The sequence below is a fragment of the Lissotriton vulgaris genome, chromosome 4_1 (assembly GCF_964263255.1).
Source record: "Lissotriton vulgaris chromosome 4_1, aLisVul1.2, whole genome shotgun sequence".
NCBI lineage: Eukaryota > Metazoa > Chordata > Amphibia > Caudata > Salamandridae > Lissotriton > Lissotriton vulgaris.
In genome coordinates this window covers 221708434-222123389 of record NC_141691.1, presented here as the reverse complement: position 1 = coordinate 222123389, position 414956 = coordinate 221708434, and the positions used below count along the sequence as shown (strand labels likewise).

The window sequence follows — 414956 nt, the reverse complement described above, 5'->3', positions numbered from 1 at the left end:
TCCTGTCGCCGGCACTAGGCCTACCCACACAAGTGAGGTACCATTTTTCTTGGGAAGACTTTGGGGAATGGGGGGTGTGTGGAATTTTGTGGATCCACGCAGATTCCAGAACTTTCCACCACAGAAATGTGAGGATAAGACGTTTTCTTTTTTTACAAAGTTTGAGGTTTGCAAGGGATTCTGGATAACAGAAACTGGTGAGAGCCAGACTAGTCACCCCATCCTGAATTCCCTTGAGTGTGAAGTCTTCCAAAATGTATAGGTTTACTAGGTTTCAATAGGTGCCGGCAGAGCTAGGGTTCAAAATCTACAGCTAGACACTTTGTAAAAAAGGGTCAGTTTTCACTGTGAAAATGTGATGTGTCCACGTTGCGTTTTGGGCCATTCCCTGCCGCTGGCATTAGGCCTACACACACAAGTGAGGTACCATTTTTTTCCGAAGACTTTGGGGAATGCGGGGTTGGTGGAGTTGTGTGGATCCACACAGATTCCAGATCTTACCACCACAGAAATGTGAGGAAAATGTGTTTTTTTGTTACAAAGTTTGAGGTTTGTAATGGATTCTGGATAACAGAACCTGGTGAGAGCCAGACAAGTCACCCCATCCTGGATTCCCCCGAGTGTCTAGTTTTCCAAAATGTATAGGGTTGCTAGGTTTCCCTACTTGCCGGCAGAGCTAGCGTTAAAAAACTACAGCTAGGCACTTTGCAAAAAAAGGGTCCGTTTTCACTGTAAAAATGTGGTGTGTCCACGTTGTCTTTTGGGCCGTTTCTGGTCGTGGGCACTACAGCAACCCACACAAGTGAGGTACCATATTTATCAGGAGACTTAGGGGAACACCGCATTGTAGAGAAACTGTTATTACCTATTGACTTTTAATGCAATTCTGCCTTCCAAATGTAAAACATTGTGTAAAAAAGAAGTCACTTTGAAAAATGTCCTATAATTCACATGCTAGTATGGGTACCCACAATTTTGGAGATGTGCAAACAGCTACTGTTTCTAAACTCTATATTTTTTTCCCTTTTCAGAAATACATAGGTGCCTTTCATACCCATTTTCCCTGTTTATATTTTCCCAAAGGAATTGCTATATACCTGGTACACAATTAAAAACATTGCAAGGCCCTGCTCAATTATTGTCTCTGGGTTCCTCTGGTTCTTGGTAAACCTACAAGCCCTATATATACACCCACAAACAAAAGGGTCTAGCGGTTGTAAAGGTATATTGATTTCAAACATCTGTCATACTTAGTAGAAGTCACAGGTAAAAACGTTGACAGAAATGGCTGTTTTTTTAAAAACTCATTTTCAATGTTTCCTATTTTCAACTGTTAGTTTCTATAAGAAAACCTTGAAGGATCTACACAAATGACCCCTTGCTGAATTCAACATATTGCCTACCTTTCAGAAATGTATAGCTTTCCAGCATCTATTATTGCTTTCATACCCATTTTTACCATTAACTGGAAGGAGATTCAAAGCACAAAAAATAGCAAAAATAGGCTTTGCCCCAGTAAAATGCCAAATTGTGTAAAGATTTTGGGTTTTCTGACAAAAGACTGCTTGTCCCTGAAAGCTGGGAAGATGGTGATTTCAGCACTACCACCTCTTTGTTGATACCATTTGCAGGGGAAAAAACAGACAATTTCATCTGTAGCCCTTTTTTCCCATTTTTCCCAATTTTCCATAAAAAACAAATTTAGCTGTATTTTGGATAATTTCTGGGTGCCCTCCTGGGGAATAAACAAACCCTGGGTACCATTAAAACCCCCATGATGCTGCAAGAAAAGGACGCAAATTTGCCGTCAATACCTTATGTGGTCAAACAATTACAGGGGCCTAAGCGCAAACTACCCCAAACAGGCCAAAAAAAGGCTTAGCTCTGGGGAGGAAAAGGCCTAGCAGCAAAGGGGCTAAAAGACACCACATAATCTGGGCCTCCTTGTCTTTCCTAATATCTCAATTTGAAAAATTGCAATTTGTCCTCAAAGTCAAAAGACATTGCTGACATACAGGGCCCATGCAAATAACCTGCAAGTTATCCATGAATACATCTTTATGGAGCATCCTTGGACTAGGAATCATTTACACTAATCAATGAAAAACAGAAATTCTTACATAGGTATTTACAGTATCATCGACTGTATGCTTTGTTTTAATGAGACAGTTCATCTTCGCAATAAATTCTGAAAGGCGCAGTCATAATGACACATGATTTAAGAGACAAATAACTTGACACAGACACATAACTTACATTTGGTGTACAAAAAAATCTTTCGGCAGTAGATGTGAGAAAGCTGTGTACTCACCCCCAGAATACCCTAATAGCATTTGATTACAACACACCTGTGATTTGGAAGATAGTTGATCAAAAATTTGTAAAAAAACATTTTTTTTTGTATTAAGGCCAACAGTACTTTCTTTGATATCACTGTACACAGAATATCGAAAACGACTGGAGTGTTACGAAGTCCACCTTACTTGTCCCTCTAAGTATCCTGTGGTGAATGGAAGAGCGAGTATCTGCTCCGCGGGGATTCAGATACCAACAGCACTGGCTATATTATGGCGCATGCTATAACAGTTCGGCATCGTTTGTTAGCGTTACATATCCCAATCTTTCCTGATTATGCGCGGTGGAGTGACGGACTCACAAATGAAGCAGCAAAACAATGAGCTCACATGTTCTCTCTTGCTTCTCTTCTCTCTGTCCCTCACCTCTGCCTCCAAAAGCAAAACAAACCCTTCTCTATAATGAATACCTATTCAAAATGTCCTCACAAGGTGGGCTTATTTTGCTACTCCTTCAATTTCACAGTGAATAGCAAACTGTAGACCAGGATGGTTTTAATTTATGGTGTGTATGGTGGAGGCTTCTCGTCTGGAGGGAAATGTGGAGGAGAGTAGCGAGGCGGGGCGCTGGATGACCACATGAAGCTTGACGCGGGCTGTGATGGCACCTGCGGATCATCTGAGAGGCCAGAAGGAGTTGAGACTGGGTAGACACTGGAATGCTGCAATACAAGCACACATATACAACTGTAAGATGGCTCTACGTGTCACATTTCAGTTTGCAGCTCAAAAAGAAGACCATATCCTGTCAAACAATTATAAAGAAATTCTTGTAGGTTTTGCCACTTTGCAGAGTTGATGCTTAATAACAATGTTACTTTTATAGGGACTCATACCATCGGATCTCTCGCATTATCAATGTGTGTGTGTCAGCAGCAATGGTGTGTTGAAAGAGCTGGGGCTCCTGGTCCCATTCACAAGTGATTACACCATTCTTGGAGAGCCCATTTTCCCTATGAGGTGCACATCTTTGCCAGTTCTCTTCCTAAATAAACAGTGTCAAAGCCAACTGTTGGGAGATCTGCGTATTCAAAAGATACTTACATGTGTTCTTAACCCTCTCATGCTCGTGAAGGAACGGTTCCGTCACGAGCCTCGGATGGGCTGTGCTGGTGACGGAACGGTTCTGTCACGGCCCGCTCGCCGTGCCTGCGCGGCGCGAATTCCATGCCTGCGCTGACGTTCTGAAGAGCGGGCGGGGCCGTGACGGAACCGTTCCGTCACAAGCACAGCTCACCCACGGGCCGTGATGGAGCGGTTCCGTCACGAGCGCGGGACCGCCGCACGGCCCCGCCTCCCCCTTAGCGCTGCGGCGGAATAGCCGCCGCAGCGAAGGGGTTAACCACACCAGAGAAGGAAAGTGCATAACCAGGAGCAGAGGGAGCTTGGACACAAAGCATGGACACAACAACACACAGTGGATGAATGCACAGAGAACAGCACAGGTAACAGCAGCCAAGCAGAATATAGCCTATATAATGACAAATAAGGTGTGATAGGCATGAATATGTTTTTCTCAACATGTGGTAACAACCCCAGACGCAGAGGGGCTCTTTTACAAGGCCACTGCGTCGCCGGTGCATCACTTTTGTTGACACACCGGTGGCGCAGTGTGCCTGTCCATAGTTACAAGGCCATGTAAAGCCACTCTGCGTGCGTGGCTTTTTATGGCCTTTTAAATATGGCTCCCTTTCATCATTTCTCTACGTGAAAGGGGTGTTCCATAGGTGTTGCTGTGGGTGTTCCCATGCAACTTCCATGGAACCTGACACATTCATTTTGTAAACTGGGGAATGCTCCACAGGGGAGGCTTAAGGGGGATGCAATGAGGAGAAATACCTTTATTTCTCTTTGTTTTTCTGTTTTCTATGTGTGCTGCTGCGTTGCCGTAGTCACAATATTGTAAATGGGCCCCAGAAAGCCAAACTGTGAAATTTCAGCCATGGTATAAAATAGCCATTCATAGACTGAAAAGTTTCAAGTTGGATGAAGATGTATTTATTACTAATAGCACCCTTTTCTCTTCAGCTACAGGCCAGAAGCGCTTGTCCCGTTCAGAATCCCCTGCTGCATCATCACACAAATAATCCACCCACCTCACATTCTCTATCACTATTCTCATTTATAGCAAGTATGTTTTTATTATAGCACTTTCCATATCTTTTCTAAGACCTACAACTTTAGGTCACACATACCTCAGTCTACATCGACGAGACTCCCTCCTAGAGTGCTCATGGGCAGTAGTGGGAGGCAGAGGAATATTAGTCAAAGGGGACGGTCTTGGTAACTGCTCCAACAATCAGAAAAATCAAATAGCGGCCTTGGTTGGTTGACTTTCAGTGTTAATGGATGCAATTATTTTGGGGTATTTGGAAACCAGTAGGCATTGAGGAGGTGGGGAGCAGCAGGAGGAAAGGGAACCTGGAGGACACACTCATGGCGAAGGTAACAGTCCAGGTGTAGCTTGAGTGAAAGATCCCGCCACAGAAGTGTCCTGACGGCTGAGTAGGAGTACAATGAAGCTGAGCCTGCCTAGGTGATGAGTCTAGTTATCAGTACTCATCCTGTTTACAAGTGTTACTGTTGAGTTTTGGCAGGCTACTGGCCTGGGTGCTGGCTCACTCAGATAACCTGAACTTGTGAGATCTTGAAGGACTCCTCACATATCAGTGAGTTACTCAATAAAGAATCAGGCTCTCTCAGCTTGCATTGCCTAATAGCACCCACGGGCAGAGCAATTAAATATTTTGCCAGAAGTATGTACAGTCTATGGGGCCCACCCGTGTTACCACAAATCAAAACAGCTTTTGGAAGTTGAAAATTCTAACCCGAGTAGTCAAATAGTTTATTACTCAGTTCACTTCAGCACAGCTTTGGGCAATTACAGTTTTTAGAGCACCTTTAAATAAATCCAGAGGTGATATAGCTTTGTATCATTTATATAGAGTTTCGTTCCCCTGATGATGTCACAAAACCCTCCTATGTGCAGTGTGTTCTCAGTCAATCAATCAATCAATCAATCATTTGTAGAGCACACTACTCACCTGTGAGAGTCTCAAGACGCTAGAGGGGGGTGGGGGAAGAAGCAGCTACTGATCGAACAGACAGGTCTTGAGAAGTCTCCTGAAGGTCAGCAGGCCCTGGGTCTGTCGCAGGTGGGTGGGGAGGGTGTTCCATGTCTTGGCGGCGAGTTGGGAACATGATCTGCTGCCGGTGGTCGTTCGGCGGATGCGTGGGACGTTGGTGATGTTGAGGTCAGCGGAGCGAATCTGGCGGTTCGGGGTGTAGAAGGTGAGTCGTTCGTTTAGGTACGCTGGACCGGCGTTGTGGAGTGCTTTGTGAGCGTGGGTGAGGAGCTTGAAGGTGATCCTCTTGTTGACCGGGAGCCAGTGCAGGTCTCTCAGGTGGGCGGTGATGTGGCTGTGGCATGGGATTCTGAGGACCTGGCGTGCGGAGGCGTTTTGTATGCGTTGGAGTCTTTTCTGGAGTTTGGCCGTGGTTCCCACTTAGAGGGCGTTGCCGTAGTCCAACCTGCTGCTGACGAGGGCCTGGGTGACCGTCCTTCTGGTTTCAGTGGGGATCCACCTGTAGATCTTGCGTAGCATGCGGAGGGTGTTGAAGCAGGAGGAGGAGACAGGGTTGACTTGCTGGGTCATAGTCCAGGACGAACCCCAGGTTGCGTGCGGGATTGGTGGTGATTGGGGCAGCTCCCAGCGTGGCCGGCCACCAGGAGTCGTCCCATGCGTAGGGGGTGGAGCCGAGGATGAGGACCTCCGTCTTGTCAGAGTTCAGTTTCAGACGGCTGGTCTTCATCCACTCTGCGACGGCCTTCATTCCCCGGTGGAGGTTGGATTTGGCAGTGGCTGGGTCCTTGGTGAGGGAGAGGATCAGCTGGGTGTCGTCGGCGCATGAGATGATGTTGAGGTGGTGCGTTCGGACGATGTGGGAGAGTGGACCCATGTAGATGTTGAAGAGGGTCGGGCTGAGGGATGATCCTTGGGGTAAGCCGCAGGTGATTGTGGTGGCTTTGGAACGAAAAGGGGGAGACGGACTCTCTGGGTTCTGCAGGTGACGAAGGAGGTGATACAATTCAGGGTTTTGTCACCGATCCCTGTGTCGTGGATGCGTGTGCGCAGGGTGTGGTGGCATAGGGTGTCGAAGGCGGCCGAGAGGCCAAGGAGGATGAGGGCCGCTGTTTTGTCACTGTCCAGCATGGCTCTGATGCAGTCCGTGGCGACGATGAGGGCATCTTTGGTGCTGTGATTGCTGCGAAAACCAGATTGGGAGTAGTCCAGGATGTTGTTCTCTTCCAGGAAGTAGGTCAGTTGTTTGTTGGCAATCTTCTCAATGACTTTTTGGGAGCAGAGAGATGGGACAAAAATTCTTGAGGTCCTTTGGGTCCGCCTTTGGATTCTTGAGCAGGGCGTTGATCTCGGCGTGTTTCCAGCTCTCCGGGAAGGTGGCAGTATCGAAGGAGCTGTTGAGTAGGAGGTCGGTGTCTTTGCAGGGCTTTGGGTCAGGGGTGTCAGCATTTGTCATTGGTGTCTGGGTGTCTAAGCTGTTGTGGATGCCTGTCACCTTGCAGTGGAAGAAGGTGGCCAGGAAGTTGCAGAGTTCTTGCGACGGCGGGATGTCATTGAAGCAGAAGCTGATGGTGGCGAGTTTTTTCACGATGTTGAAGAGCTCTTTGCTGTTGTGTGCGTTGTTGTCGATGCGTTCCTTGAAGGAGAACCTTTTGGCGGCTCAGATGAGTTGGTAGTGCTTGCCTCTGGCGTTCTTGAGGGCTGCGTGTTTGTCTGGTGTCTGGTCTTGGTGCCACTGCTTCTTGAGTTTTTGGCAGGTTTGCTTGGAGGTTTTGAGGTCGGTGTTGAACCAGATGGCTCTCGTGTTGGGGTGCCTGTTTGAGGGTTTCCTGATCAGGGCGAGGGAGTTGGCACAGTCGTTGATCCATTTTCTGAAGTTGCGGGCTGCAGCGTCGGTGTCAGAGGGCTGGGGTAGAGGGACTCGGGTGAGGGTGGTGAGGAGCTGGTCTTCTGTGACTTTGTTCCAGCTGCGGTATGGGATTCGTTGCAGTTGGTTGTGCGCGGTCTGTTTCTCGAAGGAGAAGTGGATGCAGTGGTGGTCGGTCCAGTGGAGTTCGGTGGTGTGGCTGAAGGTGATGTGGTATTGGGTGGGTGTTGTGACGAGCTGTTTGAATCCGAGGTTGGCGAGGTTGTAGATCAGGGTTGTGGAGTTGCTGTTGTTGGAGTCCTCGAGGTGGAAGTTCAGGTCTCTGAGGAGGATGTAGTCTGTGGAGGAGAGGGCGTGCGTGCTGATGAGGTCGGTGATGGAGTCGCTGAACTGTGGTCAGGGTCCCGGGGGTTTGTAGACACGGGTACCTCTGAGGGTGGTGTTGTGATTGACGTGGATCTGGAAGTGTAGGTGTTCGGCAATGCTGAGGGAGTCTTCAGTGTTGGTCGAGATTCTGATGCTGTTCGATGGACGATGGCGATTCCTCCTCCTGGTTTGTTCTTTCGGTCCCCGCGGGTGATCTTGTAGCCGTCCGGTATGGCTATGGTTATGTCGGGCGCTGGGAGGCGTTCATGCAGTTCTCAGTTAGGAAGGAGATGTCCGGGGAAGAGGAGTCGAGAAGGTCCCAGAGTTCAATGGCGAGCTTGTGGACTGAGCAGGGTGTTGACTAGTATGCATCTGAGATTGTTGCGGCCGGTTTTGGTGGGAAGGGCGTGACGTGCAGGTGTGCGCTGGCTGGTGTAGCTGCAATTACGGCAGGTGAAGGGTCCTTGGGTGTGCTTCGGGATTGCCTGGAAACAGATGGAGGTTCGGCTGGCGTTGAGTTCGTGGAGGGCGTTGGTATCGTAGCAGCGTCGGCTGTTGTGGTGCTCACGGGGACAGGGGGTCTGGCGCTGTGCGCGGTCCAGGCGCGGATGGGGGCAGGCGGGCTTGCCTTAGGCGCGTCCGCTGCGTGATCGCGCAGCAGTCACCATATGAATGGGAGAGGGGGGGAGCGGGCAGGATCGGGGTCAGGTACGCAGGGGCAGCAGCGGCGGGAAAACAAGGCACAACAACAGTGAAATGCAAAATACAAATGAAAAACAATGAAAAACGTTTAGGAAAACAACAGGAGCACAATTCAGTGAACTTTTTGAGTGCACAGTTGTGTGCTGGAGGTAGTAAGACCTAAATCTAAGATATTGAGATGAATGATGTTCAAAGATGTTTCTCAAATATGGTGCAGTGAATGTCAATGTGTACAAACATTGGGACTCCTTTACGAGGTTTTAGCGCAGGGCAGCGCCCAAAGGAATCTTGCAGTGCTGCCCTGCTTCAAAAGAAAAGGGCAAGAATGAACATTATCTATGACAAACAGCACATTCCCGTCCTTTTCACCTGCACTGGAGCACAATGGGCTTCCATGCGCAAACGAAGGCAGTCTTGCGCCGTGGTGCAATGGTGCCTGCATTGCGGGACTGATTGGTTTTGTGCAGGAGGGGACAACTTTCTGCACAAAACAATCAGTTGAGGCGATTTCCTCTTTCTATGTGTGCTGCACAATGGGATTTTTTTATTTCTCCTCGTTGCGCCTCCCTAACGCCATCTCTGGGGTGGCGTTGGAAACTGGCGCATTCCCAGATTTACAATATCTCGTAAATCTGGGACTGCTTCAGATTCCATGGGTACACCCACAGCAACACCCATGGAACGCCCCTTTCACGCAATGTTCTGCGTGAAAGAAGCGTATATTTACAATGGCATGAAAAGCCACATAAAGTGGCTTTGCATGGCCTTGTAAATTTGGTGCTGCACATTGCGCCTCCGGAGCATCAAGAAAGTGACATTCTGGCGGTGCAAAAGTGCTACAAAGAGCCTCGTAAAATGAGGCCCCGTACGTGCTGCAGAAAGTGTAAGAACAGATGTAGTTTGCTCACACTTAACATTTTTTGTTCATCTGTATCATGGAAATATGAAAATGGGAAGAGCCCAGCTTTTAGTGAGCACCGAAATTCTAGGTAATTGTCTGTTCTTATCTTTACAAGAACTGCGTTCCAAAGCATTCGGGTATGAAAAGAGAAGGCACTTCCACCACTTTGGTACTTTTTGAAATGAGGGATTACAACAGAGTGGAAAGCTTAGAACGTGATTAATCAGAACGTTTGATAGAATGCACAACTTGAGTTGATCTAGATAAACAATTCTTAAACAGTGCACAAGGCAAAGTTTTGGTGTGCATATTTGGCTACTGTGCTGTCCCAATAGCACATGGGAAATTCACAACAAACTGGTGTGCCGTCCCGGATCAAATCCAAGACACACGACAACATGCGCACGGTTTGTGTCAAAGAGTGACCCAGTTCTGTGAATTGCCTGATGTGTGATACTTATTGCTTTAAAGCTGATAGTTCAGCTAAAGGCAGACACTGCAAGGAATGAGGGAGTATGAAGGATTCGATTGAGGAGATGTCAGGTGGCTGCATTGTATATTCTCTGTAGCTTGCGAAATGGTAAGAGTGGTACTCCACGTGTAAACCGTTGCAATAGCTGAGATGGGAAAGCACTTAGATGAGGCTATCTTTAATGTTTTCAGGGAAATTTCATTTGGAAAATTGATTTACCTGTAATATAAGGGCAAATAAAGAGATATAAGGGGGTTCATAATCACTCCTAGATAGCTCACCTCCAGTGACTGGAATGGTTGTGGGCCTAATTAGTGTGATCATCAGTTTAAAAGGGTGATATCTGGAACATTTGATTATCCCCTTTTCCTTACGATTTATAATGGGTTCCAAAGGGTAAACTGCGACTTGCTAAGACATTTACAAGTGTCAATGTACGTAGATACAGTGCGATCTTCGGTTTTGCGGTTGCCAAGATTATGGTATTGCGAATCACAGATTTTTTAACTACAAAATCCATTACTACAAATCTTCTGTATTTCCGTAAAGTACTCACAACTTTGGGGCCACTTTTACAAGAAGATGACACAGCACGGCAACACAAGCCATTTTGCTGCACCGAGCTGCGTCATTCTCAAAGCACAGGGATGCGTTGTATTAACAGCAATACAAGGCATACATGTGCTTTCCCCAGCGCTGATGCACAATTGGCTGTCATGCGCCAACGCAAGCACCCTTGCCTCATATTGCAAGGGTGCCTGTCTACGGGGATGGATGTTTTTGCGCAGGAAGGTATGTATTCCTGCACAAAAACAATAATCAATGGCATTTTCCTCTTTCTATGCGTGCTGCAGGACGCAGCACGCATAGAAAGAGGAAACAATGAGGAGAAATAAAAGAATTTCTCTTTTTGTACCATTCTTACGCCTCCCCTGTGGAGGTGTAGGATTCTGACGCATTCACATTTTCATAAAATGTTGTAAATCTGGGAATGCGTCAAGTTCCATGGATGTTGCATGTGAGCGCTACGATAAGAACAGTATTGTCACTCAGTTTAAACAGTACTCAATTTACTACCCACAGGTGCATGGAAAGCTGAGCTGTACTGCCAGAATCTGAACTTGCGACCTACCAGGAACCCACACTTCAATGGACGTGGGGAAGAATCTGCAGCTCTGGGCCAGTATCTCTTGCCCAACATATATTAGTACTGACCCTTCATAGCTCTTGAACACCACTGCCATAGTAGCCTGACACTAGTGGGCATAGGCAAAAGAAATGGTAGTCTTATTGGATCCCAACAAGCTGCTCTTATGATGTAAGGGGGTCAGTGCTAAAATGGCATGAGGTGGCATGAGAGGGTGCAGCGAGGCTGGTACTTTAGGGAGGTATCTTACTCAATGCGGAGACACAGCTAGGGTGGCTTAGAGGATTCAGATGGAACAGTGTGTCTGACATAAGTAAGAAAAGAGCGCGATCACTCACAGATGAGGGCAAAGCGTGGGAGAATGGCTGAGTGATGGCTTATCGAGCGCTTGGCCCGAAGTGTTCTTGCTCAATGTGATAACGAGACAATACATGCTTGTTAAAGAGTAATTTTGATTCTAACACAGACTACATTTTGCAGCAATTTTCTAAATTTTTTAATCCAAGTCTGTATAAAACATTAAACATGTGCACATTTATATCAAGCAATAGCTGAAATATTACTATAGTAATTCTTGCTGTATATATAAGTATTGTAACCCTACCTTGTTTGATATTTGAAGATGCCTATTTCAGTTGGCGCAGTAATCCAGCCTGGATTCAGTATCAATCTGCGATCTAAAATGTCACTATATCTTGTTTGAATCAATAGGTTAAGTGGCTCGATGCACTCTTTCACCCGAACATGAGTGAAATATATGGGTCATCCAGTTTCCACATACCAGCTTCTCACACCATACCTTAAAGGCGGTACATTTTGCACTTGTAGTGGTAACGTGCCCCCACTCCAAAATGTAAAACAAAGCCAACCAGTGACTTATTTTCATACGACAGCTCAAGAGTTGGCAGAAGCATGTAGATTACAGTGGCGGCTGGCATGGTTTGCAGGTGGCAGGGCAAGTTCAGGCGCGCACAGGGAACGCGGTGAGGGGGGAAACGGTGCGCAATGTTAAAAAAAGGACAAACCTTTCAGCGCCGGTTCCCGCCTCTCTCGGAGGCACAGAAAGAACTGCCAGGCTCCCCTGACCAATCACAACACTGCAATGCAGCTCTGTGATTGGGCAGCACCCAGGCTCCCCTGACTAATCACAACGCTGCAGGGCATCCTGTTTTTCTCTTTCACAAGCTGTGGGTAGCTTCCACATCATGAAGCACTGAGGGAGGAGGAGAAGGCAGGAACATAAATATATGTTAAGCAAACAGGCTCTACAGAGCCTCCTTGCCAAACTGTACATTGCTTCAGAAGCAAGCAGTAAAGAGCATAATGCTTGCTAAATGCATGTGGCCGGCAGGAACATGTCCTGTTTTATTGGCTATTCCCACATTTCTACTGCCAGCTGGCAGAGTTGCGATGAGTGTCACATTGATTTTAAATGTAGAAGAGGGCCATGACGTCAGATCTGACCAATCCAAAAAAGGCTTTTGAGGCAAGAAACACTGATTCCAGCTCCAGCACAATTATGCAGCAATATGACTGTGACAGGTGCAAACTGATCTGGCCTCAACCATATGCGCTTTGTTTAAATGAAAAAGAGTTTTGATTCTGAAGTTGACATAACTGTCCCTTTAGTAAATAAACTTGGTACCTTTAGGTCTCAGAATAACCCCATCCCCTTTGTAGACCCCTCATTTTCAACCTTGACATACATTTGGGGGCGCCACTGACCAGCACCAACACCAGAATTCACCAATATGCCGTACCCAGGAACCAAGGTTCCGCTGTCCTTGGTTCCTGCAGATTCCAGTGGTCCTCTGAGTCTTGTGCAGGGGTTCTTCAGTGAGGGTGGAGAATTTCAGATAGTGGGTATCTCTCTCCCATTCAAAGGGGGTACAGCATCATCCCTCTCCAGCACAGCTTTTGACATTTTTCAAAGTGGCAACTTTAACACTTTGTCTGCGGCTGGAATTCCGCGCCGGTGCTGAACATTCCGATCGCGGGCATGGTCATGACGGCTCCCAGCCGTCATCAGCACACTCCCACCGTGACTCATGACGGCTGGGAGCCGTCATGAGCACCGAAGGGGTTAAGTAATTAATGGTCACAGCTCTCTGAGAGCTTTACCCGGCGCTAAATGCCAGTTGCAAACTGTTTCCTTCGCACCAACACTTCAGAAGGGCCTCCTGGAGAGGTCTGGCTGCCCCATATTGTTTCTCATGGAAGGGCATACCCAGGCTTGTCAGGCAGTGTGAATGAAACTAATCTATTCAGATTCCTTCGCCTCCTCTTCCTCTACCAACGAACACGCTTAATCGCCTCAAGATGGGGTTACTGGGCATGGAAGACTTTGATCTCCCTGCTGGTCAGCAGAATCATGAACTTGAACCGGCAGGGTAGTTTAAAGCCCAATTCTAATTAAGACCCAAAATACGCTAAAGAGTGCAAATATGGTAAAATCAGTATTATATCTGCACTCAAGACCATTTTTTACATATAGAAATAGACATTACATTTTCTCTAGGTTCTGCAAATGCAGAGATGTTACGTTTGTGCAGCTTCCTCGGACAGGATGAATACAGTAAAGCACCACAGACTCACAATGAAGCACTGCAGGCTCATACTGAAGCACTGCAGGCTCATACTGAAGCACTGCAGACTGATACTGAAGCACTGCAGGCTCATACTGAAGCACTGCAGACTCACACTGAAGCACTGCAGGCTCATACTGAAGCACTGCAGACTCACACTGAAGCACTGCAGGCTCACACTGAAGCACTGCAGGCTCATACTGAAGCACTGCAGGCTCATACTGAATCACCACAGACCCACAGTGAAGCACTGCAGGCTCATACTGAAACACATCAGGCTCATACTGAAGCACTGCAGGCTCATACTGAAACACATCAGGCTCATACTGAAGCACTGCAGGCTCATACTGAAGCACTGCAGACTCACACTGAAGCACTGCAGGCTCATACTGAAGCACTGCAGGCTCATACTGAAGCACTGCAGACTCACACTGAAGCACTGCAGGCTCATACTGAAGCACTGCAGGCTCATACTGAAGCACTGCAGACTCACACTGAAGCACTGCAGGCTCATACTGAAGAACTGCAGACTCATACTGAAGCACTGAAGGCTCATACTGAAGCACTGCAGACTCACACTGAAGCACTGCAGGCTCATACTGAAGGACTGCAGACTCACACTGAAGCACCACAGACTCACCATGAAGCACTGCAGGCTCATACTGTAGTCAAGAAGAAATGGGAATATTTTATTTTGAAATCCAACTAATCTATAAGACGTGTATAGGCCATAAACAATATATCAAAAGTCCTATCTGCAACAGGCGACCTGCGCGCAGATACTGGACTGCGTTAGACATAGCCCCACGTGCTCAGCTGCACATGGGATGCACACATGATCATGTGTAACCAGCTGAGTCTCTTGGTCCAGCTCTGCAGCCAACCATTTTACCTGAGTTTACAATGAATGAGATTGAGCTAGTAGGAGTCATAGGTGAGATCAAAGAATAAAGGTCCCCAGAAGCAAAAAACCTAAGGCGGGGGGATTACAGCGGCGTAGCGAGGAGGGGCGGTAGGGGCAGACCGCCCCAGGCAGCATAAATTTTGGGGGCGGCGCCCCCTGCTCTTACTGCATGAATCATCAGCACCTCTTCAAGGGACCGCCACAGGCGCAGTCGGTAGTGGGAGTACCTGCCAGGCGTTGACATGGGGAGGGGGAGGGGCAGGGTGAGGGGTATTAATCTATGGATTACGGAGGCTTACAGGTAAGTAAACATATAAATAAATAAAAACCAATTTTGTTGCATGCACTGCATCGCATTTGGGGATGCAGTGCACGCAACGAAATTCGATGTATTTCTTTATATGTTTACTTACCTGTAATTCTCCGTAATCCATAGATTACTACCCCCCACCCTGCCCCTTCCCCTCCCCACGTCACCGCCCGGCAGGAACTCCCACTACCGACCGCGGCTGCACAGGCGGCCTAAGGCCTAGCTACGCCATGGGGGGATTATATTGTTCAAAAAGGCCATTAAAATGCGTGGTTGATTACTGACACCTTCAGGCATTTGTTCGCGCTTTATAAATTGCCAAATCAATCAATCACAAATTCATAGACAAGAAGAGAGTGCTTTGACATTAAGGCGCCATGTTGCTTAGTCCAATTCTAATACAATCAAACATATGCTCAGATTATTCTTTCTCTAACATCAAGTAGTGTCAACAAACCTATTGTCAGATTTCTGAAAGACATTTGGTCCTATTTACAAAGCCATTTCTGCCTTCAGCTTACAAAGATGGCTTGATTTACAAGTGCAAAATGTTCATAAAAGATGGGCATGCATTTGTATATCCATTCACTTAATTTGCAATAACCACTTATGACAATGAAATATTGTGCACAATTAAATGTTAGTGGCCCGAATTGCGGCTTCCAGGGTGTGAAAGCCATTTGTACTCTTGGAAACCTTTACCTACTCCGTAAATCAGCTCTGTGGGTGCCAATTTCAGAACTGTTTGTGAATGTGGGCCATTACTTTTACTTATACAGTTATGTAGCGTCAGGGAAATGCATGTTATAAACAAAATATCAAACTGTTTATTAAAAGAGTTCTGGGTGATACACAAAACTTTTTTAACTCTTTTATAATTTTACTTTCAAGGACAGAACATCAAATGAGAAACTGGCGTAACGTTCTTTTTCATTGTCTATTTGGATAACAAAGCAGCACACCCTTTACATATTTAAATAATAAAAAAGTATCCTTTTTATGTTGTACTTTCATCTCGGGTGGCTGAAAGCTCTTAGTCCTCGTACCCACATTGTGGTATTAGCTCATCCTAGAGCTGAGGAAGACCCAGGCTTTTGTCACTGTTAACAGAGGTGTAATTGTTAGGCTGATTGGATTAGCCATTGCTTATTTGTTCTCTTCCTATCAACTCAATTGGTGACTTAGGTATTCTACAAATGTATGGCCTGATTGCAGTGCTTAATTTGTAAAAAAACGTAGTGCCGGGGCCCTCGACAGGAGGACACTAGAACTTGAACCATCCGTTGCTACTGGCAGTCCTGCCACTGACAGCACCAACACACTACAAATCATCACACTCTTTAAAGTGTGACAATTCATACTATTACAGGGCCCAGAAGCTATAAGAATAGCTTTGTAGGCAAATACCAATCATTGGAAATGTAAATTGAAATAATAAACAAGTTGATGTGCTTGTACCTAAATTGGCAGACACCACTACCATGTGGCAGACAGTCATATGCCCCGGTGCTGGCAATTAAGTGCCAGTGCTGACCACCAGAAAGCACCGGCACAAATTAAACACTGTGATTACGAGTTTGGCGGAGAGGGTTACTCTGTCACAAACGTGATGGGATATCCCGCCCGCCAAATTACAATTCCATTATATCCTACGGAACTTGTAATTTGGCGAATGGAACTGTAATTTGGCTGACAGGAGATCTATCATGTTTGTGACGGAGTATCCCATCCTCCAAACTCGTAATCAGGTCCTCATTTACCATAACATAATGAAATGTTTGAATTGTATGTTTTATGGTGAACTCTTGTTGTCTGTCATGATTGATATTGATTTTATCGACCTTGAAAGTAGGTAAATCAGGTTGTGTATTCCTGGGTCTTTGGGTTTTCTACGCTGAAGGTGTTAGTTGAAATCTAGGTTCAGTTATCCAGGGCTCTTTGTGATCTACATTCACATCATTGTGTCCAAAAAACGAAGCAAACAAGATATATTCACCTGAGGCTTTCCAAACATACCTGCAAGTCGTAGGCTGTGTACGGTGGCAGATGCGGAGTGCTGTGATAGTAGGTATTGTAGGCTGGCACTGGTGGGCTTGAATTGTACGATACTGTTGGTCGAGGAGTTTCCGTCGTACAACTAATTGTTGAAAGACCTGGTGCCTGAGTGGTATATGAAACATGCATTAAAATTAATTGCACACTACATTATAGTTTCTGTTCGCATTCTGTGACGTATACAAGCCAACATTTGCAGTACATGCATGCAGTCGTACAGGCTCCAGAGTCGGTTCCTGTTTCCAGCAGCAAGACTGGCAATAAAGATATGACTTGAGAAAAAAACTGCATAATCCTTTAGTCCTACAATGGAAATGTGGATAAATACAATCATCACAGAAGACAGCGCTTTCCTAGAAATCATGTGAATATATTGTGTACCTCCAATCCATAACTTAAAAAGGCCTGTGTGGAAGTTTAAAAAGAACATAATTTCTGCTTTAGCTGGATGTGGACCATCAAATATAGTTCAAGTGCCTGTGCATCCTAAATCACTGCTGGCATGTCATTGTTCTGCTGTATATCAAGACTAAGGGCTAGATGTAGGTAATTTAAATTTACTGATTCGAAAATACCGAATTTTACCAATTCTGTATTTTCGAATCAGTAAATGCTATGTGGGTAAAAAAATCGGTAAAAAATACCGAATCATTAAGATTCGGTATTTACCGAATCGGTATTTACTGATTCGGTAATTGTCATTCAAAGAGTCAAGGGTGGCAGGGTGTTTACTTTGACACCCTGTTGCACCCCTGAATAGTGCTGGTGTGCACATGTGGTATACACACATGCCCTAAGGGCATGTGTGTCTGCCACATGGCACTGGTGTAAACGCACACATTATTCCTTACTTACCACCAACTAATAGTTGGTGGTAAATAACGAATACTTAAGGCACAGAAGCACTCTTCAAAGTGCTTCCTACATGTCATTTACCGATTCGGTAAATACCGAATCAGTAAATGATGATTCAATAAATACCGAATTAGTAAATACCGATTCGGTATTTACCGAATCGTTAAATTTGCCACCTACATAGGAAAAGCCTATTACCGGTCGGTAATGGCCGATTTCGGCCATTTCCGACCGGTAATAGCCTTCCTACATCTGGCCCTAAATATCATTTTCTGCAAGTACAAAAATAAAGGCCAGTGAATAGGGGATTGCTCAGACCTACAGCATTTCGACCACCACCACGTGTGGCCATAGACTAATCACCCAAGCTATAAGGATTCCTAACACCCTCCAAGCAGAATTATTATTGGAGTCTTCATTCAAGAAATGTAAAAAAGGATAGAAAAACATTCTTGGTTTCCTGAATCCACAATGCTATCTGCAAATATCGGTGTCTAAATATCCGTATATGTACCATGTGGACTCACTCTCATACAGAAAAAATTGGGAGACCAAAAAGCGGGAGAGAAGAAAGAACGAGAAAGAGACCATTGAATCAGTGTTACAAATTTTTTCAATTGCTACCTATCTTTTCATTAAAGCCATAGCTCAAGAATGGCAAACCTATTAAGCACATAAAAATGTTGGGGTCATCGTAAGGTTTCAGTGTCCTGTGCAAGAAAGCTCAACTAACGCAGTCAAAGGTGTTCTCCTCATTTGTGCTGACATGAATCATGGGTAGCTTTGAAAATCATCCAATTCTATGTGAAGTATCATATGTCGATCTGCATGTCCATGGCTCACCTCTGGAAAGCATGGCTGAAATTCATGAATTCGCTTACAGTTAAAATAATGAATTCACATTTGTGCAGGAAAATTGGCCTATACTTTGCAATAATCCTGTTCCTTTCGAGGTTAACAATCAACCATGTCACAGAATGTTTTAGAATTGTATTAAAATAGCTTTTTTAACATTATCACTAAACCTGGCTTGAATATGAGATAAACCTCACTGAAGGGAAGACCCAATGCTTGTAAAGTTTTAAAAGTACAATAGGTTGTGGCATCTCTTGTTTAGTGACAGATGATGTATACTTGTCTTTGTCTTTAATGATCAGCCAGGTTAGTTTTGCCTCTCTTAAGAACTTCTACGATCGACTGGCACTTTAGAATATAAGGATTGATAGTATTAAGCGGACAACTTCTTTATTAAGTCGAGCCACAGATCCTAGCAGACTGTAGTCGAGTTTGTCATTACATTTTGAGAACATATAAAGATGACTTTTCAGTTGGCCAACCTGAAATAAAGCATCCTTTGTTGGATGAGAGGAGATCCTGATATTGCTGCAAAGGGACAGCCACAGATTTAAGACTGGCTGGACAAATGTAACCCTGGAGGGAAAGGAGCAGGAAAGTGAGGGGCTAAGGAAGGAAGTTGTGGGAACAAGGCAGGGGATGACCTTCTGATGAGGCCACCTCTTCTCAAATGCTTCTTTAAGCTCAGCAAAGGCCTTTGAAGCAGACTTAGGACCCTCATGTTAGGTGAATGCAGTCCATGATCTGGGATTGTATGGCTTTTCGAAGGTGGACATCAGCAAGGCACAATAACTGACAGCAGTGGAGGTGGTGCGGTGACGCTGCGACGGACGAGGGACTTATCATGGTCTTCTGTCAATGTTAAGAATACTAGAACTCACCTTCACGAAGCATGATTTCTGAGTAACTAAGTCTATTTTTCCTTACGCACTACCATTGCTTTGGATGCCAGTTCGTGTCCACTAGGAATATACACCAGGATACCGGATTATAAAGATTGTGTACCTAGGAAATCTCACCTTTAGGAACAACACTTTTGGTGTGATCGTAGAACTTGGCCTCCTCAACCTTTGAGAACAAGAATCGTGATGCCCAATACCACTACACTCTTCTCATCCTTTTGGCCTTGAAAAAGTCTCAAAGGAGACGAAACACGTGTCGGCAGGACAAGCTGGAAATAATTTTAAATGATTATGAAATAAAAGATTTGAAGTCTAACGCCTGACTCTGGATCCATATTTTGGAAAATATATCTCTTATTGATGAACTTTATTCTACAGACTTATGATCATTATTTGGACCTTTACACAACTCGTGAGGGTGCTTGATTTATGCCTGTTTTCTACTTGATACTTAACATTAGCGAAAGATTTCCTTTTTTGCTAATTTAACACTCCTGGTGGTGGGTGTTTTACAGGTTAATAGTGCACCTCACACTAAGAACTGTTTAAGAGTAATAATACACGTAGACGTGTTTAGAGATTTTTATTACTTCAAGGCGCTGACGTTTTCTCATTTTGAGAAACACTACCACCAAAATACTGTTTTGCAAGGCACAATAAAAGCCTGGAGGCCCCTCTGAACCTGCCGGTCTCTGACAGTGCATGGACCACACCACTGTGCTAAATCGGTTCATAGGGAACAGTGTTTTTGGGTACTCCACCATTCTTCAACAGGGTTTTATAAAAACAACCAATAGTCTTTGCTTTTCTGCTACAGTAGGTGAATAGTTGAAGGAATCCTCACCTGGACCAGTCTCACAACCTCCTGTAGCTCAGCATTGAGCATGTTTTTAAGACAACCAATGGTGCTAACTGAATTCAGTGACAGTCTCCTCTATATATATAAGGAAGCAATAAAAGCGATGTGGAAGAAGTATGACCTAGGTAAGAGAGATCTCTATATGCAAATGCTTCAGGCATCAGCTTCTTTTGTTATGATTCAGCGATTGTAAATGAAGACCATTAATGCAGCGTTGTAGCTGGAAATGCCAAGAGCAACTTTTCCTGTGTGCCATTCAATGCTGAAAAATGGGATATCAACAATGGACCTACATTCAGCTCTTTTCTTCTTCTGCTAGTGTAATCATTAAGTCCATGCAGACCTCACATATTTTTCACATTCTTTCTGTATTTGGCATTTTTGCTTCATTCCAGGTCAGGATTGTCAGTTTTCCTACTGTTGCTAATGTACGGTTGCTTGTCAGATTATTGAGCACCAAAATGTTGTGCTACAAAAATATAGTGGCCAGAATTTAGACCACCAAAATATCATGAAGACAAGTGCATAGCAGTAAGTACACATTTACTCTCCAACACTCCACATCTTCGTACATTGAAGTTAAATAATGTCAGGGGCATACAGGTGGAATAACTTACAGTAAACCTATAATTACCTGTTAGTATTTACATCCATGATATTTTGTACTCGACATTCTGGCTTGAATATTGTTGTACTACGGTATTAAGAATTTAGGGCTAGATGTAAGTAATTGTAATTTACCGATTCGAAAATACCGAATTTTACCGATTCAGTATTTTCGAATCGGTAAATGGAATGTAGATAAAAAGTCGGTAAAAAAACCGAATCGTTAAGTTTCAGTATTTACCGAATCGGTATTTACCGATTCGGTATTTACCGATTCGGTAATTGCCATTCATTCCTATGGGCCTAGAGGCCCATAGGAATGAATGGCAATTACCGAATCGGTAAATACTGATTCGGTAAAATTGGGAAAGAGTCAAGGGTGGCAGGGTGTCACTTTGACACCCTGTTGCACCCCTGAATAGTGCTGGTGTGCACATGTGGCTCACATACATGCCCTAAGGGCATGTCTGTCTGTCACATGGCACAGGTGTAAATGCACAGATTTGCATTTACACAGGTATTCGTTATTTACCACCAACTAATAGTTGGTGGTAAATAACGAATCCTTAAAGCACAAAAGCACTCTTTAAAGTGCTTCCTATATCTCATTTACCGATTCGGTAAATACCGAATCGGTAAATGATGATTCGGTAAATACCTAATCGGTAAATACCGATTCGTTATTTACCAAATCTGTAAATATACCACCTACATCTGAAAAGGCTATTACCGGTCGGTAACGGCCGATTTCGGCCGTTACCGACCAGTAATAGCCTTCCTACATCTGGCCCTTGGCCTTTTGGCAGCTTACCCTGATAGATGGATTGAAATATCTAGTGTACCACTCAATAGTACTGAACAGCTTTGCACGTGTAGTCAGCAGAAAGGAAGACCAGTGTCATGCAAGCATATTACAGTGTTACCAGTTCTTGGCACAATAAACAGGAGGAACAGAAAATGATAATGTGATCTCTTTCTACTGTGTCTGGCATAAGTGTAGAGAGGCCTCCGGAATATAGAAATCCGTTCTCCTTACCTCTGGCCCTGCATAACTGAGCAGATACATAAAGTCCCTTTTAGCTTGGGTTTGGTTTTTAAACTATAATTTAATTTCTACCTTCTACTTTAAAGAGGGTAATCCAGCTTCATCTAACTCACCCAAAATAGTGTAGAGTAATTAATTCTGGTATACGCATACATAAGTAAGTACAACTTAAGTATGCAAACACCATCAACAAGCATACATTGATGGATTCCTTTGTAAAAAGTGAATTTTCACTAGTAAATTGATTTGTTCAAATACTTTACAAAGAAAATCTGTCCCAAGCAGTGTGTTTTATGGGCTTTCGAGTATGGGCATTACTTTGGGAGTAGGTGAATGCCCACATACATGAGAGAAGGTGGATTCTGCATTGGAAAAACTATCCTCCACATACAGAAACAAAGGGCCTCATTTATGAGGTTTTGCCATAGGGCAGGATCGCAGCCCTTCCTGCGGCGCTGCACTTCGGCAAAAGAAAAAGGTAGGAATGTGCCATATCTATCAGATACCTCACATTCCTGTCCTTTTTCCCTGCGCCGGGCACAATGGGCTGCCATGCGCCAACCAAGGCACCTTTGCACCGTTGCAGGGATGATTATGTTTGTGCAGGAAGGGAAGACTTCCTGCACAAAAACAATCACAAAAGGCTTTTTCCTCTTTCTATGTATGCTGCAAAATGCAGCACACATAGAAAAGGAAAACCAAGGAAAAATACAGATATTCCTCCTGGTTGTGCTTGGGGAGGCACGCGTTTTTGGCACTTTCTCAGAGTTACGATTTCTTGTAAATCTGAGGAGTGTCAAAAAGCCATGGAAGTTGCTGGGAACACCCGTAGCAACATCCATTGCATGCCCCTTTTACACAGACAACCGTGTTAAACGGAACAATATTTACAAGGCAGCATTAAACCTTAAAAAGTGGCTTAGTGCTGCCTCGTAAATATGTAGCTGGCTCCTGCACCACCGAACATCAAAAAAGTGATGTTCTGGTGGCGCAAGGGGTCTCATAAATGAGGCCCAAAGTGCACAAGTGCAGCTGCACGTGGGCGTCACATTTGTGTGGGAACTGTACACTTGCTAAGGTTTACACATGTAGAAATGCCTTTGTAAGTGAGTAGCTTGGCATTCAAAAAGAATTTCTGAACCACTAATTCTTGGAATTATGCAACTGTTACAGATTTCCAGGATTACTCCTAACATTTTCTGTATGTCTACATTTTCTGGAAATTTTGACGTAAGCCTGCTAGAGAACATATCTGAATTCTTGTCAGAATCTGGCAGACTTTTCTGAAACACTAAAGGCCTAATTTAGGGTTTGGCAGGCAGTTGTCTGTCAGCCAGAATGTTGGAAGACATTATGTCTGCCATCATTTCAGCCTTCCAACCGCCCAATTTAGTGATCACCGATAGCCCAGTAGTGATCTCTGTTGCTTCAGAGAAATTGGTTCCTCTGAAGATACGAAAAGTTGTTTGGATAGCCATCTTCGAGTTTGAAGCTCGTCCACCAAACTTTTTGGTTTTCAAAAACAAATACCTAATGACCCCACACCCAGGAAGTTTTTGTACCCTGTTTGTGGCTGCAAGTTCTCCCCAAGATCTACATGTTTTTCGTGGAGGTGACGGACAAAAGACAAAAGCCATCACACCAACCGCTTTAAATAAGGTGCGTCGATCTCCTAACTTTACTTCGACAGCTCCAAATCTGTCAGGCCAGAGACGGGGGGCACCACTGTCAGAAAACTGATAATCCACTGAACTCAGAATTGTGCGAGCGGACCGAGGGTATGGCGGAGACGGTAGTGTTATATTTGTGATGTAGTACCGTGCCCACCAAACTCTAAATCTGGCCCTAATATTTTGAGGTTAGTTTTTGGATTTTGCAACGAAAGCGGCATTTGAAAATTGGCAATTACATTAAAATAATCACATTTATACAGCACAACTATATGATAAGATGCTTCCAAAAGAAGTAAGGAAGTTTCATAATACACCAATTTTACCATGGTATACCTTATTTACATTTAAATACATCACATTGTTTCCAGCATATTAGAAATATTATATATAGATGAATTTACTATTAACTATTGTGCTGTATCAAATACACAAATCTTTATTTTTAAGACAGACTGAAGCCTCATACCGCGTCTGTAAATCCTCCAAGAACAGCAGCAGTGATGATTCCTAGGAATAATCCCACAATATTTAGGATTGTTGCTGACCACAGCAAATGGTAAAGATGAATGACATCCTGGCAGTCATTCACATCAATATATTCATAATACTGGCTGGAACTTCCTGATCTGCTGATTTGAGGAAAGACAAAGGACAGAATTCACATATAAACACAATTACGCATTGATATACCACACTACAACAGAAGCAGACAACCTTCCTTAGACTTCATAACACGTTGCTGAGGAAATAAAGCTTGTTTAGGGGTTTTGTGAAAAGATGAATTAGGAATCTAGGATGTTTAGGAAACTGCATTCTCCATTTTGTAAATTCTGAGATCTTAATTGTAACACTGTGAACCATTGATAATGTTTGGGAGTAGCACCACTTCATGGGTGGTAGCAGAATGAGTTGGTTATAATAAGGCAAAGGACACATGCACTTGTCTTCTTTTTGTCCCAACTCTTCCAACACATGCTTCCCATGCATCTCTAGAAGTAGCTAACTGATGGAAAGATGTTAAAGTAGACCATGTGCCATGGGATGGAAGGAACAAGCTTCAGAGTACTGCCTATACATGATGGGTGACTGCATTCTAGTACGTGTCCAGAATATGAGCCAAAACTAAAAAATTCTGTGTACTCGGCCCTTGACTCAATGGAGAACATGGACTGGCAGATGGACATATCGGCGTCTCAAAGCCAGAGTATCAAGTAGCTCACAATTGGAGCAGTCAGTCCTTCAATTTTATTATCTACTTTTAGTCGTGACCCACATCATGATATCAGGTTGGTCTCATGGAACTGTAAAGAGCGGGAGGAGGCAGAAATAAGGTTTTAAGTTATTTATTCTTAAAGTAGTACTAAGACCCACTGGTGCTAGAGTCCAGGCATCTCTCCAGTTCAGCTCCAACCGCTTCACTGAAGTAGAATCTAGATCACTAGGTTACAACAAAAGGATTCTGAATTACATAGCAAAGAATCTAAAAGAGATAACAGAACTACAAGGCTAAATGAAAGGGAAAACTACAATAGAAATAGAAGACATATACCACATGTTCCTTTCTCAACAAAATAAAACAAACAAAACAAAAAAAACAAAATTAATCTAAAACATAATCACAAAATTTCTTAGGCAATTTGACATTTCTTCTAGATGAAATAGGAACATCCAGAACAGAGGAATTCAAAGAAGTATCATTCCCAAGATCAGTGTCCGCAAGATCAGAGGGAGGCAAACAGGCACTGTCAGGAACAGGATCAAGACATTTCTCAGCATTGTCACTGGAATGAGCAGATTCAGAAACAGAACAAGCATTGTCATTGTCATTAGAAAGAGCAACATCATTAAACAAGGCACCATCTCCCATTTTGGAAAAGAAACGTTCTTGGCCAGGTTTAAGAACTATCACAGAACTCTTGCTCCACCAACCCTTGTCCTTAAGCAAGACAGTAGAGTTGGTGACGTCCTCTACTTGAAAGGGTTCAGAGAACTTAGAAGAACCCTTGGGAGTAAAAGATGGTTTAACAATTCTCACCCAGTCGCCAATAGTAACATTTTTGTTCTTAGAATGATGGGACAAATCATGATAAGCCTTACCAGACAAACGAGCAGAATAAATATTGTCCCTGGCCTTAATGATGGAATCCTCCAAACTGATCTTATTAGATTTAGCATTGCCAATTAAAGGCATGAACATGCATCTAGGTTCTCTACCTCTCATTAAAAAATAAGGAGAGATACCAGTGCAAGAATTGGGAGTCAAGTGGTAACTCCAAATCTTCTCCCTTAAAAACTCCAACACATCAAGTTTGCTCTCTAAAGCGGCCTGAACGCCCTCCTTAAAAAATCTGTTAGCCCTCTCCACCTGACCATTGGAGCGAGGGCTATAAAGAGGAGCTCTAACAGCAGTAACACCAAACTTATTCAAAAAAACTTGCATCTTACTGGAAACAAATTGGGCCCCATTGTCCGACATCAAAGAAGCAGGTGCTCCCTCAACCCTAAAAATGTTGTCCAAAAAACACACAACTTCATCAGTGGTAGGATGTTCTACAAAAGAAAAATAAATCCACTTGAAAAATCATCAATTAAAACAATGAGAAACCTCATCTCTGTACCCAGACATTCAAAAGGTCCAGAAAAATCAATAGAAAGTCTTTGCCAAGGACCTGTAGGACCACTATCTAAAGACAACGGTTCAGAAGCAACCTTCCAGTGCTTATCAGAATTGATGTAAATAGAACAGTTATCAATGAATCTTTCCACAGAGGCATCTAAACAAGGCCACCAGTAATGACACTTCAACAGCTTCACCAGGATGCCCAGAATGCGCTAACCGAATAATTCTATCTCTAAGACCAGCAGGTGGGATGAACAAATCTCTCACTTCTATCCAAACATTTGCAACACGGAGGCGGGGAGGGAGCAAGGGTGGACTAGAGTAGGCTTTGCTGTAGATGGTTCACGTTATAGATCAAAGCATTACCTACCCCCTGTTCCAACCAATATCATGCATCACAATAGATTTTCCTGTCTAGATCAAGTGGACTGACCACAAACAGGGGAGATCCCACTCAGCCCTGGGAAGCTAGTTGGTGAGGTCTCGAGTGGGATGGGACTGAGTGCTCTTCCTGCGATTGATTATGGCCCACAGGATACCGCCAAAGAACGAATGGGTACCCTGGATGATACTCCGGGCCAACTAGGGCCATCATCTAATACTGGGGTTGGTCACTGTTTACAACCAGTGGAGATGGATGGTTTATCCATTATCCCGGTTCATAACAATGGCCCGCAGGACTCCAGCCCCCCGACAGTCACCGTACCACCTTTCACTGGAGGCCCAGGCACACCACCACAAGATCCAGGGTTGAGAATTCTATCCTGGAATGTGGCAGGAATTGCAAACAAGGAAGGCACACCGGAGTGGGATCTCCTGTTGGGGACTAGTGATATTCTCCTTTTTCAGGAAACATGGGCGAGGGAACCACAAACTAGGAGAGGGTTCGAAATATTTTAAATCCCTGCTAAATGGAGTGGGAGGGGGAGGCCCTCAGGAGGCTTGGCAATCTGGTTAGCTAGCCACATTGGGTGCCAGGCGCAAAAGATGCATACGTCTTCACAGGACATCCAATGTGTGCTGCTCACATGGCCTGGCAAGCCACCGTGGGCCATTGTTAATGTCTACTCACGACCAGTTGCCGCGCCAAATGAATCACCCACCCTTAACGAACTGTCCTCCTTCCTGGGTCAACTGCCAGGAGACTATAAGGTAGTGCTGGGAGGAGACTTTAACTGTCACTTTGAGCCCTTGGAAGGCCTACTGGAGGGTGCCCTCACTGCTGAGGATGACTACTGGGGGGTCCCACCCCCGTCCTCGCCCTACCCAAAATCTTGGTCCCCTCTAGCAGTACAACTCATTACCCTCACCTTGAACTTTGCACTGAGGGCTTGTAATGGTCGCACTCCTTCCGATACCCCCTCAGTGTGTACGTTCAACAGAAAGGGCCATGAGTCAAGGTTAGATTATATCATGATAGACATCACACTGTGGCCAAAAGTCCTTGACTTTAGGGTGATAAATAGGTCAGACAGTGACCATAATGCCCTCTGCTTAAACATCCAGCAGCCCCTGCCCCTAGTGGGCCTGCCCGCCGAAATCGGCGGAGAGGACCTGGGGGACATACTTCTCACAACAAATAGACGCCGGATCAAATGGGGGAAGCTCTTGAGCTCAGAAGATGCTATTAATAAGTTATACGGTCTGGCACTCCCTAGGTTCATGGAGGTGGATGCGCTTCTAAATGAACCAAGAACCCCAGAATACAATGAGAAACTTGGTAGCATCCACCAGGAGCTAGTGAGGGATCTGGCAGAGGTATTCCATCCGGAGGTACCAACCCGAAAGAAAAAGACCCGTGTTCCCACTTGGTATACCTCCTCCTGTAGGGCAGTTAAATCTGAGCTCATTGCCACAATCAAGGAGGGGTCAAACAAGGCCAAGGTACGAGACCTAAGGAGGGAGTACAAATCAGTAATGGCTAATGCAAGGGCCGAGTGGGATTGGAACCACTGGCATGACCTCCATGATGCCCTAAAAGCCAGAGACTCAAGGAAATTCTGGGCCCTGGTAAATAATGGGATGGGGGAACTCAAAACAGCAATTGAACCTAATATTGCCCCCTCGCTTTGGGAGGCCCACTTTGGGGCGCTCTACCAAGACACTAATACTTGGCCAGACGGAGTCTTGTCAGTGCCCACAAGCACCCCGGACTCGGCCCTGGAATTTTCTCTAGGGGAGGTGGAGTCTGCTCTGGAGCCCTTAACGTGGGGGAAGGCGCCGGGGCTGGATAAGTTACCGGGGGATCTCTTCAGGCACCATCCGGATATCTGGGGTCCGTACCTCCTTATTCTATTCAATGCCATCCTAGGAGGTATGGCGATCCCCGGCTCTTGGCTGGGAGCAGAGATTGTACCTATTTATAAGAAGGGGTCTCCTCTGCTCCCGGCCAACTATAGGCCGATTAGCCTAATAGATGTACCCCAAAAGCTCTTTGCGCGCCTCATTCTTAACCATCTGCTGGATTGGGTGGAGGATAATGACATCATGAGCCCCCTCCAGGCTGGCTTCAGAAAGAATACGTCCACCATGGACCAGATCTTCCGCCTCCTCCTCCTCCTCTACTGGAAGACGGTGACATTGGAGGGGGGAAGGCTGTATATGGTCTTCGTGGATCTGAGGTCAGCCTTCGATCTAGTCCCTCGAAGGAAATTATGGGAGGTTTTGGAAAAGCTAGGAGTTCCCTCTCAACTACTCAGCACTATAATCAGGTTGCATGAGAACAACTATGCACAAGTGAGGGGTGGGAGGGATGGTAAGCTCTCGTCCAGGTTTCCGGTCCACCGAGGAGTCAGACAGGGCTGTGTCCTGGCACCGACCCTATTCTGTCTTTTCATTAACAGCGTTATACTGCATCTAGATAACGTTACGGACAATGATGCCCCACTCCTGGCAGGCAGGAGGGTCCCGGCAATAATGTTTGCTGACGATACCCTGCTGCTTTCCAAATCACCCATGGGGATTCAAAGGATCGTGAACGGTTTTGGTCTTTTCTGCCGCCAACATGGGTTGGAGGTGAACACAGAAAAGACCAAGTTCATGATCTTCAATCCTCCCATTAAAACCAGACCCAACCCCACCTTGGGATCGGTTACCCTTGAGAGGGTGTCGACCTTTATATACTTGGGGGTAACACTCCAGGAAAACCTCTCATGGGACCACCAGATAGCCAGATCCAGGGTAAAACTGTCCCAGCTATCGGGTGCAATTCTGAAGGTGGCAAACAAATCCACCTTCAAGCCCCTAAGCCCGGCCCTCGAAACATATAGGTCTCAAGCCAAGGCAGCATCCATGTATGGTAGTGAGTTATGGGGCCAGAAAGCAGGGAAAGTCTTGGCAGGAGTGGAAAATCGTTTTTTAAGACGCCTACTTTGTCTCCCGCAAGGCACACCACTTCAGCCTTTAAGATTAGACTTGGGCCTTCCCTCCATCGCTGAAGATCTTGTGTCTAAACCCGTGAAGTTTTGGCACCGGCTTTGGTCCACTGATGAACTGCACCACTACAGACAGGGCCTTATTCACGTAATGAGCTTGAATGGTAACAACAAAATCCCCTGGCTCGCCTTCATCAAGAATGAGATGCTCAGTTTGAACTTGCCAGACCTTTGGGAGGATCCAGCCCAAGGCTGCCTAAGGATTACCCGTAAAACCCTGGCCCAGATCTATAAGAACAAGAACCTGTCTCTCATGGAAAATGCTCACACTAGTGGCACCCTCTCGGCACGTTTTATGGAATCCAAAAATTCTTATCTCTTTGAACCCTTTATGGATTTTATCTTCCCTGTCCTGGAGAGGAAATTGTTTGTGCAATGGAGGTTCAGCACACTTCCCACCAAAACATTTACTTGCAAATGGTCCATAGGGGGTGACAAACTGTGCCCATGCTGCAACGCCCATGAGGAAGATGACCTGCATATAATGTTTGTATGCCATGCCTACCACAGACCCAGGAAACACTGGATAGCCCCGCTCTGCAGGAACCTGGGGTTCAGGAAGTACTTACAGGCATACAGGGTCATGAAGACCAGCACTCTGGGCCACATTGTATTTGCCGTATCCAAATTCTTAATGGCAGCATGGTTAATTAGAAAGAAAATGTCCCACTGAACTGATATCGCCCTGCAACCTCTATTCCTCGCTGGGCCATTAGAGACCGTTTTTACATGTATTTAACTTTGTATTTTAAATGTATGTATTGTATATTATTGCATCTTTTATGGCCTATATGGCCGAAATAAAGAATTTTTGGAATTGGAATTGGATGAACAAATCCTGTCTTAGCAAAAAATCGTTTTGAATAGACAATTCCTCAGAGACCTGAGCAAAGCTTCTCAGAGGTAACTCTAAATTCTTGACAGAAGGCCAACCATTAGTAACATAAAATTTAACCTTCTGCAAAACGCTATCATTAGAGAAATGATGACTCCATTCCTTCTCCTCAACACCAAAACAACAGAATTCTAAGCGTCAACAGAAGCTACAACACATTCGTGCAGATCAACAACTTCATCACTGGAATCATCAACAGGGGGTAACCTGGATAAGCAATCTGCAGTAACGTTTTTTCCACCAGAAATGTGCTGAATGACAAAATTGAACTCCTGTAATCTCGCAATTAACCTAACTAACCTTGAAGAAGCATTACCACTTCTCACGCCTTCCATCATATAGACAAGCGGTTTATGATCAGTTACCAAAGTAAAAGGCCTCCCCCACAGGAAGTTCTTGAACTTTTCAACAGCCCACACACAGGCTAGGGCCTCTTTCTCAATTGTGCTGTAGTGAGCTTCCGCACCCCTAATACCTCTGGAGATGAAAGAAATGACACGTTCTTTACCTTCAACAATCTGAGTGAACACCGCACCCAAACCAACAGTGCTGGCATCAACAGTCACAAAAGAATCACCTTCAGGGTCAAAAGTGTTTAGACCAGGTGCCTTAGCAATGAGATTAACCACCTTCACAAAAGCGGAATCATGAACATCTGTCCACACAAATTTAGCACCTTTCTTAAGTAATATTCTAAGTGGCTCCACAACCAAGGCATACCCCTTCACAAACTTGGCATAATATTCGCTCAAACCAAGAAATGAGCGCAAGGTGTCTTTGTCTTTGGGTTTGCTACAATTTTCCAAGCTGGTAATGATGTCTTTTTTTGGAAAAATGCCATCAGGGGTTATTTTGTGGCCTAAATAATTAATTTCACTGACCAAAAATTTACATTTATCCTTACTCACTGTCATTCCCTTGTTGTTTAAAGTGCTTAAAACCTTTTCCAAGATTAAATTATGATCAGAAATGGTCTTAGCAAAAATTAGTATATCATCCTGAAAGGACTGTACACCTTTAAGACCATGAAAAAGACTCTCAATCAACTTTTGAAACACGCTGGCAGCTGACGCCAGGCCAAAAGGCATTCTCAGAAATCTATATAGACCAAAAGGAGTAATAAAGGCTGTCAGATCTTTTGACTCCTCTACTAAAGTCACCTGATGATAGGCGGATTTAAGATCAATAATGGAGAAAAACTTTGCCCCATTTACAGCCGCCAACATTTCCTGTATCCTAGGCAAGGGATAGGTTTCAATAACAATATTTTTATTTAAAGAGCGAAGGTCAACACTTAGCCTAATATCATTATTTTTTTTAAGAGCGATCACTATAGCAGAAACCCACTCAGAACTGTCCGTAGGTTCTATGATACCTTGAGAACACAGGTCATCTAAATGTGCTTTAAGTTTGTCTCTCACTCCCAGAGGTACCATGCGAACTTTATGTTGGACAGGTAAAGCATCTCTTTTGAGTTTGATTTTGTGAGAAAATCCTTTTACCTGTCCAACAACACCCTCAAAAACTTTTTCATGCTTGTGAAGAATGGAAGACAAAGAATCCTCCTCTAAAATAATGTTACTGACAGGCATATCTCTCAACTGGATTGGGTGATCAGAACCTGGACATAAGTTAATACCAAGCTTGCCAAGATCAAACCAACCTACAATATTCTTCCCATCAATCGCCACGTATATTTTAGTAAAAATTTGGCGAGTTTCAAATTTTAAAAAATCTTCAAAGAAACCCAACATTTTAATTTTAAAATTACCAAACGCCTTAGGGTTTATGTCAGAAATGTTAAGCTTGACGCCATTCCAATTTTCTTTGAAAAATACGTCAGACAAAATGGTTACTGGCGAACCAGAATCGGCCATGGCTTCAAACTCAACCTTTCCAACAGAAACAGTTCCCAAAGGAGCTTAAAAGGGAAGAATGACACTGCTAATATAGCTATCAAATGCATCATCATAAATAGTAATGATCATATTGTGCATATCATTTTCAACATTAGATACATAACTGACCGTAGTATTTACATTTCTTTTAACAGTTTTACAGAATGAAGAAAAGTGACCACTTTTACCACACTTAGTACATTTCTTTTTAAGTGCAGGACAATCAGAAAAGTTCGCTAAATGTGATTTAGAACCACATCTAAAACAGCTTAAGCCAGAATCCCTGTTTGTCTTGAAAGAATTTTTCCCTCGAGTTTGAACTGAGCAAATGGAAGAAACACTTGCGCTTTTAACAGACTCAGCTTCAATAATTTTGGAAGATTCTATAGACCTTTCAATGCCTTTGGCTAGGTCAATTACTTCTCCCAAAGAAGGATTGTGGCACGCCAAAAGTCTTTCTTGTACCTTCTTTGAAAAACAATTAAATACAAATTGATCTCTGATAGAAAAGTCAACAAATGCTCCAAAGTCACAATTGGCAGCAAGTACCCTCAAGGCCGCCACGTAATCTTCTACAGACTCATCACACAATTGTTTTCTTTTGTGAAAAACATGTCTCTCGATCATGACATTCGGTACATCTTCAAACTGCTTTCCCAGTCTGGCAACAGCTTCTAAAAATACATTCCAAACATCTCCTTCACCTCCCGGTGCCGCAACAGGTTCAAGATTTTTAAAAATTTCAATTGCAGCTGTTCCTAAATAACTGAAAAGAATAGCTTTTTTCCTTTCAGGCGAAAACTTAGAACCATCAATAGCAACAATATAATTTTCGAAGGACTCAAACCATTTCTTCCAAGCCAACTTAGGTTTTCCAGGAATTTGCAGGAAAATGGAAGGTTGATTGCAAATTTGGGAAGAAGCCATGTCGAACAATAAATAGAATTCACTGAAGATAACAGAAACTTGCTCTTGTAGTAAAAGTGTGCAAATCACTGAAGTTAACAGAAACTTGCACTTGTAGAATAAGTGTGCAAATCACTGAATTGCTAACTTGCACCTAAAGTAATAGTGCGCAAATCACTGGAAAAGAAGATAGCTTGCACTTAAAATAATGGTGTAGTAAAAGTGTGCAAATCACTGAATAGGTAACTTGCAGCTAAAATAACAGTGTGCAAATCACTGGGAAATAAGGTAACTTGCACTTAAAATAATAGTGTGCAAATCACTGAAGTAAAATGAAAGAAAAGCGAAATGCTTAAAATAGATAAGCAAATAACAGCTGAAGAAAGCACAGTAATGTTCAATAAATGTATATAATTGAATAGTAATTTAAAAAGTGAACGAATCACTGTGTTCGCTGAAGAATAAACCAGATTAGCGCTTTAAATTCGAAGCGTAAAGACTGCTTCCATGAAAGGTGAGCGAATCACTGTTCGCCGAAGAATGGAAGAAAATATGCGCTTTAAATAGGAACGTACAAACAGCTTCCGTGAAAATTTGAGAAGGTGCTGTCAAAATGGCCGCACGTAGCGTCTGAAGACGATGCGTTTCAGTGAGCTCATGCGTTTCAAGACGCGAAGACGTGACTGCATGCAGCGTCACAGAGCTCAGAACACGAATGGACGCCAGAGAGTCTTCAGCGCATGAGGCAAGCGCGAGCAGTATCCAACGGCAAAAAGAAAAAGTAAGGGCCGTTTAAAATCCAAAATAATAAATAATTCGTAACAGTACCTTGAAATGTGTGAAAATTACGGGAATCTCACACTAGATGCCTAGATCTTCATGAGGAGGACTGTGGTAGCCGGCACAACCACGCAGAGGTCCGAATCGAAGAGCTTCTGGAAAATAGAAGTTTTCTTTTCTTGAGAGTAGCTACACAGTGGGTCATTAATTAATTAATAAACCTCGTCGCCATTGTAAAGAGCGGGAGGAGGCAGAAATAAGGTTTTAAGTTATTTATTCTTAAAGTAGTACTAAGACCCACTGGTGCTAGAGTCCAGGCATCTCTCCAGTTCAGCTCCAACCGCTTCACTGAAGTAGAATCTAGATCACTAGGTTACAACAAAAGGATTCTGAATTACATAGCAAAGAATCTAAAAGAGATAACAGAACTACAAGGCTAAATGAAAGGGAAAACTACAATAGAAATAGAAGACATATACCACAGGAACATTGCAAAAAAACGATCTAAATTAACAAATCCTTATGGATATATTTTGTAAATCGCTATAATATTATCTGCTGTCAGGAGTCTTGGGCCACAGATCATTGCTGTTTAAATAGTTAGTATTCATTTTGTGTTCCAGCGATTCCGTACCTGTAGACAGAGGAAAAGGTGGCCTAGTCACCCTGATTTCAGTGAAACTATAAATAGATTTTTATGGAATAAAGATAAGTACCACTTTTTCTAATGTTATTTATGTTTTCAAAGTTTTTTTATTATATATTTCTACATTTTTAAACATATATATTTCAACTTTAAAAAAAACATTTATATTTAGTTGAACAAATACAACATTTTTATGTAGTTTTATTATTAAATAAAGAATGCAAATCATTTTGAAACAGTAATGTATGTTGTAAATGTTTCACTTTGTTCCCATCGTTTAAATTTTTCTTAATGCCTTAAATGGTTTGGTATATATATTTCCAACATTATTAAGCATAGGTTTCTTCAGAATATAATAAACATTTTTCTATATTTATACTATTATTCAATTTATACTTTACAATTTTTTGTAATTTTTTTCCCAACATTTGTGACTTGTCTTACATGTTTAATAATTAATTTTTTTTTAAATACATTTAGTCAACATTTTAAAATGTATTTTCCAATCTGTTCTATTGGGAGAGTGTCTTTTTCCATGTTCTTTCTAGCTGTCATATTTTTTAAACAGTACGTTCTATTTTGTATACAATTTGTGTCATCTTTAGTCTATTTGTTTCTTGGATCCAGGTTTTGCTGTTTGTTGGAACAGGTAAGTCCTTTTTTTAAGGGTTTTGAGGGTAGAGAGAGGGTTGAAGGTGGGAAGTCTAGAGCTTAGTTATGTTGTATTTTGTGGCTTTTTTGTAGATTTAGTTCTATTAATAGTAGACTTTTTCCCTAGTTTGTAGTTTTTGGCATGTTGATTAAGTATAATGTGTATGTAGCACCACCAAAGTCGTAATCAGCCCCCATGTTTTCAGGGAGAAGATCTGTACATTTCCTTAAAGAAAGAGGAAGAGAACACCATCTTTAAGCTATACAGTAAATAAAGCTCCTGCTTTTCCAATGAATTCTCTTCACTTTGGGAAACATCACGTTGAGGGCTAAAGATGACCGCAAGGTTCTAGATGGGCAGTACCAGGTGAATTTCTGTTTCAGATATTTAGGGCCGAGGCCATTCAATGCTTTAAAAGCTATACAAAATGATTTAAATCGATGCTCTTACAAATTGGCAGCCAGTGGAACTGAGCCAGGGCTAGGGAACTGGATTAATACTTGGGTATCCTAAGTAGCATGCACGCCGCAGCGTTCCGCAGAACTTGTAGTTTGTTTGTTAGTCTTCCCTGTAAATTGACATATAGTCCATTACAATAATCTAATTTTTAAAGCACATGTACATTTTTCTGCAAATCTTGCTTAATGAATGGAAACATTTTACTCAAGATTTTAAGAACATAAAACGATGAGGATATCACAGCATTGATGTTTTTTATCAAATGACAGTTTGTCGTTGAAGAAAATGTCCACGTTTTTTGCTTTAGTCACCTTTGTGGAAAGTGTTCCCAGTTCCTGTGGCCACCAGCTAGCGGCTATTTTTTTAAACACATTTTTTTTTACGATTTGTATTTACTTTGGAAGGCTTCAAGGGATGTCTATTGGATCCATTTTATTTTTGCATTTGGCTGGGGCTTTTTGAACAACATTTTTCCAAGTCTTGGTGGATTATCATTTTCGACTATGTAGATACAGAGAAGGATCTGCAGCTACAGAACAGTAATTCATGCGATTTAATTTCCTTTGGGTGGGAAATGTTATATTTTATTGTATGTGTAAATATTATGTGTTAGTTATTTATAATTGTGTAGTTTCTGTGTTGTATTTATTTTACGTGATGGATTGAGTTTGTTCTTTGAGTATTTTGATTGGTGAGTTTTACCTTTTTTGTGTAAATAGTTTATATATTATTTTATTATCTCAGTCTCGGTTAACATTGGAGTCTTATTTAATTTTTAGACTGATATAATCAAATATTTTTGTTATTTATATATACAATTATTTGTGAGGCTAGTTTAGATCTTTTGACAGTATTTTGGGACTTTGTAGGTTGCTATTTATTTTATAATATGCTTTTCGCTATTATTTCTAAGTAATCTACTCCTTTGTTGTTTATGAAGATAATCTACTCCTTTGTTGTTTATGAAAATTTTGACTTTAAATTATAGCATGTTGTACATTCGTTTTTTTTTCTACGGTTAGGTGCAGTTTGGAAAACAGATTGCTCCATTCGTAGTTGTTGTTAGCTTTGCTCTTCTTGTCATGCTTCTATACATTTATAGATTTTAAGAGCCTGATTCTGATGTGGTTAGGAAGGCCTCCTAACAGCATTTGCTCCTTCCAAATCGGATCAGGAACGTGTCTTTCCTACCAACTCAGAAAGGTTTCCGACTGACCAAGTATGATGCGAGTCAGGCTTTAGGAATATACCAATCCTAACCGACTGCATTTGGAATGCCGAGCATACGGAACAGAATCGTACATCTCTGCAGGCTGCATTTCCGAATAACCGAGTACAATGCTGAATTTGGACAGCCTTTCTGAATCGGTCCTTCCAACTCGAATTGGCAGTCAGAATAAGACTTTAGGGGCCCGTAGCAGCCCCTCTGCACCCAGAGCCTTCCCAATCGGGCCTTTGGGGGTAATAATGGGTCCCACCTTTCTAGCCATACGCAGTGTGGTGGGCACCAGTGGGTGCCCGCCACAGGGTGTATGATTTTCCCCAACCAACCCTTTCTTCAATCGGAGCCTATGCATTCAGTCGGAAAAAAGGCTCACATTGAAGTCAATGGGAGTCCAACCAAATCGTATCTGAAAACATCCGGATGCATCGTACTCGGTCAGTTGGACTCTCCCGATCCGATTCGGTTGGAAACCATTCCCAAACCTATTCGGTCAGGAAGCTATCCAAACCGCTTCATAATCGGGCCCTAAATTCGGTTGCGACTAGTGTGGATTGGAAGGTTTTATGCCATCCCTTCACTGCATTTTTTGTTTTGGCCTTCCTGTGCCATAGACCAGTTTATTTGGAATTTGGGTAGGCACCTGTTTCCAGAGTGATGCAGTCTGTCAACCCAAGTGTCTTTGAAATAATCCATTATGGGGCTTAGTTTTTCTTCATTTGGAAGGGTTTTTTAATAATAGTGGTTAGCTACCTCTGTAACAAAGACACAGACTAGTGCTATCATTTTATTTTATTTCAAAGGCGAATTTTGTAGAAAATTCGACAAAATATACAGTTTGTCCAAAGACCGCCAGACTTGTAATCAGCCCCTTAGTGTAGATTGTTGGCAGTGACTCCATATGCTTTGATTGAAATGATAGCAACAGCCTTCTATGGCTGTATAGCGGTACATTTTTTAACTGGTTTGAATCATGACTCGCACGAAGTCCATGATTATTTTGTGTGGGTAGTAGTTATTGTTTTATGTTTAATGTGGTTTAGTAACTTCTAGCATGGGCTGCTCTGTTTATCTGGCAGTAGTTCATAAATAAAAGGGATATTATGTTTTGATATTTACTATGTATGGTGCATATCTGAGTGAATGGTTTGAGATCCATTGTGAAAGTCCCATCCATCATCCAGGTTTGACAATGGCTTTGTTTTAGTAAGTTATCTGTCATAGGGAATATTAGGATTTGTTTATCATAGTTTAGGTTGTCATATAAAAGGAAAGATTCATCATATTGTGGCAAATATTCAGGTATTGCAGTGTCTTGGTATCTTGTATGGGCAGGAGGAATATCACTGGCAGCTTTTTTAGTTTGTGTACTTAAACGTTTTAAAGTGGGTATAGGTGGTAGTTGGCCTGTGATGTGTTCGAGTCTGGGACTTTAGGCAGTACCTTTTTTAGGATTTTGGTTGTGGGTTCCTGGTAACTAGTGCTTGCCTCTCTTATGTCCTGCAATACCTCCCTCACTTTTTCTGTCACATTTGGGAGGTAGTTGTGTTCTCTTAAATGAATTACAACATCATATTTTGGAGTGGTCCTCCAATAGCATGCATTAGAATAATATTTGATACATTTCCACTTTACATTTTTTGTTGATTCACTTTCTTGGTAGCAGGTGTAGCCCATGTGATTTAGTAACTGCTTTCATTTCTGGGGTGTTGTATATTTGTCTCTCTCTGTCATTGTATCTGAAAGTAGGGTAATAGTATAAAACATATTTTAAGTTTATATGTTTGTCATTTACACTTAAAATTATGCAACTACTTTTATTTTTTATACTTGCATGTATGTTATTTTTAGATGACTCACACTGTTTTGCAACTTTTCCATTGGGGGTGTTCTAATGTGGAGAACGTGCTTTTTCTATGTTGGAAGAAAGAAAAGTGGCAGTTTCAGTTTACATAATTATTTGTTGGTAGTTTGTAGCATTTGAGGTTGTTAAGTTTATTTTTACTCGCTATTGGGGTGGGTTTATATTTTGCAATAATTTATATATACTTATGTGACGGGTTGGAATCACCCGGCAGGAATCTAGAGAAAAAGGGCGACTGGTGTTCTGCTGTACCTCTTTCTCCAACTCTTGTCCCCTTTCAACAGGAGGAATGGATGCCAGAGGATAGAACTTTATTACACCACACCAACGACGAACAGGAATACGGCTCCTTTAATTGGGGATTCATACCTGACAAGACTCCTCCCCCTGATGACATGAACACGCTCTAGGCGTTAATATCGGAGACTTCCGGGACATCGGGATGCACAGACACCGGAGGAGAGACAGAGTCAAGAGTGAGAGCGTTTACGGTGATCAGAGAAGCAGAAGGAGAAAACCAGGAAGTTTGAAGTACAGGTCCCGCTGTAGCCGCTATAGAGCCAGGAGGCCAACGACACCGCGAGCCGCCGTGTCACGCTCCAAGAGGAGCCTGGCTAGAACAGGTACGGGACAAGTTCTCGGGGTGGGTGGGAAGGAAAGAGCGTAAACCACCTAGCGAGAAGTCTCCGACCCCCACCATCTTTTAAAAATCGTTCTTTTCACCCGCACGAGCACCAGTCCACTACCATTCTTTTTAGAGTTGTGTGTCACTACCTGCACAGTGTGTGGTGGTTCCCCTCACTCCCTGGTCCTTTAAACTACAGGCTACCTGAAGGACACAAGTCCTGATATATCTCTTCATTTCTTTTGTTTCACTCCACACTCCTCCACCTGACGTGTCGTCCGAGACACGGAGACCAGGCGTTAGGAGCTCCAGCAACCGAACCTTAACCAGTTCACGGAAGACCCAATACCACCACCAAGACGGATCTCGCCACATTTGCTAACCAGAGACTAACGAGTAGACAAAAGTGTGTTTTTGGCAAAATAAAACCATACCTTACCCGACCTGGCCTACGCCCTGTTATTCCAACCCCGCCACAACCTACGTTGTTATATCTTTTAGTTGGTTTGTGATAATTACTTTTTTCTGGCAACTTATTGCGTTTCGAAGTCATAGTGTTTTTTTTAGGAAGTACAAGCAAAGAGATAGAAGTTGGAGACTGCTTTGTTAATGATTTACTATTTTACCTTTGTAAGTTTGGTTACGTAGTTGTCCAGATGTATATATTTCTTCTTTTAGAGTCTGAAAAGAGATTATGGAAGAGTTTTCTTGTCTTGGAGCTTTTGTAGTTTTTAGAGGATTTATAAAATTGGTGTGCCGTTTATATTGTTGATTTAATTGTTGTCTGATTTTATTGGTTACGGCTGTTAATAGTTTGATTTTATCAGTTTTAGTTTTAACTTTTTTCTCAGTTATGTCCTTCTATGCTAAATGCTAATTTAGGTTTTATTTATAATGTTTGATATATAGAGTGATAGTTTTGAATAAAATTGTATTTATATATATATTGATTATATTTATGTTGTTCTCTAAATGTTTGTAGTTAAAGCATTTTTTGGTTATATTGTTATGCTTTTAGCTATATATTTTATTGTGGTGAATTGTACATATTTTGGTGATGTAATATATTTAATTGTAATGTAAACATGTGTATACAATGATTTAGGTTTATTGTAAATAATTGTTTCATGTAAGAAGTGTTTTTTTATATTTATTAATCGTAATGTAATTATTTTGGTTATATTATTGTAGTCAATATTGTGTGAATTAAAATTGTTGACATGCTATATGTTTAGTTAAAGGCAACAATATTTTTGTTCCCTATATTTGTCTTTTCAATATGAGTAAAAAACCATATTATAACCACATTATTTGCCTTCTCGATACTTGTGGTTTTATTAGTGCATTATAGGAAGTCAATATTTTTGTTAACAATATTTATTTTCTAATGTTTTTTGTGTTGATATTGTATGCATCAATATTATGTAATTGATTAGTTTTCTGGGATTACTTCTTTTATTTAAAAAAAAAACAGAATCCACAGCAAATAATTTTTAGTTTTCGTCATTTACTGAAGGATGACTTGACAAGTAATCTCATCTTTTTATAGGTGGTGGCATACACATGCTTTTGGAATCCTAAAATTTGTTATTCAGGCTTGGTGATCTATTCTTATGCCTAATGGCTTCCCATAACGAAAAGTATGGTATTGTTCACATGCCTGCACACTGCAAGGTTTCTCTTGCTGAGTATTGTTTCCCTACATTAATGATACTAAGAATAGCATGAGAAACTACATGTCTGGGTATTTCTCTCCCTGGTTTATGCTGGAATAACATTACTCCTAAGCGCACAGTGCTTGCATCCACAACCAATTCTGCAGACAGAGCTGGACTGCAGGATGCGGTTTTGCCAAAGATATCTGTGTTTTAATATTCTTAACAGCGTTATCACAATCTTGAGTCCAGTGAAACAATAATACTTTTCTTGTTAGTTCTCTTAACAGAAAAAATAGTTGTGGCATAGTCTTTAATTTATCAAGAACAATAACTGTCCATTCCTCGAAAAGAACATCATTCTGGTAGATCTTTTGATGATTTGGTTGAATTTCACAATGTAACCTTCTCTGGATCCGGTTACATGCCTGACTTTGAGAATAAGTGTCTACAGGAAATTAGCTATGTCTTATCAATTTCAAGAATTTTCTGCATTTAGCATCAACCCTGCTACTGCTAAGTTTTTACAAACTTACGTTAATGCATAATAATGTTCTTGTGATTTTCCAAACACTAAAATGTCATTGTTGCAGTTCTTGCAAATTGTTATAGGTCTAATGATGTTTTGGACAGTTTCTCGAAATATTTCAGCTGCTGAAGACATACCAAAATGTAGTTTTTTGTTTTTGAAAAGACTAATATCCATACAAAAAGTTGTGATATGCCTTGATGGTGCATTCATTTCTAATTGTCGGTATCCTTTATATAAGTCCAGTTTTGAGAATACAACTTTGAATTGCTAATCATGTTATCCAAATGTGGTCCTGGGTGTCTTGCTCTTTCAATTGCTATATTTGGTACTCTCATGTCTACACATATCTGGATGTTAATGCTATTCTTTTTTAGTACCACTACTGTGGGAGAAAATAAAGGAGTTGGTCCTTTGCTGGCTCAATAATGTTTTGGTTGGCAAGAGATTAAGGACCAGATGTACGACCCTAAATTGCATGCGCAAACGGGTTTGCGCATATTCCTAAATAGCGAGTCGCAATTTATTTGCAACTTACTATTTAGGGATTGCAAGTCGCAATTAGGAAGGGGTGTTTCCTTCCTAATTGCGTCCGCAAATCAATGTACAAATGTTTTGTGACCGCAATAGCGGTCGCAAAACACTCGCAAATTACTACCCTCTTCAAGAGGGTGATAATGCAGTCGCAATTTGGAAGGGGTCCCCATGGGACCACTTCCACTTTGTGATGGTCTCTAAAAATATTTAAGGGCAGCCAGTGGTCCCAGGGACCACTACCTGCCCTTAAAAAATGAAACAAAAAGGTTTCATTTTTTTAATGCATCCTGTTTTCCTTTAAGGAAAACGGGCTGCATAAAAAAAAACAGTTTTATTTAAGAGCAGTCTCAGACATGGTGGTCTGCTTAGCCCAGCAGGCCACCATACCTGGGAGGGCCTGTCTTTCCCAATGAGCGCGCAAATTGCGGGAGGGTTATTAATATTAATGAGCCTTGCAATTTGCGACCTCATTGGGAATCGCGAACAGTGTTAAACACATTGTTCTACATAGCAAATTCCACCTCACAAATTGCGACTCGCAAATGAGTCACAATTTTTAAGGCGTACTTTTGCTGATCGTACACCTGGCCCTCGATTTCATCTCAACTTTCTTTTGTAGATGTATGGGAATTCGCCTGTGAGTTTGCGCTACTGGCATTATAGTATTATCTTACAATTTATCAGTCCCTTTAACAAACTTCACTACAGTCTTAGCACAGTAACTCTGTTTGTGACATAAAAGTCATTGTAAACAATCCCATTATTTGTGGAGTGGCATTACTTAGTAAACACCATCCCAGAGATTCTCCTTTTAAAACATGAATTTCTTCTTTGCTGCCTAGATTTTCCTAAATGTCTGTAAGTTTTCCAATTTACTGCCCCTGGGTAGTTACGTTAGGTTAATTGCTCCTTAGGGAAAGTATCTTTTGCGTTACAAAGAACTTTGGCACTGTTTGACGAATCTCCACAACACTTTCCAAAAAGGTGCTATTTTTTGATAGCTTGTGCATAGAAAGTTTCGGGGTGATCCATCAAGCGGGGGCTGAGAAAAAAGGGGAATCCCAAAATGCAAAACACCCATGCATTTATGATAGATTTCTTTAGACAGGGCTACAGCATAAACCACTGAATGGAATTACACCAAATTTGCCAGGAAGTTAGATCTTGGTCGAACTCCATTAGGTTGAAGTCAGGAGCACCACCAAAAAGGGGGTGGTGATGAACAGAGTGTCTGAGTTAAACAGACCACTCTTACCCAGTCCAAAGATCAGGGCTTGATCCATCACCGTTATTTATCTCACTGCCCCATCCCAGCTCAGAACCTGGCTATATGCAAATCAGTCTGTCCCTGGCCCAGTGCATCATGGGAACAGGGCAGACTAAACTACCAAGCCAATTCTTCACCAGAAAGGAGACAAGCTACCGGGGACCGGTTTCTGGCATTTCAGCCTTCTTCGGCCCGGCTTGCTTGAATCCTGATGGAGCAGTGAGAAAGGGACTCATGTCTGAGTATACCCTGCCACACCTATAGTGGCCAAAAACGATTTCCAAAAAGGGGGTGGTGATGAACAGAGTGTCTGAGTTAAACAGACCACTCTTACCCAGTCCAAAGATCAGGGCTTGATCCATCACCGTTATTTATCTCACTGCCCCATCCCAGCTCAGAACCTGGCTATATGCAAATCAGTCTGTCCCTGGCCCAGTGCATCATGGAAACAGGGCAGACTAAACTACCAAGCCAATTCTTCACCAGAAAGGAGACAAGCTACCGGGGACCGGTTTCTGGCATTTCAGCCTTCTTCGGCCCGGCTTGCTTGAATCCTGATGGAGCAGTGAGAAAGGGACTCATGTCTGAGTATACCCTGCCACACCTATAGTGGCCAAAAACGATTTCCAAAAAGGGGGTGGTGATGAACAGAGTGTCTGAGTTAAACAGACCACTCTTACCCAGTCCAAAGATCAGGGCTTGATCCATCACCGTTATTTATCTCACTGCCCCATCCCAGCTCAGAACCTGGCTATATGCAAATCAGTCTGTCCCTGGCCCAGTGCATCATGGGAACAGGGCAGACTAAACTACCAAGCCAATTCTTCACCAGAAAGGAGACAAGCTACCGGGGACCGGTTTCTGGCATTGTTGTATATATTTTTGTCCACCCTAAGCGTGGAAGGGTATTCTCAGATGTGAGACCCTTGCTCATTGCACCATCAGGATTCAAGCAAACCGGGCCGAAGACGGCTGTAATGCCAGAAACCGGTCCCCGGGAGCTTGTTTCCTTCCCAGTGTAAGAATTGGCTTTTGTAGTTTGGTTTGCCCTGTTCCCATCATGCACTGGGACAGGAACAGACTAATTTGCATACAGCCAGGTTCTGAAACTGGGATGGTGCAGTGAGCTAAAAAACGGTGTTGGATCTAGCCCTGATCTCTTGACTGGGTGAGAGCTTTCTGCTTAATTCAGAGACTCTGTCCCTCACCACCCCTTGTTGTATATATTTTTGTCCACCCTAAGCGTGGAAGGGTATTCTCAGATGTGAGACCCTTGCTCATTGCACCATCAGGATTCAAGCAAACCGGGCCGAAGACGGCTGTAATGCCAGAAACCGGTCCCCGGGAGCTTGTTTCCTTCCCAGTGTAAGAATTGGCTTTTGTAGTTTGGTTTGCCCTGTTCCCATCATGCACTGGGACAGGAACAGACTAATTTGCATACAGCCAGGTTCTGAAACTGGGATGGTGCAGTGAGCTAAAAAACGGTGTTGGATCTAGCCCTGATCTCTTGACTGGGTGAGAGCTTTCTGCTTAATTCAGAGACTCTGTCCCTCACCACCCCTTGTTGTATATATTTTTGTCCACCCTAAGCGTGGAAGGGTATTCTCAGATGTGAGACCCTTGCTCATTGCACCATCAGGATTCAAGCAAACCGGGCCGAAGACGGCTGTAATGCCAGAAACCGGTCCCCGGGAGCTTGTTTCCTTCCCAGTGTAAGAATTGGCTTTTGTAGTTTGGTTTGCCCTGTTCCCATCATGCACTGGGACAGGAACAGACTAATTTGCATACAGCCAGGTTCTGAAACTGGGATGGTGCAGTGAGCTAAAAAACGGTGTTGGATCTAGCCCTGATCTCTTGACTGGGTGAGAGCTTTCTGCTTAATTCAGAGACTCTGTCCCTCACCACCCTTTGTTGTATATATTTTTGTCCACCCTAAGCGTGGAAGGGTATTCTCAGATGTGAGACCCTTGCTCATTGCACCATCAGGATTCAAGCAAACCGGGCCGAAGACGGCTGTAATGCCAGAAACCGGTCCCCGGGAGCTTGTTTCCTTCCCAGTGTAAGAATTGGCTTTTGTAGTTTGGTTTGCCCTGTTCCCATCATGCACTGGGACAGGAACAGACTAATTTGCATACAGCCAGGTTCTGAAACTGGGATGGTGCAGTGAGCTAAAAAACGGTGTTGGATCTAGCCCTGATCTCTTGACTGGGTGAGAGCTTTCTGCTTAATTCAGAGACTCTGTCCCTCACCACCCCTTGTTGTATATATTTTTGTCCACCCTAAGCGTGGAAGGGTATTCTCAGATGTGAGACCCTTGCTCATTGCACCATCAGGATTCAAGCAAACCGGGCCGAAGACGGCTGTAATGCCAGAAACCGGTCCCCGGGAGCTTGTTTCCTTCCCAGTGTAAGAATTGGCTTTTGTAGTTTGGTTTGCCCTGTTCCCATCATGCACTGGGACAGGAACAGACTAATTTGCATACAGCCAGGTTCTGAAACTGGGATGGTGCAGTGAGCTAAAAAACGGTGTTGGATCTAGCCCTGATCTCTTGACTGGGTGAGAGCTTTCTGCTTAATTCAGAGACTCTGTCCCTCACCACCCCTTGTTGTATATATAGGAGCACCACCAGGCATCGAGGCTGTGATTTGAAGTGGATCGGTGCGGCGTGTGGTGCCTCAGGTCGCGATGCAAGCAGCGGCTCAGTGACAGTCGTCCAAGGATATCTGTGAGACCCGGGCTGCAGTGTGAAGTGCGACGATGCTGGCGGGTCAAGGTGCAAGCAGCAGCGCCATCATTGCTGGAGCTTGGTTGTTGGTAGACCCAAGTCTGCGATGCGAGATTGGGAAATGCCGTGTGCAGAGACCTTAGGTCGTGGTACAAGCAGCGACATTGGTTGACGATCTGGAGTCGATGGTGCTGGCGTCGGTGGGACAAGACTGCGGTGTGGGATGGGGAAGTGCGTTGTGTGACTTACAAGCTGTGCCCCCAAACCACGGTGCAGGCAGTGGCATTGGCGTCAGCTTCATGCATCATCGACGGTGAGACCAAGACTGTGGTGTGGGTTGTGGAGTGTGGCAGTGTGGAGTGCGGTGCCCTCAGGTCGCAGTGCAAGCAGCAGCTCAGTGCTGTCGAACGGCACTGTCAGTGAGACCAGGGCTGCGGTGCAAAATGAAGCAGTGCACTGTGCGGTGCCTTCAGGTCACAGAGCTGGCAGGCATTGGGTTTGTTTTTTCCTTTTGTGTCAGCTGAAACACTCAGTTCCAGATGCAGGTACCCAAAGGAAGATGAAGTATTTGTTGTTCCTGAGACTTCTTGACCAGAGGACAAGCTCTACCTCAAGCTCTTAGAAAAAATTCAGAAAAAAAAGAAGTTGTAGAAAGTTCAGTGCAGTTCTTTCACTGCCTAAGACAGAAACAGCCGCTGCAGCCCAACACAGCAAAGTGGTAGTCTCTCCCCACAGCTTACTCATCTCTTCTCTTTGGAAGGTTCCTTAATCCCAAAGACTTCTAAAGTACTGAGGTCAGGGCCTCCATATTTATTTCCACATTTCCCTATGAAGTTGGCACAAACAAAGTTCTTCTGTCATACATAAACCAGTTCCGCCTGGCTCAGGTCAGGTTCACTCCAGGAGGGGGAGACAGCTGTGTGAGAGGCAGCAAGTCAATTCAGGTGGAAGCGCCAACTCCTTCCACTACTCTAAATGCAGCCAAGTCAATTCAGCCTGGCTATGAGTCACCTAGGAAAGGCAGGACTCACCTCAACCTCCCCTTGTGTCTGTCTAATGTGAATGCACATTCCCAGCTCCTGTCACTTTCAATTCAGACGATGAATACACTGACAGACAGAGAAACAGAGGATGGTTAAGCAAGAAAATGCCTACTTTCTAAAAGTGAGGTCATTGGATGCTTGATTCCGGTCTAGGAAGGGCATGGCTTGGTAGTTCGGGCTGGACTGTTACCATGAGGCACAGGGTCAAGGCTGATTTGCATATAGCCATTGTCTGACCTAGGGCGGTGTGGAGTGCAAAAAAACGATGGATTTAGGCCCAGATCTTTGTACTGGGGTGAATGTAAGACATTGTTCTGCATTCTGTCCATCAACTGTGCTTTTTGCAATTTTCACCCCGAGTGGGCTGGGTATGCTCAGACGTGAGTCCCAGGCTCTCCACATCACTGGAGTCAAGCTATCCAGGCTGAAGAAGGCTGATAGCCAGAAACCGGTCCTTGGATGCTTGATTCCGGTCTAGGAAAGACATGGCTTGGTAGTTCGGGCTGGGCTGTTCCCATGAGGCACAGGGTCAAGGCGGATTTGCATATAGCCATTGTCTGACCTAGGGTGGTGTGGAGTGCAAAAAAACGATGGATTTAGGCCCAGATCTTTGTACTGGGGTGAATGTAAGACATTGTTCTGCATTCCGTCCATCAACTGTGTTTTTTGCTACTTTCTAAAAGTGGCACTTTCGAACAGACAATATTAAAATCATCATCTTTACTAAAAGATGTATTTTTTAATTCTGAGATCATGAAGCCTAAACTCCATTTCTCTATCTTGTCCCAATGAAAGTTGCGCTTGTAAAATGTTACAGTGCAGCTCCCATGATAGCCTATAGGACTGACAGCCTTGCAATAGTTAAAAAGGTAAAAAGCCAAAAGACATAATCTTTCACTATTAGGACATGCAAAACACACCAGTACATGTTCTATCTTTCACATAAACTGCACCCTGCCCATGGGGGTACCTTGGGCCTACCTGAGTGGTGCCTTACAGGTAAGAAAAGGGAAGGTTAGGGCCTGGTAAGTGGGTGTACTTGCCAGGTCGACATGGCATTAAAAACTGCATGCAGACACTGCAGTGCCATGTCTGGAACACCTCTGAAAGGCTACTTGTGTGGGCGGCACAACCAGTGCTAGAAGCCCACTAGTAACATTTGAATTACATGCCCTGGGCATACAAAGTGCTCTCTCCTAGGGACTTACTAGTAAACAAATATCCCAATTATGGAAAAACAATCATAACATAATTTACAGTTGGAGCCCTTGCACTTTAGCACAGAATAGCAGTGAAACAGTGCGCAGAGTCACTAAATCAACAAAAACGAAGTCCAGCATACCATACAGGAGTTCAGAAGTCAAAAAGAAAGGGGAAACACGCCAAAAGATGCCAGTGCTTTGGCGGTCCGACAGCGGTGCCTTTTAAAGGCTTACATCAGAGCCTTAGAAAGGTACTGCAATGGGAGCACCAAAGAACGTTCCTGCATCGAATGAACTATGAAGTCGATGCCGTGCAGAAACTGGGGGTGCATGCACACAGGGGGCACAACATGTGCCCCCCTGCATGCATCCCCTGGCCCTAAGTCAACAGCCCTGTAGGGCCCCCTTAATTTGCTCACTGCCGCACTTATCTTGGTGGGCCAACAACCATGAAACTGTGGCAGAAAGGAAACTCGTAATATGCTTGGCGGTGCCGCAGTGGCACCACTAGCATATTGCGGGCCTCAGACCACTGCAAGACCCCCGGGGATTGTGGATCCCTGGCGATGGTGTTGGTCCTATAGCAGTGCAACCAGCAAACTCATAATAAGGAGGTCAGACCGCTGGGGCATTTACTGCTACTGTGGCTCTGGCAGTCAATTGGACCGCCATAGTCAAAATCAGGTCCAAAGTCTGCTCCCAGCCTGTGGGAGTTTAAAAAATGCTCCAGCCAGCTGGGAGCAGACTCTTTATCTGTTTCTCTGCGGGCAGGGAAACAGAATAAAATATTGCTCCTGCCCAGAAGGAGCCGAATAAGTAGCTGCCCCCTTTGGGAGGGAGCAATTTCAGCTCCTGCGGTATGTGGGAAGCTGACGGGGGCCGCGGGGCCTTGGGACCATCAGTTGGCCGCGATGAATGTATAGTGGGTGCCCTGGTTAGGCACCCACCTTTAATAATGCAGGCCCCAGGGGATAGGGTCCTGGGGACCAGAAACACTTGGGAAGGGCGCTACCTGGCCCACTCCCCTTTATTTTGAGGACTGGCCCTGGGGGATGGGTCCTCTGTGCCTAAAAAGCCTCAGGGAGGGGGGCCAACTTGCCACCATTCCCTTTAATAAAAAAAACAGCCTTGGAGAATGGGGTCCCCAGGGCATAGTAAGGATCAGGGAGGTGGGAAAGACCCCCCCCCCTATAATAAAAAAGGCTCTGGGGGATGGGGTCATCAGGGTCTGGAGAGACTTGCGAAGGGGGCACGTGTCTCACATTTTTTGTAAGTTTTGGCCCTGGGGGTAAGCTCTCCAGGGCCTATAATGACTTGGAAAGGGGGTCCCGCAACCCACCGCTGCTAAAAAAAGGCCCTGAGGGAATGGGGTACCTAGGAAGTAACAAGGCTTGGGGGCTTGGGGAGGGGGCTTCACAGCCCCCTCCCCTTTATTTATAAAAAAAACAGCCCAAGGGGTGGTGCCCCCAGTGCCTAATTAGGCTCGGAGGGGGGTGCCCTTCCGGTAATAGGAAAATGGACCTGCGGCATGAGTGGGGAGGGGAGCCATGCGGCCCGCCCCCCCCCCCCCCAGTTTTCAGTAGGGTTTGTCCCTGGGGTAGGCTTCAGGCTCAGGTAAGGGGGCCCTTGTGGCCTCCCTCACCTTGAAAATACATAGGACCCTGGTGGATGGAGCCCCCAGGGCCTAATCAGGCTGGGGGAGGGAGGGCACATGGTCCTCCTCCCCTTAAAACAAACAGCCCAAGGGGATGGGGTCTGCAATGCCTAATAAGGCTCGGGGAGGATGGCTACTTGCCCCCCTCCTCCTGTTTAAAACAACAGAATTAGATGAGTTGCCTAGGGCTTAATGATGGTAGAAACCTTAGAAATTCACTGAAAGAAACAAAGGTTAAAGTAACGGTATAGTTAGGGGAATATGTCAGTGACAAAATTAACATTTTGAACTAAAAAAACACAGAAACTCACCAGTTATAGTTAGCTGAACCACCATCATAAGAGCGGCCACTACCAACATTAGCCCAACCATGAGCACCAATACTAACTAATTACCACCTCTATAGTTACCATGATGACCATCACTTCCACCACTATTAACAATAAAATATCACTCGACATGTGTATACAAAATAAGGTTTACAATTCTTCAGTTCGTGGCCCAAGCAGTCATTGACGTATTGAGTGGTTTGAAGATAAATCTGAAGACCATCATCAGGATGGACTCATTCTGTGTACATCCACAATTAGTTCCTCAATTATTTCCTGTGTGTTGAGTATGGAAAATTGTATTAGTAGTCATCCAACTGCACTGTAACAACACAGTTTTGACTGCTGAGATCACCCCACACAATAAACAGGCTTACAATAGCCCTGGTGGTACTTCGGGGTCCAAACAACTCCCTGCAATGTGCTTCAGGAGTAAAATACCAGAATTCTAATATCACTTATCGCACACCATGCAGTGATGACATTCCAAGTGAAGATGTTGTATTCAGTGCGATCCAATAAATAGCTTCAGAAGTATGCATCTGGAGTACTTTGCAATGAGTCATACAAATATCATGATACCAGCCCCAAAGCTATTATGCAGAATGTGTGATGAATTTGAAGCTTCCTAACAAGTTCTGCATACATAGTTGCAGGCATCTGAAACAGCACTGTACTCTTTTAGTGTTCCTGACATAAATAGGTTAATCAAAAAGACATTCTGGAATTGCAGATAATACAAACCAAATAGCTAGGCTCAGCTTGAACCTTACGGAATCATTTCACAACTCCCTTATTCCGAGGGAGGTCAATCGGCTCTGGGTGGCTCCTAGAATAGAATTAAAAATATTCTTCACCACTTCTAATGCAACTAAGCATCAGACCATAAATTATCTAGCAATGCTGACACCCAAGCTACTTTCCCAGATCTACCGTAGGACAAGTAAAGTGAATATGACTGCACAAACCAGATTCAACCAGAAAACAACTCTGGATCATGTTCAGCCTATTCATAAGGGATCAAGTAAGTCTGCCAGAGGAGTGGCAGTCAGCAGTTTCTTCCCCTAAGGAGGTGGCGATCTCGGCCAGGCTGAGACTTGTTCAGTTGAAGATACTCCACAGGGTTTATATCACGGGCCCAAGGCTGATACACATGGGACTCTCTCAGGATGGACTGTGCAGGAGAGGATGTGGTGTGGTGGCAACTTTTATGCACATAATCTGGGAGTGTCCGGTGGTTGCCTCGTACTGGGGGCGTGTGCATGAAGTGATGAGAGCTGTTACCGGCGTGACCCTGCCTGCTGAGGCCCGGCGCTGCCTCCTGAACGTTTGGGGCCGAACGACTACAATGTAGCTCAGACCCGCTGGGTCACCCTGGGTAATATGATAGCCAAAAGGGACATTGCCCAGAAATGGGGTGCGTCCCCCACTGTCGACCTGTGGAAGACCAACATGGATTGGTGCATGCTCCGAGAAAAGACTGTTTACTTGGCTCGGGGCAAACCCAGGATGTGGGGGTCGATATGGGGAGCGTAGAACTCGTACAGGGGAGACATCTGTGCACCCCCGGAGATGACACAGCCTGAGATCCGCCTGTCTCCGTAGCTCCCCCCTCCCAAGGTTCCAAGCTTTGTATCCTGAATCTCTGCTCCCCGTCCATCTGACTGTCATGTACACTGTTGTTGATGGGATGTGCGAACCCCGCCCCTCCCCGTGATATATGCCTAGACTATCCTCTTTGTCCTCAGCCTTGTTTCGTTTCTTTTCTTTTTTCACTTCCTTTTCTGTTCTTTCCTCTTTTTCTCTCTTTACTTTTCTCTCTGTTGACTTAGGTCATATTTATTGTTATTTTAGTATTTTCTATTATAAAATTAAACCTGACCACTCCTGTGCCTTGTTTTTGTACATTTTTCCGAGTTGCAATGTGATGCTGCCTGGCCTCTGGGATGTACGGCTGAATAGCGGTGTACTTGTTTTGGTAAATAAAGGTTTTCCAAAAAAAAAAAAAAGTAAGTCTGCCAGCCTTCAAAGCTTGAATAGGAGCCTCTTTAAAGGGGCTTTCACATCTCATCTAGATGTTAATGGGAACACTATCCTGAAGATCTGCATGAGGGCGCCACACAGGTGTTGGACTGCTCATCCACCACACCTGGGGAGGCACAGGAAGGACAAAAGCTTTAGTCAATCGGCTAGTGCTAGGAGGCATCTGAGATGTTTTAAGCCAGTATTTTACAAAAGGGTTAGAGAAATAACAGAACATCATGGGCATGTCCAATTATTGCAGCATGTTTTATCCCTAATCTCAGTACTATGACCAAATTACCCAATGAGACAGACCCACAAGGGAAGACTAACCGAATTGCCTATGCATGCAGAGCCATCACACCCACAGAATAACAAAACTCCCACTTTGCAAAAAAAAAGCCATCTCAATACTGTGGGGATCTTCAATATCTACCTCTGTTGACACTCGTGGCAGGCTCTAATTAATTACAACCCTCTGAAGCATGTCTTTCAAGGGTCTGCCAAATCCACCATTTTAGACCGGAGAGTCTACAAATGTCCTTTCACCATTGAGTACAAGCTAGGCTACGAGTAGTCAATCCTGTCATGTTCATGGTATGCGCCGGGAGGTACACCAAACACAGGACGCAGGTTAGTCAGCTATTTCCTTTATTATCATATCGTGCAGTTGCTCGTCAGCACATCCGTCCTCGTCCCTGTCCTCGTCATTTTCTGTCCTCTTCCTGTCCCCTCACCGGATCTGGTATCCGGTGACGACCTGGTCACTCTCCCTCAGGACCCACAGGGTCCTAATGCCCTACTGACGGTCGCCCACCCTATCAGGTCACGACATCTCCCCCCTTGTTGCAAACAAATGTTCATGACACATTTATCATAACCACTGTCGCCCACCATTGACAGTCCTCATTCACAGTTACATTGATGAAGGGGAAAGAACGAAAGAGAGAGAGAGAGAGAGAGAGGGAAAGAGAGAAAACCTGCTCCTTTTATCTCTCTTCAAACAAATTGTCTCTGTTATTTCTTGCATGTTCTTCTCAGCCTTTCGTCATGTCGTCTTCTTTCAGTTTTAGTCCAGATGCATGTTTCCGGTGATCACCACGTGCTTTTATCTTTCCTCTTGCCTCTTTGTCTTTTATTGTTAAGTCCCTTCTGTCTGTACTTATTTTATCTTCCACTTGTGGCAGTCTCGTCTTGCTCAGTCTGTAAGGTGTTACTATCCGTGGCTCCTCCATTAAGATGCCTTTCTCTGCTTCTGACAGTTCTTCATTTATTGTCTCGAGCGTTAATCGTTCTTCTTTGCTGACTCCTTTTTCCTTGAGGCTGTTATTGTTTGTGTGTCTCCATCTTTTTTGCCTAGATACTTCCTGGATCGCTAGCATGGTGGTGTCTCTTTTTGTCTCTTGTTCTTTGTCCCTCTTTTCTTTGTTATTTCTCTTTTCTGTCCTTTATTTAGCCTTATCTCTGGCTTTTCCTTTATTTTTGCTTCTTTCTTATATGTCTTTCCTTCTTTTCTTTATTTTACAAAATTCTTATTTGGCCTCTTCTGGGCTTTCCTAGTCTTTTTCTTCTTTATTTCCTTGTTTTCTAATATTTGCTTCTTTCTTGCGACTTATTTCTTATGTTTGTGCCTTTCCTTTTGTTTTCTTTTCTTTCTTGTTCTCCTTTCTTCTTTCTCTTTCTTTGAGTGGTCTTTGTCCCTTCTTTCCTCGTTACTTTGTTACTTTACTCCTTTTTCTTCTTTCTTCTTTTCTTTATTGCCTTTTAACTTCTCCTTTGCTCTTTGTTTTTCCTTGTGCGATCTTTGTCCTTCTTTTCTTTGTTGCTCTGCTTTGTTTCCTTTCTTTTCTTTTCTTTTCTTTGTTATTTCTCTTTTCTGTCTTTTATTTAGCCTTCTCTGGCTATTTCCACTGTCTTTTGCTCCTTTCTTATGTCTTTTTCCTTGTTTCTCTTTGTTTGTCTTTTTGTTTATGTCCTTTCTCTTTTTCCACTTATTTTCTTTGGTTTTCTTTTTTCCTATTGCACTGTCTTCTTTCTCCTTTTCTTTATTGCTCTTTTTCCACTTGTGCGCCCTTTTTGCGCTTTGTTTATCCTTTATTCTTCACTTTTTCTTCTGTTATTCTTCTTATTTGCCCTTTGCCTGGCTTTGAAATGGCTGCTCTGTTTTTTCCTATGATCTTTTCTTGGATGTCCCCTTCAAAATGTCCGCCATCGTTCTCACAATCCTTTGGTACTCTTTTGTTTTTACTTTCCTTATAATTTGTCTATTTCTAGCTTCTGGGTGTCTTTTCTTTTTCATTTCCTTTTTTTTTTCGACGTTATTTGGCCTTAAAATGGCCGAACCATTGTTGTCTATGATTGTTTCCTCATCTAAGATGGCCGCCACTGTTCTCGCGCTATTTCGCGGTCATAATCGCATTGCCTGTTTATAAGATGGCCACCACTGCTGTTCTTAGTGCCCATTGGCTCAGCTCGCCTTATTCCACTATGGCCGCCGAGACTCTCGATGTTCTTGCGATGGCTCGCGTCAGCCGTTTCAATTTATGCCCTTATTTCCCAGCTCTTACCGCATCCGTGCGGGTCTTCATCGGTGGCAGTCGCGGCGGGCTCCCGCGTCGCTGCTCAATGGGCAGTCTTTCTTGTGTCTCATACACTTCCAGGGTGGGCTCCTGGTGTATCTCCAGCCATCGACTTGTTGCTCGACGATCCACGCATCGTTCGTCACTTTCCCTCGTCGCCAGTTGTCATGTTCATGGTATGCGCCGGGAGGTACACCAAACACAGGACGCAGGTTAGTCAGCTATTTCCTTTATTATCATATCGTGCAGTTGCTCGTCAGCACACCCGTCCTCGTCCCTGTCCTCGTCATTGTCTGTCCTCTTCCTGTCCCCTCACCGGATCTGGTGTCCGGTGACGACCTGGTCACTCTCCCTCAGGACCCCCAGGGTCCTAACGCCCTACTGTCCGTCGCCCACCCTATCAGGTCACGACATCTCCCATGGAATACCTGTTTGGTAGCCCTGAGTGACTGACTTACATAAACAGTTACTAGCACCAGATGCTGCCTAACTGCAAAGCGCAACATCAAAACAGAGATAGAGCCACCTTCGATGAAAGCCCTACAGAACATATGGTGGGAAATAGAAATAAGAGAACAAGGGCTAGCCCTCAGCGGCACCCACTTGGTCATGTCAGCTCCCTTTTCTAGGAGCACCATGAATTTGGCAGCAGTTGTCACCTAGGAGACATGAGGACTAAGGACCATCCAACAGAATAGGTGTGGTAAATTGACATTGATCAAATAATGGAGAAGAAGGTCAGGTTGACTCATGTGCAAAGGTTTGGCGCCTCTAACAACGTCGCCCCACTCATTATTGAATAGGTGAGCAAAGTTCCATGGGTATCACTAACTGCAGATGCTTTGCTCTCACTGGATGAGGGACAAATCCTAGGGGTTACAGGTAGAAAAAAAGGGTATTGTCCAGCTAAGATGCAAGTATGGAGAGAGCCTGTTGCATGTCTGTATCTAATTGCTTGTGCGTCCAAGAGCTAGGGGTCACATCAGGGAACTGAAGGGAAAGGTAGGGATATGGAGACAACAACTTTGGAAGTGATGTATATCCATTGCCTATGAAGTTAAATTACATGGATATCTAATAAACTGTAAAAACTGTAGATAGGTTGAAATAGCAGCCAGTTGTGCAGAGTAGTAGGCTGAGCCACTTTAACACAAAGATGCCTTAGATTAAAAAAAAGAAAATGTTTCATTCTGATAATAATATTTTTTATTTCTCGTATTGGGGGGTTTATGTAGCATATAAAATAGACCCAAATAGGAGCTTAAGGTTTTAGTACTTAAAAAATACTAAAGAAAATAAATATGGAGCAGAATGGATGCCGCCAAAGTTCACCAATTTCTCCTGAAGCTCCAATTAGAGATTCCAACCGCAGGGCTCGTTTCCATATGCAGAGTTAGAATCTCAGCGGGGTCTGGGGATTTAGACAGAAGTGTAATCCCACCAGAATGTCCCAGCAAAAAAAGAACACACAAGGGCAGAGATACGGGCTACAGGAATCATCTCTCCATCGCTCGTGTTGCTGAAGGAAACAACATGGCACTTAGGGGTGTTCTTGTAGGCTGGGGATGCTCTTGTAGGCTGTAGCTTGCCCAGTAAATATTGAGTGGGTGTGCCTACCCGTAGGCGTTCAGTGTTGAGGTGAGGCTTTGTCACAGCAGAGGATCTCCACAGTATATTAATAAACAATAAAGTGGTTCCTATGGGGGTAGTGTAGCCCTTGACTACCACAGCAATAGAGTTTATCAGGGAAAGAGGAGAAAACTACTCCAATGAGTAAGTCCCAGTAATGCATTTAGTGCATTTATTTACACACATCTCATTTATGAATATATTGTTCAATTCACACAGCATAATGAATTACTTATACAAGGTGCTCCTAAAAAGTGACGCCACTGTGAGCGTGATATATAGTGAATAAAAAGTGCTTTTTTGCTATGTACAGCATATATACATGTGGCTGATAGGGACAATAGCATTTTTTGAAGTCCACACCTGTGAAACAAGTGTTGACATCCACCATAAAAAATTGTAAAAAACCCAGTCCACACGTTATTTGGTGACGTTTCAACCCCTCAACATTAGCATTTAGAGTGTGGTCATCATCAGGATGAAAAGTATCTAAAACGAGGCACAAAATAATTGGGGCAGAGATTTCCTCAATCAAATGAATGTCCGACAGTTTGTTCTGAACCAACTTCCATGTGGACATTGGCATGCCAAGAGTGTATGGCATTAGGATTCTCATATGCATGGAAGTGTCACACTGTTTCAAAGGACAGCTTCAAAATTGTATTTGCGTACCAGGGTATTCAAAAACAGTATAACTGGATGTGTTCCGTATACCCTTATGGCACCTACAATTCCGATGCATTTAGAAAACAGTCACATTTCTTCCAAACAGCCAGTACAATAAGGTGTCAGGACAGAAATCACTGGGGTGGCAGAGTGGGCTAAAGAACGGTGATGGATTAAACCCAGATCTGTTGACTGGGTGTGAGTGTTTGATTGGTTCAGCTGCTCCGTCCACCACCACCCCCTTTTGTACCGCAGGACAGAAATCAAAGCAGGTTAAATAAAAGATTTATTAATCATCCGAAGTGAAGTCAGGGGACTCCTTTCTAAAGATTCTTTCCCTCTACTTTGATAAAATGACATTGAAACGCTGCCTGTGTTCAGCCTAAGGTATATTGCCACCTCAGAGGATGCCCTCAGCAGTGGATCAATGTTGGCATTTGGGAACTAGAGAGGATGTCCCATAGGATTGAAGCAAAGCTCAGAACTCCCCTTAGCCTGCAAATGAAGACAGACTGTGCTTGCATATCATCGTGAGAGCTTAGTGTTGCTCAGAATAAGCAGCAAATCTTTGGAGAATACAAGCAGAGCATCTCAGGAGGCAAATCACAATAATGGGAGCCTGAGATAAAAAGAGCAAAGATGGTGCACTTCACTCGCAGAAAAGTACAACCAACATAGAGACTTCAGGAATGATGCAGGGTCTGAGCAGAGCACAGGTACAATCAATATTGAGTAAGCTGGATCCTGGGGTTCTTAGGTAGACTACATAAATGCACACAATCAAGATAGATTAGTTTCCATGGAGAGTAAGATGGAGGCTATAGTGTTATGTAGGAGCAGAGTCTCTACCTACAGAATAAGCTTGAGTCTCCAGAGAAATCTGTAGAACAAGCAGCTGTTGCCCACAGGATTTCTGTATTATTTCAGACCAATCACTAAAAAATGTCCATCTGTCATCTGGAAAAAATGGTAGAAACATTGGTGAGGGTGGGGATCTAGAGAGAACCGTATTAAAACAGGAGATAATAACCCACTTGATTTCACCTCCTGAGTGAGAAACTTGAAAATCCAGAAGAAATTATGGTTTACACAAACCTTTTCCTCCCCAGCAGAGGCTCTAAAGATGAAAAGATGCAAAACCAATTCTAACATCAATGAAAAGACCAGACAAACAGAATGTGTAGATAGGTGAGGCAGAAAGAAAAAAGAAAGATATTCTCCAATGGACAGAGGTTTGACTTTTTCTGTCGCAAGGCATAGAACCAAATCAATGGAACAACAAGCTTCGGGAGGAGGAAAAGAACTGATTTCACTGGAGGTCCAGGTAGTGGTACATTATCTGGTATGGTTGGCAGCATTGCATGGAAGGCAAGTTCAACCTCTTGAAATTGTAGCAGCAAAAACATGCAAAGCACAAAGAGGGCCGGAGGTGGTTTAGCGACCAGCACGGGTTGTATCCCGTTTCAGCCCATTACCCTCATAGGAGGTGTGACCACCTTCTTCAGGACCTTGTGAGTGTTACTACAAGTGTGAGTCACAAAGTGTAACATACAGAAAATAATATATAGATACTCAAGATACAAAACCAGTGGTTGGACTGGTATGCCACTCAGTCAGGGATCCACTGGGTGGGAAAGGTCGGAGGGGGAGTGGCCATCATTTATAAAGATGAATACAGATGCATTAGCTCACACCTGCTCATAACCAACTGTGATATAGCACAATTCAGTATCAGATTATCCCCCACCCATACTTTCTCAGACACGCTCGTCTACAGGCCACCTGGTCCCTGTAACACTTTCCTAGAGTGTTTCCCTGACCTTATAGCAAGCACCACCACCAGTAAAGGATAGGTGACTTTAACCAGCACCTAGATGAATCTGGTAACACATCCACCAATAGATTCATACAAGATATGGAAGCTATGCAGCTTAGAGAGCTACTGAGATCTGGCACTCATGAAAAAGGGCACACTCTAGACGTGATATTATCCAATGACCCTAAAATAGAGGTAGAGACACTTATACCGGTTCCGTGGTGAGACCACTTTTATATTACTCTCACCCTAGTTAAAACACATAATCAAACAGCCGTTCACAGCACCATAATGGCAGGCAGGAAAAGGCCTTGAATCATACCTTGATGGTATGGTTAGCACCCCGGAAGCCCGACCCCAGTCCTGACAGGAAATCTAGAGGAGGCAGGTAGGTTATGGTATGATTGGTTCAACCTAGTAGCCGAACAGTGTATCCAGAAAGTTAGGCCAAGGGATCATCGTGCCTGTAGAAAAACTGCATGGTTCAACACCCACTTAGCCTCATTGAAAAAAACCATGTAAAAAATTGAAAGAAATTGGAGGAAAATGTATAATCCTATTATCAAATGTCAATATAAGAAGGCCCACAGACAAGACCACAATGAAATGAAACAAGCCCAAGCCAAGCACTTTGAGGAAAAATTAAATCAGCTCTTAACTCTTCTAGGGAACTTTTTAAGGTCGTTAGATCCCTAATTACAACAGAACAGGAGACTTCCCCTCAACAATCCTCAAAGGGGAGATGCAATGAGCTTGCAACCTTTTTCAAAAACAAGGTGGAAAACATCTATCACTCAATTCAAGGGAGCCCTCATATAGACAGCACAGATGCTCCTCCAGGAACCATTGACCCTTTGGGACAGGCTACAGGACCAATACTAGATCATTTCCCGGTGCTAAGTATAGAAACCACCAGCATGATCCTGCATAACATTAAATCAGGCTCCTCCCAAGATCTGGTGCCCCAAACATTCTTCTGCAGGGTGGAAATGCTACACTGCCCACTACATCAGAACTCCTATATCTTATACAAGGGATAATTCAACAAAAATGCAAACACGCCATAGTTCGAGCATTACGAAAGAAACCCCATTTAGACACTACAGACCCTGGAAACTACCGCCCCATATCACTATTACCCCTGTACGGAAAAATAGTAGAAAAGCACGTTAACCATACCCTGTCACAGTTTCTGGAAGAGAATGAGGTGTTACATCATACCCAAATGGGTTTCATACCGCAGCATAGTACAGAGTCAACCCTGCTAGAGGACACTGAGGAACTCAAGAGAATTCTCGATCAGGGGGTGTAGCTGCAATCCTGTTACTTGATCTTAGCGCAGCTTTTGACACTGTGGATCCCAACACCATGATTCTCAGGTTAAAAGAGGCAAGTATCAGAGGCAGTGCCCCGGGCTGGCTGTCCTGATTTCTGAAAGATAGATCCTTCCAGATAATGCAAGGGGCACATTTCTCAGATGTCTTACATATCTCATGTGGAGTCAAACAGGGATCCGCCCTTTTCCCACTTTATTCAACAAGTTTATGCAACAACTGGCAAATATAGAGCAGACATTTGGATTATCCATTGTGTCATATGCAGATGATACTCAACTGGTATTATCAGTTACAAAGGGCCCTTAATCCAATTACAACCAACTGGCCCCCTGCATGGAAAAAGTAGCCGAATGGATGACCAGGTGTAGCTTAAAGTTGAATGGAGATAAAACAGAACTGATGTTCTTGGGCAACAATTCTGTGCCCAGGGCACCATTAGCTGGCCACTATAACTTGCCAGTCCCCCTACTCCAAAAAGCTCCATAAAAAAACCTGCAAATGTGGCTAGACCACAATCTCTCCATGGAAATACAAGCTAAAAAACCCTGTAGCCACCTGCATTGGGAATACTCCGTATGCTTGGGAAGATTTTAACCCTCATGCCTGAACAGACTCGGGGAACCGTTGTGCAGGCCTTGATAGTCTCTCGGCTGGACAACAGCAACTCCCTCTATCTGGGCTCCCCTAAATATGTAGTGAACAGACTACAGGTGGTTAAAAATGCAGCAGCCAGGATACTCCGAGGCACACCCAGACAGGATTCAGCAAAAGTATCATTGAAACTGCTGCACTGGCTGCCGATTGAAGCCAGGGTCTAATTCAAATCTTTATGTGTAGCCCACAATGCCATGAACTGCAAGGGACCAGCCCTACTGAGAAAACTCATTACCCCCTATGTCCCCAGAAGGTCTCTTAGATCCGCCTCAGACCTGCTCAATAAGACAACAAGGATAATAAGATCCAGAGGGGGAGGAACATATTTTTTGCATCTAGTTCCCAGGTTGTGGAACTCTTTGCCTAAAAAAAAAACATTAAACATGGCTCTTCCCTTGATGACTCTTATCTCCCCCACACATCACCGTCTCTCCTCAGTGCTGGGAAGCCCTCGCACAGCTATGCGCTTTATAAAATCCATGGTCAGGATTTCCTGCAAAAGTCAGGCAACAAGCCCCATCTTAAACAGCAGCAAAAACATGACCTAAAGATAAGTTCTGAAAAATGTTCAATAATATTTAGAAGTGTACCAGCTCTAACTGGCGAGTGGTGGGTAAACCTTCGGGCTTTGGATGATGGCCTTGTCTCAGGTCCCATGGCATGGGACCTGGAGAATATAGTTATTATTATTATTATTAAATGTTATAAAACGCGTAGTCACCCGTGAGTATCCCAGCGCTAAGATCCATACATCTGAAGGTCAGTGGGGCAAGGGGGGGGGGGGAGTCAAATTAGGGAAAGAGGTGCGTTTTCAACCGCTTCCTGAATCGGAGATAGTCTGGTTCTGTTCTAAGGTCGCGGGGTAACGAGTTCCAAAGGCGGGCAGTGTGGACAGAGAAGCGCCTTCCACCCGTACGCGCCTTCTTAACTCTAGGGAAGGTGATTGGTGATAAGATATTCCTGATCGGATCGTAGGGATCTTAGGGCTTTGTAGGGTCTGATAAATTTTCTTAAAATAGGGGGGCCTTTGTCTTGTAGAAGTCTGTGAGCCAGACATAGGGCCTTGAACTTCACTCGCTCTCTAACTGGGACCCAGTGGAGGAGCTTCAGGGCTGGTTTGGCCGAAGCTCTGGCAGGGGTATTGGTGAGGATCCGGGCCGCGGAATTCTGGATCCTTTGTAATTTGTTCAAGATTGCCTCAGGAGCGCCTAGGTAGATGAAATAAGGCCTTGGATTAACAGTTTTTGGGAGGTAGGAGGAAGTAGAGGCAGAATCTTCCTGATCGACTTAAGGAGTCCAAAGCACGTCCCAGCAACTTTTTTGGCTTGTGTCTTGAAAGACAGATCTTTTCCGAGCCAAATACCCAGGCTTTTAATCTCGGACTTCGGGTCAGGAGGTTCACCCAGGCAGGGGGGGCAGATGTTCTGTGAAAGGGACAGCCCCTTCTGGCCAAGGAGGAGAATGTCTGTCTTTGAACCGTTAAGTTTCAAAGATGAGCTGTTCATCCATCCTTGTATTTGCGTCAGACAGTTGTATAAGTCCGCTGGTTCTTGACTTGGGTGAGATAAGGACACCACTAATTGAGTATCGTCAGCATAGCTGACGATACTCACTCCGAACGGGTTGACAACCTCCTCCAATGGGGACATGTAGACATTGAATAATGTCGGGCTCAGGGAAGAACCCTGAGGCACGCCACATTGGAGGGGTGTTTCGGGGGAGCGGGTGTCATTCTCCCAGACCTGAAAGGAGCGTTGGCCCAGGAAGGAAGTAAGCCAGGTCAGCGCAGTTCCCTTCACACCGATATTCCTAAGTCGGTGAATAAGGAGCCGATGGTTAACGGTGTCGAAGGCCGCACTGAGGTCCAGGAGGATCACTGTCACTGATCCTCCCGCGTCCAGAAGTGCTCTGGCCTCCTCCACCGCTGCGAGAAGGGCGATGTCAGTGCCCTGCCCTGGGCGGAATCCAGTCTGCGAGCTTTTAAGCAGATTGTTGATTTCCAAATATTGTGAAAGTTTTTAATTCACGAGCTTTTCAGCAATCTTACTGGTTCCGGGGAGAAGGGAGATTGGCCTGTAGTTGGCCAAGTCCGAGGGGTCCAGGGAGGGTTTTTTCAATAGCGCCTTGACGACCGCCGCCTTCCAGCTGGAGGGAACAATTCCCTGTAGCAGTGAGGCGTTAATGAGATGGGTAAGGGGGGGACGATGGTGGGTGCTACTTTCTTAAGGATGCGTAGCGGAACGGGGTCCCTAGGAGATCCGCTTTTGATGGTATCTATCGTGCTTTCGACCTCTTCGACAGTCACTGATCCCCAGGAAGTTAGACGGGGAGAGGTGGGAGTAGTGTTGATTTCTTTTTTCTCGCTCAAGTTAGTGGATGGGATGGAGGCAAGGATTTTCTGGATCTTCTCCTCGAAGAAGTTGACCAGTTTAAGGCATTTTTCCTCATCTGCTTTGGGGTCTGGTAGAGTTCTAAGTCCAGAGTCTGGGACCTTAAGAAGTTCTTTTAAAATAATAAAAGATTCCTTGCTGGAGCAAGAGTAGTTTTCTATCCTTTCTTGGAAGAATATACTTTTAGTCTTGCGAAGAGCGGTCTTGTAATTTTTTAATGAGGTATGGTAGGCATCCTTCTTGACAGTTGACTTATCCTTCCTCCCGGAGCTCTCCGTTCTTTTACATTCCTTCCGTAAAAGATTGAGCTCCGGAGTGTACCAAGGGGCAGGGCTCACTCTTTTGGTATGCTTGAGGGTAGTAGTTTTGGGGAGGAGTTTGTCCGATGAAGATGTAAGCCAAGAGTTGAACTGTTTATCGGCGTTGACTGGATCGGTGGTAAAGGCAGGGATAGAGTCCAGGAGAATGGTGGTCCATTCGCCTGGTACAAGTTTGTGCCAGCGCCGGTCAGTGACCCGGGTTTTGGGATGTTGGGTGGGTGATATGAAGAAATACCAAGAGATGGGGATTAAAAAGTGGTCTGTCCAAGGAAGGGGAAGGAGGGGGCCAGTGGTGATGTCCGTGATGTTGGTGAGGACGGGATCCAGAAGGTGCCCCTTGTCGTGGGTAGGTCCTGTATTGACTAGCCGAATATTAAACGACATAAGGTCAAGAAGGAGATCAGATGCTGTTAGATCTGTAGGGTCTGATAGATGAAGATTGAGGTAGCTATCTGTGACACAGTGTCAACAAGAGCACTGAGGAATTTCCCTGGTATTCCCGGGGGGCGGTAGATCAGCAGCCCTGATAGGGAGTGTGCAGGGGATGTTTGAAGAGCGAAATGGCAGCTTTCACAATCTTCAATGTTGGCATTACTAGTGCTACAGTTCATAAGTTTGGGTTACTTATTTGTAATGTTTTAAGACCTATAAGGAGTTTTACACCAAGATAACTGTGTTGCTTTAAAGGCGGTGCACTGTTTAGTGTTTTGTTGTTTACCGCTAGATTCATTATTCAATAACAAAAGATGCTAAATATACATAAACATATGAAAATCACATACAGGGAGCCCCTGATACATCAACCACATTAATCAGCACACCCGAATACCAATGTTCTCTTTCCTTTCCCAACCAAACCATAGTTTCATATCTTAGCCCTTCTGCTGACAAAATTTCACCAAAATGCATGGGTTGGCAGAGGTCACAACCTGTTAACCACTGCTAACATCAGAGGGCTACTTCTTGTCCCACTCTTATACCCACAACATCTTCCTCAGGTTTAGGAGAAGGGCAAGTAGTGAAACCCCCAGAAACTAAAGATTGCTGTAAGAGAACGTTTCATTTTATTTTACAGCCACTGCCTTCATGACCCTGGATTACAGGGATACGAAAGGAAGTGACATGCGTACCGATGAGCAGGTCACGGTAGCAGGGGTAGCAAGAACATATACCTTGTTAACTTGTTAACAGAAGCATCCAATGCAGATTGTGCAGAAATATACCTTGACTAATGCAGAGCAATAACATACCCTAGAACAGGCGCATGCTCACCTTCCACAGTTATAAAGGTCACAGCAGTAGCAGGTATTGCTTTTTACTTTAAGAGTGCAGGATGGACCTGTCGGCAATGGACAAGGGACCTGTAAACAATGAAGATAATATTGTGATGCACTGATTCACTGGTTTGTGCTTTTCTAAAAGAACGTCACTTCAAAATACAATGTATTGCCACAAGTAAATACAATATTGGTTTGCTTTGGTCTAAAATGTAATGCAAATGTGGCTATGTATAGCTTTTGTGTCATTTAGTCTGCTGGCTTCTGTTACCTGGGATGTGTGTAATGTCTGTGATTATGTATGTGATGGAGAGAGAGAGAGAGAGTTAGAAACAGAAAGCAAGAGACAAAGATAGACTTGTATAGCCAAGGTAGAAGCCATCTTGGTATGGGCATGGTACTAAATACAGAAAAGAAATAAATACATATTTAGAATTTATAACAGCTCTAATATTTCAGAATATAGCCTTATAGCCCGTAGGAGCGGTCTTTACTGACCATTAAAGGCTAGCTCCAGCGTTAAAGGCCTGAGCCAAAGGTACATAATAGCCGGATAGCCTGCTATGGTGGGCTTTAGGGCTATTAGAACATTCCACCCCTTGAGGGCAAAATGTCCTTATTATATAAACAAAGGCCTCCTGGAGCTTGATGGGGTTGAAATCCTCGAGAGTCTGACCAATAGCTGTGAAAGGGAGCTGAAGTCAGCCTCTGGTTCTCCATAGACGTGGCTAAACTGATTTTTCCCATTCAGCCACAAGGTCATGGAGACCAGAAGCTTAGCAGCATTCCCCCACCCTCCTTACGCAGCTCAAGTGATTCTGTGAGCTACGGAAGGAGGGAAGGGGAAGGCTATGGTGTGCTCTGCTGCATACCCTCTGGCTTTCGTTTTCCCCTGTCCCCTCCATATATTTTGGAGAAGAAAGCGAAAGACAAAGGCTGTGTATCAGAACATTGAAATGTTGGGAGCAGCAGCCCAATATCACTTTATATAGGCCGCTACTGCTCCATTGTCTTCAATGGAGCTCTCAACATTCCATGGTTCTAATATCTTTCATAGAAATATCATCTGACATAAATATCAAACCCTATTACTAACTCCATTCGGTCAATATTTTTAAAAACTATATTTAGGACCCACTATTTATGTCAAACAATATTCAGATTACAATATTCTGGTACCACACCTCTAAAACGTGGAGTAAAAGCAAATATCCAAAGGTGTTTTCTGACACAGTTCAATTAATTACATACTTTGATATATGACTAATGAGAAAGGAACCTCAACCCTTCAAAGAAACCTTAAATATATGGAGTTCTTATTTTTTGGAACTTTCTTGGATGTTTCCCACCATTCAACTACACAGGAAGTGACATCACTGGACTTACCATCATCCATCTGCACAGGAAGTGACAGCACTTTTGAATTCCCATCAGCTGACTGTACAGGCAGTGACAACACTGTTTTCCCACCAAATTGCCTTTAAAAGGAGCGGTTTAGTAATTCTTTTCCCATCATCAATCTGCACAGGAAGTGACATCACTGAAATTCCACTACCCATCTGCACAGGAAGCGACAACCTTGGGTTTCCTTTCATCCGTCTGCACAGTGACATCATTGGTTCCCATGCAAAACTCTCTTTAAAATAATAACGCAAGCATGAGGCATCTTGGATTTCCCATCATTCATCTGCACAGAAAGTGACATCACTGTATTCTCCATCACCCATCTGCAGAGGAAGTGATATCACTGATTCCCATCTTCCATCTGCACAGGTAGTCATATCACTGGTTTCCAACCAAAACTGTCTTGAACGAAGAAGCCAAGTAAGAGGATTCATTTCTCACCATCCATCTGCATAGGAAGTGACATCACTGGATTTCCCACGCACGCCGCTAAACACCTACTGTAAGAAATTGAGTTGCTGATCAAGGGGGGTGAAACCCTACTTAGTAGGAACCATGATTAGGGTGAAGTCCCAAGCAAACCCTAAATTAACCTGTACTCAACCCTTGGGTAGCTTGGCACAGAGCAGTAAGGCTTAACTCATACGCACTGTGCACAGTATTTGTGCAACACTTCAAACAGTAAAACAATGACAATACACCACAAAAGACTTCCAAATCAGTTTAGAAGAATATAGTAGTTTTAAATCAATGAAACAAAACCAAAAAAATTCAACCAGTAGAACCGGAGATATACAGGTTTAAAGGTTTTTAGTAAGAATAGCACCAAAAATATCACAATGCACCAACGGTGGACATCTGATTGCACTGGACTGGGCCAAAGCCACAAGTTTAGGCCAACTATGGTGGAGCGCGGGCCAGCTATAAGGGCCCAGTTAGGCTCGCTGAACAAGAGTACCTTAAGTCCTGGTTTGTGGAGTTTGGTGAAGGTCTGTGTTGAAGATGCGTCCACCAACTGAATCGATGTGTCGCCTCAGAGATGCGGGCAGGCTACGGTGTGAGGTCTTGCGTCATCATCGAGAATCCAGTCCACAAGTGTCTGACATGCTAAGTGTGGCATAGAGGATGTGGCATGCAGCTGGACTAGGCGTTGGTTCTGAGGAGCTGCAGTCTGCAATGCGACTCCGGTGTCGTAGTTGAGGTTGCCGTTGACAAGAGTACAAGGGCCTGCCTGATGATGCGTCGGTTCAAATGAGGCAATGCAGCTGCGATGCAATGCGGGTCTTTGCGACTGAACCGATACATTCATGAGTGGCTTGGGATTGTACCTCGCAGCAGAGGAGATGCATTGGCTCTGCTGGATTTACAGAGTCTGGCTAAGCACCATAAGCCCTCTGCCACCTGTGAGCGTAACCTGCTAAGCAGTGCCTCTTCAGTCTTGGACCTTAGGAAGAGTCCATGTCCTGGGGTCAAGGTTGTTGGAGCCTTCTGTCCCTGTGGCACTAGTCAGGAGACCAGCCAACTAGCCGTTAGTCACTTTGGTGCTATGGGTTCAACAGGTGCTGGTCAAGTCCCTCCCAGACAGACAAGAGGGCAGGAGGGCAGCATGCAGTAGGTCAGCAAAGCAAGATAGCAGTCCTTCAAAGCTGACACCCAGCAGAGTGGCAGTCCTTTCAGCAACGCAGCAGTCCTTCTTCCCGGCACAGTATCCACAGGTCCAGAAGTGTACTGAAGAGTTGGTGTCTGAGATCCAATATTTATACCTTATACTCTTCCTATAGAAAGTAGGAGAAGCTTTTAGAGGTTTTCTTTTCAAGTCTCCAGGCATCCTGCCTTCCTGTTCCTGGCTCCAGACTAACTACAGGGGGTATCAGACCTTTGTATGTAGGAAGGACACTGCCTATAATAGTGTAAGTAGGTTTGTATCCATGCTCCGCCCTCCCATCCTGTCAATGATGGCCCATCCAGGCACACCTAATCTCTCTATTGTGTGTGGCAGTCTAAGAGGAATACACAAAGCCCAACTATCAACAACATCCAGTCATGTGACCCAGGGACAGGCTACAGACACTAAACGACTGAGGCAGGAAAATGCCACTTTTTTAAAAGTGGCATTTTCAAAATTGTAATTTAAAATCCGACTTTCTCATGAGAGGATTTTTTATTACAATTCCAAAGACACCAAAAATGAACTAGTTACCTGCTCCCATTTGTAAATTACAGGTTATTAAAAGTAATAAGGTAAATTCAATGTTATCCTATGGGAGAGGTAGACCTTGCAATAGGAACATTGAATGTAAGAGTTTTTTACTACCAGGACATGTAAAATCATTCCTACTTTTTAAATACACTACACCCTTCTCTCAGGACTGTCCAAGACCTACCCTAGGGATGACGTATATATATTAACAAGCATTTGCAATGCAATGCAATAGGTCTAGCATTCATGAGAGTTTGAGCTACTGGTATTATAAATGACAATGCATTTTATTTATGTATTGTTTTTAAAACAGATGAATAAAAGGCATTGCAATTAATAATGCCAGTAGCTTAAACCCTCGCAAATGTGAGACCTATTGCATTGCAAATGCATGCTATAAAAGTGTTAGGAGAGAGCGTACATACCTCAATACAACATGCCTCGCAGAGCAGAGCATGAGCTACCCGGGCGCGACCTAAAAAGGAAGGTTGTGGCCTGGCATAAAAGGTCAAAATGCCAGTTTAAAAAGTGCAAACACAGGCTACAATGGCAGGTCTGAGACATTGTGTAAAGGTGTACTTAAGTGGGGGCAAAAATAAGTGCTAAAAGCCCTATTGTAGTATTTAATTCACAGGTCCTGGGACATGCAGTGCTACTTTACTAGGTACTTATAAGTAAGTTAAATATGCCAATTGGGGATAAGCCAACTTTACAATGTTTTAAGGAGTAAGCACATGCATGTTAGTACTGGTTAGCAGTGGCAAAATGTGCAGTCTTAAGGCCAGCAAAAATGGAGGAGGGAAGCAAAAGGTTTGGGGGAAGATCACCTTAAGGCTGACAGGTCTAACACCTACTGGTCCCCATCTTCACCAGTTTCAGCAACATGACAGTAGACAAGCCCACGTTAATCACCTGCTCTGACCACACCCTTGGCAACTTCTGCCTACCAGTCCCAGACTACCAGAATAAACAAACCCCATCGCCAAATCTTCATGACCGGACTGGAACAAGATCTCAGAAGCATCCTGGTTTTCCAAACTGGTTTTCCAAACTCCTACACCACTGGCCCAGACGCTCTGAATCCATCTGCAACTTCAACACCTGGACAGACACTGTCACTCCTTTCGAAGCCCAAAAATGCCACTAGAGTCAACCAAAGAACAAGGTGGTACCTAGAAGAGTTCAGGTTCACAAAACACCACTGCGAGCAACTTGAACGCGGATTTAGATCTTGGCGGACAGTAACTCGTCTACTGAAATATAAATCCCATAGGATATTATGGGATTTATATTTTGGCAGACAGGATATCCATCACCTTCGACCTAATGGTGACAGTCTATCTTGCACTTCTGGGACATCCTAGAATCTCATTAATACATAATCTGGTGCCCTTCCCACAGATAAAGACTTACCTGTCAACTAACCCCCCATTAGCAGGTGTCACACGCTTTTTGCAACCATTCACCTCCCTGATAAATAAGCTGCCTATGCTGACTTCAATGTTCACTCTTCACTTATCTTAATGGACCACTTTCGAAAATGCCAGGCTTCACCCTCATTTTGAGGCAAGAGGTTGACAGGTATGTTAAGGGGGTTAAAGGTCAGGCACCAAGTACTCAGGTTCCGATTCTTTTACTTCCTGTTGGCAGGCATATTTATCCACCCTGTGCATTTTCCTGTTCAGAGCCGGTGTTGGGGGTCTTAGTACCTTAGACATCACGCAATGTACAATCATACAGATAACCTAGAGGAGAGAGTCAATCAGTAGGAAGAGAGGGGGGAGGTGTACAACTTTACACACAGCCTCCTGAGTCACTAGTATAGCAGGCACCTTGCCATGCAGCTTTTTGATCCAGGAGTAATCCGGGAGTGCTAGGTAGGTTGCCTAATGAAAAGGGACCAGAAACCTCTTAATCCCCGACAGCATGTCAGACCTGTTGACCCTTGTCCTATAGTTTTCCTCATCAGCACTGCAGGTGGACAGGTGTTTCAACCAGTTGGGCCTCTAGGCACACTTCATATCTGTATCCATTCTGCAGTGATGGGCCAATGTGGGGGATGCTCCTCTCCCTAGACCATGCAGGGACAGGAGGGAGCTTGGATCAAACACTCCTGTTGCCATCCAGGACCTGCAGGGTCCGCCTCAGTACTTCACCAAATGGGACCACTTTACCCTCATTGGCAGTGCAAGGTTCCCATGCAGCCACCCTGAAACACAGAGACTGCTGCACCTGCTCGTTTTACAACAGCTTTGGGAAGCTGCTTCAAGCTCAACACACATGCAGTCATCTGATGCGTCACTACAAAAGATCCCGGAGCAGAGGCGGAGGAAAATGGCTGCATGTAGAGGAAGGTGAACTCCTACTTAAATTATTTCTTATAATGTGTGCAATCTAAAATTATATGGTTCTGTTGTGTTTTCTCATAGTCCTATTTTTGAAAGCAGTCAATATCGGAGATGTGTCTGAAGTAGCTATTCTGCTAAGACACGAAACCCACTCTAAGAGATTTATGTCTTCTACGCTTACCCTCCGGGCAATAAATATCTGATCCACTTCCTTCCCAGACATACACTGATGTATGTGCGAAAGCTGGGAGAGAAAAGGCAATATTTTTAAAAACATCTGGAAACTCCAGAAAGGCCATTTTCTATGCGATCACTTGACGTGACAACTTAGGGGCCGATTACGATGTTGATCGAAACTCTTCCGACTGTATCTGTTTCAGAAGCGTTTCCGACCAAATCGGGTTCGGCGAGTTCGACCAACTGATTACCGACATCGTTCGGTCTGACTCGCATTGACTTCAATGGGAGTCTGTGTTCCGAACGAGAACACAGGCTCCCATTGAATAAACAGGTGGTAGCGAAAAACCCTGCACCCTGTGGCAGGCACCTCATGGTGCCTTCCACACTGTGCATGGTTGGAAAGAGGGGTCCCTTGGGTACCCTCATGGGCCACACCCGGAGGCCTCAGGTAATGGGGGGCCTGCTACGGGCCCCAAATTCAGATTCTGTTGTTTTGTGTCGGGCAGACTAATTCGGAATGGCTCTCATAATCAGCCATCGTAATCGCTCGGTTGGAACAAGTGTCCATAGAGCTGTACGATTCAGCCCTGAACGACTCTGGCTGTCCAAATGCTGATCGGAACTGAATTGAGCAGCCCGACAAGTTTCCCTGCATCGTGATAGGTTGTTCGGAAATGTATCCGATTTGGTTGGAAACATAGGTTCCGAATCGGATTTGGAGAATCCGAATCCCGTTCAGAGACTTTCCGACCAACATCGTAATCGGCCCTTAAGATGGCAGTTTGACATTTTCTGGTATGTAACAACAGTCAAACATTTGGATGTGAAGAATCGAATTTGTCATCCCCATCCCATTACATTTTCAAGTCACTGAAATAATGCCCAACGATCTCTTTGGGGATTTCTAGGATATTTCCAAATTGTTCTCAGACAGCCAGCCCACTGTATGGACCTGATACAAAAGAAATCCACCAATCAGGTAGAGCACTCTGTTCTCTACTGGGGGATAAAAATGTTCACATGTTAAAATCTCACTGTTACTATTAGGCAGACCCTTATATTGGACTCTGATCATGCTAACTGGTTGGCTAAATTTAAGGATACTAATTCCAGAGGGTTGAGGCTGTTCCAGTGAGCACAACATTGCAGGGGCATTCTTCCCTCTAATACTGACTTTCTAACCCGCATGATGCATCCCGTACTAACCTAGTACCAAGGTATGGAAACTTTAGGGTGAGATTATTTGGCACCAGGAGCCCCAGAATAAGCTATAATCAGGATGGACTCATGTCCCCGTATCCTGCACAGCCAGTTCAAATGTTGCAGTGGAAACAGACATCTCCTTCCACACTTGGCCCTTATGCACAAGACTCCTGATTGCTGATCCAGCACTTTACTCCAAACATTGCCAGATGCCAGTTTAATTCTACTGTTGACTTGTGCATCCAAGTTAGAACCAGCTTAAAAGGCTTACACCATCAAATACCACTCAATGTGGTCCCAACCCATCTGTGCCAGCCTTGTCAAAGCCCCTCTTTCTCTTGGGGAAAGCTCCATTTCCTCGAGCAGTTCAGCAACAGCAGGACACTGGATTAGAGGAAAGACCCTGAGGAGGTAACAACAAAAGGAACATGTCAAAGGAACCAATCACCAGAGAGAGGCCGGCATGGGGGAGGAAGGCACACAATCACAGGAATCGAGGGGACACGAAATAGGGAATAAACTCAAGTATCTTCCTTTTTTCATGTGAACTCATAGAAGGAGTAAGCTGGCTGGGGAGAGACCTTCAGAAACAGACCTTTGAGATACTGAAACCAGAAACATCAATTGATCCAGTGGAAGAAGCTGATTTCCCCCGACGAAGCAGGGTGATCATTTTTAACCCTGGGCAAAGCACTACGCTACGCCACGCGCGTAGTTTGCGAATTTTGCACAACTTTGCACTACGCAAACTGCATATAGCACAGTGCAAACATGCATAGCGTAGTGCAGCGGTCATTTTTTGCTTGCTCCCGGTCCTCACTGTCAAGTTGGCGACCACGAGCAAGCAAAATGACATCCTCGTGAGACTTTTTCCTTGTTCGCGATCAGCAACATCAAGTTGCCGATCGCGAGCATGGAAAATAAACCTCCTGGCGAGATTCTCAACGCGGGGAGGACAGGTTTCTCATTGCGAGTGGTCACGCATGCTCGCGACCGCTCGCGATGAGAAACTACCAGTCCGCATTGAGAAAGCTGCAGCTCGAGTAAAAATCTACTCGAGCGGCAGAAAAGAACAGCTCGCACTGTGCAAGATGCTGTATTCAATGACTGCACAGTGCCGGATGCTTGTCCGCACTGTGCAATCATTGAAAACGACATCTTGCACAGTGTGAACATGCTACTACACAATTCGCATAGTGCTACGCGTAGCTCGCGTAGTGCGAAGTGCACTTCGCGTAGCTACACATAGCGCTACTTCGCGAGCTATGCCCACCCCTAATTTTACCTGGAAGTGAGCAGAATTGCTTTATCTACCGACTCTGAGTGTCGGTTCGCCATTGGTAAAACCAGCAGGGAGAACTGGTTGAACTCCATCTGCGAAGATCAGTAGGGTGACCTGAGGGGAACTTTGTCTTTGGAAAATGATACTTTCTACAGTCGTTTACCTCTCACCACACCTTGAAGCTGGAGATGGGAAATCCGCTGCTCGCAGTTAAGAATAAAATAATCAACTACTTGGTCTGTTTCTATGTCAGCAACGTCCAACTGACTGATTTTTAATTTTCCGTTTTGTTTACAATTTCGTCAGTAAACCAATACAAAATAATTTTACTAAGAGTGTCTTGGGAAAGAAATCCGGCTCCAAAATCTTGTCATTCAGCTGCAGGCTAATTAATGAATTAACCGACAAACCAGCTGATCGGGAAATGGCAGTTGAGAACATATTCTTGCATCATGGCATACAAAGGAATACATTATTATGTTCCTTAAAACCAGTTCGAACCGGAATGTCAACCACAAATTGATGATCCACGCCTTTCCACTTAGGGGTGTCCCATTTCTAACACGAGTTCTGACATTAATAATATTCCTCCAGCCATCCACATATCACTGGGATTTTTACCAGCTCCTGAATTACTGAGAATAGAGCCATGTTAGTCTAATGTCTCAAAATAAATCACAATACACACATAAATATAGGCCAACATGAATAACTGCACCTAATTAAATGATAATAGAAAGGCGGTAAAACGCACCTCAGTAGTCTGATCTGAAAGTGCAGCGCCTTTGGAAAAATAACGACATCTTCCTTCATAAAGTGGTCTTAGATCCTGCAGAAAAAATAATAATACATTCAGCATTTGATCACAACAAATATTAGCATGAAGTGATACTTAGGACATTTGATGGGTCACTTTGAGTTCACCTGATTCCTTCTGTCCAATCGCAGGTCTTGATGTTCAGACACATGCACTCCTGTTTTTTTTGGCTTGGTCATATATAGAAATCTTATAGCGGTCTGAACTGTACACCATCTTAATCATGTTCTACGGTAGGCAGCAAGTTCAATGTACAAAACAATGCATATGTTGAATGCCGCACTACGTCATGACGTAGGGATAAAGCAGTATATTTCAAAGTCCTCGGCTCATTCTACCACACTCTATCACCCGAAAATGAAGGTCAAATGTCCTTGAGTGACCTTTACCTCAACAATAAGGCTCAATACCTGCATTGGACCTGGCGTTGGCACACCCAACAACCGTCTCCATCGAATGAAATGTATTTTCCCCCTGAGCGCCCTCCAGACGCCAAAACAAGAGAAATAGGAAATATCAATTCTTGGGTTGATGTAGACAAATATGTCTCCCTCTCCTTGCCTGAACATCAAATCTCTCAGCTGCACCAAGGGCCAGATTTCCTAAAGGCATGCGTTGTCTGTGTGTCACGCAGGGCGCTGCAAGCCCTTACATCAGATTTACTAAGCCAGGCAAAGCCACCTTGAGTGGCTCTAAGTGGCTTAGTAGATCTAGAGTAACGCAAGGCAGCGCAAGTCGCTGCCTTGTGTTACTTTGCGTTGGGAAGGCGTTCAATGGGTGAAGCGTGGGCGTTCCCACGCATCCACCCATAACTTTTGGAGCATTACCAGATGCACTAAGAATAGTAAACACAGTAATGCGTCAAAATGCTATGCCATCCTAACAGAGGCAAAACGAGGCGAAATATGTTTCTTTCTCCTCTTTATTTCCTCTTTCTACATGTGCAACATTCTGCAGCAAACAGAGAAAGAGGAAAATGCCTCTGAGGATTGTTTTTGTGCCGGAAGGTGTAACGCAGGCACCCTAGCATGGCACAAGAGTGTCATTGTTGGCGCTAGGCTGCACTCAGTGCACCAGCGCACAGAGAGAGCAGGAATATGCCATATCCTAGCAAATGTAGTGCAGTCCTGCTCTAATCTTTTGACGCAGCTCAGCAAGTTGTCTTGCTGCGTTGTGCCAAATGTTAGCAAATCTAGGACCAAGTTCCCAACAGCCACAAGGGTACATGTAGTTAAAAAAAAAGGAAATTTAACTCTTTTCGATTCCATCTTCCTGATCACGAAGGCATCCAGCGCAAATCCTAAAAAATCTTCTCAGGCCCTTTATTTGTCCAGTAGCACATTGAATGATAATCCCCACACAATCTAAGCAACATAATAAAACACTACAGGGCATATTTACAAGAGAATGGCGGAGCGTGGCGTTAAGCTAACATTGCTAACGCCGTACCTGCCAGTCTGAAAATGCTGGGATGCACCACACTTACAAGAATGTGGTGCACACATGCGTTTCTTCTAGTGCTGGCACAAAGTTTAGCTGCCTAGTGTCAATACAGGCACCCTCGCACAATATTTGTTCTTGTGACATGCACCTACTTCTAAGATGGCTGCCAGTAAAAAAAGATGAGTCTTCTGCTTTAGGACAGTAATTATGTCGCTGTTCCTCAATGCTACTTTAGTTTACGGAAACTGTGGAGTTGTGCACCGCACTCAGTAAGTTTTGGTATGAAAACCAAAAAATTGTTAAGCAAAATTTGCCAAATAATTGCTAACTATTTTCCTTTTGTGTCCGCCATGACTTACATTGCTACAAGAGGGCCAATATTACTTTAAGGTTGTTGAGGGTAGGGTGTTAAAATATCGATAACAAAAATATAGCTGACATAAATATCGTTGCAAAAATATCGTTTACAAAAATATCGACACCCTATACTTAAACAGGTAAGTACATAAATATCGACTCCAAAATATCGTTGTAATTAATATAGATGTAAAAAATATCGACTTTTTAAAATAATTAAAATTACATTAAATAATAAATAAATATAAGTACTATTAACAAAATACATTACATTACTTTTATTTTTTAACTATTTCAAACAAATTTACTACACTTTTTAATTATAAACTTAATAAATGTGGACATATAAATTAATTTTACACATTACTTTATATAACAACAATAATACATATATATAATTAAAATACCCCTTTACCCAAAAACCCAAAACTGACCCTGAACCCTAAAAATACCCCTTTACCCAAAAACATTTTCACTACAAAAATCCTGTACACACACCTAAAAATAATTAAAAAATGAACATAATTAATGACATAATTATTATTCAATTAACTAATTAAAATTAATTAACTATTATTTATTACACTATTTATATTTATTTAAAACATTAATTAATCTATTATTTCATTATATTTAAAAACCCCTTTACCCAAAAACTGAAAACTGACCCTGAACCCAAAAAATACCCCTTTACCCAAAAACTAAAAACTGACCCTGAACCCTAAAAATACCCCTTTACCCAAAAACTAAAAACTGACCCTGAACCCTAAAAATACCCCTTTACCCAAAAACTGAAAACTGACCCTGAACCCTAAAAATACCCCTTTACCCAAAAACTAAAAACTGACCCTGAACCCTAAAAATACCCCTTTACCCAAAAACTGAAAACTGACCCTGAACCCTAAAAATACCCCTTTACCCAAAAACTGAAAACTGACCCTGAACCCAAAAAATACCCCTTTACCCAAAAACTGAAAACTGACCCTGAACCCTAAAAATACCCCTTTACCCAAAAACTGAAAACTGACCCTGAACCCTAAAAATACCCCTTTACCCAAAAACTGAAAACTGACCCTGAACCCTAAAAATACCCCTTTACCCAAAAACTGAAAACTGACCCTGAACCCTAAAAATACCCCTTTACCCAAAAACTGAAAACTGACCCTGAACCCTAAAAATACCCCTTTACCCAAAAACATTTTCACTAAACAAATCCTGTACACACACCTAAAAATAATTAAAAAATTAACATAATTAATTACATAATTATTATTCAATTAACTAATTGAAATTAATTAACTATTATTTATTACACTATTTATGTTCATTTAAAACATTAATTAATGTATTATTTCATTATATTTAAATTACTTCCCACCCTACTCCCCTATAAACCCACAACCCGCTACGGAACTATTAATACTAAATTCAACTGAAAATACATTATTAAATAATAATATACTACTAAAAATACTACTTTGACTACAAATAATCATTAAAAACACTACATTACTTATAATTATTTAAAAAACGATATTATTGTAAACTATGTTTTTGTAAACGATATTTATTACAACTATATTAATGTTAACGATATTACTTACCTGTCTGTCGATATTTTGGTCAGACGATATTTTTGTCATCGATATTTCTTCCTGTAGATATTTTTGCGGCGATATTTATGTTAGGCGATATTTTTGCAGCGATATTCCTGCTCTGTACCGTTGTTGAGGTATCCTTGTAACGTGTACCTCTAAGATGGCTACCGGTGAAAACGGATTAGTCGTCTTCACTAGCGTATTATTTATACCGCTATGGAGGTGTGGAATATCCTCCCTCTTGGTAAGTTTTACACAGTTTAAAATTTTTTGCATTCCTTCCAAGTACCAAGCGTCAGTCTTAGACTAACGCATTTCAGTCTGGTAGTCCACTTCAACGTACTGAAATGCAAACTCACGCATTATAGCGCCTCCTCAACTGTCAAAGCAGGAGCGCTGCTAAAGCACATTACTGACTGAATTTAAGCTGGAGTGGCAGCGCATGTCATATTGGGGTGCGCGTTCTCCCGACAGGCTTGGGAGCTGGCTCAGCTGCTTGCAAGGTAGCTGCTGCGACAATGTAACACACTGAACATTGTTGGATTCCCTCAACACTGCGTGCCCTATCATCACAAGTGATGTTGTCACTGGAGTCAGTGCCCAGCCAAAGGCTACTACAGAGATAGTGTGAGTTATCGGACACTCACAATAATAGGCAGGTCGGTCCTGCCACCCGCTGCTCGAGTATCTGGAACCCAGAACACCCATGACCTGCCCAGAATGTCATTGTGATTGCCCAGGCGTTCTTTTTGTTGCTGCGGCAGGCGGGGCTTGCTGGTGGATACGGGACTAGTCCGAGTCGTAACTTGAAGCTAGTCGCATTACCGAATTGCTGTGCGCCTCTCGCCTCGCTCACTGCAAACAAGTAAGGTGCACATGCATCAATATTGCTTTTTGCGATTCCTTAATTGCGAAAAATAAGGAATCGCAATTAAGGAATTGCAAACTGCAATGCATCAAGAATTTTTTTTTTTTTTGGTGCAAAACATTTATTCAGTACTTGTCAGGATTACACAGCGTCACGCCCATAACCCGGAGGCTGGCCGCTATTTAATCATTTCTAGAATACAATTGTAAGCATACATATAACAATGCGAATAAGTGCCCGCCAATCAGCAGCATCAAAGTGACAAGTGCAGCATCCACATAGCTAAATCAAAGTGTTCCGCATTTTTTAAAATTTTTTTTGGTTAACATTAACATGTGCAATAACATGGTGCTCTCAGGGGAGGGGGTGGGGGCATGCAGGCCAGCTGCCCTGCGGATATATTAGTCCGCGCTAGATGATCAATAGGGATTGTCTTGGGTCCACAGTTGTAGTTATAGTGTGGTTCAATACCCAAAGTAAACAAGCCGGGAGTCGTTAGGGCTGCTTCCCTGTAGCATGGGCCATCCATAGCCAAGGCAAACCAATGCGGTGGGGGGGAGGGGGGATGGGGGGGAGAAATTACAAGAACAGGCCTCTCTCTAGATCTTATAAGGGCGGCTCAGACCCTCAACTTCCGGCCCTCAACTCAGACACCAGTGACCCTCACTGCAACGTCATAGTGTCACCACATCAATCATCGCCATCCTCTGGGGGGTCAGTTATTAAATAGCAGTGCAAGGGGGCCCAAATGTCAGTGGGTCTAGAAGTGGGCGGTAGCAGCTCGGAAAAAGTATGTAATTGTTCTTGGCAGTTCACCATGTCACTCATCCATTCCTTAAACTTGGGTGCCCTTCCTCTCCCCCATCTACAGGCCACTCTGCGCTTAGCCAGGAGCATAGCTAATGCCACATATTTGCGGTGGGCAGCCTGGAGCGGCTCAACATACCCCAGTAACGCCACCAAAGGGGACGAGTCCACCGACATGTGTATCATTTTGGACAGTGCCTGGAAAATCTGATTCCAATAGCGGTTCACCTCTTCACACCCCCATGCTAGGTGAAGAAAGTCAGCCCCGGGAGTCTTACATCTGTCACATGAATCTGTAGGTCTGAGCTGAAATCTGTGTAGGCGCACTGGTGTGTGATACAATCTGTGAAGGAACTTGTAGTGTATTATCCTGTACCGGCTGTTAGATGAATTGCGTTTGGTCTGTTGTAGGCAAAACTCCCATTGTTTGTCCGTAAGGGTCATGGCTAGATCCTGATCCCATTTGCCCCTGGCTGGTAGAGCGGTGTAAGTCATGTTGGCACGAATGGATCTATATAGTGTGGACACCAGTTTAATGGGATTGTCGTGGGTTAGCATGGACTGCAGGGGAAGAAGCACTGGGGGTTCGTGTGGGAAGTCAGGTGTAATGGCCTTCAGTCCTTGCCGTAGCCTGATGTAGTAGAATAGCTCCAGGGGTGTCGGCTGTATATTCTCATAAAGTTGGTCTTTGGTTCGAAACGTGCCATTACAGTACAGGTTCCCCCAAGTAGTCACATGGATTTTTTTTAACAATTTTTGAAAGCCAGCCTCTTGTAGGAGTGGGAGCTGTGGGTGGTATGTTAGTGGCAGCAACGGGGCATAAAGGAACTGTAGGTCGAGCTTCAGAGTGATAGAGTTCCACGCCGTCACAGTACTGGCCACTGTGTTAGGCGTTTTATCTCTGCCTTCAATCCGAGAAAAGAACGCACCTTCAATGGGGGTCGGGTGGGCAAGCCAGTGCTCAGCTGCCAGTTGTGGCATGTATCTCTGCTGACGCACCCAAAAGTACGCATAATGGGCCTGAGCGGCCCGGTAGTAAAGTTCAAAATCTGGGATACCGAAGCCACCCTGTGAGTACGGTCTAATAATTATGTCCCACTTGAGTCTGGGCGCTTTTCCACCCCACACCAGTCGGAGCATCGCCGAGCGTAGCAGCCGAAAAAAATAGGTTCCAGGATGAAACGGTATGTTCAGGAAGAGGTATAACAGCTGAGGGAGGATTACCATTTTCACTAGTGAGGCTCTACCGGCCATGGAGAGAGGAAGCGTGATCCACCTGGAGATATTGTCACCTATCTTATCCATCACAGTGCCGTAATTGGCGCGCATCAGTGCCTCCCTATCTCTCTCCACCCGAATGCCCAGGTATTTAAAGTCACCTTCACACCAAGCCAGAGGAAATTCCAGCGGGAATTGACGTGTCGAGGTCGTTAGGGGGAAGATACATGACTTGTTCCAGTTAATTTGGACTCCCGAAAGAGCGCCAAATCGAATAAACTCCCTGAGGATTGGATGTAAGTTGTCCCCTGGGTGTCGGACGTATAGAGTGATATCATCCGCATACATAGAGACAAGAATCTGTCTCTGAAAACAGCGCAATGCACTATTACGATGGTGCTGACGTAATTTAGCAGCCAGGGGCTCCGTGGCGATGGCAAACAGGATCGGGGAAAGGGGGCAACCCTGCCTAGTTCCACGAGAGATTGGAAACTCCGGGGACAGCTTCCCATTAATGAGTACTCTGGCTGTTGGTTGCGTGTACAATAATCGCACCCATGAGAGAAATATAGGCGGAAAGCCCATGCGTTCGAGCACCTTGAATACATAGTCCCACTCCAGCGAGTCAAACGCCTTGGTGGCGTCTAGAAAAACGTCTGCCATCGGGAGGTCCTCATGGACCGAATCGTAGACCGAAAAGAAAGTACGGAGGTTGTGGGACGTCGCCCTGCCAGGGACAAATCCGGACTGATCCGGCAATATCAGATCAGGCAATAGAAGGCTGATGCGCGTTGCAATTAGTTTGGCAAGGATTTTCACGTCACAGTTTAATAAGGATAAGGGTCGATAAGAGTCACAGCTGTTAGCAGGTTTACCGGGCTTTAGTAGGGACGTAATCAGGGCAGTTCTCATGGAGGCAGGGAGCTGGCCTACCTCCAGCGCGTCTTCATATACTTCCCTGAGCACTGGCGCCATGAAGTCAATAAATGTCTTATAAAATTCAATAGGGATGCCATCCAACCCTGTGGCCTTACCGGAGTTCATGTGCATGATGGCCTCCCTGACTTCATCCAGTTCAAACGGGGCGCCCAGAAACGCTCTTTGTGCATCGCTCAGCCACCCCAAAGACACATCTGCTAAATAGTCGTCCAGTGTCAGTTCACTGGTCCTGGTAGTGGAGTACAACGTGTCATAGTGTCGCACAAACTCATTTAGGATTAGTGTGGTGTCTCTGAGTACCAGCCCTTCAGCGGTCTCAAGCTCCAGTACGACGGTCGGTGAGCGCATGAGTCTGACCGTTGTTGCTAGAGCCTTCCCAGGTCTTTCACCCTCCCCATATCTTCTAGCCACCCAATACTTGTTTCTAAATTTAACTTCCCGAGTTGCTTCCTCGGAGTACTCCGACAGCTTCTCCCGGATGAGAGCGAGGGTCGAGCTATCCGGGCACGCCCTGAGGCGGTCTTCAGCACCCCGCAGGTCAGATTCCAGAGTGCGCAGCCTATTCAATATGCTCCTAAGCACCCCAGAGCCCTTCGAGATACAGAGACCTCGGAGTGTGGCCTTAAAGGCGTCCCATATGGTCTCGACATCTTGGACAGAGTCCTTGTTACGTTTGAAGAAGTCCAAACATTCTTCCCGGAGTTCCTCCTGGAACTCTGAGTCCAACAACATTGAGGGTTGCATACGCCACGCCGCAGCTGGAGGGCCTAATTCAGAGTCTCGTAACGCAATAATGACCGGGGAGTGATCCGAGTATGTCCTGGAGAGGTGTGAAGCGTGAACCAGTGTTGCATACAGCTGCGAGGTAAGAAGGAAATAATCAAGCCTTGCCCATGACTTTGCCTGTGCCGTGAAATGTGTGCCCTCCGCCTTTGGCCCGCAGTGCGAACGCCAGGCATCTATGAGGTTATTGCTATCCATAGTCGCCCTAAGGACCTCACGTCCGTTCGTGAAGTGGTGGGGGGCGGGGTGTGACCTATCAAGGGGGGGGTGCAAGGTGGTATTGAAGTCTCCTCCCCATATGAGGTGTTGTGGTCCTGTCTCAACTATCGCAGCCCACAAGTCAGTGAAATACTGTGGGTCATCGGTATTAGGCCCGTAGCAGCATGCAAGTGTCACTGTCAGGCGTCCCAGCCTCCCCCATAGCAAGCAATATCTCCCCTGAGGGTCAGTTTTGGAGCCGGCCGGCCGAAAGGGCGTGTTTCTTTTAATCAGAATCGCCGTGCCCCGCGCATATGAGGAGTAATTGGCAAAAATTGAGTGTGAAGCCCATCTACGACCAAAGGCGCCAAGTCTATGAGGCGCAATATGCGTTTCCTGTAGGAAAGCAATGTGGATGTTGTGGCGATCAAGATAACTCAGCACTTGCCTCCTTTTCCTATGGTCCCCCAGCCCCCTTACATTCCAAGTAAGGACATTCAATCGTGTGTCCCCCATGTATAATCTCGTGTGTATGTAGTCAGGACTATCCCGCGCAGACTTGCGCTGGCATCACCAGCGGTGGAGTGGGCATAGCGAACTCGCACCTGTTCATTTACGCCAATAAGGGACAAGAAGCTAGGCCTGGAAGGAGCCCTTTCATCACACTCTTCGTGTCTCACTTGTAAACAGTGTCCACCCCTCAAATCCGGTCCATCCAGCCCCCGGTCCCAACCCAATTGCCCCCCATGAAGGAAGCGTAGCTCATTTAGAACACCAAATGCACATGTTAGAAATCGAAACTCAACAGTTCCCCAAACTCGTCCCTCCACCCGCTTCCCCCCAGAGAGTCCCAACCAATATACAAGACCCGCATTAAGAAAAACAGTTACCAAAAACCAACCATGGATGACGGGCCGAATCAGCTCCACTAAAGGCCTCAGTACCCATCCTATCACATCCCAACCCATCGGGACATCATCCCACCACCCCCCACCCACTGAAGCGTCCCCAACTCGCCAGTACCTCACGCCCACCCCCCACCCACACATCCAGCAAACCAATGAACAACCAACAAAAATTAAAGGTAAACAAAAGTCAATGTCATTGGGGAACACCCAGTAGGGGTCAGCTGAGGTGCACATTCTACCACCCCTAGTCCTCCCACTCCGTACAAGGCTACCCTCAGTGTCTTCTCTCAGAGTCGAGAGGGAGTAAGGGGGGTGGGGGCCTGGCATACATTACCACCTGCATTCCAGCACCCGTCCAAAGCATCCCAGGGGCAGCCTCAGCGACTGATGAGAAGAATAGTACCCCTTGTGCAGTGAGGGCATGAGAATAATTCCAAGTAAGCGAGGAGTCAAAAGTCATACATAGCCCTTCGGCAATTATTCGGGGTCCGAAGCATGCTGGTCCTCGGCGTCTACAGGACGTTTATTCCGTTTCGGCAAAGTTTTAACGTAGTCATCGACCTGTTGGGGGTTGAGAAAAAAATGTTGTGTGCCCTGATGGGTGACTCGCAATTTGGCCGGATACAAAAGGGCATAGTCAATGTTCAGGTCTCTGAGTTTCCTTTTGACCATAAGAAATTTCCGCCGCTGCTCTTGAACCATCGGGGTAAAGTCAGGGTAGATGGAGAAGGACACGCCATCATACATGAGATTCCGGTTCGTCCGGGCTGCTCGTAGTGCCGCATCGCGATCACGGTAGTTCAGCAAGCGTGCAATTATGGGTCGCGGCGGGGCTCCAGGCTTAGGCTGAGGTCCCAAGGAGCGGTGAGCACGCTCCACAATAAATTGGCTCGAAAGGGCCTCCGCCCCCACTGCCGCGGTAAGAAGTCTCTCAATGTACAACTCCATCCTTCCCGTGTTGGTGGACTCTGGAACCCCCGTGACGCGAATGTTGTTCCGCCGGCTTCTCGCTTCTAACTCCTCATTTTTGGCGGCGATCACTCTCAGCACATTATCCATCCGAGCAAGGCGGGAGTCGTGCGCTGCCGTGGCGTCATCGTTTTCAGATATCCGGCGCTCCACCTCACTAATACGTTCTTCGTGCACATCCATCTTTTGGACTATACCGTCCATTCTAGATGAAAGTCTGTCCACTTTGTCCACCACCGTTGCAAAGCCCTGGCGCATCTCCTGCATCATGGCAGCCATATCCAGGGCCGGAGGGGTCGATGTCGTGGCCTCTGATGTCGGGCTCCGGGGCTGCGAAGCCTCTCCCGCGTGTCTCGTCGTCTTTTTCTGCGACGCGGGCTCAAATTGCAGCCTGGGTTGGCGACTGTCTGGTTTCCCCATTGCAGCAATGGGAAGCAACGCGGCACCGCGCCGCGGCGTTGTTTTCGCGGCTGCTGGGGAGAAGCGAGTGTAGAGGGGGTGTTGTATTTATATAGAGACTGTAGGTACTGGCTCCTTTGCCCCAAACGCGGCGCCAGGCAAAAGCGCAGCAGGAGACCCCAAGGCGATCCCCTACGAGGGGAAGTGTCAGGCAAGCGTGTGGAGGCACCTCGGGGTAGGGCACAAGAGTACCAGCCAGCCCGTAGTGGCCCGAGGCTGCCGCCAGTATCACCAAGCCAGCGGTGCCTTCAGTCCGTTCAATATGTAGAGCAAGGGAGAGTCTTCAGGCTGTGTACAGTAGGGCCACGATCTAGCCCCCAGCAGCCCCGGGCCCACAGCTGGCGAGCTCCAGCAGTGCAATATGGCGCCAAGCGAGTGCACTCACCGCGACTGGAGGCGACAGTGTCACAGCACCACTCAGGGCGGCGTGGCGGCAACTCTGCTGCAAATGAGGTGCCAGGCAGCGAGGGGGGGGCGGGGGGGGGGGGTGCAGTGAGGCGGGGGTCAGTGCTGAAGAAGATCGGACCCCATTGAGGAAGAGCAGGAGATCAGCAGAGACATAGCGCCAAGTAGATCCACATCAATGCGCTAGACCGTGTGTATAGATAGTCCATTCAAATGGCAGCATAAAGCAAACAATGAGGCTGAATATGGCAGCAGGATGGCAGTCCGCCGGCGTCTCGGGCCTCCGCAGGGGAGTGCAGCCAGTCGTAAATGGCGCCGAAATAGCGCGCCAAGCACAGCACCGGCGGGGGCTCCAAGCTGTGTGAAAGCAGTGGGTGGCACCGCACCACCCCTGCCCCAGCGCCGCAAGCACCCCTCTCACCTCGTATCTTCCAAGCCTCCGTCCGGTGCCGGTCCTATCGGCAGTATCGGCCGTAAATCAGTGCCGGAGGCCTACTTGCCTCGTGGCGATCCCCGGGCTCAGGTAGATCCAGTAGCCAGTTGCAGGCACCGGCGGGACAAGCCACTCGCCGGCCTGGAGACCCACAGCGCACAGCTCCGGCGTCCAAGGGGGTAGAGCCACCAAACTTTCGCCGAGTGTACTGGGCCCCACGCTGCTCCTCCGTGTGGATTTTCGGGCGGGTGGGTGCAGTGGAAGTAGGATAAATACTGGATAGTTATGCCAGGCTGCTGGAGCCTCACGCAAGTGCGGCCATTCAGCAAGTGCGCCCTCTAGCGCCCCTCCAATGCATCAAGAAATTGCTAAAAAAATAGCAATTTCTTAAAATTCCTTATTGCGATTCTCTAATTGAGAATTGCAATTAAGAAATGCCTCCCCATCCATTCCTATGGGCCTAAAGGCCCATAGGAATGAATGTAAAGACATTCTTAATTTGCAATTCTCCATTAGAGAATCGCAAATTGAGAATGCAATTTCAATGGTGCAGGGGTGTCCAAAAGACACCCTGTTGCACCCCTGAAATCTGCCTATAAGTACATGTTGCACACACACATGCCCCAAGGGCATGTGTGTGTGTAAAATGGAACTTTGAAAAATGCACTTTAGTGCATTTTTCAAAGTTTTTGCAAATTACCATGAAGGTCAACTTCATGGTAATTTGCTTCCCTTATTTGCGAATTCGCAAATGTTTTAAGTTTGATGCATTGCAATTAAGGAATCTCAATTTGAGATTCCTTAAATGCAATCGCAATATAAGAAATCGCAATTTTGCGATTTCTTAAATTGCGAAATAGGACTAACATAGGGGCATATGTAGGTAATTTCCATTTTGTGATTCTCAAATAGCGATTTTTAAGGAATCCCTATTTGAGAATAGCAAAATGGAATGTAGTTAATAATTCACTAACTTTTTGCGAATCTCTAACATCCTTATTTGCGATTAGCAAATTGCGAATCGCAATTAAGGAATGAGTGTCCATTCATTCCTATGGGCCAAAAGAACCATAGGAATGAATGAGGATACATTCTCAAATTGCGATTTTCTGTGAGAAAATCGCAATTTGAGATTCCAAGGGTGCCAAGGTGTCCAAAGGACACCTGTTGCACCCCTGGAATGTGCATGTAAGTACATGTGGCGCACATACATGCCCCAAGGGCATGTCTGTGCGCCACATGGCACTTTGAATTTTTTTAAATAAATGCATTTTTAAAGGAAATCGCAAAATACCATCTACTTGAAGTAGGTGGTATTTTGGGATTCCTTATGCCAAAATCGCAATTTTTAAGGCATCCCTACATAGCATTTAAGGAATTGCAAAATTGCGATTCCTTAGCCCCTTCGCTGCGGGGGTTATTTTCCTGCTGTGCTGGGGGGGAGGGGGGCGCGCAAGGCGCCTGCATGCTCATGACGAGCTGAGCTCGTCATGAGGCACGGCGCTCCTGTGCTCATGACGAGCTCAGCTCGTCATGACCACACCCGTTCCCGTGGAACGCTCAGCACAACAGGGGAATTATCCCTGCATGCGAGCGTTCCACGGCTCATGACGAGCTGAGCTCGTCATGAGCACCGGAGTGCCGTGGCTCATGACGAGCTCAGCTCGTCATGAGCATGGAAGGAGTTATGTTTTGCGAGTCCTTAATAGCGAATTTTAAGGAATCACTATTAAAGACTCGCAAAAAGGGATGCATGTAGGAATCGCAATGTTATTTGCGATTCCTACTGATTCCTTATTTGTGATTCGCTAATTGCGAATCGCAAATGTACCGCAATTTCAAGGGTGCCAGGGTGTCCAAAGGACACCCTGTTGCACCCCTGAAATGGTAATGTTCACTGGTGTTGCGCACACACATGTCCCATGGACATGTGTGTGTGTGATATACAACTTAGAAAAATGCTTTTTACCACGTAGTTTGGATTCGCGGTAAATAGCGACCCCAGATTGCGAATTAGCAATCTTGGAATGGTTCATGCATTGCATTTAAGGAATCGCAAATTACGATTCCTTAAATGCAATCGCAATTTGAGAACTTGCAATTATTTGCAAATTCTTAAATTGCGAGTGCATGAACCCTTGATGCATTTCAAATGCCATTTTTGCGGGCGCAAACAGCCGAATTTTGCGATTCGCACCGTTTGCGCTCGCAAAAATGCTTGCTGCATCTACCTGTAAGTGCCACCTACATACCAAATGGACGTTTGCAATTCGCAAACGTCGAAATTCGGCGAATTTCGGGGTTTGCGAATCGCAAACCCCTACCTACATATGCCCCATGGTGATGCATCCCAAAAATTGAAATTGCATTTGCAAACGGACGAATTTTGCGATTTGCACCATTTGCGAATGCAATTTACAATGATGCATGTGCCCCTAAGTGCCTGGTGAGTATTGATGTTTATTTACTCCTAGTTGCTGCTTATTATGCTATTAATGAATTTGCTCCCTAGTCCAGTCACTCAGGGCCATATATATCTAGCCTTTTGCGATTCGTTAAGGCTGAAATTTGCAGAATTTCGGCCTTAGCGAATCGCAAACAGCCTTTTTTGCACTTTTGAAATGTATTAAAAAATAGCAAAATAAGGAATCGCTAAAAATTGCGAATTCTTATTTTGCTTAAGCATTTAAGGAATCGCAATTATGCGATTCCTTAAATGCTATGTATGAAGCATTTCAAAATTGCGAATTCTGGTTTAGAAATCGCAAATTACCACCAACTTGTAGTTGGTGGATATTTGCGATTTCTTGTAAATATGCACAATTGTGCATTTATGAGGGTGGCATATGACGCACATAAATGCCCATTGGGCATGTATGTGCGCCATATGCACACACATGTAATTTTCATGGGTGCAGCAGGGTGTCCTTGAGACACCCCTGCACCCTTGGAATAATTCTCAAATTGCGATTAGCAAATTGCGAATTCGCAAATTGAGAATTATTTCACAATCATTTCTATGGGCCTCCTGGCCCATAGAAATGAATGGGAAATTATTCCTTATTTGCAAATTCGCAAATTGCGATTTCGCAAATAAGGAATGATTGGAAATCGCTAAAAAATAGCAATTTTGTACATACGTACCATTCTAAATAGCGATTCCTTAAAAATCGCTATTTAGAAATCGCAAATGGTGATGATGATACATAAGGCCCTTACTTCAGCACAGAGCTGCCCTAGCTGCAGTGTTGTGAGCTAACTAAAGTGAGAGACGTCTAAACCAATGCTACTTTAATGTTCCCCTATTGCTAGCCTATGCATAGTAAAGTGAGTCCCTGGCACTGCATGACCGGATGTAGCATGTCTTTTCCAGCATGTATCTTACCATTTAGGTGACGGCGTGATCAGACAACGCTATTCCTGAGGTGCTCCATTTGCTGCATGTTCTGTAACTCAGCTTGAGTGCGGGCCTTGATGAGCACTTGTCGCAGCGGGTCTTGCCGCTATGTTGAGAGCAAGACCAGTCATCTGCACACGTGAAGAGCGCGATTTTTCAGCATGTCTTGGATCTCAGCTGAGTACGGGCCTAAGCACCGCCATCCTCGAGGCAACCTGCCCTTCCCAGCATGTTTCTGCAAAACATCCTGCGTTTACACCAACTCCAGTCACAACAGTAGTCTTCAAGGAAAACAACAATAGAAAGGCACTTGCGCTCTCCTGAATGGGAAAGTGCAGGAGCAGCTCTCCTGCTAAAAGGAAGGTAGCAACAGATAGAAGGCAGAATGAAAATAGGAAGTTCCTGGGGAAGTGTGACTGTGAATGGAATGGAGAAGTGTGGCTCACTGGTTGGAGGAGGCATACCCTGAAGCAGAGGTCAGACCCGGGACCAGGGTTCAATTCCCGACGCAGCAGGATCTTGAGCCCAATTGTCCACGGACTCGCTAATTCTCGCTTCGGTGCCCACTCCAATCATGGGGTTCACACTCTGCAACTCTGGGCATTAAGCTTGCTTAATCTCCACAACGGCCCCCCGCGGCGGGATGCCTGGCCTTCACCTTGGGGATGCCCAGTATGGGTTATCTCACAGGGAAAGGCCAGGACGGGTTCCCAATGCAAGCGCCGAGATGCCCAAGGGTAAGTCGAGCGCTATATAAGACCTCACAAAAAAAAAAAAAAAGAATGGGAGGAGGGATTATTTCACTGACATGAAAAAACTGGGTCATAAGTGGTGACTTAGGGCCACATGCATCATTGTAAATTGCATTCGCAAATGGTGAGAATCGCAAAATTGGGCCGTTTGCGAATGCAATTTCAATTTTTAGGATGCATCACCATGTTTGCCCTTTTTCGCAATTTAAGAAATCGCAAAATTACGATTTCTTAAATTGCGATTGCATTTAAGGAATCACAAATTGGGGTCCTTAATTGCAATGCATCAAACTTAAAAAAATTGTGAATTCATAAATAAGGGGAGCAAATTACCATGAAGTTGACCTTCATGGTAATTTGTGAAAACTTTGAAAAATGCACTAAAGTGCATTTTTCAAAGTTCCATTTTACACACACACATGCCCTTGGGGCATGTGTGTGTGCAAGATGTACTTATAGGCAGATTTCAGGGGTGCAACAGGGTGTCCTTTGGACACCCCTGCACCCTTAAAATTGCACTCTCAATTAGCGATTCTCTAATGGAGAATCGCAAACTAAGAATGTCTTCACATTCATTCCTTTAGGCTTCTAGGCCCATAGGAATGGATGGAGAGGTATTCCTTAATTGCGATTCTCAATTGGAGAATCGCAATTAAGGAATTTTAAGAAATCGCTATTTTTTTTGCAATTTCTTGATGCATTGCAGTTTGCAATTCCTTAATTGCGTTTCCTTATTTTTCGCAATTAAGGAATCGCAAAAAGCAATATTGATGCATGTGCACCTTAGAGTGTTCTCAGATGAAGAAAGTCATGAAGTCGGTAATGGGATGAGGAAGGGGATCATTATGAAGCTTTCTCACACCTCTCTGCTTCCCTCAAACCCCCTGAATCTGGGGCATGGCTGCACCAACACACAGCCCCCAAGCACCACCCCTATATTAGTTCTCTTCCATTTCTGGTGCTTTGCAGCAGTTTTAAGATCTTCTTAGAGTTTCTAGTTGCTTAAATGGATATCATTTTGATAATTATACCTGTTTCCCCCCGTCTTCACTGTTTGAGTTTACTCACAAGAAAGTGTCACTCATAGTTGTTGATTGTCACTTATAATTTTGGTGAAATTATGAAAATGTCACACATAAGAAATCTGAAACCTTGGCAACTATGTTTTTGTTTTTCTCAAACATTGTTTAATTTTGTTTAGTTTTTCTTCTTTGTGTATACGACCGCTATGACTTACATGGGCTACACACTGTACTGTAAAATCACCCATCTGGAATCATTAATGTTATTTTAGTTATTCTCAAAGTTAAAGATGGTTGGTCAGGTGTTTGTAATGGACAGGCTACGGGTGTGTTCACCCACTCAGACACAATGTCATTACATTTAAGTTTGGTCATTACTATTGTTTTCAAAATATAAGTTACGACTGTCAAACAAAATATTAGATTCTTTGTTAAATGTGTAACCACGTGCGATAAACACTATTTCTAGTGCAGATATTTTTTCCCTTTTTATGTCAATTACAGGCTTCAGTATAATGTTACGTTATAAGTATATAATATAATTTTACAATACTTTATATAATTTGTTAGAGACTTCAAACTTGTGTTCTCCTTTTCTTCAGGCCTAACATATTTACCAATTCTGTGGACTGTTTGACCACTTTGAACGTGTAAGGTGACTCTTGAATAAAGTGTTGATCTCACTTGGTGTTGAGGGACTAGTTGGTCAGGTAATACTTACTATTAAGTTTATTGTTCATTTGAAGTGTACACAGACCTAATTATGATTAAGTGTTGGTTCCTTGTTACTATCCTTTCACTTAATGTTTTACCTTTGCTCAAGACTTGTTTTGTGGGTGTCAGTTGCACTGCTGTCCCACATTAGGCAGTTTAACCTATGTTGTAACATACTTTAAGTTTGGATATTTTATTTTTGTTACTATTATGGATTGATCACAAAGTTAATTCAAATTATGATATGTGAAACGTGCAGTTTCTCTCTTACACACTCATGTGGACCACCACTTCTTGTAGTCACAGGGAATATGGTGGTGGTTTCCTTATATAATTTGGAATAGTGATTGGACTGTAATTCTCATATTTGTTGATTTTCTAGCCCTGAGGAGGTCAGATGGAATATAATCATCCACAGATGAAACAAGTGTTGACTCGCTTGTGCCGAAAAGTACAACGTAGGATATAATTATTCTGGTTGATGAATAATACAATAGTCATTTTATTTCAGGATGCTCGGGGACTAACCTTTAACAGCCTGAGAGTGACCTTTCTGGTTCCTACATTCTCTGAATCTGCCTATTGCTTCACTTCCTCATTATGTGCTCTCTGGAACAGGGCAGGAAACAGTGTGTGTTCTTCTGAGCCTGGCTGGAGGCTGATGAGATCGAGATGGCGGTGACTGGCAGTGTGTCCTCCGAGCCTTTGAGGTCTCCAGCAGTCCTTCCTCTGGGGCACTTACAAAGAAAACTTTGATGAGTTCTCATCAACAGTCATCAAGGTGAGCTTCCATTGCCCAGAGGTTCTGCTTACCTGGAGTCAAACTTCCAGGGGAACAGAAAGCCTTACATTATCTGGCCCCTCTCAACACCTGCCCACAGGACATAAATACTGAAATGGGCATAGTCTATCCAAGGAAGGAAGGTCTCTACATTGAACACCTTCCATGTTTATCATGCTTCCTCCAGTGTAAATAATAGTTTCTGAAAGCAACTTCAGACCATGTTCTGCTTCCAAAGTCCATGGCGTTAGCTTTAGCGGCACCTGGTCTGCCAGTATTAACCCCAGAGGACTAACAATACCATAGCTGCAAAGGTTTTAGATTGCTTATATGTGTCATTTTCATAATTTGAGTGTCATTATGAGTGACACTTCTTCACAAGCAAAATCAAGCAATGAAGATGAGGGAAACATTAAAATCAGGAATATACACCCATTTGAGCAACAAGAAACTCTAGGAAGATCAAAAAAACTGCTACAAAGCACCAGAAATATACCTGTTCCAGCCACCACTAATGGAGGAGGATGCTGCTTTTGATCTGTGCAGCACATGCTAACAATCAGTTTGCAGATTGTAGAGCTACATTCACACGTGCCCTCCAACCTCCCTGAATCCAAGCTTCTAGTACGTTTGGGATAATAATTCACATTTTCGATGCATCAGTGCTGCTACACTTCACATCCTTTCTCTCACCTATATGGCAAATACACCATCTAAGGAATCTTTATGCCGGTTCATTGTGGATTACAGGGAGGGATCATGGGAGATTCCGCACTCTCCCATTAAACTTAATTTGAACATTGTGTTTATAATATTATACACTGAAAGTTAAGAGACAACTTGAAGTGGCTGGGTGGGTAGACTACTTACTGTCTGTGTTCGTCTGATCTTCAGCGCCACCAGCCAGCAGTGTGACTGGCGTGCCGGCGACTGATGGGAGCTCAAGCTGTCCGCCAGTGACCCCTGTAGCAATTATCGCCTCGGTCAAGGCTGTGGCCAACTGCCCTCTACTCTCCTGGAGGCCGCTGCAACTGGTCAACAGTGACTCCAAGACGGTGACGACCTGTCAGTCATAGGCTGAAGGGCCTACTCTCCCTTGGCCCGGGAATAAACCGGTGAACAGAATAATCTAGCCCCCCACAGCATGGGCTGCTGGTGTGGGCAGGTGCAAGCGGCAGAACTGCCAGCCAACTGAGCTCCATATTTGCTGCAGCAGGTGTCACGCGCAAACCAGTAAGGAGCCGGCCAGTACTGACCACCACTTCCTCACAAATCACTCTCCATGATCTGGCAGGCTGTTCTTCTGTGGAGCCACGGCCAGAAACACACACCCTGACTGGGGCACGCCCACCCACTGTCTCTGGCTATTGGGCACTACTCAGGCTAGTGACTCCGAGCCTGCCCCGTATCACGGCAGGAATCACAATGCAAAATATACATTGTAGCAGCACAGCCTGTGAGCCTGCTCAGCTGCTGGGAGCGCCCCAAACCTGCGGGAGCAGCTAGCGCTGGCCACAGGCATGCGCTGCCTGCTGCCACATCTCAGTTTGCAGGGCTTATTGTTTGACAGCTGAGCCTAGTCATTATACCTTTCAATGCATTTCAGTGCGGTGATGCGGAGCACCACACTGAAATGCGTTAGTCTAACGTCTGATGTGTGGTACTTGGCAGGACTGTAATACTTGGCAGGACTGTAATCAGGGCCGGACTGGCCATAGCAGGCACCAGGCAATTTGCCGGTGCGCTGCACACCGGGGGTAAAGGGGTTTTGGGTCCCTGGGGGCCGTGTTTTTTACAGGGCCATTTTCAGCCCTGTACCAAAATCGGTCGAAAACCGGCCCGGCAAAGAGCGAGCTCGGCCGCACCTCTGACCCCCCTAGTGGGGAGGCGGGGGCCAGCCGAGCACTTTGCCAGGGCCGGTTGTGGTTCCCAGTCTGGCCCTGACTGTAATACTCAAGTTGGAGTATTAATGACAACATAGTATTTACCACCAGAATTGTCCATTATATAAAGACAGACCAACTACTGAATTTATAGGAGTAGAATACTGTGGGTCTCAGTTACAAGCCCATTGCATCGCCAGTGCATCATTTTTTTAACGCACCTGCGGCGCAGTGTTCCTGCCTATATTTACAGGGCCACAGAAAATCACCCTTTTCGTGGCCTTGTAAATAAGGGCCCCTTTACACATTACTCTGTGTGAAAGGTGCGTTCCATGGGTGTTGCTGTGGGTGTTCTCATGCAACATCCATGGAACCTGACACATTCTCAGATTTACAATGTTTTGTAAAGCTGGGAATGTGTCAGAAACCTACGCCTCCCCAGAGGAGGCATACGAGTGGCACATGAGGAGAAATACTTTTATCTCTCCTTGTTGTTTCCTCTTTCTATGCGTGCTGCCATAGAAAGAGGAACATGCCATCACTGATTGTCTTTGTGTAGGAAGATGTCCAGGAGGGAGATAAAGATGGTAGCTCCAAAAAGAGAGGCTTAACCATTTTAGCACCCTTAGGGAAGGCTGCTCTATACTACAAGAAGAAATACGGATCGGAATTACACTAAACTTCACATGAAACCAGGGGCCCGATGTAGGTGGCCGATTACCGGTCGGTAAACCCGAAATTCAGTAAATTTCAGGCTCACCGACCGGTATTGAGCCATTTCTGATGTAAGGGATGATTCGGTGAATGCCGAATCATTATTTACCGATTCGGTATTTACCGAATCAGTAAATGGCATGTAGGAAGCACTTTTAAGAGTGCTTATGTGCTGTAAGGATTCGTTATTTACCACCAACTATTAGTTGGTGGTAAATACCGAATATCTTTGAAAATGCAAATCTGTGCATTTTCTACAGTGCCATGTGGCAGACATACATGCCCTTATGGCATGTATGTGTGCCACGTGCACACAAGCACTATTCAGGGGTGCAACAGGTTGTCAATGTGACACCCTGCCACCCTTGAATGTTTCCCTATTTTACCAAATCGGTATTTACCGATTCGGTAATTCATATTCATTTCTCTGGGTCTCCAGACCCATTGTAATGAATGGGAATTACCGAATCGGTAAGTACCGATTCGGTAAATACCGAATCGTACCGATTCGGTAATACTTACCGATTTTTTATCTACATGGCATTTACCGATTCTAAAATACTGAATCGGTAAAATTCGGTATTTTAGAATCTGTACATTTTCATTACCTACATCTAGCCCTAGAACTTTACTAAGAGGAGGGCCTTTGCTTGGTTTGGCGTAAATCGGTTCAGCCTTTTTTGAGAAAGAAGGTGTCAGAAGGGCTCTGAAGGGTTGAAATATACTTTATCAGTGAAAAATATTTAGTTCGATTGCAAACAAAAATGTACACCCCTGAAAAAGGAAGCTTTTATTACTGTCATCCATTGAGCATTCACAAATAAGCGTGCTCTGATTGGCCTAAAGATTCCACAGATGAGCACATTCTGACAGCCAGGCTCATGTGGGGTTTTGTCATGGGATGTCATGGGTTGACTTTGCCAATTCTGAATCCACACCCCCCGCCCCATCAGCTCCTTCCCCAAGAATCCATGAATCCTATTTAAAAAATGTGCCAATCAAATAGCAATTTGCAGCACCTTAGCTGTGCACAACTAGGGTTGGTTCAAATATGGCACAGGCCCTGCTGCAATCCACGCTGCAGATGGCCAAAGGCAGTGTTCAGAGGCGACTGGGTGCCCAAGGATCGTTGGGCTGCCATTTTCCACAGCACACGGTTTACGCCCATGTACTATGGGTAGTGGTGACTCAATGAGTGTGGGGTGCAGTTTATGGCAGTAGGTAAGACTAGTGGCCAATCCCAGCCGCGCTAGGCGGAAGCCCTCAAGCAGTGAGTGTTGGCTGCTTAGGGAAGGCTGGACATATGGCCTGACCAAAGGCAAGGATCTGCAGATAGGCCCTGTGCACCAGGACGAAGGTCAATTGTCGCTGGTGTTGACTAGCCCTGGGGTTTTGCAGTATGCAGTATGGAATGTCCAGCATGATGGTTTGGATGCAGGACCTGGCCACAGACCAGACCCTCCAGCCATCACCTGCCGAAGCAGACGCTTGTTGACCATCGCAGGACGGCACACCAGAGCATCCATGCTGATTGGACAATGGATGTAGAGCATCTTAAAAAAACTGAAAATTCACCTCAAAACACAGTTAAAATACAGCAATGGTTGTGAGGTAAAATAGCAACACTACTGTAAGCCACCTGTTATGGGTATATTCACGTCATAACTTGCACAACTGCTCGGCAAACCGTAACTCACGCACACCAAATACACTGCTTATGACCTCACAATAAGTATATCAATAAATAAAAACAGAAAGTAGCATAGCCTTTTTAAGTAAGAACACATACCAAACCCAATAAATAAAACTATATTTGTACTTGAGTCATTGATAGTGGAAGTATTTCATCTCACCAATGAGATCCTTTGTAAATGAGGGCCACATGTATCAACATTTGTAATAGTGATTACTTAATTGCGATTTTCAGTGAATCACGATTAGGTAATCACTGTTACAAATGTATATATAAAAACTCATAGAGTTTCAATTAGCAATTCCTAGTGGGGTTCAAATCGACCTACCTCATTAATATTAATGAGGTAGATAGCAATTTGCAATCCCCTAGGAATTGCTAAAATGACGGCGATGGTGGCCTGCTAGGGTCAGCACACCGTCATGTCAGTGATTGTTTTAAAATTAAGCATTTTGTTTATAAATGCAGCCAATTTTCCTTAAAAGAAATCGGGCTGCGTTTTTTAAAAAACAAAATGAAAAGTTCTTGTTTAATTTTTTGAGAGCAAGCAGGGATCCATGGGTCCACTGCCTGCTCTTAAAAACGTGTTTGCATACATTCACAGAGGGGAAGAGTTCCCTTGGGGACCCCTTCCTGTTTGCGACTGTGTTACCACCAACTTAAAGTTGGTGGTAAATACTAATGTTTGCGACCGCATTCATGGTCACATCATACATACCACAGCGATTCGGTATTTGGAAGGGACGCCGGAAACACGCCCTTTCCAAATACCGAATTGCAAACCCATTTTGCGATTTGGTCACATGTTACCGTAGTGCAAAATAAGGATTGATACATGTAAAAAGCCTTTTTTGCATTCGCAACGGGCCGATTCTGAGAATTGCCCCATTTGCGAATGCAAACATGCTTGATACATGTGGCCCTATATCTATAAGGTCATGAGCTTTGCATTTGGTGTGCGAGATATGGGTTGTAGACCACTCTCCATCCCATTCTGTTATCATAGTTAGTAGATGATGAAAAATAAGACTCAGTCCTACTAGCAGATTGCAGATTTTCTAAAGGCAGATATGTACCTCCATTTGTACTCAGTGCCTCATACTCTGTGCTAGCAGGTCTTTTCAAGCCTTACCCTTTGTCGGAACTTGTAACAGCTGAACATTATGAGCACTCATCTTCTCAGACAATGTCTATTCATAAAATCCACTTTTTTTCTGCCAAATTCTGCTGGAGGAGCATTTTATTGCCAACAAATGTAGAATTAGCAGAACTCTGTTAAGCTGGAAAAGTGATTACAGCAGCACCATCATAATCTTTATCTGGACATTTTACCTGATGTGTCTCAATATGTTGAAGGGGGCAAGCTATAACCTGTTGCCTCCCCTCAAGGCATAGTTCCTGTTTGCTGGGCTTACTACTTGTTTAAAACCAAGCTATTAGGGTTTGTTATGCTTTCATGTTGGTGATTTAGCATACCAAAATGAGACATGTATGTGACTAAAGGCAGCCAACATCGCCCAGTAAGTAGAGGTTCTCAGCTGGACCTTTAACCGAGGCAAATAACTACTCCTTAACATTATGCAACTGTAAGAAATTGGATTTCTAGTTAAGGGGGGTGACTACTCACTTTAAGAAACAAACAAAACTTCTGTCAGGGTGACCTACTAAAGTCACTGACTAAAGTAACCAGAGTTTAACCCCCTGGTAACAATGGCACAAAGCAGGAAATGGGCATGTGTAAAGTGTTCATTCAGTTCTAACAAAAGAGTGACCTCTTGGACAGTATGGAATATTTTATAACATGGCTCAATTTCATGGATCTTCGTGACTATAAATACATAGAATAATGCAAGTTTGATCTTAGAACGATTTCTGCACTTGTTTTTTGTATGCACCATTACATTTGTAAAGTTTTAGATTTTTCGGTTACTTACAAGATGTTTTGAAGCAAAAACTCCATCAACAATGGCACAACAAAAGGCTGCAATAACACCAAAACTTATAAAAACAATCGAGGCAACCAGCTGTGGAGAAAAAGAAAAGGTGTTCACCAATAAGACAGATAAAGGATGGTCATATCATAGCAATAATATCCAGTGCAAAAATCAAGATTGCAATGTACTTTGGAAACCAGTAGGCCCAGTTCTGATTCCGAGTTTGTTAGCACCCAGGTTCCTTTTATAGCAACAAAGCAATAACAATACCTTTGGGCACTTTATTGTAAATGTAAAATAGTACCTATTACAAGTTTTGGGGAACAACATGCAGATTTTATCGCTAACCGAACCAAAGTCGACATGGTATGGTAAATACTGTTCGGTTTTCCCCTGTTAAATTTCGGCAGGTTTGACCGGATGAAATATAGCAAAGGGCGAGATATTTAATGCACCCCGTAATTACTGGAGAAGATAAATACCACCAAACTCATAGTTTCGACCGCTGCACAAAAGAAAAAAAACTACATTCAAAAACATATTTCAGTATTGTTATGTTATGTGTATTTGTAGTGCACACTATTCGTGTGGACCAGGTGTGTTTGCCTATCACCCAGGGGGATTGTGGTGTTGAGCAGGTGTGTTTGCCTATCACCCAGGGGGGATCTTGGTGTTGAGCAGGTGTGTTTGCCTATCACCCGGGGGGATCTTGGTGCTGAGCAGGTGTGTTTGCCTATCACCCAGGGGGATCTTGGTGTTGAGCAGGAGTGTTTGCCTATCACCCAGGGGGATCTTGGTGTTGAGCAGGTGTGTTTGCCTATCACCCAGGGGGATCTTGGTGTTGAGCAGGAGTGTTTGCCTATCACCCAGGGGGATCTTGGTGTTGAGCAGGTGTGTTTGCCTATCACCCAGGGGGATCTTGGTGTTGAGCAGGTGTGTTTGCCTATCACCCGGGGGGATCTTGGTGTTGAGCAGGTGTGTTTGCCTATCACCCGGGGGGATCTTGGTGTTGAGCAGGTGTGTTCGCCTATCACCCGGGGGGATCTTGGTGTTCAGCAGGTGTGTTTGCCTAATTTTAACCTAGGGAAGAAGGGTTAATCGAAGAGCCAGGGCTTTATCTGATGGAAACAGCTGCAGCTGGCAGAATGGCAGCCACAGGGGACCCATGATGATAAAGCATAAGTTCAACTAACAAAGCATAAGTTCAACTAACAAAGGTGGAGCCATTGGGTCTTGGAAACTGGAATTTAAGCAGAGGTGATGGGTGTAGGAGAGTAGGGTCTGCAATCCTATGATCACCCCAGATTTTTGCTTTTTGCTTCACTGGTTTACGACTTCCCTGGCTGTGGGCCTGCTAATCAGACCCACAGCCTAGCTGTTCTCTTACTAAATTGACACGTGTACCTTAGGTGCATTTACCAATTGGTACTGGGCCACCTTATCAGACCCTGTAACTCAGGGCATAGGTGTACCCAGGGCCTTCCAGGGGCTGCAGCATGTATTATGCCACCCCTGGCTGGCCATCTAAATCTGACACAACTGGCTGCACGACAGCTGGGGCAAGGTGGTGTAATCACCCTTTGCTTTAGGTATAGTATACCTATATCTAACCCTAAAATGGACACATGTATTCCTATCAGTCACTCCTATGGCAGGCCTTAACAATCCTGAAGGCAGAGTGCTTGGAATCATGTGAGATGGTGCTCTGGCATGAGCTGAGCCCGTTTGCAGCTTGCGGAACCAAGTCCTAATAGCTCTTCCATGATACCGCGTACCATATACTCTTAAGTGCCTTATAATCCTCGCGGTTATTTGCCAACTTTGGTATCGCTTTATCAAAACATGTCGAGTAAGGTGTCATACGAATTGGAATACTAACCCCTCGCCAATTCTGGCAACGGGGTTAGCATTCCACCCTTCTAGAGGGACACGACATGTATGTAACTGTGAACCCCGGTTAAAGTTAACTCGAGCCTCAGCATCACAAAATGGATGCTGCCACCACAGACACAAGTCTGACCTCCTGCTGCTGGGAGTCCTTCCAGCGAGGAGAGCTTGGACAAAGGGTTTCCTGTCAGGGGCGGTGCTAGCACCATCCCAGACAGGGTTTGTGTATCCTAGGTAGGCAGGGCTGAATAGGAAGGTGACTGCAAGTGGCACCCCGGTGCTCACTATGCATAGGCCGGCTAGAACCAGTTCCAGGGGCACACCAGCCCCTGAGCTGGGGAAAGTCTGGCTTGGGAGAGGGGTGTAACCACCCCCCTTCCTGGTCCCACCCATGGGCAGGACCTAGTCGCGTACCAGCCCCTTTCTTTAGTATAAAGGTGGGAGCGGGGACCCTTCCAAATTAGATCATCTTTGAATCCTGAAACTACTTTCTATGAAAGGAACTCAAGACTTCTTCTCAAGATTTCTCCCTTGTTACTAAGGAGTAGTCACCCTGCATCTGCGGGCACCACCTAAGTAACCTGCGGTTTGCTGCACGTCCTTCCTCCAGAACCAGACCGACCAGCACGACGAGACCCGGCTTCCCTGGCACCTCTGACCTCTACCTACATCATCAGCTCAGCTGAGATCCGTGGGTGTGACGAGACCTCGAGGGACCGGCCATCTTCAGAACTGCACTAAGCTTATCCAGCACGACCGCCGAGGGATCCTCGAGTGAGTGCTTTGGGGTTTGAGAAGCCCTGACCCTGAGCAGCTCCAGCACCGAAGTCCAGCCCCCCAGCATCCACGAGATCTGCGTGGGGCCCTTCTGCTCTTTGCTGCTCACCGCGTTGTCCGGCTACTTGCCTGCTGGCTTGTGGCCCTCTTGACGACGAACGACGACATCTTCATCGCTGGTCAAGTCAAGTCAAGTTAAGTCAAGAGATTTATATAGCGCGCTACATACCCAGAGGGTCTCAAGGCGCTTGAGGAAGGGTGGGGAATTAATTGTCGAATATCCAGGTTTTAAGTTGTTTTCTGAATGTAGGGTGGTTCTGAGTGAGGCGAAGGTGAGTGGGAAGTGAGTTCCAGGTTTTAGCTGCCAGATTGGCCCTTGCTCCCCTCCATCAGAGGAGCACCCCGGACCCTCCTGGTCCACTCCAGACGCCATTTTGAGTCCACCACGTGGGCTTGCATTTGCCAAGAGTTGCTGCCCCAATCCTGGGTCCAGCGACGTCGACAGCAGATACCTTCGTAGGACAGCTCGCACCTCCATCCTGGTCGCCGACAACGCCTTCTGGTCCGAGAGACTGCAGAGCCCAGCATCGCCCACTCACCTGGTCGAGGTGACTCCATCCGGTGCCATCCTGGTGCCCATCTAATCACTGGCTAGTGATTCAGAACTTGGTCCCCTCTGCTTACAGGTATCCTCCATCATCGATCCAGGCTTGGATCACATCGAACTTCATCACTGGTCGCCTGCCAGCAACTTCTTCTTTCAGGCTCCATAGACTGCAACGAGGAATCCCGACGTCTTTTCAGCCCTATGCAGCCGCAGCCCCTGGGCTAGGTAACCTGAGCATTTCGGTGCTCCAGCATAGCTTAACTATCTAAGTGTCCAGATCCTTTTTCGTTTCAGCTCTACCTAGTCGGATTTGCCCGATAACACTAACTTTACGAAATCTAGCATCCATAGACTGTGTCCCGCATCCCGCGTGAGAGTGCACACTCTGCACCCGATCTCCCTAGGCCTCCTGCTTGTAATCTGAAGGTTCAGTAGACCAGTCCTAGCGATCCTAAAGCCTTTGAGACTAGTAACTTACCTGCTAGTATTTCGCATTCCACTTTTGTAGTATATGGTTTTCTGTGCCCCTCGGGCATTTGTGTAAATTGTGCGACTTTCAGAAATTCTTTAATAGCTTTGTATTGTGCTTAGCACCCTGTCCTCATAAAGAGTCCAGGGTTGTTGTGTTCTAAATAAATATCCTTTTATTTTCATAACAACTTGTGTGGTGTCCTTTCACTTGGTGTTCAAGGGGTACATGTGATGGTATAACAGCTGGCTTAACACGCCCTCTAGAGTTTAGCCTAAAGACTGCTCTTGTCCATGCTACTAGGATAGCTGGTCTATAAGGTTGACTTACAACCAATCATCAATAAGGGTCGTTTGGAATGATACATAGTGATCACTAGAATAGTGAGGACTGCATATCAGGCCAACTTCTCACATTGGTGGCAGCGGTGGGATTTGAGCTTGCTGTTGTTTTACCACACGTATCCTAAGAATATCATTTGAAAGATCACATAAGTACCAAGGTACATATAACTTAGCTTAGAATACTCTGAGTTCTACTGAACCAGCTGTTGTAGTTCCACAGGGCCTAGCACACCCTGACTACAACTCTTAGCAAGGGATCAGTAGGCAAACAAATAGTGTAGGTAGGTGCATCACTTACACCACACTAGAAGCATGTCGGACAAAGGAGGGAACTCAGAAGCCCCCCTTGTGTCAGTGGACCCTCCACAGGTCACTTCACGATATGCAGCTCTTAGCTTCCAGGAGATGAGAGAAGTGTGTACCTCCAGGAAGCTAAAACAGGGTTCTAACCCTACAATCCCATTCCTGATTGGTCTCTTAGAGACTTATGATGCCAGAAGGACTGCTAACACAGACCCTTCTAATCCAGATGGGAACATGCCCCCCTTAGAGGGAACCCTTGGGGACCCTGACCTCCATCTCAATGGAACAGTTAGTGAAGGAGAGGAGGAGGATCAGGAAGTGTCAGGGGATGAGGCAGACAAGGGTCAGGTAGAAGTCAGTAGACTCACCAGGACCAACTTAAGCAGGCATGAGAATGGATTTGGGGGACCCCGAGGCCCACTCTCAGGCAGGCTTAACATTGGGAATGGACGAGATAGGTCTCTATCCAGAGGCTCTAACAGATCCATTTGAACCAATGGCTCTCAGACCTCTTCTCACAGAGGGATGACATCCCCTCAGAGAAGAGAGCATGAAGCTAAGATGAGGGAAGTCAATCTGAGGATTGAAAGGGAAGAACTTGCCCTGGCCAAAGAAAGACTTGCCTTTGCTAGAGAGCAGAAATTGAGTGGGGCAGACCCCACTGGTGGCAGCATTTTACCTAGAGAAAAGGACAGGAGTTTAGACACTAGACACCTGAGTAAGATAGTGCCCCCCTTTAAGCAAGGGGATGATATCCACAAATGGATAACTGCTTTGGAGAGGGCCTGCACTGTCCAGTGCGTCCCCCAGAGTCAGTGGGCAGCTGTCTTGTGGCTCTCCTTTGAAGGCAAAGGTAGAGATAAGCTCCTCACTACTAGAGCTGAGGATGCTAACAATTACCAAGTCCAGAAGAATACACTGATAGATGGGTTTGGCTTAACCACTGAGCAGTACAGGTTGCTGTTCAGGGATACCCAGAAAACTCAGTCTCAGGATTGGTCTGATTTTGTGGATTGTGCCACTAAGGCTTTGGAGGGCTGGTTGCTGGGCAGAAAGGTTACTGATTATACAGGATTGTACAATCTGATCATGAGAGAACAGATTTTAAATAATTGTCAGAACCAGTTGTTGCATCAGCACCTTGTTGACTCGGATCTGACCTCTTCCCAAGAATTGGGAAAGAAGGCAGACAGATGGGTCAGAACAAGGGTTAAGCAGAACCAGGGTGGTCAGAAGAAAGCAGACCAAAAGGGTAATACTAAGAATGAGCAAAATGACCAGAAGTCTTCGACAGGCCCCCAACAAACCAAAGAGGGTGGGGGTCAGGCTTCACAGCAGAAAAAGAAGACTCAAGAAGGCCAGTCTAAAAGGTGGTGCCAGTACTGTAAAAGTAAAACTCACTGGTTTAGTGAGTGCACCAAGAAAGGAGGGCAAACTCCTACCACTGCAGCCCCTAAGGCACCTGCACCCCCTAGTACAGTCAGCAGTGGTAGTGCACCTCCCAAGGGATTAGTTGGGTTAACCTTGGGATCTGAGGGGTATGACAACTTAGTTGGCACACTCAGTCAGGCTGTCCTTGTCTGTACAGGGGATATGGATACATCCCCTGATGCAAGTCCCAATACTTTGGGCAAATACAGGCAGATACCTTTTATAAATGGAAAGATGGCTCAGGCCTATAGGGACACTTGTGCCAGTGTCACAATGGTGACACCTAACTTTGTGGACCCTGGACAGATCATACTAGGTACCGACTACCTAGTGACCAATGCCAGCAATGTCACTACCCACCATAGTATGGCAATTGTGGCTTTCTCCTGGGGAGGGGTAAGTGGCCAAAAGAAGGTTGTTGTTAGTTCAGACCTCCCAGTTGAATGTTTGTTGGGCAATGATTTGGAGTCATCACTATGGTCAGAAGTGGAGCAGAGGACTCACATGGAAATGTTAGGCTTGCCAGCACATGTGCTTGCTGTGACTAGGTCACAGGCCAGAAGATGCCCCACTGAACAGGTGCTGGATCCTGGAACAATGGACAGATACCTTCCAAGAAGAAGAGCAGTAGGGTTAAGGCATTGCCTTCCCCCTTGCCCCAGGTGGAGGATCAAGTCTCAGAGGAGGCTGACCTCAAAGAGCTGAGGGAAACTGAGCATAAAGAACTTGAACCTGATCAGGTTGAGTTTCTGGGTTCAGGGGGGCCCTCCAGAGAAGACCTGGGGAAGGCACAGTTAGACTGCCCTTCTCTTGAACCCCTCAGACAGCAGGCTGCTGCTGAGGCTGCAGGGAACGCCACAGGTACCCACAAGGTATACTGGGATGATGGACTCCTGTACTCTGAAGCAAGAGACCCCAAACCTGGTGCAACCAGGAGGCTGGTCGTCCCCTTGTCACAGAGAGGTTTCCTTCTTACCTTGGCCCATGAGATTCCCCTTGCAGGACACTTAGGCCAGAATAAGACTTGGGGCAGACTTGTCTCACACTTTCACTGGCCTCACATGAATGAAGATACCAAGGAGTTTTGTCGCTCCTGTGTCACTTGCCAAGCCAGTGGTAAGTCAGGAGGCACAACAAAGGCCCCCCTTATACCAATGCCTGTGGTGGGGGTACCCTTTGAAAGAGTGGGGATTGACATTGTTGGTCCAATGGAACCCCAGACAGCATCAGGGCACAGGTTTATACTGGTGGTGGTGGACCATGCCACCAGGTATCCTGAAGCTATTCCCCTTAGGACCACTACAGCACCTGTTGTGGCAAGAGCCCTAGTTGGAGTGTTCTCCAGAGTGGGCTTCCCTAAGGAGGTTGTCTCTGACAAAGGTGCAAACTTCAAGTCAGGATATCTGACTGCTATGTGGAAGGAATGTGGTGTCAACTACAAGTTCACCACTCCCTATCATCCACAATGCAATGGGCTTGTTGAAAGGTTCAACAGGACCCTAAAAGGGATGATTCATGGACTACCTGAAAAGCTCAGGCGTAGATGGGATGTCCTGATACCCTGCCTTTTGTTTGCTTATAGAGAAGTCCCACAGAAGGGGGTTGGCTACAGCCCTTTTGAACTTTTGTATGGACATCCTGTAAGAGGACCCCTGTGTTTGGTGAAGGAAGGATGGGAGAGACCTCTCAAAAAGCCTGCAACCAACATAGTGGACTATGTACTTGGTCTCCGCTCCAGGATGGCTGAGTATATGGAAAAGGCTTCTAAAAACCTTGAGGCAAGCCAAGAACTCCAAAAAGCTTGGCATGACCAAAAAGCTGTCCTGACTGTGTACAAGCCTGGACAGAAGGTGTGGGTGTTGGAGCCAGTGGCCCCAGCAGCACTCAAAGACAAATGGTCTGGGCCCCACACAATCATTGAGCAAAAGGGAGAGGTCAGCAACCTGGTGGACCTTGGAGCTCCCAGGAGCCCCCTCAGGGGGCTCCATGTGAATAGGCTCAAGCCATATGTCGACAGGAAGGACATGAGCTTGCTCATGGCCACAGATGAGGGACAGGAGGAGGAGAGTGACCCTCTCCCAGACCTGCTCACTCAGAACCCTGATGATGGGTCAGTAGATGGTGTTGTCTTTTGTGGCAGCCTCTCTGAGCGTCAGCAAAAGGATTGCAAACAAGTTCTTCAATCCTTTAGACATATGTTCTCTCTGACACCCAGTCAAACCAATTGGTGTACCCATGAGGTTGACACTGGTGACAGTCTGCCAGTCAAGAGTAAAATCTACAGACAGCCTGATCATGTCAGAGACTGCATCAAAACTGAGGTGCAGAAAATGTTGGAGCTGGGAGTCATTGAGCCCTCAGATAGCCCTTGGGCTAGTCCAGTAGTTCTAGTGCCAAAGCCTCACACCCAGGGTGGTAAGAAAGAGATGAGGTTTTGCGTAGACTACAGTCACTAAGACTGATGCCCACCCAATACCAAGGGCAGATGAACTTATAGATATATTGGCTTCTGCCAACTACTTAAGCACATTTGACCTGACAGCTGGGTATTGGCAAATCAGGTTAGCTGAGGATGCCAAGCCCAAGACAGCATTTTCTACCCCTGGTGGGCATTATCAGTTTGTGGTAATGCCCTTTGGTTTGAAAAATGCACCTGCCACCTTCCAAAGGCTAGTGAATCAAGTTCTCACTGGGCTGGATGACTTCTGTGCAGCATATCTTGATGATATAGCTGTCTTTAGTTCCACCTGGGAGGATCACCTGGTCCACCTGAGGAAAGCGTTAGAGGCACTGCAAGCAGCAGGTCTCACTATCAAGGCCACAATGTGCCAGATAGGGCAGACACAGGCTGTATACTTGGGCCACCTTGTAGGTGGAGGCCAGGTTCAGCCACTGGAGAGCAAGATACAGTCCATCAAGGACTGGGCTCCTCCAACAACCCAGACTCAGGTTCGAGCTTTCTTGGGCCTGACTGGTTATTACAGGAAATTTGTCAGAAATTATGGATCAATTGTGACTCCACTTAATGACCTGACAAGTAAAAAGATGCCAAAGAAAGTTCAGTGGACAGCAGGCTGTCAAAAAGCATTCGATGACCTAAAGCAGGCCATGTGCACAGCACCTATCCTAAAGAGTCCAGACTACTCCAAACCATTCATTGTCCAAACAGATGCTTCTGAGTTGGGTGTGGGAGCTGTTCTATCTCAGCTGAATTTTGATGGTCATGACCAGCCCATTGCTTTTATAAGCAGAAGGCTGACCCCCAGAGAGAAAAATTGGTCAGCTATTGAGATGGAGGCCTTTGCTGTGGTTTGGGCCCTGAAGAAACTGATGCCATACTTGTTTGGCACTCATTTCAAGATTCAGACCGACCATAAGCCCCTCCTGTGGCTAAATCAGATGAAGGGTGAACACCCCAAACTGCTTAGGTGGTCCATTTCCCTACAGGGGATGGATTTTACAGTGGAGCATAGACCTGGCACTGATCATGGCAATGCAGATGAGCTCTCCAGGTATTTCCACTTAGAGCAAGAAGACTCACCTGGTCAAGGTTAGTTTATTGTCCCAAAGTTTGGGGGGGGGGGTCATGTAGGAGAGTAGGGTCTGCAATCCTATGATCACCCCAGATTTTTGCTTTTTGCTTCACTGGTTTACGACTTCCCTGGCTGTGGGCCTGCTAATCAGACCCACAGCCTAGCTGTTCTCTCACTAAATTGACACGTGTACCTTAGGTGCATTTACCAATTGGTACTGGGCCACCTTATCAGACCCTGTAACTCAGGGCATAGGTGTACCCAGGGCCTACCAGGGGCTGCAGCATGTATTATGCCACCCCTGGCTGGCCATCTAAATCTGATACAACTGGCTGCACAACAGCTGGGGCAAGGTGGTGTAATCACCCTTTGCTTTAGATATAGTATACCTATATCTAACCCTAAAATGGACACATGTATTCCTATCAGTCACTCATATGGCAGGCCTTAACAATCCTGAAGGCAGAGTGCTTGGAATCATGTGAGATGGTGCTCTGGCATGAGCTGAGCCCGTTTGCAGCTTGCGGAACCAAGTCCTAATAGCTGTTCCATGATAACGCGTACCATATACTCTTAAGTGCCTTATAATCCTCGCGGTTATTTGACAACTTTGGTATCGCTTTATCAAAACATGTTGAGTAAGGTGTCATACGAATTGGAATACTAACCCCTCGCCAATTCTGGCGACGGGGTTATCATTCCACCCTTCTAGAGGGACACGACATGTATGTAACTGTGAACCCCGGTTACAGTTAACTCGAGCCTCAGCATCACAAAATGGATGCTGCCACCACAGACACAAGTCTGACCTCCTGCTGCTGGGAGTCCTTCCAGCGAGGAGAGCTTGGACAAAGGGTTTCCTGTCAGGGGCGGTGCTAGCACCATCCCAGACAGGGTTTGTGTATCCTAGGTAGGCAGGGCTGAATAGGAAGGTGACTGCAAGTGGCACCCCGGTGCTCACTATGCATAGGCCGGCTAGAACCAGTTCCAGGGGCACACCAGCCCCTGAGCTGGGGAAAGTCCGGCATGGGAGAGGGGTGTAACCACCCCCCTTCCTGGTCCCACCCATGGGCAGGACCTAGTCGCGTACCAGCCCCTTTCTTTAGTATAAAGGTGGGAGCGGGGACCCTTCCAAATTAGATCATCTTTGAATCCTGAAACTACTTTCTACGAAAGGAACTCAAGACTTCTTCTCAAGATTTCTCCCTTGTGACTAAGGAGTAGTCACCCTGCATCTGCGGGCACCACCTAAGTAACCTGCGGTTTGCTGCACGTCCTTCCTCCGGAACCAGACCGACCAGCACGACGAGACCCAGCTTCCCTGGCACCTTTGACCTCTACCTACATCGTCAGCTCAGCTGAGATCCGTGGGTGTGACGAGACCTCGAGGGACCGGCCATCTTCAGAACTGCACTAAGCTTATCCAGCACGACCGCCGGGGGATCCTCGAGTGAGTGCTTTGGGGTTTGAGAAGCCCTGACCCTGAGCCGCTCCAGCACCGAAGTCCAGCCCCCCAGCATCCACGAGATCTGCGTGGGGCCCTTCTGCTCTTTGCTGCTCACCGCGTTGTCCGGCCACTTGCCTGCTGGCTTGTGGCCCTCTTGACGACGAACGACGACATCTTCATTGCTGGTCTGGTTGCTCCAGATTGGCCCTTGCTCCCCTCCATCAGAGGAGCACCCCGGACCCTCCTGGTCCACTCCAGATGCCATTTTGAGTCCACCGCGTGGGCTTGCATTTGCCAAGAGTTGTTGCCCCAATCCTGGGTCCAGCGACGTCGACAGCAGATACCTTCGTGGGACAGCTCGCACCTCCATCCTGGTCGCCGACAACGCCTCCTGGTCCGAGAGACTGCAGAGCCCAGCGTCGCCCACTCACCTGGTTGAGGTGACTCCATCCGGTGCCATCCTGGTGCCCATCTAATCACTGGCTAGTGATTCAGAACTTGGTCCCCTCTGCTTACAGGTATCCTCCATCATCGATCCAGGCTTGGATCACATCGAACTTCATCACTGGTCGCCTGCCAGCAACTTCTTCTTTCAGGCTCCATAGACTGCAACAAGGAATCCCGACGTCTTTTCAGCCCTATGCAGCCGCAGCCCCTGGGCTAGGTAACCTGAGCATTTCGGTGCTCCAGCATAGCTTAACTATCTAAGTGTCCAGATCCTTTTTCGTTTCAGCTCTACCTAGTCGGATTTGTCCGATAACACTAACTTTACGAAATCTAGCATCCATAGACTTTGTCCCGCATCCCGCGTGAGAGTGCACACTCTGCACCCGATCTCCCTAGGCCTCCTGCTCGTAATCTGAAGTTTCAGTAGTCCAGTCCTAGCGATCCTAAAGCCTTTGAGACTAGTTACTTACCTGCTAGTATTTCGCATTCCACTTTTGTAGTATATGGTTTTCCGTGCCCCTCGGGCATTTGTGTAAATTGTGCGACTTTCAGAAATTCTTTAAGAGCTTTGTATTGTGCTTAGCACCCTGTCCTCATAAAGAGTCCAGGGTTGTTGTGTTCTAAATAAATATCCTTTTATTTTCATAACAACTTGTGTGGTGTCCTTTCACTTGGTGTTCAAGGGGTATATGTGATGGTATAACAGCTGGCTTAACACGCCCTCTAGAGTTTAGCCTAAAGACTGCTCTTGTCCATGCTACTAGGATAGCTGGTATATAAGGTTGACTTACAACCAATCATCAATAAGGGTCGTTTGGAATGATACATAGTGATCACTAGAATAGTGAGCACTGCATATCAGGCCGACTTCTCACAATTGGGCAGGGGGGCCTCACAGTAAAGCAGTGGTTAGGGGCTCAGGGAGAAGATTTGCAAGATGTGCTACCCCGACCGGTCTACAAGGGGCCACCATAGCATGTGGTCAACTGGGAATAGTAAAATATTGATAGCGGCCAAGCCACAGGAAGGGAATAACTCTCCAAACGGTGGGCAGCATGTTAGATGGCATGTCTATGGATATAAGGGGCCATTGAAAAGAGCAAATCATGGTGATCTGCTTGGTCCCATCATGAGGTGAGTGGCCTGTCAGTGACATTAAGCGACCCCAACAGATGGGCTGAGACTGTCTGACTTTCTGTTGCACAAAAAGAACCAGAAGACACTGCAGGAACTGTGTCAGCTGCCCCTGCTGGTGGGTCCACACCAGAGCAAAAAGACTGGGGCAAGTGAGTGCCATCCTGAAAATACTGGATTGCACGTTTTTGCTGTTGGGGGGACTACTAAGCTCTTCCCTAATGAATCTATAGACTGGGCAGAACTGCAGTGTAAACTAGAAAAGAAGGCATGGAGAATCAGAGTTGGAGTGCTAGGACTGATGGGACCCAAAACAGAGTCCTATCTCTGTGGCAGACCCCTGTAAAAAGAAGCACACCTGGCCATCAAGGGTAACCATCTGAAAGACATGGCAGGCCTAAAAGGCAAAGAGAAACTTTTGGTAAAGGAGATGCTGACTTGCCGGAGTCAATCCAAGGGAGACTCCTTGAAAAGGCTTGAGGAAGAAAGTGCTGTAGACAGGGTAGCTAAGCCCTCAATAAAGGCCTAAAAGAGTGGTTTTCCTCACTTTGGATGAGCATCAAAAAGGACCTGCACGAGGACACAACAACAATAAGTGACCTAGAGGGTCTGTCTGCTCCTAAGAAAAGTCTCCAGACAACAGGTCGATGAACCAGGAACACTTGAGAGGTAGTCATCTTCACAGAGCAAAATATTATTTTCAGTAGAAATCTTAGAACTTGGAAAATCATTCTAGGTAGAACAATGTGAGAATTAGGGGAGTTCTAAAAGGATTGAAGGGGAACTACATTGAAAGTTATATTCACAAGTTCATTGTTATGGGTGAGTTTAACCTTACGTGGGACTCAGGAGGTGACAGCACACATGCCCACAGGTCTACCACAGGGAGCATCCCTAAGGCCTTGAAGCGGGCACTTTGGGTAGTTGGGGCTTCTAGACACATGGCGTACTCTACACATTAAGGATGCTATCAAAAATAGTCTCATACTCTCACCGAAGCTGCTCAGGTCTGAACTATGTGTTTGTGAGTAATGCTTTGGCCCAGGCCTTACACTCAGTCACGTTCCACCCTATTGCATTATCAGAACATGCCCCGGTGGATTTGACTTTGGAGTGGGAGGCTCCCCCCCCTAAATAGAGCTGCTGATTCTTTCCTAGGTCACTCATTTGAGATAAGCTCTTGCGGGATGATCTATAGTAAACAATTAAGGAATATTTACAGGTGAACCCACACAACCCCACCCCCTCCAATAATTGAGATGCCTTTAAGGCAGTGATGGGGGCAATGCATTGCACTGAACTCATCATTAAATAAACAAAATGCCAAGGAGAGATTGACTCCAGCTTTATACCACATAACAGTTACAGAAGAGAGTCCGTCTCATCCCTACCAAAAGAATGTAACGCCCTCAGAGGGAAGCTTAACACTATCTATTCTAATTGTAAAAACATATGGTATCCCAACTGGTATTATTTAAAGGCAGTTAGCAGGGATATGAGTACAACATTATCCAAAAGGAAGCAAGGAGACTCTGAATGATTATAGCGTGTGCTCAAGGCATCATTTATATAAATCTTCAAGGGAAAAAGAAAGACATAGGAAGTAATTCGCAGTTATTGCAGCACTGCAATATACAACTAACAAAATTGAGACCAACACAAACTGTACGTGGTGCTCAAGTTGTGTCAATGAAAACCAAGGTTGCGACGCATGTGACAATGTGAACAGCGTGGGCGGCGCAAGGTGACTGGTGCATAAATATACAGTGAAACATTTGATACACGGCGGTTCCAAGTGGCTTTTAAAAGTTCATATTTAATTGGTCCTTATGAATGCCCATGAACTTATGTAGTCAGCTAGGGGCAGAAACATGTTGATTCTTTAGATAGGGTATTTGGTACCCCCTTTCTTCGCTGTTTTTAAATACTACTGGGAGGTAGTTTTAATCACTGTTCTCTTTCTTCTTGCACTCAGCCCCTCACCTACCAATATTACCATCTTGCTCATCAAAAACACCACAGCTCCTCCCAATATTTATGGGAGTTGCAGCCCACACAAGGTACCTTGCGATCCTTTTGCGAGGAGGGAGCCCAATAATAAAGCATGTCTCCTTCGGGTGAGTGAGGGTTCTCGTCCTTAATGGCTCGTTGCTATTCCTTAATGCTACTGAAGGTACATATTGTGTGTTTATTCAGTTCTTAGGAACAGTACCTTTGTGTTAGGATAAAATGCTCTAATGGAGACCTTATGTGTGATTTAAAAATAGAAAATAATAAAGACAGTTTTGACAAACAAAAGGAGTTATATTCAGAGATCTTTCTGGTCCACTCTGGAAATGAGAGGTTTGGAAACAGTGGAGTTGGTTAGAACACAGAAAACTGGACTTTCAGGCCTCCCAAACAGGGATCATTATAGTAAACAATTATGGACACAGGAAGAAAGAGGGAGTACTAGGCATGTACTTAGCCTTATCGGCTAATTGCTGGGGGCTAAGTACATGCCTACAGAAGGGAGAATCTCTTCCAGGTTTCCTTCAAACGCCAAAGACAACAGTTTTTTTGCATGAAGCAAAGAAAATTGCACTTGGATGAAAAACAGGGCAAGCATAAAGTGACCACAAAGGATCACTGACTGTCTCCCAGTGGCAGGTGGTATAAAGGGTCAGGAGGGAGGATTACAAAACCAAAAATAGAAACTGTAGCCAGGAATGCGAAGGATTGAGCAATGAAGCAATGATCAAGTAGATACAGAAAGTTAGGCTCCATGCAACAGAGGCAGATAGAGCCACTTGCTTCCCAGCAGAAGATTGTATCTGAGAGATTGGACAGGCTTCTTCAAGCATTCACTCTGGCGTTCCTTTTACCAGAAGATTTCTAAGAGAGTAAAGTTGATGGAGGGAGGGCAGTATGTGGACAGGGAACCTATTCTACTGGTCATTAGTCAGTCCTGTAAGGGTTGACTGGTTCATTATAGCCAGTTCTGTTCTAGACCTACAGCTATATTTTTGTATTAATTGTTGTGTGGGAATGGTGCTCGACTAGGAGCAAACTGAGTTTGACCATACTCTGGCCAGTACTTACCTTGCATTCATCGCTGCCCTGAAAGGCTTTGTCTGAGTGGCTGGTAGGGAACTAGTAGGGGGTAGAAAATATAAAGGTTTGACAACTAATGGATAGGAAGGTCAATTTTATCTCCTTTAATATGGGGAGCCTAAATTGTCCATCCAAGAGAGGGACGTCCTCCAAGCTTCGAGGCACCTGAATGCCGACATCTCCTTTCCAAAAAAGACCAACATGCTTCAGAGGTTGTGATGTAAGGTGACATAGTTTGTGTCTCATACACTGCATGCTATACACGCCTCCAAGGTGGATAAAGAAGAATGATCATCAGTCCTGAATGGATAGCTTAAAGGGAGGGAGGTATTGGCAGCCATGGTACACTTTGCCCACAAGCCTCTTATAATACGATGGGGCTTGAATCTGGTGATGGGTCATATTAGGGACAAACAGGACATCTGGACTTTGACATGAAAGGGTCAGAAAGGAAGCAGGAGCTTACAGACAAGGGTTTACCAGAGTCTTGGAGAACTCAACATCCTATCTAAATGGACGACTTGCTCTTTTCAGCATCACATAAGGCCAAGTCCAAACTAAACCAGCTCCTGGTGAATCAGAAATGAGGCTCCTCTCTGGCGAAGGCAGAATACAGGGCTGTATCACGGTCAATTGCTTTCTGGTGATTTGCATGTTTAAAAAGGAGGCCAAATCCTTCCTCATGGGTAAATTCCGCGGCTAAACCCCGTTCCCCCAACCACCACAGAGACTATTGACTCCCCCTGTCGACCTTTCGCCCTACCAAGAACCCTGAGGCCAGTCCTCAGCAACTGTAATATTAACTGTATTTTGTATACTTCATCCCTCTTGTACTCAGCAGCACTCCCCCAACCCTCCCTAATTTATGGTATACTCTTGTGATCCCATGCCTCTTGTACAACTCTATGACTCTGTAAAGCGCTCTGATACCCTAACCGTTCAAGTTTGCACTTATAAAACACATAAATAAAATTGGGCCAGAGGGTGAAGAAAAGGAGAGAACCTGGAGGTCTGTGTGTATGTTGTAATTATATAGGGCAAACCTTCCCAAAAGTCAGTGCAGTCCTGTACAGACTATGACACAGTGTTACTAAGACAGTGCATCAGAGAGGATCCACTTTTATGACACAGCTCTGATGCAAATTCCATGTTGGGATTTACAAAGCCATACAAATCAAGATGTGCATGTTTTTGTGTGGGATTTTGTCTCAAAAGTAACGCTAGGAAGCACATAGCACTATCTCGTGTTACTTTGTGTCAGGGAGAAGTTACATGGGTGCAGCAGCATGGGCGTTGCATGCATCCAACCATATTGACATAAAACTATATTTAATAAAGTCAGTAAACATGGGTTTGTGCTAACATGGTGAACCTGCCCGAGGCTGGTGTTACAAGTAGAAATATCTGTATTTCTCTCCTTTACTTCCTCTTTGCATGTATGCTGCAATGGACCAGACAAAGAGGAAAAAGCTTCAAAGAATAGTTTTTGTGCAGGAAGGTACCCCTACCTGCACAAAAACGATTGTGGCCACAATGCAGGCACAGAGCAAGAAGAACAGTGTCACATCTTAGTAGATATAGCGCATTTCTGTTCTCTCCGTTTGACAAAATGCAGCACAGCAACTTCACAAAGTTGCGTCAAAGTTTAGTAAATTGCGGCCTATGTTTACTGTGTTGCAAGGTTGAATGTTGGGCTCCTCAAGCAACTGGTACTCAAGGGAGTGGTGGTAAATGAAATGAAAGCGTTTTTAATATTCAGTAATAACAGGTCTTTAAACCTTGAAGCTGTTTGGGACTCACTTAAGTCAGAGGACATCTTATTGCAGCGGCTGCTTGACTAAAAGCGATTAGAGAAGGGATTCTCTCCAAGCCCCAAGCAGAGTCGAAAGTAGCATAGAGAGCCCGGAGCATGCAATATATTCATGATAAACTTAAGATTCTCTATATTTGCCACGCTTTGTTCAAGCCAGGAGCAATTGCTTTTCTCTGATCCGCACAAATATCTTTTTCGACCTGGAAACAAAATAGACCTTGATGAAGTAAGCAAGATTCTGACCCAAAGGTGTATCCAGAGCTGGACACTATATACATCTGTATAGGGCATGTGATTGCTCAGTCTCGATCAAAGATGTATCCTGACCCAAACAGAACGTAGGTCGATGCAGGACATGTAAATTCTCACGCCCTGATAAAAATGTATCCAGCCTGAGCACAGAATAGGCCTCTGCTGGGCAGGTGACAAAAACATGATGAGTCCAAATCTGAACCGAAGGAGCAGGCAGGGCTGTCGTAACGCATGGGCACAGGGGGCAGGTGCCCGGGGCCCCCACGAGCATAGGGGCCCCGTGCAGACCAGAATTTAACACTCATTTTCCGTTAAACATTTTTATTCTTGTGAGTGGTTGTGTAGGCAGGGCCCAGTGCACTGCTTTGCCCGGGGGCCTATAACGCTGTTGAGACGGCCCTACGAGCAGGTGGTCCTGGTGGCCTTAACAAACCCTGCTAAATGCAGAATTGTGCATTAGGACATGTGGGCTTTGTGGTTGGTAATATGAAAAAACAATGGAGCTCGAACTGCAGTCAGTAAGAACAATACAACTGTAATATTTAACTGTAAGTAAATCCAGTGAATGCAGAAGCAAGTTATTGCGGACTGTAACTGGTGACATGGAGTGTTTTCTTGCCAGTTACCTGCTTTTGCTGTCCGGAGCTCCCCGGCTCCCCGCTGCTGTTGCCCGCTGGGCTCCGCTGGGCTCCCCCTCACCATCGCGGGATCTGCTTGTGGCGCCCAGCGCGCTTTCCTCACATCGCCGGTCTCCTCCCCCCGCTGCAGCCTCTGACCACCGGTGCTGCCGCCGAGCGGGGGAGTTGAGGACCACAAGCCCCAGAAGCCTCCGCGACCTGGACGGAAGTCGCGTCGAGGCTGAGCGCGCCAGGAGGCGCACAAAAAGGGGCATCCCTTGCTGGGGAGTGGGAGTGTTTTCTTGCCAGTTACCTGCTTTTGCTGTCCGGAGCTCCCAGGCTCCCCGCTGCTGTTGCCCGCTGGGCTCCGCTGGGCTCCCCCTCACCATCGCGGGATCTGCTTGTGGCGCCCAGCGCGCTTTCCTCACATCGCCGGTCTCCTCCCCCCGCTGCAGCCTCTGACCACCGATGCTGCCGCCGAGCGGGGGAGTTGAGGACCACAAGCCCCAGAAGCCTCCGCGACCTGGACGGAAGTCGCGTCGAGGCTGAGCGCGCCAGGAGGCGCACAAAAAGGGACATCCCTACCCGCGTCACGGGACGCGCGCGGGCAGGCGCCGGGCTAAGCCCGGGCAAAGGGCGGGCCCTCTGTGGCCCTCAGAGGCCAGAGGAGTCTGGGCTGGGCACCACCCCCTGGCCAATTTCGCAGCGACCATCAAGGTAACAACGTTTTGTGATTAATATATTGCTAATGGCTCCAACTGCATCTAAACCCACCACCAAGAACATGGTTAAAAAAACGCCTATCAACACACGCTCCGTTGCTAGGACCGCTGCCCAAACCAAGACACCATTACCAACGTTAACTGCTATTGACCGCATGCTTCAACAGACAATTGTAGTGGTCGCAAATGCCATCGAAAACACTGAGAGACGGTTGTCTCTACCACCTAGTGCCTGTCTAATTCACCGCACACCACAACCTGTTGATAGCACTGTATATAATATCAACATGACAGCATTATCCAACGATTCCATTCTTATGCAATCTTATACAGGCCTCCCTGGAACTGTGCCTCCACCCACAGTAGACCTTCCTACATCTCCCACACAACTCCAAGATAGGGACAGTCGCCTATCCCTAACTCCCAATTTACAGATTGATGTTCCACCACCTGAGGAACCGGGCCCCAGTGCTGCGCCTAGCGCATCATTGATTACCCGCGATAATGCAGATACTATGCATACAATAGATCTAGTTAACAATAGCAGCGACAGTAGTATAATCAATCAGGGCACCGCCCACCGCAGAACCAGACGCACTCACATTAGGAAACCACAGGCTTTCTTAAGGGGATGTATGAAACCAAAGGGCAAAAGAAAGAAGACCATCTTACCAACACCTCCCATAGATCTATCTAATGGAATTGCACAATTGATGCCTAATACAGGACCGGTAGTTAATATGGAGTCAATACTGGTCCAAATCACGGATGCTATGAAGCACCTTATTGCTCCCTTAAATGACAAACTTGAGCAAATAGGTAAAAAGGTGGAAAACCTGGAAAAATTGGGTCTAGCCAAATTAGACATCCTTGAACACCTAGGCCCACAAACTATACAAACTACACAAACCACTCTACCCATCCCAAATGTATCTACCAGGAATAAGGCTAAAACAACTGCCCATACTGTACCGAAACCACAGGCTCCACCAGTGAGTAATACGAATCCACCAGCACCTACCGGCAAAACCGTAACTTTACAAAGTAACGCCCATAACGGCCCATCCCCTTCCACCTCTCACAGAGCAACCGGGGAGGTGCCCAAGGACTACACCTCAGCAAGCAGGAACCCACCGGCGCGTAGCTACTATAACAATATCATCCCCGCCGTGATCAATCTTCCACCAGAAAGTAGGCCTCTGGTAGCAATCCTTGCTAATGTACCAAAACTCAAACCCTCCCAATTTGAAAACAGTGAAACTCTTAAAAATAAAATTTTACACTGGCTGGTCCACAATTGTGGCTTCCCTTTAAGTGGTGCAGGCCAAATTATTTCAACTCAAAGGGTAGGATGGGTGGGTCCAAGTAAAAAGGAAATAAACGGGGACTGCGTAATAATAAATTACAAAACCACAGAATGGGCGCGTGACTCCATCTTGAACGCACCCATCCCCTCTGATAATGAATACAATACAACCCTGTTCCCTTTGGATTATTTCTATAGAAACCTGGTGGGGTTTAAGACTCCCGTGCAGAACTTCAAACATCCTAGAGCAACTAATACACCTTACCCATCTGCACAGCAGGCACCTGTACAACTAACCGGGTATCCTTCCCACCCTTTGTATCCCCCGACCACTCATGTATTTAATAACCAGCATGTTCCACAACCATCTATGGAACTGTACAGAATGCCTAACCCCAACTATCTTAATTACCACAATACAATCGGGTCTGGAAGTAACATCTTTGGACAATTCACTGTTCCAACATCTAACAGATTCCAGATGTTCAACCCTCTTGATGAAAACGATTGACTGCCGGATACATCTACTGGAGAAAGTGAAATCCATATAAACACCTCTGCTCTAAGTCTAAATAGTCCAACCACGATAGCCGACCCCAACCGCACATGCCCGCCTGAAATTCCTCCTGCAAATGAACCCTCCAGAGAGAACCCCACAATCAGCCCTAACGACATGGCAACGATAGTTAACAGCACCTGTACTGTTGTAAACCATCTAGGCGATCAAATGTCATCGACAGCCACAACAGAAATCATTCCATCCCATGTATCCAGGGAAAGTTCACTGAGGGTTATCACATGGAATGTAGCGGGCTTAGCTTCCAAGGTAAACACACCCGTATGGGATGGCTTTCTTAAGCAAGGCTATGACGTCATATGCCTTCAAGAAACGTGGGACAGAGCAGAAGTACATGTCGAGGGATATTCCTCCTTTAGCGTGCTGGCTGTGGCTTCGCAGGCTGGCCGCGCCAAGGGGGGGTTAGTGACCCTGCTATCTACAACATTGACTGAGTTTTGGGTCAGTAGCCATGTAGTCTTGGGAGATTATGCATCCGTTTTGCGCGTGACCCATAGTGGACCTAAAGATCTAATAATCGTGAACTTTTACAATAACATCGCCAGCCACAGCCAGGGGTTGTTCATCTCTGACATCGAGCAGGCTATTGACACAATGTTATCAAACTCCCCTAAACCAGCGGTAATCTTGTGGGCCGGAGATTTTAACATCAAAACGTGTTCTTATGCACTTAAGGGGGCTTGTGGCCATAGGGAGGAATACTCTGGAAGGGAAACTACCAGCGTCTTCAACCACTTCCCACATAACATCCTAGGAAGTGCCTTGAATAACCTACTGGCCAAATATGATTTGGAACTTCTTGAATGCAATATGAATGCTAAAAATGTTAGATGCCCGACATTCCACGGAAGGAACAGCCAATCATTTATAGACCATATTATCGTCTCCAGCTCTGCAACGTATATAAATGTGTGGGTAATCGAACAAACGGTCAGTGACCACAACAGTGTATCTGTCGAATTACTGGGCTGGCCGTCAAAAAGGAACTCTCACGGCCAACCTATCCAGGACATCTCCGTGGGAAGACCAAATGGGATGAGGGTGAAATGGACAAAAGTTGACCCTACCAAAATTGTCACCAACGTAATCATTAATTGCTACGGAGAAGTGGAGTACTGTTTATCCCCAACACCTTGCCCAGAAATCTTGCTGTCTAAATTTCTAATCATCACACAAACTGTTGAGAAATCATTGACAAGTAAATCACGGGAGCCAAGAAAAGTTAAGACAGCGTGGTTTGATGATAACTGTGCCCAGTCACTAAAAAGGCTAAAAACCTCATTAGATACAAAACCGAGAGACCACTGTAAGATAAGGGAAGACCGTCACAACTACAAAATCGCCCTGGCTACTCGGAAGAGAGAACTACAGGACGAGGCATGGGTTAAATTAGACCAGGCAGCGGAAACAAAAGATCACAAACTCTTCTGGGACACTGTAAACAGTCCGTTCTTAAAGAATGACAACATTCCCGAACTTACCTCGCATGTCAGCTGTCAAGATTGGATTATACACTTCACTGGGATTTTTAACTCCGATTGTTCAGATCCGAATGTTTTAACTGGAATGCCAATTAATTTTAAATGGGAGAAATTATTGTTTACAGTATCTTTAAATGAGGTGCAGGATGCTATAGAGAAAAGCAAGGGGGGGAAAGCCCCGGGCCCAGATGGGGTCCCTGTGGACTTTTTTAAATCTAAGATTGACCTATGGGCGCCTATTTTAACACGTTATTTCAATGCTGCTATTGAGAATGAACTACCTACCTCATGGGGTCAATCCATTTTGGTGCCTCTTTTTAAAAAAGGTTCAAGGGCTGAAGCACGCAATTATCGCCCAATTTCTCTTTTGGACTCGTCATTAAAAATACTGAGTCGCGTGCTTCTGGGAAGATTAGAGTCCTGGGTTGAGGACAATAATGTCCTATCACCCATTCAGTACGGGTTCCGTAGGGGTATAGGAACCATGGAGCAGTGTGTGAACCTTGAGCTTATCATCGGCAAGTACACAAGAGCAAAGGAAGGGCATTTGTTCATGTGTTTTGCCGATCTAAGCTCGGCGTTCGACCTAGTGGAACACATACTGCTCTGGCCAACATTACTCGCTATGGGCGCACCCCCCGAAATCATTCACTTGCTGGCCAGAATGTACAGTAGCCTATCAAGCAAAGTTAGATTTGGACCAAATGGAGAGTGTACCCCCTTTTTTAAAATAGGTAGAGGGATTAGGCAAGGGTGCGTTCTCGCACCCTTGCTGTTTTCTCTTTTTATAAACCAGGTCGATCAGTCCCTACAAGAGTCCTATGCAGATGCCCCTATGATAAATGGCAAACAAATACCCGTCCTCTTATACGCGGACGACGCGGTCCTGATTTCCAGGACCGCGAATGGGCTCCAAAAGTTAATTGACAAATTTAATGTTTTTATTAAAGGCAGAATGCTCAAAATTAATAAGGGTAAGACTATGACTATGACCTGTGGGAAGAAACTAAAGAAAAGTAAGTCATTTTTCCTTGATGGGGATAAACTTGAGTCTGTGAAACATTTCTGTTACTTAGGCATTACTTTCTCTGGGGACGGGAGATGGGCAAACGAGCAATCTTGCATAGGCATGAAGATGATTAGAAACACAAATTGCATCTTCCGATTCGCCTCCAAACTAGGGGGGCGTAGAATAAGGGAGATGATTTCCATTTATAACTCCAGGTGCATGTCCTCTGCCCTTTATGGAGCAGGGATATGGGGATATAATTCCCAGATCGCCCTCTCCATTCAGCAGGAAGAAAATAGGTACCTTAAACGCCTATTATGTCTTCCTGCTTCAGCCTCCAACGAAATTACACATAGGGAGCTGGGCATACACCATGCCACAGACTTGATTGCACTACGTCCCCTCTCCCTTTGGCGTTCTATCTGGGCCAAAGATGAAACCAAGTTTACCCAGGAATTAATTTTAGACTGTATTAAACTGGACCAGCACTTAAAAATCCCCTGGCTAAAACACATTTTTCACTGGTATAATTCCCTTTTTGGACAGGATATTTTTAAAGATACCCCAACAGAATTAGTTTTAACGAAGCGTGACCTTAAAACCACCTACATTGATCATGCTGAAGGGATTAGAATGAAGGGGTATGCCACACAAAGTACTTTTAAACTGTACCTGGAATACAATTTAAATACAGGATTCCCATCATACCTTACATTCGTCAGTATTAACTCCCATCGTTTCGTTTTGGCACGCCTAAGGCTGGGTATAGCCCACCATTTGGTGGCCTTCCCTATTATAAAGAAGCCGGGGTCTTGCCCGTGCCCATGCGATGGGAAATCGAAACAGAGTATCTGCCACTTTTTACTATTTTGCAACTTTTATACTGGTTTTAGAAAATTTTATCTAAAACAATTATTTTTAGAATACAGTACGTATGATATAAGAGCTGCAATGCAACTATTGTTTGACCTGTCGTCCCCTAACATATGTTATCGTGTAGCCACTTATGTTCTTAAATGTATTAGGCACAGGAAATCAATTATCATATGATCTCCGTTGGAAAAGACACCTATTGATCAATTGTGAGCTACTGTCAAACCTTATGCATTTCTCTTATACGTGAACTCTGGTTTTATCATGATTTTAGACCCTGTATCGACTGTTCCTTTGGCTTGTACCCCTCTGGACTCATACCTTTTTAAATTTCTTGTATATATTTGTTGATAAATATGTAACAGATTTTTACAGTTAATGCACTTTAGTTACCCTGGCATATTATTGCACATATTATCGCACTTTATGCCCAGTTCAGGCCTTTCTTTGATTGTATACAATTGCTGCTAAAATACGTGAGAGAAGTTGTAGACATTGCACCTTAGTTATCCCTTGCATAATTTGCACACACTATTGCACTTTATGCTCAGTCTAAGCCTCTCCTTGACTGGTACTACCTCACTTAGCAAGTTTTGCACTACATTTTAAAAATTGTTGCTAAATATAAACGTCCCCCTTTCTTTTGCATATTTTGCACATATTATCGCACTTTAGACCTGGAATAGGTCTCTTGTCTAAATACCATCTATTTGCATGTTGTATCAAACGTTAAAAATGGCTGCTATCTACAAGTGATTATCCCATGGTACATTGATGTGATATGTTTTGCATTAATTTGCTGATTGCTGCTAAATGCTATGTCCAATCCTTGCCTATTTTGCACACATTACTGCACTTTTCGCCCTGTATAGGCCTCTTATTTAGTATTAATCCTCCCGGCATGCCTTGCACCAAACGTGTAAACTGACGCTATATTTAGTGATTATTTTCTCCTTCAGATTTTATCTTGATTGCCTGTACCAATGCAATTGTTTTAGCAAGTTTCATCATTCTTTATAAAAGTGACTTCAATTGTATTTATGGATGTTGCTATATGGTTGTATTTATACAAACCGAATAAAGCATTTTGAAACGACATGGCTGTAATATAACTCGACATTTTAGAGTTTCGCACAATAAATGGAAAAAAAGTAAAGATGCTCACATTTTTAACTGACCTCAGTTTTGCTTAAATAGGACACCATATAAAGTGAAATATACCCATGCAGCTAAAGATAATATTAAGCTTAAGAAATAGACCAATGGGTGATGAGCATAGAAATGTGAATACAAAAAATTAAGTACTTTGTAAAATCGGAAAACTGGGAGACGAATCACAATCATACATTGTTATATTTGCTTTGTTTACATTTTATTACATCCAAACAAACTCACCATTTGTCTTTTATTCTCTATTAAATTTGCTCCAATTATTCCAAGAAAAGACCCGAAACCAAGCTGCAAAACAAATGTAGGCATGAGATGTCTACATCAACATTTCAAGACAGGTAACTAGGTTCACATTAAAACGTTGCTAAATTGTGAATTTACATTTTGTGCAAAAAATAATTTTCATAAAGTTGCTTTTAAAGTGCTTCTCTCATCGAATACTTTTGAAGTCGTTTGTGACGTTTTAGGTGACAAAGAGATACCTGGCAACAGGGGCCGGGGCAGGGGGCTAATGTGGTGGCCACAGGGGAGGGGGGGGGACTAAAGTAGTGGCCACAGGGGAGGGGGCAAGGGACTAAAGTGGTGGCCACAGGGGAGGGGGCAAGGGACTAAAGTGGTGGCCACAGGGGAGGGGGCAAGGGACTATGGGGGTGGCCACAGGGAAGGGGTCAGGGGACTAAAGGGGTGTGTGGTTAACAGGGGTGAGGTTATGGGTTTCTGCAAATGCGCGCTGAGCAAGTTAGGTGTGTTCCGTAAAGAGGGCAGCGAGTGGTGTTAGGGAAAGAAAACGAAATGAATATATAAATGCATATGAGGGTGAAAGCGAGCAAACAAATTGTATTTACAATAAACACATTTGTATAAGAATCAGCTGCAATACGAAGACAGCCCATTCTCAGGTTAGTGAGTCATGTGGCACATGGAAGGATCTATTATTGTCTACATCGTGACGCAGGGCAAGGCCTGGGGGTACTAGGAATAATTGCAGTCCAAATGATTATTTTCCCTAGGTGGCACCTGCACCACCTGAAAAAGGGGAATTCTGGGTAATCCCTTGTTACCTCGCGTAAATATACAGAACAAACAGTGAACTCTCATTTTGAAAAAGGGTTCATTTGGATTACAATTGTGCCAGGCTATCCAGGGGTACAGGAGGCCTCACCCCTAGACCCCACTGCATTTCCTAAACAAGCTGCACATTTGAAGCTGGCCAGTGGAGAAAACCCAGGGTATGTCCTCAGCCCCCCAGTCCAGTGGGGGCAGACAGCGGTCACTGCCTGCTATATGCTCACTGGCGCCACAGCCAACCCAGCACCATCCTTCCACCCCACCAAACCGTCCCAGAATCAGATGAAGAAGGCCACCACCCAGAGCTGTGGGGCAGGGGGTTGGCAGCCCGTGTCTGGTATGGTACACAGACAAAATATCGATTTTTAAATATCGATATACAAAAATATCGAAGTTTAAATATCGATGGGACAAAATATCGAAGGTAAGTAATATCGACAGTCTTAATATCGATATTAGTATGATATCAGTAATATCGAAGTTTTAAATATCGATGTCAATAATATCGAAATAAATAACTTCGATGTTACTAATATCAATTTTTAAATAAATTTAGTGTATATTATATTGTATTTGTTATGTTTTATTATTTGTTTTTAATGTAATTTAATTAAATATTGTCTTTTACTACTGTAGCGGGTTGTGGGTTTATAGGGGAATAGGGTGGGGAGTAATTTAATTATGTTAAATTAATTATTAATTAGTAGGAATTATTAATTAATTAATTGAGAAATAATTTTTAATTAATTTTAATTAATTGATTAATTGATAAATATGTTCTGTAGCGGGTTATGGGTTTATAGGGGAATAGGGTGGGAAGTAATTTAATAATAATTAATTAATTGATATATGTTTGTACATATTTTAATTAATAATTAATTGGTAATTAATTTATATTAATTAGTTAATTAATTAATATAATTTTGTACATATTTATAATTATTAATTAGTTGGTAAATAATTAATATTAATTATTTAATTACATTAATTATGGTAATTTTTTATATATAATTTTATGTTATTCTTAATTAATTAATTGGGAAAAATAATATTAATTATTACATTAAATTAATTACAGCTAATGTGCTAATATATTTACTTTATTGTTATTGTTAATTAATAATTAATTGGTAATTAAATAATATTAATTAATTTTGGGTAAAGGAGTATTTTTAGGGTTCAGGGTCAGTTTTCAGTTTTTGGGTAAAGGGGTATTTTTAGGGTTCTGGGTCAGTTTTCAGTTTTTGGGTAAAGGGGTATTTTTAGGGTTCAGGGTCAGTTTTCAGTTCATGGGTAAAGGGGTATTTTTAGGGTTCAGGGTCAGTTTTCAGTTTTTGGGTAAAGGGGTATTTTTAGGTTTCTGGGTCAGTTTTCAGTTTTTGGGTAAAGGGGTATTTTTAGGGTTCAGGGTCAGTTTTCAGTTCATGGGTAAAGGGGTATTTTTAGGGTTCAGGGTCAGTTTTCAGTTTTTGGGTAAAGGGGTATTTTTAGGGTTCTGGGTCAGTTTTCAGTTTTTGGGTAAAGGGGTATTTTTAGGGTTCAGGGTCAGTTTTCAGTTCATGGGTAAAGGGGTATTTTTAGGGTTCAGGGTCAGTTTTCAGTTTTTGGGTAAAGGGGTATTTTTAGGGTTCTGGGTCAGTTTTCAGTTTTTGGGTAAAGGGGTATTTTTAGGGTTCAGGGTCAGTTTTCAGTTTTTGGGTAAAGGGGTATTTTTAGGGATAAGGGTCAGTTTTCAGTTTTTGGTTAAAGGGGTATTTTTAGGGTTCAGGGTCAGTTTTGGGTTTTTGGGGTACAGGGATATTTTTAGGGTTCAGGGTCAGTTTTGGGTTTTTGGGGTACAGGCGTACAGGGTAAAAACAAAAAAATATTACATTAAATCAAATAAATAACTAAAAAAAATTTACATTAAATTATTAAGTGTTTTCTTTATTTTAAATGTATTTGTATTAGTTTTAATTTTGTTTTAATATTTTTATTTAATATTTGTAAAATTATATGTATTTTAAAATTATTTTTACATTATTATTAATACATTTAAAAAAACGATATTTTTGATTCCGATATTTTTGTACTACGATATTATTTTTTTGATATTTTTGTACTTACCTTTATGAAGATAGGATTCCGATATTTTTGATGTCGATATTTTTGCTCCGATATTTTTGCATTTCGATATTCTGTCTGTCGATATTATGTCAGACATTCGTCTGGTATAATTCCACATGCTTAGTGCAATCCCCATCTCTACATTATAATGGCAGGCTGAGTGATGGGGTGATGGTGGAGGGAAGCTACGACCTCCTTCCTCTCATAACTTTCAAGTTAGGTAGAGTTTTGGGCTAGGCCAGTTCACTTATTTTGCAACCGCTCCAGGCAAAGGGAAATCTTTGACACTTGTGTAAATGTAAATTGATACTTGTATAGCGCACTATTCACCCGCAAGGGTCCCAAGGCGCTTGTACGAATACCGCTGTGGAACCCATCCTGGCTTTCCCTGTGAGGCGTCCACTCCTGGGCACCCCCAATGTGGAGGCCAGGCACCCTTAGCGTTGTGGGGGCCGTTGTGGAGATTAAGCAAGCTATTGCCCAGAGTTGCAGAGTGGGACTCCATGATTGGAATAGGCACCGAGGCGAGAATTATCAGGTCCGTGGAATTTTGAGCCCAAGACCCGCCGAGGCGGGGAATTGAACCCTGGTCCCGGGCTAGACCTCTGCATCAGGGTCTGCCGCTCTAATCATTGAGCCACACTTCTCCTCCACCCCCAGCCCAACAAGATATATTTTAATGTAGTTGGTAAACAATACAGACAATAAATAATGAGATTGAGATCTAACAGATCTCAAAATGTTCAACAACAAAAAAACGTGAACAATTAATTAAATTAATAGCACCAAAACTCAAAAATAGACAAAAGCATACAGACCCAGTATGATATCCCAAGGCAGATAGAAGAAATTTGTCTTGAAAAACTGCACAAAATGCATACCGTTTGGAACGCAATATCCATTGGAACTTTGTGAAGCCTTTTTTCTTTTTTTTTTTATGGAAAAGAGTGGAATGAAAAAATGTTTACTCACAGTAGACTTTTAGGTCTGGCTACAGACAGCATCACTGTGATAATATGTCATGTTATTCTTAAAAACTACAATACTCCGATGAGAACTATAGAGATAGAGTGGTTTTGGGTCAGCCACTTCCAGCTATGGGCTTTCATGTGTTTGTCATGGTTTGGCAGCTCTTAAATGACAAGTTAATCAAGGCCAGGACTTTTTGCATTTCCTCACTTACGTTCTCCTTAGATTTTAACGCTGGGGCATCTAGTAGTACTTTTGGTGGACAAGAACTATTGTGTGCTCATGTATTTACTTTGATGCCATGATGACGTTTTATTTGCTAGTTAATGGTTATTTTAGGAAGAGCTGCTGTTTGGTTTATAGAGCCATCACAAATTACCAAGTTGTAGGGTAGTGACGGGGACCCCCAAAAAAGGGTTAAGTGAGACAAATCAAGAAGATGGGGATTGGGAACCAATTTTCTTTTAACAGAGTGCTTGTTTGTGATGGTAGCTGCAAGGATATCCCCCTCCCCAAAGAAAATAAACACATATGTAATAAAAGGTAAATATGAGGGAGGAGCAGAGTTGTAGGAAGGAAAGAGACAGAGCATCTGATTGAAACATACTAGGAACAGAGGGAGAGGGGTGGTGAAGACTGAGGGGGGGTCTCCACCCAAAGAACAGTAGCTAAATAAAAAGGTTTTAAAAAAGGAAGAAAGGAAAGACAGGGATAAGAGTCAGGCAGAGTAGATTGGATGGCAAACAGGATGAATGCAGTCCATTGGAATAAAAGACAACTTTCAGAGATGAGCCGGGGCAATACAGTGGCGCAGCGCCAGGAGGAGGCGAGAGGCCTCCACCACCAACCAACTGCCCACATCTTGGTATACCTACTGTCCAGACTGACTGACCATTCGGCCTCTACTGAACCTTCATTGCCATTGGGTAGTCTCGACCCGCCCCTGCCTAGAGAACCCATGGAACAAGGCCCCCCCTTTCCCTTGTCCATTTCCTTCCTGATCCTCCCATCACTAACCTGTTCCCCCACCCCATGCCCAGTTCTAATAGCTCCCATTGGTTGAATCTTTTACCACACTTATCTCAGCACAAGCTGCTCCTCTTTATCACTAGGCCTGCCCCTCTACCGGCAACCTTGCATCAAAGCACCTCCACTACTGCCCAGGCGTATTACTGCCTATTGCTGTGCATTATTTCATACTGTATGAGGTGTTGGGATATTATGTGATGGGGTACAATGGGACCTGCTTTTACCACTGTTTGTATTTTTGACAAAATGCAATGAAAATCGATTTAAAAAAATCAAATATATTTTGCAAAACTGTAAGTGTCATAAATCTTTAAAATGATGAGAAGATTCAAAGAAAAGGGTTAAAACACGTTGCCAGGGATCCAATACAACAATTCATTTTTTAGAGCAAGTGCTACCTGAGTTCTGTTGAAGCTACTGGATTCTGAGCTGGGACTAAAATTCTTAGTCTATGAAATTACAAATCAGTCTGTTGGGAGCTCTAAAATGAATATTTTTCGTGAGGAGCGGGGACAAAAAAACTTCCCTGACTGGGGTAGCTCTGCCACTGTTCAGTTCTCTGGACGGCCTTGTGTTAGTCCTCCGGTGGACTCCATAATATAGGATTCCGGTGAATGTGCTCCACAGATTTTGACCACATTCACCGGCAGAGGACACAGCTCTGCTGGTCAGCTGGTGTACTCAATATCTATGCCCCCTCAAACCATGGGAGACAGACTGCTGGTGCAACTGCATCAGTTTATGGGGACCTTTGATGGCCGGACAAGAAGTAGGATCAAAAGAAATTCTGCAGGCGTGGCATTCCTCAGAAGGATGAGAATTTATATTGGCCGAGGCATAGACACAGGCAGGCTGCAGACCGAAGGACATACAGCGAGGTACAGCTTGAGCTTCGAAGAAGTGAATCACCACCAAGACTATGCAGACCATCTAATAACAACAACCAGAAGTACAATTTATTGTTGTGTAGTTCCTACAAACCTATATAGGATCTGTCAGCTTAGACAACATAAAGTAAGGGATTGGTGTTCAGACTGATTCCAGACACCCCCAAAGAATATGTTAGCCTTTAGACCAGCTAGCACACTGTGCCACCATAAGCCCCCTAACCTTACAAAGGAGTGAATAGTTTCTGGCAACTATCAAACATGACAACCGTTGATCCTTCAGGGATCGTGGAAACAGTACAGGACCTTTCACTCAGTCACTCGTGCTCACTTGGTCTCAGAGAGATACACAGAATAAACAATGGGTATGTTTTCAATAAGCCTTTTTGTTAACCATCATCATTCTAGTATAAAATATGTTTGCTGCGACAATCATTAGACAGAAACAGATGTATAAGATTATAAGCACCAACAGAGTAAATAAAAGGTAGAATTCTACCATGGTGCTAAAACAGTGAATATATGGAGGCATATAGATACATATCAGTAATCAAGCATACTCCTAAGATGTAAATCCTATCTAAATGTATCTAAATGTATTTTATTTTTTTATTATTATTACCATTTACTTAGCTCAATGTATCATCCCCAGGGGGATCTCTTGGTGCCGCAGAAACAGTCAATATTTAGCCAAGCACCGTCCGGTTAAAGGTTGAACAGCCAAATTTTAAGAAGTTTTATAACCTGAACTTGGTTAGAGCAGTAGCGAATGAAAAGTGGCAGCTTATTCCAGTGGTGGGGTGCTAGAAAGGAAAAGGCACAACCACCCAGTCTGATTTTATTAATACATTTGGGACATAGAAGTAACTGGTCTATAGATCTAAGTAGCCATTTGGGAGTGTATGGCTGAAGTTTATTTTTCAGATAGTCTGGACCCCTTCCCTGAAAGGTATTAAAGACCAGACATAAGAGCTTGGACAGGGCACATGTTTTTTATGGGCAGCCAGTGAAGCCGGTGATATAGAGGTTCAGATGGTGATCATAGAGGTAGGTTGAAGACAAGGCCAGCTGCTGAGTTTTGCACCACCTGAAACCTCCTGAAGACGCTTTCATTCATAACGAGCATTGAGGCGTTTCCATTATACAGGGGGTTGACTATCAGAGCCTGAATCATGGTTTTTCTGGCAGAGAGGGGAATCCAAGGAAACATTTTCTCAATCATGTGCATCAGGCCAAAACATGTGCCAGATATGCTTTTAACATGATCACCCATGAATAAACACTCATCTAATAGGACAGTTAGAATTTTTGCGCATCTTTTATGAATCGGGGTGGTGGGGTCCTAATTCTGGGGGCCACCAGTCAGAAGACCATCTGCGTGGGCTTTTCCAAACAAGATAATCTCAGTTTTGTTTGTGTTGAGTTGGAGAAAGTCCGCATTCATCCACGCCGCAATCTTTAAAATGCAATTTTTTAATTTGGCCGTGGTCATCGAAGGATCAGTGTCCATAGTCATTATCAATTATGTGTCATCCGCATAAGAGATGGTATCAAAACCACATGCTCTGATAAGCCTGGCCAGGGAGGATACTTAAATATTAAAAAGTGTGAGACTAAGAATCGAACCCTGAGGTACCCCTTTGTCTAGGGTTATAGACTTTGAAATGAATGAGTCCAGTGGAACTACATGTGTTCTTTCTGATAGAACGTTTTCCAACCACTGTAATGCATTTCTACAGGTACCACACTCCATCAGTCTTTGAACTAAGATCTAATGGGAGATGGTATCAAAGGCTGCTGATAGATCTAGGAGCTTCAACATAGTGGGAGTCCCCTTGTCTAGAGCTACCTTGATGGTATCTGTGACTTCTGTGGCGCTATGAGAAGCACGGAAACCTGTCTGAGAGGTGTCTTATATTTATTAGACTCTAAGTAGTGTGTCAGTTGGTCATTCAATACAGACTCTAAGATTTTAGAAAAAGAGGGAAGTAATGAAATGGGTCTGTAGTGCCGCATATCCATAGGGTCGGCCGAGGGTTTTTTAAGGATAGGACTAATTCATGCTGTCTTCCATTTATGTGGAAGGGTGGCAGTCTTTAGGAAGAGGTTACAGATGTCTGTGATAGGGGTAGTTAGAACCAAGGCCAGGGAGGTAATGACATGTAGAGGGGCCAGATCCAAAGGGGAACCTCCTTTGATCTTATTTAGCCGGGTCTACACTTGGTCGGAAGTAACTGAATTGAAAAGTTCTAGTGTAGGATGATTGTCCTCTGTCTCAGCTGAAGGGGTATCAGAGGATATCTTTGTGTCCTTGTTCTGAAATGAGTTATAAATTATATTAATCTTCTGTTCAAACTGGTCTGCAAGATTATCACATAACTTTTAGGAAGAGGGAGTGGACGAGCTGTCCACAATAGGGTTTGTGAATTCTTTAAAAATTAAAAAAAGTTCTTTAGAGGAGTTGTTTGCAGCCTTAATTCTATTCCCTAAATGGGCTTTTCCAGCAGTGTTACAATTTTTCAGATATGCCCTGACTATGATTTTAAAGGTAAGTTTGTCCTCTTCCAATTTAGATTTCCTCCATTTTTGCTCCCACTTTCTGCAAGAGGATTTTTCAATTTTCAGGGTTTCAGTATACCAAGGAGCTGCATGGATTTTAATCTGGGTCTTACATAATGTCATGGGAGCAATGATGTCAAATGCATTAGAGAGTGAGTCCTAAAAAACTATTATTTTTTGGCTCGCAATCCGCAAAATCTTTTACGCCTGGTGGTTTGAATATTGAGATGGTGGCGCCACTTTACTCCTCGGTTGTGAGAGTTTCCGAGCAATAGAAAGTGTTCTGCTATATTTAGGGGTGTTAAGAGCAAACTTTAAGGCTAGATGGTCCGTCCATGTCAGGGCCATGATGGGGGATCAACTGATATGTTCAAGGTATTGGTAAAAATGGCATCAAATGTATGCCCTGCTATATGTGTAGGACTGAATACTTTTTGGTAGAGACCAAGAGATGCCATAGCAGCCAACAGGTGGTTGGAATCTGAATCAGACTGGGTATCAAAATGATAGTTAAAATCTCATAATTATAAAAAATGATCTTCTTGGTGTCTAACCATTCCATAAGCATTGACCTGAGAGAAATGGCCAGAGAGAAATGAAAGGATCGTAACAGGAAGATAATAGAATAGCTTACAACATTAAAATATTTAAAAACAGTTTACTGGGAAAATTAGCAGCATGTACAAATTATGCCTATAATTTACAGATTAGGCTCTGTTCAACAAACCCCTAGTGAATGGCTATATCCGCCTGATCCCTGCAAGGCTGCGCGCCCGCGTCAGGCCTGGTTTAAATGGCTAGGCCAGAGTCCGGACAAAATGAGTAGTGGGGGACGACTAGAATGTCAACCGCTCAAGATGGCAGCTGCCGACGTCCCAGCCAGCCTCTACCGTGTCCGACTCTCTCAACTCAATCGGCACAAGGAAGGGCTGTGGTGGAGTGGGCTGAGAGAAATGAAAGGATCACAACAGGAAGGTAAAAGAATAGGTAACAATATTACATTTTTAAAAACAGTTTACTGTGCAAATTAGCAGCATGTACAAATTACGCTTATAATTTACAGATTAGGCTCTGTTCAACAAACCCCTAGTGAATGGCTATAATCGCCTGATCCCTGCTACCTAGCATGTACGTGAGTGTAAAGCCAAGAAACCCCCAGGAAAGAACTGACAACATTACCTGATGGGAGAAAACGAAGGATCCTGTCTGGTTCTCGAGTTGGACACCCTGCAAGGGATGTCAGACCACTGCATGCTGGAAGTTCTGCGTGCAGGAGAACCAGCCTTTACATCGCATGTGGTACAACGCATGCGATTACAACGCAGTCATTACAACAACTGTGTTGTTACAACGCAAACCATTACAATGCATGTTGTTTCTACGACTTGCTGTAGGGGGCGCTGTGAACTAAGGAATAGTATAATTTACCATTCCAACGCCTTCCCTACTGTTGCACAGGCTGGAGTTGGAATAGTAAATGATACTATTCCTAAGTCCAGCGCACCCCCTACAGCAAGTCCTAGAAACAACTTTTGATGTAATGGTATGCTTTGTAACAAAGTGGTCGTTGTAACAACGGCCTTGTAATCGCATGCGTTGAACTGCATATTTGCATGCAGGGACCTCAGGGTCTTATGTCAGAGTGGACGAGAAAGCAAAACACACGCAGTTGATGGACGGAATGCAGAACAAATCAAAACATTCACCCCCAGTCAAGAGATCTGGGTTAAAACTATCATTCTTTTGCTCACCATGCCATCCCAGTTTAGACCTGGCAATATGCAAATTAGCCTTGAGCCTGTGCCTCATGGGAACAGTCCAGCCCGAACCTGGTAAGCCAGGTCCTCCCTGGACCGGAAACAAGCATTCTAGGACCGGTTTCGGGGTATCACCCCTCATCAGCCAGGATAACTTGAATCTAGTGGAATAGTGAACCTGGGACCCACGTCTGGGCATAGCCAGAGCACTTAGGGGGAGAAAGCAAAAGACACACAGTTGATGGACGGAATGCAGAACAAATCAAAATATTCACCCCCAGTCAAGAGATCTGAGTTAAATATATCATTCTTTTGCTTACCATGCCACCTCAGTTTAGTCAGTGTGGAAGCTTCTCCTCTCACTATCTAGTGTTTGGTATGTTTTTTTTATACCAAAAAGATAGCCTCAGGATTCCTTACACAATTGATATGTTGGGAGTGTGATTATGCAAATGAGCTTAGAACAATACCTGCAATTATGCAAAGTAGCTCTTTCGCCCTAGGATGAAGATGACCTTGGCTTTTACTCAGAGTATTTTCATGCTGTGGTGTACGTCACGTGCAGGGGACTTTTTAAGAATCCTCATGCATAATAAATAAGGCTAGTTTCCACGAAACAAATCGACTTTTATGCAGCACATAACTGGGTAAAAGGTCAGTGCTAGAACTGTTATGCAGAGCAAGGTAGGACAGATGTATATAAAAGGTTGTGTGGCTACCTAGGCCTGGTTTGGGGTACATTGGGGTTCATAACACTATGTAATCAGTTATTACAGGATGGAGGACCTGCAGGCAGCTTTGCATGACCAAGTACAGTGAGATTGAATGAACCATATAGTCAGTTCCGCCCCTGACTTTTTAGGAGCATATGCAAGTGAATAACTATCCTCCCCCCACCCAGGGCACCAGTGGTACTGCACAGTAACCACTGTGTAGCCTTTAACTCAGAAAAAAGGCCTTACAACCATTCACATCCATAGGCATATATTTAAGAATAGCAGATTAACTTGAGATGTTATTCATCCTGTGTTTACTTTGATATTCATTTTCCCCTCTGTTCAATTCTTCTCTATTGGTTTTCAGTTTTGCACAGGCATGTAATGTTTCCAGAGGATCTCAGGGGCAGTTTGGGGGTACCTATTTGTCTATGAGCAGTGGTGCTTACCTGGAGACTCCGGGTGTTCAACTATTACTCAGCGTTTAGCATGACTCTAGTATTTTTCGGTGCATGTAACAGCCCAGCAGCCTTTCTTGGATCAAGATTATGCAGGTGAGGTCTGTATCAAGAATACTCAAGCAAAGTGTGTTACAAATAAGCCAAAATGGTTTATTTCACGTATGTTGCAGCAAGGCCTATACAATATGGCAGATTGATGTGTGTGAATTAATGGAAAAGGAAAACTGAGAAACCACACTGGAGAAAAACAAATCATGGAAAATCAATTTTAAGGAAAGAAAATTTAAGGAAAAATATATTTTTTTTAAAACACTCATCATAGGGTGAGTTTAGGACCACTGTGGGGTTTTCGGATACAGGAATGGATAATGTTTAGGGTGATGGGGAGTTCTTAGGGGTTAGGAATAATTGGAGTCTGGCCATAGAATGGGTTTTTTAGGGTTCAGAGATGGGTGACATGTCGGGTGTTGAGGGGTTTATAGGTTTCACGGATGAATAGTGTTTTGGTGTGTGAGGTGTTTTTAGGATTCAGGGATGGGGGAGTGTAAGGGTGTTAAGGCATTTTAGGGTTCATAGATTAGCAGGCGATAGGACGGGTGAGGGGTTTTTAAGGTTCAATTATGGGTAGTGTCTGGCGTGGTATGGTGAAGAGGTTTTTTTTTTTTTAAAATTTTTGAAAACCTTTATTCGTGCATCAAAGAAATACAAATAGTGGCCTACAACCCTCAGGCCGGCCACAAAACTGTTGAGCACAAGAGCATACAATACGGCGACGCAGTAGCATATCAATATCAATGAGCAAGCATTTAGCAGTTACACTGGGGGTAACGTGTTACCGCGCCTCAGGAGTGATGAAGGTTAATTTTTAAGGTTTTCATAGCAAGCATCAATGTCCAACTATTCCATTACAATAAAGAAAACATAAGCGAAGAAAAACCAGGGTACCTGGAGACGTGAGATAGCAGTAATGATAGAAGCACACACAGCCCATCTGCTCAGATGACAAACCCCACCCTGCGGCATGGCGGCCAAAGTGTACGCCACAGGAAGGCAGACCCAAAGCCCTGACAATGATCCACCGCCACCCGCCCGCCAGCAACATCAACACGAACCCAAGAGAGAAAAAGGAAGAGATAAATAAAAAGGAAAAACAAGGCACCAGAGGAACAAAAAGAAACGAAAAACCCATCCCCCAACCCCCACCCTACACGCATGCGAAGGCTACGGCCTATCCCCCCCCTGCAGCGCGTCTGTCGCCCCATAAACCCGAAATATAGAATAGAGAATAAGAGGAAGAAAGAAAAATATAATATCACCTTAGATATAGGGAGCAAGAAAAGAATTTCTAATCTAAAAACTCCCATAAAATAACTAACCCCGGAGGAGGGCCATATGGACTAAGTCCCGTTCGCCACCACCCGCTCAAGATCTACACCACAATTACTATATCAGGGCATTACAAGAGACCCTGTCACGAAAGAGGAGGGACTCCTAAGCAGAGCCCCTACAGACATCCAGACTACGTCCCAACCCGAGTCTCTCTCAGCTGATCAGAACAAATATAGTACCACCCTCAGTCACAGTTGCCCCCGGGTTCCCAGCCACCAATTACATCCACATCGTGTGAAGAACCAAAAATCTGATGCATCAGGTGAAGCCCGAAATGAAAACAAACATGTTAAGTAATAGCAATCGCAGTCGAGAATAGGGGATCACACAAATGTATCAACACCAATGTGGCAGCAAGTGTTCCAGTCCGGGTCCCAGCCAGTCAATCAAGCAAGAGCAGCGGGAGAGACCACTGCAGCCCCGGTCGAAGCGTTTGAAAAGGTCTAGGAGGGCGTCCATTAACAAGAAAAACAAGCTTTCCTAGCCCTGGCCCGATTTCAGGTGTCCCCCTGTACGTGGCTCCGGAGATAGGTCCGCCCCATATAAAACAAAGGGGTAAGATTGCCGCCCTCGGCATAAAGAAGGTCCCCTAACACAAAATGGACGCCACCAGCCAGATGTAAAGATAGCGATATGGAAGAGTGCTGCTCCCAGTGCCGCCCAACAGTGAATAAACCAGTTAAATAAAATCTCACCCCACTTGCGATATACAGTCAAGGCGAGTAGCAACAGAGCCAGAGGATTCACAAGCAGGAACAGCGATTTAGTATCCAAGAATGAAAGCTGAGGCAGGGTAGGAAACATTGTGGCAGCGGAGGTACGGATTGACCATAGTCCAGTAGAATAGTCTCTGTCAGGAAGCTGTTCCAGTTCGCAAGCAGACGGCAACATTGTTGCAATGGCACTGCAAGGGGGGTAGCGGTCGGTGCAGCAAGGGGAGCCGTCGACGTTGTACTCTGAAAACCGAGAGCGGCTACATCCAGCTTCGCGCCGAGAGCGCGGGAACATTCAAGCCATTCCGCCCGTAAGTCAACAATCGCTTCGAGAATGGTGGCGGCGGTGGGGACAGGCGGCTGACTCAAGGCATCCACAGTCCGCAACGCGCCCCAGCGATCCACATGCCTTCCAGGGCCATGCGGGGCGACCCAGTCAGGGGCCGAGATGAAATCCACCACTGTCACAGGGGGGACGGCCGCCATTTTCCAGATAGGTAGGGGAGCACCGGAGGCGTAGGCAAGTCGCACAATAGACAATGGGGGGGGCCGAACTCACGGCACGGTCTGGGCACCGCACTACACCGTGACAACTGACACGATCCACCTCGTGTAGGCTTAGCATAGGAAGCACAAGGGCGAGTCACAGCGGCCAGTTCCTAGCCGACAATGAAGAAACCCCCAGCGCAGCTCACCTCGGCTCTGCACAGAGAAGGGGTAGCGGAGCGGACCCTCAGTCAATCAGTTTTTTCGTCCCAAGGGAGAAACCCAGTGCGGGCGCAGCCACAGTCTGCAGAGCGGCAGGGGGTGCCAGTGCTCCCGCTCGTTGGTCAGCCGAGGGTCCTCCAGCCGCTCAGGCGGCACACAGCAGCAAGGGGTCCGGTCCCCGGGTAGACAATGGACGGCGGGCAGCACGCCTGTATCTCCGTCTTGCAGGCAGGTGGGGAAACCGGGAAAACACCCCCGGCAGCAGCGCGCTTCCCCCGTGCTTCGACGGTAGCGCCGTGAAGGATAAGGCTCAGGATAGTATTGCCGAGAGTACAGACTCAGGGAGCCGGGCGTCTACACGTCCGTCTCCGCCGCCATCTTGGCTCCTCCGGTGAAGAGGTTTTAGGGTTCTGGATGGGGTGGAGTTTAGGGTGGTGATGAGCTTTAAGGATTCAGGAATGTGTGGAGTTAGATGTAGAGAGGGGTTTTTAGTGCCCAGAGAGGAGTAGTTTAGAGGAATGAGTATTTCTTATGGGGCATGGATGGCTGGTATTTAAGGCGGGGTGAGGGTTTTTTAGGGTTCAGAGAGGGTAGAGTTTGGGTTTGCTGCAGTGATTTAAGGGGAATGAAATGGGTGGGATTTAGGAGTAGAAATTGTTTTTTAGGGATCAGGGATGGGTGGAGTTAGGGGTAATGAGTGACTTTATGGTTCAGGGATGGTGGATTTTTGGATAGAAAGAGCTTTTAGGTTTCAGGAAAAGGTGTAGTTAAGGTGTAGTGAGGGGATTTAGGGGCAGGGATTGATTGTCTTTATGGGTTGTGAGGGGTCAGTGATGGATAGTCTTTACGGGTGGCGATAAGTCAGTGAATTAAAAGCATCTGAAGAAATTGTTTGATGATGTAAAAGATATGAATATGAAATAATGTTCCCTGAAGTAGAGCACTAGAAAAACATCTTCGACAAAACTGTTTCTGAAAGTAAGACCTGCAGCCATTGAATTTAAACCTAACAAACTGGTATTCAAAAATCTAATTTCGACAAAAAAACATTCTATTAATTGTTGTCTACGAAAAAGTAAATGCCATTCATTCTGAAATTTCCTCTAAACAGTTTAGATGAAATAGTGTCTCAGTAATGGTATTCCATGAAATTATTTTTCGATGAAATCACCTGCAACCATGGCAGACTGATCTGTGTCAAGAATATGGTAGCAGGGCCTGTGTCAACAAATGTACGAATGTACTACTAAACAGGTGCCTATTCTCTGAATGGATCTTGTCAATTTTTTCTGGATTCCCCTTGGAACCCAAAGAGCCTAAGATATCTTCCAGGTATATTCTTGGCACAGACATTATGGGCATTCTTCAGGGGATCCACTTCTGGTCAGTGCAACGCCATGTGATATCTGTTAGTCTGAGCTGTATTGTGCCTATATCTTGTGACTTTACTGAAATGCCATACTTATCAGACGCAGTACTTGTGTTTGACAGTCATTGTAACATATGATGAAGATATGCAGATCTTTGTTTCTTCTTCTGATTTCCTTTCTAGGTTTGTTTTTATCTTGCCATCCCTATTTTTGTAGGTTGGCGTCTGTACCATTTGCCCATTGTAGCACTGGACAGATGTGACAACTTTTATGTACCTAATTGGTGAGTGCCACAGTCTATGACTATAATGTTAGTAGTGTACCAGCCTAATCACGTATGGTTAAGGCAATTGTATGTTAAGCATTTTTTGTGAATAGATATCCCACACAGTATACATTTTGTCTCTTTTTACATTACAGGCTTAAATTTGGACCAGAGAAAGCATAGAACCATTTGGTTTAGTATCAATACTTTATTCTGACTATTTGTTTTTTCACATTTGGTGATTTTTTCGTTTGACAGTAGCTGCACCTCACAGATCCTGATGAAAGCCGAGATACTCTTTTAGATCATGACGGCTGAAACATGTTAAACTAGCTGATGCAGCCTTTATAATTTTGATAGGCTCATTCACCACTTTTTAATCCTACCACAGAGGAGCTCAATAAAGTTTATCGCTCTACCTGTAGGTAGTTTTAGATTCACTCACCTACTCAGCACTGCACTATTTCTACACACACCCCACGCTCACATAGGGTTTTAGGACAACCCATGTGCCACAAAATAAAAACATCCCTGAGCTCCCTCCTCGTAGAGAGGAGGTTGTAGCCTGTGCCGTGACTAGGTCCTGACACGAGGAGGTACCCCTATGATGAAGCATGATACCTCCGGGTGTGTGAGGGGCATCGTCCTTTAAAAGAGATCCTCCCTTTTGACTCCCACTCGTTGGATATTATGGTTCACAATCTTTCTTGACTGCCTCTTTTGGACCTGTGGGCTCTTTGTGTTTTCGATGTATATTCCTGTAAAATAAGGGTAAGGGATCTTGAAAAACACCCATTACTTGTCTCAGAAAAGTAATGCAAAGTAGGAGATATCATTTTAGGGAAATATGTATATTTCACTTAAACAAAGAGTTGGAAATTTAAAATAAAATTAACAATTTAATAACATATGTCCTCTCACACGGTTTTGTATTGAAAGATTTAGATATCAAGTATATCTTTTCAGTCTTGAAGTGCTTACATAATCAGATAAAAAACCATCACATTTTCAAAATGCCATGTTAGTTCTGGATGAAAAGTTCACCAGCCGCTTTACTTCATAAGCTTATGGCGACATAGCCACAGTAAACAGTACTTGAGAGAGGGACCTATGCTGTCTCTTTTTGCACACTTCATGTATGCTTTGCCCATTAGTTTGATATCTGGCTGTTGGTGGCTAATATATTTACTTAAAAGTTAGATATATGCTCTTAGCAATACCAAAGGTTCTCCATGCCCAGCCACCGATAGTTGTGCTCAAAGTGTTGTAAGTTATTGCCCTATTGACTACTTCTAATCCACACACTCCACATACATTTTGAAAGTCTCAAAAGTTAAGAAGTTATGATTGATTTACCAGAGATACAGCTATGTTGATCCTTGACAATTAGATATATCACGAAGATCTGAATTCCGTTTTCCGATTGTTTTGAAAGATTTATTATCAATAATAAATAAAGTTCTTGGGCAGTAGGAACAGCTCCTTTTCAAATCTGAGCTGGAGACAGATTAGCATTCTTGCCAGCCTCATGAAATAAAATACCCAAATAAATATACATACATAAATACAAACATACGTTCAATACTAGTAACTTTATTTGGCAATTTGTTTCTTTGAGTGTCTTTGCTAGATATTTTTGTTGCCTCCTGCATGATAGCGGCTCAAAATCATTCAGCGTTATCTATAGTTTACATCATGTATTGTGTTTTGAGAAAGTGCACATGCGTGAGTGGCATCCTCATGCAGGATGCTGCGTTCTGTGCAGGAAAGCTGCTGTCCGCACCACTGCCCTGATAAGACTTTAATTCCAGGGCATGGCTGGTGTTGAGCTGCTATGTTGAGCTGCTATGCCTGAACGTATCTTAGGCTTTCGGGGTGCATAAGTGAACAAGGAGTTTTCCCTCCGAAACGCGTCGAGTGTCTGGGCATTTAAAGAAAATAAAAACACGCTAAAATGGAGAAAGTGGCCTTGACATCGTGTCTTTGATACACGGAAAAAGGTTGTTTTGGATTATTTGGGACTCGCGACCCCTCATCAAGGCCCGCCACTGCAAAGCGGCTGGGGTTTCTGCGCGACTGCAAGAGGTGGATATATATAAATACCGAAACGCGTAGATCGAAACATCTGCCTGTGGAATGTAATGAAAAAATAAAAAAAACTGCAAAAGATAACCCGTGGAGTGCGACCCATTTGTTTCCTGTGAGGGAGCTGTGGAAAATATATCAGCAGCGTGGTTCAGCTGCAGGGCGCCGCACCCGTATCGAGCGCTGTCTGAGTGGCAAAAGGAACCGGCTATGGAGAATATTCAAATGCCATGAACAGCGACCGCTGACAAGAAACGAGGAGAAGAGAAGAAGTTAGTCACACTCCGCTCGTGAACGAGATTCCGAGGTAAGCGTGTGTGTGAAGGTGAATGGCAACATGTTATCAGTTGCTGAATGAAATCGGCATAGTCAGCTTCACGGACTCCCACAACTAACAACGCGCAAGGTTAAATGCCGCAATAGATTTTCACTGCTGAAATAAGCGGCTTAAGTTAAACGCACTGTGTTTGTTGCTAAGGGAGTACACGGGTGTGCAGTAAGAAACACCAACACGATAAATAATTGAGAAAGCAGACAGGCAGCAAGATGGAGAAAAGGGAAGCAAAACGTAATGATTTATTACGCCAAATGTTTGAAAAGGGTTCTGTGGAAAAGGAAATTGGCGGAGCAAGTGAGCAAGCTAAAATGGACATTAAATCGAAATTAAAAAACTGGGAGAAACTGAACAGAAAGGAAATTAATAAGTCTTGGGAATTGATCACCTTAAAGGAATACCTAGAGGTAAAACGGGTACCCAGAGGATTAAGGATAATGCTCATGCCAAGTCACCAAGACAGCTCTAATGAGTTACTACAAGAATGGGGAGACTTCATCTTACAGTCATCCTTGGGACTAGTAGCAATTCTAGTCAAGCATATCGAAATCGGCCTGCAAAAAGTGAAAGAACAATTGCATGAAATGGAGAAAGAGCTTGCAACACTCAAGCTAAACGCCGACATGACAAAGTTCAAGGAAGAACTAGAACTACAAATTGAAAAGCATGAGGATACTGTGAGAGAACGCAAGCATCAGAAATTTATCAGGGATGCAACAGATTACGCAGAAGGCCGAATCTTCTCGTTTTCAAAAAAGTTTGACCAAATGAGACAGCAAGTATTGAGCACCAGCTCCATAAGTCTATCAAGCAGCGCATCTTCCTTGATATCGGAGAACAACGAAGGAGAGCCTGGAACATCGGCCGCTATAGGACAGCAGCCTTTTTTAGGGGACATGCGATTGGTACTGCACCAAAAACAGTGGGAGCAGAATCTACCCCCTCGCCAACAACAAAGAGGGAGAGGGAGAGGACGCAGATGGCCCCAAAAAGACCAAAAAGGAGAGGAAAAAGGAGCAAAAAGCAACGAAGGAACAAAAGTGGGGACAGAAACGCGCAGTATGCGCAGGAAGATGAACCTATAGAGGACGAACTACAGGTGGTTAATCTATCCAAAAGGGCAATATCGACAACAGAAGAACAACTTCTGAAAAAGGGAATCAACTTCTGTCCAAAGAGAAAAATGGACTTAGCCAAGTCCGGATAGATTTTTACCTTTACATTAGGAAAATAAAGCTAGCCAAATACTTTGCGGAAAAGAAGAAAACTGGAAAGACCAACAAACTGCCCATACAGGAAAGGGACACAGCCTTATCAGTTAAAGACTCGGAAGCTTTACTGACCCTGATAAACTTGAACGATGATGTGAATCGTGACATCGCCCTGGAAGAAGCTTGCAAACAAACAGGTGCGGGACTGAGCGGGATGAAACCCAAATCCAAGTTTTATCCTCAATTGGCCCCTGGAAATAAAATTGATCTCTTTCAGGAGGCTGTAACCCAAGACTTATACAAACTGAAAAATACTAAATACAAAGACAATCTAACAGAATTGGAGAGGAAGGCACTCGTGGAGCTTGCTGCAGATAATCAAATTGAAATAAAAATGGCCGATAAAGGGCGGAAATGTGGTAATACTGGAGAAAACGGCATACATCACGGAAGCGCACCGTCAATTAAGAGACACAAAGTACTATGACAAATTGAGAAAAAACCCCACCATGGAAATAAAGGAAATGGTGGACGCGAGACTGTCAGAGTGGTCAGAAAGGGGCTTAATTGACGAAGAAGAAAGAAAATATTTAACGGTGGCGCATCCAGTAACCGCAACCATATATTTCTTACCTAAACTGCACAAACATTCGAAAATGCCCCCGGGACGCCCTATCCTATCTGCTAAAGGCTCACTCCTGGAACCCATTGCCAACTATATCGATCACTTTCTAAATCCGTTTGTATTAGACCTGGATTCCTATATACAAGACACAAGTGATCTACTCAGGAAACTTGAAAATACCCCATGGCAAGACACGTACCATCTGGTATCCATGGACGTCATCTCCCTTTATACCAACATAGGGAATGACATGGGCTTAACAGCGTGCAACTATTTCCTTAAAGAGAGAAAAATGGAATTTGCAAACCATAACCAAATGATCCTGGATATGATCCAGATTTGCCTGACCAGAAACATATTCATGTTTGGAGATGAACTGTATTCCCAAAACAGCGGGACGGCGATGGGATTTTCTTTCAGTCCCAGCTATGCCTGCTTAGCGATGGGATGGTGGGAGAAGGAAATTGCTTGGAGCAACAGCAATGAAACAGAACTGAACAAAGTAATAAGCTGGACTCGATATATAGATGATTTACTCATCATTTGGGATGGCAGCAAAGAAGAATTCCAGAGCTACTTTAACATCATGAATAACAGCATACCAAACCTTAAATTCAGCTATGAAATAAGCAATGAAAGGATTGTATTTCTGGACACAGAGATCTACATACGAGAGCATCAAATACATACAACATTGCATCGTAAATGTACTGCCACCAACTCCACATTAGAAGCAACCAGCTTCCACCAAGAATCCCTGATCAGCAGTATCCCATATGGGGAATTTTTGAGGATCCGAAGGATCTGCAGTGAAAATGAACAGTGGGAAAAACACAGCACTGCAACCTCGAAGAGATTCGAAAAACGCAAATACAACAATGGCATTGTGAAAAAATGCTGGGAAAGAACAGATCAAAAAAGCAGAGAGGAATGTCTGCAGAGAAAACCCAAAAAATCAACAGAGGAATCAGAACCAATACGCATGATAATGGACTATTCTAATGAGAGCAAAAGAATTGCTGATATCCTCAAACGCAATTGGAAAATACTTCAATTGGATGAAACCGTGAGAGATATGGTAGGACCACATCCAACGATCACCTACAGAAGGGCAAAGAACCTCAAGGATCATCTGATCCACAGCCACTTCAAGAAAACTAAAAAGGATGAGTGGCTAAAAACAACGGGGTTCGTGAAGTGTTATGCCTGTAAGGTGTGTCAGATTGCCAAACCAACTAAACAAGTACAAATGTCAAACAAAAAGATCTGGGAGATAAAGGAATTGATTACGTGTAAAACAACACATGTTGTCTATGTCGTTGAATGCCCATGCCCCATGAGGTATGTGGGCAGCACAGTGTGTGAACTGAAAAAACGTATCCTTGAACACGTGCGTGCTACCATCCACAAAGACAAGGCTAATGCAATAGCCAAGCACATGGAACTGTATCATCAAAGTGACTGGAGCCAATTAAAATTCTTTGGTCTGGAAAGTGTCCCCAAGAAAGAAAGAGGGGGAGATAGAGAAAGGATCTTAAGACAAAAGGAATCCCGCCATATCCTAAACCTACGAACCTTAACGCCCTATGGGCTGAATCAATCTGAAGAGCTTTACATACACTTGTGAGAGTTTCCCTTTGATAAATTGTCTGGTGTCCAATATATACCCACAGCATCATGACTGGTGTTAATATGAACAGAGACAAAAAGTAATGATGAAATTGTAACATTACTTATGGTTAAATTACTTAAGCGGGGCTACAACACTAGGATATGAACATGGAAAAACATTATGGTGAATCTGTGGTACCTAGAAAGCATCACATTAAGTGAACATACACAATTATACTTGAATAATTAGTGATATCAATTATACTGGTTCTTAAACATGATTCCCAAATATATAATGTCATCCCACTAGAGGGATCATATCAGGAATAGATATTGCAGCCGCTTATGTATGAATGGAGCTAAATTAGTTATCATACACAATATTAAATACCGTTAACTAATCCCACTAGAGGGATCCCAGTATCACCAGTATGTTAGAATATATTTAATCGCAATCAATGAGATGTGAAATGTGGTAAAAATTGGGCAAAAATGGAGTAATGTTAACACTTTGGTAAAAAACTACATGTCCCATAAAGCTTAGAGGCACTAACATACCCCTAACAGGAAGTGATGTATTGAATACAATGTACTGCAGTATATCTTGAAGGGGGAGTTAAGTGAGCGGTTGATCGTGAGCAAGGTATTTGAAATACCGAAACGCGTAGATCGGAACATCTGCCTGTGGAATGTAATGAAAAAATAAAAAAAACTGCAAAAGATAACCCGTGGAGTGCGACCCATTTGTTTCCTGTGAGGGAGCTGTGGAAAATATATATATATATATATATATATATATATATATATATATATATTGGTTACCAAGCCACATTGCCTCAGGATCAAGGATGGCACTGACACCGTGAATTCTACTCAAGTTCAGTTTATTTCATTAAGTTGCTTAAAGTATATATATATATATATATATTACACGAACAGATGGCGTGCTTCTGCCGCTTGCACGGCGGGCGCTCGACAGGATCGCCGATCCTTTAAATAAGTCAAGAAAACTGGTATGGTCCTGTATGTAGAAACCAGAGTCGAAGCCCAAATTGAGTTTTAAGTGCTCAAGGTTTAATTGGCAAAAATAAACAGCCCCAACGCGTTTCGAGGTAAGCCTACCTCTTGGTCACGGGTGGAGTAACATCATTTCACCAAACTTTTAAAGTAAACACCCAGATGCATTCTGTCATGCATCACGTGCCCATAGACAATGAAGAGATACTGCAATCGGGCTACAATGTATCATTGAGTTTGTTTTCAGTCATTTCAGTTGTTAACATAAAATAAAATAAATTAATGGCTTTGTGGCTACATATCCAAGCATATAATTAACATCGTGTGTTACATTTGTCTCATGAAAAAATATAAATGTCAGAAAATTATACATATGCTTGTTCTGCATAGGTTGTTACAAAGAAAATCCCCGCCCAAGTGGGCTTTTTACATATCTAGGCTTTTAGTTAACATCATGTGTCACATTTATCTCATGACAAAATATATGTCAGAAAATTATACGTATGCTTGTTCTGATAAGTTGTTACAACGAAAATCTCCGCCCAAGTGGGCTTTTAACCACCACAAAAATGTTCATAATGTCGAGTCTAAGTTCTGCCCAAGTGGGCGTGCCATCCTTTCCTGCAAGAAACCAAACAAACCACATTCAGCCTGTGTATTCTCATCATATATGTGCAAATAACTATAACCAGTGCTATTAAAATCAACTTTCTTTAAAAGATTCTACATTGTTTAAAAGACGCGACAGAGATTACTTGATTCCTTAAATTACTCATACAAGTGTACTGCTAGTTCTTCCCCAAGGTTGTGCCCAATCGGTTGAATGGTGTTATATTTAATTATATATTTGGACTCAAGTTTCCGTAACTCTAGCCATCTGTTTCCACCTCTCTCTTTATTTTCCACACAGTCTAGCACTGTAAATGTCAGCAGATTAGGATTCTGATTGTGTACTGCCGCAAAGTGCCTTGCTACTGGGTATTGGTGGTTCAAGTTTTTTATTGCTCTTAGATGTTCTAGTACTCTGAGTTTGGCCTGCTTTGTGGTGCACCCAATATAAAATTTGTCACACGGACAGTGTAGTGCATAGATAGCATGATCCGTCGTGCAGCTCAAATGTTTAGTGATCTTATGTGCCTCCTGATCTTTGGAAATCACTATCGATTTGCAATTCTTACTGGTCTTGCAAGCTTTGCAACGTTTACACGGAAAAAATCCATGTATTGCATTACTCTTAGGACTTTCTCTGATTAATGTCGTGCTTAGTGTGTCTCTTAGTGATTTAGCCTTCATGTAAGTCACTGATGGTGTATCGTGTATGACCTCACACAAATCTTTATCCAGTTTAAGGATGTCCCAAAATTTCAGTAAACTCCGTCTCACTTCCCAGGACTGACTGTCATACCGGGTTATGAATCGGATTTTATCATCTGCAGGACGTTCTTTAGGGATCAGAAGTTCTTTTCTTTCCTTCTGATCTACCTCTTTTACTGCATGATTGATGATTTCCTTCGAATATCCCCTTTCACGAAATCTTGCTATCATCAGTGCTTTTTTCTTTTCATAGTGTGGCCCTGTGCTGCAATTACGCTTAGCCCTGGTTAGCTCTCCCAAAGGGATGCTTCTTATCAATGTAACCGGGTGACAACTTTCAGCGTGTAGGAGACTATTTCCAGCTGTTTTTTTACGGAATAAGGAGCTTGTTAAAACCCCATCCCTCACCTCAAGGTTGACATCCAGGAATTCCAGTTGAGTTTTACTCATGCAACTGGTGAATTTTAAATTGAGACCATTATTGTTGATGATCTTTTCAAATTCCTGAGCTTGTTCGCAAGTGCCCTTCCAGACACAAAAGATGTCATCAATGAAACGGAGCCAGAGGACGGCGTGGGTACTAAAGTGGGAGATGTTGCTCACCACTTGCTCCTCCCACCAGCCCATAAAAAGGCCAGCAAAGCTGGGAGCAAAGCAAGTACCCATCGCCGTCCCCCGTGTCTGTCTGTACATTTTTTTATCAAATATGAAAAAATTATTTTCAAGACATATCTGCATCATCTGCAGTATCATATTAGTGTGGCCCCAGTGGGAGATAGATCGTTCCTTCAGAAAGTGTCTACATGCCTCTAGCCCCAAAGTTTGGGGAATGCTTGTGTACAAACTGACGACATCAAAACTGATCATCCAATAATCAGTATTCCATGTAAAGTTGTTAATTTTTCTGAGGAAGTCAGATGTATCCTTGACATAAGATGGCAAAGACTGGACTAGTGGTTGTAAAAAGTGGTCGATGTACCTTGAAGTTTTTTCAAGTAAGCTACCCACTGAGGAGACAATTGGCCTCCCTGGTGGTTTCACCAAATCTTTATGTAACTTGGGCAATAGGTACAATGCTGGCACCATGGGGTATTTACACAACAGGTATTTGTACTCCTCATCTTCAATGATACCACTGAATTTCCATTCCACAAGTTTATCAAAAAACATCTGCTTCATGCTATTATATTCTTGTCTCGTGGTCAAAACATAGTTTTCATGGTCATTAAGTTGCCTATACCCTTCCTCCAGATACATCTCCACAGGCCACAGTACAACATTACCTCCTTTGTCACTGTTCCTGATAATTATATCAGTCCAGCTTTCCATCTCTTTCAATGCTAGGAATTGATTATTGGTTAGATTGAGTTTGAGTTTAGGTCTTCTTTTCTCAATTTTACGCATCTCTTCTAGTACCCCTTGTTCAAAACTGTCAATATACATGTTAGCAATATTAGGTACAAATATCGACTTAGGTCTGAACCCGCTAGCACTACACAAATCTGTTCTTTCACATTCCATCAAATTTAGCAGAGGATCTACGTTCACATTTTCACAACCTGCTAATTCATGAAAGGCTTGTAGTGTTTCTGCGTCATTAGGGGTTAACATACTAGGTTTATCAACAATATTGTCCTTTTTTAGTCTAATCTTGCTCGCAAACCATTTTTTTAATTTAAGCTTACGAGTAAACTTGAAGAGATCAATACGTGAATTAGTAAAGTTAAATCTTGCGGTGGGACAAAATGACAAACCACGTGAAAGTACTTGCATTTGGGCAGCCGTTAACGTACGTTTAGAAAGATTTACCACTGTTTTCTTCATCACTTCTTCGCAATCTTTCCTCTGGTGCGCGTTCCCACTGGACTGGCCACCTCGTGTGAGCTTTCTCCTCTGATGGCCCTGTTTCCTCCTCTGCCGCCTCTTCCACGATTCCTTGGGGGCATGCCCATCTGGCGACCTTGTGCCATTAGAGCCACTTCCTTTAAAATTCGGTCTTTTGGTTGGACCGATTCATGCTGCTCAGAGGTATCGCTTTCCTCGGATTCACTTTCTTGTATTTCCGGTGTTTTCTCACCTTGTAATCCTGCCGTTTGATCAGCTACCTCTGGGCTCTTTGCAGCTCGTTTTGATTTCCCTTTCGCGTTGACAGAGTCTCTTAGGGCATCGAATTTCTTGGCAAAGGTTAAAATCTGACCCTTTTTATAGTCTACCTCATCACGAATAAATTTTCTTTGCTTTTTTTCTTTAATTTCTTGTTCGATCTTTTCCAAACGTTTGTTTATTTTGGCCATCTCCGTAGCAAAATCCGTTTCTGTACATATTTCTTTCAACTTGCATGTTATGCTCTCGATTTCTTCATTCAATCTGCCACATTCCTTTTCAGCATCTCTTATCAGCATTTTCAGCATATTTGTCGAGCAATTATGATTGTTTTCCATCCAATCATTTATTAAAACAGGGTCTGGTTTCTGAAAAGTGGGTACAATAAATATACGTAGTCCACGGGGAATGCGGTTACATTCTACGTACTTTGTGAGAGCTGCTGCATCCCACCACTTTGAAAGTTCACGTTTCAGCGCCTTCCCCAAAGCATCCCAGAGTTTCTTACTTTCATCCGCTGTTAATACGGTTGGTGCATTTTCCTTTGCAGTATTTTCGTTGCTGGTCCCAGCGTGGGAAAACAATTTCTCTGCCGCGTCTTTTCTCCTGCTGTTTCTCAGCTCAGCCATTTCAACCTCTACAGCGTGCCCCCCGGCGTGTCGCTGTGAGCACTAGAAAACGATCCGTCTTGCCTGTTGCAGAGCCCTGGTCTGTTATCACGGCTCCTGCGTCTGCCCGAGCTGAAATTGACTTTCCGGTGGACCCGTAGAGTTAGGAAAAATTACGATCTATTCTTCCGATTCACTTAGCCAGCGTCCATCCGCTGCGGTAATAATGCCGTCTTACCGCATTAATTTTGAGCCATTCCAGTGTTCAGGCGAGTTGGTTTCAGGCGGGCAGAAGCATTTAAATTTAAACACTACACGAACAGATGGCGTGCTTCTGCCGCTTGCACGGCGGGCGCTCGACAGGATCGCCGATCCTTTAAATAAGTCAAGAAAACTGGTATGGTCCTGTATGTAGAAACCAGAGTCGAAGCCCAAATTGAGTTTTAAGTGCTCAAGGTTTAATTGGCAAAAATAAACAGCCCCAACGCGTTTCGAGGTAAGCCTACCTCTTGGTCACGGGTGGAGTAACATCATTTCACCAAACTTTTAAAGTAAACACCCAGATGCATTCTGTCATGCATCACGTGCCCATAGACAATGAAGAGATACTGCAATCGGGCTACAATGTATCATTGAGTTTGTTTTCAGTCATTTCAGTTGTTAACATAAAATAAAATAAATTAATGGCTTTGTGGCTACATATCCAAGCATATAATTAACATCGTGTGTTACATTTGTCTCATGAAACGTGATGCATGACAGAATGCATCTGGGTGTTTACTTTAAAAGTTTGGTGAAATGATGTTACTCCACCCGTGACCAAGAGGTAGGCTTACCTCGAAACGCGTTGGGGCTGTTTATTTTTGCCAATTAAACCTTGAGCACTTAAAACTCAATTTGGGCTTCGACTCTGGTTTCTACATACAGGACCATACCAGTTTTCTTGACTTATTTAAAGGATCGGCGATCCTGTCGAGCGCCCGCCGTGCAAGCGGCAGAAGCACGCCATCTGTTCGTGTAGTGTTTAAATTTAAATGCTTCTGCCCGCCTGAAACCAACTCGCCTGAACACTGGAATGGCTCAAAATTAATGCGGTAAGACGGCATTATTACCGCAGCGGATGGACGCTGGCTAAGTGAATCGGAAGAATAGATCGTAATTTTTCCTAACTCTACGGGTCCACCGGAAAGTCAATTTCAGCTCGGGCAGACGCAGGAGCCGTGATAACAGACCAGGGCTCTGCAACAGGCAAGACGGATCGTTTTCTAGTGCTCACAGCGACACGCCGGGGGGCACGCTGTAGAGGTTGAAATGGCTGAGCTGAGAAACAGCAGGAGAAAAGACGCGGCAGAGAAATTGTTTTCCCACGCTGGGACCAGCAACGAAAATACTGCAAAGGAAAATGCACCAACCGTATTAACAGCGGATGAAAGTAAGAAACTCTGGGATGCTTTGGGGAAGGCGCTGAAACGTGAACTTTCAAAGTGGTGGGATGCAGCAGCTCTCACAAAGTACGTAGAATGTAACCGCATTCCCCGTGGACTACGTATATTTATTGTACCCACTTTTCAGAAACCAGACCCTGTTTTAATAAATGATTGGATGGAAAACAATCATAATTGCTCGACAAATATGCTGAAAATGCTGATAAGAGATGCTGAAAAGGAATGTGGCAGATTGAATGAAGAAATCGAGAGCATAACATGCAAGTTGAAAGAAATATGTACAGAAACGGATTTTGCTACGGAGATGGCCAAAATAAACAAACGTTTGGAAAAGATCGAACAAGAAATTAAAGAAAAAAAGCAAAGAAAATTTATTCGTGATGAGGTAGACTATAAAAAGGGTCAGATTTTAACCTTTGCCAAGAAATTCGATGCCCTAAGAGACTCTGTCAACGCGAAAGGGAAATCAAAACGAGCTGCAAAGAGCCCAGAGGTAGCTGATCAAACGGCAGGATTACAAGGTGAGAAAACACCGGAAATACAAGAAAGTGAATCCGAGGAAAGCGATACCTCTGAGCAGCATGAATCGGTCCAACCAAAAGACCGAATTTTAAAGGAAGTGGCTCTAATGGCACAAGGTCGCCAGATGGGCACGCCCCCAAGGAATCGTGGAAGAGGCGGCAGAGGAGGAAACAGGGCCATCAGAGGAGAAAGCTCACACGAGGTGGCCAGTCCAGTGGGAACGCGCACCAGAGGAAAGATTGCGAAGAAGTGATGAAGAAAACAGTGGTAAATCTTTCTAAACGTACGTTAACGGCTGCCCAAATGCAAGTACTTTCACGTGGTTTGTCATTTTGTCCCACCGCAAGATTTAACTTTACTAATTCACGTATTGATCTCTTCAAGTTTACTCGTAAGCTTAAATTTAAAAAATGGTTTGCGAGCAAGATTAGACTAAAAAAGGACAATATTGTTGATAAACCTAGTATGTTAACCCCTAATGACGCAGAAACACTACAAGCCTTTCATGAATTAGCAGGTTGTGAAAATGTGAACGTAGATCCTCTGCTAAATTTGATGGAATGTGAAAGAACAGATTTGTGTAGTGCTAGCGGGTTCAGACCTAAGTCGATATTTGTACCTAATATTGCTAACATGTATATTGACAGTTTTGAACAAGGGGTACTAGAAGAGATGCGTAAAATTGAGAAAAGAAGACCTAAACTCAAACTCAATCTAACCAATAATCAATTCCTAGCATTGAAAGAGATGGAAAGCTGGACTGATATAATTATCAGGAACAGTGACAAAGGAGGTAATGTTGTACTGTGGCCTGTGGAGATGTATCTGGAGGAAGGGTATAGGCAACTTAATGACCATGAAAACTATGTTTTGACCACGAGACAAGAATATAATAGCATGAAGCAGATGTTTTTTGATAAACTTGTGGAATGGAAATTCAGTGGTATCATTGAAGATGAGGAGTACAAATACCTGTTGTGTAAATACCCCATGGTGCCAGCATTGTACCTATTGCCCAAGTTACATAAAGATTTGGTGAAACCACCAGGGAGGCCAATTGTCTCCTCAGTGGGTAGCTTACTTGAAAAAACTTCAAGGTACATCGACCACTTTTTACAACCACTAGTCCAGTCTTTGCCATCTTATGTCAAGGATACATCTGACTTCCTCAGAAAAATTAACAACTTTACATGGAATACTGATTATTGGATGATCAGTTTTGATGTCGTCAGTTTGTACACAAGCATTCCCCAAACTTTGGGGCTAGAGGCATGTAGACACTTTCTGAAGGAACGATCTATCTCCCACTGGGGCCACACTAATATGATACTGCAGATGATGCAGATATGTCTTGAAAATAATTTTTTCATATTTGATAAAAAAATGTACAGACAGACACGGGGGACGGCGATGGGTACTTGCTTTGCTCCCAGCTTTGCTGGCCTTTTTATGGGCTGGTGGGAGGAGCAAGTGGTGAGCAACATCTCCCACTTTAGTACCCACGCCGTCCTCTGGCTCCGTTTCATTGATGACATCTTTTGTGTCTGGAAGGGCACTTGCGAACAAGCTCAGGAATTTGAAAAGATCATCAACAATAATGGTCTCAATTTAAAATTCACCAGTTGCATGAGTAAAACTCAACTGGAATTCCTGGATGTCAACCTTGAGGTGAGGGATGGGGTTTTAACAAGCTCCTTATTCCGTAAAAAAACAGCTGGAAATAGTCTCCTACACGCTGAAAGTTGTCACCCGGTTACATTGATAAGAAGCATCCCTTTGGGAGAGCTAACCAGGGCTAAGCGTAATTGCAGCACAGGGCCACACTATGAAAAGGAAAAAGCACTGATGATAGCAAGATTTCGTGAAAGGGGATATTCGAAGGAAATCATCAATCATGCAGTAAAAGAGGTAGATCAGAAGGAAAGAAAAGAACTTCTGATCCCTAAAGAACGTCCTGCAGATGATAAAATCCGATTCATAACCCGGTATGACAGTCAGTCCTGGGAAGTGAGACGGAGTTTACTGAAATTTTGGGACATCCTTAAACTGGATAAAGATTTGTGTGAGGTCATACACGATACACCATCAGTGACTTACATGAAGGCTAAATCACTAAGAGACACACTAAGCACGACATTAATCAGAGAAAGTCCTAAGAGTAATGCAATACATGGATTTTTTCCGTGTAAACGTTGCAAAGCTTGCAAGACCAGTAAGAATTGCAAATCGATAGTGATTTCCAAAGATCAGGAGGCACATAAGATCACTAAACATTTGAGCTGCACGACGGATCATGCTATCTATGCACTACACTGTCCGTGTGACAAATTTTATATTGGGTGCACCACAAAGCAGGCCAAACTCAGAGTACTAGAACATCTAAGAGCAATAAAAAACTTGAACCACCAATACCCAGTAGCAAGGCACTTTGCGGCAGTACACAATCAGAATCCTAATCTGCTGACATTTACAGTGCTAGACTGTGTGGAAAATAAAGAGAGAGGTGGAAACAGATGGCTAGAGTTACGGAAACTTGAGTCCAAATATATAATTAAATATAACACCATTCAACCGATTGGGCACAACCTTGGGGAAGAACTAGCAGTACACTTGTATGAGTAATTTAAGGAATCAAGTAATCTCTGTCGCGTCTTTTAAACAATGTAGAATCTTTTAAAGAAAGTTGATTTTAATAGCACTGGTTATAGTTATTTGCACATATATGATGAGAATACACAGGCTGAATGTGGTTTGTTTGGTTTCTTGCAGGAAAGGATGGCACGCCCACTTGGGCAGAACTTAGACTCGACATTATGAACATTTTTGTGGTGGTTAAAAGCCCACTTGGGCGGAGATTTTCGTTGTAACAACTTATCAGAACAAGCATACGTATAATTTTCTGACATATATTTTGTCATGAGATAAATGTGACACATGATGTTAACTAAAAGCCTAGATATGTAAAAAGCCCACTTGGGCGGGGATTTTCTTTGTAACAACCTATGCAGAACAAGCATATGTATAATTTTCTGACATTTATATTTTTTCATGAGACAAATGTAACACACGATGTTAATTATATGCTTGGATATGTAGCCACAAAGCCATTAATTTATTTTATTTTATGTTAACAACTGAAATGACTGAAAACAAACTCAATGATACATTGTAGCCCGATTGCAGTATCTCTTCATTGTCTATGGGCACGTGATGCATGACAGAATGCATCTGGGTGTTTACTTTAAAAGTTTGGTGAAATGATGTTACTCCACCCGTGACCAAGAGGTAGGCTTACCTCGAAACGCGTTGGGGCTGTTTATTTTTGCCAATTAAACCTTGAGCACTTAAAACTCAATTTGGGCTTCGACTCTGGTTTCTACATACAGGACCATACCAGTTTTCTTGACTTATATATATATATATATATATATATATATATATATATATATAAATATATATAAATATATATATATATATATTTATATATATATGAGCAGTAGCTATTCTTCCTTGCCACAACCACTGCAAGCACGGACACGGACCAGCAGGTAGGTGCAGAATTTTTTTTTCTGTATGTCGCCATATATATATATATATATGGGGACATACAGTAGGTAGCAGTATGGGACATGGAGGTAGCAGAACTGCAAATTCCAGGATCTCCATTCCTGGTCCAAGAGCCCGCCCTGCAGGATTGGGGGCCCCCAGAAAAGTGGAGTTTGTTTGGTGTCATATATATATATATATATACACACACACACACACACATATATATATATACATCCTGCAGAGAAAATACTGTATTCTTTCAAGTTCTACTCAATATTCTTTATTATAGTATTTGAGGTTGGTTGACATTGTTATTTGGCCCTTATATACCAAGTTGTTAAGAGTTTAATCAAGGTTCTGTCTATATGAGTTCTGTTGTAAGACGGTTTGATATTTGAGTTTTCACCAGAGTTATATAAATCCTTTATTTCTCAATCAAATTTGATAATGCCAACTCTACTCTGTAGTCTCTCATGAGCTTTGTATCATAAATTGTGTGCGGTGAAGAAGTCTATTGGCAATTGACAAAACTGTAAGAGAGGTATTCATCACATAAAAACTGACAATAAACTAGAAATGGGGAATACAAGAGAAGACTTACAAAGTTAGCATTTTTGTATTCCTGAAATTACAAACATATACAATAGATACAATAGGGCAATATAAGCCCCCGCGGTGTGGGGGGGGGGGGGGCATCTCTATGGGGCCCGGTCTGGCACGGTGCACAGGCAATAGATGTTAAAAGTGTTGAAGTACTGAAAAATAATATAACGGAAAAACTGGCAAATATCTAAAGATGACATGCACATATTTGTAAAAAAAATATCCCATGAGAAAAACAGCCCACGGTACAAATAAATTAGAAAAACGTAAAAATAAATCAAAAACTTAAAGCAGAGATTGGACTACTAGCCCTGGCTTTGAAGTAGACAAGTGCAAGACCAAAATTACATACTGTAGGCTGTGGTAGGCAGACACAAAATGTAAAAGCTACATAAAAATAAAAATAAACAAAAGATGAAGAGGGCTGACCAAAAGCACACAACATTATTTGGAAAAACATGTAAAATTCTATACTTACAATAGCCCCAGGATAGTAGCCGCCAACAGTCACATTTTGGGTTCGAGTTGTTGCTGCAAGGCCCACAGTAAGTATTAACATTGACACAATGAGGAGCGACACGGTTACGAAGAGGGAATTTCGGCGTTTTCTATGAAATGACCCTAAAACACACATATCAGAAGTAGCAATTTTAATTAATTAGGAAAATAAAAGTGAGCTTCAATAGTCAGTCAGACATAAGTCATTATTCGGAATACATAAATCCATAAAAGCATCAAACAGCTTGAATAGTTATTTTATAAAGTACTTCCTGCCAATACATTGAGTAAGTGTAAGCCTTTATTATTCATTTCAAACTTTATTTAGGTGGTGACTAGAGTTCATGGCATTACTATACCGGAACCAAATGAATGGACTCTTGTGCATGCACATAACTGGTTATTGAACACTGCTTTATTTTCATTTGAATGTTGTTTTCATTTAAACTGATTTCAAGAAAGGGGAGAAAATAAAAAATAGGCCACGAGGCATAACATCATTGAAAGAGGTTATGGAAGAGAATGAGTTCAGGCCAAAATCTTATATTTGAATGGAAGGCAGTCAATAACTAAAGCCAGCCATCTTACACTACAGGAAAGTGGTAACCGTTTGCCATTGGATATTGAGGGGTGCAACTCTGTAGGACTAGAATGGATCTAATAGGTAGGAGCATAAGGCCGGCGACTGTGGCGCTAAGAAGAAATGTAACATTTTGGAAAACCCTACCAATGGCTTTCAGTTGCAGGCGAAATGGCCCTCTCAAAAGTGCTGATCTTGTATTACTCCATGACCATTCTCGTAAACTAGCAAGGGGACTGTTGCATGACATGGACACTATATTACTGGCCTTTATCAGGGCCACAATCAGCGGGAGAGTGGCACCAGGCAAACTCCAGCTCCAGGCATGCAAGGGCGGAACAATTGCACTGGACTTTGGGTATTACTATTTAGTAGCACAGATACAATGGGCAGGACTTGGGTGGAGTAGAGAATATCTCACCCCACCAAGGAAACATTTAACACACCACTTTTAGCCTTAATGACGATTTTGTTGAAGCCCAAAGAAAGGGCAGAAGAGATAGTAGATTACTGGGAGTATTTTAATACTGCTGGGCGAGATGCCAACAAAGAACGCACACACAGGTGACGGACAGCCCGATGCTTACCCTGAGATGTATACAAGCCCTTCTACATGATGGACACTGGAGTGACGTAATGATATGGGCAGACAAAAGAGAGGTGAAGGATCTGTATGAAGGAGTACTCCCAGTGGAATCTGAAGAATTGAAGAGGGACCAAAAGTTGTCAGCCGAACATTGGTTATCCCAGGCTGCCATTAGTGCGGCAATGCGTAAACTGTGGAAGATGGTTCACAGTGAGCTTCCAGCTCATCAGGGCCTCAGAGCAATATGCTCCACCAACAGCAGTCCTACAGTAGTAAACTCATGCATTGAGCATAGCTGAACCAGAATATGAAGGGGCAAGTTGCCACTAGATCCAAAACATAATAGTAAATAAGATATGAGAAATATACAGAGTGAAGCCCCAGAAATCATAGGAAATGCCTGATTCAAACTAATACACTTCTATCACATAGACAGAACATATATCACTCCCAAAAGAATTAATAGATTCTACCCAGATGCATACGCCAAATGGCCCTGGAGTGGAGGCGTAGACTTGGACATTTGTCCTATGGTGTGGGGTTGATAAGGACTGTCACATTAAAGAAAACAAGGTTATTGAATACAATGACAGACAGGAACATAGTAAAAGCTCCAGAGGCCTGAATCTTGGGGCTGTACGCATATCCAAAGGGTAAGAAAGTAACCAGCAGATTCATTGACCCGACACTAGTCCTAATGAAGCAGCAAGTTGCGATGAGTTGGACAGTAGAGGGCCCAGTCTGCATGTATGGCACAAGGAGGTACTGAAACTGACCAGATGTGAAAACACCTTGTTACACACAGTAGCAACACCAGGGAACAGGAAAACTGACACAGCTAGGGCTGAGGACACAATCTTGTCTCCAATGCCTGAATGTGAAGGACAGAGTAAAACTAACACACAGAAACAGTGAGAGAGGGCCACATAACGATATGCCCCCACACTGGCTACTGGAAGAGGGAAATGAGGCAGCAACCACACATAGCAAGTGACCTATAGATGGAGATCATGCACATAGGATCATAAGAGTTACTCTTCTGATCCTATGTGTGTGATCTCTATATATAAGCCTCTTCAAGAGTACACACTGAGAAGACCCCTGTGGAGACCTCAAGTTTAAAAATAATTGGATTGATAGTTTCAAGGAGTAATTAATATTATTATTATTAATTACATTTGTAAGGCGCAACGGCTACCCAACAAAAAGGGTTTCCCGGCGCCGGCTAGTCCAAGGAATAGGTAGTAGCTTAGAGATTATTAGTTGAAAAGCCAGATTCTTAAGGATTTGCAGAATTGGACAAACGCTGTTTCATTCCGAATTAAGGTGGGAAGTGAGTTCCATAGGGAAGGACCGAGGTGTGCAAACGCTCGTCCGCCCATCCGAGATAGTTTCTATAGTAAATGTGTACAACACTGGAAATGAGATGACAAACAGAATATGCCAACTTGAGATGATGCTAGTTGTAAAGAACAAAATGTGTAAAAATTGTGACCTGTTGATTATAATAGTATTGTTCTTATATGTTGTGCATTACAAAACTATAAAACATCTGTTGTACCATTGCAAACACTGCAGGCGTCTAACTGCATCCTCCAGGTGACAGCAGACATCATGTACCAACGAGATTGTGCTACTCAAACAAATGATGGGCGAAATGCTGAATGAATCATACATTCACCCCCAGTCAAGAGATTTGGGTTAAATCCATTGTTCTTTTGCCCACTACGCCACCCCAGTTTAGACCCAGCCATATACAAATCAGTCTTGACCCTGTGCCTCATGGGGACAGTCCAGGCCGAACTGCCAAGCCATGTCTTCCCTGACCGGACACAAGCTTCAGAGGACCGGTTTCTGGGCATTACCCTTCATCAGCCAGGCTAGCTTGAATCCAGTGGCACAGTGAGCAAGGGACCCATATCTGGGCATACCCATCCCACTTAGGGTGAAATGTGCTACTCAAACAAACCAACAATGTTGTGACACAAGACAAAATAAAACAATGAAAAGTAACTATAAGAAGGCTATAAAATAAAATAAAAGGCAGGACTCACTGAAATTAAAGCAGACCCACAAAGGTCATGTAGACATGATGTAAGAACTCACACAGTTTATTGACGCTGCAACTCATTTTGACAACAAAATATGTGAATGAAAGGCAGTTCTAAACTTCTTTAAACTGGAGATGCAAAGCAAATTATTATCACAATTAAAGTAAAAGACAGAGAAAAAATATTTCTCAAGAGAATATTATTCGCTCCAGTCACTACACATTACACTAATGGAAAGCTGAAATAATCCAGTACATACAGCCATCTTCTTGTGACACAGGCCTCTGCCTGGCAAGGCTCTTCAAGGAGAAGAGAAACAAAATCTTCCTTGTACCTCAACTAGTATAAACACATCTACAGAAACAGGAATCCTGCAGATGCTTTACCAGCATATAGTAGTAAATATAGATATATGTTACCATTAAAATGCACCTTACATCTAAAAGTAACCCCATCCCAAAACCAATATTATGTCCCTCAGCCTGCGGCCAATATCTAATTCCACATGCCAAAACCAGTGTCCCATTATCATAAGTAGTAAAAATACCAGAAACCTGTATTAGAATAATGTTCAAAAACACTTAGGGCCCGATTCACAGAACTAACTTAAGCCAAAATCCTAAACTTACTACCATTTTGGTATTCACAGAAGGCACTTACTCATTTTGGTATTCACAGAAGGCACTTACTCATTTCGGTATTCACAGAAGTTAGGAGTCCTAACTTTAGGATTCCTAAATGCCTTCTGTGAATACCAAAAGTCTTAAAGTTAGGATTTTTCTCAGTTTAGGAGCAGTAAAGTTAGGACTTCTAACTTTAGGACTCCTAAATGCCTTCTGTGAATACCGAAAGTCTTAAAGTTAGGATTTTTCTCAGTTTAGGAGTAGTAAAGTTAGGACTCCTAAATGCCTTCTTTGAATACCGAAAGTCTTAAAGTTAGGATTTTTCTCAGGTTAGGAGCCCTAAAGTTAGGAGTCCTAACTTTACTACTCCTAAACTGAGAGAAATCCTAACTTCAAGACTTTCGGAATTCACAGAAGGCATTTAGGAGTCCTAAAGTTAGGAGTCTTTACTTTACTACTCCTAAACTAAGAAAAATCCTAACTTTAATACTTTCGGTATTCACAGAAGGCATTTAGGAGTCCTAAAGTTAGGACTCCTAACTTCTGTGAATACCGAAATGAGTAAGTGCCTTCTGTGAATACTAAAATGAGTAAGTGCCGTCTGTGAATACCAAAATGAGTAAGTGCCTTCTGTGAATACCAAAATGGTAGTAAGTTTAGGATTTTGTCTTAAGGTAGTTCTGTGAATCGCGCCCTTAGAAACAAATAATTAACGGCTTGTTTGATATTACAACTAATTTGACTTGCTGATAATATCAGCACTGGTTCCTAGGTATATTTTCAGCTGGGTTATTACCTGTAATGGATTTTCTTTGTTTATTACCTTTTGGCTAGGTGCTTTCACAGAAGCAGGCACCTGTGACCACTCACTCTGCGGGCTACATCTGCTCAGCAGTAGGGCTGCGGGACCTCCCTCTGTGAAACTCTCCCCTGTGGGTCTTCCTTCCTGCTTTACACCAAGAGGCAGTAGGGTGGCAAGAAGAGCTGACACTGCTGTAGAGAGTCCATTGGTCAGCACAGAACGTTTTCTTCATACTACCCACCTGCACACAAACGCAGCAGGTGGACTGGAATGCAACTGTCCAGTTGACAAGTAACAAGTCGTTGAGGTACATATATCTTTTATTTTGGAGTTTTATACAGTGCAAACTCGACCTGAAGGTATTGGAGTGCTTTACATGAGCACCATTTGCGTTACAGATAGGCATATTCATTTTTGTTAGGCACAGGGAGATTAACCTCTTCCACGCTCTTGACGGAACCATTCCATCATGAGCCACGGGTGGGCGGTGCTGGTGACGGAACGGTTCCGTCACGGCCCGCTCGCCGCGCCTGCGTGGCGCGAATTCCGCGCCTGCGCTGAGCGTTCTGAAGAGCGGGCGGGGCCGTGACGGAACCGTTCCATCACAAGCACAGCTCACCCGCGAGCCGTGACGGAGCGGTTCCGTCAGAAGCACGGAACCGCCGCGCGGCCGCCCCACCCCCTTAGCGCTGTGGCGGAATAGCCGCCGCAGCGAAGGGGTTAAGAGATTTGCCCAGAATCACAGGATGTTGAAGGTCATGAGACTCAAACCCGGTTCCCTAGATTCGAGGTCGACCACCCTAGTCGTTAGGCCACATCCTCGTCCCAATGTTGCCCAAACTGAAAACAAATAGGATGACGCATCGCTGCTGAAAACATGGCAAGCCTGGGAGAGAAACACATTTCAAACCCCTTTTGGGAGCACTCAATGGATGGGACATGAACCCAATAACACATGGAATGTTGAAGTCACAGCTCACCACCAGCAGCCCCTCAGCTTCAGCTGCAGATCAGGTCATTTGATGCAACATTCTTCTTTCCACCCAGTCTGGCGGGTTCTGCTCCTTAGCCATGAAAGACACATTTTGAATTCCTGGCTGATTGACACTTGTGCTCACTTTCAGCATCATCTGTTTGTGCTAGATTTTTTCTTCCAAAGTACTTTTTAAGATTCTGCTGTTATATTTTATCTTTTACTTAAGACCCAGGTATAAACTGCCAGTTTCACCATGTCCCTTGTTCGTCTGAACAGTCGTTGCCACTGTAGAATCCAAACAAGGATGTGACGTAGGTAAACAAAGGCCGCAGGTGTCGAAACATATAGTTTAATTTACAAGTTCACAGAACACACAGAGCACAACTAAAAGTAATGGGTGTATCAGACACCCCATCAAGTGCCTAGATGTAAGCTCAGCCCTTGACTCAATCTGGCTTTTAAGTGTCACAGATAGAACCAGACTGCATAGAGCAGTATGATATCACATGTAGGTTGACATCATGGTTCACGGATGATATACCACTTTCACCAGGGACTCTGGTAAAACACAGAAAAGGATGCCACACGTATCTATGATGCAGCGACTGCTGATGCAGTGTCAAGCCCATATTTTACATAGAAGGCACTGTGCCTGTTTACGCCATGCTACGCCTTTTAAAAGGTGCGCTACGATGAATGTGCTGCTCCCAGGGCACCCGTGCACTCACACCTGCTCTGGAAGCAGCGCAGTCAGTGAAATACAGAACGTCCGCTTACAAGCCGCTCTGTGTTTTACAGTGCGGGCAACAGCTTCTTGCACTTTAGAGAGCGAACAAAGCTCGCCCTACAGGCGGTGAGACACTGAACTCGCCTGCAGGGGAACCCTAAGGGCATGTTCTCCTCTTTGCCCCCATCCATAATAGGGTGCAGGCACAGAGGCACAGTGATTCTCTCATTTCCATGGGGTCAAATGTCCATGCAAGCCAGGGAATGCCCTTTCACAACAGCGCTGACACTACATCTGCGACCGCGTTGATATAGTATTATCGATAGAGCTGCACAAGCATTTGTGGCCTCTTCTGTAATACCAAAGTGCCCCTGGGGTGCACAAAGTGAGCATGCACCCCCACTGCAACCCCCAGGGCACTTTGCATAATATGGCCCAAGACGTATAGCAGTGAGGTATACCACCATTATACATGGTTAGTTCATCAGTCAGTGAGCATATATTCTCTTTCCAACATTTAACTTTTTTTGCCATGGTCACCCTTCCTTCCGGACCCATTCACAAAGATATTTCCACACTGAAGTCACACTTTGGTGTAGAAATAGTAGCATCCAGAAGTGCAAATTCAACTTTGTGATACACAAAATATTACGCTATACACTCAATGAATTACTCCAGAGCAACGTAATTAATGTGTGAATAAATCTACTCAAAGGGGCAGGTTGTGGTGTCAGAATGAGGACACCAAATAAACACCCACAAAATCGAAAAAATTACAACAATTGGTATTTTGAGTATATACATGGACAAGGTGGGAAATGGCAGGGAGCGCCTCTAAAATGGGTGGGCTGCAGGAAAATGGGTTTCTCCACAAGAAAAGATGTTTCCTGGTAGGAAACAAAATATTCTTTAAAATTGCACATATCCTAAATTCAGAAATTTACACATGCTACATTTCTGAAAGCCCAAATATCTATTGTAAGCACAACTAAGCAGGAGGAAATGTGTTTTAAATGAAGAATACTGCTGCCGGTGCAAATTTCTGACTTTCTTCATGACGTGAGCAAACTTCAGCTAAGAAATATCTCAGTGGAAGCATATTTTTTTCTGGTTTATACAGGTTTAAGGGCACGTAGGCCTATTATTTAGCAATAAGTCAAGGGAACTAACCTGTGTCCTGGGATGGTAAAGATTAGGGGCCTCATTTATGAGAAATGACGTATCGCTGCGTGAAAGCAGAGATGCGTCACTTCTCAGTGCGCACTTCTTGCAACATTCCTGATGCGTCATATTTACAGTATGCCGCATCATGTCGCAAGGAGTTACAGATACGTCTGTATTTCTGCGTTACTTCTATGACCCTTTCTTGCATCAATACGCCCCCCTTGCATACATTATACCTGGCGCAGGTATAATCTGGCGCAGAGGTTTACAAAGTGACGCATCTACCTAGATGCGTCACTTTGTAAATATGGCGCAACAAGACGCATTTTTTACGCCACTGCTGCGTCACAAAAAGTGACGCACCGGCGGCGTAAAAGTGACGCACAGCCTCATAAATGAGGCCTCAGGTGAGCAGGTGTGGCAAATTCAGACAACTTAAGTATCACTCAGGAATAACAAGGCTCATTTCTTTTAGGATGACCCCACTCTCAGCTTGCCTAAATGGCCCCATTGACTTACATGGGATCTCACATGGGAATCGCGTCTTTTTCTGTCAAGACTTGTTTTTGCCCAGAACCCTCAAATCTCACTTTTGTTTCCTCCTACAACGAGGGATGACCTTCAGAACCATATTCTTACCAAGGGGATCTCTTCTTGTATGAGGGCCATTAGACACCATATACAATTGGTTGTAAAATAGGCCTTGTAAAATCGCCAAGGCAAAGCTTCTAGAAGGATAAAGAAAGGGAGTCATTCAGGACATTGGGGGAAAATATTCTGGGCAACCTACAGGGCCCACCCTAAATGAGGCCAAAGTACATTGGGAAAATGGCATCTAGCAGGATCTCCTGGAGGCCGCAGCAGACAACGACCAGAAGAAATTCAAGTTGTTGGTAGTTTAGGCAACGGGAGAACGTGCAAACCGGCAGAGTCCTCATTGTGAATGGGTTGCCCTCTTTGGAAATTTATTTTCAACACTCCAGGAAATAGAAAAAAAGTGGCTGCGCCCAGAGATGACAAGCTGTCAGCTGAATCCCAATTGGATGTTATTAGCCTGGAGGGACCGTGCTGTAGCCTCCTTTGGACAAGGGAATGCGCCGGGACTTGACAAGATCCCTGCTGAAGCGCTACAATGAAGTGTTGTTCCTACTCTGCATTCCCCTTGGGTAATATAAGCAAAGCTTCCAAAAGGGAGGCAGTTTCACGTATGTGCACCAGGTGGCACTACTTCCACATTAAATTAAAAGCAGTTTACAATTAAATGTTTCGGATTCGGTCGGCCCTAAAGAGAACGAAAAGAGGATAAATAAAATGGACGAAGTTATTTCTGGAATAGAGGTATCTATTCCATTCACCTCCAACCTATTCCCTTCAGGAGAAGATTTGCAAGTGCAAATCCAGAGCATGTTCGTGTTGCTGCTTCAAACTGGTTAATGGAGCCTGTTCCTACACAGCTGGCTCGTTTTCTTGATCACTGGAACTGTCCATTCCTTTTTCCACTGGACATATAAAGTCGCGTGTACAAAACCTAATGCCACAACTTGATGCTGTCGAAAATATTTTAAACGTGTCACCTGGAATTTCACCCTCGACATCAGAAAATCGTTAATGACATACAAGAAGATGCGTCTCCTTGCAGCGCTGTGCTGTGCTAAGCGGCATTGCAAATCCATACTTCTAAATATGGCCTACTGCTGCTCTCTTCCACTGTGCTGGACACAAACAGGCTGCCTAGCGCCTGGTGCATCATAGTGCAAAGATGTGTGAGTGTGATGTCTAAGACTGGTAGAGCCAGTGCTTAATTTGAGCTGGTACTTTCCAGTGCGGAGCACTGGCACTTAATTGTCAACACCGGCACCTGTGACCGCCTGCCACAAGGTGGCATTGTTTGACTAATTTACAAAGGATCATAACAACAGTTAATTGTTAATTCAATATACATTCAAAATGACTTTTACCTGCTGTTCAAGCCATTCTTATAGCTTTGGAGGCCTGAAATAGATGTGGCACACTGGTAGGAATGTGATGGTTAGTACTTGTGTTGTAACTATCAGTAGCAACATGGCAGGGGCAAGTGTGGTGCAAGCTGCTGTGGCCTCCTGACGAGAGCTATTACGTGCTGGGTAGTATGCTGTAAAGTGCAGGGCGCTGTGAATGTGTAGTAATCATAAACAAATATATGTAACCAGAAACAACACAAGGATTAGAATCCATGCAGAATCCTAAACACTTACTAACTAGGCATTGTGGGCATGATCTCAGTTTTCCACTGTCAAGTGTTTACAACATGGAATCTGCAAGGCAATAAGCAGAAAATTCTGCCCTTAGACAGCACCATGATAAACAAGCATTGGCAAAGACAATAAGTCTCACCCATGCGAGAGCTATTGGCTTTGACATTGTATTTTAGTCATGTTGTGCAGTAGAGCGGCTGCTGTGCAGCATGGCTAAAAGTTAGAAAAAAGCACTATGATGCCAAGCCAGAGCTGGCAACGCCATAACACTTTTTTTTCCTTATGGCGGGCACCGAGCACTTTGCCAGGGCCGGTTTTGGTTCTCAGTCCGGCCCTGGATACTCCGGATCTACAAAGCTACACGCAGGTTGGGGCTTTCAATCGAGGGCTTCAAAATAACAGGCTATTGAATCTGCACTGCCTCACATAGCCTTATGGCATCATGAGTGATCACTCGCTACAAACTGCAATATTTGCCATGTCTGTTTTATTCAAAGTTAGATATATATACACATGTTTACAAAGCTGTATGTTATATGCACTTACAGCTGGGCACCACAATATGGTACAAGGGCTTGGAGAGTGCATGTGACTTTTTTGCACATTAGTGCGAATGATTTGTTATGGATCCCGCACTCCTAGGTAGTTATTTCGAATTTGGTTGTTAAACAAGTGTAACACTGTCGTTGGTGCAATGGATGGTAATCTTGCTGGGCTTCCAAGATCAAGATATATCACCATAAAAATATGTATCCTGTGAACACAAGATGCATTCCATCCATGCACTCCTTTTCAAACTTTCATAAATTTTCGTGCAAATCTTTCTTTGATGTTTGATGATTCATTTATTTATCATTTTGTTCAAGACATATCATTGTATTCATGACTGTTCAACATATTCCATGTCTCAGAAACATTTTTTCACGTTGTTAGTGTTGCCCAATGTATTTCAAGCGTAACGCCCTTCCTCAGGGGGCTTCATAAACTCTAGAAACATTAATCATAAGTCACAATCAGTATCCAAATAAAACAATCTCTGTATGGAAACACGCTTTTATATCAACATGTTACATAGGTGATACCCCACATGCTGTAGTGAAACTAATAAGGTTCGTGGAAATACTCATAAGTGTATTTTATAAAAAATAGGGTGCTCATGTTAAGCTGGTGTAAAGACAAAAAATAGAGACCCAGTGACTGGGCACTGACCTTAATGCATGGAATTTTTCATTCAAGATGTTTAGCTGCAACAAGGTAAATGAAATCTGATTGTAAATACATTACGTGACACGAATGTCTCGTTTCTATGTCAAAAAAGATGCCCATAGTGTCTTACCGGGGTATTGGAACCGTGGAGTTTCCCTCGCTAATCTCGGCGTGCAGCGCTCTATACGGGAGCGCTCTATGGTATATAGATCGTTCGCTGTGTGTTACCATGGTTACCGTACGTACGCAGGTGGCGCTCTGTGTACTCTATGGTAGTGAACGGCGCTAAGAAAACGGCGTGTGTTTACAAAAGTAAACAAGAAAGACGGACTATATCGCTTCCCAGGGAACTCGGGTGCATATGGATATGAGTGTAGAAATGTAAATAGGAAAACATACAAGTGGGGATGTATCAGTTAAAAAGTAATGTTCAAACATAGTAAACATGTTGTATGTGCATAGCAAAACGTACGTAAAATATCATATTTAACAAAATCCTGTGACTAATTCAGTCTAATAATACGAGCTGAAATACATTAGATTTCAAAACCTGTCCATGTTATAAATAACAATGAAAATCCAATCTTTCATTGAGCCCTTTCGGCTGGAGGGTGCATAAGTGGTCTATCCAGAAGGTTTCTCTGCGCAGTAAGTGACTGTTGTTATCTCGGCCCGGCAGGGTTGCCACTTTTTCAAGTATGCAGAATTTGAGTTGGCTTACGTTGTGCTTTGCCTCATTAAAATGTACTGCTATGGTAGATTTGTCATTTTTTAGCCGAATGTTACTTTTATGTTCTACAATTCTGGTCTTTATTTTTCTTTGTGTTTTGCCTACGTATGAGAGTCCGCAGGGGCATCTCAATAAGTAAATGACATTTGAAGTGTCGCATGTTCCAGATACCTTCAACTTTATAGGCGAACCTTTTGTGGGGTGGTTTATAGTATTTCCTTTTATGATTGCAGAGCAATTACCACAGTTATGGCATGGTAGAGTTCCTTTGTAAGTGCCATGTTCTGTTGTTTTCATTTCCTTTACCAATTCTTTCAAATTCTTTGTTCTTTCATACGCAAAGATTGGTTGGTGTCTGAATAAGTTTTTGAAATCCTCTTCAAGTGCGAGCATAGGCCAATGTGTTTTAATGGATTTTTTGATCATAGAGCTGTTTGTAGAGTACTTGGATACAAATACAGATCTGTGTTCATCAATTTTTTCTTTGGGTTTTAATAGGTGATCTCTTTGTAATGTTTCAGCTCTCTGAGAAGCGGAATCCAAGATGGCTTGGGGGTATTCTCGTTTTCTGAATTTTTCCAACATGTCTTCTTTATGTTTTTGATACAATTCCTTTGTGGATGCAATTCTTTTTATTCTTAGTAATTGTGAAAAGGGTAAATGCTGTTTGAGCGGAGTTTGGTGAAAACTTTTGAAATGGAGTAAATGGTTTCTGTCTGTTTTTTTGGTGAATATGGATGTTGTTATGTTGCCATTTTTATTGGTTAATTGTACATCCAAGAATGATAAGGACTCTTTGTCTATAGTGAAGGTGAATTGTATTCTTTCATCAATTTGGTTTAGTAGATCCAATTCCTTGATTAGATTTGCTTTGCTCCCTTTCCATAACACAAAGATATCATCGATGTATCTCTTGTAGAGGATTAGATTGCTGGCCCATTCTTCTTTGTTCAGTATGTGGTCTAATTCATAGCGGTGCATGAACGTGTTAGCATAGGTAGGCGCGGCACAATTGCCCATAGAAGTGCCCGACATTTGTATGTAGAAATGATTCTCCCATTCAAAATAGCTGTGGTATAGCGTAAAGTGTAGTAACTCCATTAGTAGTATCTTGAGTTTTTCTGGTTTATTCTCATGTACGAGAAAACTTTCCACGGCAAATAAGCCTGAATCATGCGGTATGGATGTGTATAATGATTTCACGTCTATACTTGCCATAATCATCTCTGTGGTGAAGTTGCTTTTTTCTGATTCCAAAATATTAAGAAAGTGTGTAGTATCCTTAATATAGGTTGAGCTGTTTTGTACCATGTTTTGAAAATGTTTATCCAAATATTTTCCAACTGGCTCATGAATGGATCCAACTGTAGATACGATGGGTCTTAGTGGTGGTAATGTTTCATGTTTGTGAATCTTAGGTGTCATGTATATATACGGAGTTGCAGGATTGTTTTTTATGAGGTATTCTTTCTCTTTGAGACCTATAGTACCTTGGTCAACTGCATTCTGTATTATGTTGGTGAGAATTTTGATGAATTCTTTTGTAGGGTCTGAGTTGATACGTGTGTACATGTTAGAATCTTGGACATGTTTCTGTACATTTTCTTTGTAGTAACTTGTGTCCATTATCACCAATGCTCCACCTTTTTCTGCTTGGCTTATCGTGATTTGTTGGTTATTCGCTAATTTTCTTAGGATTTGCTTTTCCTTTAGCGGCATGTTGGAGTGTTTTGGTTTTGGTTTTTTGAATATTTCTTCAAGTTCCGTTAGTATAACTTTTTCAAACGCGTCCAAAACTTTGTGGCTCACTGGAGCTATGAATTTACTTTTGGATCTTAAACCCATGAGGGTGTTCTCTTGATTTTGTGTGGTAGTTGCTGTGGGTTCTATCACGTTAGTGAAAAAGTGTCTTAACCTTAATGATCTGAGAAATTTGTATACACAAACTTTTGTCTCCAGTAGATTAGAATGGTATGTGGGAACATATGAGGATCCTTTTTGTAATGTCTGTAATTCTTGATTGCTCATTTGGTACTGAGATATGTTTATGACAAGGCTTTCTGACTCCTTGTGCTTTTGGCAACTGGAGCGCTTTCTGTTTGTGCGTTTGCTCCTCCTGGTTCTATTTCCTGTCCAGTGCTTACCTCTAAAAAAGGTGCCGGTGTTTGTTGAACACTAGATGTACTAGCTGTTTGTTTATCGGTTGTTGTACTTGATTGAGCAGTGCGTGGGTCTTTTGGTTGCCCTGGTTTAGGTCTCCTGTTGTCCCAATGGGGACGTCTTTGTTGCGAATCGTCAGAAGATGTGTCATCTGTGGATTTGTCAGTGTTAGGTCTCTGTTGTCGCCTTTTTGCATATATCTCTGCCCATGAGTATACTTCTCCCAATCGGTAATCTGTTGTATCTCTTTTGAATTTTCTTAATTTCCTGTCATTTATTTCTTTGGTGTATTCATCCAGTTTTTTGTTGGTGTCTATCAGAATTTGGTCCCATTCCTCCTTTGTTACTAATTTGTTTAATTCGTCTTTAGTTTGTGCAACTTCTTTTGTCAATTCCTCTATTAGTTTCGCTAACTCTTCAATAATCAATAAAATTAAGTCCAAGGAACATTTATTTAGGATAGCATGCCATCGTTCTGTGAACCTTGCGTTGTTCTTACATAATGTAGATTTTAAGGATATTCTCAAGCCTCGAGGTATTCTTTGTGCCTTATGATATTTTATCAAGGTACTCGCATGAAGTTTTTGATTTACAATACGTTTTGATATGTACAAAAGTTGTTTCAAGTTTGTTTCTTTAGAGCCAATACTAGGACTTATGTCTTCTGTTTCTTCTATGAGGGAGTAGATCCGACTAGTGTCATCTTCTGTAAATGCTAGGGTTTCTGCCCTTTGTTCTGTGGTATGTGCTATATCTACAAATTGCATTTCTGGTGGTGCCGGGAACCTTTTAGCTCAGAAGGTTATAAATGCGAATGATTTGTTATGGATCCCGCACTCCTAGGTAGTTATTTCGAATTTGGTTGTTAAACAAGTGTAACACTGTCGTTGGTGCAATGGATGGTAATCTTGCTGGGCTTCCAAGATCAAGATATATCACCATAAAAATATGTATCCTGTGAACACAAGATGCATTCCATCCATGCACTCCTTTTCAAACTTTCATAAATTTTCGTGCAAATCTTTCTTTGATGTTTGATGATTCATTTATTTATCATTTTGTTCAAGACATATCATTGTATTCATGACTGTTCAACATATTCCATGTCTCAGAAACATTTTTTCACGTTGTTAGTGTTGCCCAATGCATTTCAAGCGTAACGCCCTTCCTCAGGGGGCTTCATAAACTCTAGAAACATTAATCATAAGTCACAATCAGTATCCAAATAAAACAATCTCTGTATGGAAACACGCTTTTATATCAACATGTTACATAGGTGATACCCCACATGCTGTAGTGAAACTAATAAGGTTCGTGGAAACACTCATAAGTGTATTTTATAAAAAATAGGGTGCTCATGTTAAGCTGGTGTAAAGACAAAAAATAGAGACCCAGTGACTGGGCACTGACCTTAATGCATGGAATTTTTCATTCAAGATGTTTAGCTGCAACAAGGTAAATGAAATCTGATTGTAAATACATTACGTGACACGAATGTCTCGTTTCTATGTCAAAAAAGATGCCCATAGTGTCTTACCGGGGTATTGGAACCGTGGAGTTTCCCTCGCTAATCTCGGCGTGCAGCGCTCTATACGGGAGCGCTCTATGGTATATAGATCGTTCGCTGTGTGTTACCATGGTTACCGTACGTAAGCAGGTGGCGCTCTGTGTACTCTATGGTAGTGAACGGCGCTAAGAAAACGGCGTGTGTTTACAAAAGTAAACAAGAAAGACGGACTATATCGCTTCCCAGGGAACTCGGGTGCATATGGATATGAGTGTAGAAATGTAAATAGGAAAACATACAAGTGGGGATGTATCAGTTAAAAAGTAATGTTCAAACATAGTAAACATGTTGTATGTGCATAGCAAAACGTACGTAAAATATCATATTTAACAAAATCCTGTGACTAATTCAGTCTAATAATACGATGTCCATGTTATAAATAACAATGATTTTCATTGTTATTTATAACATGGACAGGTTTTGAAATCTAATGTATTTCAGCTCGTATTATTAGACTGAATTAGTCACAGGATTTTGTTAAATATGATATTTTACGTACGTTTTGCTATGCACATACAACATGTTTACTATGTTTGAACATTACTTTTTAACTGATACATCCCCACTTGTATGTTTTCCTATTTACATTTCTACACTCATATCCATATGCACCCGAGTTCCCTGGGAAGCGATATAGTCCGTCTTTCTTGTTTACTTTTGTAAACACACGCCGTTTTCTTAGCGCCGTTCACTACCATAGAGTGCACAGAGCGCCACCTGCGTACGTACGGTAACCATGGTAACACACAGCGAACGATCTATATACCATAGAGCGCTCCCGTATAGAGCGCTGCACGCCGAGATTAGCGAGGGAAACTCCACGGTTCCAATACCCCGGTAAGACACTATGGGCATCTTTTTTGACATAGAAACGAGACATTCGTGTCACGTAATGTATTTACAATCAGATTTCATTTACCTTGTTGCAGCTAAACATCTTGAATGAAAAATTCCATGCATTAAGGTCAGTGCCCAGTCACTGGGTCTCTATTTTTTGTCTTTACACCAGCTTAACATGAGCACCCTATTTTTTATAAAATACACTTATGAGTGTTTCCACGAACCTTATTAGTTTCACTACAGCATGTGGGGTATCACCTATGTAACATGTTGATATAAAAGCGTGTTTCCATACAGAGATTGTTTTATTTGGATACTGATTGTGACTTATGATTAATGTTTCTAGAGTTTATGAAGCCCCCTGAGGAAGGGCGTTACGCTTGAAATGCATTGGGCAACACTAACAACGTGAAAAAATGTTTCTGAGACATGGAATATGTTGAACAGTCATGAATACAATGATATGTCTTGAACAAAATGATAAATAAATGAATCATCAAACATCAAAGAAAGATTTGCACGAAAATTTATGAAAGTTTGAAAAGGAGTGCATGGATGGAATGCATCTTGTGTTCACAGGATACATATTTTTATGGTGATATATCTTGATCTTGGAAGCCCAGCAAGATTACCATCCATTGCACCAACGACAGTGTTACACTTGTTTAACAACCAAATTCGAAATAACTACCTAGGAGTGCGGGATCCATAACAAATCATTCGCATTTATAACCTTCTGAGCTAAAAGGTTCCCGGCACCACCAGAAATGCAATTTGTAGATATAGCACATACCACAGAACAAAGGGCAGAAACCCTAGCATTTACAGAAGATGACACTAGTCGGATCTACTCCCTCATAGAAGAAACAGAAGACATAAGTCCTAGTATTGGCTCTAAAGAAACAAACTTGAAACAACTTTTGTACATATCAAAACGTATTGTAAATCAAAAACTTCATGCGAGTACCTTGATAAAATATCATAAGGCACAAAGAATACCTCGAGGCTTGAGAATATCCTTAAAATCTACATTATGTAAGAACAACGCAAGGTTCACAGAACGATGGCATGCTATCCTAAATAAATGTTCCTTGGACTTAATTTTATTGATTATTGAAGAGTTAGCGAAACTAATAGAGGAATTGACAAAAGAAGTTGCACAAACTAAAGACGAATTAAACAAATTAGTAACAAAGGAGGAATGGGACCAAATTCTGATAGACACCAACAAAAAACTGGATGAATACACCAAAGAAATAAATGACAGGAAATTAAGAAAATTCAAAAGAGATACAACAGATTACCGATTGGGAGAAGTATACTCATGGGCAGAGATATATGCAAAAAGGCGACAACAGAGACCTAACACTGACAAATCCACAGATGACACATCTTCTGACGATTCGCAACAAAGACGTCCCCATTGGGACAACAGGAGACCTAAACCAGGGCAACCAAAAGACCCACGCACTGCTCAATCAAGTACAACAACCGATAAACAAACAGCTAGTACATCTAGTGTTCAACAAACACCGGCACCTTTTTTAGAGGTAAGCACTGGACAGGAAATAGAACCAGGAGGAGCAAACGCACAAACAGAAAGCGCTCCAGTTGCCAAAAGCACAAGGAGTCAGAAAGCCTTGTCATAAACATATCTCAGTACCAAATGAGCAATCAAGAATTACAGACATTACAAAAAGGATCCTCATATGTTCCCACATACCATTCTAATCTACTGGAGACAAAAGTTTGTGTATACAAATTTCTCAGATCATTAAGGTTAAGACACTTTTTCACTAACGTGATAGAACCCACAGCAACTACCACACAAAATCAAGAGAACACCCTCATGGGTTTAAGATCCAAAAGTAAATTCATAGCTCCAGTGAGCCACAAAGTTTTGGACGCGTTTGAAAAAGTTATACTAACGGAACTTGAAGAAATATTCAAAAAACCAAAACCAAAACACTCCAACATGCCGCTAAAGGAAAAGCAAATCCTAAGAAAATTAGCGAATAACCAACAAATCACGATAAGACAAGCAGACAAAGGTGGAGCATTGGTGATAATGGACACAAGTTACTACAAAGAAAATGTACAGAAACATGTCCAAGATTCTAACATGTACACACGTATCAACTCAGACCCTACAAAAGAATTCATCAAAATTCTCACCAACATAATACAGAATGCAGTTGACCAAGGTACTATAGGTCTCAAAGAGAAAGAATACCTCATAAAAAACAATCCTGCAACTCCGTATATATACATGACACCTAAGATTCACAAACATGAAACATTACCACCACTAAGACCCATCGTATCTACAGTTGGATCCATTCATGAGCCAGTTGGAAAATATTTGGATAAACATTTTCAAAACATGGTACAAAACAGCTCAACCTATATTAAGGATACTACACACTTTCTTAATATTTTGGAATCAGAAAAAAGCAACTTCACCACAGAGATGATTATGGCAAGTATAGACGTGAAATCATTATACACATCCATACCGCATGATTCAGGCTTATTTGCCGTGGAAAGTTTTCTCGTACATGAGAATAAACCAGAAAAACTCAAGATACTACTAATGGAGTTACTACACTTTACGCTATACCACAGCTATTTTGAATGGGAGAATCATTTCTACATACAAATGTCGGGCACTTCTATGGGCAATTGTGCCGCGCCTACCTATGCTAACACGTTCATGCACCGCTATGAATTAGACCACATACTGAACAAAGAAGAATGGGCCAGCAATCTAATCCTCTACAAGAGATACATCGATGATATCTTTGTGTTATGGAAAGGGAGCAAAGCAAATCTAATCAAGGAATTGGATCTACTAAACCAAATTGATGAAAGAATACAATTCACCTTCACTATAGACAAAGAGTCCTTATCATTCTTGGATGTACAATTAACCAATAAAAATGGCAACATAACAACATCCATATTCACCAAAAAAACAGACAGAAACAATTTACTCCATTTCAAAAGTTTTCACCAAACTCCGCTCAAACAGCATTTACCCTTTTCACAATTACTAAGAATAAAAAGAATTGCATCCACAAAGGAATTGTATCAAAAACATAAAGAAGACATGTTGGAAAAATTCAGAAAACGAGGATACCCCCAAGCCATCTTGGATTCCGCTTCTCAGAGAGCTGAAACATTACAAAGAGATCACCTATTAAAACCCAAAGAAAAAATTGATGAACACAGATCTGTATTTGTATCCAAGTACTCTACAAACAGCTCTATGATCAAAAAATCCATTAAAACACATTGGCCTATGCTCGCACTTGAAGAGGATTTCAAAAACTTATTCAGACACCAACCAATCTTTGCGTATGAAAGAACAAAGAATTTGAAGGAATTGGTAAAGGAAATGAAAACAACAGAACATGGCACTTACAAAGGAACTCTACCATTCCATAACTGTGGTAATTGCTCTGCAATCATAAAAGGAAATACTATAAACCACCCCACAAAAGGTTCGCCTATAAAGTTGAAGGTATCTGGAACATGCGACACTTCAAATGTCATTTACTTATTGAGATGCCCCTGCGGACTCTCATACGTAGGCAAAACACAAAGAAAAATAAAGACCAGAATTGTAGAACATAAAAGTAACATTCGGCTAAAAAATGACAAATCTACCATAGCAGTACATTTTAATGAGGCAAAGCACAACGTAAGCCAACTCAAATTCTGCATACTTGAAAAAGTGGCAACCCTGCCGGGCCGAGATAACAACAGTCACTTACTGCGCAGAGAAACCTTCTGGATAGACCACTTATGCACCCTCCAGCCGAAAGGGCTCAATGAAAGATTGGATTTTCATTGTTATTTATAACATGGACAGGTTTTGAAATCTAATGTATTTCAGCTCGTATTATTAGACTGAATTAGTCACAGGATTTTGTTAAATATGATATTTTACGTACGTTTTGCTATGCACATACAACATGTTTACTATGTTTGAACATTACTTTTTAACTGATACATCCCCACTTGTATGTTTTCCTATTTACATTTCTACACTCATATCCATATGCACCCGAGTTCCCTGGGAAGCGATATAGTCCGTCTTTCTTGTTTACTTTTGTAAACACACGCCGTTTTCTTAGCGCCGTTCACTACCATAGAGTACACAGAGCGCCACCTGCGTACGTACGGTAACCATGGTAACACACAGCGAACGATCTATATACCATAGAGCGCTCCCGTATAGAGCGCTGCACGCCGAGATTAGCGAGGGAAACTCCACGGTTCCAATACCCCGGTAAGACACTATGGGCATCTTTTTTGACATAGAAACGAGACATTCGTGTCACGTAATGTATTTACAATCAGATTTCATTTACCTTGTTGCAGCTAAACATCTTGAATGAAAAATTCCATGCATTAAGGTCAGTGCCCAGTCACTGGGTCTCTATTTTTTGTCTTTACACCAGCTTAACATGAGCACCCTATTTTTTATAAAATACACTTATGAGTGTTTCCACGAACCTTATTAGTTTCACTACAGCATGTGGGGTATCACCTATGTAACATGTTGATATAAAAGCGTGTTTCCATACAGAGATTGTTTTATTTGGATACTGATTGTGACTTATGATTAATGTTTCTAGAGTTTATGAAGCCCCCTGAGGAATGGCGTTACGCTTGAAATGCATTGGGCAACACTAACAACGTGAAAAAATGTTTCTGAGACATGGAATATGTTGAACAGTCATGAATACAATGATATGTCTTGAACAAAATGATAAATAAATGAATCATCAAACATCAAAGAAAGATTTGCACGAAAATTTATGAAAGTTTGAAAAGGAGTGCATGGATGGAATGCATCTTGTGTTCACAGGATACATATTTTTTTGCACATTAGGTAAGCATCAATGTACTTGATTGTATGGAGCACCGGCGTTTAATGATTTGTAATAATGTGTAAAGAGGTATGAGAATATTAACATAACCTTTTCTCAACAGTTTCACGTTTCCCTCTGAAAAGAAGAGGGACGTTGAACATCAGGCCACACAGTTCCAGTTGTGGCTTGTATACCGTCTCTATTTCACTTGTATCACTTTTTTGCAGAGTGACTGATCATTTAGGTCCTGACCAATGCCTGTTGGTAGAAACATGTTGACCGAATGAACTGGGATATATCTGTTGAATCCCTACCCCTCTTGCATTTTAACTATGTCGCTGTGACCACCTAATAAACTTTCAATTGACTCAGACGGACATTTTTACATCACACCTTTCACACCTTTCTGCACGCTGCCCCTCATTCACCTTCTTTTCCACGCTCATCTTCTGAGAAAACACCTTAGCTCCTCCCCTAGGGGAGTCGTAGCCCAAACTATGGTGTGAGAAGGGAACCCATATGGGGAAGTGTGGCTCACTGGTTAGAGCGGCAGACCCTGAAGCAGAGATCAGGCCCGGGACCAGGGTTCAATTCCCGACGCGGCAGGGTCTTGGGCTTAATGTCCGCGGACTCGATAATTCTCTCGCCTCGGTGCCTACTCTAATCATGGGTCCCACGCTGCAACTCTGGGCAATAGCTTGCTTAATCTCCACAACGGCCCCTACAATGCTGGGATGCCTGGCTTTACCTTGGGGGTGCCCAGGAGGGGCATCTCACAGGGAGAGCCAGGAAGGGTTCCACAGCGTTATACAGCGCCAGGACGCCCCATTGCTGGGGCAGCTGTGTGCTCTACAAGTATTCTACATTTACATATGATAAAGCATGTCACCTAACGGTGAGTGAGGGTTCTTGTCCTAAGGGATATTTCTCCCAAAGAGGTCTCTACAGAACACTCATTCTCTCCCCCCCACCCCCGTCCTCCGCTAAAGAACACAGCTAGTCGTACTTCTATGTGAATTTTACTTCTAGGGATCAGTACCTCCTGGCTCTCACAGATCCCATTTAATTCCAATTGTGTAGATGATGCATTATTTTCATGAGTCGCCTTCCCTTTTGGCAGGAGGCAGAGACATGCCTACACATAAAACTATGTTAAACATTTGCATTTATTTGCATCTCCGCCTCTCCTGGGAGGCATAGAAATACAGGGAAGCTCAAAGCATTTGAGTACCACAAATACAACTGAATCACATAAAGTGAGAAACAGAATTGGTAATTTAAGGCAGGTCTCTGCCGCAGTTTTGGGTTTATGGGGGTTATTTACAAGCCCCTTGCGGCGCTGGTGTGTCACTTTTAACATGGGAAAAAGTGACGTACCGGTGGCGCAAGGGGCTTGTAAAAAAGCCTCATGGTGTCTTAAAAAATGGAACAGATGTACAAGCAGTATTTTGCCACCTAAGGCAGTGGTTAATTGTTGCTTGTCACACGAACGTTAAAAGCCTGTGCTGCTTTTGGCTGGAAACACAGCAGCATTTGTCAAAAGAAACCATAGAAGATAACAATAGCATAACACAAAGGAACATAACAACATAACTAAAACATAAAGAATGAATGAATGACTACACATTTGTATAGCGCATGGCTACCCGTGAGCATCCCAGCGCTTCAGACAAACCCAGTCAATCCTCACCGGCTCATGAAAACAAAAATGTTTTCAGCAGTTTTCTGAACTTCAGATGGTTGGCTTCCAGTCGTAAGGTGTCAGGGAGCTGGTTCCAGAATTTGGCTGCTTGTAGGGAAAATCGTCTGCCACCTGAACGGGTTATTTTTACCTTAGGTACCATAAGAAGATTCCTAGTGCTGGACCTTAAGGTCCTCAGGGTCTGATAGGGTTGGAACAGGGGTTGCAACACGATAGGTCCAGATGCTATCATCGCTTTGTGTGCATTCGTCATTGCCTTGAACCATATCCTTTGTTGCACCGGTAGCCAATGCAGTTGACGTACTGCAGGTTTGGCTGAACTCCTCCGGGGCAAGTCCAGCAGCAGCCTAGCAGCAGCCTAGCCGCACAGTTTTGAACCGTCTGCAGAATCTTGATTGTTCGCTGTGGAGCTCCCAAGTAGATTGCATTTGCATAATCTAGCCGGGATAAAATCAAAGCCTGCACCAGAAGCCACCTGGCTTCGAATGGGAGGAGCTTTAGGATCTTCCTTATCACCCTTTTTAAGGCGTAGCAGGTGGCTGCTACTTTACCCCTTGCACCCGAAAGCTGAGGGTGGGGTCCAGCCAGACTCCCAGGCTCTTGATTTGTTCCTTGGGCAGGGGGGGCTGGGCAAGATTGTTAGGCCACCAGGCGTCGACTGACAAGTCAAAATAAATGCAGCACAACGACCTCCTTTCAACACAATACAATAAGACAGCACAAAACACAATGAATTAATGAAATAATACTTCTAAAGCATGAACATCTGCTTCTAGAGAACTGTCCTGGCACTGCCAGTAAGACTCATCTATCCAAGTCTAAACATCCCTAAAAGGACACTCTCCAGATCTTCTTTAAACTGAACTGTGGAGTCTTTGGGCCAGATGTTTAAAGCTTTTTTCTGCTCGTAAACGACTAGATGCAACCAGAAAAAAGCATTTTCTGATGTACTAAACCCGATTTTGTAACCTATTACCAAATCACAGAGGGTGTGCAAGTCACTATTAGGAAGAGGCATGGTAAGTGCGTCCTTTCATAATAGCCAGTAGCACTCGTATGTAGGAATGTTTTGCGACCGGGAATCCGGTCGCAAAACATTCACAGTTACCACCAACTTCAAGTTGGTGGCAACCATTCACAAATGGGATAGGGGGGTCCCCCAATGTGCCAACTTTTTTTTAAGAGCAGGCAGGGGTCCGTGTCACCACTTCCTACTCTTACAAAATAAAAAGGTAGCTTTTCATTTTATTTTTTGAAACGCACCCCATTTTTCTTTAAGGAAAACTGGCTGCATTACAAAAATAAATTGCTTAGTTTGAAAAGCAGTCACAGACATGGTGGTCTGCTGATCACAGAAGGCCAACCTCCCTGTTAGTGCAGGCCATTCCTAATGGGTTACAAAGCGAGACCTACCCCATGAATATTAATGAGGTAGGTCTATTTGTTACCCACTGTCTCAGACATATTTGTACATGGGTGTTTGCGATTTCCTAGTTGCGAACCACAAACATTTGCAATTAGGAAATCGCAAACCTACTTTTATGTACATCTGGCCCTAAATGTTTTAGCTCTTCGAGCAACCCGTTCCACAGTTTGCAGCCGGGAAACTCTCCTAGCCAGTCGAACTCTGGGGATGATAAGAAAACCCTGATCAGAGGATCTGAGATCTCTCCTGCGCGTGTGTTCACTAAATCTCTTGTGGCAATAAAGTGGCCCCTTTCTGTGAATCGTGATCAGTATGGCCTTAAAAATGACTTTTCTGTTCACGGATATCCAATGTAACGTTTTAAGGCCAGGCCGAATGGACTGTCTTTGTGGACACTTTATATTACACAAATTGCTGCATTTTGTAGCAACTGTAGTTTATTTATCAGCTTTGCGGGGATCCATAGGAAGAAAGCGTTAGAGTAATCCAACCTGGAAGTCACCAGTGCTTGGACAATCAGCCTCCCAATGTGAGGCGGTAAGAATTTTAATATCTTTTGCAAAGAGTTAAGCAAGCAAAAGCAGTTAGCAGTAATCTCCCACGTCTGGGGTTTGAAAGAGAGCTCCTTGTTAAATTTGACCCCTAGATTTCTCACCACCGTAGCGGGTTAGGGGGCTGCAGGGTCGTTAGGCCATAATCTCAGGAGGTCAAGTGGAGAAGGGTTGCCTTATACTAGATCATCCAATTTGTTGGAGTGGAGCTTGAGACAGCTCTGTTGCATAGACCTTGCTACTGTGGCAAGACAGACCTGGGCGCATGTCACCAAGTCAACATCCATCAGCTGGAAAACAAGCAGGAGCTGTGTGTCTTCAGCATGAGAAACTATGGGGCATATTATCAAGGACCGGTGTTAACATTATCACCGTTTTATCGCCAGAAAACTGCCGATAAAACGGCGATAATGGGATTGATAATACGCCCTTGTTAATTCCCATAGAAGCCCATGTTCTGATGTTAACATGGGCTTCTATGGGAATTAACAAGGCCGTATTATCAAGCCCATTATCACAGTTTTATCAGCAGTTTCCTGTCGATAAAACGGTGATAATTTTAACACCAGTCCTTGAAAATATGCCCCCCATATTATATTACAGTAGCACTAACAACAGCTTACCACACACATCACCACCACAACAATATGTCCCACAACAACATACATGTAGTAGCACCTGCACAAGTCTGCTTTCATAATAAGGTGGTAGAAGGTTGTTCCCCAAACACTTACTTAACATCCCACAAAGGACATGACCTACCACTGATCACAAACGTATGTGATCTGGCACTTTGATTCTACGTTCTGTTGACGAGCATTATTTTTTGTTAAAATGGAACCAAGTATTCATGATACACACAGAGAAGAAATGATGCCATTTATTTGAGAATTCTCCTGCATGATGATGAATAGGATTGCTGAGCGCTTTGTTTCTAGTCTACGTAACACTGCTCTCATATCTTTGGAAGAAGGCGATCTGAGCTCTAAAGTTATCCAGTTCTGTGTAGCGCCTAGAAGGGATTCATTTTTTTTGGAGCTGCAGTATAGAAGTCCCTTTCCTCTAGCAGTAGCCCTCGTGTGAGTGACATTTGAAATGTGCGCCTGTGTGCCTCGCCCTACTCCTTTCTTATGTCTTTGTATACAAAGTAGAGGCAAAGGGAAGAAATACACTGTGAATGGTTTTTAGCCGGTTTGGGTCATTTGAGGATTTGTTCAAAGTTCTCGGGCATCTTTCCAACTTGGCTACTTTCAGCTTTGCATCTTGTATAATTTACGAATGTTTCAGAACATTGAGGACTAGGCCTAACCCTCCCTGGTCGAGTCATTTGCCAACAAGTGAGGCTTCTCTGAAGTACACAAAGATTTGTTACACATTTTGGGAGTTTATGCCATGTTCACACCCGCCACGTTGCACAATATTGAGTTAATCAGCATACCTTGGCTGAATGCCACACAACAGCTGCACTGAAAGCGTCATACCTCGAGCAGTAACATGGCGTGGGGAGTGCCCATGACTTAGGAGAGGGGAATCCTTGGACGAGTTATACTCCCTTCCCTTTCCACACACAAGGTAATAAATAATAATGACTTGTTTTTAAAGTGTGCTTCATGCCCCACTTCTTCTGTTTCCAAGCACTTTAAGTAACAGATGTTACCAATTTGCATTTACAATATTTACATTGCGCATCTGTGTGTACCGTTTATGCCATGCCGTTTTATCAAGTGCATTATTAATAAAGGAGAGCATAAGGGGTTAATCACCTGGGCCCTTATTTATGAAGGCCTTGCGTCAGTTTTGCGCCGCCGGTGCGTCAGTTTTTGTGACGTACCAGCGGCGTACAAAATGCGCCTTGTTGCGCCATATTAAAAAAGTGACGCATCTAGGTAGATGCGTCACTTTTTACACCCCTGCGCCACATTATACCTTCATGTATAATGTATGCAGAGGGGGCGTTCCCCCGCAAAAAGCCTCGTAATAGTGACGCAGTGAAATCTATGAGATTTCACTGCATCACTTTTAGGATGCTGTTGCGTCAAAATCTTGCGCCTGCCTCACAGCAGGCGTAAGACTGACGCAAGCCCTTTCACATGGGGCTTTCCCCATGTGAAAGGACGCATTGCTGGAGTTGCGTCGCTTTTGTGACACACTCCAGCAATGCGTCACTTTTGCGCTTACAGATGCGTCAGTAATACTGACGTATCTGTAACTCCTTGCGACATGATGCGTCATACATTAAATATGACGCATCATTGGTGTCGCAAGGAGTGCGCAGTGAAAAGTGACGCATCGCTGTTTTCACGCAACGATGCGTCACTTTTCATAAATGAGGCCCCTGCAGTAAGACTTAATCACAGTACGATGTTTTTTTAACATCTTTTTCGCAATTAATATCAGACAAGAAATGACATTAAACAAAACCAGAATAGATTGGCATCCTCGGGAAGTCCTCAGGTTCGCAAAAACGTCCCATTCAGAGCAGCAACAGTCACAATGCAGGACACCAGTTCACAATCTTAAGGATGGTATTGCCTTTGGTTTTAGTTTCAGTGCAGAAAATGGGGAATAACTTGCGGTAACACCATTTTGCCACATTATGCGTGCATTTATTTCCACATTACCACTGGCCCTGTGCTGGTGGTAACATGTCCCAGGACATCCGTGTTGGTATTACTGAATTTGCTAAACATATGGCAAAAGGCAGAAAGCTGTGGTAGAAATGATACCATATTTCAACCATTGCCAGACAATTCTGAACTTGCTCTGACCTTTGAGCAAGAGGATGAGACACAGATTAAAGAACAATAATTTAATCTGGACATTAACTGCATGCAGGTTGCTGTCCTTCTGCTTACAAACCTAGTAGACAGAGGGCTGGACCACCGGCTTCTCTTCCAAGTGCACAATGACTGATATTCATGTCATTAACATCTAATAATAATCTCTCATTGAGTCAGATTAGTGCAAACAGGCAACAATGGTATAACAGTCTTTTGGAGTAGTAACAGAAAAACAGTACAATCAACAATGGTGCTCTAAACACTAAGGGCCTGATACTGAGTTTGGCGGTGTGGGTGCGGGTGGCATGCTTCCGCTCCCACATCGCCAAAGTTCTCCGCCAGCCGCCCGCCAGTTTACGAGTTTTCTCGTTGTCTGGCCGGCGGTTCTTTGAAAAAAGCACCACAATGGGAACACCAAATCCTGTTCCCCTGCAGTCAATGCATTGCAGGAAAGGGGGTGCATGCACACAGGGGGGCACAACATTTTTCCTCTAGTATGAAACCCAATTGGCCTAAGGCACCTTGGGGCCCTGTAGGGCCCCCTTAGTTCTCACACTGCCAGCCTTTTCATTGCGGCTCACCGCCAGGAGAAGGCTGGCAGTGAGGAAACTCGTATTATGCTTGGCAGTGCTGCAACAGCATCACTAGCATATTACTGCCTCACACCTCTGCAACGGCAGTCCCTTGGGGGTTGCAGCGGGCCTGCAACTGTACGACCGCCAAACTCAGACTAGGGTAGTCGGATCACTGGTGCGGCAGAAGCCGCCATGTCACTACAGGTTTCGCGGTCCTTTGAACTGCGAAACTTGTAATCTCCCCTCCTAAGACACACTCGTTGCCAAGGTGTGTGTATCTAGATATACAGATAGCGGAGCACTCCTATGGTGTGTTTACTATGAGATATGCCAGTCTAGATACAATCCATATAACATGTCTAGGTGTGTATAATATCCATGTTACACTTCAGAAATAGCATCAGAAACTTTCGAAATTTGCAGGATAGATTTTTACTTATTGGTGGTTGTACGAAGAAATGTAACAATTTCAACACTATGATTACATCGTTTTACAAAAAAGATTTTTTTTAGAAGTGTCGAGAATGATGTTCCTTCAGCCAACACGTGTTTCGTCCCTACAGTGGGACTTTTTCAAGGCTAGATGCAATCAGATACTTGCTTATAGTCATTCGTGCAGGAAAGGGCACACATCTATAGATTCTCTAATGTGCCAAACCAATTGCAAAGAAAGTCCTTATTTCAATTCTGAGTGGTAATAATGACTCCACGCAGTGGCATAGGGAGCCGCAACGTATCTGTCTCGTGGCTGTGCGCACACAGGAAGGAGGTGATGCACATTGTTTTGCGTTGAAAACCTCCCACACTTAATTTTAATAGCACCTCCCCGGGGGGCCATTAAAAAATGTTTGCCACCCCACGAGCCAGGTACTTTTTAAACTTCACTCACTAAAGATAAAAAAAAACACCACACACTCACATTAAAATACCTCATCCACACCACACATAGTCATTACAAGTGCTCCCGCGTATTCGCAGGTTGTAGCACGCCGTACCCCGTAGAGGGGTACGAGGACCCCAATGATGAAGCATGACACCAGGGGGCCTGTTGGTGTGTGAGGGGACCAAAAACAACAAGGGTGCTCCCCAGTTTTGGAGGACACACCCGACACCCAAGGAGTGGATTCCTTTTGGGTCACTACCCACAACGGCCTTATTTCTACATAAAAATGAAAAAGCGTCACTGACATTGATCATGACCTCAAAGAGATCCTCCCCTGCTCCGCTGACACGTATGTAGACTCCCCAAACCGTCTACCATGCACTCCCATACCAAGCTCTCATACACCACTGCTGCTCCAAAACTGCAACGTAGTTGTTAATTTAAGATGCTTGGCAGAACAAAATACAACAGGAGTTTAAACGTAGTGGCTAAATTGTCTTGGATATTTTACTCTAGCTAGGGAAGATGGAATTCAAGGTCGCATGAACTGTATTTCCCCATAGATCAGGGTCACTGAAATCATGCAGCAGGAAAGGGCCAAATTATGTGGCAGGGTTGAGTGAATGATGCAGCAATAAAAGGCAAATTATGCGGCATAATGCGCTACATTTTGTAATGGTATTACTGCATTATTTTGTCATTTTTAAACTTGATCACACTCTGTGGGCTATTGTTGCACCCCATTAGGACCAGTTTAAAATACAAACATAACCATATGCAAACGAAAGGTGACCAGTCGAGCTATGCAAAGGGCCTTCCAATTCGTGGCAACACGTGGCGTCGGATTTGTCGTCGCTTGAGCTTGAAACAATTGTTTGGGGATTAAAATCTGCAGATTGTGCGGCAGATGATGGATTAAGTGGCAAAGGCGGCAAATGTGTAATTATGAAAAAAACGACGCAGCTGCACAATTTCAGTGGCCCTGCCATACATGTAGGTGGACAGAGATTATTCAGAGTTGTCCCCTCTGTACAGGTAGCTTCTCAGTAATAGCTCCGAACTGTGGGTAGTTTGCATACACAAATGCAGATAGGTGACCTTTTATTGCATGTGAAACTTTTGTTTTCTATTTCCTTTGTTCAGTCCCATCACATGACCTTTGACCTTACGTGGCAGCAAATACTGCAAAGGATCCATATGAATATCTTGCTTCTCTATACTACAATCGGTTCCCATTAAATTCGCAGATTCATTTGACCTTAACTCACCTCATCTACAACTTGTCAACACTCCAGGAAATTACACATTCCTATCTGCCAGAAGAAAATCTTTACTAAAATTCCAGAGCCAGTTACTATGGAGATTCCTTGGGCTGCTGCTCATCTGCCAGGGACCACTGCCTGCTCCTAAAACAATGTTTGTAGAATGTTTCATTTTCTTTTTTAAAGGCTAAAACGGACTGCCTTTAATTTTTTTTTTTAATTGCTGTATTTAAAAGCAATCACAGACATGGTGGTCCGCTGACCTCAGCAGGCCCCAATCCCTGTGACTCTAACCAACAGTAGTGGTCTCAATTTGCAGCTACCTCATATATAAATGAGATAGGCTGAAATGCGACCCACTACAATCGGTATTTTGTGATCCAACCCAATAATCTATAGGTTGGTTCACAAAATACCATTGTGTTCGATAGAAGTCGATGTGTAAATTGCGCCCATTTCTACAAAACCCATTTTAGTAGGATTCCTAATCGGAAATTGCCACTTGCAAATCGGTTTTTGATTACATTTACGATTTCTTGTGATGAATTGTTGTACATCAGGCCCCAAGTTCAGAGATTACTAGAAGCACAGCCTGGCGTGAATCCTCACCATGTGCTCAGCCATTGTGCTCAGCCCTTGTGGCCCTTAAAACCACTTTGGCCGAGTGCTTCCAATTGATTGATGCAGGCTGTGCTGTACGCTCAGCCATGTGTGTAGATCCCATTTTTCCACACCCACTGCACACGTGCTACGGGCATGCGCAGCTCTCACTAGATGCACGGATGTGGCATGCAGACACTGCTTGCACTCTGCCATTTCGGTCCTAAATCCACTGTGCAAGCCGTTCGGCGCATGCAATATCTCCTTGGATGTGCCAGTCCTATTTTACATGAACCCACCACACACACCCTACGGCCAGCGACGGCTCGTGGAGAGAGTTACGTTGGGGCAGGAGGGTGGGGAGGGGGAGGGGCAGGGTGGAGGTTGCTAAAAACCGGCATATGGATAATTGCAGGTAAGTAAACAATTTAATTAATAAAACGAATTTCGTAGTGCGCCTTGCATCGCAAAATGCAATGCAGTGCGAGCTACGAAATTCGTTTTATTAATTAAATTGTTTACTTACCTGCAATTATCCATATGCCGGTTTTTAGCAACCTCCACCCTGCCCCTCCCCCTCCCCACCCTCCTGCCAGCTGCGTCACTAGGGTTGGTGTCACCCGGTGCGGGTAACTCATGGTGTCACCCCCTCACGACTTACAAAAAAGAATTGTTGAGCATTTGACCATGAAATAGTGGTGAAAGAGCGTCAGTTATATCACTGGATGCAACTTAATCCTACATGTCGAGCCAGAGGGGCAAGTAACCAAAATATGTCAGGATGAGTTGAGTTTTGTACCGCACCAGTGGCCTGTAAACTTTCCTTAGGTCTACATCACCCTCTAAGAGTGTCTTGCAAAGTATATCTTAAGCACAACCATTGTTTTAGTCTGACACAAATGCAAATACATTGTCCAAAAAGCTGCAATTTGTCTGCAAACGTGAATTGGAAAAGCAAGCCAGCTTCACAACGTTTTCCACAAACCCTTGCAAAGGTTGAAAGAAACTTTGAACTTGACTCAACCCTACTCTGATTGAGAGGCAGAAGGCATATATGTTGGGAAACCTTTTTTTTTTTTTAAAACACTGCAATTGACTGCTGACTTTGAAGTTTTATAGAGTGTCCCATCTGCATAGTCAAGGGAGGCGCTGCAAGGTATTGTAAGGTATGTGATCTCACAAGAAAGGTGTGCTGAAGCATCCGTACTAAGACTGAGACTATTTGTATTGCATTGTACTGTAATTGCATTTATATTGCGCTTACTAACCCTGACGAGGCGACAGGGCGCTTTTCAGCGAGTAGCACGCTACTCCGGTACCCATAGAGGATTAGTGGACCAGTATAGTGAAATTTGTGTAATAAGAAAGAGCGCATCACGTGCCCTGGTAATTGGACTGTATTAATGTGACACCACTATAGTTACAGGTATAGTGCCAAGTGAGAGAAATAGTGAGCTATGTGTCATGGGTTTCATTGGTGAAGTATCAGCACAAAATCACGCTGAACTTGGTTGGTTGCTATGACCGGCGCCGGCCGTGTGCAACTGCAAGCACATGCACGCCCGGGTCAGGACTAGCCTAGGAGGCTGGAAGGGCAGGCCGGACAGGGCCTTCTATTTAACCATTACCGCAGTCCCCATTCCCCAGGCCTATCGTGACTGCCCAAGGATTAGGGAAGAAAGCTTTAGGTGCACTAGACCCCGAGAGGAGCGTGTTTTCGTTTGTGCGCCCGCTGCGCACCACAGAGACCAGCCTGTAAAAAAAAATCCATGGGACACACAGATGACCGTTGACGTTTTTTTCTTTTACATTAGTGCCACTGCACTGCCACATTCATTTCTAACTTATTTCATTCATGATTCATGATCATTATATACATGATAATATTTCTCTCTCACCGACTGCCTGTCTCCGGAGTTCGGACCCAAGAAGTTAGTCAGTTCCAAATTTGAAGGGGGGAGGGAGACGACGGCGCTGGCGAATCGCGATATCAAAGAAGATGACATCCAATTAATTTTTTATTATAGCACGCACTCGTGACTCAGCACTCCCCTGTGCTGCCGTCTCGTCTCCTCTCCTCCCTGGCGCGTGTTCTCACAGCACCATCATCACATGCATCGGTGCGTGCGTGGCGACGTGGCGGCTGCAGTGCACAAACTCACTCTCTGCACTGAACTGCAGTAGTAGCAGACGCAGCAGTATTTTAATTTGTAAGCAGCAGGAGTGCTGCCCAACTGCGCACCATGGTGGTAGTGTGCGCTAGTTGCTGCTTGCACACACCGCACTATAGTATAAATAAAAAAAGCAGCACTGGCAGCAGGTGACGGCGAGGATGAGCAGAGGCTCAGGCTGCACTCCACTCCACTGTGCAGTGCTGAGCGAGAGCGAGCCAGGCCAGACAGCGCGTAACTAACCAGATTGGTGTCACCCCAGATGGGGTGACACCCGGTGCGGTCCGCACCCCCCGCACCCCCCTAGTGACGCCACTGCCTCCTGCCCCACCGTAACTCCCTCCACGAGCCGTCGCTGCCTACGGCTATGCATAGCAACCACTGGGTGCAAGATGAAGCCTGTGACCAGGCCCTGCAACTACTAGCACCACCGTACATGCTGTGTAAAGCCTTCAACGACATACAGCAATCACCGGGCTTAGGGCATTATAGGTAGGCTTGCCTTAAGTCATAGCCTCAAAGCTTACGGCGCATGGCTCTGTGCCTACTCACCAGATGCAGGGTACAGCCAGTGCTCAGTCCTTGTGCCCCAAGGACACTGTATATAGCTTTTGAGACTCTTAGTAGCAGAAGGCTGCAGAGTGTGTCTGGCGCTTCCATCCAGTACCCAGTCATTGTCCGGCTATTGCTGTGTTCAGAGATCATTAGGAGCAGTTCACGGCCTGGAGTCCACTTCTCTTGCCCCCAAGCCCACTATGCACAGGCAGTTGCTATCTGGCCCTGTGGCAGTTGAATGCTGCCTTGTTAGTTTATGGAATCAAAGGTAGAGGTTATGGGGAAACAAACCACCTCTCCGTGGGTAAGGTCAGAGGGGTGTCTTGGTGATGAGAAGGAGGGGCGTGAGGTGCACAGAAAGCTCCTCATTCCTTTGGCAAGGTCAGGCAGACTTGATAGGTAGCCATGCAGGTGCCAGCAGAACTATCCCCGTCATTGGGGCAAAGTTGGTGGTGGTGGGCAAATGTCGGATACAGCCACCCCTAGCCTGTGGAAAAGCCATGGGGGAAATAAATTGAGAGAGGGCTGTGTTAGACCTGCCAGCTTAGGGTGGTCTTACCCCAAACATATTTCGTTTGCTGGTCCTATTTTTGCTGACTTCATTTTTGTTGGCCTTAATGTTCTCTGCACTTTGCCACTGCTGGCCAGTACTAAAGTGCTTGTGCTCTCGCCTTTAAACATGGTGAAATTGGCTTGCACCCAATTGGCACATTTATTTCACCTGTAAGTCCACAGGAACATGGTACTACCTGTACCCAGGGCTGTAAATTAAATGCTGTTAGTGGTCCTACAGCACTGATTGTCCAACCCACTTACAAGGCCTTTTCACCCTTTCCTTGCTGCCGTCGGCCAATGGCCGACGGCAGCACTACCTCCCCAGTGCTGCCGTTGGCCAATGCCCGACGCGGCCCGCCCGTTTTGCGGAAGTGCCGCACTGCGGGAAAATCGGGGCAGCGGTAAACGGGTTAAACATGTCTCAGGCCTCCCTCTGCAGCCTGTGTGTTTATTTTTAAACTGCCATTTCGACCTAGCAAAATAAACATTTTGCCAGGCCTAAACGTTCCTTTTTTTATACATATAAGTCACCCCTAAGGTACGCCCTAAACATACCATATGGCAGAGTGCGGTGTATTCAAAAGGTTGGACGTGTACCTTTAACTCTTACATGTCCTGGTAGTGAAAAGCTCTTAAATTCATTTTTCACTACTACACGACCTGACTCTCCCATATGATAACATTGGGCTACCTTTTCTTCCATTACATTGACATTGAAAAAGACAGCTTTTATGTGATGGAGAGTAGCTCTAGACTAGCACTCCACAAGCTACAGAGGGTAATTTTTGAGGAGGGAACTGACAATTTCCAATTGTCAGAAGGACTATTGGGCACCGCAGTTGGTTACACTCAACGACTGGGTGTTTGCGTGGTGACAGGAGCCTGCCTGTAGGGTTGATGACTATTCCCTGGGCCGGAGGAGGTATCTTGAAGCACTATACTGTAAAATGACGTAAAGCAGCTTACCACCACATACACAAACAACAGTTTGAATATGGAGGGAGGCGACTGAATTCCTGGGCTGGGAGGGCAAATCAACTGAATGAATCCCTTGTGGGACAGCGATCTCCTACAAGAGGTGGGTGGACTGCAAGGTTTCCACCCATGAGAGCTACTGGGCATGGATCACTTAGGGGACGTCTGGAGAGGGCAGGTAATAGTGGAGTTCGCTGGCCTACGAACGGAATACCAAATGCCTGATTCAGAATGGTTCTGATACCTGCAACAAAACATGCACTAAAGCCCACAGCCCAATGGGTGAACAGTTACCTGAATATGCACAGCTCAAGGACCCGATGTTGGAAAAGACTACTTCCCTGATATACAAAGAGATAATGAACAACACCCCTGACCCCCTGGTGGCCATCTGGGAGACCTGGGAGAAAGAGTTAGGCATCCTGGAGGATGAAGACTGGACAGAGGCAATACAGAGTCCCCGGGAGGTGGCCACAAGGGCACAGTTCCTGCTCATAGAACTCCAAATATTACATAGATAATACACCACCTGACGATGCTCCACCAAATGGGTCATAGCAATACTGACAGTTGTATATGGGGCTGTGGCAAATTTGGTACCTTTTTTCATACACTGTGGCCTGCGCCGGATTTCAGCAGTACTGGAGTGAGATTGCTCAGGTGATGTATGAGGTGATGGGCCAGTAGGTCGCACTGCATGCTCCATGGCACATATTATGCGTGATGGGGGACACCCCAGAGCCAAAATACACTAGAATATGGCTAACGTTGGACCATATCGTAGCCAAAAGGAATATTGCAAGGGGCTGGGAGGCGGCGCAACCTCCAGGGGTTACTGAATAGGAGGTGGACCTTGATTGGTGCTGTGCAGCTGAAAAGGTGGTGTACCGAAGCCATGGATGCCCGAGGAAGTAGGGCAAGGTGTGGGGTAGGTGGGTGGAATTTAGAGGGCTTTGAAGCACAACAATAGAGAGCAGAGTCATGGGAAGGGAACACATGAATAACCTCCTAATTGCAATGATATACAATAAACAATGTGGTGGCTGGGAGAGTTGGCGCACACAACTTAAACAGTACGAAAGATAAGTATATGTATAAGTCTGTTATGCCGATGTCCATTTATCTCATGGTGCTCTGGAGGAGGGTGAACCACCTGATCTCCACAATCGGAAAGAAACTTTTCCAAATCCGATTTGAAGGATTTCTCCGAGCACTCAAAAAAATAGTTGCACGCCAAGGACCCAAAACTCTACTGGACCATTAGCTTTGAAGGTACAAAGCCGGAATTACTGCCTGTACCCAGTCTCCACACAACATTACTTGAGGGAGCCGGAGGAAGCGCTGTGGATACTGCTGGAAGTTATTGGACTGCTCGATTTTATCAAATACCGATTGGGGTACTTTATCCATCATATTCAATCACAGAGGATGTGCTTCTGAAGTGTACATCTACATAGATTTACGGTTAGATCGAAGTCCTATCATATGCGCCATTGAGCCCCAGGACCGTTCTTTTCCATCAGTGAACCTACAACTATATTGACCAGATATACCTGTGTGGAAACTCTGACTTTAATTCAATTTGATCATCTGTTACTCTATCTGCGGCACCACTTTGTTCAAGCCATCATCGATTACCTTCGCTTGAAACATCGAGATACTTATATAAGCCCTGAAGAAGTCCCTTTTGTATGGGACGAAACACGTCGGCTGTATGGTGCTTCATTTCCCTTGAATTGAAATAAAGAAATGAAAATGAGGAACTACACTATTCGTGACTTATTGAAATTTGTGAACTGAATGTCTAAAAATTGTGGTGCACCTGTGCTGTTGTAATTTATCTACTAGGTTCCATTGGGAACTAGCATTGTTACAGTGGGTGCTCTTCAGTGTGCACACTCACCCATCCTTAAATATCGGGTGTATGAATTATCAAACTGGGGTCACTTATTGTTAGGTGCTGTGTCTAAGAAGGTTCCACTGTAAGGTCTTTTTAACTCATTACTTGAGTTATCAAGAATCTCATCATACACCTTACAACACTACTCTGATCAAATCCATGCTGTACCTCTATAATTTCGGTCAGGAAGATAAGCTGAAAAACGATATGACATGCCCTGATGAAGCCTGCTGTCATGACTACAGCAAAAGATGAAACACATGTTGGCACATGGGAAGTCCTATCATTACGGCAGAATAAATCTGAATAGTCCGAAAAAGAACAGTTGATACCACAACCTCAACACCTGAACTATTTTTTGGGAGTGCTCGGAGAAATCTTTCATAACCGCAATGGTATGTCATTGGGTTCTGGATCCCTTATTGTGTGCTGTTTTGGAAAGACTGTTTTAACCATACCTGATGAACCTGACAACCTTGCCAGGCATGACTCGATGATTCTGTGTACCTATGATGTGTAGCTGAGCATTTGTTTGAAAAAAATAAAAAACAAATATTGAGTTATCTTATTACATTTAATAAAGGATAACTTTTAATTAGAAGCAAGTAGGAACGTTGAGTGTGTTCTCTAAAGAACAGTAATTTAAAATAATCTTTAATGGTACATTTGGATTTTAAATTGCAATTCTGAAAATACAATTGTTATAAAATTGGCATTAGCTTGTACCAACCATTTGGTGCCTGCTGCTATCCTGTGTCACATGATTAGGTATAGCTGGTAGTTGGCCTTTGTATATATCTACCAGACAGTGAGACAAAAGCGGAATAGGTGTTGGCAGGATGGGTCATCTCTGACTTTGTAGGGCAGTGAAGCTGTCAACTACCACACTTGTACATCACAACGATTTTGTCTTAGGCAAGCTAGGGCCAGTGCTGGGAGTTAGGGAATTTCAGACACCTCTATAGGAGGAGGACTCTAGAAGCTTCTCCAACTTCAAAATGGGCAGCAGGTATAAATAGTGGACCCTCAGAACCAACTCCTCAGATCACTTCTGGACCTGCACCCTCTGCCAGGAAGAAGGACTGTCCAGTTGTGAAGTCTTCCCGGCTGGTCTGTTTTCTGACCAAGAACTGCTCTGCTGCCCAAGGCCTCCTGTTGCTGCACCAGGACTCGTCTGCTGCTGTGAGCCTCCCTGCTGAATACAGCCTGCCTGTGTGGAACCGAAATCCATTAAATCTCCAATGGCCATTTGGCGGCCTCACTGTTCAAAGCCACAGGGACATAACAGGATTCTTAAGGCAACGCACGTAGCCCGCCATTGACTCAGGCTAAACATAGCGCATCTCATGCCCTTCGCAAACTCCTCGAGGTGCAGGTCTCCGCAAGTCCAACTGGCTTCCTCGATGATGATGCTAGACCTTGCATCACAGCTCATAATTGATGGTCATCGACTCTGCAGCTGCACAACACATCTTGACTCCGGACCTTGTATCACAGTTCCTCATCGACAGCTCCTAAACGCCGGCCCACGCATCTCAAAGAAATGACTTTGCTACTCCACACTCAGGTCCACCAGATACTTTCTCAGGAAGACTGAACTCAGTCCTGTATCCGATTGCCCTATTATAATGTCATTCTCATTATTATTTTTTTGCCTTCCACAGCACATAGCATAGGACAATGGTTCAGTCCACTTCAGCCGTCAGATAACTTTACTCTGAATGGCTGCATCCTGCCCTTTAACAAGGAGTACATTCATACACAAAGTAGTTACTTGAGGCCGTGCACTCGCATGGCAATGTGTGCTTTTTGAGAAGGAAAACATATTTTTGCTTTTAGTCAATGTTTTTCCAAGATTGAGAGGGCTCTAAAGCTTTGCAAAATCTATGGCAAAGACCAGGACTAAACATAGCAAAAGCACTTGTAAAAACCAGAAGGCTGGAAGTAAAAGCAGACCCATTAGCTTTGCCAATGCTTGTTGTATTATACCACTGATCTGTCCTCAGTGAAAGGCTTTTGGCATCTTTCGCAAAGTCGAAGCAGCTAGAAACTGCCTACTCCTCAAAACAAGCTGAGCGGTTAATATACAAAGAACAGTTAGCTAAAAAGAGGTTTAGGTTTCCTTCCATAAGCATAAAATGACTGTTTCGTGCTCAGGTAAATGAAACGCAAATTAGTTGCGTTTGTCTAAAGGGAAGTACATATTTTCCATGTCAAGGTAAAAGGACATATATTTCTGTGAAACGATACACATTTCCTAGCGCTGTATATACTGATTCTATACATGAAAAAGAAGTACATTTGCACTCACAGATTTATTTCTACGCGCGGGTGCGCATTTACTACTTGTTGCGCTTCACAATCATTCCTAGTTTTACTAGAATAACATCAGTGACAGCAATAGGTTATCATTCCCTCCCTTCAACAATAAGAGACACTGGTGCTGCAGGGCATTTAATGGGATGAATGGACCTCTCATCTTATATATAAAAGGCGATATATATATATATATATATATATCTATATATATATATATAGATATATATATATATATATATATATATATATATATCTATATATATATGTATATATAGATATATATAGATATATATATATATATATATATATATATATATATATATATATATATATATATATATATATATATATATATATAGATATATTACCTACTGGCAGTCACCAGTAGGTAGTTATAGTGAGAACTTAGTTACCATAGGAAAAGTATTTTTTGATTTGCTAATAAATTTGGCTTCGCTTGATGAATCTTCGCGAAATTCTCCCAAAAAATAGTTCTATCCAGGTCAGGTCCTATCCTGAAAGTTTGGGGGAGATTCGTCAAGCGGGGGCTGAGAAAAAAGGGGGGTCCCAAAAAGTGTTTTCTCCATGTTAATTTCTAGGGGTGGGCGGAATTTGCGTAATCGTGTTACGCAAATCTCCGTGAAACGGTGAAAAATCTCAGCAAGCACGCAGAATTTCCACGAACACGCGGAATTGCTTGTTCGAGATGCTTTTTTTACTGTTCGCAACTCCTGTTTGCGTGCGCGGGAGGAAATATCTCGCAAACAAGCATTTGAGAACGCGAACAAGCAAATAATATCGCGAAGTCACGGAACGCAGAATTTTGGACAATTTTGCCTTCTCTGCGGAACGCGAACTTATCCAAATTCCGCAAATTCCGCCCAGGCCTATTAGTTTCCATAGTAAACTTTAGCCAAGGCTTCAGTCCAGAATTACAGCAAATTTGGCAAAAAGGTATCTAGGGGTGCGGTAGTTTCGCCAACCCTCTCGACCACGAGCTTCATTCTAATTGGCTGCCAACACTCCAAACCAGGAAGTGTTGGCAGCCATCTTGTGACTCGGTAGAACTGAGTCCCAAGAAAACAGTAAAAGAAAGTGAAAAATGAAGAAAAGGGGGCAGGGTAGAAATACCCTGACCCCTTAGGCATGCTCAGGGGGTCCCACAAGGACCCCCCGAATGTAAAAAAAAAATCAGAGATGTCATGAGTGATGTCACTGACCATGTCATGAGTGATGTAATATGTGACGTCATCAGCAGTGCATCGCGGGGGCGCGAGATATAGTTAGCTCTAGTAACTATAACGGCCACATTTCAGTGAATATATATATATGACAGTTCCCCTCATTACCAAATAAAGTAATTATCAATTAAGTCTCATCTTTCAAATCCCTGATGAAGAAACAGTCGTTCGAGAAACATGTTGTCAATTAATTATTAATGGGAAATGAGGATCTTTAGCAGTGCTTCATTTGTAAAAGAATATGTGCCGGAGACCAAAATGTTGCTTTGACGACCCTCACGGGCGCTATTGAATGTCGGTGGTGCCTAATACCAGGATGTGTAGTCTTGATTCCATGTCAAGCCTCTTTAATCCACAAACAGACACCCTCTGTTCTTATGCAAATGCCACATACAGTATAGTGACAGTGCCAAGTTGCGCACTTTAGTATTGATAAAAGACATGATAATGAAGGGCATTATCAAACTCCTCAGGTGTTTCCGTTTTTTATTACATTTGTCGTAAGTGGACTAAAAAGAAAAATTCACACTGGGCCTTATCCAGCACAGTGTAAGGGTGTTTGTTCCTCCTGTAAATTAAAAATGTCTCTGTTATTTATTGTATGGCATTCTAATAAAATAAATATCTCTTTAGATCATTTAAAACATGTTTAGTCAGAGATATTTTTATTTGTATATATGTTTATGGATAAATAAACGTGTCTTGTATTTTTAGTATCAAAGATTTTATCTGGTATACTAAATTATCATAGTGAAAGTACGCAATTATAAAAAATAAAATACATTTGTAATAACTTTATAACTGATAATTGTGTTCCTCTGGGAAAGTAATGGCATGGAGGAAACAGAAGTAATTTATAATATAAGGTAAGGACAAGGAGCAAGTTGTGACCCAGTGACTTTAATATCTGATCATTTAAAAAACTCTGTGGTCAAGGCTATTTGATGCACTTTCGAAAACATCAGTTTAAGCAAAACAGCCTGATGTCCTCACAAAAATGTTTTCATAAATATCCCCGTTCTCTCCTTCCTCTTTATTTATTTAGGTTCAGACAACTGGATTTTCTTTTCTTTCTATCTCCACATTGATTTCACACAGCAATAATCTATTCGGGTTAAATTGCTTCACAGCTTTTCCAATTAATATGTCAGACACCGGTATGTAAAATGAAATGCATGTTCTCAAAATATTTCATCCCTAGTGTGGGAAATCCAGCTCAGAAGGTCACAGGCAACCAGAAATAACTGGGCCCCCAATGTGTAGACTAGTGTCTTTTGTCTCTGGTGCCCTATGATCCCCATACAGTGGACCCTCAAACAGAGGACTAGGTAGGAAATAGCCTTAACCACGCAGCATGAACTACGCGGGCTGAACGCGGGTGGTACCACGCACGTCTAAACCACGAATATGCCTTAACCACGCATATGCGTGGTTAAGGCATTTGCACGGTCTAGTTGTTGCTGCTGCGGGGGGAAGAGCAGGAAGCAGGAAGAGGAAGGATCAGGAAGCCAGGTTTTGAGGGGGTTGGGGGTAGTTTGTAGGGGTTGTAGGGTAGTTTTCAGGGCTGGGAGGGGGTCAGAGTAGTTTACAGGGACAACAGGGGCTCAAGAGATTTAGAGCTCAGGGCAGGGGAAACGAAAGGGGCAGCTTTAAAGCTGAGGGGGCAGTTGGGCTGGGGCAGGGGTAGGTAGGGTTAGGTTTTTAGGGAAGGGGTTTGCTTTACAGCTCAAGGAGGGTTCTGGGGTCAGAGTAGTTTGTAGGGGGCTGAGTTGTAGGACTCAGGGCAGGGGACAGGATAAGGACAGTTTTCATGTGGAGGGGCAGTTGGGAGTTTTAGGGCTAAGGCAGGGGACGGATGTGGGGGTAGAATATTTGGGTTGGGGTAGTTTTGGGGGGTCGGGGTAGTTTTCAGGGCTTGGGGTTTGGTAGTTTTAGGGCTTAGGGCAGGGGACAGGAAAGGGTCAGTTTTAAGGGTGAGGGAGCTGTTGGGCTGGTGCGGGGGTTGGTGGGGTTAGGTTTTAGGAGGTGGGGCTGTTGGGCTGGGGTGGAGGTAGGTTTTAGGGCATGGGGGCTTGTTTTAGGGCTCAGGGAGGGGGCTGGTGTCGGAGTCGTTTTAATGGGGCTGAGTTGGAGGGCTCAGCGTAGGGGACAGGATAGGGGCAGATTCTAGGTCGAGAGGCAGTTTGGCCTGAGTAAGGGGAGGTAGGGATTTTAAGGTTTAGGGTGTTTTTAGGGTTTAGGGTAAAGGGCAGGAATGTGATCTTTACCACACATACCCATTTACCAAACATGTCTTTACCAGAAACCCAATATGCAAATGATTGGGGAGCAGATCACCTTAAATAAAGTTCAATATAAACAGCTAGCCTTTTGAGCCCACTGTAGACCCTGTAATTATGTGGTAACTTTACCTGTTCAAGTGTCAACATATCCTAACCACTCAATACCCCTATAGATGCCTATAGCGGGCCATACAAAGATATCTAGTATATTAAAGGGCAGGTCTATGGCTTTGTCAAGAATTTTCTTAATGTAATTACAACCAAAATGCACATTTCCTATTTTACACAAGGTTGCCAGTAACAACTCAGGACTCACAACAAGCAGGATCCAACAATCCCACGGCAATACAAGCACCCAATCCTGGCAGTTATATGACACAAAGCCACAGCTTCTGAAAGGGTCTCTAATTCTTCCCACTGCGAGACCTAGTACTGTATTTTTCTCCCTGGACATTAGGCCTATGGTGGCCTGCCGCTGCTCTAGGGAGAGGTCCAGAAACAGACACCCATTGGCGAAGTCAATAGGTCTGGCAGCCTTTTCGTGATCCTTGTTTTGTTTTTTGCTAAACTTTTATTCAGGAAGCTGCCAGGCATTCGTCAGTTTAAAAAAAAGAATTGACTAAAGACAAAAATGTTTTGATCTCAAAAAGCACATGTTACCCTAGCACTGAAAATAACTACTTTGTGTGTGGATGTGCTCATTGTTCATCACCACCCCCTTTTTAAATCGTTTTTGGCCACCACAAGTGTGGCAGGGTATACTCAGACATGAGTCCCTTTCTCACTGCACCACCAGGATTCAAGCAAGCCAGGCCGACGACGGCTGAAATGCCAGAAACCGGTCCCCGGAAGCTTGTCTCCTTTCCGGTGAAGAATTGGCTTGGTAGTTTGGTCTGCCCTGTTCCCATGAGGCACTGGGTCAGACTAATTTGCATATAGCCAGGTTCTGAACTGGGGTGATGCAGTGAGCTAAATAACGGTGATGGATCAAGCCCTGATCTCTTGACTGAGTAAGAGTGGTCTGCTTAATTCAGACACTCTGTTCATCACCACCCCCTTTTTGAATCATTGTGAAAGGGAAGCATGGTGTAACTCATGGTAGAGGGTTAGAGAAATTATGAATGACAAAGCCACAGGCAAATGGACAAAGTTTGACTGAAAACTCCAAGAAGTAACTATGTCATACACATTATTTTTGTAAAATCAAAAGGTCTTGGCTAACGCAGTCCTAAAAAAGGCAATTTTCCTGCTATTGGCTGCCAGCCTCTTGTCTTAAAGAAAGAAAGAAGAGAATATAGAAAGAAAAAAGAAAGAAGATTAAAAAGCAAGAAAAATGATAGAAAGGAAAGAAAGAAAGACAGAAAGAAAGAAAGAAAAAGATAACAAAGGAGGGGTAGAAAGAAGGAGAGAGCTAAATGAAGAAAAAAAGGAAACAAAAAAAGAAGGAAGAAAGAATTAAAGAAAGAAGGAACAAAAGAAGGAACAAAATGAAAGAACGATGGAAAGTGAGCAAGAAAGCAGAAAGAAGGAAAGAAAGTAAGGCAGAGGAATGAAAGAGTGGAAGAATGAAAATGAAAGAATGAATGAAAGAAAGAAAAGAAAAGGGGAAGAAGAGAGAAAGAAGGAGAGAGAAAAAGAAAGGAAGAAAAGAAAGAAAGAAAGAAAGAAAGAAAGAAAGAAAGAAAGAAAGAAAGAAAGAAAGAAAGAAAGAAAGAAAGAAAGAAAGAAAGAAAGAAAGAGAGAAAGAAAGAAGGCAAGAAATAAAGATGAAAGGAAAGGCAGAAAGAAAGAAGGGAGGAAAGAAATTACCGAAAGAAGGAAAGAAGCAAGAAAGAAAAAAGGAAAGAAAGAAGGCTAGACAGGAAGAAAGCAAATAAAAGGAAACAAAGAAAGAAGGAAGGTGGAAATAAATAAGTAATGAAGGCACGAAAAAAGGAAAGAAATCAAGATAGAGAGTAAGACAAAAAGACGAGAAAAAAGAAAGAAAGAAGAGAAGATGGAATGAAGAAATTCAATAAAATAGTAGGAAGGAAAGAAACGAAGAAAAAAGAAATGAAAGAGGAAAGAAAGCAGGAAAGAAAGAAGATAAAAAAAGAAGGAAGGGAAGAAAGAAGGCAAGAGCAAAGGAAAGCAAGAAACAAGAAACATAGGAAGAAGGAAAGAAATAAGGAAGGAAAGAAAGAATGCAGGAAAGAATGAAAAAAGGAATAACGAAAGAAAGAAAGAAAAAATAGAAAGGATGAAAGAGAGCAAGAAAGAAAGCAAAAGGAAAGAAGAAAAAAGATGGCTAGAAATAAAGATAGAAAAGGTGGAGGAAGGAAAGACAGAAAGAAAGAAGGAAATAAGGAAAAAGAACGAAAGAAAAAAAGTGAGAAAGAAGAAAGGAAAGAAAGAAAAAAGAAATTGAGGAAAAGAGAGAAAAAGAAAGAAGGAAAAAAGCATGAAAGAGAAAGGAAGAAAGAAAAGCACTAAAACTGGCACAAAAAGCAGTATAATAAATGACATTATAAAAATGTGCTTACATCATTTGAAAACCTGCTATCTGTACCAGTGCAGGAAATGAGGGGAATCAAGCTGGATCCCAGACCTGCAGGCTAATACTGAGTTGGGTCCTGGATCCTAACAAGCCAGCATCAGTGAAATGTACTGACTTTGTCCTGGTGTAATTTGCTGAAACTGGGTCACATTCAGCAGCAATTGCACATTGTCTTTTTTTCTTTTCGAGCAGCAACCTGCAAACGAGTGGTTGCATGTCATAGTTACTTCAAGCTGCGCACTATACAAAAGACTCATTTAAAGTCTCATCTTGGCTAGGAGCTATGTAGAGTCTAAAGCCCAAATGTCAATGCAATGAAAGGAAATAAACGATTCAAAAAGGGGGTTGTGATGAACAGAGTGTCTGAATTAAGCAGACCACTCTTACCCAGTCAAGAGATCAGGGCTTGATCCATCACCGTTATTTAGCTCACTGCATCACCCCAATTCAGAACCTGGCTATATGCAAATTAGTCTGACCCAGTGCCTCATGGGAACAGGGCAGACCAAACTACCAAGCCAATTCTTCACCGGAAAGGAGACAAGCCTCCGGGGCTTGAATCCTGGTGGTGCAGTGAGCAAGGGACTCATGTCTGAGTATACCCTGCCACACTTGTGGTGGCCAAAAACGATTCAAAAAGGGGGTGGTGATGGACAGAGTATCTGAATTAAGCAGAACACTCCTACCCAGTCCAAAGATCAGGGCTTGATCCATCACCGTTTTTTAGATCACTGCACCATCCCAGCTCAGAACCTGGCTACATGCAAATTAGTCTGTCCCTGGCCCAGTGCATCATGGGAACAGGGCAGACCAAACTACCAAGCCAATTCATATACTGGGAAGGAAGCAAGCAATAACTGTGTGATTAGTATAACAACATTACACAGACAACTATCTATTTTAGATACCACCTATACTATGGTGTTCACTTGATCTTTGAAAGTTTGTGGGGAAAAGACTTGCCCTGAAATGCAGTGAGTGAGTATAGTGAGTAAGCCAGAACTTTTCTAGAGGGTTTCTGCCCCTGAGAAAAATATGAAAATAATATGGTGAAGTAGCACAATTTGTACATAAATTTGCTATAATGGAATAGGGTAATCATTAAATATTCAGATTGTTTAATGTGCCAAAAAAATGAAACTTGGTATTCCCCAGGAGTTGATCCCATTTTTCAGATAATGATGTATAAGTGCCCCCTTGTCAAAAATGACCTTCTTAGTGCCAGGACCTTGTATCAAAAATAACATAAAATATGCCATGGTTGCACCCTCCCATATGCCAGGTTGTCCACTTTTATGCCAATAATTACCTCAATGTGTTAGTACCAGCATTCTGTCACTGGTATCCACATGTCAAGAACTTCCTCAGGTAACGAATCATCTCTTCCTGGTCGCCATTCTCGAGGGCGAGGTGTGCCACGTGACACGCCCCCTCGGTTGGCCACGCCCCTATACCAGACCTATATATAGTGCGCGCAGCTCTCATAGCGCGACACTAACGCAGGACTCCTGAGGCGAAAAGCCGGGAGTGTGAAACTTTGCATTTTAATTATTTTGTGTGATACTTTGTTTTTAACCTACCTACCTACTTGCACTCTCTGGCATTTCCTCAAACAGCGCGCTGACGCTGCAACGAATCATCTCTTCCTGGTCGCCATTCTCGAGGGCGAGGTGTGCCACGTGACACGCCCCCTCAGTTGGCCACACCCCCTTCAACGCACCGACCATCCAGCATAAATTATGTGTCTTGGGAAGAAGCGCAGCGGACGAGCGCAGCGGGCGCGACGATTGCGCGCCGAAGGCGCGCCTAAGGCAAGCCTGTCTGCGCCCGTCCGCGACTGGCCGGGACTAGGGGCACGTCACTCCGCCCCGCTCATCACCTATACCCCGGACCTACTACGCAGCTTCCAGGGTCCCTGGCCCATCACGGCCTCCATTTGCTCTCGCATTTCCTCCTTTGGTCTCTCCCCCACCGCCCCCCCTCTCCTCCCTCTCTCTACAGTTGACCCCTCTCTCTCGCTCGGTAACATTGTCCCTTCGTCAACCCCCAAAGCCCTCACGGCTCTTTATCTTAATACCCGGTCCGCTGTCGCCCATGCGCATGAACTCTCGGTCCTGCTGGATCTTCATGCCCCAGATCTTCTTTTCCTAACTGAGACCTGGTTCTGCGATGACTCCCTCCCTGCCCTACTATCCACCTTACCGGCCACTTACTATGCCCTCAGGGCGGACCGCCCTTCAGGCAGAGCCGGGGGTGGCGTGGCGGTCATCGCACGTGCCGATCTTCCCTTTCAAACTCTATCCCTGCCTGACATTGCGACCACCGAATTTCTGGTGATTCGCACTACCTCCACCTCTACCCCCCTGACTTGCTTTCTTACCTACCGCCCTCCTCAATCCCCCCTACAGTTTCTCCCTGACTTCTTGGAAGTCTTGGCCACTATTACAGTCAATAACTCCTCCATTCTGCTCTTTGGCGACTTTAATTTCTGGCCCTCCGACCCCGCCGAATGTCCGTCCTCTAAGGAATTCTCTGAAACCCTTCAAACCCTCAACTTCACATCCCATGTTCACTCCCCCACCCATATCAAAGGTCATACGCTTGACCAGATCTGGTCCCTGAACTGCCCTGTGGAATCTCTCTCCATTTCACCTTGTTCTTGGTCTGACCACCACCTGATTTCATTTTTCCTTCCTATCCACCCCTCAGCTAAGCTCCCCCGCCCCAAAAACACCTGGGTACGCGCATGGGGTCGAGTTAACCTGGAAAATCTTTCCTCCCTTCTCACCTCCTCCCTCCCCTCCCTACAGGGCCTTTCCACCTTCTCCCAGGTTGATGCCATAGACCAGTGGCTCTCCTCTGGCCGCGACTCCGTTGCCCCGCTCAAGCGCATCACCTCCAAACGTGAGAAGGACGCCAATCGGTGGTTCAACGAAGAGCTTAAGGCCACCAAACTAAAAGTACGCCGCGCGGAGCGGGCGTGGAGGAGAAACTATTGCCCCACTTTAAAACTGGAGTATACCAACACCCTTACCCAGTATAAAAAAGACATCTTGGAGGCCAAAACATCATATTTTTCCTCCAAAATTCTAGCCGCGGAAAACCAGTCTAAGGAGATATTCACCATCGTCCACAACCTGGCGTTCTCGGACAGAACAACCCTTAAGCCCGCCCCGTCCGAAGAACTCTGCCTTTCCCTCAACAATTACTTCATTCATAAAATTGCTACCATCAAGGCCAACATCCCTCCCCCCTCTCCCTCCTTTGTTGACCCCCAATGTCCCCCTCCCAAGGGTGAACTCACCACCCTCCCCTTCATCACTAGGGAATGTTTGACCTCCTTGGTGCCTCTGGTCAAGTCTGGTTCTCCGCTTGACCCCTGTCCGGCTCACATTCTCCGCCATATCTTTGTTTCTTGCCCAGACCCCCCCCTTCACCTCCTTAACAGCTCTCTTGCTCAAGGCGTAGTTCCCAACCCCTTGAAGTCCGCGGTTATTGTGCCTATTCTGAAAAAACCCGGGGCAGACCCTTCTGTCCCTGCCAATTTCCGCCCCATCTCCCTCTTGCCATTTTTGGCCAAGGTGCTCGAGCGCCATGTCACCTGCGCTCTGAGCTCCTTTGTGGAGAAGCATGGAGCCCTTGCCCCTCGCCAAGCCGGCTTCCGCCCGCACACTCTACGGAGTCCGTTGTCATTTCGGTCCTGGACAACCTCAGGGAGGGTATGGATACCAATCAGCACCAGGCCCTTGTGCTCCTCGATCTCTCAGCCGCCTTTGATACGGTGGACCACACCATCTTACTTTCCCGTATCAAGGCGGCGGGGATCGGGGGGACCGCCCTGGTCTGGTTATCCTCCTTCCTGAGCGACCGCACCCAGGCCGTTCGCCTGGGTGACTTCACAGCGGACGTCCGGAAAGTTCAGTGCGGGGTTCCCCAAGGTTCTTCCCTCTCCTCCCTCCTGTTTAATCTGTACATCGCTCCTCTGATTTTCTCTCTCCAACAGATGGAGGTCGCCGTATTTAATTATGCAGATGACCTCCAGCTTGTTTTCAATCTATCCTCTTCCCCCTCTTCTGTTCTAAACTTTCAATCTGTCATGCTCCATATCAGGGACTGGATGAACCACAATCACCTCAAACTTAACCCCGACAAGACCGAGTTGGTGTTGACGGGCGGTTCATCCAGCCCCTGGTCCTCTCTTTTCTGGCCTCCCTCTCTTGGCCCCTCTCCTGCACCCTCCTCCTCTGTCAAAACCCTAGGCATAAAACTCAATTCTCAACTCACCCTTCACTCCCAGGTTAGCTCTGTGGTTTCTTCTTCTTTCCTTTCACTGCGCACTATACGCAGGGTGTCTCGTTTCTTCACTTTCTCTGCTCTCAAACTTATCATCCTGGCCATGGTGGTGTCCCGCCTGGATTACGGCAACGCCCTGTATGCCGGCATTCCTGCATATAGCTTGCTGCGCCTACAGCAGATACAAAACCAGGCGGCCCGCCTGGCCTTCAAACTTCCAAAATGTCACCACTTTACCCCTCTTCTGAAATCTCTACACTGGCTCCCCGTGCGAGCCAGAATTCAATTCAAGCTCGCCTCCATCACTTTCCTGGCCCGACTTGGCTTGGCACCAGCGTTCATCTCCTCCGAGATCGTTCCTTACGTTCCCACCAGGGAACTCCGCTCGTCTTCCCAATCCCTCCTCACCATCCCACGTTACCGGAGAAAGAAGTGGGGAGGCTCTAAATTTGCCACCCTTGCCCCAACCCTTTGGAACTCCCTTCCCCTTGAACTTCGTACCATCACTCTCTACTCTCAATTCCGTAAACACCTCAAGACCCACTTATTAACGAAGTCTTTCGAATAACACTCCTTAGCTCTCCTAGCCTTTTAGCCCCGGATCCTGTTAGCTATAGCGCCAAGAAACCGCTGGTATACGTGCGTGCGCTCTAAAAGTAATTTTAAACTCAAACTCAAACTCAAACTAAGCCAGTATTTTTCCACAGGTGCCCTACATGGCATATGTTACCTCTAGCGTGGCAGCACCAATGTTTTACCATGGGTGCCCATTATGTCAAGACTTATCCCCAGTGTGCCACTGCCACTATTTTGTCCCAGGTGCCTATCATGCTAAGAATTGCTGCAAATATGCTAGCAATAGTATTTTGCCCTGGATATCTTTATAAGACAATAATTACCTTCAGTATGCCAGGGCCAATAAAAAACTTGCAAGCATCACATTCTAACTCAAATTCACTCACTCACAATCATTTTCTCGCTCACTCACTCACACACTCACTCTCACTCTCTTACACCCTCTTATGTTCATTTTTATTCATTCTCATTAACTTGCATTAACTCTAAATCTCACTCAATCTTACTCTCTTATACTTACTGACACTCAGACCCAACTTTACTAATGCTTTGTGCCAGGTCTGCCTCACTTTTGTGACGCAAATTAATCAAGCTATCTTAGCCAGATCTAGACACACACAACTGCTCAGAACTAGGATACCCTCGTGAGTGATGATGCGCTTCACAAATACACATAACATAACTAGGAAAGTCAATCTTTTTGCCCTGATCACCCCCATGTTTTGACCGATACTGGTGGATGCTAACCACCCCAGAGCCAGTGCTTGGTTCTTAAAATGTATATGGTAATTGGTGTAGGCAGACTGGTTTTAAAATAAAAGTGTGCCGAAATTAGAATTTGGAATTAAAAGTAAATCCAAAGTTCAAAATGACCTTTTTATTATATATAATGCACCACTAAGGCTTGCCCTAGGTGCCCCAAGGATTATTATAAAAATCAAGGATATTATAAAATATGTTCTATATGCACTGATGAGGGATAAACAGCCAAAGTCGTTTTCCCTGTCATAGTGCTGCTAGCTCCAGAGGCTAACATGGTACAGTGCTATTAAACTTTAACAAAGACTAACTTTTGATTGGGAGTAGCTAGCAACATATTTCTAAGTATCAAAATAAAAGTTACAATAAATCCTACAACTTGCCAAGGTCAACTATTACAGGAAAGTAGTTTTAGAACTTACAAAGCTGAAGTTACCTAAAACAGGCCTGTAGCACCCTTTTCTGATAGGCCAGCCTCTGACAGCCTGAGCCAAGCTGTTCCCTGAGTAGGTGTGAAGAGGTCCGGGCTGAAACAATACAGCCATTTGATGGGAGGAGATTTGCATCCTGGAGAAGCCAGGGACAGAAAGGGGACTAGGGAGATAAACTGAACATCAAAGGTAGAAGAACAGATATCACAGGGCCTAGGCCAGCCCCTACTTGCTTGATCCCCAGCCACAAGCGACCTCCTCTAATTAGATTAGGGGACAGGCTGGAAGGGGAGTGTAGAGAGTTAGCCTTGCCTGTGGGTTGGGTTAGCAAGAGCTACACTCCCAGGAGAGAATTTCTCCATTTCGATTTTTGGAGAAATTTGCATTCTGGGACAAAAATATGACACACTTCCTGCAAAGTTGTCATGCCAGAGGATGGCAACTTGAACCCCATTGGTTGGGGTGTCCCCACTTGCCTTCCTTGACTGGCGAATAAATATAGGAGATCTGCAGGAGCCCCTCTGATCCCTGCCTGAAACATCTTGAGAACTAGGACTGTCCTGCTGGAACCTTGGACTGCACAACAGAGGATTGTATTCAGAAGGACTGCATCTGCTGCACTCTAAATGCACAAGAAGGACTGTGTCTGTCTTAAAGGATAAGGAGCGGACTCCCTGAGCAGCAACAGCAAGAAAGGTGCTGGAAGAAGTCACCTGCAACATTCACTGGAAGGAGAACTCCAGCTAACCAACTTCACCTGGCTGTTCCTGGAATGACCGGGTGCACTGTGGGAGTTGGAGTCCGAGACCTCAAGAGGCAAGTCAGAGCTTCTGAACCCTTGGCTAGTGCTGCTGGACCTTTGTTGGCCCTCAAAGAACCTTTCAAAAGAAGATCTTAAAGTAAGTTTGGGACATTTTCGCCAAGTTTTGTGAAAAAGCTCCATAAGAAGACCAGCATTGATGACGAGAGTCAAGCAGGCGAAGTCGAACCACGACTCGGCCTGACCGCACTGGTTTCTCCTGCTGAAAGCTCCAGAAATCCTCATCGCCGAAGAAAAAGACCTCCAGGCAATCTTCAGAACTCCAAATGGCCCAACCACCAATAAAATATTTAGCCCCCATATATCCCCCTTAAAATCCCCAGAGCAAAATAGGCAACCATTAGAAATTATTTTTGATGTGAGATGTGAAGTTGACCTGATATCTCATTACCAGCCCTCACACCTCCACTTGCCTTCCCCTGAGAGATGCCATGAACTGTGCAGAAAAAGAAAACAAGGAATGAACAAATAACTCCTTGCCCTCCTGAGACAAATGTACATCATCTGGGTAAAAAATGCTTTCAGCCCTAAGGCATCCATGTGGAATGGACCTCAGATGACAAGTATTGAGCAGTTATAAGGGTCTTCTGTAACAAGCACCTGACTCATTAATTGACTCATTAAGTACCCCAACAAAGGACCCCCACTCCAAGATGGCTAGTGGCAGTTAAGCAGGGAGGTGGCTGTGGCTGGCAGCAAAAGAGGTTGCCTGGCCTTTTAAATGTGGTTGGTAACACCCACCGGTAGGTAGGGCCAGTGTTGTGAAGAGCTTTCTGAGTGTGGGTAAGGATTTTAGGGTGTGCGCGCTTGTGTATCAGGAGCCACTGGAGTTCCCTAGCGTGTGGTGTGATGGTATTCACCCGTTACAACGCATCTTTTACTCCGCACTACCACTACAACGCGGGCATTACAACGCATACCGTTACAACGCATTGCGCTGGGGGGCGCTCTAGGATAAGAGGTAAGTTTAATTTACTATCCAACACCTTCCCTAGGGTCCACGAGGACTGGAGTTAGAATAGTAAATTATACTTACCACTATCCAGCACCCCAAAGCGCTATGCGTTGTAGCGGTATGCGTTGTAAATACCGCGTTGTAATGGTACGCGGAGTAAAAGTATGCGTTGTAACGACATACATCCGGTGTGATATGGCCTGTATAGGAGGTTGAGGACTAATCTGGTTGCTGCATTTTGGACGGACTGCATTCTTCCCGGTGAGCTAGTGGGTAATCCTAGCATACTGCATACAAGGAGATGGAGGGGCTGATCCAAAGTAACCAAGAGTCGAACTCAACGCTGTTGTAATCAAAGTTCACAGGCCGTAGTGTGGATTATAGGGAGGTTTATTATATCTTAGTTTCAAGCAGATAAGTAGATAGCTAAGCCGTTAGTAAGCTGTCAAGTAAGCCCCACCAGGAGCAGCCTTCTGCTGCTCAGCCCATATCTCCAACTAAAACTCCAATCCCACAAACACTATCTAAATTCTAGATGACCTCACACCTCGGCTGAGCAAGAGGACTTGGAACACTAAGGAGGGTGCATTAAGACACAACACATCGCCCTTCTTTAGCAATATACAATAAAGAATATTATAATTGAAAATATCATGGAACGTAAGATGGTAAATGATGAAACAGACCCATGACATTGATACACTAAAAATCAATTCACTTAAAAACTCAACAATATAATCAGGTAATTAAAATCACAACAGTAGAACAGGGCACTAGGGAATAATGCATTTCAGCACACACAGGATACAACACACCATCTTGCCCTTTTAGAGAACAAATAAAAAATCCTGAGAAATGTAAGATGATGAATTCTACAAGCTAATGCCCACCTCTTCTCTGCTTATCCATCAGGAACACTCACTACCTGTTCCCAAACACAATCCATACACTCAAACAGGACCAGCCCATTACCCTCCACAACACAAACACTCAAAGAGAACCAGAGCTTCTTCCACACTCTCCTGCAACAGGGTGTAACAACATCGCCCCTGAAAACATTGGCTATCCACACTGCCCCTACATCCTAAACCCATTATGATGATGATCAACTCTACAACTCTGGGTTTAACACACTGCCCCTACATCCTAACCCCTTCGGAAGGATGGACAACCTTTGGCTTACTACCTCCCACACAATTACAATGCTAAACCACAAACGCTCTCTACATTATCGATGACCTCACGCACTGGCTGAGCAGCAGGGACTTAGAACACTGAGGAGGCTGCATTAAGATGCAACAAAAAGCCCTCTTCTTCATGTTTATATAAAAAGACACTGGCTATCATCAGACCCCAAAATGGAATTTCAGAAAGAGGGGGTGCCAAGTAAGGTGCCACAGGCTTTGGTTCACGGCCTGGTACTCATTCATGAGGGATTCTACTGAGCTGCCAGAAAAGGTAGGCCTACTATCTGCCTGGGTTATACTAATCTTTTAACCCCTCCCGTGCTCATGACGAGCTCAGCTCGTCATGATCCGCTCGGAGCTCACACGCAGGGATAATTCCCCTGCTGTGCTGAGCGTTGCATGGAAACGGGTGTGGTCATGACGAGCTCAGCTCATCATGAGCACAGCGCCACCGTTCAGCGTGACGAGCTCAGCTCGTCACAACCACAGTGGACCTGTGCGCGCCCCCTCCCCCCAGCGCCACGGGGAATTAGCCCTGCGGCAAAGGGGTTAAGGTGTACACCTGAAAGAAGTGAAAATTAGAAGTGATTTCAAAAAGATAGCAGAGTGGCAGAGTAGTTGCCAGTTTATCTTCAATGAAATGATGAAACTCAATTTCATGATAAGCACAAAGGGGGCGAAACCCGAGAGGAGTGCAGCATGGAAAGCAATGTCTTAAAGCAGCTGACAAGGGTCCTTCCTTGCTCGTTGAGGAGTGGGGAAGCGATGCTCTGAAACAACCGTAAGTGGGCGTGCCGACATCACTTCCTGTTTGCAATGACGTTTTACAAGCCAGGCACGTTCTGTCATCCGACCAGATCTGAAATTTAATGGAAATAAATAACGCAGCACAATTATCGCTGTCTTCTACTTCTAAAAATAACAATATGAGCCGAGAATAAAAACATGCGTGGACCGGAAGGACAAATGGACAAGAGAAGTTCAAATTCGTCTTGGGAAGAACATAACTCAAAATGAGAACGAGAGTCTGTTATATGACATCCGTCCAGAGGGGCTCCAGACTAACATATTTATCACGAAAAATGCTAATCTAGTAAAAGCGGTGGAAGCAAAAACAATAAATAAGTTAAAAACGTCTCGATGATGCGGATGAAATAAAGTGCTAATAATGCGGTGGGAATGTTTATATAAAACGAGAGAGAGTACGTGAGCTTTACATTCATTTTCACAAGAATAGCTTTAAAACCGAATTTGACAAATCAGGAACAAAGTATAATATTAGATGCTGCTGAATGAGGGTGCTGAGTGAGTGTACTGCACAGTGACTTGCAAAATACATCTTTTGCACATTGTGTTACCTCTAAGAGTGACACAGCAATTCCTCTCAATCAATTTAATGGGGAAGTCAAAATCCATAGTAATTCTGGAAACTTTGCAAGGAATTGTGCATTAGCTTACGCAGCCCTTTAAATTAGGAAAGCACTTACTGTAATTGAAGAGGATGCCAAGGGCCAGCTCAGTGAAGGACAGGGAAAGGGCTGTTTCAACAAAGTTTTTGCCAGCATATAAAGAAAGACGGATGATTTTTGATGGTGCATGGAAGTTCTGCAGATGGCTTGGGGACCACCACATATAAGGGCAGATCCCAGGTAACGGGAGTATACCTACCTCACAGGCCATAGCAGTGTGTGGTACACGGGGCTTCGTACCTTTGAGTGTTCACCATGTCATGCTGTGGATTCTAGTTGCTGCTGGATTCTACCTGTGTCAGTTATCCTGTGTCTTTTGTCCTGTATCTGCATCTTGTGTACACACAAACAAAGGTTTCTTCTACCTTTAAATCCTGTGTGGAGGTGTCACTTCAACATTTTGATGACAAGGATGGGATATGCTTCAATTTTATCGGGTCAATGCAAATGATGGATGATGGAATGAGGATGGCCATGGTTTTGATGGACATGCATTCCAAATGGTTGTTTGTAAAATGTATGTCTGATGTGACCCCCAGAAAGGACGATAGAGATGTTGAAAGGTGTGTTTCTAGCTGAAGGATTGCCTTGTGTCCTTATCACTTGTTAGGCCTGGCACCATTGGCATGGGTCTCCCTTCCATTTTTTTACTGTTATCTCATGTGTTTTTGCTGGTTATAGATGTTTTGGGCACTGTGCCACTGCTATTCAGTGCCACAGTGCAAGTGCTCCACATGGTAAATTAATGTATGGATGAGTGACTCCATGATTGGCTGGTTTGGTTTACTTGTCAGACCTTAGTACAGTGCACTGAGCATGCCCAGGGCTTGTAAATCAAATGCTGCTGGTGGGCTTGTAGCACTGGTCGTGCCACTCACAGATGCAAACTGTAAAGTGTGTCTCAAGCCTGCCATTGCAGAGCCTGTGTGCAGTCTGGTACTGCCATGTTGACTGGCAAGTGCACCCACTTGCCAGTCCCTAAACCTTTTTTTTCTGCATATTAGCCACCCCTATGGTAGGCCCAAGGGCAGGGTGCATCGTAGGTAACAGGTAGGACATGCCTTGATGTGTGTGGCATGTCCTAATAGTGAATTACAGTCATTTTCGTTTTTCACTATTGCAAGGCTATCTGTTACGCATAGGCAAGAACAGGCAGTGTGATTATAACATCTTATAATCCTAACTGACTCAGGAAACTAGGTAGAAATTCGAGTTTAGTATGCCTGAGCTCAGAATGATAAAATACATCTTTTAGTGAAGTTGTTTTTTAACATTCTGTGTTTGAAAATACCACTTTTAGAAAGTAGGTATTTTCTTGCCTAACTATCCAAGCCTGCCTCTGCTAGGTTGTGTATTCCTTGTCTGGAGTTTAAGTGACAGTGTCTGGGAGATTCCAGGAGACAGGGTGAGTCAGCACAAGGCCGTATAGACCCATCTGCATGTAGAGTGAGGTGAGGGGAGAACCTGGGACCTAAATAGGGCTGTGCCTGCCTTTCACAATGCTGGCTCCACCTACTGTGGTGTGCTGATATCACTGACCCACACTGTCAAAGGAAAGAAGGAGTCTTGTCAACAAAGTGCTCCAAGACTGACCAGAACTGGTTTGGCCTAGGTACAGACACTCTCTGCCTTCAGAGAACAAAGAGAATAGGTGTATAAAAGTGGGGACCCAGACCCCAGAACTTTAGATCACTTTTGGGAAGCAATAAAAACCTTTGCTGAGGAGAGGAACCAGAGAGAAACTGAAGGTGGAGACTATCCCTAAGCTGGCTGCCAAAGAAAGGAGAAAGGAACTTTGTGCTACTTTCATCAACTTGAAAAAGATCTCCAAGGGCTTGGAAATTGCGCTTGCCTCCTGCTAAGTCTCAAGGATAACCGACTTCACCAACCAGCCCCCCTGAATTCCCTTGCTGGGAATTTGAAGTACCTACTGTTGTGATGGACCTTCTGAGAGACTGTGTGTTGCAGGGAGCTGGAAGCGTGACTCACGGAGAAGAAACGTGATACCGTCGCAGCTGCTGTGGTTGCATCACTGAAGAAGGGTGTCGCTGCTGTCGCATCGCATCACCGAAGCGCTTCGCATCACCGGAGAAGAGTGTTGCCGTCGCAGCAGATGCCGTCGCATCACTAGAGAAGCGTGTCACAGCCGCAACCGCTGTTGTTGCATCACTAAAGAAGGGTGTCGCCGCTGCCGTATCGCCGAAGCGCCTCGCATCACCGGAGAAGAGTGTCGCCATTGTAGCAGACGCTGTTGCATCACCGCAGAAGCGTGTCTCAGGGCCTGTCGCAGCTCAGATTTGTTGAGTCGCCGCATGGCCATCGGGCGAGCACGCATCGCCTCATCATAGTAGCATCAAGAAAAAGACGCCATTTTGTTTCATTGCACCGGATCTTCATCGCATCACGGCGTTGCGGGTCGCATCACCACAGAAGCGCAGTGAGAAACTTACGCATCACCTCCCTATGCGGAGAAGAACCAACGCATCACCGTCCCCTATGCAGCAGTAGGGAACCGGTGCATCACCATTCTTGCGTGTAAGGAACCAACACATCACCTTCTCTGCAACACTTTCATTGTATAGCGTTACACATCCAAAGGTACATTGAGTATAAAGGGTAGCATTTACCATCTGAACAGAACTAAGATATTCCTACCATTTTTAAAGTACAGTATAGTGGATTTTTGTCGTTTGTGGTCTTGTGTTAAGTCTATATAAAAATACTTATTTTTGATATACAATCTGTTTGGTGTCCATCTGTAGTGTTGTCACTGGATTATTGTATGTGTTCACAAATGCTTTACACTCTGCCTCTGAGATAAGCCTTTTGCGTTTTCTTTCCTGCTTTAGTGTTTTCGTTTTTGTTTCTCCTGTTGGGTAGAAGGGAGAGGGCGTAGTACTCGGGGCTTCTTACATTTAGAGAGTTCATCATGTCATGTACTCTGGGCTTCTTACATTTAGAGAGTTCATCATGTCCTGCTGTGATGTGTTGTTGGAACCTAGTTGCTGCGGGATTCTATGTGAGTCAGTTATCCTGTGACTGGCGTAGGGAGAATAGTGTCACTTTAACTCAGTGCAGTACTTCTTATGGAGGAGGCCATGCTGCCCTAAGAAGTGCAGGTCCCAGTTGCAGGTTTGCACCAATGGCCTCGTTTAGAGATCGCAGGGAGGAGCCAATGATGACTCTCAATGTGAAGTGGATTTCTATGCATTTAAGAAGATTTTAGAGGAAGTGGTGTGAGCACAACCACAACGCAGTACTTCCACTTCTAAGTACAAGGACTTCAAGACTTTTAATAAATTGCTGGAAAGACATGCTGTGACATAGTTTTCGCAAACTATTCTTCATTTACGTCTAATCCGCTGCTTTACCAACTGTTATGCTTATTAAGGCATCGGCAAATCAAAGGTGCCTGCACACCCAGATGAGCTAGAACACTTCCTGAGGTCCTTCAAAGATTCAGAAATGGAGGTCTAATCCAAACTTCCAATGCCTGGGGAAAAAAACTTAACGCCCTATAACCTATACTGTGCAGTTTGCATGCAGCTCTTTGAGGACAGTTCATAAGTCACTGTGCTATATTAGGAATGTAACTTAAGAACTGCTAGTGACAAAAGGACCACTGTGACAAAAGCAGTAACGCACTGAGCTAGCCACATAAAATACAGTTCTGTGATCTGCATAGTACACCTTCTTCCATTTTATGATGCAAAACTCCAACACAGGAACATTAATCACCAGGGTTATCATGACATTTATATTGCTGCCTGAAATCTGCTGCACGCACAGGAGATTCTGCAGCAGGTGCTCGCAAACCCACAAGATATTTAGTTATTTCTAATCACAGCACCCCCGACCCCCAAGGTGAGCTGCAGCACTGCTTGCACCGCCCTAAAGCCGGCCCTGTCTGCTGTGATAGGTGATGAACTGGGGAATCAGTTGCATTGTCACTCAATGGTGGAAAACCTTCCACAGCCTAGAGGGGTGTTAGCTTTTCAGGACTTTGAAAGGGCAGGCCTCAGACAGCATTTCATTTAGAAGCTTCAATGGATTTGACACCAGGCCACTGCACAATAGACTGCGGGTGATGCCTTCCTGCTACGCTCATGATCAGGAGAATCCTGGTCCTTTTCCTCCATCCCTGAGTTGCTTATTAATGGCACTCAAGCTCTTTCTGAAGCCTTATGCTAATGTCTTTGCATTAAGGGTATTAAATGGTTAGCAGTTAGATCAACAGCGCTGCAGTTTGTCAATGCCATTTTACATGCTGTTTCTGAGGCCAATTTTTCAATGCCATACCAGCTTTTTTAATTGATGAATTTCCCACCTTTTCCAGATACAAAATGAACCAGGGGAGAGTGACATGCTGCCTGTGTCCAGGTTTATTGCCAGCGCTGTGATGGGAGACTGTATGTTATTTAAGTGGTTCCCAGACAAGCTTAAGTAGTACAGAAGCCTGGATAACAGGAGCAGAGAAGGGATGATGTTTAAGAAACTGGGGGGCATATTATCAAGCCTGTGCGCTAAAATTATCGCCGCTTTATGGAATTCCAATCGAAGCAGATGTTAGATGTGAAGACATCTAACATGGGCTTCGATTGGAATTCCACAGAGCATATCATCAAGCCCATTATCGCCGCTTTATCGGCTGTTTTCGGTCGATAAAGCGGCGATAATTTTAGCGCACAGGCTTGATAATATGCCCCTGGAGCCCTTGATGACTAAAGTCAACATTGGCTGTGTCAGGTAATCGCATCTACTGCTGTTCCTCTCTTGTAGGGTTCGAGTAGTCAAGATGGTGGTGGCGCCACAAAATAATTCTATTTGCGTACGCTACTGATTGCAGTCCCCTTGGTTAACCACATGGAAATTAATCAAAACATCAAATGAATAGTTTGAGCAGACACCTGGCCACATCTTAAACATCTAAGTTGTTATGTTATGTTGTTATGTAAGGCGCACTATCAACTGCGCGGGTATCCTGGCGCTGAGCAGGTGTGTGTGTGTACCTAGCCATGCCTATGGTTGATTGGTTCATTGAAAAGCCAGGTCTTCAGATTCTAGTGGAATTCAATAATAGAGCAGCAGGCTCCGGTGTGGAGTGGGAGGCCTTCCCCCACTTATGGAGCGATGTAAGAGTACACTCGTCCTCCACATCTGTCTCTGTGTATGTGTCGGATGTGTGCAGGTAGGAGTCCCGTGGTGGAGCAGAGGTGTCTGGTGGAAGGAGAGGAGACTGTTTGGGTAGGTGAGGCCTAAGTTGTCTAGTGCCTTGAATGTGTGTGCTCTTTTTCACCTCAAGTGTTCTGTGAAATGTCGTGCTGTAGCATATAGACACACCTCGGCAGTTAGTAAATGCACATACTCACTCCATGTCACTGTCATCAACATGACTCTCTTGTCTTTTCTACTTTTCAGTTGTCCCAGTGTTATTTTTGTCCTTGGGAACTTATTTTGTAAACCTAAATACATTGAATAAACATCAGTAGCTATGGGAATCTTAGTGGGGATTTAAATATTAGAAGTAGCAGTATGCAGCTATGACAGTCAAGTAAAGATTGGTACAATTCCAAGATCTGTGACTTGGGAATCAAACATATTCAAGAGGAAGCTGTGGGTTAGAAGAGCACTGGTGATCAGCAGCCCTCAAGTGTCCTCAATGGGGTTAGTTCTACCTCAGGGGGACTGAAACTGAAAATAGAAGTGCAAGTCAGGATTCAGGGCTATTATTTGGAGGTACTCGGTTCTCAGTTGTAACCTCCTATGTGTAATTTATCTACTGAGAACCTCAGCTTTCAAATGCACAACCACGCTCATTCAGGAGCCAGCAAGGACTTGACTCCCAGGCATTAGATGGCACAGTAAGATTTGGAAGGCATGCTCTTAGCCACAAAAAGCTGCATTGGTAATCTCTAATCATGCCCTTTCTACTCCCATTCTCGCCTTTTACCCATTCCTGTGAGTTTTTCAATTCAGTTTTCAGATATACTTTCTGCAGTAATTTCGTTGTCCACTTGCTGTGATGGCATGAGGGTCAAAGATCAAACAAATGTGCTTCCTGTGATATCAAGGATTACACAGACCAAAAGAAAGTGGAGAATGTTTTAACTTTTTGGAGCACAAACTCTTACGCTCAGATCCCTCTCACTAGCTGGCTATGTGCTTGCAGTTCTCGGGGACTGACACCAACTTCGCAGTTTATGATTCTCTAATTTTAGAACCTCTGTCTTCAACCAAAAACATAATTTAATCAGTCATTTTCCAGATGTGCTCCTACAGTTTGGAATGCCATTCCATCATCTATTCGTACTCTCACCTAAATAAGCACCTTTGCACAAAAACAGAAACGATTCCCTCTAGATCAGATCAGATCTCCAACCTGTTTTATAATCTCTGGATTTTGTCCTGGTTAGTAATCTCGAATCATGTGTAAACCTTGCTGGTTTTGGACCACTAGCAAACTTTTGTAACTCTGATAGCCGAACTGCACACTATTTGGTTATTCTTGTTCATTTGAACATAATAGTTGTGTTCGTTTTATTGACTTTTGCTTGTATGTTAGATGTTTTCAGTATGTCGTTTTTCCACTGCATACATTATCCTGTTTGGTACTGTTTCTTTACACCTCTGAGAAGCAGTCTGAGGCTCTTGTGCTTTGTATGCACTGTATATTAATAATCAATAAATAATAAATAGACACTAGGAGAACCCGGTCACGATACATTTCTTCCATACCTCATAGCAATTTTTAGGTTTTGCCCGCACAGCGCTTGTGCTGTGCTTGTGAAATCGCTTGTATCAAAGTTATCTTAAAATGGGCTTACATTGCTTTTCATTGGTTCCTGTGCTTGCCACTTACTTTTCCTCCGTTTCTATTGGCTGTAGCTCACTGTTTCCTGTTTCCTCGTGTTGTTCCTCTTGGGTGCTTCTCTTATCAATTTCCCACCGCCAAAGTACTTTTTCCATCTGTTTTTGGGGCACTGTTTTTTTATGTTTTCCGTGCACAGCGCTTGCTCTACGCTTATTTACCTTATCTCCCTTGCACAGTGCATTTACATAATCATTCTCCACCTAGCTGCACGCATTTTAAGCATGCATATCGGCTCCGGTTTTTTTCTTCTTTTTATTTAATATTACACGAGGCTTGGAACACATCGTGCTCCGAGCCTCGCTTTCAGCCCTGAGCCCTGCCCTCCGCAAAGCCTCAACGTTTATTTTTCATTTCGCGCCTTCAGAGGCACAGACCATGGCTTTCACATTACCACAGACAAGATTCCTTTTTAGGTCTCGCCTGTCGATGCGCATGCGCATCGAGCTTGCAAGACTATGGGGGCTTAACCACTCTTTAACTGACTTGCAAGGAATCGTGGCGATTCCTTGCAGTGCCCGTGACTTTTAAGCTCAATGCGCATGCGCATTGAGCTTAAAAGCGCGTGCACATCAGTTCCCTCAGCCGCACTCCAGGCCCCCGCTCCGCCCCCTCCCCTGCCCGCTGTGTCGCATTTCTCCTCCCCCCTCCCCTTATCTGCCGTCCCTTCCTCTGTTCCCTCTCCCCGCTCCGCCCCCTCCCCTGCCCGCCGTGTCGCATTTCTCCTCCCCCTCCCCTTATCTGCCGTCCCTTCCTCTGTTCCCTCTCCCCGCTCCGCTCCCTCCCCTGCCCGCCGTGTCGCATTTCTCCTCCCCCTCCCCTTATCTGCCTTCCCTCTGTCTGTTCCCTCTCCCCGCTCCGCCCCCTCCCCTGCCCGCCGTGTCGCATTTTTTTTTTAAAATCCCCACTTCCCCCCTACCCCCCAGCAATGCCAACACTGTTTTTCTGTCGTGTTTTTCTTTCAGTATGCCGAAATGGACGATATGCAATCTGACTCTCCTGGTTCCTAACCAGGCTACGCATCCAAGTTTTTAGAATAGTTCACAGTGGTTGTGGCCAAGTAGATGAATGAACAACTTGTCTAGCATGAGCCGTTCTTGGATTTGACTTCGCAATGTTAGTAAACTACGCTGGGGTAAAATGTCAACCAGTGATACCATTCAGTATGTGTCCGTGATCCCGCCTACGTTTAAGCGCTATACTTGCCCAACTTCGGTTTCATTAATCTTGTGACCGTTAACACCAGTCTGCTCTAAGAACTTGCTGTGCTTTGATCATTCTTTACTCTTTTGTAGCGTGTTTTGTGACAGCGTTCTTGGGGATGGTACTCAGTAGCTGCTGTTTGCACAAAGATCTGTGCAGCGGAAACGCAACCCGCTAATGCATTTAATTGCTCTTAATAATGTGTAGCTCTCCTACGCTACAAGTGGTATTCTTTCACTTCCCTTTAATGCTATTCCCTACTAACTTGTTTTTTGTTTGCTTCCCGTCACGATACACCCCCTTACACTCCCTCCCAGACCCCTTACATGCCTCTCTCCCCTCCAGTGTTGCTCTTTCTCGTCCATTTTCTTCTCTCCCATCCTGCGCTGCTCTCGCTCTCAAGCTTGCACAGAATGGCAGTGGCTCCATTTCTGTCGGGTTTAATTCATGTGGGGCATGAGTACCTTTCCCGTTTTCGCAGCTGAATTATCTTTTCATTTGTCTTTTCACATGTAGAGCGCACACCGCCACTGCTGAAACCCATTGCCACTGCAGACATACTCACTCGGACATCTGATGGCCACCACAGACGTGCCCTCGCTGTGCAGACATGCCCACACTCCATCGGATTATTGGATTGCACAAAAAAACACTTTTTCTTCTAATCCACTGCAGCTGGTTAGATCACTTTACCTCCCTACCTTCAGAAGCCTCAGATCCAGTGTCGGAGGTTTAGTTAGCCCTTTTCAACATCAAGCCATTGTCACCCTGCTAATTAAGAATACTTATGATTGTCCATTTCATCTCACTATGAAGATTTCAGACCCAGTACAATCAAGTCCCTTGCACAAGGAGTCAATAGAAAATACCGATACTTTCCATTGAGGAAAATTAAATATCCATCAGCTGCTTAAAGTATGCCATAGACTGCACAGCTTCAGAATTCTTAGTCTGTGTGGCTCCAACATTTCAGATTATTCCTGACCTTTAAATCCTCTCAAAAGAGCATAACCAAAGCACTTGGAACATAAAAAAGTTCAATAGGGGTGTTTGAAACTTTGGGAAAGTTACACTGAATTACATGAAACTTAACTCCGTCATTGAACGCTCTATTTTAGCATAAAGTGCAATTTGACACGAGAGCACATTTTCCACTGAAAAAAAGCGCAAAAACAGAAGTGCCACAAGCAACAGCTGCTTGCGTTCTGACCGTTCACATTGGTGCAGGGAGCTCCGTGTCAAAGCTTGCCGCAAACGACATAGAATTCCATGACGTAATGATATAATTTTGGGAATCTCCTGTCACAAGCATAATGTGAAAAGCCTGAAACTACATGAATAACATTGCATTGCATTATTTCAATTTCGCCGGAGCATAGTTTTCATTGCAAGAGTGATAAATGTGTATAGAAGCTGCCACTCAGTTGAGGACAAGGTCTGGAAGCTGTGCGGGAGAGTAATATTGTGCAGGCCAGGGCTAAGCTATAGGCCGCCGTCTGTGTAATCTCCAGCCATCGCCATCTGTTACCCCTCCCCAGCACCTCCCCTCTCTTCCCGCACACAGCCTTACTCGCATTTCTCCTCCCCCTCCCCAGCCGCCACCACCTCCCCTCTCTCTCCCTGCACACAATTATCCCGCACGATGTTTCTACCCACATGCTAGTCGGTTGCTACACACAACCCCACACACAACCCCCCACACACAACCCCACTCACCCCCCACATACCCACCCCACCCCCACACACACCCCACACAACAACATCACTATGCGCTACCACAGCATCACTGAACGCCACAGCAACACTCCCCACCACAACAACTGGCACTTCTTGGGTTGCCTTGTCCTACAGCTAAATTCGAACTGTTCTGAACTAGAGTCTCATAATTCACAATTTTGCTGTAAAACGATCAGAGAGGTACTAACTTAATTTCGACATTATTGAAGTGCAGTTTATCTTGTCTTCCTCAGTACTTCGTACATCTCTCTAGAGATGTGGCATAACGACCAGAGCTGCCATCTAAGACACGTAAATACAAAACATGTTGCATTACAAATGCTATAGGTGTCACATTCGCCAAAGTTATAACTATTGGCATTGTAAATGACAAAGCTATCAATTTAGCTATTTTAAAAACCAACACTTAAATAAAATATTTGTCATTTACAAGACGAATAGCTCCAACTTTTCTAATGCGAGACCTATTGCATTTCCAATGCTTGTTTAGTTTGGCACTACTTTTTCTATTGCTTGCATTACAATTATGATTAACAGTGGGACCAGGCAGCTATTCTTTTAAACATGCTGTTTGTGTGCATGGATGAGCAGATGGGGCGTGGTAGAGCATGGGTCAGGAAATTTCGTATGTTTACAGCTATGTACTCATGCATTGTGTTAGGGATCATGAAAATATCAATTATTTAAATGGACTGCAGTGTTTCATCCTTCCGTGTGGAGGTACAGGTGTGAAATGAATGCACAAAAGCAGGTTTTGTTTCAGAGCCTTCTAGGTTACATATCACTCATGTAGGACAATTAGTCTTGCAAAAAACACAGTTGATGGACAGAATGCAGAACAATGTCTTACATTCACCCCAGTCCAAAGATCTGGGCCTAAATCCATCGTTTTTTTGCCCTCCACACCACCCGAGGTCAGACAATGGCTATATGCAAATCAGCCTTGACCCTGTGCCTCATGGGAACAGTCCAGCCCGAACTACCAAGCCATGTCTTTCCTAGACCGGAATCAAGCATCCACGGACCGGTTTCTGGCTATCAGTCTTGTTCCATAATTATCTTTTGATTGCCATTGAATGTGGCATATGAGAGTTGAGAACCTTGAGCTCCAGGCTTTTGTTAACCCCTTCAGTGCTGGTGACAAAGCCAGCTCGTCATGGGTGTTACCTGCGCTCGCGCAGGACGAGCTGGCTTTGTCACGTAACGCGCGATTTTCGAATTTTCAGCGCGCAGCGGGAAAACCCGCTAGCGCGCATACGGTTAAGCAGACCATTTGAAGGTCTTTTATTCATTTGTTCTCTCTGTTATTTTACATGAATTAACCTTCCGTTAAGCAGGCTGCCTGAATGCATTTGCCTGGAATATTCGGTGTACAGTAGGTATTTTCGGTAGAAATGTCGGCATTGTCCCCCAGATTGAAAAAAACACGTCCTGCTCATTTGCAATGAACTCGCGATTGGCCTGTCCTTGTAGAGGCATAACAGTTAGATAGTTTTAAATGCAGGACAGATAGTTGAAGCCTGTTAAATTGTGAACACTCCTCAAGCATCAAACATCTTTCCATATCCATCCCAATGTCTAGGATTGCACAGTATCTGTGTGGGCATTATGTTCCAGCAAGACTTTGTTATTCAGCTAACATCTTTTTTTTTGGTCTCACTACAGAGGGAGAGAGTTGGCCCTCAGAGCCCCCTCATCTACAAGCAGTGCCTCGCTGCTCATTAAAGCATATCAGGTTTTTCATTAGTTAACTGCATCATTGCCTTCTGAATGGATCAATGCTTTGTTGTAGTGTAAAGCCATCACCGATGGTATGTTCTTGCTAATTACCCATTGTGTGGCACTTTTTATTACTGACAGGCAAAACTGATGCTTAACCAATGCTTGTTGAGTAGGTTGTTAGCCAAGATATTCTGATTTTACTAAAAGTGTATTGTGGTCATTACCTTTAAGTGTATCAGATTACTGTACATCTAAGGCCTATTGAATGTTGCTGTATGATCAGCCAACAGAGTTCCAGTCAGTTTTCATCCTGGTGCTGAATGGACATTTGTGAAGTGTTTATTTATTTAGGATTTATAATGCGCATGGCTGCCCCAGCGACGAGGCGTCCCAGCGCAACCAGAAACTCAAGAGAAAAGGTGAGAGAGCCCAGCCTAGCAACTAACATTTGAAAATGGGAATAGCCAGATTTTTATGGTTTTGTGAAACGCTAAAAGATTAGGCATAGCTCTAATGCGTGCTGGGAGCGAGTTCCAGAGCTTTGCCGCTAAATAGCGGAAGGAACGGTCCCCTGCCCTCGCTCTCTGGACTTGAGGAGCACGGACAGGTGCAAGGTCGGCAGATCTCAATGCTCGCCCAGGCACATAGGGTGTCAACAAGCAGGAAAGCCCACCCGGGGCTTGATGCGTCAGAATCTTATGTGAGATACACAGCACCTTAAACTGAATGCATTTCTCGATGGGCAGCCAGTGAAGTTTAGGGAGCACATGCACTACCGAGCAGGATCTAGGTAGGGCCACCAACAGGCGCACCGCCGCGTTCTGGACCCTCTGCAAGCATTGAATGCTGGCCTTATTAGCGCCCAAATACAGAGAGTTGCCGTAGTCGAGCCTGGAGAGTATGGAGCATGAACAATGGTTTGACGAACTCTAGGTGGAAAAAAGCCAAGCAGGGGTCTCAGCCCTCGGAAGAGCCCGAAACAGACAGCGGCAACAGCTTTTGTCTGATTCTCAAATGTTAGTCCGTTGTCAATCCACATGCCCAGGTTTTTCATAGCCTCCATAGGTGACGGAGCGGGTTTGAGACAGTCAGGCCACCACTGCTCAGACCAGAGCTCCCGGTCCTTGCCAAATAATAGAATCTCTGATTTACTGCCATTTAGCTGTAAACAGTTTGTCATCATCAAATCTGAGAAAGCTAGTAAATCTTCCTTAAATTTCTCCCAAGTTAACACTGCAATTTTTGGAGAAAGCAATTGCCACTACAATTTGGCGACGAGGATGACTATTATAACTGAAGAGTTATTTAAGGACACATAGGTCGCTTCGCTCAGAGGGACAACATCTCACGATCATCCCTCGTACCAAACTGGCCAGAATAGGCGGCCGATCCTTTAGCTTCCTAGCTGCCAAGCTATGGAACAGTCTTCCGGAATCTATCCGTGGCATGCAGGACCTTTTGGCCTTCAGAAAGGCCATCAAAACTCATCTCTTTCAGTAATTGCTTCCCTCTCTCTGTGCCTCTAACTCTCTGCATTCAGTCTTCTTGCAGCGCCGGGACGCCCCTTGGCTGGGGCAGCCGCGCGCTATATAAATTACTATAACATAACATAACATAACATAACATAACATAACATAACATAACATAACATAACATAACATAGGAAGGAAAGGAACTTCAACCACCTAATGGAGCCAGCTCACCCCACAGGACACTGCTTCCATTATAAACTCTGTCCACTCATGGGTGCTAACCGATCCATGGCCTCACCACATCTTCAAGCTACCAAAGCCAGAATCAGCCACACATTCACCACCTTGTTCAACACTTCAATTGCCACGGCCACCTTCTTCGAGGACAGGAAAAACAAAGAAGTCAATGCTCTACTAAAGAAACCATCTGCAGATCCCAGCAAACTCAACAACCATCAAACAAAATCCCAGCAACCGGTCCCGATATTAGAAAAAGCCATCAGCCAACAACTCTCCTCACATCTGGAATAAACCCTCCTACTCGACTCCTGCCAATCTGGATTTTGCAGCAACTACAACACAAAGATGGCATCCGAGCCCTACTTGAATGAGGCCAGACTGAGGACAGACTACATCTCTGATCCTCCTACACATCTACAACCTTCGCTATGGTCTCCCACCAAACTATCATCCAAGATTGCACAAAACACGCATCCAAGTTGACGCTCTCAGATGGATCGCCTCTTTACTCACCGGAAGAATGCAAAAAGTCTGCCTTCCCCCCTCCACCTCTGAACCCAAAGAAATCCTCTGTGAAGTACCCCAAGGATCCTTCCTCAGCCCCACCCTCTTCAACACTTATATGACACCTCTGGCCAGCAGCACCAAAACTCACCAACTCAACATATCCTACTCCGATGACACACAACTCATCCTGCCCCTCTCCAAAGACACCACGAACACCAAGCCCAACTTCCACAACTACATGAAAGATGTCGGCAATGGGATGAAGGGCAACTTCCTGAAGCTCAACATGGACAAGACAGAGGTACTGATTTTCAGAATCAAAAGCTCCCCATGGGATGCATCCTGGTGGCCTTTAGAACTCGAACCTACTCCAGCCCCCATTCACCACGCTAGTGACCTAGGCATCATTCTGGACAACAAGCTAACCATGATGATTCAGGTCAACTGTGTCTCCTCCTCCTGCTCCTTTATCCTCTTCATGCCTCATAAGACATTCAAATGGCTACCCCAAAGTTCAAGACACACCATTAACCAAGCCGTCATTGTCAGTAAACTCGACTATGGCAATGCTCTCTAAGCAGGCATTGCAGTTCACCTCCTCTGACCACTACAGGCCCTACTGATCCCTGCAGCCGGACTTGTTCTGGATCTCCCTAGACTAATCCAAATCACCCCTTACCTCAGGGAACTCCACTGGGCCCTGTACAGAAAAGAAGGCAGTTCAAGCTCCTGACCCATGCATACAAGGCCCTACACAACTGCGGACCCCCCTACTTGAACCATAGCCTGAACTTTCATCAGCCCACCAGTCACCTCTGTTCCACATCCCTTTCTCTAATCCTCAACCCGCATCCGACATAGCCAATGCAGAGGTCGCTCCTTCTCCTACCTAGCAGCGAAAAGATGGAACGAGCTACCCTTTCATCTATGGACCTCCTCATTTCTTCCAGAGATCCGAAGGTCCCTGAAGACCTGGATAACCATCTGGACCCTGCAAGCGCCTGGATACCCTCACAGGTGACAAGAAGTGCTCTACAAATCTACTGATTGATTGCTTGATTGAGCTAAAAACATTCAGCATCACAATAAACTGATGAAACAGTTTTGAAAAGACTGGAATAATCAGGCATAGACACTAATGTTGAGAAACCTGAATTGTCACAAAAATTATTTGGTACACATAATTTCTCACAGACGGATATAACCACAATCTGGGTCAGGAGAAACTATCACAAGGGCACCCACACCTAGTGGCACAGACCAAGTGTTTTCTTTCCTAGGTGTTTGTGAGCTTTACTCCAAATGTATTCACATTTTCCTATCTAAAACAGAAAATATAAGAAGTCTCCTTAAGAAAAAATAAGGTATATATACGTGGGATGAGAAATGTGATTTAGAATTCAATGCAATGAAACAAGAGATTGTTTCTGTCAAAGTAGTTGCACTTTTTGGTCCTGCTAAGGAATGCATAATTACGGCTGATGCTAGCAACAGTGGTTTAGGTGCCATGATTTTTGAAATGAGTGAAGAAGAAAGAACTGTTGCTTTCACATCAGGGCTCTTCATGATAATAAAGAAATTGTCAGGTTGTGTGAGGGAGGTAATGTACTCTTATGACTGATCAAAAACCACTTGTATCAAAGATCATACCCCATAGGATTGCAAGACTATGTACAAAACTACTCCAGTACAACTTAGAAGTACATCACGTCCCTGGGGTAGAAACGCCAGAGTAGATTATCTATCTAGATCGCCTCTTTCTCCTTGTATGCACACTGCACTTGGTGATGAGGAAGATGAGGATAGTTTGATAGCAGTAACTGACGTGTGCTGTGAGAGAAGTTTCACTAAGTAAGAGCGGTTTGAGTCTTTTAAAAAAAATATCTTTATTGATTTCGCAGGTTTTATATTTGGCACTTCAATAAGTAAAAAATACTGCTACAACGCGTAGCAACAGATCACATCTCTTTTCGTTGTGTCTTACATGTATGATGCATTTTAATCAAAAGATTTTGCAGTAATTTGGATAATGCGTTGGCTTGTATATGTTACAATTGTCTGGCTACATCGCATATATCACATTACAGTATTCGCTATTAGTATGTGCTACATAGTAAGTGCTACGCCATCCCCTGCTCAAGGTAGGTTCATCTGGCATATTGTGCATTCAGTAAAGGAGGGGGGAGAAAAATACATGGGGGAGACGGGTTGCAAAACTTGGAATAGAGCTGGTGTAGCGTCCCGAAGCTGTTAGTTGCTGCACATATGCATGTTGTTTATTGTGGCCTTATATGTTACCGTGGTGGTTGGTGACCAGAACATGGTCACCCAGGAATGTCAATTCGCTGCCGGGTGACAACGAGTAAGGGACCGTGAGGGTGTGTGTGTGTTTCGCATGCGTGGAATCACTCAATCGGGGCAGGGCTATGTGTGGTCTGGTCAGGCAAAGCCGCATCTTGTTGCAGCGATGTCAGGATTGCCTCCCAATTAGTGGGTATGGGTATTTTCCTGAAGCCCATGATTCCCTCACGCCGGATCGCTATACCCTCTGCCTTAGCCCACGCCAGAGTGGAATGCCTCCATGCCTGTATGTGTAGGGGGTCAGGGGCTTTCCACCTTTTAGTAATTAATCTTTAAGAGCGGTTTGAGTCTTCATCTTACACTAAGACCATAAAGGGAAGTCCAGGATCAGGAGTTATCTTCGGTTTAGAAATATGTCATGGAAAGTTGGACAAAAGAGAAGTCATTATGTGAAAACATTCAGCCATATTTTAAGGTAGCTGAACAATTATCCTTGGAGAAAAACAAAATGTTAATGAGAGGAAATACGTTTGTCCCACCTACAGTTTTAAGAAACAGGATCATTCAAGCGGGACACGAAGGACATCTGGGCCAAACTCTCACCAAGAGGAAAATCCTTTCAGAATTTTGATGGCTGGGAATCAATGTAGGTATCACCGAAGGAGTAAGATCCTGAGCAACTTGTTCAAGCAGTTAGAAACAATTTAAAAGTGATTCTCCTTAGGTCCCCCTGGTAGTCCTGTCCAAAGGGCAGCGGTGTAAGGTAGCAGTTGACTTTATTGGTCTTTTCAGTGTAGAGTTATAAAAACATAAATATGTCATATTTATAGTTGACTACTATAGTTAGTGGTGGGAAGTGGAGTTTATTGAAGATCCCAATTCCAAATCAGTTCTTAAATTCTTTGATAAGATTTTCTAAATAGAGTTTTTTTTTAAAAGAAATTATGTCGGACAATGGGGTACAATTTGTATCCAAAGAAATTATACCATTTCTAAACACATCTAGCACCACCCCCAGAAAATGTGCATTATATCATCCCTGAAGAAATGGTTTAGCAAAGACAATGAATCAGACTTTGGTACAGTGTGTGCAGTGGTCATTTGCAAATAAGATTGATGTGTCAAAAGAGACTGACAGTATGATGTGGTCTCATCGTCAAGTCCCAAAACAGTGACTGGTAAAAAGTCCATTGTAAGTCATGAGAGGATACATTCCCGCATCCAAGGTGAGTCCTGAGTGGTTGACAAGATGGTACCCTCTTACAGAACATAAACTTATGATGGACATTTTAATTAGACCTAGATTTCAGAAACATAAATCAAAATTGAAGCAAAACTATGGCATGAAGTATGGAATAAAGATGTCTGGGAAAAAAGGTGTTGTTAGCAACTGGGTGGGTATCAAAAAACCACTCCATGTACACAAGGGATTATCCATAAGCAAGACACCTGTGAGAGTTGAAGCTGCTAAATGAAATGCAAACACAAAATCCTGCGCACTCAGAAAGAATCTCAACAACAATGTGAAAATTAGATTCAAATTAGCACAAAAAGAAATTCTTGTCCAGCGTCGTTTTCATGGAGGTTCATGTGTCTCTCCTTTTTATTAGATCATCAAAACTAGGTGACTTTATACACAGCCAATGTGCTAATTTGAATCTAATTTTCACATTGTTGTTGAGATTCTTTCTGAGTGCGCAGGATTTTGTGTTTATATTGTAAGCGTGTTTTTGTTACGCTCTAATTGAGGGGATTTCAAGGGTCTCCCCTCCCTGCCTGCACCATTACTCTTGAGATAAACTCATCACGTTTACTTTGCTTGAGCGCCTACAGATCCCGAATACTTAAAACCCTCTTCTTTGATATCATTGCTAAATGAAATGCAATCAGAGTTAATGGTGCAACATGAACCGGGTGATCCAAGGGAATTGTGAATCACCTGGGTTAAAACATGAGGAAGAGAGGAAGGTGGAGGTGCAGAGAAACGGGACCAACCTGCAAGACCCAAAACTCAAAGGAACATCGGAAAGCAGAACCAACCTGTAAGGCATAAAAGCCAACGGAATGTCAGAAAAACCTTGAGATTTTGTGATAACTAAGGCATTCAGTCCTGCTCTCAGTTTAGTGGAGTTTATATTGATTAGGTTCTCAGCCTTTTACTTCAACCTATGTTTAGCAAATATGTACTCTATGGGGCCGATTCACGAAGGGCCTCCGCACTCGGCACTTGTGGTGGAGGCCCCGCAGTTATGGTGGGGTGATCGCACTCGTGGCGGGGGCACGCAAGGGGTAATTTCAATATGGAGGTCCCGGAATGTAAATGTATGACTGTTCTTTGTGAAGTTGGCCCTGACAATTTCAACTCTTTATTTCTCTTTAAGTATCAATATTTATCTAAAACCATTTCCTTTTCCAAATTTACTAAGACATGCAGCCTTTGACCTTAACAAAGTAGCGTGTCAATGGTGCCTGGAACTGAATTATTTTGAAACAACCCACAATAACCTTATTTCTGCTGAAAGTAAGCCTAGCATTAGTCAGGTAAACAAAAAAATGTTTAGTTCATTTTTTTAACTTCTGAGATAATCAAATGTTTATAACCATAACAGACGCCAGTCTGACCTGTTTTATCTTCTACGCATTACCATGTTCCTATTAGCTACAAAGCTTCTGATCGCTTTTGCACCTTTACGGATGTTCATCATCCCACATAAATCCTTAATTGATTCCATTTACTTGTCTCTTTCTCTGTTCAAGTAGACTTCGATGTGTTGAGCCAAAACCTTAGACGCGTATCAATTATGCATTGAAACCTGTGTTTCTGCTGCTCTAGACACCTCATGGAGTTTATCAATGAGATAGTCTTACTCTGTGATCAATGGCTCTGCCCTTGTTAAATAGAGATTGATTTCTGAAAACCTGGCTGCCGAGGCACTGTGATCCCAGTAGAACTCTCAGTGAGTGATTTAGAATTCATTGCTGACCCACATGCTCTTGGAAGACAGATGATCCACTTCTTGCATTTTCAAAACAAGCCGTAAAGTCTACCAAAGCCCTCCCCGTTCAGATCTTAGTTTGCGCACACATCTTAGTTGCAGGATTGGCAAAGTACATTGAGAGAAATTGTTGAATGCTGTGGGAACTAAATCGTTCTCAGCAAGGGGGTCAATTGTCAATTTTCAATGCAAAATTTAGCTGTTTTGCGCAAACGAAATAGAATTGGGAATTAGCAACAAGCATAGGGAGGGCTCAAGTACTTCTCTGCGTCATCACACTTATGTTTCCGAATAACTGAAACATGGCTAAACATGCATTGGCAAACCCAGTAGGTTTGTCGTTGACTGCCAGCCCTTTGGATTTGTCATTCCTTGTTAAATTTTCTCCTATTTTCCATAAAACGTTATTTTTGGGATATAGCAAAACTATTTTTGGGCTTAAATAGCACACACTGCTACAGCAGTACCTGGCGCAGAAGGGAACTACTTTGTGTGCTAATGTGCCTCATGTGAAATCGCAGAATTGCATCACCAGCAGTGATATAACCAGTGGATGAAGTGAGCTAACCCACTACCCCATGCTGTATGCTGTAGTGGGTGGAAGAAAAATGTTATTGACACACCAACAGATCAATGGGTGAAGAGGGCTGCCAGAAAGCCCCTATTACAAAGTATGTTATGGATATATGCAGTAACAACTCTTCACAAATGTATGTGGATGACAGCTCTGTTTATTCACCACCAGTCCAGTCAGCAAGAAGAAGCAAACTTGCCTGGATCAATGCTTGCCGATCATACACAAAATTCCATATGGCTTACATGTACCATGATGTGATATACTTAAAGGCACATCACCACAACATCTCCCTTCCTTGGTAAAAACACAAAAACTTAATTATAGCATGCTATTAATTCAATGATGGACGAGTAACTGAAACACAGGAGAATTTATAAATCAGATTAGGGACTAAAAGAAATAAAACCCAATTCACAAAGGGCCTCCGCACTTTCCACTCATAGTCATATGGCTATGCAAGGATGCGCATGCACCTATTTTTGGAATTCACAAACTTTACCAGTGGTCCGCCACGAAAGCTGACACAGGCGTAGATATCCACATGTACTAATGGAGATGTCATGCCATTCCTGTTGTTTCCCCAGTACTGAGTTAAATGCAGGATACTACTACGCGTTGTGGAAATGCAGCCCGCTGTGCAAAGGACCAATATTTTATTTGTATCTGTTTAATCCAGAGAAGCTGAATTATACATCCAAATGGCAAGTCAAAATTGTAAGTCATGCAACAGAATGTAATTATGTGGCATGCAGTTGTGTTGAATTATATGGAGTGGCATTGTGTGTAATGGAGTGGAATTATGTGGTGTGAACAGGGACGGGGTGGCGGGTGGGAGAAGAAGAAAGAGGAATGGGGCAGGAGGGGATGGATCCAAATGCAAGCTTCCCAGTGAAAAATAATGTCAGTAATGTCTACCCCTCCCACACATTTGCGGCACCCATTCATATGATGCAACTCCTACTGCACCCCATCCCTTCCGCACCGTTATCGCAAACTCGAAGCTTCCTCAGCTGGTCTCCCTCAGTCTAGACCACACTTTCAGGTGTGAGAAGGGACAGGCACTCAGAGAGAGAGTGAAGCAGAGATGCCCTATGCAGCATGCATATCCCCTCTGTAAATTCACCGCCCCCTTGCCTTCTCCAGAGAGGTCAGTAGTGGAAAATATTGTTAATCAGAGACTGCTGACTACAAAATACTTCCTGGATGTTGCAGTCGGTTGCGTATTATGCCTTGCCTGTTTTAATTTGTGAGACTAGCTATTGAAATACTAGTAGGATTGAGAAAAGTCTGTCACAAGTCGGTGCCCCTGAAAGTATGGCAGAGCAGAGCACTTTCACACCTTCTTTCCAATAACTGCATGGACAAAGGTACAGGCAGTCACACTGTCTGGTGCTTCTGGAAGTGCACAGCAACTAGGAAAAAGTGACTTAATATAAAATCAAGTAAAGAGACGTCTGGAACGATTCAAACACACGTGTAGTTGACATATGGAGAGGCAGTGGCCTAACAGCTAGCACTGTGGAACTGGGGAACGAGGTTCGAATCTCGAGCCGGCTAAACATACTGTGATCCTGGGCAAATAACATAATCTTCCCATGCCTACACAAAATAAATATGTGCTTGTGTAAAGCGCTCCGAAACTTACGGGTCGAGTTTGCGATACATAAAAGCTTCAACAAAAACAAATGTCAGAGGACGGGACAAAGGCATTTGCCCTCACGGCTCATTTATTGTGCCTTGTGAGGGCAGGGGCGGCCTTAGGCATGTGCAAGCTGTGCACCTGCACAGGGCCACCAAACCCCAGGGGCCACCACGCCAATATATATCCTTAATATAATAATCCTCTGAGGATGGATACATATTTGCGTGGTGGACCCTAGCGGGGATTTGGCGGCCTCCGGCTCTGTTCCACTTCCAAACACCCTGACCCCCCCCCCCCCTCTTCACTGGCCTCCATGCTCTGCCCCGCCCAGACCCCCTCTTCTGGGGCCCCCCACCTACGCTCCCTGCCCAGGGTCGCCATGAGCCTAGAGCTGTCCCTGGTGAGGGGCACGGCAATGGGAGGAGGGGAGAATAAGCAAACACAGACAAGGAAGGAAGCAAATGACAGAGTCAGCTACAAAGGATGCACTTGTTAGAGTGGCTCAACAAAAAGAAAACAATAGCTCCCAAAAGTGCGAGCGGTGTAAGGACACATGTACTTGGGTCATGCTCCATGGGAGGGTCATATACAAGAAAAGGGAAGTGGCCACCACAGAGCTGACGAACAGGAATCAAGCAATTCAGAGTGGCTTTAAAGCCATCCAATGGTAAGTAATGGGCGGCCTCCAAGCCCACTAAGAGTAACCAGAATGTCTGGAAGAGACAGTGTATGTGCTTTCTAGCCGAGACCTAAAAACAAATACTTGCATCTTTTTTCATCAACATGGACGGCACATGGGTGATGGGCGGGATGCTCACAAAAATAAATCGTAGGTTAGAAAAGAAATCTGAGAATGTTGACAATGGTTGTGGGCTGTCAGGGGTCAGAGGGTGAGCCACTTGAGATTGGCACATGTGGGAGTTGTGTGTTTTGTCTTTGTAGTGTTTTCCATGTGATGTTTATGGTGCCTATTTTATTGATGTGGTAAGTAGATTTCTGTATTGCGTGGGCGATGTTGGGGATATATAGATTGATTGGAGGCAGAAAAGGGCAGTGTGCGGTTACTGGTGTGTGAAACTCGTGCTCCAGACCAGCTGATCTTTTTGGCAAAAAAAAGCTGTGAATATGTGTGTTTTTCAAAGCCCGGCACATGCCTACAACTTCACCAGGGCACAGCAATCAGTGTGGGCCCAACAATGGTGGCCATAACCGCGCAGGCGAGGCAAGATGGCGACGGTGACTGGTGGAGGCTGCAGTCCTCTGCCCGAGACCTAGTCGATAACAAAGTGAGGGTCCCAGCTCCTACCCAGGCAATCTTCTTTGTGGCACAGTAGCTGGCAAAAGCATCTGAACATCTCTCAGAAGCACTGAGTAGACAGATTTTTTCCAAGGACCTTCCTCTCTACATTGATTCTGCAGGAAGGTAGACATGTGTTTTCCAAGGGCATTACTTTCGGCATTGATTTCTCTGAAACATTGTCCTTCCTTAGTGTACCACAGAGTTCATCAAGACACTATGCCGCGTCCACTCTCCATCACAATTCTCCCGACAACATCTTTTTTGCAACCCAGAAATCTACTTTTCTTGTGTTTGTGAAACTGTGAGTCGTGCCTGAATTTTTATCAATGAAAGAAGCAGCTTAAAACAGACAATTTTTGTACTACTACCGCACAAGCTACATATTGTAGTTTGCTGTCCGTGAGGGTATGCGCTTCAGCACCCCCCACAAGGTCATTTAGCACTATAAAAAGCCACAAAACAATGCAACATACAATCATTTCCCCATTGCCAACTTCAGTCATTTGAGGGTCTCCTTAGTATGTCTACAAGAGAAATTGTGCACGGTAGGGGCGTGTGTCGACCTTATGGTCATAGGTTCAAATCCTGACAGGTCCACTCAGCCTTTCATTTTTCTCAGGTCGATTAAATGAGTACCATTGAGTTGGGTAACAATAAACATCTGTTATTCATCTCCAAGATACCCTTCTGGGTGAATGTGCGCCTTACAAATACACATGTTATGGATGTCACCTCGAATTCTGCATTTGCAGTGCTTAAGGAGTAGTTACCAGTACTGTTTAAGGTGCAATGAGACTTTTTTTCCTTTGGGCATGTGCAGTGCAGAGTGCTTCAGACAAGGCAGACAGAAAACTGACCATGCAATTGAAAAATCATTCTGAAGGCCTGGTGGGAGTCAGCTAATGGACTCTTTTTGGCCTTATTTACCAATAAGTAAAATATTTTCAGGAGTATGCCAGGTACCTTAAACCTATTCCAACACACTTGCTCTTGCCAAATGCAGAACCCTCAATGTGGTTCTGCACTCGAGGGCGGAAAATGCTTCGAATTGAGAGATGCTCACATCATTTTGGGGGCCCATCCACAGTTCATCTAACCTTCCCTTTCCCTGACTATAACCCTGTCTTACTCGTGAAAAAAAAATCCAAAGAGAAATCCGACCTTTTCACAGGAGCACCTGTATTTCTAAAAGGAAAACGACTTAAATTCCGAGGGCCTCATTTATGAGGCTCCTTGCACCTCCAGAACGTCACTTTTTGTGACGTTCTGTTGCACAGCAGCATGCTCCAGATTTACCACGCAGCACTAACCCCCTTTTTTTGGCTTAATGCTGCCTCCTAAATATTGTTCCCTTTAACACAGTTTTCTGCTCTAAAGGAGCATGCAAAGAATGTTGCTGGGGGCGTTTCCAGCAACATCCATGGCTTTTTTGCACTGCCCACAGATTTATGAGAAATCGTAACTGAGGCAGACCAAAAACGTACGTCTCCCCAGAGGAGGTGTAAGGGAGGCACAACGCGGAGAAATATCTTTATTTATCCTTGTTCCTTTTTCTATGTGTGCTTTGCAGCACATATAGAAAGAGGAAAAACCCTCTTGTGATTGTTTTTGTGCATAAAGTGTTCTCTTCCTGCACAAAAATGTTCACCCCTTCTTCACAAGCACCCTTGCACCATGGTGCAAAGGTGCCTACGTTGGAGCACGGCAACCCATTGTGTACCAGCACGTGGAAAAGGACAGAAATGCGCCGCTATCTGATAGATGCAGTGCATTTCTGCCCTTTTCTTGTGCCGTAGGGCAGCGCAGCAGGAAGGTCCGAGGCGCTGCCCTATGGCAAAGCTTCATAAATGAGGCCCTGATTCTGGGAATCAGGATGGCTTTATTGCACAAGAGTTCCAACTGGGTAAAATGCAGCATTTTTAAACCAGTGCTGATAGGAACCCCGTGAACTATAACAATTAAGTGGTTGCCGCATGTTTGTCCCGGCCTAAATGGCAGAGCTACTCATATTTTTTTCACTATTTATATTTAACTCATTAAGTACTGTGAGCGATCAAAGCAAGTCATTTTGTAAATTCATTGGCAAACTCAATACAATTTTTTTTTTATAAAACTGAGCTTGGTTGTGTTTTTAATGAACCAAAAGACACAGTAGAGGACTGCATCACAAACAGTTTAGAGACATTTTTACGCAGCTTTTGGGCAGAGGAGTAGATTATATTCTTCAAGAAATGTAGTTAAATGATGATGATGCACACTTAGCATTTTATCAGAATCAAGGGCCTAATGCCCAAAAGACTTAGCATTAGGAAAGCCAATGTAACCTTGTGAATGAGAGAATGCAGTTTACAGAAGTGTGCTGCAATTTGTATCTGAATAAGAAATCAGAGTGCCAACACTGTGATCCTTGCAGGTGGCAAGAGAACGGAATGACCATGCACAGCCCCCCTCATAATTCACTGGGAAATGAACAAATGCTTAGTGGCCACTTTTACAGTTGCAAAGCATGGAATTGTTAACATCTGCCAAGGGCACTTGCCCGCTAGCCATTAATACCCATCCATAAAGCTTAAGCTGGCATGCTGCAGGCGTCGGAAGGGCAAGCAGTGGTTCCAGGACCACAGCAGGCACTTTGTGCATTCAGGTTATATATCAATATCTGCAAACCAGGATGACAGACATTGGTTTCAGAACTAGCTTGTAAATACACACTGAAAAACAGAAGCCTAAAAGGTATGCCAGTTTATCTGACTTCCAGTGTCCTACATATCACAAATGGAGGTCAGCATGACCTTGACTGCCATTTTGTCCATATGAACCTACAACATTCATATACTTTTTATTCTCTTTTTCCTGTTCAGTCTTGAACAACTAAATTGCAACTTGTTTCTGGACACATTAGTGTCACCGCTTCAAGTCTTTCATGTTCACAACTGGGCCCCTTTTTTCGAGCCTGTCCCCAGATCCCCATTGTTCAATGCCATTCTCCATGTTCAAGCACAATCCCAAATCTAGTCAGGGGGTTCTTTTCAAAATCCGACCGATAACACCTGCGTAATATTCTTCTTGAAAAACTAATGCCAGTGTATAATTCATGCCACACAGACTTTCTATTTTCAATAACTCAATCCCCTTAATTTTACAATTGCAGATTTCTCATATTACTAACCACGTTTGGCATTATTTCAATTTCACAAATTTGAAGGCATAATTCTGCACTTTAAAGTTTGTTTTCCAACAAAATGTTTCATTACATTGGGTCTCAAGCCTCCAGTTCTAAAAATTCCAGTTCAATTCCTCTCTCCTTAATATCCATGCGACAGACAAAAAGCGCAATTTTTGCAACAAAAATAAATACATTATTTTTAATGGGAGGGCTTATGGGCATTCCTCACACCCTAGAGCATGGGTACTCACAAACTTTCTCTCGGGCCGAATTTCCAGTGTGGTTTGTGGCCGAGGGACGCACCGGTGGAGACGGGGTCAGTGTGGAAGGGGGGAGGGGCTAGAGGAAAAAAACTGTGACTATGAGGTTGAACACAGGCCCCTGCAGCGGAAGCCTTCGTCCACTGAGCCAACAGACCCGGCATACACACATATCCCTCTCGCTCTCTCTCTCTCTCCCTCTCTCTATCTCTCCCTCCCTCTCTGTCTTCTTCCTTCTCTCTCTCTCTCTCGCTCCCTCCTTCCCTCTCTCTCTGTCTCCCTCTCTTTCTCTCTCTTTCCTTCCCTCTCTGTCTCCCTCTGTCTGTTTCCCTTTTTCCGTCTCCCTCTGTCTGTCTCCCTCTGTCCGTCTCCCTCCCTCTGTCTGTCTCCCTCCCTCTGTCGGTCTCCTTCCCTCTGTCTGTCTCTCTCCGTCTGCCTGTCTCCCTCTGTTTGTCACCCTCTGTCTCCCGCTCTCTCCTTCCCTCTCTTTCTCTCCGTCTGTCTCCCTCTGTCTCTCTCCCTCTGTCTGTCACCTCTGTCTGTCTCCCTCTGTCTGTCACCCTCTGTCTCCCTCTCTCTGTCTCCCTCCCTCCCTCTATCTCCCTCCCTCCCTCTATTTCCCTCCCTCTGTCTGTCTCCCTCCCTCTGTCTGTCTCCCTCTCGCTGTCTGTCTCTCTCTCTCTCTGTCTGTCTGTCTCCCTCCCTCCCTCTGTCTGTCTCCCTCTGTCTCAATCTCTCTCCCTCTGTCTCTCCCTGACTCGCTCCCTCTGCCTCCCTCCCTCCAACTCCCACTCTCTCCCTCTGTCTCCCTCCCTCTGTCTCCCTCCCTCTGTTTCCCTCTCTCTGTCTCCCTCCCTCTATCTCCTTCCCGCCCTCTAGCTCCCTCCCTTTGTCTCCCTCCCTCTATATCTCTCACTCCCTCTATCTGTCTCACTCCCTCTGTCTGTCTCCCTCCCTCTGTCTTCCTCTCCCTCCCTCTGTCTCTCTCTGACTCGCTCCCTCTGCCTCCCTCCCACTCCCTCTCTCTCTCTGTCTCCCTCCCTCTCTGTCTCCCTTTGTCTCACTCTGTCTCCCTCTGTCTCTCTCGGTCTCCCTCTGTCTCTCTCTGTCTCCCTCCCTCTGTCTCCCTCCCTCTCTGTCTCCCTCTCCCTCTGTTTCCATCTGTCTCTCTCTGTCTCCCTCTGTTTCTCTCTGTATCCCTCTGTCTGTCTCCCTCTGTCTGTCTCCCTCTGTGTGTGTGTCTCCCTCTGGCTGTCTCCCTCTCCCTCACTCCATCTCCCCCTGACTCCCTCTGTATCCCTCTCTCTGTCTGCCTCTCTCTGTCTCCCTCTCTCTCCCTCCGTCACCCTCTGTCTCCCTTTCCCTCTCTGTCCACCCTCTCTCTCCCTCTGTCTTCCTCTGTCTGTATCCCTCTGTCTGTCTCCCTCTGTCTGTCTGCCTCTGTCTTTCCCTCTCTCTGTCTCCCTCTCTCTGTCTCACCCCTTCTATCTCCTTCCCTCCCCCTATCTCCCTCTCTCCGTCTCCCTCCCTCTGTCTCCCTCTCTCCATCTATCTATCCCTCCCTCTGCCTGTCTCCCTCAATCTGTCTATCTACCTCCCCCTCCCTCTGTCTCTCCCTGACTCACTCTCTCTGCCTCCCTACTTCTGATTCCCTCTCCCTCTGTCTCCCACCGTCTCCCTCTCTGTCACTCTGCCTCTATCCGTCTGTTCCTGTCCCTGCCTCTATCTGTCTCTGTATGTCCCTGTCTCTGCCTCACTCCCTCTGTCTCCCTCTCTGTCTCCCTCTCTGTCTCTGCCTGTTGTTGTATTCCTTCCTCCTGTTCTTTTACAATTGTTATGACTCTTTTGTGGTTCTACATTTTATATGTGGGAGTTAGGCAGTGTAAGTCTGTCTCCTGAAGATTGTGGATGTATAAGCTGTTATCCTTCATTAAATCTTCTATCTTCAACTACTTCTGTCTCCTGGATTACATCACCTGTCTCAGTCTGTCTCTGTCTGTCCATGTCTCTGTCTGTCTCTGTCTCTACCTCGATCTCTCTTTGTCTCTATCTCTGTCTGTCTCTGCCTCTATCTGTCTCTGTCTCAATCTGTCTCAATCTGCCCTGCCTCTATTTCTGTCTCTATCTCTGACTCTCTGTGTCTCTATCTCTGTCTCTCTCTCTCTGTCTCTGTCGCTGTCTGTCTCTACCTCTATCTGTCTCTACCTCTATCTGTCTCTGCCTCTATCTGTCTCTGTCTCTATATGTCTTTATTTGTCTCTATCTCACCTCACCCGGCTCTAACTCCCTGCTGCCCTCTATCACCTCACCCTGCTCTCACTCCCTGCTACCCTCTGTCACCTCACCCGGCTCTCACTCCCTGCTGCCCTCCGTCACCTCACCGGGCTCTCACTCCCTGCTGCCCTCCCACCTCACCCAGGCTCTCACACCCTGCTGCCCTCCCACCTCACTGGGCTCTCAGTCCCTCCTGTCCTCTGTCACCACACCCGCTTCCCTCACTCCCCACTCCCCGCACGTGTGTGTGTTCCCGGGCACATACACAGCCGCACCCCAGTACTTCACAGGTCTTTAAAAAACCATGTACATGTTAATGAGGCTTTGTTCACCTCTTCTTAGCGCCCCTGCATCTCCACTCTGACTTGTGGCTGGAATCGCCCGGCCCCCACAGAGCAGTACCGGCGGTGTTTGCTGACACAAAAAAAAAGAACACAGGTACGATGTCTGTAAGGTCCGCGGACCGCCAAGGAAGCCTTGCCGGGCCGCTGGCAGTCGGCTGGCCGTACTTTGAATACCCGTGCCCTAGAGGGAGCGCCGAGCTGATGAGAAATACACCATTAGCCTCTACTGTGGTTCAGGTCCTGGGACTGCAACACATTAAGATTTAGAAGGTTTCAGGAGGGACTCGGAGGGGATATGGTTGGGAGGGTCGAGGTGGTAATTTTGCCACAAGGTTTTACAAAACACTACAATTAATAATTTATTTAACTAACATTTAAGTACTTTGCATTTTCAAGCACTACTGGTTTTCCCAGACACTTGAAACATTGCGTACACAGCCTTGGTCCAGTGCCCAGAGACTGTTTATCTGCTGTTTAAGCACTATAACAGTGTTCCATCCACTCCCTCACTGTCTCACTATGAATTCCTCCTGCACAGACGTTGAAATGATTTCCCTCCAGCGAGTTGCCTTTCAGAGCGAGCAGCTGACACTGTTTCTACATATAAACTACATAAAAGCTTCATCATTTATACTAGGGCATCTGTATGACGATTTCCCAACATTTGTTCAATTAACAGTAATGCCGCTGACAGACATTCCAGAGGATTACACAAGCTGTCCTGGAATACACTTTGCTAATTATAGAAAAGTGCACTAAATATTACCAGTGTCAGCGGGGCATAGTTTCCAACTACTCAGGGCGCCTCGGTGAGAAAAGAACCAGTCGAGATCTCCTATGTGTGCACAGCACAGACTATGGGGCTTATTTACAAGTCCCTTGCACCGCCGGTGCGTCACTTTTAACTCCTTACCCGCTGGCCACATTTTTGCGCTGTGCGGGCGAAAAGAAGAGTGGGCGGGGTTCGGACGGCCACCCGGCCGCCCTCCGCACACGCCCACCGTGACGTGTGACGAACGGGGGGCGTCCGCAGCTCGCAAGGGATTAATATGGGAATAAGTGACGCACCAGTGGCGCAAGGGGCTTGTATATAAGCCCCTATATTTGTAAACTAAATCAACCAGCAAACTCCATAAGTGTTACTAACTGCACGTTCATCTCTTGCAATCTACTTCAACAGCTATAAAATGGCTGCCTCGTGGCAGATACAGTGACATAACAGCCCCCCACAGCCCCTGTGGAGCTGGGGGGGAGATCCAGGTGAGCCATCCCCCCTTTCTCCCCCACGCTGTGCATGGGTGGCGGCTAAGAACTGCGTGAGGGGCCGGGCGCCTTCCAAGCACTTTGCAGGGGGGTCCGGCCTCCTCGAGTTTCGTTATGACACTAGGTAGATTAAGAACAAAGGGGCAGATTTCAAAGCCCCTTGCGCCACTTTTGCGTCAGTTTTAACATGGGAAAAGTGACGCAAAAGTGCCGCAAGGGGCTTGTAAATCTGCCCCATACTATTCAAGTCACGTTAATTAACTGAGGATTTGTCATACTGCATTTAAAATAACGGGCGAGCGGACAGTCAAAAGGCCTTCAAGGCGCCTTAGATCCAAGTTTGGTTATAGGCCATTCGAACAGATTAGTGCAGATTCACTAAATAAGTGAAACTGCATACATTCTGTAAGGATAAACCTGAAAGTATCTTCTTTTACCCGCCCCCCCCCCCTCCTCCCTCGCCTGTAATCAGCAGAAATCAGTAAGTACAGAATGATGAATAAGAAGAATATTATTTGGGAATTTCTGATGACACAATTATAAATTATTTTAGGGCTTCTGAGAAAACCAAATGAGCCTTTGTGCTACAGATTAGTCACAAAATGCGTGTATCTATCTATAGAGCTACCAATGGAGTGCTCATAAAAGTGCCTTTAGGTATTTAGAAGACAATGATATGTTTGTTTCTAAAGGTGCATTTTCTTCATGAAGTGATCAGACTCCTGAGAAGTGTTCATTGTTTTGAAAGAATAAATGATATAATGATGTAAGAAATGGAACACAAAATTGAAAGACAACTTGTACATTCGCACCAGGAATATTAGGTGACGATGAAAGACAGTCAGTGGTTCCGTTCAGTGGTATGAACCGGAGATTTGTACAGTGCTAGTAGAACCTCCCGGAAGGGCCAACATTATCCAATAAATCAAACATTATCAAGTTGCTTTTGATTCTGTATGTGATGAATTTAGTATCAGATATATAACATGCAATCATCTCCGCAGACTATATTATTATCCCATGAGAGGAAGGTTTGAGAGTGTTATGGATGAAAGGTACTTGAATGCATCACAGTGGCACCTACCTTTTAAAAATATGGGAGCACAATGGCCCCAAACTCACCATATATGATGCCGCAATTTTCCCCGGCATTCCACGAGCTGGAATGGAAGGACTTCCTTCCTGCTCAGTGGAACCAAATCCAACTAATCCAGTGCAGCTCCAGGATTGGTGGGAGCAGGCTAATCCAACGCTTATTTTGAGGCTTGGGGCCTGTGCTTCACAGCCGGGGGAGTGCTGGGTCTACAGTACTCATGTCGGGCAGGCCATAGGTAGCCAGCCGGCCAACCCGTCATGCACACTGAAAGGGACAGCAGTAATCCTGCAATAGCAGTATTCAGCCAGGGGCGGCCTTAGGCATGTGCAAGCTGTGCACCTGCACAGGGCCGCCAAACCCCAGGGGCCGCCACGCCAATATATATCCTTAATATAATAATCCTCTGAGGATGGATACATATTTGTGTGGCGGCCCCTAGCAGGGATTTGGCGGCCTCCGGCTCTGTTCCACTTCCAAACACCCTGACCCCCCGCCCCTCTTCACTGGCCTCCGTGCCTGCGTTCCTCCTGGTTCCTGATTGGCTTCTTTTTTTCCCTACCCACTGCTGGCCACGTCGTGTGTCACAATACCCTCCTCCTACTAAATGTTATCGATCTGAGATGAATTCGGAAGGGTAGGAGCAGCCGCAGGTACTGGCCATCTAACGCCTTTTCTGGACGTTTTATTAAAACACATTCCTGAGCTCCGGGGGGCTCCGCCCGGACCCCTTCTTCCGGGGCCCCCTACCTACGCTCCCTGCCCAGGGCCGCCATGAGCCTAGAGCCACCCCTGATTCAGGCCCCACATGCCTCATGCTTGTGCTGTACACATGCGCACTGGTGGCAAAATAAAACAGCATTATGATGCCACTTTATTTTTGTGTTTGCCTGCTGCGCTTGCAGCAGGCGGGGCAACGCTCCCCCACTCTCGTGGAGGTGCCGCCCCTTAATTCCCTCCATTTAAAATGAATGTGAAATAAATGCTTATGATACAATTTCAGCTCAATCATTGAACACAGAAAGGTATCATTACATTAGTACAATGTTACCTATGCACTACGGCCTTTATTTTAAGAGAGAAAAATGTGAGACGTTCAGGAAAATGCTATCCAACAAGCTTTACCCTGGCATACTGACTGGGTTAAAAAGGGTAGGCATGGTCACATAAGCGACAGAAATACCACAAGCATGCCAGTCTATAGAAGGGAATATTTATTTTTTACTCAAATTCTCGGCTTCAGATAGGGATATTTCAGTTGCACACGAGCATATGAGAACATGATATTAAAGCACGTTATCCAAAAGAGTGGTAAAGATTTTAAATGATGGTATTCCACCTGAGCAAGAGAGAAGCATGCATATGAAACGGACAACCACTTGCCAGACCTAATTCAGGTAAACAAAACAAATAGGCACATTTACAAGGCAAATCTATCTAGACACACAAGAGTGTTGCATTAAAAACGTAGGGGCATAAACGTCCCGAACTGCAAACATTGTGACAGAAATATTGTTTGTGATAAATGTATTTATTTATTTAAAATGTTTATTTAAATGTAAAAATCAAACATGTTGTGCAGCCTTCCAAAATAAAAAAAATAACGAATTAACAAATTTCATAATAATAACAAACACGGTGAAATATGGCTGACACGTAATAGCAGAGTGGTCATGAAGAGAGGAAGTGCCCGCAAGTATGGATACAGGCTCCTGGGGGTGGTGACGAACAGCAGAGGCAGATGATTCTCTATGAGGAGGAAACAGATACGTTCTTTGAGGTCCAAGTGGGTGGCACGGATTATAAAACAAAATAAAAAAAGGAAAGGTAGGAGAGAGGGGAGTAGAAGAGGAGCAGGAGTTGTATCCACATACATTCTCTGAAATGGACTAGATCAGCGGTTCTTAACCTGTGGTCCGGTGAACCCTGGGGTCCACAATGCCTATCAGAAAGTCTGTGACCGCTTAGAAAATAAAAAACATATTAACAAATGTACAAAGTGTATATAAATAAAGATGCAAAATTTAAATTGTAAAATTTTAGACTCCAGTGAATGTGAAGGAAGTCGAAATTGGGGGCTAAAAATAAGGGGCCTATAAGGATTGCGGTCGGAAAATCACACAGACCACCATAGTAGCAGGAAAAGACCACCTGCTAGGACTGCGGGATAGCCGCCGGTCCGATTAGTATGCTCCGCAGTTTAAATCCGACCGTGGCGGTACGATGTTGGCCTTTAACATTGCGGCAGTTGCTGATGCCAGCAGCGCCGCCACAATGTGAAAAGGAGCATGTCATGCATATCACTGACTGCGTGGCAGGCACTGCACAGTGCCTGACACCTGTTACAGGGACATGTAGGGGGTACCGACACCCCAGTACACCCACACACCCCCCCAACACATTGGGGTCCCGCAAGGGGCTCCCAGAGACATTCTCATCATACATTTTCATGGCGGTCCCACTGCCGTGGAAAGGCTGGCTACCCCCCGCATCATAATCATGCCAGCGGAACCTGTCCCTGCACTGGGCCATTGTAGCGGTCCAGTTCCACCCGCTAGGCAGGCGTGCAGACTGGTACCGGCGGAAAAGTGGCCGCCTGAAAATGTCACCGCCATGCTAATGGGACCGGCGGATTTCCAGGTTGCGATCGCGGGCGGATGTCCACCGCCGGCCATCATTCAGCCATACTAATAGACCCCTAAGTTTGAGTCCTCAGATTGAATCTTGGGAGCAGTGCCTGATGGATTCCTTGTGGGGAAGCTTATGCTGGGTACAGTGGGCCATAGCTGGTTATGGTGGCAAGTCAATGAAAACACCTAAAGGTCTGATTGGTGGGTAGGGATAAGTAATGCCAGATGCCAAAAGTCTGGTCTGTGTGTCATGAAAAGCTACAACAAAAGCAGTAGGCTTGGCTTATTTATTCTGAAAAGCATTTGTTAAAGCCAATAGGCCTTGCTCCTAACAGTGGATTGTTATTATAATCCTAATTGGCTTGCAACCTGGGGGTCATCCTGGACTCATCACTGTCAATGACCCAGCAAGTCAACACCGTCTCCTCCTCCTGCTTCAACATCTTCCGCATGCTCCGCAGATCTACAGATGGATCCCCACCGGAACCAGAAGGACGGTCACCAAGGTCCTCATCAGCAGCAGGATGGACTACGGCAACGACCTCAACATGGGAACCTCAGCCAAACTCCAGAAACGACTACAACGCATACAGAACGCCTCTGCACGCCTCATCCTCGACATCCCCCGCCACATCACAGCCCACCTGAAAGGCCTGCACTGGCTCCCTGTCAACAAGAGGATCACCTTCAAGCTCCTCATCCAGGCTCACAAAGCACTCCACAACGCGGGACCAGGGTACCTCAACGAATGACTCACCTTCTACACCCCGAACTGCCAGCTTTGCTCCGCTGACCTCGCCCTCGCCACCATCCCCGCATCCGACGAGCGACCGCCGGTGGCAGATCATTCTCCCACCTCGCTGCCAAGACTTGGAACACCCTCCCCTTCCACCTACGACAGACCTAGGACCTGCTGACCTTCAGGAGACTTCAAAAGACCTGGCTGGTCGAACAGTAGCAGCACCCCCACCGCCCGCCCCCAGCGCCTTGAGACCCTCACGGGTGAGTGGTGCGCTCTACAAATGGATTGATTAGCAGGGATCCTATATTGTTTGGACAACTATAATTGTGTACATATTTGCAATTTTATTATGTTATACATGATGGTTGTCTTGTGGGAAAACCTATGACCAGCACAGTAATTCTGAGTTGGTTATGGTGACAAACCAATGATAAAGGTTACATAGGTCTAATTGTTTATAATGAAACGTTACTATAAAGGCAGCAGGCATTACATACTGACTGCAAAAAGCATATGTTAAAGTTAACAAGTATGCAAGGGTAAATTGCAATTACTCTGTATGAAAGCCTACAGGTAGGTATTTGGTTACATGGAATCTCACATATTACCATATTAGGCAAGGGGTTTGGTGTTGGATACACCCTCTCGCAAACAGAAGGTATAGAAGATTTGCACTGTGAGAATTCTTAGTAGGCCCTCTTAAAAAAGACAGTTTTTGCTTTGCCAACTGTAACTTTATATACTTTTGTAATTTGATGAAGGATGAGAAAGCTTAAGCTCAATACAGGCCTGAATTGTTTATGGAGACAACCCGATGGTAACTCCTGTAGGCTTGATTGGTCCACCTTATATAAAGATATTTCAGATGCCATAGGTCTGAGCTGTTTATGATGACAATTTATGATAAAGGCAATAAGCCTCTTGATTGTGAAACACATATGTTAAAGCCAATGGGCATTTAAAGGTGGTTTGCTATTACTCTGTATTTTGACCTGCAAATAGTTCATAGTTAACCTTTTTTGTTAAAAGAAATCTCTGCAGATTACCTTTGTAGAGAAGGATGGTGGTAGAAACTCCCTCTGACAAAGACAGTAATAATTCTTGCTACAACTTCTTTGGAATGCCTGACAGGCTTAGCTGTCTAGCGGGATCTTGTAATAAAAATCATTACATAATACATAAATCTATTTATATCTATAAATATACATCTGTATGGATACAAAGAAGGGATTTGAGTCAGCCCTCTTCTGCTATAGGTCTTCTAAGTGTAATTTATACTCTGCTTCCATCCATGACAGCCTACTGCATGGGGTAGTGGTTTAGTCCACATTGGTCATTGGCCCACTTGCCCTGTGGCACCATGGTTCTAATCGAGACATACCACTCTGTCTGCTTTAAATGCATCTTATGCTTATTGCGAAACATCAGAACCTATGAACTTAACTCCCACTTGGCTCTCTCCAAGCACAATCATACAATAACAAGCTTTGATCTACTACTTTGAATGACTGCACAATTTAGGAAAAAGTCAGTGGCACTGGAACATATTTTAGAGTGGGGATCAGGCTAATGGTCCCTAAATCAAAGTGGGCTTGAAATGTCACTGTTTTACTGAATAAGCCAATCTAGCATATGTGCAGAACCCCTATGCGGGCCTGTAAAAATTAGCACCCATAGCACAATCTGGTAGACCTATTTGTAATAATACATATAAATTGTGGTATGATTTATAGGGAACACATTCTCGATAAAAATACTGTTTTGATGAAAATAAAGCACAAAAGAAACACTCAGGTGTCATATTTTCAGATCCTAACTGTGCTTTTGAGCATGGACCACGTGAATTAAAGTGATGCTGCATAATGGGCAATGCTACCCTGATGCAGTAGCCCATTGCGTGTGTGTGTGTGTTATATTCTGAATCACCTTGGTACTGATGCTGTATCTTAACAACCGAGGTTTCCACTTCCAGAATCCGTGGTGTGGAGTTGTGAGGAGCTGAAGCTTGCACTCAGTTGCTGGGGTGAGCAGACAGGCCAGGGGTCGTTTGTCTTCAGCTTAATAAACCTCTTTAATTGAGCTCCTGTGCACATTTGTGCCTTAAAAGTGTCAAACAAGATGTGTGTGTCCCGCACCTTCTTGTCTTGCCCGGGAAGAATCAGGATGCATTAGAGTAATATGCTTGAACATGGTCAATTTGAAACCGTGAGCCAAAGATTTTGTATCACTCATCACAGGTGCAGTCACCAGATAAACAAGGAGCATTAGAAATGTTGCTATGCTTCTTTTTGATGTTGACAATAAATATTTATTTATTTTTGAGATTTATACAGCGCGTACAATTGCCCGTAGGCGTCTCGGCGCTAGACTCAATCTTAGCTCCTTATAAATAGCAGGCACATATTTTGTGTGGTATGATATACAAATGTACTTTAAATAAAACACCTTTATTTATCAGTTTTATCAAACATAACATTGCAGTGATGAGAATCCCACCTACAGAACACAGAGGGTGGAGCATGAGACAGCCCACTGAGTTACTACAGGAGGTTACATATAAAATCATAATCAAGGTCGAAAAGGGTGCAAGACATTGCTCGCCACTGTGTCCCAAGAGTACAAGACACAAAACATACAACCACACCTCTTTGGGGCCAGTCCCGCTATATCAGACCTAGCAGAGCCCATGGAGCTATCAGAGCTGTCAGCCTCTTCGCCCCTCTCTACAGACTCAGGAGCCAAGAGCCTGTCACACAAGCCTCATGAGGACTTCCTCGCCTGGCGACCATTCCACCTCATCCCTATGCCATTGAGTCGCCTCCAGGGTACGCTGGCCCACCCCAGTGGTGGCCACCCTATGCCTGGTGCGCGCCAACTGCAGAAGTGGATAAGTCATTTTACGGCCCCCGGGCCCTTTGATGCTCCCTAGGAAGCAGCACTCCGGGGTCGCCACTACCCGTATACAAACGTACCTAATCCATAGTGGGCTATCAAAGGCGGGCTTTGCAGTTGATTGCTAATTAGATGTTTGGTAGCTTACTGGGTTAAAGCTCCTGTCGTACAGGCCCATTAAAGCCTTGAAGTAAAAAACACATGAATACCACAGTGAAAATGAAGTCGCGATAGACCTGCCTTCTGTGTCATAAAAGACACATATTTGTGGGTCTGCAAGTTTGTCTCTGTCAAGGTACAAGGAAGATTTTAAAAACACAAAGACTGTTTTCAGTCTTGTTCACATCACACAAAATAAATGGCTCATTTTTTTCATTCACTCTAAATGTTTTGTTCCTGTCACACTCTAACGTTAAAGGGCAATGATTAACATCATGCCTTCAATATGCCTTCTATTTTGAAACCGCTGACAACTTTAGAAAGGATGCTAGCAAATGCTTTATGGCAACGGTGCCTCTTGCTTTCAACTTCTCCTGAATCCCAACAATTGTCAGTATTTTTCAAGTAACAAATCCCCACAGTTTTCAACCAAATACATTTAAAAAGAGATGTGCTTCATACAAGCACAAACAGTGAGTGCAAAATAAAGTTTCTCCCTGGTTTAATGTTATTTCTGGGGGAGGGGGGAATAGTTGAATGGGCCTAATTAATATCCAATTCCTTGTTGAAATCGCTCGAGATTGTCTGGGATTGCTGCAGCACCTATCGGACCCCTAGTTCCAGTGCCACCCATGAAAAAGTATTAAGTAATCAAACATGGATCATCTTTTTAGGTCTCGCTTGATAGAAAATCTCTCGCCAGACCTTATGTCGTCAACAGAAAAAGAACTTTCAAGCACAGTATTGAGAGAGAAGCTTTGGCTATGTCCACATGTCCATATTACTATGTTTTGAAGCCTGTAGAGAGGTATTTTCATATATGGAATCTCACAGATTACTGTAGTAGGCAACTGTTATGGTGCTGGTTTCTCCCTCTGACAAACTGTGTAGCTAGAAGATTGATACTGTGATAATCCTGCCGGAAACTAGAGAAGAAATGACACAGTGAAAAACTCCGGACAGCCAGGCAGCACACAAGGACGCCATCCGTAACCACCACCACCTCATCAGGGCGGCCAAGAGGACCTCCTTCAAAGACCGCCTCGACAACAATGCACACACTAGCAAGGAGCTGTTCAACTTCGTGAAGGAACTCTCCAACCCCAGCTCCAACACCAACGACATCCCGCCGTCACAAGCCCTGTGCGACTCCCTTGCCACCTTCTTCCACCGCAAGATAGCAGACATCCACGACAGCTTCAACACCCAGACAGCCCCAACAGACAGCAACACAACAGCACACCATCGACCACGACCGCCTGCTAGCCTGGGCCAGCGTGAGCATCGATGACACCATCAAGACCATGCGCACAATCCACTCCGGCTCTCCGTCAGACCCATTCCTGCACCATGTCTTCAACAGAGCAAGCAGCTCCATCGCACCCCACCTGCGCAACGTCATCAATTTCTCCTTCGAGACCGCAACCTTCCCAGAGATCTGGAAACACGCAGAGATCAACGCCCTACTCAAAAAACCTAAGGCAGACCCAAGAGGCCTCAAGAACTTCCGGCCCATCTCTCTGCTCCCCTTCCTGGCCAAGGTCATCGTGAAAACCATCAACAGACAGCTAACCGGATACCTCGAAGAAAACAGATCCTGGGGCATTCCCTGTCAGGGTTCCGCAGCAACCACAGCTCAGAGACTGCCCTCATCACCACCACCGACGACATCAGGACCCTGCTGGTCAACGGTGAGACCGCAGGACTCATCCTCCTAGACCTCTCTGTCGCCTTCGACACCGTCTGCCACCGCACACTACGCGCACGCCTCCACGCCGCAGGGATCCGAGACAAGGCTCTGGATTGGGCCACCTCCTTCCTCTCCGGCAGAACCCCGAGCGTCCACCTCCCCCTATTCCGTTCCAAAGCCTCTGAGATCATCTGCAGCATACCCCAGGGATCCTCCCTCAGTCAATGCTGTTCAACATTTACATGGCCCCGCTCGCACACGTAGCCCGACAGCACACCCTCAACATAATCTCCTACGTCAACGACACTCAGCTGATCCTCTCCCTCACCAAGGACCCCATCACCGCCAAAGCCAACCTCCATGAAGGAATGAAGGCAATCGCCGACTAGGTGAAAACCAGCTGTCTGAAGCTGAACTCGGACAAGACGGAGGTCCTCATCCTCGGCTCCAACCCTTCAGCCTGGGACGACTCCTGGTGGTCGACGGCACTGGGGGTAGCCCCGACACCCACCGACCACGCATGCAATCTGGGAATCATCCTCGACTCAACGCTCTCAAGGAACAAGTAAGTTAACGCCGTCTCCTCCTCCTGCTTCAGCATCCTCCGCATGCTCCGCAAGATCTACAGATGGATCCCGACAGATACAAGAAAGACAGTCACCCAGGCCCTCGTCAGCAGCAGACTCGACTACGGAAACACCCTATACGCAGGAGCCCCGACCAAGCTCATCAAACGACTACAACGCATCCAAAACGCCTCGGCATGACTGATCCTCGACCTACCACGCCACGGCCACATCATCCCCCACCTGAGAAACCTGCACTGGCTCCCCGTCAACAAGAGGATATCCTTCAAGCTCCTCACCCACGCACACAAGACCGTGGCACTCCACAAGGCACTCCACAAGACCACAAGGCACTCCACAAGACCGGTCCAGCCTACCTCAATAGGCGGCTCTCCTTCTACATCCCCAACCGCCAGCTACGCTCTGCTGACCTCTCACTTGCCACCGACCCGCGCATCCAAAGAACAACCACCGGTGGGAGAACCTTCTCCCACCTCGCCGCCAAGACATGGAACACCCTCTCACTGAGCCTACGACCTGCAGACCTTCAGGAGGATACTCAAGACCTGGCTGTTCGATCAGTAGCGCAACCCCCCCAGCGCCTTGAGACCCTCGCAGGTATGTAGTGCGCTTTACAAATGATTGATTGATTGATCCTGGTTAGACTCTCCTAGGATAGCTAGTATTTTGCTTTGCTGACTGTATATTTGTATACATTTGTAACTTTACAACTGTATTCCCGATGGTGAAAAAAGTACGCTCAATACAGTTGGCTGGAGTTGCTTATGGAGACAAGCCAAATATAAATCCTATAAGCCTGATTGTATCATAGGGAAAGTTATGTCCGATGTCATAGGGCTGATGTGTTTATTATGAGAAGTTAAGTAAAAGGAACCATGCTTGGCTTATTTATTGTGAAAAGCACTTGTTAAAACTTCAGCACGGGTTTATTATCACACTGTGTTGTAGGCTGTGCACATGCTGGGGAATTTGTAACATGAACTCTCACAGATCACCCAGGGGGTGTTGTTTACCTTGAATTGGACCCCTAAAAGTAGGTGATTTTACTGTGCTAATCCTTGGTACTGCCTTTTGAGTGAGGTTATACATTATTTTGCCAGCTGTAGGTTCGTACATGTTTGTAATTTTATAACACTAATGATTGATGGTTGATAGCTTATTTGCAGTTCAGCCTTTGTTAGTTGGGGCGTCAAGCCAATGTTAAATGCTATATACCTTACTGATCATTGAAAAAGGGTATGTGAGATTCTATAGTTTAGATCTGTTTACTATGAGAAATTATGACAAAGCCACCATGTCTTAAAGATTTGACAACTTTCATTTTGAACATATTTGTATTATCATTATGGTACCCCTAATGGTTGCCTAGTATGAAAGCAAATGCTTAATACAGTAGGTCTGACTTGGTTATAGTGAGAAGCCAGTGAGAAAGGATATAGACCTGCTTGATTCACTGGGAAAAAAATTTCAGAGGCCATGTTTTATTTCTTACGAAATACCAATAGGTTTTTATTGAAGGACCGTTACTGCATTGTTTTAAAACCTGCAACATGTTTTTTGATACGAAATCTCACAGATTACCCTTGTAGGCAAGACTTTTGAAAAATCCTAGGAGTAGAAGACCTGAAAAGCTTAGCTGTCTAGCTGCATCTTGTAATCAAATGAAATCAATAACATATACATGTATGTATATATAGGTATATATAGTTAGGACCTAGCTACCTTAGGAAATTTGCAACATTCTATTGGGAATAACTTTGGCGCCGGTTGAGGAATTTGCGTGTAATTTTCCAAAATTTAGGCCAGCTCCGCTCCGCTCCTTCCATGGAAGTTTTGGGGGGATATGTCATGCGGGGGCCGAGAAAAAAGGGGGGTCCCAAAACGTGTTTTCCCCATGTTAATTTCCATAGGACGATTAGACACGGCTACAGCCCGATCAGCTGAACGGAATTACACCAAACTTGGCAAAATGGTAGGGACTGGTATGCAGAAGTGCCTTTTCTATATTTGGTGAAAATTGCTCCAGTGGTTTTTACGAAAATTAACTTCAAAAACACATATATATATCTATATGCGCGCTTCGAGCGCTTACAGGTACGTGTACCGGGGAGCGCACCCGGCGCAACAAGGAAGTGCGCGAGCGGTAACCTGATTGGCTCACGGGTGTCTGTGAACATTCCAAACGGTCCGGAGAGTCCGCCATCTTGTGTCTTGGGTAGAACCGAGACACAAGAGGTGAAAAACGAAAGGGGAAAACTATAAAAGAGGGCAGGGTAGAGACCCCCTGACCCCCTAGGTTTTATCAGGGGGGCCTAGGAGGACCCCGAAGGTAAAAAAACTAATATTTTTTTTGTGAATATTTCGCAGAGTATGCGCTGGGTGTGATGCCATGTTCGCGTACCCTGAGCGTACCACGGGGAAAACCAAAAAAAAAATAATAATTAGGGCATGGGGGGTCCTTGTGGGACCCCCTGAGCAGGCCTAGGGGGTCAGGGTGCTTCTACCCTGCCCCCTTTGCGTGTTTTGCACCTTTGTTTCACTGCTTTCTTGTGCCTTGGCTCTACTGAGGCACAAGATGGCTGCCAACACTTCCTGGTTTGGAGTATTGACAGACAGTGGCAGCCAATCAGCATGCCTTTCGCAGGAAAGCAGCATGCTCATTGGCTGTCAATACTTCTAACCAGGAAGTGTTGGCATTCATCTTGTGCTAGGTAGACAGAGGCACAAAAGAAGCAGAAAAACAAACGTGTAGAATGCAAAAAGGGGGCAGGGTAGAAACAACCTGACCCCCTAGGGCTGCTCAGGTGGTCCCACAAGGATATTAACATATTTAAACGTTATCCGCTAATAGAATTAGCATTTAAAAAACCTTGCGAATTCACTGAAAAAACCATAGGTTTCAGGCCTTATATAGTTAGGAATTAGCATTAAAAAAACTTGCAAATTCACTGAAAAAACCATAGGTTTCAGGCCTTATATAGTTAGGAATTAGCATATAAAAAACCTTTGAAATTCACTGAAAAAACCATAGGTTTCAGGCCTTATATAGTTAGGAATTGGCATTTAAAAAACCTTTGAAATTCACTGAAAAAACCATCGGTTTCAGGCCTTATATAGTTAGGAATTAGCATTAAAAAAAACTTGCAAATTCACTGAAAAAAACAGAAGTTTCAGGCCTTATATAGTAAGGGATTAGCATTTTAAAAACCTTTGAAATTCACTGAAAAAACTATAAGTTTCAGGCCTTATATAGTTAGGAATTAGCTTTTAAAAACCTTTGAAATTCACTCAAAAAACTATACGTTTTAGGGGTGTTATAGTTAGCTGGACATTTCACTCATACAAAACCATTGAAATTGCTCCTATATAGTTAGTTGTACTAACTATATTTCGCGCACCCTCAATGCACTGCTGATGTCACATATTAGATCATTCATGACATGGTCAGTGATATCACTGATGACATCTCAAATGACCACCACTTCCACGGGTCTTATTAATAATTTAGGAGGGGGGCAGTGTGGACCCCCCTCATGGGCTGTTTCAAGCCACAGGAACTACCCCCTCCCTGGGGCTAATTCAGCAATAGTGTGCAGAGCCATGCGGACCGCCATGTCCCAGGGACCACCAACCCCCCAGAGCACAAAAAACAATTTAAAGTGGGAGGGGGATCGAGTGGCTCCTTTCCTTGTCATATATGGCCCAGGAGACCACCACCTCCCCGGGGCCAAACCGTGCACAACAAAGTAGGGGAGCTGTGCAACGCCCCTCCTGGAGCCATATATATCCCTGGGACCCCCTCCCGCCCCAGGGCTGGATCCTGCTATGTCCCATGGTGCCCACCCTCCGGACATAGCTGCTTGCTTTTGCTTGGCGGGAGCTCATAGCTGCGGGGGCATTGAGGCATCCCTGCAGTCCCCAAGTTGCACACTGGGTGCTGTGGGTAGGCTCCAATGCACCCAGGGAATAGTGACAGAGCCCCGGTCGATGGGGCAACCGGGCCTGAAATTAGCCTGGGCAGGGGGACCCCCTCCCACATTGCATTTTGGCTGAGCCCAGGGGGATATATAAATGTAATCGGGGAGGTGGGGTGCATGGCCCCCACCCCATTAAATTTTATATATATATATATATATATATATATATATATATATATATATATACACACACAGATATATACACATATATATACACATATATATATATATATATATATATATATATATATATATATATATATATATATATATATATATATATATATATATATATATATATATATATATATATATATATATATATATATATACTGGGAATAGGGTTCCCAGGGCCAAATTCGGGGAGGGGGGGCCATGCCGCCTCCCTCCCTTATTAATTTGTGGCTGGGCTCCCTGGGGATGGGGTACCCGGTACAAAAATTGGCCTGGAGAGGGGGGCTGCGCAGCCCCACTTCCCCATTAAGTCATGGCTGGGCCCCGGTGGATGGGGTCCCTAGGGACATTCTGGCCCTGATGTACATTTCACAAAAATGAAAGCTCAGGAGTAAGCACTTACACATGTAAAGATAGCAGGTGCAACTGTTGAAGCTCCACTTCTGTAACAGACATATGATCCTAACTCCTGGGCTTGGCGAAGACAAAGCAAGGGTGTTTTCTTGGCAAATCCCTATTTAAAAAAAGGATCTGTAAAGATTTGTGGAAGCAAATGCATCTTTGATCTATTGGAGTGCAATCTGCATGTGACAAGTGGGTTCTTTCTTGTCCTGTCCTGGTGAAAAGAGAGTCCATGGTTCTTCATTTAAATGACGATGAGTATAGGTTGTGCAAATTACTAGGACGCTTTGCCCGTTTGGCCAGGCCCACCTTAGAAGTATGCAAAGGTCTTCCTGTCTTTTGCCAGGATGATGACAGGGTGTGTGAGTTAAACAAGGGAAAGTTTGCCTTCAAGGGATTTTGTTTATCTGACACTTCTAGAGATACTATCTCAAAGGTATTTCTCAAGGTTACACCCTTATCAGTGGTGAACAGTAGATTTAATCAAAATAGTCAATGAAACATTTCAAAGAAATATCAAATCTCAAGGAACAATTGAAAAATAACACACAAGGTGAAAATCTACTTCAAAATAGACATATATTTAATATATGGTCAATATATCAGTCAGGGAATAAAAGGATTAGGAGTAACCAAACATAGTCTGTAAGGTGACGTGAGTTAACCTATACAACAACTATGTTGACATCTTTTCATAAATTCAAAACAATCAATGTATAGAGAAAAAGATGCTGTAGTCGACTTTTCGGTCTGTGATGGCAATAGGACCGTCAGACGATCTTCAGGAGGGAAGATTGATGAAAATCCAAAAGAATCTCTTAGTGGGCTCTTTCAAATGACTTGAGCCAACCAGGCTATGTTTTCTGGATTCAAAGGAAACTCTTACATAGAGGAAAATGATTGTGGTATTGCAAAGGATTGTACCGCCGTTGAATCAGGCCGTTGGTGATTTAATCATGAATGGCCTTCGTTTTCTCCAGTTTGCTTAACGTGCTTAGGCTCAGGCTTTTCGCATTAGATTTTGCCTTGTGTGTTACTTTTCAATTGTTCCTTGGTATTTGAGATTACTTTGAAATGTTTCATTGACTGTTTTGATTAAATCTACTGTTCACTACTGATAAGGGTGTAACCTTGAGAAATACCTTTGAGATAGTATCTCTAAACGTGTCAGACAAACAAATCTCTTGAAGGCAAACTTTCCCTTGTTTAAATCTTTATCGCCCAAGCCTCCAAGGGTATATTGGGTTCCCACTCCTTTTGAAAGGGTGTGTGAGCGGCTGTATGGGTGAGGGAGTAGGTGCATGAGTGGTTGTATAGGTGAGTGTGTAGCTGTTTGAGTGTGTGTATAGATAAGTGAGTAGGTGCGAGTGGCTGTAAGAGTGAGTGAGTGGGTGTGTAAGTGGTCGTATGGATGTGTGAATGTGTATGTAAGTGGTTCTGTGGGCATGTGAGTGGTTGTGGCCCCAATTCCACAGGCAACATGGGACTTCTATGCAGCAAATCTGCGACAGCCTTTAAATCCTCCAGGAGGTGCAGTGCTTATTTTGACTAGGTGGTGCAATCTGTAAACATCGTCAGTCTACACTTTTAACAAATCACCAAGTTCTCCAATACCCAAAAGAGAAAAGAGATATACTCGACTGCAAGTACAATTTAATTGGTAACTCCTGATCCTCAAAATGAGCATCGCATTGCCTGGAGGATTCGAAGGCGGCCAGTGCTGCCGCAGATTTGAGGATTAGAGGGCCTGTGTTGCACGTGCTATTGGGGCCATACGTGGGACAGCAAGCTGGTTTATATTTAAAAAGGAACATGATCAAGGTGATCCAATAGAGGGCTTTTATATTAACAGCAATTTTTATGCCAGAATATGTGTTCCAGTGGAGTGCTCATAGGAGGGCGCAATGACTTTGTGATTGACTATTTAGACCAGAATGCATTAGGAATGTCCTCCAATTGGTTAGCTCAATGGAGGGTCTACTGGTATAAGTTAACAGCAGCTGCTATGAACTTGAACCTCCAATTGTACTCATGATTAAGGTTGTGAGACCGAAATACGTAGGGGTGGCATACTTTGTTTCATGTCCCGGAGTTATTAATTACATTGAACTTTCAGTCAAGTGCATCTCTTGGTGATATATATAATATAATATAATATAATATAATATAATATAATATAATATAATATAATATAATATAATATAATATAATATAATATAATACAATATAATACAATATAATATAATATAATATAATATAATATAATATAATATAATATAATATAATATAATATAATATATATATACACACACACATACACAGATGGCCTTTGAGTCAGCCCTCTACTGCCATTAGTCATTTACAATCTGCTTCCGTCCATGACGGCTTTGGGTAATTGGTCAGCCCACTTCAGCCATTGTCTCTCTTGCCCTGTAAGTGACAACATTATTCTGAACCCATGTCTACATCCGCCTAAAAATGGATGTCATTCAGGTTCAGAGCTAGTGTGTACCATTGTATCCTTTTATCCAGTCCTTTCTGTGTATGTTATTTTCTTACTCTCTTTTTAGGTATGGCCTAAAGACAGCTTTAGCTGTGTGTGCCAGCCACGTTTTTCATAACATATCACACAAAAATACATATATTTATAAAGACTCTAAATCAACACTCTTTCGCCATTGGCCCGTTCAAATCTCATTTAATAAAGTTCCGTCCGGCCATAACACAAAGTATAAGTCAATGGACCGGTCTGTTTCAGCCACTGGAAGCCTTAACTTTGAGGAACTGTACTCTGCCCATATGCATTTATACATACATCTAAAAAACAGTTCCCCCGACTAGAACTTTTATAGGCAACTGTACTTTCTATTAACTGTTAGTCCCTATGTATAGTGAGGTCTCAGCAACTCTCTTTATAACATTGAAGGCATTTATTGTAAGTTGCAATGCTGACTCATCCCTTTCAGCCAGCTTTGGAGTATGTTTTTATCCTTTAGAAAAACAAGAACAATGCATTCGAGTAGCAACAGTGTATATGCAAATGGGTAGGTTAAACCTCCCCCCCTCAGTTTGTGATTGGCTTTTCTAGCAACTCTATCTGACTTCAGAGGGACCTCTAGTACAACTTGAGGAACTGAAGCAGCTTTACAGCCCTTGCACTTCCTTCTGACTCAAACACATGCATTCCTTGTGTGTAAGCATTCCTGGATTAGTTGTGCAATTGCCATTTTCCATTGGGGTGCGCATTCGAATTCCAAAAAGACACAAAGGTGAACGTTTGAAAGTCAATCCATGGCAAATGTAATCTTGAAGAAGTTAATCTGTTTACTGCACTTGTTTGAGGAAAAGTCGGACCGTAGTGAAATGTAGTGAGTGGTGTCCGTATTTTCTCAGGATGTCAACGTTGTGTGCCTTTTGTATAACTCTCTCTTCAAAATGCAAGCATACACTCAGGAAGGGCTGTGAAGGCATTGTACTCTTCTGTGGGGACCTCTCTAAGTAGAATATAGCTACAAGCTTTCCATCTCAGCACTCTTCAGTGAGGACCTCTGTTGGTAGTATAGTGCAACAAGCTTTCCATCTTCATTGCACTCTTCTGTGAGGACATCTGTTGGTAGTATAGTGCAACAAGCTTTCCATCTACATTGCACTCTTCTGTGAGGACCCCTGTCGGTAGCAGGGTGCAACAAGCTGTTCATCCACATTGCACTCTTCTGTGAGGACCTCTGTTGGTAGTATAGTGCAACAAGCTTTCCATTTACATTGCACTCTTCTATGAGGACCTCTGTTGGTAGCAGGGTGCAACAAGCTTTCCATCTACATTGCATTCTTCTGTGAGGACCTCTGTCGGTAGCAGGGTGCAACAAGCTGTCCATCCACATTGCACTCTTATGTGAACACCTCTGTTGGTAGTATAGTGCAACAAGCTTTCCATTTACATTGCACTCTTCTATGAGGACCTCTGTTGGTAGCAGGGTGCAACAAGCTTTCCATCTACATTGCATTCTTCTGTGAGGACCTCTGTCGGTAGCAGGGTGCAACAAGCTGTCCATCCACATTGCACTCTTATGTGAACACCTCTGTTGGTAGTATAGTGCAACAAGCTTCCCATCTACATTGCACTCTTCTGTGAGGACCTCTGTTGGTAGTAGAGTGCAATAAACTTTCCATCTGCATTGCACTCTTCTGTGATGACCTCTGTTGGTAGATTATCACAACTGCAGTGTTCCATCTCCATTGCACTCTTCTGTGCAGACTTCTGTTGTTAGTATAATGCAACTTCAGCTTTCAAGCACAGTTGTATTCTCCTCTTAGGACATCTGTTTGCATTACAGTGTAACATGCTTTCTATCTTCATTGTACTCTCCTGTGTGGACATCTGTAGGCTTTATAGTTACACTTCAGCTTTCCAGCACTTCTCTGAGGCTATGGAAAACGTGGACAGATCTGTACGCATTTTCTCAAAATGTCAACTTTGTCTCTACACACTCATGCCTTTGTTTTGTATGGTTCAAGTATGGTTTCACATTTACAGAAAATAAATAGTGAAGTTGCAGAACCCACTCTTCCGAAGCCTATGTATTAATAGTACACGGACAAACAATGTATTTTCTTATTGGTATGGTACTGCTATTCCTGTGTATAGTTACTAATAAAAGAACATGAATAACAAATTGCAAGGAAAAAGTTTAACTGGATGAACCTTTAAGTATTCACCCAGGAAGAGCTGTGACACTCAGAACACACTGCCATTCTCTGAATATAATGACCCCTCGTTCCCTCCTTTGACATTAATCATTTATAAGAGACTGCTTAGTGTAGCTCCAGTTCTCTCTCCCTTTTATATTATAATTTCATGTGTGCATACCTGTCCTCTTTTTAATACAACTGCATCCCTCTATCATCTGTGAGAACATCTGTCTGTAGTATTGTGAAAAGTCAGCTTTCCATCTCCACTGTAGTCCATGAGAACATCTTGGGCTATATAGTGCAACTTCAGCTTTTATGCAATTGTATTCTTCTTTGAGGATATCTGTCAACTACAGTTGCGGCTCGTAACATTCAAAAGGGGTGGGGTGTAAAAGTAATGTTAGGTATGATGTTTATGAAGTGAGCAAAAAGAGTGAGTGCAATGGACAGGCGTGGGATTTGCGGAGGATGCTCCCCTTAATTAAAATTTTAAAAAAATAGTGACACATGGTGCATCTTAAAGCAAATTTTAATAAAGAATTTTGTGAGGAAGCAAGAAGGTTTATAAAGCAATTGTGAATGTGTAGTCTTGAAATTTTTAAACACATTAAAACCTGAAACCAATAGGATCTATGAGAACAGAATATTGTCATGGAGTGCTGTTAGACCCCTGCCCTGCTAGTATATTTGTTACTAATAAGTATCCTAAAACCAGAGTTCTAGAGGAGAATAAGAGTAATTAAAGAATAATATAGCCCAGCATGAATTAGCCTAAAGTTCTTCAAGATAAAGATTTTTATCTACCCACTGCCTTTTCCTTGTGCCTAGCTCTACACTCTCTCAAACGTAGCAACAATCCCAGATCCAATCACCACTGGCCTGTCCGTATAACTCATATGTCCTTTATCAGACTACTGTTATAGTGAAGAACAAGTATCTCAATAGATTAAAGTGACCCAAATTAGCCAGGCTCAATTATTTGAAACTAAAGAAAATCTGTCCCCCCACTACAGTTCCCTCGCACAATAACAACAATCCACACTTAGCATACATAGCAGAAAAGGTCACTTTATTAAGACAGTCAAACAGATAATCCTTCTCCTTAAAGCAGAACTTGTCACGAGAGAGAAAATAACATATTGGCAAAATTATAAACCTTTTGCATCCCAAATATACTCAAAACATTCCAACATTACTTATCAATAACACTCACATACTGTATAATCCCAACATTTTCTTTTTCTCCTCTTTATTTTTAATAACCATCTTTCCATCTACCCTCCCCCCACCCCAGAGGGAAAGGATAAACCCGCTCTAGACTATACAAACCACCTAAAAAGGCACCTAAAGCCAAGAGAAACAGCAAAAGGATAAAACTGTTACCTGTCCTAACGTGACGTCAGTCTTTTTTATTTATATATATATATATATATATATAAACAAAATTTTAAATAATCCAAAACAAAAAAGGGGAAGGGTGGGTGGGACAACAAAACTCCCAGCTGACGAGAAACTCCTCAGGATGAGGCGTTCCCGTCAGCCGCAATTCCTCTCGTGTCCTTCCCTAATACCGCCCCCATTCTCCTCCCAGCCAATCGCGCAAGGTAGATTGTTCCACCGCGCGAATAATTCCTCAAGGGATCTAAACCTGAGTCATCTCTACAAAAAGTAATCCATTTCATTTTAAAAATTCAGCCCCATTTCTACCTTCCTAGATGTGTTAATCCATCTTGTTTTTGCTTGGGGGAGTCTCAAGACTAAGTTCCCCCCCCCATCCTTTTCTATTCTTTATATTTCATGGAATTTGAATTCTGTTGTAGGTGTGTGACATTCCCTGATGTGCTTAGTCAGTGGAGATTTGGCATCTCTATGTTTAATTGCCCTCCCATGGTCCAGTATCCTGGGTTTCAGTGCACTTTTGGTACTGCCCATATATATTTTAACAACAGTAGCATACATTCACATAAACTACTAGTTGACGGTTGCAATTGATAAATTGCTGTATGTAGTGTGTTTACATAGTGGTATAGCAAAATTCCTGTGTCTTGTTAAATCCCATTGGACAAATACTGTAGTCCTGACAACTATGAAAACACCTTTGGTAATCCTGGTAGCCAATTATAACTATTCTCTATAATGGGTTTCAGATAATGTTTGGCAACCCTATGCCTCACAGTGTAGTTTCTATGAAAAGTATTAATCGGTTCATCCGTAATGTTTTCTGTCAATTACGGTACAGCCATAAGTAAAGACCATTTCCTATGTAAACTTTTTTAAAATCCTGTCATGGCCTCTATTATATGTGGTAACCAGGGCTAGTCGTCTGTTATCACCCTTTGTCCTGTTTTGGCGGATTAGAGTGTTAGGCCTGTTGGTTCCCAGAATTCTCTTCTCCGCTTGTTCCAATAAATCATTTGTATTGCCTTGTTTGCACAATCTATTCTTCAAGTCATTCAACCCCTCTTAAAGTCTCCATCTTAGCTGCAGTTCCTACATTGTCTCATCATGTCACCAAATGGTATTCCCTTCATGAACAAGGGTGGGCACTATCTGCTCTAAATATGCTATTCATGGCAGTAGCCTGTTGGCTTAGTATGGTTTACTTTCTCTATGTACAGTTCAACATCTAAGAAACTCACCCTCTTAGGATTACAACTCATGGTAAACTGGACATTGTACTCATTGATATTCAAGGGATTCCCATACAGATCTAGACTTTCCCTGGCACCAGTTCGAGTAATAAGGACATTGTCAATAAAACGACCCCAGAAAAATATTGAGTCCATACAGTAACTTGCTGGGGCCCAGGCGTGCACCCTCTCAAACCAACCCATGAAAAGATTGGCATAAAAGAGAGCCAACCTGGACCCCATTGCAGTTCCCTGAACCTGATGGTACCAGTCATTTCCAAACAGGAAATAGTTGTTTGACAAAATCAATGTTACCATTTCCACAAGCATCTTTGAGTGTTCCTTCAAGCTCGAACTTCTATTTGAAAGGAAAAAGTCCAAAGCTCTAAGTCCAAATTCATTCCGTATACATATATACAATCCCACTACATCTAATGAAACAAAGATCATACTTTGATCCCAAGTTATGCCATTCAGTTTATTAAGTACATCGATGGAGTCCTTGATGTATGGGGATAGGTTAACCATCAATGGTTTCAAGTACAGATAAACAAATTCAGACAAGTGTTCTGTTAAGCTCGCAACCCCAAAATTTTTGGTCTGCCTGGTGATGAGCACCTAGACTTATTAATTTTAAGCAGTATGGAAATGAAGGAGTGTCGGAGATCTGTTACCCTCAGATACCCAAATGCTGCCTCATCCAAAAGCCCAGTCTCCTGCCACGTGTACAATTTCTCAAAGATTATAGCTTTGGCTTCACTGATGGGATTTTTTTACATTTTCTGGTAACAATCTGTTTCACTTAATTGCCTTTTGATATCTTAGTCATGATCCTCCCTCAGAAAATTATATTACCCCCCAATCAGCTTCACATATGACTATGGAGGTATCATTACTTAACTCTCTCACATGTTTATGCTCTTCAATCGTTAACTTGTTACAATGGTCTAACTGTCTTTTTTACTGGTGCCAAACATATTACGATCTTCCAGTCTGTTCTAGGCTGGCAGCCTTCATATGATATGCAGCTCTGTTCTGAGGAAAGTCCCCACGCCCGCCCACAGCTTGTGGCTTTTATATTTATATTTCTTTTGGTTTGACCGGACTTCGTCCGCGATTCCCTGCTTGTGACATTTACTAATCCCTCACTTAGTCCGCGATTCCCTGCTCCATAGCGTGGTTTCCCGCAACCGCATGACCTCGTATTAAGGTGCCTACTACCCCACCGCCTACACCCGCCTGTCCCATGACCACAGCCCCGCCTGACCTGATGCACTAGTTCTGTTCCATGTCCGCCGTCACCCCCAGTATTAATAATATTAATATTGATATTGATCATTTCTTTCTCACCAGCGCCACACGCGGGGCTCTTATCAAGGAGGCACCCTTTCATTATCGGATTTGCCGCATGTTTCTCTACTGCTACTTCAGCAAAACAGGACTACAAGCGTTTGAATATATTGAAGTTGATCCTTCTCATCACACATGGTACGTGCTCTCACACGTTCTTGTTACCTTTGACTCCTTGGGTACTGCTCTTTGTCATGTGCTTCACTTGTGCACTCTTTCTTGTCATGTACTTGTTGCACAGGCCCTGAACTTATTCACTGTAGCATTATACTTATCTTACTCATTCTGGTAAATCTGACTTCGTTTTACTATTTTTTCTACCACACTATTCCCTATTTCCAACATTGACAACCTTGAGGTACATGAATTTTTTCGCATGGGCACAGTTGCTCTTGTTTTATTATACATGGGTTACACACATGCCAAGGGCCCTATTATCACTTGCAGTTCACATATGGTAAAGAACACAACCCAGTTGTTTGATTCTATTACATTTTTTATCCACAGGTGAGCCAGATTTTGCTACCCTTATAAAAATGTGAAATATAGCTCTAGAATTCTCATCTGTATATATGCCCGACCTTGTCTGTGGTGTAGATTTCCCCATGCAACCAAGGTTCAAACTTATGTGTGGCATGTGCCAAATTGTCTTTTTTAATGTAATGTTGTTGTTTTTCTGTTGCACAAATATCCTACTTGCCCGGTAAATGTTATGATGTTCTGGTCATCCTTCGTAGTGTCTTGTTTTTTAATTTATTCATCATGTCGAGTGTGTACATAATTGTTAGTCTGTAATGTAGTTGTTGTTGTTAGCCATCTTTTTAATGTTATTTTTCGAAAATCTTGTTTTGTGTGCTTTTTCTTAAATTGGCGTTGCGTGCATTCAATTGTCACTGTTTGTCCTGTGCTCACCTAGCTCCTCATGCATATTTATTTTATTCATGTTAGTTTTTTCATGTATATTTATATTATCTATGATACACCTTCTTTCAGCCCTGACGAAGTTCACTCTGTTGAACGAAACGCGTTGGTTGAGACTCTTTGCGCAACTTTTGAATATTTGAATAAAGAATTTAACTCTTCACCCAAGGAACTTGACTAACCATTGTTACTTCAAACAGAAAACCTGGGTGGTGCACCGCTCAACTTTTTTCCAAATTCCTGATTATCTGCTTGGTAGTTTGCACCTCGTAACGGCAGGTGCAGGAGCAGTCAGGGCACACTGTTCATGAATGTATTAGTGACGATTTGCAATGGGAACATAGCAAAGAGGTGCAGCCACTTGAGTCCGCCGTTGACCACTGCCCTTCACGATCTTCCAGTCTGTTCAATTCTGCAATGGTCTTTTTTATAAACAGATCAATGCCCGCAAACTGACTCCCCTGGGATATAAATTTAGAGGGTGGAGCAAGACCACTTTCACATTTGTAATCCATTTCTACATCCATTTCAGTACAATTCACATCAATATCAAAATCATCATCCGCACTTAAAGACAAAAGAACATGTAAATCTTGGACATCGGAGATTGTTAAACTAGATCTTTTTATCTTTCATGGTGCATTAACGTTCACCTTGTCTTTTAGTCGCAAAAAACCTTTTCAATTTGAGTCGTTTTGCAAATTTAAACAAATCATTAAATAAATTACAAAAATTGCAAACGCTTGTGGGACAAAAAGTTCGGCCCCGTTTTAACAAATTACATTCCACCAAACTAAGTTGCCTATCAGAGAGATTGATAATCTGAAACTCATTTATATCCTCTGATTTTTCAATTAGATTAGTGGTGCCTAAACTTAATTCTTGTTCCTGGATGGGTTGTGAGTTACCATCCCTGTACCGCCTGTGCTTCCTCCTACCTCGCCTTGTTTCCCTATGATTCTTCTCATGCCCATCCTTATTCTTTAAACATCTTGAGAAAAAAAGAACTCTGGGGAGCTGTTCTTGGGAATGGTAGGTGACAATGTTCAGTTATACTGCAAAATTGTAAAGGGATTTGGATGTATCATTTGTATTTTAATGTTGTGAAATGTGTTGGTATTGATTTTTCTTTCCTATGTTATTTATAAATATTTTATTTTTTTATTTTCAGGCCTGATGAAGTCCCATTTTTGGGGACTAAAATTATGGTTGGGCTGATATTAGATGATTATTAAAAGAATAAAAAACATGTTTGTATTGAAAGACTATTTCATGGCTCCCACGTAATTGGATTTCTGAGGGCTATATTTTTATGTGATAAGGCTCTCAAGAAAAGTGTCAACACTTGGTTAATCTGATATATATGCATATTCTATGTAATTCTGTAACCACATAATGTAGTACTGTAAAGCAAGAAATATCTAACATAAATGTGAAATGCAATGTGGAATTGGATCTCAATGCGAACTCAATAAAATATGTTATAAAAAAAAAGAAAACTGTCAACACTAAGCTTAATTTCGAACATTCAACTGACTTTCTCTGGACTTCGCAAGCACTCCCTTTTATATATGTGACTGCATTAAACCTGTCCTATTTGTTACTGCCTTAGAATGTGCGACGGTTAATAAAGTGTGCAAATTGGACACTGTGACAACTTCAGGCCTATTAGAAATTGGGTTGTTGGTCAATTGAGGTAATCAGGGAAAGAGGCCGGCACACCCTAAATTAACCAGTGCTCACCCTCTGGTAGGCTGGTACAGGGCAGTCAGGATAAACTTATGGGCACTGTCAAAGTATTTGTGCAACACCTCAAACAGTAATGCAGTGAAAACACCACACAAAAAGGATTCCACACCAGGTTAGAAAAATAGAACTTTGTTTAGTAAATAAAACAAGACCACAATGACAAACATCCAATAAGTGGAACTTGAGATATTAACCCCTTCCCAGTCGGTGTTTTTCACCTCCTGTGCGGGGGAGGAGGGAGGCAGCTCGCGGCGCCGCCGTGCTGGTGACGAGCTCAGCTCGTCATGAGGCACAGCGGAGCTGCACTCATGACGAGCTGAGCTCGTCGCGGCCACATCCGTTTTTCAAACGTTCAGCACAGGGGGGATATTATCCCCGCGTGCGAACGTTCCAACAGCCGTGACAAGCTGAGCTCGTCATGAGTGCAGCTCAACCGTGCCTCATGACGAGCTGAGCTCGTAATTAGCACGCAACGGGTAAAATTTCAAAGTTTTAGGTACAAATAGCCCCAGGAAGCAAAAAGTCCAATTTGGGATATCTAGTTGCGCTGGATGGATCTGGACAAAATCTAAAGTTCAGGCTTACTGTGCTGGAGCGTGGTCTGGCTACAGGAACTCAGTTAAGCCTGCTGAAACAAAGTATCTTAATCCTGTTTTGCAAAGCATTTGCTTGGGTCCTTGTCAAAGATGTGTTGCGCAGCTGAGGTTATTCATGGGTTCCGAGGTGCAGTGAGCTTGCGGGGAAACGGTGCGTTGACGTCGAGGATCCTGTCAACGGGGCTTGCAATGTGAAGTCCGGTGTCAAGGATGCAAGGCGCCGCAGGGGTGATGCATCGGTTCCGATGAGTGGTGAAGCTGCGATGGGGAGATCCGCCGTCATCATCAAGGCAGCAGTCAATGAGGAATATGAGGAGCTAGCGCTGGGTAAATTGTAGAGAGAGCAGTGGCGGTCCCGAAGGCGATGCGTTGGTCACAGATGTGAGTCTTTTGTGACAGGTTAAATCCACGCAACAGCAGCGTTGCATCGGTTTTGCTAAAACATGCTTAGCTCAGCCGAAGAATCGCGAGGTTCGTGGATGCATCACTCAGCACAGGATACGTTGGTTCTGTTGGAGCAGCACCTTTGGAATACTTCCAAGGGTCAAGCACTGGGGTGCCACCTCTTGGCAGGGCATACTCACAGATGACAGGGTTTAGGTGCAGAAGCAGGTTGATTGGAAGTCTTTTATGTCCCTGAGACTTCTGATCAGGTGGCCAGACAGCTAGCCCTTGGAGTCACTCTGGGTTCAAATGATGCATTCCAGTCCTTTCACCCAGGCAAGAGGGCAGCATCTCAATACAACAAGGCAGGAGTTCAGGAAAACAGCAATCCAGGTCCAGCAGAGGGGCTGTCCTTTTACCAGCACAACAGTCCTTGTTCCTGACCGAGTCTCCATGGGTCTAGAAGTGCACTGAAGTGGTGGTGTCTGAGGTCTAGAACTTATACCCAGTTGTGCCTTTGAAGTGGGGGATACTTCAAAGACATGTCTTTGAAGTGTACAAAGGTCCTCCCTTCCAGTCCTGGCTCCAGACTCACTACTGGGGGCTATAAAGCCCTTTGTGTGGGGACAGGACATGGCCTATTCAGGTGTAAGGGAGGCTGGTCAAGCTCCTCCCTGCCATCCTGTCAGTAAGGCCCATCAAGTCACACCTGGGCTCTCATTGTGTGTGGCTGTCTAGAGTGAATTCACAAAGCCTAAATGTCACTCACCCCAAACATGTGATCAGAGACAGACGGATGGCACCAAATTGCTAAAGCAAGAAAATGCCAACTTTCTAAAAATGGCATTTTCAGAATTGCAATTTAAAATCCAACATCACCATAAGTTTTGATTTTAAATTGGAATTTCATAGACACCAGACTTGAAAGGTTTATCTCTACCCAATTGGGAATTACACTTATAAAATATAATATGGTAATCCCAATGTTATCCTATAAAAGAGATAGTGCCAAACCTTCGTTTTTAATACATATAAGTCACTCATAGGGTAGACCTTGGACAGCCCAGAGGGCAGGGTGCAATGTATTTAAAAAGTACTTTTACGTTTTACATGTCCTGGTAGTGAAAACTCTCAAATTCGCTTTTCACTACTGCAATGCCTATCTCTACCTAGGGATAACATTGGAGTTACCTTAAGTGTAATTTCCAAATGGGAAGAGATAACCAGTTAAGATTAGTGTCTCTGGAATCACAATTTAAAATCCTAACACGGTCAAGATATTGATTTTAAATTGCCATTCTGAAAATGCCACTTTTAGAAAGATGTTACAGCAAAAAAAAAGATGGACAGAATGCTGACAATGCAAATATTCTCCCCCAGTCAAAAGATCTGGGTTAATTCCACTGTTCTTTTGCCCACTACGCCACCCCAGTTTGGACCCAGCCATATGCTAATCAGTCTTGACCATGTGCCTCATGGGAACAGTCCAGACCGAACTGCCAGGCCAGGTCCTCCCTGGACTGGAAACAAGCATCCTGGGACCAGTTTCAGGGTATGTCACCCTTCTTCAGCCAGGCTAGCTTGAATCCAGTGGCACAGTGAGCAAGGGACCCATGTCTGGGCATACCCATCCCACTTAGGGCGAAAAGTGTTACAGCAAACAAATGATGGACGGAATGCTGACAATGCAAACATTCTCCCCCAGGCAAAAGATCTGGGTTAAATCCATTGTTCTTTTTCCCCCTACGCCACCCCAGATCTCTCTACTGGGGTGAATGTATGACATTGTTTTGCATTCTGTCCACCAACTGTTTTTTTTGCACTCTTAGAAAGGTGGCAATTCTCTGTTGTATCTATTTAGAGTTATTTAGTGTATTTAGCAAGTCTCTAGTCACATGACTGGGTGTTGCTAAACAGTTGGTCCTTGTGTATTCCTCCTAGACAGCCACACACAATAGGGACTTTAGGTGTGTCTGAACGGGTCTCTTATTGACGCAAGCCTTGAGGATAATGCCGGACTCCGCATCGCACCTCCTCTGAACCGTCAAATTGCCCCGACTGTGCGCCACATCCTTTTCGCCGGACTACAAATCGCAAACCCTCATCTACGGGATCTTCACTGCATCTTGCAACCGATGCACTACTTCGGCTGTGAAGCGCATCTTCAAAGTAGATCCTCGCAACACTCCGCAACCAGGATCTAAAGTACTATGTTCAGCTGGCTTACTGGGTCTCTGTAGTCAGCCCACGCTCCATCGCGGTCAGCCTGAACTTGTGACTTTGTCCCGGTCCGGCACGACCAGATATCCACAGTTGGTACTTTGTGCTTTTTTGGTGCTATTTACCCTGAAACCCTAAAAATGTAATATGTCTGGGCTTAGTAATTGGGATTTATGTTGTTTTGGTCTTGTTTTATTTGTTAAAAATCACTCGGGTTGCTGCAGACTTTTGTACTGTATTTTCACTGTGTTACTGTTTGAAGTGTTGCCCAAATACTTTACACATTGTCTCTATGTTAAGTCTGACTGACCTGTGTCAAGCTACCAGGGCGGTTGAGTACAGGTTAATCTGCTGGTGTCCTAGCCTGACAAGGATTGTGGTTGTTGCTTGACCAGGGCTCACACCCCAGTAAACCAACAACCCAAATACTTACACCATTCAATATTGCCATATGAAATACACACAAAGCTAGACCTACTGGTGTTGCAAATGCTTCTGAGTATACTACAGCTCCTCAGGCAGTGACCATAGGCTACGTGCTTTCTGTTAATTTCATTTGCACTGCATGGCCAGTCTCTAAAAAATGTGGCCATCATGGAATGGTATTAGCTGTAACCTATAATAGTTATACCGTTCCAAGTTGGCCAACACAATAGTTCTATAAGTTTCAGACATGCTGGAAATTTAAAACAATTATTCACTATGTACAACACCATTACAAGATGGCCACCTATGTTTAATGTTGCTATTGCAAGCCAATGCCCACCATGTTTAGGCAGCGGTAGGTTTTTCTACTTGTATTCTTTTAATATATGTTATATATGTTGATGAGTGTGTGTGTGCGCGCGCGCGCTTTATTGTGTCTGTTTTAGCAAATTAATGGAAAAATGAGATTAAGAACCTAAATCAATCAATGACAAAAGAGGCATTTTCATTTATAATAACCTAGATCTAATGGCATTAGCAATGCTTGTTGCGTATACAAACCCTTAGTAAATTCCTTGACTGACCTAGTAGTTTGCAAGTCGGAAATGTATATTAAAACATTTCTGTTGTCTCAAGCAAAACTGCTGTGTTCTGCGTGGGGAGGTGCGTTTCCTAAAGCATAATGAAACTATGGTACTCGACAAGGGACGTATTTAACGCGTTCGCATTTCAAAAATCCTCTATTCCAGCTTGCTGGGCAGGGCGGTGCCTGACACGCTTCCTTCGAATGAGCCTTTAGTTTCATTAAATCAAGGGCATTTATAAAGACGACTAATGGCCTGCCTTGGTTTTCTGGAATGAGATTTTATGAGGAGCTGGATCGAATTACGCAAGAAAGTCAATGGGGCTGTTCTAAGCTCTTGCCAGGGAGTACACGGGTACAGAAAATATGAGCGCACAATTACCCTATTTTAGTAACATATTTAAATTCCGAAGGAGCGAGTTTTCATCTCCAATGAGGGGGGAATCTCGAAAAATGTCCGACGAGCAATCTGCACGGGAAGTATTTAAAAGCGAGCTGTCTCGGAAGAAAGAGGGGCCAGGGGATAACAAGACTCTAAAGGGAGATTTGCCGTTATATATTGTGAGAAGGGCGTCAGAAAAGGATCTTCCGCCAAGCTGTCGAGAGGTTAAACGTGCAATGGTGTCATGATGTCAAAGTCTGCAAGATGTTTTTATTATGGTTCTACTGTTTACCATGTCTTATTCCTCACATTGCAAAGTGTGTACCCAAGGAGTTGGTGGCAAGTTGTAAATTGTCACATGTGTCATTCACCTTTTACTTCAGAGATTTAAAGCTGATAAAATAAGCTAAGGCTGCTAACACCTAACGGTGGCCATGTCTTCCTGTGTGTGTGTGTGTGTGTGAAAAATACTGGAGTGCGCTTCTATTACAGGAGTTCGAGACTCGATGGATCAGAGATTACCTCAGTGAGCCTGGGAGTGAAGGACCGGCGGGCACCCGGGAGGGAAGGCCTGCTCGGCCACGTGATCCCCGAGCTTTAAATAGGGGTGAAGTGCAATTCAACCCTCCAGGGTGTAGGTTACAGGGCTCCACAAGTGTGGTCTTTCCAAGTAGACCTCTGTTTCTGATTACAGCACCGAGCCTTCGGTATATGCCTTGTGCAAGCACACAACACCAGTGTGAGCGATGCACGCCACGCAGTAGAGGGGGCAGAAAACACCAGTGTGAGCGTTGTACACCGCGCAGTAGAGGGGTCAGAAAACACCAGTGTGAGCGATGCACACCGCGCAGTAAAGTGGTCAGAAAACACCAGTGTGTGCGGTGCACGCCGCACAGTAGAGGGGTCAGAAAACACCAGTGTGAGCGATGCACACCACGCAGTAGAGGGGACAGAAAACACCAGTGTGAGCGATGCACACCGCACAGTAGAGGGGGCCGAAAACACCAGTGTGTGCGGTGCACGCCGTGCAGTAGAGGGGGAAGAAAACACCAGTGTGTGCGGTGCACGCCACACAGTAGAGTGGGCAGAAAACACCAGATTGTGCGGTACACTTCGCACAGTAGAGTGGGAAGAAAACACCGGTGTGTGCGGTGCACGCCACACAGTAGAGGGGGCAGAAAACACCAGTGTGAGCGATGCACACCGGGCAGTAGAGGGGTAGAAAACATCAGTGTGTGCGATGCACACCGCGCGCAGTAGAGGGGGCAGAAAACACCAGTGTGTGCAATGTACACCATGCAGTAGAGGGGTGGAGAAAATACCAGTGTGAGCGATGCACACCGCGCAGTAGAGAGGGCAGAAAACACCAGTGTGGGCGATGCACAACGCGCAGTAGAGGGGCAGAAAACACCAGTGTGTGCGATGCACACTGCGCAGTAGAGGGGGTAGAAAACAACAGTGTGTGCGATGCACACCGCGCAGTAGAGGAGGCAGAAAACACCAGTGTGTGCAATGCACACCGTGCAGTAGAGGGGGCAGAAAACACCAGTGTGAGCGATGCACACAGACACAAAACACCAGTGTGAGCGATGCACCCCGCGCAGTAGAGGGGGCAGAAAACACCAGTATGTGCGATGCACGCCGCGCAGTAAAGGGGACAAAAAACACCAGTAGTGCGATGCACACCGTGCAGTAGAGTGGGCAGAAAACACGAGTGTGAGCGATGCACACAGATAGAAAACACCAGTGTGTAAGATGCACATCGCGCAGTAGAGGGGCAGAAAACACCAGTGTGTGTGATGCACACCGCGAAGTAGAGGAGGTAGAAAGCACAAGTGTGTGCGATGCACACGGACAGAAAACACCAGTGTGTGCAGTGCACGCCGCCAGTACAGAGGGCAGAAAATACACCAGTGTGTGCGGTGCACGCCGTGCAGTAGAGGGGGCAGAAAACACCAGTATGTGCGGTGCACGCCGCTCAGTAGAGGGGGCAGAAGACACCAGTGTGTGCGATGCACACTGCGCAGTAGAGGGGGTAGAAAACAACAGTGTGAGCGATGCACACCGCGCAGTAGAGGAGGCAGAAAACACCAGTGTGTGCAATGCACACCGTGCAGTAGAGGGGGCAGAAAACACCAGTGTGAGCGATGCACACAGACACAAAACACCAATGTGAGCGATGCACACCGCGCAGTAGAGGGGGCAGAAAACACCAGTATGTGCGATGCACGCTGCGCAGTAAAGGGGACAAAAAACACCAGTAGTGCGATGCACACCGTGCAGTAGAGTGGGCAGAAAACACGAGTGTGAGCGATGCACACAGATAGAAAACACCAGTGTGTAAGATGCACATCGCGCAGTAGAGGGGCAGAAAACACCAGTGTGTGTGATGCACACCGCGAAGTAGAGGAGGTAGAAAACACAAGTGTGTGCGATGCACACGGACAGAAAACACCAGTGTGTGCAGTGCACGCCGCCAGTACAGAGGGCAGAAAATACACCAGTGTGTGCGGTGCACGCCGTGCAGTAGAGGGGGCAGAAAACACCAGTATGTGCGGTACACGCCGCTCAGTAGAGGGGGCAGAAGACACCAGTGTGTGCGATGCAAACCGCACAGTAGAAGGGGCAGAAAACACCAGTGTGTGCGATGCACACCGTGCAGTATAGAGGGCCGAAAACACCAGTGTGAGCGATGCCCACCGTACAGTAGATGGGGCAGAAAACACCAGTGTGTGCGATGCAAACCGCACAGTAGAAGGGGCAGAAAACACCAGTGTGTGTGATGCACACCGCGCAGAAGTGTGTGCGATGCACACCGTGCAGTATAGAGGGCCGAAAACACCAGTGTGAGCGATGCCCACCGCACAGTAGATGGGGCAGAAAACACCAGTGTGTGCGATGCACACTGCACAGTAGAGGGAAGAGAAGACACCAGTGTGTGCGATGGCCATGCCTGGCACACATACGTTGCTTCTGCAGTCATGCATGCCTTTGCTTGTATTGTGTTAGCATGTGTATAGCACTTTGCTTAGTATTTGCTAGGACTAAGGCGCTTTCTGTGTGGTCCGATTTCATTATTTATATAGTGCTACATAAACATACCCCTCTTGAGGTCGTGACATGCTCCTATTTGTATCAGGTTCCTGTGAGCAGGGCCGGCATAGGCATGGGCAGCTGCCCAGGGCCCCGCGCCTGGTCGCAGCCATGGGGCCTCGCACCTTTAAAGAAATCAAAAGTTCACGGCCTAGGGGGGGCCCTGAGAGTTTATATGTTTTCTTTTTTAATTCAATCTCCCCTGCTGGCCCGTCTCTGTGGGCCTAATAGCTGTAGCTGCATGTTGATGACAGCAATCAGGCAGGTAATTTGAGTGCCCTTGCCTGCGATGTGGCCCTGCTCCTGTATGAATCAAAAACAGAATATCATGCAGGGGCTCAGCAAAGGATAGAGTGGCGATGGCAGCGCATCACAATGGAAACTGCTCACCAGGGGCATAACATAGGCCTGCAGCCCCCGTTGTGCGGGGGGTCCAAGCTCCAGGGGGCCCTCTCGGCACTACACTCTGGATGGAGAGCTCTTGATTGAGCTCGGAGGGGGCCCCTCTACATACCATGCACGGAGGCCCCCTCCATTTTCGTTACGCAAGTGCTGCTTACCAAGGACAAGTGGAAAGGGAGCAGAGAGGTGAATAAAAGGGGAAAGACAAATGGAATACAGTGGGGGGAGAGAAGATAGGTGTGTGTGCGGCATTGAGGCAAGAGGTGCACGCAGAGGAGCAGAATCCGCATGCAAAGGAAGATGGAGCAGGGTTTAAAGTCTGCTGGGTCACTCAAGTCTTAGACCTGGTAGTACATTAAAATGGAGATTGAAAAGGGGCCCTATATTCATGTCCTTAACTTTGCCTGCAAAAACATTGATCCAGTGTCTGCACAGTGAATAGAAGTTCTGAAAAGAAGATGTTGAGACGGGCCCGCTCCCCATTTTTGCCCTCAGCCTCAGAGGGAAAAAACAAATCTTAACTCTACAGCAGTGCCACCCTTCGCTACCTTTAATGCAACTTCAGTGAGACTCGTTATAGTTCTTTCACAGTCTCATCATGTCAGAACTGGAGCATTTTCAATATTATATACAATGAAGCTATAGATGTTGCATATTCATCTTATGCAGCTAATAGCTACTGACAAAGCCAATAGTACTGGCTTGTTCTCTGTGTAATTTTACTTGTTGTAATATTATCTGGAGGCAATGACAGGTTTTTTCAACCCATTTAAAGCCCTGCTCTCAGGTCAGTATGTAGGCCATTTTTTGGCTAGTTGTTGACCTGTTTTATGGTAAAGTGAGCCGGTTTTTACTGTTGATTTTTATGATAATAAAGCAAACATTGCCTGCATCAAACTCAAATCAGTGCAGTCCTTCCATACCTTACAAACAACTTATACAACATGTGTTTACAAGTTGAAAACTGTACTAGTTTGCAAACATGGGACACTTTTCTAGCTAACTTACTTCCTAATGAGGGCCCCTTTTATTTTGGTACTGAAGCCTATTTTCAGTCCCAGTCTGATGCTGCACGTTAGGCAGGGCCACTGGAATTATGCGATTGTGCGGTGGTGCTTAATTATGTATTTGACGCATTTGTCACATAATCCATCAGCTGCTGTATAGTCTACAGATGTTAACAACAAAATTGCTTTCTATCTCAAACGATTGAAAAGTTACTAAAAATGCTGTGGCACGTCTTGCAGCATGTGGGAAGGCCCTTTGAAAAGCTGGAATAGTCAACTTTCTGTTTCCCACTGCTAAATTTGGGTGTTAAATTGGTACTAATGGGGTGCAACCAGTGCCCAAACAGCGTTACCAAGTTTAAAAATGGCAAAACAAATGAAGTAATACTATTTCAAAATGTGCCGGGTTATACAGCATAATTTGCCTTTTCTTGACACATAATTTACTCACCCTGCCACATAATTTAACCCTCTCCTGCCACATAATTCCAGTGGTCATGCTGTCAGGGTAATCTATGGCAGTAATTTTGTTCTTGTTTACATTTCCCATGCTTTACTGAATCCTGCATTCCCCAAGAGTGCTAGCTATTTCCAGCATGTGTGTTTGTGTATTTTATTTCACAGCATATTACTCTTGGATGATGCACCCTGTGTACTTAGGCGCCTCCAGGTGTTTATAATAGGCTACAGTTGAGCACTTTGGAGTTGAGGCTACAGGCAGTACAACTTTCACACTGTGCCTGTCTGTGGGTCAAAAAGGTGCTCAGATTACATGACCATTCAAAATATGGCCTCTCTGCTGAGCACAAAGAGCAATGGTCCTTCATTGCAGTTGTTATTCTATGCAAGTGTGTGTGAAGGAGCTACTTATTGGTCAAAACAACAAGGTGAAAGCAAAATCATTTATTGTAGTTACTCATTTAGCTTAAACTGCTAACAACTAAAATGGAAGATTGTCCGTCCTATGAAGTGGATATCTAGCTGTGCCTAGACAATTTACCTGAATTTAATTTCAATTTAAAAAGACTGAATACATTTATAAACAATGAATCTGAAACTTTGGGAAATTGTCAGCAATGCAAGAACCTTCTAAATAATATAAATTGTTGATGTATGCTCAGGGTCGACTTTAATTGCTTTCTACCCCCCTCCAGTCGAGGGTATATAAGATTGAATTGGTAACCAATCTTCTCACCCCTGAGAGCACCACTTAGATTATTATTTATTCGTGTACCTTTACCTGGAACAAGAGTAGAGCGCCCATCACTATACCTGGTTACCAAGTGTGACAATGTATTAAACTGCTAACGACCAATGACAAACCCAGTCGCGGCCGGCTGCGTTTTGTCAATGGTTGTTAGCTGTTAACTGTGGGGGCGCGGGTGATTTTAATTTAAAGGAAAAAATTACTTTCTTAGCCGGCTCGATCCGATCCCGCGTCGTATCCCAACGGGCCTCCCATGTTCCTATTCTACCCGGGGGCCCACATATCCTAGGACCGGCCCTACCTGTGAGCCACTTGGAACAACTTCGCGTTGGCGTCCTTACGAGCACCCTCATTTCAGAAGCAGTGCAGGTAACTCACCCCTCTCCCCCACTTACCCCCTCCTCCGCTGTAATAATATGGCAAAGTCGGGAGAGCATAGCGCTTCGATTTTTCACTGCGGGTGAAGCGCATTTCTCATCACACACTTGAAAGCGGCACGGCAGGGATTTCTCGTTCCTGGAGTCTGAGCTGCAGAGAGCTGCGCCTATAGATGGCATCTGGCTGGCCACGAGGCCCTGGGGGGCAGAGGCAGCAAGGAATGTTATTCCTGGAGCCGGGCACACCCATCCATGATGTCCTGGAGCGGGCACAAGTCGTACCCAGACTGCTCAGTGCCTCGTGGAGCTGTGCGCGCAGATGCCAGCATGGCAGAGGGTGTCTGCCAGGGCAGATGTACCAAGGCAGCGCAAAAGTACAGTACACGATACCAAAGGGTAGATAGAGGTATAGCACGACATGCCAAAGGGCAGAGGTGGAGTACAAGACAGCCAAGGTCAAGTACAAGACAGCCAGGTGAAAGGTTAAGGAGAAGACACCAAAGTGCAGAGGAAAAGAACAAGGTCGCCCCTGCCAGAGGTGCAGAAGAAGGCACACGAGACCAAAAGCCAAGGGTGTGGCACAGGACACGAAAGGACAAATGTGTTGTGCAAATACCAAAGCCAGGGGGTTATTATAGATTGCAAATCACAGAAGTAAAAAATTAGATGACATATCCTATATGACAGGACACATGTACAGCACTACATGCCGGAGGCAACAGGTATATCATAGGATGCCAAATGCGGACAGCCGAAGGTACGTATAGCACATAGACACCGCAGGGCAGAGTTATAGCACAAGATGGTAAAGGACAGAGTTATAGCGCAAGACGTCACAGGGCAGAGGTATAGTACAACATATGAAATGTCAGAGGTATAGTATAAGATGACAAAGGACAGAGGTATAGTACAAGACACCACAGGGCAGAGGTATAGTACAACATATGAAATGTCAGAGGTATAGTATAAGATGACAAAGGACAGAGGTATAGCACTGGAAGCCACAGGGCAGAGGTATAGTACAACATTTGAAATGTCTCGTTGTTAAATGAATCTCTTCTACAGGGCAAGGTGCCTAGCTGCTTTAAGAATGCCTTGCTTATCCCACTAATTAAAAAGTTAGGAAGAGACCCACACGATCCAATAAACTATAGGCCAATCTCTCTTTTACCCTATGCCTCAAAAATCCTGGAAGCCCATGTCTCTACTTCTGTATCCAAGTTCATTGAAAAAACAGAATACCTGGAACCCAACCAGGCTGGCTTCCGCCCCTGTCATTCGACGGAAGCCGTGATCCTTGCTGTCCAAAATACTCTAAGATCTAATGCTGACAGAGGCATTCACCAGGCCCTTGTGCTTCTTGACTTGTCGGCCGCGTTCGACACGGTTGATTATACCATCCTTATCAACCGTGTCGAACAAGCTGGCCTCAGGGGCCCTGCCTTAAGTTGGATCACTTCTTTTATTACAGGACACACGCAATCTGTGAGACTTGGTACCTTCACAGCCCCCAGAACTCTCACTATAAGTGGGGTCCCTCAAGGATCATCATTATCACCTTTATTATTTAATCTTTATCTTCGTCCCCTACTATACTCCTTAAGGAATGCTAAAGTTACTATCTATATCTATGCGGATGATCTCCAACTTGTTTTTCCCCTCAATACTGCAGATTCTGTGACAGAATTTCAGAACACCATGACACACATACAGAGGTGGATGACCCTCAACCATCTAAAACTCAACCCAGGCAAGACAGAACTGATCTTGCCTGGGAAAAGCGAACTAAGCTGGGGCCCATGTTTTGGGCCACCTACTATGGGGGTCCCACCCACCAAATCTCCCTCGGTTAAAAGTCTGGGAGTCACACTCAGCGCATATCTTTCACTGAAGGGACAAGTTGGTACAGTAGTCTCCGCTAGTTTTTTTCAACTCAAGAAAATAAAGAAAATAGCAAAGTTCCTTACACACTCTGCACTTACCCAGGTTATTATTGCCCTTGTCCTGTCCCGATTGGATTTTTCAAACAGCCTCTATTTGGAACTCCCAGCTGGCCTGTTAAAAAGACTCCAACTTGTTCAAAACCAAACTGCCAGGCTTATTCTTAAACAACCGAAATGGCAGTCTATTAGACCTGGCATAGAACAACTATATTGGTTACCCGTGATACAGAGGATTGCTTTAAAACAGGTTGGATCATCTTTAAAAGCCTACAAAATACGGGTCCAAAATTTATAAAAAAAACTTGTCTCCAGATACAACCCCTCATTAAATCTCCGTTCTGCTATTAAAGCTCTTCTGGCTGTCCCTACTTTTAAGAAAAAACGCCTTGGCGGCTACTGTTTTGACCATCTGGCAGCCACCTGTTGGAACTCGTTACCACTGCCTTTAAGACTGAGCCCTGATCTTCTCACCTTTAGACACTCTCTTAAGACGTGGCTTTTCAAAGAGGCTTACTTTTAGAGTTTGGTTTTAGGTTGGTGTTATGTTCCCTTCCGACAGCGCCATGAAGCCCACGGGCGTACGAACGCTTAACAAATACATTTTAACATAACATAATATAACATGTCAGAGGAATAGTATAAGATGACAAAGGACAGAGGTATAGCACTGGAAGCCACAGGGCAGAGGTATAGTACAACATATGAAATGTCAGAGGTATAGTATAAGATGACAAAGGACAGAGGTATAGTACAAGACACCACAGGGCAGAGGTATAGTACAACATATGAAATGTCAGAGGTATAGTATAAGATGACAAAGGACAGAGGTATAGTACCAGACACCACAGGGCAGAGGTATAGTACAACATACGAAATGTCAGAGGCATAGTATAAGATGACAAAGGACAGAGGTATAGTACAAGACGCCACAGGGCAGAGGTATAGTACAACATATGAAATGTCAGAGGTATAGTTTAAGATGACAAAGGGCAGAGGTATAGCACAAGACGCCACAGGGCAGAGGTATAGTACAAGATGCCAAAGGTCAAGGGGATAGCAGAAGATGCCAAAGCTATAGTACACCATACCCCAGGCCAGTACCAAACGTCAGAGGTATAACATAAGATGGTAAAAGACAGAGCTATAGCACAAGATGCCAAAAGGCAGAAGTACACTACAAGACACCTCAGGGCAGAGGGCGCAGTGTAGGACACGATACCAAAGGGCAGAGGTCAAGGATAAGATAACAAAGGTAAACTACAAGATGCCAAAGGTCAGTGCTATCGAACAAGATGCCAAAGGCTAGAGAGATACAGCACAAGAAGCCAAATGGCAGAGGTGTATAGCATAAGACGCCAATGGTATAGTCCAAGATGCCAAAAACATTAGTTATTGTACAAGATACTAAAGGGCTGGGATATATAGTTCAAGATGCTATAGGGCAAAGTTTTAGGGCAAACTACCAAAGAGAAGAGGTATAGTACCCGATGCCAAAGTTCAGAGTTATAGTGCAATATGCCAAAGGGTAGAGGTATGGTAAAATATACCAAAGTGCAGAGGTAGAGTACAAGATGCCAAAGACCAGAGGTAAAGTACAAGATCCCAGAGGTAAAGTACAACAGATTAAAACAGAGAGCAAAAGTGTAGTAAAAGATGCACAGTGCATAGGTGCTGCACATGGTACTGTACAGGCACAGGAGCGCGGTTGCATCTCCCTATGCTCCACAGCATGGCGGTGATGACACAGAATGTGGTCAGTAATGGGAAGAGCGGGCCATGCACAGGGTACCCGACTGAGCATAATACCCACACTCACTGGAATTATAGCACTTGTCCATCACTTGCACCCGGCCTTGTCTCCCCAAACCGCATAGCCTGGCAGTAGCTTTAAGGGGTACCAAGGGAAGCCGCATGCCTTGCAAGGGCTCGGAAGGCCTCTGCCCTGCGGTATTCACAGAAGCTTCTGAGGCACAGACCCCTATCAATAAGTCAACCAATATTTGATAACTGCGACTCCTCGTCCGTTAGGGTCTCAAGGACCCATCCACGCTACTAACAGCTGTGAAAGACCACTCCTGCCAACAGGCAAAGTCTCTGGAGCCCTGAAGCTCTTACTGATCAACCACCTCCTAAAAACCTTCTCAGTGACTCTCCCCTATTGCATGACTCCCATGGAACTCTAAAGTCTAGAAAAAGTACTCACTTCACTGATGCGCAGTACAAGTCATCTTAGAAAACAATGAAATCTGAGACACAGCCCCATCCCGCCTTGATTCCATACAACAAACAAAAACTGCCCTGCTTAATGTCTGTGAGGGCTACCAAGAAGCTGCAGGCATGGGCTCCTTCAGCACGCTCATGCTCCTAGATCTTTCCATCGTCAACTGTGAACAGAACATCCCCTATACCGCCCCCAGTCACTATACACATCTTGGGTCATGCCCATTAATGGATCAGAGCCTTCCAGTCGGGAAACAGCGTTTACAACGCTGCCATTGCATCGCAGTGCTTTTACAATGAGGTTGTTACAACAACCGCGTTGTTAATACGCGATACCATTACATCGCAAGTCATTAGATCGACTTGCTGTAGGGGGCGCTCTAAACTAAGGAATAGTATAATTTAGTATTCCAACACCTTCCCTACTGTTGCACACGCTGGAGTCGGAATAGTAAATTATATTATTCCTAAGTCCAGCACGCCATCTACAGCAAGTCGATCTAATGACTTGTGATGTAAAGGTATCGCGTTCTAACAACGCAGTCATTGTAATGACTGCGTTGTAATAAAACACACGATGTAATAGCATGCGTAGTAACATGCTATATTCTTCCAGTCAAACCACAGCCACTGCTCTCCTTCCAAAGCCGATAATGACTTGTAGGTTCTGCTTGCTTCACATACTCAATGGTTCTGCATACATCTTCTTTCTTTGTAAGATCTGTCTGCCCAGCGCTTGCGCCGTGCTGGTAATGTCTCTAGTAACAAAAAATAATCTTAAAAGTTTGAGCCCACCCATTAGTTACCTTTACTAACTATTGGTTGGCTCCCACGGCACTCTCATTTCCTTTATTCCTGCTGATCATTGCCTCCTCCTGCCTCCAGCATCCTGCTTAGCTTCACGTCTTCATCCTTGGTATGGAGCTTGAACCAAATACTGCTTCCAGCAGCCACTCTCCTTCCGGCAGCAAGTGTCCTTCCACTAGCCACGCATTTGCAACATACTTAATTTTATTTTTACTTTCCAATGTCTGCATTCTGTTTGTTGCTTGCCCACCCCTACACCATCTCACTTCCGTGGCTGCATGCCCCTTCCCCACATGCCCTTTCCCAGTTTGTTGCGGTCGATCTATCCCACCATTTCGCTCCCTTCACCGTACGCCCCTTCCCAACCCCATCACTAATTTGCTCCCTCCTATCGCCATCACTGCTTCTTTTATATAGCGCAATGTCCAATAGAAGGACTTGGAGTGGTTCAACAATAAACCATACACAAGCACTCCCACTCGACCTGTTTCTTGTTCAATGGTGGCTAGAAGAGCTCACTGGGCTGTCCTTTGCTGAACGACTACAATGAGTATAGCAATACTTTATCAAAAATATTTTAATTTATTAATTTTTAAAAAAATATACTTAAAAAATATACTTATCAAACACTAAAAAGGTTCTTACACACACAAAGCATTATTTTATTATTTTGTACAGTACTTTTGTGTGTCTTTAACATTTCATATTACTGTGCGCTGTAAACATTAACTGAACAAAATCCCCATACTAAAATCAACCTTAAACCAACCATGCTTCACAACACATCATATCCATGCACACCATACTCATACATACATACTGCCACACATTTCAACACCAGCTATAAAGGCATACATAATGCAAAGCATGGAGAGAGTCCTTCAGTAAATGTCCATGATAATGTGGCCTGCTGGGGGTCCAATGACTGAGTGGTTCACATGACCGCCAGTTACTTTACACAAGGACACATTAATTTTCATAGGCAAAGGTGATTTGCCCAGAATCACAGGATGTTGAGCCGGTGCTGAAATTCAAACATGGTTCCCTAGCTTTAAAGTCAGCAGCTATGGCTGTAACACCACAGCTTCTCCATGCGCAGTGTTCTAGCTAGTTACACTTTGACACACTGGTAACTGCAATGGGCATTTGTTCAAGAATATAAACTGCATAAGTATAACGAAAATAACAATTTCAACTTATTTGTGCATGGGTACCTGAAAGTAAAAATAAAAGCTACGGTGCAGTATGGCCATGTGGTATTGCTTTTTTTACTTCAAGCTATGTAGCACAGCAGCTCACGTCGCTGTGCAACATTTACAAAAAAAATCGACAAAGCCAATAGATCTTGTATGGGCAAAACGTACTAGTTTTGCCAATGCTTGTGTAAGTCTTAGGGTGGACATGCGCTCAACAAAGATCCCTTCAGTCACTTACAGCCTAAAGGTTAGACTTGGGAGACCAGAGCTCCTCATCCAGTATGGTCACCAGGAGTCCCCAAAGCCATCCATCCCCTATTCAACATCTGAGTCACACCTTCTTGGACCTCCTAAGACCCAGCAACAGCCACCTACAATCACATGCCAACAACGGGACAACACACACCATCATGGACCTTCATAGACTCAGCAACCTCCACCTGCAATCGTATGCCAACAGCGGGACAACACACACCACCATGGCCCTCCTCAGGCCCAGCAACCTCCACCTGCAATCACATGCCAACAACGGACAACAAACACCTTCATGGACCTCCTACGAGTCAGCAACCTCCACCTGCTATCACATGCCAACAACGGAACAACACACACCATCATGCACCTCCTAAGACCCAACAATCTCCACCTGCAATCACATGCCAACAACGGAACAACACACACCTTCATGGGCCTCCTAAGACCCAGCAAACTCCACCTGCAATCACATACCAACAACGGGACAACACACACCACCATGGGCCTTCTAACACCCAGAAGCCTCCACCTGCAATCACATGCCAACAACGACACAACACACACCTTCATGGACCTCCTAAGACTCAGCAACCTCCACCTGCAATTACATGCCAACAATGGGACAACACACATTCATGGGCCTCCAAAGACCCAGAAAACTCCACCTTCAATCACATGCCAACAACGGGACAACACACACCTTCATGGACCTCCTAAAACTCAGCAACCTCCACCTGCAATCACATGCGAACAACGGGACAACACACATCTTCATGAACCTCCTAAGACTCAGCAACCTACCCCTGCAATCACATGCCAACAACGGGACAACACACACGTTCATGAACCTCCTAAGACCCAGCAACCTCCACCTGCAATCACATGCCAACAACCGGACAACATACACCTTCATGGACCTCCTAAGACCCAGGAACAACCCCCTCCAATCACATGCCAACAAAGGGACAACACACACCTTCATGGACCTCCTAAGATCCAGAAACCTCCACCTGCAATCACATGCCAACAACGGGACAACACACACTTCTCTGGACCTTCTAAGACCCAGTAACAACCCCCTGCCATCACGTGCCAACAACGGGACAACGCACACCTTCATGGACCGCCTAAGACCCAGCAACCTCCCCTTGCAATCACATGCCAACAACGGGACAACACACACCTTCATGAACCTCCTAAGTCTCAGCAACCTTCCCTTGCAATCACATGCCAACAACGGGACAACACACACCTTTGTGGACCTCCTAAGACCCAGCAACCTCCCCCTGCAATCACATGCCAACAACGGGACAACATACACCTTCATGAACCTCCTAATACCCAGCAACCTCCCCTTGCAATCACAAGCCAACAACGGGACAACACACACCTTTGTGGACCTCCTAAGACCCAGCAACCTCCCCCTGCAATCACATGCCAACAACCGGACAACACACACCTTCATGGTCCTCCTAAGACCCAGGAACCTCCACCTGCAATCAAATGCCAACAATGGGACAACAAACACCTTCATAGACCTCCTAAGACCCAGCAACAACTCCCTGCAATAACATGCCAACAACGGGGCAGCACACATCTTCATGGACTTCCTAAGACTCAGCAACCTCCACCTGCAATCACATGCCAACAACGGGACAACACACACCTTTCTGGACCTTCTAAGACCCAGAAACCTCCACCTGCAATCACATTCCAACAACGGGACAACACACACCTTCATGGACCTCTTAAAACTCAGCAACTTCCACCTGCAATCACATGCGAACAACGGGACAACACACACCTTCATGGACCTCCTAAGACCCAGCAACAACCCCCTCCAATCACATGCCAACAAAGGGACAACACACACCCTCATGGACCTCCTAAGATCCAGAAACCTCCACCTGCAATCACATGCCAACAACGGGACAACACACACCTTTCTGGACCTTCTAAGACCCAGAAACCTCCACCTGCAATCACATGCAAACAACGGGACAACACACAACTTCATGTACCTCCTAAAACTCAGCAACCTCCCCCTGCAATCACATGCGAACAACGGGACAACACACACCTTCATGGACCTTCTAAGACTCAGCAACCTACCCCTGCAATCACATGCCAACAACGGGACAACACACACATTCATGAACCTCCTAAGACCCAGCAACCTCCACCTGCAATCACATGCCAACAACCGGACAACAGACACCTTCATGGACCTCCTAAGACCCAGCAACAACCCCCTCCAATCACATGCCAACAAAGGGACAACACACACCTTCATGGACCTCCTAAGACCCAGCAACCTCCCCCTGCCATCACATGCCAACAACGGGACAACACACAACTTCATGGACCTCCTAAGAACCAGAAACCTCCACCTGCAATCACATGCCAACAACGGGACAACACACACCTTCATGGACCTCCTAAGACTCATCAACCTCCACTTGCAATCACATGGCAACAACAGGACAACACACACCTTCATGGACCTCCTAAGACTCAGCAACCTCCACCTACAATCACATGCCACCAACGGGAAAACATACACCTTCATGGACCTTCTATGACCCAGCAACCTCCACCTGCAATCACATACCAACAACGGGACCACACACACCTTCATGGACCTCCTAAGACTCAGCAACCTCCGCCTACAATCACATGCCAACAACGGGACAACACACACCATCATGAACCTCCTAAGACCCAGCAACCTCCACCTGCCATCACATGCGAACAACTGGACAACACACACCTTCATGGATCTCCTAAGACTCAGCAACCTACCCTTGCAATCACATGCCAGCCACGGGACAACCACGCCATCATGGACCTCCTAAGACCCAGCAACCTCCACCTGCCATCACATGCGAACAACGGGACAACACACAGCTTCATGTACCTCCTAAGACACAGCAACCTCCACCTGCAATCACATGTCAACAACGGGACAATATACACCTTCATGGACCTCCTAAGACCCAGCAACCTCCACCTGCAATCACATGTCAACAACGGGACAATATACACCTTCATGGACATCCTAAGACCCAGCAACCTCCACCTGCAATCACATGTCAACAACGGGACAACATACACCTTCATGGACATCCTAAGACCCAGCAACCTCCACCTGCAATCACATGTCAACAACGATAAAACATACTTGAGCGTCCTGAGGGAGAAGGGTCCATTCCTGAATGTAGCTGAAAGGCCCCACCAGCTATAAACTCAAAGATTACAAAACTGCAATCCTTGTGTCGGGCCCATCCCACCAATCACACAGATGAACTTGCTTCACCCCGCATCGACCTTCTTTGGAGGCACAGAGCCCACTAACGCCCAGTAAGAAGCCTAGTAACCCTTAGGTAAGGAGGTTGAAATGTTTTGAGGTGCCAAGAACTTATATTTGTTATTTATAGGAAAAGCTACACACAGCTATATATTTCCATCATTATAATTAATAAACTATGATCTTGTGACGTGGACCACTTTGAATGGACACTTGGATATAATGTACCATAGGTATTTACTTGTACTATAAATCTGTACTACAACATTGCACAATGTGTGGTATCAATTAAAAAAATGTTTTGGTGTATTTTCACTGAGCGGGGGAAGTTTTCTTTTTATTTAAAGAACACGGGTCCTGATTAAGCCAATGTGAATTTCAAGTTTAGCAAACCACTGCAAACCGTTCTCCGATGTAGCTTTGCGACTAATGAATCTCACATTGTGGGGCCCTAAGTCCAAACAACTTGGGGTCAGTAGTACTATGGGCCATTTTGCCATATTTAGTGAAAATTAAGTCGGGGTACAGGCGGTAACAACTCAATTCTTTTTCTATTTTAGGAACAGTAGTCAGATGACCTTTGTCTTGATGAGACCCGACAAACGCCTTACAGGTTGAAGCATCGGCATCGCATCCCTAGGGTGCATTTAGCATCTTAGAATATGCTGGGAGGTACAGGACACACACAGACTGGATCTCAACCATTTCCTGTTTTTCAATATCAGGAGCAGCCCAGAGATTATTCAGTGTTTTACTATGTATTGTGTTGTATATTTTGGTTCACACTTTGAGCATTGAGTCGTCTGTGCTAACACATCTTAGTACAGCATTTTTGCAATATATGGGCTATATATTGTCCCAAGCTAGAGGTACCATCTAGTAAGCATGGAATAATGCAAGTGTCAAGGCTCAGAGCCACCCCTCACTGCTACTGCTCTGAGACAAAGAAGGTGCAAACAAATGGGGCATCACTGGTATGTGTGTGCGTGTACAGCATAGGGTGCACACCTCTACAGCGAGCTCTCTCACAGCAGAGGTACTGTCTTGTATGTATGGAAGATGCTATGGGCGAGGCTCGGAGACATCCCTCACTGCTACCCAGTGTCACCTTGTCTGGTGTAGGAGAAAGGTGCCAGGGGAATGGAATCAGCAGTGGTGGTGAGAGCGCGTGCATGCAATCAAATTCCACAGGGCGGATGCATAGCTCAGTTCTGTCTGTGGGACTCTTTCACAGCGCCCCATGCTGCGCTGGCTGACAGTGACCGTGCTGGAGGACATAGGGTGCACACAGACAGGGTTCAGGGGAGAGGAGAGCTGTGTGCGTGCATTACATGTCCTATCTCTACATCAGATCTCGTGTGCACAGGTATACACCCGTGCTTTCCTCTGCTCGAGGTGCCACCTGCACACAAGGTACGCGGGAGTCACAATGTAAACACACAGGTTCAGAAATGACGAGCACTCGGCATATAGAATACGCGCACGTTTATGCACAGTGCTCGGCACAGACGGCATGTGATGCGGGCACCTGCCCCCCCCCCCTCCCCCTTACCCCATGCTGCACTAACTGACAGTGCTTGCTTGTCCTGGAGGACACAGGTGTAAACAGACAATGGTCGGGGATGACACGCGTTGCATCGACACAGCACGGGCGCCTCTCTATGCATTCGTTCCCTATGGCTGGCTGCCTCATACTTCGTCCCACCTGCCCACGACGTGCCCGGGTGCAACTGCTGTAAACAGGCAGAGGTCAGCAGCCCGGCATACCCACTGCATGGCGTCGCACTTGGGTATGAGGTCTGAGATGGCACAGGTGGAGAACAATGCTGCATGGGTGGCTCTCGGTCACCTGCGCAGGCTGCGCCAGGGAACGAGCGCGTAGTGTAAACAGAGAGGGGTCAGCGGCTGGCAGCGCTGGGCACACAGACATGTGACTGTGCAGAGGGCACGAATGCAGAAGAGTGATTCATGCTCCGTCCGTCGCATCCCTACTGCTGCTGCACCGACTGGCAGAGCTTGCACTGGAGGACAAAAGATGCCAACACCCTGGGCGGCTGCATATGGATGGCACATACATGCATATGGCATTCTGGCTGTCAGTCACCCCCCCCAAGGACATCGGTGTCAGGGGGGGCGAAGAGTTGGGGGCAGGATGGGGCAGACGGGGTCAGAGCAGGTAGGACAGGGCGCCTGTCTGTGCCCGGGGTCTCGTGAGGCAGGCGTCAGTGACACTTCTGCGTGGTGCACAGGGGGGGAGGCAGAGACTGCCGGGGGCGGAGGGGACACACAACGAGTGTAAACAAACGAGTAGTGGGGATACCGTGCACGTGAGTGACATCTCCCGGCGGATGCGTGAGATCCCACGGGGCTGCGGTACGTGCACTGATACCCCGGCACTCCAGCACGGCTGCACTCACCCGTCGAGTCAGGCACGGTGGTGATCCCGTTGGCGTGCGGCTGCTGCTGAGTCAGCGGTCGGTGCATGCTGGAGGATGGGCAGCAAGGGCGGGAGGGCGAAGGGCACAGGAGCACGGGCGACGGCGGTTCACAGAGCTGCCCCGCCACGGATCAGGGGTGCCCCGGGCTCGCATGCCTCCGCTCGCAGCCCCTGCCCGCCGCCTGCCATGGCAGACCTGTCCATTATGGCATTTCTCTGCCGTGCACCCTCGACGCGCATGCGCGGGCCCAGCGGCAGGGAATGCCTTCTCCAAATTCATTTATAGGACTGGTCTATGGTCACGTCTGTGGCCAGCGACAGCCCCTCACGCATCGCGCGTGCAGCTGCACACAATGGAACCCACTTAGGCGGCGTGGCAGTGTGCCAATAGGTAACATAAACAGAGCAGAATATAAACAGAACATACCGGTGATAACTGCGTGTGGGTTATATCTGAATGATTTCACCATACAGACCGACGTAATGGAATTAGCTATGAGGAAATGCAAAATGCACTCCTCTTTGAAAAATATTAGCGTCACATCCTGTTTTCGCGCTGGTGTTGCCGCTGCGACAATGTTTGTTGGCGCCCCAATGACCTCCATCGCTACGGATTCCCTACCACCCTTGAACTGTACTTCTTAAGTCTCCATAACCACTCTCTATCACATGCATTTCATTTGTTTTTTAGCGCCACTCATTCCAGTGCAAGGTTTCAGAGCACTTTACATCTCTCACACACCCTTTACTCAGAGACAATGAATCACATGTGTGTGAATCAGTGTACAGGAAATCCTACATAAGACAGAGGACTACAAGGTATAGGAGTCCCATGTCATCCATTCTGGCAGGCAGTATAGTTTAAGAGTGCTTGGTCTGGGGAAGCACAAACTCCGATTTTGAATCATAAACTGGAAGCAACATAACGATCTCTGTGACAAAAACAGTAACCCACTGAAGTATTTACATTATATGCACCTCTGGGGTATATTCTTTGCACCAGGCATATTAACACTCTACGCTACCGTGTGATGCGTGAACAATTATACTTGAAAAACTCCAATCTCTTTCCAGCAGACCCATTAATTACCAGAGTTATCTTGCCATTTTTATTGTTGCATAGAAATTGTTGGAGGCAAAGATGCTGCAGCAGGTGCTTCTACATCCACAATATGTTTAAAAACACGGCGTCCCCTGAAGTCATCGCCTAGTGCCATGGCACCGGTTGCACCACCCTAGAGCAAGCCCCGTCTTGCATAATCCTGTAATGATTAATGCATGTGCAAATCTCCCTAATAAAGGTTCCTCTACCTTCCATAAGAGTATCTGACAGGCTTCTTATAGACCTAGCCTGAACTGCAAGGGACTATGATTGGCTCACAGCTTTATAGTCTAAGGAGAATAAACACTTTAGCCATCTACATAGGGAGGAAACTAAAGACTTCCCACCCATAATAGCCGGACCAAAATTAAACTCTGAAGGAAAAAACGATCTCCAAATAAATGATGTTTTATGTAACGTTATGCTATATTGATTTGTATAGTGAACTAATCACCTCAGAGAGTATTCATATGCTTGGGCAGGTGTGTAGTTGTGAGGTGCCCAAGGTGCTTATGTGAAGAGCCAGGACTTCAGCTATTTGCCGAACTCAAGAAGTGAGACGGAGGCTCTGATGTGTTGAAGGATGTTGTTTCACGTCTTGGGTACGATGTAGGACAATAAGATGTCTCCAGGTTTGCTTTTACGGTTGCAGGGAATGTGTGCAATTGAGTGAGGAAGAGCGTAGGTGTCTGGTGAGTTGGTGAAAGTGCATACGTCTGTTCAGGTATTCTGGTCCTGTGTTGTGTATGGCTTTGTATGTGCATTTGAGAAGTTTAAATTGGCTGCACTTGTGAATGAGGAGCCTGTGAAACTTCTTGAGGTGTGTTGTGATGTGGGTGTGACATGGCAGGTGAAGTATGAGTCTTGCAGTGGTGTTCTGGATGGTCAGCCATCTGTGTAGGAGTTGTTTGGAGATTCAGGCTAATGAGAGTGCTGCCTTAGTACAGCCGGCTGAGGATGAGTGCTTCTGTGACTGTCCTTCTGGTGTTCTGAGGCAACCATTTGAAGATCTTTTGTAGCATGCGTAGGATGTGGAAGCAGGAGGTGCACACTGCGTTGACTTGAGCAGTCATGTTGAGCTTGTCATCTAGGATTATCCCTGGATTTATTGCATGATCTGTGAGTGTGGGTGTAGGTCCTGACTGCCACCAGGTGGAGTCCCATGGGGAGGTCTTGCTGCCAAAGACCAGTACTTCTGTCTTGTCGGAGTTGAGCTACAGGCAGTTGGTTCATATCCAGTCTGCTGTCATGGTCATGCAGTTGGTGAAGTTGGTTCTGGTGGTGGTTGTCTTGTCCTCTAGGAAGAAGGTGAGTTCAGTGTCATCTACGTAGGAGATGACGGTGATGTCTTGTGATTTGATGATGTTGGCGAGCAGTGTCATGTATATGTTGAAAAGAGTAGGACTGAGACACGATACAGATGGGACTCCGCACATCAATCTCTTGGTCTCTGATGTGAAGGGTGTCAGCGTGACCCTTTCAGCTCTTCCAGTGAGGAAGGAACTGATCCATTTGAGAGCAGATTCTTGTATGCCAATCTCATGGAGTCTTCTGATCAGGGTGTTATGGGATACAGTGTCTATGGCCTTGGAGAAGTTAAGCAGGACGAGGTCCACTGTTTCTGCTTGGTGCTAAATGATTAGAAAGTAGTTAGGGGCAGCAATGAGTGTTTCTTTTGGTACTGTGGTTCCTTCTGAATCCTGATTGATTGTTGTCTAGAAGATGGTGACGTTTGAGGTGGGTTGCAAGTTGGTTGTTGATGGCCTTATCAATCACTTTGGCTAGATAGGGAATCAGGGAGATGGGTTGGAAGTTACTCAGTTGAATTTGGCCAGCTGTGGACTTCCTGAGGATGGCGTTGATTTCAGCAGGTTTCCATTCATTCAGAAAAGTAGCAGACATGATGGGGGTGTTGATGATGTGGGTCAGGGTAGAACTGATTGGGGATGTTGCAAGGTTGTAGGTGTAGTGGGGGCAACCCCTTAGTGAATGGTACACATGATTGCCACCTTGTTCTTTCTGGGGATGGGTGTCCATTTTGTCAGGTGGCCGTCTTGGTTGGTGGTGGGTAGGTTAGCAACAAGTTCTCTGGGGTTGGGTTGATGTGCAAAGTGGTTTGCGATTTTGCTGTGGAAGAAGTTGGATAGGTTGTCACAGAGGTGTTGGGAGGCAGCGATGTTGACAATGGCTAAGGACGAGGTGAAAGCCTTAACGATCGAGAAAATCTCCTTGCAGCTGTCTGAGATTCCTTCAATGCGCAGCCACTAATGCTTTTTTCTTGGTGTCTCTTATTTGCTGGTGATAGCATCTGAGTGCAACCTTGTAGGTGCTTCTGTCTGTGGTGTTGTGACTGGCTCTTCATTTCCATTCTAACTGTTTACAGTGTTGTTTATTGTCCTGGAGGTCTTCTCTGCACCAGCTGGTCTGATTGCTTGATCTACTGTGCTTGGTGGGTTTCATGGGTGCGAGGGAGTCCATGCATTTGTGATCCAGTTTGTGATGTCCTTGTCAAGGTTGTCTACGGGACTCGGTTGATCTGTGCTGAGGGTGCTGGTCCAGTCTGTTGCTGTGATTTTGCTCCAGCTGCTGCTTGGAATGCTCGGTCTGGACTTCTAACGTCAAGACTATGGAGCTTAATCTCTGATTTCAGAGATGGAAAGAATTCAGGAAAAATTACTTCCTGCTCCTTAAGAAAAGAAGAATTGACCTTTGATACAAAAGAAGGCTCAGGACTGAGAATGAGTCTATCTTTAAATAGCATACAAAATAGATGTACCACAAAGAAGGTTTTAAGAGTCAAGAAGGGGGTTTATCTCTGCTTTTTTGGCTTTAAAAGCCAAGAAAGTGGAGATAACACCAGTTAGCGACAGCTAGAAGGAGATAGCGACCATCTTGGGCCCCGCTTTGCATATCAGTGATATTTATCACTAATGACATGCAAAGTGGGCGTGTCAAGATGTTAGCGACTGAAAACAGTCGCTAACATCGCTATCTCCTATTACCAACTTTTGGAGATATTTGCGCTAGGTGCGAATATCTCCAAAAGCTAACACCTGCCCCTGAGCAGTTCTTAGCCATGTTATCCAATGGGAGGTGGATAACATGGCTAAGAGCATTAGCTCGGTAATGCATGAATATCGCTGACTTTTCAGCGATATTCATGCATTTCGGCCGATTTTTATCGCTTAGGAGATAAACCTTGATAATAGCAAGGTTCCTAAGCGATAATAATCGCCGCAGCTCGGCGATAAAAATATCGCCGCTAAACCAACATAGCGATAATTATCGTTAGTTGTTGGTAATATGCCCCAAGATCTTACCGTCTTTTAACTCCAATGGTTGAAAAGGTGGATGTTTTAATGCATCTAAAATGAGCAAAATATCCCTAGCAGGAAGCACGAGAGGAGACAACGGGTGGGTATTGCTAAATCCTTCAAACAAATGTTGCACCAAGCCCTCCTCTTCAGAAATGTAAATGTAAATGTATAGGCATTTATATAGCGCACTACTTACCCGGAGGGTCCCAAGGCGCTTCGACCGCTGCGAAACCCTTCCTGGCTTCCCTGAGAGATGGTCCCTTAATGGGTATCTCCAGGGTGAGACCAGGCATCCCCGGCGGTCTGGTGGGGCCGATAGTGAAGATGAGGCAAGCTAATGCCCAGAGTTGCCGAGTGTGATCGCTGATCAGAGTGGGCACCGAGGCGAGAGAATTATCGAGTCCGCTGACCCTGGTCCAGAAACCTGCCGCGCCGGGAATCGAACCTTGGTCCCGGGCCGTCCTCTGCTCTCGGGTCTGCCGCCTCTAACCAGTGAGCCACACTACCTTTCTCTAGGAACTCCCATAGGCTTTAATGGCTGCCCAGTGAATTTTTATTTTGGCAACTGTGAGGTCTAACTGTAAGCCGATCTGCAGCAAGGAAAGTGTTATATGTATATATTCTCTGCTGCGAGCGTCATTTCCACGAGCACTCTCTATATTGTGCTCGTGGAGGTCACGCTCCATTGTAGCTTTTGTTATTGTTTAAGATTCCAGCAGGGAAGCTCGCTCTCTGTGTTATTTGGGTTTAATGTGGGTGATCTGGTGGGCGGTTGAACGTTGAACAGAGTGGGACATAATGTAATGTACCTTGGACATATGAAGATGTATTAAACTTCGTTCTGCTGCAATATCTAATTTCTTATTTATTTGATGATGAATGACTTTTCCACAGAAAGGACATGAAATAGATACAAATTACATGGAGCCAAATGGTTTGAAACACACCATCTACTAAATACATGTGTTATGTTATGAAGTGGATGGTTCGAACCCATGAAATTACTTTCCTTATTGCCAATTTTGGACTTTTGAACTAAGAAAAGAATTGAAGAAGTTCCTTTATATTAACCGATTTGGGATATCTGTACAATGATCCTCTTGAACCATTAATCACAAACACCTTCCCACGGTGCTCCGCACTTAATAGGATCTCTGAGGACAGGAGTATGGATGAGGCCAGAGTCTGGAGGAGATTTAAAGAAGTCTATGTGATAACCTCTCCTGATATTGTTCAAAACCAAAACCTAGTTATTGGAAATGTTTTTCCACCAAGCCTGGAGAAAGGCTTGGATCCTTCCATCCTCTGCCTATGGGTTGAACAAAGAATGGTTATTGTCAGGACTTCCACCTGGAAGATCCAGCCTGGTTTGCTAAATCATTCTTGGCCATTCACTTGTTAGGTTGAAACTTTTTCTAATGATAGAAGGAGTATCTTCAGTCCTTCTTTGAAGACCCATCAAAATATTGACCCTCAAGACTATTGAGATCCCAAAGACTTCCATTTATAGGGAAGGTATGTTTCCTGTCCTTATAAGCCTTTGTAATCATGGGATCCAGAAGGATCCCATGATTACAAAGGCTTATAAGGACAGACTTATAACCTGAAGTCCATAGGATCGGGAGACGCAGTTTCTGCAAAATACGGAACATTAAAGTTTTGCTTCAATACCATATGCACCAAACTGGAATAATATAAGAACTAAGAGAAATTGAAGTCATCCCGCCACTGAATTTAAGAATACCTATGAGACAATATTTATATAAAAGAGAAGTTTGCAGACTATGATGTATATCTAGTATGGGGAGCGACCGACCAAAAATTGAGTTGAAATAAAGACATTGCCAATGAGATTCCATATTAGGATAATCTACCTAATCTACTGATGACTGAAAACCGAGATAAAGATCCTTCCCAGATTTGTTGCTAGGATATCCATACAGAGTCCAAAAATTGTTGAGAGAAGCTTTGTTCTGCTAAAGGTCCTGAGGAAGGTGGTTCCAACCCACCGAAACGCGTCGACCTAGCGTGATAGTTCACAGAATTATCTGTGACTACTTAGACACAGAATAAAGATTGAATGTGGAGTGTATGAGAGTGTATGTATGAGGCACTGGTGAGAGTGAGTTAGATGTGTTCTCTGTATGGTGTTTTTATTGTTCACATATGCATTGTTAATTAAATTAATGTATTACTTTTTATGAGAAATGATCACGATGAACTTAGAGAAAAAAAGTTTAAAAAAAATAATTTTGTAAAAAGAATATAAAAAGAAAAAATAAAAGTTACAAATATGAAAAAAACACATGTGGTTGCCATGCTTTGAAGGACTTCTTTGCAAGTAGAAATTGTGACATTTGTAAAGTAATTTAGGCCACGAAGGAATTATTCTTTGTTTTGTTATTGTGCTCCTCTCTTTTCCCTGGCCCAGTACTCTAAGAGGGGGTCCCGTATATATGTTGATACAGACTTATAACCTGTTTCTGTCAAAATAAATCCTCAGCAGTACTGATGTCTCAGACACATCTGCTTTCCAATCTCTTATCCAGAGATTTCTCTTTGCCAAAACCACTGAACCAGCTGTCATCCAATTAGATCTCAGGAACTCCAAAGAGATATTGACCAGAAACGTTGCCTCTTACTCTATTGCGACTAGGAGGTAGGAGCAGTCAGTGCCCTCCTGAATTGCTACTACCATATTTTCAAAGTCTTAAACAAGGCACTGTGCCACATAAGCCAAGTAAGTAGCAGCTTTGGGAGATATATTATTTACAAAAAATGTCTTCTTCCCTGTGTTATCCACCTTCTTGTCTATGGCATCCTTTGGTGAAGAGCCCTCAGGATTTATGGAGGTTCAACCTTTAAGAATGGCCAATATAGCATTCACCCTCAACTTATGAGGACACCCATCCTCCAATTCCTCTAGGAAATACAGTTTCTGGAGAAATCCGTGCAATCAATCAATCAATCAATCAAATACTAGACCGCCTGAAATTAAGGATGGGCTTAAATGGCACCGTCCTAAAGTGGTTTAGTTCGTTCTTAGGAAACAGATCGCAAAAATTCACAGTGAACCAAACACTATCTGCTTCATCCAGAAATTTTATTAGAGTACCACAGGGCCCAACTTTATCCCCGTCTCTGTTTAATCTGTACATAGACCCACTCACAGAAATCTTACAGCAATAAAACATCTCATTCCACATGTATACAGATAATACTCAGCTTTACATCAAGATCACATCGACAAAAGAGATTGGTATCATGAATCAGGCACTAAAGAGTGCCGTCAATTAGTTAACTAGTAATCACCTCAAGCTTAACCCGAAAAAACTGAATTCTTTCTGATTTCCCCCCAGAAAAGCGCTACGAACTTGTCGGAGGGACCAAACTGATCACATCGCTAAATTGTACTCCGAAAATAGTAGATTCTACCAAATCCCTTTGAATTATGCTTGATAAAAACCTGAACATGCTAACACATACATGATGGCAAAAAATGTCTATTTCCATTTAAGATACCTCAGAAAACTAAAACCTTTCATAAAAACTCAGGGGCATATTATCAAGGGGGTTTATCTCCGCTTTTTTGGCTTTAAAAGCCAAAAAAGCGGAGATAAAATTATCTCCCTATTACCAAGCTGTCGCTAACACCAGTTAGTGACAGCTAATAGGAGATAGCGACCATCTTGGGCCCCGCTTTGCATGTCAGTGATATTTATCACTAATGACATGCAAAGTGGGCGTGCCAAGATGTTAGCGACTGGAAACAGTCCCTAACATCGCTATCTCCTATTACCAACTTTTGGAGATATTCGTGCTAAGCGCGAATATCTCCAAAAGCTAACACCTGCCCTGAGCAGTTCTTAGCCATGTTATCCAATGGGAGGTGGATAACATGGCTAAGAGCATTTGCTCGATAATGCATGAATATCGCGGACTTTTCAGCGATATTCATGCATTGCGGTCGTTTTTTATCGCATTTGCGATAAACCTTGCTAATAGCAAGGTTTATCTGCGATAAAAATCGCCGATGTGCGGCGAAAATTTTTGTCTCTAAACAAGTTAGAGACAAAAATTATCGCTAGTTGTTGGTAATATGCCCCTCAGACCTTAAAACAGCAGTCCAGGCACTAGTCATCTAGAGGACCGAGTACAGTTGTACAACCCTAGCCGTTCTTCCCAAGATTTCAACAGCACCACTAAAAGTCTATCTTAATGCGGCCACACGACTCATTACGGGCTCAATAAAATACGACCACATCACCCCTCATCTGAAAGCACTTAACTGGCTGCCTAGCAAAGCAAGAATACAACTAAAAATGGCATGTAATCCTCATAAAGTGATACACTACAAAACACTGATGTACCTAGCCCAGAAAATTACACTGTCAGGTAGATGCTGCACTTCCCGGAGTAACCGAGATCTATTACTGAAACCAGCCCTCTTCCGAAAGAAAAGAACTTATGGCCAAGCTTTCTCTTGGACAGTACCAAGAATTTGGAATACTCTCCCCACTAACATTAGGAACATTTCATCCATCTCTGCCTTCAAAAATGAAGCCAAGTCCTTTGTTATGTGCAAATTCCTTCCATAATTACAGCAGGGTTGACTTTATCAGAGGACCTTCCTGTTCAGACACTTGCGACTACACATCGACCATTAACTTCATGTATTCCAGTATATATGAATGTTGTAGCTCAAATTTTTCCTCTCAAACTAATATACAATTGCTTATGGCCTTGTAGCATTCCCGATATCTAGCAACTCGATGTGCACTGATTATTTTTACTAATTTGCATGGCATTTGTTTTGTGCTAAGTTTAAAGATATGTAAATGTAAAGCGCTGTGATACCCTACTTAGGGTCATGTTCATGTCATATAAAACACCAAATTAATGAATAAATAAATAATCAGTATTTGTAAAGAGCAGCTTATCAACTGTGAGGGTATCCAGGTGCTGGGTTGCTGGGCTTAGTCAAAAACCCAAGTCTTGAATTTCTTCCTGAAGTCCGCCAGCGAGGGTGATGTGTGGAGGGGAAGGCCGTTCCAGGACTTGGTGGCAAGGTGGAAGAATGAACGGCCTCTGCTGAGGCTACTGCAGATGTGTGGCAACTGGGAAAAGGAGGTGGTGTAGTGTAGTTCCTATATCCCTGATAGGCTCTGCGTATTGGAATAATATACACTATAGTTTTGACATAGGACTGAGGTCAGTATGTCTTTATCAAGTACATTAAACTTAATTGCTTGTGTGTGCCAGCTAACTCAGAGGTCACTAGAAACTTTCTCGAATGAACAAGAAGGGATTCATTTATGACAACCGCATAAACATGACAACTTTGTTTCCCTTAGAGTCGGAACAATATCTTCAGAGTCGTGGAAACAATAGATAATCATTTCACTCAGTCAATCATGCAGGCTTCGGTTCTACAGAGTTGCACAGAAATAAAGAGAGGGGCGTTTCAATAAAAAGGGTTTATTGAACAGTCTTCTTTCTCATGCAAGAGATATGAACGGCTACAATCGTAAGACAGAATGCGAAGTATAATGCGTACATAGTAAACAGTAATATAAAATAATACTGTAATAGCGTGGTCTGTTGCTATGACATATATAAAAATACATACATAAATAACACAGGCTAAAATACTCAACTGGTGCTTCTAAAATATTCCTACCCCAGTGTACCTAACCTAAGTCTAGTACGAGGGAAGAAGTAGGCGCTGTTTTAGCTATAGATTATTTCAGTTTAGTTTTGCCAATAATTGCCAACATTTTCTCTAGGTTCTAATCAGCTCATACCTTAGAATGAGAGAGGTTGGTCTCTCTTTCCCAGTACTCGATTCTCTAACACCCCGCAAGGGAAGTCAGAAACACTGGAGCTGGATTCTCGTCAAGGAGGATGACAGCATCTGGTCAGTGGGTCAGTTGGAGAGATGACTTCCTTCGGGACTTGCTGTGGCGAGCCGCGTCATGCAAGTAGGTAGCCGAACCGAACCGTGCCTTGCCATTGCAAGTGAAGGTATATTTATACCTTGAAGGTGTTTAGGAATGCCAGTATTGACGTAGAAGTCGGGCATCAGAACGTCATGAATGAACCCCTAAGGAATAGATGTCCATGCATAATAAATGAGTTCTTGGAGAAATCAATATCCAAGCAAGGGGAAGTCATAAAGGCTTAAGAGTCTGGTTTTCTAGAAACTCGTTGTGACGTAGATGAACGGATGTAAGTAGCCATGCCTGTATTTGCTTAGCATGGACAATGCCAAAATAAGGACTGGATTTCTATGCCTATATAAGGGCAATGTGAAATGTATCTATATAAGGGCATGAATCTGGAAATCCATATGGAATCTTAATTGATACACAGCACCCACTCCACTTTCGTACGTATGACGTTACTAAATTCTAAACATGATAACATATCTAAAATGTATGAACACACAAAGTGCTAAAAGCATATTTCAAACACATTGTAAATAATGTATCCAAACTAGTTTTAAGCATACATTGCATTGGTGCTGTACACTTTTTTTTAAAAATTTCTTTATTAGGTTTATATCTCCAGATCAGTAAAACAAGCAAGGTACAAACATACAGCTTATCCGCCTCTGGCGAAGTGGTTCATAGATCACCACCAATGTAAGACAAGTCTTATAGCGATGGTTATGATTGTGGAGATTCCTTTGTCCACCATATTCGCAGCTTCATTTTTGCTTAAACATAACTCAACTGTAAGAAACTCACCCACCTTACCCCCCAGACCCTTCACCCCCTATGCCCCCCCCCACCCTCTCTCCTGCTGCCGGGTCTCTAGAATTTGAGGTCTAAGCAACCTAATCCCTATGTTGGGTCCCCGTGTGTCTCTCCCTCGTGCTCTGGAGCCTCCCCCTGCCCAGAGGGCATTAACCCAGAACTGTCCTGTATCAACTGGTAATCCTGTCCCACCATCTCCTGAAGCATTGCCCCCCAAGCCAGTAGGACCTCAGGTAGTTTGACATCCCTCCTGGTGTTCCGCATGTGCCCATTCCTCCATTTTGTTAGTGACGGGCCATGTTGGGACAACCAATGGATCGCAATATGCTGCCTGGCTACAACTACGCCCAACACCAGAAATCGCCTGCTTACTTTCCGCTTGGGATCCCGAGGGATCAAGCCCAGGAGACAAGCACGCGGGTCCAGTTCTACTATCCACCCTGTCACCCTTGTTAGATCCTCCAGGACTGACACCCAGTGCATCTGGATTGCTGGGCACGCCCACACCATATGTATAAAATCCACATGTGCACTACGACATCCCGGGCAGGGTGAGTCTCTGGTATTATCAATGCCTGAAGTCTCTTGGGCGAGAGAAAAGTCATGTGTATGATATTATATTGAATTTGCTTGAAGCGGTTACTCACCGACACCTTCCGCACACTCTTGTGTATTTTTTCCCACTTTCTTGGGGTAATCTCCTGTAGACACACCTGCTGCCATTTGTGTTCTATCGTTAGGGAACCTAACTTTTTATCCTCCCTCAATGCCCTGTAAAGGTGAGTCACGAACTTACGTCCCCCTGCCATCGCGATCATGGTAACCAGGGTACGGGTGTGCACTGGAGCCTCCAGAAACGAGGGCCAGATTTGCCGCGCCGTAGCCGCTATTTTGGCATATTGAAGAAATTGCCCCGGTCCCAGCTCAAAGGAGGTCACCGCCTCCTGATAAGTGATAAATGTATTGTCCGGATAAAGGTCAGACAGCATCAGGCAGCCCCCCTCCTTCCACTTGTCTGTTGACATGACCTGATCTATCTGGGCGAAGGGTGGCATCAGCCAAAGATCCATCTCAGGGGCGAACAGCCTGTCTCGGATTAGTCGCTGTACTACTCGATTCCATATCGTGGCCACCAGCAGCACCAGTGGCGGGCCTTGGTCTCGTCGCCCCCCTACCTGCCACAGAAGTGCTCCCAACTGCCCGTCCCCATATGTACATGCCAGTAAGGTCCTCTCCCAAGAGAGGTCTGTGTCTAGCCATGCGATAGCATGTTGCAGTTGTGATGCAAAATAATAAAGTTCCAGATCCGGGACTTCTAAACCCCCTGTACCCCACCTGCATTTCAGAACCTCTAAACTCACCCTACACCGCCTCCCGTTCCACAGTAAGAGGACCAGCAGGGAATCCAATTCCCTGAAGACTGGGTGCAGAAGTTCATGGACTGAACCTTGCATTGTGTACAGACAGCGAGGGAGGACCACCATTTTTATTAGGACAATCTTCCCCATTAGGGAGCGCTTAAGGGTGTTCCAGAAGGTGATACTCCCCTGCAGACCCCGGATTATCCTCCCCATGTTGTGCTGGAAGAAGATTGCCGCGTTCCGTGCAATCCATATCCCCAAATAGCGAAGCGTGTCTTCTACCCATGGAAGTCCCATCTCCGGGCGTTGGAACCCCTCCCAGTCGTTCTGCTCTCCAATAGCGTAAAGCTGTGATTTTGTTTTATTAACTGCAAGCCCAGAAGCAGCCGTAAACTGCAACAGTGCAGCCATCAGAGTCGGCAATGACTGCGTCGGCTGATTTAAGTAGATCAAGGCATCATCAGTGTACATTGACACCACATGCTCCATATTCCCCACCCGTATGCCCTGTCCCTCAAGTACCTCGCGGAGATGACAAGCCAGCACCCTTGATGCGTCCCCCTCGTTATGGATATTATGTCCGAGACGTATTGTCCTGTACGGACCCTGTCCACTGGCTGAGCATAAAGCAGTTTTATCCAATTTACAAACCCTTCCCCTAATCCCATTTTCAAAAGTACCTTCCAAAGATAGGCCCAACGGATCGAGTCGAACGCTTGTTCGATATCGAGAAACACTAGGGTGTTCTGCTGGGCTCGTCCCCCCAAAGCTTGCATTACATGTGCGGGGCGGCGGAGAACCCGCAGCATATTCCTGCCCGGAATTAATCCAGACTGGTCATTATGGACCAGCCGCCGGAGATAGGGGAGGAGTCTACTTGCCAGCACCTGACTGATAATTTTAAGATCCACATTCAGCATGTTAATGGGCCTATACGAGCCGGGAAGGAGGGGATACTTACCCGGCTTGGGGATCATAACAATCATTGCTGCCCACATGGAATCTGGAAGCGAGCCTAGGTCTTGGGCCTCTGCCATAATTTCGAGGAGCTTCGGGATTAGGACCCCCTTGTACTCCTTATATAGTTCGGCGGCTAATCCGTCCATCCCGGGGGACTTTGCTGTCTTCAGGTAGGCGATCGCTGCCCGTATTTCCCCCTCCCGGAGGGGGCCTCCCAATGCCTCCTGACTGTCCGCGTCTATACAGGGCAGTTGCAACCCCTCAAGATAGACCTCCTCGCCCTCGGGGCCCGTGGATGGCTGGGACTCGGAGTATATTTTACATATATGGGTCCGAAATACGTTATTGATCTCCTGTATACCATCTAGCCCAAATCATTCTTCAGTGCCAGAATCGGGTGGGGTTGAGTTTCCGCCTGAATCAGACATGCTAATAACCACCCTGCCTTGTCGCCCTCTGTGTACCATCTCCGCCTGCTGGCGGTTCTATTAAATTTGCCGAGCGAGACCCATGTGTCCCCCAGCTGCTGGCGCGTGGCAGTCCATTCGTGCAGCCTCTCCTTGTCTGTAGGAAAGTCTGCTTCCAGCTCAACCAGGCATTCCTCATTACGTCGGAGATCATGCTCTACCACCTTTTTAACCCTCACCTCCGTGGACAAACATATCCCTCGAATTACCACCTTCATTGCGTCCCATTTAGTCTTCCTGGTGCTATCTGAGCCCCAGTTGACCTCCAGGTATGCCTCGAACCCCTGTGAATTAGCATCTTTGTAGGTTGGGTCACCCAAAGCCTCTGTGTTTAGCCTCTATAGTGGTATCTTAGGCCGTGGTCTGTCTAACGAGTATGTGAGTAGGGGCGGGGAGTGATCGGACAAGTATCGGGCCAAATATTGCATCTTCGCTATCCGGTGCATTGCCGTTCCCTGGAGAAAAAATTGTCCAGTCTACTGTGGGTATTGGCAGCAGGTGTGTGACATGAGTACACCCGACGAGCGGGGTTGCGGTGCCTCTATACATCTAATAAGTCATAAATCTTGAGCATCTGGCCCATCACTTCTCTCGTTCTAGGCTTGGCATCCAATTTTGGGGGGTACCTATCTAATTCCCCATCAAGGGCACAATTAAAGTCTCCTGCAATTAGTAATTCTGTGTCGGGGTCCAGGTCTAACTGTCCCAGAACCCGACCCAGAAACTCTCCATCGTCACTGTTCGGAGCATAAATATTTACCAGGCATATACTACGCCCATCTAGTGCCCCCACCACCATCCCAAACCTTCCCTCCGGATCCTGCTTAGTGCATGGGGCCTTGAAGGGGACTCCCGGCACCAACCAGATCAGTGCTCCCCTGATGAACCCCGAGTAAGATGTGGCAAAAAACTGCCCCTGCCATCTACGTTGGATATATTTGAGACAGTCTCCCCAAAGGTGCGTCTCCTGTAGCAGGGCTATGCTTACCCCGTATCACCTAAGGTAGGTGGCCATCCTGATTCGCTTAATCATGTTATTGAGCCCCCTAACATTCCATGTTATCAGTTTATACCTTTGCGTATCACCTGTCATTTGTTAGCAGTTGGTAATATCGCAGCACCAGACTATCATACGAGGGACCCCCCGTAACATTGCAGTGTGACCCCCCAAAATGCAGAAATCCTTTGCGTCCCGTAAAGCAGCTACGTTTAGACCTGGCAGCATCCCCAACAAAACCAGAACAAGAAACCCCAACACCCCCACCCACAAGCAGTAGTACTGCATTCTCCTAACCCGGTCCCGGTCAGAGGACTCAGAACCCCGCCCCAAAGCTCCACCCGCCTCTATACCACCCCTTCAACTTGTAATCAATGAATAGCAAAACACAAAAATGCACGTTCTCAAGTCTGGAGGAATCCCTCCCCCCCAGTTTTGAAGTTCAGCCGACTGACTGGTACCGTGCAGTCTCGCCCGACCAGTGGTCTAGCCAGGCCGCCTCAGTACTGTACAGCCGGCCAGTTAAGTCTATATTTGGCGTAATAGTGTAACCTCCTTAAGAAACAGGTTTCGAGCCACCCCCTCTGTTCTAAGAGTCTACGGGCGAATGGCCCCTTTTACAAGTCTCTCAGGCCCGATCAGTTCCCCCTGGGACAAAAATAGATAGAGTGTCCATGACCCCAACTTCCCCACTCTCACCACCGGGTTCACCAGTCATTTGTCTCCAGAGTTCTCAATGGCCTGTCTGGGGGCACCTCCCGACTCTGACTGTGTTTCCTGTACCAAACATAATGGGGGAACTGGTTCTGAGTCAGGATCGCCTCCAGTTGCGCCAGGAGAGTGCTACCCGGTCACACCGTGATATGCCCTCCCTCTGTTAGATCACGTCCTCTCGGGTGCTGATCCCCTCTCTACGTTGTTGGTTCCGCCGCCGCCCACTTTGACGTCTCTGCTCCTGCCAGCCCTGTGTTTGGTCGTGGCCTGCCAGACCCAACGAGTCCATTCAATCATCCGCGTCCGACGGGTTACCAAAGAAGTGTGTCTTGTCGCCGTGTGGTACTCGGAGCCTGGCCGGGAATAGCAAGTTGTATTTAATATTCTGGCTTCGCATCCTTCGCTTAACCCTTAGGAAGTCGTTCCGCAGATCTTACACCTTCCTCGTATAGTCTGGGAAAATATGGGTGTCGTGATTGTCAAATCTGGGCGGGCCTGTGTTGCGGATGTGTTGTAGGATCGTGTCCCAGTCCCTAAAATTGAATATCTGGGTTTTATGGCCCTAGGTGGGGATCCTGGTTTCTGTGGCGGCCTCAGAGTCCTGTGAGCCCTCTCCACTGCAAACATTTTGGAGAGTCGCAGGTTCGGGAAAACTTTGCCAATCCAGCCTTCGAGAAATAGGTCCGCCGCGGTTCTTTCCACCCTTTCTGGAAATCCCAGGAAGCGAAGATTATTCCTCCTGGACCGCCCTTCCGCATCTTCTGCCCGATCCTCCAGCCGGGCCGTGTGATCTTGGAGAGCTGCGACCGTCTCCCTCTGCTGGCGGACATCGGATTGCAATGTACTCTGGTCCCCCTCCGTGGTGGTAGCCCTGTCCGCCACCTTCCTGAGGTCCAGGCGCAGAAGTTTAATGTCCATAGCCATCCTGTCCATTTTGGTTTCCAATGCCACGCTGGAGTCACGGATCGCCTCTAAGATATCAGCTTTGTCCCGGGCTGCTGCATTCTGGTGGGTCCCCAGCCGTCCATTCTGAGGCGTTCTGCCGATGTTGGGCCCGGGACAGTGTATTGCATGATTTTATTTGTCTGGGCTCCCCTCGTAGGCCTGTCCTTCCCCATCTCCGGCGCGGCTGTCCTGGGGCGCTTCTCAGGGGAACGTGCTGTCAGAAGGTGGGGGTTCCACCCCCCGTTGCTGGGCGTTTCCGGCTGTACAGTCCACCCCATGGGCATCCCCCAAGACCCGGTCAGCTGTTATCCTGTTCAATCTCGTCCGGGACCTCCTCGTGAGTCGCGATCAGGCCTCTGTATTGGTAACGCAGTCCGACAGGTTCTGGCCACCGGTCACATATAATGTAGTCCGGGTCGACTCTCGTGGCACCCCTGGGTCCCTTCAGTCAAAGCCGCACCACCACACACCTGCAGCCAGGATGCCTTGGGCTCGGGTTACTGTGCGTCGCTGTCAGGCCACTATAGCCGGAGTGGATGTAGGCTGCAACACACTGGCCCTGCGGGGAGCCCACCTCCGGGCCTCAGGATCTCATCTTCTGGACGACCAATACCCCACCCTGTTATTGAATCGGAGACCACCAGGGCACACTATTCCACAGAAGGGGGCGGTCTCTGGGCAGCACGCCAGGTCGCTTTAGGCACAATCCAGCTTGCGGGCCTCCGCGCCGCCACCAGGTAGCTGCAGCCGGGGTGCCGCACCGGCTTTGCGTGGGCTCCGTCCCCGGTCACCAGGCTCTCATCTGCCAGCCGGCCCCACAGCGCCGATATCAGCCGCCCGCACTCCCATCTGTGGGCCTGTCTTTGACCTCACCTCGTGTGTCGGAGGCCCACCTAGGCGCACCACTACTCCTTACCTCCACCACCTCAGAGATCAACAGGGCACAATGTTCCTCCGGAGGGGGGAAACGTCGCTCAGTCAGCCCGGTACCTACGGGCACTGTTCAATATACGGGCCTCCACGCCACCCCCAGGCAGTTGCAGCTGGGGCGGGAGCAGGTCGCATCGCACCGGCCTTGCGTGGATCCAGTCGCCGGGTTCTTCGGTGGTCAGCCAGCCGGCCGCGCACCACCGCCACCAATCACCTGCACTCTCCGCCGGGGTCCGCACCCCATCCTGCCTTCTGTCATAGGAGCACCTCCCGACTCCGAGGACCCCTCAGTTACGGCAGCACGCCTCACCGACACAGCAGCATGAAGGCCGCCATTATCTGGTTCCGGGTTCCGGCGGGTCCGCTGTGGGCCGCTCGGTTTTCTTCGGTTACGGGCAGGGTTTCTGTCACAGCTCCGGCACCGCAGAGGTCAGGGGGGCCCCCACCGCTGGATCGATCACGGAGACACCATTACGGCAGGATTATACAGGATTTTTGTACCATTGGGGCAGGAGCTGTGCAAAAACGCGTCTACTCTGCCATTTTGTTAGGCCAGGCCCCCTTGCTGTACACATTAAAGCAAGTATTCATTCTGAGCACATGTTGACATTTTGAATGCTAACTGAATGAATCACGAAAATAAACATTTATGAAATGGCTCGTAAATACAGAAGAAAAAAGCGCTGGAACCATTTCATGTTAGATTACATTAAACTGTTTGTATGTGGACAAGGTCATATATTGTCTCTGGAAGTATTCAAAGATGAATAGTTCTACTGTAGCAGATTATTTACTTGTGCCAAAAAGTGAAAAATACAAATTTGGAGTAAAAAAATTAATCATAGGAAAAAGTTCCAAAGTTAGTTCCTTGTTTTGAAAAAATGAAGGTCAAATTCAGAGTCTCTTGGTATACTGTGTGCCAAAATCAAAATTCAGTGTTAGGGCTTGGAGAAAACATGAAACCTTCTATTTCTGTAGACAAAAAGTTGTCTATCATTGTAGGCGAAAGTTGGATTACCTCGTTTAGAAGATTAACCGCACATAGATGTGAACTATCGCCTTCAGCATTGGTTGCATCAGCAATGTTCGAATCGGATGTTACCTGTGCACCTGTTGATTCCTCTCGTACCTCAGCAGTTGCAATTTGCGTCTGTGAGATCTCAATGAATGCCGTCATCAGGATTGGCAGCCGCTGGGGATAACACATAGCATGGGCCATTACGGGGTCCAGTAGAGTATCAACATCCATTGGCATGACTGATGGGAGTGTTAGACAGATGTCAAGCATGCATTCTTCGCTGCATAGCAGGCAGCGTAGAACAGGTAAAATGCAATTTTGCCAGATTGGTCTGGATGACAGAAACCATGTGGTATTTATTTCTCGTAGACGAGGTAAACCCAAAATTTTAACAATGCGCTCACAACACTTCATCCCTTGCAGAGCTCTCCCCACGGCGAATTGGGTGTCACTGGTGATTTGGCTTGCCATATCGTAGCAGAAGGAGCAAAAATAGTATCCCTGCAACGAGTCCCAAAAGGAGGGACAGTCCGCCAAACACAGAGTGCACGAAGTTTGAAATTATTCAGAGGACTGCTTGAAAAGGTGCTAACAGTCCGGAAAACACGTCTTAAATACATGTACAATACCACTCGTATCAGACTTGTTTAAGATATGACTTAACATTTCTGAGAAATGTATAGGGCAGTTTGTATTCAAAAGGGCATGTATCTCGGCAGACGTCCTTGCATCCTGTAGATCATAGGTCAGTGGCACAGTTTTTTGCAAAAGAATGGTTTTCATTCTGCTTAGAGTATAAATTCATATAGAAGAGATGTTCAGTGAAGGCCATAAAGGTGACTCCCTGCCTGTTTTGGTCTGTGGAATCAATACTTGCATACAGCAAGTGACCCTGGATGACAAAGTTACTAGATATGGAATACCTGGCAACATGCCACAGCAGCTGTGATCGTTCAACATGAGGTAACTTCCATTTGAAAGTTGTCCAAAAAGTGGATCAATCACTGCAGCTGGTGAACCTTGCAGGTGACAGGATAAGTTGTTAGAGGAACCATCACAGGTCCCGTGTAAATTAATACCCTGACAAAGGAGAGAACCGCTTAATGCATTTTCACAGTTTGAATCACTAAAAAACACTTCATGTCCCCCACTCCAACATCTGTGCGTGTATGGTAAATCCCAGGATGTCTTGATGTATTCTTTACCCAACCTTTCATATCTGCCTGCTGGTATGTGTTTTAGGCAATACTGAAAATGGAAAATTGTAACCGGCAGAGTGATTGTTCCATGTATTATCCACTCAGTAGCTGGCTTTTCAGCCACTGTGAATGATAATCTTTCCAGTTTTTCAATGCTCAGCACCTTATAGTCTGCTCCCCTTTGTGCCAGTTTGATCCGCTTATCAGTGAGATTGAATTCTGAAAACAGTGACGTAGTATTGATTAAACGGCAAGGCACATAGCCTGAGTACAAGTTTTGGAACGTCCAACCTAATAGCATGATAGAACGTAGCTGAGACTGACCATGTTGCAACATGACCAAGTCCTGTTCCATGATGTCTAAGGCAGAACACACAATGCTGTCCAATGAATATATCCTGGACGACGGAGTCGTTAACCCATTGTCTACTACAGAGAGAAATTTCTCTAAATTAATACGATCAATTTCTCGTATTCGTTCTGCAGTCTCTACTTGCGTAAACTTCCATATTTCATTAAATGCAGCATATATACTGGCATTTATGAAACGTTTTTGAAGCGGTCTTCTTGGTCCTAACAAGAATTCCCTAACGTCTGCGCCATCTTCAAGTAAAGATAAGTGTTGTTTTACACCCTGTAGTGTAGCTCTCTGTAGCCAATCAAGGCATAGTTTCCCTACACTGTATGTTGTTATTACCCCAGGATGCTGTCTTTGAACATATCTTGGGTCCGGCCTATTGACTTTGTAACCATGAGTTTTGTTCAGGACTCGATCTTGACAGCTGTTTGTGTCTATGGGCCAGAGCAACCATTTGTTCCAATCTGGATCTGATCTGTTGTGATGCAAAATATCATGAACGTCGACCTCCCCCGTGTAGAGCTATTACTCACAGGTATTGGTATGGTCAGTGTGTTCATGTCCTTGATCTTGGCTAACCCAAGGCAAGACGTTTGTTGGACAGTGTCATTCAAAAACATAATTTGCTCAGGGATGATACAGGCTCTAAACAAAGCTTCTGCCCCCTGCACTTGCCAATCTTTTGAACCCAAGACAGTTTTTGTCTCAATGTTGTCTTTCCAAATGTTGAAACCTTGTCTAGACAGTTGGGCATAAAAGGCTGCAGAATAAATCGGTTTGGTATTCGTCAACATACTTTTTATTCCTGTTCTGTTTACATTTCTAAAGTAAAATGTTTCTGCAACGGAGAAATTGAACCCGGAAAAATATGGAAACTTATTCGCAAAAGTTTTTGAGATACCCTTTTGAGGAGTAGGACAATGTTCACATTGGTTATACATATATACATTTCTAGGCATTGAAGATTTGTGCAAGAAATGATGACCATAGTGGTTATAACAATACATTTGTTCATAGTCTGATGACCCTTCTAAATATTCATGATTTGTGAATATGGCAGACATATCTACATCAAACATCATATTATTAACAGTCTTGAAGTCCCAATCATCAGAAAAGGTACTAGAGGTAATAAAGTCACTGAGGGCCAGATGTAGGTAATCCCAGTTTACCGACTCTTAAATGCTGAATCATACCGATTTGGTATTTAAGAGCAGGTAAATGGGATGTAGGTAATTTTTCTGTAAAAATTTACCACCAACTTCTAGTTGGTGGTAAATAACAAATCCTTAACTTAGGAATGCACTAACTTGAGTGCTCCCTACATCCTGGATTCGGTAATTTACTGAATCGGTATGTTAAGAATTTGGTATTTTACTGAATCCTTAAATTACCGATTCGGTAAAATACTGAATCCTTAAAAAATGACACCTACATCTAAAAAGCCCAATACCGGTCGGTAACGGCCGAAAGTCTGTAATTTCGGCCGTTACCGACCGGTATTTGGCTACCTACATCTGGCCCTAAGTGAGATCTTGAATAAGTGTGGAATCTTCAACAGCTCTGAGGGGCCAAAAATGTCATATTCTGTTTTGTCCCAAGCTATACCATCGGGTATAGGAACGGCTGTGATGTTCACTGCTGACAAGTCTCTTTGTTCACAATGGGATGATTTGTGTGGCTTGAGGAGTAAGTTGACTTTCTTACTTGCTGTGTCCATTTTTACATATCTTCAGTTTATCAGCATACCCAGAGTTATTACCAGAGCTAACCAAAGTAGAAGAAAGAGTATTCCCAACACAATCCAAAGTTAATTCCATGGTGAAACTAGATAAGTCTTCTCCAAGTGATGAAGAAAGTCAGTTGCTTGTTCTTTGAAAGGTCTCTTTGCTGGCACCGTTTCTGGTTCGCTGGGATCCTCAGAAAACGTATCAAAGTTAATTAAATAGCCAGAGGCAGTTCTGTCAATGGTTAGGATTGCATGCAGATTTGTTGAAATTGCTGGAACCACTAGATCACTTGTTACTTCGTTGTAGACAGGATTTACTTTGTTGTAGACAGGTGTTTCATGACAAACTGTTATTTGGGTCTCAAGAGGTACTAGTTCCATAGCTTTGTTGCTTAGTCCTTCTTTTGTCACTGCAGATTCCTCAATGGTGATGAGTCTCTCAGTTTGAACGTCTTGGATTGTAGCTAGAGGAGCGCGTCTGCTACATTGACGGAGTCCACTTGGCCTACTGCTTAGTATCGGCCACATAGTGTGGTTTGATCAGGTCGATGGACACGAACCTGTTCTACTTTTTACCAGCAAGGGGCGGCAATACAACTGTTCTTGATCCTTGGATTGCTAGCAGGTACTGGTTGTCTGTATGAAGGCCCAAATTCCTTTTTGTCCACGATCTTTCCTCTGACTAGATCTCCAAGCTTTGGGATCCAGACAGGCATTGCTGGGACTGTTGGTTTTTCCCCAGTGGTGGTTGGCTCCAGGAACACGTTTCTTTGTTTCGTTCTTAGTCCATTTAAGTCCTGTAAAACAGCCAAACGATCTTCAATATCAAATTTCTTAGTTTCCACCACTGCTGTGTGATAATCAAGGTCCGAGACCAACATTCTTGTCCCAAATAGGACCTCATATGGACTGACACCTCCTAGGGAACTTCTTGGCAAGTTGTTAGGACTATATTGAACCCCAATTAGATGTTTGACCCACCCGTCATCCGAACCTAATACCCTAGCTGTTATAGACTGCTTTATGTCCCGTTTTTTTCTTTCTTTATGTATGAGTATTTGAGTGGAAACTTTTTAGGTAACGCTGCACCGCTGCCTTTGCTTGTCGCATTGACAGCCAGCATTATTTCACTGTCTATTTTCGTTTTTGTACGAGTGATTGCAGCTACGGAAGCCGATTGCACAGCTCCCTTTGCGGCTACATCAGCCAATGAATTCCCTTCACAACCCCTGGGCAGCTCAGCAGCGCGGGGTCTCACACCCACAGGGCTCCCGGGCAGTTTAGCAGCGCCACCCTCTGGTTCATCACTGCCACCTTCTGGTTCATCACTGCCACCCTCTGGTTCACCACTGCCACCCTCTGGTTCATCACTGCCACCCTCTGGTTCACCACTGTCACCCTCTTGTTCATCACTGTCACCCACTGGTTCATTACTGCCACCCTCTGGTTCATCACAGCACCCTCTGGTTCACCACTGCCACCCTCTGGTTCATCACTGTCACCCTCTGGTTCATCACTGCCACCCTCTGGTTCACCACTGCCACCCTCTGGTTCACAACTGCACCTTCTGGTTCATCACAGCACCCTCTAGTTCACCACTGTAGATTATGGGGAGAAAGCACACCTTGTTTTATGGTGCGTTTGCTGTTCAGGATGATGTTAAGGTAGCAGGTAAGGTCTGTCGGTGTGGGAGTGGGATCGGGTCCAGCGTGCCATTGATGGAGCAAGGTTTCGTACTTAAGAAACTTGCTCGGATGCAATCCTCTTGAATACCACGTAATAATAACCAACATGTCCATGAATAATTGCATCACACTTCATGTTACATCATGTAGGGGAAGCTTGTCAATGTGTTTTACTAAAAAGTAATCCGAGTGGCTTAAAATGGCGGCCAAAAATACGGGAATCTTCTGCGCATGCGTCTACTGCATCTACTTAGTATGACGTATTTCGCTTTGCAGCTGTGCAGTACTATTTGAAATGGCCGCTTGAACCTCACATGCTAATGCACATGCTATGCTTAAACTAAAACTCGCATGTCTCACTAAACTGCTAATGCAATAGTTAAAGTAAATTAAAGGGATTAGTGTAGAATAAGTGGTATACAGTGCATTAACTTATTTTTGTATTCTAACATGTTTTTATTTGACTTTGTTATTAGTTCGTATTTGGGCCTGGAGGGTGACTGAAATCTCCATCTTGCCTGATTATGCGCAAGTGCACTGGACTCTGTCAAACTCCGCAGTGTGACATTGAAACCCAGCCAACAACACTTTAACAAGAGAAGCGCCTGGAAACACCACCTCTTGACCCGGAGAGGGGAAGGAGAAGAAGTCAAAATTTGTATACATTGTAAATGAAATTAATATTAAATGTGGTTGGGAAATAAAGCATTGGAAAGTAAAATTAAGGGGCGGGAATATAGAACAATAACCCAAAAGAAGCGCTCTTACATTAGTATGGTGTGATGACCTCTCTACATCCCATTGTCCATTCAGAAGTAGAGGATTCACGAATATTGAAACATTGGGGGGTGGTACATACACTCAGAATAGAATAGTATAACTAAGGTATGCTCAGTTAGTTAGATTGTCAGACTTGTCACCGACCTGTCACAGACCCATAACTGAAGCAGATGATGGCGGATGCCACGGAGGTCAGAGGCGCTGCTCAAGCACTCTGAAAGAAGAATCGAGAGAGGAGAGATGGAGAGAGAGAAGAGTCGGAGATATCGCTGAAGGAGAAGAATCTGTACATCCAGAAGGGGGAAGAATCGATGAGAGTAGTGCCAAGAGAGGGGTGCGGCGCTGTCGTTGCACTTAGAAGAGGTCACCTGTCCTGTCCTGAACCTGTCCTAAACTGTTGGCTCCTGACTACTAAGGAGTCCCTTTTTCAGCTCCTTGGCCAGGGGTTGGTCCTCACACCATTCTAGGTAAATATTATTCTGTGTGGTATATCCCTGTACCGTTTTCCCATTTTCACCCTTCCCAGGTACCAATGTCAGTAGATTTACTAAGTCTTTATGTTTTACTTTGACCATTTCCTTAAAGAAGTTGGTGTATGAAATGTATTGGTATTTGACTCACAAAATTGTTGCATAGATAAGGTTTTTAAATCTCTCTCGAGTCTGTGGTCATTCAAAGAAATAAAGGTAAATGTAATTTCTACCTATTCTGCTAACAACCTGATCTATTGGCCAGAGGAAATTAAGAACCAAGGTGATAAGGGTTGGTAAGAAATGGTGTAAAGATAACATTTTTCACAAGGTAAATATAAAGTCCTGATCGCCAGTGGTGATTATCAGCTTATGTATGGGTGTCTATGGGCCCAGGTGAGTATGGTGTTTTTAGAGTAACCCAAGCTGGAAATATCACTGCATCACTGAATAATTTAATAATTCATGCACAATCATCCTCAAAACTAGTTCAATCGGTTTGCTGCTGCTCTCCAATTATTGATTCACTTTCTTCACTGCCAGCTGTTCTATCCACTGTTATAGACGAGGTTAAGCAGCTGAAAGAAGGTGGCCCGCAAAAAAACCCATACAAGAAATCGCAATCAACCTCAAACCCGTGTTCAGATGCTTACAACATCCAGTTACCCTTGGAACCTGCTCCCCAGTTAAGTGGGGATCAAGACCCCCAAATAGGCGATAGCAATAACCAAACCAAACCACCTTCACACCGAATGCCACAAGCATCGGTCCCAAATGGGCTAGTAACGGACACCAGTCCTAACAGGGGAGAGCAGCAAGGTAGCCTGGTGACCTCTGAATTCCCCAACTCAGAAATGAAGTCCGCCCCTATGCCTCTCCTCTCCAAGAGAGAGCGCAAACGCCAACGCAAACATAGTAATAAACTTAAAGTCAAAGAAACATCTGCCCCCCAGAAATTATTTCCCGTCTTCACAACGACATCAAAGAAGGCAGGTGTAAGAATTTCATCACCACCTTCAACCCTTAAAAATGCAACGCTCAATGACTTAAAAGGGGGCGTATTTTTAAGTCCCCGTCAAAATCCCTCCTCTTGCGGTCGGGCCCCAAGTATCCCATCTGGTCCTACAGGGGCTTCTACACAAACAGTGGGACCAGATCCGCAGCTAGACACAGAAACACTAAGGGCCCAACTCAATGACCCCCCCACCTTGAGGCACATAGGCACTGATCTACATCCTCAATTAGCCCCTCAATCCCCTCTGGTTGAGCAGGTAAAACTTAATACTGATATTGTTCCCTTAAAAACAATCTTCATTCACAAACTAACAAATCTGCAAACCAGGCAGGTAACGCTGCTAGGACCTCAACATCAGTCTCTTGTCCATCAAAGAGTAGACCTAGGGGTCCCTACCGAAAAAGCCCCCGGTGCAACCCAAACCCATGGCCCCACAGGGATCAAAAGTGACTTAAAACATTCTTCGATCCTATTAGTCCCCAAATATAAATCAAGGGGGAGGCACGACACCCTTAACAAGTCAAACATATTAAAACTAGTAAATGACATCCCGGGGTTTGAAGCACTATTATCGGACGACATAGACTCGACTGAATTCCTTCCCCCAAGGGGCTCACAGCACTCGGAGGCAACCCTGGTGTCATTCAGATGACCCTCCTGGGTAGGAGTGTTCATGGATCACAAAGCCACCTTCCGGGACTGGGGCATCAGAATTCACCCCTACTCCACTCCGGGCTATCCCTCAGCGTTATTAAATCGGCCAGGCGCAGGAACAAAAGCAGAAAGTCTCCCAGCTGGCAACAAAACAGAGCCCTACTCAATTCTAAAAAACGCCTTGGGGATCACAGAAACACAGACATCCCTCACTACTGGAGAACATGGCCCCGACAACATCCAAGGATGGGGATGGCTCCCGGCCGTCCTGTCATGCGGGACAGCAGTCTGACCCCAGGATGTGCCTTCGGTGGATCAAAACCACACAGCATCGGCACAACTTCACCATCAAAAATCTGAGACTAAGACAAAGACAGACTCCATTTTCACAGTGTGTTCATGGAACATCAGTGGTCTCCAGCACAAAATAAACAATCTAGAGACACACGCCTTCATATATGGGCATGCACTAATTGCCCTGCAAGAAACATGGGCCATCCAAAGTTCACCAGTCTCAGGATTTATTGAATTATGGAAGCCAGGAATCAGAGTCTGCCGCTACGGCCACCCAAAAGGGGGTCTGTCAATCTATGTTTCAAATACTCTAAAAGGCCCGATTGTTCCGCTAAACTTTGAGGAAGACTGGCTACTTGGGGTTAAAATCAAATCATGGTCCAAGCAACGCTCACTTCTTCTCTTCAATGTGTATATCAACCCAAGCACGCGGACAAAAAAGGGTCATCTGGCACGCTTATCCACAATCATGAGCGACTTGGCCGAGGACCACCCCGATTCAGACTGCATAGTGACGGGGGATTTCAACACTAATCTCTTCCAGGGCAAATCTACAGCCCACGACGGACTTTCTCCATTCATTCTATCAGAGGTACCAGACCAATCTAAGCCTCCAAATCAAGCCCATTGTGCCCTGGGTGAGCTCCTCGGTTTACAATCCTACAGCGCTGGATACCTGGTAATGAACGGAAGGACACCCGATGACACCCCCCCGAATTAGACTGGACAAACGGGCACAAGAAATCTTTTCTGGACTTCTCCATTTACAATTCAGACCTGTTCCATCACCTGGCCAGCTTCAGCATCCAACCACGACGGGAAAGTGATCACTGTCCACAGGTCATCACCCTTAACGTAAAGCTGGAGTATCACACGTCTGCATTAGCCACCTGTACTGGGATCTACACCGAGAACCTGAGGCGCCTAAAATGGAGCGACGATATAAGTCCCATCATCATGAATACATGTTTGGCTCTTATCAATGGGGACATAAACCAAACGGCCTCCCCGACTGTGGTATGGACGACCCTCTGCTTACAACTGGTCATGCTTTTTCCTGTTATTTATTTATTTATTTATTTTCGAGATTTTTATTGCGCATACAAATACCCGAAGGTGTCTCGGCGCATGTGGAGGCTTAAACGATCAGACAGCAACTTACTGGTTAAACAACCATGTTTTAAGAGCCTACGAAAGCTCATCAGATTGGGGGCAGTTTTAATCGCCAATGGCAATAGATTCCAAAGTTTGGGTGTAGCCACCAGAAAGCGCCTGTCTCCCCAGGTAGCAGTTCTGATCTAAGCTGCCTCTTGGGGGTGTACAGCTGAAACGCTTCTGTCAGAAACTTAGGTCCGACGCCATGCACTGCCTTATAGGCAATACAGAGGGCCTTAAATTTAATTTGGCTCTCTACTTTTAGCCAATGCAGATGACGAATGGCGGGAGTAGTGGACTGGCGACGGGGGATGTCAAGAAGAATCCTTGCATCCGCATTCTGTATGGACTGCAGCTTCGATAGGACAAGTTTCTGAGTATTTAGAAAGAGGGCGTTCCCGTAGTCAATTTTTGAAAATACTAGGGTGGAAACCAGGGTCTTCCCAGCTGAAGTAGGGAGGTAAGGCAGTAATTTTTTGATTTTCTTTAAAATAAAGAACGCAGATGACACAACCTTGTTTGCGTGAAGGCTGAATGACAACTTGCTATCAAAAATAACTCCCAGGTTTCTAGCCTTTTCTACCGGGACGGGTGGAGAACCCAGCTGGACAGGCCACCAGATGGAGGACCATTCCGGAGAAAGCTTGCCGAAAGTCATGATCTCAGTCTTGTCCGAGTTAAGCCTCAGACAATTGGAGGCCATCCAAGTACTAACAGCAAGCATGGCCTTTTGGAAGTTAGCTGCCACCACTGGGCCGTCCTTGTGGATTGCCAGGACCAGTTGGGTGTCATCTGCGTAGGATGTAAGTCGCAATCCATGGGCCTTTATTACCCTCGCTAAGTCCGCTACGTAGATATTAAATAGCGTGGGACTTAGCGAGGAGCCCTGTGGGACTCCACAAAGGAGTGCAGAGACAGGAGAGTAGAAATCACCCAACTTCACTGTCTGGGTACGGTTGGCCAGGAAAGATGAAATAAGATCCCTGGCCATACCGTTTATCCCCAGGGCTGCGACACGGTCGACCAAAATAGCATGGTCGACCGTGTCAAAGGCTGCAGACAAATCCAGGAGAATCAGGACGGCCACACCTCCCTGGCCCATGAGGGCTCTGATCTCATCTGAGGCCTTTATTAAGGCGGTCTCGGTTCCATGCCCTTTCCTGAAACCAAACTGCGTTTCGTCGAGAAGTTGGTGAGTGTCGACGAACTCTGAGAGTTGTTTGTTCATCAAAGATTCGCATATTTTGGCAGGAAAGGGGAGACACGCAATAGGTCTATAGCTGGCCACAGCTGTGGGATCCAGGGAGGGTTTTTTCAAAAGAGGTTTTATCACCGCCTTCTTCCATGAGGTTGGATATTGACCAGTTTGAAATGCGGTGTTGCAAATTTCCATAAGTGGCCGCGAAATCACTTCGCTAAGGTTAGCCATCACAGAAGGAGGGCAAGGGTCCAAGGGGGAGCCAGACTTAATAGTAGAGATGAGTCTGCTGATATGGTCTTGCGTGATGGGGGCAAAAGAGGGAAGAAGATCGTGATCGTGATCAGAGGTTAGTTCTTCCCCAATGCAAACTCTAGGTCTGGTCCTTATGTCCCCTTCAAAAGATGAGTATATGTCTGCCACCTTGATGGTAAAAAAGGTGGACAGAGCATTACAAAAAGTCTGAGAGGTTTCAACCCCGGGACCAGTGGAAGGAGTGGACAAAGTAGTGACAACTGAGAACAGTTCTCTAGCAGAGTTCTTGGCATTCTCTATTTGGGCCGAGAAAAAGGCACTTTTTCGAGCAATGATCGACTTTTTATATATTGTAAGGGCATCTTTGTAGGATTGCTTGGCTATGGGGCAATAAGATTTCCTCCAACGCCTTTCCAAGTTCCTGCAATGTTGTCGATGGAGCCTGAGATCTTCGGTGTACCAAGCCGCCGATGGAGTTGTTCTGTTGGGTCTCGTAAACTTCTCCGGGGCCACTTGATCAGCGGCGTTCTGAATCCAGTCTTGGAAATCGGAGGCTGATAGAGCAGGGTTGCCTCTTCCCGTGGGACAGGATAGTGCCAGAAAGTCTAGCATCTGAGGGATATCTGCATTCTTCCAGGCACGAGTCCCTGTCCTGGTTCGTGGCCTGGGGGGGGGAGGGTTAGCAATCCGGGTGTGTATCCCAAAGATAATAGCCCTGTGATCTGACCACGTGAGGGGAAGAGTATCCAATACAGAGATGTCAGGGTTGTTGGTAAACAGACCGTCTAAAGTATGTCCCGCCTGATGTGTAGTTCCCTTTACCAGTTGATGAAGTCCTAAAGTCAAGAGGTCAGCAGTAAGTTGAGTGGTTTCGTGGTTATCCTGCTCTTCCAAATGGAAGTTAAAATCTCCCAATATCATATATTCCATAGAACTTATGATATGGTCATTGAAATCCGAAAGAGTGGAGAGAAAGGAGCTTCGAGGGCCAGGAGGTCGATATAGCAGAATTCCTTTAAGGGCTTGTTTATGATTAATGCTGATAGCAAAAGTGGCTGCTTCACAATTAGTGGAGTGTATAGGATCAAAGGTGGTACGATACTGGTTCTTGTAAATAATGGCGAGTCCGCCACCTCTTCCTATAAGTCTATCATGCCTGGCTACACTATAGCCTTCAGGGGTTGCAGTGCAGAAGTCCGGTCCTGAGCCGGCGTCTCCCCAGGTTTCAGTAGCAAAAAAGAAATCAAGGTCATAAGCGAGGATAAACTCGCTGATCAGAAGGCTATGGCATGGAAGGGAGCGCGTGTTGATAAGCGCTGCTCGATAACCATGAAAAGAAGTGTTATCCGAGTCATGAGACAAAGTGTTACTAGAGGCGTCTGAGGCTAAAGAGCCTGGCAGACGAGGTTGCGGAAGCTGGTATCTGCACCCAGGGCAACGGGGGGGAATGACGCCCATTGCAGTAACAAGAGGTAGAGTGGTACAGTATTGATGAGAGTAGCCAGGGTTCAACAGTGTTAGTTGCTGGGGAGAGTAACGCAATTGCGGACCAGGGGTTATGGCCCTGGGCCGTGTCCGGTCGCGGACGGGCTTGGCTTAGGCGCGGCTTCGGCGCGCGCCCGCTGCGCCAGCCTGCTGCGCCGTCTGGTCATGGTACCAATTATGTAGGGCGTGAGGAGGGTGGGAGGCCGGCGCGACTAGAGCGCAGCCCCAGCCCACACCAAAGATGGCGCCCGCCGCCGCCTACACCGAATGAGAAAAACGGCTGGGCGAGGCAGGGGAAGTAAGTCTGTAGCGTGAGGAGGGGTGTCAGTGTGCCTACGATAAATTCCCTCTTAAATAATGAATTTAAAAGCCCCCAAGAAGAAGTAAAACACAAAATTTAAAAAACTCCTAAAAACAGTTTACATAACACGATAATGCCAACAAGTTCGAATAAATGATCTGAAGTAGCTCGCAGCCCTAATCCTCCCGCTAGGGAGAGCTCTGTAAGGCAGCGAGCGGCAGGAAAAAACCCAGCTAAATAGTCTGGGAGGGCGGGAGGCCGGCGCGACTAGAGCGCAGCCCCAGCCCACACCAAAGATGGCGCCCACCGCCGCCTACACCGAATGAGAAAACGGCTGGGCGAGGCAGGGGAAGTAAGTCTGTAGCGTGAGGAGTGGTGTCAGTGTGCCTACGATAAATTCCCTCTTAAATAATGAATTTAAAAGCCCCCAAGAAGAAGTAAAACACAAAATTTAAAAAACTCCTAAAAACAGTTTACATAGCACGATAATGCCAACAAGTTCGAATGAATGATCGGAAGTAGCTCGCAGCCCTAGTGCTCCCGCTAGGGAGAGCTCTGGAAGGCAGCGAGCGGCAGGAAAAAACCCAGCTAAATCGTCTGGGAGGGCGGGAGGCCGGCGCGACTAGAGCGCAACCCCAGCCCACACCAAAGATGGCGCCCGCCGCCGCCTACACCGAATGAGAAAAACGGCTGGGCGAGGCAGGGGAAGTAAGTCTGTAGCGTGAGGAGGGGTGTCAGTGTGCCTACGATAAATTCCCTCTTAAATAATGAATTTAAAAGCCCCCAAGAAGAAGTAAAACACAAAATTTAAAAAACTCCTAAAAACAGTTTACATAACACGATAATGCCAACAAGTTCGAATGAATGATCGGAAGTAGCTCGCAGCCCTAGTACTCCCGCTAGGGAGAGCTCTGGAAGGCCGCCAACAGCACCAACAGCACCAACACAATGCTAGCTCTTTCCGCCAGTTCTCACTCTCAATCCAGTCGAGGGTGCTGAAGAAAGCCAGAAACAATGCCCTGCGGGCACTTAGAAAGTCCCCAAGAAATAATGATCTCATTCATGTGTACAAATTAGCGCAAAAAACATTCAGGACGGCCCCACAAAAAGACAAAAGACTATATCAAAACCAACTATGGGCCAAACTCTTTTGGGAAAGCAAAAACCGAAACGCGAGAAAATTTTGGGCCTTGATCAACCGCTCCAACTCTGGGCCATCAAAAGTTGGGTCGGCAAATATACACGAAGCAGACTGGGTCGCCTTCCTGACTGACCACTTCAGGTCCCCGGAAAGCACAGCGACAACAGGAAGTAGCTCCCCCAAAGTGGTAGAAGCATCCCAAAGCATCTGCAGGCGCAAGGACTTTAACTACGTAGGTCATTGTACGGACAACATCACGATCAATGAAGAAATGGTCGCCAATGCTGTGTCAAAAGCATGGCCGGACGGGGCCCCGGGCCCAAACGGCTTGCCTCAGAGACTGTTTAAATCCAACATAGCTCTTTGGTCGGGGCACTTAACCACCCTGTTTAACTTTGTGCTTAGGTCTTCTACTGTTCCGGATTCCTGGCGTGGGGCAATAATCCACCCAATCCATAAATCAGGCTCCTGTGCCACCCCAAGCAACTACAGACTAATTGCCCTCCTTGACATCGAGGCAAAGCACTACGCAGGCATTCTTCTGAAGGAGCTGAAGGCATGGGTGGAACGGCGTGATCTGCTACCAATGAACCAAACAGGCTTTACTGCCAATTCAGGGACCCAGACCAACTTGCTTACATTGTCTATAATCATCGACAAAACGCTTTTATCATCAAGATCTGTGCACTGTTGTTTTGTTGATTTCAAAGCAGCGTTTGATCGGGTCCCAAGGGCAGCTCTATGGGGTAAACTGAAAAACTGGGGGATTCCTGAAAAACTTTTGGACGCGATAATCCAACTTCACTCACACACCTGGGTCCAGGTGAAGCTGGGGTCTGGCACGCACCTCTCACGGAAAATCATGACAACCAGAGGAGTCAAACAGGGGTGCGTGCTGGCCCCCCTCCTTTTTAACCTGTTCATAGCAGATTTGCCGGTCACACTCGATGAAATAAACAGTCACCCCCCTAAGGTAGGAGGCGTAGCAATAAGTAATCTTCTTTACGCCGACGATCTGGTTCTTTTCAGCCTTACTCGGGTCGGGCTTCAAAGGCTTTTGGACAGGCTACACAGTTACACAATTAAGAATCAACTTGAGGTTAACTTAAAGAAAACCCAAGTTGTGTCCTTTGGAAGGAAATGCAATGGTGGCGGTGTGTGGTCATATAACAATAATAATCTAACAACAGAACACTCATACAAATACTTGGGGGTCCACTTTGATTCAAGGGGTAACTTCTCCAAACAGCGCGACAAAATTGTAGCAAAAGCCACGATCCTTCAGGTTACTTTATCCAAGCTTGCTAAAGAGCTGTCTGGTCCAACCCTCTCATTCCTACTGGAAATTCTGAGAGCAAAAATCGGACCCACCCTGACGTATGGCATCGAAATATTTAGGGGTAAGCTAAATACAACTCTGAACCAACTTGTGACCAAGATTTACAAAAAAGTTCTACATCTGCCCAAATCTGCCTCTGCTGCCCAGATCAGGCTAGAACTGGGCTTATTAAATCATGAGGCTTCTAACACCGGCACATATCTAAATTTCTGTCACAAACTTAGAAAAGCAGCGACAGGTACTTTAGAGTCTCTAGTTTGGTTGGAGATCAGTCAGAAGAACCCTAGGGGTTCGTACGGCCGCCTTTTTACAGACTCCATCCATGAAATAGCTGCTGGCGACCAATGGGCCCTCAACCCCAGTACGACAGCATTTAAAACATGTATTAAAAAAAGCGTCAGAATGTGCTCACTCCTTATGGATAAAGCGCATCTCTGCAGACGCAGCCATGCATGGTCAGTCATGAACTCTTACGGGCACATATCTCCGGCTACTTATCTCTCCTGTACTTATTCATTGCACTTAAAGCTGAGTTTTCTGGCCATCAGATTGGGTGTTTGGCGATTCTTAAAAGACCTGCCCACATGGCTGCGCACCTCGGAAGATCTAGCATGTAGGGGGTGCGGCAAGACAACTGAAACGCTAGAGCACGTGGTTTGCTTATGCCCCTCACTTATGACTCAACGTAGACGCAAACTCAGAGCAGAGTGGAACAGGTTGGGCGTTCGGACTTGTAGACAAGCAATTATCACCACCCTGTGCCCAGAAAACATAGCTCTGAACATTGCCTTTACAACATATATTCGGGATGCACACCGCATCTTTACAGCAAAGGCGGAAGGAGCAGTAACCCCCCAGTTTGTCCCGCCCAGAGGCCCAACCTAAGCTGCATCTTAGCACTTAGTTTTAAGACAAAGGGAAAAATAAAATGATGAGTTTTAGCTGTCGAATGTCAGTACATCAAATTCTTCTTCTCTTTTACCAAGTGTTATCGTGTCTATCACACAATTGTTTTAAATTTCAAGGTGCTATTTGAGTAACAGGTGTTGATCAATTTTTACTGTTTAATTGTGGTGAAATACGTTTTGAAATATTTTAATTACAATGTACCGATTTGTGAATTCAATTTGTAATTCTTTTAAGGATATTTTCTTTTATCCAAATAAATATTTTTACAGTTACAATATCACTGCATCACCATCATGTGTCATTCCAGGGAAAGTGGTGGGTGCCAAAGATCAGCACTTTTGTCAGTATTGCATATTATTGTGGCCCACCTCTTACACTCACCAAATATAATGTCCTTAATCATCTTGTGCAATGGACTGACAAGAGAAGTTTCTTCATCATAATGTGTAAGAAGGCCTTCTGCACTTTCAGAAGGGGGGAATGGAGAGAAATCCAGATTATCGCTGATGTACCCCAATACTTCTGGTTCCTTCTCCCTCTTAATGTATTTGCTTGAGGAGGAAGTACTGGGGTGTGGAGGGAGAGACTGAAATAAGGATTAGGAAGCGGCTCTTGTTGGTGAATGGTGACTGCTTATTTAATGCTCTAAATGTAAATATATGGGTGAACTTTTCCACCCATAAAAAAATAATCTCAAAATCCACACGGGAATGGAAAAAAAGTCCTAAAGGAGTTATCCATGCACACAGCAGGCCGTGGTCTTGTAAATAGCAAATTCTTTGGTGTCTTTTCCTCTCTCCTTAGGTTATCCAGTATGGTGGCACTGACAGCCCTCAAAACAAAAGAATCTGTAGGTAAGTATAATGAACGTAATTAATGAAGACTAAAGTATCACTATATGCCTGTCTAACTGTTTTAGAAATTTGAGACATTTTACTTGTGGACTGTGAGTTAAAACTAACCACTTGGCTGCTAAGGGACTTAGTGCCATTTAATGAGATTTCCATTGAAATCAATGGAAACTCCATGACGAGTTACCCTTGTCATTAGCACTGAAGAGGTTACGATGAATCACCTTACTTATAAGTTCTAACCCAGTTTCCCATCAACAGCCAGGGCTGTGGAGCTTTGGTGGGCTCAGTCACAGTGGATTTCCCCTATCTGCCCGAGGTGCTTCACAAGCCATGTAGACCCAGGTGCACTTGAACCACCATTTCACCCGAGTTGATATACCATCATACAAGAGTTCACCCAATATGCTAAGGTGAACGCTGGTGCTGGGCTCAGAGAAAATAGCCAACTAGGTGCACACCGGTTAGTAAGTTTCCCCCTAAGACCAGCAGGGCCGGACTGGCCATTGCAGGCACCAGGCTATCCCCCGGTGCTTCGCAAGGGTGGGGGCTGGTTTTGATCCCCTGGGGCCGTTTTTGTTACAGGACCGTTTATGCAGCATAGCTGCAAAATCAGCCCTGTAACAAAATCGTCCGAAAACCGGCCACGACAAAGAGCTCGGTCGCACCCCCAACCTCCCCCCGGGCCGGCCGAGCACTTTGCCGGGGCCGGTTTTGGTTCCCAGTCCGGCCCTGAAGACCAGGTAATCATCATCCGCCTCCTTGCTTTGCGTCTCTCTGCGATCTCCTGCTTCCTCCTCCTCTCTGCTCCATATGTCTCTGCTATCTCATGCTTCTTCCTCTCCACTGTCTTGCTGTTCTGCTACCACTCTCCTAGTTGCTCTACTCCTTCCATGCTCCACCTTCCTCCTTCTCCGCATCGGTCCTTCACTTGAAATTTCCTGGTCTCTACCCTTTTTCTCCTCCTGTTCGTTGTAGACCATTGTTACTCTTTCTTTTGTTTTTGTGACCTCCCTTTTCTTTCTTTTTCGTGTAACTCTTGTTCCTTTTACTTTTCTAGGATTCTGGACTGCTGGGGTAGGTGGATGAAATGAATTGAAATGAAATGAATTGAAATGAAGTGAAATACCAGTATTTGTAAAGCGCACAGCTACCTCCGAAGTGGTGTCCCGACGCTGGGGGCCCTCGGGAAGATTAAGCATGCTATTGCCCAGAGTCACATGGTGCTGGGCTGACCTGCCGCCAGTGCCGGGGATCGAACTATGAGCTCCAGATTCCAGTGTCAGTCGCCCTAGCCGCTGCGCGACACCTCTTCCAGGGAACACAGGCTGTTTCTTCAGGTATGTAACCAAACCATCATAGCCCTCAGCCCTTTCAAATGGGGTCTTCTACATCTGAGAATAAAGAAAAAGCCACTAGTCTTGGATTACCTTGGACTCAGGCTTTGTTCTTGAACTTTAATGCTGCTGTCCCGGAAACGTCTGTCTCAATCATTCGATGCACTTCTGCAGCTGTTCTCAGAGCAGGCAAACCTGAAGATGGAATAGGGGACTCCTGCGGCCTTCTCTTCCTATTTAGAATCGATACCCCCTCATGTGAGGAAGATGAAGAATCATTGTTGGAGGGAAAACCTCTTAAAGAAATACCAAGACACATTTGACAAAGCATTATAGGTTTTACTAGAATACTGCAAGGAAGATTAGTCACTGCAGGGGAAATCAATCACCTCCATGAAGATGAGTATGATGTCCAGATTACAGCTCAAAAACAGCAGTATTTATGCTTAAAAAATGCAACTGAAAAGGTTACATGTTCATCATTTGCGTAAGCAACATACAAGATAACATAGACGATGTAGCAATTTCTTTGAAACAGAAACGTATGTATGTGGGCCATGTGGGCCGCGCATGATTAGCGGAAACCCCCTTTGGGGGCTTCTTTTCTTGGAAATTAGGCATATTTAAATATATATTTATCTAAATACACAGTGAGTGGTTATATCTTGTTTAATGCTGATTGGGCCAGTCTATCTTACCTTAAACATGTTGTTTCTCTCACCAAGCTATCTTAACGTTTAAGTATCAAGTGTGATTTCAGCAGAAGCAGGCATGTGCGTCCTTTTGTCCTAAGCTGGATGCACATGCTTAATCAAGAGGTGTTTGTGTGTCAGCAGTGTATATAGAAAGGTAGCGGGCTTTATTGTGATTGGCGTTCCTCAGCTCGTCTTTCTAGCAGATGGGGATGGTGGTGACCTATTTCTGTGACATCTGTACTAATCACCGATGTTCTGTCTAGTTTCCTGAGTCTGAAGGAAGATATGATCTTATTTTTGTTCATCCATTCAACAAACTAACACAAGAAAGTTCCTGATCTTTAATGTGTAATGTGACCTGTTATATTTCTGCTGAAGACATTGCGTTTCATCAAGTCTCTACTTCTGTGCACAGACCAGTGTTATTTACAGGGGCCTAAAACTATTTCTAACCTGAAAGATTTGCATGAGGTTCTCAGGCCTTAGATCTGTGGTGGTCTTTATATGAATGAATGAATGAATGAATGAAGGAACATTTGTAAAGCGTGTGGTTGCCCAAGGGCATCCCAGCGCGACGACACCAGGTAAACCACGAGGCACCTACTGGAATAGGAAAGTTTTCACACGTTTTCTGAACTTAAAATGGTCAAATTCAGAACGTATGTACAATGGAATACTGTTCCAGAGTCTAGGGCCATTGTATGAAAACAATTAGCCTCCACTTCGCGCATGTTTAATTTTAGGCAATTACGCCACAAATGGTCCATTTTTAAAGGAGAGGTAAGCTCCGTCTTAGCTCCGTTAAGCTTCAAGAAGGAGCTGCTCATCCATTCCGAGACTTTCTGAAAACAGGTAGCCAAGTCCGGGTCAGATCGGTTAGATTGTTTTAAGGAGACAATCAGTTGAGTATCGTCGGCATAAGAAACAGCCTGTACCCCTAATGGGAGTACTGTTTCCGCCAACGAACTCATGTAAACATTAAACATCATGGGGCTCAAGGAAGATCCCTGAGGCACCCTACAGGTTAATGAAATCTCTTTTGAGGAACATTCTCCTTAAAAAACCGAGTACACCCTTTCCTGAAGAAAGGACTGTAGCCACCTAAGTGCCAGGCCATTTACTCCAGCATCCCTCAGTCTTTGTATCATGAGGTGATGATTGACGGTATCGAAGGCTGCGCTAAGGTCCAACAAAATAAGGACAAAATAAGGACAGCGCAGCCTCCCCCGCCAAGGGTCTTCCTGATTTTTTCTACTGCAGCCAACATGGCTGTTTCTGTATCTTGTTGGGGTCTAAAACCAGTCTGTGTGACATGTGGCCGGTTATTACTATCCAAAAATGCGAATTGAATTGGTATATTTTTCCGCAAGTTTACTAACCCCTGGAAACAAGGAAATTGGGCGGTAATTTCCCCAGTTATCCGGATCAAGGTTAGGTTTTTTAAGAAGCACTTTAACTCTGGCGTGTCTCCATTGCAGTGGCATAATCCCAGTTTTAAGTGAAGAGTTTATACAATCAAGTATCACAGGTGACACTACTTCAGAGGCTTTTTGAAGAACACTGGGGGGGGCACAACATCTAAAGGGGACCCCGATTTAAGTTCTTTCAGCAGCCCTTCCAAGGTTTTGAGATCCAAAAGGGGAAAGTTTTCAAGCCGTGGGCTCGGGAGGACGAGTCAGCTTCACCACTTCATACCCACATTTGATAAACAATAACAGGGGGAAATGAATTATAGATAATTTTTTTAATCTTCTCAGCAAAGAAATCAGCAATTTGGTCACATCGCAATTGGGCATTCTCTGTACCAGCAGAAGATGTAGCAGGAGAGATGAGATTATTAGCAATTTTAAAAATCTCACGCGAAGAATTTGCTGCGAGGATCATTCCCTGATAGTAAAGAGCTTGTGCATTTTTAATTTCCCTTTTGTGTGTTTTGATGGCTTCCCGATATTTAATTCTGCTCAGTGCAGAGAAATCTTTTCTCCAGTGTCTCTCACATTTTTTACATATCTGTTTAAGCTGACGTAGGTGTTGGGAATACCAAGGATTTTTTTATCTCCTATATTTTCTGAGATTTCTGTTTTAGGGAGAACAGAGTTAAGAGCCTGATCAATCCAGTTATTAAAATTATCATTAGCCACAATCGGATTAGGGTGGCCTGTAGGAACAGTATTGGTCAATTTATTAATAAAAGTGTCAAGTGGGAGTTTAGACCACTGACAAGCAATTTTCGTAGCTCTGACCATACATGTATTCACCTCTGATAACGTCAGAGTAAAGGGGAGTATAAAGTGATCTGACCATATAATGGGAACAGCATCTCCTACTGCAAGATGGCTAATGTTGGAAAATATGGGATCCAACAGGTGACCTTTAGAATGAGTAGAACTATTCACTTTCAGTAGGAGTTGAAACATAGCCAGTTCGTCCACCATGTCTTTCTTCCCTGTATCATTCCCCCCTCTAGTTGATTTTCTAACTACCTCTCCTAATATCCTATCTGTTAGTGGGATCGCCTCATACTCACTCCTCTGTCCCCTGACAGCCTTGGCTTTCTTTCTAACCAGGGAGAGGCGATCAACCCCGCCCGCCACAGTCTATATCGAGTGTAGTACACCCTATGTAGGTCTTTAAATTGTATGTAGCGGAGACGGGTGGGTATAGCAGCTCCCTGCAGTGACTGAAATGCTTCGGACCAGTCATCATCGTCGATGGGCCCTATATCTGTGTCCCATGAGGCCCGTAATGATGCTAGGATTATTGGGCTGTGCGTGACAAGTGTTTGGTAAATTTGAGAGAATCTATGGTCCCCCAGGACCTCCATCAGGAGCGTGTCTTCTAGTGGACTGAACCCGGGTAAGGTTGACAGGCCTTTAGTGTAGGGCTGTAGGGCTTGGCGCAACTGTAAGTATTTATAAAATTGGGAGTGAGGCATAGAGAATCCATCTTTTAGATCTTGAAAGGACTTCATGATAGGGCCCGCATGATATTGCCCAGGATTGAGATACCAATATTGTCCCAGCCATTAAACCCCTGTAGGTCTGCGACCTGAGGAAGTAAGCGGTTCTGCCACAGTGGAGTCTCCTGATTAAGGCATCCGCACCAACCCATCCATCGCGAGGCCTACCGCCATGACAGAATAACCACTGATGTGGAGGGGGTAAGTCGATGCAGGCAGCCTTGCTATACAGAAGAGGGTATACGAATGGCTCCCCCATGATCCAGCGCTCCAACTTATAGGCAGGTTCGTCCCTGGGCACATACCATAATACTTCAGGTTCTAGTGTGTGTATTAGTTTCTGTCCATGTATATCTCTGTACATTCATATCCCCCCATATTTTTTGACCCTGTCCTATTATCTTATCAAATCTTGAAGGACTATTTGACTCAGTACCATTTCATTATAATATTGCTCTACATGTAAACCTGGCTCCAGTTTGCCATTTGTGGGCATATACTGATCCTGTGATGCTTAGACCTGGCCTGTCTGCGCAATCAGGTTTGGGGGCTTAACCTCGTAGTTACTACATTCGGACGGCGGTTGAGTTACTCCTAAGATACCCCGGCCTAAAATCGACTTTTTACCCACTTGGCTCATTCTCTCTTATGATCTGCTTTCTTCATTCTTGATATCTGATCTCTTGTCTCTAGTCGATCTGTCAAGATCTGTAGTACTTCATGAATGGTATAAAATCTAGTTGTGTTAACTTGTGCAGTAATGGGGCTAACGTGCGTTGGTTGTAGCTGAGCTTTTATTCTACATAAAAAGAAGTGAATGAGACAGTGTGTAATGTTTAGGGATACCTCTATAGCGTAATGCAATTTGTCTACTATGGCAGCATGGGAAATAAGGGAGCATACATATCGGCAGATGTGCCTATACCATGCATGTGATGGTACCCAATATTCTCAAACAAAGCAATGTGGAGAGGTTGATGGTCAGTATCATTATCAGCAGTTCTGTGCATGTGTGTAATATTTGATGTAGGATAAAAGAAATAGAAATACATGAGGGCTAAAAGCATTAGTACACTGATGTGAAAAAACTAAAATGAAATACATAATTTGAAATGCATATTATCTCTTGGTGGGGCAGCAGAGGGAGGCTTGTGCATGGACATCAAATGTTGGCACTTAAAGTGAGCTTTTCTGGGGATGATTCTTCAAGCCCTTGTTTTGGCAAAGCAAGCAATTTTAGGAAAGCCCATCCTGAGACCTACCCATGGTAAGTCTCAGGAACGTTTTAAAAAACTCTTCTGAAAGTCGGAAAATATTATTTAGTGTGGAAGGTGCAGTCTTAATTTGTGCCTGTGCTTTTTACAATGCCTATGCATTTACTTCCTAAGGTAACAGTTTTAAGCCCTCTAACCTCCGGCGGGTGCACACAGCACGGGAGTCTATACATTTTGTAAATCAGTAGTAGTGTATGTCAATGGAAACTGACAAATTAAGCGCTAGGAACGTGGGTTGGAAGGTAGGCAAAACATTTGGTGTGCAAAAATAAAATTTCGATTTCTAGGACCTAAAGAACCAGAATGCACCTGGGGTTCACAGTTACCTAATATCTGGGGCAGTACTTTCTTTGGGGACCATATAATAGTAGTATAAAAATGTTTCAACAACAATGTGTGCTTTTGCTCCGTCAAGGAGGCCGCGAAGTAAAAGAGGTTGAGTTTACTATCCTCTTCATTGCTCATATCTAAAACGCCAGGGTCTTACAAAGTGCCTATGTTGTGGAATTAAACATATCTTAATTATTCTTTTAGCGTTGTTTCCACGTACTGTATCTTCCTAATCAATTACATTTTTGGATTGTATTACTTATTCTTCTGGCCATTGAAAATCGAGTTTCTTCTTTCTTTTATGTCTTTTTCTTACTTATTACAAGCTTGGTGAGCTGCTTTTCGTATCTCTTTACCTAGTCTAGCTTCATTTCTTTTCTTTCATTGAGTGGCTTCTTTCTGCCATAAACCATAGCTGTCGAACATGGCTGGCGTAGTTCTCTTTCTGTGAAGAGCTATTCCTAGCGTTTCTGTTTTATCGGATTCAAAAAGATCCTGTTAGTGGCCATGGTTTTTCCCGGTCTTTTCTAGTTCTTTTATGCCATAGTTCCCTATACATTACAGTGGCTAGTCCATATTTCACATAAATGTCCTCATTAGGGGTGCCTTCCAGCGGTGCCGGATGACTGACCTCTAATAAACGGTCCGGCCAAACAATCAATCAATTTTTGAGAAGACAGGCATGATGTAACAAAGGTCAAAATGAATATCTCAAATAAGTTTAGGCAAAAGCCTGCACTGCGTGTCCTTCGCTGCCTGCAAAGAAAGGGAGTATTCCTAATCTCTGTTTGTTTGCATGCAGGGAATGTCTCAACTAAGGGGAATACTAGTATTCGGTCGAACTTATTCAACCAGCCAAACAGTCAAATAACAAGCAAGAATCGATTTTTCACGACCTTACCCGGACCATTGTGGACAGTTTCTTCGTCGTCCCCTTCCAGCACCCGTTTTGTCCTCTCACTCCAAACAATGCGGCGTTCCTGTAAGTTCTCAGTAAGGACCGCAGGTCACTCGAGAGAGGTCTGTTCGGAACTGGTGAAGTTCAGTTGATCGGCTGCTAGACGAGGGTCTCTTTCAAGCAGGTGCACTTTACCGATCGTTTAGATGTTCACTCCGTCGTTAGGACCTCTCTCACTGGACCCACGTGTCGCTGATGGGCCCGACGTTGGTGCGCCAATTGTGAAAAAGCAGCTTTTACTCCCAAGACTTTCGATGCTGCTTGGTGCAAACCACCTCTAATTCACATAAGAATAGCGATCAAAATAATGAGGCAGGCGCTGGAATTGGAAGGCGAAGAACAAGTTTATTTCTCCAGAGGAGAACACATCACATTAGAAACCGGGGCTATCATCAGGAGGTGCTCTAACTGCATCTCTGCGGCATGGCCTTTTATACACATTTTCATATTGTCAAACATTCCTGGCATCAGTTTACTGCATATTCAAACATCCTTTGAATCCCCGCCTTAAGCTAGTTCCCAAACAGACCTTGCAGCAATCATCCCCCACCCAGATGTAACAGATGATCGCTATCTCACAGCTGGACATTCCAACAGGATCTAAAAGTACGTGGGATCGGTCAGATCTAAGGGTTTGGGGTATTGATTAAGTCAGGCCCCTTTGTTGGTGAAACAAGCCCTGCCATGTGTAGGCAATAAACAATGTCCACAGGGGTCTGTTAGTGCCTGGGACCGGACAGCGTGGTCAGGTGCAGGAAAGGAAAGTTATAAAAGGGGGCTTGTCTGTGCATGGAGGATGAAAGGACAAGTGGGTTTGGCGCGGGAAGTGACTCCGGGGCACTGTCATGCTGACAATGTTTTACGACCCTAGTACGTGTGTTCAGGCTTAGTCAGCGCGCGGGGGATGATGGTGGGGTCAGGGTGACACACAGGTGACCAGCAGTGTATTAAATGGCCGCGATGTCTAAAATGTTTGCCGCTTACGCGCTCGCAGAGGCCTACGTTAAGCAAGATGGCGCCGGCAATGTTCATGCTTGTTATTTTAATTCTAACAGGGCTATCACTAAAGCTACTAGCTGTGCAGTCTGAGCTGGTTAATGTGGTGGTAACAGTATATGTTCTGTTATCTACAGTGTGTCTTGTGATATTAAATCTCCGAGCCTCCCAATCCTGAGGGGGTGTGGTTATTGTTTTCTCATGGGAATAATGGTTGGTACTGTCAGGTGGCCAAAGCCTACATCTTGGGGGCACTTTGTCCACAAACTGAGAGGCACCTGTACAATGTCATCTTCCTTGATAGAGCCAGAGGCAGTTCTTGGCTTTGTAGTCCTTGTCTCTAGTATGGTGTTTAGGGGTATACAGTCTTGGAAAACAGCCATAGGGCCAAAGTGGCCTTCCTTTTCTCCAATTTAGACCGTGTATATTCACTTTGCAAGGAAGGTAGTCATGTGATCTAATGTTGTGTTATCAAATGTATTGAAAATGTGAGGCTAGTGCATCCATCCAATATCAGTTGTGTTATCAAATGTGCCATATTGGAGCCAGGCATGTGCATATTTTAATGTTGCCTTATTGCCATTCTTTAGAGTATTTTTCTATCCTGGCCTTGTTTCCAGGGAACACCTTTGTCATGTGTACTGAAGGGGACCTCGTGTCTCTTCAGCGAACCCTTACATTTTAAATGGAGAGGTTGCTCTGGAAAATGCATCAATATTTAATCCATTAATATATCGTCCACCTCTCTCTCTAACCTCCAAAACGCCCCTACCTCTGACAGGTAGGTAGGTCTGTTAACTTAGTACCTGCAGTTATTTCAACTTGTTATATTCCTCAATTATTTTCATATGATCATATCCTTCCACTTATTCTTCATTATTCTAGAGCTCCACCCGTATTCTACTCCTGGCATACTCTTGCCATAAATGCAACCTGTTTTTCTTCCCTTCCAACTTACTTATTCTTATAAATGTTTCTAAATAATCCAGTTTCTTTTGGCTGGGGAACTTATAAGCAGAGACTAGTCTAACGTCTTAGTCTCTCTACACATTTAGATATATGAGACAAATACTTTATTTTTATTTTGTATTTTTATGTTAAAATGTGATTGCAATGTCATAAATGGCAAACTTGTAATACTGCAGTTTTAATCTACTGAGTCCCGCGATCGGATAAGGCTGTCAAATAATGACTGTCTGTTATTAACACTGTCCATAAATTAATCAATAATGCAACGTATAACGCTTCCCTAACTGTTTCTAGGTTTGTTCCGTTTGCTAGCCCTGAAGAACATACACTGTATCCATGTAGATGTTCAAAGACCACTGTCAATTCAACTATTTCTGCTATTTCTGATAATTCTGATGTGTCTGTCATGAATGTGTATTATTACTATTTGTGGTCCCACTGAAATGTAGATAATCTCTTAGTATTGTCTGTCACTGGCCACAAGGTGGCATCAGTGTCACACATGAGGAGTTTTGCAATACTGTTCACTTGGTGTTTGTTTTGTCCTGTTTACCAGGCAGGACATTTACCCACTTCCAAGATGTTTTAGTTCTTACTTCAGGTCTGTCAAAAATAATATTAATGTCTTTCTGTGCCTCTTCTTTGTCAATTTTGTTAGTGTGGGGGTCCCTGTCTATATTGTTTGATAATTCCTCTACTGTCAATATGCCCTCAAAATATCACTCTATCAATCAGGGAATTTTAAGCGTGCTATTCACCCGTGAGGGTCTCACGATGCTGGGGGAGGGAGAGATTGGGTGCAGCTCCGGGTAATCCGAAAAGCCAGGTCTTGAGGCTCTTCCTGAAAGTGTGCAGAGGAGGGGCGCGTCTGATGTTGACTGGGAACTTGTTCCAAGCCTTGGGAGCGATGTAGGAGAAAGCTCTTCCACCTGCTCTGGTTCTGTGGAACACAGGGTTTCTGCTAGGGTGAGGTCGGCTGAGCAGAGGTTTCTTTTGAGTATTTGGAACGAGACTCTTTTATTGAGGTACTTGAGTCCGAGGTTGTGGAGTGATTTGTAGGCATGGGCGAGTAGCTTGAAGGTTACTCTCTTCTCTACGGGGAGCCAGTGGAGGTCCCGCAGGTGTTGGGTCATGTGCTTGTGTCGTGGGGTGCCGAGGATGATTCTAGCAGCGCTGTTCTGGATCGTCTGGAGTTTGTGTAGCAGGGATTTGTTGATTCCAGCGCAGAGGGTGTTTCCATAGTTGAGTCTGCTGGTTATGAGTACGTGGGTGATGGTCTTTTTGGCTTCGGGTGGGATCCACTTGAATGTCTTGCAGAGGATGCGGAGGGAGTTGAAGCAGCTGGAGGCGACGGCATTGATCTGGCGAGTCATAGTGAGGGAGTAGTCGAGGATGATGCAGAGTTTCTGGGCATGGTCAGTAGAGGTGGGGGGATTCCAAGGGCAGGGTGCAGCCTGGTGTTCCCCAAGCAGTAGTGGAGGGTCCAAGGATGAGGACTTCAATCTTCTCCGAGTTGAGCTTAAGGCAGATGCTGCTTGTAGGAAGGTGGCTACCTGACTATGGTTACCCCAGATTTTTTGCCCTGTGTTTAGCTGGTTTTCGACTTAGTTGGCCTGGTTCCCTGCTAATCAGGGCCCCAGGCTATCTGCTCTCTCTGTAAAATGGATTCCATGTACCCTAGGTGCATAACTAGATTGGCTTGGGTCACCTTATCTGCCCCTGTACAGAGCACTATAGGTGCCCAGGGCATAGGTGCTTCCAAGGCCTACCAGGGGCTGCAGCATATCTTTTGCCACCCCTGGCTGGCTATCTAAATTGACACAACTGGCTGATCACTCAGCTGGGGCAAGTGGGTGTAATCACCCCTTGCTTAGATATAGTATACCTATATCTAAACCTATATCTGGACACATATATAGCCTGTAAGCCACTCCTATGGAAGGCCTCATCAATCCTGGAGGCAGAGTGCGTGGTTTTATGTGAGATGGTGCTCTGGCATGAGCTGAGCCTGTCTGCAGCTGTCGGGAACAACTCCCTAAGCTGATCCGGGATAATGCCATACCATATACTCTTAAGCGCATTATAATCCTCGCGGTTATATAGCAACTTTGGTTTGGCTTTATCAAAACATGTCGTGTAAGGTGTCCTACGAATTGGAATACTATCCCCTCGCCAGTTCTGGCGACGGGGATAGCATTCCACCCTTCTAGAGGGAGAAGACATGTTACTTTACTGAAACGCGGTTGATTTAAAATGAGCCTCAGATCCACAAAATGGATGCCCCTGCCACAGACACGGGTCTGACCTCCTGCTGCTGACCGAAACCCGGCAGAGGAGGCCTGGACAAAGAGTTTCCTGTCACAGGGCGGTGTCAAACCACCCCAGACAGGAGATAGTGGATTGGAGTAGGGAGGTTTCGATGAAACCAGACACTGCCTGGGGAGCACAAGGCTGCCCCTTGCAGGATCCGGCCAAACCGGTTCTGGGGCCTCCCAGCCCCTGTCCCAGCGCGGCCAGGATCAAAGGAGAGGGGTGTAACCACCCCCTTCCTGGGTCCCACCCATAGGAGGGGACCTAGCAGGATGTCCAACCCCCTAGATTCGAATAAGAGGGGGAGCAGTCCCAACGGACCTCAGATCATCCTGAAGAAACATAAGAAACGAAATCTGGACCCTTCGACTTTCTACACGACGTGAGAAGACTGAAGAATCTCCCTTGTGGTCAAGGAGTGACCACCCTGTGCAAACAGGCACCATCCAGCCCTCGACCCTTGCTTTGTTGCAGTTCCCGCCGGAACTCGAGCGACAGAGATCGACGAGATCAAGCTTGCCTGCCTTCTACCTGCCCGATCCACAGTCCCTGCAGAGCTGGGACCCGTGGAGGCGACCGGAAGCGTGGGGCACGCCATCTTGAAAAGGCCACGAGACGCTGACCGTGCGGCCCACGAGTGACCCTCGAAGCTGTACACCGGGGTTTGAGAAGCCCCAGCCCCGAGCTCCACTTGCACCAAAGCTCACCCCTCCACACTCGCTGAGTGCTGCGTGGGGCCCTTCTGCTTGTGTGCGCTCGACGCGTTGGCCCGGTCACTTGCCAGCTGGCTTGTGGCCCCTGTGCCGACGAACTTTGAAATCCGACTTGCTTTTCTGGTTGCTCCAGATCTGCACCAGCTCCTGTGAAAAGGAGCCCCCACTCTGACCCTCCTGGTTCGAGTGATAAGCAATCTCCCGGTTCCGCGTGGATTGCTTTTGCCAAGTGCTGTTTGCTGCAATCTTCAAGCCGACGGTGCTGACGGCGAGAGCCTACGTGGGACAGATCGTGACCTGCTCCTGGACGTCGCAGATGCCCCAGAGCCCACGTGACAGCGGAGAGAAGCCTATCGACAACCGCCTGATTGCGCCCGACATTGCCTGGTTCCGTCCTGGTTCCACCCTGGTCACTGCTGAGTGACCCAGACTCTGTCCCCTCTGCTTTCAGGTACTTTTCTACATCGATCCACCCTTGGATCGCACCGGACACTTCTGCTTCACAGCGCCTGCAGCTGCAACAGCTCCAAGCACCCAGAACCTGCGTGACAGAACCCGACGCCACTTCGACCCTGTGCACCCACGGCCTGTGGGTGAGGTAACTTTGCAACGCCGGTGTCTTTACACTGGTACACACCTCTAGGGTCTGTGTCTAAAGTTTTGTGTTCCTAGGTTCAGCGGAAGTATCTTTTTATTCACTTTAATTGACTTTTACGCACCATTGACAGTGCATTGGTGCGCGCCGCACTTTCCGTGCTGCACCCGTCTCCTGTGGGCTACTCCCGACTGCTTCATTGCTTGTCCTGACTGCTCCCAGCGAATCTCTAGGCCCTAGGCCTAACCATTGTTCGTAAAGTGTTACTTATACCACTTTTTTGATATATGGTCTGAGTGGCCACCCGCCCTCATCCATAAACGTGCAACTTTATATGTGTAACAGTGCTTTTGATTTAACGCTTGTGCCCCTTTCCTCATAAAGAGTACTGGGGAGTAATTTAGAAATAAATACATATATTTTTATAATATATACTTGTGTGGTGTCCTTTCATTTGATTACAGGATTGTATGTGGTAAAACAGCTCGCTTAACACGACCTCTTAAGTTAAGCCTTTAAGGCTGCTTAGTCCATGCTACCACTAGGATAGCTTGTCTACAAGGTTGACTTACAACCTGACATCTTTGGGGTTTGTTTGGACTGATAACCAGTGGTTCCAGAATTGGAAACACTACCTATCAGGCCAACTTCTCACATTGGTGTGCAGCGGTGCGGATTTGAGCTTGCTGTTTGTTTTACCATTACAATCTTTATCAAATTGAAAGATCACATCAAGTACCTCTAGGTACATATAAATCAAAAGCTTAGCATATTAAGTTCTACTGAACTTAGTAGTTGTAGATTAAAGGGATTAGCACACCCTGACTACAACTCACTAGCAAGGTACAGTAGGAAACCACTTAGTGTAGGTAAGTGCACCACTTACACCTCACTAGCAGTCATGTCTGATACAGGTAGAGCCTCAGGCTCTGCTCCTGTAGAAGTTGATCCTATAGGGACAACATCCAGATATGACAACCTTAGCCACAAAGACCTGAGTGCCTTGTGCACAGCCAGGGGGCTAAAAAAGGGCAGAGGCCCTACCATTCCTTCCCTAATAGCTCTCCTAGAAAAGGATGACCTAGACAAGGTGAGTCAGACTCCCTTAGAAACAGAGGAAGGGATAAACTCCCCTGAGAATGAGAATCTTCCAGAAGAAGAGGAGGAGGAAGAGGAAGAGGAAGGCTCTGATGTAGAAGAGCCTGAAGATCAGGATCAGCAGGGAAACCAGGTACAGGTTGCCAGGCTTAACCAGGCCAACTTGGACCTACATGGGAATGGAGAGGGCCAGCACCACTCCAGATCTCATAACCAAATTCTCCCAGGTAATAGAAGGGAGAGATCTCTGTCAAGGGACTCTCACCTTTCTAGTGCCTCAAGAGAATCTCAAAGAGGAATGACTTCCTCCCAGAGAAAAGAGCATAGGGCCAGGATGAGGGCTGTCCAACTCCAGATAGAGAGGGAGGAGGTAGCTCTGGCTCAAGCTAAACTGACCTTAGCTCAAGCTAAACTTACCTTGGCTAGGGAACAGAAAATAAGTGGCTTAGATGCCACTGGTGGCAGCAAAGTTCCTAAAGAAAAAGACAGGGCCTATGACAATAGAAACCTGACAAAAATTGTGCCCCCCTACAAGGAAGGGGATGATATCCACAAATGGATGACTGCTCTTGAGAGGGCCTGCATGGTACAGCAGGTCCCTGAGGATCAGTGGGCAGCAATTTTATGGTACTCCTTTTCTGAGAAAGGGAGGGACAGGCTCCTCACTGTTAGACCTGAGGATGCCAAAAACTACTCTGTTCTGAAGAGTGCTCTTATTGAAGGGTTTGGCCTAACCACTGAGCAATACAGGTTGTTGTTCAGAGACACCCAAAAAGCACAGACTCAGGACTGGACTGATTTTGTTGATTGTGCAATTAAGGCTCTGGAGGGTTGGCTGAATGGCAGCAAAGTACATGACTTCACAGGATTGTATAATTTGATTATGAGGGAGCAGATCCTTAGTAATTGTCAGAACCAGCTCTTACACCAGCACCTGGTGGACTCAGATTTGACCTCTCCCCAAGAATTGGGAAAGAGGGCAGATAAGTGGGTCAGAACCAGGATTAGGCCTAAGAATCAGGACAATAACCAGAAGAAGGAGTCTACCAAGCCTCAAGATAAGGGTGGGGATAAAAGTAAAGAAAACACTTCCCCAGGGCCCCAAAACTCCAAGAAGGGGGGTGGGTCCCAAGACACTTCTTCAACAGAGAAAAAGCCTTATTGCCATGCCTGTAAACAGGTTGGGCATTACAAAACAGACAGCTGTTGTCCCAAGAATGGCAATAAAGAAAACATACCTCCAAAGCCAGCTCCAACACCTCCTGTTACTGTCAGCAGTAATCCCCCAGGAAGTGGGAGCACACCCAGGAATCTGGGTGGGTTTACTTTTGGAGCCCAAGGGGACCCTGGCCTATCCAGGTCTCCATCCCCAAATGATCTTGTCTATGAGACTGGCATGGGGTTTGCCAACTTCTCTGTTTGCCCAAATACCTTGAGCAAATATAGGCAGGAACCCATCATCAATGGTTTGAAAGTTGAAGCTTTTAGAGACACAGGGGCTAGCATCACCATGGTGGCTGACTGTATAGTCCCCTCTAAGCAACTTTTACCAGGTGCCACATACCAGGTAACAAACATTGATGGCATCCAAACCAATCATCCCATGGCAGTAGTAAGTCTCAGCTGGGGAGGTGTCATTGGCCCAAAGAGAGTGGCAGTGTCACCAAACTTGCCTGTAGACTGTCTACTGGGTAATGATTTGGAAATCTCAGCCTGGGCTGAGGTTGAACAGGAAATCCATTCTAGAATGGTAAATTCCAATGGAAAGGTTAGTGGGGCTGTACTGGCTATAGCCCCAATTCAAGATGTCCTTCCTGACAAGGTTGGTAGGGCTGAGCAACTCTCTGCCCCATCTTTACCAGAAGCTCTTCCAAACCAGAATAGCAAAGCTGTTATGATAACAGCAGAAACCCAAACTGAGTCTCCTCCTGAAAAGGTTGGTGGGGCTGTGATGGCCACAGCCCAAACTCAAACAGATATGTGTGTTGTGAAGCCTGAAATGATGGATCACTCCACCCAAACTGAGAGCATGGAGGAGGAAGAGAAATCTCCCCCTCACCAGACAGTAGGACAGGATCAGCCTCCTCAGGGAACTGATCTTACCCCTGATGAAGGAACTGCCCCAGAGGTTGTTAGGCCCGGCCTGACAGAGCCTCTGATGGCAGTGGACCCTTCTCAGGTGGGATCCAGTCTGGAGCAGGTAACCTGCCCCTCTCTACCTTGCCTTAGTCAGCCCAGGGCTGCAGAGGACAAGAAGGACAGTGAGACCCAGAGGGCCCCCTGTCAAATAAAGCACCCCCATCACCAGATTAGGGGCACCAAAACTAGTAGGCCTAGTAAGGTGAAAACTTTAAAAACTCCTGAGGGAGCCCCCTTAAAAACAGTTAGGGACCTCCCACAGATGGATTCTGTTGGGCACAGCCAAACCTGGGACCCAAAGGGCCCAAACCTGAACTGTCCCTCCAGCAAGCCAAACAGAGGGACCCAGCCTCCAGCTTTAGGTAGCCAGAGGTTGACCCTGAGAGCTCAGTGCAACTCAGTTGAAGAAAGAAAGGCACATATGGTGGAAGATAATTGGAGGAAGTTGAGCCCAAAAATAGTGGAGCCTCACTTCAATACTCCCTATCCAAACCAGCCTTTAACTTTGCATAAACACACCCAAGGTAGTGATTCCCTATGGTGGAGACCCTCTAATACCCCTAGGGTGAGGGACTGCTTAGTGGACCATGAGACAGGGGGTACCCATGCTAGTGCAGGTACTTCCTTATATGGCCACTCAGGCAATAAAGGCTTACCTGGCCAAGGATAGCCTTATCTCCTTTCGTTTGGGGGGGGGTTATGTAGGAAGGTGGCTACCTGACTATGGTTACCCCAGATTTTTTGCCCTGTGTTTAGCTGGTTTTCGACTTAGTTGGCCTGGTTCCCTGCTAATCAGGGCCCCAGGCTATCTGCTCTCTCTGTAAAATGGATTCCATGTACCCTAGGTGCATAACTAGATTGGCTTGGGTCACCTTATCAGCCCCTGTACAGAGCACTATAGGTGCCCAGGGCATAGGTGCATCCAAGGCCTACCAGGGGCTGCAGCATATCTTTTGCCACCCCTGGCTGGCTATCTAAATTGACACAACTGGCTGATCACTCAGCTGGGGCAAGTGGGTGTAATCACCCCTTGCTTAGATATAGTATACCTATATCTAAACCTATATCTGGACACATATATAGCCTGTAAGCCACTCCTATGGAAGGCCTCATCAATCCTGGAGGCAGAGTGCGTGGTTTTGTGTGAGATGGTGCTCTGGCATGAGCTGAGCCTGTCTGCAGCTGTCGGGAACAACTCCCTAAGCTGATCCGGGATAATGCCATACCATATACTCTTAAGCGCATTATAATCCTCGCGGTTATATAGCAACTTTGGTTTGGCTTTATCAAAACATGTCGTGTAAGGTGTCCTACGAATTGGAATACTATCCCCTCGCCAGTTCTGGCGACGGGGATAGCATTCCACCCTTCTAGAGGGAGAAGACATGTTACTTTACTGAAACGCGGTTGATTTAAAATGAGCCTCAGATCCACAAAATGGATGCCCCTGCCACAGACACGGGTCTGACCTCCTGCTGCTGACCGAAACCCGGCAGAGGAGGCCTGGACAAAGAGTTTCCTGTCACAGGGCGGTGTCAAACCACCCCAGACAGGAGATAGTGGATTGGAGTAGGGAGGTTTCGATGAAACCAGACACTGCCTGGGGAGCACAAGGCTGCCCCTTGCAGGATCCGGCCAAACCGGTTCTGGGGCCTCCCAGCCCCTGTCCCAGCGCGGCCAGGATCAAAGGAGAGGGGTGTAACCACCCCCTTCCTGGGTCCCACCCATAGGAGGGGACCTAGCAGGATGTCCAACCCCCTAGATTCGAATAAGAGGGGGAGCAGTCCCAACGGACCTCAGATCATCCTGAAGAAACATAAGAAACGAAATCTGGACCCTTCGACTTTCTACACGACGTGAGAAGACTGAAGAATCTCCCTTGTGGTCAAGGAGTGACCACCCTGTGCAAACAGGCACCATCCAGCCCTCGACCCTTGCTTTGTTGCAGTTCCCGCCGGAACTCGAGCGACAGAGATCGACGAGATCAAGCTTGCCTGCCTTCTACCTGCCCGATCCACAGTCCCTGCAGAGCTGGGACCCGTGGAGGCGACCGGAAGCGTGGGGCACGCCATCTTGAAAAGGCCACGAGACGCTGACCGTGCGGCCCACGAGTGACCCTCGAAGCTGTACACCGGGGTTTGAGAAGCCCCAGCCCCGAGCTCCACTTGCACCAAAGCTCACCCCTCCACACTCGCTGAGTGCTGCGTGGGGCCCTTCTGCTTGTGTGCGCTTGACGCGTTGGCCCGGTCACTTGCCAGCTGGCTTGTGGCCCCTGTGCCGACGAACTTTGAAATCCGACTTGCTTTTCTGGTTGCTCCAGATCTGCACCAGCTCCTGTGAAAAGGAGCCCCCACTCTGACCCTCCTGGTTCGAGTGATAAGCAATCTCCCGGTTCCGCGTGGATTGCTTTTGCCAAGTGCTGTTTGCTGCAATCTTCAAGCCGACGGTGCTGACGGCGAGAGCCTACGTGGGACAGATCGTGACCTGCTCCTGGACGTCGCAGATGCCCCAGAGCCCACGTGACAGCGGAGAGAAGCCTATCGACAACCGCCTGATTGCGCCCGACATTGCCTGGTTCCGTCCTGGTTCCACCCTGGTCACTGCTGAGTGACCCAGACTCTGTCCCCTCTGCTTTCAGGTACTTTTCTACATCGATCCACCCTTGGATCGCACCGGACACTTCTGCTTCACAGCGCCTGCAGCTGCAACAGCTCCAAGCACCCAGAACCTGCGTGACAGAACCCGACGCCACTTCGACCCTGTGCACCCACGGCCTGTGGGTGAGGTAACTTTGCAACGCCGGTGTCTTTACACTGGTACACACCTCTAGGGTCTGTGTCTAAAGTTTTGTGTTCCTAGGTTCAGCGGAAGTATCTTTTTATTCACTTTAATTGACTTTTACGCACCATTGACAGTGCATTGGTGCGCGCCGCACTTTCCGTGCTGCACCCGTCTCCTGTGGGCTACTCCCGACTGCTTCATTGCTTGTCCTGACTGCTCCCAGCGAATCTCTAGGCCCTAGGCCTAACCATTGTTCGTAAAGTGTTACTTATACCACTTTTTTGATATATGGTCTGAGTGGCCACCCGCCCTCATCCATAAACGTGCAACTTTATATGTGTAACAGTGCTTTTGATTTAACGCTTGTGCCCCTTTCCTCATAAAGAGTACTGGGGAGTAATTTAGAAATAAATACATATATTTTTATAATATATACTTGTGTGGTGTCCTTTCATTTGATTACAGGATTGTATGTGGTAAAACAGCTCGCTTAACACGACCTCTTAAGTTAAGCCTTTAAGGCTGCTTAGTCCATGCTACCACTAGGATAGCTTGTCTACAAGGTTGACTTACAACCTGACATCTTTGGGGTTTGTTTGGACTGATAACCAGTGGTTCCAGAATTGGAAACACTACCTATCAGGCCAACTTCTCACACTGCTCATCCAGGCTGCGATGTCTTTATATCCTTCCTGGAAGCTGAGTCTGGTGTCTTCGGAGTTCTTCGTGAGGAAGAGGAAGAGCTGGGTGTTGTGTGCTTAGGATACTATGCAGAGTCCATGCTGTCTGGCGATGGCGGTGAGGGGGGCCATGTAGATGTTGAAGAGTGTGTGTTACTGAGCAATGATCCTTGGGGCACACCACAGTTGATTTCTGCGGATTTGGAGAGGAAGGGTGGGATCTTTATCCTCTGGGTTCTGCTGGGGAGAAAGGAGTGGGTCCACTCGAGGGCATTTCCTTGTATGCCGGCATTGTGGAGTCTGGCTGGGAGCATGTGGTGGGAGACTGTGTCGAAGGCTGCGGAGAGGTCCAGCAGGATAAGGGCCATGGCGTGGCCCTGGTCGAGGAGCGTGTGAATGTCATCGGTGGCGGCAAGGAGGGCTGTCTCAGTGCTGTGGTTGCTGCGGAATCTGGACTGGGAGGAGCTGAGGATGAAGTATCCTTCGGTGAAGGTGGTTAGCTGGATGCTGACGATTTATTTGGTGACCTTGGCTGCGAAGGGCAGGAGAGAGATGGGACGGTATTTCTTCAGGTTGGTGGGGTCAGTGGAGGGTTTCTTGAGGAGGGGCTTGACCTCTGCATGCTTCCAGTCGTCGGGGAAAATGCCGGACTCGAAGGTGACATTGATGGTGCGGCGTAGTGCGGGTGCTATGGTGGCTGCTATGTGGAAGATGTGCAGCGGGCAGGGGTCCGTGGGGGCTTCTGAGTGGGTGCTCTTCATGGTCGTGGTGGTATCTTCTGTGGTGACTGGGGCCCAGGCAGTGATGGTGGTTTCTGGAATCGGTTTGCTGAAGTTGTCGCAGAGGGTCTTGATTCTTAGGGGGAAGTAGGAGCAGAGCTTGTTGCAGAGGTCCTGGGAGTGTGTGACATCTGTGGCTAAGCTGGGGGGGTTTGGTGAATTGCTGGATGATGTGGAAGAGTTCCCTTGAGTTGCTGGAGTTGGTGAGTATTTTGTACCGGATGAAGGCCCTCTTGGTGGATCTTATGAGTTGGTGGTATTCTATCATGGCATTCTTGTAGGCGGTCTGGTCTTTAGGGGTATTGCTGTTTCTCCATCCTTTTTCGAGGCATCTGCAGGAGCGCCTGGCTTCTTGGAAGTTGTGGTGAACCAGGTAGCCTTCAGGGGACGCTGTCTGTCGGGGTTGCTGAGGGGGTATGCTTGCCGGCGCAGCTCATCAGCAGTATAGTTCTTTGGCTGCAGTGTTGGCATCCGTCGTGGCGGAGGGGGGGTCGTGGATACGGGTGGAGTTAAGGTGCTCCTCTGTTACCGGGGTCCAATTCCTTCATGGTGGACGTGGTGTGGGCTTGTGGGCAGTGGTGGTGTTAACAGAGAAGTGTACGCATTGGTGGTCTGTCCAGAGGGGTTGCGAGGTGTGGCTGAACCGGATGTTGTTCTCTCCTGTGAAAACGGAGTTGAGGGTTTGTCCTGCCTTGTGTGTAGGTGTGGTGATGACCTGCTTCAGTCTGATTTTAGCAAGGTTGTCTTGGAGGGTGGTGGAGTCGGGGTCACTCCGGTTGTCAAAGTAGAAGTTCAGTTCTCTGATGAGAATGTAGTCTGTGGAGGTGATGGCGTGTGGTGCGATGAGGTCCACAATGGTAGTGGAGAAAGAGGCGCGAGGCCCGGGGGGGTCTGTAGGCGATTGGGCAGTGGAGTGTGCTTCTGGGGATGGTCTGCTTCTGGAAGTGGAAGTGTTCGGTGTTGTAGAGGGGGTCGCTCATGCTTATGGTGGAAAGTCGGAGGGAGCTCTTGCGTATGATGGCGAGCCTTCCTCCTGGGCAGTGGGGACGGTCCTTCATCAGGATCTTGTATCCATTGGGGATAGAAGTGGCGATGTCGGAGGTGTTGGTCCAGGTTTCCGTGAAGAAGGCAACGTCTGGTGAGAGGGTGTCAAGGAGGTCCCAGATCTCTATGACATATCTGTGCAGGGAGTGCACGTTGAGGATGCACTTCACGGCTGCAGCAGTGTTGGCATCTGGAGTTGGGGTGGCTGTGGTGGTGCAGAGGGTGGTGAAGGTTTGGCTGCAGTAATGGCAGGAGAACCGGCCGTGGGTGGTGTTCAGCATTGACAGCTGGCAGCTGGCAGATGATGTCCCTTCCAGGGTTGAGTGCGAGGAGGGCAGCTGAGTCGTAGAGACGGGTGGCCGGAGAACCAAGGTCCCTGGCGCTGGCACAGTTGGGTGGCTGACGGGCGCAGACGGGCTGGCCTTTGGTGGGCCAGCGGCATGCCCACTACATGCATCCTCTGCTTGTCTGTGCAGCAGCCGCGATTAAATAGGGGAAGGGGGAGGAAAGTGCAGCTGGGAGATAGGAGCGGGAAACTGGCAGGAGGGAGGGGCCATGAGTGTGGCAGGAGCAAAGAACAGGCAGGAAACAGGAACGGAGGCAGGGAAGATCAGGGGCCAAAAGCGTTAAGGCAACAGAAATGGGCTATAAGAAAAAGAAATAAGGCAAACAAGGCAAAATAAAAGAAATACAGCTAAATAAAGCTGCCACAAGTCACAGGGACACAATACAGCACAATGCAGTAGACTCGAACCTCTGCCAGGTGCAGAAGTAGATGGGTCAGCAGAGGGGAGGCTCAGTCTGCGGAGCTGCACAGGCGGATAGCTGGGTCTGTGACCAGGTGGTCAGAGGTCCTGCCTCTATGTCCCTCTAACATGTTATAAAACATTTCTAATGATTTCTTTGGAACACCTATCTAATTGTCTAACATATCTAACAATATTACATCAAAGTATGTTGTTGTTAGACCCAAAGGTGTTGTGGTGTCAATACCCAGGCGCTCAAAAATGTCTTCCGTTAAGGGATTATTAGGTGGTGCCAGTATTGGTAGTCACTGTAGTCAGTGCTCTTGGAGAAATCTACATCCTGGCACTTATAAAGATGGACAATTAATTCAGGGACCCGTTGTGACTGATTACTCAGGAACTCTTGAGACATTTGCCTAAATCAGTCAATTACTTAGATTTCCTTTCCTAACATTATAAAACATTAATCATATAAAATAGGAAATCCTAAGTTCATAAACTATATAACATGAACACATAAACCCTTTGGATGCAGCTGAAATTTTCCAGCAGTGCGGGAAATTTTCATGCGTGCTCAAATCGGACAGCTCCCGGCCGTCCGACGCATTTAAAAGGTTAATCTGTGGCCACATTTCTGTTTACATATACATATTTATTTATTCTAAACTACATACTAAGGCAAAAAGACTACTGGTCACTTCCCTCCACATTCAAAAAGGGGTATACTCTTTTTTTTTATGCAGATTTATATGGCGCAAATTTGACCCAAGGTAGTGGAGCCCTTTACATGAGCCCCGGTTACGTTACACAAGGACACATACAGGCACAGGGAGAGTAAGGGCCAGATATAGGTAAATATCATTTACCGATTCTAAAATACAGAATTTTACTGATTCGGTATTTTAGAATCGGTAAATGATATGTAGTTAATGATTCAGTAAATTTTACCGAATCTGTAACATTCGGTAAATATCGATTCAGTATTTACCGAATCGGTATTCCCCATTCATTCCTATGGGCCTGGAGGCCCATAGGAATGAATGAGAATTACAGATTCGGTAAATACCGAATCGGTAATAGGGGGTAGACCTACAAGGGTGGCAGGGTGTCACATTGACACCGTGTTGCACCCCTGTATAGTGCATGTGCACATGTGGCAGACATACATGCCCTAAGGACATGTATGTCTGCCACATGGCACTAAATAAAAAGCACAAAATTGATTTATAAAAGGTATTCGGACGTTACCACCAACTTATAGTTGGTGATAAATAACGAATCCTTCAATGTCAAAAGCACTCACTTAAGTGATCTCTACATTAAGGATTCGGTAATTTACCGAATCGGTATGTTAAGAATTCTGGGCCAGATGTAGGTAATCCTATTTTACCAATTCTAAAATACCGAATTTTACCGATTCTGTATTTTAGAATCGGTAAATGGGATGTAGGTAAAATTTCGGTAATTTTTACCGATTCTGTAAGATTCAGTATCAGCATTCGGAATTTACAGATTCGGTATTTACCGAATCGGTAATTCCCATTCAATACTAAGGGCCTTTTGGCCCATAGGAATGAATAGGAATTAGTGATTCGGTAAATACCGATTCGGTAAATACCAAATCGGTAAATACCGAATCGGCTAGGAAAGAAAAGTGAAACTCAGGAGTCAGCCAATCAGGTGCAGACACCCCCCTCCCAACCAGGAAGTGGCTACACCCAGGCAGCTGGAAGCAATTAGAAGGTTCTGGAGAGGCTGTGAGAGCAGAGCTGAGTCCCTGAGCCACAGGAAAACTGTTGTGCTTTTAAATTTGGAAAATGGAAAACACCAGTGAAAAGGAACTGCCAGAGAGGAAAAGAAAAATTAAATTCAGCACCATGGATCTGCAGGTCCTCGTGGAGGAGGTGGTGAAAGAACACCATAAATTGTTTGGAAAGCAGTCCCTGATTGTGGCTGAATCTGCAAAAAGAAAGATTTGGCTGAAAATACAGTCCAAAGTGAATGCAGTAGGAGTGACTCCATGGGACATAGATGACCTGAAAAAGAGGTGGTACGACCTCAGGAGCCTGACTAAGAAGAAAATTGCAGAGCTCCACAAACAGGGGAACCTTACTGGAGGAGGGAGGAACAGGGCACCTCCCCTGGCAAAGCTGGAGGAGCTGGAGGAGCTGGTGGAGTCCACCATTGAACCAGAGAGCGTCTGTGGACTGGGAGATGCAGACAGCTCAGCCAGAGCTGCCACCAGAAAAGGTAAGAAGCATGCACAGCAATCACCCCCATCTCATCACCTTCCCTATCCACTATGTGCCAGTGTTAACCACACTCCAGTAGAGGTAGCAGTATACAGGAGCAATGCATTATGGGAGATGTAGTCATTAAAAAAGACCTACCATGTCATACAGCATACCAAGCAACAAGTTATGCAACACATATCAGTGATAATCAAGCTGAGGCAATATGTACAGTGTTTCAGTGAGAAGAATTTAATTGTATAAGCAGTGAGGCAGGAGCACAGAGCTAATGTACGCTTTTATGTCCACAGGCGAGACATCTCGCGTACCAGGGAGAAGGAAGGCACTGCAACACAGAGGGATGACAGCCAGGAGGCAGGCACAAGTGCAGGGGATGACACAGAGGACACTGGTGCACCAACAACACAGCCACCATCCCAAGACCTTGAAATGTCTCCACAGCTGCAGGCCTCCCCAGAGAATTCAGAATCCCCTCTGCTACTGTCCTCACCTGAACTGCCTGTGTCACTGCCGCAAAGAACACCTGCAGCTCAAAAGAGCAGGAGGCATGCAGTTGCCCCACTTGTGGAAATGGAAACATCAGCAGGTGACATGGAGGGTGATGACACTCCAACCTTGGCTGGGGAAGGAAGCACTGCTACACAGCAGTCCGGCGCAGAGGGTGCCCCCACAGGTACCAGACGCCGCAGGCCCAGAGAGAGCAGTGCTGCACAACATGTGTAGGGTCCCAGTGTCTTTCGTGGGCTGGAGGGTACTATGGTCAAGATACAAAGAATGCAGGGGAAGGCCGTCCAGTCTGTGCATCGCCAGATGAGGTACCTGAATACAAACATGGAAAACATAGGGAAGGGCATCAGTGCACTGGTGGATGAGAACAAAGAGATGGCATCAGGTATGAGGGAGATAGCTGCAGGGATGCGGGAGATGGCCACAGGGATGCAGGACATGTCACAATCCGTGCAGCTCCTGTGCACAAAACTGGACCAGGACAGGTCAACAAGGCGGAAGGACAGGCAGCAAGCGCAGCAACACACTAAGGCAGTGAACCGCCTTGCCACAGCCACATCTCTTCTATGCAGACGATGCGTCAACATGCAAGAGGGACTAACACACAGCAGCAATGAGGTGTCCAGGGGCCTTGCAAGGGTTACGAGTGCTGTAGAGGTGCTGCTTAACCCCTTGCCCGCAATTCCGCTCCTGTGCGGCACATTCCGATCGCGGGCGTGGTCATGACGGCTGGGAGCCGTCATCAGCACACGAGCACTATGTGCCATGACGGCTCCCAGCGGTCATCAGCATCGAAGGGGTTAATGCACAGTCAGCACATACTGCTGCTCTGGATGTACCTGAGAGCGAGGAACCACCAGTAGGAGCAGCATGACAAGCCCCCCTGTTGCTGAGACACGGAGGAGCAGCAGGCTCCATGGTGCTCAAACAGCACACACACCCAGTGAGGACAGCCACCAAATGTTATCTGGCACCGGTAGGCGTGGCCGAAAATAACTAATGCTGCCCACACTCCATGAGCTTTAATGGGGAAGTGAGCCAGGACTACCATTTTTAGATGGATAACATTTGTGTTGCACATTTGTGCCCTTGAGTACCTGCATAGTGCCAATGATTAAACTACGTTGGGTACATACTCCACCTGTCTGTGTCTCTTTACTTACTCAAAAATAGTTCTGTGTGATCTCTGCCCGTCTCTGTCTGCCATCTGTTGCTGGCGCAACTCCTGCTGTGTTAGGTTCAGGCAGTGCATGTTCATCATCGTGGTCCTCATAGTCGCTCAATTCCACCTCTGTGCCCTTCTTTGTAGCAAGGTTGTGCAACATTGCGCAAGTTGCAATGACCTTACAGCAGATGAGTGGTGAGTACTGCCGTGCCCCTCCGCTTTTGTGGAGGCAGCGGAACCTGCTTTTCAACAGCCCAAAGGTGCGCTCCACAACGTTCCGAGTGGATTTGTGTGCCACGTTGTCTCTGGCTCGGAGTTGAAGGGTTGAGGTAGGGTGTCAGGATGAACGAGCGGACGGCATATGCGCTATCACCTATTTGTAAATGAGAGAGCCATTAAGCACATGCACACAAACACATACATCTGCAATATCTATCAGGGTGTGTCACAGTGTTTTACCTAGCAGGTATCCTTCTCCGAATTCCCCCGCTGTCAGGGGTGTGTAGATCCCACTGTTCTGAAAGATGTAGGAGTCATGGGTACTTCCTGGGAACTTGGCCACAATGTCTGTGATAATGTTGTTGGCATCACAGATTACCTGTACATTGATTGAGTGGGTTGACTTCCTGTTTCTGTAAATGTACTCTGTGGCAGCAGGTGGGCATATTGGAATGTTGGTGCCATCAATACAGCCGATGACGTGTGGGAAATGTGCAATTTGATAAAAGTCAGTCTTGGTCTTGAGCAGTTCCGCGTGTGTTAGGGAAGCAGATGTAATGATGCATTCTCTGCATCATGGCCTCTATAAGCTTCCTGAAGAAACGGGACAGGCAGCTCTGGGTCACCCCACCTACCGCTGCAATCACCCACTGGTAACTCCCAGATGCAAGCATGTGTAGGCTACAGAGCACCTGCACATGGGGTGGGATGACATGCGCCCTTGGGGTTGGGTGCTCCAAAAGTGGGTGCAGGTCCCTGATCAAGTCCAGGATGGTTTGGGGGTGTAGCCTGTACCTTTGCAATATCTCTGGCTCAGTGAGTTGGAAGAGCGTTATCCTCTGTCTGTAGACTTGCTCCTCCCATCTCCAGACCCTCTCTCCTGCTACCTGTAGCCGTAGCAGCCTTGCTATCACATAGAATGCCGCCATTCTGGTCACACTGTTGCATTTTGGGGCCTTTTTTATAGCCTGCACCTGGTTACCACCTGCTTTCAATCCATGGTAAATACTGACTCTTAAATACCGAATTTCATGAAATTCAGGATTTTAGAAGTTTCCTACATCTCAAAACTCATTTTTTACCATTTCTTATTTACCGATTCGGTAAATAAGAATTCGGTAAATACTGATTCGGTAAATTCCGATTCGGTAATTCCGATTCGGTAAATTCCGATTCGGTAAATTCTGATTCGGTAACTTACCGACTCGTATTTACCGAATCAGTCTTTTTTGGGCTCCTACATATCAAAAGCCCAATACCGGTCGGTAACGGCCGAAATTCTGTATTTTCGGCCGTTACCGACCGGTATTTGGCTACCTACATCTGGCTCTCTGTAATTTACCGATTCCTTAAGATACCGAATCCTACAATTTGGCCACCTACATCTGAAAAGCCTAATTCCGGTCAGTAACGGCCGAAATTCGGTAATTTCGGCTGTTACGGACCGGAATTAGGCTTCCTACACCTGGCCCTAGGTGGTTTGCCCACAATCTTCTGCATTCTGTGTTTACAGAAAGGCAGCTTCCAAACTTATGGTCTGAGCAGTATAGTGACTCACACTGATTACCCTGGCTCGAATCACCTACTCTATTTTGACTACTTTTGACTATTAGGTCGAGATCCCTGTATCTTCCAAACTTATGCTTATTTATTGTGTCATAAATTTATAGACAATCATACATGCAAATATCAACATATAGCATAATACACCATCACAATGTTACTTTTTTTAATAAAAAGGAACTGATTTTGCACTATTCTCACCGTAATGATCCAATTGCTGAGTTCAACCCTACCCCAGAGAAATTAGAAGACTTGAAAACTGGCATCTTCTTACCTTCTTTTAAAATGCGCAGTCACTTTACAAGGACAGACAGTATTCTGTATGTGGCAATTGGAGAGAACAAGTAGAACTCCTGGCTGGCTTGCCAAGTCACATTTGACAAAGCAATATAGGTTTTACTTCAATTACAGCAGGAAAGATCAGTCACTGCAGGGGAAATCAGTCACCTCCGTGAAGATGAGTCTGATATCCAAAATACAGTTAAAAAACAGTGGCATTTGAATTTAAAAACTGCAGCAGAAAAGGTTTCAAGTTTATTATTTGTGTAAGCAACATACAAGATAACATTGACAGATGTAGTGATTTCTTGGAAACAGAAGCACATGGAAGTGAGCCTCACATGATTAGCGGAAACCCCTCTGGGGCTTCGGTTCTTACTAACTACTCCTACACCAGACAACCTCATTAAAATGAAAAAGAGCACCCTCAAAGAACCCTTAGCAGAGATCAAACTGACTCCTTTGCAGCCAATCAGCAAATGACATACATTGATCAATCAGGCTACCCAGTGCTTAATTTGAGCCAGTGGTTTCCGATGCTTGGTGGTTAGTTGTCAACACTGGCACTTGCGACAGTATGTTTACACAAAACTTTTAACAACAATTAAATAAACAGTAAACGTTGATTTAACCCCTTCGATGCTTGTGACAGAACCATTCCGTCATCAGTCACGGCTGAGCTGTGCTGATGACGGAATGGTTCCGTCACGACCACACCCTGTTCTGGAATGTCCAGCACAGGGGAAAAATTCAAGTAGCAGCCAAGGTGTTAAAGACACTAGAAACTGTTGATAATGTAGTCATGCTCTTGGGTGATGCATTATGGTCCTTTCAGTCTCTTAACATAGTCAGTTATGTGCAGCTGTAGCGTGGCGGGATGATTTTCACTCGAGCACCAATCAGAAAAGAGCAGGTCAGATGATCTCCTTTTTTTTAAAAAAGTAGAAAACGGGCTAACAGTGAGGCATACTATGCGAGATGGGAGAGCCGAGCAGTTTTTTCCTTCGTAGCAGGTACGGGAGAGAAGGCTGATTAAGGGATGTTTTGGGAAAGGAAAAAGTTTGTTGATAGCGTGCTCCTAAGTTAAATAAGGTGCATAGATGGATGATTGTGATACGAATATAACAGGGAAAGTGCAGTATTCACATTATGCAATTTTTTTTTTAAATGTTTGAGTATCACGGGTAGGCACTAGCAAACTATGGGTGAGAGGAGTCACTTGAAGATAATAATTTTGGAAGGTAAACCAGAATATAGAATGAGCTAAGGTAAAACAGCGGGCTCGGGACAAATGTTTAATGCATAATTTCTTTATAGTAATGGGATTAGTGCGTGATGGCTAAAAACGTAGTTTGTCTATCGTCACGTATGGAAACTGGCCGAGGAAACTATGGGTGCATGAAGTATACTTAGAAACACTTCTGTAGTGAAATCATGTATTTAGTAGCCCGTAAACGGTAAATAGCATAACATACACATTGGAACGCACAAATAGTATATGAGTGATACATTGTATTCTATGAACGCCACATCAACATTCAGTCATGAAATTGATGAGTAATGTTTTTCTGTTATTTTATAGTGTCCCCTGACGAAGGGCGTATCCCGCCCAAAATGCATTGGGCTTTTAATAAACACTGCTTGGAACGAACCGTGGCATCTGAAAAGGGGGGGCCGCTCGGCCCTCCCGCCCACATGGCAGTGCGACGCCCCCCCTCCTCCGGCCTCTCGGTGGTGGGGGTGTGGCGCGGGTTGATGACACGCGTGTCGCGCCTCCACCACCGATTGGCTGATGCCTCCTCCGTGACCTGGAAGCGGTTGGGCAGCTTCCGGGGCAGGGGGGCGGGTTCCATGGGGGGAGGGCCGCCGGGGCCGGCGACCCCCTAGTGCGGTACCCCTTTAAGAAGCCCAGGGAGTGAGCTGGGCTCCCTCTTTGTCCCTGGCTCGCTCCCCGCATACCTCGTGTGCCCCACACTCGGGGCTTCTAATTTTTCTTTTTGTAATTACAAGTCCCGGTGCCTTACGGTCTCGAGGGAACAGATCCTGTTGGACGATCTTACGGAGCACTCGGACCGTGCTGCCTTGCGGTCTCGAGGGAACAGATCCTGTTGGACGATCTTACGGAGCACTCTGGCCGTGCTGTTGAGGCTAGCCTCTGCCTGCCATTCGGGATTGGAGGATCGGCGAGGATCGGCAGGCACTTGTGCGAGGTATTTTGCGGGGCGGGGGGCGGCTCGGGAGGCAGTCCGAGCACAAGGAGCAGGACCGGCAGTGTGTGCGAGCCTGATTGCGGGCCTGTGCCCAGCCGGTAACGCGGTCTTCTAGTATCAGGCTAGCGCTCGCTCGAGCTTCGCTTTCATAGGATTTATTGTGGGGAATTCGAGAAGGTAAAGAGGGGCGAAGCAGGATCCAGCAGGGCAGACATTGGATGGGAGACAAAAAAGGAAGGGCATGTTCTATACCGTTTTTTAAAGCGTTTTTTTTTTTACAGGAAAAAGTTCAGTTTGAAGAGCCCTAGACTGAAGATCGAATTGGAAGTGTATTGCAAAGTTTTAAATATACTAAAACCTTTGTTGTAGGTTGTGACATACTTCTATTGTACCTGGATAGTGCCCCCTCTTTTAGCCTCTTTTAATTTGAAGTTTGCGCATTTTTATTAACATTTGTTTCCCCCTAGGAAGCTTGGTGGTGGTGCTTCTTGATTCAGGTGCTTCATCCTGTGCAGTCAACAGATACCGTGTGCTGAGGACGGCATCGGACAGTGGACACACAGGAGATCGGTGGTAAGGGGAGTGAGGGGGGCCTGCACTTCACTGCTTCTGGAGGGCCGCCGGGCTTGAGCCCTTCCTACAAGGGGTTGGCGCTCGCCCACACGCTAAGATTAGCTAGTGTGTTTGCGGTCACAGTTGCATGGTGCTTACGGCCATCTTCACATCCCCCATCTACAAAGAAGGTACAAGTGCACACGTGCACTAAAAGACTTGTTGAAGCTAGGAATAGAGTGCATTGGGTATTGTGCTAGAATGCCAGGGCCGCGAGTCAATAAGGGTGCAGTCAATAAGAGTGCCCACATGGAGCTCATGATGCAGACTATGATGCGCAAGATGACTGCGATGGATAGGCGCCTCGGTAAAATGGACGAGTTAGGTAGGAGTGTGGCAGAAATTAATCAGAGGTTGGATAGCCCTACGGGACCACAAGTCAGGCCGAGAAGGATTATTAACCCGCCATTGCCCAGAGGTGATTTTGTCACCCCTCCTAAGAAGGGCAAGTCTAAGAAAAGTGTAGGCACGGTGCCCAGGCACACCGCGGTGGGGGAGGGAATGCCAGTAGTAGTGCCTCTGGATACTCCTTTAATGCCCCCGATCACACCGGCGGTCCCAGCTCCTGTTATTCCGGCAGTGCCGGTGGCCCCACTCGGGGTCATTACCCCTGTCACACCTGTGACCACTGCCCCCATCCCCGCCGGGGTCCCAACACCACCGACCACCGCCGTCCCGGTGGAACTGGCATCCCAGATAGCTGCCGTGTTACCCTGGTTACAGTTGGGGGGGGGGGGGTGTTGCCATCTTCACAAGATCACTCGGCGGAAGCCTTGAAGCTGGTTGAGATAATTAAATTGGCCAGGGCGGGTGAAGGGGCACCATTGGCACCAATTCCTTCCCACACAGGTTCCTCCAGTGAACAGACAGCTAAGAAGGATGGTGCTGCATCGCAAGTCAGTGATAGTGGTAAGGAGGTGGCCCTGCCATTACTAGAGGATGGTGCTATGCCCTCAAGGAGGGAGAATTTGGCGCAACATGTGTCTCAGGCTGTGAAGGAGATGATCTGGGCAGGCAAATATATCAACATTTTCTCTTTACTAATTGATAATAGGGAACTTGAATATGCCAGGTCACAAAAGGAATGGATGTTGCCCAGTGAATGGAGGACGGAATTGGTCAAGTTCAGGGTAGAGGAGACATTTATTAACTGGATGAGGGCCTTTTCCGTGTTCAGTGCCATTACTGCTGAAAAATCACCCAATGTACATGCATAAATGGCCTGCTATCAGAGCAGGATTGCCATGTGGAGTGAGAAACACGTAGGGGATGGGTGGAAGGAATATGACATTTCATTCAGGAAAGCTAAAGAATTCAACCCATCCTTAACATGGGATATGGTAGATTCCCTGTCATGGTACAGCCAGATAACGGGGGGGGTCAGCAGCAATGGGGGCAACTGGGGCACAGAAAATATACCCATCAAAATCCCAACAGCCCTTTCGGCATGCGCAAGGAAGTGAGGTACCAGGAAAGGGGAAGGATTGGGGGGATAAAAAGGGCGTATGTTGGGATTTCACCAAACGGTCCTGCACTAGGGCGGCGGGCACATGTAAGTTTAGACACGCCTGTGCGGGCATCCCTCACACCCCGAGACTTCCTGCAGATTTAAGGGTGGCAACCCGGGGACCAGGGGGAGAAGGAAACCTGAATAGACAAGAGGGGGGTGTAGCATCACATACTCCCATTGATGTCATGGCAATGATTCCTTGGCTGAACAGATATCCAGATCACGCAGCGGCTAAACTACTTCAGGAGGGTTTTTCTCAGGGTTTCAGGATACCTGCAGGAGGGTATATAGGTAAGAGTGAGTTTAGGAATCAACTGTCAGTAAAGCATAACCCAGGTGTGGTGGCTGCAAAAATTGAGAAAGAATTACGCCTGGGTAGGATAGCAGGGCCCTATGATGAGGTCCCAGTGCTCAACTTTGTTTGTTCCCCACTTGGTGTTGTCCCCAAAAAAGAGAAAGGCGAGTTTAGACTCATTCATAATCTCTCAGCCCCAAGAGGGGCATCCTTGAATGATGCTATAGATGAGAATGTCTGCAGTGTAAAATACGCCTCTTTTGACCAAGCGGTAGAGTTGCTTAGGGGCCTGGGTCCAGGGGCATTGATGGCCAAGTCTGACATAGAGTCGGCATTTCGTCTTCTCCCGGTGCATCAGGATGATCACCACCTGCTGGGTTTCAAGTTTGATGGGAAGTATTACATGGACAGATGCATGCCTATGGGTTGTTCTATCTCTTGTGCCTATTTTGAGATGTTCAGTTCCTTCTTGGAATGGGTAATGAGGCAGGCCACCGGGCATCAAGAGGTCATGCACTACCTGGATGACTTTCTCTTCCTTGGCAAGGCTGGGTCTCAGGAGTATGCGCGGGCATTGCAGGAATTTTGCGTGCTCATGCGGGCTCTTGGGGTCCCGCTGGCGCCAGGAAAGACAGTGGGGCCTGCCACTTGCTTAGAATTTCTGGGCATTGAAATAGACTCAGTGGAGGGTTGTTTTAGGCTCCCAAAGGAGAAGGTGTCAAAATTCAAGGCGGCACTGCACGCGTGCCTGTCCAGATAGAAGGTCTCTTTACAACAGCTCCAGGAAACGGTAGGCCAATTGAATTTCGCGTTGAGAGTGATACCAATGGCTCGCCCCTTTTCTTGCTCAATTGCGCAGGCGATGAAAGGTCTGCGAGAAAAACACCACTGCACTAGACTGTCACTTGAGGTTCGCCAGGACATGCACATATGGTTGGCATTTCTGGAGGGCTTCAATGGCAGGGTCGTGTGGTCCGGCCCCCCCACTACTTCAGCAGACTTAGGTTTATGGACTGATGCTGCTGGAAGTGTTGGGTTTGGTGCCATCCTTGGAAACAAGTGGGTCACCCACAGATGGCCGGACGACTGGGTGTGCAGTGAGTTGACAAAAAACATTGGCTTTCTGGAACTGTTCCCCATATGGGTTGCATTGATGGTCTGGCCGGAACATCTGCGCAACAAATCAGTGATCTTCTGGTCAGACAACATGACGGTGGTAGAGTGTATTAATCAACAAGCTGCACGCTGTAGGTTCATACTCCGCCTCTTGAAGGAGATTGTGTTGAGATGCTTGAAATTGAATGTTATATTCAGGGCAAGACATGTGCCAGGTGTCCTCAATAATGCAGCTGATGCACTCTCTCGCCAAAAATTGCAGGTATTCAGGGAACATCTTCCAACAGCAGAACCTACACCGACTCACTTCCCGTCAACACTCTGTCAGATTGGTGCCCCAAATTACAGGACCTCGTGGCTGCTAGCTTAGCCCCCAAGACAAGAGCAGCGTATGAAGGGGCGTTTGGTTCATACTGTACTTTCTTAGGGCGAGACTGGGAATCCAAATGGGGTCTGGAGAATAGTTTTGCAGATTATCTGGGTAGATTGCACCAGGAGGGTCGCTCAGTGGCAACATCTAACAGGCATAGGGCAGATGTCTCCTTCTACACACAGGCAAGGGGAGTAAAAGACCCAACTAATAGCTTTGTAGTGCGTAAGGGCCTGAGGGGTTGGCGCCGCCTACAGGGCAGCACAGCTGACACTAGAAAACCAATAGGCTTGGGGAGGCTGACGGCACTACTGCCTGCATTGCATAACATTTGTAGTTCAGACTGGGAGATACATTTGTTTAAAGCAGCCTTCACATTGGCCTTCTATGGGGCTCTGAGACTGAGCGAGTTGGTTGCAGCCTCCAAGGCAGATAGGCAAGGGGGTATTCAGTTCCTGAACACAACAATACAGGGAGACACATTGTGGGTGACAATTTTGAGATCAAAAGGCGCGGGGGGAGACTGTGGTCCTGCATAGGGCAAGGGCCAATCCTTGCTGCCCAGTACACCATGTGGAGACTTTCCTCAAGCAGCGAGGTGGATTGTTGGGTGGGCCGCTCTTATTGCACGCCGATGGCACCCATTTAACTAAATACCAGTTCAGAAGAGTCATGGAGTTGGCCATTACCAGGGTGGGCCTTGACCCGAAGGAATTTGGCACACACTACTTTAGGATAGGCGCTGCCACTGAGGCAACCACAAGGGGTTTGCAGGTGAACAGTGTTAAGAGAATTGGGAGATGGTCATCCAATTGCTATAAACGTTATGTGCGGGTACACATGTTGTGAAGTACCTAGAGCTTTGCTGACATTAGGTTGTTTTCAGTTTTTTTGCAGTTTCTTCGCTCTGTGACGCAGGCGGAGGACACGCTGCGGGCCATCATCAAGGTTCATCCGCAACTCATCGCGGCGTGGACAATCAGGAACACAGGACGCACTCAGGCAGGGTTTGGATTGTTGGTCATTCATATGTGAATTGTGCTAAACATGTCTTTTTTGCAGGCAAGGGTAGAAGGGAGCTAGAGCACAAAGGGTTGTCCATCTCCTTCTTTGGGAGTGGGGGTCTCTGCCTCAGCCAATTCCGGGGTTTCTTTGCAGAATTGGTCGCCCAACATGCAACACCGCCGACGGTGGTAATTATTCACCTGGGAGGGAATGACCTGGCTAGACTGGGTAGGAGGGTCCTCCTAGAAGAGATCATCTCAGCAGCGGGTTGGGTAAGGAGGGTTTGCCCTGACTGCACTGTAGTGTGGTCTTCGCTTATACCTCGGCTGCAGTGGCGTGGGGGTGATTCCGTCAGGGCATTGAATCACTCGGGAAAGAGGATCAATACCAAGTTAGAAAAACTTTTCCGAACCACCCACTTACAGACCATCCCACATGGGACCATTTGGGGGGATGATTTGTACTTACAAGATGGGGTCCATTTGACTGAGGCAGGGAATGCAATATGGTGCAACAATGTCCTAGCTTGTTTGAAGGGCTTTGTGAGGTAGGGATGACCTTCGGGCAGGAGTTGTGGGGGGGCCAGATTGTCGGGAAACAATGCTGGCCTGTGGCGGTAAGGTCATGATCGGTGAGCAGCAATTTAAGGTCCTAGGGGGGGGCGTCACCATCCACGGAGGGGGCGCCCCAGGGGGAGGGGCCACTGATCCCTCCTAGAACTTCAGGGGCAGGAAAATCCGCTACCTGCTAAAAATGTGGGGGAGGGAGTCACGCTTTCCTTAGGCCAGTAGCCCCCCCGCACACACACCATGACGTCAGCAAATGACGCAGAGTGTAAGGGCCCTCCTTGTTAGTTAAATGGAGTTCAAGATGCCGACGGGGTAGGCGGTCCCCTGTCGCGCATGCGCACCTGTAGGTATGGGTGTGGTTATTAGGACTTGACACCGGTTAGCGACCTTGCCGTCAGGCCAGAAATGTTAGAATGCAAAATTCAGACAGGATGTTAGATTCGGATAGGAAACACGCTGTATTAGACTTTTGTTAAGGTTAGCCTTTGATATCTGTCTTCAATACTGTAATCTAATGTCAAATAATTTTGTTTTTCTAACATTATTGATGTAATGTTGTTGTTCATATTTTTATTGTTTTGTATAATAAATACGGCCGGGGGATTCGTGACCCCCCGCCTTCCAAAGACAACTTGCTTATGTCAATCCTTCAAGGTGCGGTGTGGGAAGCTGGGAGGGGCGGGTAGCCAGTCACGGACCATGTGACGTGTTTAAATCTGAGGCTTGGATTGGCACAGTTTAACATGAGAAATTTGGGAAATTGCCATAGGAAACCCGTAAACGGAGCATTGAACAAGCAGAACAAAAATATGGGCTAATGTATGGAATAACTGGACAAGATGGATGAATTGATGGTTAAAAAGTTGAATCACGAGCCATGTTGGCGCTATATATGCTGTGCGTCTGGTTTGAGGTGGAAATATGCCTCATCTCTCTGACTTGCGACAGTATGCCACAAGATCAAAATAGGTGAATAGGGTATGAAAATAGTTTATTCATAAATAATAAACATTCACTTTTTAAATATTTTTTAATATTAAATTATATTTCTCTAGATTTTTAATATTCTAATTTACTTTAACATTATTTTCTATGGGGTTTTACTTTAATTCCCTCCCTCCAATATTTTCTATGGGAGGGTGTTTCACTACCAGCTGTTGGTCACCAACAGTGCTGGACTTACTAATGTTTTTATAGTACCCTTAGAGTTTGTGAATAAGGAAAAAGTGGTAGACTTACTCAAAAGTGTACATTACTTAGAAGCCTTTGTGATTTATGCCCAATCTAGTGGGATGGAAGATCCTACTAAAAAAGGTGCATCACGTTTTGTGTCAGATTTTGTGTTTGGATCGAATCCAGAAGTCAGCACGCAGCTTCAACAAAGTGTGATGTACTGTCAAGGGAAGCCAATTGATGAAATTTGACTTTTGAAAAGCGTAGCGTAGTTGGAGTGGTGTGGCTCACTGGTTAGAGGCGGCAGACCCGGGAGCAGAAGTCGACCGGGACCAGGATTCAATTCCCGGCGCGGCAGGGTCGTGGACTTTGGTCAGCGGATTCGATAATTCTCGCTTCGGTGCCTACTCTGATCAGGGGTCCCACTCGGCAACTCTGGGCATTAGCTTGCCTAATCTCCACAACGGCCCTTCCAATGCCGGGGATGCTTGGCGCCACCTTGAGGACTCCCAGCAGGGACCATCCCACAGGGAAAGCCAGGACGGGTTCCCCAGCGTTACACAGCGCCAGGAAACCTCCGGGTAACAGTGCGCTTTACAAGCTCAAACATAATAATAATAATAATTATTATTGTGACCAGTTGTCTGAGGGGAAGATGGTGTCACAGACTGAGTCATTTCAGAGGAATGGTATAACATCTCATCCCTTGTTATCTAGTGGTGTTCAAATTCCTGGTCCTCCAAGAGGTGGAGGGAGAGCTCAAGGTTTAAGTAGATATAGATAATTCAATATTAATGGTAACAATGGGATGAGGAAGCCTGAAGTGTGCCACATGTGATAAAAGTAGACACTGGAAGAGGGATTGTAAATATACAGGTGCAGTAAATGAGATGCAGTAAGTACCTGTAATGATGTCAGTGTCCCAGAATGGGACAATGAAGGTGTCAATTGCTCCAGCCTAGCAGACACATTTGGAGAACACAAGGCAGCTCTACAGAGCTATGCCTTCAGCATCATCCTTACAGCCACAGTTACATAATGGTGCAGTCTAATTTCCTCAGAATCTCCAAGTGCAAGAGAATTCAGTACAACAGTTTGCAAGACCATCAGTGTTTAGTGATTAATTTCCACAATTTGAAGCTGACCCAGGGGTACATTTGCAGCTACCTTGGGGTTTCATTTTGTAGACAAGGACCTAGTCACACACAATGATGGAGCTTGAGTGGGGAAGAGGACCGCATGCTTGATACGGTGGGCCAAATGTGAAAGTTACCATATCCTTCTCCTAGTACTGGTACTACCTGTTCCACTGTTAGACAAGTGGAAGTTACAAAGCTACCCCTCGCAGGAAAAGAAGTAGGCCAAAAACTCGTCAAAAACCCTCTTCACCATCGTCAAAGACTTCATCAATCCTCCGGCCAGGGCCACTCAGAATTCAGCTAGTCAGACCCTGTGCGAGGGACTTTCAGATTTCTTCCTTGAAAAAATCAACAAGCTATGTATCTCCTTCCCTAAAGGGCCAGTGTCCCGGCCTCCTTCCACAAATCCCCCTGCTTCTCCGTCCTTCCTCGCCTTCAATAAACTCACCCAGGAGGATGCTATCAGACTACTCATCCACTGCAAATCTGGTGCACCCTCTGACCCCGTCCCTGCCAAACTCATGGGAGAGCTGGCCCCCTCGTTAGCCTGCTCCTTCCTCTCCATCTGGAACGCCTCCCTGCACCATGGCTTTTTCCCTACCACTTGGAAGGAGGCCTTGGTGATCCCTATCCTAAAAAAGGCAGATGCTGATCCCACTGTTTTCTCCAACTACCGCCCCATCTCCCTTCTCCCCAAACCCGCAAAGGTCTTGGAAAAAGCCGTGCAGTTGCAACTCACGGAGTATTTGGAAAGCAACTCCCTACTGCACGACTCACAATCTGGATTTCGGGCGGGATACAGCACAGAGACGGCTTTGCTGGAAGTATCGGAGACAATTCGGGAATGCGTGGACAGGGGCGAGGAGGCCATGCTAGTCCTCCTCGACCTGTCCGCTGCATTTGATACGGTCTCCCACCCCATCCTCCTTGACCGACTAAAACAGATTGGCATTGGCGGCACTGCCTTTAGCTGGATCGAGTCCTTCCTTTCAGGAAGAAGTCAGAGGGTATTGTTGCGGCCTTTTAAATCGGAGGAAAAACCCCTGTCTTGCGGTGTGCCACAGGGCTCTGCCCTCAGCCCTCTGTTTTTTAACATCTATCTTGCCCCACTGGCCGGCGTGGTGGAGTCCTACGGAGTCAGGGTGGTCTCCTATGCTGATGATACCCAGCTAGTGTTTTCCTTCAGAGACCACTCTGACTCCGCGTTCACCAACTTCCGCCTGTGCCTCAACAACATCAGTGGCTGGATGTCTGAAAACCATCTAAGACTCAATGCAGACAAGACAGAGGTGCTGTTTTTTAACCAGAAAAATTCCATCCCCTCCTCCTGGTGGTGGCCCACGGCACTTGATCCCGCTCCCTCTCCCGTCCACTCGGCCCGCAACCTGGGTTTCCAGTTTGACGACTCCCTTTCATGCAAAACTCAGGTTAATAAAGTGACCTCTGCCTGCTTCCTGAAGTTGCGCATGATCAAAAAGATACTCCCCTATCTCCCTCTGGATTCCCGCCGTACAGTTACCCATGCCCTCATCACGTCCCACCTGGACTATGCTAATAGCCTTTATGCTGGTGCCCCCCAATACCTGATTGACCGGCTTCAGATTGTTCAGAATGCGGCGGCCAGACTGATTGGCAATATTCCCTACCGTCAATCAGTATCCGCATATCGTAAGGAACTGCACTGGCTACCAGTGGCCAGCCGTATCCAGTTCAAGATCCTCACCCTGACCTACCGAGCCATCAACGACCGCGGACCAAACTACCTGAAAAAACGTGTCTCAATATCCCGTTCCATCAGATCTTTGAGATCCAATGACCTCCGCCTTCTGATCTCTCCCCGTTTCAGACTCTCCAGAATGGGTGGCAGAGGGTTCAGTGTCATTGCGGCAAAACTGTGGAACGCTCTGCCAGTCGATCTTAGATTCTGTCCCTCCGAATCCATCTTCCGGGCCAGACTCAAAACTTGGCTCTTCTCTGGACTCTGATCTACTCCGCTGTTTTCCCTTCTTGCTCCTCTCCTCTCCTTTGGAGGCTCAAGTTCTAGCGCCGGGACACCCCTTCGGGGGTAGCTGTGCGCTCTACAAACTACATAAAAAAAAAAAAAAAAAAAAATCTGTAGGCATTACAATAAGTAATTAGTTTATTTCATTTCAGCTTCTGTTCTAGTAAAGATTGAGTCAGGTATAGATAAACATGAGTTTATGATTAGTGAAACAAGTCCTGTAAAACTGCCGGGTAGAGATTTACTTTGTTAATTGAATTGTGTAATTTATTGTGTGGTCGGCATGGTTAGTCGGTGGTAGGGCAGTGGCACGCGCGCAGGGAAGTGGGGGAGTTGTGAGGGGAGGTGGAGAGGGTTGCGAGAGGGGGGTGGGGATTGAATGGTAAAAAAATATATATATATTGAAAGAAACACTTACCTTGCTGCACCTGACCCCTGTTCCTGCTCCTGCTCTCCCCGTCAGACAGAGGCACAGGAAGCACAGAAAAGGCTCACCTGACCAACCACAATGCTGAAATGCACAGTAGATTGGTTAGCACCCAGGGTCCCCTGACCAATCACAACACTGCAATGCAGCATTGTAATTGGTTTTGTGCCTCCTGGTACGACGCGCAACCAGGGAAGGGGGACCTGGGCTTGTTCTCCATGCAGGCTGTAATGCAGCAAAGCTGCAAACCACTCCTCTACTGCCCTGCTCCTAAAGCAAAGCAGCACCACCCGCAAAGCAGCAGGAAACATCAAATGATAATAACTCATAGTTATTATCATTTTATGTTTCTACATCACACTGCTTCAAAGCAGTGGGACGATGCTCCTCCACCATAGCAGAGGAGACGTCCCTGGACATTCTTCCAGATATTTAAGATAGACAGCGAAAAGAGACGTTTAGCAATTGACAGGTAAATATATTGGACATATTAAAAAAATGCTAAACAAGTGCACGTTACATTAAAACAGGGAGTCCTCTATCTATGTACACTACAGTACAGACTTTCTTGTGAAGTTGAAAAAGGAATTACTCCAGTGATTGATAAACTGGTGCAACAGGGTGTCCTTTGAGAAGTTCTGGGGAGTCCATGTAATATCACTATACCAGGGATAGGTAAAGCAAATGGAAATTGGGGGATAGTTCAACATGTATTACCAAATAATTATTTAGTGGCCCCAGGTTGTCCAGAAGCCCCAAATCAAGCAGTAATATTGTTTCATCTTTCAGCAGAAGCAAAGTGGTTCACAGTAACTGATTTATGTTCAGCATTCTTTTCTATTCATTTTCATCAGGATACTTAGTGTCTTTTTGATTTTAAATTGAAAAATTAAGTATTGCTGGCGGAAAGATTTACAGATGGGTATGCATAATCAGCATCAATCTTTACACAAGTTTTCAATAAATAGCTAAAAGCCCTCCAATTACCCTATGAATCAGTTCTGGTATAAAATATTAATGCTCTTATGATCGTTGCAAAAACAAAAGGGGCCTGTAAATTAAGTTATTGTCAGCAAAATTACAGTACTGTCAGACAAAAGTTACTTATTTCGGACATCAGGTTCAGAAAGGAGGGAGAAAGTGTCCAAAGACCGCTTCTATAGTTCTGAGAATGGGTCCCCCTCACTCACAGAAATGTAAGAGTGTTATTGGGAATGGTCGGCTACTGTTACTAGTGGATACAATTTAAGACATTACAGAGACTGACACATAGTGACATAACGGATCCAGTGCTTTGGCATAATGAATGCATGAAAACCTTACGGGAGCTGAGACACGTAATTGTGTATAGCATTCGCCTTAGGAATGGCTGTTTATGACAAATAATATTTTTTGTATTGTCATGAAAGAGGTGGGTGCTCTCTTTCTGTTTTCACTCAACAGCACAGCAGAGGAAAAAGATCTGTTGCATATTTTTCTGGAAGCCCAGATGCAGTTGCTTTACTTGGATGTGTGAAATCTTTTGCAGCTACAACTGAAGCCATCATCACAGTTCAGTCTAAGGTGCGCACCTAGGCGACCATGCTGGGGGCCTGCACGAGAGTGCATTACAAAGGGATTTTCTGCAGAGTAACAGCAGCACCTTTAAAAGGAAAACATTTAGAAATAACAGATTTCTACAACTTTTAGTTGTCTGTGAGGCGGAGGGCGGTCGGGACTGTGAGTTTCCTTACTTGCCCCTTCAAGACACTGCAGTGATTTACTGTCTGGAGTTAATTCTTAAGGTGCTGTAAGAGACTATCTGCAGCGGTTTGTGATAAATGCGCTGTGTTTATTTTAAATTTTGACTTTCATGTTGGATAAATCCATCTGCAGATCTAAACAATTTTTTGCTGTAATCTTTGCATGTTTGAGGTCTTAACATATTTTGATAGCCTGGTGTCATTGCCATTCTTCGTTTGTAGTTCCTAGGATTGGTGTGTCAAAAGTTGTTATTAATGACTTCTGAGGTTAGCGGAGTCTAATGCCTGTACAAAACAATTACAGACAAAAAAATAACGGTCCTAAATTGCTATCGTTGTCAGCTTGAAAACAGCCTAGGTGCCCTTTATTTTCTATCACTGTCTTGACATGCCCTGAACGTTATTGTGCATGTTATTCAATTGCATTACATAGTGTTATTTAGAACACATAAATTGGAAATAAAATAAAAGTTATTCTTTACACTTTAGTTGTGCAATTGATACAATTTTTCTAGTGTGCACATAGAGGTTCAGTGATTTCTTTTTCAAATCTCTTTCTCAGTCTGCCCTCAAGACACAGCCTTTGTATAAAGTGAGCAGGTGCTGGCTCCAAGCTGGAGAACTCCCAACATGGGTGCAATGCATTGTGAGATCTCCGCACACATCACATGTCAAAGACCACAACCAGTACTATCCTGCAACCTAGCTCTACCTCTTCTCCTTAGCCCATCTTCTAATCTCACCAATCACCTGCATGAACTAAATGCATAGAATGGTATCCGTGAGAGCTCAAGATTAATCCCAATAACCAACAATAACCACTGGATTAACCATTAACTTTGGGTTTCGAAGCACCATGAGACCCGCCGTAAAGCACGGCAAAGTCTCGTAGAGTAAGCACAATATAAATGCAATTCTAATTGCAAGACAATGAGTGTAAGTGTCTATCTGGCTGCAGGAAACATCATTGTATGCACCAGAGGCTACTATTCAGTCAAAACACAACCTAAACAGTGTTTATTATTTTTCTCTCTCTTCTCTTGACAGTTGATTTTTCATGTGAACTTTGTTATAACTATTATTCCTCTTCATTTTATTTAATTCTTGACCCAATTTTATGTTTGCACTCACATTTTTCTTGTCTACATAAAGTGCTGTGATTGTCCTCAGGCCTTGTTCACACTACACAAAACTACAACAAAAAATTAAATGAAACCATTCACTTTTTTGACCACACGTGCTTCTAAATCATGGCAGCTTATATTAATTCTTCACCTGAAAGTTACATTTTCCTTTGAAAGATGGGTTTAAAAATAATGATGTAGTTTTCTGTGCTGCAATAGAGAAAGTGTAAGTTCTTCAACGGTGTACCTATCCTCAATTTTTTAATGTTTATTTCTAAAGCATTTGTGAGAGAGTGTTTTTATTTAATTTGTATTGTTTTTGAGCAACCGTATAGTATATTTACGGGTTTGAGTGAGTGTGCCATTTTTAATAAGCAGTGAGTGGGTGAAAGTGTCAAGACTACAGAGCTGTACCAAAAGCTCTTTCAGGTGGTCAACCATCTGGCCAACACTCCCGCCCCACCTGAAAACACCTCACAAAAACTTTGCAATTCTCTGGCAGACTTTTTTACTGATAAAGTCACCTCCATATTCTCTGCATTCACCCCTCAAACCATACCCATGGTAAACACTTCTGTCTCTACCCCTTCCTCCATCACCTGATCTTTTCCACTTTTCCAGCCTGTCACACTTGAACAAATCTCCCATCTTATTACAACCACCAAATCAGGCTCACCACTAGACCCATGCCCTCCCTTCATCCTCAACCTCATTCCGGAGGCAATTTCACCAGCCTTAGCTAACATATGCAACAACATGTTCCAAACAGGTATCTACCCAGCAGTGTGGAAAAAAGCAATTATCAGACCCCTTTTAAAAAAACCTTCCCTTGACCCCACTGATCCGGCTAGTTACAGACCTATTGCCTGCCTACCCTTCCCAGCTAAAATCTTCGAGAACCTCATAAACCAACAATTATCACACTACATTCACACCCACAACCTTCTGGACGATACACAATTTGGCTTTAGGAAAGGCCACGGAACAGAGACGGCACTCATCAAGGCAGCGGATGAGATAAGACACACCATGGACAAGGGAGGAGCGGCAGTCCTGGTGTTGTTGGACTTATCCACGGCCTTCGACACGGTCGACCACAACATCCTAATCGACCGTGTCGCAGCCATGGGTGTGGTACATAAAGCTAAGGATCTCATTGCCTCATTCCTACACAACAGTTCCCACAATGTCAAACTAGGTTCCTTTCTATCACTTCCCCTATCCCTTCCCTGCGGTGTACCACAGGGCTCCTCGCTAAGTGTGACCCTCTTTAAAATCTATGTCTCGGACTTGGCGAGGGTGATTAAGGAACATGGCATCAGCCTCACTACCTATGCTGATGACACTCAGTTAGTCCTTTCAATACACCAGGACGGAGACAGGGTGGACGCCAATTTCCAAGAGGGAATGTTGGCCATCAGTTCCTGGATGGCGGCCAACTGTCTCAAACTGAATTCCAACAAGACTGAGATCATGACCTTTGGTAAACTTGAGCCCTGTTGGTCCCCTCAGTGGTGGCCAAACGATTTAGGCATTCCTCCCACACCTGTCACTAAAGTGAGAAACTTCGGAGTCATCTTTGATGATCGACTTCTTTTTAACCATCATGTTAATAATGTTGTCTCGGCCTCTATCTTCACCCTGAGGAAAATTAAAAAGCTCCTACCCTTCATCCCAACCTCAGCTGCAAAGACCCTAATCACTTCCCTGGTATTTTCAAAAACCGACTACTGTAACACCCTACTCCTCAACGCCCAGGAAAAGGTGCTCAAAAAACTTCAGTTGGTACAGAACGCCTCAGCCAGGCTTCTGCTTAACATCCCTAAACACAATTCCATCTCCCACTCCATTCGCAAACTCCACTGGCTCCCTGTGAGGTGCCACATTAAGTTCAAGGCCCTCTGCATAGCATACAAGGCCATTAACAACTCTGGTCCTCTGTTCCTGAAACACGCCTTTAGACCTTTAGAAGCATCTAGAACACTCCGTTCCTCATCAGCCCACCTCCTCAACATGCCACGCACAAAAAAGGTCACTTGGGGTGACAGAAGCTTCACAGTTGCCACTGCCAAACTGTGGAACTCACTCCCCCTCAGTATCAAGACATGCCCTACACTGCTCAGCTTCAGAAAACAACTCAAAACGTGGCTGTTTGCACAATAATTGCCTTGCCTGTTCAGTTTGATCATCAAAGCGCTGAGACACCCCTGGGTATTTGCGCGCTGTAAAAATCGCAAAAATAAATAAATAAATCAAATAAAATAAATAAATAAATATTTCCTCAGTTCTTATGAACGCTAATTATCCACCATATATGTGTGGTTGGTAGTTGACATTGCAAGTGTATTTTGTTTACTGTATGAGCTAAACATGGAATGAAACAGCAAGATTGGAAGCGAAGGGGAGTGAGAGCTTGATTATAATTTGGTGCACACCCAATAATGATAGTTTGCACTGAGTTTCATAATTAGCAGGAGCACATTTTGAACCCACCTCCTAGTTGCAGTGCTGGGAATGGGGAAACATGCATTACATGGAAATGTCACATTTTCACAAGTCTAGGATACTTAAATAGGCATTTCATATTATTTGCCCGCTAGGTTTTACCTGAAGAGAATCCAGAGGGAAAACCACATAAATGTAAATAGAAATTCAGATACAAGTGGAAGTTAGCACTTGAAATAGAATCAGCAACCCACTTGAATTCAGGGCCTGAGTGAGCCAGTGGGTAATAGAACAAGAGTAGGTATGAAGCAATGAGAGTGTTAGTAGTCAGTCAGAAAGTGAGCAAGAGAGAGTTCGATAGCGTGAAAGAATTAGTTTGAGTGAGAGTGAGCATGAACGGTGAACACCCATCACAACGATATGATCACTTCGCGAGGACGTTACAACGCAATTAGAACATCGCAATAACCTTTACAAACAAAAGTACAAAAATAAATCAATACAGTCACGCAAGATGTTATAATAGCATGCACAGACGGAAAAGTAAATTAATACAGTCACGCAATGTTATGATGATGTTATAATAGGGTGGATGGATGGATAGATGAGAGGGTGCATGGACGAATGATGGGTGGATTTATTAATGATGGGTGGATGGATGGATGAAAGGGTGGATGGATGTGTGAAAAGGTGGGTGGATGAATGATGTGTGGATGGATGGATGGATGGATGGATGAAAGGGTGGATGGATGAAGGATGGGTGGATGGATGGATGAAAGGGTGGGTTGATGAACGAATTGTTTGGTGAAAGAGTAACTGAAGTATTGGAATTATGTGGCAAATGCTTGTGGACTCATAAGCTCTGATTGGCACATTCATAATATTTGGATATTGGAGTATTGGATATTTACATATAACTCTTCTAAGAGCTTGTTGTTTCTGTTGTACTCTTCTTTGCGCAAAAATAACTCTAAAGTGCAAAGAAATTCCGATTGACTTGTTTTGTGGCATGGTAATTCTGAGGATGTATTCTCCAGCCACATGAATTCTGATGGGCATTTTCTCTGGAATACTACATTAAACAGCCATTACATCACCTCTTATAGCATATCAAATGGATGATATTTCTCTTGACATAAAACATGACTAAATTTTCTAGATTCGCATGATTACTCCTGTGCCACTTACAAATACTGTCATGCACCAAAAGAGCATCTGGCACTCTACCAATAAATTATAAAAACGTTAAAGGAATTGTCTGCCTCAGATCAATAATTCTTATGGGCGTGCCTGCAGATTGTGAAGTATTGGATCATTTCAGGAGCTAGACCACCTGATCTAGACTTTTCTCTAAAACATATAGCTTTTAGCAAAACTATTAATAGTTGAATATTGACCTTTTATTCAATTTCTTTAAAAAATTTAAATAGGGGCTTGCCTCAACCACCCTTAGAAACTGCATGCTTAGTGGCTATGTGATTACTATTGAGTTTCAGTTGCGCACATACTTTGGAAAAGTTGACAATCTCTGGGGGAATTAGAAACACGAGAGGCACAAACAATCTCCTGCTAAAACCTCGAAGATTTCGGAAGGAAAAAACATACAAGCGCTCCTTCTCAGGAATGGCGCCTAGGATCTGGAACTCACTCCCTCCCGAAACCAGGCTGATCTCCTCCACTACACTCTTTAAAAAAGAAGTAAAAGCTATCCTCATGGCTAAATACACTTGAGCTACTATTTCGAATCACATTAACACCTTGCACCATTCTGTATTACATGTTTGATTCTTGACTTATTTGTATGAGTTGTTTTATCATCCACATGAGTGGTTGTGTCACTTAGTAGTACTATTATACTGTGATTTATTGAGTTACTCGTCTGAATATGCTCCCCCTTGCACCCTTCTATGTAAAGCTTGATTTGCCTGTTTGACTTTGCTCCCTCATGTACCCGTCTATGTAAAGCGCTCTGATATCTGTGAAGATCTTGTTTGCGCTATATAAAACTCTTTAAATAAATAAATAAATGCACACAGATGTTGCGCTGTCGCACACCAAGAAAAATAAGTAGAGGGACCATGGCTCAGCCCCTAAAGTGATTCAGTGGTTTTGGGTTATGCATTCATTGTATTTGATCGAGGTCGGTAAAATAAACGCAGCATAAAGTCGGCATACCAACTGATGCAAGATTGACTAATATTGAGTTAATAATTCTTGCAGCCCCAAATGAGCCTATCAGAAGGTATGGTACTTTAAATCCTGCTTCTGTTTACCACTTCTAAAAGCAAAATATGAACATGATATTGACATTGATAATGATGAACAATATTATCAGAGGTGTACAGTGTTTCTACAAAATAATGTTGAAAAGGAAATTTGTGTAGTCATGAGTCATCTGGCAAAGGCACATGGGGCCACATTATCAAGCCCCAGCGATAATTATCGCTAAGCGCACTTAGTGCAAGGATAATTATCGCCGGGTAGCGTGGATTTTTATCACGGAGATAGCGTGCTATTAGCAACGCTTATCTCAGAAGTGCCAAATGAGAGATTATCGCTGGAAAACCAACAATAATCTCTCGAAGTTTGGCGCTAGCTTGATGATAGGGGCTCACAAACTTAGCCATGATATCTACCTTCCATAGGATATCATGGCTAAGTCAGGAAAATACCAGGTGTAAAAAAAGCAGGGCTAACCGCGGATAGCGCTGCTTTTTAGGTCGAGGACCTAAAGGCTGCGCTTGCGCAGTCTGGGGTCAGAGAATTAATGTCCCTTAGCAGCGCTTTGGAACCCGCCTCCCTGCCCTGTCTCTCCTCCATTGGCTGGCTTCCTAAACGGAGGCCAGCCATTGGAGGAGAGATGCGTCACTCCGATTTAGCCCCGTCTTTTTCGGATTTGGGGGCGTAAGTTTTGCTGTTCTTTAGACAGTGACGTTGTTTGTCACTCAAAACAGCAAAACCATGCCCCCGAATCCAAAAATGGCCGGAAGCTTGCGGCCGCCATTTTGCTGGTCGAGCAGCGTCTACCAGGACATGAGATAAGCCTCTGCTCCCCTGTTTGTGCCTTTCTTCGTGCCCCTGCCCCCGTTTGTGCCGTTTTTCCTGCCCCCCCTGTTTGTGCAGTTGTTTCTTGCCTCTGACTCCCTGTTTGGCAACCCCTTCCATCCGCCCGCATGTCTGGTTTTCCCTTCCTCCCGTGTGCCGTTTTTCGTGCTTCTGTCCCCTGTTTGTTTTTTTGCCTGTTTACTTAATGACTCTGCTCGAGGTTGCTAGGACCAGACCAGGACCCGGCCCTTTCCCACGACCCCGCTTGACATTGCCCTGCATGCTCAGACTCCTGGAGCAGGGTCTCTCACCTGCCTCAGGTGTATAACGCTCATAACACCTCCCCTTCCCTCCTGCCTCCTGCCCCCAGCTCCTCGGACATGAAAGAGCTTCTCATGGCGAGAGACCGCCGTGGACAGCATTGGTATTCAGCCCCTGGAGAGGGCAGTTCAGCGGCGGAGGCACTGGCAGTGATTGCTGGGCCCAAGGGCGCTGACCTAGGCTGCAAGATCCGAATGTAAAGACCATGGGACCCTATGATGCAAGTCGTAGACCTGTCTCACGAGATTTACGTCTCTCTCTGAAGTGCTCCTTTGCCACTGTAATGAGTCCTGGAATGCAGGGGAGGAGACAGAGATGTCTGCGCTGATGACACATTTCAGCAAATTACTTTTTATGAAATATTTTCCCCAGGCCTCGAGATCTGAAATAGCACGGATGGAGCACGCCGGCTTCTTTATGGGTTCACTCGCAAAGGCCATGGTCTCAAACAGGAAAATGTCACTAAGGCCCCATTTTATGAAGACGATGGTTCAAATCCCCTTCCTTCCCCAGGGCTGGCTAGCTTTGAGTAAAGAGCAAACTTTAGCAATTTCCCCTTCTGTTGTATAATTGTCATTTAATTACACGGTTTTCTCTAGCGCTTAAGCAAAAGTACTGCTTTAAAAGGGCTGTATTCAGTCTTTTATTTACTGTTGATTGGAAACGCATGAGCTTGTTGCTAAAGCCACTTCGCATGATGAAAGTTACCCACGAAGTGCACAAAATACAATTCGCAATACTAAATCCCAGCATCATATTGTAAAAAGAATGGATTTGGGTTGCTTTCTGACAAGAATGATATACCGGACTGATTGGAAGATGACATCAGAGTGAATTGAACCTGTGAAAGCCTGGGGGGCACCCGCCGTGTGTTTTAGTCTAGGCTGCTGTAGCTCCGAGGGCACACACAGTTCTTTACCTAATGTGTGCTTGTCTGCGCTGGAGATGGGGCCTCAAAGACAGCCCCATACAAAGTAAGCATGGGCGAATTTTGCGAATCTGGCGTTCGTGAACTTTTTTATTGGCGAACTTGCAATCCGCAATATCCGCGAATTCTCGCGAATTTGCAGATTTTTTTTTTTTGGGTTCGCAAGGGTTTCTGCCAGTTCGCGAGTGTTTTGTACCAGTTCGCAATTGCGAACTTACTTGTCGGCTCGCAACGGTCGCGACTATGCTGTTTCTACGTCTGGTTCATCATCACAGGTTCCCAGCACCCTCTGTTTCACCACTGCCACCCTCTGTTTCACCCATGCCACCCTCTGGTACATCAATGCCACCCTCTGGTTCATCATCACTGTAGATTATGGGGGGGGAAAGCAAGCACACCTGCCCTGCTTCAACTGACATGAATTAATTTGGTGTTGGTTTATTAATGTGTCACTGTTTTAAAATTCCAGTCTTGCACCTGCTTCCTTATCTGTAATTTGCTTTATGTTGCAGTGCAATTTTTTTTTTCCAGGACCTTTGTGGCCTACTTGTAGCTATTCCATGAGCCTGCTGTGAGGGTGAGAGCAGGGTCATACAATTGTTGCAACTAGCAACTGAACTCTGGAGGGGCCCCAGTCAGGAAGCACTACAGGGAATGGTTACTAATGAAGAGTTTGAACTTTTGCACCTGCTGATTGCTTTCAGTTTTGCAAAACTTGTTTTTCTGCAATTTGGCGGGATTCACGGGGCGCGAACTTGCGCGAGATCGAATTTGGAAGCCGCGAATTTGTGCGAATATGCGATTTGTTTTTTGCGGCATGTTAGTTTGCAAGGTTTTGTGCGTTTTAGCTAGCCGCTTGTAGCGCAACGGCGCGAAGTTACCCTTGCGGTCGTTCACGGGCGCGGCTATCTTGTTTGCATGACGTATTTCCGTTTCCGGACGCGATGTGTAATCTCGCAAAGTGTGCGGCTCGCTAGTACAATTTCGCGTGTGATCGCGAGGAAAATCTCGCGCGAACTTACCCACGCGGTCGTGAACGGGCGCGGCCATCTTGTTTCTCATTCATTGCTATGGTTCTGGGCATGCTTTTTGTATCCTCTCTAAATCTCTGACATCCTTTGCTTGTTTGAAGTTTTTTTGATCTATTTTACTTATTATCTATCCCTCTATTTTTCTAGCCCTATATTTTTGTGTTTTCTGCTACTTTTGGTTAATTTTAAACTACTTTTTTAAACTCTTTTCTTTTCTTCTCTTCTCTTCCCTATTCTTTATTATTTAGCTTCCTTTCTGCCCAGACCATGGTAAAGGGAGCCGGGAAGCATCCCGAGAAGGGGAAGGGTCCCGCACCCCGTGCCCGGCTCCCGTGCGGGCGTTTGAGGGGGGAGCAGGTCGCACCCCGGGAGATCTTCAGCCCGGAGGAGGTGGCCGCACTAATTTTTTATGTTCAGCGCCGCCTCCCCAGGACCCTCACGGTAGCGGGTACGGGATCCGGGAGCGCCGGAAGCGGTGGGAGAAGGTGTGCCGGGCCATGTACCACCACTCTCGGGTCCGGCGCACCTACAACCAGGCCACCCACCGCTGGACGGATGTCCTGGACCGTGAACGCGATCTGCTCGACCTGCTTGGCCTTGAGATCCCCGGGCTTGGTGAGTAGTAGTAGCTATTTCTTTACTACTCTGTTTTCTCCTGCTCTGTGTGTTAATATATTGCAAATTACATTGTAGGTAAATTATACTTCAAAATCTTCTGTGCATTTCAGGTGCACTGCTCTCCTTCTCAGTAGTGTTGCTACTATGCTTATTTGTTTTCGATTTTGTGTTCATTTCATTGGCCTGTGAAATTATGTATGAGTGCAGTTTAAAGAACTGCGTAATGCTAGACACTAAGGTTCAGATTTTTAATTACCGGCGCATCCCTGCAAAGTAGCAGGGATGCGCCAGTAATTGTGCGCCACGCCACCACCACCCATGGTGCGCCATATTTACAATGCGGCGCACCATTGGCCCAAAACGTCACCAAAGTGTTACGCATCTGTGCCGTAAAGGCGGCGCATTGCTGGAGTTGCGTCGCAAAGATGGCGCAGCTCCATCAATGCTCTGGGGTGCCCTATCTCCCCAATGCTGCGTCAAGCCGTACGTCTGCTTCAAGCAGGCGCAGGGTTTGAGTCACGCATAATTGTCCTTAAAGTGACTGATTGAAATCTTGTAGATTTCCCTCAGCCACTTTTAGGATGCGTTCCTGCGCAGGAACGCCCTCCCTTGCGCCGGAACGCCCCCTGATGGCACAGGGCTTTACAACGTGATGAATCTCCCATATGCGTCACGTTGTTAATATACGCCGCACCATTGCGCCTCTTTTGTTCTGCCGCTGAGTCACAAAAGTCACGCAACAATGGAGCAAAAGAGCCGCAAGGGGCTTCTAAATCAGCCCCTACAGACTCAAGTCCAGTCCTTCCTTTGTACACATGGCGATAAGAAGAAATAGTGGTGGTGGATTGATAGTTTGAGTATTTTAATGACTGGTTAATGTAGTAGGAAACCTTAGCGTTGTCGCTGATCTGCAATCACGATGGACTTTGTCTGTCACTTCGCGTGCTGCGGACTGCTGCCTGCCAATCCTAGGCAAACCTTTTTAGTACTTTGTTTAGTGAGTTACATAAGAACTTTCCAAGTCGCCGGTCCGCAAATCAAGCAAACTAATAACGTAGTAGACCACATGAGATCGGTCAATATATCCCGTGGAATAGTTGTCTATTTGCTATTTCGCCAAAATATTTTGTTATTGTTCTTTTGAAATGTTTGATTTGGTTGACAAATATCATCCATGTTTTCTGGTCTTTCTTTCTTTCATGTTGTACATCAGCTCCCCCCAGGGGCAAGAGGACACAGGAGGAGGAGGAGGGTGATGTTGAACAGGATGCAGGCCAGGATCGGGCAGGCGAGGGCTCCTTTGCTGGCCCCAGTAAGTTTTAATTTTAATATAGAGTACCTATTTTTTTCTAGCGTTCCTCATTCGATTTTTTCTAAATCGTCTTTGATCTTCTTGTAGACTGGATCTAAATTCTTATCCTGCCTCGACTATGCCTCCATGTGGTATTACTAGATTATTCTTATTAGTCTGTCTGTGTAGCTAACTAAGATTGCACATTTGGCAATTCCATTGGACTCCCATTCTAGTCAGCAATAGCTCTATGCACTGAGTGCAGTCCTCTGGGATTGTCCATAATGTCTTTTCAAGTCTTCTAAATGTTTATGCTTTGACAATTGCCAACAATAAAAAGGTGAATGACCACCAAGAAAGAATAAGATACTATTTTACTTTTGGTTTGGATAGGAGGACAATCCATTCTACTACTGTTGCAGGGACAAATCTGCACAAACAGAACTATGGACACTAAATAATGCATTGCTTAGCTTATCAATTATAATAGGCGCTGTTAGACTTTCCACATACCTCAGTGATAACAGACTTTGTAGTTGAACCCCCAATCTCCTTACTGACTAGATAGTGTGGCAGAGTCATTTAGCTCCCAAAGTCACCGATGATTGATCCCCAATGATGATTAGATTATCCAACGCAGGACAAGAGTACGGAGTCAGAGTCAAGAAGTGTCAGAGGCACGGACTCATGCTTGCAAAAATTCCAAAACCTTCAGCTCATCCACTCTAGTCTGGAGGACCAAAAACCACAGAGTCTATTTAAGTTTAAAAGCTTTATTAAAAGTAAACACATTTATTAAAATCAAGTTTGTCATAAAACTAATTGTTTAACTGAAAATGGAAAAGTGCTTAGTGCTGACGATTAATTGGACACATTTCTTGTGGTCGAGCCGAGCTCTCACCTGGTTTGAACTTGATCCTGCTCGTGTTCTTCGAAGTCAAGCTTCAGTCTGTTAGGAGAAAAAGTGGTGCGTGTTAAAAATAAAAAGCAAGCATTCATCAGTTGTGCCAAAAAGTGCAGCTAGACAAAAGCCTTCCCTGGAAAAAGGGACATTTTTACTTTAGAGTAGACAGTCACAAATTATTACATTGCATTCTGTTTTTTTCACATTTCTTTATTCCTCCTAGACCAAATATTATATAGTAGTGAGTGGTGTATTCTAACATTCTTAAATGTACTTTGTAGGTGGAACATCTGGTGGCGGGGCCAGCGCGGAGGTGGTGGTATTGGACGAGGGGAACAACTCTGGGGAGGAGGCGGTGCAAGTGCCGGACGACACCAATGTGCCTGTGAGGGTTAACACGGTGGGGGCGGGCAGAGGTAAGCTAATATATTCCTTACTTATTGAGATTGAAGACTGCAGAGTGTGCTTTCTGTACGGGTGTATTATAAATCAACCAGGTAGTAGCCTCCTCTAAATGTACTTCGACTTAGCTGTGAAGTTTTTGGCGAGAAGAATCCCAATCAGATCTGAGATGAACTTGATGGATGGGATGAACGAAAAGCGAAAGAAGGGTGTAAGTAAGTGTGGAAGGACGAGAAATTTAATGATGACTGGCAAAGAAGAATGATATGTGTTTGCTTGGTCCCCGAGGTCGCTGGGAAGGAAAGAATATGGTATGGTGCATGGCTGGGTGAATGATGAAGCAAGGATGGGTGGAAGGAGAACAGCCTGGGTGAGTGAAACAGAAACTGTAAGTGTGCATATACTTTGAATGGATGGATGCCTGGATCATGGTACTATCTGACTCTTAGATAGCATATGTGTATCTAGAGAGAGTAGACGGTCACTGGATGAACTAAGTGTTACTTTGAAGAGCATGTAACACAGCACCCGCACGTCCGTTCCAATGTAGGAAAGGCAAGGAAAAGAAGTTGTAATTTTGTCCAAATACTACCATGAATAGTAGCAGTAGTTTGTATTGCAAGCACAGCATATATCCAGTTATTACGGTGGACACTCCCTACCTCTCTTAATAACTTTAGTTTAGTAGTAGTACGTCAATAATGTGTGGGTGTATCACTGTTCACTCAATAATAGGCAAAGCACCTAAAGTCATCCCATATGTAATCAAATACATCCCATGTGAAGTGATAGATAATCAGATTATTTAGCTTCTTCATTTTCCTTTTCTAGTACTCATTTGCACTGTAGGGTGAAAGCTAAATTAATTAAGCAGTAGCCCTTTTAACAGAGTATTCTCAGTGCCACCCGTAATAGAAAAGTAAGAGCTTCACCACCTGCATGTACTGGACCGGTACAGTAACGCAAGCCTGTCTCACTCATCATGGTGTGCGTCTGTTTTTCTCGGGTGCAAGTTCACTGCGCTGGCATTATGCCGGCTTGCATAAGACAACGTACCAATTTTCCTAAACAAGAGAGAAGAAGAAGAATAAGACTGGTGTACTGTCATAGTCGACTGTAATGGAAGTCCATAGTGCTCGTAGAATTTGTTCCTTAAACTCCCACTAATGTTAGAGCAAGGATGAAGAAGTGGGAGGTTAGATAGATACTGTCCTCAATAGTTATGTACTGTGCTTTCAATTTGCTACTTGTACTGTGACACAACTTTCTGCTCAATCATTTTGTGTTAATCTTAAGGAGCATTGGTTACAGACTATGTCTTTCTTTCGTCATATAGTTGTTCCTTCCAAATCTAACAGACCATCAAGGAGGGAGCTGGCTCGAATGGCCCGGCAACGGAGGCTGGATGCCACTGTCGCCGAATATCGGCGGCTGGTGGCCCTGGAGGAGGAGGACACGCAGTCTACCGGTACAACAACAACATCCACTGGGACAGCTGCATCCTCCTCCGTGCCCCCACGGGCTGCCAGCCAGCGCAGTGCTCCAGCGGTACGGAGCCGGGCTACCAAAGCCAACCGCCATCGCCGAGCAGCAAAGACAGCAGCTGCCCCCCACAGGAGTTGCAAGGCACGCCAGCGCCGCTTATGCCTCAGAGTGTCCTACCTGGAGCAGGAGGTCCTAACCTATAAGAACTTGGTGGAGGGCCTCCGCTTCGACCATGCCACCCTCCGCAAGGAGTATGATGCCCTGGCCGCTAAAGTCAACAGCACCCTGCCGTAGTGTCCCTTGCCCCTTTTTTAGAGACTTTTGGGGGGTGGGAATTGGGAGTTGGGTTGTTTTTGGGACTTTTGAAGGACAATCGTTGGGGTTAGGGAGGGTCTTGCGGGAGATTATTTTGTTAGGGCTACAAAAATATACTTTTTGAAACTTTATCTGACCATACCTGTTTTTTACTGCTTTTGAGTCTGGTGGGTGGGGGTTTAACAGTAAGTTTGTTTTCCTGAAGAGTCCTAGGACTTTAGTAGTACTACCGTCAATCTCTCGTCTCTCCTAATACTCCATTAAACTACCTCCCACCAAACGCTTATCTTACCTGTAATTTGTGTTTGAAAGTAGGGCTAGGCCCAGGGCTGGCTCCACGGGAAATGGCGATTAAGGTTGGCAATCCTGGGCGGATGAAATGTCCTCCTCATTGCAGTGGTACTAGTGGTGTGACACAGTGGCAGTTGCATGCCTATGGAAAAAAAGAAAATGAAACCTGGTTTGTCCTTACTGTAGCATTACAACGGTACGATAGAGAATATAGCAGGTGACAGTACACTAGAACAGTGCCACAATGTAGCCTAACAAATGGTAAAGTATTGAAAGTATAACTTGTACTTGTGTTGGATTTCTTTGACATTGGCTACTACTACAAGAAATAGTACTGAAGCTGAGTAAGTCTAGAATATATCCTCAGATTCCTTCACCAGCCTGTTGCTATGACCTCATCCTCCCCAGCAAGTGTGTGGAATTATTGATGTCATTTAGTCACACATCAAGCAAAACCACACAGTCCGGGGGAAGAGGGTTAGGGTTTGGAAAATGGATGGGAATGGGGGATTCTTTTTGGGTAGGTTTTGTTGAGAGAAGAAAAAAAAAGCACAGCATGGACAAACAATAATTGAAGATAAAGAAATCTTTGGGTACAAAGCTAACCATAAATCTTTTAAGTGACATAAAGGAAGTGCATGCACTACTGCATGCATTGTTACTGAAAAGTAAGTAGAACTAGAATGCGTCAGTACAGGGCTGCAGCGTTTTCACTTGCCTATCTCTGCACTCAGAGAAACACTTCTTACATTAAATTAGGTTTACAAAATAGCCGAAGTAAAACCTATAGAATGGCTGTAGGGATCAATTTAGAAGCAGAGAGAGATCCAAGAAATGCAGTCACACTCATAGGAGGAAACAATGGATACTGTATCTGTATGTTGTTGTAGTTGTCCTGTTGAATTTGGTAAGTAAGTTGCATGCAGCAAGCAATTCCTCTTATTAGCGGCACTCCTCCATTCCAGCTGACGCTTCGTCCATCAATGTTGGTGACCAGAAGACACCCTGTCCACTGCCTGCCTGGCGGATTCTGAATTGCGGCTCGCTAATGTGAAGCCTGACTCCATCCTTTTTTCCCCATTGCACAGACTAAAACCCGGCCTGTAATTATTGAACGAAAAACAGGAAGTGATATTACAACACCACTGATAAATAAATATAAGGTATGTACGCTGTGTAGTGCAAAAAGTCACACTTTTATTTTCCTAATAGACAGTACAATATTTTTGAAAGTGCGTACTCTGTCTGAGTCACCTTTTGAAGGATAAATACGTATGGGCAAATTAATTTAGCAGATCTTTCCCCTCAAGCTAGGTGTACTGTAAACTGTGTTTTAGAACAAAATTAGACCTTCCCAGCAGTGCTCCCACCCAGACCCTTACTAAAGCCAGTCGCAAAAATGTAGAAGACCCCCAATCAGATCTCAAAAAACGAGGCCTAGCAGAAAACTGGGGACAAAACGTACTTTGAAAGTAAAAGTAGGCCCAAATACCCCCTTACCCACCGTGGATTGTATTCAAACCACTTGCAAGCAAGCAAAAGTATCCATAGCCAGCATCGCTCCAAGACTCGAAAACCCCCCCCACCCAAACACATGCAATAGAAATACTGCTAACCCTAACGAGCCCTAAGTTAAGAATAGTGGCAAAGGCTTTCTTTAACTATGCCAAATCCCCCCTTTCCCACCATGGATTTTCTTCAAATGACTTGCAACCAAAATTACACATTCTCACGAGTGCTCTAAGACCCCAGAACTCAGTTGCAAAAATCTAGAACACCCCGAAACACATGCAATCCTGCTGCTAGGGCTAACCCTAACGAACCCTAAGTTACAAAATGTGCCAAAAGGCTTTTCCTTATGGATTTTGTCCAAACCACTTCTATCCGGTATTAGACCTTCCCAGGAATGCCCCAAGACCCGCCAACCCACCCACAAAAAAGCACAACACAACACCCCCAAACAGCCAAAAAGGAAAATCTCATACTTACAATATTTCTCGGCCTTCTGTCCAAACGCGCTGTGCAGCTAGGTCATAACTCCCGTTTTCCACCACGGATTTCCTGAAAAGCAAATGCAATCAAGATTAGACTGTCCCAGCAGTGCTCCCAGACCCCAAAACTCACCCACAAACACCCGGAACCCCCCCAAAGAGCACCTCAAAGGCAAGCAAGTCAGCAAAAACGCAAAAAGAATTCCGGCTCACATTTGGTCCAAACCACTTTTATCCGGTATTAGAGCTTCCCAGCAATGGCCCCAGAGCCGTCAACCCAGGCGAAAACTAGTAGAAGACCCCCAAACAGCCAAAAAGCAAAAGTACAAAAATGGGGACTTAGTAATTTTCATGGCAATTTCCAAAATCACTCCGCGCGCGCTCTGCAGCTAGGCCCTAACTCCCCTCTGCCACCATGGATTTGCTTCAAACCTCTTGCAAACTAAAGTATCCATAGCCAGCAGTGCTCCCAGACCCCGAAACCCACCCACAAACACCAGGAAGCCCCCCAAACAGGCCCCCGAAAACGCTACATTGAGCAAAATGTCAGAAATAGCAAAAATAAATTCTGCATGGATTTTGTCCAAACCACTTCTATCCGGTATTAGACCTTCCCAGGAATGCCCCAAGACCCGCCAACCCACCAGCAAAAAAGCACAACACCCCCAAACAGCCAAAAAGGAAAATCTCATACTTACAATATTTCTCTGCCTTCGGTCCAAACGCGCTGTGCAGCTAGGTCATAACTCCCGTTTTCCACCACGGATTTCCTGAAAAGCAAATGCAATCAAGATTAGACTGTCCCAGCAGTGCTCCCAGACCCTAAAACTCACCCACAAACACCCGGAACCCCCCCAAAGAGCACCTCAAAGGCAAGCAAGTCAGCAAAAACGCAAAAAACGTTTCGCCTCACATTTGGTCCAAACCACTTTTATCCGGTATTAGAGCTTCCCAGCAATGGCCCCAGAGCCGTCAACCCAAACTGGTACCAAACTTACCACGACTAACTGCAAGCTTACAAATGCTACAAATGGCGAAGTTTTCCCTTTTTGGGCGACCACTAAAGAAGTCCCAAGCTGGGGACTTGAATTGTCTGTGGGGGCCGGAGGAGGCGGCGATACTGGTGGTGGTGGTCATGCTGCTAATGCCAGATGAAGTGGAGGATGTGGATTGCCGAACTTTAGTACGTTGTGCACTTTCATCACCACTAATTGAGGTCGAGGTGGATGGAGGTCCCTTCTGGCGAGGAAGAAATATGGAAGCGGTACGTGTTGGTGTACTAGTTAACTCCAATGATTGTTGTGTTTCCATTGCCTCCTCGTCGACAACATCATCATCACGCTCAGCAGCTTCTCGGGCTAGGGTCAAAATGTCTGTTTGCTGCATGCCCGCTGGCACTGCAGTGACCTTTATGATGACTGGGTCGTCGTCGTGAGAGTCTTCATCAGCAGCAGTAACCGCCACTTCTTGTTGAGCCCCATCACACTCCATAACTATGAGACTTTGGACGAGCTTCCTTTTACGCTTAACTACCTTTGTCAGATCATGGTGTGCCTCACTCTCAGACGGCAGTGGTGCTGGTTCCCAATTTTGATCCGTATCATCAGAAGGAGGTGTGCTTGAAGAAGATGTAGACACCACCCTTGATCTCTTCCTTGCTAGGGGTGTGGAAGACAATGAATGATCATCAGGAGGAGGGGCTTTCTCAAATGATACCTCGCCTTGATTGTCGATTTCCTGATGTGCCCCTACTTCGGGAGGAACAACTATTGTGGGCACTTGTGACCCTCCATGCACCTCTGCTTACGCATCTCCTTGCGCTGCCTCTCCTTCCACTTGTACTTGGGCTTGTACTTGCACATGTGGTTGTTGTTGCGGCTGTGGTTGTTCAACACTCGTCAGATGAGTTACAACAACCTGTGTTGATTGAGGGACATTGCTGCTACTTTCTTGCGATGAGCCAACATCACTGGTCGATGGTGATTGAACAACTAGACTAAGTGCCTCTGCAGCACTCAAGGGCTTGGACTTAAGTTGGCGTGGGGTGGTGGTGGCACTGAGCCCAATGGAGCGGGGGTGCTGCTCCCAGCTTGGTTCCCAGCAGATCCAGCTGCTGCTGCAGGCGTACTTTTTTTTTACTCCCAAAAATTGTGGCGGGCGACACACCAGTCTCCTTGGTAACTTGCTTTTTCTGCTCCTTACTGGCAACTTTCCTGCTAGAGGAGCTACGGGGAACTTTTTTTGGGGCCATCTTCTTCAGAGCAGGTCAGAACAGCAGGCCGCAGTTGCACGAGTTGCATAGTTGTCTGTGGCCAGACGTGACGTTGCGTGACGTTATGCTGCACACACACCCCACTGCAGGACTTCTTCCTGGCACTGGTGGTTCTCTTGAGTCTTGTGCACCTAAAAGCAATGGAAGACAGAGGAACATCAGTTCAGTTATACACCCCCAAAAAACGAAAATCACTGAAAAATCAGCACAATCCCAAGCCATCCAGGCCCTCCATGATGTTTAAATTCAAGACACCCCACAGAAAGACTAGGCCCATGCACCACTAACTACCCCTGGGCATAAAGGTTGAAAGCTAGGCAAAATGGTTGCAGACCTAAGAACACTGCCTGCATTGAAAATGGCCCCCTGCCTTCCAGCACATGGCCAGGGCCTGCCTGTAGCAGCACTCAAAATGGCCCCCACCCACATGGCCTGTCCCCATGAACACCCCAAAAAATCGAAAAACACAGAAAATTCAGCACAATCCCATGCCATCCATGCCCTCCATGATGTTTAAATTCAAGACACCCCACAGAAAGACTAGGCTCATGCACCACTCACTACCCCTGGTGAAAAGGCCACAACAACAGCCCAAAAAAACAAAAATCACAGAAAAATCAGCACAATCCCAAGCCATCCAGGCCCTCCATGATGTTTAAATTCAAGAGACCCCACAGAAAGACTAGGCCCATGCATCACTCACTACCCCTGGGCATAAAGGTTGAAAGCTAGGCAAAATGGTTGCAGACCTAAGAACACTGCCTGCATTCAAAATGGCCCCCTGCCTCCCAGCACATGGCCAGGGCCTGCCTGTAGCAGCACTCAAAATGGCCCCCACCCACATGGCCTGTCCCTATGAACACCCCAAAAAATCGAAAAAAACCACAGAAAAATCAGCACAATCCCATGCCATTCATGCCCTCCATGATGTATAAATTCAAGACACCCCACAGAAAGACTAGGCTCATGCACCACTCACTACCCCTGGTGAAAAGGCCACAACAACAGCCCAAAAAAACGAAAATCACAGAAAAATCAGCACAATCCCAAGCCATCCAGGCCCTCCATGATGTTTAAATTCAAGACACCCCACAGAAAGACTAGGCCCATGCATCACTCACTACCCCTGGGCATAAAGGTTGAAAGCTAGGCAAAATGGTTGCAGACCTAAGAACACTGCCTGCATTCAAAATGGCCCCCTGCCTCCCAGCACATGGCCAGGGCCTGCCTGTAGCAGCACTCTAAATGGCCCCCCACCCACATGGCCTGTCCCCATGAACACCCCAAAAAATCGAAAAACACAGAAAATTCAGCACAATCCCATGCCATCCATGCTCTCCATGATGTATAAATTCAAGACACCCCACAGAAAGACTAGGCTCATGCACCACTCACTACCCCTGGTGAAAAGGCCACAACAACAGCCCAAAAAACGAAAATCACCGAAAAATCAGCACAATCCCAAGCCATCCAGGCCCTCCATGATGTTTAAATTTAAGACAACCCACAGAAAGACTAGGCCCATGCATCACTCACTACCCCTGGGCATAAAGGTTGAAAGCTAGGCAAAAAGGTTGCAGACCTAAGAACACTGCCTGCATTCAAAATGGCCCCCTGCCTCCCAGCACATGGCCAGGGCCTGCCTGTAGCAGCACTCAAAATGGCACCCACCCACATGGCCTGTCCCTATGAACACCCCAAAAAATCGAAAAACACAGAAAAATCAGCACAATCCCATGCCATCCATGCCCTCCATGATGTATAAATTCAAGACACCCCACAGAAAGGCTAGGCTCATGCACCACTCACTACCCCTGGTGAAAAGGCCACAACAACAGCCCAAAAAACGAAAATCACAGAAATATCAGCACAATCCCAAGCCATCCAGGCCCTTCATGATGTTTAAATTCAAGACACCCCACAGAAAGACTCAGTCCACCCACCACTGAGTACCCCTGGGCAAAAGGCCCCAAAACAGCCCAAAAATCGAAAATTCCAAAATTGTAGTTGCAGCAACTGTAATGCCCCAAACAAACTTACTTGTGAAATTTCTAATCCAAAAGTGATCCAAAGAAAGTCAAAAAGGCCTCAAATCCAAATATCCAGCAGCATCCACAGAAAGTAATCCTTCCAGGTGAAGAATCCGAATGAAAGTGACCAGCACATGAAGAAAGCACTGGGAGGAGCCTGCTGGACAGGAACAGGAACAGGAAGTTGGAGACTGTAGGGCACTTTCTTCCCCCCCCCCCCCCAAAATGGACTCCTTGCAAAAAAGAAGTGCAGGCAAATGTCAACCTGAGAAGTTATTCTGATAAAAATCATCATTTCCAGAAGGTTTATGCTGCTTGCTGGTGGATTTCTTGTGCAGAATTGCAAATTTTGTATTTTCGCGAGTGCGAGATTGTTGCTGCCCACCGCATGTACGTGTTCGCAATTGCGAACTCCCGCGATACGTGATCACGGCGTACTCGCGTTGACAAACTCTTGCTGTGCAAGTTGGCAAGCCGCGATGACGTAATCGCGGTCGCCAAACTCCCGCGGGATCCCGCAGCAAGATCCAAAATGGCGCAGCACTCGCAAAATATCGAGAAAAACAACTTGGCAAATGCTGAATGACGGTAAGTGAACGCCGCGTGCCGCAAAATTGTATCACCAAGAAAAAAAAATCCGCTGCGTGCAAATTTGCGGATTTTCGGTAAATTCGCGAGCGTTCGCGGATTGCGAATTTACCGAAAATCCGCAAAATCCGCGAGCGGAACGGATTTTCCGCCCATGCTTAATACAAAGTATTTCGCAGGTCACCCATAAGCTGAATTGCTGGTGGGAAATGCATTATTTTATGATTTGAAAGCTCATTTACTTATAGGGATCACTGCAGGTGGTCTCTACGTAAGCAGACAGACATGAGCTCCTCGTCTCTACTCGTGATCACCCTGCCGCCCTCCCCTTACAATTCCCTCCCAGAGCGCTATTATGCCTCAGTCACCACCTTTTTTTTTTAAGGTGTTGTGCGAACCCTCCCAATCAACACAGTTACCCTGACCCATCATCCACGGACACCAGCAGCGGGTCAGAGCCAGAACTGCCATCACCTCTTGGGCAAAGACTCCCCACCCATCCTCACGCCCACCATTCGCCGCCCGATGACAAGGGGGGGACGGCGGGCAATCCTCCGTGTGTGGTGGGGGTTGCTGAGTGCGCAACACAGCAGTGGCGAACGAGCTGCAGCTTCTCTGTGATTGCCCAAAGCCTGTGTATCCTCCCAGCTGTAAGATCCAGGCACACTTTGAGTGATTACGATCGCGCCCTCCCACCAGGACCGATCGTGGATTTGAAAACAGCGTTTCAGCTGGGCTATTCTGGGCATGCAGATGCGAGCTCTTCTTTTCCGGTAGAAATCGGGAGAGTCCCCTGACAAAGGAGGTTTACCGCGACTCCAGGACTAAGAGGATCTTGATTTGGGCTTAAGCCCCGCTGCGGAAAGTATAACTTTTTGGGGTTTGCACAGGGATTTATTGAAATGTCTGTTTTAATGAAGACAGTTTGCATAATTGTACTGTGTTGGTCATTTGGCATATTGTGACAGCATTTTCATTGTCCTGACTTTTTGTTCAACTTCTCAAGTTCTAAGCAATCCTCTCCAATAACAACCACAGACGGGCACCCATTTTGTGCTCCTCTGCCCCTGGGCTGTGCTAGCTCCCCTGCACCCTGGCTGTGCTTGCTCCCCTGCCCCCTGGGGCTGTGCTTGCTCCCCTGCCCCCTGGCTGTGCTTGCTTCCCTGCCCCCTGGCTGTGCTTGCTCCCCTGCCTCCTGGCTGTGCTTGCTCCCCTGCCCCCTGGTTGTGCTTGCTTCCCTGCCCCCTGGCTTTGCTTGCTTCCCTGCCCCCTGGCTGTGCTTGCTTCCCTGCCCCCTGGCTGTGATTGCTTCCCTGCCCCCTGGCTGTGCTTGCTTACCTCCCCCCTGGCTGTGCTTGCTCCCCTGCCCCCTGGCTGTGCTTGCTCCCCTGCCCCCTGGTTCCCCTGCCCCCTCCCTGTGCTTGCTTCCCTGCCCCCTCGCTGTGCTTGCTTCCCTGCATCCTGGCTGTGCTTGCTCCCCTGCCCCCTGGTTGTGCTTGCTTCCCTGCCCCCTGGCTTTTCTTGCTTCCCTGCCCCCTGGCTGTGCTTGCTTCCCTGCCCCCTGGCTGTGCTTGCTTCCCTGCCCCCTGGCTGTGCTTGCTTCCCTGCCCCCTGGCTGTGCTTGCTTACCTGCCCCCTGGCTGTGCTTGCTCCCCTGCCCCCTGGCTGTGCTTGCTCCCCTGCCCCCTGGTTCCCCTGCCCCCTCCCTGTGCTTGCTTCCCTGCCCCCTCGCTGTGCTTGCTTCCCTGCATCCTCGCTGTGCTTGCTTCCCTGCCCCCACGCTGTGATTGCTTCCCTGCCCCCTAGCTGTGCTTGCTCCCCTGCCCCCTGGTTCCCCTGCCCCCTCGCTGTGCTTGCTTTCCTGCCCCCTCGCTGTGCTTGCTCTCCTGGGTGTGTGTGTGTGTGGCTCTGGGTGTGTGTGTGTGGCTCTGGGTGTGTGTGTGGCTCTGGGTGGGGGTGTGGCTCTTGGTGGGGGTGTGGCTCTGGGTGGGTGTGTGGCTCTGGGTGGGTGTGTGGCTCTGGGTGGGTGTGTGGCTCTGGGTGGGTGTGTGGCTCTGGGTGGGTGTGTGTGGCTCTGGGTGTGTGTGTGGCTTTGGGTGTGTGTGGGGCTCTGGGTGTGTGTAGGGCTCTGGGTATGTGGGGCTCTGGGTGTGTGTGGGGCTCTGGGTGCATGTGTGTGGGGCTCTGGGTGTGTGTGTGGGGGGCTCTGAGTGTGTGTGTGGGGCTCTGGGTGCGTGTGTGTGGGGCTCTGGGTGCGTGTGTGGGGGGCTCTGGGTGCGTGTGTGTGGGGCTCTGGGTGTGTGTGTGTGTGTGTGCGCGTGTGTGGGGCTGTGTGTGTGGGGCTCTGTGTGTGTGGGGCTCTGTGTGTGTGGGGCTCTGTGTGTGTGGGGCTCTGTGCATTTGCGAGCTATTAAGATATTGGCATTGTAAATGACAATGCCATTTATTTAACGATTAAGCTATTGGCAATGTAAATGACAATGAGTCCAAAATGTGATTAGGAAATCACTGAAAGGCGCGCTAATTTAACGTGAAACTGGCCAGTTTCTTCAAAAATTAATGTACTTTTTCAAAAGAATACAATCAAATCTTCCTTGAGTTCTTGATTTAGAATTTATTACATTCCAAAGGGATGTTCTTTCATCAAATCATAATTGAATTTTATATCCATCATGAATATTTCATAACATTACTTCATGCTTGCCCAATGCATTTCGGGTTAGTAGGAATAACCCTTCGTCAGGGGCCTGAAATGTAAACATACAGGACCTAAGCTATCAGAAAACGAACCAATAAATCATTCAAAACCACAGTATGTCTGTGCATTAACGATGAGTCATCACATGAAAACACTTACAAGCAAAAAATAAAAAATTAAAAATCATGAATTACATCAGCTTACTGTGTTACACAATCTGTAAACGAAATAAGGATTGCTTATTATTACGTGAAATGTATTCCATACAAAGTGCATGTAGTCTACATAAGTGACACTCGAGTGTGGAGCAAGTGCAAGAACAGTTGAAACTGTTGGGGTAAAAATATGAGGTAAAGCACACGGGTGGGACAAACGAAGCGGTTCCGACGGGACTTACCGGAGAAGTAACGTGTAGTGCTCTCGAGGTTCCGAACGTGGAACCGGTCGGGTAAAGGAGAGGCCAATTGGAGTGCTAGTTATAGGTATGTGAGTAGATCACGTGATAGGGCGGATAGGATTAAAAATAACAAAGTTCAGTCTAAATAAAAGGATAATGGTATTCCAAAAGTGCTAAATATGAAGTAAAATGTCAGGTTTCGTGATTATGCTTACAACACAGTAGAAAAATGAAAATCTTTAACTCACGGAGAAAAACGCCGTAGTGCGAATACTACACGTTATATGATAGGCTCACGAGAGGTCATGTGATCGGGCGTCTGAAGGTAAACAAACGCTCGTGGAGGTTCACGTTATATGATAGGCTCACGAGAGGTCATGTGATCGGGCGTCTGTAGATAAACAAACGCTCGTGAAAGATTGACAGTAAATATATGCAATCGTGACTTAATAATGCATCTCGTGTGGAATAAGCAGTGACAGATGTGTGTTTATGCATAATGTAAGCATATAACTGATGTTAAAAGGTACTAAATGTTCGGCATAACGGTGGAGTGTCTATGCATAACGGGTGTGTATGAAAACCATAATACATCATAAAAACTAGACAAAAACATGCTTGTAAGGTTAACATACTGCATAAACATAATCATACGAAATAAATACCACTATTTAATGCAGGTCCAGGATTTAGCTCTATATAATTCCTGTGTATCATAAGTAGAGGAGTGAGAAGTCTCTCATATTATCAAATGTTGTGTCACAATTAGAGGAAGCATGAATATTCAATTCTATCATTGATCCCTGCTGGTTGGAGGGAATTCAGTTTTTTGATCCAATAGAATTCAGCTTGTAGACGTTGTTTCGTAGGATCAATGTCTTGACGTTGCGGGAGTATCTCCAGTATGGTAAATTTTAGCTGTGCAATTTGATGGTTATTTTCCAGCCAATGCGTGGCCACTGCTGATTTCAAGTTTTTCGTTCAAATGTTACTTTTATGTTCTGATATTCTGGTTTTGATCTTCCTTTCCGTCTGTCCAACATATATTTTGCCACATGGGCATTTGATTGCATAAATCACGTTTTTAGTGTCACAAGTTCCTGTGTATTGAAGGTCAATTTTATAGCCTTTGGTAGGGTGCAAGAATGTATTTCCAAGTATTGTATTGTTGCAGTGTATGCAATTCAAGCATTTAAGCATACCCTTAGATTGAATTTTAATGACTTTTTTTGCAGTGAGCACCTCTTTAAGGTTTTTTGATCTTTTAAAAAGGTCAATTGATCACTGTAGAGGTTAGTCAAATCCGGTTCTGTCTTGATCAAGTTCCAATGTCGATTGATAATTTTCTTGATTTGTTTAGATACTGTGGAATATTTTAAAACACATACTGTCTTTTTTTCTGTGGATTGTGGCTTGGGTGTTAACAAATGTTCTCTTGATAGGTTAGCCACTTTTTTGATTGATTCATCTAAGATATCTTTGGGATATCCTCGTTCAAGATATTGTTGTTGTTGATCTGCAATAGTTTCTTCTAATCTGTGAGGATCAGAAGTGATTCTTTTGAGTCGAATGAATTGGGATGTTGGCAAATGTTTTTTTAAAGTTTCAGGATGAAAGCTTTGGAACAACAATCTGGAGTTTCGGTCTGTTGGTTTCTTGTAGACTTGAGTGTGTAGTTCTTGGTTAATGATGGTTATCTGAACATCTAGAAAAGAAATAGTTTCTTTATTAATAGTATGCGGGAATTTGATTCTGGGATTCAGTTGGTTTATTTCCATGATATTGGTAAGAAGTTGTTCTTTTTCACCTCTCCAGATCAGGAACAAGTCGTCTATGTATCTGTTGAATGTCACTAGATGGTCAGTCCAGTTATTGTTATTCAGGATATTCTCATGTTCAAATTTAGACATAAACAGGTTCGCATACGAGGGAGCACCCCCAAAGCCCATTGATGTGCCATTGCATTGATTGTAGAATCTATTGTCCCATTCGAAATAGCTATGATATAGCGCAAAGTGCATGAGTTCCATTAGAAAGATCTTATTAGCTTCAGATTCTTCATCTCTTAGTAAGTTCCATTCAAAAGCTTCGAGGCCTTCGTTGTGTGGTATGGAAGTGTATAATGACACTAGGTCAATTGTGCCGAGCCAATATTCTGTATTTGGTTCCAACTCGATGGTTTTGAGCAAATTGAGAAAGGTTGTGGTATCCTTTATGTAAGTTTGCCCTTTTTGTACGATCGGCTGTAGGAAACAGTCTAAGTATTTACCAATGCTGTCAGATATAGACCCGCAAGCAGACACTATAGGTCTAAAGGGTGGTTTCTTCAAGTCTTTATGGATTTTTGGCAACATATATAATTTTGGCCCCCAAGGATATTTGGTTACCAAAAATTTGTATGTTCTTTCGTCAATCCATTTCTGTTCTAGCGCACGTTCCAGAATTGATGTGAGAGTTTTTTGATATTCTTCAGTAGGATCAGTGTCAAGAGGAATGTATGTATTAACGTCGTGTACATGTTGATTAACATTGTTGTGGTAAAAGGTAGTGTCCATAATGATAAGGGCTCCCCCTTTATCTGCTCTTTGAAAGGTAAGTTCTGTATCTTTAGATAACTGCATGATGGTACTTAATTCTTTTTTGGACAAATTGTTCTTAGTATTTTTATTGAAGTTGATTTTTTGGATATCGGTCAGTATCATTCTTTCAACTGTTTCAATGGTTTTGTGCGAATATGGCGCACAAAATGTACTCTTAGGTTTAAATACTGTGGTATTGGTTGTCGATGGAGGTGTTGCATCCTTGAAAAAATATTTTAATTTGAGGTTTCTGAAAAATTTAAATAGCGCAATCTCTGTTTCCGCCAAATTGGTCTTGTAAGTAGGTACAAATGATGTTCCTTTATTGAATACCGCCATCTGGGCTGGTGTTTGAGATTTTGATGAAATGTTGATTACTAGGTCGTTTTTGTTGATTTCTGACTCCTTGTTCGTCTGGCTATTTCTTCTGGAGATTCTTCTCCCCCTCCTGATGCGACTATAGGTGGTGCGTTGGCTGCTGAACTGATGTCTAAAAAAGGCTGCTTTCTGGTGGATGTGCTGGGTTGTTGAGTTTTCTCAATAGGCTGTCTGGTTTGTGAAATCTCTGATTCAGAAACTAGGCTTTCTTGTGAGGAATTGGCTGATGGTTTAGTTTTAGGTTGTTGCCATTTCTTTTGGTTGTAAATTTCAGCCCAGGTGTCACGAGTGCATATATTTACTGTTAATCTTTCACGAGCGTTTGTTTATCTACAGACGCCCGATCACATGACCTCTCGTGAGCCTATCATATAACGTGAACCTCCACGAGCGTTTGTTTACCTTCAGATGACCGATCACATGACCTCTCGTGAGCCTATCATATAACGTGTAGTATTCGCACTACGGCGTTTTTCTCTGTGAGTTAAAGATTTTCATTTTTCTACTGTGTTGTAAGCATAATCACGAAACCTGACATTTTACTTCATATTTAGCACTTTTGGAATACCGTTATCCTTTTATTTAGACTGAACTTTGTTATTTTTAATCCTATCCGCCCTATCACGTGATCTACTCACATACCTATAACTAGCTCTCCAATTGGCCTCTCCTTTACCCGATCGGTTCCACGTTCGGAACCTCGAGAGCACAATACGTTACTTCTCCGGTAAGTCCCGTCGGAACCGCTTCGTTTGTCCCACCCGTGTGCTTTTCCTCATATTTTTACCCCAACAGTTTCAACTGTTCTTGCACTTGCTCCACACTCGAGTGTCACTTATGTAGACTACATGCACTTTGTATGGAATACATTCCACGTAATAATAAGCAATCCTTATTTCGTTTACAGATTGTGTAACACAGTAAGCTGATGTAATTCATGATTTTTAATTTTTAATTTTTTGCTTGTAAGTGTTTTCATGCGATGACTCATCGTTAATGCACAGACATACTGTGGTTTTGAATGATTTATTGGTTCGTTTTCTGATAGCTAAGGTCCTGTATGTTTACATTTAAGGCCCCTGACGAAGGGTTATTCCTACTAACCCGAAATGCATTGGGCAAGCATGAAGTAATGTTATGAAATATTCATGATGGATATAAAATTCAATTATGATTTGATGAAAGAACATCCCTTTGGAATGTAATAAATTCTAAATCAAGAACTCAAGGAAGATTTGATTGTATTCTTTTGAAAAAGTACATTAATTTTTGAAGAAACTGGCCAGTTTCACGTTAAATTAGCGCGCCTTTCAGTGATTTCCTAATCACATTTTGGACTCATTATGTAAGGCACTACCAGGCATAGTGCGACAAGGAAACGCGCCCAAATCGCTCTCAATCTAAACAATTTACCGAGTGCACGGAGATACAATAACCAAATGTAAATGACAATGCCATTTATTTATGATAAAAAAAAAGAAAAAAATGTCATGAGCAATGCCATAGCTCTACCTTTAATAATGCAGAGACCATTGCATTTTAAATGCTTGTTTTATATCACTAACAGGGTTAGCGATATCCTTAAAAAAATAGGAGAAATGTCGCTTAACAACAATTCTCCTATTATTTTTCTCTGGAACGCCCCCTTTGCATCTCATTAGAGATGCAAGGGTAAGTGTAGAGAAAAAGGGTGCTAACATGCGAATTTGCGTGTTAGCACCCTGTTGCTGATAGGGAGATAAAATTATCTCCGCTTTCTTGGCTTTTAAAGCCAAAAAAGCAGAGATAAATCCCTAGATAATATGCCCCCGGGTCCTTTTGCCAGATTACAAATAGATTTGTGGTAATGTCACCATGTGATAATTTAAGGTTCGTCCTAGTGGTGTTATGCATATATTCAAAGTGGATTGAGGCATATTCGACAAGGAGACATGATGCACTGACAGTTGCAAAATTGTTGCTCAGGGAGTTGATCCCTGGATAAGGAATGCTATTAACGGTCAAGTCAAATAAGGTTAGGCACTGGACATTTAGTCAGAAATGTCATTGCAGTTATCACCACCAATCATCTGAACTAGTTGAGAGATTTAATGGGTCCCTGAAAAACAGTGAAGGTGTGCACACCTACGTTATGAAATGGCCAGTGCACTTCCTTTGATATTGCTGAGTATGAGGTGTACTCCAACAACAAACTACAATTCTGGTCTAAGACCTCATGAAATTTTAATGGGCCTTGTACTGCGGATTCCTGGTACCCCGTCAGCAGTCTTGCTCGGTATTACTGATGATTTAATCCTGGACTATTGCAAGCAATTGGCTGATACAGTGTGTTCTATCTGTCACCAGGTGCAGCTTGCTTCCCCTCCTGGAAGAAGAAATTGACTGCCAAGAAGAGCGCGGGCCTTATAGGGTCATCCTGGTGATGAACACAGCTGTAAACTATAAAGGTCTGCCTTCTGGATACACGCATCACTCACTCATAGAGTGTGGGCTCCAGAGAGACCGTTATCTTGAGTTATTGATTCAGAGAGCCAGACTCAAAAGTTCGATAAAGAGGGAGTGGTGACAGATGAGGCAAGCACAAGTAAAAATGAAAGTTCAAAAGCAAACAAACAAAATTGAGGTTTGAGTGCAAGCTCTGTTGCACAGAATCAAACTCACAAAAAACAAGCTCAAACACTGAAGATGAAAGTTTGAAAAGAAACTTTGCACTTTATTATTTGACAGTGTTGTTACTCTATTTGTTAGATTTTGCTGTCTTGCTTTTACTCCACCATTGGTCATCTTCAATTCTGGCAGATTCTTTACTGACTTGCGTTATATGTGTCAGTACGAAGAAATGTGATTGATCTTTGAACACGTGGTCGGGTTGTCATACGCAAACCCACTCACCTACAACAAAATTCTAATCTTATTTTTAAACTTTAACTCTTTTTTTGTGAAGAAATCACTCTCTTGCTCATCTTGGTTAAAAATACTTCCTCGTGATAGGATAAAGACATCGCAATCAGCTACAAGTTTCCAAACGAGGTCCTTTAATCTCAACAATTGTAAAGAACTTACACCGCTTATAGAATATGGTCTATAATGGCAATTTCAAATTCTCTCTCTTAATGTCTTTTACACATCTAAACCAGAAACCAAAGCAAGTTGAATAGTTTCTTTGAACAGCCCATCAACCAAACTCTACTCTGTGCAAAATACAAAGCTACTTTGAAGTGCTCAATACCTGTTTTGCACAAATGTTCTTTTATTTCACCACAAATGAATTAATTGAACACCATTGTACGAGACAATTATTCTCTTATATCCTTCGATCGCACAAATAACCTCTAAGAATTTAATCACACTTCTTGTGTCAGCTTCCCAAATAAAATCGTAGTGCGCCCACTTGGAATGGTAATCAATTGAAACTAATATGTAAGTGATTTAATCAGGCAGGATTTCTTTAGGAGTTTATGTAAACAAGTTTTTGCTGGTGGGTTCAAATATAGGCATATCAATGTTATCTGTAGTTCACTGTATAGTAGTAAGTCTCCTACCTAGTCAGGAGCCACCCATGGATATCAAACAATTTATTCAGGATAAAGAGCAGATCGAATGAGCAAGCAGCCATGGCATATGATCGTAAATCCTGTACATTTGAGGAAGCTTCTATGTGAAGAATTTGTGTGTGTGAACATTTGATGAAAATAGCAAGTTGGTGTCGAGACAGCCACCTTTCATGGGGGGCTGGAAACACGCTGAGGTGAACGCCCTTCTCAAGAAAGCTAAGGCGGACCCAAAAGACCCCAAGAACTTTTGACCCATCTCCCTGCTCCTGGTGAAAGTCATTGAGAATACCGCCAATAGACAACAAATCCACCTCCTGAAGGAGAACAACATCCTGGACTCCTCCCAATCCAGCTTCCGCAGCAATCACAGCACCGAACCCGCACTCATCACCGCCGCCGGTGACATCAGGACCCTGCTGGACAATGGCAAAACCGCTGCCCTTATCCTCCTGGACCTCTCAGCCACCTTCGACACCATCTGCCACCACACCCTACGCACACGCCTCCACGGCGCAGGGATCCGCGACAAAACCCTGAACTGGATCACCTCCTTCCTAACTGGTAGAACCCAGAGAGTCCGTCTCCCCCCTTGCAGATCCGAAGCCACCACGATCACCCCAAGGATCATCCCTCAGCCCGACTCTACACCAGGTGAAAGAGTATGGGTATAGTGCATTGTGGGATTTGTAGAAGTACTAATTGAATCATGGTGAATAAAGTCAAAAGAGCAGCGCATATGGTTTGCTGTTAAGTGGGGTGTGACACAAGCATACAAAATTAATCACCTGCAGGGTGTTAAGAAGGGCGGAAACACTTCATAGTGGTTTCCTGAGCATCCGTTCACTTTGAAATGAGACACGCTTGCCTCGGCGCGCTGGATAGCAGAAATATGAAGCTTCGGATTTTAAATTGGATCTGGTTATTTTGGAATCACGTTTTGATACTTTAGGATGTAACAGCATGTCATGGTAAGCGCTAAGAAGTTTATATACATTTTTGTGTTTTTAAAGAAGTAGGCAGTGCTTTTATCATTGATAAGGGGTTGATGCACTTAAAACAATTGTGTTATCGTGCCACGCTGAAAATATATATATGAACAATGTGGGTTTAGAAATAATTTGGTACAGTTTGCAAGTGACAATTTTTTGTGAATATGGCAGACACATTGTTAGCGCTTTATTGAGGGGGCTCATTACTAACATTATTTTTATACGCTGTTTAGATTTCAGTGAAATGCTTTGTTGATAGACTTGGTTTAAAGTACATATTTGCTTGTATTTTCAGATGCCCCGACAAAGGGAATCTATTCCCGAAATGCATTGGGTTTATTAAAATAAATCATGGCATGGAACCCATTTTATGCTTCTGAGCCTCTTCTGAACATTGACATTAAGTATGGATTGAATAAAATGTATTGCACGCAAAGGAAAAGAAAGGTAGAAAATGAATGGTGAAAAAATGAAGAAAGCAGATTAAATTATATGAATTTAATTCATTGGATTCAGGCAGACATGTGGCTGTGCAGCCTGGTGGATCCTAAGATGGTTCCCTCGTGTTTGAGCAGTACAAGGAGACACAGTACTGGCAGGCGGAGTGCAGTAAGGGCGAGCACTGGCAGGTCCAGTCAGTGCAGGTAGAGTGAGTAAAATTTGTAAATTTGTAAATTGATACTTGTATAGCGCACTACTCACCCTCAAGGGTCTCAAGGCGCTTGTATGAATACCGCTGTGGAACCCATCCTGGCTTTCCCTGTGAGGCGTCCACTCCTGGGCACCCCCAAGGTGGAGGCCAGGCATCCTTAGCGTTGTGGGGGCCGTTGAGGAGATTAAGCAAGCTATTGCCCAGAGTTGCAGAGTGGGACTCCATGATTGGAATAGGCACCAAGGCGAGAATTATCAGGTCCGTGGAATTTTGAGCCCAAGACCCGCCGAGGCGGGGAATTGAACCCTGGTCCCTGGTCCCGGGCTAGACCTCTGCATCAGGGTCTGCCGCTCTAATCATTGAGCCACACTTCAAATCAGAATGAGTAGCTGTGCCGTGAGCTTTAGTGTGTGATGAGAACTTGACCCTACAATTACCAATTTACCACCTCCTACCAGGTTGTGATCGGGCTCTTCCCACTGTTAGACTAGTGCTCAGAGTAGACAAACCCCTAGCTTCAGGGTTACTAGTGATAGTCTCACATCAAAAGTGTGCAGATTGAGTAGGAGCTTGGAATGAAGGTAGTGAGATAGAGGCAGAGCAAACTCTACAAGTGCAGAAGAGAACAGTGAGGACCCCAAAAATTATGCAATGCCAATATGTCACTTATGAATCCAAGAACCAATGCTAAAGGGACAGTCACTGTCGTTGGACATCAGCCAAACCTCCTTAACACAACTAAGCAGCAACAGCTAATTATGAATTCCAGACCATCACTGAATGTTATAGTCTCAGATGGATTTATATCACCTAGTTACTGAGCGCAATAATGCCTGTAGAGATTAGGACCTTCTGCAAGGGAAAGTCAAATTCCACAACAGAACTCTAGGGGTGATACTACTTTAACCCCTCCCATGCTCATGACGAGCTGAGCTCGTCATGACGAGCTGAGTTCGTCATGACCGTTGGAACGCTCACACACGGGGCTAATTCCCCTGCTGTGCTGAGCGTTCCATAAAACGAGCGTGCTCGTGACGAGCTGAGCTCGTCATGAGCACACAGGAACTGTGGCTCATGACGAGCTGAGCTCGTCATGAGCAGCGGGGCGCTGTGCGCGGCCCCCTCCTCCCCCCAGCACAGCAGGGGAATGTGCCTCGCAGTCAAGGGGTTAAATACAGACATAGGTACTTTGTTTCATGCTGTAACAGAAATGTGCTCAACCAAAAAAAGACTGGACAGGAAAAAAAGCATCCACAAACTGAGGTGGGGAGGTTGTAGGAGGAATAAGCACTTGTTTTGTTGTGTTCGCTTTTGAAATATTATAATGGCTTTAATCTTGGTATCACCCAGAGTCACTGATACATCTGTTCTCAAAAGTGCTTTTGTAGCTCAATAGTTCTAATAATCCACAGGCTTACTCAAAGCACTGCCTCACAACCCATACTGAATCAGGTTATGTAACAATCCTTATTCATTCAGAGTTACGATGATGATAACTGTGAGAAACTGGGTTGTTGGTTGAGGGGGATGAAACCCTACTCAAGCAACAGCCACAATCCTTGTCAGGATGAACCACAAAAAGTTACTAAATTAACCTATGTTTAATCCTCTCGTAGCTTACCAAAAAAGCTGCCAGGCCTAACTTAGAGGCAATGTGTAAAGTATTTATGCAGCACTTAAACAATAATAAAGTGAAAACAGAATGCAAGAAAAATCCCACATCAATTTAGAAAAATAGGGAACATTTTAATATATTTTTAACACCAAAACAACAAACTACAATTAGTAGAATTGGAGTAATGAATTTTTAAAGTTTAAAGTGAAAAATAGCAAAGTACCAGCTGTGAACATCCAGTCGCGTGAAACCAGGGAAAAGTTGAAATTTATGGCCAATTGCGATGGAGTGCGGTTTGGGTACACAGATTGGATTGAGCCTAGTCTCTGCTTACCTTTGGACTTTTTTTTTAAGAAAAATGTCTGACAAGGTAAAGTGAAGAAAGACAAGGCCTGTGGGGTCCAAAGAGGAGGAGTCATCATCGTGGAGCTACTGGATGAAGTTGAGGTGAAGATTTCTACATTCGGACTTAGTCTCTTTTAGGGAAGTTGAAAATCACCTGCAGGACAAAGCTGCAGGCTGTAGCTGATAAGGGCTCCATGAGGCTGGATACCCCTTCTGCGAGGAACCATTGAACAGGCTTTGCTGCTGCCGACGAGCGATGCACCTTGGGCAGGTTGATAAGCAGGTAGGTCTTGGTCTCCTCTCGGTTCTCAGAGCTGAAGAAGCTCCAAGTTTTGGGATTCGGCTATCTGGGTACCTTCAGTACTACTCCCATGGGTCCAGGACTTGGGGGCACCACTTGGAGTGTCAGGACTTAATTAGGCTAGGTACAGATGGAGGTACAAGATGGTTGAAGCCTTTTCTGTCATCTGAAGCTCTAATCAGGCCCTAGGAGTTACTCTGGTAGTCCTGTGTTCAAGCAGTTAAACAAGGTTCAAGCACCAGGGCAGGCTTCTGAGAGTTCAAGACAGAGTTCAGGCAGTGGAGCTGTCACTCTAGAAGTGCAGGCCTCAAACAGAGAAGCAGGTCTCAAGCAGCAGTGCAGTCTTTTGAATCAAGGCACAGAGCAGGCAGCAGCAAGGAAGTCCTCTTGGTGCAGATGGGCAGTCCTTTGAAGTACACAGCAGGCCACAGGCAGCAAGGCAGTCCTTCCGCTGGTCCAGAAGTGAATTGAAGAGTGGGTATGAAGGTCCTAGTTTTATAACTGGTGCAAGCTTTGAAGTGGAAGAAACTTCTGGCGTTTTCTACCCACAGTAATATATGGAATTTCCTGCCTCCTTGCCCTGGTCGCAGGTTTCCCAAAGTCACAATAGTGTGATGTTCTTTGTGTTAGAGCTGAGGCAGTGTCTTTGAAGTACAAGTGTGGCTGTGCACAGTTCAACCCCCTCCATTCTGTTAGAATGGCCCATCCTGTTTTTACACAGTCTCTCAATATTGTGTGGCTGGCTAGAAGGAATACCTAAAGGCCAACTGCCAACTACACCTAATGAAGTGACCCAGAAAACAGGCAGCCGGCACCAAATGGGTAGAACAAGAAAATGCCACCTTTCTTAAAGTCTAATAACACAATAGTGCAACCCAAGTTTCCCCAAGAAACTGGGTAAGGTAATACTCACATACAAAATATTCCTTGAGGAATTGTTTCATTCACAATTATTTTCATGTTTAGTATTGGTCCACTATGTGAATCCGAATGATTAATCTTACAAATCGACACAACAGTCACTGGCATATTCAGAATAAGAATATTCTTTTAATTCATTATTGTATAGTTTGAATAATACATGTTATTTCCAACAATGCATCCAAACAGTATTTATAATTCAGTAATAACAACACTGTCAACTCCAGATAATCCCATAATCTATTTTGATTTCTTCTATCAGGGGATCAGTGGAAGTGCAGTCACTCCTTATAATTCCAACAGTGTAAACATCAATTGCAATCAGATGCTATACAAGCCTTCAATTGTTAACATACATAGAATATAACAAGAAAACCAAATCTTTAACATTTGAGGTTATAAAGGATGTAGTGTTGATGTTTCCGTCTTCAGTGGCGAATTAGGTGCATAAGACCATCCTCAGGACTCAGCGTTGTTGCAAAAGTATTTCCGATTCCAACTTAATTTGAATCGTCTCCTTTATATTCCATGAAAACCAGCTGACTAAAAAGCCTGGTCCGAACAGGGTACATAAACCACACGCCGACTGTGGAGTCTTGATTGTTCAGTCTGAAAATACTCAGACTAGTGATTTCCATTTGGAATTTACTTTTGCAACAACGCTGAATATCTCAAATTGCTCAACAAATCACTTCTCACTTAATAGTGCATTGTTAACTGTCCATATATTGGATTGCGAAGTTTCTTTCAATATATCTAAGTTGACCATAACATGGGTGTTAGAAACAGGGATTCCCGGTAGGCTAGGGCACGCGCCAGAGCCAGGCAGAAACCCCCGGTCTAGTCAGGGCGAGGGAAGTACACCCTGAGGATAACCCTTGCTCACCCCCGTGGTAGCTTGGCACGAGCAGTCAGGCCTACCCCAGAGGCAATGTGTAAAGCGTTTGCGCAGCACACACACACACACACCAGCGACACACTAGGCACACTACAAAAGAGACTCCACACAAGGTTATAGAAAAATATCCTTTGTATTATAAAAACACACTAGAATCACAGACATATACACTGTGCCTACAGGCACCAGGACATTATTTACAGGGGATTATGTACAAGACAGCGCCAATCGGGTCTCTGCCAGCACCATCGCAAAAGTACAATTAATCAATATAGAATCCCCAGTACCTACTGGCAAAATCATAAACTTAGCATCATATCAACATAAGTCATAAATCCTGTTAGCATTAGTCAGACCCCCACTAGGCATAAGTCACATTGGGCCAGATGCATCAACCAAAAATGCGATCGCAACTGGTGCGAAGTACCAATAGCGATCGCAAAGTAAAGAAACGGCATGCATGAACAGAAATCGCAAGAAAAAGCGAATTCGCAATCGCAAAATTGCGAAATCGCATTAAAATCGCAGAAACAAGGCCAAACCCCATTAGCGACTCGCAAGTAGCGAGAAACCAATGAAATGCGAATCCTATTGCGAAATCGCTATATCCAAATAGCGAATTCGCAATAAAATCGCTATTCCCATGCATGTAAAATCGCAAATTGCGATTCTGTCAATAATCGCTATTTTGCAAGAGAAGTTTACAGGGAATCACAATCAGGTGGTAAAAAAAAAAAATTGCCTACTCACCTGCCTGACATCAGAGGTGTATTTAAACAGACCCATGAGGCCCCAGTGGCCTTCCACAATGGCAGGACTCTACATATTTGCGAGGAGGAGGAGGATACTTGCAGCAGGCCAGGCCAGAAGGAGAATCCAGGATAGAATCTTCCGTCTGCGCATCACATTGTTAGGACAGACAGCTGAGCAAATTTATGATAAGTACAGGATGAATGCTGCAATGATACTGGACTTAATAGATGAATTGGACCCACTATTGCAGCGCCAAACACATAGGAGCCAGGCTATACCTACTCATGTCCAGGTGCTATGTAGCCTCCACCTCCTTGCCTCAGGTAGCTTCCAGGACATAGTGGCAGAAGCAGGAGGGGTATCACAGAGCTCCCTTTCGCGGTTCTTCAAATCCTTCCTGGCCGCCATGATGACTGTGATCAACAACCACATCACCTTCCCCACCACCCCACAGGAATTGAGCCAAACTAAACAGAATTTCTACCAAGTAGCAAGGTTCCCACACGTGATTGGATGCATTGATTGCACCCACGTAGCCATATGTCCCCCTGCCGTGAATGAGTATATATTCCGCAACCAGAAAGCATATCACTCAATCAATGTTCAAGCAGTGTGCAATGCTGGAAACATCATCACCGACCTTGTCGCACAATACCCAGGAAGCACTCACGATTCATACATCTTCCGCCATAGCGGCTTGCACACACGTCTGCTCAGGGGAGATTTTGGCAATGGACACCTGCTAGGTAAGTACAATACTATAAACATCACTGACTTAGTCATGGCAATGCATACGTGACTCTGACATCTTGCCTCTTACTCTGTAGGTGACAGTGCATACGCGGTGAGGCATTACATCTTGACTCCCTACCTGAACCCAGCCAGCCCACAACAACAGAGGTACAATGCAGCCCACATCAGGACACGTAACGTAATAGAACGGACATTTGGATTGCTCAAGAGTCGCTTTCGCATCCTGCATAAAACTGGAGGAACAATGCTGTACCAACCGGAAACCTGCTGTAGGATAATTGCGGCATGTGCAATGTTGCACAACATAGCAACAAGGAGAGGCATCCCCATTGAGGAATTCGACACAGAGGGCAACCAGCCCCCAGCACAACCACGCCGTGCACATCTTGGTAGTTCAGCCGAGGGACAGAGGAAACGTGCTGACATCACCCAGCATTATTTCTAAAGTATGTAACAATGACACACAACACTCATTTGCATTTGAAGGTAAACTATTTATTATCACGGCTGGCGGTATGGGGTGTCAATACAACCTGAAATGGTGTCCATTAGCACATTCACTCCATGCACCAATGGACAGAGGAGACACACTAAGGACTTGTAATGCAGTCACTAAGATAGTCTTGTACATGGTTACGTCACCATGAGGTCTAACACCCCTCCAAATTGGTTTACCGTCTCCTCCCTCTCACACCCAAATGTCTTTCTCCTGCTTCAGCATCTGCATTCCCGGATGCTGCGGGAGGTGCCTGTCTACGGCTACTGCTCCTTCTGACGGTGTTGGGTGGCACAGTGATGCTGCTGAGGCTGGAAGCCTCACTACCCTCTTCCCCTGTAACGTCGCCCTGAACACCAGTGCTAGCCTGCATCAGTTCAACAGCTGTTGTAATTTGCCCCAGTGCCTTGGACACATCCCCACAACAATGGGCCATATCAATCTGCATTCCCACAGACCGACGTGACAGGTGTGACACGCTAGTGCTGGTCTTGTTGTTTGACTTGGTATAGGCGTCCATGCATGTGAGAAACTGGCGATGCCTCTTCCTCTGTGTGGTGTGTCCCTCGTGCATCACACGCGCAACCTCCAGCAGGGCATTGTTGGATTCCCTGTGAGCCTCCACTATTGCAGTTGTGAGCTCCCTCACACTGTCAGCCATTGCAGTAATGTTAGTGTTCATTTTTGTCATCTGCAGGTTGATTGCTCCCTTGTGCCTAGCTTGCACGCGCTGCACCCGCACCATCTGTGACTCCACGCCACCCCACTGATTGGGACTTCCTGCTTCCTGTGACATAGTAGGGCTCCTTGGTCTGCGTCGTGTTCCTGGCCGGACATGTGCCTGCGGTGTTGGTGTGTGTCTGCCACTTTCACGGCTTGTAGTAGGTGCGGTAGATGTATCCTGTTCTACCTCCATTGGCTGTAGTGGTGCAACTGTGGCCCTGCGTTTTGCTGGTGCCTTGCCTTTGGGTGGTGGTGACACAGGTTTTGACACCGCAGTCTCTTGATTGGGCTGTGTGCTGTCTCCATCATCACTGTCATCAGTGTTTGCTTCAGCTGCATCTGTGATGTGAAACAGTGCAATGTTATATACATGTGTTTCAATAGTTCAGCAGCCTTAATAAAATTATACTTTTATGTTATGACTGTCTCTCATCTGTCACCGTACTGCTTATTGTTAGCATTTGGGCTTACTGTGTTGGATTCTAACTGGCAAATGGGTACTACTAACTACAAGTCCCATGATGCATTGGTCTCCCTATGTTAAATGTGTGCTGGACTATTTTTGCTGTTCTTTTTGCAGGTTAAATCACATTTGGGCACTATCAGTATGTGCTTTGTGCTGTTGATAGTCATGCATCTTACCTTGTGTGCTACAGGCTGCCCCAGATGTGTCCAGGATCGTCACTCCTACCACTGCTTCTGGCTCAATTGTGGCCTCAACCATGTCCTCCTGGGGTGTGTTGTCTGGGACTGTTGTGCCTCCTCCTCCAGTCCCCTTCGCCTCCTTCAGCCTTTCAGCAACCTTCTCCTTTGCACGACTGCGCAGGTCGTACCAGCGCTTCTTGAGGTCATCGATGCTGCGGTGTGTGACCCCCACAGCATCCACCTTGTCCCTGATCCTGGTCCAGATCCTTCTCTTGTCTGCCTCTGGCACTTTAAGGGAGAGCTTGCCAAATAGCTTTTCGTGGTTGTTTGCGACCTCCTCGATGAGGATGTCAAGTTCACCCTCACTGAACTTGATTTTGCGCTTCCTGCCCACTGCTCCCTCCTCTGTGGCTGTTTGGGACATGGCTGTCTCCACCAGTTAGCAACCTGCAGTTTGTTTTCTTCTTCTCTCACTCCCTGCACTCAGCTTCTGCCTCAGTGTTCCACTGTGCACAGGTGGCAGCATGGGCTGATTGACTTCCTGGTTGTGATGTCATCAGCCTGCTCCCAATGCGACTCTGTAGTTTTCACGCTCCCGCTTTTTGCGAACTCGCAATTTGCGATCTCGCAATTTGCAATTTCGCAAATAGCGGGATCGCAAATTGCGAGATGGGAGTTATTTTACAATTTCGATTACTTTACATGGAATCGCTAAAGTATTTAGCGATTTTTAGCGATTCCTTGTTTTCTCGCATTCCGCATCATGCATAGCCAATAGCGAGTCCTTATTTGCGATTCCTTAATAATCGCAATTAAGGAATCGCTATTTCTTTGCATGATGCATCTGGCCCATTATGCATAATCATATTAGCATAGGGCATGATCACATGAGGCCACTCCTTAGGCATAAAAACATTAGGGATAGAATGAGGCAACTCATTAGCATAAAAACATTAAGCATAAAAACATATCATGTATTCTAATTAGGCCTCAGACACAAATTAGGCATAATATTAGCAATGCAAAACCTGAACTAGGCATGAACCTAAAATCACACAGCATGAAATTAGGCATCATTTTTTTAGCATGAACACCCTATGCCAAAGTTTAACAACCTGCATACTCCATAGGCATAGAAATAAGAGATCAAATACTGTTTGGTGTATCTTACATAAAATTCACAAAAGAATAAGAAATGTAACAATGTTTGTTTACCACCTGTACCACATGGGCAGCATGACTTCTCAAGATTATTATTAAATCCTATCGGGAAACAAAGTGAGTATTTTATGCTGCCATCCTTGAGACGGAAAAGTAAGCTCCTTTTCCATCTCCCGATGTTTTTCCTAAGATATTCCTGTGGCATATGATAATCATTACTTGGTGCCACAAGAATTGGGATGTATCTAGCAATTGATGGTTTACAGTACTCAATATTTTCTCTTTCCTTACGGTACAGTTCATACAATGCCTCCCTTACTGATTTTATACTTATACCATCAGTTGCTAATGGGTGAAGGAAGATATGCTCCATCTTCACACTGATTAGACTATTTTTTACAGCACCAATCCATGGTAGACTGCTTACGGCAATCTGCTATTATCTCTTGTGTTAAGATAGCGGCAGGATTCCGCCATATCTTTAACCAGAATAATGCTGGACGGGATCTAATAAAATCCTCCACATAATGTAGATTCTATTCTTTGTAGCATATATAATTCGGAGATGAAATTTGTGCCCCAAGGATTTTTCTACATAATCTATTTTCCTCAATTTGGATCCTGCTGCAATTCACTTACTCCCAGACATAAGTAGCCGTTGGTACACATTGAGATTTATATATCTTTAGTAGGGGTAGCACCACCTCTGCCTGTCTTGGATGCCGTACGCTGATGATAGAGTTAATTGCTTTGCCAAGTTTGTTTCTGCCATGAGCTACATGGGCTTGCCATGAACCTGAGTCTGAAAAGACTAAACCCAAATAAGGAAAAGTGCTGGTGCTTAATAGCCAATCATTACCCAATGTTATATGGTTAATGCAATATTTGTTTGGCCCGCAGGACATTATATAAGATTTTTTTAAATTAGTACAAAGGTCCAAATCTGCCGTAAAAGACACGAAACCAGTAATGGAAGTGCGAAGTGCTTTCGGAGTGCTGCCCATAAGGACCGCATCATCCGCGTATAAAAGAACAGGAAACAATTTGCCATTAATTTTAGGAACGTCACAGGTCGACTTGGACAGGGAGTTGTGTAGTTCCTTTATGTAAATGATAAAAAGTAGAGGGACCAAGACACACCCTTGTCTAACTCCTCTACCAATTAAAATGTCCCCGGAAACGTCCCCTTCATTACTTATCCTCACACGTGCTTTCAGGTCTCTGTGCAAATACGCCAAAAAATAGACCAATCGCTCATCCAGCCCATACTTTAAAAGAATCTCCCATAAACGTGATCTGTTGACAAAATCGAAAGCTGAGGTTAAATGCATAAAACTCAAATATAGTGGAACTTTTTGGGCAATGGTATATTTACCCAATATAAGATTTAAGTTCAAACACTGTTCCACAGTACCAACGTTACTCCTAAAACCCAGCTGACAACAACTTAAAATTTGATTGTCTTCTTATTAAAGACAACACTGCCCAAAATCTTCAAAGTGTTATCTATCATAGAAATTGGGCGAAAACAGCTTGGGTTGGATCTGTCGTCCTTTTTAAAAATGGGCACGATGATACTAGTAGACCAAGTGCTTGGAATAGTCGTATTGGTCAAATTATTGAAGATATTACATAAGAGAGGGGACCAGAACTCAGGTTTCGATTTAATAAGATCAATTGACAATCCGTCTGAACCTGGGGCTTTATTCCCCGCGCTTTGGTGTATTGCATCCTCAACTTCTGTTATAGATATAGCAACCTTTGTGACTGGGTAGTGTCTATGGGAGGTCATTATGGGAGCAGTGTATATTCTTGCAAAATTCTCCTCCTATAACTCGCTGGATATGTTACAGCTTATGGGAGTGATAATCGATCCCATAGACCTCAAAGCTTTTACTTCATTCCAAAACCCAGTTACATCTTTAAGTGAGGCTGCACAGGCGAGAATGTCCCACCGTTCCTTTAGTAATTCCTCTGAGCGTAGTTTGGTTGCTTTCTTATAACACAATCTCCGTGCTCTAACTAAAGTTAGATCCCTTGGTTTATCCGCCAATGATTCGCGGAGTTCTCTGTTAGCCCGGGAGCAGGCACTATCGAACCATTTGGGATTCTTACTTAGATTTATAACAGGTCTTGAGATTTCATGTTTAATGCCAGGACAGAGCCCGCTAAAGGCCTGAACAATCTCTGCTCCTGAGCAGCTACTAAACAAACATGTCTCTACCAGTTGTGGCTAGGATTTTATCATACGTACCAATAGGGCTTTATTGTCTATGCCCTTCCAAATCACTTTAAGTTTGTCAGATGATGCCACCAGGTTCTTGGCCCCTATGTCCTTCCTAACTATTTGTACTTTGCTATTAATGATGTTGACTTAATAGGCCCTCCAAATTTTTATCTCCTTTTATTCATGTAACCTTACATATGTAACAGACAACCTGTTTTTTTAAAAGGACATAATTGTTTGTTTTTATGTTTCTATTGGTGGTGATGATTTGTGCTTTTATGGATATTTTTTATCCGAATAAAGATCATTTGATTGATTGATTGATTGAATTACCAAGGCGTTTGTGCAAAGAAGAGCTGCAGGTTATCAATAGAGAACGGTATAAGGTAACATAGGTGCAAAGGTGGTCAGGCCAGTCGATGTAATAAAAAGGAGAAATAATGAGTCTCAGGATTTCCTCAGCCTATTTTCATGTGAATTTAGCCAAGAGGATCGATTTGACTTCTTTTTTGAAGGATGCTGTGGATGAGATAAGTCTGGTTTCTGGAGGGGGGCATTCCAGATCCTGGGTGCCATCCCTGAGAAGGAGCGTTTATATGTCTTTTTCTTGTGGAATCTTTGTGGTTTCAAAAGGAGTTTCTGCGCTTCTTGTGGCTCTTGAGCCACCCGAGATTGTCAATTTCTGTGCGAGATAACTGGGTGAATTGTGGTGTAAGGCCTTATGTGTAATGCACACGATATTCAGGTGTATTCTGGCTTCAAATGGTAGCCAATTTAGGGATTTTAAGTCAGGAGAGATGTGTGAGAGTTTTTTGATCCAGTGATGAGTCTCGCTGCAGCATTAATAGAGGCTCTTAGGGGTGCGGTTGTCGATAAGGGGAGATCACAGAGGGCGACACTTCCATAATCATGCCGAGGGATAACTAGGGCTTGGACAGCAGTTCTGAAGTCATTGGCTGCGAGGAAGGGTTTCAGCTTCCTCAAGGTGTTATTTTGGAAATTAGCTCCCTTCGTTGCATTTGCTGATATGATGTTGCATATTGAGATTGCAGTTGAGGGTTATGCCTAAAGATTTAGCATAGCGCTGAGATACTCCCGGGTGATTACGCGCTCTATAAAAACCTTAAATAAATAAATATAAAAATCACTCAAAACCCTTCTTTTTCCCAAACCCTCCTAATCTCCTGTTCTGTGCCCCCGTCTGACTTCTAGGTATAGCGCTGAGATACTCCCGGGTGATTACGCGCTCTATAAAAACCTTAAATAAATAATAAATAAAAATATTTTGCTGAATCCACGATGATAGTTTGAATGTTGAGTGCAGTGAGATGTTTAAGCCAGTCCTGAGCGATGGGGACTTTGGAGGGAGGTGCTATTAGGAGGAATTCAGTTTTTAGAGTATTAAGTTTGAGATGATTCTCGGCAGCCATGTCTGTGTGTTCCTAAGCGTTGAGTTGAGTAGTTTGATGTCTTCAGGGGTTTGTAGTTTAAGGTAGAGTTGGGTATCGTCTGCATACATGTGAAATTGCACATTAGATGCTTGAAGCAGTGCGGTGAGTGGTTCCATGACTAGATTGATCAATTTTGGGAATAGGGATGTTCCTTGTGGGACACCTAGTGTTACTGGAACAGGTGTGGACATAGTGTTGTTAATCTTGAATTTCTGAGTCCGGTTATGAAGAAAGGAGATAAACCACTTGAGTACTGTCCCTGAAAGACCCATTCTGAGATTCAACAGATCGATTGAGTTCTCGTTTTTGACCGCTGATAAGAGGTTCAGTAGGATGAGGAGGCACGTACCATTCTGATCAAGAATTTGAA

The 414956-nt window shown here is 44.9% G+C and overlaps 2 protein-coding genes across 3 annotated transcripts; one reads left to right on the top strand and one right to left on the bottom strand.

Annotated features, from left to right (window-relative positions):
• Positions 1–2121: 2121 nt before the first annotated feature.
• Positions 2122–292253, bottom strand: TMEM255A (transmembrane protein 255A). 2 transcript variants are annotated; one of them, XM_086918520.1, is made up of 9 exons: positions 292005–292253; positions 157677–157819; positions 124400–124462; positions 98883–98972; positions 74545–74619; positions 65169–65257; positions 24008–24170; positions 16708–16851; positions 2122–3016 (listed from the first exon to the last, which is right to left on the bottom strand). In XM_086918520.1, the coding sequence occupies exons 1-9, from the start codon at positions 292069–292071 to the stop codon at positions 2855–2857; spliced, it is 996 nt and encodes a 331-aa protein (XP_086774646.1). In that variant the 5' UTR covers positions 292072–292253; the 3' UTR covers positions 2122–2854. The 2 variants fall into 2 exon arrangements, with proteins under 2 accessions (XP_086774646.1, XP_086774647.1); XM_086918521.1 differs by having other exon boundaries at positions 24008–24167; positions 292005–292245.
• Positions 292254–351538: 59285 nt separating this feature from the next.
• LOC147718585 (uncharacterized) lies at positions 351539–353235 on the top strand. The gene is made up of 2 exons (XM_086966745.1): positions 351539–352064; positions 352357–353235. The coding sequence occupies exons 1-2, from the start codon at positions 351632–351634 to the stop codon at positions 352878–352880; spliced, it is 957 nt and encodes a 318-aa protein (XP_086822871.1). The 5' UTR covers positions 351539–351631; the 3' UTR covers positions 352881–353235.
• The last annotated feature ends 61721 nt before the right edge of the window (positions 353236–414956 follow it).

What these genes read in the sequence shown, in the direction of transcription:
- TMEM255A (XM_086918520.1), bottom strand. Translation starts at nt 292,071, where the DNA reads ATGCACCGACCGCTGACTCAGCAGCAGCCGCACGCCAACGGGATCACC. An exon ending in GCTACTATCCTGGGGCTATT is followed by an intron (nt 124,463 to 157,676) that starts GTAAGTATAGAA and finishes TTTGTTTTGCAG; the next exon opens with CTTGGTTTCGGGTCTTTTCT. An exon ending in ACACAGCCTACGACTTGCAG is followed by an intron (nt 3,017 to 16,707) that starts GTATGTTTGGAA and finishes CTTGTATTGCAG; the next exon opens with CATTCCAGTGTCTACCCAGT.
- LOC147718585 (XM_086966745.1), top strand. Translation starts at nt 351,632, where the DNA reads ATGGAAAACACCAGTGAAAAGGAACTGCCAGAGAGGAAAAGAAAAATT. An exon ending in CAGAGCTGCCACCAGAAAAG is followed by an intron (nt 352,065 to 352,356) that starts GTAAGAAGCATG and finishes TTATGTCCACAG; the next exon opens with GCGAGACATCTCGCGTACCA.